At 37.1% G+C, this 576,716-nt stretch overlaps 11 protein-coding genes and 4 long non-coding RNA genes across 20 annotated transcripts; 8 read left to right on the top strand and 7 right to left on the bottom strand.

Moving 5' to 3' along the window:
- The first annotated feature begins 12,707 nt into the window (after positions 1 to 12,707).
- On the top strand, positions 12,708 to 49,530 carry LOC133517451 (elongation of very long chain fatty acids protein 4-like). 2 transcript variants are annotated; one of them, XM_061850783.1, is made up of 7 exons: positions 12,708 to 13,621; positions 33,055 to 33,149; positions 39,231 to 39,499; positions 44,298 to 44,469; positions 46,679 to 46,806; positions 47,720 to 47,869; positions 49,321 to 49,530. In XM_061850783.1, the coding sequence occupies exons 2-7, from the start codon at positions 33,068 to 33,070 to the stop codon at positions 49,402 to 49,404; spliced, it is 885 nt and encodes a 294-aa protein (XP_061706767.1). In that variant the 5' UTR covers positions 12,708 to 13,621; positions 33,055 to 33,067; the 3' UTR covers positions 49,405 to 49,530. The 2 variants fall into 2 exon arrangements, with proteins under 2 accessions (XP_061706767.1, XP_061706765.1); XM_061850781.1 differs by having other exon boundaries at positions 12,745 to 12,853.
- Positions 49,531 to 50,507: 977 nt separating this feature from the next.
- LOC133517459 (MORN repeat-containing protein 4 homolog) lies at positions 50,508 to 59,384 on the bottom strand. The gene is made up of 4 exons (XM_061850790.1): positions 59,358 to 59,384; positions 56,731 to 56,926; positions 53,272 to 53,381; positions 50,508 to 52,984 (listed from the first exon to the last, which is right to left on the bottom strand). Exons 1-4 carry the CDS (start codon positions 59,365 to 59,367, stop codon positions 52,830 to 52,832), a joined length of 471 nt encoding a protein of 156 aa, XP_061706774.1. The 5' UTR covers positions 59,368 to 59,384; the 3' UTR covers positions 50,508 to 52,829.
- Positions 59,385 to 82,037: 22,653 nt separating this feature from the next.
- On the top strand, positions 82,038 to 163,777 carry LOC133517447 (glycine receptor subunit alpha-1). Of its 2 annotated transcripts, XM_061850775.1 has the most exons (12): positions 82,038 to 82,282; positions 97,715 to 97,821; positions 116,559 to 116,635; positions 118,503 to 118,602; positions 123,931 to 124,085; positions 126,177 to 126,209; positions 137,698 to 137,853; positions 139,698 to 139,838; positions 141,222 to 141,451; positions 148,332 to 148,472; positions 148,758 to 148,940; positions 158,391 to 163,777. In XM_061850775.1, the coding sequence occupies exons 2-12, from the start codon at positions 97,724 to 97,726 to the stop codon at positions 158,538 to 158,540; spliced, it is 1,464 nt and encodes a 487-aa protein (XP_061706759.1). In that variant the 5' UTR covers positions 82,038 to 82,282; positions 97,715 to 97,723; the 3' UTR covers positions 158,541 to 163,777. The 2 variants fall into 2 exon arrangements, with proteins under 2 accessions (XP_061706759.1, XP_061706760.1); XM_061850776.1 differs by lacking the exon at positions 126,177 to 126,209 and having other exon boundaries at positions 82,040 to 82,282.
- An 11,967-nt stretch (positions 163,778 to 175,744) lies between these two features.
- Positions 175,745 to 250,497, top strand: LOC133517446 (proton-coupled amino acid transporter-like protein pathetic). The gene is made up of 10 exons (XM_061850774.1): positions 175,745 to 176,397; positions 233,021 to 233,087; positions 234,253 to 234,369; positions 236,164 to 236,314; positions 238,493 to 238,614; positions 239,261 to 239,345; positions 241,948 to 242,192; positions 244,348 to 244,560; positions 246,550 to 246,719; positions 246,950 to 250,497. The coding sequence occupies exons 2-10, from the start codon at positions 233,035 to 233,037 to the stop codon at positions 247,255 to 247,257; spliced, it is 1,464 nt and encodes a 487-aa protein (XP_061706758.1). The 5' UTR covers positions 175,745 to 176,397; positions 233,021 to 233,034; the 3' UTR covers positions 247,258 to 250,497.
- A 1,391-nt stretch (positions 250,498 to 251,888) lies between these two features.
- On the bottom strand, positions 251,889 to 272,077 carry LOC133517497 (uncharacterized). The gene is made up of 10 exons (XM_061850832.1): positions 270,996 to 272,077; positions 270,084 to 270,203; positions 269,610 to 269,778; positions 265,823 to 266,016; positions 263,803 to 264,183; positions 257,374 to 257,631; positions 255,334 to 255,672; positions 254,771 to 254,927; positions 254,191 to 254,372; positions 251,889 to 254,017 (listed from the first exon to the last, which is right to left on the bottom strand). Exons 1-10 carry the CDS (start codon positions 271,453 to 271,455, stop codon positions 253,623 to 253,625), a joined length of 2,655 nt encoding a protein of 884 aa, XP_061706816.1. The 5' UTR covers positions 271,456 to 272,077; the 3' UTR covers positions 251,889 to 253,622.
- A 9,201-nt stretch (positions 272,078 to 281,278) lies between these two features.
- On the top strand, positions 281,279 to 338,384 carry LOC133517463 (proton-coupled amino acid transporter-like protein pathetic). 2 transcript variants are annotated; one of them, XM_061850795.1, is made up of 10 exons: positions 281,279 to 281,435; positions 308,964 to 309,113; positions 320,111 to 320,194; positions 322,864 to 323,014; positions 325,832 to 325,953; positions 328,684 to 328,768; positions 329,299 to 329,540; positions 330,566 to 330,778; positions 335,634 to 335,803; positions 338,105 to 338,384. In XM_061850795.1, exons 2-10 carry the CDS (start codon positions 309,043 to 309,045, stop codon positions 338,341 to 338,343), a joined length of 1,377 nt encoding a protein of 458 aa, XP_061706779.1. In that variant the 5' UTR covers positions 281,279 to 281,435; positions 308,964 to 309,042; the 3' UTR covers positions 338,344 to 338,384. The 2 variants fall into 2 exon arrangements, with proteins under 2 accessions (XP_061706779.1, XP_061706780.1); XM_061850796.1 differs by lacking the exon at positions 281,279 to 281,435 and adding an exon at positions 297,478 to 297,618.
- LOC133517466 (uncharacterized) lies at positions 338,071 to 340,910 on the bottom strand. Its single transcript, XR_009799372.1, has 2 exons — positions 340,431 to 340,910; positions 338,071 to 338,328 (listed from the first exon to the last, which is right to left on the bottom strand). It is a non-coding gene; the product is annotated as an uncharacterized LOC133517466 (long non-coding RNA).
- A 1,567-nt stretch (positions 340,911 to 342,477) lies between these two features.
- LOC133517464 (proton-coupled amino acid transporter-like protein CG1139) lies at positions 342,478 to 395,995 on the top strand. Of its 2 annotated transcripts, none has more exons than XM_061850797.1 (9): positions 342,478 to 342,628; positions 354,274 to 354,378; positions 357,354 to 357,504; positions 357,959 to 358,080; positions 360,683 to 360,767; positions 361,577 to 361,821; positions 364,752 to 364,964; positions 392,964 to 393,133; positions 395,005 to 395,995. In XM_061850797.1, exons 1-9 carry the CDS (start codon positions 342,609 to 342,611, stop codon positions 395,244 to 395,246), a joined length of 1,353 nt encoding a protein of 450 aa, XP_061706781.1. In that variant the 5' UTR covers positions 342,478 to 342,608; the 3' UTR covers positions 395,247 to 395,995. The 2 variants fall into 2 exon arrangements, with proteins under 2 accessions (XP_061706781.1, XP_061706782.1); XM_061850798.1 differs by lacking the exon at positions 342,478 to 342,628 and adding an exon at positions 348,758 to 348,988.
- Positions 385,499 to 387,458, top strand: LOC133517467 (uncharacterized). The gene is made up of 3 exons (XR_009799373.1): positions 385,499 to 385,902; positions 386,173 to 386,347; positions 386,845 to 387,458. It is a non-coding gene; the product is annotated as an uncharacterized LOC133517467 (long non-coding RNA).
- Positions 395,996 to 406,804: 10,809 nt separating the features above from the next.
- LOC133517245 (uncharacterized) lies at positions 406,805 to 421,510 on the bottom strand. Its single transcript, XM_061850464.1, has 6 exons — positions 420,123 to 421,510; positions 419,175 to 419,406; positions 417,880 to 418,126; positions 416,572 to 416,805; positions 414,789 to 414,963; positions 406,805 to 411,779 (listed from the first exon to the last, which is right to left on the bottom strand). Exons 1-6 carry the CDS (start codon positions 420,639 to 420,641, stop codon positions 411,612 to 411,614), a joined length of 1,575 nt encoding a protein of 524 aa, XP_061706448.1. The 5' UTR covers positions 420,642 to 421,510; the 3' UTR covers positions 406,805 to 411,611.
- Positions 421,511 to 428,625: 7,115 nt separating this feature from the next.
- Positions 428,626 to 430,314, bottom strand: LOC133517246 (uncharacterized). Its single transcript, XR_009799345.1, has 2 exons — positions 430,062 to 430,314; positions 428,626 to 429,693 (listed from the first exon to the last, which is right to left on the bottom strand). It is a non-coding gene; the product is annotated as an uncharacterized LOC133517246 (long non-coding RNA).
- A 55,368-nt stretch (positions 430,315 to 485,682) lies between these two features.
- LOC133517247 (uncharacterized) lies at positions 485,683 to 488,452 on the top strand. Of its 2 annotated transcripts, none has more exons than XM_061850467.1 (5): positions 485,683 to 485,931; positions 486,171 to 486,280; positions 486,796 to 486,900; positions 487,129 to 487,258; positions 487,636 to 488,452. In XM_061850467.1, the coding sequence occupies exons 1-5, from the start codon at positions 485,814 to 485,816 to the stop codon at positions 487,662 to 487,664; spliced, it is 492 nt and encodes a 163-aa protein (XP_061706451.1). In that variant the 5' UTR covers positions 485,683 to 485,813; the 3' UTR covers positions 487,665 to 488,452. The 2 variants fall into 2 exon arrangements, with proteins under 2 accessions (XP_061706451.1, XP_061706449.1); XM_061850465.1 differs by having other exon boundaries at positions 487,129 to 487,314; positions 487,636 to 487,919.
- Positions 488,453 to 508,808: 20,356 nt separating this feature from the next.
- LOC133517248 (uncharacterized) lies at positions 508,809 to 509,659 on the bottom strand. Its single transcript, XR_009799346.1, has 2 exons — positions 509,425 to 509,659; positions 508,809 to 509,112 (listed from the first exon to the last, which is right to left on the bottom strand). It is a non-coding gene; the product is annotated as an uncharacterized LOC133517248 (long non-coding RNA).
- Positions 509,660 to 514,053: 4,394 nt separating this feature from the next.
- On the bottom strand, positions 514,054 to 544,719 carry LOC133517462 (protein suppressor of hairy wing-like). The gene is made up of 16 exons (XM_061850794.1): positions 544,340 to 544,719; positions 541,259 to 541,362; positions 540,416 to 540,542; positions 539,754 to 539,831; positions 538,379 to 538,498; positions 537,578 to 537,730; positions 536,657 to 536,779; positions 534,166 to 534,309; positions 533,186 to 533,512; positions 531,224 to 531,387; positions 528,308 to 528,405; positions 527,353 to 527,533; positions 526,544 to 526,637; positions 525,148 to 525,261; positions 522,949 to 523,111; positions 514,054 to 519,859 (listed from the first exon to the last, which is right to left on the bottom strand). Exons 1-16 carry the CDS (start codon positions 544,418 to 544,420, stop codon positions 519,138 to 519,140), a joined length of 2,793 nt encoding a protein of 930 aa, XP_061706778.1. The 5' UTR covers positions 544,421 to 544,719; the 3' UTR covers positions 514,054 to 519,137.
- Positions 544,720 to 545,376: 657 nt separating this feature from the next.
- Positions 545,377 to 558,463, top strand: LOC133517465 (lipoyl synthase, mitochondrial). The gene is made up of 8 exons (XM_061850799.1): positions 545,377 to 545,536; positions 545,632 to 545,824; positions 546,988 to 547,121; positions 547,872 to 548,028; positions 553,889 to 553,946; positions 554,069 to 554,221; positions 556,546 to 556,667; positions 557,435 to 558,463. Exons 1-8 carry the CDS (start codon positions 545,489 to 545,491, stop codon positions 557,668 to 557,670), a joined length of 1,101 nt encoding a protein of 366 aa, XP_061706783.1. The 5' UTR covers positions 545,377 to 545,488; the 3' UTR covers positions 557,671 to 558,463.
- The last annotated feature ends 18,253 nt before the right edge of the window (positions 558,464 to 576,716 follow it).

The raw sequence follows: 576,716 nt of genomic DNA on the forward strand, positions 1-576,716 counted from the left end.
TGTACAGATATGACGAAAAACAAAGTGACCTTGTCTCGTATTTTGCCTCCACAATCACAAAATACCTAACTATAATTTCAAAAGTACAATTAAAGCATAATTTATAATTCCACTTATAACTTATGCTTTAATAATTTAAGAGTAAAATTCGTCTTGTTAGACTTGACTGGCCGTAATCACAAAAGTAAATTTAAAGCATAATTCTCACCTAATTTTGAACTTTATGTCAAAGTGGGTTCCATTTTTCATAAGTTCTGGCATTTTTATGCCTTATGAAGAGTTAAATAAGATTAACAGTTTTGAATGATTCACGGTTAGTTTCTCTAGACTTATATCGACCGGGCTATGGACACTGATTACCTTTTGTATTGTTTTTAAGTTCCCGATATTCGCAGTCTACACAACTTATAAAGTGGCCATTTATGAAGTGGCTACTTATAAAGTGGCTATGTTAGTTAGTTAGTGCTTCTGGGCATTTTTCGCAAATCGACAACCATCATGCCTATTTTGCGTAAAATGAGGTAGCGCTACTCTAACCATCCCAGCTCCTCCACGAAGCCTAACAAAATTTTTAGGTTGCTAACTGCTTCTCTTAGTGTGGACGGAGTCCCTAGGTATTTGTTCCTGTATACTTCTACCTGCTTGCAGTCTAGGAGAATATATTTTGTTGTTTCTTCTTCTTCCATGTACGCTCTACACATGGGGCTGTCTGTTTTACCCATATTGTGTAGGTGTTTGCTAAGTGTGTTATGTCCGGTAATTAATCCTACTATTTTACGTAGTTTGTGTCTAAGTGTTTTCAGTAGTATTTTGGTGAGCTTGTGGTTCAGTTCCGGTAAAATATCCTTGGTCTGCCTGCACGTGTCCATTTCATTCCAGTATTTATTGTGCAGTTGTCTGTGATGTAGGTCTAGCTGGTTGTGTGTATTGGTAAGGGTATGATGGGCTCGTGGCTATGAGTGACGCACAGAATTTCTACTGGGTGTGTAACAAAACACAGGTTTGACAACAAAAGATTAAAAAAATGCGTTGTTCCTCTCTTAAAAATGGTGCCGAAGTCGCTTTCTCTTTCTCACTCGCTAGGCTGTGCCTTTAACGAATGCTCGGAGCAGTCTTGAGCCAAGAGCGCCCGAACTATTAAGTGAATTATTATAGCCTTCTTATTTAATTATAAAAAGTTTTACATATAGTTACGAGTACATGTATGTAGGTTTAAATTGAGTGAATACAACTGCCAAAACCCAACAAAAGTTCAATCAATCAATTTTTCGTGTTATGGCTCCATCAAGGTGTTGATGATTCTGCCAATATCGAGGTTGGATAAGACACCGCTAGTATATGAATCTTATCAAATTACGGTCATAGACAGTGTTCGGTGGAGTCAACAAAAGTTACTTGGTCTTAAGAGGCTGTCAACACCCAATGTCCTTGAAATTGATGTTACTTAAACAGTTTTTTAAGAAAGACTATTTGTTTTAGTCAAGTAAGAAAAATATACGTTCATATTAATTATATTTCAAAGACCGTGGTTGTACTCAATACATGATTGAACGAAATCGGCTCGATAGAAAATAATTGCAAAGATTGGTCTTAAAATCACAATTAAACGGTTTTATGTCTTTATTGTTTTGACTTATGGGTCTGCAATTAAAATCACAATTTCAAAACATTTATATCTAAACCGCTGTTGAGTAAAATATTACACTAATAATCCACTTTTTTTATTTAAATATTTTTCTTATTATTCCCTTGCCCAGGCCCAGTAACATGCGACAGTGCTATCTCATTTACTCCGATACAAATAGACAGTGCGCGCTTTAGGTATTGACAGCCTCTTAATAGTCTGAAGAAAGGTGTCTTGACACGTTATGTAATATTATCAAAGGTTAGATTTGACAAATCTGCGCGTCATTGTGGATGACACTATAATATATCTAAAATATCTAATAATGTGTATAAAATAATCGGAAAGTACAAAAAGTGCCACGATGGTAAATTTATGTGCGTTTTTAATCTCACAGACAATAATGAAATAGTGAAAGTAAATGCATTTAAAATGTGAGCGTTTCTTAAATTTGCACAACAAAAAGAATAAAAAGGCTGTTTTTTCACAAGTATACGATTCAAGGTATACGATTAAGACAAAAGTAAAAAACTCGCTCGAAATCACCTTTTCATACAAACGTCGTCCTCATTTTCCTCTCTGGATATTAACATTATTGAAAATATTTTGACACAATTTGTTGTATATCAACCACATCTATGCTCCTACGTTTGATTTTTTTCGTTATTATTATAAGAGTTAGAAGCGTTAAAAATTTTATATAAAATCTGTTCTTTGCTCCTAATTTTTATAATAATTCAAAAATCGAAAAAAGTCAAACGTACCCTTACGAATGATTTTTTCACTGATATCTTAATGTTATTTTACCGCACTAGTGCAATAATTAGCACATTACGTAACTATGTTGAAATTTTAAAGGGCCATAGTAATGTACTGTAATACGAACGATACATGTGCGAATAGGTGATGTGCAACTCTTGTCGATTTAAAATACACCCTTCGGTCATGATCTATCGCCATTTGTGTAATGAAAACCCTAACAACCCAACTCAACGGCTATTTCATAATTTCAAAAGTGAAAATGGACTTGTTGGACTTGACTGGTCGCAGTTATGATCACAAAACGTCGGGGATAGTGCAATACCGCGCAACTAACAAAGTCGTCAGAGTTCGAAATTCAAACAATGTACAAGGTAATTGGACCTTACTGCATTTGTTAGTTACGCGGTATTGCACTATCCCCGACGAAAAGTAGATTTGAAGCATAAGTCCCACTTAATTTGTGAACTTGATTTCAGAGTGGAAGGGTTCCAATTTTCATAAGTTCTGACAATCTTTTGAATGATTCACGGTTAGTTTCACTAGACTTAATTCTACCGTGAACCGTGATTACCTTTTGTATTGTTTTTGAGCTCTCGATGTTCACGGTCTACTCAATTTTGACACCCACCCGCTATCTCCAGTTTCCCGTACAACATGCATGTAACTGCGTAGAAATATCGGGAGCTCAAAATCAAAACAAAAGGTAATCTAGTTAAATTAGAATGTGCCTAAAATGCTATTATCATGCTTTAATTGTACTTTTGTGCATATGATATCTGCCAGGAAAGTCGAATTTTACGTATAGAAGTGTTAAAAGCAGCAGATGCCGGTTTTTTTTCGTATAAGCAAATATGCTTGTTTGCCACCGACGTAGTATAAAAAAATATATTTAAGAACGCGTTTGATTAATGCGGTTGTTGTTTGTCTTGAATATTACTTAGACTTACTTAGAAGTTACTCAACGTAATGAAATGAAAACTTGGGGTTGAGTAAGTTTATGTTTACTTATATTATGGAAAACCTCGCGACTTAAAAACTAACCTTTCTTAAGACGATAGGTAGGCCCAACGCCCTTATGCCCTTGAGTGTCGGGGCCCCGGGACGGAGCTAAGCGCTCTGTCCCCGCGCTACCCGTCATGACGATCGTAATCGTACGTAGATTTGTCTAGCTACACGGTAATAAAATGCAGCGCAAAGGCGCGTGGGTGACGCTAAGACATACTCGTATTTGTGTATTATCTTTTCCAGACGTTTATATATATATGATTATGTTTTTTTAGGAATCAAACTTTATTATAAACTTTAAATTTTTATAACTATATGTCCCCGCATGTTATTTTTTTTATTATATTTCAAATGAAACTTTCTCAAATAAAAGTGAAAATAATATCATTATGTTCATAATTATTGGGCTGCGAAGCTCCGTGTTGCCCGCGCTAAAGCGAGTCACAATCAAATCAGCTTTCTGCAGTTATTTAGTCTTTGGCCACAATAACCAATAACACAATACAAGCACAAGTATACAGAGTACAAGGAGAGCACGGAGCGACGAGCGACACAGCCTCCTCGTCTCAAAGCTAGCACACGACTGCCGGCCACGCCTTTTTCGAGCTACATACGCCGAAAAGTGGAATAATGTTAGATTTCTTTAAAAAAAAAACATTATGAAACGTTGCATTTGCCTGTTAAAACATTTATTTTAGTTTAAAAATAAATTTAATCGAATAAGCCGTTTAGTAGAAATATGTTTAGTCGTTAATCGGCCTGTCGTAATATTTATTTTATGGAGAAACAATAAGCCACAGAAAAAAAACGCCAAACGTTAGAAATGTTGTACACAAAACGTGAATTTATGTAAATTATTTTCCATATGTTTTTGTTGAAGCGTTAAGATGATATATACTCTAGAAAGTAAAAGTTTACGACCAAAAACGGCGACTAGCGATATTAGTGTTTTCGAACATTTGGACAAACATTAACTCTTAGAGAGGAAAGTACAAATAAACGAAACATGCCAAACACTGTCTAAGTTTTAGAGCATTCAAGCAAACGGAGTTGCCTTTAAGAGCTTACCCCTCTGTCGAATACTTCGGCCAATGGTCATACTCCCGTCATACTTATTGTATAGACTGACGTTTATCTGACATAGCTATTTGTACGTTACATCCAAATAGCCATACATTTGACGTGCCTCTCCCCTGCAAAAATCGGCAGATTGTTTTGTTCAAAATTACAAACAAGGCGTCTCCAGTTGGTTAAATGCTCTAAGTTCTAAGCGGAAGAATAGAACAGGTATCTATATATTATGTAATATTGACTTACGGTCAATCCGACTTGTTTTATTATAGCTTGTGACTAAATTAATGTGAAGATTGGGAATGTAGTTATCGACATTTCTAATCAAATAACCGGAGGCGACCGGTATGGCCTAGTGGAGAGTGACCCTGCCTATGGAGCCGATGGTCCCGGGTTCGACTCCCGGTAAGGGCAGTTATTTGTGTGATGAGCACAGATATTTTCTATGTATCTGTCTCTGTCGGGTTTAATTGGCCCACGGTGTATAGTTAAATATAAGTATGTATCTATATCAATACCCCGTGGGCCAATTATACCCGACAGATTTTAACCATGCATTCCTGAGATCAGAAGAAGCAATGTAAATGTACAAAAAATGTTATATGAGTTTTAGAAAAATTCGCGAATTAACTTTTTATTAGCTGAAAAAAAAAATGTTTGCATTTTCTGCACACGACACGTTATTTAATTTTAATTGTTGGTGAAAAAAAATACGATGCATAAGTAAAGTTTATTTATTTATTTACGAATAAAAATTGCAAGTTTACTTTAGAACTTACTGTCAGTGTGTAATTTCTGTCAGTACCTAGGTATGTATAAACCAAGTCACATAGTGACATCGTCGTAGCTCAAAAGGCGTTTTTCACTAAGTTATAACAGAAACCCATTTTCACAAAATTGCACATCTCTAAAACAAGATTTCAGGAAACTTTGTATGACATTTTAGTCTGTCTAAATGCGGTCAAGAATAATACATCTTTACAATCTGTCGAGTTTAATTGGCCCACAGTCAGCGATTGATAATAAACATAGATGTCGAACTAGCTCTGAAAAATGACCCCACACACATTGTGCCGAAGCGGGCGGGGCGTCAATTTTGTGCCGCGGAGCTATTTAGTTCGCAAATGGCGGCCCGTTGTGACAGTCATAGTAAGAAGTATTCAAATTATACCTTTAACGAAAGAATTATGCCTTATTGTGCGGATAAATGATGTGCTAGTCGTTCCAACCAACACTGGAAAAAATATGGGATTACTTTTCACGTATAGTTTAGCTAGAATCATATTAATTTGATTTCTCTTGATCACAACCGGCTTTATATGGGGATGATGTTATGCATTTTAAACAACCATTGATATTAAGAAACTATCATTTTTAATTTGTTCGGGTTGTTATTTTAATAATTTAATTTTGTGATAGTAAATACGAGTCGCCGTTGTAGGTGGAGGTTTTTTATGTGCACTTTCTTACTAAGTCTCGGTATCTGGCTGCTATTTATAACTTTTCGTTAAGTTCGCGGACGGCTGGACCGATTTGGCTAATTTTGGTATTGGAATATTTCTAGGTCCAGGGAAGGTTAGAACGGTGAAAAATTATGGAAAGAATACGAGGAAAATAGTAAAAACAATAATGCTATTTTTTTCAAACTTTTAATGAAATGTTGACATGACTTACTTCAAATTAGGTCCGGAAATAATACATATCAGGTGCGATGAGTGAAGATGATATGTAAAGGAATTTCATACAGCCTTACACACCTAGGCCTGTAAGGCAACCTTCTTTTGTTTTTAAACGTCAAATTATGGCATTCAACCAAAAAAACCTATAAGCAAAATTCTGCCATTAAGTTTTTTTTTCTTTTTTTGTCTTTTTCGTGTTTTTTTTTTTCTTTTTTGTGTTTTTTAAATATTGTTTCATGGATTTAAAGGGGAACAAAAATTTCATTATTTTTGCGCTACGACGTACGGTTTAGGAGATACAGCCCCATAAAGTTTTTTATTCAGTCATGCAGAAATCTTTATAGGGCTGAACGACACAATGTATTAATTGGTTCGAAGGCTTAATTGGCTTTAAACACGTGCAATAAACGAACAAATAAGAAGCCTTTAAAATAAAATAATAAATTATCATAAAAAAATATTGCATTTAAAACTAGTCTACATATTTTGCATGAAACCGTCTACCTAGAGCTGCGCTACAGCCAATCACAGCGCCTCATTTTATAATAGACCAATCGTAGTTCGGGTGGTTTAAATTGGCTAATCATGGTCAAATGAAGTCTCGTCGGAGAAAACAAGACCTGAACTTTGACGAGTTGCTATTGGTCCGTTATTATTATTGCGTGTTTTAATAGTGGGGCCACTTTCACGCTGATATTTTGTTTGACGTTAGTCTTCTATGTTTTTTTCGTTCGCTGCCCACAGTGTATACGTATGTATATCGTCGCCTAGGACCCATTGTAAAGGCTTTGCTTAGTTTGGGGTTAGGTAGATCTGTGTAAGATCGTGCCCAAATATTTATTTACTATTTTTTATTTAATATAAATCATTAAAAAGTTGCGGTTGAATTTTAGATAGATAGATAGAATACTCTTTATTGGCACACCTCAGTAAAAATATACAAGAAAAATAAACAATTGATTAAAATAAATAATTGATTTTAAGTACCTAATACGCGCATGCTGCCTTGATACAAACTGTCAAAGCATATATTCCGATGTAGTCACAAGTACAAGTCACCAATAATATCTTATTTTATTTTTATTTTATTTTATTTATTAGGAGAACAAACAGAGTAAAATTTATCATATCATATCATATCATCAGAGCTCAACGAGGGTGGGAGGGGGTTAGGGTCGGCAACGCGCATGTAACTCCTCTGGAGTTGCAGGCGTACATAGGCTACGGATACTGCTTACCATCAGGCAGGCCGTATGCTTGTTTGCCACCGACGTAGTATAAAAAAAAATATATCATTTATTCCATTGAATCATGTTCATTTGTACATTTTGGTCTTAACCCTTTCTGTACGGGGACTTGGAACGCCTAGCACCGCCTCAATACGGGCATGTCTTTCCGAGAGTCGGCGGTTAGACATATTTTCACTTACGTGTATTTTCTGAAATATAACAGCCTGTGCGGTTGAAATTTTGTACACACATTAAAAACATTATGCACTTTTGATAACTACTCACTTATTGCACTTATAATCACTATTACTTTATATTTCACGCGTAATATCTCTCACTAAAAAAAGTATAAATGTAAGTTACTACAAGCGATTTTAACTATTGTTAGTTTTGTAAATTATAGTTTATGATATTTTGAATAGAACAAGGCCTTGAAATGATAATAATTATTAAAAAAATGCAAAAATATCAACCGTTTTAACGCAACATAAAAACACGACTGCCATTTGTATAAAATAGTGATGTGCACCTATCGATACAGTTGTCGATATTTATCTGTACTGCTCAAGGGTAAAAATAAAAAAAGTGTAGCAGAGATCATTACTATTTTAATCTTAAGAACATATTATTATTATTTATTACCATACACTGTAATATAATCCAATGTTATAACTTTTTTTATAATTATTCTATAAATCACGAAATTTACAACTATAACACTTGCAACTAGCCTAACTATTAAAACTCGATGAAATATAAAACAACACTATTTGCCGCCATATTGAGTTACTTTTTCTGCACTCGTGGAGTACGGGTGTCAACCCCAGTTGACAGAAAAAATGCGGGATTTTTAAATAAATATTTGTTTTAACGCCATCTACCAGAATGTTTTGCCATTTTTTTCTTTGAATCTATACTAATGCTACTACTAAATATCATCGTTATTACCAACATATAAGGTCTAAGTTGGTTGAAAAAAAATTTCAAACTTCGTCCTTGTTTCGATCAACTATAGTTGACACCCGTACTACAGAGATGATGCCTAATTGGCAACTCTGGTTGTCACCCGTACAGAAAGGGTTAAATATAGTCAAGTAGGTACATGATACCCTGCTAGGGTGTACAATTTAGGACTTAAAATTATAAATTATAATTTACATTAATTTCTAGAAATAATTCAATGTCAAAGCAAGTATATAAGTATTAAAATATAAATAATTCATGCAGAAGCATATTTACAAAATCATTGGTAATCATCAGTCATACGAAAATAAAAATAAAATAACAATAATTAATCAATAATATCATAAAATTCATAAACAATCATTTTCACACTCCAGACTATTATCATCAAAAAATTCATCCATTGAATAATAACATTTTTCTATTAATATTTCCTTTAACCGTTTCTTAAATTTAATAACCTATCACTAATTTCTAGATTTAGGAAACCAAGCACTTTATTCATAATGCGCACACATCGACAGTAAGGGCCGTTTCTTACCATAGCTGTACATAAGGTTCTATTAAAAACTAACTTACACGTAAAACATGCATTTTCCTCCACGACAGTCCTCACCGAGATACACAGTCCAGTTCAGTTTACTTATTCTAATTATGATATGAATATCTATTTTCTATTGGCACAAACTATTGCATGTTGGTAAACAAAAACAAACAAATTATAGCATCTTAAGTGTAAAGGCTATATTTACAAATAACAATTATTGGATCTTGCACAACAAAGCTAGCGTGCGGGGCAAAGTTATTGTTTAACCTCCCGTGCTCATATTTCGTAGATAGTGGTTTGAAAATGGAATCTTGAGTGTTGTCAGCGTTTCAAGGCCCGAGGATTAAACAAATCCTGCTACCGAGTGAAACTCAAAATTTGTCAAGAAAATACTAACTGTAAAAAATATAACAGATAAAATCCATATAAACGCTTTTAATAAATATTAATCATTCATAAACTTCATTTAAATGAAAAACAATTCTCCCAGGCAATATGAAGATACAACTCAACATTTGCATCCTTACTTCACCGTTGTTGTGGATAAACAACTTGGAACTTTCTCATCAGTTTTTGAAGAATAAAACGAGCATTTTTTAATTTTTTAATTTATTTATTTGAATCAAAAGAAGATTAAAAAAGCATTAAACTACTAACCTGAGAAACTGTATAATAAATATTAATAATTATAGCCGCTTTTGCATACGTATGTATATAAACCTTGGTATATTAAAACTTAAATTTCCGAGTGGTTATCACATAATGTTATTAATCACAGGTCATTGTATTATGTAATTCAAGCTAACATTAACATTGTAAATTAAAATAACCGCTAGGTTTAAACTAGTTATTAGTTTAGTTAATTTAGTCGCTGTATTTACGTGCTAGTGCGGTGAAAAAACATTTGATGGCTCCTCTACACGATGGGCCACCATACTAACCACCAGTCACCAGCCAGCCAGCCAGCCGGCCAGAGTATAGAGAGGGTAGTCAAGTGGTATCGGATGGCTCATGGCGCGGCGGGATGGTAATGGGATGGCCACGGTGCCGGTTTTTCATCCACACATCAAAGGTGGTAGTGGACCAGCGATGGTGCGTATGCACACGTGGCCCATTCCAAAGCACGTGCTTTCAACCATCGCATGGGCATCTCGCTATTCCAGCGCTGGAACATTGTGTAGAGGAGCCATTAAACAATTTTATTTGCCGAGCCATAAGACTAATAAAAGTGTGTCAGATATATTTAGATAGATAGATAGATAAACCATTTATTCGCTTGCCACAATACACACAACTAAACAAAAAAATAATACAAACAATAGCAACACCAAAATAAAAATTAAATAAAGAACAAAAAGCATCAATAAAAGGTAATGTGTGCTGTGTGCGTTGCAGCAAAACAAAAGGGTTCTGGCTCAGTAATACGCTCCACTCTTTCGGGTGAAGCACTGATAATTCTGCTAGAACCCAGATCACGAACGGTTCACGATGTAACAAAAAAAAAAACATATATATACATAAATATTTAGTAGCATGCCTATAAAATAATAATAAGTGTCGTAGTATGGATTATGTAAAAGTGTGGTGCGTGTTGGTGTATAGTACCTTATTATATCAGATGTCGAGTATAAAATGGCCTACAATAATATAAAGAGTTTGTACACACACCAAGTACCCGTGCGGTATTCCTGCAATTTGTTTATTTAAAAGGTACATTTTAAAATGAGACTTAAACGCTATTTGCGCTCTTCGTTGTGAAAGATACTTATAATTATTGCCGATGACTACACGTAGGAAGGAAGTTTGTCAACTAGGTATTGTTTAAACACGAGCATGCTTGGACTTGGCAAATACATTTTGTGTCATGTCGTGAGAAATGGACTAAAAGCATTTGTTTCGGCTTAGGTTAGGTTAGGTTAGGTTAGTTTCGCGTCCAGAGGAAAAAGAACCCGAAACATTGAAATAACAGAACTCTTTTTTGTTACCTTACATACCATGCTAACTATGACACGACCTGTTTTTTGTTGAGTATAGTAAATTAAAAAAAAAAAAAAAAACAAAGAACTAAAACTTGATTAGCCTGACGCGTATTTTTTGCGCGCATTCCCCATTTTTTGATCAAAATGCTCCAAAAAACTAAGTAAGCAAATTAATTACCAACCTATATTTTATTAAGTCAAATGGTTAGTAAATTTATTAACGATTTAATAAACTATTATGGTCCTTTGTGCTTATTTTAATTTTGTTTTACGACTTTCAAAATGTGTCCACAGCTCGTCTATTATTCACCTGTTGTAACACTATTTGGCGGATGGCGTTATATTAGATTTTTTTTATTATTTTATTAATGTTATTTATTCTTACTACGAATGTTTTGTGATGTAGGTTTAGATAAGTCAGAAAAAAATTATACTTACTTCTTGTTGTTGGGACATCCCATATTTTTATAAATATCGGCTTAAATAATATTGTTATCGTGAAAACTTCGCCGCAGCGATGATATACTATTATAGAAAACATTATAAATAATCTGAATTAATTTAAACTTACTTACTGCTGTGACGCAGTGACCCGAAGTGGATCTTGCCCTCCTACGCCAAAGACCGCCATGCCGTTTCTGTCCAGTCGACGGCGCCGAGTTCGCACTCTTAAGTCAAGTCTTTTTGCACTTCGTCTCTCCAGCGGTACTTAGGGCGTCCAGATCCCGCCATCCCTATTCACCCCAGTTGACGGTATTTGCAAAGCAAATACAGTAGATAATTTAAGTAGGTATCTCAAATCTGTAAATCAAATGTCGATACAAACTTGTTATATCTCAAAATACAAGTATGTTTGTATATTAGTGTCATAAATAATACTGGTCATTTCTTGTTCTCAACCTGTTATGGATATTATCTGTCAGATCAGATGTCAACAGTGGCATTTAGATAATGTTAACCAAACCAAAATTTAGATAATGTTAGATAATGTAACCAAAAAATATACGTGGCTTTTCATTACAGAAGGGTCCGTCAAGTGCAATAAGGACGATTCCATCTGAAATTCCAAAATAAATTATTATAGAATAGTCTTTATTGCAGATAAAGCATAACGACTTAAGAACCCTTACGTCCTTATTTGATATTTAATTTGGTACATAATAATCTAAAAATATATTGTAGACCCCGATAGTGTGAAATATCTCCTTCTTCGTCAGTTCTTAAACATTTAAATTCTATTAGTTTTTTCATCTGACACAAATCGAAATCAAAGAAATGATGAACTTCCATAACAGGCTACGAATCCTCAAAAAAAGGCCCAAAGGGAAATGCTTGGAACACAATTTTGGACTTCGCCACTATATTTGAATCAGTAAGGTTAGATTAGATGCAAAATTACAGACTTCCAAGAGCGGATATCTAAAAAAACTATACAAGATATCAAAAAACTTGACGAAGTAAAACTTGCACGAAAAATCAGCTTTCATTTTGTATAAATGATCAGGTCGCTAGGACGCATAGTTTCCGAGATATAAGCGAAAAATCGAAAAATGGGACCTTTAAACCCTCCTCTCTCCCTCCCCTGGCTCAAGGGCCAGGGCCGGGGACTTTTGATATGTTCACCTCCTTAATTGTCCAAACAATAACAAACTTAAAAATTGTGTTCCAAGCATTTACCTCCATACCTCTTCGTTGCTTGACCTATATACATATAATACATGCGAGTGATTTTATAACGGCTTCCTATTTTTGGAAAAAGTTATAATAGTAGTCCTGCTGCGCTAGAGATCTCATATTTTTTTGTCCATAACATAATTGATGCCTCCGAATTTCGGAAAGTAAAAGATGCTGGCAGCTAGTTTTGATTTTTCGTGGTAAGGCGTGCGTTCGCGCAGTCTCTGGGAGGAACTCGCAGCGGCGCGGACGCTGCGCGAATCGTGTTCCAAATTTGAATTCGAATAGTGAAGTGAGTGTTTCGGTTATTAAGCTTTAAGGTAAGTTCGGGAATACGTAATAATTGGATTGTGTTTAATGCGTTTACAGATTTTTTTGTGCTTGTTATATTTTAAGAATAACTAATTTCATTGGTTTATCGATGGAATAATTAAAACCCAATCGATTGATAACTTTTATTTATTTATTTAACAAAAGAAAAAATAACAATTAGCGGACTTCTTTACTAATCGACCATATGACTAAATGATTTGTGATTTTACTTATATGTTTGCAAATACTAGAAGATCATGGGCAGCAGTTATTGCAACAAAACTAGACCGCACATATTAAAACACGATTTTATCGGGTCTGTTGCAAATTTATTTTCGACGTTTCGACGCAGAATATTTGGTTTGGTGGCAGGATTTTATAGACCTAAACAAACTTACATTTACATATATTACTCAAGTTACCCAACCCCAGCTATTTTTTTGTATAAGGTTTTACTTTTTAGAGTTTTTGTATGTACGAACATAAAACTAAGTTTTTAGAACACTAATAACGGTAACTTTTCAGGCACACAGTATTACTTTTGTCTTTTACATTTTTTTGCAACGCTTCAACTATAATCAGAACCAATTTTAACTCAATCGGTTGTCCGTGGTCAGGGAGAGACCGTGCCGCTAGTGTTGTATCACAGTATAAGGAAGTTGTCTTTTTACAACCAGTAGTTAACTTCGACATTTTATAATTTTCGTTCGTAATTCAAAATTTACTTTTAAATTTAAATTCCTTGATTAATTTAATTCCGGTACAAACATAGAAAGGTAAGTATAAAATAATATTCATCTATGATCATTATACAAAGTGTTACAAAAATACTTACGATATATTCCGACAAGGAGAGAGTAAAATAAAATATTTATTTTATTATCTGACCTAACCTGCTGAGCCTAAAAAAAAATTTCATAAAAAAACAGTAATAAAAATATCATAACTAATGTTTGCCCGCCGGCGATGGTACACCCCTGGCATGATTAAACCTGCTTAAATCAGGGGGCCTAGCGCGAAAACCGAAATTCGCAAATTGGATCTTTCTCTTTTACTCTCACTAAGACGTAATTAGAGTGACAGAGCAAAATGCCCGCAACTGACGAACTTTGATTTTCACGGTTATAGCCCAAGTCGCGTCGTCACTTGTTTTCACCCGAATTCCGCTCATTTTTAGGGTTCCGTAGCCAAATGGAAAAAAACGGAACCCTTAGAGATTCGTCATATCCGTCTGTCCGTCCGATTATGTCACAGCCACTTTTTTCCGAAACTATAAGAGCTATACTGTTCAAACTTAGTAAGTGGATGTATTCTATGAACCGCATTAAGATGTTAACACAAAAATAGAAAAAAAAAACAATAAATTTTGGGGGTTCCCCATACTTAGAACTGAAACTCAAAAAATCTTTTTTCATCAAACCCAGGATACGTGTGGGGTATCTAAGGATAGGTCTTCAAAAATGATATTGAGGTTTCTAATATTATTTTTTTCTAAAATGAATAGTTTGCGCGAGTGACACTTCCAAAGTGGTAAAATGTGTCCCCCCCCCCCGTAACTTCTAAAATAACAGAATGAAAAAACTAAAAAAAATATATGATATACATTGTCATGCAAACTTCCACCGAAAATTGGTTTGAACGAGATCTAGTAAGTAGTTTTTTTTAATACGTCATAAAATTTAAAAAAAAATTTTTTTATCAAACCCATACGTGTGGGGTATCTATGGATAGGTCTTCAAAAAATGATATTTAGGACCCTAATATCATTTTTTTCTAAACTGAATAGTTTGCGCGAGGGACACTTCCAAAGTGAAAAAATGTGTCCCCCCCCCCTGTAACTTCTAAAATAACAGAATGAAAAATCTAAAAAAAATATACGATATACATTACCATGCAAACTTCCACCGAAAATTGGTTTGAACGAGATCTAGTGAGTAGTTTTTTTTTAATACGTCATAAAATTATATTTTTTTTTTCTTCAAACCCATACGTGTGGGATATGTATGGATAGGTCTTCAAAAATGATATTTAGGTTCCTAATATATTTTTTTTTCTAAACTGAATAGTTTGCGCGAGAGACACTTCTAAAGTGAAAAAATGTGTGTCCCCCCCCCCTGTAACTTCTAAAATAACAGAATGAAAAATCTAGAAAAAATATATGATATACAGTACCATGCAAACTTCCACCGAAAATTGGTTTGAACGAGATCTAGTGAGTATTTGTTTTTAATACGTCATAAAATTAAAAAAAAAAAATTTTCATCAAACCCATACGTGTGGGGTATCTATGGATAGGTCTTCAAAAATGATATTTAGGATCCTAATATCATTTTTTTCTAAACTGAATAGTTTGCGCGAGAGACACTTCAAAGGTGAAAAAATGTGTGTCCCCCCCCCCCCTGTAAGTTCTAAAATAACAGAATGAAAAGTCTAAAAAAAAATATATGATATACATTACCATGCAAACTTCCACCGGAAATTGATTTGAATGAGATCTAGTAAGTAGTTTTTTTAATAAGTCATAAAATAAAAATATTTTTTTTTCATCAAACCATACGTGTGGGGTATCTACGGATAGGTCTTCAAAAATGATATTGAGGTTTCTAATATATTTTTTTTCTAAAATGAATAGTTTGCGCGAGAGACACTTCCAAAGTGGTAAAATGTGTGTCCAAAGTGGTAAAATGTTCAACAAGATCTAGTAAGTAGATTTTTTTTTAATACGTCTTAAATGGTACGGAACCCTTCATGCGCGAGTCCGACTCGCACTTGGCCGCTTTTTTTTTGTTCGAAGTTAGTCGATTTATAACGTGTAGTCCACACGTTATAAATCGATGTGCACTGGTTGTATGGTGAATTTTGTAGCTATAAAACACTCGTGCAATATTCTCTTATTTCTGCTATCTACGTTTCTCCGAATTATTTGATATAAATTAAGTACATATGCAACTCTTTTATCAAACTCTATAAAATCTATCAAAACTTCGATATTAGTTTAGGGAGCTAGATGACGCTCTTGTCAATGATCTTCCGGAGGTGGTAACCCATGTCACTGATAAGACATATAAAGTTCTTTAACTATAACTTTTGCTATAACTTTATATAGCAACGTCCGACATACTAAATTCAAGTATTTATATTGTATGTACGTCCATGTGCCGGTAGCGAAACGTCCAAGCCATATATTGATTGAAGTTAGGGCTTGTAGAGTTAGAAGCTTGGCTCTACAAGAGATCTGATAAGTTTTTGACAGTGCGAGCCTTATGGTCTCGTCTTGGCTACATTTAACATGAAAATGTTTTTGTTGGAATAATATTACCGCCAAACTGTAACCAGTTTGTTAGCGAAAGAAGCGCTCAATTACATACATAATCAAATCATGCATATTAGCAAAACAATGATCACTTAAAAAAACTGACATGTATTAATACCTAATTAATTACATTGTTTCAATGGCTACATTTCTAAAATGTTTTTTTTTGTCTCTTTTTAAGGACCGCCTTATAACCCAGGTAACCATAAAGATCGTGACATTCACGACGACGCGTGGCTTGACTAGTGATGGGCAGCTTGTAAGTTTCTAAAGTGAAACTTAAACGTAAATTTCATGTAAGTTTCTGTAAGTTTCAAATGGAAAATTTTGCTTATATTTCTTGGTTTTCGAGTTTTTGGGTTGACGCGGCGGGGTGACTTTCCTAGATAAAGAATTTGTTAAAGGTCTGCCTGCTTTCTTGGCTCAAAACTTGTTCACAATTTTTGTATTGGTATTAACGTCATGCCAAATAGAAGAAAAGGCTAAGCGGAGTCTATAATGCCCAATAAAGACATTACGAATATTATGGTGTATTAGGATAACGAATAAGAAAGATTAAAATGAAATTTCATGTACGAGACATTAAAATGAAATATGTTTAATATACACGGAGCAAAACTAATAGCAAGTATGCTTAAAAAAATGAAAAGAAAGGAAAAAAGGCGCAGCGTAACGTGGTTTTGAACTTCGGTTCGAATTTTCCGATCACAATCCGTCCTACTGACGTCAGAAGTAGTGAAATTTATACGGTAACAATTCTATCAGAACAAATCTGCGCGTCATATGGATGATGCCTATATTTCGTTAAACAGCGAGCGTAGGCACTAAATATTTATTTAATCTTTCTGTTCTTTTTTGTGTGTGAAGTGATGTTTCGAGTAAATTCTCGTTAGCTCAGTTAGCAGTGCGATAGACTAGTGATCCAGAGACACGGAGTTTTAGCCTCGCCCGAGACAGTGACTTTTTCCACTTTTAATTGAATATTCTTACAAAACCATACCTAACATAGAAGTTACTTTTTGTTTCTTTTTTGTGTTAATGAAATATTATTATACCAAAAGTCTAAATATTATAAATATACTTCTTTATGGTCTAGTTTAGAGAGAAGTCTGAGTATAGATAAAATAATGTGAAAAGATTTCATAAAAGCTTTATTAAAATAATACACCGAAATATTTATTCTTCAAACATAAAAATACCTAATCCCTAACTAATTGGATACTGTTATTGATTCCATGAATTCCAACAGTAAAGTACTTTTAGCAGACAACAAGCGCTGCTGGTGGCCTAGCGGTAAGAGCGTGCGACTTTCAATCCGGAGGTCGTGGGTTCAAACCCCGGCTTGTAGCAAAGAGTACGAAAACTAAAACTAAACTTAACTTATGTACTTATGTAAAACTAAACTTATGTACGAAATTTAAATATCATTTCATATTTACCAATCGCTTTTCGGTGAAAGAAAACATCGTGAGGAAACCGGACTGATCCCAATAAGTCCTAGTTTACCCTCTGGGTTAGAAGGTCAGATGACAGTTGCTTTCGTAAAAACTAGTGCCTACGCCAATTCTGGGGACTAGTTGTCTAGCGGACCCCAGGCTCCCATGAGCCGTGGCAAAATGCTGGGATAACGCAAGGAAGAATAACAATAAAAGTAACTTTAGCAGACACACAATAGCTTCAAATTTTGAACTCAATCAGTGTTTAAAAAATCGGACAAAAACCTACATACTCGTATACCAAAATACCATTCTCGTTGATAATTAAAAACGATATTAGAGTCAGACCAAGTTAAGTTGCCAGCAATTTTGATAGCCCAGACGGTGCACGTGTTATTTTAAATGTCAAGCTTCTATGAAATTATGACGTTTACTTAACACTTGCACCGCTATCAAAATCACTGCTAACTTATCATGGTCTGACTCTAGTAACTTTGTAATTCTTTATAAAATTGTATGTTGTTATACACGGTCCGATTCGAACTTTAAGATACAAATGTAGTTCCATTGTGAATATTCAGGTCACAGACACAGTAAGTACACTAAGTATTGTTAGGAACAATGAGTAAAGGGCAGAAGGAGGGTGTGGAACTTGCTAAACAGGTCATCATTTCGGTCGGCTCGTTGAAATAAAAAAAAAAATACAAAATTAAATTTAATACGTGGTGCTGAAATGCTAACGATAGTAATTATTTGGTCGACCGTACTTTTTTTTCTAAAATTTATTTATTTATTTAATCTTCATTGCACAAAAGAAAACCTTATAGTACAAAAGGCGGACTTAATGCCATGAGGCATTCTCTGCCAGTCAAGCTTTAGGCAAAGCAGAGAGATTGTGGGCGGTGCTACTTTAACAACAACAACCAAATATAATACAATAACATACCATACATACATAATACATACATACATAAATATAATATATACATAAATAACGACAAAACATATAGAGCTTACCCATACATTATTATTTTTTCATTAAAATTTGTGCTACATATTTCACAAGTTCTCTTGAGATCACAAAAAACGTAACGGTTTATTCAATACGAGTATAGGCATGCAATTGTAAGTCACTCTTTGCTTTCTCTATCTGTCAAATCATTGTACAGTGTGCATAAAAATAATTTATTTATGATGTTCTTGTTTTAATGTTTTATTTAGACTGTTTTTTGCATTTAGTAATGAAACATATAAGTATTTTTCTCCTCGTTCGATCAAACTGGAGAGACAGCAGATGCCCACCTACACATTCTTTACATTGGTGCTAACTCACAAAGAGAGAAGAAGAATTGGGGGGGGGGGGGTTAAGTTTTCCGATGAGAATAGGAACGTGAATAAACAACGGAGCTATCTGCATTCTATTAAACGCGAAAGAAATTAGAGTTATTTCCATTATAATAGAATACGGAAAAAAAAAATGACGATACAACTTACCCCAATGAATAATAAATAAGGAAACTGGTTAACGATAAACAAAACCCTATCAATTTTCAGAAAAGCAAATAATAATTCCTTAAAACAGACCAAGCCACATAAACTTATTACTGTTTTCATACCTCAATTACGTATTTTAAAAAAGTGGCTGTGACATAATCGGACAGACAGACGGACATGACGAATCTATAAGGGTTCCGTTTTTTGCCATTTCGCTACGGAACCCTAAAAATCGTATTTTTTAGCCCCGCCCTCATCTAGCCTCTGACTTTTCTATAACACATCGACATCTAAACAGCTAAAACGTATGAAACAGCTAGAGTCGGCGTGCTCGTCCACTGAAAAGAACGCTCCTAACTAGTAAAATCTTTCATATGTACTAGTTCGGTCTTTTAGTACAGTAGTACACCGAGACAAACTAAGCATAATAATGTAACGGAACCATTTTTGCGGACATTTTGTTAAGTAGTACAATTCAAAATTTGTTGTCTCGCTTACTCCCGTGAGTTGCAACGGAGTGACGGCTATGTGGTGTCTAGTTCATATTAACCGAGAGCCGTTTGGTCGTCTTCGCACGCGCTCGGCGTTAGTTCGGTCGGATCACTCGGATCGCTTTGCTGTCAGTGTCACTCCTCGCTCCCGTTTCGGTGTAGTAACTAAAATGTACTTAGAGCATTAAGGAATAGTTCGGTCTAGTACAGTGGAGGGAATTTCTTCTTTTTGACTTTAGTACATGTTGCCAAATTTTATTATGCGATTTCGGGGTCGATCTTAAATTAAAAGTTGCTCAGTATTACCTCTATATTTACCTCGCAAAATATACTAGCCACCTAGGTTAAGGAAATAATCTGTATGTACAGTCACGTCTGAAAACATCGTCACGATCGAAGTGCCCAAAATTTGTACACACGACCTTATGGCCCATTTATTAGGGTAGTGTAGACATATTTTTGGCACTTTGTCCGTCTCGATATTTTCAGACGTGACCGTACAACTTATGAAAATATTATAATATTTATAATGCTGACGCTACAGAAAGGCTACGCTCAATACGGAAACTCTTCTCAAAGAAACGGTACGTGTTATAGGACAGAAGCTTTCTCTTTCACACAAATGTATCTATGTATTTTTCGTCTCGCTGTCACTTTCACTTCTGTGAATGACCATCGAGAGGAAGTGCCGGTACAATAGATGACCGTTTTATATTAATGATATAGTGTTGATGGTATTTAAAGGCACCAGAGGCAAATAATATTATATCCAAAGAAAATAATGTAACAAATACATTTTTTTCTCAATATTTTTTATGCACGATTAATATACATACATATACATATATTGCACAACTAGCTGTGCCCGCGGCTCCGCCTGCGTGGTATTCGGTCTGTGTCAGTAGCCGGCTCATTCACCGCTAATTTCTCTGCTTCTCCCCTGGAGGTGGAACTTGAAGTAAAGTTGATAGATGGATACGGTAGAGGACTGTAGTCTAGATAAAATATTTTACAATTAGGTACCTCTTAATAAAACTACAGTCCAAAATCAATCGTTATTTTTTTCAAATTCGTTCTTATTCAAATTTCAAATCATCCAAATCGGTGCTCCAGACCAATCAGTCTAAGCATGAAAAGGTAAGAAATATACCCATAGAAATCCATACTTCCTAACACTATCGAATTTAGGTATAATACCTATTAGTTAGAAGTAGGATTAGAGGAACGGAGAATACTCGTAGATATCAAAAAATTGAGGCCGAGTATTTACATTTTGTTTACAGTTATGTTTATGTATGCACAACTAAATGTATACATATAATTATATCTACAGTTACATACTAATAAGTAGGTATGTAATAGTATATTTACATAACATTGACATTTTACAATATTTATTTGTACACCACATTGCGAGTCTCCCCGACGGGCGTCAGCACGAATAGCTCCGTGCAGCTGGTAACGCGCGAGCACGCCACGTAGAGCTGCCCGTGTGAGAAGCAGCCCGTGCGCAGGTCCATGCCAGCAGCGCGCAGCGTCTTCAATTCAATTCCCTTGACTTGTTGATGTTCATGGCGAAGCAGACGCTCACGGAGAACTGTAGGCGCTTGAAGTGGAACGGGAAATTGCTCAGGATAAGGGGGATGCGCGGGATGAACACGACTTCTGCGGCGCCGCTCCCCGTCAGGATCTGCACCTCAATGAGGTTTCGCTGCAGCTGCACTACTTTTAGCTGGGTTCCGTTGCATAACTTCGGAGGCGACAAATTCCGAAGAAGCATGATTGGAACTCCAACTTTCAGGGGTGTGTGCTGGGAGTCCTGAAGCACTCAATGAGCTAAGGAACTAAGGAACTCTACCGGGTATGTTGTGCCTTCATCCAAGACAGTGTTAATGGAATTATATACTGCATGTTCCTCCTCCTTCACCTTCGATTTCCGCCTGCTCATTTTTCTGCGTGAGCATGGACCGTTCCTCTATGGGCGTGAGTATGGATCTCTCACAAACCCAAGAATGGCTCAGGTCTCCGAACACGCTACGAATGAGGTTTTCAATGGATGGAACGATCCTGCATAACGTCTCTGGTAGTTGTGGCTACGGCTAAAATCACGATCGTCGCTATAGTTTCGTAACCTCAATGCGTTGCGAGACTTTCGTGAAAGGTTCGCTTTTTTTCGGGAAGGCATTTTCAGTTTTTAGTTCTTATGGCATTTTAACGCGTATAAAATGCAAGTCCCAAATAGTTTGACATTTACACCGCAAACATCAGAGATTTTTTTTTTCATAGTACGCACCTTCGTAGCCATTATGAAGTGCTTAAAAGAGGCGATACGTATGAATATGGATACGATAAAATTACGATTAGGTATAATTCATGACGGAGAAAATATTTTTTTAAATAATTATGCAGTTATACGCGTGTTGAAATGTGTGTTCATTTTGCCACTACTTAACTATGTAAGTAAACTCATTTTTAACCGACTTCAAGATTTCAAAAGGAGGAGAATCGAGGGAACTCTTCAAATATGAAAGTCATACATAGAATAATTTTTGTAGGTATTTTCTTTAACAAATCTAGCATTTACATTTAAAAAAGTGACATTTCATGAAGTGGACCTGCTGATGATGATCAGAATGGAACTCTTCTACGATACACAGTACACGTTTGGCGATTTGTCCTCTTCGCTGTGTTTGTTAAGTAAATTAGATAGTTCGAGTTCTGACGATGGGGTCCATGGGGAATCGAGGGAACTCTTCAAATGTGAAAGGCATACATATAGTGATTTTTGTATTTTCATCAACAAATCAAGTATTTACATTTGTAGAAGTGACATTTGATGAAGTGAAACTGTTCATGATGAACAGAATGGAACTCTTCAACGATGCCATAGTTCACGTTTGGCAATTTGTTCTCTGTGCATGTTTGTCAAGCAGTTAGGTTTCAAGACACATTTTTATATTTCTATCCTATTTAGTTTCTTTAATAATTATCTGGTGCTTTATTTCATGCATAGTGTGAAATAATTTATCTTAAATACAGTCGAATACCCTATTGCGGGTATCTTACCAGCAACTTACCAGTCAACCATAGGGCAAATCTGAAATGTGTCAAGGTGGATGCAGTGACAAAAAAAACATGTTACCTCCTTTTCTACATAATTAGGCATAGGACGCTGTCTTTTTAATTTAATTGTATGAAATCAAAAAATCAACAATAATCGTTCTTTCACCGGTGTACCTCATTGAAGTCGGTTTTTTTTTCTTAAAAATTATTAGTTTTCTTGAGTATTAAATGTTTACTCAGTTTCCCAAAACATGGCACTGTGCAATGTATGGCAATTAATTTACTGTCGTTTAATTTCGTTGTATTATTACATCAACACAATTGAAATTGAATTGATATCCGTACCACCCCCCCCCCTCTTCTAACTTTAGAGTTAATTTACCAAAATCCTTCCTCGGTGGCTTAATTTCAGCACCATATCTGTTAGTTTAGCAGGGTACTCGATACTCGTAGCACATATTTGTTGTAAAAGTTTGCACCTCCTTCCTAAGTAGCGCCATAAGATTAAGGTGCAAACTTAACTCAATCGAGTGTAGTGGCTACCCCCCCTTCTAGGGGTTGAATTTTTATAGCCTATAACTTGGCCGGGTATTTTCTCGACAGATTAGTAAAGTTTGCATCAAAATCCGTTCAGCCGTTTTCACGTGATGCGAGGTCAAATAAACAGACAAACAGAGAAACAGACAAACAGACAAAAATTCTAAAAACTGTTGGAACGTGTTCTGTTAACGATTCTTAGTATCCCCAGCCTACTTTTTTTCGAATATCTTCCATGTACAGACTTTCGACCCCCTTCAGCTTTATTATATGTATAGATAGATACAGTCAACAACCCTATTGGACTTACACCATATTGTGCTTGTGTGACTGTTTTTGTTTGCTTACTCGTTGCTGTATTTACTATTTTTTTGTGACAGAAAATGACTTTTTCATCACACTTGCTCGAAAAAGATCTTATTTCATGCAGGTGTGCTGAAGGATAAAGGCCTATTTTATTCCCGCAGGAGTTATGAATTATGAAAAAAAAGCTATATCTCCCTAGCTAGTAATTATACCTTTTTTTTAATTATGTCTCTTATTCATTCAAACCAAGTAGCAAAAAATGAGTTTTACTTTGAAAATACTGACGTTTATAATATGTAAAGTTCATTTCAATGTCACTAATAAAAATTCAACAAACTTAAATTTAAATTATCAAAACTATAGTGTAATCGAACAAACATCAATATTAATATGCGCCTCCACCCTGCATCGTACCTGGCTCAAAAGTACCCATAATGCCTGCAGCATTTCCTCGCTGCACTGCAATTGAGATCTGTTGAACCAGGTACGATCCAGAGCGAGGGTCGCAGCCCCTCTCCCGAAGACGCCGACCCAGTTCTGCAATCAGGCGGCGAGCCTCAGAGCCCCAGGGCCCCGCGGTCTCTATTGCCACCGGTACGAAATCGTATCTTGATTCCAGGGCGGAGTATTTAGTGTGCTTTAGCTTAGCGGCGGATTCCGCCGCTGAGCCAGCACACCGTGTGGTTTGCCTCAAGTGGGACGCGGCAAAGGTGCTTACACAAGTCGCGTCCCACAAGAGACAGCGTCCCCTTCGCCATGGAATCAAGGTCAGTCCGTCCGGTCTTTTTCCATCTGCACGACTCAAGCCAGGTGGCTCCAGTACGCAAGGCACGCTAGCCGACACCATTGCCCTTCGTATGATCTCGTTGATCGATTGGTGTCTAGGAAATCGCCCCGCGCACCTTTGGCAGCTCAGACCATGGTGTCCGTTGGCTTCTACCATTGCTCCGCATCTGCAACGATGAGACTCGCACACACTGGCCCCCAACCGGAGTGCCACTGCTATTCTTAACGAGTCGTTGTCTAGCAGTGTACCAAGCTGGGGTGAGGGCAGTGCATGCATCCAGGCCCCTGACTCTGGCTGTGCAAGAGCTTTAAGGCGTGCCAGATCGACACCCGATGCATCAGTAAGCAACGAGTTGTATATATCTCTACTCCAGATGTCGTCCCATTGTCTTTGGACAGCGGGGTCGTCAGGCCGTGCGTCACCCGGCATAGATGCCGACCACTTTGCCAAGGCTTCTGAGACAAATGGAACCGGGGAGTTGCCACCATTAAGAGCTAATATTCGAGTGACAAGGTCCACGGTTCCATGTGCAGACGCTAGAAAAGCAATGAGTCCTATATCTTCGACGCGACGAATACCAAGGCCGCCGTGTCGTATGGGAAGGCTCGCCTGGATCCACTGTGTGTCCGTTAGATCGACGTTTAAAATAAGTTGCAAGGTAGACTTTAATTCTTGATCTATTTCTTTTGCTGATTCAGGGAATTGCCATGAGGGAGACGTCCTTAAGATATATGTCATCCGGGGTGTGGCGAAACAATGACGTAGTAGTGTCATGGATACATGAGATGAAAGATTGGTCAAGTGGTTTCGAGCTGCCACAAGTGCATCCTTTTTAGTTCGAAGGGCGGCACTGACACCCTCGGGGAAAATGGGCGCACCTAATAGGGAGAGAGATGCTTTGTCAAGTCTTTTGATTCCCGGCAATAGTGTTTGCAGAGCCGAAAAGGAAGATTCGGACATAGACCCACAGAAGAGCTCGCATTTCGTAGGGTTTACTTCTAGCCCAAGTTCTTTGAAAGTGGGTATGAGGTTCTTTAGGTCCTCGATTATTGTTTCGGGCCTTCCACCGATAACTCCATCGTCAAGGTACCATACATTGAGCGGAGAATTTAATGTAGTAATAGATTTATGTATAGCCAAGCAAAAGAGCAGAGGACCTAAAGGATCGCCCTGCTGGGCACCGATTTGTGACAACACTATATTTTCTTTGAAGTAAAGATTGGTTGCGTCGGAATAGCATTGGTATAAATAGGGGTAGAGAGGTGGTGCAAGTTCAAGGACCTCCTTTAATATGCTATCTCTTTCGACACAGTTGAATGCATTTTTTAGATCAATTTTAACGAGTGCATTTTCAGTGTTTTCATGTTCTAAAACAAAGGACCGAGTGGCATGAATTGCTGCCTCACAGCCTCTAGCTGTTCCAAATCCTATCTGCTTTGGCTGCAGGTATTTTGACATATCATCCCTGACAGCGTAACAACACAACTTTGCAGTAAGACGTCGGATAACACTGCCCACCGCTATCGGCCTTATGCCGCCATCCTTCTTTAATAGTGCACATAAATTTGCACCATAAAGGTAGGGCCTTACTTGCAGGTTAAGCATACCCTTTAACAAGAAGTTGCACATGTCGGTTAAGGACTCTAATAATCTAATTCCATTATTACCCGCAGATTGTGATGTGAGTTCTTTGAGATGTTGTGGGCGTAAACCATCTAATCCAGCTGCCGAGCCATTATAGAAGGAGTGTAGCGCTTTAGATACGTCAGCTACAGTCACCGATAGAAAGGCGCTATTTTGGTCTGGTTCTGGAGGTAAATAAAGTTGTCTAGAGGGGGAGGGGTGCTTTTCACGTAACGTGGTTAGTGTGGCCTCATTTGAAGGAGCAAGTGCAGAGTCGGATAGAAGCATACGGACCGCGCCCCTCAAATCACCGTCGTGGACTTTAGTTTCAATAGCTCTGTATTTCGGGCTTAAATTATGGTTAATGTTTTCAGAGAAATATAAGATTGAACTGTCAATAGTGTCAATATTGTCTTTTACTTTGGTGGTTAAAGATTTGTTTCCCCTGCTCTCAGGCACTCTTAAGGCTGAGAATGAAAATGAGAGCAAGGAAAACCAATCTTCAACACAGTTTGTGCGCAAACAATTGCCTATTATGTCGCATAGCTTACCAGCGGCAAGGTTTCTGGCTCCCTTGGGTATGTGTTTAAGTACACGTACATTTGCTTTTAAGACAGGTAAATCTTCTAATTTTGAAGTTTGATCAGGGGCAGTTGCCGAGGTTGTGGCTCCTACAGGGTGTGTTATCGAGTTGGGGCATACGGGTGGCGTGCTCCCGGTGGCCAAGTCAGCGTGGGCACGGCTGATGTGAATGTTGAGGCCTTTTTGTCCCTTAAATTGGCGGCCTTGGGGGCAGTAAGGACAATCGGTCGGGATTGATGCAGGCGTCGGGTTAGGGGCGGCATTTAAAGGGTTTTGTACAGGTGGCATATAAAAGTTATTGTAAATATAGTAAATACCTTAACCTATAATTGTTATTAACGTTAATGTAAAACAAACACAGCAGTCACTGTACACAATAAACGTCATTCATGTATAGCGGCTGGGAAACAATTTGGTTACAGTCAACTTACACGATTAAGGACATGCAAAAAGCAAGGTCGTACGTTCATGCGATGTACTATACTTGAGGGGAAACACCATAATTGTAGATGAAGCACAGCACCGTACCTTCGCAAACGCTTTAATATCCTTAAGATATTTGCATTGAAGTCTGTCATCCACGGATATTTTGCTTTTCTTTCTATACTTCTGATGGAAGGACATTGCAACAGGTGGAAGCTATCACCATGTTAACAAAACCATACTGTACTTTACATTACGAAACACAAATTACTGAATCGTGATGATGAATGGTGTCATCGCATCGCCACCATATAACCACTAATAGCTGTATCACTTCAAATAACCACTGAAGATCGAAACGTTACTGTCCGTGGCGTTTATTTATAAAAATATACACAAAATAAACTGTTTTCATCTCATTTGAATTTAATAAATAAATATTTACGGAAAATTATCTGACAGCAGTTGACAGCTAAAGAAGAAGCCTGACAAATAAATAATTTTAATATTTAAAATTATTTAATTTGATTAATTTAACAGCCGTTTAAAATATTTTAAAATAATTTTCAATCGTGGCTGAATGCCGTAATATAGAAATTATGCTCGGATTTGTAATTGATTTGCATTCTTGAAATTTCCCGGTAAATTACAGCAAGTAGAATTTACATCTTTTCATTATTAATCTATGACTGACTTATCGATATTATTATTTGTCGATGTTTCATTTTCTCAAGCACTCGTTTTTGCCACAAAAACTTAACCTTAGTCCTATAACATTTATTGATTGATTTTATTTATTAAAGATACGTACAGACAACGCACACCATAAACTTTGAAATTAGGACATGCAGTAGGTTCAGCCAAGAGAGTTTTTGAATTATCGTAGCATTTTTTAGATCATAATATTGATAATACGGTTGCTAAAAGATATGAATATCAATTTTGATGCGATGAAAATATATCTTATACCTTTAAACGAGCAATTCTTGTATATCTGTATTTATATATTTAGGGGATCTCAGCAACGGCTCTAATGATTTCGATGAAATTTTCTATATGGGGGTTTTTGTGGGCGAAAATTCGATCTAGTAAGGTTTTATCTCTGGGAACACGCGCATTTTTGAGTTTTTATTTATATGTTTTCCGAGCAAAGCTCGGTCTTCCAGATATTAAAATAATTAATCTAGTGTCACAATAAGAGTGACGTTTTCAATTGTGAAAAAACCCTTTTGTTAATATAAAAAATCTTAAGGCATTTCTCTAGTAACTAAATTCGAAACTTGATTTCATGATTTTCGCTCGATAAAAATATCACCAACATATTAGGTCTAAAACGCACCATATTTTTTTTTAACAATTTTTGCACAAAATTTAATTTGTGGTTAAGGAGAGGTTAAAACTGGGTTGATTTTTTTAAACTCCTATGAAATAAATATGATCCATTGTTGGATTCAACTATCTGAACATATATATACGTAATACATTTATTTAGTGATTGGTATGACAGTCTTGTAGAACAAAACGTTATAAGTACATTTTCTCAGAAATCACAGGTAAGTTTACACGAGTTTTTTGCCATACTCAAGTTTTGTTGGATGCGTGAAAAATAAAAACACTTTTTTGTTCTTTGGCGTACCTATTTCATATTAGATTTGTAGAAAATAACTTAACATGTGTTGAAATTTTATTATAAAATTCTTTATACTTTAGTCTAAATTTAACAAAAGTAAGTAATGATGTTATTTGAGTTGACATATTATGAATTTAATAGAACAAACTACATCAATACTTGTACTCTATGCCCTTTGAATCAAAATGTAAAATCTATCATTAAGTTATATACCTAAACCTTAACCTATACATATAAATTCATTTGTGTAGCCAAAGCTATACCCTGCTGTATATAAGGTGCTAATAAATTAGTAACCGATATTTTAAGAGATTGCACTTCACATTCAAACAATTAACTTTAAATAGAAATGAAGAAAACTTTTTATATATTTTCTTTGTTTTCATTTACCGAACAAAAAAATAAAATATTACGTTGCAACGCTATTATTTTAAGGTAACAATAGCAATAGAAACGCAGGTAGACAAGCTGCGATTTGTCTGTGTTTGATGTAGCCCCGATTCAATCCATAGTGTATATGTAGTTAATCAAAGATTACATCGAAACCTGTTTGGAGAGATTTCGGCAACTTGCTTCACGTAGACAACTTATGTAGGTGGAGTATGGTACGTCCTACTTTCGGCACAGAAGTTTCACGTTAAGTTTATTTAACACCAATAGAATGTTAAAGACTAGATGATGGGTACTGGTAACCATTGTGAAGCAAGTTTTCACAATGTCTTTCCGACATACCTTTAGAATAAAATTGTTACATTGCAGTACAGTTGTGCAATAATAACGCTCTTTTGTTTGATTGAGGTAAAAGAAAAATTGATGTCGATAATTAATTTAATTTTTTTAATGCTAAAAATAAAATAACAATATACATAATGGATATATACAGAGGATTACCATAACTAGCTTATATCTAAAATAGACCCTTGAGGCATTGTACCAAGGATGCTGGCGGCATCTCCTTGTTGTATCGCAATACTGATACGTTGTGCGAGGAAGCCGCCAGCTCTTCGGTCACCAGTTACGACAACCAGACGTTTCGCGATTTCTCCAAAAAATTTGCGCGTGGTGGGACCCCATGAATTACCAATACCGATTAATTAATTACTTACTAAATATAAGGAGCTTTTAAAGTGAAAGGAATTGAATAATAGAAAAAAAGGTAATTAAATAACAATAACAGAAATATAAATATTTAATATAAAAAATCTAGAACTTCAAGATTAGCAAACAATCTTGAACCTAACTATATTACCTAATCAAGGACAGGGACCTAACCGAAAAAATTATTGTACCTAAATCTTATTTTGTTAACGTACCCTGCCTCAAATTTGCATGACCACTTTGTAAATTGATATTGTAATTTTTTGTTTCACATTGTGTTCACATTTTTATCTTTCGGACCGATTATTTCCTAAAATATTCATAAAAAAATTGTTGTTGGAGGTACCTACCCTAAAAGATTTTTATATGTATAAATATGATAATCCATGCCAAATTGTGGCTTTCTAGCACTAACAATCACGGAGCAAAGTCGCGGAATTTTTATGAATAAATCAAGCATTTACATTTAAAAAAAAAATATCGACGCGAGCAAGACAAATAATAAATATATTTGGATCAAAATGTAAGTTTGCCCTCTGTAATTTTTGAACGATTCGTAACACCCTCCAAAGTTTTATTAATAACGGTTACGTAAAGAATTACTTGTATATTTAAGCGGAAAATTTAATTAAATAGACGACCGAGTTTACCTGTATATCCTGGAACCTTTCTGGAATCTAATATTAGAAATTGTAGGTACTTGATAATAAACTAATGAAAAGGTAAAGAGATAAATGGTAATGAAGCATTTTAGATAACTAAATTGATTTTATTTATCGTTGCTAGGTGATCAGTATAGAATTAAGTATTAATTTATGAGTACTATAGCAAAAAAAAGAAAAAAAACGTTTATTTAAATTTATAAAAAAAATAGATATATAAATGATTTTTTTTAATAACACCACGGAAATTAACAAATAAAATAAGTAAAAAAATTCATCTAACCAAAATAATACGAAGGATATGAAAAATTTCACCTAACACGAGCTACGGAAATTAAAGACAACTTCAAAATTCTTAAAAAGTAAGTGCCACCGAAATCAGCTCATAGTCTATTTTGGTAATTTAAAAAAGAAACGTGCCACGGAAATCAATTTTGCAAAAGAAAAAGTAAGCTGGTAAAGTCTTGCTTGTTCCCTACTGGTACGAGTAAGTAACGGCCGGAATAAGACCACGACCAATAAAAATGTAACCGAAAATTAATATATAAAAATACACAAAGAAATCCGTTTAGCTTTTTCTAATAATTATTCATCTAACAGTTGAAGTTAATAAAAGAGGTTGGGAACTTGCCTTGAAAGAGTGTGCTGCGTAGAAAATAGGTCAGAGGATGGTGTATCGCATCAGCATAATACTGTAAAGAGATACGATATATCTGAGGTGGGGAATATAAACGCTCGAGGTAGATTTCTGATAAACTATAATAATATTTTGAAGATCAAATCAGTATAATACAAATATCGACTATCGTTGATGCTTGCCGCTTTCAGAATTATTCGCCTGCAGATCTTTATTCCTTTAGCAGGGCGATAGTTCTGAATTCAAATAATCGTTGCCAGTTATCTACCATGAGACCTCCCACGCTCGGGCTGACGGATATCGGAGCTGTAATTACCCCGGACGAACTAAGCCAGGTTATAAGGTATGCGCCTTAGTCCGCATCCATATACGCAATAGTAAAATGCTTATCAAAGGGAAAACATCCAAATAGCCCAACTCTATTCACTTTTGTTGTTATGAAAAATTCTTCAATTCATTTGTAAATTACTTCAAATGCACGCTGAAAAGTCAAGCGACTTTTTCTTGCGAGTGACAGCCACGAAAACAAGTTAATTAAAATTTTTAGCGGAATCAAATAGGAAATGTTACTCTGCTTTGCCTCTTTCTAGTGGTTTCATTTTCGTTTTAATTTCCTTTGTAAACGTTTTTGGTTCAAACATACTCGCTTAAATGTCGAAGCGCTGATGGCGTAGCGGTAAGAGCGTGCGACTTGCAATCCGAAGATCGCGTGTTCAAACCCGACTCGTAGTGCTCGTACCAATAAGTTATTCGGAACTTATGTATTAAATATCATGTCACTTTTCAGTGAAAACATCGTGAGGAAACCGGAATAATCAAAATAAGGCCTAGTTTACCCTCTGGGTTTCCTGACCTTCCAGGAAGTCGCTTTCGTAAAAACAACTCCCTCTGCTCCGGTCCGCTTAGTAGGCTAATAGTGTCTACGCCAATTCTTGGGATTAGTTGCCTAGCGGACCTCAGGCTCCCATGAGCCGTGGCAAAATTCCAAAACAACGCGAGGAAGATGATGATACTCACCTAATGTTATGTGAGCGCGATTGATGATTATAAATATAGCGATAGAATATTACTGTATCGAATGATGTATTAATTTACTAATAAATTTTGTTTTCCTAGTTCATTATAATATATAAGTATTCATATTTATATAGAATATTAGTGGTAATATGTATTTTTTTTATACTACGTCGGTGGCATACAAGCATACGGCCCGTCTGATGGTAAGCAGTCTCCGTAGCCTATGTACGCCTGCAACTCCATGTAAAAACTTAGTGCTTAATTTTATTGTTTGTTAACCTGTTGCTGGCGGTGCGAACCTATAATTGGCTCTGTGATATTTATATATATAATTTTTTGTTCAATTGATAGCTAATAATTAATAAATAAAGTAATTATGTTCAAGTATCGGTAACTATGCCAACGGGACCAATCATGTGACATTTACGACAAAAAAGTGGCTGTGACAGAATCGGACAGACAGACGGACATGACGAATCTATAAGGGTTCCGTTTTTTGCCATTTGGCTACGGAACCCTAAAAATGGAGTATTTTGGATATATCACTGATACCTGCTGTTCTCCCGCTTTGCACGGTAAAAATTAAATGTCCTGTTTGCCTTTTTTTGTTATTAAACGTGTTTAAAAATGTACTACAATTGTTTTTAACATAAAAATATTTATGTTTTTCCCAAGTAATGCATTGTGGCGCCATTTCTTTAAAAACAGAAAGTAATGAAACGTCAAACTTATCAGCTCTAGGATTCTTTTTTATAATATAATGTTGCCAGTTTTTAGGGTTTCGTAACCAAAGAGTAAAACGGGACCCTATTACTAAGACTCCGCTGTCCGTCCATCTCTCTGTCTGTCTGTCCGTCTGTCACCAGGCTGTATCTCATGAGCCGTGATTACTAGACAGTTGATGACATTTTCACAGATGATGTATTTCTGTTGCCACTATAACAGCAAAAGTACGAAACCCTCGGTGGGCGAGTCCGACTCACACATGTCCGGCTTTTTAGAATTGATGACAAATACTTATTTTACATTATTTGTGGTATACGTTTTGTCGTTTACGTTGATTGAAAAAGACGATTTCGTATTATTTTCAATGTTTTTTTTTTGTTACAGATCAAATTTCAAAATGACGACGCAAATATTAAATTCGACGCAAAGTGTTTTAAAAGACACTTACGATTATTACCTATGGACATTATCATTGTCGGGTAAGTTTCACACTAACTTAATTCATTATTAAAATACACACTTGTGCATAGCCGCCCCCGACTTCATAATTAGTGTGTAATGACTGCTGCAGTTTGGCGAAAAATCCTGCGTAAAGTCTCAGAAATTGAAGTTTTGTTCTCGATATTTTCCTGCTCCAAAACTTAACCAATCGTAATGAAATTTTGGGAGCGGAATGAAAAAGAAATTATCTGTGCCTGACTGTTTTGATTATTGTGTTTAGTGTTGCCGATTTTGTATGCTAGGCGTTTGTTTACGGCGCATTTATTTGACCATTCTAGCGCTGTTAGAAGTACTTAACGTAGTTCTTATAAAAATATGAATATCAAAAAAAGCATAACTTACAGACACAGATACTGGTAAAATTTAACTCATTTAAAAATATATATTCATCTAGGGAATTCAATCCAGAGAGAAAAATGTCGAAAAGTTTTGTATGAAAAGATTACCACTAATATTTCCTCTTAAATCACTTAAAATATTTTCTCACATAATTAACTTTCAAACTGCTTTCATTTATATGGTCGTTATAGGTAGCACTAGAAGATAAGAACCAACATTTTAGTTCAAAATGAAGTATCCCAATAAAGCTGCCTTATGTCGGAGGTCAAGTCTCATTTTGGGTCGCTAAGCCAGTTGAGTAAATAAGGTATTGAAATAATTTCATCAAAAAACGACCGTCTCTACCTTAGACCATCTCGCTCCATACATGGCTATATGTATAATAACTTTTATGGGAAGTATGCTAAAACTTGTCATCCACATCCACATCGAGTTATTATTACTATAGAAAAGCCATACCAAACAATGGAATTATCGCAATCACAACCTGTACCACGTGACCAAAACGTTGTAAGCGCCGTTAAATTCATGCAATTCGCTTACGCGTTTAGGTCGCAAGATTCACGCTTCGCTTCTATGGTTTGTTGTCAAAACAACAGCAACTGATGGCGCAAAAACTGGTTCTATGTGCCGGTTCCAACGTAGTGATAGCAGTTCAAGGTCATTAATGAGTTAAAATGGCTTAAAACATAATACTGACACAAAACACATATTAAGCTGACTGAAATATTTTTAAAAACATATTTATTATGGTACTAGTAGTAGTAGCATTCATTATCAAATCACCAAAACCTACGTAAACTTAAAAAAATTGCTTCTTACTTTTGGCGATATCTAACTAAAAACCACATAAATATCCGTGTATCCATTAACATCGCTTTCTAATCTTATAATTAGATTCTTTATCGGGCTCACCATCGGTCACCATATCTAGTCGTTGCTGTATCAAAATATATATTACGAGTATGTTCTATTATTTACTGCATAAGGTTTCTTTTCAATCGGTAAACTGAATAAAGATGAGACATTAAAAAATTATTGTATAACCGCATCAGTGGTAGAATTAGACCACGCTAAGTTGGCAGCGATTCCGACAGCTCAGTGTTATTTTAAACGTCAAACACTTGTACCGTCCGGGCGATCAAAATTGCTGCCAACTTAGGTTGGTCTAACTCTATGTGATATAATATTAACGCTTCGTATAACAGTTCGCGAATCAACTTTTAGGCCGACACTAATCTGTCCATAATATTTAACCCGTTAACGGGCAAACTTCGATTTTATATGGCATAAATGACCAACCTATAACAATTATAAACTTAATTTCAAAATGACAGGATTCAATTTTCTGTGATTTCTTATACTAATTTCACATTATGAGTTGTGACCTTTTTATGGCATTTTGCGCTAAATGTTATGCATTGTATTGTCAACATGTTTTTGTCATCCGTGTTTGTTTTGTCATAAATAAATGTATTTTCTTTCTTTCTTTTTTATACTCGCCTGACCGTTAAATGGTTGACTTCAATCGAAAATCTCGCTGATAAACAAATATTAAAGCCCGACCAGTAATATATGATCATTGTTAAGAGGGCGCTGTTATTCTCATGCATAGGGTAACAGTTCACTTTAGTATGAAAAATGTAGTTCCAATGAAATTCCGCAATATGGCGCGTGATCATATATTACTGGTCAGGCTTTACTTTTATATAATTTTATATTATACGTTAAAACATGCAATTTGCTCTCTGATAAACCTAGAATCTAGACAATTAGGTATCAAGATGGAAATGTGATTTCTTGGTAACTCCAGAGGTATTTTTGGTAACGCCAGACGACCCGATTCAAAGAATGATTAAGACACGTTTAAGATCTTGGAAAGATCTTTAAAATATCGATAACTAAACGACGTGCCAAAATTTACGTTTATTTCGATTCCGCTGTGATCCCAGTAAGATATATGCTACGCGCATGTAACTCCTCTGGAGTTGCAGGCGTATATAGGCTACGGAGACTGCTTACCATCAGGCGGGCCGTATGCTTGTTTGCCACCGATGTAGTATAAAAAAAAGGTAATAGTTCATGTGTGACCTCGAAAACCGCTGCAACTATGTACCTAAACTCGAAGATCATAATTATTTTGATACTCGTACATAATGTTTTGTGTTGAAAATATCCAGTTCTCGAGATTGTTGCGCAAACGGAAGCTGCATCTAATGATCACTTTCACTTGGCAACCGCAAAACCAAAGTGACGTATTATTTTACGGAATACAAGCGCGCTTATCACTCTTCTGATACGAGAAGCTTAATGTGATGTTTTATGTAACTAGCTTGATAGTATGCGGTCTTTAACATTTGCGTTTTATGTAAACGGTCTATTGACCGGATAAAAAAAAGCGGCCAAGTGCGAGTCGGACTCGCCCATGAAGGGTTCCGTACCATTTATGACGTATTAAAAAAAAACAATTTTCGGTGGAAGTTTGCATGGTAATGTATATATCATATATTTTTTTTAGATTTTTCATTCTGTTATTTTAGAAGTTACAGGGGGGGGGGGGGGGGGGGGATACACATTTTTCCACTTTGGAAGTGTCTCTCGCGCAAAGTATTCAGTTTAGAAAAAAATGATATTAGAAACCCCAATATCATTTTTGAAGACCTATCCATAGATACCCCACGCGTATGGGTTTGATGAAAAAAGATTTTTTGAGTTTCAGTTCCAAGTATGGGGAACCCCCAAAATGTATTGTTTTTTTTTTTTTCAATTTTTGTGTAAAAATCTTAATGCGGTTCATAGAATACAATCTACTTACCAAGTTTGAACAGTATAGCTCCTATAGTTTTGGAAAAAAGTGGCTGTGACATAAACGGACAGACAGACGGACATGACAAATCTATAAGGTTCCGTTTTTTGCCATTTGGCTACGGAACCCTAAAAATGGCACCTTGTAATAAAATGGCGTGCGGTTGCGATAATTGTAATTTTTGTTTTTTTTGTCATACTGGTGGTATATGATGCCCAGGTAAAGCCTGACCAGTAATATATGATCACGAGCCATATTGCGGTTTTTCATTGGAACTAAATTTTTCATACTATTGGCCCGATTCGAACTTTTAGATACGTCAAATATATTTGCTAAAGATAAGAATATATGGATTAGATATCGAAAATGAAATTTCTTCAAACAAAAACTTCACTTTTGACACTGACATATGAAATTTATATCGTATCTTTAGGGATTTTTGACGTACCTATCTTAAAGTTCGAATGATTTGTCATTGAAGCACACTATATATCTACTGTTAATATAACTACCCCTACCAACGTCAAAATTGTTACTAATTTAAAATCATTGATCTGCAATATTTTTTTTTTTAATAACTATTACAATGATATTGCATTTTTTTATGAAGGTAAGCAAGGAAAAATATTTTATTTTTGTTTTTGAAACCTGTTAAAAACTTATTTTTATTTGAAAAAACTGTTGTTTGAAGCCTGAATATATTTGTAAACCGTAACTAAGTATCTGCCCTGAAATGATTAATTAGAACATAAATCTGTTTAAGCCCCAATACTTACCGGAATAAAGTTTGATAGATCCAGTTTGGAAGTTACGACTCCAACAAGACGATAATAAATTAACTAACTAAGACCCTTGAAATTTCCGAATTCGCATACACATTCTCAAGAAATTATTAATTAGTAGTCAATTGAAAACTTAATTATGTACTTACGGTTTCCAATTGGCGATAGCGAATTATTTGAATTTCATAAATGAATTTGTTCACATAAATTAATTAGCATTATGTCAATTCATAGGTAAGCGTGCATAAGGTATCTTTATATATATATATATATAATCGCGGAAAAATATAGTTCTTAGATACATTTTTTTGCGATTTAAATTATTGCAAATGAAATAAGATAAGATAAAGTTTAATAAGCTCAAAAGTATTACACCTTATATATAATTTCTTACATTAAAATAGGTATAAACCTGTGCTATAAGTAGTCTACTTACCAGTTACCTTCCATTTGTCTCTATGTACTTTATACATGTATTATTTACAATCATACTGTAAAGAAACATATACACAATCTAAGTTAACATGAGGAAATATTAATAATAATCTAATAATATCATAAAAATATTTGAAATAATCTGTGACATTATAGGAAAAAAAAAACTCCAGCATGCGTGAGTGCGTGCGTGCGTGCGTGTGTGTATGTGTGGTACACTAAATTAAAATAATAATAAATCAGCGATTAATCGATTGATGCATTTTCTATCTCACTCATTAGACTCACAGTCCAATTCAAACATACACTGATATCAAAATGACATCTAACTGATTTCTAGTAATTGTCAAAAGTGACATATCTTCAACCAAAAACGTCACTTTGACACTGACAGATCAGTATTATATTGGAAACAGATCGAATAACTAAAATTCGAATTGGCCTGTGTGCCTTAATCACAGCTCAGTCATAAGCCGAGCTCGTTCGAATAAAAAAACCGGCCAAGTACGAGTCGGATTCGCCCACGAAGTGCTCCGTACCATAACGCAAAAAACGGCAAAAAAATCACGTTTGTTGTATGGTAACCCCACTCAAATACTTATTTTATTTTATTTTTAGGGAGAATCAACTTTTTAGCGTCACTCGTTGCCATGGTTACGATTAGTTGTCCAGGGGACAAAAGTTTATTGAAATACAGATTTTATGGTACTTAAATGTATCAAACTTGCGTTTTTGTGGTCGTTATAACCAATGTCCATAATGGGCCCCCTACTAAGCATGTTAATAGAATGGCATACAATGTCTCTTCAAACAAACTGTGCCACTGTTGTCCCTTGGACAACGGGACAGGATAACAAAACAAAAAAAGTTGATTCACCCTTTAGTATTTGTCGTTATAGCGGCAACAGAAATATATCATATGTGAAAATTTCGACTGCGTAACTATCACGGTGAATGAGATACAGCCTGGTGACAGACAGACGGACGGAAAGTGAAGTCTTATAAATAGGGTCCCGTTTTAGCTAAAACGGACCACTAAAAATTAAATACCTCTGTACAAAATAGGCACCAGCCAAACTTAATTTCGCAAGAAAGTTTGATCCATAAAACAATCTTAAAGATTGAAAACTATTTTAAGCGTTCCCGTTTTAAGTTCTTTGACAGAATTTGTGCCGGAATTCGCTTTATTAATGGTATTTTACGATCTAGAGCCACATTTGAACTTTCAAACTATGTGTTTACTTATACACAGCATCTTGAGTGCACTTATATTTATAAATTGGCTCTAGTGAGCCATGGCAAAGAAATTAAAAACAGAATTTTAATGTTCATAATTGTGCTGTTTCGGTTTTAAACTTTTTGTGCAAAAAGAGGTATAGTTTATTTGTCTAAAGTAGAGAAAATATGACTGCGCATATTGTTATACAAAAATAATTACTTTAAAACCTGGTCTCACGAAATCACCGATATGATATATATTTTTTTAATTTAACCCTAACCCTATTAATAACGTCTATTTTCTTTACTTTTATTTTGACAACACCTATAAAATTGTTGACATACCTAGTCTTTATTCGACTAAGACCAAGGGCTCGACTCAGGATTTAATAGACTCGAGTCCCTATCAACATAAACATTATGAAATAATGTACTATTAGCGCTGATTTATACTGATAATTATTTCTCATTTGTTTCAGACAACAGAACAAAAGGATGGCCGCTAGTCGACTCCCCCGCTCCAACAGTATTTTACACAATATTGTATCTATTCATCGTATGGTCAGGACCCAAACTCATGAAAAACCGGCAACCCTTCCAATTGACTTGGCTGTTAGTGCCTTATAATTTGGCAATGGCGGGTCTGAATGCTTACATAGCCGTAAGGTTACTCACGGCGTCTTTCAGATTGAGATATAGTTATATATGCGAGCCTTGCCGGCAAAAATACGACCCTGATGAATTACAAGTAAGTGTCCTGATTGAATCCCAAGCAGCACATTAGTGAATTTTGCAGCTTATCTTATAGCTTTATGTTCTAAATGAGTGGTTTAACAGTGTTTGATAAAACTTATACCTTTAAACACAACTCAAAATTGTATATGAGTTCATCCTGTCACTTGTAGTTGCTTAGGAACGCTTATTGTTTCTACTTTATTACTTATGGTTGGGTAAAGTCGATTTTGCTACTTAAAGTTGCATGCAGGTTTTAATTGTCACTGAATAAGAAGCAATAGTGCTATATAAGGCCCTAAAGTCACTTATAAGCAACTTCTACATATAAGTGGGAACATACCCTTATTTGGAACTTTTAATTCCAAATGACTAGTATAATAGAGTAGTATATCACCAATAGTGGCTAAAGAGATAATTTTACGGCCCTTTTGGAACCTAAAGTGATTGCCACTTTAAGGGCTAGAAATACTCTTATTGCCACTCCAACGCATAATTAAGTCTCAATAGGAGGTTCTTGAAAACCAAAAGCAGTTATTTTCACTTATTTCAAACCACTAACGATCTAACAGTTCCAAAATTAGGTCATATACATAATATCCTATCAAAAACATTTTCATGAAAATGTTGCCAAGACGAAACCATAAGGCTCGCACTGTCAAAATGTTATCAGATTTCTCGTAGAGACAAGCTTCTAACTCTACAAGCCCTAACTTCAGAAACTCTACAACAAGAGTCAAAATATGTGGCATGGCCGTTTCGCTACTGTCACATGGGCGTAAGGTGCAAAATTTATTCACTAAGTATACTTGTAGTAACGAAACGGCCAAGCCACATATTTTGACTAAGGTGTAGAGTTTGTGAAGTAAGCGCTTGTAGAGTTAGAAGCTTGGCTCTACAAGAAATCTGATAACTTTTTGACAGTGCCCTTATGGTTTCGTCTAGGCAACATTTTCCATGAAAATGTTTTTGATAGGATTTCACTTCTTTTTGTAAGTGTCTTCTTTGTGTATTGTCATAAGCATGACAATCTTCCATCCCCTAATATAAATGGTAAAGTAAGTAGAGTAAGTACACTTTATTGGACCACAGAAGAAAAAATCAGTAACAGATTTACAATGTAAATAAAGGTAGCAACAGGCGTTCTTATCGCTGTGAGCGATCTCTTCCAGACAACCTTAGGGTAGCAGGATATAAAGAACAAAAAGCTTTAGTGACAGGTAGTGCAGGAATACATTACAGGAATAAGAAGATTACACATTACAATGAAATACATACCAATGGGTACAACCAAATAGTTCAATATTTATCAGATACATATATAATGGTTGGGGGAAATTTACTATTAAAAATCCCCAAATACGTATCTGGGGGCATCTTTTATACAATCTTTTTTTTTTTACTGATCCCCCCTACAAACTTTCCTCTATTCCCCCTAATGCCCTTTTCCTTCCCTTTTCACCTTTACGGGTGATTTTGGGGTTAATAACTATTCTATATCCTTCCCTATAGGAAAAACTATCTACACACTAAATTTCATCTAAATCGGTTCAGCGGTTATTGATTCCCCATACAAAATTCCACCCCCCTTTTCACCCCCTTAAGGGCTATAAATTTCCAATTTTTTTATTTCTTTTGTTGTTTGTATACTAATACTATGCTACATACCAAATTTTTGCTTCCTAGGACTTCAGGAAGTACCCCAAGGGTTTTGGTGATCATCAGTGAGTGAGTGAAGTGAGTCAGTGACGAAAACGGGGTTTTTCCGATACGAACAAAATCTGAAGTATAAGAGCTATGCATCTGAATTTTTTTATGCTTATTAAGTCCACTATTTACATTATATCCCGAGAATTTTGTTTATCTGGTATAATCCAAACCCAAGTTATGAGGGTTCAAAAAAACGACGAAGCGCTTTTAGAAAAGGTAGGCCATGCGCTTCGCTTTACTCGTCTTGGCGGGGGCACTACCCTGCCTCCAGATTTATTTTTCCTATTGCGGCGCCTCCTCTGTCAATAGCATTCACTGCTTTGCCACTCGCAAGATACAAATAAGTGATTTTCAGACCTGATAGTTCTAAATAGAGAACAAATAAGTGAAAATAAACACTAAAATATTTTTTATTCCGCCATGTTTACAAATGGAGTCCTTGAAAATGAATTATTTTAAACAGAATTTTATCACACTGACGCATAATCACAGACCTTTGATAGTTGTGACGATGTTACTTTAACATTGTACGTAACCTACAATCATTAGGTCAGGTTTTTAACAGTTTTATTTCTTATCAGTATCAATTCCTCATTTGATTTAGCACTCTCCTTTTAAATATTCCTGGATCAAATCAAAGGCGCATCGAAATTTACAAAGAAACCATACTATAGTTTCACAGTAAAAAATCATTCCCAAGGATTTTGTGCTTATTTCAATTCCTGTATAACGTGAAGTTTTCATCACTTTACCAAACAGATATGTACATCCAAAATTAAAATGGCAGATCACATTCACTTTTAAAAAACACAACTTATTGTCTTAATTGTTGCCACGCCACTCAAAGGAAATTGGGCGTCTCATTTATCACTCCTTGACCGAACTGAAATTGTAATACATTCATTCGTTCAATATAAATCGTTCACTGCGCATAACTATCACCCATAGTTCTAATTGCCACTTAAGGTAATCGAGAGATCTCTTATGGATTCAATTTAGAACCAAAAATAGGCTGCAATTTTTCTCCTTTTTGGTCTATATTGGGTCTATATGGGTTCTTTCCACCTATATAGAACTTAGTCATGGCTATATATTTCACTTAAGTATCTAAATAGATATGATATACGAGCTATTTCCCACCCCGTGTGCTACTTGGGATATTATCCATATTATACTTGGATTACACAAGTATATTGCCTATATAACACTGGTCTATAACCGCGAAAATCGAAGTTCGTCAATTGCGGGAATTTTTATCTATCACTCCATTTAAGTCTTAGTAAGAGTAAATGAGAAAGATCCCCCAATTTGCGAATTTCGGTTTTTGTAAAACCGAAATTCGCAAATTAAAAATGCATAAAATTCAAAAAAATATTCTGCAAGTCGGCCTCGAGGGCTCTTTTAGAAGTCAATGCAACATTTATAGTAACATCATAACAGTGTTAAGATGACTCGGAAAATAGGTATTGTATTTTAATAAGGGCAGGTGTCTTCAACGTAAAATATAGTTCGAGTCATCCAAGATGACGCGCAGATTTGTCAAATCTAACCTTTAATAACATGGCAATACGAATCAAAGCACGCGTCTAGGTATAATAGGTTTAACTAAGGCGGTGTATCGTTGTTCCTACGTAATTTAAAATAAAGAAAACTTCACTAAGGCGATTGATAAGAAGTTGTTTTTCAAGCAGCGTCGGACTAATTGAAGGCTTGGCTCCATTGCTGGTACCTACTTGGACGGACTTAGTAACTCAAGAACATTTATTTAGTCTCTTAGTTATTTATTAATACTAGCAAAGTCCTGTAGGTTCCCGTAGAAGGCTTTTAGTGAGAATTTCTGTAGGATGTGATGGATTGTTCGTTATTGAGCGCCATTACCACAGCTAAGTACAGCGGGCGGAGAAATTCAACCCCATTTGGGCCTTTGATTAAATAAGAGTACATTTAGATGACTACGCTACGCTACGGAGCGTTAACGATTGGCACGTTGGCTAAGCACCCTAGATGACGCAGTTACCCCACCTAAAGGGGACATTCGGATGTAGACCACAGCAGCGTAACTGCTGCAGCGTTCCTGATATGTTGCCGAATGGTTGTTGCGATTAGAAACTTCAAATCGTCACTCAAATAGTCCAGAAGCTTGACAATGAAATTGGTCATTCCCGTTATCGCTTTTCGCAACCCTGTATAGCACAGGCAATTATATGTCAATCTGGAGAAAGTGCCAAAATATGTCTACACGACCTTATTGCCCATATATTAAGGTGTTTTATACCTTGATTGTGCCAATAACACGTCGCTACAAACCGAACGTATCCTTTAATGTTACTATTTGTAGGTATTAGACATTAGTAAGTATAACCTATTAGTTACCTACGACTGCGACTACAACAATAGATAGCTATTAAGGGCCTGTTTCACAAAGTTTGATTAAAGTATTGGATTGCTAATTAATAAACTACAGCCTAATTGAAGATTGTGAAACGCCAACGATGAACTTGTTGGTCAGATAAGTGGCAAGTAGCTTATTCAGGACTTTACTTGGACATTGTGAAATGTATTTGTCACTTAATTTGTGTAACTACAGCGAATAATACGTATATATATTGATTGGACGCAGTTTAACGAAAAGGATATATCCTCAAACAAATTTCTTTGTAATGAATCACTAATTTATTTGACACAAACTCAAAACCTAATATGCAGCAATTTTTGGGTCGGATCCTTTTTCCTTAAAGATAAAGATAGTTTATTACAATGCGCTTATGAACGTCAAATAAAGCTACACCGGCTATAATCCTACACCTTTGCCCGAGGAGATTTAATTCCCCCCTCAATTGGAGGAGGATATCCCGATAATTACATTAATTTGTTGTGATTAATAAGTACCATCGCCATAAGTTATATCGGAGCGCCTGATGGGTGCTCAAAAATATCTGAACACACATCCTAACGCCTTGACAATAGAGGCGTGTTCAGATATTTGTGAGCACCTCGGTTGGTTCTATATATCTGATGGCAACTGTGCTTACTAATCAATTCCTTTGAAATAAATGAGCTTAAACTTTCATTTAATATACTATGAAATTCTTTGATTGTTTCAGATAGCAGATGCAGTGTGGTGGTATTACTTCTCGAAGCTTCTAGAATTCTGTGACACATTCTTCTTCATTCTGCGGAAAAAAGACGAGCAGCTCACCTTCTTGCATGTTTACCATCACTCCACCATGTTCAGCTTCTGGTGGATCGGCATCAAGTGGGTGCCAAGTGGGTCAAGTAAGTAGAAAAGGACAACAAACATCAACATATAAATATCATGGGATAATTTTATAAAAAAAATCCTAGTCCCAGAGTAAATTCAATAAGGCTTGTGTTTTTAGAACTAGACCACGATATATATTGATAAATACTTAAATAGAAAATAGTTAACATTCATAAATCAATAGGAAACATTTATAACTCACTAGCTTCAAATATTTGAGATACACACAAATAAATGCCTTTACCAGGATTTGAACTCGGGACCTTCTGCTTCGTAGGTAGGCTAGGCTAGAAGGCCGTTAAGATTCACTTCGGCCGCTTCTCTATACCAACGTAGTCCCCATTTTCCACTCTGGATATTGACATTATGAAATATATTTTTATTTTATTTGATGTAAAATAAACCGTAGCTACAAGTATGTCGTTTGACTTTTTTCGATTATCTGATCATTATAACAATTAGGAGCAAACAACAATTTTTATACAAATCTTTAAATGCTATTACTTACCTACCTCAAATAAAAATGAAAAAAAAAAACAAACGAAGGGGCTCTTGGGCAAATTTGCTCGATACATCTGATTGCGTCAAAATGGTGTTTGACGATCCTTTTTTGAAATTCTTCTTATTAAGTTTACCATATCTATAATAATTCAATGTTTTTTTTTAGAACAATAATAACTACAACAATAAACTGCTCTGATATTTAGATTAAGAAAATATTTGTAAAATTTGACGATTTAAAAGTGCTTGTTGCTAGGCCTATTGGAATAAAGAATATATTGACTTGACTTGAATATTTTCAGTACTATTTATATCCATAGAGGAAAATGAGGATTGAAAATATTTTGAGACAATTTGATGATCACAGCTATGCCCCTTTGATTTTTTCTTTTGATTTTTTTCGAATTTGTAATTATTATAAGAGGAGCATTTAAAATTTTGTATGAAATCTGTTTTTCGCACCCAGTTTTCACAGTAATAAAACTGTAGTCATGGCATTCAACCATCAACAAATAATATTTTTCAGTTAGCTTGGTACGGTGATCTGTTGTGCATATTCGTTGCTAAGCATCGGCGGTGGCGCATTGCGCAGGCGCGCAGACTTACGCGCGTAAGGTTGTATACCGCTGGTAGAATGGCGAGTCGAGTAGGTCGACACAAAACAAATTAACTATTTTTTTTTTGTTTTAATTCCAAGTTTGAGAAAAGCACTATACAAAATCTGGGCGAGAAACGGGGTTGCAGGCCGCGTATCTCTATCCGGCCTCGCTACGCTCAGCCGCTTATATCTACTTGGCCTGCAACCCTACGTTTCCCGGCCTCTATAGTAATGTACTATAAATAGGTAGGTGTAAACAATCCTTTAATTATTGCTCGTATACTTTCGCGAGCCTTCGACAAAATTGATGAATAACAGAGACTAACAGATGATATCCAAAACAAATTTTCTGTTTGTAATCTATTTAGTTTGGACGAATCAGCGTGGGCTGCTAACAATGATTGTTGCGCAGGTCGTAAGCAATATAAAAACAATATAATTTTTTAATGCAGAATAGGCCGACTGCTTGATTTTAAATGCCATACGTACACCGTCGGATCTCGTTTTTTCGTCGATGGCTGCAAAAATCCTTTTATTGGAACCGAGAACTTTTAGCGTTTGAGACTTGAAGCTAAAGTTTTGGAGACAGGTTTTCTCAAAATTAGTATGCAGACAATGTTTCAGCTGTTAAAACAAAAATGTCTACGGCTATGACAGATGTGGGTAAGGTTTTTTGGTAGAAAACTATAAACTTTTCTTAATTTGATTATCTTAGTATTTTAGCAGGTTAATAATTTAGGTTTATAGTTGCATATAGTAGCAGGTTTATTACTTACTTACCAAAAAAAGCCTAGATTTTGAGTAGGTATACGCCTGTTGCTATCTCTATTGCAAGCGTATAATTATATTGCTATCAAGGTTGCACAGTGACATTAACAACGGCATCATGGGCGGGACAGCAATATGATAATGCGCGTGCAGTAGAGACAGCATCAGTCGTGTCAATGTTCGAAAATCTATATAGAAACCGCCTCTACTTTAACCCTTGATAAAATGTAAATGGACCGAACACTAAAAGGTCAAAGACAACAATATAAGAATTATAAAAAGTTTTCAGAACATCGCGCAGTCTAGAGTGACCGTGTGCCATATATTGAATAAATCAGGATCCATATTTATTCCAGCATTCCTGCCAGCCATGGTGAACAGCGCTATTCACGTCCTCATGTACACCTACTACGGGCTCTCGGTGTTCGGCCCCTCCGTCAGCAAGTTCTTGTGGTGGAAGAAATACCTCACAATTCTTCAACTGGTAAATAATTCTAAAAGAAATTACTATGGCCCCGAAAATGGCCCCGCGGCCATATATTTTCAGTTCCATTCTAGATAACTGACTATTATTAAGCTGTGTATAAATTAATATATAAATAGGTGTGTGGTGGAAAAAAAAATCCCTACTAAATATCACACGACTGGTTTGCTACGGTTTCTCTGTTTTCGAACCCGCTATCTTAAATTATTTTCTTGTGGAAGAATTAAGCCGTTTTGCCCGAAAAAGCGTTTTACATTTCCGGAAACGAGAATACTTAAGAATTCATTAAATATTAATAAGATTACCATTAACTTCGATTCATGAGATACACGCGGCGACTTACTGCATGTAATAAAAAATATTTGTTGAAATTTGAACTTTAATAGCTGCCAATAGAGTTTAATATCATATCCCCTATATATGGCTTCGTATGCGGTAAGGATTTAAGATATGAACGTCTTCTGAGCGTTTGATTGACCAATATAAAAATATTTTTTGTCCTATTCGATAGGAGAAGAATTATTTATTCCATTTCTATCACGTCGATAATTCACCCATTAAGTATATGGTGGATTTATTATTACTATTATATAATAAAAATATTTACGTATAAGAGTGCTAACAAATTAGCTTCCGATATTGTAAGAGATGGTACTTCACGTTAAACAATAGAATCTGTTCAATGAGACATATTTGATTACCTCATTATTACGGTGTTTTAAACAGAAAATTTGCTTTCAAATTTTCTCGAATAAACATTATAAAACCTACCTATAATGTTTCATGCTTAAATATACTCCAAGTGCCGAGTACTACCAACTGTAAAATTATTGGTAACTAATTTGTTAGCCCCTTATATAAATGTAAACACCTTATTTTATTTGTTATGTTACAATACCTTTTTACTTTACAGATCCAATTCACAGCTGCGCTAGTCTTAGGCATTAACGGCATCCGCATGGGCTGCGAGTTCCCCCTCTGGATGCACTACGTCCTTATCTTCTACATGATCTCCTTCATCGTCCTCTTTGGAAACTTCTACATGAAAGCCTATCTTGCAAAGGTTGGTATAATTTTCACATTACCATTGTTTACTTTTTCTCAACTTGCAATGAAATATTTTCATGTCTCCTCCGGTGCGATGAGTGAAGATGATATGTAAATTTCATACAGCCTTACCGTAATGTGCCTTATTTAATGCTAGATCTGTATTGTAACGGTTTTCAATGAACATACTTTTTGAGTACTATGGGGAAGTTTTTGGATAAAATAGTTCTCTTAATAATAATAGCATTAATCCATCTACGCTTATATAATTAATATAAAATTGCTATGACCTGCCACAGCAACTATGCTGGAACGCGGATCCGCGTACGAGGAAACTTTTAGGAAAATATAATCCCGGCACACGAGAGGTTAATAGGAAACAATGCATAATCAGCATAATACATAATATGTAAATTGCTACAGAGGTACCTAAGTACAACATCTCAGTGGATCTTGGCTCCTAGTTTCACTTTATCATATGAATCATGTCTTAATACAGAAAATATATGAACGCCCTAGTGTTTCACAGGCTTTTTTATTAATTCTAGTGTTTTTTTTTTGCCATCTCTATCACTAGATATTAAGGCAATTACTGGGGAACTATAGCTCTAATCCATTTGCCATATAAACGCTTAAAACGTGTTTACTGTATGAAGTTTTGATGTGCGAGTATCCACATTACTTGCTGTAGATTGCACGCTTTACGTGAGTCTTGCATGAGCTACGCTAATTAGAAGCGCAATTTAAAGCAAACATGTTTGCGTGGTTGCGGCGCATTCGCTGGACCTCGACGCAGCTTACCGAAAACCTCGATTCTTAATGATCGAATCTCCACAACGGAACTTTCGCTTCTCATTATACTTTTGCTCATATTTCAAGTTGGTTACTTTAGAAGAAATTATAGTTACATAAGTGACGCAAGAACAAGGCGCGTTTGCGCAATTGACTTTTCATTTTTATGTAATTTTTTTAAAACGTGTTTTGACATACGTTTTGTCTTTTTTAATTCTTTAATTTGGCAATTTTAAACGGATGGCCTTGGGAGTTGGGACATAACAGACATATTCTGATTTTGATGTTGGGTTATAAATTAGACCTGGATTACTTATGGATTACATTTGTCAGCGTCAAAAGTGGCATATCTTCAACCAGAAACGTTACTTTCGACAGCGACAGATCTAATTCATAACATGTTATTAAAATCAATATACCTATATGCCTGTTGGGTGACATTGTTGAATACAATCGATTTATGAGTTTTTTTATGATTCGTATTACCTTTTCATTTTCCTGAAAAAATATCACTTACTGCTTCAATTACTTCGGTCCACTCGTTCTGTCAAGTCACTTCTGTTAGATTTGACAAATATGCGCGTCATCATCGCGGATGACACGAACTATAAACTAAAAAAATTCAAAGTAAATAATGTAAATATAATTGTTATTAATTATTTTTATTCTTTACAGGGAAGCAAATGTATGGAGGTGAGATATGGCGAGTGTCTGGACGATGAAGAAACAATCGCAAAGAGGAAACTTAAACAATCTTAAAAAAAATATATTTAAAATAATTTATCTATGAGATAGGTACTTACAAATTATAGCTCTCTGGCGGTCGTAATATATGTTATTGTTATATGAAGGGTAATTTATTGCATATAAAAATACATTTGTTTATTACTTTTGTTTTATTTATTGTCGTCATCCTAGAGGTACCCTCCTAGGAGGCAGATCTTTAATTTAGATAATTGGTTAAGGTTTGGATCATATTCAATATAAACATATTCCCCAAGACTGCAAACAGGTAGAAGTATACAGGAACCAATACCTAGGGACTCCGTGCACACTAGGAGAGGCAGTTAGCAACCTGAAAACTTTGCTAGTTTTCGTGGAGGAGCTGGGGTGGTTAGAGTAGCGCTACCTTGTTTCACATAAAATAGGCACAATGGTTATCGATTTGCGGAAAATGCCCACAAGCACTAAATAACTAAGGTTTGGAACTTGATAATCTCTACGAACTTTGCGATAGCTCACTGATTACCTGATTTGTTAGTACGTGCGAAATGCTCTGAAGAGTTGTGTCAATAGGCACCTTGCTAGCACCTACTTATTGGCAGTGGCAGGGCCGGATTTAGGGGAGCGCAACCCCCCTACAGCCCCGGGGCCTCCACAAAAGAGGGGCCCACACAATAGAGACTTCGGAAAATTTACCATTTTACTTGGAAAATAATTTGGGCCTAGGGGGCCTCTACTCCTTTATTGCCCGAGGCCTCCAGACCTCTAAATCCGGCATTGGGCAGTGGTGGTGTTAAGGTCATATCATAACAAATCGAACATTGCCAAATCAGAGTTGACCTGTATCATGTTGATGTGTTAATTTATCATATCTTAATCTTTTTTCACTTTCCGTTATCACAATAATTTTAGTCTAGATAAGTTAGTGGTTCCCAAACTATTGTGTAGTGTGACTCACTTTGTACATGTTATTTTACTTTTGCAACTCCCCCGTCATTGAAAAATATGTCCGCTAGAATCCAAAATCAGTGTAGTGGGCGTGCCAGCTCTTGACGTCTCTGAGATGCAGTTTGGGAATTTCTGGTCTAAACTAGGCCGATTCTAAAATTCGGCCGATATCGAAAATAAAACAACTGAAAGAGGGTCTCATGTATTCTCAATAAGTTAGTAATAGAGTAAATATTAACCTACCACAGAAACTTGGGAGGATTTAACATCTGGAGTCGCCTTAAGGACTTTCCCCTCTGTCGAAAACCTCGGCCAATGATTGGGATTTATCTGATATGGCTATTTTTACGTTAAATACGTACAACTAGCCGTACATTTGACGTGCCCCTCTCCCGCAAAAATCGGCAGATTGTTTTGTACAGAAAATTATAGACAAGTCGTCTCCAGCTGTTAAATCCTCCAAGAACACAAACACCGTAGGGGAAGTCATCTATATTCCACTGCCAGTTAAATTGTACCATTCGTTCCACGTCTAGATTTCAATTTAATCAACCTAGTTTATTTACACTCGAGACACCAAACAGTGCTTCAATCTGATGAGAAATGGGCTTTGTCAGACTCGATCTAAAGTTTGATAGGCATTTGTAAAAATTTAACTTGCAATCTAGATAAGTGAAACATACAACATAACAACAAACATAAAAGACTTTGATAGTTGGGTTTTAAGAGTAGGTATAATATAATAATTCAGCCTTATATATGTCCCACTGCTGGGCACAGGCCTCCTCTCATGCGCGAGAGGGCTCGGGCTATAGTCTGGGGACTAGCCCAATGCGGATTGGGGACTTCACATACACCTTTGAATTTCATCGCAGATGTATGCAGGTTTCCTCACGATGTTTTCCTTCACCGAAAAGCTGGTGGTAAATATCAAATGACATTTCGTACATACGTTCCGAAAAACTCATTGGTACGAGCCAGGATTTGAAACCGCGACCTCCGGATTGAAAGTCGAACGAGTCGATATCCACTCAGCTACCACCGCTTCAAAAATGAGTACAGTTGATAATATTTTAATCATCATCATCATTACCTTTTGAGTCTGTTACAGACTATTCAAACAGGTAGCGCGGCAGAGGTATCGCTTTTCATGACTGTGTCAACCAATATGGGAGCGGCAAACAGGACCACAATTTTAATATTGGTTGTTTAAAATACAATTAAAACGACCAAGCATTTTTTTTTCGGTACGTTTTTAATGTCTTGCAAAAATTTTTTAGCATTTAAAATAATAATATTATTAATAAGAGTCAAATTCTAAAATCTTTTTTAAAAATTCAATGACAGTTACTGTTGTTCAACTTACACAAATAGGTCACACCTTCGCTTCCTGACAAAACGCCCACAGTAACAAAGTAACCGAACGCCGAAACGCCGCTATGAAGTCAACTCTGAAAGTTATACGTTGACCCTTATATTTACGAAGCTGTTTAACCGACAGCGTTAGTGTCATATATACAGGTTGGGCAAATAAGAGTGATATACTTTGTTTTTAAATTTTAACTATATTAAGTGCAGAATTTATTAAATATTTTTTCATAAATATATTATTCAGGGTTGGCAATTGTATACGGAAGATAATTACTGCCAAATATCTATCTCTAGCAGCAAGCATTTTTTTTTTCAAATGTTTGTGTTGTTTGAAACACGTTGATTGCTTAATTAATTATTAACTAACACAAACGGGACTTAATCGCGTATTAAGTTTTAAATTTACCTCCGACTTTTCGAGGACGGCGTTGTCTTGTGGTCTCGGAGAAGACTGGCTAAAGTTGACATCAACATCTTCTAGCTGCGTGAGTTTTTCGAACTACCCGCACTTGATCTTGTTTATTGACTTGAACATTCTGCGCACTAGGGATGTTACTTTGTCGACACACAACACTAATGATATTCGATTTTTCGACTGTCGATATTCGTTCTCGCTTACATAAACTAATGACTGGATTTCCCGTTTGTGTTAGTTAATAATGTTTGTGTAAAAATCGTGAAAGTTTAAATCAGTGCTCAATTAATTTCGAGAAAAAGTGATTGGCACTCAAATTCCCCAAATTTTGCACCTTCTGACTTATTTCTGTAGCGCTATCTAAAATTATGTGTCTATGCTAACAAGCGGGTAAAATTTTAACAGTTAAAACCGATCCGACACTAATCTTTTCATGCCGTTGACGCAAAAATAACGTAATTTAACATAGGGGAAGTTTTATTACAACACTACAAATTTAGATAATCTACTTATAGACGGGTATCAAAAAAATACTTCACACGAATAAAAGCTTCTTACGCTGTTAAAAATCAAAAATATGTATTATTTAATAAATTACCTGTCAACGGCATGAAATGTACGGGCCCTGGTTATAGTCAATGTCGTATCAAAACAAGATCTGATCTGAAACTAATTGTTAAATCAGTATCAGCTTCATGGATAAGGACAACCCCAAGGCAACAAAGGATTACATCGGTTGGCACTGTGCTCGGGCCATGTACGCGACCTTCTGCGCGCGCTGAACGACCTCGGGGCAGCGCTTGCGGCGCACCAGTCTACAATCTTGGAAGAATCCCTCGTTGCGAGGGAAGCCATTGCTGCCATCGCTGAACGTCACTAATCCTGCGAACAAAATTGATGCATAGTATTACGAAGTGGACGAAGCGATCATAAAAAAGGCCTTCATTTAACTAGTTGGTCACACACAACAATTAAGTTTTCCTTTCTCCTGTGGAGATATCTGCCCAAAGTTAAGGACTAAGAAGTTTGAAAGTATGTATGTGTTTGAACCCTTATAAAACAACCAAACACAAAAAACAGAATAAGTACACGACATCACGTCAAAAACAACAAAACAACGAGCGATAAAAGCGTATATCAAAATTATTTTGTCAATCTCGTTCACTAACCCAGACCCCAAACGCGTCCACCTCTGAACTCTCCCTCGTACTTCATGCCGTCGGCTCGCCAGAACACGCCATGTCCGTGGAACCAGCCTTGCATGAATTCGCCTTCGTACCTGGAAATATAACATTCATCATTAGCAGTGGGGAGACACTCTTCGTTTCGGCATTTCTTTTTTTTTAATACTACGTCGGTGGCAAACAAGCATACGGCCCGCCTGATGGTAAGCAGTTTCCGTAGCGTAGCCTATGTACGCCTGCAACTCTAGAGGAGTTACATGTTACATGCGCGTTGTCGACCCTGAGAGAGAGATTATCTATTCCAGAACTTATCGTCATCATATCTCATTCTTCTAATCGGGCCGATAGTAAAAAGCATATACTTAGGACGTTTAATTTTTGAAAATAAGGTTTAGAAAATAACTATCAGTGAGAAGCAATTTGTGATAATTCAAAGTTAATAATTTTGTTTTAAATAAGAAGTTATTTACTTTTAAAATATGGGACTTAAGTTCTATATAAAAAAAAAAGTTAATTCTACCAGCTAACATAAGGAAACAACCAAAAATTTGCATCTGGTTACTTTTTGAACGTTAGTTCTTGAACAATCAAGAAGGCCTTTACCTATACCATGATGGTGGCAAACAAGCATACGGCCCGCCCGATGTTAAGCAGTCACCATAGCCTATGGTATGGTGAAAAGTATTTTTAGTACTATATTCTACGGCAAATCACCCGATATTTTTTCATATATATTTTTTTAAATTTTTGGTTCGAAAGTTGTAGAGGAATAAACATTGTTTCGGCCTTTAGAAACGGTTTTTTTTTCAAACTTATTCAGTTTATCCAAAAAAGAAATTTTAAAAACATTGAAGCTATTCTTAAGCACCTATTTAGTTGGTGGTTTCTGACTTTATTTTGCGAGAATAAGTTACATGTATGGAGTATAAGTTACATTAAGGGGGTACAATTTGCAGTAGTGGGTTGCAAAATACACCTATATTTCAAAATTGTTTGCCCCTTTCAGCACTCTAAATACTTTATATCCGCCAATTAGGTTTTAACGAGTAAATAAGGGTATATTGAGTAAATACTGAGTATTGACTCGGTTTTTACCCTTGAGTTTTTAATCCCTACCCATCTCTACCGCCGTAAATTATTGCAATTTATATCGTTTCAGATTTCCGCACTTCCAGAAACGACAATCCGACCAAAAAAGCGTATGTCAAACTAAAAATAGAACTTAACATGAAAGTCTTAAAATAAACATAATTGTCAAGTATATGAATAATTTTAAACCGAAAAAAATTAAACAATGAAATATTACACACAGGCAAAAAATAAAATAAAAGCGTGTTCAAAATGTCAATGGCTTAACTGATATTGGGTACAAACTTCATTTTCAAAATGTTCATTAACATAATAATATATCTTATTTAAGTAAGCACCATTTATACAACTTTTTTATAATTAAAAAACAATTTTAGAAAAACCTTCAAATCGTTTTTAAAGACGAGAAGATTTTTTGTATGCAGTACCTATAACTTTTTCAAAATCATTTTAATTTTATTTTAACTTAATAACTCAATAGCGGCTTGCAAAATACACATACGCTCCAAATTTTATTGAAGTATATCTTCTAGTTTCCGACTAAAATGGCTGACAATGCTGACATCCGGACAGTCAAACGGATGAACAGGCGAAAATACGAGGTTTCCGTTTTTGCAATTTTACCTACGGAACGCTAAAAGGGGTTAATTACTTCAATGCAGTTTGCTCATCGTACAATATACAAAAAAAAAACGCAAATGCAAATGCTAAGTATAAAAATAAACATGACAATACAATAGTAAGGGTAATGGGAGTGTGTAATGAATTTCAATAGGAGTGGCAGTCTCACATTACATTGTCTTAAAAAGGACAAGTCAAAATTTACTCTTAACCCGCCTTCCTTGATTTTAAAGATAGCTTTCTTTCACAAAAATTCGTCAAGCCCGAGTCACGACTCCAGTAATATTAAGTGCTCCGTAACATCGTACGCATCGTTATGACGGATTAAAGTACATTACTATAGAGGTCGGTAAACGTAGGGTTGCAGGCCAAGTAGATATATTCGGCTGAGCGTAGTGAAGCTGGATAGAGATACGCGGCCGGCAACCCCGTTTCTCGCCGAGATATGTATAGTGCTTTTCTCAAACTTGCGATTAAAATAAAATAAAATGTAGTCAATTTGTTTTGTGGCGACCTACTCGGCTCGCCACTCTACCAGCGGTGTACAACCTGACACGCGCAAGTCCGCGCGCCTGCGCGATGCGCCATACCGCCGTTGCTTAGCAACGAATATGCACAACAAATCACCGTACCAAGCTAACTTAAGCTAGTTGATGGTTGGATGCCAAGACGTTGTGTCACAACGTTAAAAAACAAAAGAAGGTTTCTTTACAGTCCTAGGTGTATAAGGCAGTATGAAATTCCTTTACATATCATCTTCACTTATCGCACCTGATATGTAGTATTTCCGGACCTAATTTGACGTAACTCATGTCATCATTTCATAGCAAGTTTGAGAAAAGGCATTTGCCTGACTAGATAGAGGTAGCTGCCCGCAAATCAAGACTTGCAAAGACTAATGCAATAGGTATTGATTGGCCAAAACAGATTTATAAAACAATGAAATAGAAGTCTATATAATAGGCCTCTGGGCTATATTTTGCAGAAGCTAATATACGTATGGAGATTACAGTAAAATAAAAATAAATCATTGTTAAAATTATTTCGAGCAGGTTTCAGAAAAGTAAGCTGATTCACGGGACAAAACAATGCAAGGTTATTCTGTAAATAAAGTTATTACAAAAAATCTTTAAATTTAGCCATAACAATACACTGACATAATTATTGTAGACATGTATCATTTGCTTGTACTGCCATTCACTACGTAATATAATACAAGGTAGGTAGGCTTAGATTCATTTGTTATTCCGTGCTGGTCGGGGCTTTGTAGAATGCTTGCCAGATTCTTACCCTCATTCATCCCACCTCCAACCCAAATCGTCAGGAACGCTCCCATTACTTTATGTAATAACGGGCACACTTTTTCTAACGATGTCTCTTTCTTTCACTAACGATGTGAAAGAGACCCGGATACGTCCTTAAACTACGTCCAAAATAGGGGTACGTGACTCCTCTGCAGTTGCAGGCGTATATAGGCTACGGAGACTGCTTACCATCAAGCGGTCCGTATGCTTGTTTGCCACCGACGTAGTGTAAAAAAAAGAGGCAGCATGACCATTCATGCTTGATTCCATAATCAAAGTAGTTCAAATTCGTATTAAGCTCTCCATAGTAGGTAAAATTATAATATATTTGAATGTAAATATCATTTTAATGTCATGTCATCAAATTTAGTTCAATGGCATATAATACTCAAAACAATTTATTCTACTGCACGAAAATCTAGTAACTTACTTGGCACCATCAGGAAAGGCCATTACTCCCAGCCCAGAGCAGAGCCCACCGCTGAGCGCGCCGTCGTACCGCGTACCATCTGGTAGCACTAAGTGGCCCATGCCATGTTTTTGACCCTTGGAGTTCCACTCTCCCATGTACCGGGTCCCATCTTCATACTTGTAAGCGCCTGTCTTCACTACACCGGGATCTATGACTAAATTACAGATGGTATTAGTAGGTCAATTCTAGTAATAGTAGTCTATTATAATTCCAACCAACAATCAACCTTTTAAACCAATCAATTTTGACATGACCATGTGACAGTTCCATTTTTGAAACAACGAAATACAAGTGGATAAAAACATAATAAAATACTTGAATGAAAAACTTACAAACTAAACAACGCCAATCCGCTGAGCAAAATATTGGCCAGCTCTCTGGTCAGCCGAAGCCTCTAAAAGGTGTTTTGCTAACTCCTTATAGAGGCGATGCGCGCTATGCTCCCAATCCCAAGGTTTCATTCAACCGCAAACGCCGTAAAAGTTAAATATAGAATTCCAAATTTGATATTCCATGAACACATCAATTATTCCTCGAAACGATTTCTCAGCTAACGGCTGAGATTCGAAAACGATTCCATTTGCGGCAACAAGATGCTTGGTTGAAATTATGTCATATTACAACCAAGCCAATCAGTCTCTCAAGGTTTTTTTTTAATAAATATATTAACTTTTATTTTTGAAATCGTCCCACGAATGTTTTATATGTTAAGAGGCTGTCAATACCTAAAGCGCGCACACTGTCTATTTGTATCGGAGTAAATGAGATAGCACTGTCGCATGCTACTGGGCCTGGGCAAGGGAATAATAAGAAAAATATTTAAATAAAAAAAGTGGACTATTAGTGTAATATTTTACTCAACAGCGGTTTAGATATAAATGTTTTGAAATTGTGATTTTAATTGCAGACCCATAAGTCAAAACAATAAAGACATAAAACCGTTTAATTGTGATTTTAAGACCAATCTTTGCAATTATTTTCTATCGAGCCGATTTTGATTTTTTTGTCACTATTCTCAACTTAAATATCGATAATGTCACTCTCGTGGAAATCATGGAAATATTTAAACCAAGTTCCATGAGATTATCCTATTCATTATTTATTCCAAATAATGAATGTTAAATCTAATAATGCACCGGTGACTCATATTTAATAATCCGTTTTGGAAGCCTACGCAGAACGCAAAAACTACAACTAAATAGTCTATTGTATGGTATTGAAGTGAAAATTTATTTTATCCGTAATAACAAAAAGTGGCTGTGAGATAATCGGATAGACAGACGGACATGACGAATCTATAAGGGTTCAGTTTTTTGCCATTTGGCTACGAGAGTCAATAAAATATTATGTTGTATAATTTAACACACATTTTCTCAAGTAAATTACCCGAAAAAAAAAAACAACGTAAAACTAATCCTGCATAGACTTTGCAGTTATCACTTGCAGTGTGGAAATATCACGATAGCGTCAATAGACAATAAGTTTACCTAGGTAGGCGTGATTAAAATAAAATTACCCACGCCTTTTGGTAAAGAACGAAAATTAAATAAGCTTTTTCATCACACTTGCTCGGAAAAGATCTTATTTCATGCAGGTAATAAATACTGAAGGGCAAAGGCATGTATTGTTCCCACGGGAGTTATGAATTACGAAAAAAAAGCTATAACTCCGGAGGGAATAATACCATTTTTAGGGTTCCGTAGTCAACTAGGAACCCTTATAGTTTTGCCATGTCCGTCTGTCTGTCTGTCTGTCCGAGGCATTGCTCAGTGGTCGTTAGTGCTAGAAAGCTGGATATATACATCAATAAAGCTGACAAAGTCGTACAGTAAAATCAAAAAAATATTTTTTTTTAGGGTACCTACCTCCCCTTTACGTAAAGTGGAGGTGAATTTTATTTTGCTTGAGCATTACAGTGTGGGTTATCGTTGGAAAGGTCTTTCAAAACTAATAGGGGTCTTCAACAAACATTTTTTTATAAAATGAATATGTTCGGAGATCATCGCTCCTAAAGAAAAAAAAATGTGTCCCCCCCCTCTAACTTATGAACCATAGGTCCAAAAAATATGAAAAAAATCGTGGAAGTAGAGCTTAAGAAAGACATTATACGAAAACTATAGCGGACATGATCTGTTTAGCTGTTTTAGAATTCTTACAAAAAGTTTACTCTTCATAGTAAAAAAACGTACATCCACAGTTCATCACTTGGTTAGCAATCTACTATACTTTAAGCTCCATTTTAGCTTAGCATGGCCCGACATGCTCTTGGCCGGTTTTTATTTTAATTGTGTCATTAATGTAGGTATACCAACCAAATTACTTTTAAAATACTCATGTTTATAATTTATTTTGATGTGCCTAAATACATTTTGCACTGGTTAGGCGTATATATTATTTCAATATATCAGATATACGTCTGACTCGGCAGCGGCAGCGTTGTCTCGGGTTTCTGCCACGGCACATAGGAGCTTGGGGTCTGCTTGGAAACTAATCCCATAATGGTTTTGGTAAACAACGTCACCGACCTCACGACCAAAAAGGATAATTAATTAATTACGTTATGCACATTGATATAATTAACTCACCGTCGACCATTCTGTGGTTGGCGACAGCTGAATACTGAACTCCAGCAGGCTTCAGGCCTCCCACTAATAGGGTTTATGGGTAATCTTGTTATAGATCGTGCCATTCACGACAACGCTTGCCTTGAGTCGTATTGTCATCTTATTAAAGGTTAGATTCGACAAATCTGCGCGTCACCGTGGATGACACGAATATACGCTGCGATCACGAGGGCAATTCAAACCTACATTGTGACATCAAAATGATGTCAAACGCCCGTGCTAAACGCTCGCGTGACCGGCATAATTTACAAATCATTTTGATGTCACAATGTAACTTTCAATTGGGCACCAATTTTAACTTAGGATGGTAGACGCGGTAGGCCCTCTATATTTTGTATTTTAACAATGGTATTCCACCTGTCCAATTTCTTTGTCCAATGTGCATTGTGTCTCACTCTCTCATGCAAAATATGAGATGCAAACACACATTGGAGCAAGAAATTGGACAGGTGGAATACCATCCTTCCATTTTTATATCAAAAAAATACAGAGGGCCTACCGCGAATACAGAAGTATACACATTGCGGGTATCTTTCTCTGTCGCTCTAAAAGAGAAAAGTGCTCGCAATTTGCGAACGTCGGTGTTCGCGGTAGACCCTCTGATATGCCTGCCGTGCGGGCATTGGGTATTGCATAATATCGAATATCAAATACGGTTATTCAATAATAAGCCTGGTTAGAGTGACCTGCTTACAAAGCGGCTTATGCAGTAATGGGCGTCCGACTGTTACATAAATTACGTATTAATTGTTAGTATAGTGTCGAAACGTTCAGATGTTCGCAATTACAACTCCTGCAATTAAATTATATTTTTATTTCCCAAGTGCAACATTGCGGCAAAAGAAACTGCAGGCATCTAATACTTTTTCTATAGTTTTGATTCAACGTTGACGATATTGGTGATTGGCGCGCATCTTATGCACGACTTTTATTTCATGCATGCACCATTCTCTCCATTCAGCGTAAGTGATCATCAAGGTAGTATCAAAATAAGATTAAAAACCATAACTAGTTATTAAATTTGAATTGGACTACGGACCACTGCCCTATAGATCTTGTCATTCACGACGACGCCTACTTTAGGTCGTATTGTCATGTTAGTAAAGGTTGGATTTGACAAATCTACGCGTCATCGTGGATGACACAAACTATATCACGCATATCTGCCGTTGAAGCTGCGGGAATAGGGAGTGTGCATAAACTATAGGGGGCAGAACTGGAGACGTCAGATTTTTGGCGCGAGGTGCAAATGTGAAGTTTATGCTTCCAAGATGGCAGAAGCTACTATAACACAAGATAACTTTTAAGAAAAAAAAAACCGACTTCATTGAGGGAAACCGGTGAAAGAACGATTATTGTTGATTTGAGATTTCATACAATGAAATTAAAAAGAAAGCGTCCTACGCCTAATTATGTAGAAAAGGAGGTAACATGTTTTTTTTTTGCCACTGCACCCACTTTGACACATTTCAGATTTGCCCTATGGTTGATTAGTAAGATACCTACACGCAATAGGGTATTCGACTGTATTTAAGATAAATTATTTCAAACCATGCATGAAATAAAGCACCAGATAATTAAAAAAAAAAAAACTAAATAGGATAGAAATATAAAAATGTGCCTTGAAAACCTAACTGCTTGGCAAAGAGAACAAATTGCCAAACGTGAACTATGCATAATTGACGAGTTCCGTTCTGTTCATCATCAGCAGTTCCACTTCATCAAATGTTACTTCTACAAATGTAAATACTTGATTTGTCAATGAAAATACTAAGATCAATATATGCCTTTAACATTTGAGGAGTTCCCTCGAGTCCTCATGGACCCCATCGTCAGAACTCGAACTTGACAAAAATTTGTCTTGAAAATCTAATTTGCTTAACAAACACAGCGAAGAGGACAAATCGCCAAACGTGTACTATGCGTCGTTGAAAAGTACCATTCTGATCATCATCAGCAGTTCCACTTTTTAAAATGTAAATGCTTGGTTTGTTAAAGAAAATACAAAAATCTATATATGCATGCCTTTCATATTTGAAGAGTTCACTCGATTCCTCATGGACCCCATCGTCAGGACTCGAACCTGACAAAAATTTGTCTTGAAAATCTAATTTACTTAACAAACACAGCGAAGAGGAGAAATCGCCAAACGTGTACTATGCGTCGTTGAAGAGTTTCATTCTGATCATCATCAGCAGTTCCACTTCATCAAATGTCACTTTTCTAAATGTAAATGCTTGATTTGTCAAAGAAAATACAAAAATCACTATATGTATGCCTTTCATATTTGAAGAGTTCCCTCGATTCCTCATGGACCCCATCATCAGAACTGAGTTTTGACAAAAACGGGACCAATCTGTATATATTATATAAATTCAAACAAAAAATTAATTTTCAAAATCGGTTCAGAAATGACGGAGTTATGGAGTAACAAACATAAAAAAAAACATACAACCGAATTGATAACCTCCTCTTTTGAAATCTTGAAGTCGGTTAAAAACGTACGAGAACGGTAGATGCCAGCACTTGCTTTGGGATGAAGTGTCAATGTTTTTGTTTCTGATTGGCCACAAGATGGCGCACGGCGCACGGCGCACGGTTCCTATAACAGTTTAAAATAATAATAAAAAATAAAAATATACAATTTACTACTCGATAGAACAGGGTAGGTATCCGTCTGCCAAGTAAAACTAACTTATTTATTGAATTTTCACGACGATTTGCCTATGGAGTATAAATGATATGATACACAGCTTATGACGTGACGGTAAAAAATATCTAAGTACTACCTACACAGTTATAGTTAGTTTCTTATTCGATTTATTAAATTTAAATTATCGGAGCTTCTTATCTCCGTGCTGACCTCATATCGCGAGCGTTGCGAGTGTTTGCCTCCGAGTGAAACAAAAATTTTTACCACACCAACTCGAGAAAAATACTAACTATGCAATTCAGTTCAGTTCAAATATACTTTATTCATGTAGGCCTAGCAAACTTATGAATAGTAAGACAGTATTACATATAATTATCTTAAGCTAATTAACAGAGCTATTTATTGATGTATACCAAAATAATAAAACCAAATCAAATCCAAATGAACGTAAAAATAACGTTTTCATCTCTCCTAATCGGAAAGTTCACTTTTCATAGGCTGATAGCCGGGTGGAAAATTGCTATTCCTACTCTAGGGTGGAAAGTTTCTTTTTTTTTGTACTTCGAGCAACGGCTAATAGCCATGTATGTCATATTATTCAATTAAAAGCTCTCATATTAGCTTCCGCATTTTCATACCAAGTATTATCGAAATTCAATGTCAATTGCATTTCATTATTTAAAAAAAAATACTTCTTGTATTTAATATTTAAATGTATAAAATAAACATAAATATTTATTAATAAATCAATAGAAAGTCACGAGGAATATTTAAAATAATATCATCACATTACGAGTACATTCATTCATTCAGTTTCACTTTTTTTAAGGCGCGTATACATTAAGGCCATTTCAGACACATTCCAATTTAAGATCGGATTGTCTATGCCATAAACCATAGACTCTAGGGTTTTTTCCGATCAAAATGTAAATGGCGCCAATTCCTGCAGTCATAGCTCATAACCTTCATTTCTTGTTTGTGTTTGACTTTTCTCATAGTCGAAATGAAAAATAGAGTGTTTAACTCGGGTAAAAGTAACCATCTCACCCTTGGTTAACAATCTACTATTATCATTCAAAGTGATACTTTAAAAGTCAATTCTACCAGTTACCATTAGGAAACAACTCAAAATTTGATCTGATTACTTTGCCTCACTAAATAATAAAATGCAATTTTATCATTAGTTTTTGAACATTCAAGAGGGCCTTTACCAGTTGGTGTGGTGGTAGGTAACTCAAATGTTAATACGGTTCATATATTTCTCAGTATCTCGGTTAGCTTTTTGAATATCTGCGAAAGCAGGAAAATGATTCCAAATTATTTCCTTTTTCCTGTTTCTTAAAATATCTTTTCGGGGGCTTGTGGGGGCATTAGTAGATTGAATAAGTCAATAGACTTATTAAGACGAGTGGAAGACCGCTTCTACAAACTTAGTCCCCATTTTCCTCCTTGGGTATTCACATTATAGAAAATATTTTTATATAGTGCAATGTATGACCTTAGCTACTTTATTTATTATTTTTTGACGTGATAAAGTCTTATAAATTGATGAAAACCGGTATGCGCGAAAAAGTGTCACGTTGTGGACAGATCTCCATGGCATCGTTACGGCCACGTTATGGACAGATCTCCATGGTAACTCCTTTTTGATATTATACAATATAATGATAATTAAATAAATATTATAGAACATAAATAAATATTATAGAACATAATTACACAAATTGACTAAGTCCCACAGTAAGCTCTATAAGGCTTGTGTTGAGGGTACTTAGACAACGATATATATAATATATACATATTTATAAATACTTAAATACATATAAAACACCCATGACTCAGGAACAAATATCCATGCTCATCACACGAGTAAATGCCCTTACCAGGATTTGAACCCGGGACCATCGGCTTCATAGGCAGGGTCACTACCCACTAGGCCAGACCGGTCGTCATAATTCGTCGTCATAATATTAAATAATTCAGTGATAATAATTCAATTCAATTCATAAATAAAAGTATGCAATTTTTCATCAATGTTTTCTTATGATGCTATCACGCAAAATTATCTTCCGTAAACCGCTTTCACAGACAACCATTTTTTTTATTAAGGATTAGGAGTTTTGAAAAATTTGTATGCAATTTGCTTTTGGTCCTAGAGTCAGACCAAGCTATGATAGCTAGTTATGCAAGTGTTAACTGAACGTCATAATTTTGTCATGATTCTTTAGTAATTGTACCAAATATTGTAAGCAAATATGAATTTTACTTGGCAATATTCTTAAAATACCTAAGTTTAATATCAGGGTGATGGGTAATGTTTGATGACTTACCTGGCAATACTTGAGTTAGCAAGTGGCAGGGGTAAGCGGAAGCTAAAGTGAGTGTACAGACTCGTTCACTTGGATTGAGGAATTCAAAAAGACGACATCTTGATGGTAACGGGTTGAGCACAGTTAAACAGGCACTTCTATTTTAAACTTAGAGCAATTAGATATATTTATAATACATTCATAGAAATTTGACGTTTAAAATAACACTTCCACTGCCTGGGCTATTAAAATCGCTGCCAACTTATCTTGGTCTGACTCTAACTTTTACTTACCTATCGTATAGGTAAATAAAAAATCGAAAAATAAACGAAGAGCATCTCTACAGTTATAAATCATCGAATTAAAAAAAAAACATAGCGTCTATATCTAGAGAGGAAAATGGGGACTGCGTTTGCATGGAGAACCGGTCGTCCCTGTTCCTTTTTAAGCCGTCATACGTGATGATCCACGTGTAAGTCGTTAAAACGTTCAACCTAATTTTCACCCTGTAACGAAGGATATTTTTAAATCGACCTTTTAATCTGCTTCTTTTATTGCTAACATGTATAATTCTTATATTTTACCAATAAAAGAGTATGAGTATGAGTAAAATAAAAACTTTTAAGGAATTAACATTTAAGGAGTTAAAGAATATTTTTAGTAAGTTTTAATCTTCAATTTTACATTAGATAACGGTCAACCGGGGGCGGGGTGAACAACAAAAGGATATTCAGTTTTTTTTTTAACTAAAATAGCTTCTGACAATATATGGGCCATGGAGTCTCACTGCAATGTTCTGCCGCCAGAGTACAGCACCAACCATATCATAGATTAACTTATTAATTCTATGTCTTAAACAGTTTTTTGTCAAAATTTCACTATGACTATGATGTTATGCATCAATGCGCTTTGTTTACAGTCTACCGCGAAACGTGAAAATCGAAATTTCGTTATCTGACTCTTTATCGCTCGAATATGTAAGAGTGATAGAGAGCGATAACGAAATATCGTTCTTCGTGTTTCGCGGTAGGCCCTCAGTTTGTGCTAGTAGCGCCCTCTAACGCAGAGTTTTGTGTCCATATTGGGGCAATTTAGCCAGTGTCAAGGTATGAAAGCTATATTTTAGGACGATTATATAATGTAGTGTCACCACAGACTAAATAATTTCATTCCGTGCGCTATGTATGACCGAGACGGGTATAGGACCTCTATGATATGTGTATGATATGTTTGAGATAAGTACTTTTCCGTCTAAACTTGTACATATATCACAATTATTATGAGTACATTAGGTATTATGTCGCTTATCGCATTTGTAAGTAAAATACTTTAACTTTGATCTTACCATAGATTTAAATTTAATATATTCGTCATTTCTAAGTTCTATGAGAGCTTAGAAATGACGAATAAATTACGAGTAAATATAAATTTATGGTATGCTTAAATTCGTTGTAGCGTCGTCTGCCGGGAAGCGGTAGATTGTCATCGTAGTCATTCAAAAGGTGCACGTTTGGTACCGAGGCAACTATTCATCATTTGTCATAGACTATACAAAGTAGTAGTGTAAGTTGTTGGTCGTTGGGCGGATAGGTGGAGGCAGATCTCCGTGAGCTCGGCGTCCGCGAAAGCTGGCGTGAAACCGCTTTGGACCTGGACCGAGGAAAGTGGCGTGATCTTGTGTTGGAGGCCAAGACTTATGTTGGGTCATCGCGTCAGCCAAGTAAGTAGTAAGTATAATACAAAGTAATCAAATATAAAAGTTACCAAATAGAGAGCAAGTAATACAGATTTTACCAAGATTTACCAGAAGTGCGCGAGGTAGTTAGGTAGGGTCAAAATTCAAAAGTAAACTGATAAAAATAAAAACCGCCTCTAACGCTGCGCTGAAACGCCAAAAAGAGGACATTCGGACTATGTATTTAAGTATTTATAAATATTTATAAATACATAGAAAACGCCCATGACTCAGTAACAGATACATATGCTGCCCTTAGCAGGATTTGAATCCAGGACCATCGGCTTCATAGGCATTTATTATGTTGACACAGCCTTTGTATCTTTCAAAGGTCGGCAATACGCGTGTAAGTATCCGCAAGCGCCCTGCGGCCGCTTATCACCAGAAGGCCTACCGCGAAAACCGAAATTCGCAAATTGCAAGAATATTTCTCTTTTACTCTCACTAAGACGTAATTAGAGTGACAGAGATAATTGTCCGCAATTGACGAACTTCGATTTTCGCGGTTATAACCCAGGCGTACGTCACCTATCTACCTACCTACCACAAAAAAAACTGGGAGTATCTGCGCATACATGATCTCAGTAATGACGTAAACCACGACAATGTCGACTAGCGCCGGCCAATAAGGATGTCCAGCGCTCGTTAAACGACAATTACGTTTGGCTAATCGGGCCGACACGAGCCTCGTGCATGACGGGGATCCTCGGAGCACTTAACGTTTTCCTAACCTTACATGACACTACAATAGCTAGTTACGATACAAGTGCAGAAAATAGGAAATTCGCAACGAGTGGTGATATATTAAATCACGACCGATGGGAGTGTTTTAAATCGAAACGAGTTGCAAATTACATTGCAAATTAAATTGCGACACACGACATTGAAAATTGTGTAATAATATTTCAAACGGCTATAAAATTAATCAAATTACATATTTTTAAACATGAACAAAAATAGTAAATTATGAACATTAATATTTTACGTAAAAGTAAAACTCATTGATACCTAGTTAATACGTATAAATTAATAACAAAAAAAGCTTTAACTCCCTAGGAGCTATAGCTTTTTTTACACAATCCATAACCCCCACGGGAGCAATACACAGCCTTTTGTTCTTCAGTACACCTGCATGAATTATGATCTTTTCCGAGCAAGTGTGATGAAAATTATATTCTCATTTCTTTTTGTACGTAACAATTTGAACCACGTATTTTTAAGATTTGATGTAGGTACTTTTTTAAATCATCTATAAAGAAAATTATTTACTGTAAGTTATTTGTCAAGACCCTATTTCTCAGGAACGCGTGGAGGTAAAAGCTCGAAATTATATCAAATACTCAAGTCTACTGTCCCTTGGAGCTGTGAAAAATCAAACTTCTAAGCCAACGCAATCAAAAGATTTAGAAGAGACAGCCGTTTATGCCGCAAATTTTCAACACTCAACTCACTTAACTCAGAATCTTGAAATATGGTACAAAGCAACGTCGTATGGCACTGATAAAGGAAAAATTGCGAAAACCGTAAATTTTTAGTTACATCATATAATAAAAATATTTTTTGTACGGAACCCTCGGTGCGCGAGTCCGACTCGCAATTGGCCGGTTTTGAATCTATGTATGCTCCCAAACACATGTTCCATATCAATTTGTGCACCTTTAGTTTAGATAACACTTGAAGATGTTTTACATCGGGAACTAAAACAGCTTTTATTTCAAAACAGTACCCCTAGTGTAATTTTAGTCGATAGCGAAACGTGACGTACGCGTTTGCGTTAAGTCTCATTTTGTATGGGATTTTGAACAGCGCGCCAAGCGGGACGTTTTGGAAAGTCAAAAATCTCATACAAAATGACACTTAACGCAAACGCGTACGTCACGTTTCGCTGTCGAAAATATTTACACTAGGGGTACTGGTTTCTGTTTCACTACCTATTTCCATGGAGTTTAGGAACGTTTTGACTTCATTGTTTGTTTCAAAGTTTGACAGAGTTACAGTTTCATGGCTTGTTGCTGGAGTTTCATTTTGATCAAATAGTATCTTTCTCTGGCACCTCCTTTCAAGCCGCTGCTGACGTTCGATTGCATTTGGTGTGTCTGACTTCGAAATACTGAATGAAAATATTGATGGTACTGCAGGTTTCTTAAAAAAGAATCGCTTTTGGCTCTTAACCTGCAACAACAAATAGTTATTTTTTACTGTTCAACTAAACGTTACTTCAAGAAAGGAAAAATGATTTAAAACAACTTACTCGTGTGCTCTGCCCGTAGTAGTCATCTTCGCTTTAAAGTTTTTTAGGGTTCCGTAGCCAAATGGCAAAAAACGGAACCCTTATAGATTCGTCATGTCCGTCTGTCTGTCCGATTATGTCACAACCACTTTTTTCCCAAACTATAAGAGCTATACTGTTCAAACTTGGTAAGTAGATGTATTCTATGAACCGCATTAAGATGTTTACACAAAAATAGAAAAAAAACAATAAATTTTGGGGGTTCCCCATACTTAGAACTGAAACTCAAAAAATCTTTTTTCATCAAACCCAAACGTGTGGGGTATCTATGGATAGGTCTTTAAAAATGATATTGAGGTTTCTAATATAATTTTTTTCTTAACTGAATAGTTTGCGCGAGAGACACTTCCAAAGTGGAAAAATGTGTGTCGTCCCCCCCCCCCCCCCGTAACTTCTAAAATAACAGAATGAAAAATCTAAAAAAAATATATGATAAACATTGCCATGCAAACTTCCACCGAAAATTGGTTTGAGCGAGATCTAGTAAGTAGTTTTTTTTTAATACGTCATAAAATTAAAAAAAAAAAAATTTTTTTCATCCATCAGACCCATACGTGTGGGGTATCTATGGATAGGTCTTCAAAAATGATATTTAGGTTTCTAATATCATTTTTTTCTAAACTGAATAGTTTGCGCTAGAGACACTTCCAAAGTGAAAAAAAGTGTGTCCCCCCCCCCCTGTAACTTCTAAAATAACGGAATGAAAAATCTAAAAAAAATATATGATATACATTACCATGCAAACTTCCAACGAAAATTGGTTTGAACCAGATCTAGTAAGTAGTTTTTTTAATACGTCATAAATGGTACGGAACCCTTCATGGGCGAGTCCGACTCGCACTTGGCCGCTTTTTATTTCTAAACTGAATAGTTTGCGCTAGAGACACTTCCAAAGTGAAAAAAAGTGTGTCCCCCCCCCCTGTAACTTCTAAAATAACGGAATGAAAAATCTAAAAAAAATATATGATATACATTACCATGCAAACTTCCAACGAAAATTGGTTTGAACCAGATCTAGTAAGTAGTTTTTTTAATACGTCATAAATGATACGGAACCCTTCATGGGCGAGTCCGACTCGCACTTGGCCGCTTTTTATTCTTAAGGCATTATCCCAAGCTTCTCTACGCTTTCGATCTTTTGGAAAAGCATGTACACCTTTATTTTTGCAAATTAGAGCACTGCAGTGTGTCATTTCGTATTAGAAATATCCAAAAAATATGTTCGCATTAATTGTTTACAAAAAAACTATAGGATTTGACAGATTATAAGTAGAGGTTAAGCACAGTCGATTATACGACATCCCGAAAACCGAAATTCGCAAATTGCGGGGATCTTTCTTTTTTACTCTCACTAAGCCGTAATTAGAGTGACAGAGAAAAATGCACGCAATTGACGAATTACGATTTTTACGGTCATAGCCCTGGCGTGATAAAAAGGCAGTTTTTCTCCTAATTCCGTGCGTGCATCTGCGCCCAGCCTTGGTCAGGCAACATTAATCAGATTGGGTGAAAACATTCACCTTAAAAAAATTAAATAAAATTAAAAGTATTGACTTTATTTACTAGTAAGGTTAACAAAAAATACGTAAAAATAACAAGAACGTTATTTATGAATTTATGGTTTTTAATTAATGTCATTTGTTACAAAAATCATAAAAGAACGTAAAATACTTCATAACATTGGGGTTATTTTATTTATTATTCTTACAACACCACTTACAAGTGACACTGACGTATCTAAACCATACCTAAACCATATCTAAATGTACTAAGATCTCAATAAGATCTTTTAACGATATATCTATCGTCAAAGTGACATTGGTCGCCCGAATCGTGCTGCTTCTGTCAATTATACGAGATACAAACGATATCTAACTGAGAACTTATCTAAACCAGAACTTATCGTTCTCTTATCTTTTCCGTATTGCATTCTTCGAATAGGGCCGTTTCTTTTAAGACCAAACTCAACAAAACTTCGACAAAATATGCTTCTCGCGACCCTCTAGCCTCAAAGACAGTTTCTCTCCTTTTGACGTTGAAACGCGGGATATTTTCTCTCCCATAGTGCACTTGTGCTTCGAGTTTCAAGATTATCCTGCGTGGAACCGTCAAATGACAAGTCGCGCGCGTCTTATGCTACCGATTCGCGAGAAAACTCTATGTCGCGGCGTTTTCTCGCCTGTCGACTTTCGCGCCCATCATGTGCTAGCCGTGCTGAAGAGCTATCGAATATAAATCGAAGTTGTCATCAAATACTTCTTTGTATAAGTCATAAACCTGTAGGAAAAGTATGATAGGATTTGATGTTGCGTCTAAATAATAAGAAACATGTAACCTAACCAACGTCTTTATACGTGAGTTTTTCACATTTTGTCCTACAAAAAGATTTTCACATTAAAACCTAAAAAAACCCGGGGAGGGCTTCTTTTCTTTTGATATTCAAATTGGCAAAACAACTTTGTTTCTGAAAGTATTATTGAGCTGTAGGCGGAAGACGTACAAACTTTTTTCTTTGACTCAATATGTAACGCATTTTAATTTTAATAATGCGATATAAGGTTTTAGCACACCAAAAAGCTCGTCACCAGGTCGGCATCGCCTCAATCTGACACGCTTTGTGGTATTTGTAGGAAACTTGATAGTGTAACGCAACACATATCATCACAGCATCGCCTCGCTCGCCTAAGGTGTCGGCTTACGTGATCGAATAACTCGTGAACGCGAAGCGGCGCGGTGCGGCGGCGCGGCGCGGCGCGGGTGAATTCAATCCTTTGATACCTATGGAAGTGTCCTACGTGGGTGATCTCGTTGTGAACGCGAATGCCGTTAGGCCGCCGCGCCGCGCCGCGACGCATCGCGAGTTATTCGCTCAAGTAACCTACTGCGTAAGCTAAGCAGTGCGTTAACAGCTCGCAGTGATCGGGCTTCGGCGTTTTTCTTTCGTGCGGCGACAGCACAGGCCACGATAATGTACATAATCGTGGCCTATTGTTTTTTTTATAAGAAATCTTTGTTTTAATTATCTGATCAATAGTATTATGACTTTAAGGCAAATCATCGGATGAGAATACGTTTGTGCGTGCCATACGCCACTTACATTGGTTTGCAGGAGAGCATAAAGAGGTATTTTTTTTTCGGAAAGTATTATAGTAAGGATATATTCAACTTATGTATCATTTAGCCACATATGTTTTCTATTTATAATATTATATAAATATTTTGAATATAGTGGTAATCAAGAAATAAGAGCATTTTATTATTATCATATCCGTTTTTGATGAAAAAATGTTAAACGTACAAAGTTTTGGATATCTCACAATTTTTGTTATAATTTTCTGCTAACAGAGTATAAATTATCCTATAAAAATGCAAATACCTATGGCACCACATTTATGAAAAATAAAGTTTTATGAAAACCGATTAGTGTCAATTATGGGGGTTTTCAGTAAACAATGTACCCGTTTTGCTTTAATTATGCTTAATTTTCCATACAAAATTTATTAGTCAGTTTTGTAACGGTCCATACAACATGTATGGTTAACTGCGTTACAAAACTGGCAATATTTTAAAAGTGAAACACTTTTTAACACGCTTTTTTATTAGGTCGACCTGTATGTAACTATGTAATGGAATCTAAGGTAACTAATTTAACCATCTTTCAAGGATCGTAGCGTCATAAAAATTGGCAGCTGTATGTAGTTCTGATAACAATACAATAATATGATACTGTCGAACTGATCTGATGATGGAGCCGGAAGATATGAACTGGAACTTCATGATGGTACATCGTATCGTAGCTGTGTTTGGATTTGTTAGAAAAGTCTTGTAATGAACTTTGACCACGATTAGGTTTCAAGTTCTGATGATGAAGCCGGAAGATAGGCACTGGCATTCCATGATGGAATGTCGTATCATAGGGGGCGTCCATTAATCGCGTCATACGTTTTTGGCTTGTTTTAGACCCCCCCTCCCCCATGGTGATCTTTGGTCATATTTTCAGGACCCCCGCCCCCCCCCCCCCATCCAATATGACGTGTATTTTTTTCGATAACTAAAGAACAGTTTTCTAACAAATGAACCTAAGTACACGTGAAGGATTATTATTGACTATAATACAGTATATTAGCACAGATGAAAAAAAAAATACACGTGATACGTGTCCATACCCCCCCGTCCCCTGTGGTGATCATTGGTGATTTTTTGCTGACCCCCTCCCCCCCTATACAATATGACGCGATTAATGGACGCCCCCATAGTCGTGTTTGCACTTGTGAGAAAGGTCACGTAATGGACTTTGAACACGATCAGGTTGGAAGGTTAAAAAGCGTATTTTTCTAGTGTTTTTTTTTTAATTAAATCTATAGTGCTCGTAGTTCTGAGTAGAAATAACCCAAACATTTTTAGGTTTTAAGAAAAAAGTACAGGGTACACTTTTTTTCTGAAAATGCCCTTATAGCATATTTTTTATTACTGTAGGAATAATTAAAAAACAATTTTGCTCTAAAATGGATATGTCACAAACATTCTCAGCCGACGAAATGCTTAAGGGGCTTTAGTAACTGGTGGCGAGTGGTGCCGATCGATCAAGTCCCAAGGTCGCAGATATCAAATTAAAATTATACCTACCCCCTCAAAGCCGTGTATAGGAGCCGTTTTCGTAAACCCAAAGAATGTCTTGCCTCGCTATTAGACATGTGATTGCCGAACCGAGCGATGCTCAAATTCGGATTCGATATTTATCGAGTATTCCCATATGGATCCGAGATTATTAGTGGTCTTGTGTCGTACCAATGTGTTCCGTGAAATGAAAAAAATAAATATTTTGTCAATTAACTTTCAGAAAACATCAAACTAGACTAATTACAATAGGTAAAGACCAGCCATCTGATTTGGGAAATCTGTAGCCGTAGCACGAGATACTTAGGCCAATTTGAGCGTACACTGACTTAGAATGATATTTGAATCATGTTGTTTAGTCATTGTGCGTCTCAGCCGCACCAATACATCATGACAAGTACGAGCGAAATGCACGATAATTTAATAAAACGAATTGGATATTATTCTGATATTAGTGTATTTTTTCGTGAGTTATGGATATCTTCTATGTATTAAAGTATTTATCTATTCATCTATCTGTCCCACAACACAAGCATTATTGGGACTACCTCAATTTGTGCAATTATGTCGTATAATATTTATTTTCAAGCAAGCAAGCCTACAAGTCCAGCACGCTTTGGTGCAATTATTCGATGTTAAAACTGTAATCCACCATTTTGAAAATTTTACTTTTACTGTTTTGACAAAAAACTTTTGTTTTTTCCTCGCAAGTGTGTTGAAAAACGTCGTATGAAACGCGTGTGCATTGGTTATTACCCAAATCGGCTTTCTTATTGCGCGCTCGCTTACAGCTCGCGCGCACAATATCGCCTCGTGTGTAATGACCGACTTAGCACACTTGTATCATAATGTACTATTACAGTACCTACATATGGTGCTACTTTTGCGCACTAGTGCGTAAATTAGCACATTATGTAACTATGTCAAAAATTTAAAGGCTATGTACTGTTAAACATTGTACGATACATGTGCGAATAGGTAATTCGCAACTCTTGTCGATTTAAAACATACATTAATTTATCGCCACTCGTTACGAATTTCCTATTATTCGCAATTGTATCGTAAATAACTATTATTAATTATTTATAGCCGGCCAAACAAGTTTGTCAGTAGAAAAAGGCGCGAAATCCAAATTTTCTATGAGACGATAACCGTTGGCACCTCCTTTTTTTCCTCCGTTGCTTTGGCGAATTCTTCTCTTGAATTGAATTCTATGAATTGTATTCATTAGTATTATATATGGAATAATATTTACATCAATAAAATTGCTCTGATAATTAGCTTAAGATAATTATATGTAATACTGTCTTACTATTCATAAGTGCTTGTTGCTAGGCCTACATGATAAAGTATATTTGAACTTTGAACTTGAATTTTTATTACAAATAGCACAATTTTGATTTTATCTATTTGATGGAACTTGATGAAAACGTTTCACTTCTCATGCTCGTAAAGTTAACATTTAAGTCGCGTGTAAGCGACATAAAATTGCTTATTATGCCCTAGGGTATAAAGTAAAATCATCTATTATAATCCTTATTAACTCAGCAATAAAGTTCAAAATCTGCCATATAAACTGCCAGACTAGCCGGCGTGCCCCCCACAGGCGTGCTCCCAACCGGCGCGCTCCGCGCCCGCGACCGACCCAGTACGATTTCCTAATACGGTAAAATAACCTAAAATATTGTAAATTTATGTTATTTTTCCTCGCAATGGAAGTGGAAAGCATAGTGTATAAATCAGGTATAAATGTCAATTTTTATCTAAGGCAATTTATTATATACCTAGTCGAGGATCGCTTTATGGCCTTCATGACAATCTACTTTTGCTATTTTTACACTATTCAAGAATACTGGCGAAGTTTTATTGAAAGGGAAATCACCTGAATAGCTTTTTCCAAATATTTATTAGAACAAGAATAACTCGCGTCTGTATTTCCATTTTAATTTAGCAAGGCGTCAGTCAACTGTCAACATAAATGAGCAGATAGGTTGTCGGTCCCGTTTTTTCCTAAATCCTCCAATTTCCTGTCAGCCCTCAGGCTTCTGACCAGTCAACCGAACTCATATTTCAATAACCTTATTAAATCCTGCCAAATGAGAGTCGAAATTGTACATTCGCCTTATATACCGGTATGATAAAAATAAAAACAAGATAAATTATTAAATAATTAAGTTCAGCTGGAAGAGATCCCTTTAGGTTATAAGTTCGCCTTTATATACACTTATATACACGATAACAAACATCCTGCAAGACAATCTTGTGCGTCGGCGAGACTGCACTGCAGTGTTTAACGTCAGAAACAAACATCTGTACCCCTAGTGTATATAAATTCGATTTTGAAACGTGACGTACGCGTTTGCGTTTAGTCTCATTTTGTATTGGATTTAGAAAGAGCGCGCCAAGCGGGACGTTTTGGTAACTCAAAATCCTATACAAAATGAGACTTAACGCAAACGCGTTCGTCACGTTATGATGTCGATAAAATTTACACTAGGGGTACTGTATCCCTAGTGTAAAATTATTCGATAGCGAGACATTCATCTTGTATGGGATTTAGAAACAGCGCGCCAAGCGGGACGTTTTGGAAACTCAAAATCCCATACAAAATGATACTTAACGCAAACGCAAATGATACTTGACGTACGCACGTCATGTCTCGCTATCGAATAAATTTACACTAGGAGTACAGATGTTTGCGTATAGCGCTATTAGGCATCTACCACAGAACATCCCCCCTACTATCATTAGTAATAGTGAACACGTGTATACAGAAGCACTAACAAAATAAGACACCGCTCATTGAAGAGTTCCTGTTTTTAAAATGAATATGACCCGAAACTGGAAAGTGAAGGAAAAATTAACAGGTTAAAACAGACGTTATAATGTCGTCCTCTCCGGAAAATCAAAAAATAACAGACAAAAAGGAAACTTTTAGATCACTCCCTTTTTCACCAAGGCAACGCATCACACGTTTGAATTAACATAAGTATTGTTTGTTCAAGGACGATCAAAAAAGGGGATAAATGGAAAAAGTAATGCTATCGGTAAAAGTTAAAATTGCTTTCTGACACTAGCAAATGGAACTACTTTGGGTAAATTTCCCCGATACTTCCACACAGAAAAAAAAAAACAACTACATATTCGCGCACTCACGAACTTTACAAGCAAATAACCAATTTCTTACTCTGAACCTAGCGTAACTAACATGATAAGGAAAAAAACTCGAAGTAAAGTCGAGATAACGGATAAGGAAATTAGGTATCAAAATTAAATTTAATTGCTCACTTGTTGGTACTTCACTACGGCAGAGAAACAATATGTCTTATAGCAATAACCAACAAAAATATAAATCACTAGAACAATAACATTTGACGACTTGTCTGGCGTAGTTAGTGGTGACCCTGTCTATGAAGCCTCCCGGGTTCAAATCCTGGTAAGGCCATTTATTTATGTGAAGAGCACTAATATTTAAACGTTCCTGAGTCATGGGTGTTTTCTAAGTATTTATAAATATTTGTATATAATATTTATCGTTGTTTAAGTACCCACAACACAAGCCTTATTGAGCTTACTGTGGGACTTAGTCAATTGAATTGAGTAACGTATGTATTTAACACTCAATAAATCTATTGTTGTTACCTACGCTTCCCAATTAAGTATTTAATGTTTTCACACTCTGAAACTATTGTTTATGTAATTACAAAGTGTAAGAGTGCATACTTATGTAGTGCAGCATAACTATATGAGCACATTTATATAAAAATATGAACTTTATTATGACACCTTCACACTTAGGTAGTCACATCTAGGTTTAGAGGTATCTTGGTCCGCCTATGGTAACTATAATTAAGTAGTTATAGAGTTACGTGATAATTTCATTAAATATACGCCCGTAAACGAATTAATTACGTTAACTCTCTTGTGTGTGTTGGTACGAGACATTAAAAAAAATTATGCACCGTAAAATTAACATTCTGTATCATTTTATGTGTTGTTCGTGCCCGTACCTACCTAAGACTTATTACCATGGAACAAAATAAATATCAACTTTGACAAAGATACAGTATGACTCTATGGACTCTGTGTATCTGTGTGTGACTTAAAACTGAAACATTTTTAATAAAAATGTCATGCACATATTTAACATCTCGTTATCCTATTAGTAAATTATTAATATAAGTAAATTATTTATCCAATTAATATAGTAAATGAACTCCTAAAGTTTGACCCTACACTATTTTTGATTACTAAGGTCTGAGCATATAATGTCTCAAAATTAATTAATCCTCTTTTCTAAGTTCTTTTCTGAGTGCTAACCTAACATAACCTTACCCACTTTTCTGGTAGTAGTTCGGTTTTGTGAGGATAGCAGTTCTAAGCTAACCTAACCCACTTTTCTAGCAGCATTTCGTTTTATAAGTCCTAATCTAACCTACTTTTTTGATAGCAGTTCGGTTCTGTGAGGATAGGTGGATCTCAATTTGTTGTAATGTTGCTGAATAAATGTTTTAGTACGAATATTTTAGTTAGAACTTGGTCTGGTTTTGTGAAATAGAAAAAATTACGATTCACAAAATCTTGACTGCGTTGACTTACAGTTTCAGTTTTTCATAGCTTTTGAAGAAGACTAATAAGAAATTAATATAATTTCACAAACACTTCGAACGTACACTGACATCAGAATAATACGTAAATGATGTCATTTAGTTATCGTTCATTTCGGTCATACTTGACCGTACGTATTTTTTTTGGTATAGGAGACAAATGAGCAGACGGATAGCTTGATAGTAAGCGATTACCGCCGCCCATGGACACCCGCAACACCAGGGGTTGTAAGTGCGTTTCCAGCCTTTAAGATGGGAGTACGCTCTTCTTGAAGGTTGGTATTCATCAATTAGACGTTGACAGACATCAGTAGACGTTTGTGTTGGCGTGTTTATCTACACACATTAACATCCCTTTATGATTCGTTCAAAAACCGCAAATAAAGACCAGTATAACGATAAACTGTTTTATTACAGTTATTATAATTGAAACGACACTACACGTGGCAAACCAAGAACAAACGGGCATCTCGCTCGTTTTTTCCCAGAACGTGCAAGTTGTGGAATGAGCTACCTTTTGAGGTGTTTCCTTTGCGCTATGACATGGGGTTCTTCAAGAAGCAGGTTTTTAGGGTTCTCAAAGGTTGGCAACGCATAAGTGGCTCCTCCGATGTTGCTTATGTCCATGGGCGGCGATGACTGCTTCCCATCAGGCGGCTCGTCTGCTCGTTTGCAGCCTATTACATAAAAAAAAAAATTATTGCGTTAAAATAACGCCGATAGAGTTAAACCAAGCTAAGTTGGCAGCGATTATTAAAGCTCGGCCTGTGCAAGTGGTAGGTAAACGTCATAATTTCATAGAAGTTTGACGTTTATAATTAAGTACACTTGCACTGTCTTGGCTGTCAAAATTGCTGCCAACGTATCTTGGTCTGACTATCGATTCCATCCGTGAGAAACAAAGGAATTTGAATAATTTGTTCCGACCTGAAATGTCGTATTTCATTATTATACTGAATATTGCTTTTGTACACGTTAATACCAAACAGACGGAAAGACAAATAACCCTCTTACCCTCATCACCGATGATTTACCTGACACTTCACTCAGCAGATTATAACCAGTTTCAACTGATTAGTCGTACCGTAAAATGGGGTGATAAGGGATAAAACTGACATTCAAACCTCGATAAAACTTTATTATTACATGTGGCAAACTGTACCCCTAGTGTAAATTTATTCGTAAGCGAAACGTGACGTACGCGTTTGCGTTAAGTCTCATTTTGTATGGGATTTAGAAACAGCGCGCCAAGCGGGACGTTTTCGAAACTCAATGCCCAGCTCACCCCGTAGTAGGGGTGAGGTGGGATTTCCTACTATTTCGTATTTATCTTTAAAGGTAAGGTGAGTTTTGAAAATTGTTGGATCGACACTTTGATTTGTTATTAGAATATATAATTTACATAGCAGTAGCCTGTAAAAACCAACTCACTCCTTTGTCATCCCTCCTCACCCCATTCATAACCCAACTGCCCTCGTAATCCCTACTCACCCCACGGTACTCCATATTAGTCATATTAGAGTTGAACCAGCTTAATATGATCACGTTATAATATATCCTATTTCACACTAGTAGCAACTTTATTTGATATATTTCATCACGGAGTAACTACGCTTTCCTGGTTGAAATGCGCTTTTTACGTTATCGCTACTTAAGAGGAAAGTCGATGACATTATTGAAAATATTTTGACAGAATTTGTTGTAAATCAACCACAGCTATGCCCCTACGTTTAATTTTTTTAGTTTTTTTTTATAATTATAAAAGTTAGGAGCATTTAAAAATTTGTGTAAAATCTGTTTTTCGCTCCTAATTTTTACAATTATCATAAAAAAAGTCAAACGCAGCAGCATAACTATGGTTAATATACATCAAATTACGTAAAAATATTTTCCATAATGTCAATATCCAGAGAGGAAAATGAGGACTACGTTTGTATGGAGAAACGGCCGTCCTCTTTTCTCTTACCCCCTTATTCATAAACGTGTACTAAAGTTACGATGCCGCTGATCATCGTTTGTCCCTTTCCGACGTATTGGTATGATGGAAAGGAACAAACGATGATCAGAGGCATCGTAACTTTAGTACACGTTTATGAATAAGGGGGTTAATGTAGTTCTAAATCCTGCCAATATTCTAAGTCAAGGTCATCAGCTGTATAACTTCCGAGTCGACTGCCGACTGCCGCAGTAGGATGTCATATTACTAACCAGCCGTAGTTCGTCATGACACGGGTCGTCAACAGTTTTACATTTTTTTTTTACCACGTCGGTGGCTAAAAAGCATACGGCCCGCCTGATGGTTATGTGAAGGTTGGAAACCTTCAGTCTTTTTGAAGATAACTGACAACAAGTTATAGATTTGAATTCAGAACTATGGCCCTGCCGGATAAATAAAGATCTGCAAACGGGTATTGAGAAGGTGGCAACTGGCAACCATCAAGAGTAGTCGATATGTGTGATCTTGCTAAAACAAGAAAAAATATAATAACAGAAATCTGCGTCTGCGTTTATACTCCCCACCATAGTTAGACCGCATTCCCTCGTTACATGGTGGAGTACGTTACAGTAAATAGTCACCATGGACGCCTGCAACGCCAGAGATATTACATGCGCGTTGCTGACCCTTTAAAAACCTGTACACTCCTTTTTTGAAGAACCCCATACTGTAGCCCCTCGGGAAAAGCGACAGTCAATAATTCAATTTTTTTTTGTTCATTTAGTCTAATATTGACATTGGTTACCGAGATAGTTACTGATGAAAAAAAACCTATAAATAAATTACATCGCCTTATAATTAATGTCAAATACATCCCACTAAAAACATTTTTATGTTAAATTTTGCCAAGACGAAACCATAAAATGACGATGAAATTAAAAAAAAAACAGTCATGGTCATTTAGTTTGAAAAAGAACAAATTTATTTTGAACCAAATTTCCGTTGCTAGTTATTAATAAAATATAATTGAAACGTGGAACTCCTAAGGGAAGGAAAAGCTATTTACTATGTACATAACGAAAAGTGAATTTTCCTAAAAGGCGAAATTAAAACAATATTAGCTCATTGCTCGGAAGTTGAGATCCCCAATAAACCTTGACACCGCTATTCGTTTAATTACATTAGGGGTCTTTTGTGTATAAATTCTAATTTTATTTTATTAAATCCTAAAAATAAATTGAGTCTTTATTTTTATTCAGTATTTCATGGAGTTCCTACAGTGCTACAACCCGAATTTAAAATAAATAAAAAATAATAGGAAAGGTAACGACTGTTACTACATACAAACTTCGTCGCCATTTTCCTCTCTGGATATTAACATTTAAGAAAATAATTTAGCACAATTTGATGCATATTAATCACAGTTAGATTTTTCAGATTTCCTAAGTTTTATAAGAAATAGGAGCTCCTAAAATGAATGGAATTTGTATTTCGCTCCTAACTTCTATGATAACAAAAATTCGAAAAAAGTTAAACGAATAGCAATAGCCCATATACAATAACTTGTGTGAAAATATTTTCCATAATGTCAAATCTACTTTTGTACGGAGAAGCAGTCGTTCAGTATCGTCCTAAAACACAATTGACATCCACCATTTTCATTCTGAAGTATAGTATAACAAACAGGGGAAAGTATAGTATAACAGAAATCGTTTGAGTATCTATGTGCGCACGACATGTCTGTATAGGTACGCAATGTGTAAGTTCTCTAGCGCAGTGTTGAGATTATTTTGGGGCAATTTAGATAATGTGGTACAAGAAAAAATAGAAATTCACTTGAAATTTAGAAGCACCTGTACTTGGCACAATACACCGGCATTTTGAACTCTCCGTCATCGCAAAGCTAATCGAACAGAAATTCTGTGAATTCGTAGACATTTTGCTAACGCGAGGCGAAATATGTAAGTTTATTTGGGGCTAGGTGGAGCATGTCATGTGCTGTATTTAATAAAATAAAATAAATAAATGTCGGTTCTGTATGAAACACTATTACAGGTTACAGTCTCAATACATACGTTAATATCTTGAACCATTCCATACTACCAATTTTATTTTGAATATGCCATGCCATAGAAACGATTCAATAATATCAGTATTTATTTGTACTCAATTTTCATGGAAAGACATTTGAATTACAATAAATAAAAAATTGAAAAAATTCTGATCTTTTTGTTGTGAATTTTACGTTTTTCGTTTATAATCAAAAATACTACATATATTTGCAAAAGAAGATCAAATTATTATCATAGAGTGACGTTATTTTGATTTTTACAAGACTCCTGCTCTGTACTTATAAATATTGTTAAAATCATATCCATATTTTTTACCTTGTTTCCAAAAGGTTGACGACTCCTGTCAAGGCGGGCGGTGGGTGTTCTAACACGCAAGGTTTTCAACCGGGTTCAGTTAAAACCACTGAGCCGCCCCAAGCGCGCCTAACACTTAAATAAAAAAAAAAAAAAATTCTGTGTCGCGTGAGAATATTAGCTTTTTCAAAAGTGCGTGACTTCATAATGTGTTTTTAAATTTCGATGTCGGTCATAAACAATATTTATGTATTGTAAATAATGAGTGATAATGATTTCATTGACAGTCCAGTTTTAATTGTGTGACTGATATCAAGAGTTACTAGTTAAGTGTTGAAGAGGATTGTTCAGTTTTTATGATGATATTGTACTGGTGAGAATAGTTGTCATTAAGATTTTTTTTTTATATAAGACGTATACTTGAATACATCGAATCGTCTTTAATGGGTATATAACGTAAATTATGTAGTTGTTTGTATGTATGTTAATTTGGCGTGCCGTACAAGTTATATTTAGACTAGCAAAGAAACTAGCTAGGTACGTACTACTGATATTAGGTATAATAAGTTTCCCGGTTTTTTATATTACACTAAATATAAGATCGTGCCTGCATTATAATTTTGTGGATCAACGAGGACGCGTGCTTGGTTCGTATTGTCATGCCGTTAAAGGTTAGATTTGTCAAATTCGCACGTCATCGTGCATGACACGATCTATACGGAATGTTGAACGGTTTGGTTTCGTTGTCATAAAGGCGACTGCAGCAAGATTAAGGTGCCGTTTGGATGATGACTGCAGCTACTGTTGCGGCATTATTTCAGGGCAAGGCTCGGAAACCGGTTAAATTTCCAAACCGTTATCACGAACTTTGCGCAAAACCTTTTAATTTCGGTTTTGTTAGTATAACCGTTATTTTTAAACTGGTTTTAGGAGAACATTTCCATTAAGATCTTGTCAGTATAACCGGTTTTAGAACAATAAAAACTGGTTTCTTCCTATGTCGGCGTCTTTGTTTACGCGGCACACCATCCAGGCCAACCGGCCGTCGTGCCACTTTTCGAATAAACCCGTTTATTTAGGTTACAATAAAGTTCTTAAAACGTTCGCATTCATATAAAAGTTTGGAGAAAAAACTGAAATAAACCGGTATTTACTGGTATTAAAGAAACCGGTTCCGAGCTTTACGTCAGCGACGTTTATTCGAGCGCTGTCATTGTCAATATACTCGATAAAGAGTTTGACATTCGTAGCCGCTTTACTGCTGTAATTAAAAACGTTAAACCCGTCACTCTTTTTATCGAGGAAATTGACAGAGAGCGCTCGCGTCAATGTCAATGCCGCAGCTGTAATGCTGGACCAGTAATGCAGCTGGAATTGCCATCCAGATGTCACCTTAAACGGGGTCCACAGAAGCTTAAGAAGTGTTTGAAAATATTTGTACATTCAATTTTATACTTTTTAGAGACATAATCGTAAAACGAATAAATATTAAATGTACATTAAGTGAATGCAAAATTAGCTGTTGCTTTCTTGCTTTGCTACCGACAGTCACATGGGCGTAAAGTGAAAAATGTATTCACTGTACATTACTTTACTGTTACTTATACTATTAGTTCTTGTAGTAACGAAACGGCCACACCACATATTTTGACAAAGGTGTAAAGTTTGTGAAGTTAGGGCGTGTAGAAGTCAAGAGTTAGAACAAACAAACTTGGTTTTACATGGTCTCGTCTTGGCAACATTTTCGTTGAAAATGTTTTTAGTGGGATTAGAATGACTGTTAAACCTTCCAACAAGGCACAACACACGCTTTTAGTCTACGATTTGACTAATTATTCAAAGGACTAGCAGCCGTTGCGTCCTAGTATCGAACGTGGAAAATTACGTCACAAGATTTCCTAACCTGCGTCACGACATTAGGTGCCTTCAGCAGTGGCAGCATGGTTCCATTTTTATCACTTGTCACTATGCCTGTCACTTTCGCGCTTACAGACTTGTTAGAACGTGACAGGCATGGTGACAAATGATAAAGAGCCGACCATCTTAGCCCTTGCACATACCGTTATTTGGATAAATCAATATTTTAGTGTCATTCGTTGACGTGGTTACGGTTACTTGCCCAGTAAAAAAAAACAGTTATTTTTTTATGGCATTTAAATTTACCAAGCTTGCATTTCTGTGGTAGTAGACGGATTATGGAAGTAGCTGATATGTCCATAACCCATCTACTAAGCGTGTTAGTATCTACAACGTGATGTAAAATTTCTTCTAATCTAACAAACTGTGCGTGTGCCAGTATTTGTCCCTCGGACAACGTGACAGAATATCCACACAAAAAAGTTGATCTACCCATTTCTTTTCTTCTCTTCGACAACTGTAAAAAAACTCAATTCAAACCTCATCGCCCTAACGGGGCGCCCTAAATAAATGCCCTTACCGCGATTTGAGGGACCATCGGTTTCATAAGCAGGGTCACTACCCACTAGGCCAGACCGGTCATCAACAAAAAGATGATGTTATATGGTGGTCTGTTTTGAGATCGTTACCCTATAAAGGGTTCCCTTTTTCACCAATGTAGGGATCTCGAGCTTCCAGACGGCCACGGCAACGCTTGTGCATCCGGGAAACAATTGAGCTCAACTGGACAATTGACGTGCCACCTGGACGCGCGTAATTCATTCGCGACGTGAAATTACTGACGTATGCGCATTCTAGCTGGATAAATCGGTTAAGGCAAATTAAAAAAAAATATTGCTTCCGGACGAAACGAAACTTAATTTAAAGGGTGTGTGCTTAATTTAATGTAGTTTTTGTAAATATGTATTAAAATGTATATGTATTTAGTTGTATAACCTATAATAAACTAAATACCTTTACTATTTTTTGCGCTTTTTTTACGGATGTCCACAGTCTCTTATTCTCCCTCAATTGGTCAAAGGTTAACTGGAAGAGATCCCTTAAAGGGATAAGTTCGCCTTTGTACTAATGATGAGTGTTTTTTCCTATTTTGTTTTCATTTTTGTACAATAATGTGTTTTACTATGACTACTACTACTAAATCTGACACCATACACCCTCATGAATAACCTATGTGATAAACATGAAGTAACACACAGTTACTATTTAATTATTGAATCGTATGGCGATATAGTCACATGGGCAAAATTATATGTATACTTCTGTCTACGCCCTTATCTAAACGCATACATGGAACATACTTTTTCTGTGAACACACATACAAATATACTTTACGTAAAGTGTCAAACGATATTGCCACGCGATACTCGTCTCAAGGGATTCCCTCGACTCTAACCAAGACTTACATATGTATAAACTATTACGTAACGCTTTTGAATAAAGTCTATTTCACGTTGACAGTGTTTTTGTAACGTTAAGCAGTTTATCTATATTTTTTAACTTATGTGGTAATTGGAAACAAATTTGTTCCAATTATGCCAGTTTTAGAGAATCAATAATTCGGTGCATCTATTTCAATTCGCAAAATACATTATTAAGAGTTGAATTCTACCTACGCAACAATGAATATTGCAAATTATATATTAAAGGAAAAAATTGAAAAAAGTTACGCTTCCCGCAGGAATGAATATTGCAACATACTCGTAGCTATTAATATTTGAAGACGTGAGTGGATGAACGTGCTAAGATATATAAAATCAAAATCTAAAAAAAATGTGACATAACACGTTCATCCACTCACGTCTTCATTTGTGTCTGATATCTGAAATTAAATATTAATGACTATGCTTGTGGCTTGAATTTCTTCTTTACCCTTTTGTCTATACGTAAATACGTAACACAACATTATTAATCCCTATCCCGCATGCGGGACCTTCTATACCATACCTACAGATAAATATGTTTTGATAAAAAAAAATACTGACTGCGCAAAATACTTTTTATCAAATGTCACGTTCTGAGAGCAAAAGTACAAATTACTAATGAATGTGCCTATAATATAAAAAGAGTTCCCTCCTTTTCTGGCTTCTTGTCATCACGTCAGGATGCCTTCATCCTGACGTGATGACAAGAAGCCAACGAAGTAAATTCTTTCAAACAAATAAATACATTTCCAAATCGGTTCAGATGTCTTCAAGAAATCGGTACTCAAGTACATAAAAACAAATTTCGCATATTGAGGACCTTCTCCTTTTGAAGAACCTATCATTGATACTGGGGAACCTATTCAATGACAGGTTCCCCAATATCAATGGTTGTATTACTTACCTAATATACAGTGCATAAATGTATGAAGCAGTATGCACTTTTGTCTCCGGCGACTCGCTTGGCATGATTGTTCCTAAGGTCAAACAAAGCTGATTGAGCCCGGTAACCACGAGATCGTGCGTGACTACTCCCCAAAAAAGAGGGGGAGAAAGGGTCGGCTCCTCAGGCTCCAATCAGTGCTATATTTTTTCTTGCTCCCAGCAACTAGGGCAAGTATCACTTTCGTAAATTTTTGTACCTTCTTTTGTACCAAAAATTGTTACCTATACCTTTTCATACAAAAAAATGTATGTAATTTTTTGTGCATTTTTTGCCCGTTATAATCACAGTGTGGCGATTTGCCGTATATTGTTCAATTACTTCAATTTAGCTCATTTATACCTGAGTTTGAAATATATCACTTCAAAGTAGGCACTCAAACATGTTTTCTGAGAATATAAAGCTGAAATTTTTAACATCGATTAAATACAATAGGTCAATAATCATATTTTGTACGATTATATTTTTTTATATGAAAAGAAAAAAAATATTTATTTAATAAATATCCTTCGTCCTTAAATTATACGAAAACGATAAATGAATTAATGAAATACCGATATACTTCATTCACTACAATAATTGCCTCTGAAGTACATACGAGTATTATGTTGCTAGAAATTATGCGAGGTCAAATTTTATTCTATCGATAGTAATCGTATCGATCGAGTGAATTTATTCTACCAACGTCAAATATATACTTATTAACATTTTGTGCCTTATGACTTATTACAAATAAAATTAATAAATAAAAATAAAAGTTATTTATTCTCAGACAATTAATACAGTCCATATTTGTTAGTATGAACTTACGACCTATGTTACGTTACCGCCGTTACACACTTTAGATTGCTGATTACAGTGATTACTTTGGCCGATCTACCCAACTGCATGTTTGTGAACATACAATTCGATAAATCGTCCCAAAATACCAGAATCTAACTGCTCGGCTATCATTTTCAGGATCCCGTTGGTGCTCCCGCGTATACGGTGTACCACTGATGCATGCTTTTTACGCATAATAGCATAAAAATCATCTACATGTGCGTCGGTAAACATGCCTAAGGACTACAGTATCGCGGGAGCCTCAACAGGGCCCTGAAAACGTTGTTATACTGGACTCTCAGAGAGTCAAAGGATTTCTGCTTAAAATTAGCCCACAGGCCACTAGTATATATATAAACATTGGCAATACGCACGGAATAAAGTAATTTTGACTTCCATGCTACACTTAGCGACAAAGCACCCTACTGCTTTGTACAAAAGTATTCATAGTAAGCATTCTTAATACCGGTACTGAAATCCAATATTGGCCCACCAATACCAGAATTCCGGAATTAATATCGGTAATCGCCTTTGTTCAAATGATGTGTGGTTTTTTCCTGTTTTATATTTATTTTTGTACAATAAAGTGTTTTACTACTACTATTTATTTTTAAGGTAAAATTAGGTAAATAGTCATTGTTCGTCGTCGTCGTCGTCAAATGTTTTCTTACACATAAGTGACATAGGTATGCAATTATACAGTCTTACCTCAAAGGCTCCTTAGGTAAAATAAGGAGCCTCTAGGAGGCCCTCGGTTCCTAGAATTCAAGTCAAACGTTTTCGAGGGCGATCTCAGGGGTGCAGTCAGGATGTTTACTACTTTAATTTGCATATTCGTGAAAACCCACCAATATTTTTTCATACAGAGAAACGAGATCACTCAAAGGCAGACCCGTCAAAAAACTATGTCTCGTATGCATAAACCAGTTTCTAATAAGGCCATGTACGAAAGAAACGTATACAACATGTGCATAAAGATTTTTAACCATTTACCAGAGCATTTAAAGCTGTTGCAAGATAATGAGTTTAGTCGTAAATTAACAAACTGGCTGCTTGACAAATGTTTTTATAGCATTAAAAAATATTTAGAATTTAATGAGTAACGACAAATTCCGTAGTATGTATCAATAATATTGACATAATAATTGTTTTCAACTATGCAAATTTTTCTAATTACTTTCAAATTCATATATATATATATATATATATATATATATTATATGTATATATATTTTCTCTTGATTTTTAATGATTATTTTTATTATTCTATGGCGACTGACTGACTTTTTTTCCTAATTTTTCTAATGTGTAAATTAATTTTAATTTTAATATTAGTTGCATGTTTGTTGTTTTTGTTCATGTAGTTTTAAGTAGTTTTATAATAATTATAATTCAAAATTCAAACACAATGTAAATATTGTTTATGAATAAATAAATAATAATAATAATAAAATAATAATAATAATTCTCTAACTATTTATGCTAATGTCTTAATTTCAATTTTGTTATTTTTCAATGCTTAGATTTGACACAATATATTTGCACGCTTGCTTGCAAGCAAAATACACATTGTACCTGAATAGTCCTAACACCTTAAGTTACTGTATTTTTGCAAATAAATAAATGATTGATTGATTGATTGATTTAAATCATATTTAACTGTTTTTAGTAATTAGGCATTCTGGTTCTTAGTTAGCTTATTTCAGTATTTTGTATTTGTACAAAACTATGTTGCATATGTTTCTGATTTGATAAAATAAAGTTACCTTCTGTTTCAACGAAAATACGAAATTTTTGGCAAAATTTACCTACACTCATATAACTTTGTTTCCTTCTTTTGGCCTCAGATCAGAAATGCGTGAGTTGTCACAAAACATCAGATTTCACGCTCAACACTGAAATTGCTTTAACATTGGAAGGAAAATAGATAAAATAATAAAGTAATATACACGCATTCGTATTTTTTTTAGTTCAGAGACAAACTCGTCGGTCTCGTTCAATGCTAGTAAGACCCAGGCGTGTCTTATCTCCGCTAAACGGAGTCCATTCCATCAGACTCCTACTTTCCGAAATGTATCCCTTCCGATAACCGACCATCTTGAGCTTCTCGGAATCTCGCTGACTTCGAAACTCAACTTCGGCCCGCACATCGAGTCGAAAGCACAGTTAGCAGCAAAAAAGCTGGGCATCCTCAACAAGGTGAGGCAGTATTTTACACCTAGGCAGCTGCTCGACCTTTACCAAGCACAAGTCCGATCGTGTGTGGAATACTGTTCACATCTGTGGGATGGTTCAGTCAAATACCAGCTTGAGGCGCTCGAGTCAGTCGAGAGGAGGGCCAAGAGAATTATTAATGACGACGATCTGACGAATGCTCGACTTCAAAGTCTGGAGCATCGACGCAAGGTTGCCAGCCTAACGATCTTTTATAGGATACATTTCGGAGAGTATGCTGAGGAATTGCACAACCTTATTCCTCCGTCCCCATTTCACCATCGGACTACCAGACAATCGGCACTTCGGCATCGCTTCATGGTAGGTATTCCACAAATACGCACGAAGCGTTTCGCTTCAACATTCCTTATGCGAACTGCCAAGGAGTGGAATGCCCTGCCCGAGTCTGTGTTTCCGTATGAGTACAATCTGAATCTCTTCAAGGCTAGAGTAAATAGGTATCTCATAGGCAAGCGTGCTCCACCGTAGACCGCATCATCACTTACCATCAGGTGTGATCGTGGTCAAACGCCTGCCTATCCTCCATAAAAAAAAAAAAAAAAAAAAAACTAGAGTCGGGGTTCGTCTGTCACATCGTTAGATATCAAGTAAACATGCCATATTCGTCAAAATAGTTTGCAACTGACATTTCATTTCGAATAAAACGTTATTTCAACTGATATTAGAATAGCGGCCAAATCAAATTCCTTTGTTTCTCAGCGATGTTCTACATTTGAATGTAATTAAAATATCGGCTATCGGTAACGTAAAGTGAAAATGGAAGTATGAGATAATAGTAGTTTATGTGACCGCTACATAATAAAAGGCATTAAAATACATGAGTGTGGGTTACAGCCAACGTTGGGGCATCTCTTGGCGAAACTCGCGGATATGTGGTGGCGTCACCGAAATATTTTTATCGCTCATTTTACATGAAATTTTGCTATAGTTACTTTAAAAACAACAAAACATATTAATTTTATACTCCAAAGTAACATCTACGATTACAATCATCAGTCTCTATTACCGAAGTGAAGAATAATTTTACGTGGGTTAATATTTTAATAAACTAATTAAAAGATAAACTGTACGTCAAATGGCGGCATATGAAAACTTTTTTCACGCATGTCACGCATTCGTAGTTTTTATTTTAATTCAGAAACAAACTAGAGTCGGGTTACGTATCATTCGATACAAACTAACATGCGAGATATGTCAAAATTGTATGCAATTGACATTTAATTTCGAACAAAAAGGCATCTCGACTGATATTAGAATAGAGGTCAAATCGAATTGCTTTTTTTCAGAGATGTTCCAAATTTGAAGTCATAACCAAATCGATTTTGATGTAGTTATGAAGCAATTACAACATCATCACAGATAAGAAATTTGTTGTAAAAAAACAGTTTATCGTATTAGTTGCCCATTATTTACGAATTTTGAAGACATAGAGGGTTTATGTGTGTAGATAATAGTACATTACGATACAAGTGCGAAAAATAGGAAATTCGAAACGAGTGGCGATAAATTAAAGCACGACCGAAGGGATTGTTTTAAATCGACACGAGTTTTACAGTACATAATATGGCCCTTTAAATGTTCGACACAGTAACGTAATATGCTAATATTCGCACTAATGCGATAAAGTAGCACCATATGTACTGTAATAGTACATTACGATACAAGTGCGAAAAATAGGACATTCGAAACGAGTGGCGATAAATTAAAACACGACCGAAGGGAGTGTTTTAAATCGACACGAGTTGCGAATTACCTATTCGCACATGTATCGTACAACCTTTTACAGTACATATGGCCCTTTAAATGTTCAACACAGTAACGTAATATGCTAATTTTCGCACTAGTGCGGTAAAGTTGCACCATATGTACATATCATATGTCATAATCATTTCTTACGTTACTTCGACTATAACGAATAGCCGGCGATACGTTAGCCGGTAAATAACTAATCTACATTGATTATTTTCAATCGATGCGCTGCCCTACTGACCGTCCTCAACGGAGAAACGCAATTTAACATTTTCGAACAGTACGGGTACCAGTTTTAACAATGATATAGTTACTCACTTCTATGTAAATTACTTTTTATAAAGGGTGATTCATGAGACGTGAGCAGGACTACGAGTAAGACTACACAATCAGTAGGTAAATGTTAATGAATCGTTCACCATCATATTGAAGTATGGACATAAGTATTAAATATAATACATAAGAAACAAGTAAAAAGCTTTGCGTTTAGCGGTAATAGCTATGATTCAATTCTTCTCTTTCTCGGAACAAAAGTAATTGAATGGCTCCTTGTCAACTTTAGTGTAAATAGTTTAAGAGGCTTCTGCATGGAGTGCAGCCGTCGCGAGTACTCAAACCTGAAGAAGAACCGCTGATGGGTTGGAAACATGTCGCCAATAGCGACGAATAAATCAAGTGAGTGTCGTGCCGTCGTGGGATCGAAATATTTTAAAATATGTCTCACGAAAGTTTACTTTCGCGTATGGACTTTGCTCTTAAAATTGGTACTTGATTTGAAATAATTTTATATTAAGTGTAATGTTTTTGCTGATTTTTAATCCATCTAAAGCAATAGTTTCCCAAGTAAACCAGTGAGAACAAATATACTCGAGAGTGAAACGTAATACCGGCAAGATCAAAGCTAGAATAAAATTTCGTTTAATTTGGGTTTGAATTATATGTATATTATACATTTACAATATTATAACCTAAATATCTGACGCTTATTATGATATTGATGTTTATTATGAGGTAATTTTCTCTTGAGATTGGATTTCAGCTCGAGCAATTTTTAGGGTTCCGCGCTAAAAAGGTACAAAAGGAACCCTTATGGTGCGACTCTGTGTGTGTATGAACAACGCTAACCATAACATTGAAAGTATTATTTGTATTAAGTATGGAAAATACCCAATATAAAGATGGGGCAAAAATTCGAAGTCTAGTGACTAAGTCAAGTTGGATATCGTTTGAACGAGCTCAAATTGTACATTTCAAAACATTTTTTATTTTTTTATAGAGAAAAAAAATGATTTATGAACGAAAATGTGACAATAAATACCCTCCCCCCCCCTTATCTCCGAAGGTTACCGACGAAATTTTTTTTTATAAATTGTAGTGTGACAAGGAGGCTGATGTAATAAATATCTGTATTGAGTCCTTGTATGCCTTGTGCTAGTTTCAGTGCGTCGAATGAATATATCCGGGTTTTCTTGGACATACAGACACGCATCTTTTATATACATACATGCGAGCGGGAGCAAATATACTTTTTTTGAACAAGGGTTTACTGGTATCAAGATACCATGCGTTATCTAAAGCGCGGATACATCTTTTCTGTAGCTTAAACACTCTTTCTACCTCTACGAAGTTTCCCCATAGTAATAAATCGTAGCTTAAAACAGAGGATACGTAGCCATGGTACGCTGTAAGGGCTGCTTTAACTGATACTGATTGTCTCAGTTTCTTGAGTGCAAAGACAAATCTCTTTTCAATTTTTTTGCAGACATGGTCTACGTGCATTTTCCAGTTTAAATTTTTATCAATTTAAAACCTAAAAATATTACAGTGTCAACTAACTCTACGTATGAATTGTCATATTTAATTTGAATAGGCGGTGGATTTGCGTTATAGGAACCAAATTGGATAGCTTTTGTCTTAGCTATGTTAATATTTAAATTATTTTTATTTCGCCAATCGATTGCGCCTGATAATGTATTACTTATTTACAATATTTTCAAATTCGGATAGGTTTTTGTTATCACCTTTTATTATGAGGGTTGAGTCATCGGCAAAAAGAATGCTGATGATTTATACATAGGCAAATAATTTGTATTCCGGGAGGGTTACTTACATAGTCGTGAGTCGTGAACACCTTCAGCTGTTATTACGAGTCATGCGAACCCGTCGTTCCCTTAAGGAGCCCACTGATTAACAGCCGCAGTTGTTCGGAACTGTCATTTTTTTTCCTAACTGACAGGCGGATACCGACCGGCGGACTGTTAGTCAGTGGACCGCTTTATAATTGAAGTTACGCTCTCATTTTAAAACGACATTCTGAAATAACATTAACGTTACAGGTACTAGTTGTTGTACAGTTCCTTCTTTTCCTTCTGCATTGCAATAGTTCACCATTCCTGTTATGCCATACTCATTTTGGTATTATAATGTTAGTATTCGATTCGACTTCTTCTGATGCTGTTTTAATAATAAACAAATCATGTAAAATTGAACCCATCAAAAACATTTTCATGTAAAATGTTGCCAAGACGAAAGAAACCATAAGGCTCGCACTGTCAATAAGTTATCAGATCTCTTATAGAGCCAAGCTTCTAAGGGTCTCCCCAAACTAGTCGACGCCGTTTCGGCAAATCACGTACGGAAAAAGCTTTATGTCAACGCAATAAGAGCGAATAAGTCGTAAATCGGCTCGGCCCACGCGAAACGACGTCTTTCGACGGGAAAACGGCGTTTTGCCGTAAAGCTGTTCGCATTCGTACGACGCTGTTTGCAGCCTACCGCACACGTTCGCATTCATAAATCTCCTTATACCGCCGTACGGTGCCGGAAAGAGTTGAACGGCTCCGATCACGGCCGAGTACCTACGATAAGGACCGGTCAGAGCTGGCGGAAGCCGTTCAGCGTCTTCGACGGCCGAACATAGCTGGCGACGGCCGAACAGAGCCGATGACGGTAAAAATGCTGGTAAGCCTTTTTTTCCATGCCCGTCTACGTAAAATATCCATCATCACAGGTTATTATATAATATGTAACAATTAGCAAGGAAAATAATCTTACAGGTCTGTTCAATTTCAAACTCAGGTTGTTACTAACAACCAGTCTCCAAAAATGAGATTTACGATTGCCGATCACCCGCTGTCCTACATCTGTTCGTCGGACTCAACGGCTGTACGTGTGCTGTCTGACGTCTCGACGGCAGGACGGAGCACGGGAGAGCCGACCGTCGCTTTACAACTGTTGCGATAGCAAGTCGCAGGCGATCGGGCGTCTCTACGGCCGCAAGGAGGATGAGACTGCTAAACGCAGGTGTCCAACCGTGGAGACGGTCGATCGGCTAAATGCGAATAGTGTGGTGTAAAACACTCGGCGAAAGCCGACTCCGCGTCGACTGGTTTGGGGAGACCCTAAATCTATATTGCCACAAAGAATCAACCCACGGTCGCCTCCGCTTTTGCTGCTGTTCTAGCTCTTCCAACAAGTAGGCTACGATAAAAATGCTGGTAAGCCTTTTTTTCCATGCCCGTCATCTACGTAAATATCCATCATCACAGGTTATTATATAATATGTAACAATTACCAAGGAAAATAATCTTACAGGTCTGTTCAATTTCAAACTCAGGTTATTACTAACAACCAGTCTCCAAAAATGAGATTTACGATTGCCGATCACCCGCTGTCCTACATCTGTTCGTCGGACTCAACGGCTGTACGTGTGCTGTCTGACGTCTCGACGGCAGGACGGAGCACGGGAGAGCCGACCGTCGCTTTACGACTGTTGCGATAGCAAGTCGTAGGCGATCGGGCGTCTCTACGGCCGCAAGGAGGATGAGACTGCTAAACGCAGGTGTCCAACCGCGGAGACGGTCGATCGGCTAAATGCGAATAGTGTGGTGTAAAACACTCGGCGAAAGCCGACTCCGCGTCGACTGGTTTGGGGAGACCCTAACTCTACAAGCCCTAACTTCACAAACTGTACACCTTAGTCACAATATATGGCTTGGCCGTTTCGATACCCGCTACATGGGCGTAAGGTGAACATTTTATTCACTATTCATTTTTATACAATACTGCTTGTAGTAGCGTAACGGCCAAGTCACATATTTTGACTAAGGTGTATATGTGGCATAAACAGATTGTAAGCAGGGGGGTCACCTCTCTCTGCAGCTGACTGTACATGAACATTTTCTACTCGCTCCATTGGACCGAAGTTCATCATCGGACGGTTGGCAGATGGAGGCCAGGTGAAATAAAATGTAACATTTTGCCATCACGGCCCTCATTTGTTTAAATTCTTTCTCGAGAATAAGTAGCCTAATTTCACCGACTTACGTGTATCCTATAGTGGCGCAGTTGGCAAACAGCCGCTTAGAAACAAACGTGTATGCAGATACTCTTTGTCTTTTTTTTTTGCACTAGATTTTCATATTTTTGATTGACTAACCGAGTGTGGAGATCGAGCTAAGCGTATCAGTTTCAGCTTGTACAAAAAAGTTTTCTTATTTTTGGTTGTTCTCCCTGCCTCTAAGGCGCATTTCTGAACTGATTTGTATAATTTTGTAAGCAGATTAGATAAATTACGACTATTATTTTGCCGATTAAGTTATTGTTTGTTTTCGTATTTGTTGATCAATAACACAGTACATTTATCAATAATAATATACTTCGTTCCAACCGAGTGTTCCACGACACTCACGCATTTTTTTCTTTGCTTATCAATTCTTAGCAACGAAAATTAGTACCAGACATACATATATGTATTTATAATTTATATATGCATTTAACATGAGAGCATAACTTCGATTATATGGGAGCGACCACTATTGGCCGAACGTTAATTAGAATTAGACCATATTGAAAATGACTCGTAATAATTACAAATTGAACCGTAACTGTAACCGTCCGTTACCGTTTACGGTTCAATTTGTGATGGTTAATTTTCAATATAGTCAATTCTAATTAACATTCGGCCAACACTCGTAGCGGCTATCGGGCGGCGGGTTCGTATGACTCTCAATAACAGCTAAAGGTGCTTACGACAATGTAACCCTCTTCACGTGACTACAAATCATTGCTTAAAATAGTTATTTCTCGTTGGAATTACTACGAAAAGAATATTATTACCTAAAGCTTACTTAGATATATTCAGTAGTTATACGTTCACCATCGCGTGTGCTTCAGTAATCAAGAATTTTGATGGAAAATTATTCAGCGCAGTTTCGTTTTATCGAAGCCTTGAACTGTATTTTGGTAAACTTCTCTAAGACGTTCTGTTAGGTAACTAAAATAGGTAGCGAATACTTGGAAATTGATTTGTATGGTATTAAGTAAATAAATCGAGGAGTGGGCGGTCAAGCAGTCGGGCTTATTGGAATTCGAACTAAATATGTAAGCGTGATGAATACTTATTTAAAAAATCTAGCCTTCTCGAGTTTGACCACTCACCGCTAAATTCCACAAAATCCACCAATTAAACAGAACTTTGAATAAAAAAAAACACTAATGGTCGTCTATTACGCCCTTGCCGACTCACTTATAAGCTATGGTCTAGTTGTATGGTCTAGTTGTTGTTGCGAACATTCATAACATACATAAGAGACATAAGAAACTTACAAACAAGACTGATTAAATTCGTAGTTAGTAAAAAGGTAAAAAAAAAATGTGAGCATATTATGATAAACTATTTCCCTTATATAAAATTTTACCTGTAGATAAAGAAGTCACATACTTATGATTAGAGCATTATTACTATGAAAAGTACAAAGTGTTAAAAATGTTTCTATATAAGATTATAAACATAATAGGTAGGAATATAATAGATGAGACCATAAGCACATCGTCTCCACTGGCTTGGCCATCTCGAAAGGATGGGTGACGATCGGGCAGTCAAAAGGGCTTACTTGGGTCGACAAACTGGACGCCTTCCTATTGGTCATCCTAAGTATCGTTGGGTGGATAGAGTGGAGGCAGATCTCCGTAAGCTCGGCGTCAGCGAAAGCTGGCGCGAGTATGCTCTGGACTGATCAAAGTGGCGTGCTCTTGTGTTGGAGGTCAAGACTCATTTTGGGTTATCGCGCCAGCCAAGTAAGTAAGTAAGTAAGTAAGTAGTAAGTTTATTTTTGTATTCGTTAAGAATTTAAGACAATGCATGTTTGTTCCAATTATTTTTTGAATTTAAAATTATGTTTTAGACTAATTATGTCGGCCATTAAAGCCATGTAATAATGAAAATCTATATAAGTATACATCAAATCAATTGCTCCAAAATTTCATAAACCTGTGCCCCTTTTCCCCTGCAATTTTTCAACCGTCACTCAAGAAATACGAGATACAAGAAATAATTAAATTGTGAAAGAGAAGTTTTATAAAAAACTTTTAATGAATATTGATTTGAACTAGATCAGTTGAAGCGATTTTAGGGCTCCGCACCTGAATTGCGGAGGCGTGGACAGATGAACCCCTATTGAACAGGATTTCCACTTTGGCCTCTAGCCTTGGGTCTTGTGGGCCTAGTTGGAAATCGAGCCCTGCATGTTCGTGTGCTTATCAATTTATAGATCATGTCATTCACGAAGATGCATACCTTGACTCATAATGTCATGTTATTAAAGATTTGACAAATCTGCACGTCATCGTGTATGACATTGATGCGTGTGCAGATCTTACGTGCGCACATAGACCTGTCACATGCAATTGTAGTGAGTTCGCTACTTTTTTTCAGATACCCTGTATGAGGACACCATTGGAATGTCCTCCACTACGCAACCGACCGTCGAGCCTCAAAATGAGACCAGTTTCTTGGCCAACTACAATATTTTTTTTGATATGGTAAGAAATACTCGCACTTCCTTTTTTGTATCATTACAATTTTATTTTGAGTCAGCTTTAACTTAACCATACAACCATATTCAGATTTTTATAACAGGAGTCTGATCTGGACATAGAAAACAACAGACAAGTTACGAGATAGAAGGTTTTTAAAGTAACTGTCAACTATGGAGTGTGGAATTAAGAGGAGTGGCATCTCTTATGGTAGAACTTTTGCAAAAGTGTCCAGCTGTCGGCTATAAATAATAGCTCCAAATCTCTCCAGAGTAGCGCTTGTGTAGCTAAGAACCTAGGCGTCATTGACGGAGTGAATTGCGCTGTCTATGATTTGATTATTGTTCAAGTACTCTAGGTATTGTAGCGCCACCTATTTAAAGTTTTTTGATGACACTTTTTGGTACATGGAGATTTCGTTCCTTATTTCCACCTTCCGTACTGTCAACGCTTGTTGGTAGTTACTATAAAAAGCTCATATCTCGTAACGTCATGTTATGTTATGTCTAGTAATGTTTGCAGTACAAATAAATAAGGGGTTATAATAAGTTAACTTAAAAAAAATCTATTACTTAATTAAGAAGTTTTGCATGAATAAATTCTATATCTAGTTTAATTTATCGCCTGTATTACATTTACACACTGTTTGTGTAATATTGTATAGTACGAGGTTTTAGTAAGTACTCGTACCTATAATGTGTGAAATTCTGATTTAATATATTTTCCTCATAAAAATAACAGCCGTGATGCTAATGGCTTAACATTAATCCGATAACACCCTCACCGTAACAGCTTAAAACTACTTTACAAATTAGATGTACCGTGAGATAGTACGTACATTTCAAGGGTCACTTAAACTTGTCTATCCGAAACACCTATCTCATCAATCTCCTGAATTGACTTACCCAAGTCCTCACCTTGAACCCTCTTTGATAAATAGGGTATACTGGTCATTTATCTTGTGTTCAAACCATTGATTCGCGACAATTACGTTTTAAAGAAAAATAGACCTCTCTATTGAATTTTCCTTTTGATTGTAAAAATAAAATTAGACTTTATAAAAGGTGCACAAAATACAGAAATAATTACTTATGAATAAAATAATATCATACTATGTGGTGACCCCACATTGCGTTTTGGATTTTTATTACATGAGGATTTAGTATACAACTTAATACTTTCTTGGAAAAAATGTACTTACCTGTAAATAGTGTACATAGAACATTGCGAATTGAGAAGCGTTGGTGGCCTAGCGGTAAGAGCGTGCGACTTGCAATCCGGAGGTCGCGGGTTCAAACCCCGGCTCGTACCAATGAGTTTTCAGAACTTATGTACGAAATATCATTTGATATTTACCACTCGCTTTTCGGTGAAGGAAAACATCGTGAGGAAACCGGACTAATCCTAACAAGGCCTAGTTTACCCTCTGGGTTGGAAGGTCAGATGGCAGTCGCTTTCGTAAAAACTAGTGCCTACGCCAAATCTTGGGATTAGTTGTCAAGCGGACCCCAGGCTCCCATGAGCCGTGGCAAAATGCCGGGACAACGCGAGGAAGAAGAAGAAGAGTGTACATAGAACATTGTTTGCAGGGGTGAGTGGGGGGGGGGGGTGTTAGTCACTTTACTCTGCAGCTTATTGTACCTACAAGTCAAATATACATACATACTTTGTGGCTAATGACACGCTGGGAAAATATAGTAAGTACACACAGTCACGATGAGTAAGATTGCCAAAGCTCAACGCGGGTGCGGAGTCTTGGGGTCGGAATCTAAAATCTTGAATAACTTGAAAACCAATGAGTTTTAACCCCTGGTTGACTGGACTTAACTCACTCCAAATAAGCTGTAGAATAACCCCCTTGAAGGAATACGACGAATTACCAGTCAACCTGTATGTGTCGGGCTGTTTTCCTTTTTTTTGTTTCTCAAGGCGCTCAAACATTCGTAAAAACTGCCTTAATCACTAGGCCGCAAAGAGAAGCATGGTATTCAAAACTGACATCAATTAGCTTAAAAAGCAAAACAGTCTGATACAGATAATTTCAATACCATTTAAATCTCAAAATTTCTTTACATTTGGTTAAGTTTTGGGGGAGGAAACGGTCGAATAGGAAACATCTTTTTTAAGAATTTTACGCAGGATTTTTCGCCTAACCTGGCGTTGTCCTTTTCGCACTAGTTTTAGGAGTGGCTTCCATTAGCGAGACGGATATATTCAGCTAAAATATTAAAATCTCAGCTCCCATATCCTCTAAAAGTTAGCAGCAGCAATGCATACCTCCGGTAGCAAAACTACAACAATAACATTGGTGCATTCTGAATCTGTCTGTTACTTTAAGATTAGATTCTAATTGCAACTGCAATTGCGACCAGCTGGCGACGTTACTGTCAATTACGGTAATACATTTGAGTTACTGTCGCTGCCGCATTGGAGTCTTGTTTGAAATATTCAACTCAGACATTTATTTATCAAGGAGATCAATATTGATATCTTGTTTCCCTTCCTGCCACGCTACACAGCAATGCATTGGAAATCGGAATGTAACCTTTTCAGTGTGTTAAGAAAATTAGATCATTTTAAGCTACTAATAATTTGGTTCTGTTTTTATGTTCTGTGTTGTTTTACGTGTCAATGGGTACACTAAAAATCGGCGTCGCAACACTACTCACGTGCTGCGACACCTGCTGAGTGTTATCCTTTTCTGGAACGACCCGCAGCACTGTAACGTCTAATTTACCTAGATTTAAGTCTATTTTGATATTGTTGTGTATGTGTTTCTAATAAAAGCATCATTCATTCATTCAGTCATTCATAATATTAGTTTACACGTTTCAAATATTGAACTTCTTTCTGAATACACAAACAAGAGTGTCATTAGCTAAGTGTTTTACCCAACGAATGAGAATAACTATAAAAGTCTGACTAGAGGTCAAAAATGACCCCACGTGAATTTTGCTGTGAACGGCTCAACTGTAAGGCTCGGAAACCGGTTAAATTTCCAAAACGTTATCAGGTACTTGGCGCAAAACCGTTTACTTTCGGTTTCGTTTGTAAAACATTTCTTTTTAAACCGGTTTTTAGAGAACATTTCCAAATAGTTTTTGTCAGATTAACCGTTTAGAACAATCGTAACCGGTTTCTTCCTATTTCGGCGTCTTTGTTTGCGCGGCACACCACCAGGTCGACCGGTCGTCTCGTCGCTCGGCGAATAAACCGGTCTACAAAAAAGTTCTTAAAACGTTCGCTTTCCTATGAAAGTTCGGAGTGAAGGCAAAATAAACCGGTATTTACCGCTATTTATAAAACCAATTCCGAGCATTGCTCAACTGTACACAGACCAATCACAACTTTTCTCCAATAGCGGGAAATTGTGTGTTGGGTAAATATTCAAAGCTTAGCGCATTTAACCAACTGGAGATACCTTGTCTGTAAATTTCTATATAAAACAGTCTGCCGATTTTTTCAGGGAGGGTCACGTGAAATATATGTTAGAAAAATGTCAGTATATTCTATACAATAAGTATGACGTGAGTTAAATGCTCTAAGATTCAAAGCTACGGGCGGGATATATTTAGGGAGAAGGGATTGGAGAGAAGGGAATTGACAGTGATATGTGTCAGATACATAGAAAACCGCCTACAGCCATATGGGCTATATTCAAAGTCAACAATGTATAACAATGGGCCCACTTACTAAGTAGATATGTTACGGGTATTAAAGATTAATTAAACTCAAGTTTAACCTAGTATTACTCAAGCCTTTCCGGTTAAGTCTGAACATGTCCGTACACATGTACCTACCCAACACTGGCTGGGCAATGTTAGGTGTTGCATCATCACTTCTGACATTAGGTACCCTTCCAGTGTTGGGCAGACCTGCAGAAACGCCGAATACAAATTAAAGTTAGTTAAATTTTTGGACATTACCCAAAGGACAACACAACAAATGATTACTTACTTACTTACTTACTTACTCACTCACTCACACACTCACTCATTCACTTAAAGGGTTTGGGTAATATTACCCAGGTAAACTTAAGTTTACTTAAATGTTACTGTAATAGCTAGAACTTGAGTTTAATTAACCTCTTAACATTACCCGTAACAGATACACATTCAGGCCGTCATCACATGTGTGATAATAGTACATTACGATACAAGTGCGAAAAATAGGAAATTCGAAACGAGTGGCGATAAATTAAAACACGACCAAAGGGAATGTTTTAAATCGACACGAGTTGCAGATTACCTATTCGCACATGTATCGTACAACGTTTTACAGTACATATGGCCCTTTAAATGTTCGACACAGTAACGAAATATGCTTATTTTCGCACTAGTGCGATAAAGTAGCACCATATGTAGTGGTTTCCAATCACGTCTCAAATTTCACCCTTTTCTTGAATACTACTCAAGCAACCCTCTCACGAACACAACTTTGAGAAAACAAACTCTAAGTGTCATGTCAGTGGATCCAGTGCGACAGCTGACGATAGCGTGCTCTGAATATTTACAGAGGCCTGTAAATAAAGAAGACTAGCTATGAAGAAGAAAGGGGACGTCCTCTTTTCCATACAAACGTAGTCCCCATTTTCCTCTCTGGATATTGACATAATAGAAATTATATATTAACAATAGCAATGCCCCTATGCCTCGACTTTTTTTTAATTTTTTGATTATTGTAATAATTAGGAGCGAAAAACTGTTTTCATACAAATGTTTAAATACTAATTTTTAAATAATAACTCTTATAATTATTAAAAATTCGAAAAAATGAAACAAATGGGCATAGCTGTGTCGATATACAATAAATTGTGTCCAAATATTTTCAATGATGTTAATATCCAGAGAGTAAAATGAGGACTAGTTTGTATGGAAAGATTGCGCGTGGGTCCTCCACTTTCGTCTTAAACCCCATACAACGTCGCGAGATTGTCATTGTGATAGCGCTAATTAATTTTACATTTTAGTTGTTTGCGCACTAGCTGATGCTCACGAATTCGATCGCGTGTATTTTTATACTGGCTGTTGGAATTCTATGTAGGTACATGGATATTGTGCAGCAAAAATCATAGTTGGTTAAATAGTTAACAATATTTGTCTATCACAACATAACATAATATCTTAGTTCAAAACTTTATATGTCCCTCACTCACTGCTCTTGAGAAGCGAAGAGAAATATTTTTAACGCTGAAATTATCGCACCAGCCGTAGCCAAGATGCTAATCGTTTACACTTCGTCATTTTGCAAATCTTGTATTATTCAAAATTATACAAAGTGAGCGTGTATCTTGTGAATTTTATAGTTAAAATTGTATATATTATAAATTATACGTTACCTACCCGTCTGATTTTACGTTTAAAAATCATAAATAGCACTAGGTGACAGATTAGTATGCACATAAAGCTAAAATAGAATAATAATAAAAAGCGCCATCTGCAACAATGATGAGGCACGCGGGCACCGTGGTGTTGTAAGAAGGTTGTCTGTCTTGAATATCTATTAGTCTCTGATATTTAAGACAATTTACCTTTTTAAAATTCATAATGGTCCTTAAACTTTATGATAGACTCTGACATTTGATACCTTAAAACATAACAAGTTTATTTAAGAAGAAATCGAGCCTGGTTAATGATAACGCCTACGAATATTTTAAATGTGCTGTTACCCTCTGCTGTGAATGTACCGTTCGGATACACCATCATTACTGTGCTGTAAAATGTTATTTTATCGAGACATTAAAAGCGGCCAATCGGGACACAAAAGTGGAGTGGAAACAACCACTAAACTTGTTTCTACCTTTCGTTTCGGTTTCTGTTTTCGTTATCACGAACGATACTTTGAGCTTAAAAGACGAACTATGAAGTCCAATTTTATATAGACAGTAACAATTCAATTATTTTTTCACGCCACTGTTCGGTAATTTGGTAATAGATGATCTAAAACCAAGCTGGAAAGTAGGCAATAGCTGTAGCACCTGAACCACCACTACTGCAATGTTTCATTGTTATCATCAGCAGTCATTGGTGATGGTTCAGATGCTACAGCAATGAGTACCGTTTAAAACATAAAAATTAATAAAGGTCTTATTTGGCGTAATTTTTACTACAAAAATAAAATTAGGTTATTTATAGGACCAGTTACTTGTTAAAAAAAAAAAGTAACGTCAAATCCATTCAGTGTTGGTGTCCAGGCTTCTCAGTAAGAGTACAAAACTAAGAATCTTTAAAACCGTTATTCGGCCTATTCTCATGTACGGCTGTGAGGCCTGGACACTAACTCAAAAAGAGGAAAGTCAGCTCCTGATAGCGGAAAGAAAAGTGCTCAGGAAGATCCTGGGACCTGTCCGAAGTGACGACGGCTCCTGGAGGATCCGGAAAAATGCCGAGATCGAGGAGTTGGTGGCTAAGCCCAATATCATCGGCGTAACTAAATCCCACAGACTTCGCTGGCTCGGTCACCTACTCAGAATGGGGGAGGATCGCGTAGTCAAGGAAGCGTACTTGGGGCGACCAACCGGCCGTCGACCGATCGGGCGCCCCAGGTACCGCTGGTGTGATGTCGTGGAGGTGGACCTGCGCCGGCTGAATGCCAATTCATGGCAGGAAACCGCGCTGGATCGGGACAGGTGGCGTTCTCTCGTTTCGAAGGCCAAGATTCTTTTCGGATCGCTGAGCCAAAGCAGTTAGTTAAAACCATTCAGTAATTTTAGCAAAACGCTTCTAAAATTTGAGTCGGTTTGAAGCAAACAACAGAAAAATGCCTCTTAAAAGTGACAAAAAAAATCAAATAAACATGTATCTACGCTATATAAACGAGTTTTCTAGTGACAATTGTCATCACGCCACCACGCCAATATATATATATATATTAATTTATATTAAAGTACTTATAGTTATGTAAATGTTTTCTTATTTCCTCGCAGTAGTCGTGAAAATCACTATGTATTGCCTCGGCCGGAAACACTAAAGATGGACTCGTATTATTTGTGGGCCTCCACTAACTCAAACTCACTCGTCCATCCTTAAGCGGTTTTCCGGCCTCTCCTACAATGTACTATTTTTATGTGCTGTTATATAATTTCAAACACAATCTTGTATTGTTAATGGAATAAATTAAATTAAATACAACCGGCTGGGGTGGAGGAGGAGGAGGGTGGAAACCGTGGATAACCTTGTTGCACGGAACGAAGGGGGTATTATTGTCTCACCGTGTCATTGTTGCTAAAATATATTTGGTATTAATTTCGGAACTAGAAATTCATTTGAATTATTTCATATTAAAGGAATTCATCATAAAAGCAATAACAAAAATATTGTTGGCATGTCACAATTTATAAGTCTGTACTTAATAGCAATGTTTTGTGTTCAAATATATGTATATTATGTATATTATGATATGTATCTACACATAGCAGAATATAATACATTGTGTATTAAGGACCGTAAACAAGAATATATGTACAAGTGTTAATTTTAAGCCCGAAACTCAAGGCGCGGTACCATCAAGCTGACCTGATGATGGAGACAGGAGGTGGCAGTGGAACTCTGTGATGGTGAACTGTAGGTAATTGTGTTTGGGGTTGGTAGAATTTTCTCCATGAGCATTAGTTGCATGTGGAAAGAAAAGTACAGCCAGCGATAAAAGCTAGTATCAAAAATTAGAATATTTGACAAAAAACTTACTAGAAGTTCCACTGTCAAAGAAAAACTGTACGTTTAATCACTCGTGCCTTTTTTTGACCTAACGTATATAATACCCTTACATTCCATGACTCTTCTCTTTCCGCACAGACTCTAGCACGTTGTTTCGGTTCTGTATGCCATTGTTCTGAGCCGGAACGGTAGTCAAAATAACAGTGAAATAGTCATTCTTAAAACAATAATGTTATTTTATATGAGCGCCAGGTGATCAAATTTCGTCTTATAATCGACGTGAAATCATCCAAACCCAGCCAGTCATTTTACTTTCAGTTTAATTGAGCTTTACAAATTCATTGTAGCCGTACTTCAAGGGCATTTCAGTATAAGAATAAATTAACTTTGGCCGCCCATTAAATGACTAATAAAGGCCTGTTTTGGGGTTCTTAAACATAGAATTTACCCCTTCCAGGAGTTATTTCGGTATTATTACATAATTACTAAAATTTAATGACAGATTTATGAAATTAATTTCATTTTAATTCCAAAAATATTGCGGCACGTGTCTGCTTTATTGCCTGTTACCGGCTCAAGTCCCGCTAATATTTTTGTTGGTTTTGCTCGCAACAACATTTAATGATGTGATTTCTAAAATAAAACATTAATTATTATTTCGCCAGCTCTGGGATTAAATCCTCAGGCCCTTTGTCTCAGTTAGGGAATGCAATCTTGGGCCAAGATTGACCATTCAAGATCTTGGAGTCTCTTTTCGGAATCGAGATTGGTCAGTTCAAGATCTTGTCAAGATTCGGGTCAAGATCTTGGTCTCGAATCAAGATTATCGGGATTATTCCAGATTGAGCAGAATAATTAAAAAAGGCGTTATTTTTGAGTCAAATTCTGTAAATTGAGAGTAACCAGTATTTTTGGATTATTTTATATAATTGAGTATACTTTTCAAAGTAAACAACTTTCCATGAACACAATAATCAACGTTTATTTCAAAAATTAACAAGAAACAATCAAGATTTTAGTGACTATAATAATAAATGCAATACATTATTGCATTTATTTTATTTTAATCATTAAAATGTTGATTGTTTCTTGCCAACAATGCAATGAGATCATAATTTATTATTTAGTCGCAAAGTTGTCAAATTGCGACTAAATAATAAACAAATTCGGCGCACCGCGCGATTGTAGAACGTGATTGGTCGATTCATTCCTCGTCCCGCGACCCCACGCCTCACACACACACACCCCGCTCCGTTGCTAGTCGCCAGTCAGACGGTCGGCCGAGCGCGGCGCGGCGCGTGAGACGGCTCAGGCGAGCCGCGAGACAGTTCGCGCGTTGCCGCGCAGGTATGAACACGTATGACGTTTCACGCGCGATCTGTCTGGAAATCTTGTTACAATCTTGGTCTATTTTGCCAAGATCGCGAAAGGGATTTCAAAATTCAAGATTGATGGCCTTCAAGATTGAATCTTGGAAAATCACTCAAGATCTTGGTGGAATCTTGATCTTGCAAGATCAAGATTGCATTCCCTAGTCTCAGTAGTCAAAACACCGACCGTTGAGCTAAGAAAGCAGTTAACCGACATAATGTCTATTGAATAAATCGGAAAGAACTATAAAGAGTAGGTAACTTGGCCGTGACGTCACATGTCTCTCTCTAACTTTTTCATATAAACTCCATAGCAGTTGATCGTTTTAACGGTTAGAAGAAAGAAGCTTGTTGTATCTTGTAAGTCAAACTGCCTATTAATGATTCTGGCTAGAAAAATAGGCTTAAGAGTGTCAAAGGTGATGTCAAGTATTTTGGATGTTATCGAGTTAAGGGTTAGACTTACAACTAAGCTTAACTTAAATAACTTAACCAGTGCTTTATCAGGCCACTGTCCCACCTATCGGCGACGACGGTCAGGAGACTATGGCGGCTGTCGCGCACTCTACAGAGGGTTGAATAATGTTTATTATATATGAATAGGTAAAACTACTAAGTAAGCAATAACAATATACATAATGGATATATACAGATGATTACTATAACTAGCTTATGTCTAAAATAGGCCCTTGAGGCCATTGTACCAAGGATGCTGGCGGCATTTCTTCGTTGTATCGCAATACTGATACGTTGTGCGAGGAAGCCTGCCAGCTTTTAGGTCACCAGTTACGTCAACCAGACGTTTCGCGATTTCTCCAAGACTTAGAGTTTCAACGTCAAATGGTACAAAATAAGTTCTTTGTCAAGAATGTCACTTTGGATGCAAGGATCGAAACAAATGTAACAAACTCAAAAACAATGAGGTTGGGTTGTTTTGTCACAGATTTCTAACGGCCACGTCTCCATCATCAGATCAGCTCGATGGTATCATAATATTGCATTATCAATTTATCACCCTACTGATATAACGTTGGCTAAGAGTGTAAGCCCACCAAATCCATTTTTGAAATCAGAGAAATTTATACCTATTTTTATTTTTATAATAATTATGGAAAGTGATTACAAACACACAAACAACGATACAGGTGAAACTAAACAAAAGCTTCTAATTAACATCAAGAACTCCGCAGAACCTTCGTCTGATGACGCAAACACCCAGGGCCACACTGCAGTGGGCACCGTGCAGCGATGGTATCTAATCGCCTTGATTCATGGGCCGGCCTCGGCCACGACCTTCCTGTCTGAGCACTTAAATTGCTTGCCCTTTACGGCTGTGGTTGTTTGAACTAACATTCACACTTTAGTTATACTTTTATACTAGCAAATATATCTATACTTCATTCCAAATAACATTAGACTCTAGATTATAGAATCGGAGATTGTAAACCTTTTCCTTGAAGTTTTACAGCAAAAAACTTACAATTATATATCGTGAACGAATACAAAAGCAAATTATAGACAGTGACCTAACATAGAGCATTGTTGAACTCTGCTTCTAATTGTGTTTTATAGGGAAACTTCATCTGGTATATATTGTACACCGCAGTAAGAATATTGTATTTAAATGATTACCCCATGTGGAAAAATTGGGTGGCAAAAATTTGTTTCGATATTTCTTTAGTACTAGGTTTGAAGTATTGATTATCAAGCTCATTTACACAATGGGCCATCATAATACTGGCCCACGAAGATGGGCCAGCGTGTGGAGAGAACTGTTATTTACTGTCAAAAAAAATGTAAACAGAGATATGATTGATATGAACTTATTATTTCTCTATTAATTTTAAAGTGCAAAGCAGAGCAGAGTTAAATCGGAGCAAGCATTAAACACGAGTCAAATTCAAATAGTAACTAATTAGAATCCCAATAGTTCCAATGTAATAAAACCTGGAGGTTTAAAATTTTAACAGTGTCCAAGGCAATGCCGGGAGGTTTAGATATTTTCTAAGGTAAGAAGAAAATACCACCCTTCGTAGCGCTCATGCAGCGATGGAAACAAGCGATGATTATTTTAATTTTGTTTACGACAAACATGTCCGATGACACTGCCAAGATTTGTGCAATTTGATTCCACTAAGTTAGACGAGATAGAGTGCATGCAATTCATTAGTACAAAAAGACCCGAACCGCGACATCATTACTCATGTGTTTATTTAAAAGAATATCTGGAGCGAATTGTTTACGGAGCTAAAGAGCGAGACGAAATTATCAGAAATTCTCCTTATGTGCACTTTACCTGTCCTTACTTTACCTCCGGATTATCTTGAATTCAAGTCCAGTTGGATGTTAAGTGCAGATTTTGAGTTTCCGAAACGTCCCACTTGGCGCGCTGTTTCTAAATCCCATACAAAATGAGACTTAACGCAAACGCGTACGTCACGTTTCGCTATCGAATAAATTTACACTAGGGGTACAGTTCAATAACAAGATCAGATTTTTATAGTTAAGTTCCGTTTTAAAACATTCTAAAAGCAAGTTTATTTCACGGAGCGGGAAATTAGCAAAAAGAAACAACCATCTCATGCAATTTTTTTCATAATGAATACATTCAAATCCGTACTTTACTACGTTTAAAATGTACCTACCTATATTAACTATGGTCTCATTAGCTTATGACGTCAATAACTGGCGTGTTAGCCGGATATTTAAATGTATGTTATTTTTGTGCGATATCGTGTATTTAACCTATTTAAGGTGACAATTAGAAAACTAGAAGTTTTTCGTGTTTGCCGGAGTTTTAGGTTACGAACGGTATTCAAACTCAATACTAAGGTTGTAATATCTGTCGACTACCTACTTAAATAAAAACCCGACAAGTGCGAATTAAACTCGCGCACCGAGGGTTTCATATAACAGCACACACGCTTGCATACATAGGCAGCCTGTACTTATAATTCCCATTGTCTTCATACCATTTTTACCAGTCGGTTTTCGGTGAAGGAAACCATCGTAAGGAAACCGGAATAATCCCTATAAGACCTACCTATAACCTCTGGGTAGAAAGCTCAGGTGGCAGTCGCTTTCATAAAAAACTAGTGCGTACGGCAATTCTCAGGATTAGTTGCCAAGCGGACCCCAGGCTCCCATGAACCGTGGCAAAATGCTGGGATAACGCGAGGAAGAAGTAAATTGTCTTCATAATACATTGACGTAGTAAGGTCACTGTATAATAAGTTTATCAAGTAAAATATACACTGTTTTCAGAATTTTTCCTTTCCTTGTTTCATATGTTTCTGATTAACAGAAACTCTGAAAGGTTTTATTTATTGTATATGAACAGTTTAGTATGTATAGTTTTCTGATTTTTTCCTTTGCTTGTAGTTTACTGCTAGTCATGTTTCTAGGTTAATAGAAACTCTAAAAGGTTTTATTTTATTTCATATGAAACATGAGATATAAATGAAGTACCTATATTTTAAATGTAAATATTTATTTACCTTTTTTATTGTGGAACGTACCACATTACAATTTATAAATTTAATATACAGTTTTTTTTATATACTACGTTACACGCGCGTTGCCGTCCCTAACATCCCCCTCCCCCCCTCGTTGAGCTCTGGCAACCTTAATCATCGGCAGGAACACAACACTATGAGTAGGGTCTAGTATTATTTGGCTGCGGCTTTCTATAAGGTGGAGGTACTTCCCCAGTTGGGCTCTGCTCTAAATCTGCCCTACCTCACAAAGCGAGATGACATTCACAATGCCCATGCCTCTCTTTTGTACGTAGTTTAAAGACATACCCGGGTCCGATTAGATGTCAATCACAATGGAAAAATCGACGATGATCAAGTCTGGTCAACGTGGGACTCGAATCCAGATCTTTGGATTGCCGTTCCAACGCGTTACAAATACCACCCACGCGAGGACGAGCCGCCGCCTGTTGAAGTACAACGACTGGTCAGCCACTGCGAGAGAGCAGGTCTCGCGATTATCATCGGGGCCGACTCCAACGCACACCACCAGCTGTGGGGAATGGAGACCAGTAATAACAGAGGTAAGACACTTGTTGAATATCTTGTGACTACAAATCTAAACATTCTAAATGTGGGCGCTGAACCAACATTTGTAAACAAACGATGCAAAACGATTATTGACCTGACTCTGGCTTCGGAGGAGGTCAGCGAACTAGTTATGGGATGGCACGTCTCTCAGGAGGCCTCCTGTTCAGACCATAGATGGATTCGCTTCAATCTACTAGCATCTAGTGACACACCAATCGCCCGTAGGAATCCCAGGAAAACTGATCGAGCCGCTTTTAGGAAGATCCTAGGCGAAAGCCTCGATCTGCTTCCTCCGAGGGATGACCTTCGGGAACCAACTCAAATAGAACAGCAGGTAAACATCTTAACTGATGCCCTCGTAGACAGCTACCACAAGGCGTGCCCCTTAAACCCACCGGCTAGGACTGCCATAACGGGTCACCAGTGGTGGGGCCCAGAACTGGAGAGACTCCGGCGGAAAACCAGGAGACTCTTCAACAGGGCCATGAACACAATGGCCGAAGTGGACTGGGACAACTACTATGAAGCCAAGGCCAGGTACAAAAAAAGACTGCGGTACTGGAGATCCTTATCGTGGAGGAACTTCTGCAGCAGCATCGAAACATTAGACCAGGCCAACCGGGTAAGGAAAACTCTAGCGCACAAGCCCACATCACAACTGGGCTCACTGCGGAAGCCCGATGGCACATACACATCTTCCCCTGCAGAGACTCAACGCCTTCTCCTGGTAACCCACTTTCCGGGATGCGTAAGCCTCGCTGATGTAAATCAGCAGGACGAGGAATACAGCACAACAGACAACAACTGGCAAATGGCGCATAGAATCGTCACCGCTGAGAAACTCAGGTGGGCCATAGACAGCTTCCATCCCTTCAAGGCGGCTGGTCCGGATGGGATCTTCCCTGCTCTCCTACAGTGGAGTCTAGGACTCATCCAGGAAACTCTAACCGATATCATGGTAGCCTGCCTAGCCTGGGGGTACGTGCCCAGGAGATGGAGGGATGTCAACGTGATTTTCATACCAAAACCAGGTAAGAATGACTACACGGCTGCTAAATCCTTCAGGCCCATCAGTCTCACATCATTCCTGCTGAAAACTCTGGAAAAACTGTGCGACAGGGATCTGAGGGATCGAACGCTAAAGAACATACCGATGCACAACAACCAGCACGCGTACAGCTCAGGTAAATCCACAGAGTCAGCCCTACACATGGTTGTAAGCCGCATTGAGAGAGCCATCCACGACAAAGAACTGTGCCTCGGCACTTTCATTGACATCGAGGGCGCTTTTGACAAGACCCACTTTACCAGTATAGGGAATGCCTTGGAAAGCCATGGCGCGGAACCCGGACTAACAAAGTGGATCATGAACATGTTAAACAAGAGGATTATAAGGTATGCAGGTCAACCGCAGGCCGTAGCAGCGGTGAGAGGATGTCCTCAAGAGGGAGTCCTGTCGCCTCTGCTGTGGAACCTGGTAGCTAACAACCTTATAACCAAACTGAACGAGGAACACTCCTACACAATAGGCTACGCTGACGATCTGGCAATATTGATATCAGGTAAATTTGCCAGTACAGTATGCGACCTCACCCAGTCAGCTCTCCGGATCGTAGAACGCTGGTGCAGAGAATTTGACCTATCAGTTAACCCCACCAAAACAGAAATGGTAATGTTCACCAATAAAAGGGCGCTTGGCAACTTTACCAGACCAACACTTTTCCAAACCGAGCTGCAGCTGACCGATGAAGTTAAGTACTTAGGACTAACTCTCGACAGTAAACTCAATTGGAACAATCACATCAACAAACGTATAGACAAGGCGGGAGTTGTCTTTTGGCAGTGCAGAAGGATGATTGGTAAGAGGTGGGGACTGAACCCGAAAATCACCCTTTGGCTCTATAAGACGATAATCCGCCCCCTACTCTGTTACGGTGCCCTGGTTTGGTGGCCAAGAACAAACATAGGCAACGTACGAGACAAGCTACAAAGACTCCAAAGGCTCGCATGCGCGGCCACCACTGGCTGCAAGAGGTCCACTCCAACTGCAGCCATGGAGGTCATGTTAAACCTTCCACCGCTGCACCTACACATACAGCAAGAGGCCAGTCTCTCAGCGGTAAGGTTGCGAACCCTTAATATATGGTCTAACAGCATAGGAGCTCTCCACACAACATGCCTGGAAAAGGTATATGACGAATTTCCAGTGCTTAGGTCGGGCACGGATCGGATTCACAAACAAGCTATCTTTGACAAAAGGTACAAAATACAGTTATATGAGGACGACAACCACGAAGGACTCAATCTCCGGGAGCTGAGAATCTTCACTGATGGGTCCAAAACAGACAGCGGGTCGGGCTCCGGAACCTTCTCAGAAGACCTGAACATGTCAATCACCACACCGCTAGGAGCCCATAACTCGGTATTCCAAGCTGAGTGCATGGGCATCTTAAACGCGGCGGCTGCCATCATTGCAAGGAAGGTAGTAGGATCCTCCATCCGCATACTCTCCGACAGTAGAGCAGTCTTAATGGCTCTAAATAGCCATATAATTACATCCAAACTTATACACGAATGCCACGAACGACTAATGGAGGTATGTCATAATAATAATAAGATCACTTTACAATGGATCAAGGGACACAGTGGATCCCGGGGTAACGATGCTGCGGACGAGCTTGCCAGGCAAGGATCGGGTGCGGGGGCGATTGGTCCGGAACCGATTCTTCCGATACCGTTTAGCAAGGTACGCTCAATGCTGCTGGCACGTACAGGGAAACTACACACAGAACACTGGCTGAATCAGACTGGATGCAGACAGGCAAAAGAAGCCATGCCTGGCATCAACGGAAAGCTCACAAGGGCGCTCCTTCAACTAGGGAAGGTCCGACTGAGTATGGTAACCAGTGTCATAACAGGTCATGGACTATTTAACAAACATCTTTTCATAACAGGTGTCACAGACAGTCCCTTATGCCGAGGATGCATGGAGACAGAAGAAACAGCCTCTCACGTGGTGCTGGAATGCAGCGGAGTGGCCCCATACAGGGCAAAACATCTCGGATCCCCGAGAGACCTCCCTGAGGTCCTACTCAACATCAAAGGTTTGATAGGATTCCTCGAGGAGTTGGGCTGGCAAGAGTAGCCAACCCTCCACCCCCCCTTGTCACGCAAAATAGGCGCCAGTCGTCGAGTTGCGGAAAATCGCCCGAACTACAATACAATACCACCCACGCGCGTTGACCAGAGTTGATCATCGTGGATTTTGACATCTGGGCTGTAACCGCGAAAATCGAAGTTCGTCAATTGCGGGCATTTTTCTCTGTCACTCTAATTACGTCTTAGTTAGAGTAAAAGAGAAAGATCCCCGCAATTTGCGAAATATGGTTTTCGCGGTAGGCCCCCTGTATTGAGATGATATTTCAATACCAACAATACGATGTGTTTATAATTTACATTATTGATTGTAATTGACACAAATTGTTGAGTAGTTTATCCATCGGGTGGGTTGAAGCATTAATATGAGAAATAAAATAAGTGCTTTTAGAAAAAAGGTTGAGCCAGGACCAGTAGTAATAAATGTGATGTTATTGTTTGTGTGTATACTATACACCACTTACAACTTTAACTAAAACTAAACTAGCTTTCACGGTATACTGACAGAGTCCAATGATGTATGATATGAAATACTTAGCAAAAAACTGGCTTTGACTGAAAGAATTTCAATTTTATTAAAAGGAGTCTATTGAGATTTCTATTCATGACGATAGCATAAAATTAACAAAACATGCAGGTAGAGGATCAATCACTCCTTTTAATAAAATTGAAATTCTTTCAGTCAAAGCCAGGTTTTTTCTAACACTGAACTCTGGATACATATCCAGAGTCATCTTAACAAACCAAACGAAACTTCTTCTCCAACCTTTCAAGAAAAGTTCACTTGAATTTAATGGTATATCCTCTCACAATTAACGGAAATATAGTTTGTGTCATCCACGATGACGCGCAGATTTGTCGAATCTAACCTTTAATAACATGATATTACGATTCAAGGCACGCGTCCTCGTGAATGACACGATCCATAACATGAAAATTGCAAATTAAGAATAGTGGTGTTTACAAGCTTTAAATAAAATGACCCTTGTTCTTCTGCTTTGACTCTGGTAAGTAGGTATAATGAATCTTAAAATAGTGACATGGCGTGCATGCCAAATAATCGATTGCGTCGCCGTCGCCTTGGCCTGAAAGCAGAAAATTTCCCACGTTGTTTTCATACGAGTTTAAACATAACTTGACAACTTGGCAATTAATTTTATGTCATAATATTAAAATGGAAGTAGCTCTGTGAGCTGTGTACAACTCAGTAACTACAATGCCTCCGCGATTTTGAATATTTCTCAAAGTAGAATCGACAAAGTATGGATCTAATTATCGAAACAAATGCCATTGTTTCTTTTGTGCAAGCGATGGGCTCCCGTTTTGAGCGCGTGGCAAAGCAACAATGTCATTTTCACGTCAGCAGCTCGAACAAGGGCTATTTGCTGCTTAAAAACAGTGTGCAAAATCGCATTTTGCACTGAGTGAGACAAAATAACATTCAAGTGCCCTTTATATTCGAATGCCATTTCAACGTGCGGGGCCTAATACAAGTTCGAAGTATTTGGATTCTATTTTCTTTGTCCCTTTAACACCCTACGAGTCTTTATTCGTAATAAATTTGGAACGATGCGGTCTGACTTATTTCGGGGGTCTATTATAAACCGTCAATATACCGTTGAATTACGTATGCACTTTTTTTGTCTCTTTCTTGTGCTAATGACGTAAAAGGGACAAAGATAATGGAATCCAAATACTTCGAACTTGTATTAGGCCCCGCACGTTGAAATGACATTCGAATATAAGGGTCACTTGAATGTTATTTTGTCTCACTCAGTGAGCAAAATGCGATTTTGCTCACTGGTTTAAGCAGCAAATTACCCTTGTTCGAGCTGCTGACGTGAAAATAACTATTAAACATGCTGCTGTATCGTGGTGGTTTTAAGGTTTTAAATCTATGTAATAATATGAGCGCTTGCCCACATTGGTCGATCGTCCTACATTACCAAAACATGTTACATTACATGTACCTATATTGACTTGAACACAAAAACCACTTCGATACACACACCATGGACACGCGCTCAAAATAGGAGCCCACCGCTCGCACAAAATAAACAATGGCTTTTGTGTAACACATTAGGCGTAAAAATCATGATTTGAGGAAATTCATACTTTTCATTTTTCTTTTAAAATACACCTAATGCTGGTAAGACATAGTGATACTATTTAAGTGCTAAATTGTAACACGTAAAGAGATAGCTGGACTTTACTAAAAGCCACGAAGGATTGCCGCCATTGCCGGGTGTTGATTAAAACATGGTTAAACGCCTTTCAACTTTCAAGATTAGTTTTTCATTTGCTGCATACTTCCACAATAGTTCATTGCATAACAAGCTATCAATATTACCATTTAAACAACACTAATGAGCAAAACACAAAATAATATTCTCGAGACGTCTTCGCCATCTTGAATCTTAACGACAACCTTTTTCATACTATACCTGAAGTATCGCGCGACCGCTCGCATGTCAATTTAACGTATACCATTGTTTCAGGCTGTGCAATGACGTTGTGTCAAAAAGAAACCACACACTCAAGCCACGGGTCGTACTTCCGGAGAACTATGTCAAAGGTACAAATGTGCAAGTGGCGGAATGTTTCCAAAAAGGCAAAAATATACTCGGAATAATCTTGAAAATTTCACAGAAATATAAGACATATCCATTTTACGTTTCGAAAATTACAATCCGCATACGAAAATGTGTGAGATTTCTGAAACTTTCCTATGTGGAATCTTTCGCAATTTTGGAAACTTTCCAGTGGCACATCAGTAGTACAGTAGAGCTAAGATGGTCGGCTCTTTATCATTTGTCAACATGCCTATCACGTTCTAACATGTATGAAAGCTCGAAAGTGACGGGCATAGTGACAAGTGATAAAAAAGGAACCATGATGCTACCGCTGATGTGCAAGATGCGGAAAGTTTCAATCAACGTGGAAAAGTTCTTGATAATTTCACAGAAATATAAGAAATTTACATTTTATATTTCGGAAACTTTAAGTCCCCATACAAATATGTGAGAAGTTTCTGAAACTTTCCCACCTAGAAAATTTCGCAATTTTGCAAGTTCAAGAAAGTTTTACAAGCCTCGAATGTTCTCAGATTCAATGAGTCCGATTCTGGTTTCATAACTTGTATTTTGATGTCATTAGGTTGAATATATAGTGACACGTTTGCATGAAAAATTCATCAACCCGAACCGGAATTAATGACATGACGCTGTTTGCATTTCACATACTAATCAGCGCGAGGAGAATCGTGTCATCTCACTCGCACTTATTAATTACTTATCGCGTTGAATAAAGGTCCCTCTGAAGTTTCTTTTACGTCTGTTTTGGTGGGTCTTATTTACAAAATAATTGAAGAAATATATTTTTATCGTAGTTTTATTAACCAAATGTACTTTTTTTTTAAAGAAAGTAATGTAAATTCCTACACACGTTTACGTGACAGTATAAAAATAATACTATTTTTATAAAAAAATACGTGTCATAATGACCATCATCCCACGCGAGAGGTATAATGATACGACTCCAGCGATGGCAGCATGGTTCCATTTTTATCACCTATCACTATGCTCATCACTTTTGCACTTACATACTTGTTAGAACATGACAGGCATGGTGACAAATGATAAAGAGCTTACCGTCTTAGCGCTTCAGGTCGTATCAAAACAAAATAAATCAGAATCAGCCACGAATATTCGTACTACAATTTGGAAGCACTAGGCGAAGTACACTTCCCTTGATTATATTATACGATTAAGTATAACGACTTAGATTATTGTAATAAAAATGTTAGTATTATAATAGATAAAATGTAAACAATGCCCAAAATTACAAGGAAAAGGAATAGAAAGTACATTAATAAGTTCATAACTTCACCGTAATAAACATTTATAAATTACTACACATACACAACCTACTCTGCATTGCATCTTGCTTGGAGAGAAAATAAATACTGATACAATATGACCGCCATTCTATCCGACTAACCATAACCATACCAACCAACCGTATGTGACATTTAAGACCAGGGGACCTAGACAAGTTAACAATCGTTGATAGAAAACTTAAATAACGCATAATGCAGCATTACACACCCAAGCCTGTAAAGCAACCTTCTTTTGTTTTTTAAACGTCAAATTGTGACACGTCTTTCAAACACCAAATAGTAGTAAATTCGTAATTTGTTTTTAGCTATGTAAACTACTGTAAACCTACGAATAAAACAAATTAACTATTTTCTTTCATTGCAAGTTTGAGAAAGGCCCTCAGTATACAAATCTTGGCGAGAAACGGGGTTGCCGGCTGCGTATCCCTATACATCTATATCTACTTGGCCTGCAATCCTTCGTTTCCCGTCTCTATAGTAATAGTTATGTACTATTATACTAAACAACGCAACACTATTTTTAAAGGCATACTTTTTTTAACAGAAGTGCGACCTCCTGCTAGAAAAGGCCAACCTGTGATAGTAGAATTCAGCATATACGTAGTGGACGTCAACTCTATCAACGTTGAAGACATGGATTTTAGGTAAGCCCAACGAACTACAGTCTTTTTAGGGTTCCGTAGCCAAATGGCAAAAAACGGAACCCTTATTCAGCATATACGTAGTGGACGTCAACTCTATCAACGTTGAAGACATGGATTTTAGGTAAGCCCAACGAACTACAGTCTTTTTAGGGTTCCGTAGCCAAATGGCAAAAAACGGAACCCTTATAGATTCGTCATGTCCGTCTGTCTGTCCGATTCTGTCACAGCCACTTTTTTCCGAAACTATAAAAGCTATACTGTTCAAACTTGGTAAGTAGATGTATTCTATGAACCGCATTATGATGTTTACACAAAAATAGAAAAAAAACAATAAATTTTGGGGGTTCCCCATACTTAGAACTGAAACTCAAAAAATCTTTTTTCATCAAACCCATACGTGTGGGGTATCTATGGATAGGTCTTTAAAAATGATATTGAGGTTTCTAATATCATTTTTTTCTAAACTGAATAGTTTGCGCGAGAGACTTCCAAAGTGGTAAAAAGTGTGTCCCCCCCCCCCCCGTAACTTCTAAAATAACAGAATGAAAAATCTAAAAAAAAATATATGATATACATTGCCATGCAAACTTCCACCGAAAATTGGTTTGAACCAGATCTAGTAAGTAGTTTTTTTTAATACGTCATAAATGTTACGGAACCCTTCATGGGCGAGTCCGACTCGCACTTGGCCGCTTTTTATTTAAACTCTAAGGCTGACATATGTCAAAAAGCAATTGTATGGTTGTGACAATGCAAATTAGAAACATTTTTTTACTCTCGATTGAACCTGCAAAGGCCATATAATCGATTCTATTGATGACGCTTTATATTTTTAAGTAACCTTTACAATTGGACGCGACTGAAAGGATTTGACACGAGCGGGATCGATTCGGTCGATAAGTACAGTCAAATTAAAGCCTGACCAGTAATATACGATTACGCGCCATATTGCGGAATTTCATTGGAACTAAATTTCTCATACTAAACTGAACTGTCACGCTATACATGAGAATAACAGCGTCCTCTTGACAATGATTATATATGGCCGGGCTTTACAATTGAGTTCGGTTGTACATTCACAAAAGTACTTCCCGTATTTTTAGGGTTCCGTAGCCAAATGGCAAAAAATGGAACTCTTATAGATTCGTCATGTCCGTCTGTCTGTCAAGAATAGAGATAGCAAGAAGTACATTCATGAAAATGAACAAGCTATTCACCAACAAAGATATAAACCTGAAACTCAGATGGAGAATGGTTAAATGTTACGTGTTATCTGTATTTATGTATGGTGTCGAAGGCTGGGCCATAAACCGAACCATCGAGGCAAAAATAAACGCTTTTGAAATGTGGCTCTACCGAAGAATGCTAAAAATATCATGGAGAGATCGAATAACTAATGTAGAAGTTTTGCAAAGAATGAAGAAAAAATTGGAACTTTTGGAAACAGTAAAGAAAAGAAAGATCTCATACTTTGGACATATATATCGTAACAATAAATATGTAATTCTAAGGAAAATAATAGAAGGCAAAATAGAGGGTAAAAGAAGTAGAGGAAGACGGAAGCTAGCCTGGATGGATAACATTAAAAGCTGGACTCATATTAAGGACGCTGCTAACCTGAGCAGAATAGCAAAAGATAGAAATAAGTTCCGAGAGATGGTCGCCGACGTCAGATGATGACATGGCACAACAAGAAGAAGTCTGTCTGTCCGATTATGTCACAGCCACTTTTTTTCTTTCCATATGACATATACACAGACACAACTTCAATATTTACAGTATTTAAACATACATACATTATTACATTTATTAAATTAAATTTCACAAGTATTCATAAAATAATTTTCTGAAATTCGTTTTTAATATCGATATTTTACATGAAGCCAGAAGGGAGTAGGTGTAGTTATATGATCATAATGTCATAATGAGTGTGTCTGGTGTGTAACGTGTGTATCATAATATTCATAATGTGATTTGAAGTTTTAAAATATATTGTTTTAATATGTATGTTAGTTTTTAGGTATTTATTTATGGGCTATGTTAAGGTAGTTATTATTTTTCTTAATAACACGGGAACGTTTAAACCACTTACCCACCCGGCGTAACTGTGTTAATCTGGAACTAAAAATCTAAATTTGTTCATAGATAACGGGGTTTTTCGGTAACAAGCATACAAAATAAACTTTATTTGAAGTCGGTTTAAACCGTTTAAAAACGTACCGTAAAACGAGGGTTCCCGAGACTTGTGGAAAATATTACTGAGTTTCATTGGAACTAAATTCTTCATACTAAACTGAACTGTCACCCTATACATGGGAATAACATCGCCCTCCTGACAATGATCATCTATTTCTGGTCGAGCTTTACTTACCTTCTATACTCTCTTTGAGTCTACTTAGCCTTGAGTTAAGCAACACGTTACACGTTGACAGCAAATCTTGTCCGAGACAGTGAGTTTTTCGATTTTTCCCGTATTTCAAAACATCGTGGCATTATTAGCGTGTCTTGTTAAACACAATATTAATTTACAACATTGTTTCGTTTCTAAAAACTTCAAATCACATTATGATACACACGTTACACACCAGACACACTCATTATGACATTATGATCATATAACTACACCTACTCCCTTCTGGCTTCAAGTAAAATATCGATTTCAAAAATTATTTTATGAATATTTATTAAATTAAATTTCACAAGTATTCATAAGTTGGGTAATTTTTACTAAGGTTTTTATGATAGAGCTTTTAGTACGTAGAGGCACGTAGAGGTATAGTAGTTTTAAACGTGCTTATAAGAATCCAGAAAATTATGTTTAAAGTGCGTTATTATAACTCTAAAAGAAGGACGTATAATGCTTAAAATACGCTATTAAAAACGTGACCCAAACATACAAAAGAAGAATTTATTTAAAAGAAGTATTATAGACGTATAATACCTTATAGACCGCGAGCCAGGAACAGATTTCCATGACCAATGATTGGAATGATTTCCCGGGCGAAAACTCGTATAGTGGTTAACGGATATGTATGATGAGCCCTCGTGGACGTCAGGTGCCTCTCCGTTGGTGGGTTGAGCTATGGCAGCCACCGAAACACGTAAAAATTGTTATCTTCACCTACACTATCATAGCATCTACACTCATCCGACCCTATCTGATCCGGTCTGGCCTAATGGCTAGTGACAATGACCCTACATATGAAGCCGATGGTCCTGGGTTCGAATCCCAGTCAGGGCATTGTGTAATGAGCACAGATATTTGTTTCTGAGTTATGGATGTTTTCTATGTATTTCAGTATTTGTATATTATATATATCGTTGTCTGAGTACCCCCAACACAAGCCTTACCGTGGGACTTAGTCAATTTGTGTATGAATGTCCCTGTATTTATGTACCTATATTATCTGACAAAAGTATCAGCCGGGAGGCGATGAATGACGAAATATACTCCTGGCCCGCGGTCTATTAGATTATTTCAAAAGAATTTCATCTTAAATTGTGCTTGAAAAATTGTACCAAGCACAACATCCATCTTTCTACACGTAATTAATTCAAAGTCTGGGAGTGGTTGAAACTTATTGAAAGTAGTAAAAGTGTTTTACCAAAATGTTACTAAATCTGTTCAACCATATTATAATGCTTGAGAGCTTAACAAAAGAAGACTTAGCATAATGAATAATGATAATAGAAGGTTTAAGGCAAAAAGGTCGGAGACGAATTTTTCTTTTCTTGCCAAAGGTCTAGCAGATTAGCAAGGGTTTAATCGTTTTTATAATTATTAAAAGTACTTTTATATTAAGGCGAGGAGTACGAGTAAATATTTTCTTAATCCTTACGTTTTCTTGGGTTATTTAAAAATGATTGTTGTCTTTGGAATGCTCAGGTTATTAACTAAAAATATTAAAATTTAAAAAATAACAATCATGATTGTGGAATTGAAACCATGATTTAAATTTCTTTGAGATTTTTTTTTTAGAGATTTAGATTGATCGAACTAAATCGAATCGCCACCAATGCCACCCCACACTAGCGTTTCGTGAGCGTGGGCGTCTAGTCAACTCTATGGCTGCTGCTCTTGTCGCGCGTGACGCGGTGTCTTGCGGTATATTTCTACATAGGTACCTATTTTAAGTAAGTAAGTAAGTACGTAAACCCTTTTTGTACGAAAAAAAGGAAAAATTGATTACATCAGATAGAACATTGTACAAATAAATCTTTTGAATCTTTGAAAAAAAAAAAACATTATTGTGTAGTACAAAGGCGAACTTATGCCTATTTTTGGTTGCCGTCGCGATCATGTCCAGTCGTAAATGCTTGAGGCTCAGGCGCTTACCCCACAGGTAAGCGTCGAACATAGCCAGATCGTTTCAAAGCGAATAATAAAGAAATGCACGATCGATCGATATCGATTTGAAGCGGGAACTTGAATATGGACAAAGATATAATTTTGCAAAGTGCATCGAAGACCTAGTAGCTATAATCATTTCGTTATTAATTACGTGTGCTAACAGCTAAGTAGATAAGTTTTCTTGATACAAGAAAAGTTTCCCTTAATCGAATAACCGAGTAAGATTAATTGTCCGATTAAAACAGCATGTGAGTGATTAGCAGTATTTACTCCGATCGTATCAATGATCTAAGTATGGAATGGCAATACGTTGATATTGATCGTAATAACCTAATGGTTTATACGTACCCATTTTGTAAGGGTAGATAGTAAAATTCAATAAAAACGTGTTCAACTACCATTGTCGACGATAAAAGGATACCTTAATTAATCGAGACATTGTTGAAAACGAAATTGAAAATGAAGTCAACTGTTACAGATGTAGTGAATAATCCTTTACGCACGAACGTGTTATGCTATTTCAGTCAGTCTCGGTACAAAAAGTACTGAGGTTGACTGAAGTAACATGATAAATAAAAAGCAGACCTCAAGGTAGCGAAATTTAATTATACCTGCAAACCTGCATTTTCATAAAATCACACGTTCCTTGAGATAAGGAAACAATATTTTTTAAGATACTAACAAAATTATTTTTAAGATAATCAATTCATGACGTCACGAATGCTGTAGGTAGACAACTCAAACATTAAAAAAGAAAAGTCCAAAGCCACTTTTTGTGACGAAATTTTTACTATCAGTACTAAATGATGAAAAATATTAAGGACCTATCACACAAAATGATAACAGCAATATTCACTTATTATTATATATTATTTATAGTTTTTAAATTCGTCGTAGCTGATTCCTCAATCTCAAAACTTATTTGTGCAATTATGTAAAGTGCTCAAATTACCTATACAAATTGCTTAACATTTCAGAGTGGACATGTTCATAAGACAGACATGGATCGAGAGCCGACTGCAACTACCAGAAGATATCTTCGAAGAAGGCGACGATCACGTGACCTTGCCGCCGGAGTTCTTTGACAACCTTTGGCACCCCGATCCGTACTTCCTCAATTCTAAAGTCACAGGTAAGAAAATATACCAAAAAAAGGACACATTTTCTTTCAAATACAATTTTATAATTTTTAGAGTGGAACGTATAAAGTCCTCTATGATTGTACATGTAACTCAGACAAGCACACCTTGTCAGTAGAAAAAGGCGCGAAATTTTAAATTTTCTTTGGGACATCAACCCTACATGCCTACTTTTTTTTAATTTCCACCTTTTTCTACTGACGGAAATGGCTTGCTAAACTTATACATAGGCCTATTAGGCCTTCATAGACGTCATTGATAATTTCATACGATTTACGTTACATCGCGGTATTTGATTGATCAATTGTTCGTTGCACCTCGTTAGCTGGCACAATTATCCAATATCGCACTATATTTGTATCAAATTCAGTGGAGAAATTATAACAACTTATTTTTTGTATCTAAATACTTCGTGCCTACTACATTTATAGTTTTCGTACGTATAGTTTACATCCAAATACTCGTTCAATGAAAACTTAGATAATTAAAGATGATTAATCGAGAAGAGTTTCCAGAATAAACGGTTTTTTTCGAGTATTTATTTTATAAATATTTCGGGCGCAGAAAGCGCTTTGTTTACAAACTTTAATTTTTTACGAGTATGGAATATTCGATCGCAATCTTCTTGATTACTTTTAAAATATTTAATAAGTAAAACAGCAAAGTATTTTAATGAACCTGGTACCAAACGAAACAATGTTGTAAATTAATTTTGTGTTTAACAAGACTCGCTAATAATGCCACGATGTTTTGAAATACGGGAAAAATCGAAAAACTCACTGTCTCGGACAAGATTTGCTGTCAACGTGTAACGTGTTGCTTAACTCAAGGCTAAGTAGACTCAAAGAGAGTATAGAAGGTAAGTAAAGCTCGACCAGAAATAGATGATCATTGTCAGGAGGGCGCTGTTATTCCCATGTATAGGGTGACAGTTCAGTTTAGTATGAAGAATTTAGTTCCAATGAAATTCCGCAATATGGCGCGTGATCATATATTACTGGTAGGCTTTAGAAGATGATGTGAGCAATTCACCATCAGTACTTGAACTGCGCTTTCGGGAAAATATTAAGTCTTAGACTTTTTGGGTCTGGTTTATCGCTTAAAGGATGACTCACGTCAGACCGGTCCGGGACCGGGCCGGGGCGTCCGACACTTTGTTTTCTATGACGGGTGTTCGACTGATCGATGGCCTATAGAAACCGAGGTGTCTGAGGCCCCGGCCTGGCCCCGGGCCGGTCTAACGTGAGTCATTCTTAAGAGTAAACTTTTTAATTTTAGACACTCGAGAGAGCTTTATAACAATTTACAACAAGGCTCGGAAACCGGTTAAATTTCCAAACCGTTATTATGGACTTGGCGCAAAACATTTTAATTTCGGTTTCGATCGTTAAATCGTTATTTTTTTACGGTATTTAAGAGAATAGTACCTTAAAGTTCTTGACAGATTAACCGGTTTAGAACAATAAAAACCGGTTTCGTCCTATGTGGGTGTCTTTGTTTACGCAGCACACCACCAGGCCGGACGGCTGTCTCGTCGCGCGTCGAATAACCGGTTTATTTAGGTTACAATAAAGTTTTTAAAATATTTGCGTTCTTATCGTGTCGTTGACGACCGGTCTGGCCTAGTGGGTAGTGACCCTGCCTATGAAGCCGATGGTCCCGGGTTCAAATCCTGGTAAGGGCATTTATTCGTGTGATGAGCATGGATATTTGTTCCAGTCATGGGTATTTTCTATGTATTTAAGTATTTATAAATATGTATATATTATAAGTACCCTCAACACAAGCCTTATTGAGCTTACTGTGGGACTTGGTCAATTTGTGTAATAATGTCTTATAATATTTATTTATTTTATGAAAATTCGAAGTAAAAGCAAAATAAACCGGTGTAAATACCTACTACTTCTAAAACCGATTCCGAGCCTTGATTTACAACTAGTAGCGAAAGCGAAAGCCTTTTTTTCCTATTTTTTTGCAACTACGCCGATCGGATGTTCGCCTAGTTAACTAAGTCCTAACAAAATACTGGTGGAAATCCAACCTAACGGATGAAATTTAATAAAATAGGGTTTGTTCAATTTTAGGAGGAGCTATATACTACCGTCATCAGTCGGCTGGTAATGTTGCCCTTAAAGTAGTAGAGATTGGAAACACTGTATTCTTTTAAATCCTGCAAACCGCTTGTTCTTTTGTGCTGGATCTGACGCCTTGCAATGAGCGCACTCTAATACATAATATACCGGGTGGGGCAGATGTTATGGCTCCTCTACATGATGGGCCATCATACTGGCCCACTAAGATGGGCCAGCATGTAGAGAGGGTAGTGGTGTAGGATGGCTCATGGCGCGGCGGGATGGCGATGGGATGGCCACGGTGTTCCGTACGCATCTACACGTGGCCTATTCTGTGCAATGTACGCACTATAGTTCGTGCTCTCAACAGTCTCAACCGTCCAGCGCTGGGCCATCGTGTAGAGGAACCATCACCATCACATGGCCATCTCGCTGGTCAGGTGCTGGGCCATCGTGTAGAGGAGCCATTACAGGTAACACAAGCAAAATATTAAAACATAATGTTTCCCCAAACGATAAAACTTCTGTTCAATAACTTTTAAAAATTATGAAGTCTTTAGACTGCCTATTTTTCATACAAATTAAATACTATCTGCAATATACGATATCATCATTTTAATTGACATTGCTTGTCACGATTTAAGTAAACATGACAAAATTCGCAATACATCGGGTCTTAGAATAAACTTTAAAGTGTACTGAAAATCAATTATTTTTAAGTCGTTTGAGAGTTGCAAATCTCGGTCAGTTTGAGGGAAACATACCTATTACAAATATAACAAAATTTCTTATCATCAAGGCTCGGAAAAACGCCCGTCATTATGAAAACATAACCCTGTTCCGTACAACAGAGACTTACACAACGATTAAATATGCCCCAATGACGTGGATAGACGAACATTTTTGAATCATAAATGGGTCCTAAGTTATGGTTATGTTTTTAAAATGACGGGCGTTTTTCCGAGCCTTGCTTATCATAGTTACGTCGTCTAGGGGAGACCAAGATCGTGTCGAACGATCGTTATCGGTGAATTACACATTATTAATTGAATTACAACATCGGGTTAACTTCGATGGCGTACTGATAAGGTACCAATTGATAGCTTAAATTGTATGTTACAAAGAAATGAATGACCAGAAAACAAGCATAAATAATATAGGTTGTCAAGGTAGTTAACAAACATAATTCCTTTATTCGAAAAGGTTCTTAGTGGGTTACAGACCCAGCAGCAGTAGGACACAACGGGCTTGTAGTAAATAATTATCTTATCCTTATCCGCCAAGACGAGCCAAGCGAAGTTGCGCACTACCTTGTCTCGAAGCGCTTTGTCGTTTTTATGAACGCTCATAACTAGGGATTGGATTATATGACATAAACAAAATTCAAGGGATATGATGTCGATTACTCATTAAACATATAAAGTTTCAATTGCATAGCTCTTATAATTTGGATTTTATTGATACCTAAAGAAACGATTTCGTCACTGACTCGCTCACTGATGATCATCGAAATTATTTAGGTACTTCCTGAAGTCTTAGAAAGCTGAAATTTGGTATATAAGCTAGTATTAAATACAAACAACAAAATCTAATGACTGGCTTTCATGTGGATGTGATCCTAAAACCATCGTCCGGACTGAAATTGCTGTGTTTTTTGATACAATGCCGACAACAGCGCCACGTCCTCAAAATATGACTTCTTTTTTTGTTAGAAATAAAGGTTTGCTGAGTTTTATAGTTTTATGAATAAAGGAGGAAGTATTATTTAATTCTGAAATGAATTGCCATTCAGGTTATTATATAAATGTAAACCCCTAGTGTAATTAGAACAGAACCCTTGCTGGTTTATAACAAATCGTGTAGGTATAAAAAACTGGAAAGAGATCGATAGATTCGTTTCAGAGATAATCGGTAACGTTAATTTGTATTTGTAGACAAAAAAATCTTCTGAAACTCAACGTTCTATTCCATTGAGTGTAAATTCATTCCTATAAACAAGCGTTATCAATCAGATCAAATTTGTATCGGAGACGCGGTCCGTATTATTTGGATCCAGATTGCAAACCTTATGGTACAGTAGTTTATGATATATGTTTTAGATGTAAGCTTAAATATTTTAAAAATCTTCTAAAATATTGAAAAAATTGAATGCGCAAAAGAAAATAAATTTGATAAAAAAATGACTTTCATGAACATGGCCGTCAGATTTAACATATTATATAAGATCAGGCTGTCTGTACGGATTTTCACGATTTTCCACCTGTATGACCACTATGCTTTCACTATCTTTTTTTTGTCCTGACTGAGATTCCACTTGCTGAGGTTAATTGGGTAGGGTAATTTTCTTCGCCATGACATGACATGGTCCTTCGGGCCGATTTGGACCATGGTGATCACTTCGACTCCTAGTTACCTCGGCGCTCTTGCGCCCCAAGATGGCTGACGTAGCCGATTGAGGTGAACCCCCGTGCACATTGAGGGCACGTGAGGATACCCGCCACGAAGTCTCGTTTCTTCGAAAATTTTATTAAAGTTAAAATTTTATAAAGTAAAAATATTAATTAACGTCAAAATTCATCAACTTCTATGCTGGTCTTGTGTATCTATCGTAATGTACAACTTGATAATTAAAATTAAATTAGAAGATGGTAGAAGCATAGGAATAGTAAGCCACAGAGATAACTGACCCCTCTGCAAATAAGTACCTATGCAGAGATGGCCAGTTTTATCTCTGCAACTTACTGTACCACCTCTTACTGTGCCTCTATGGTTGCATGACTAGACGTTTCAAGATATATACAATACATAACATAACCTATTAACTTTGAAAGTCCTTGGGCACCTTTGAACATCTTTGTGACAACAACAGAAAATTATCTTAACTAAATCTAAATCTACATCTAAATGAGATTATCCTAAAAACAAGAACCGAAAAAATGTTTTTTTTTTTTTTATAGAAATAAATATTAGTGTTTCAGTGTTTACTCAAACTCTGAAAGCGGTGTAAAGACTGCAAGACTATTTCGATTTTGTTATTATTTTAAGAATATTAAATTTTGTATTCTTTTTCAATCTTACCTATTAAATCGACAGCAGGAGGATAATGAATAATGGATTTACCTACGAGTATATATTGTTGATAATTGTTCATTTAGACGTGTTTCAATTCACGATATAATTTTCATTCAGAATATTTTGTAACTTGTTTGCATTTGTTAGCATTTACATTTTCTGTACTCATTTCATTCTGTATTATTCTAGGTTTGACAATGTAGCCTTAATATCATTTCCAGTATTTGTTAATAAAATTGTATGATCAATACAGTGTACCAACATTAGGTTATATTAATATGACAGTTCGCTTAAGGCCGCCCAAAGGATCACTTTTGGCGCGTAAAACGGATATATGTTATCTGTGGCATCTTCTTTTTTTTGTCTGTCATTCATTATTATTCGGCTAAGAGAGAAGCTTTGTAAAAGTAACTGATTAAAAACCTATGAAGAAGAAATACCTTTGTTCATATTTAAACTTAAAGCATCACTGGAATCCCCTGGAAGAGGCTCACAAGGTGGGCTTTCAATTCAGAAGTCGGGATGAATAGGAGCAGCTTACCTTCTAAAACCGACGCCCGCCTAGCTGTGAAGGACAAGATTTCTATGAATCGGAAGCTAAGGTCAGAGAATTCCATTTATTTACATCTGTATTCACCGTGTTTTGGCAATTAGCGGAGTGATTGCTTACTAACTAAGCTCAGAGACGGAAAAGGGATATCTGAATAACGAAAGCTAACCTATTTGAACAAACTTTTCTGCACTATCTAACCTAGCTTTTGCTATAAGAAAATACGACGTTGGTGTGTTTTGTGTTGTGAACGTACTCTCAAAAGCATGTTTCATGGTGTTTGGCGTTTGTGCGTGTCCGTTTTTTTTTTGGGATCTGAATGCTACAATTACTAAAACTATAATAGCTAAAATACTGCCAATTGAATAAAACTGTTTGTTCTTCTTGAGTGTATCTTGACAGTGAATGGAAAATGTTTTTAAATAATTCTGAAAATATTCAGCTACAAGGAAGAAGAGAAATTGTTATTTTGTTAGTTCATCATAAATAGCTGTAGTAATTTGTGTTAATTATTTCCAGAGACTCAGTTATAATTGTTTACTTTGAACTTCACTCTGAATTACTGGTATTAACTTTCATTTTATTTGATTATTTGATTTCTATTGTCGATCTGCAATAGTGAAAGTTTAAAATGGAAAGCTCTCGTAGTCGTAGTAGGAAGCGTGGCAGAAGAAGTAAAAGGAGGTCAAGTACTAGTACTGATAAACACTATAGGTGTATGAGCACGTCGCATGATAGGGCACACAAACGTAAACGTAAAAGAAGAGAGTGTTATAATGATCATCCGTCTCACTCACATAGTTGTTGCCAAAGGTCGAACACAAGCTCGAAGTCAGACCGTAATAAGACCCAAACACCACCGTTACCATTTTCTTTTGGGTCTAATAACTTTCCAGTCTCGCACAGTGTGGTGCCAGAATTTGACCCTAATGATAATAGCCAAACTATACTTACCTGGTTAACCAAAGTAAATGAATGTGCCCAGATATACCATTGGGATGACCGACAAATTTGTCATTATGCCATACCTAAATTAAGCGGCTTAGCCAAAAAATGGTACCAAGGACTGCCATCAGTACTGTTTACATGGGCTGAATGGACAGAGAAGTTAAAAACAGCTTTTCTAATTAATGAGAATTATGGTGAACTGTTGACAAATATGTTGAAACTTCGTTGTAGGATTGGACAGCCCTTAGAAAACTATTATTATGACAAAATGGCTTTAGTAAATAAGTGTGAGATATCCGGCCGAAAGGCTGTTGGATGCATTATCCATGGTATTGATGACAAATTTGTAAGGATGAGTGCTGGTGCATGTATGTTTGAAAAACCAGAACAATTACTAAATTATTTGCGTACTGTTTCTTTAGCTGATACAAACAATCTTATGCGCAGTAAGAACATGCCATTAAACAAAGCTGTATACAGCCATAATAAAACCAACGATTCACACACACAGCCTCTACGGTGTTTTAACTGCAATGAAGTAGGGCATATTAGTATTAGGTGTACTAAACCACTAAAAAAATGCACTTACTGTTACAAGCTAGGCCACGAAACAAAAGACTGCCGTAAAAAGGCTGATTCTGGTAGTAGCAATGATAAGGAACGGCAGAGCTTAAACGGAGAAAAAACAATTCTATGTATTGATAATTTTGATAACTCTACAGATGGAAATGACAAATATTTTAAGTCTATTCATGTTAATGGTGTACAATGCCAGGCATATGTTGATTTTGGTAGCCGGTGTACCCTGATGAGAGAAACTAATGCTCGAAATTTGCTTATGGACTGGGACCTTAGCGACTTACCTTTATTAAAGGGATTTGGCAATTCGTTGGTTAAGCCTTTGGGCAGAAAAGTAGTGACTTTAGAAATAGACAACGTCAGAGGAGAGGTTAAAATTTTAATTGTACCCGATCAGTACTTGCTAGCACCTATATTAGTCGGACAAACCTTTACTGAACAGCCTCATGTCATGGCCTTTAAAACAAATGACGAGTTGATATTCTTACAAAAACCTGAGGTTGTGGGAGAGAATGAAAAATTACAATTATTAATTCAGGATAATATTGCTATCTTGCCACATTCCACCTCTCCAATGGATGTCAAAGTAGAAAGTGATTATTCAGGTGGACTGTTTATACAATATAGCCATAGACAGAAAGTGGGTAATACTGATTACATGGTTCTTCCGGGAATTTATAAATTTGAAAATGGTAAAGGATATGTAATGATAAGTAACTTATCAAATAATACCTTAAATTTTAAAGTGGATGAGTTACTTACTCGAGGTTATCAGTATAAAGAAGTCCCCAATGAATATGTAGGCACATGTACCACAAGTCAAACTGGAAATTACCTACCGTTGCCAATGGATCAGGTGAAATTAGGTATAGAGTTGAACGAAACTGATAAACGTGCATTCTATAATTTACTAGAAAGGTATAGGGATTGTTTTGCGTTGAATCTCAAGGAACTAGGAAGAACCGACTTATCAAAAATGCACATAACTTTAAATGACAATGTACCGGTGGTACATAACCCTTATAGAATGTCACAACTTGAACGCGAACAGTTGTCGAAGATAATCGAAGATCTGTTATCAAACGATATTATACGAGAAAGTACGTCTTCCTATTCAAGCCCGGTAATACTGGTGAAAAAGAAAAATGGCGAGAAACGCTTGTGTATAGACTACAGAGCCTTAAATAGGAAGACTCTAAAGGACAAATATCCGTTGCCTCGAATCGAGGACCAGTTAGACAGTTTAGGAGGCAACGCTTATTTTTGTAGTCTCGACTTAGCATCAGGATATTATCAAGTGCCTATGGATGAGGAAAGTAGGCATCTCACAGCGTTCGTTACCCCTGACGGATTGTATGAGTTTAATCGCATGCCGTTTGGGTTAGCGAACGCTCCGAGTGTTTTTCAGAGAACCATTAATGCTATGCTGAGAGGTTTTGGACGGAATTTGGCTTTGGCCTATATGGATGACTTATTAGTTGCTTCCAAAACGATAAGCGAAGGTCTAGATAAGTTGGAAAAAGTATTTCAATTAATACGATCCGCTAAACTCACGTTAAATTTGAATAAGTGCCACTTTTTCCAGACCCGTATCGACTATCTGGGGTATGAAATTAGCTCAGAGGGGGTACGACCGGGTTTAGGCAAAATCAAAGCTGTACACGACTTTCCAGTACCAACAAATGTACATGAGGTTCGCCAATTCATTGGGCTCACAAGCTACTTCAGGCGTTTTATCAAAAACTTTTCAGTCATAGCTAGACCATTGACGGCCCTCACAAAAAAAGATAAGGTATGGGATTTCGGTGAATCGCAAATTAACGCCTTTAAGGAGCTTAAACAAAAGTTGACGAGTCGCCCAGTATTAGCGTTGTATGATCCAAGTGCTGAATTAGAAATTCACACAGATGCTAGTAAGTTGGGTGTTGCAGCCATACTTATGCAACGGCACCCTACAGCGGGGCTGCAACCTATATCGTATTACAGCCGCCAGACCACTCCCGATGAGAGTAAATTACACTCCTATGAATTAGAAACACTGGCTGTGGTCTGTGCTCTGGAACGATTTAGGGTTTATGTACTCGGTAAGACCTTTAAAGTAGTTACAGACTGTATTGCCATTCGTAGCACGATGACCAAACGTGATTTGATACCGAGAGTGGCGCGATGGTATATTCTTATGCAAGAGTACGATCTGATTATAGAGCATAGAGAGGGCACTAAGATGCTCCATGTAGACGCTTTATCCCGGAACCCAATACAGTCCGAACCACATGAAATTACGGAAGTAGTAGATATTTTATCAATTAACGATGATACATGGCTTCAAACAGTACAACAACAGGACTCTGAATTACAACGTATAGTGAACATACTGAGCGATCCAAATACCAAAGATATTGTAGAGGTTCATAAAAATTTTACTCTGAAAAACGGACGCTTATATCGAATAATAAACAAGAACGAAGAAATAAATCTCAAATGGGTAGTCCCAAAAACAGTTAGATGGCAAATAGTTCGTATGAACCACGATGATTTAGGACACGTTGGATTCGATAAAACTTATGAAAAAGTCAGTCGCGTGTATTGGTTCCCAAAAATGAGGCGCTTTATCAAAAAATATTGTAAGGCGTGTCTTAACTGTGCTCATAACAAAGTACCAGCTGGGCCCAAGGAAGGGTATCTTCACCCGATACCCAAAGTGAATAAACCGTTCGATACTTTACATACAGACCACTGTGGCCCATTCCCCATGAGTAAATCCAAAAATTGTTACATTCTTTGTATAATTGACGCATTTACAAAGTTTATTTACATTAAACCTGTGAAAAACGTTAAGACTAGTACTACCATAAAGGTGTTCAATGAATATTTTTCTCTGTATGCCGTACCGCGACGAATTATCTCAGATCGAGGAACTAGTTTTACCAGTAAAGAATTCGCTGAGTTTTTAAAACAAAGAGGTGTCATGGAACATGTGTTAAATGCTGTCGCCAGTCCTCGCGCGAATGGACAGATAGAAAGATATAATCGTACAATTGTAGACGCGCTCACAGCCGTTAATCATGATAAACCAGATAATTTATGGGATTTAGCTGTACCTCAAGTTCAATGGGCAATAAATAACACTGTTAACAAGACGACAGGTCGCACGCCTGCTGAGGTGCTATTTAGTTTGAGACCTACTGGGTGTTCGGATGGTGTTATGAATACGGTAGTGGCAGAGTTTGAGCAACCTCAAGACATCGACAAGATAAGAGAAGAAGTTGCCCAAAATATAGAAAAAAGTCAAAAACAGCAGAAAGAACGTTTTGATAAGTCCCGGAAAAAACCTGAAATGTACAAAGTAGGCGATTTAGTACGCGTGGAGAGAGAAGCCCGTGGTGAACCAGGGCAAAGTAAAAAGTTAGTTCAAAAATGCGCTGGCCCGTACAGAATTAGTAAAGTATTAGGTAACGACCGTTACGAAGTGGAAGATACTCCGATCACGCGTAAACAAGGTGCTAAGGCGTACAAGGGAACTTATGCGGTAGATAAGTTGCACCCTTGGTTAGTTTTCAGTAATGACGTAATTTCTAGTGATTCAGAGTGAAGGCAAAGATTACATTCAGAGCAATTAATATATGTTAATGTTGTAGAAAATAGAGAAAAATACGTTAAATGTGAAAACTTATTAGTTTCAGAGTAAGGTCTAAAAGTTTAGTAAACATATACTTGTGATAATAACTTAGGACACAAGAGACTGACATAAATGTACATTATACTGTTAAAATACTATCTGATTACTTTTGTGACATGTGAATACAGTAGAGAAAAACTTTATAAGTGAATGTGTGATAAACAATTTAACGTTAAAATTTATGTTTACAAAATACATAATTAATTATTGAGCGAATAAGAGAATTTTGTGATACTATTAAATGTTTTTTTAGTACATGTGTACTTATCCATGATAATGTTTAAGATGAGCCAGAGAATTTAGTGTAAAAATGAGAAGTCTATTTTATAATTACTTGCAATACAGAAGCCTAAGTGAATTTATATTGAAGAGTGTATTTATGAATGTCCTTGATTATTTGATACAAAAGAGCGAGTTATTACAAAAGTCATATAATGATGTGCCAGTAAATTTAGTGAAATATATTTGAAATTTAGAAGTCCAAGTGACAAGTGAATAAATATTTAAAAGTGAATTTATGAATGTCCTTGATTATTTGATATAAAATAGCGAATCATTACAGAAGTCATGTAATGATGGAAATTGAGAACGAGCTATGTATATGTTACATACACCTAACACAGTGAGTCATTGTAGACATATCGCTGCAATGATGTAAAGTAACAGTGAGTCAATGACATGTAAACACGTGCATTGATGTAGTCTATAAGAGTGAGTCATTGCAGGTATCAGAGGAATGCCTGTAGTGATGTAGTTAAGTAATTTTTCTTGTTTTCTATTGTTCATTGTTTTGTTGTGCATTATGCGTAATGTAGATTATTTCTGTTTAACTCTCAAAACGCAGAGTCGCGTTTTATGCCAGGATTAGCCGAGTGTTAGCATTTACATTTTCTGTACTCATTTCATTCTGTATTATTCTAGGTTTGACAATGTAGCCTTAATATCATTTCCAGTATTTGTTAATAAAATTGTATGATCAATACAGTGTACCAACATTAGGTTATATTAATATGACAGTTCGCTTAAGGCCGCCCAAAGGATCACTTTTGGCGCGTAAAACGGATATATGTTATCTGTGGCATCTTCTTTTTTTTGTCTGTCATTCATTATTATTCGGCTAAGAGAGAAGCTTTGTAAAAGTAACTGATTAAAAACCTATGAAGAAGAAATACCTTTGTTCATATTTAAACTTAAAGCATCACTGGAATCCCCTGGAAGAGGCTCACAAGGTGGGCTTTCACATTCATAATCATTGACATATATAAGGACGAGCCTTACCGGCACTAAGAATGGTGCTACTTCAGTGGTGTCACTCACGAATTCGAGTGAATCGTGCAGTCTAATGCAACAAGTTGCAACCAATCGCGCGCGTGATACGAACTCATTAACCAATCACGTTGTGGCCCGTCTTTAAATATATGTCAATGTTCGTAATATATTCATAATATGAGGGAGAAAGTTTGTTAATTTTTCGTGGAAACTCAGTCAGAAAATTCGTTTCCACAATTTCTTTCCCAGTAATTAACTTTTTCGAATGGGTGCACTTTCAATCGCTACGTAAATTATAGGTTTAATATATTTTCAAATGACACTTTATGCTAGAAGTAGCGTGCAATTAACTAAGTCACATTTTATGAATATTTTTATGTCTATACAAGGTGTTTATTTAGTTAGCTGCAATAATTTACAGGCTAAATATATAGGTTATATTGAGCAACTTTTACTATGGGTCCAGCCCCGAAATCGCAAAAAAAAACTCTCATAAAAATGTTAAGGTCAGACAGCTAAAATGTATGAAACAGACAATTTTTTTTTTCTCGATTTCAGTGTTGGACCCATATTAAAAGTTGCGCATTATGACTTATATATTCACCCGTAAATTATTGCAGGTGACTAATTAAACATCCTGTATAAAACGTTTACATTTTGTTTTGTTTGACGTAAAATATTGACAAACGTTTTCATATTTTGCACAATCAAATAATACCTATCTTTTTCAAGTAAATCAATAGCAAATGACTTTATGTTAAAGCTCGTAAAAAAATATTGTATTAATTACCTTTTGTCACAGTATTTATTTAAGTTTAAGCTTTAAACCGTTAAGTCCCGGATAGACGTGCGAGTAAGTTCGCGAACTTACGGCTCGACGACCTTTTTCGCTCGTGTGTCAGCCTAAGTACGTGTACTTTACAAGCAAAAAAAGTCGTCAAGCCATAAGTTCGCAAACTTACTCGCCCGTCTATCACCCACTTTATACATTTTATGATTCTTAACGTACTCGTATTTTGATACTAGGCGCTCTGCCCTACCACGCATAACAGCGGTAACTGTCATTGAAATTACCAGGGGGCTAATTATTGAATTTCGAGCGCTCGATTTCCTGTTTTTCTTCAACACTATCTCCACTACTAGGCATTTAAATTCTACTAGGGAATAGTATAATTGCACATATCACTAGATTCCCAATGTATATCGCCCGTGTATCAAAAATAGAATTTCTCCGTTTTCCATATAGATTTTCGAATGATCAAATCGAGCGCTCGCGATTTGAATTTGGAATTTATTGCACTAAAATACGTTATAAATTTGAATGAGTTATCCAATGGCCGTTACAGGTGTTACCAACTGCAGGGCATTAATATTTATACATTAATTTATGTCATCAGGGAAAAAACGATAAAAATTCTTTAACTGTACATTTTCAGAAATAGCAGAGTTGACACACAAGTTCTCGTCCGTCACTCTTTATCGAAATCAGACGGTGCGCTACGCGGCACGGATGCATGCCATCATCGCCTGCCAAATGGAATTTCAACTTTACCCCATGGATATACAGTCCTGTCCGATTTACATTGAAAGCTGTGAGTAGAATATAATTAGCCAAATATAACTGAACTAGGATACTTATTAACCTTTTACCTAAGGGGTATTTTTGAGCACCGTATGGCCGCAGCTCCTCAACACGGTTACGAGTATATTTTTGTGGAGGGCGCCGGGATGACTCTTTTTTTTTATACTACGTCGGTGGCAAACAAGCATACGGCCTGCCTGATGTTAAGCAGTCTCCGTAGCCTATGTACACCTGCAACTCCAGAAGAGTTACATGCGCGTTGCCGACCCTAACCCCACCCCCCTCGTTGAGCTCTGGCAACCTTACTCACCGGCAGGAACACAACACTATGAGTAGGGTCAAGTGTTATTTGGCTGCGGTTTTCTGTAAGGTGGAGGTCCTTCCCCAGTTGGGCTCTGCTCTAGATCTGGAATGACATCTGCTGTGCTGTGCCCTACCACACAAGGCGAGAAGACATTCACATTGCCCATACCTCTCTTTTGGACGTAGTTTAAGGACATACCCGGGTCCAATTTTAGTGCATGTGTTGTATTTTGAAAATGATTGCACCTAGGGTCATAAAAATTCACAAATACGATATGCAATAACATTATCAAGATTTAAAAAAAATGTATATAGTCTTACATACACGTATATTCGACACACCTTGACACGACGAGAAATTCGAAATCTAGACACGCGGTAGCGTGTCCAGCCAAGTTCAAAGAAAAAGGAACTGGCGACGCAACCGTGTGTATTATTACATCATCCATTTCGAGCTACTTTGACCCCTTCACAACTTGAAATCTATTTGACCTACACACATGAAATTCGCCACATTTATTTAAGCTTGCTAAAATACAAAATTTCAAAAAATGTAGCTCAAACATTTATTGATAAATTAACTTATTAAACCCGGAATTTTTTTGACTGAATGACTTATGATCAAAAACCTAACCCTCTTCAAGCTGCCCTAAAAATTCAATATTTGGCATCAAACTCAATATTAGGTGTTTATAGAGTAAAAAATCTGAAAACTAAAAAATATTGATAATTAGATGAAAAACAGTCACATATTGATAATTATTAGATTAATTTAGACTTGTAGATCAAAATCCTAAGCCACTTTAAGATGACCCAGAAACTTGATATTTGGCAACAAGGTAGGCTATTAGGTTTTCATAGGGACAAAAATCTGAAAACTGCAAATTATTGAAAATTCGGTTGTTGAAATCATAATTTGATTATTATTAGATTAATTAAGACTTACAGATTAAAAACCTAACCCACTTCCAGATTACTATACTATATACTCGTAGATACTTGGCATCAAGGTATTGGTGGAAAAAAAATCTAAATAATTATTAATAATGTATCCGTGTAAATAGCTTTACAAATGCCACATATTACGTGATCTTTTTCTAGAAGTTAAGAATGTGTATAGTAAGTTATCCTTAAAAGATAGACATTTAACATCGCGGACTTTTTTGTAAACCTGTGAATGAGAAACAACCCCACCATACATTTTGTTGTTATAGCTCAAACGGATTAGGCAGCGTTTTCGATTAAAGCTCCTAGCCAGCGTGATTTTTTCCGACAACATCGTTATAGTTCAACCAATTTACACAAAACCTTAACAAGTTATATACCTAAACTTTCCTCAAGAATCACTCTATTGATAGATGAAAGTCGTATGAAAATCTGTTCTGTAGTTTCTAGTTTTGGAGTAGTTTTATAAGATGTAGTAAATTAACGTTTTCCCCTAGGCTTGCGGACACTAGGTTGCGTGACAGTCGTGCACATAGCGATATCCTGTTTTCTAAATAAATATTTATGCTAATCAATATTTTGAATTTAATTGAAAATCCTTTACAGTTTCGTACAGTAACCAGAAGGTGAGATTCCGTTGGAGCGAGGCCGGAGTCACCATAAACCCGGAGTTGAAGCTGCTACAGTACCACATCGGGGAGCCTTTAAGGCTTGAGGAGACCAATGGATACATGATTGATAAGGACGGTAAGATGGGGCGAGGCCGGAGTCATTATCAGTCAACCAGTTTTCTGGTAACTGAGACATATTATAGTAGAAACCTTGCTGAGCAATTTCATTGACTGGTCAGGACAGAAGTACGCAACGAGGGCAGCTCATAGGCTCATAGGTACCTATGTATTACCAAATTGAGGAGTAACTCAGGTTTAAAGATGACTCACACTACAACGTCCGGGCCGGCGCCGGGCGTCCGACACGTTATCGCCGATCACCTGTCATAGAAAAACAAGTGTCGGGTCGGAAGTCCTAAATTAGATAAAAATGATATTGCCCTTGTTGCTAAGAACAGGAAGAAATGTAGCATAGATAAGACCTGTGGCCGATTACCCCCCCCCCCCCCCCCTCCTTTTTGGTGGTGGGCACGGTACGGTATCGGGCCAAATCAGATTTATTTGAGCTTAGGAACAATCATGCCAAATGACATCGCATGAGGCAAAAGTGCATACTCACTACACTTAGCAAATTCAAGTTCGAAAAAATTATAGATTTTGTAAGGCTTTTCTCAGAAACTATAAGATCTACACTGTACTGTACAGCTGTATCTGTAGAATCTTTGTGTTGTAGCAGACTACTTTAAATACTTCTGGAGAAGGTAATCTCAAAAATTAGTCTTTTAGGGTTACAATCGCCCAAATAAAAAATAAAAAACGGAAATTTTCGCGGTTTTTTCGAATTATGCGGTCGCGTTTGGCGCTCAAGATCACAAACTTGGATTATTTATTGGGCCAACATCATAAACAAGTCAGCGAAAAATCATAACTACCGGATTTGACGCAAAGGAACCCCTTACTTTCAGGCGACATAGTTACTGGACTATTGGGCGTTTCCAGACCCGCTTTCGATTTATTGACTAAAGAATCTCAAGACGCACCTCTTTATGGAGTATCACTGGATTGAGTCGCGCCAGTCACGGTGCTATGTGTAGAACTTTGATAAAATTGTATATCACCATCATCATTTTTGCCTCCAGTCGCCCACTGCATAGATAGGCCTCTCTTCGTGTACGCTACTTATCCCGGATCTAGGCTAGTCGCATCCAGAAATGTCCCGCGATTTTTCGAATGTCATCCATCCAACGAGCCAGGCGCTTCTTTCATCCGAAAGTGTCCACCAATCGATCAACACTTTGGTCCACCTGCCATCACTCTGCCTGTAAATTGTATATAGCATTGCTTAAGTTTTAGGGCCAAAGTTAGGTCATACGCCGTCAATATAAGTGACCCGCAGGACTTTTTAGTAAATGTGTCCTTACCGCTTTGTCATTTTTCTATGCTGCTCTCATGCTCCCTTACAAAGGCCCTTAGTCTAACCTTTAAAAGCTTTCCCTATAACAAATTATTTTCTTTTCAGGTAACTACTCAAGACTAGTAGTATACTTCAGATTCGAGCGACAGATCGGTCACCATCTGATCCAGACGTTTGCTCCATCGTCCCTAGTAGTCATGTTGTCGTGGTTCAGTTTCTGGCTGGACTTGGACGCCATTCCAGGCCGAGTGACCTTGCTGGTTACGTGCATGTTGACTCTGGTTACCATGTTTACTGGCCTCCGAGCTGATATACCGCCTGTGGCTTATGTGAAGGTAATAATAAAGTATTTGAACATTGATAAACGGTCACTTTGACAAACGGGACTCGTGTAACTTGTGAAGTGTTTTAACTAGGGCTATAATTTTGATGTCAACTTTTAGCTGATATCCCTATCATTTAACCTCGTTTTCAAAAAAAGGTAAAATGTAAAAAAAGTGAAGTTTTGAAGATAATTTTTATTTTTGTTATTAATTCTCAAGTAATTTATGGTTCAAATTTATGCCCTAATTCATAAGCTATCGAATGATTTTTTTTTGAAGTGCGATAGGTAAATGGACAAATAAGATGATAATGGGGTGCATTTCTAAAATGGTTGAGAAAAAACATTACATAGGTATGGGGGGGTGATTTGTTGAAATTCATCGTTTTATACGTGGTTAACGGCTTCACTTTACGTGGACAAACACATTGAATAGGTAGAGGCTGGTTGACGGCCGAGAGTAGCGAGAGGTTGATAGGGATACGCGGCCGGCAACCCCGTTTCTCGCCAAGATTTGTATAGTGCTTTTCTCAAACTTGCAATGACATAATAGTAAAAACAGGATCATGATGATGATGATTATATATACAGGTTATTCAGTGTGGATCAAAAACTTGATTATTTTTGCGCTACGTCGCACAGTTTAGGAGATACAGCCGTATAAAGATTTCTGCACGAATGAAAAAAATATTAAAAAAAAATGTTTGAATACGTATATTGGATTAATTTTTAACAAGCAGAAACGTCTGCGAACGATGCTATTAAGCTTAAATTAATTTAAAAAGTGGAAAAAAAAACTGTCTTTGGTGAGACTTGAACTCACTGCCTCTGGATTGATACTCCAGAGTATCTCCAGAGTATCAATCCAGAGGCTTTGAGTTCAAGTCTCACCCAAGACAGTAATTTTTACATATATTGGTGCTATTAAATAATGTCTAGCATATCATGGAGCATTCATTGATTAATCTGCTTCAACAGAGCAAAAAAACTGTTTCTATGGTTTCTTAGGGCTTTTTTCGATTTTGTAAATATGTATCTCAGAAACTATGATACTTAAAGCCACGAGAATTTTCCAAAAACTATAAAACGTAGGGATGTCCGCAGCAAAGGCAAAATCCCACACTGTGCTACAGCTAACTTGCCTGTGCAGTTGTTGTGCAGTTTTTCCGTAATATAAATGGAAATAGTTTATTTGTGGCAAACATATACAAAAAGCAGTCTCGCTCGCACAGCGTAACCGATCGGGTGTGTCCGGTGATTTTTAAAATGGCGTTAAATACGTTAAAATGTAATAACTGTAATGTCGTTATTTGTGAAGTTCTGTGTTATATTCAATACAAATTTGATGTCATTGACGTAGTAAGCCTGAAGAAAATGTGTGATTCCACTTTCTCAGAGAAAGAAATAGAAAATGCTAAGAAGTTATTATTCGAATCATCAACGGCAATTTCACAGCAATTAAAAGTTAGACGCAAAGGAAACCAAGAAGGTGGGAAAAAGATGAGAAACTTGGACGATATCATCAGTTTTTTCAAAGAAGTAGATCCCGATTCCATTCCGATATTTGTGGCCCGCGACTTACAAAAATTACCACCAACGTCCGTGGACCATATAGATTGTGTGACGTTATTGAAAGACATTATAAAAATAAAAAACGACCTGAATTGTCTAAGTGAAAAATATGCAACTGTTTCTCAACTAAAAGAGCTTCAAGCAGATTTAGATAGCTTAAAATCTACTTCCATTGTTAACCACCGCAATGTGAACATGAAAAAAAGAGGAGCATATTTATTCGATAGTGGGCCGTATGGTTTACCACATAGCATAAACTCGGAAATTGCGGGTAGTTCCGTATCTGTTGAGCGCGAGGCAGAGATTCTTGACGGCGCGACTGAAGTATCAGCGAATGAGTCATCGCAGCCGTCTCCGTCCCTCCCGTCTATTAATGAAGCAGCTCGAGCGAACTCTGTCTCTGTTTCGCAAGAACAAGAAAATTCTGCACAAAAAACCGTTAACGGCCAGAGTCTGTGCTTATCTCAGTTGAATTCACCTGATGACGCTAACATAACCGACACGGTTATTGTTGACAAATCAATAAGTGAGAATACAACAAATACGTGTAATACGCTTAGTTTTGCGGACGTCGCTCGGAAGGAGGGTCATTTCAAAGACAATAAACAAACTGACGAATGGATTAAAATTCAAAGGAACAGGTTACGAAATCGTTTTATCGGCAATACCGGCAATGCAATAACGGAACCGGGAGCGAAATTTAAAGCCGCTGACGTTAAAGTGCCGTTATTTATCACTTTTGTAAACAAAGAGTCTACTGACCAAGATATTTCGGACTACATCTTGGAAAAAACTAGTGAGGTGGTTTCAGTGCAAAAAATTACAATGAAAAAGGATCGGCACTATAATTCCTTTAAAATGTACGTGTGTAAACATAACCTACATATGTACTTAAACGATAGTTTATGGCCAAATGGTGTTAGTTGCAGGCGTTTTATACGTTTCAAGAAAACTGACAATGAAGAGGCAAAAGATTGCTCGTAGTCATGAAAAGTGTGTACAACAGGTTTACTCGGTGAATGAAGCAGGATAATAACACCATATTTATTAGTTATAATTGTAAAAATATTAAAAGGAGTTTTCACTGTGTTCGAGAACTATGCAAAATAGCAGACATAGTGGCGCTTCAAGAAACTTGGCTGTACAGTCATGATATAAATATCTTAGGACAAATAGACAACCAATTCTGTTTTACGGGCAAGTCTTCAATCGATCTCTCCAATGGCGTACTCCGGGGGCGACCGCACGGAGGCGTAGCCATTCTTTGGAGAAGCAGTGCGTTCCGTAACGTATCAGTGTTAAAGTGTACCAGTGAGCGTTTAGTAGCAATAAAAGCCTCAACAGCTGATTCACGTGAAATTATAGTTATGTGCGTATATATGCCAACTGACGAATCGTGCAACCTTCCACTTTTCACGCAGTGCTTAGGAGAAATGAACGCTATTATTGAGGACAATAACGTCGAAAATGTGTATATGCTGGGGGACTTTAACGCCCATCCGACGGCGTGTTTTGGTGAAGAACTATTCGATTTCTGTCGCGAGAGGAGTTGGATATGTGCGGATGTGGTGCGATTAGGTATAGCGTCTGACACACATACATATGTAAGTGAAGTGCATGGTTGTCATAGATGGCTGGACCACTGTGTGGTAAGTACTTCAGCAATGCCTACTATATTAAATATTGAAGTAGTTGACGATGTATACTGGTCGGACCACTATCCGTTAAAAATTGCGTGTAATTTGAATATTATTAAAAACAAACTAACTTTACAAAACGAATCTCGAAATAACATTATCTGGGGTCTCAGGACTGCTGAGGAATCGGATAAATACCATGAATTATGTAATAATAACCTTAAAAAAATACATTTTCCTTATGAGTTGAATCGATGTGCTGATAGAATGTGCCATAACATAACACATAAACAAGTTATTGATAAGTTTTATAGCGACATTATAAGTGCTCTAACGCGTGCGTCCGTGGACAGTCGAACACGGCCTCAAAACTCAGCTATGAAGGGAAAATGTATTTTAGGGTGGAATAAGCACGTAGCCGACGCACATAGGCAGGCCAGACTCGATTATAAAATGTATCTACTTTATGGAAAACCTAAATGTGGGGCAGTGTTTGAAAAGATGTGTTTGAGTCGCAAGGTTTTCAAATCTAGACTAAAATTTTGTCAAAATAATCAGGAGCAAATTCGTTTTGATATACTTGCCTCACAACACTCCAGAAAACAATTTAGTAAGTTTTGGAAAAGTACGAAAAGTTTGAATGGGAGGGTGGGATTGCCTGCGAGTGTCGATGGGCTAAGCGACCAAAAATGTGTAGCCAATGTTTTTAAAGACTATTTTAAAGTACTCTCGCCGCGCTCATCGTCACAGAGTGTGGTCGGCGATGTGTTCACCACTAATTATATACCAATTCAAATTACTAGTGAACAGGTTGTGGATGCTATTAAGAATATGAAAAGAGGTAAATCACCTGGCCACGACGGGCTTAGTATTGAGCACCTGCAATATGCAGGTGGTCATATTGCCGGGCTGTTGTCAATGTTATACACCTTATGCATAAGGCACGCGTATTTGCCATCCGATCTCACGAAAACAATAGTTATACCGCTTGTTAAAAATAGTACAGGTGATCTTTCAGATAAAACAAATTACAGGCCGATTTCATTGGCAACGGTGCTGGCAAAAGTTCTTGATAGAATCTTAGACGTGTACTTGAGTCGGCAAATTAAATTAAATGATGCCCAGTTCGGGTTTAGAGAAGGTTTATCGACAGAAAATGCCATTTTAGCGTTGAAACATACTGTTAACTATTATGTCAGTAGGGAAACGCCCATCTTTGCCTGTTTCTTAGATTTATCTAAGGCATTTGATTTGGTGTCTTATGATATACTTTGGGCTAAGTTGAAAGAGATAGGTATTCCGCATGAACTAATAGGTATATTGTCACATTGGTATCAAACTCAAATTAATGTAATTAAGTGGGCCAATGCCTTTTCTGATCCGTATATACTTACTTGTGGTGTAAGACAAGGGGGGTTAACCTCGCCTAGACTTTTTAATTTATATGTAGACCAGCTGATCGGCAGGCTCAGCAGCATGCATGTCGGATGTAGAATAGATAACACAAGTGTTAATAATATCAGTTACGCTGATGACATGGCGTTGTTGAGCCCGTCGGTGGCTGGTTTACGTAAATTATTGGAAGTATGCCAAGAATATGCGGTACAACATGGTTTAAAGTATAATGAAAAGAAAAGCGAGTTTATGGTAATAAAAGGTAGAAATAAGGGTCCGGCGAATGTGCCTCCTATTATGTTAAATGGAACTGCTTTAAACCGTGTTACCCATTTCAAATACCTAGGTCACGTAGTGACAGAGGATTTAAAAGATGACATGGACATGAAGAGGGAGAGGAGGGCATTATCCGTCCGTGGCGGTATGTTGGCGCACAGGTTCGCTAAGTGTAGCATGGAGGTCAAAATTACTTTATTCCGTGCGTATTGCCAATGTTTTTATACCAGTGGCCTGTGGGCTAATTTTAAGCAGAAATCCTTTGACTCTCTAAGGGTCCAGTATAACAACGTTTTCAGGGCCCTGTTGAGGCTTCCGCGATACTGTAGTGCTTCTGGCATGTTTGCGGACGCACATGTAGATGATTTTTATGCTATTATGCGAAAAAAGAATGCATCAGTGGTACACCGTATACGCGGGAGCACCAACGGGATCCTGAAAATGATAGCCGAGCGGTTAGATTCCGGTATTTTGGGACGATTTATCGAATTGCATGTTCACAAACGTGCAGTTCGATAAATCGGCCAAGATAACCAGCAATCTAAAGTTACCTAATTTAATTTCTGTAATTTATTGTGCGGAAGGTAACATAACATAGGTTGTAAGTTGATACTAACAAATATGGACTATATTAATTGTCTGAGAATAAATAATTTTTATTTTTTATTTTTATTTATTTATATACAGATAAAAAGAGGAACACACATATAATACACGTCGCGTCAGTTGTTTTACTCTGCTAAATAACAAATAACAAGTCAAAGTCAAGGATTCTCGAATGTCGGCCTTTTAAATAATTGTGATAGTCAAAAACTACAGCCATTAAAAAACCCGCGTTAGAAAATCACCGGGACTGTTTATTTTTTCGATGCGTAAGTAAATCTCAGAATTATATATAAATAGTAAAGTCACGTCTAAAAACATCGACACTATCAAAGTGCCAAAAATATGTATACACGACCATTATATTAGAGTAATGTACCTATACATATTTTTGGCACTTCGTCCGTATCGATATTTTCAAACGTGACCGTATATTCGTAGATATTGCCCATAAGCACGTAAATACCTTGAAACCCTCGAAATAATTAAAATTGAAGACTCATCATTGAATGGCGACCTCAATTGGATTCTTCAATATATACAAGGTATTGATTTAAAGCTTTCGCGACTACGTTCGGTCACGAATTTCCTAAGTCCTTCATAAATGAAATTTAAGAATTCATCGATGTTTTTGAGCACTAGGTCTTAGTCAAATTTCCATCAAACTATAAACATTTTGAAATTCAATAGCAAATAAGTACTCTTAACGCCATACAATCAAATATGGAATAAAATCATCATCACTATCATTGTAACCGTTCCATATTATAGTAATTTAATTTTTCTCAAAAATGGACGGCAAAGACTTTGCCGGTTAAATATAAAGATAGTTTATTTTTCAAGTAGACATATTACAAATTACAATGCGCTTATGAACGTCAAATAAAAAAAATGGAATGAAGAAAAAAACATAAAATAACATACCTACAGAAGGTACTTTTTTATAGAAATTTGATGCACTAGATTGCTAATGCAGGACGTTATCATTGCCAAACATCCCTATTCATGATATAATCCCTTATTTTATATTATGCTCGCGAAATGACTTTGAAAATAGGTAATAAAATAGGTCGTGATGTGCGTAGTTTATGGTTTGTCAACAATTTAAAAGTTAAAAAGATTGCAGATAATTGCCTACTTTTGTCAATTCTGCCTACTCTAACTACCTTGTTAATAAATATTTTTTTTTATTTGTATTTGTATTTCGGGACTGCAATGTTAGCGAATATGTCAATGTCAAAACTGGTGGTAGCGGTACTAAACACGTAAGCGCCATGAATTTTTACGGCGCTTAAGCCGTTTTAGTCGCGTGGTATAGGTTGCGATTGTGACAATTTTATTGTTTGGTATTCTTTGGCTTCTCTACATATAGTAATAATAATTTAACGGTAAAAATAAACTTATTTTCAGGCCTTGGACTTATGGATGGCTGGCTGCATGATGTTCGTGTTTGCAGCGCTAGGAGAGTTCGTCGTGGTTAAGGTCCTGGACAAACAGTATCAGATGAATAAAAATAAAGCGCAAGAATCTTTGCCAAGAATCATACCCGTGGTAAGTTTGCGAGTGCAATGTACAGCAATGACTGCAGCAGACTGTGCAAAGAAATTGACAGTGATATCCGTTGCGTCAACGCAGCAACAACAAAAAAATTCCACTTAAGTGGTGGCCCTCGAGTTAAGGCCTGTGCACACCAGAAGATTGTTATATATAGATCGATCCTTACGAGAGATGACACACGGCTTGCGTGCACACCGGGCCGCACAGCGCACGCAGTCGGTGTGCTCTGGCCTACAGGCTTTGGTTTACCAAAGTCCCCAATTCGTTAATCTTTTTCAGCGTCTCAACGGCGATAAGGGTTCATGTGGCACGGTGGCAGCCTGGGAGGGCAGCGGCGTCAGGTGCCGCAAGGTGGACGTCATGTCGCCTACGTCTCCGCCGGCGGCGACGCCCGCGGTGCACCCTGCGCCCGCTGCGACCCCCCACCTCATAGGGGTTGAGCGCCGTCAGAGCATTCTTCAAGTATGAATATAATAACCTTTTTTTTTTTGTATTTAACGTCTTATACAGAGGATTAATAATATAGTCCTCCTCGCCGTATCCGACGACGGCGACTCCTTCAACTGTTTTTATTCGGAAACATGGAAAGCTCTAATATGGCTTGCAAAGCCAAATTTGGTTTTGAAAATGCGATCGCATGGTGCGCAATGAAGCTGACCAGCTGGGTTGTAGGTATAGGTATACGAGAGCCTCGGTCGCGTCTTACGGAGATAGCGCTTGGCATCCAGGTCTTCCAAGCGCCGCTGCTCGTATTGCTCTACCTTTTTATGCACAGTTTCGCGCCATTCCGTTCTACGCATCGCCAGTTTCTCCCAGGAATCACTCGGTATACCGCAAGTGGTTAGGTGACGCTTGAGGACGTCTTTATGGCGCAAGTACTGACCCCCGTTTCCTCTTTCCGCTGGAGAGTTCTGAATAGAATACTGCTTTGGGTAATCTGTTATTACCCATACGCACAACGTGGCCACCCCACCTCAGCTGGTGCTTGATAATAAGCGCTTCGATACCAGGCATCTTGACGCGACGGAGGACTTCCGTGTTCGGTATCTTGTCTTGCCACTTTATGCGCAGAATTGAGCGAAGACAGCGTAGATGGAATGAGTCTAGCCTTTTAATATCTGCTTTGTAGCAGCACCAGGTTTCTGCGGCATACAGAAGAGTGGGTATGACTATGGCCTTATATACCATAATTTTGGTTGTTAATTTAAGGTCATGTGATCGCCAAACACGGTTGTTTAGTTTTCCAAATGCTGCGGCTGCATTACCTATCCTGGAAGGTATTTCGGACGATAGGCTATTGTCGCTCCGGAGCTGACTTCCCAGGTACCTAAAGTGTGACACTTCTTCCAGATCTTACAGAGGATTACTATAGCTAGCTTAAATCATGCTGGCGGCATTTCCTCGTTGTGTCGCAATACTGATACGTTGTGCGAGGAAGCCGCCAGCTCTTCGGTCACCAATTACGTCAACCATATTGAGCTATTGAGGAACCGTTTATCGCGATTTCAGACTCACACTTGAATAGTTTTTTATACATTGTATATTCTCACTTAGTCACACCGAGATGGAGGTGTGTATGTATACCAGGGGGCCTACCGCGAAAACCGAAATTCGCAAATTGCGGGGATCTTTCTCTTTTACTTTCCCTAAGATGTAATTAGAGTGACAGAGAAAAATGCCCGCAATTGACGAACTTCGATTTTCGCGGTAGGCCTCCAGGTCTGAAAATTAAAGGTACCCAACTGTCTGGTTCCGATTTGATTTATATTTATATAATTATGTTATAGAGTAGTCTAAAATAACAGACACGTATTTTTTTTTAGCTGCCCAAACTCAACCTAATGGGAGAAATTGTCCTCGAAAGTACTAAAAAAGTACTAAATCTTCTAACTCCTATAGAAAGTGATGCTCAAGCAACTTGCTAGTTAATGGCTGGTTTGAGTATATGTCTGAGAGCAGGAAAAAATAATGAGCACGTGTTTTGTTATATCGGCCAAAACTAATTTTTTCCTAAAAAAAAATCGACATTCGAAATTATATAATATCTTATCGCTAAAGATACACATAAAGACGGGTGTTTTTTGTTCGGTAAATGATATGAAAAGTTTTTCTTAAAGTAAGTTGTTTTGGTATATGAAAAATAAATTAACAGAAGGTTATATTTAAAATATAAAACTTAAAAACCAAATCAATAAATAAACCGGAAAATGAATTGGTTTCCCAAATGTATTTGACAAAGGCTGTGGCGGATGTACAATGCCTGCGGCGAAGGCAGAAACACAGACAGAAGGCAGAAGGTATACAGTGTGTCTCTAGCCATTGTACAAAGCCGCAATTTCATAAAAACCGGTGCAGCGGTTATGAAGAAATTAACAAATTACGATTTTTTTACTTTGGAGCAGCCTGTATGTATTAGTAGCTCCTGACGTAATATATCCTCATAGACTAGCATGAAACCTTCTTCCACCTTTTTGATTATATTTTTTATTTATGACACTAATAAGATTCTGACTTTTGACAAATGTCATCATTGGCGGAACTTTTCCAACAAATTGTCAAAATCACTGCCAATGATTAATACAGTTTATTTTATTGTTGATTATTGATATAACTTATCGTTAGATTTTTTTTATCTTTTGTTCTAATTAAAAATAAAGTCATGTTAGAGCATTTTTGAGAAGTAACCCTACGTGAGATTTCAGGGTTTGTCCAAAGGCTCAAGACACACTGTATATATAAAGTTGTAATGAGATCCCGAATAGTACTATTTGTTTTCCTGCAGCAAGGGCGGATCCACCGTTGTGGGCACGATGGGCATGCCCACAACCCTAATAGGGTGCCCTATTAATTCCCCGAGTAAAATTATGCCGATTTTTGTTTCGCAGATGCTTATGGCAGAGGAATCTTTGTAAAAAATTTATTACACAGAGTAGTTAGTTGGTGGGCATAACATTGAAACGCGGATTTACTTTTCGTAAATTGATAGTTTGATAACTGTCACGCTTACCCAAGTCGAAAACAGGTCATCTGGTGTTAATTAGAAATTCTCGCCACCACGAGTCCTAATTATTTGTAAAAATAACGATTATTTACTTTTAGCTTATGGAGTCTTAGAAATCTTCAACATTCACAAATATTAGTACAATATTTAAAAATAATCCCAGCTTTTAATTTACAGCTGTAAGAGTTTAAGTGTAGCGTTTATCTATGTATAAAAAGTGCTCCATAGACATAAATCGTTTGCGATTTTCGATATATTTCCGACCCGAATGTTGTAAGTACCTACCGCAATTGCTAAATTACTAATTTAACTGTTAGTTACAGTTTAATTAAATTGTCACTTTATTCGAAAATAACTTTACTCTAGTCAGCAAGTTCAAATTGTTGAAAAATTTAGATACTGCTTCTAAAAATACATGTGGTACCTCATTAGATTCGGAATAAGTAATGTCTAGAAAAATGTATTCGAAGCGTATATTAGCATTAGCACATAAACAATTTCAAAAGTAAAAAAAAAAAAAATATTCATGAAAAAATATGGTATTTAGTTTTTAGTCGAATCTTATAAACTATAATACATTCAAGAAATGAAAATAAAATATTCCTATAGAAGTGGAAATTTCCAATAAAAAAAATCCCAAGTACTATAACTGTATTCATTGTAGTTTTCATTTACCGTTGAAAATAGCCCTAAGTTAGAGAATAATTAATTTAAAAAAAAATCTCGTTCTTACGTCATTATCGTAAATGTAAACAAAAAAATGTTCAAATAATTGGCGTAAAAATATTTCGGTTATCGGTGCTCTTCTTATACACATACTAAGCAATATCACGCTATAAAAAAAAAAAAAAACAATACTTTGGTTATAATATTGTTTTATATTTAACAATTTTACCCTGATTTTTAACTTTTTGACAATTTTCACTATTATTCTGAAATTTTACACAAAGTATTAATTTTATTAAATTTTTTGTGACGTGATCTTGTTAAGTGTATAAATAAGATGGGCTCCACGAAGCGAAATATTTTTACGCCAAAAAAGTGTTAATTAATTGAAATTGAAAAATCAACCTTTAAAATAATATTTAATGTTACTTACTTACTCGCTTTTTCACGCCGCGCGCGCATCCCGAAAATGAGGCGCAGAGGGCTATTTTTAACGTTAAATTAAAACTATAACGAATAGAGGTTATAGTACCTAGAGTTGCATTTTTTATTGGAATTTTTTTTCTTCTTTATAGTATTTTTCAAACGGGAAGGGTACGCTGATAGATATCATCTCCATACAATTTATATCCTAAAAGCTCCAAATCTCGCAAAATTGTATTGAGATGACATCTATCAGCGTACCCTTCCTGTTTGAAAAATACTATAGGAATCTTTTGTTTTCATTTGTTAAATGTTAATAGTTCATGAGATATTGACAAAAAACAAAATACCATATTTTTTATAACTACGGATTTTTTTTTGTGCTGATTAGAATTCGAATACCTTTTTTCTAGAAATTCTTTCAATTTCAATGAGGTATTTTTCAAGTATTTTTATTTCTATTTTTGACCATTTTGAACTTGTCGACTAGACTACACAACGAAACATTTAAAAATGTATAAAATATAAAAAAAAGTTATCTACTAATGGTTCCTTAAACGAAAAGATTACTGCCAAATGAAATTCATACAATAATTGTTCTGCCAGTGTTCTGCTATATAAATCCCTCTATGAAACGTTGACCTGCGAAACGTTGTCTGAGAATCGAGTATCTGCGAAAAATTGATAAAGTAGCCCCCTAATAGCCTTGTGACGTCACACTTTCAGTCTATTGAGATCGGTAGTATGATCGTTTAAGACTTGCAAGAGTCATGATTGTTCATGAACGAGTTCGGACTCCGACTCGCACTTGGCCGATTTTCGGGTGGCTGTGCTGTGACCACAACCTTTTTTGAGGGCTGGATCCGCGCCTGTCCTGCAGGCTGTTCTTTTGAACAGTATGCCCTTCTCTTTAGTTCCAATTATATATCTGAATGTCCTCTTAAATTTTATGACATTTTGTTTCGTTGGATTTTAATTTCTGCTAACTAAATTGACAGCCTATGCAATATGCCTGTGGGCAGTGGGAGGAATTTGCAGCGTTAGAGCTTTCTCAACTCCGTTTGGCTCAGCATTGCTATGAACAATTATTATGGTTGGCAATACATAACGTTCCTTTACATGCACTACCACAGATAAGATAATGACTTGAATTTTGGCGACCATAAATAGCCGAAAAGGATAGTGCCATACTAATGTGCCGTTCTAATGAAAGGGATAACCCCTGAATCGCTGTCAAACTTTGGTTTTGTAGGAAAGGATGTTTCCTGTCTGTGCGGTAGTACTATTATTTATTGCAGTGTTGGGAGCTGCTGGCTGCTCATATTGTCCATGATCATATTTTAAATGTGATTATAGTGACATATTTTTAAAAATTCTTTTACTGTCGTGTATGAAAAGTACAATTTTCAAAAAGTTGACTTACAGTTTTAACATCGAATAATTGCACCAAAGCGTGCTGGGCTTGTAGGCACTTATTCGCCAGTTCATTGAAGTAAGCTACCAACACGTTTTCCAAGAAAGACTGGGCGTTATTGCTGATTTTCCATTGAATAAAAGTTTCATATGCCGCCAGTTATTTTTCACCCGATTTTGATGGTAAAAGGCTATCGTTCTCGGCTCTTACCTCTATTAGTATTACTGGCAGCGTCAATTTTATATGTTTTTCATTTTCAATGCTTGAAAATGACATTTTCTTCAATATATAAACTAAAAACATGCAAAACTATTCCAATTATATAACAAATACGGAAAATGGCTGGCGCGTTTTTTTTACGCACGATTGCAATGCGCGCGCAAGTCAAAGGCGCGAACGAAATCGACAAACAGCCATTTAAAAAAATGAAAAAAGCTAATATTTTCGTATTTCTATTCGACGGATGGAGATCAAATCGATAAAATGTCATGTTTATTAATTAATGTAATTTACGAGATAATTTAATCTATAAATTATGTTTGGTGTGATGAAACCTCTTTGAACTAACATCTGAAACCTAATAGTTGTTTAAAAAAAAATATTACTCGACCATATTAAGAAGGCTCCGTTTCCATGCATATTATTATCAATCAGTTATCTTCTTAACTCAGTCGGATAATATAATGAAAAAGCACGAGTGTTATAATATACTGAAAAAGCACGCGTGTTTAATATCTAGGATTATGAGCCAAAAATCGGTGGAATAAAAACGTCGTTTTGAGCAAGTGTGTTGAAAACATTTATTCATTCCGCCACAACTTTCCACCACCAGTCTTGGCATAATTACTCGGTTTCCGACGGATGTTAATGTAACTGAAACCTTATTTGATATCATTTACAAAATTTTGAATATAGCTTTGTGCTCAAATTACTATTGAATGCAATACAATGAACATTTAGTAGCGGAATTCTCTTTGACATAATTATTCCTTTATAACTTGGAGTTAATAACTTGGGGTTACCAAGTTATTAACTCCTGTTATTGGAAATACGGATGCTTATTGCAAATTTACTTAACCCTTGGCGTTAGCGTCGATGTTGACTTCTATGGAGTTGGATTCTGTGGTAGATTTCAGAGCCCCTAGTATAAATTTATTCTATAGCGAAACGTAACGTACGCGTTTGCGTAAAAACTCATTTTGTATGGCATTTAGAAACAGCGCGTCAAGCGGAACGTTTTGGAAACTCAAAATCCCATATAAAATGAGACTTAAGAGGCCGTTATCGATTTCAATCGCAGAAATGCCAAATTGATAGATTTAGTCGATGAAATTGTACACCTTTTGTTAACTATTAGAAATAACAAGTACTAGTTTCTATTAGCAAGTCTTATTATCTTTCATTTTAATAAAACATTTTTTTGAAAACAGACTTACTTAATTAGTAATGTTTTTTTTTCTGATGGACGTTTAGGTAAACGCGCGTAAAGCACTGATTTTGTCGATCTTATTTGTAAAATTCGTAAAATTTGGACTGCTAAATATGGTAGTTTTGTATTACACATATCCTGTACTTCAACTTTAATAAACTATATTTTTGTTATTATAAATTAGAAGTAGTGTAAATGAAAGCAAGACGAAATCAATTTTCCCCAGAAATTACTTCAAAACAAGTGACAATTTCTCTGAAAATTGACTTAATTTATATGTACCTTCGATACTTAAACAATCTACAACATTTGCTGAAATTGTTCTTATGCATCGTTTTGTATAATTTACCATCATAATTTTTTGATCAATTTTTAAAAACTGTCCCTTTTCGTCACATATTACCGGGGACGCACGCTTGCGACCTCACTGTCGTGCATCTAAAGACCACGTTTGCAAAAATTCACTTAACCCCCTCGTTGCATAATGTAATATAATTTTACTTTTTTATTTCACTTATTAGGGTTCCGTAGCCAAATGGCAAAAAACGGAACCCTTATAGATTCGTCATGTCCGTCTGTCTGTCCGATTCTGTCACAGCCACTTTTTTCCGAAACTATAAAAGCTATACTGTTCAAACTTGGTAATTAGATGTATTCTATAAACTGCATTATGATGTTTACACAAAAATAGAAAAAAAAAACAATAAATTTTGGGGGTTCCCCATACTTAGAACTGAAACTCATAAAATCTTTTTTCATCAAACCCATACGTGTGGGGTATCTATGGATAGGTCTTTAAAAATGATATTGAGGTTTCTAATATCATTTTTTTCTAAACTGAATAGTTTGCGCGAGAGACACTTCCAAAGTGGTAAAAAGTGTGTCCCCCCCCCCCCCCCGTAACTTCTAAAATAACAGAATGAAAAATCTAAAAAAAATATATGATATACATTGCCATGCAAACTTCCACCGAAAATTGGTTCGAACGAGATCTAGTAAGTAGTTTTTTTTTTAATACGTCATAAAAATTAAAAAAAAAATTTTTTTTCATCAAACCCATACGTGTGGGGTATCTAAGGATAGGTCTTCAAAAATGATATTTAGGTTTCTAATATCATTTTTTTCTTAACTGAATAGTTTGCGCGAGAGACACTTCCAAAGTGAAAAAAAGTGTGTCCCCCCCCCTGTAACTTCTAAAATAACGGAATGAAAAATCTAAAAAAAATATATGATATACATTACCATGCAAACTTCCAACGAAAATTGGTTTGAACCAGATCTAGTAAGTAGTTTTTTTAATACGTCATAAATGGTACGGAACCCTTCATGGGCGAGTCCGACTCGCACTTGGCCGCTTTTTAGCATTATCGTTTTATGGCAAATAATATTAGTAAAGAAAAAAGCCAATATATAATAGGTGAGGTGTGCGAATTTCGCTGAAAAGCACAAATGAAATAAAGTAAACTCAACTAATATGAAATGCGCAGGAAAGCTAGTAGATTACGTTAGAAGTCTGACCTCAATAAATACGTAATGCTAGCAGCAAAGTTTGTTAGTTTAGGTTCGAATTGCAATCTCAACAAGAATTGCTGCCAGGAAACTAAACATAAGGTTATTTTAGAAATGCAAAGTTAATAAAATTGCACTAGGTATTTGTTATTAAAAAATGGATTGGGTGAGATTTCGACTGCTGGTTGTATGAGTAACTAAATGAAATCTGCAAAATATTTTCGACTCACTAATTTGAAGTACCTACCTACAAATGGTTTATGCTTGACACTTCGGAAAATTGACAAATATTTGGACCAATAAAAATCGGCATAGACATATGCCAAAACTATAAAAAGTAACTCTGTCTGTATGTTACCTTTTTAGAATAGAATAGAATATTTTTTATTCGTAGACACAAACAAGACACTTAGAGCATTTAATCAACCGGAGCGACCTTTTTTATGATAGAAGAGGCAAACGAGCAGACGGATCACCTGATGGTAAGCGATTACCGCCACCCATGGACACCTGCAACACGAGACTTTAAGAGTTTACCCCTCTGTTACAAACCTCGGCCAATTATCATATGGCTAAATAGGTACATGTAAGAAAACGGTATCTGAACGGCATAGTTATATCTTTCTTTTTATAATTTTTTCGTAAAAAGGAATTACCTAATATCTATAGCGTTAGTGTAACATGAGAATGCTATTTCAATAGCCGTGCTTAACCAAATAATTGAAAAAAAAATTAAAGAAAGAAAATACATTTATTTAACGCCACAATTTAACTAGTACATAAAAGTACAAAAAAAGAAGGCATGCAAACATTTAAAAAAACATTTGGACATTTGGTTTTTCGAATTTGTCATATCAATATCATTACGAACATCGATCATCTGAGATAGTACAGTCAAGTGTAAAAATATGGGTGTACACATCTTACTCAAAAATATGTCCCATAGCATCTTATTCCAGTGTAATAAGAGCGTAGTACCATATTTATGAGACGATTCTCTCGATACATATTTTTGCAGCTGACTGTACTTGCGTTTAGGTAGCAAATGCATAAACTCATCCTAAACACTAATTAAAACGTTTCAAACCCTAAAATTTTTCGATTATCTTGGAAATGGAGTTAACAACCGATGTCTTTGAGAAAGTAATGCACCCTTAAAATTAAAGTAGTTTAAAAAAACACCGAGTATATCGTTTAATACTAAAACTATATGTATATAGTTTTAGTATTAAATCTAGCTATTTTAGCTTAGCTAAAGGATTTGACTAGCAAAATTTTAAACAGTAGTAGGTAAATTTTCAGAGAGATTGTCAAAAAACGTAAAAACCCGTGAAATATTGAAATCTTTCTTCGCAAGTTTCGTGCCGCGTGCCTAATCTTTTATTCCTTTCTAATTTCCTCACTTTATGTCCCTTTTATTATAATAAGTGTTTTTTTTAATAATCTTACTAATCAGTTTTTTGTTTGCAGGTAGCTTGGCTGGACGCGGACACGGGCCAGGAGCGTGTGTTATGGAGAGAGATCGACAAGCTCTCGCGGGTTGTGTTTCCCGCGCTGTTCCTCCTCTTCGTAACTATGTACTGGCCGGTCCTTCTGCTGAAGACCAAGACGTCTTCATAACATGAGCGTCACGTTAAGTCATGAAAGGCACTGCTAGACTTATAGATAACACATAATGGAGGACTTTTGCTCCTTCACTGTTAGCATTTTCGTAGTCGACATCGAGTAGAGGAATTATCAGTACCGTAACTTGACACTAGATGTCTTGGGTGGCGCGACTGACAAAAATTGTATTTGACAACCATTTAGAACTAATATTACATGTAGGAGTTGAAAATTCAGTTCCGATTAATCCGGTTATAATATTAGCTGAGAATAGTTGAGCATTGGACTTTTCGTTCGGCGCAAAATCAATTGTCAAGTAACAGTACTGACCATTCCGCTACTCGATGCTAGATGTCGACTTTGAAAATAACAAGCGTTTTGGTATCAAAACCGATGTATGAAGTGAGCACTCTATGCTGACTTCTCATTTCTCTAAGCCGTTAGTACCTACACTGAAAGATGTTGCTCATCGTAAGTGTTGATACTGTTGATAACCTCTCTAGTAACAACTTCTTTGAACTACAAATCACGCAACGACAGCTTTTTCGACCATCTGACGGCAATATTGCGTAAAAGAGATAAGGACAAAGATAATAGTCGCTAGCTGCCGCCGTAACTCATTCGGATTTCACTAACGGGCTGTGAATTAGATCGAGTAGTTATGGATCTGATCTGTCAGTGACAAGAGTGAGGTTTTTGGTTGAAGAAATATCATGTAATTCAGATTTAATTCATAAATCATAACCTGTTATTAAAACCAGAATAAGCCGGATAACATACCGTTTTATCCTTCTAACTCTGTAACCTCCAGTTCCTTTAATTAGAATTTAAATAGGTCATTATATATATTTGATCTAAGTACCGGTTTTTAATGAATACCGGATAAAGAATACCCAAGACATAATAATAGAAGCATGGGAATTCCAATTGTGGATTTAAAAAAAAGAGTAAGTCGGCAAAAAACTCGCATTGGAAGTGTTTTTTTTTTCAGAAACATGTAGATGTAGGAGTAAATAAACCAAGTCGCTTTTAGACAAGTGCGCGTGATATACAGCCTAAGTGTAAGGCCTGAGTGGCCGCTCGAAGCAGAGCGTTCGGCGGGGCGTGCAGCGTGGCTTCGGGCCACAAGTGATTTGAGCAGCGTGCACTAAGGAATACATTTGCATTTGTTTAACGTGTACGCCGCACGCCCCGCCCCACGCTCAACTCGAGCGTCCACTCAGGCCTGACACATAGGTGATAGGCTACATAGGTAAAGGAGATTGCCGTAATTTGCAGGGTCTACCGCGAACCACGTTCCACTTGTTGCTTCGCTGTCACTCTTACGTAAAAAATTACAAGTGCGATAGAGAGGCAACACGTCGAACGTGGATCGCGGTAGGTCTTCAGAGTGGATGCTTACATCATTAAGCTATTGTCAATTAGCGTTACAGTACTTGTGGACATACGGCGGAATAAGACGTATTCAAGGATATATATTATATTAATCATGTATACAAAAATATATGTAGGGTTATTTGAAAACTAAGAGCATTTTTGGAGTTATGGGATTATTGTTTGTAGAAATTGAAACAAGTATAGGCTTTATCTATTTATATATTTTTTTAATCTCGGTTTAGTCCATGGTTGACTGGTAGAGGATGCCTTCGTGCATTAAATCCGCCATTTGTATTGTGAAATAATGTTTCAATAAAACAAATAAATAATAATAAGTTACCATAATTCTGAACAATCTTATTGTTTCCAAATAGGGACACTCTAGTGCCAGGACTTAATTTTCTTCTCATCAAACTACATGTTAAATGAAATTAAAATAAATAATTGGTTGTATTATTTTAATATTTAATTCTTCTTTGATATTAGACGCTTGTTCTAAATAAATATCAACTAATAGAATGTATGCGTGATAAAGTAGAAGTACTAGTGCTCGACGCTGCACTAGTACTCGACATGGGCACTTTATGTCAAAGTGACAAGGATTAAGTTCGAATACAGAAAAATCTTCGATGTTCAAATTTAACCTATATTTCCATGAAATAAAGTGCCCATGTCGGTGACTAGTGCAGCGTCGAGCACTACATAGTACTTCTACTTTATTCCTTTGTAATAAATATATTAGATACCCCATAAGCCAATATACAGTACATCTCTGATATGAAGAGTGATATCAAAATTAGTCATATTTTCTCGTTTAGAGGACATATTTTAGAGAAATCAAAGGAATAGGTTATATTTTGTTCTCTGGGTCAAAATTATTTTCGTTGTCTTGTTTTTTGCCTCCAAAATATATGACGGTGTGGAGTTTTTGTATGGGATGAAATTTAGTTTTTAATTTTTCTCATATAAAATTTGATCTACACCTAGAAATACATGCAATAGCACTTGACTTTTTTTACTAATTTAATAGAAGACAAAAATACAAGCGTGACAGAGTGGTCAAAAACAAGAAATTTATATATTTAGAACCCTCTACTTATATTAAATTTATGGAGAGTAACTTTAGATTTCGTTACAATAGAAGGTTTTTCTGCGTTGTTATCTATAAACTTGGTGATAGGAAGGTACATAATGTGTACACTGTGCAATTTATTGTCGTCACAATTAGATTCGACTTCTTAATTAAACTGATCCAGCGGTGGCAGCATGGTTCTATTTTTATCAATTGTCACTTTACCCATCACTTTCGCGCTTACATATTTGTTAGAACGTGACAAATGATAAAAAGCCGACTATCTTAGCCCTACAGGACTTACTTTATCAATACGGGCCTCCATGCGTGACACGGCAATCTCCTTTTAAATCTTAATATTAAAATAATAAGCTGTACAAATAATAATGAAGCACAAATTTTTAAAATGTAAATATTTTTGAGCTACTTGCGATCTGAGCACAGAAATAATAATATGTATGAGGAACATATGTTTAACTGGAAGCTATATAGTATAAATAATAATAATTTTATTCATTGTGAACACCAACTATGTAGGTATGACATGTTAGTGAAATTCCTTGGATGAAACGTCTGTCCAATTTACTTAATAATAATATATTATGATAAAAACTATTTATTACCTATAAGAGTAGTTTATGTGTATACAGTCCACGTTAAATATATGTTTACATTTTCGCTTTATTATAAAGCAGTATTAAAGTGCAAAATTGTAAACGTAATCTTTGACGTCGACTGTACACGATCTTAGTCTAGGGGCCAGTTTCATAAAAATAAAAATAGTACATTGTGCAATAATGGAAGAACTTTTGTCTAAAATGTTTACCGACAGTCAATAGAAACCCTATGCCTGGTCGGCAGAGGGTTCTTTTCATTTATTCATGTTGTCACATTAGGTATACAAAAATATATACGTTACATGAGACCCTTATGCCTCAAGCCTTATGTTCTTATGCCTCAAGTTTATAATTTTATTTGATATGCCTAAATTTCGACGGTAGTCCGCCATTTTGTTTATTGTTTGACATCAAATCATTAAAAGCAGATGCTCATTCGGCACATCTACAACACTTTACAACATATTTGAAACAGCTATATTTGTTTCATAATAACCAAAAAAAAAGTAATTTTAAAGTAAGGCTCATTGATTGCCTGGTTGTAAATAAATACCTACTTATTTCACCTATAACTTTCTTGGTTCGTATGCCTAAGTGACATAAACCTAACTCACTAAGGAATAAAATGGGCTATAACTCCATTCACAGGTATGATGAAAAGTTTATTGATAGAATTAAAAAATATATATTCTTATAAACAACATACACAAGTGATGAATAAGTAAAATATATACGAAAAAATACAGGTATCATGGATCGGGCCCTTACGTTTTTTTTTCAAAATGAAAATGTAGGCCATGACATGGCCTTAATACGTACACTATATTATTCTGTGTCAACTGGATATAAATACATATAAATACAAACTTATATATTATAACATATCGTTTTCTTAATATATAAATATTAAGAAAAAGATAACGTTAAATATTGAAGTAAACAAACCATTGTTTTACGAGTTGTACGTAAGCACAGCTTCAGCTTTAATAATTGTGATAGTTATTTAAGGACAAATTATTTATTGTACATTATTTTGTACCATTAAAATATTTATTAATTATTTAAAATCACTGAAAGCAGAGCTCTCATAATAAAAAAAAGTTCGACACACATTAAATATATTAAAACGTGTCAATCACACTTTTAAGTCGAAACCGTGGGACTTGGTCAATCCGTACCCCTAGTGTAAATAAATTCGATTTCGAAACGTGACGTACGCGTTTGCGTTTAGTCTCATTTTGTATGTGATTTAGAAAGAGCGGGACGTTTTGGAAACTCAAAATCCTATACAAAATGACACTTAACGCAAACGCGTTCGTTACGTTATGATGTCGATAAAACTTACACTAGGGGTACTGTTTAATAATGTCCTATATTCATTTATTTATATTTTTTGAGTGAAACATGTGACGCAACTTTCGATTTAAAAAAACTTAATTGATTCGTTTATGGTATATTCATATGTCTGAGTCTCTAAAAGATGTTTTATTAAAATTAGAATTCGTGCGCAAATTGTATGTAAGTAAGTCATTTTATTACATACTTATTAAAGTTAGACTTGCCACTCTCGACTCTGAGTCGTTAAAACTTACAAGTTCATCTCCTTAGGGGTAGAACTTCCAAACATACTTGAAGAACATCGGCCCGATTCTAACTATAAGGTAAGTCAAAACTTTGCTTGAGATACTATTTGGCTCGTGGATATGTCAGTGTCATAAGTGACGTTTTTGTTTGAAGGAACCATACCAAACCAAAGTTCGAGTCGGGCAGTCTATATGTGCTTTACAAGGTACTAGGTACCTTCAATGGTTTACGCGGTTATCGCTGAGTGTGACAGCGCTTTCACATCCGAGTGACGTGCGAATCGCATCCAATGTGAAGACCGCCTTCGGCTGTGCGTTGTTTGTTCGTATAACGCGAATGTTTTGTATTATATTATATATTTAGATGAACAATCTGCTCCTGTCAAAGGCTATTACGCTGTGTTTTAAAAATGATATAAGTACATATATATGAATTTGGTTTAACTTAGTATTTTATGTATTACAGTAAACAGGTTTGAAAATGTTAATAATGCTTCTAGATACGCGTTTGAATGTTTCTGTTACAAAGTTTATTGTAATGACCTGTTTCTCAGAAACTATGTGATTGATTGTTAAATATGATAATAAATAATTTTTGAAGAACATTCTTTATTTTGTCTTCTGATATTAGATATTAAAGTATCATTTCACATCGCTTGGTAGATTGGAATTGTGCTAGTTTCGAGTAATGAAAGTAACCTTTAAACGAGCTAAAATAGAACATTATGCATCCTGCGTGAAACATTGACATTAAGCTACCTATCAAAGGCGTACAAATTCTGTCAAAATAACCTAATTTAAGGCATACTGCACATCACTGTACTCGCTAAGTCTGTGGGTCAATTACATGCAGGGGGCTTACAACGCTCTGCGTACCTATACAGTATCAACGCATAGGGTGCTACTCCGCTCCGGCTTCCACGATACTGCAGCGCGTCGACTATGTTTGTGGAGACGCGGACAGATAGCTTCCACGCTATCTGCCGCAAGAAAACGTGGGTGGAACGGTACGTGGGAGCTGTAATATTTAGTTTCTTAAATATGATAGCTAATATGGTTGATTGTCCTTTTTTGTGGAAACTAAGGTCAGAAATCTATGTTAATCTATTAAGTACTAACATAGGCTAGGATCAACTAACACTGATTGGACCATTTGTTGTCTTTAATAAATAATAATAATAAATACCTAAGGCAAAGGTTTAATAATAATAAATAAAGCATTAGGTTTTATTGTGTACCTAATTAGTAGGTATTTGGAATCCAACCCTCAAATTCTCCTACTCTGTAGGAATTATTATTTCAGTATCGGCTAAATAAGAGTAAGGTCTGAGTGGACGCTCGAAGTGGAGCGTTCGCCGAGGCGTGCAGCGTGGCGTCGGACTCACAAGTGATTTGAGCTGCGTGCACTAATAAGGCCGTTCCTATACCTAAGTTAGCATTTGTTTAACATGCACGCAGCACGCCTCGCCCCGCAGCACTCCCAACTCCAGTGTCCACTCAGGCCTTACACTAAGAGTGAATTGTCATTCGACTGAATTCGTAGCCAAATTCAGCGTGTGTATTTTACAAGCTTTTATTTAACCTGCCCTGTTAGTTATTTTGTTATTATGGGCCAAATTTTAGAAGCTAAATTGACCCACTTCCTGATTTCCAATTGAGCTAAAATTTTAAAGCAACGTAAACTAGTTAGTTGTGTTTGGGATTGTTAGAATTGTCATGATGAGTTTTAAAACTTTTTAATATTAGATTGCCTATTGCGAATATCCCACAAAGGAGTTTTCGGTGAAATTCTCTAACGCCTGAAAATAGCTTTCCGCAAAGTCTCGGTACTGACTGAGTTCAAAATATACTAGTAGCTGTAGACCTCGCGATCAAAACTTATAAGTGAATAAATGTATGGTTTCCTGTGTTTAGAAGAATTTATAAAAACTATAAATTGACAAAAATACATAATTATCGAATAGAGTAGTCCAACTTTGTGAACTTTATATGTAGAAAATAAGTGGAATAGTTTTTATCTTCACAAGGCTCCCTTTATTATATTATGGAATAGTGATCTATGTGCCAAATTTGAACTAATTTTTCGCTTAATTTTTTAACTACGGTACCTGAAGATACATAAACTAATTCCAGCGGTAGCAGTATGGTTTCATTTTTATCACCTGCCACTATGCCTGTCACTTTCACACTTACATACTTGTTAGAACGTGACAGACATGGTGACAAATGATAAAGAGCCGACCATCTTAGCCCTACAGCGGCGGCATCATGGTTCCATTTTTATCACTTGTCACTATGCCCGTCACTTTCGCACTTACATACTTGTTAGAACGGGATAGGTATGGTGACAAATGATAAAGAGTGGACCATCTTAGCCTTGCAGGACTAGATAGATATATCTTATCCCACTGTGAGTACAAAATTTCAGAGCGATCTAGCTAGTCAATTAAAATAAGAGCGTACGTAACTACTTTTGGCATGGAGAACCGCTGGGACTCGTAAAGCGAGCGAGGTGCGCGGGCGAATGAGAATAAAATGATAATTTTGATATCACAATTTTACTTTTGAATTGGGATTGAGGAAATATAGAATTCCACGGGTCTGTTTCGACTTGTGTCAGTTATATCTACAACATCTGCCATGGCCACTAGTCTCTCGTAAACATAAAAATAAAAGAGGTGTACTTAAGGAGGCCAACTCATATGACCTGTACTTTGAGTCGTATATTAGGCTCAGCTCAACAGGGAGCAAGGAATTATAAGGCTTCATATAATCTTACACGCTTGAGTAATAAGAGTAAACTGGGAAATTTAGTGTTAAGTATCCAATTTTACAAGGGTCGACTAACTTTGTGCACTGCGAGCTGCGAGTGATTCGGGTCATGGCTGTCACAACAATGAATCACACTTCACGCCTCGCGAGCAAGAGGTGACATAACCCGTATATGAGTCAGTCCCTGAGGCCAAGTCGAACATAAACTTTGACAAGATGATATCTAACTGATTTCATTAAGTTGTCATTCTCACATGAATTTTGTTTGTACGTGTCCGTACATGTATTGCCGTGAGCGAGCCGCACGGTTGAATGATGAGAAATATCAAATAGGTATACATAGAAAAAAATTAGAGTCTGAAGGGTGTAATATTATATTGTGCAACGAGGGGGGTAAGTGAAATTTTGCTAACTCAAGTCTTTAATGCACCACAGCCGCATAGATATCAATATCTTTTTTTTATATAGATATCATTTCAAATATAATTTTGATATCAAACTGTAAGTTTGAATTGGCCTCTATGTGTAAAACAATAATCTGGCCGATAATAGACCAATTACAGTTTTAGTTATTCAATCTGTTTCCGATACGATAGTGATCTGTCACTGTCAAAAGTGAAGTTTTTGGTTAAAGAAATGTCACTTTTGACACTAACAGATCAGCGTCATATCGAGTAACAACTAAAACTTAAGTTTACCAACAAAGTAATAACTTAAATCTATTTTGCAATTTGATTATGATATGAATTATGTGAAACCATTTATTATGCGTGGTCCGTCACCCATATAACCGGTTTTTTGCTTCGCCGCAGTCGTGAATGCTGCTGCTGCAAAAATGGTGGCATGGCATGCCCAAACTTGGTAGAAATACTCAACATCAGCAAGGTATCTTCTATATCTTAATCTTACACGCTCGAGTAACTCCAACAAATCACCTCTTGGGCTCCCCTACCCATTCGCATGATTTTAATTTTAACAAATGCCCTGAATCCCTCGGATTTTTTGTAGATACGACGGCACAGTGTCATGTTATATTCAAAAATCGATAATTTTGCTTATACTAAAGCATTTGACACGATTTTTCTATTTTATAAAGCTAATGAAACAAAGAATTTATTAACTTATCTTAATTATGTGCTATTGTAGTACAAAAAAATATATTATAAAGTTGACCCAATGAAATAATTACGGAGTAACATATGCTACTTAATTTGTTACTCGATTTTTATTGCGAGGCATATTACGCTCGGCATTGTGCGGACAAGTCTGAGCGAAAAAAAAAAAATTGCCCAATGTTCTACGGTGATAACAATATTATATATATTATAAGTGGCGTACTAGAAGAGAGGCTTATTCTCAGCAGTGGGCGATAAAGGGCTGATATGATGATGATGATGATAAACAATATTAAGGTTTTCTTTTCCGACAATTGGGTTTTTTAACAACAGTTTGTCTTTCTACAAATGCCTGCTCTAAAGATTTCCATTTCTCTCTTTCTCTTGCGAATCTCATCCATTCTGTGCCGGCCACTTTTCTAAGGTCATCTTCCTAGCGTTTCCATTGACCACCCTGTTTTCTTTTACAACCTATTCGGTACCATTCTGTAATCATTCTAGTCCATTGATTAGTTCCACTTCCATTTTAGTGTTTTACATACTTTGTTCGCATCTTTCAATTTAGCTATATATTTAATTTTGTTTAATTTTATTGTATCTATTCTTTTTACTTCCATTTCTCTCTATTCCATTTTGACATACTTTAATTTATTGGTTAATTTTTAGTTAGTGCCCACATTTGGCATCCGTATTTTAAACACGGCAGGATGCATGTGTTAAAGACTTTCCTTTTTTAATTTATTGGCATGTCCAGGTTTGTAATTACTTCACTAAGTAACCAAAATCTTGTTGGGATTTTTTCTATCACCTCTTTATATCTTTAGAGAGTATAACTGGTCGCTACATATTAGCTGACAAAAGTATTCATACTCGTCCACGTAGTTTCTCCTTATATATTTGATATTTTTTGTGTTAATTGAAAGGCTTGCTATTATATTTTGGTATGATAGTTGTTGTAGTATTTGTTCTAAATTTTCTAGACCTCTGATAATACAATCAAATCGTCTGCAAAACGCAAATGATTCAGATTTTCGCCGTTTATGTTGAGTCCGTTTTTATTCCATTCCAGATTGCTGAATATCATCTCTAAGGCCGCCGAGAACAACTTAGGAGAAATTGGATCGCCTTGTCGGACTCCTCTTTCTATAGTCTCAGCGAAATGAACGCGCGAATGACAGCCAACTGATATGATTCCAATATCGGTTCCATATCAGCAAAGATTTATAAATCATTGCACGTTCGAATTGGTCTGTAAGTAAAAGTGTAGAAACATGCCAGAAATGCAATTACTTAATCAAGTAATGACCCGAAAAGGCATGCAAATAAATAAATAAATAATAAAGTAATAAGTAATTCGCTTTTTAGCGATAAGACCGCCTGTTGTTTACCTCTTCTTATTGTGCTGTATTATTTGTATTGTTTCTGTATTGAGGTGTGCAATAAAGAATATTTGTATTGTATTGTAAATATTATACACAGATAGACTTAGCGCGAAACTAACAAAAATTGTAGTATGGGTTCGAGGCGACGATAAACTCATACTTATATAGACGAATACATAAGTATATACGTAGAAAATATCCATGACTCAGAAATCAGGAACAAATATCTGTGTTCATCACACAAATAAATTCTCTTACCTACCGGGATTCGAACTCAGGACCGTCAGCTTCATAGGCAGGCTCACTACCGTCTAAGCCAGACCGATCGTCAAATATAATAGGGAGTATTACTGCAATGTTCTGCAATCAGAGTGCAGCACTAGCACTCAACGTAAACCATTTTTTTTTCCAGGGGGGAAAATGCATTCCGCATACCACCCGGGTGCGGGGGGTGACCCGAGTAGTTATGTGGGACTCCCGTCTAGGCTAAAGAGGCCCACGGTAAACCCACTAAAAACCCCCCATATGCCACCTCGCCGCCTTATTGGTGGGGTTACGGGAACACTTGCGTACTCATCCGCGACCCCACCGGCGGCAGCCGCCCGCGAGCGGCTCCTTCGCGGATGCCCGAAGGCCCTTCACGCGAGGCGCGCCAGATGGTCCGACGCGCCTTCCTCCTCGGCCTCCGTCCTGCAGTGTAGCGGACCCCCCCGAGCCCGCCACAAGGAGGCCACGGGCGCCAGAAATCTCCCCAGCGCCCGGCGGCAGATGAGGTCCATGGTTCTGCCGCAAACCACAACTCAGCTGCAGAGGACAGGGAGAACGGCACACCGTAACATCGACACTCCTCTTCCTCTGCAGCCCCACCAACGCCGCTACAGCGGAACGGCCCCGCCAAGGTCGCAAGGGATAGGGAGAGTGGCGCATCGTGATACCATCACGCCTCTTCCCCTGCGATCCCACCTCGGCCGTCGAGGATAGGGAGAACGGCTAACCGCAATACCGACACTCCTCTTCCTCGACGGTCCACCGCTTATCAAGCCCACTTGGAGCGTCCTCCTCGGGCCAGCCAGCACCTCAGGCCGGCCCTGGTTGCCTCTTCGCTTCACCGTGGGAGACCAAGCCACGGCTACTAAGGTGGGCAAACCTCGGCGGGACTCAACGTAAACCATAGACTAACTTATACATACTGTGCCTTATCTGTGAAAACTTGTCAAAAACTGTTTTTGACAAGTTTTCACAGATAATTAAATATAACAATTGATGCATCAAGGCGGTTTGTTTACAAAGGGCCTACCGGGAAACGCGAAAATCTTAATTTAGTTATCTGTCTCGTTATCACTTGAATTTGCAAGAGTGATAGAGAGGTTAGATAACGACATTTTGATTTTCTTGTTTCGCGGTAGACCCTCAGATTGTGATGGATTGTGGATCCCTATTCTAGTTATCCGACGAATTATCTACTTTTTTATTACTCGTATCACTGCAATCTAATTATCAGATTTGTTGACTACAAAAGGCATCTGTTTTGACTATAATTATTTTAAGAAAGGACAAATTTGGCAATCAAACTGTGTGCATATAAATGTAATCCCAGAACCCTCATACTGCCGGTGTGTACATTTCTCACGTTTAAGCGTGCGTACGCTAAGATAAACTAAAACGTGATATTAATGTTGATACTATATTTATCATAGTATCTATTTTAAGATATTCAAGATACTATTATCAATCATATATTAAATCACAGATAAATCAAATTTTACCGGTGTTAACAATTAGATTATAGTATTTCTAACAAAAAATAGCATTATGGGATCGTGTTAAACAGAAACTAACTTAGACTTTTTTTATGTTTCTTTTTGGATACGTGCAATTTTTATCATAAATCCATTATGCACTCGCTGCATTTAACCTACGAAAGATAATCTTATAAATTCAAAGAAGTATATAATTATTTTGTAAAAATTAAGAATGATTCTATAAAAAGTGGTAAAGTGTTAGATTATTTTCCGTCCTACTGAGGGTTAAGTGGGTTAGGCACTATTCTGCACAAAACTGCGTAATTGGCAATTAAAGGGCGAAACGCTCGATAACTCATTGTACTCTGTCCTACCCTCGTGTACACGGTAGCGTGCGAGCAAGTCAGCATATATACGTTAATAGCACCTCTATGTCTAAGTCAGATGCCGCGTAATGAGGTTTCCCTCATGATTAAACAACGATTAGTTTCCGTGTTTTTTATAAATATTTTTTGGGTATTGTTCCAAAACATTGTCCTAAATTAGTATGGAAAATAAAAGTAGACTAATGAATACTTCATATGAGTACAATATAATTATCTTGTCCTTATCTTACGTAACGAAAATGGAAGATCTTTATAATTTATAACCTATAGAATAAGTAAAAGGTAATATCACCGTCATATCTTATCGGGTTAGTTAAGTTGTTTATCTACACACATATCATAAACCATCTATGATGCCTTCAAAATCCGTAAATAATGGCCAACATTACGATAAACTGTTTTGTTATAACAAATTTCTTATCTGTGTTGATGTTGTAATTGCTTCATATCTACGTCAAAATCGATTTGGTTATGACATTCAAATTTGGAACATCTCTGAAAAAAAAGCAATTCGATTTGACCTCTATTCTAATATCAGTCGAGATACCTTTTTGTTCGAAATGAGATGTAAATTGTAAATTGCATACAACTTTGACAATATCTCGCATGTTGGTTTGTATCGAGTGATACGGAAATAGGACCCCGACTCTAGGTTGTCTCTGAATTTAAAAAAAAAAGTGACATGCCTGAAATAAGTTTTCATTTACCGCCATTTGACGTACAGTTTATCTTTTAATTCGTTTTAAGTATAAAATGAATTTGTTTTGTTGTTTTTAAAGTAACTATAGTATAAGTTTCTCCCCTTACGCCCTCGATCGCTGTTTCATATCAGTTTTTCTGTGAAGGACTATTCCAGACACACTTTTTTCAGACGAGTTCCGAGTTACTATAATAAACATTTATACGATGTAGATTGCTTTCGAAGTTCATTGGCTAGTCTAAAAAATATAGTTAAACATAAGTTGTTTTAGTACCCAGGTACTTATATATTTATGTTGTATGCAGTTCATTTTCCATCTGATACATTTGATTTATACATTAGATAATACTTGTACCTATAAGTACTTATTTCAGTTAACATAACTTATACGTATGAACCTCCAGGTCTTTTTGTTGCCTTGTTCTTTTGTTGCAGTACATTTATTTGTATTGCGTTTTTAATGTGTTTATATGACTGTTTGGTTTCTGAATGAACTAAAAAAAAAGTTTCGTGTTAAAAGCTATAAAAATATTTCGGTGACGCCACCACATATCCGTGAGTTCCACCAAGAGATCAACTATGCCCCAACGTTGGCTGTAATTTGGGTTAGTGAATATATCATAAAAAGTTATATGCGTAGATAAAATTAGGAATTTAAACACTCGTGTGATCCTTTTGAGGAACTCACTTCGTTCGTTTCTTAAACCCTCACTCGTGTATTTTAATACCTTTTATTATATAGCAGTCACATAAACTACTAAGTTGGTTAGCGTTGACAGATATTATGTATAATGTTTAACTACATCCATAAGTATCATATGCTTTTTCTGTCGTATCATACATTTCGGTGAATCAGAGTTAATGTATATATATGTTTTCTATAGAATAGCTGATTTTTATTTCACGATTTCCGGGTTGGCCCCATAGGTAACATTTTTTCAGTATGACCTACATATTCACCCCTTAGAGTTTGTTCAGTGATAACAAAAGTAACCTGTATATTCAGAAACGATAATCTAACGGCCTATCCTATATTAACAAACCTATATCTGTAGGTGCATCGTAATTTTAACTTTACGTTATCGATAACCGATACCTTAATGACAATCAAATTTAGAACATATCTGATAATCAAAGAGATTTGCTTTGGCCTCTTTTGGCCTTCAGTCACGCTGTAGCGCCTCTACTTGCGCAGTATACGCTCGGACTTGACAGGATAGACAGAGTCTCCTCTGTGAAAGATATTGGGTTGGTCTTTGTCTCACGTCTTACATTCCACGATCATATACGAACGCTAGCCGATAGCTGTTTCAAATGACTAGGCTTCGTGATCTACAACGTCTAGCGCTTCCGAGATGTTGAGGCCATTAAGCTTGTCTTTAACGCATTGGCGAGAACCAAATTGGAGGCCTCACCAATTGTGTGCATCCCATATGAGTTGACTTACGCCTCACTTCTAGAGAAGATTCAGAAGGATTTTCTTAGATTTCTGTATTAAGCTTCATGATCCGTAACGTCTTGCACTTCCGAGATGTTGAAGCCATAAAACTTGTCTTTGACGCATTGGTGAGAAGCAAGTTGGAGTCCTTGTCAATTATGTGGATACTTCTAGAGAAGATTCAAAAGGATTTCCTTAGATTTCTATATAAGAAAATGTAGGGGTTTTACCAATTTTTATATCCGAATAAGTTTTTGCTTGGAGCACTCGTTTACAACTCTAGAAGTAAGGCGTAACTGCAAATTACTAGTTACCGTTTATCGCATGCTGCTTGGTGAATCAGACTGCCCAGATGTCGTGAGTCGCGTGCTCAGACTGCACGTGCCGGATGTTCCCAGGATTAATCTAAGACCACGGGTGCGCCAACTCTTGGCGGTGCCAGCGCGGCGCGCACTTTGTCGCGCAGAAATTCGCCGCTCCCTCGAGCATTGACACTACTCAATGCGCTCCTGACGTCAGTACCTGATTGTGATTTGCTTGCATGGAGATGGACGACCGTGTACCATCAGTGTCTGAAGTATTTTGAGACGATGGATGATAGGAATTCCACAGTGATTATGTTTTTATTTAAATGAAATATTTTGTTAGCTTAAGTTTTACGGCGTATTGGTTTATTTATGCTGTAAATGCAGTGTAACCATTATTGCATAAAAAAAAATAAGAAAAAAATCTGTCGGGATGTGACGTTTTATTCGAAATGAAGTGTCAGTTGCAAACAATTCTGACAAATGTCGCATGTTACCTGATATCGAACGATATGGCAGTCGGCCCCAACTCTAACTAGACTCTGAATTAAAAAAAAAAAACGGATGCATGAGATGCGCGAAAACGTTTGCATTACCGCCATTTTACGTTTAGTTTTTCACCTGCGATAAGGAAATTCGTTCCAAAAAAGTTATTACTTACTCGGAATTGAATATACCGATGACAGATGGCGATAATTTTCCGCATAAAACGACGCATCGACTTGATTACTAATCAGTCATGGACAGATTTAGAAAAAAAAAATAGTTTCATAGGTCTTTCTTGAAAAAATTAAATACGTACGATTATTAACAAGCTGTATTTTTTTTCTTAAGTTTGACTCGAGCTTTAACACTAATTAAAGACGCGCCTTCTCCGACGTTACGTGCCTTCGACCCTACGCGTTGCTGGGCTTTCGGCTATCTAAGGCCCTCAGCAGACGGCACGTAAGAGACGCGTAAGCGTATCATAATACGCACGTAGAACGAGAGCGCTACGAGCTCGTACAAATTCAAATAAGTCCACACACGAAGCGTCGTCGTAGCGTAGCGTATGAGATTTCTGTCGTCAGTACGACAGGCGTAGCGTAATACAAGCGTAAAAAACAAAACTTCTGGCATCGTCGATACATCCGCCGAAGACATATGACACCAGTGACGCCATGATTTCAACTAATAGGATTTCACTTATAACACGATTACGCTTACGCGACGCTTGGTGCCCAGAACTATACGCGTCTCGTACTTGTAACTCGTAACGTTTTTACAATACGCTGCCACGACTCTTACGCGTCTCTTACGCTCACGCACCGTGTGTTGAGGGCCTTAATTAAGATACTTGTGGAAGTTGCAGGAAGCACATGCCGAACGCTTCGGGCCTTCAGCCCTACGCGGAGCTCGGCCTTCAGTCTTTGCATTTGGACACTTTGGACCATTATATTGGTCTCGGCAAGAACCTCGGCCCATTTTGACCGAGAGCCGAGACCGGGGTTTCTTTTGTCGTGTTAGCCACTTTATGAAATTTGGACACATGCATAAGTCGCAGGGGTCCAAATCCTGCAATGTGGCAAATGAAGTATTAATTCGAAGCAAAACTTAAACTTTTGCCATCGCTACGTTAGCTGTGTAAATCGGCGAGTCATCGTTTTCAAGGACTCAATATGTGCAAAGATTTTTTTGACAAATACTCTGGCAATATAATGACACATATTCCGGCGAACTTTTTACAATCACTGCTATATTCCTAGGTAGTTATCGATGGTCTTTTTATACAATATATTTTTTAGGCGTTTCTGGGATAGACACCTCATTTGGTCTCGAATTCCAGGACATGCCTTTGACGCTTTTATTGTCGTCTTCGTATGAAATCATCTACCCAAGTGCAGAAGGTACTATTAAAAGAAGGTTAAAATTCCCTCATTACACGAGGCAACATAGCCTTAATTTAGTTTCCCGTTTTTCCTTTTAAAACTTAAAAAACTGTATGACAAATTGATTTAAAATTCATTTGTGTCCCTTTGGGTCACAGATTTACATATTGCGATACAACGAGGAAAGGCGCCAGCATGCTTGGTACAAAGCCTCAAGGGCCTATTTTAGATTTAAGCTAGTTATAGACGTTATAGTAATTCTCTGTATACATCCATTATGTATATTAATTGTTATTGAAAATATGTAATAATGTGTCATATATTAATTAACATTACATTTATTATTAAAACCTTACCTCAAATTTAAAGTGTCGCACCACGTGCGCGCTAGGGTCTTGTATGCCGGCAATATACCGGCAGCAGCGGTACCTAGCATGAGCATTGAGCACAGTGTCAACAACACTCACTGCCCTAAATCATAGAATAAATAATAGTAGGTACTATACCGTACAGAAATGACACTTCCTACAAAACCGAAGTTTGACAGCGATTCAGGGACGACCTTTCGGCCATTTAGGGTTGTCAAAATTCAAGTCATTATCTTATCCTGTGATCATGCACGTATAGGGATGTCAAGTTGTGCGAACTCTCATAATTGCTCGGAGCAATGCTGAGCCGAACGGAGCCGGGAAAAGCCGAAATGAGGAGTGTCGCCCCACTGCCTAAGTCATGATTTAGAGCAGAGTGAGTGTTACATGATATGCCACGGCATGATTTAGGGCAACATTGCCGTGCTCACTGTCCTACTTCAAACGGCCAAGTCTAAACGGGGTATTAGATTCAAGAAAATAAAATTAAAAAATGCGATGTCTGTTTGTTACATTTGGTTTCGCTAAGCATGTAAAATTGTCATTAGACAAGCCGCCAGTGTACAGTGACAAAATTATAAAGCGTGACCAACTTAAAAATTTGCAACGTCCATTGAAAATATTAGACAAAAGCGACTTTTTAAAAACGCTGGCTAGGTTGAGTACTTCCTCGTAAATACTGAGTTTATTCCCATTTAAGTAAAAGGTTCTTCGACGGCCGTGAATGCCACGATATGTTTCGCTTACCAAGTGCCACCCACATATCAAGGTCGTTACCTACATACATTATTTTCCCTTTTCCTGGTAAATAAGACCACTCCCCACCACTCGGGAAAGTCAGTGAACCACGCATCAATCGAAGCCTGCATATGGCCAGATAGTGTTCAATCATCATTTAAGTACAACCAACTTCGATGAGCCTTCCCTCTCTCTTTTGAGTGGGTGATTTCGGTTGTTTTAGGGGGAAGGTTGATAGATGACGGAGGTCAGGCAGTTTGGGCAAGGACTTGCGTTGCGTCCGCGCAGGTTTCGCAAACATCTTGCAGTGTTGTGACGGCTGCTATTGAGTGAACACGTTGTGAGTGCAGTGCGCAATTTTGAACGTTCGAAAGTGATGTGGATACACGAAAGGGCTTAAACAACAAAGGTAATGTGCTTATTGCATAATTTGTGCCAGTTGCGTTTTGTTATTTTTGTTTAGTTGGGAAACCGTTGTGTTGGGTATTGCTAAAAACAATGTTTTCAACTTTATGGGACCTTTAATTTCTACTGTACTTTTGCACCTTTTTTAAGTAATTGTAAAGGCCGTTTTGCGTTAATTAAAGCCGCTTTGTATAACAATGTAACAGTATCATAAGATTTATTTTATTAACCGTTTTTACTCCTCTTAAACAATAATCAGGTATAATATGCTGGGGGTACTTGCAAAGTACCACTTAGTAGTGTAAATATTTATAACTTCAGTTAAAATATCTAAAAATATTTAAAATATAATATTACTTGTATTGCCGAAATCAAACTTAAATGAACATGAAAAAAAAAACAGTTTCATTTTTAAAGGTATAATACTTTTAAAGGTCCAAAAAGACAAAAATATTATTGTAGGTAATTCTTATAAAATTATTTCTTTTAATTATTGATGATCACAAAGAAATTAGGGTAAATTAGGATAATAGGATATTGGTTAATCGTTTCTGAGTATGAAATGAAAACATTGCTTATACACGGTGTCCCGTTCTGTACTTATGTATGGTCCTAACGAAGGCTCAACGATTTAACCCCTAGATGTACCTACGTTCAGCGAAATTAAATTATATCTAAAATACCTATCATTAATTTTCGCTCTCATCAAATTAAAAAATAATCAAGTAACAGAGGGCCTACCGCGAACCACGTTCGACGTGTTCTCTGTGTGTCTGTCGCACTTGTAAATTCGTACATACCTACGTATAAGTGTGACTGGGAGGCAAAGGCAACACGTCGAACGTGTTTCACGGTAGGCCCTTAGGTCATATGCTGAACTAACTTGATTATCAAAAAGTATGACTTACAGCCGAATATACCCTTAAAAAAATTGTACCATTTTTTTGAACAAAATCGACTACCTGTACCTATTACCACTGTGTATAGGTATACTTTGTTAAACAAGCAAAACATACTGCGTCCTAGACATTAAAAAAACTGTGATTATAATAATTTATCGTTTGTATATTTTTTACCTTGTTTATACCACTGTAGAAATAAAACACGAAAATATGCTATAACAGTATAAAACCACTACAGCCCAAAACCACTTTACAGACACCGCAAACCACTACAAATACAGCCCTTATTGAAACAAAAAGAAAATGGCCGCCCGTATTCTAGCGAGGACAGATTGACTCAAATCAATAACTTCGAAATCACAAATAATCGGACTGACAGACGGACATGACGAATCTATAAGGGTTCCGTTTTCTGCCATTTGGCTACGGAACCCTAAATACCGGGCAAGTGCGTGTCAATCCACGTACAATGGAGAATCCCTATAGGTATTCATACGATATGAAAAATCCGTAAGTACAAGAAAGTCGGAGTAACATAAGACTTGGTCTAAGAGAGAAGTATAGCACGTACGGTCACGTCTGAAAATATCGATATGGATAAAGTGCCAAAAATATGTACTTATACACTACCTTAATATATGGGCCATAAAGTCGTGTATACATATTTTTGGCACTTCGATCGTGTCAATGTTTTCAGACGTGACTGTACTCGTCCATACGAAAAGAGAAAAAAAAATCCACTTCTAAATATTTTCCATTCTCCATGTTTTTCTTAGTAATCTATGTTATTGACACAATGAATAACTAGGTGTATAGGTTTTCCTTTTTCTTTAAAGTTACAAAACATTTCTTTTTCAAAAATTTAAATCTATAAAAACCTAGGATATATAATGCTGAAGCGATCGACATCAAAATCAAAGTGATTTGTTAAGATTTAGTTGGTGGATACCGTTTTCTCCCGAAATGGAATTTCATAGTACCAATTTAAAAGTACCAGTATTTCGTTAGGATGGCAAAGCTATTCTTACCCCTTAAAAGAGTTAGGTTATTTAAACGGTACGTCTTAGCTTGATATTTCAGAAGTGATAAGTGTCATAACATTCATAAGTAAAAAAAATGTTACGCCGACTACCTTAAATTGCACAAGCGCTGCACGCTGGTGGCCTAGCAGTAAGAGCGTCCGACTAGCATCCAGAGGTCGCGGGTTCAAACCCCGGCTCGTACCAACTCGTTTTTCGGAACTCATGTATGAATTATCATTTGATATTTACCAGTCGCTTTCCGGTAAAGGAAAACATCGTAAGGAAACCGGACTAATCCCAATAAGGCCTAGTTTATCCCGTGGGTTGGAAGGTCAGATGACAGTCGCTTTCGAAGAAACTAGTGCCTACGCCAATTCTGGGGATTAGTTGCCAAGCGGACCCTAGGCTCCCATGAGCCGTGGCAAAAATCCCGGGACGCAAAAAAACGCGAGGAAGATGATGATGATACGTTGGTTTTTTACCTTTAATAGGTACAAAACCAAGTTATTAAACCTGTGAGTGTTTAATAGGTACAAAAGGTGCTCTGAATACATTTCAATCATTAATTTATTAGGATTACTTGATGATTAAGTTCGTTCTTAATTGGCTTACCTATTATGCAAATGCATGCTGATTATTATGCCGGCTTGTTTTCGTTGTTAATAATGTCACAACCGGTTTTATCGCCTATAAATAGTTCATGTGATCAATAATTGCTAATACGAAGGAAATTTTATAACCCAATTATTTGAGAATAAACTTTTATGAAGTAGCTTTTAGAGGAAAGTGGAGGACCCGCGCGAAATTTCCTCTTCATACAAACGTCGTCCCCATTTTCCTCTCTGGATATAAAAAAATAAAAATAAAAATAAAAATCTTTTATTTCGTGTAACAAGAGACACATATCTTCTTAAACTAACTAAAACTAACTAAAAAACTAAATTTATTAAACGGGCTTTACCATTCGACAACATTATTGAAAATATTTTGACACAGTTCGTCGTAAATCAACCACTGCTATGGAGGGGTCCCCTACGATTGTTTTTTTTTTAATTTTAATTATTTTAGGTGTTACAAGCATTTTAATTTTTTGTATGAAAGCTGTTTTTGGCTCCTACTTTTTAGAATAATACAAACACCTACAAAAGTCAAAAGTAGGGGCATAGCTATGGTTGATATTCATGAAATTATGTAAAAATATGTACCAAAATGTCAATATACAGAGAGGAAAATGGGGACTACGTTTGAATCGAAAATCGGCCGTAGCTCGGTGGTGAGTAGGTACCTACTACGTGCAGACAGCATCGTATAAATTGTGATGACCAAAGTAACCAAATTCAAATCGTGGCCTGGTAAAACCCGTCAAATTTTAAAGGTAAGGTTTTCTTGACCGCATTTAGAGATTAAAATATCATACAAAAATTTTGAAATCGGTCATGCTCTAGAGATCATTATATATAAAATTTGTACGTATTCCTTGAATAAGAACGTGTTCCAATATATTTGGCCACTTTTGGCCGTCATACGTATAGTCTAGCGTCTAGCAAACACAACTTGTCACTGAATAAAAACCACGATAATTATACTCATCCCTTTCTTTTGGGTGCTAATACTAGCGTTAGACAACGACAGTATATCTTTTTCTGTCTATGTTTGAAATGAGTCAGTGCTGGGTCAAACCTTGATGACCGTTCGTAGTGGTACGTAATTCTCAATGTAACGTCACGAATCATGTAGAGCCTCCCTATTGGCTACTCGTTTTGGGATTACCCCTTCTCCCACTCAAGTTCGACGAACTGACGGTGAGGTCAAAGATGTCATTTGCCAAGATGACGTGCCAACCACAGAGATTTTCCTCTCAATGATACTGGCAAATCAGAGGTATATGGGAACGCTCTGGATTGGTTTGGGGACTCCAAAATCCTGTTGTAACTAAAGATATTCGGATGATTTACTGCTGCTCTGCCGTCCTATCCCTAAAACCTATCTAACCCACAAATTATAGTTTTGAGATATGGGCAAAAAACGTACAAACCAATATCTCTAGAAAATGTGTACATTTATTCGGGATTTCTTTTATGCAAAAATTAAAACTAAATTTATGCTTACTGTTCTTAAAAACCATTTTCTCAAATATTATTTTATTAATTAGAAAATCACAATTTTGTGTTTTAGTATTGCAAATAATTACTAAAATATGTACGATATTACTGCTAAAACACCGTTAAGTATACTTTAGCCGTTCTTTAGAATTGAATAATATATAAAAAATATCTAAATAACGGCCAAAGTCAATTTACGTGTTTATAGTATCGTAATTGTGAATTGTGTAATAAACAAAACATAGCTTAATAACCGCAAAGGTACTGAACAATTTTATAGTATTGTATCTGTTAAAATATTACCTAGAAAACATTTATAATACACACGTTATTGGATTGTGACCGTTTTTTAGCTATGTAATGACCCTACATATTGAAGTAATTTGTATGCGTTCCTATTCTAAAACCCCGTTAAATGACGAATGCTCACTAGGTTTATGTCGTGGAAATATTTGCATTTTTTTTTAATAAAATCACGTTGATCAGCATTATACTACTAAGTTTATAGAGTTACTTATTGTTAAATGAAGAAATCACACCTGTATCGTATATGTATTTATTTGCATTCAAAAATAAAATTAAAAACGTAAAAAATACTGACAAATCAGTCTTAAGCTTTGTACAATTTTACGCGAAGGAGTAAAAACGAAAATTGTGTCCGACTCAAATATTTGTTAGATGTAGACGTAGATTACTAACCATTGTAAGGTAGGTATCAGGTGATCCATGTAAGGCCCAGTACCTAATAAAGACCACTTTTGAAAATGTGCCCCCCGCGCTTTGATTGCCAGTTCAAAAACCTAGTAAGGCTAAACCACACTAAAATCTATTAGTTCTCAGATTCCTACTAGTTTTTTATATGGGATTTGTGACTTCCTGAGTTTTACGATGGTAAAAGGTAACTCAACATGCTACTTACTAGGTTTAGAGGCATCGAAATCTGTAGTAATTATGCCGAATTTGGAGCAGTTGTCCCTGTAATCGGTGAGGACTTACTAGTTGGATACACATAAGATAAAAAACGAATTTACAGAAATGTGTTACCTACTTTAGCATCTGCCTTTAACATCCTTCGCATAAATATATAGCTAAGTGTCATGCATTACGGAATCACTGCAGTACAATATGCGGAGATGATTAAAGGCTTCAAATTCATAATTTCGTTGAATTTGGGGACCATCTAAAGTTTGGTAGTTTCTTAAGGTACTTGGAGTTGAAACCATCAAAAAGGTGAATTAATGACTTCTTTGGTCTCGACTCCCTTAATCTGGACTTCTTTTCTTCTGAAAAATTTTCTCGGTAAGTAGGATATCCTAAACTTTCCTTCTAATGCATCAACCTAACTTTTTTTCAAATACCTCAACTTCTGACTATCCTTCTTCCTCCCTTGATCAATTCACTGATAATGCCCTTAGAAAGGACGTAATTATGTTCATCTCGTCTAATGCCGCTGGAGTCGACAATCTGAGCCAAAACTCTAATTGACCTTATTGATCATATCATCATATGTATTTCTTCTTATATTTTCCCGTCGCTTTAATAAGATACCGCTATTACTTATTCCTTTGCTAAAAAGTCCAATTCCTCCTTCTTCTTAGACTACCGCTCTATTTATTTCCATTTCTTCCTTTCCTCTCTAAAGTTCTTGAGTGTCTTTTGTACATCAACAGGTTACTGTTTTGAATAGACATACGCTCACAAATCCATATAAATCAAACCCGATTACCCCACATGGCACAGCACTTCACCGCTCTTGTAAAAATTACTGCATATATACGTGCAAATATGGTACGAGTATATCAGGGTGTTATCGTTCTTGGATTTCGGTAATGCTTTCAACACGAGTGACTTCGACATCTTACTAGGCATATTGCCTTCTCTTAATGTATCTCCTGTGATAGATATCTAGTTCCATAGCTATTAAGTAGGGCGTCAACATCATATAAAGGTGGATTCCTCTTGATCTTCATTTTTCTTGCACAGAACGGCGCAGCGTGTTGTCTCCTGTTTTATTTCATAACTGTATAAACTCTAACAAATTATATTTTCTTCTTCTATCACTTTAAACATACCGTCAAGGCTCTTTTACTCATCTAACATAGACTATCTGCGCCATGAACACGAACACTAATTTAGAAAGCATTTTGATTTGGACTTACACGTTACGGTCTCAAGGTAAATCCACTGAAATTCAAGTTGTAGTGATAGGTACATAAATCAAAGCGTTCTGCCAGGGTTGATTTTAATACTCTACTGGCCATTGTTTTTAACTGTACCTATTTAGATTCCCTTCTTTCTAGGTCTGCTAAATCTAAGCCTGTATTCTGAAAATCGTATAACGCATAAAAGAAATAACAATTATAAATTATTACTTATTTATGTAGTCTAAAAGATGTGTAGGAAAATACAAATTCTAAGATAGTTAAAATCTAATCTGAGTGTGTCTAAATCTTTAATATAAAGAGATATTTAACACTTACATTCGCATACCGGACATTTTTGACATAAACATGCATCCATTACTCACCAACGAAAACAGACAACTTACTGCGCGCGCGCCGCATTACTGTCTGTCCGAAAAACTGTCTGTCCTACGTAATAAAATTTAAGGGAATATGTTTTATACTTAGCGGGGTTTTAGCGTAGCATTGTTAGTTGGCCATGTTTAACTGTTGTATTATTATTCTTTTTCTCAAACATAATTACCCGTTAAGACAACTAAATAGGTTTTAGTGGTGTATTTGTAATATGGATTGCAATAAAAGTCTTTTAAACACACAGTTAAAGAACGTTAGCCATGTTTAAGCGTAGTAACTGTTTTTTTGTATAGTATTTATTATAAAAAAGTGTACGTGATAAAACATAATAATAGGGTTAAATGGCTTTAATGGAAATTTATAAAGTTTTTCCAAGTAAATGTGTTTTAGCTTTGTATGTTGTAAAAGATTAATTAAAATAAACAACTGGCTAAGCGCTTTTATATTACTTATAGAAGAATAATGTGGGTTTGCGATTTTATAGTATCGAGAAGTATCATATTATAATGCAGTTAGCGTGTTAGGTCGAGTCTGTATCTCCGTAACTACAAATGATAAAAATATGATTCCAAGACCAGTCGATAGAGAATTTTTTCCTGTCTTAGAATATTCATCCAAACTAAAACTGGTAATATGCAGCTTTGATAGGTTTTAGTGATAGGACGGCAGTGCTGCATTAGTGTCTTTTTTTTAAATAGTATGGTACATTTTAAATTTATATTAGTTTCGCCAAAGTTACGTTTAACGGCGATATGAGGCACTCGTTTTCAACGTTGGTACCTCAATCTAAATTATATGATTAACTTATCTTCTTCTTCCTCGCGTTGTCCCGGTATTTTGCCACGGCTCATGGAAACCTGGAGTCCGCTTGGCAACTAATTCCGAGAATTGGCGTAGGCACTAGTTTTTGCAAAAGCCACTGCCATCTGACCTTCCAACCCAGAGGGTACACTAGGCCTTATTGGGATTAGTTCGGTTTCCTCACGATGTTTTTCTTCACCGGAAAGCGATATATCGTACATAAGTTCCGAAAAACTCATTCGTACTGGTTCTGTCCCTCACGCGCAGGCGCACGCGGTATAACATATATATGAGCTGCATGCACAGATGAGGCCATTTCGTGGTACTTTATTATTTCCATGTTTTCGTATATTATGTAATTTGTCTCGTTTGTGTTTATTAATAAAAATTATTTTATTGTATACTACTAGTCGCTGCAGAGAATATCTAATTTCATATAAATGTCTCTTATGATGACCTTTTTGATGTTTCCCGCAGCAATGCAATGCCGTCGGCAGCAAAGTCGCGCAGCAGTAATGCTGTTGTCTGAATCCGAACGGTACCTTTTGTCAAATCAATACTTAGATACGATATTTGTTACTAAGTATGTCACGTACATACGGCAACACATATACACATATACGACGTCGTATCGTGGGTATATGTGTTGGCTCCGCCATACGACGCCGTAACGTTGCACGACGCCGCAACGTGAGACGACGTCGTTTCGTGGGTATGTGTGTTGGCCCCGCCATACAACGCCGTAACGTTGCACGACGTCGCAACGTGAGACGACGTCGTATCGAGGGTATGTGTGTTGGCCCCGCCATACAACGCCGTAACGTTGCACGACGCCGCAACGTGAGACGACGTCGTATCGTGGGTATGTGTGTTGGCCCCACCATACAACGCCGTAACGTTGCACGACCCCGCAACGTGAAACGCGTGGGTATGTGTGTTGGCCCACAGGTAGGTCTTTATATGTAGGTAGTGTCTTTGTAAGTAGGTTATTTCTTAGTAATAGCCAGGTTGGCTCTAAACGTCTTTAGATTTACATAAAACACGGTCAAGTACAACCTGTGGTACTTACAATACTTACAAAGTAACAACTTAGGTAATCGGTGTAATACTAGAAGGCTGACACGATTATTGAAATTAGAAGTAAGTACATCTATTGCCATCTCTATGACTAAAACCTAATGGGAGTGACAGGGTTGCATAATATACACACGAATATTCCTTCTCTTTCTACAGCTGGGATTCACAAAGATCTAAAGTCTGACCAGCGGTGGCAGCACGTTTCCATTTTTATCACTTGTCACTTTCGCGCTTACATACTTGTTAGAACGTGACAGGCATGGTGACAAATGATAAAGAGCCGACCATCTTAGCCCTACTGGAATATATGATCATGCGCCATGTTAACTAATTTCTTACACTGGCAATAATTTTAATGATAGGTTGTCACTATTGTCAATGTCATTGTGGCGGTTTACTTAAATAATACTTAAGTGTTGAATAGGGTTGTCGGTGAGATTCAAGATGGCGAAGACGTCTCGAGAATATTTTTTCGTGTTTTGCTCATTTATGTTGTTCAAAGTGTAGTATTGATAGCTTATTATGCAGTGAACTATCGTGGAAGTGTGCAGTTAATGAAAAACTAATCTTGAAACGCGTTTAACCATGTTTTAATCAACATCCGGCAATCCATCGTGGCTTTTAGTAAAGTCCAGCTATCTCTTTACTAAAAGCAACTACCGAACAACGTCATGCTCTACGAGCACACTTAAAACTTACAACGAAACTTGACATTGGCAAAATCATCATAGATTTGATGGAAGCCATATTTTAAAAAAAGAAGAAGTGTTGAATATTTAATAATAAATGTCAAAAAATGCCCAAAACTATACATTGTCAAGAGCGAAACATCATAAATAATGTTTATTATTTCATCAGTCATAGCCGTAGTTGTAGTCAGTAGTTTGTCATCAGTTTTGATGGAAAAGAACCGTTCGGGAAATTAAACTATTTTGTTACGAAACATTTCCATATGAACATCAGTGCTGACAGGTAAACAAATCAAGATGTCATTATAGTCTGGTTTTTACGACTTGGCTATTGTAGTGTTGTTATTCAAGCGAGAAAATACAGTAACCAAAAAACCGGCAAAGTGCGAGTCGGACTCGCGCACGAAGGGTTCCGTACCATTATTTATAAAAACGGCAAAAAAATATGTTTGTTGTATGGGAGCCCCCCTTAAATATTTATTTTATTCTGTTTTTAGTATCTGTTGTTATAGCGGCAACAGAAATACATGATCTGTGAACATTTCAACTGTCTAGCTATCACGGTTCATGAGATACAGCCTGGTGACAGACGGACGGACGGACAGACGGACAGCGAAGTCTCAGTAATAGGGTCCTGTTTGACCGTTTGAGTAGGGAACCCTACAAACCGGTAAGTGCGAGTCGGACTCGCCCACCGAGGGCTCCATACTTTTTAGTATATGTTGTTATAGCGGCAACAGAAATCCAACTATCACGGTTCATGAGATACAGCCTGGTGTCAGACCATCAGTAGTTTCACATAATTAATGATATAATATTCCCGTGACTTATCTTTCCTACAAGATAAGTTTCTCTATGCTTATACTATGAGATTTTTTTCTATACTACGTTGGTGGCAAACAAGCATATAGCCCGCCTGATGGTAAGCGGTCACTGTCGCCTATGGACGCCTGCAACTCCAGAGGTGCTACATGTGTGTTGCCGCCCCTAACACTCCGCAACCTCGTTGAGCTCTGGCAACCTTACTCACCGGCAGGAACACTAGGAGTAGGGTCTAGTGTTATTTGGCTGCGGCTACTATGACTCATTCCAACTTGAAAAAAAGGTTTATAGCGATTTATCGTTTTAACCGGTAAAACCAAGGAAATGAGAAAACAACCGCGGAAACAATTAGGATCCAATTATGTTTAAACAAAACCACGGAAACAATTAAACACACTTGTCATAAGACTCGTAAGCAAGGGTACATGATTTATTTTCATTAAAATTAGTGTGAAACTCTCGTATAAAACTATCTTTAGATTTATTTGATAGTGTGCTCTGGTTCTGTTTCATTGGAAAAATCGTATTCTGAATATTCTACTGAAATAAAGTTTTATAAAATTTTTGGTACGCTAAGAACCCCAAAAACAATTAGTTTGCGTTGTTTTATAACAAAGTTCCGATGGCCACCTCCTGCTTCCATCATCAGATCATCATCAGATCATAATACTGCATTGTCATCTCATTTACGTATGTATGCAAAATTAATGTGTGGGTTTAATTTAGCTTTCAAGATTTAACCCACACTAACTAACACCTATACATACATACTAAACAGCAGGCGTATTATGGATGGCTATATCCACGTAAAAAAATAACCATGACTTTTTAACACCGCGGGATTGAAAGTGACGAACAACGTTGTATCACGCTGTCACGTAATAGACAAAAACGATCACCATCCATACAGGGCAAGTTAAAAAAACGCTTGAAAACAGCTAAGCGAGCCAGCCGCTGCAGCACGATCGCATATTTATCACTTGTCACTATGCCTGTCACGTTCTTGATGTTCAAACAAGTATGTAAGTGCGAAAGTGACGGGCATAATGACAAGTAATAAAAATGCGACCGTGCTAAAGCCGCATGTCTCATGTTACTTTAATAACCGCGAAAATCGAAGTTCGTCAATTGCGGGCAATCTCTGTCACTCTAATTACGTGTTAGAGAGAGTAAAAGAGAAAGATCCCCGCAATTTGCAAATTTCGGTTTGCACGGTACTTCGCACGAAATCCTAGACTAAAATCGTAGCAATGAGATTTAATCTTATTGATGAGGGTCGTGTTTCTGTGGCAGAATAATCTGTTTAAGGGCGCTCCTTTATTTATTTCGGTTTTAGGCGCAAGTTTGTCTAGACTTGAGCGGATATTTTGATGAGACATCATTTGTTATTTTTCTAGATCATTTCACAATTAAATGAACTCAGTTGATATTAAGAGCCCTTAATCCTTGGAGCGTTCTCCGATTTCACGAAATAACGCTCGATAGATGGCGTTGGCGCTCGGTACGCGAGCGCCGGCAACGCGACGCGCGTTTCAATGCAGACTAGAATAATCTTGATAGTTTTCAATATAATTTCAAGCAACATTAATTTTAGTGTCATATGATATCATATGGGCACTCTTTATTTTATTGTTTAAGCACAGTAGTTTTTTTATGTACACTACTACTAAGTGTACAGACTACAGAGTGTACTATAACCCTTGCTCTATATTCTGTCTCTTTCACACCAATGGAAAATGAAGAAGTTAGTCAGTGCCGGATTAACCATTAAGCAAAATAAGCACTTGCTTAGGGCACCACGTCTAGGGGGGCACCAAAATCATAGGAAAAAAAAAACGCGCAGGCTGCATCAGCATCGCAGTCGTAGTGTAGTACTTATGTACACGAAACTTCTTGATACGTGTGCAAGTACCCATCTAATAACGAAGGGTCGTAAGAGAGTGAGGACACGTAAGCACATCTCCAACCTTACGAGGAGGCCATCAAAGCTCATGGCCAAAAAATCTTACCGTCGGGCTTGTGGCCAACCGATTTTCTCGACGTAGATTACCGATTTTGTAGCGTATTTTGGTCTCTTGCACACCAGATGTGTCGGCTAGGCCGAGTTGCTGCAGAGCCGCGATCCTGCGACCTAATTGTCAAAGTGTAATAAAGGGCCCTGCGAAGGCCGAAAAACAAAAGCATCTTATCAAGTTGCGCTTTCGAGTTAAGGCAAAGGCCGAGCAGTAGGAGGACCGTGATTACATAGGTTCGATTTCAAGCCACTCTTTTGCAGTTCGGCTTTAGGTCTTATGCGACGCCAGGCCTTCTACTTTATGCAAACTGCCCCACTTTCGCTTGGCCATGGATCCAAATCCATGCTGTCCTCTTTCGCAGCTGGGCTGCCTTGCTCACACCTCGCCATTAGTTGTATTATATGATAACGCGCCGCGATCGAACGCTCCGGACGTCCAGCTATTCATACCTCGCCATTGATCAAATTCAAGCCTTGCTTTCTTCCAGCTCGACCTTTGGCCTCATCCGTAAGCGCTGATCGAACGCTCCACGCATTCAGCCTTAGACTTTGCCTTTAAAAACACTGATTTAAACCTTCACGATTTAGGCCAATCAAATTAGATCCAAAAATAGCGTTATGAGGAATTAATTCCCAGCAAGCTGGAAATTGTTTTAATACATTTATTTGGTCCTAAATGCGTGTAATGCCAGTTTGCTCTATCCCAGGAGGTGTGCAAACATTTTGTGATCCTTAGGAGATAATTTTTTCCTTTGGATTGCCAAACCACTCGATGTAGAAGGAACCCACTATCAATTACAATAGCACTTGGTGGATCAGACACTGGTAAGAAAGCGTTTTCGGATTATTAACATGATTTTACCAAAAATAAAAATGTCGACCTTTTTTTACAATTTAGGTACTACGAATACATATTAAGGTACCTTAAATCAATCAATCAATCAATATATTTTATTCCAAGAACATAGTTAAATTACATTTCGGATCCTCAGATATCAATTTTAATAATACTCGTAATTAGAACAAATTTTCCGTCCGCCGTACCGTTTTCGATTTACAACCAAAAAAACTGAAAAAGAGGAAACATTTATGCACACCTCCTGGAATGGAGCAAACTCGGATTACACGTATTTTTAGGTCGAAAAAATCTAATTGTATTGGCCTAATTGTGACACATTATTATTTAAGAAAACGGGACTTATTCGCGTTTGATTAAGTTCTAAAATTACCTCCAATGTCAAAATAATGATGGCGACTTTACACAGTCTTCTCCGAGACCATGGGGACAACGCCGTCCTTGAAACGTCGGGTCAGAGGCCGTTTTCGTAAACAATAATTTGCTATTTAAGACATTTGTGGCCATTGGTACTTGTTCTGACAAAAACCAATGGCCAATGGCTAAGCCCCTACTGAAGCTCGGCCTTTGCCCTCACATGAATGAGCTTCGCAGGAAAGCTCTAGAGGTTGCAAAATCCTGTGCGGAATACTGCCCATGTCTTACGTCTTCGCTTACACTTGGACCATGGTTGGCTCGGCCTCCGGACTTATGCGAAGCACGGTCTTCGAATTTGCTTACACTTGACCTTACCTACTCTTGGAACATTACTACTGCAGTTCTGTCAATTTCCGTGATAAAATGATGTGACGGATTGAAAATTATATTCTCAGAAGTAATGCGGCAATAAACGTCACTCAATTTACCAAGAAAATTCAATGTAATCTTGATGAGGGGGCACCATGGTCTAGAAATGCTTAGGGCACCAAAATGTCTTAATCCGGCACTGAAGTTAGTAAATGACTGCAGGTATAAATAAAGTATATTAGTGCGATAGAGAGACAGATAGTGTTTCGTTGTCGTATCGTAAACGATTGGCATGTTGGCCACACACTTGCTTAGTGCCTAGCCAAAATACCAATCGTTTGCGTATATTAGTGCGATAGAGAGAGAGTAGTGTTTCGTTGTCGTATCGTAAACGATTGGCATGTTGGCTACGCACCCATGATAGTGACTAGCCAAGGTCTCATGATGGAGTCAAGAGTAGGTCACTAGAACTCCTAATCTACTCATTATAATTTCATCGTATTTGAGCTCAATAGATTTGCCCTGACGAGTACCATCGATCTAAATGAAGTCCAGGGTCTCATGATGGAGTCAGGAGTTGGTCACCAGAACTCCTAATCTACTCATTATAATTCCATCGTGTTTGGGCTCAAAAGATTTGCCCTGACGAGTACCATCGATCTAGATGAAGTCCAGGGTCTCATGATGGAGTCAGGAGTTGGTCACCATAATTCCTAATCTACTCATCATAACTCCATCGTGTTTGGGCTCAATAGATTTGCCCTCACGAGCACCATCAATCTAGATGATGTTCAGGGTCTCATGATGGAGTCAGGAGTTGGTCACTAGAACTCCTAATCTACTCATTATAATTCCATCGTGTTTGAGCTCAAAAGATTTGCCCTGACGAGTACCATCGATCTAGATGAAGTCCAGGGTCTCATGATGGAGTCAGGAGTTGGTCACCAGAACTCCTAATCTACTCATTATAATTCCATCGTGTTTGGGCTCAAAAGATTTGCCCTGACGAGTATCATCGATCTAGATGAAGTCCAGGGTCTCATGATGGAGTCAGGAGTTGGTCACCATAATTCCTAATCTACTCATCATAACTCCATCGTGTTTGGGCTCAATAGATTTGCCCTCACGAGCACCATCAATCTAGATGATGTTCAGGGTCTCATGATGGAGTCAGGAGTTGGTCACTAGAACTCCTAATCTACTCATTATAATTCCATCGTGTTTGGGCTCAAAAGATTTGCCCTGACGAGTACCATCGATCTAGATGAAGTCCAGGGTCTCATGATGGAGTCAGGAGTTGGTCACCAGAACTCGTAATCTATTTATCATAACTCCATCGTGTTTGGGTTCAATAGAGTTGCCCTGACGAGCACTATCAATCTAGATGAGGTCCAGGGTCTCATGATGGAGTCAGGAGCTGGTCACCAGAACTCCTAAACTACTCATCATAACCTCATCGTGTTTGGGCTCAATAGATTTGCCCTGACGAGCATCATCAATCTAGATAAAGTCCAGGGTCTCATGATGGAGTCAGGAGTTGGTCACTAGAACTCCTGATCTACTCATTATAATTCCATCGTGTTTGGTCTCAAAAGATTTGCCCTGACGAGTACCATCGATCTAGATGAAGTCCAGGGTCTCATGATGGAGTCAGGAGTTTGTCACCAGAACTCGTAATCTATTTATCATAACTCCATCGTGTTTGTGCTCAATAGATTTACTCCGACAAGCACCATCAAATTGCCATTATGATGAATAGATTAGGAGTTCTGGTGACCAACTACTGAGTCCATCATGAGACCCTCGACTTAATCTAGATCGATGGTACTCGTCAGGGCAAATCTTTTGAGCCCAAACACGATGGAGTTATGATGAATAGACTAGGAGTTCTGGTGATCAACTCCTGAGTCCATCATGAGACCCTGGACCTGATCTAGATTGATGGTGCTCGTCAGGGCAACTCTATTGAGCCCAAACACGATGGAGTTATGATGAGTAGATTAGGAGTTCTGGTGACCAACTCCTGACTCCATCATGAGACCCTGGACCTCATCTAGATCGATGGTGCTCGTCAGGGCAAATCTTTTGAGCCCAAACACGTTGGAATTATAATGAGTAGATTAGGAGTTCTAGTGACCAACTCTTGACTCCATCATGAGACCCTGGACTTTATCTAGATTGATGATGCTCGTCAGGACAAATCTATTGAGCCCAAACACGATGAGGTTATGATGAGTAGTTTAGGAGTTCTGGTGACCAACTCCTGACTCCATCATGAGACCCTGGACCTCATCTAGATCGATGGTGTTCATCAGGGCAAATCTATTGAGCCCAAACACGATGGAGTTATGATGAGTAGATTAGGAGTTCTGGTGACCAACTCCTGACTCCATCATGAGACCCTGGACCTCATCTAGATCGATGGTGCTCATCAGGGCAAATCCTTTGAGCCCAAACACGTTGGAATTATAATGAGTAGATTAGGAGTTCTAGTGACCAACTCCTGACTCCATCATGAGACCCTGGACTTTATCTAGATTGATGATGCTCGTCAGGGCAAATCTATTGAGCCCGAACACGATGAGGTTATGTGAGTAGATTAGGAGTTCTGGTGACCAACTCCTGACTCCATCATGAGACCCTGGGCCTCATCTAGATCGATGGTGTTCATCAGGGCAAATCTATTGAGCCCAAACACGATGGAGTTATGATGAGTAGATTAGGAGTTCTGGTGACCAGCTCCTGACTCCATCATGAGACCCTGGACCTCATCTAGATTGATTGTGCTCGTCAGGGCAACTCTATTGAACCCAAACACGATGGAGTTATGATGAGTAGATTAGGAGTTCTGGTGACCAGCTCCTGACTCCATCATGAGACCCTGGACCTCATCTAGATTGAAGGTGCTCGTCAGGGCAACTCTATTGAGCCCAAACACGATGGAGTTATGATGAGTAGAGTAGGAGTTCTGGTGACCTACTCCTGACTCCATCATGAGATCCTGGACCTCATCTAGATCGATGGTGCTCATCAGGGCAAATCTTTTGAGCCCAAACACGTTGGAATTATAATGAGTAGATTAGGAGTTCTAGTGACCAACTCCTGACTCCATCATGAGACCCTGGACTTTGTCTAGATTGATGATGCTCGTCAGGGCAAATCTATTGAGCCCGAACACGATGAGGTTATGATGAGTAGTTTAGGAGTTCTGGTGACCAACTCCTGACTCCATCATGAGACCCTGGGCCTCATCTAGATCGATGGTGTTCATCAGAGCAAATCTATTGAGCCCAAACACGATGGAGTTATGATGAGTAGATTAGGAGTTCTGGTGACCAGCTCCTGACTCCATCATGAGACCCTGGACCTCATCTAGATTGATGGTGCTCGTCAAGGCAACTCTATTGAACCCAAACACGATGGAGTTATGATGAGTAGATTAGGAGTTCTGGTGACCAGCTCCTGACTCCATCATGAGACCCTGGACCTCATTTAGATTGAAGGTGCTCGTCAGGGCAACTCTGTTGAGCCCAAACACGATGGAATTATAATGAGTAGATTAGGAGTTCTAGTGACCAACTCCTGACTCCATCATGAGACCCTGGACCTCATCTAGATCGATGGTGTTCGTCAGGGCAAATCTTTTGAGCCCAAACACGATGGGATTATAATTAGTAGATTATTAGTTCTGGTGACCAACTCCTGACTCCATCATGAGAACTTGGTCTTCATCCGGGTCAAAAATAATAATGCAAACCCTAACGTAATTTCAAGTGAAAATGCGTTTTTCAGAAAATCGCAGCCAAATAACACTAGACCTTACTCATAGTGTTGTGTTCCTGCCGGTGAGTAAGGTTGCCAGAGCTCAACGAGGGGTGGGAGGGGGTTAGGGTCGGCAACGCGCATGTAACTCCTCTGGAGTTGCAGGCGTACATATGCGGGCCGTATGCTTGTTTGCCACCGACTTAGTATTAAAAAAAAGTAACACTGAAAATCCATCAATAAGCGAGTCTGTTTGGCATACTGTAAAAAATGAACTTTTATTAAGATTTTCTAATCGCAGTATATAGCACTTCTCGGAACTCCGTAGCTGATTACGATCGCAACGAATGCCTGACAATCGAGCACAGGTCCGTCCTCTAAGCGCGCTCCGCGCGGACTGAGAGCGGGGCGTCGCTGCTGCGTGATTTATACGTGTTTAAAAAAAATATAAATTTACGGCAATGTAGGTCCCATAGTTACGATTTTTTTTTATAGGTTAACATAAAGTTACAGTTTGCTACAATATTATTTTTAAAGCAAAATATGCGTACAATTTGCGGAAATAAAATATAATAAAACCCTGTTTTCGCCAAAAAAATGAAGAAAACTCGGAAGGTATTTTATCAGTTTTTTCAAATGAATTTTCGATTGTTAATCATTCCAGCCCCTCGTACGAGATATGTTGAATCGAATTGTAGTCATTCATGTACCAAATGATTCTTGTTTATAGCAAAATTGAGAACCGAAACGCCACATCTCACTGCAAAATTTGGAAAAGACTCCCAAAAAACCTCATTAAAAAAGAGGTTTAAAAGAGAAAATGAAAATTTGAACTGTTGGAGCCCCTAGTTTAGGAAACGATTATTTAAGTACGTTATCAGTTTTTGAATAAATACTAATAGTTACGTCGTAATCTTGAATGAAAAAGGAAGCATTTTACAAAATACGCTCGTCTGTAGGAATAAGGACTCTTAAGTAGGTAGGTATTACGGGACGACCTGGACGGATTTCTCAGCAACTAGACGAATGCTGCAGTTAATCGGGAAGTTTGAAAGGCTAGAGGGAAATCCTTTGCCCAGCAGTGGGATACTATATAGCCACTCAATTGCTTTTGGTAACTGTAGTTACCAGCTGTCACCCTTATTTTATTATAATAATAGAGGTCACTTAAAAATATGAAGCAAGTGAGTGGATATGCTCGTTAAAAAAAAAGATGGTCGGTGGTATTAGGTAAATAGTAGCTAAGTTTGTCTGCGTGCGGGAGACAACACTACACTTCGGACACTCTGAGGCATTGAGATATCACCTCCACGTGCCACTCAACCTCCTTACCTTCCCGCTTCCTCAGACTCTCAACACAGTTTCAGTTTGACACGTATTGCAAAACTTTCCTCAATTACCTACCCTAAAACGTGTCAATACTTAAGGACGGTCGCCACATCCATTATCCAGCTTTTAAGTAACACATCTAGTAGAAATCGGTCGACCGATTCTGTTTTGATAATTTGATATGGTTTTCATTTGTTTTGCGACCTTGAATTAGCGTATATTCTTTTGTAGCTGACCCCGAACGGCTAATATTTTATCTATTATTAAATAAAACCGCATGTGCTACTACCTGCATGAAAAATGGTTCGGTCACTTTAACCGGTTTTTGAATTACACCTCCTATGGAAATTGCAATAAGATTCAAAATTAACATATGGATAAATATTTTGCGACCAGTCTGAAATGTGTCATCGAGATGCTTAAGCTTAACAAAGACGCGTTATCTGAGAGAGCACCTGCACTGGTTTGTTTGAGCATTGGACTAACCCGCTCTTAACTTACTTGCCGATACGAGCCTTTATTTGCAGGTTGTGGCACGTGCAGTTTTACTTAACAATAGACAAAGGATTAGCCGTTCGGGGCCAGCTTCAAATCGAACGACTGCAACATCATACGTTGCAACAACCTCTTCTTCTTCACAATATGCAATTAAGTTAGGAGCCATCTCATTAGGCATCTCTTGAACTGCCTTGAGTCATGACTCAAGGTCGCACCCAAATACGATCAAAACCAATCAAAATGTTAAAGAAAAATCGGTCTCCAGGCCATTTTCGATAATACTTTCGATATATGTGACCTAAAAATACCTCACAGAGCAAATACGATTATATACTTAAACTAGTACATGTTTTAGGTAGGTTTCTTGATAAACAGAAGTTCCCACTTTTTTCATCCCAAACACTTGTTAGAAATTCGTTTTAGAATCCTTCCAAGGAGGACCTTTAACGTACGCCCAGCCCAAAAGATAGAATTTTCTCCACATCAATATTTATTGTATTTTGTTTATCGGATTTAATAAAATTATTGAGTTTATTGCCACTCATAGCAATACTGATATATTTGTTTTGTACGTGTATCCGTATTGGACTTGAATATATTTGGACACATCGACCTACGAACTTTCTGCAAAAACGCGTGCTAGATAACTAGTTACCTGTCATATCAAATACTTGCCGCTTATGCACGAATCTTAGTGGATTAGGTAGGTACATATCGAATTTAAGCTGTCGTATCGTGAGACATACTAAGATTAAACTAATTTCACGGTTTAAACTTACGTATTTTTAGTGACTCGCGCGACAGGAGTAACAAACAGAGTGACTTTAAACAGTAAAATTAGTGTAATGGGTACATTAGTTTAAATCACATAATTATTTACCTGTTAGGCTACAATACATGTAAGAGCTAAAGACCTAAATATGACTTGTACTGTCAAGTAAACACCACATCGGACGATTCAAAATATTAGATACCTCATGAGAGATCTTGCTTACGTAGTACAAATTAAAATTGATTTATTGAATTATCTAGAATTCGGTAATTACGTTACCTTTGGATACATGAACTTTTGGGGAACACAGTTTTAACACAGGCTTCGTCTAAAACTTAAAATGATAGGTAGGTAAAAAAAACTAAGAAATAATTAAGCAATTAATTACAAAACAATATGAACTAGATAATTATCCACTAAAGGTATATGTATAGCAATAAAACTAATTGTACTTATATACATATGAAGTAATTAAATTTTATACTTCGCTCTCGCGCAATAAAGTACCTATAAGTATAATTTGAATTAGTTTTCTAATTCAAACACAGCTGTTATGCCATTCGTGGCAGATTAACTATAAGGTTTCAAGGTTACTTGGCGAAACCGGTTACCTGTGTTGCTTATAAGACATAATCCATCTCCGAGCGGACGCTTCTGGATCAACCAAATCAAACTATGCCTTTTGAAATTGTTGTCACGTTACGTCAGGTAATATGACCCTGCGTGATTATGATACCGTATGAGTCATTATCATAAGGAGGAAAACGCTAGTTTACCTTGTAAATGTAGTCGACACACAACCAGTTTTGACCAGTCTATCAATATAATTCACATGACTACACTCGTATAATACAAAATCTTAAACATTATGCCATACAGGATACGGGAAAAAGAAAAAAAATCGGCCAAGTGCCCGACGGCCATGCTCAGTGTAGGGTTCCGTAGCCTGACATTCTGTCGGAATAGGCTAAACGGGGGCTATTAGTAACTATCATGTCCATTACACGCATAAGGGAGTACCTTCGCAGCGCTTTGTGCGTCTTCTTACACTAAGAGAAGACTTTTCGCAATAACTTAAAAATGGCTGGGCCAATCATATTCTTATAACTATAGCTTTTTTGTAAGTATTGAAACAAAAGCCTTATACTTTTGTTTCACGATTTTTTTTTATATTTTTTGGACCCAGGGCACGAAAATTTGAGGGGGGGGGGGGGGAACATATCTTAATCTTTCAGAGCGATTATTTCCGTAAATATTGACTTTATCAAAAAAATGGTTGTCAAAGAACCGTATTCGATTCGAAAGACCTATTAACGATACCCGAATAACGATAAAATTAAAAAAAGGGAGATACCCAAATTTGTTATTATTGTATTTATTTTACCGGTCTGCCACCATGCATGATTTATATATCTATGCCAAATTGTAGCTTTCTAGCACTAACGATCACGGAGCAAAGCAGCGAACAGACAGACAGACGGACATGACGAATTTATAAGGGTTTATAAGTAGTAAACTACGGAACTCTAAAAACGGGTACAAAACAAACCCTGGTCAATGTTTATTTAGTACCTTTAGAGACATTTATTTCAGTATAGGTACACTAAATTTTAATCTCTAATGCGAAATAAAAAGAAAGCAAAGGTCTGACTTATACTGGTCATTCTGTAGCGAATCATAGTATTTAGATTTATGAATAAACAGAAGCAGGGAAATGATGTATTCACTCACATTGAGATATTAAATTACGTTCTCTTGATGACTTTATTTTCTTATATATGACGCAATTCATTGAATATAGATCGTGTCATTCACGCAGACGCGTGCCTTGACTTGTATTGTCTTGTTATTAAAGGTTAGATTTGACAAATCTGCACTAGATAAAATTAGAAACGAACATGTAAGAGGTAGTTTCAAGGTAGCCCCAATACCTGAAAAAATAACAGAAAGTCGGCTAAGATGGTACGGACACGTTATGCGAAGAGACGATGACAATGTGGTTCGTAAGGCGCTGGAATTGCCTGAAATAAAACGCGGTAGAGGGCGCCCACCCGGCACCTGGTGGACAAACATGACCCGAACAATAAAGCATGCCAAGCTAGATATAAAGACAATCCAGGACAGAAGTGCCTGGCGTAAATTAATTAGGAGACCCGACCCCACCTAAAGTGGGAAAAGGAAAAGAAGAAGAAGAGAGATTTGACAAATCTGCGCGTCATCGTGGATGACACGAACTATATTTGTATACCTTTTTGCAACGAGGTAAAGTTTGCCTATGGTCATAAATATGTGCGACTGGAAAAAGTGTAATTATGAAAAATAGACAATATATCAAATTATTCATCTACATTATGCATAACGATAGCTGCTGTCACGAGTCGATAAACTATCGCTTCATACGTGGAAAATCCGTCTTAACACATTCACTGCGAAGAACACGTAAGGGTCTCCCCAAACCAGTCGACGCGGAGTCGGCTTTCGCCGAGTGTTTTACACCACACTATTCGCATTTAGCCGATCGACCGTCTCCGCGGTCGGACACCTGCGTTTAGCAGTCTCATCCTCCTTGCGGCCGTAGAGACGCCCGATCGCCTGCGACTTGCTATCGCAACAGTTGTAAAGCGACGGTCGGCTCTCCCGTGCTCCGTCCTGCCGTCGAGACGTCAGACAGCACACGTACAGCCGTCGAGTCCGACGAACAGATGTAGGACAGCGGGTGATCGGCAATCGTAAATCTCATTTTTGGAGACTGGTTGTTAGTAACAAACAACCTGAGTTTGAAATTGAACAGACCTGTAAGATTATTTTCCTTGGTAATTGTTACATATTATATAATAACCTGTGATGATGGATATTTTACGTAGACGGGCATGGAAAAAAAGGCTTACCAGCATTTTTACCGTCATCGGCTCTGTTCGGCCGTCGTCAGCTATGTTCGGCCGTCGAAGACGCTGAACGGCTTCCGCCAGCTCTGACCGGTCCATATCGTAGGTACTCGGCCGTGATCGGAGCCGTTCAACTCTTTCCGGCACCGTACGGCAGTATAAGGAGATTTACGAATGCGAACGTGTGCGGTAGGCTGCAAACAGCGTCGTACGAATGCGAACAGCTTTACGGCAAAACGCCGTTTTCCCGTCGAAAGACGTCGTTTCGCGTGGGCCGAGCCGATTTACGACTTATTCGCTCTTATTGCGTTGACATAAAGCTTTTTCCGTACGCGATTTGCCGAAACGGCGTCGACTAGTTTGGGGAGACCCTAAGTATGTGTGTTAATTTTGAACGGGGGACGGGGCGCCCGGCACCGAAAGTGTTAAGGTGACATTCGGATAGCAACTGCCAATGCAACTGTATATTTCCTTGATAAAATGTCTGACGTTAGTTGCCGCATTACGGTCGCGATTAGAACGTTAAATCCATCACTCATTTTGCAGAGCTCGGAAAGGGTGATCTATTTGCCTTATAATATGAAGTAAAACATGTCAAATTATAAGGTAAATAGCTCACCCCCTGTCCAACCTCTGCTCATTTGATCAATGAAATTGTCATTGACAGCATCAGCGTCAAACGGCCAGATTAGCCGATTAGAACTTAAAGATACGTCAAATATTACGTCTAGATACGATATGGACCGATCCATCAGTGTCAAAAGTGACCATTTTGTTTGAAGACTTCGAAATGTTAAAATAACCATGTTCTAAAACGTATTTTTTATTGAGCTAAAATGGCTAAGGTTCCATGTCTAACTTTAATTATTTTTTTGGAAAACCCGATGCTGTTTTCATTGAAGCTACTTATCGATATGATATTGCAAGAACTTGAACTCGATTTTGAAACTTTAAGGCCAATTCTGATTTAATCATATTTTCTTACGTACGAGTACGAGTGCGTCAATATCCTATCAAAACAATATCAATTGTTTTGATAGGATATTGACGCACTCGAAATGCAATGAAAGTCGTTTCATTACCATTAAACATCTCTCTCGTACTCATTGGTGCGCGTGATATGCGTTAAGTCTAACGACAATCGTCAAGGTAGTATAAAACAAGATCAAGACCATAACATATTGTTAGTTCAGAAGCGGGCTTTTTTATTGTCCTTAGTAAATATTCGCTATGTGCACAACTGTCACGTAACCTAGCGTCCGCAAGTCTAGGGGAAAACGTCAATTCACTACAACTTATAAAACTACTACAAAACTTAAAACTACTGAACGGATTTTCATGCGACTTTCATCTATCAATAGAGTGATTCTTGAGGAAGGCTTAGGTATATAACTTGTTAAGGTTTTGTGTAAATTGGTTGAAATATAACGATGTTGCCGGAAATAGCTTTAATCGAAAACGCTGCCTAATCAGTTTGAGCTATAACAACACAATGTATGGTGGGGTTGTTTCTCATTCATAGATCTACAAAAAAGTTCGCGATGTTAAATGTCTATCTTTTAAGGATAACTTACTATACCCATTCTTAACTTCTAGAAATAGATCACATAGTATGTGGCATTTGCAAAGCTGTTTATACGGATACAGTATCAATAATTATCAAATTAAGTCCGTTAGTTATATTAAGCATTTCATACAGATTACAATGGTCCCTTACACCATACAATTTAAATGAATATGTCACGAGTAATCGTAAATTAAAGTTTCATTTCGAGCCATATAACTTGTACGAAATGTTAAAGACGCTATCCGCAGTTAGTTCAAATTTTTACCACCTTATGCGCTGGGATCGCTTTACTTACCCCCACCATGCACTTCGCACGGTACCAATAAGACCGTACAGTATTCGATATCGCGTCCCATTAAGTCTACTTAAGAAATTTGCATTTACCTAAACATAATTTTGCCGCCACCGCCGCCGCCGATCGCTTGCAGAATAGGGACGAGTCGATAACTAGAAATAACCAGTCGATACAATAGTGCTTTTTGAAATGCCAGAAGATTGGGAGCTAACAAAAGAAACTTGCGACGGAAGATATTACCATCGCGCGGGTTTTTACATTTTGTCTCAATTACTCTGAAAATATACTTTGTTTTAAAATTTTGCTCGTCAGTTTACTTGGCTATATCACTAGCTATTTTATGCTTATGCTATGGTATAGTAAGTATGGCACAGTAACATTAAACAACTTAAAATAAATGAAAAAATTAGACATGTTTTTGTGATATTTTTATACCAAGCCAATCAATAGTTTCTATGTAATTTTTTTCATGGCATTTACCCTTGATTAAAAAGATTAAATATAAAAACTACGATTTCCCGTGATTCATTTATGCAAACAAAGCATTCTAGTTCGTTTGAGACTCTAAGTCGCCACTCGCCACGACCGCAAAGAATTGAGAAAGAAGAAAAGAAAAATATTATGAATCACGGCGAACTGTATATTAGAGAGCTAGCAGTATAATCATTATCTTAAATTGATGAGTATCTTGCTTGTACTTTTCCGTTGAAGTAAGCGAGAAACACAGGGAAATCAAGATCCTTTTTGTGAAATTGGAATGCACCTGTTCAACTTTACACTTGTTGTTATGGCACGTTGTGTTCTTGACATTTCGACCAAGGCTAATAATGAAATATAATTATACAGTGGTTTAACTGCATGCTGGAGGCATGGAATAAGGGCGAGCGAGTGAATGACTGACTGAATTCTACACTCCGCGAGTACCACTCACCGTGAGCCGCTAACGCTGATAGGGCTCAAGGACGTATTAAACAAGATGAAATCCTTATCAAATCATTTAAACAGAACCGGCATCCATAGCTATTTATATTATACCTACATCCTTTATTCATTATAACCATTATATTTATAACTTTTTATTTCAAATTTAAAACAGACATAATTTAATTCTTAATTAGTTTACATACGATAAAGTAGATTCAATTTCAGAGTAGAATAGAAACCACGACATAAAACTTGAAATTTTATTTTCTATAAACGGAGTATAAACATATGTACTCCTTAAGATTATATACTGTTTATTTTCACTGTAGTTTAATTTTGTGCTTGCTGATGTAATGAAGTGGTTTGACTGTATTTAAATTTATTCTTAAAACTGGTTATAAAACTTTACTTACTTAAATAACAATTAGGTACTTTTGGCCAAAAAAATTTATGATATAATCGCCCAATGGTAAGCGATTGCCGTCGCCCATGAACACTCGCACCAGAGGGCCTGCAAGTCAGGTATAAAAATCTTTATTTCTCATAAGAAGATATAACAAAACTTCACTTGAATGAGAAATTAACATAAAACAGATTTTTTTTTAATAAACTAAAGGGTTGTGGGTGCATATACACATATTGTACATATAGTTTAAGTTTCTAAAAGATTAGCAACGTGAATGCGACACATCTGGAGTTGCAAGCGCCCACAAAATACGGCAGCCGATTACTACCAGGGGGGTCGCATGCTGTGTATTAAGTATATAAAGGAAAAATAACATTCCATATTAAAAAAGTGTTGCAAATATGACACTTAAGCTTTTTTTTTCTTGCCTGCCTTTAAGATGGGAGCTCTTTTTTTTCTTTTCTTTTATGTACCGTTCGGATTGTGGCTTGCAGTCGTGGTCGACAAGAGCGAAAGTGATGGTTTTTATGGTTTGCTATGAAATACGTTCAAATCGCGGGAGCATTGAGGTCGGACCGCATACCTATTTCTTTCCTGTTCTTTCAATCCGAGCCAATGGGTTTTCCGGAACTTAGAGGAACGGATAAAACGTGCACACGTCATCCTCGACGAAATTCTAAGGTTTATGTGTCAAAAACAAGTCAAAAATAATATTATTTCAACTAGGCCTAGCAACAAGAACTTTTAAAATAGTCATATTTTACAAATATAATTTTAAGTCTGAAAAAAAAAATATAAATACAGTCGAATCAGAGCAATTAAGTTTTAAAATGATTGTTCTTAAAAAATATGATATCGACGGTGAAAAGGTAGAACCTTTTAAGCGACATTTCGCGAATCTTACAGGAGAGTGACCTAAATTTAATTTTTTACCTCAAAATCATAGCTTTTTTCTAGCTTATTTAGAGAGATTCGTTGTATGGACGTATTATTTGAAATTATAATAGCTTACATAAAACAATAATGTTATTCTGTAAAGCAAACAAATATCTGAAATAAATGTCGCTTATCTGAAAAAGACTCAAATATGCTCCCGAAAGAACCTGAAGAGATACCTCAAAATTGTTATGTCTGAACTGAACTAGTCTTTGCAGGATATTGATTTAAGCAACAGGCACTAAAACTTAAAAAGGTATGTTTAATTATATAATTATTATGTTATTGTCATTCTAAAGAGGTATTATATGTCCATAAAGAAGTATGTAATATGCCGTTTAAATGTATATCCACAAACACGTGAAAATAAAACACTGAGTAAAATCTATAAATAAAACCGATTTAAAATAACGGTTTTTATAAACAAAATTGAAATTAAAATATTTTGCTCTAAGTAAATAATAACGGTTTGAAATAATGTTAAAGTTTGGCATGATTTAATTGTACAATAAATTAATAAATTTTACCAAAAAAAAAACCGGTTTCCGAGCGTATCTGACATTTGGCTTTCGAAGCAGAAGCTACTATGTATGGAGTGTGGAATTAAGAGGAGTGGCATCTCTTATGGTAGAACTGTTACAAAAGTGTCCAGCTGTCAGCTATAAATAATAGTTCCAAATCTCTCCAGAGTAGCGCTAGAGTAGCTAAGAACCTAGGCGTTATTGACGGAGTGAATTACGCTATCTATGATTTGATTTTTTTGTTCAAGTACTCTAGGTATTGTAGCGCCACCTATTTAAAGTTTTTTGATGACACTTTTTGGTACATGGAGATTTCGTTCCTTATCTCTACCTTCCGTACTACTATAAAACGATGCAATCAACTTTACTGGTTAATTGCAGTGCGTGATTTTTATATAAGTGCGCTTCTTAAAAGAAGCAGACGATAACGAGGAAAGGCGTCAACGCTTTCATAGACCAACTCTTTATCAACCAATGACAAGCAAGATCTCACCTGATGCCTGAGGTTCATTGGAAGTTACACAGAAAGTTTAAGACCCGGCACTGAAAAAAATAGATAGCCGAACTGGTTTTGTAACTTTACTAAATAACTAAACTACGGTTATAAGAAAATAAACTTTGCATAAATTTACAAACTTATTTTGTAGTGTATACCCAGTACCTGAACACTGATAGCCAAACACGGTTTTGTAACATATAACACATAGTTCGCAAGTCCCAATTTTTGTGTAAACTGTAACCAAAATTTTGTTACAGTTATGCAAACATTTCTTTCAGTGGGGGGGCTTGCACTTGGTTATATATTATTGCTGTATATTGGTTACGAGAATACATGCCACCGAGCTGAAAAAGCTGGTTTGTCGCATTTCTGCCGCGATTAGAACGTTAAATCTGTCAGTAATTTTATCTATGACATTGTTAATGAAATCCCCAGCGTCGAACCTGCTGCAGTTGCCATCCGAATGTGACATTTAATCAATCTATTTGTATTCATTGAACAAAGATGAGCCACGAAGGTCAAAAGCAATGGTCCAATGCTATCGCCTATTCACAATATAAAGGTTACCGGAAGGAAACTGATCAATAATATCGTTGCAGGTTATTATAATTTAATATATACCACGTATTCTTCATGACTGTATCTTGAGAGGGGGTAAACGCAAAATAGACTAGATGACAAATTTGTATTAATGGTATCAATCGGTCAGGTTTGTTTGTAGGATAAAATGTCTTTATGGGAGCCATTGCAATAAAGCAATACAAAAGTTAGAATCAGAAGTGATAGTTAAAGTCCGACAGTCTTACTACACCTACTCTCATAACACTCCTAACGCAGCGGATTACGTGAGCGAATAACTCGTGAATGCGACGCGGCGCGGCGCGGCGCAGCGCGGCGGCCCAAAAGCATTCACGTTCACAACTAGATCGCCCACGTAGGACACTTCCATAGGTATCAAAGGATTGAATTCACCCACGCCGCGCCGCTTCGCGTTTGTGAGGTTATTTGCTCACGTAAGCCGCTGCGTAACAAAACTATAAGTGGACGTGACGGCACGGTCACTAAGAGCCCATTTTAAGTCTTATGGAAAACAAAACAATTGCGATTTTGTCGGTGAAATATTGCGTTTATATATATAGTTGCGATACAATCTTTTTTGTATAAAATATAAGGAATCGAACGGTACCTTTATTTTATTCCTTTTTGAAAATTAAAAAGTTTCTGAAACTTTTTTGTATTTTTTTATCATTTCCATATATTATTTTAGTATCCACATTTGTGTGATAAATTGCTCATTTGCTATTTATTTTACTAGTTTTTGTTATAAAATTCAACATGTGTCAGTAGACCATATATACAAGGACCTGTGGCATGTATGGGACTGAGAGGTATAATGAAACACACGTGCTTACTCGCGAGCATTTGTATTGTAACTAAATCAACGTACATCGTCAACTTATATCTATATCTTATACTACCACACACACCTCAGACAGACTTCAACCAAAATCTTAAAAGGTTAAATTTAGCTTGATAGAAAATTCACGAAAAGAAGTCTAATTTTTTTTCATTTCTCTATGTAACCTCCAATAAACCTCAGGTATCGAGATCTTGCTTGTCATTGGTTACTATGGGACCAAACCAGAAATCGCAAAAAAAAAAATTGACTGCTTTATACATTTTGGCTGTCTGACCTTAACATTTTCTATGGAAGAGTAAATTCTTTTTCCCGATTTCGGGGTTAGTCTCATAGTAAAAGTTGCTCAGTATGACCTCTTTACTCAGCCCGTAAATTAATGCAGGTGACTTAAACAACCTGTATTTGCAAGGACAGACAGCATGATGGTATTGATGATTGTGTGAGTTCTGGGTATCCGGGAACCACGGAATCTTATTTTAACTCTGACTTCATTCCTGTCCATTTCCTGGTCGATAAGAAACCACGGTCAGTATCTGCTAGTTTGACCAGCAATGAGCGGTGAATAGTCAGTTTTGTGACAATTTTCACCGTGGTGAAACAAGGGCCTTTGAGATATTTCAAAACATTTACCAGTAAACTCGCTATGGTGTCAATTGGACACTACAAAGGCAGCTTTGGAGCCCTTGATCCTTATTCGTTCCGCTCACTAAACACGCCTAGGTTATTGCGAAACGACATAGTTTGTGCTTAGAGAAGGGCATGATTACTGAAATGTATTGTGTATGTTTTGCAATTATAAGTACGAGTATATGTTGTTACATATTTCGTAGAAATTGTATTTTATTATTACTAAAATTTGCGTTACTAGTTATGTAGATAGTAATAAGAAGTCTTATACTTAATTTAAGCCGCAAGGATAGCGGCAAATACATTCAATGAAAATGTCAAAAGTTTTCATTTATTCATATTCATGAATACAAATTGTATGGGAAAAAAATTCCTCCATTTGTGGCTTTTCTACCCGGATTTTTTTTTGCTTCCATACAGGTTTTTAACCATCGATAGGAATGGGATCGATTGGCATAAAAAAAGTTTGTTAAAAATGACCTTTTTCTCGCATCCTGTATGTTTTTCCAAAATCTGTAAACGCCAATCTTCATTCATTTGAAATCGAGGGATGGTCTTCTAAGACCGTTTTCGCGTAGGAGCACGGGATCTGGTAGCTGCCCTCACTAACCTAAAAAGAAAATCCACCTTACTGTTATTTATAACCTGCTACCATCAGGTTGTCTGGAAGAGATGACTTACAGCGATAAGACCGCCTGTTACTATCTTTCTTTACATTGTAAATCTGTTTTTTGAATTTGTTTTCTTTGTGGTGTAATAATAGTATTTTATACACTCGTGATATAATAGAGTTTTGCAGTCGAGTACCGTGTTCAGGCAACGAAGCTTGCTGAGTTGCCTAATTGAGGTACGAGATTGAAAAGCTTGATTATATCACTATTGTATATAATACTTTTTCTTCGAGTTATCAAAAGTATTTTGTTTTTACTATAAGACCTAAATAAGTGATGAAAATTGGTGAGTATCTAGTTAAGTAGACAAAAAGACATAAACGCGCGATTTTTAAAGTTGACTACAGCGTATCGAAAGAAATGTTATAGTTGAGTTAATCATACATGAAAAGTAGGTACGCAATCATAGTTTGGTATACGAAATCTTAATTCGACGATTACAGTCGACGAGTAAAAAAAACCGGCCAAGTGCAAGTCGGACTCGCACAGGAAGGGTTCCGTACCATTATCTATAAAAACGGTCACCCATCCAAGTACTGACCCCGCCCGACGTTGCTTAACTTCGGTGATTGGATGAGAACCTCGAGATTGGAAAGAAACATTTATTTTATTCTGTTTTTAGTATTTGTTGTTATAGCGGCAACAGAAATACATAATCTGTAGAAATTTCAACTGGCTAAGTATCACGGTTCATGAGATACAGCCTGGTGACAGACGGACGGACAGCGGAGTCTCAGTAATACATACTTATATTCCGTAGAGATCAAATTCTATGACTACAGTCCGTTATTCATCATAGATGAATGACGTACGAGTATGACTCATTATAATGAAAACGATGAAATTAACTAATAAGTTTAACGTACTTAGTAAATCACACTTAATCGTTACCTACTATTTACTTGTGACACTTATTTCGTAATTGCCTTACGTTTACCTGGCGACGCGGTAAACAGTAAATAACACAGTAGGTAACATAATAATTTTATTATTACGACCGGTCTGGCCTAGTGGGTAGTCACCCTGCCTATGAAGCCGATGGTCCTGGGTTCGAATCCTGGTAAGGGCATGTATTTATATGATTAACACAGATATTTGTTCCGATAATGGATATTTTCTATGTATTGAAGAATTTGTATTATATATAAATAAATAAATAAATAATAAATAAATGTTATAGGACATTATTACACAAATTGACGAAGTCCCACAGTAAGCTCAATAAGGCTTGTGTTGAGGGTACTTAGAAAACGATATATATATAATATATAAATATTTATAAATACTTAAATACATAGAAAACACCCATGACCCAGGAACAAATATCCATGCTCATCACACAAATAAATGCCCTTACCAGGATTTGAACCCAGGACCATCGGCTTCATAGTCTTCTTGGCTTACCGTGGGACTTAATCAATTTGTGTCAGAATTAGTATGTCTCTATAATATTTATTTATTTATTAATTATTGACGCTAGTTATTGTTATTACCTGAGTATATAGTACATAGTATTTATCTTAATTAATAAATATGTTTAATAACGTCAAATATAAAGTACCTACATACAGATTAAGAAAATAATCAAAATTAATATAATTTAACCAAGATCACTACTACCGCTTGTAGTAACTAAATCGTTAAAACATTACGCATGTTTAATAGCCCAACAAATGCAAAATTCTCACTAATTTGAAATGACAGAGTGTGCATGTGCTACAATAAATGACAGAGTGTATATGTCAGCTTGGTCCTTCTTGGTACTACTTGTGGCACGTTGATATAATTCATAAAAATCAAGTGGATTGACACACTAATAACTAGATATGATTTTAAAAATGTGTGTTAATTACGAATATTATGATCAGTCACGTTTTCCGGCCACAAATTGTGATCACTTGTAGTTTAAGGGCTCCTCTATACGATGGCCCAACGTAGGCCAGTCTAAGGGACGCAGCTATGCGGTGGAATGAGATAGCAATATCACTTGCTCCCTCTAACGCATAAATGGGCGTCCTTAGGGCTGACCTAGCAAAAGGTACCACATTGTCACTTACCATAAAGACTAAATTGGCTTGTATCTTTATACGTACCTATAACCTGTCAGAGCATCCTTATGGCAAGCGGTAATGTGGTACCTTTTGCTTGACACATTTTTGCCCCACCACGCCATAACACCACTCGGAATATCATTCAATTGTGTAGGCTCGCGCAATGAATTCGAAAATCTAAATCTAATTTTTTTTTTCAAAAGAGGGAAAGTATAAACCTAGAATGTTGAAAACGAAAAGTGGGAAACGTTTTCTCTTATCGTGATATCATAAAATCCATGGTATTATATGATATTCCAGTAATAGACCGCGAGCCAGGAACAGATTTCCATGACCAATCGGCTCCCGGGCGAAAACTCGTATAGTGGTTAACGACTATGTACATATGATCAATCCTCGTAGACGTCAGCTGCCGCTCCATTGGTGGGTTAAGGAATGGCAGCCACCAAAACACTTTAAAAAAATTGACATCGCCTCCTATTTGATACTTTGCCAGATGACAGTTCAGATGCTATTGTTAGTTAAAAAAATTGTCAGCCGATTGTATTGCGGTATTAAGAACGTCAGCTAGTCGCATAAACATGTAAAACATAAGCGCTTTACCGTTTTATGATAGGAATAACAAAATCATGAAACTTTGCATGTAGCATTCCATAAAGTGATAAGGCACGTATTTTTACATGTTCATGTGACTAGCTGACGGTCTTTCCACCGCGATACAACCTACTGACGGTTTTTTTTTGTTTAAAGCAACATCCAAACTATCATCTGACACAATATCAATCGGGAAGCGTTGACTGTTTTTTTTTTACATGTTGATGTCATCAACTGACGGTCTTTCCAACACGATATAACCGGCTGATTATTTTTTAAATTCATGATAGCATCTAAACTATCATCTGACAAAGTATCAACAGGCGATGACCGCGATAACTGACGATATATGTTCCTGGTTCGCGGTCTATAACCTAAAGCGCGCGTTGGTGGAAAACAAGCATGTGGTTCGTCTAATGGTAAGCGGTCACCGTAGCTTATGGACGCCTGCCACTCCAACTGTAACATGCTAGTTGCCGAACCTTTAAAAACCTGAACAATCATTTTTTAAGAACCCCATACCATAAATTCTTCAAAAATTTGGAAAACCTTGATAGTTTTGAATCTTGAACATTCTACACCTATCAAAAATATCTTGTTTTACCTACCTACATGTTGCACACTGACTATACTGTGCCACTTATTTATTTGTACAAGTGAATGCGAGAATATTTAATTACTTAACTTTATCTTTTTATATCCAAATATTGATTACGTTGCTACTAAAATTATCGCTAAGTATATCAATCTAATTTTGTCAACGCTAGGACGAAATTAGATTAAAAGGTAATGACAACATTACGACATTAATCTATAAAATAAATAGTATACGTATAGATAATAGTAACTTTAAGTTGGTAGGTATTGTAGACTTAACACGACTGCCTGACTCAAACTGAAATATTCGCTAACGTCTGCATAACTTATGGGCCGATTCGAAGAATGATTTAGACTCGTTTAAGATCTTGGAAAGGTCCCTTTTGATATGGACTGTCACTATGAGTATGTATACTATGTCAGTATTGACACTGTCAGTGACTCGTTGTACGGGTACTGGTCTGCGGCATAAAACTTATTTTGTTCCATTTATAAGGCTATATACAGACTGTTTATTCAGTCAGCTGGAATAATTTACGGGGTTAATATATAGCTCATACTGAGCAACTTTTACTATGAAGCCAACCCCGAAATCACGAAAAAAAATTGGCTGTTTCATACATTTTGGCTGTCTGACCTTGACATTATATATGGGAGGGTAATTTATTTTTTCAGGAAGCGGGGCAGATAGGCACAAGGGGCAGTTTTGAACACCCGCTTTGCTTAATATGACGTATATATTCAGCCCCTACATTATTGCAGGTGACTAAATAAATACCCTATATACATATATGGATAAATAACCAAACCGGATTCTTTCTTTAAATATTTAATGTCGGTTAACAAATAAAAGCGTGACATCACCATTAAAAAGGCCTTGGTCGGTTGCGCAAAAAATTAAAGGTCGCAATAAAACCTGATTCATATAGAGTTTATGTTGAATTTTATAACTAGAATAATTATTATACGTACCTAATATCTTTACATACAGGTACCTGCTTATTTTATCAACAATATCTAGGGAACCGAGCCTTGCTCGGAAAACGTATAAAAACTAAAAAAATGCGCGTTTTCCCAGAGATGAGACCTAGCTAGATCGATTTTTCGCCCTCAAAACCCCCATATAGCAAATTTCATCCCCGAAATATATAAATATATATACATACATCTGTGTGAGATGTTTTAAGCAGCATCCTGGTAACGACACTTGCGTTCGTGGCTGTATAGCCCTATGCGAGAGAGGATCCCACATCCACACACGCGGCAGGTGTATGCTTGCCCAGGTGGGCGAGGGTTGGAGGCCTGCTCGTGGCGCCTCGTGCGTTTCTCTCTTAAAGAGGTAAACCAGGCAGCGTCGTGTTTGGCTTGACCATCGTGAACAGCATACATATACTCTGGCAAACCAAGAAAGTCGGCTAGTCAGAGTATACGTAGTATAAAGGCGTGGCATCCACGATGACGCGCAGATTTGTCAAATCTAACCTTTAATGACATGACAATACGAGTCATGGCACGCGTCTTCCTGAATGACACGATCTATAATTACATTACTGTGTTAAGTGTTCACATAAAATTGTAAAACGTCAGTACAGATATTTTTGTGCTAACAGAGTACAGATATAAGTTTTGAAAAAACTTTTGCGTAGGTATTTGTGAACTTTCACTTGGTTAAATAATTTTGAAAAATATTTGTACACATATTTATCAGTTTGCAGTTGCTTACATATTATTGTGATACTTGCTCAGATTAATATGACAGGTGATATTTGTACATATTTTTGATTGGTTAATCTGTTCAGATGCATATGTACCTTTCTATACTCATTTATTTTTGAAGCCTTGGTTTTGCTCATATATTTATGAACTCGACTGTACTAGCTTCTACCCGCGACTTGGATAAAATCTGTCTTACGTCGTTCCCAGGGTCTCAAACTATCTCCATCTAATTTGTTTTACCGGTTAAAGCATGAAGAGGTAAGAGACAGACAGAGTTGCTTTAGCATTTTACGCATTTATCATATTAGTGTAAGATAGAACACAACGTTTTCGGCCATAATTAATATATTTCTATCTCATCTTACTTTAACCTAATCCTATTTCTATTTCTTTCATTAAATCATTCTTCTCTTTCTTTCTAATTTAAATTCAAGCATACTGTCTCGTTCACTCAGTAGTCTCAATACGTTTTATTTTACGCAGTAACAAATGCACCTTACATTAGTAGGTATTTTCTCTCAAATGCAATACGACCACACACATCTTTCTCGCGTTTTCCCGACATTTTTCCACGGCTCATGGGAGCCTGCGGTCCGCTTGGCAACTAATCCCAAGAATTTGCGTAGGCACTAGTTCTTACGAAACCGACTGCCACCTTCCAACCCAAAGGATAAACTTGGCCTTATTGGGATTATTCCGGTTTCCTCACGATGTTTTCCTTTACCGAAAAGCGACTGGTAGCTAAATATCAAATGATATTTCCTTCATAAGTTTAGATAATTTCATTGACACGAGTCAGGGTTTGAACCCGCGACCTCGGAATATTAAATAAATATTAGGGGACATCTTTATTTATTTATTTATTTATACAAGGAATTCCAACAGCTTTAAAAAATACATTAAACTTTTTTGATAGTAGTACAGAGCCAATTACAGGAACTCACAAATAGAAACTGTATATATAATTACAAAGTACACACTAGATACAAAAGCACATGTGACACAAGATATTAAAATATGAAATATATCAAGGTTACAATGAATAAAAAGAGAGACCAAGAAATAGATATGAGCAATAAGTAAGAACACTTATAACTTATGAAATTACACTAAGATAAACAAATCTTACAAAGATCAACCTAGCACAGCTTGTACTATGGGTACTAGGCGACGATATATACATAAACATAGGTACTTATATACATAGAAAACACCCATGATTTAGGAACAAATATCAGTGTTCATCACACAAATAAATGCCCTTACCGGGATTCGAACCCGGGACCATCGGCTTCTTAGGCAGGGTCACTACCCACTAGGCCATACCGGTCGTCGAATATTGAAATGCAATACGATCAAATGTCATAAAAACCATTTTGCAAGTAAGCCAATAAAGGTATACATGCTTAGCATGCTACATAATGAAATCACAAGAATTATTCCACGGTCACATTCCATTGTCACTAAGGCGGTCTTTACATTGCGACCGCACGCCGCTGCGGTGTGCGAGCTAAACATCGCTATACAAGGTGATTCGGGTGACGTGAGCAAGATCCTAAATCGGTAAATGATAAGGTACTGGTACGAAAGTACCATTATAAGTGAGGTTAACGTTCATTTATTCATTTAGTGTTGAAAAATCCGGACAAGTGCGAGTCCGACTCGCCCACCGAGGGTTCCATACTTTTTAGTATTTGTTGTTATAGCGGCAACAGAAATATATAATCTGTGAAAATTTAAACTGTGATACAGCCTGGTGACAGACGGACGGACGGACGGACGGACCGGACGGACGGTAAGTAATAGGGTCCCGTTTTACCCTTTGGGTACAGAACTCTAAAAATAAAGATAAGAGTTTTTTGAGAGCCCAGCTTGTGCAAGTGTTAAATAAACGTAATAATTTCATAAAAGTTTGGCGTTCAAAATAACACTTGCACTGTCTCTGCTGTCAAAATCGCTGCCAACTTATCTTGGTCTGACTCTTTAAATGATTTATGACATGCATGTTTAGGTAGGTACACTGGGTTGTCGTTGAGATTCAAGATGGCGAGCACGTCTCTAGAATATTTTTTTGTGTTTTGCTCATGCATGTAGTTTAAAGTGTAATATTGATAGCTTTTTATGCAGTGAACTATCGTAGAAGTGTGCAGCTAATGAAAAACTAATCTTGAAACGCGTTTAACCATATTTTAATCAACACCCGGCAATCCATCGTGGCTTTTAGTAAAGTCCAGCTATCTCTTTACTAAAAGCAACTACCGAACAACGTCATGCTCTACGAGCACACTTAAAACTTACAACATAACTTGATATTGGCAAAATCATCATAGATTTGATGGAAGCCATATTTTAAAAGAAGAAGAAGGTAGGTACACTACAATTAGAACACTTCCATTAAATACCGATATTTTTTGCTTTATCCGTGACGAGTGTCAAATCGAATGACATGGAGTCTAATTTCTTTTGAAAAATCGTATTTCACTCATATGTGAGAAGTTATTTTCTTCATAATCAAGTGCTGTCATCACGGTTAAGGAGATTTTATCTTTATTAATAAGGCATTGTAGGAATACGATTTTAGAGAAACAAATTATTTTACAAAGTGTAAAAAAAAAAACAAGAAAAGGTTTCGTTTTTAGGGTTGCGTACCCAAAGGGTAAAACGGGACCCTATTAATAAGAATCGGCTGTCCGTCCGTCTGTCCGTCTGTCACCAGGCTGTATCTCATGAACCGTGATAGTTAGACAGTTGAAAAGTTCACAGATGGTGTATTTCTGTTGTCGCTATAACAACAAATACTAAAAAAACAGAATAAAATAAATATTTAAGGGGGCTTCCATACAATGCCCATAAGTTCTTTGCCGTTTTTATAGATAATGGGACAGAACCCTTAATGCGAGAGTCCGACTCGCACTTGGCCAGTTTTTAATTAGTGCGTAGGATTAGTCCTGAGGGCCTACCGCGAACCACGTTCGACGGGTTGCCTCCCTGTCACACTTACGTACGAATTTACAAGTGCGACAGAGAGGCAACATGTCGAACGTGGTTTGCGGTAGGCCTTCTGCTCACGTCTCACGATTCACCCTGTATACGTGCATATCTCTGTCTTGCTCACACTGAAGCGGTTCCACATCAGTGAGATAACCGCGTCAACGGTGCGGTGGCCCGTAGAGGACATACACAACTTATGACCCTTCTCTGTTAGGTATAGTCAATGTTATTGTCCATAGATCACAGCCACTAGATAAGACATTGTATCATTCATTGTATTGTATTCATTATAATACCATAACTCTATCCTACAAGCCAAGGTCCTTAGTACTTATTTAAATTATTTTCATTCGAACAATGTTGCATTTAATTATTTTCTAAACACTGAATACATTGAGTTTTGTCTTATGGTGAGCAGCTAGAAACTATTGTCTTTTTAGGGTTCCGTAGTCAACTAGGAACCCTTATAGTTTCGTCATGTCCGTCTGTCTGTCTGTCTGTCTGTCTGTCTGTCTGTCTGTCCGAGGCTTTGCTCTGTGGTCGTTAGTGCTAGAAAGCTGAAATTTGGCATGGATATATAAATCAATAAAGCCGACAAAGTCGTACAATAAAATCTAAAAATTTATTTTTTTAGGGTACCTCCCCTACACGTAAAGTGGGGGTGAAATTTTTTTTCGCTTCAACCCTAGAGTGTGGGGTATCGTTGGAAAGGTCTTTCAAAACTTATAGGGGTTTTCAAAAAACATTTTTTGATAAAGTGAATATATTCGGAGATAATCGCTCCGAAAGAAAAAAAAATGTGTCCCCCCCCCCTCTAACTTTTGAACCATAGGTCTAAAAAATATGAAAAAAAATCGTAGAAGTAGAGCTTAAGAAAGACAATAAATGAAAACTATAGCGGACATGATCAGTTTAGCTGTTTTTGAGTTATCGCAAAAAGTTTTCCCTTTATAGTAAAAAGACTTACTTTAATTAGGTACTGATTATGCAAATTTGCCTATTTGTTTAACTCGGGTGAAAGGTACCGTTTCATCCCTTGGTTAACAATTTACTATACTTTAAGCTCCAGTTTAGCTTATTGTGACGGAAGAGTAACTGCGGAACCCTACACTGAGCGTGGCCCGACATGCTCTTGGCCGGTTTTTTATTATTATTGGTGTGCACATAAATTGAACTTATTTCCGAAAATTGATTTCAGGGATATGTATAGATTTTTACTTAATAAAGTGGTGGTTGATGTGTTGCACTGAATTAAAAATTAACTAAACTTTGGTACTGTTATGACGCGATCTTGACACGACTCTGTGATACAGAACGTCAAATCGAAAAATTATGTCCGTTATCCGTATCGCGCGTCTAGCTCGCGCTAATACATGTACGGACAAGTACGAGCTGGCGCAAGATATAACTCTAGACAAGAGAATAACTCTTAAATTCATGATGATGAGTAACGAGGTCTATAGGAGGCAGTCTATGTCGATGTCGTAATAAGTTATATTATCGCATAAGTCCGGGTACACACGTGCTCGGTATAATTTACCATTGTCAACATTTCCGGAATGTTAGGCTAGAAACACACATTGCATGCATTGTTTATTTACTAACTTTTGATAATCTTGCTAATTTACCACCTGTATTTCCATCTAATCTATCGTTAATTCATTAAGTAGGTATATCACTGACAATTTACACAAAAACAATGAATTATATAATAATATGTGACCGCGGCATGTGACAGTAAGGGTCTCCCCAAACTAGTCGACGCCGTTTCGGCAAATCGCGTACGGAAAAAGCTTTATGTCAACGCAATAAGAGCGAATAAGTCGTAACTCGGCTCGGCCCACGCGAAACGACGTCTTTCGACGGGAAAACGGCGTTTTGCCGTAAAGCTGTTCGCATTCATAAATCTCCTTATACCGCCGTACGGTGCCGGAAAGAGTTGAACGGCTCCGATCACGACCGAGTACCTACGATAAGGACTGGTCAGAGCTGGCGGAAGCCGTTCAGCGTCTTCGACGGCCGAACATAGCTGACGACGGCCGAGCAGAGCCGATGACGGCCGAAATAGCTACTGATGCGTTTGTATTTGTTCATTTGAATTATTACTTACATTAATTTTGTGTTCTGTTTTTGAAGTGTTCGTCTTAGCAAATCCAATAAGAAGTCAAATTTTGTTGCGGTCATTCCATAATAATCGTAAAATATTTTTGGATCGAGTCTCAAACGAGGATATCGTAAATTAAATTCACCTTCACTTAATCTATATTGCCACAAAGAATGAACCCACGGTCGCCTCCGCTTTTGCTGCTGTTCTAGCTCTTCCAACAAGTAGGCTACGATAAAAATGCTGGTAAGCCTTTTTTTCCATGCCTGTCTACATAAAATATCCATCATCACAGGTTATTATATAATATGTAACAATTACCAAGGAAAATAATCTTACAGGTCTGTTCAATATCAAACTCAGGTTGTTACTAACAACCAGTCTCCAAAAATGAGATTTACGATTGCCGATCACCCGCTGTCCTACATCTGTTCGTCGGACTCAACAGCTGTACGTGTGCTGTCTGACGTCTCGACGGCAGGACGGAGCACGGGAGAGCCGACCGTCGCTTTACAACTGTTGCGATAGCAAGTCGCAGGCGATCGGGCGTCTCTACGGCCGCAAGGAGGATGAGACTGCTAAACGCAGGTGTCCAACCGCGGAGACGGTCGATCGGCTAAATGCGAATAGTGTGGTGTAAAACACTCGGCGAAAGCCGACTCCGCGTCGACTGGTTTGGGGAGACCCTAAGGCGGATGTCACACTGCTCCGCACTTCGCTGCGACGCACGTCCGGTGCTGCGGTTTTTAGTTTAGTACTGTAGAATCTATATTTGTTTTGTATACAAAAACCGCATGGTATAACACAGTGGCTCCGCGTCATGCTGAAAATTGCGATGATAAGGGCTTATATTTGCCTGCTTTCATGTCCCTGTTGTTAGAGATGGACATATGTCAGACATTATATTCCGCATGTATTTGCCAACCCTAAATAATATATTTTTAAAAGAATAATTAATAAGCTTAGAATAAATTTAGAATGGAAAAAAAACGATGGCAGAGCGCTGGAGTATCGAACCAGAGGCCGTGAGTTCATGTCTCACCCAAGACAGTATTGTTTCCACTTTTAAATTTATTCTAAGCTTAATAGCATCGATCGCAGACGTTTCTGCTTGTTAAAAATTAATACTTAATATTCTTCGAACTTAATATGTATAGTTAAAATTTCATAATAAAATGTATACTTCTTATTTGCCTACCCTGTATGATTAGCATAGCATCAAGTGTAATTGGTGTAAACCGTTCTTGTATATAAATAAATAAAAATGAACTGTGATACATACTATTATTAGATATTAAGGATATCTCGACGGATCTTTTAGTTTTATTCTGTCAAGTGTTTAACAAGTGACAGATAGTTTTGCCGCGGTTTTGGTAAAATGTGACATTGACAGTTAGATTACGACTTAGAGGAAAAACTCAAGCGATTGAAGGAAGGATTTGTATTGTTTTAATTGTAAAAACTCAAAGATAAATAAACTATTGTAAACTAATTCAGTATTTTAGTGAGACATCTAATACTATGGATAACTACATTCCTATAGAAAATTACCGTGGCACTACTTAAACTTTACCAACCGCTTGAGATAAATGCTAGCACTTATTTCAGACGGCAAAGCATAAACCTTCAGGCTATAATAAGTTTATATCTCCTTTGAACTCTCTAAGAACAGGCAAGAGTGATAAAGATAGCTTTATGATAGTTGATATTGAGACTAGTGTGTAGTTGACGATGGAAAAAAACAGTAATTACCTGCAATGTGCAGCTGTGCCTACGGTTGCCATACGTCAGGATTTCCCAGACAAGTCAGGATTTTTTGTCCTTTATCAGGATTGCGGGGGGGCTTGGCGAGTGTCAGGGTTTTTTTTTTCAATCCACCAACCACTGGGAGATAGCTAAAATTATGAAGTTGGGCACAGCAAAGGGAAGGTTATGATTTAGGTTCAGCATATGCTGGCGAGCTAAGATGGTATTTTCTCACGAAAGTTTTTGGAAAAGAGATTTAATGGGCGCTTTTATACTTTAACGTAATGTTAACGGTAAATCGTCGATGATGTCGTCCATAACAGTATAAAAGCGACTGCGTACTATGTCCTACATTTAGATCCTTTTTACCGTGTCGTAGTTTTTGGAGACACAACCGTCCGGACTTTTGTCATGATACTGCATTGTTTCATATAGCAACCCTATCAGTACCATTATATGCCTTCATACTCATTATCTCAAGGGTTCCCAGCAAGCTCGATTCTCCATACAAACTTAGTTACGCTCTTATTTTAAAACGACTAGCTAGATTGCTCTGAAACTTTGTACTTACAATAGGATATCTAGTCCTGTCCTGCCGCTGCGCACAACGTCATCAGACGAGCGTGGGGGTGAGGAACCCCGCCAAGCCGCCACCAGCCACCGGCGCAGCCGACGCTCTTTCTATTTGGCCACAGGTCGCCGGACCGAACACACGCGGCCGCGATCCATTTTCTATACAATTTTTATACTATGTAATACATATTTATTAAAGGCTAAGACCTAAACTAAAGGCTTCTTTTCTTCATTTATTAACCTTATGTGCGCTCGCACATTAGTCTATGTAGCTTTAGATACCATAGTTAAAAGAATACAGCGAATTTATGTTTTTCATGCAGAACTTGTTTTTGCTCTCTTTCGTTTGTTTTATAAACAGGAGCTAAACTAATTACAGTACTAGATATACTTCATATCATTTTATGTGCAACGTTTCATTACAATCCAACATGTAGTTTTAAAATGAGAACGAAACTGTTTGTATAGGAACGTGAAATACGGCCTAACTTACCCGGAACCCTTAACATAAACAGCATAACAATAAATTATATATGACACCATACGCTCCCGTCTTTCACAGATTGGTACAAAATCAGTTGCAATAATTTTAATCACAAAAGTAATTTCAATGATTTTTTTTGTGAATGCCACATTAGCTTTCCATTACAGAAACCTTATGCTTCCAGCGTAATAAGGTCCTTTTTATCGGAAATTCCAATAGAAATTCTGATAAAAAGGTCCGTATTGCGCATTAAGTATAAATACGAATACCCTTCTCTGATGGCAAGCCACAAAATGATGGTTGGTACTTTTCTACCAAAAAGGCAAGTTATTTCTTATACATCAAACTGAGTTAAAGAACCGGATCGTTAAGTGAACCAAAAACTTGAAGCAACCAATTACGTGGGATAATAAATTACATTCATTATAATCTCTGCCAAGTTGTCAACACCAGAGACCAGTAAATTTTAAAAACTGCTTATCTTCCTTTCGAATTTTGTATAAAATAAGGGCAAATCTTTTACGGGGTAAACACAGCGGAAAATATGTCGCATAAAATAAATATAATAATTTTGTGTGACGATGCGAAGCCGAGTGCCATCAAGTAAGAGGAATCTACGAATTGATATTCCTGCCAAGGCATATAATTATTGTGCTTTTCTCTAATTATGCAAGGAAATAAGGTAAACGAGTCAACCACATTTCCGGAAAAGATCTTAAAAAGCCCTTAAATTTAGCTATTGAATATTTTTTAAGGAGAGAAGCGAACAAGATAATTATAGAATAAAATATGATAGACTAGATATCCTATGATAATCAATAATTATCATCAATTGAACCTTGTAAGTGAAAAAAAACTTCCCTCCTTATTCTTTCTAAAAGTATAAGGCATACTCATACTCTTTTATACTAAATCATACTGACCGAGAATTAGAGAAGGTCTCCGTTTTAGCTTGGACAAAAGTGCTTTCGTATTACCGGATGTTCTACTACGCAGGTCACATTTCTCAACTGATTTTCGTAAAATTTTGTGAGCAGATTCGATAGTTAGATAGAATTACATTTCGTTTCGTGTTTTAGTCAGTGTTTCAAATATTGGCATAAAGGACTTACGTGCCAGTAGGCTCTATGGCACTTAAGACCATTGTGAGTTTGCTGTGATAATGACTCTACGAAGTATTTTATAATTTTAACGTTTTTTAAGCTTATGAAGCTTATCGTCTCCAGCTCACAGAGCCATTTGTAAGAATAACTTTTAAAAACCCTGTTTTTACACACCTGTAAAACTTTAAAAAAGGAACGGAATCTTTATATTAAGCAGTATTCGCACAATCTTAATCAATGGTCTTGAAAAAAATACCGTCATCACGTCCCTCCATCGTTACTCGCTCATTCTATACTATAGCTTGAAATGATAGCTGAGGGTACCGGACCGTATGGTTGCGACTTAAGTAGTTGTAGGTTTACATCAATTTCTCTTAGTCGAGGAAGACTTTTAAAAGGTAAAAAATAATACAGTAATGGGATTTCATACATTTTTCCCATTCGCTAAACTTTTAACATATACAATAATAAATCTTAAATTTGTAATTGAAATTTTTGCATAATCAAAATGTTTCCGTACTATTTTTGCTATATTAAGGCGAACATATCCAAGCATGTCTGTTGCCTCAATAAAGCGTAATGTATTTCATTTCGTTGTCTTTATTATTTACTCGTCTGCAATTCCTTTGCTGCCTGTATATTTTAAATGACGTAAGTCTACAGAAAAGGCACGTCTCTTACGTTGTATATATACATTACATTAACCGAAATCAGCAAAAACTTTGGGAGCGGTTCCTTTACAGAGTATAATATAATTTTAACGTGTATTTCATTGCACGAGATACGGTCATAAACGAGTTTTTTAAATGTTTTAACTTTTTAATCTTTGCTGGTAACACCACAACGTGGTTCGTTTACTTTATTACCTACATATAACATGAGTTTCACATGATTATCCACATGGTTTCTTGAGCTTTCGGGTATAATAGTCATTCGGGTGTCTACCCTCTTGTCTTCCTAGAAAAATCACAATAACCTAGTAGTGCTAGCGGTTATTTACCTTGAACGTGACTACTAGCGCCATCTACTGCATGACGTTGGCAACTATTAGCCGGTTCGCGACACAGCAGAGGCAGCTATACTAAGCGGCTGAGGAGTTTAACATGACCTTATTCTCTTTCTAGTTTCTCATGTTCTCACACTCTTAACGATAATGTTCAGTTCATTTTGAACGCTTATCAATTTCTGTTGCAGACTGTGTTACCCGATTTCATGAGGATTTTAACAATGGTTTTTGTTTTTGTTTAAAAGAATGCAGATAGATAATTATGATATTTGTGATACAGATTCCATTTCGTGAAAATTCTTCGAGAAATCATGGGAGACAATTGAACGCCTCCCATGTGTCGTGTGTTCACCTATTGTTTTTTCATACGAACACATTTTCTCTCGCATTTTTTTACAAGTTTTATATACTTAGTTTGTTTTCGATAATTAGTTAAGTATACCTTAAATTAATTTCATTGTTACTATATTATGTTGCATTTTGTTTCTGATGTCGGTTCTTCGTTTGACGAGGAATTGGGAATAATATTATTGTGTTTCGTGATATATACTTATGTGGCTTTATTTCACAGAAGCAGAAGCAAAAATACCGCATTAATTTAATCTGCGGACATTAAATAATATTTACATGATATATCAAATAAATAATATAAAATAATTATATAAAGTATCCACGGAAAAGCATTTGAAGCATATTTGAAGCAATAATAACTTACTGGGAATTAATCAATTTAATATTAAAGAATTATTTTAAGTACGTAAAAGCATTTTGTATCGACGGTAACAAAGGACATATCTGAAGCAATAATAACGTTTTTTCAAACAAAAACGTCGCTTTTGATACTAACATATCCAAACCATGTCGTATCTTTAGGAAATTGTTTACGTATCTTAAAGTTCGAATCGGGCCGACTGTCAATTTCCTTTTAAAACTGCGTTTCTGTCGTAGCCGCTATTGCTCTCGGGATTACGATATAAACCCGTCACCTATTGGAGACATGTATGTTATTTTAAACGTCTTACACGTGTTTTGGAGCTATTATAATGACAAAAATATTTGACTGATGCGTATCAAATCAGCATTGAAATGTTAATACATTGTATCGACAAGTGTCATCAATTAAAACCGGAAACTATTGACGTCAATACAAAAGGCAATACAGAATAACAAAATAGCCATATCGGGCCATGCTCCGTGTACGGTTCCATTGTTACCCGTCCGTCACATCACAACAGGATCTTCATCGGGTGCTTTTAGTAACTATCATGTACTAGTACATAACAAGCAAGAGGGAGTATCTTTGCAGCGCTGTATAGTCGTTAGCTTTGTAGCTGGCCCCTAGCGGCTAATCCTTTGTCTATTGTTAACTAAAACCGCGCGTGCCACTACCTGCATAAAAAAAGGTCCGGTCACTTTAACCGGTTATTGAATGACAACTCCTATGGTAATTGAAATAAGACTCAAAATGAACAAATGGAAAAATAATTTGCCATTTCTTGTGTGGTCCCTCTAAGGTTACTGAGTGCCGGCGAGTCGAACGCTACCGAACCAGTCTAAAATGTGTCCTCGATATGAGGAACAAAGGCGCGTTATCGGAGGGCGCACCTATACTGGTTATTTGAGCGTGATACGACCATTTTTACGAAGAAGTAGTAAAAATAGTAAGTATGAAGGGAAGACTTTGCGATAGCTCAAAAGCGGATTTACTAATCATGTTCGCTATAGTTTTTATTTAATGTCTATGAATATAGTAAGTTCTATCACAATTCTATCACGGTTTTTTTGACCCATTCCGTCTTTATTGTTTTTTCTTTCGGAGCGATTATTTTCGAAAATATTCACTTTAATCAAAAATTTTTTGTTAAAATCCCCTAGTTTGGAAAGATTTATCCGACCACACCCCGCACCATAGGGTTAAATTAAAAAATCATCCTCACTTTACGTGTAGGTACCTATGGGGTAAAATAGATTTTTCAAAGCGTCAACTTTGCTCCCGATGCGCTAAACGAAGTTGCCGCTTTCCGCCTCCGTCGAGCAGAAAAATAGTATGCGCACCACGGGAGGAAACGTAGGACATTCCATCCCGCGTGTTTGCCACCCTCGCCTTCGGCTCGGGTAACAATTTTACACGCGGCACGCAATTTCCTACTTTTCCTCCTTTGGGACACAAATAATTATTTTTATACTACTTTGTCGGATTAAATGATTTACATATCCATTCCATACCAAATTACAGCTTTCTAGCACTAATAGTCACGGAATAAAGCCTCGAATAGATATTCAGACAGTTGAAAATGTGGCTGGTTCATGGAAGGCACGTTCAGGAGCTTCACGTTACAGAGATGAAGATGTTGCGGTGGATGTGCGGGATTACGCGCGCTGACCGCATCCGCAACGAGTACATCCATGGCAGTCTCGCTGTCCGTGACGTTGCTGAGAAGCTCCAAGAATGTCGCCTCCGGTGGTTCGGCCACGTTTGTCGTAGACCAGCTGACTACGTAGGAAACATATTGTGAGCCCGTCTTTTTTGGTCTGGCGTGGGGTCGGGGGCCGTCAAGGGCTAGGTGAATCATAATATCATTTCACCTAACCCTTGACGGCCCCCGACCCCATGCCAGACCAAAAAAGACGGGCTCACACGAGAGGATGCCCAGGATCGTGCAAAGTGGAGGAAAGCAAGCAGGAAAGTAGACCCTGGCAAAGGCCGGGATATCGCTAGGTAAAAGAAGAAGACAAACGACATCTAAATGACAACTTATCTAAACCAGAACTTATCGTATCTCATTCTTCGAATCAGACCGTCACTATCGTAAAGTAACAAAATGTGGGGCCGGCCGAGGCATCCGAAACTTCGTTTTCTATAAAAACGATGCCCAATAAGGTTTAGTTTCCTATCTGGGTTGCAAGATCGTAAACATCAAGTCTTTTATCCTACACCAGGCTCAAAACTTTGCACTTTTTTCTTGTATGGGGGATTTTAGCAGCATTAGGAAGCTAAGCGCTTTAGGCTGTGTTACAGTACTAATAAATACTTACATTGTGTAACGAGGTAGATATGGTCCAAAGTTATAATTACAGTTAGAAAGTTGAGATCGAAGATGCAGGGTTTTTATGACCCAAGTTCACAAATCGGCAGTTTCGGTCATCAAACTTACTAGGAAAAAAACCGGCCAAGAGCATGTCGGGCCATGCTCAGAGTAGGGTTCCGTAGTTACTCTTCCGTCACAATAAGCTAAACTGGAGCTTAAAGTATGGAAGATTGTTAACCAAGGGATGAACTGTGGGTGTACGTCTTTTTACTATGAAGGGGAAACTTTTTGCGATAACTCAAAAACAGCTAAACTGATCATATCCGCTATAGTTTTTAATGTCTTTCTTAAGCTCTACTTCCAAGATTTTTTTCATATTTTTTGGACCTATGGTTCAAAAGTTAGAGGGGGGGGACACATTTTTTTTTTCTTTCGGAGCAATTATCTCCGAATATATTCACTTTATCAAGAAATGTTTGTTGAAGACTCGTATTAGTTTTGAAAGACCTTTCCAACGATATCCCACACTGTAGGGTTGAAGCAAAAAAAAATGTTCATCCCCACTTTACGTGTAGGGGAGGTACCCTAAAAAAAAATTTTTTTTTTTATTTTCTTGTACGACTTTGTCGGCTTTATTGATTTATATAGCCATGCCAAATTTCATCTTTCTAGCACTAACGACCACGGAGCAAAGCCTCGGACAGACGGACAGACGGACAGACAGACAGACAGACAGACAGACAGACGGACGTAAAAAGACGTAAATGAAGCCAATAGAAACGCAGTCAACGATTTCACTTGGCATTTGACTTTGGGTAGAACAACGACTAACATTATTGTATTGACAAAAAATTTGAGTGTACTGGTACATCTATTATCCGGAAACACAAAAGCGTCGTATGTAAAACAGTGAATAAGACCACGTGACCACATTAATTTTACCTAATGATAATTTTCTAACAAATCAAAACACAACTGTGATACGATGTTCCATCATGAATTTCCAGTTCATATCTTCCGGCTCCATCATCAGATCAGTTCGACACTACCATATTATTGTATTGTCAGGCCAGTAACGCATTTAAGGGGCCAACTGATTAACAGTCCGCCAGACGGTATCAGCCTGTCAGTTATTTGGAACTGTCAACTATTTAGTCTGACAGGCCGATACCGTCCGGCGGACTGTTAATTAGTGGGGTCCTTTATAAATAACGATAACTATCACCTCGTAATTGTCGTGAATTAGATCACTATTCATTTTGCTTATTCTCTAGGACACAACTTGTTAAATTATTTACTGAAGCATTCAGTTTCCTATAAAATTAAGTGCAAAACGTTGTAAGAACTTTGTTATATTAGCAAACTTTTGTATCCGACTGTCTTCTTCATTATAAGTTTTCATCCGATATAATTTTACCATCTCGCTAACACGAGGCCGGCTTAGCGAAGGTGACAATCGTTATCGCCACGACAACGAAACGCTTTATGTTTCCCTATCACTCTTCCAAATTAGTGTGACAGTGATAGTTGCGTCTCGATCGCTACGGAGCGTAAGCGAGGTTATTAAAGCAAAATATTAACAATTACGTTCAAAATAATACTACGAGTACCGTAAAACCACCCAACTAAAGTCCAAAGCTCCCAACTATGGTCCACAAATAAACTCAGTTTTTCTCGTTCAGGTGTGTATTTTACTATATTTTTGTAGTTCTAAGGCAAAGTATGTTTATAAATGGAGGGTAAAACTAGGAGTAAACCACAAGGAACATTGGTATAGATACCTACTTAATTTAAATAATAAATAAATAACGAACTTGTGGACCATAGTTGCAGTATTGGACTATAGTTGGGTGGTTTCACGGTAGTTACTTACATTCATAACTAATTCATATGACATTATATTAAAGATAAAAATAATATTTAATAATATTAATTTTATTAAAGATAAAATGCAAATTGTTATAATAAAATTTAAAACATGATTGATATATTTGATTTTAAATTGTCAAAAGGGTCTTGCGTTGGCTTGGGTTCAATTCAAGTAAACGATGTTTAGACTTTAGACTAGCAAGAATTTGCATGGAATTTTCATTCCATTGCGGTATCGGATCATCTTTTTAATATAGTTTATCTTAGTAGTCGGCAATGTAACGTAAATTGCATGCAAGTTCTTGCTAGTCTACAGCCGGGTTTTCACTTAGTGTTCTCAGCTACCATCTTGTTTAGAGCAAATGTTTGCTCTTCCTATTTATTATTCGAGCAAATGTTTCCATTCATCAAACGAATGAACGATATTGTTCGCTCAGAACTGTTCAGAGCACCAAGCCATGAGCATTACGCCATGCCGTAAGCCTACTTATTTCCCTATGGCTTTATTGACATTCTGCCAATTCTTGAGTGATCTGTCGATGCCCCCCGTCAGGGGGGTATGAGGGGCCGCTACCGCCTCACGGCTGCGGTGGCTGTCGCGGGTCGCTTCCCCACCGACTGGTGGGGTGGTCGAATGGCCGTCATTTTGGGGACGGTGTGCGTAGCTGGATTCTGCCAATTCTATTCCATTATGGCCGAGTGAAGCCTGTCCGTTCTGTATGAAATACTAAAATTACTTATTCTGTTCTTATGCTCATGTACATCTAAGCTCATATAATAACTATACCTAATTATTAACTATCCGGTTCTTAAACAGCCGGTGTGGCAGCCACTTAACATAATAACATCGTTTACCATATATTATTCCAGTATTGTAATCTAAAACCTAAATGACAATACTTTGCATTTTTGCAATAATATTGCGACATATTACTACACACAAGATCGAACAAGTCGACCTTGTCATGCTCGTTCGCGTCGCGTTGCTGTAGGCCCGTAGATATCACAAAGTTAAGAGAATCTTACAGGCGTAAGTATTATAATTTTAACAAATTCGCTGCGTTACGGGAAGCATTTGGCTGTATTTGACTTTCCGTCGGTGTGGCAGCTATCTGCGCTTGTCTTACCCCCGGTGCGTCGGTAGGCCGCTAGGCCACCAGCGCTTCGAAGGCCACCAGCGCTTCCAGTCTCCAAGTCTCTAAGACTTGAATTAATATAAAATAATCAATGATTAAACTAATGAATAAATAATTAAAAGACAAAAAATTTAATAAGACAAACAAGAACCGAATGAAGTGTCTCAAGTTAATGCCACTCAAAAGTAAAGTTTGTAGTTATAACATAACATGAAGCCCGTGTAAGCTTAAACAGACCGATCTCCACAAACAGCACCCGTTCACGAGTATGACGCGTGTCTCAGCCATCGCCACCCTCGACCTTCATTAGGGCATGTGAACTGAGAGATTAATCCACATAATATATCCTGTCACAAAAAAAAATACAATCTTTCTTTAGTAGTGCACAATAAAGAATTTTATTATTATTATTATTTTAAAGTTAACTAGGTATGCCATTTAGTTTTCTTAAACGTACTTATCCCCATATACCCCGAAAATAACGAAATTAAAAAAAAACGGTGTGTACCGTTTCTGTATTGAGGTGTGCAATAAAGAGTATTGTATTGTATAATGTACCTGGCTCGTTAACTTTTATTGTTTTGTCTGCAGTACTGACTTTTTTCTGTGTGTGTTTGACCTATATGTGGATCATGCGTGGTGGCTTCACCGCCTCTTTTAAATTTGAATTTAATAAAATTTGCTCGTTATGATTAGTGAACGAAAAGAAACATGGAAGACTAACTTCAAACAAAATATTACCTTAAAAGCGCCCCAACAATTAAAATACGCAATACTCATAACAAACCAAAAACAACGGAGGGAACCGTACACTCAGCATGGTCCGACATGCTCTTGGCCGATTTTTTTTTTTTTTTTTAGCTTCTATATAACCTCGACAGGTCATTCCACAGCCGAAGCGTTCGTGAGAAGAAATTCCTCTTAAGCGCCTACTATAAAATCCAAAATTATGAACGGAATTTAAGATACAATTTATTAGCAAACATCAAGCTCGGTTCTCCATACAAACGTAGTTACGCTCTCATTTTAAAACGACTAGCTAGATTGCTCTGAAACTTTGTACTTACAATAGGATAAGGTATATCTCGCTGTAATTATACAACAAAATGGCAAGCTTATAAAACAAAAAAAAACAGCAAATTTAAAATTTTCATACAAAATTTTTGGTCTATTTCGATTGTTTTATAAGGTGGAGTAATATAAACTAATTTCAGCCCTAGATATACCTCATGTCATTGTATGTGCAAAGTTTCATTACAATCCAACACGTAGTTTTAAAATGAGAACGAAATTCCGCTTGTATGAGGAGGAGAAATTTGGCCGAGACATTTAAGATAATTTTACGGTTTCACTCTTTACTCGGATGTACTCCTTCTAAAAGTAGGTTTATTACATTTATTAGGTACTTATTTAAAATAAGAGGTTACTTCGATAACGATGCGCTTTTATTGTAACTGTATAATGCTATAAGGCAATTGTACTCATTCTCAGTGTTTGGTTCATGAACTCATCGCCAATTCGAACTTACATTTGGTTAGCAAAATTATGTCAGTTTGTTTTCATTGCCGCTTGCATTTCGCTCGTACCTACTTGTTCGCTACGTATTGGCACGAGCCATTAACATATATCTAAGGATGGGACTTACTGGCAATAAGAATGGGGCCAGCACGGCGGTGTCACGCACACGAATTCGAGCCAATCGTGCAGTCTAACGCCACAACTCGATTGATTGATTACAGCTAGTTGCATTAGACTGTACGATTGTCTCGAATTCGTGAGTGACACCGCTAAACTAGCACTATTCTTAGTGCCCGTAAGGCCTGACCTTGGATATATGTCAATGGCGTGAGCGAGATATAACAAAATGACATCATATTGATATCGGAATGTAAATTCGAATTAGTCTCCGTTTTATTTTGCCAAGGTAGGTAGGTAGGTACTTCGTCTAGGTAGGTACGACACGTCTTTTCAACACTTATATTTTTTGTCTTAAACCTGTACTTATTACTGACTAACTTTTGCAAAGTTAGAATATCAAAATTTGATTACCTTTGTGTCGATCTGCGTTGTACAGCTGCGTTCGTAACCCACAAATGGTCTCGTCGGAAGATCAGCAATTCAGCACTGACTTTTATGCTGAGGTCCCATTTCGTGGTAAACAATTAATTTATTTTATGCTTAAATTTCTTTGTTGTTATATATATTTGTATGTTATCGTTTATCACAAATAAATGCAATAATTTCTGATAAAATTCATGAAACAGCCAGTTTAAAATAGGGTAGTTGACTGCTTAGTCAAATCAGTTTCTTTTTTCGAACCGTCAAAACGATTAGCCAATATGGAATCTGTATGAAATACAGAACAAAGACGTCATGCTCAAGTTACCTACTCTTTATAGTTCTTTTGGATTTATTAAATATAAATTGTGTGTAGAAAAAACTGCGGTTTAGATTTTTCTAATATTTTTTGGTGATCTATTTCGTGCATGGTGAGAAATAATGTATTTTTCATCACACTTGCTCGAAAAAGATCTTATTTCATGCAGGTGTACTGCAGGACAAAGGGTTATTTCGTTCCCCGGGAGTTATGGATTGTGAAAAAAAAAAGCTATAACTCCCTAGGGAGTTATAGCATTTTTTTATTATGTCATGTATTCATACAAACGAAGTAGCATAAATGAGTTTTACTCTTAAAATACTGACGTTTATAATTTAATATTTTTGTTTATGTTTAAAATTATTTACTTAATTTGATTAATTTAACAGCCGTTATAATATTTTTACATAATTTTCAATCATGGCTCTATAATAATTAAAAATCGAATTCTATAATTTTCAATTATGCCGGATAGGTCTGTGCCTTCGATGCCTAACCTGTCAAGAAATTACAAAATGGCGGACGAATGTTTGATATGTCACCGTATTTAAGAATTATTTCGCTTAAAAATTAGTTTTTTCTTCGCAAGTGTGATGAAAAACATTGTGTGTAACTCCGGGGGTAAGAATATTGCAAACTCAGGTCTTTAATTACCACCCTCGTATCCAAAACTTCACTTACCCCCCTCGTTGCACAATGTACTATTAATATCTTGAAACCATTGTACAATGAAAATGACAACAACAACTTGAAATGTACTTCCATATCATAAGTTCCCTACAATATGTTCAGAAGTGAAATGCTGATGGCCTAATTAAAAAAACCTTCATCTGTGGTTGAATCGTAATTATTTCTTTACGTTATCGATAGCCGATATTTGAATTATGTACATTTAAATTTAGAACATCTCTGAGAAACAAAGGAATTTGATTTCACCTACTGTAATATCAATCGAGATGACGTTTTATTCGAAATAAAAAACTCTTAATTTAATTAGTTTGTAAAGATAAAATTAGTTTGTTTTGTTGAAGCTAATTATATGGATGTAGATAAAGCAGTGAATTTAACTGTACATAATTAGGCAGTAAAATACTTGTGTGATCCTTTCATTATGTAGTACGAGTCGTCACATAAACTACTATAACTGCCTTCCTACTGAAATGACATTCAAATTTCAAAAAATGTTTTGAATACTTACATCTAATATTACTCTTTACTTATGTATGACACTTACACCAACGAATAAGCGAGAGCGAGATGCACTGTAATATCATACCTTATATCACGTAATATTCTCAAAATCTGAATGCCGTTTTGCCGTTCCTCGTAATTTATATAATTTGTGGACGTCCGTTGAGACCGGTCGCCATAATGAAAAGATTGTTTGGTGCGATTATTTCAATAGCGTGCCGAAAAATGAGGCTCTTTTTATCGACGGAACGACATGCCACACCCAAACGTGGATATAGAGAGTTACTCATGAATCGGTATTTATTTAATCAAAAATATATAACACACAACAAGAAGGAATAATGATACAATTAATATCTTGAAACCTTAGGACTAAAACTAAAATACAACTAAATCGGTTTAATCTAAATATTTCAACATGATATCACTTAGTACAGATGGCGGGGACCGTATGATACCCCGTTAAGCCCCATGGCATACGTTCATAAACGTGATGCACAGTTTCGAAAAAATAGTAAAAAAATAGAATTGGCCGAAAGCACGAAAAAAGTATCACTTCCGATGACAAAAAAAAGTTATAGCCAATTTAATTTTTTTTCAATTTTTTTAAGCTTAGCATCATTTTTAATAAAGTGTGCCATGGGGCTTATCAGGATATCAGAAGTAGCAGATCATACGGTCCCAACCCATACTAACCGGAGCACAAATAATCATAATCATAATCATTATATTCGTAAAGCTAATTTACATGCCAATTTAGATACAAATTTAAAAATGTACTAAAGATAAATAATCCTTAAATAGTAAGCATAATCGAATTAAATGTCAGTTATAAATCTATGAAAACAAAAAGATAAAAAGAAAACAAAATAAAAATTCAATTAGTTAAGCACAATGAGCTAAAATGAGTCTTGGCCTACAACACACGAGCACGCCATTTTTACTGGTCCTGCGCGGATTCACGCCAGTTTTCACTGACGCCGAGGTCGCCGAGCTCACAGAGATCTCCCTCCAGGCTATCCACCCACCGATACTTAGAATGACGTACAGGACGCCGTCCAGTCAGTCGACCCAAATATGCCCTCTTCCATTAAACTTGTAACAAATCTGTATTAGAAGCGATTGATTTATTAGTTTTAGTATTACATTCAATTAAATTATTTATTTCAAATCTAGGGAGATCCATATAGTATTAGTAGAGTACAAGAAATCTTAAAATTAATTTAGGTTAGTGACATACAATTTACAAATAAGTTGATACACACATGACATTAAGGTAAACAACACAAATATGTAGTATTATAAATAATATAATTTAGATATATTAGTTCTAATCTAAAGGTTGAAATTATTCCCTCCATTGTATAATAATAATATTTTTTAACTGTCCTTTGTTTCAGATTGACGTGTCAAAATGGGGAAAGGAGAAAAAAAATCCACCATTATTTTGGATAATTTTAATTCAACGTAAGTCTGACTAGTTTCTACATCTATATATGTACATTCAATCAAAGCCACGTCGAACCCAAAAAAAATGCAAATATACACCCGAAGCCATATTTATCCAGGCAAGACGAAAGTTTATTATCTTTAATAATAAATAGGTTAGGTAATAGGTTTAATACCTACTTAAAATACTATTACTTACTAAATACTACTACTACTTACTATTAATTAGTTTATTATTATTATATTATTACTAAATTACATATAAGGTAAACGTCTTGTTTGACAGCCTAACCCTTTACGGCATATGCAACCATGCATATATGACAGTTATAATTTTCAACTTTATTGACAGCTAATAAAGTTCTAACCTAAACAAATAGTTTTTATGATATGCGTTAAGGGGATAAAGGTGATGTTTTCACAGCTGCATTACATTACCTGCTGTTGTAAAAAATTGTGACGTTCGCAGCTGCATCACTGCCGCTATTATGACGTTCGTTCTGTCACTCATTTTGTCATTTTTATTAAGGAAATTGACGTATACAGACAGCACCGTATGGAGGGTAGAGGTAAGAAGAACAATCTATGTGTATAAAAAGTGTCCATCCTGAAAATTAAATAAGTACGTTTTTACGTTGCTGGATTCATCAATCTAGGCGTCCAAAGTTAAAACGACCGTTTTTTGTTTTGAGTTCATAGATCGACGAATCCAGCAACATAAAAACTAGTTTGATGTATTCAAAAGGTACTTAAATACAAAATACAGTACTTACGTATCGGCCCCCATTTTTAAATGTCTATTGTTAAATTTAAACAATCACAATTATTTTCCAGTGGCGCTAGTCAGCACGTTGATGGCTCTTAATTCTTTAGTTCACAGATCAGATCGTTTGTTACTTCTAGTTCATGAAATGACAACTAACGAAAGTGTCCAGCGGCTGTGGCACGGTCCAATTTTTATCACCTGTCACGTTCTAACAACTATGTAAGTGCGAAAGTGACAGGCATAGTGACTCGTGATAAGAATGCAACCATGCTGACACTGCAGTTCTCTTCTTTTAAACTTGGCTTGACACGCAGCCGCGGTACCAAATGGAACAACGAACCATTTGGAGCTACTTTTGACCCCGGATCGAAATATTTATGTAAACGTCGGTTTAATACTGCGTATTGAATTTTGCAGGGCGGATTTAGCCAGTAATCCAGGATTCCAGTCCACATTAAGCTTGGGATCAAAAGAAGTCATCAATGAAAAGGAATACAACCCTTTTGAGCACAGAAATGTGGCTCATCCCAATTCGTAAGTATCTGTAGAAGGAAACGATCACATCATATAAACTATCTGAGGGATCATTTAGATAGCTTGCATACAGATATTTTGCTAATGGAAGGTGAGGTCAGGTTCCGTTTAGTAACGAACAGAAGTCTTGGAAGCTACATATCTTCTCTTTAGTGATCTAGTTTCAATGAATATCGAAACACAGACATCCCTACTATCCCTTCTAATATTATACACCGTGGGCTGGTAACACCCGAGAAATTTTAACCCGAGAAATTCTTGACGTCATAGGGAGTAAAAAAAGTTATAAATTATATATATTAATAAATTGCGAGGTTCCTTTAAAACTTTAATGTCTGTCAGTAGATTTGTCTAAACCAAGTCGCAGCCGTCGTTTTTCACTAAGTTATTACAGAAACAAATTTTCACAAGATTTGTCATTATCTCTAAAACAAGACTGATTTCGAGAAACTATTATATAATCCCTAAATGCGATCAAGAATACACCTTAAAAATCTGTAGGATTTTACCAGCCCACGGTGTATATGCCAAAGTGACTCTGTCTGTCTATCTGTATTGTCTCGTACCTCTTCACGCTTAAACTGCTGAACCGATTTAGATAAAATTTGTAATGGAGATAGTAGAAGCCCGGGAAAGGACATAGGCTAGTTTTTATCAATCATCATCATCATTACACGCAGATGAAGTCGCGGACAGAAGTTAGTAATATTACATATTATATAAAAACGGGTCAGTCACGTTTTTTAAGTCGAAAATTGCTTGACTGGTTCAGCTTTATAAGGAGGTTGCCTAACCGACGCAAACTGCAGTCTGTGAGTGCACATCTGAGTGATCAAGCGCACTTTTGTGGTTTATTTTAAAAATATAAATAGATTTTGATTACAATTAGGTCACAAGTACCTACGCAGGAAACGAGAGTGTCATTTTTAATTGTTTTTGGGTTACCCCAAGCACTTTACTAGAACCTTTCTGCTTATTACATTAGTACATTAACATTACGATACAAATGCAAAAGAATAGGAAATTCGCAACGAATGTTTTAAATCGACACGAGTTGCGAATTGCCTATTGTACTTTTTTTTTTATACCACGTCGGTGGCAAACAAGCACACGGCTCGCTTGATGGTAAGCAGTCACCGTAGCCTATGGACGCCTGCAACTCCAGAGGTGTTACATGTGCGTTGCCGACTCTTTAAAAACCTGTACACTCCTTTTTTGAAGAACCCCATACTGTACACCCTCGGGAAAACCTCGGCAGGGAGCTCATTCCATAGCTGGAGCGTCCGTGGGAGGAAATTCCTCTTAAACCGCACAGTGCGCGACCATTTAGCCTCTAGAGTATGAGGATGAACACCCTGCCGACGGCGAGCGGTCCGGTGATAGAAAGAAAGTGGCCGTTGGCATCATGTCAAACAATTCTTCAGAGCACATCCCATTGTACAAGTGGTAGAACACACACAAGGAGGCAAAGTCTCTCCTTAGACTTAATGGTTCAATGCCGCTTGTGAGTTTAGGATTGTCGACGATTCGTACAGCGCACCTTTGGACTGAGTCGAAGGGTCCAAGCTGGCATCCAGGTGCTCCTGCCCAAAGGTGACAGCAGTACTCCATATGGGGTCTGACTTGCGATTTATATAGTAGCATTCTTGACATACATATGGCCTTTTAGATTTTCGGCATACGACATAGTTACCTAATGTGCTAATAATCGCACCATATATACCTACTGTAAAATATATTATCATCGATATTATATATTCTTTTATAAAATTTTCTTGGTTTTTTCTACAACAGGACAATTGGATCCTTGGTGCATTTGCTGAAATCCTCCCTTGGTTCCGGCATCCTGGCGATGCCGAACGCTTTCAAAAACGCGGGTCTTGCAGCTGGCGCCCTTGGCACTATAATCGTTGGGTTCATCTGTACACACTGTGTTTATATATTGGTAAGTTTTATCGTATAAAATCGTTGTATCGCGTAAATGAAAACACCAGTAGGTTATATCGAAGTGGTAAGATCGTCAGCTGGTCACATGAACATGTAAAAAATAAGCTCTTTACCTTTTTATGATAGCAAATAATAACAAATCATGGAACTTTGCATGTAGCATTTCATCAACTGAAACGCCTAAAACGCAATAAATGTATTACGCAATTTACACATTACGCATACTTTGCGGACATAAAGTGGTAAGGCGCGTATTTTTTACATGTTCATTTTACAGCTGACGGTCTTTCCACCGCGATACAACTGGCTGACTGTTTTTTGTATTTAAAACAGCATCTAAACTATCTCATCTGAAAAAGTATCAGCCGGAAGGCGATGAAAGATGAAATATGCTCTTGGCCCACGGTCTACAAAGCTCTGCGTACCATGTCGTGCTAGTGACTAAATAAAAGTACGTAAGTTAAATCGTAGAATTTAATATAATATTAAGGTTTTATTCAAACAAAAATATTACAAAAAACTAAAGTCTGATGGGAAATCCTTTCTTTTTGTTTTATTTTTCGGGTACGATTGTTTTACATCAGCTACCAACTTTATCAAAAACAAGTCCCTAGTGTGCCTTTGGGCTCAGTGTATCAGTTTTCAACAAGTCTGGACCGTAAATGGTTTTAAATTTAGTTAACCTTTAAGTTTTTCGAAATGACTATTTGTAGGTGGTTTCTTTTTAAAGTACCTACTTTTATATAAGATTTTTATATTTTTATAATAAATAAATAATATAGGACATTATTACACAAATTAACTATTTAAGTCCCACAGTAAGCTCAATAAGGCTTGTGTTGAGGGTACTTAGACAACGATATAATATATAAATATTTATATATACTTAAATACATACAAAACACCCATGACTCAGGAACAAATATCCATGCTCATCACACGAATAAATGCCCTTACCAGGATTTGAACCCGGGACCATCGGCTTCATAGGTAGGGCACTACCCACTAGGCCAGACCGGTCGTCTCTTTTATATTACATTCGATGTTAATACGAGGAAGAACGTATCCCAAAAATGTCATACATTTTTTGATTGTCCGTTTTGTTACGGTCGTATAAAGTTGTATCCCATCAAAAACATGACGTTGAAATGAGTTTTTTTTTTTTTTGACTTTATTATAGGAATTTAGAGGGCTTCCTCTATCTTATCCTAGGAATGACGCCGGGATGTGGGAAGGTGAAATGAGAGCCAAGTTTAATATAAGATAATGCATCGTTTTTGGCTTCGACGGCAAAATAATTGAGATCTATAGGGGTGCCAAGTTCTAATTCACTTGGGATGTATTTAATTAAAAGTCAGGATTTGACTTGGCCAGTTTTAACTTTTAATGTACAGGCTATTATATTTGTCTATGTTACTTTTCTAAAATTTAGTTGATGCTATAAAAACTAAAATCCTGAACTTTACTTACATCCCAAGTTAACCAGAACTTGGCACTTGCCATTTCAAATTTTTGCTATTACAAATTCGAGAGGCGCTTAGTGTATAAATAAAAATAGTTTTTTGGAAACACTGTTTATCTATCTTAGGTTCGCAACCACACAAGGATGCTGGAGGTTTGTGATGTTAATTAAGTCAGCCAGTCAAGTCAGTGAGAAAAATCCCGATTTTTAGATGTTTGTATCGTAATACCAAACCGATTGAGCTATATTCAATATTCATGAAATATGGAGTAAATGAATCAAATTTCATATGTTTGTATTTAATAGATTTTGAGTTACGTAGGGGTCAAAAGTAGCTCCAAATGGTTCGTTGTTCCATTTGGTACCGCGGCTGCGTGTCAAGACAAGTTTAAAAGAAGAGAACTGCAGTGGCAGCATGGTTCCATTTTTATCGCTTTTTACTATGCCCGTCACTTTTGCATTTTAACGCTCTTGTTAGAACGTGACAGACATCGTGACAAATGGTAAAGAGCCGACCATCTTAGCCCTACCTGGTGACGCAGCGGCTACGGCTGTGTTTTAGGATAAGAACGATCAATCAGTCACTAATTTAATACAACGCTTCAGTAGCCAAACGAATATCGCCTTTTTAATAACAAAACAAGTGAGATTTTAAACTCAGAATCGGCTGATTTATACAATATGGTTATTATACTTTTATTTTTAATATTTCAGGTACGGACATCTCAAGAAGTGTGCGTGGACGCAAAGAAGCCCTCCATGGGGTTCGCTGAGACGTGCGGTGCAGCGTTCCAGTACGGGCCGAAGAAGCTGCGGCCGTGGGCCGGTTTCGTCACGTAAGTTACGAGTATTTCCATTTATTGTTAATAGCCACGGACACGGCTGTCAACCAAGCTTTCAACTACTACGACTGTGGTGGATTTCAAATGAAATTTGGTTATCACCCACACGACCTAGTATGCTGTACCGTGTAGTAACATGGTTCAAAACCACCAGTTAGAAGCTTGGTATTACGCCCTTCATTCGACTGCACTATTGCCCGACTATGCATAGCATAAAGGTTAGATTCGGATGGAGACTGCAGCAACGCTACTGTTGGAACAATACTGCCGTAGCTTTGACGAGGGTGATCTCACTGCCAATTTCCAAAATCTTTGCTGCATTGCTGTTGCAATTAAAACTTTCAGTCCATCCCTCATTTTATATTTTATATTAAGTTCTAAAACATCCGACGGTGGACGGCGTTATCCCCGTGGTCTCCTAAATCGTCGTAATGGTCGTGGTTTCGTGGTCCAAATTCAGAACTTAATACGCGATTAAGTCCCGTTCTTTAATTTCATAATGTGCAAAAATCGTGAACGTTTAAATCAGCTGTAATGCAGTCCTTTTGATTGTTAACTCCCTAAAATTTTACTGGGAACGTTTTATACGGATTCCATTCAAGATTTTTTTGTTTCAATAAAATCTTATTCAATGTTCCAGGACGGTTGTGGACTATGCCCTAACAGTGACTTACCTTGCGGCGCTCTGTGTCTACATTGTGTTTATTGCTGAAAATTTCAAAGAGGTAAGTGTATCCGTAATTATTTACATAGAACCAAAGAGAATTTGAAATAAAGGTGGATTGTCAAAAAAAACTTTGTAGCCACATTAAATTTACTGCCATCTTTCGAAACATGATTAAAACTTTTAGAACGCTATTTGACTTTGATCCTTATTATTTCACTGATATGTGTTGAATTTGTTAAAAATCAAAAAGTGACGCGATTTAATTGATCAAAGGCGACATCTTTTCGAGTGATGGCGCCATAGCCTTTAGGTTGTACCCGGTAAAATGGCGAAACGATATGGGGCGTTTCCTTTTCCAGTACGTACGCTTTTAATCATGTGTCGAAAGGTGGCAGTAAACTTACGTGGCTACAAAGTTTTCCTTGACAATACACTTTTATTTCTAATTCTCTTTGATATAACAAATAAACCTTTTCAGCACACCAGCTCATAAAATCTCTCTTTATTGATCAAACATTAATAAAATGTTGCATATTATCCACAAGAGTGGCAAAGTTATTTCATGCTTTTGTTTCCTCGATGTAGAATTGAAGTGATGATTTGAATTGGAATCGTTAAATTGGATTTGATTCGTAATAGTTTACAAATAAATAAAGTCCCAGTGAACGCATTGGTGTGGTGAAAAATGTAGTGCTTCACTGAGTAGCAGAGTTTGTTTAACTCTCGTGCCTTGAAACTCTAGCACGTGGTGCAATTCTAAAATCGTTCTCTTGCTCGAATATCAATATTTGCACGAGGGGTTAAACAACAACTTTGCTCTCTTGAAAACAGATAACTATTTTTTATTTCCAGGTTAATAAGTTGCTGCACTTATCTGCAAAGCAATATAGATCGTGTCATTCACGAAGACGCGTGCTTTCACTCGTAATGTCATGTAATTAAAGGTTAAATTTGACAAATCTGCGCGTCATCGTGGAAGACACGAACTATAGTAACTTAAATATGACATTCGATGGCAAATGCAGCTGCATTACTGTTACGTCATTACAATTTATTAAAAGTAAAGATATGTTATTCGCGTTCCAAAATTGAAGCGCTTATCTTGTGACAAATTGTACATGTTGCCTTTAGTCGCACCGGTAAGCAAGAAATGTGCACGTCCTAACGAGTTTACCGATAGAGAAAGAGACAAGCTCATGTTTAACAACGAGTATGAAAAAGATTAATGGAATGCGAAAAATCAATCATAAATGGCATATTATTTCTTAGGTATACAAATATAAATGGAAATGTCGTCATTGTAGCTGCGGTACTGACGCGGGCGCTGTCATTGTCATTTTCTTATTAAATGAAATGAGTGACATTCGTTATTGCATTACTGCCGCGATTGGAACGTTCAATGTCACTCTTTTTATTAAGTAAATACAACAACGCCGCAGCAATAACACCGCAACAGTAATGTAGCTGCAGTTACTATCCGAATGTGACCTTAACCTGCCGCACTCGTCATCCAAATTTCACCGTACGCGAAATAAAACAAAAATCGGCACTTTTGCCGTATTCGTCTATAAATTATCAAAAACGTCTATATATTTTCAAAAAAGAGAAACCTATAAACCTACAATATATTATGCTGAAGCGATCGACATCAAAATAGATTTAGTTCGTGAAAACGTTTTCTCTCGAAATGGAATTTCATACAAAAAGTACCGTTATCTCCCTAGGATCGCAACACCATTCTTCCCTTATATCATCTAGTTAGTTTGTAGTTCGAATACTCAAACTTCTACAGTGTTTATCGAGATAAACAATAGGATGGAATATTCCGATTTCCGAGAGTAAATTCGGTTTAAAGATTCTTTATTCTCATAAGAATTTGTACAATTCACTTAAAATGAGAACTTATATATATTCATTTTATTTACATATTCCATGACACAAAAGGAGCGACAGACACTGATTACAATTACAATAAGCATTTGTTATTATTTTTAGGGGGTAGGTAAGTAGACAACAGTGCGCGTAATACTCGTACGTAGATCGCTGACGAGAAAACATAGAATGGCCGCGACTAGATGCGCCTATATTATATATTATTTCAAACATTTTTAATTTTAACATAAGGTAGTGTAAAATATAATTTATTATTTAATTTACATTTTAATTCGGTTCATTGTTATTACTTTCATGACTAGATTTATGTATTACACGTGTTGACATATTTATATTTGTAACAATCATTCACTAGTATATTTAACTTATTAACAATAATGCTTAGAACTTAGCTTCGACGGATTCTAACAACGATGTCCTATCTTCGTGTCAAAGTAACGTAAGTATAGATCGTGTCATTCACGACGAAGCGTGGCTTGAGTCGTATTGTCATCTTATTAAAGGTTAGATTTGACAAATCTGCGCGTCATTGTGGATGACACGAAATATAAGGCGTCTCCTTTTCTTGTAGGTACGCTTTTCCTTATATACTTACTTTCAGATAGCTATAGGGCCACATCTCACCCGTAAGGCGGTGTTCGCATTAAATACAGAACTTCATCCGCTCCGGCGTGCAAGCAATACTACGTATGTGCATAGCGCTGTTTCACTCACACACAGGCACGGTGTACGGATAACAGTGTGATAACCACGCAACGTTGTTTCAGGTTCTAGACGAGTACATGCCAAACTACAAGCTGTCTGTAGAGACATACTGCGCTCTGACCCTCGTCCCCTTAGTCCTCATCTGCCAAATCAGGAACCTGAAATGGCTGGTACCTTTCTCGGCCATAGCTAACGTACTGCTGGTCATCTGCTTTGCCATCACTATGTACTACATCTTCAGCGGTCTACCTAACCCTAAGGATCGGGGCATGGTTGCAAGTGTTACCCAGTGGCCGTTGTTTATCAGGTGAGCTATTGTGGCCCGAAATGAAAATTAGGTTCTTATTGTAAAACTATATAATAGTACGAGTAAAAATATGTACAATAAAATAAACTAAGTAATATCCATCAGCATGCGAGTCGGCCTGTCAGTTAGAATAAAAAGTTAACAGTTCCGAACCACTGACAGGCCGATACCGTCCGGCTTTAATCAGTGGGCCCCTTAAACCAATAAAATATCGTCACTGGTCTTAACGTTCTTGAATTCCAATCTTCGTCGAGCCGAACGATGAATTCTCGCAGCGGGTGTTACTGCGAGCTACGCGGACTCGGTGCGGGTGTTGTAGCAAAGGGTACCAAGGACTTAGAAAAAAAAGTCGGTGTGATGTCAAATGTTCTAAAATTTAAAAATACCGCAATATTGCACTCCAAAATTTAAAGTTTTCGAATAACTTTTCATGATTTGCACCAAAATCCGAATCGGAGCACCCCACTGGCCACGTGGTCTTGGTCTGCCCTACCTCTAGAGTGTATAACTATGAAAGGCCGGAGGCGCGGAGGGACCGTGTTTTGACACGCAAGGGTGGAAGGGCTGTCCTTCCCGCAGCGCCGGAGCTAAGGCGGAGTCAGATGTGGAGGTCGAAGGTTCGCGGAGTAGGCTAGAGGTCAGCGATCGACCTAACCCCTATGAAATTTGTACTTTTCGTCGAAAATCTTTTTTCCTTGGGTCCCCTTGCGTTGTTCAATCACAGAGTTCCTATGGTCACCTCCTGTCTCCACATCAGATCAGCTCTTTGGTACCATAATACTCGTATTGCATAGTCATCCGACTTACATATATGTATGACCGGTTTGGCCTAGTGGGTAGTGACCCTGCCTACGAAGCTGATGGTCCCGGGTTCAAATCCTGGTAAGGGCATTTATTCGTGTGATGAGCATGGATATTTGTTCCTGAGTCATGGGTGTTTTCTATGTATTTAAGTATTTATATATTATATATATCGTTGTCTAAGTACCCTCAACACAAGCCTTATTGAGCTTACTGTGGGACTTAGTCGATTTGTGTAATAATGTCCTATAATATTTATCTATTTATTTATTTATATATGCAAACTTCCATCTCAAGCGGAAATCAGAAAGTGGGTCAAATTTACCTTCCAGGATTTCACCAACACTAACAAACTTATAGTATATACTAACAGGGCAAGTAAAAGTTTGTAATAGATAAATGGGAGCAAGTTTACGCTAGTTCAGTTCAAATCAAATTCAAATTAAATCAATCGAACTAATTTCGCAGAATTAATTAATGCTTGAGAAATTGTTTGATATAAAAGCATAATGCAGATGCTTTGAAAAGTCAGCCTGTAAATGACATCGACTACGCTTTTCATTTAAAAAGTAATCAGTTTTGAAGTTCTTTGGTAATTACCAGTTATTATAATAAATTCACCTGAAGTTGCGTAACCTTTCAGTAACTTTAAAATTTCATGACTGATGAGTTAAAACGACGTAACGTAATTCTGAATACTTTGGCATAATGATCAAGTTCTACGTGAATGACAGAGACTAGTGAACATTCAAGATAGATAACCAAGTACTACACCGCGTTCCTCGCGTGACTAATAACTATTTTTATATTTTAGCTTTATACGTATAAAAATTTGTCACCCACTGATTTTGTGCCTTCTCAACGTAAATTCCGACTATCTTGGCAGCTGTCATATGCAAAAAAATTACAATTACAGCATAACAAATGCATTTTAGGCTTACAGCATGTAACAAAAATAGTAGGGAACCGTTTGCGGGCATATTCGGTATCGTTTTCTGACTAGGAAAAAGTACAAGAATTTTTTTTGATGCGAAATATTTTTGGCCTTTGTATAGCAGGTTGACCGACAAGAAAATGATCTTAAACGGATCGGAGACGCCTATTCGCTTTCGTGGAGGTCGATCCGAACGTATATTCAGTAGGGCTAAGATGGTCGGCTTTTTATGATTTGTCACCATGCCTGTCACGTTCTAACAAGTATGTAAGCGTGAAAGTGACGGGCATAGTGACAAGTGATAAAAATGGAACCATAAATTATAACAAAGTTACATCATTTGACAAAAAAATGTATGTCTGAATTTTAATGGCCATTACAAATATAGTCTATGGTTTTTATCCTGAAATTATTTTCCAGTACGGTGATCTTCGCGATGGAAGGCATCGGAGTGGTCATGCCCGTAGAAAACGAGATGGCGAAGCCGCAACAATTCCTCGGCTGCCCGGGCGTGCTCAATGTTGCCATGACTATCGTCATTTCCCTGTACGGCATCGTCGGGTTCTTTGGTTACATGAAATATGGCGACGAAGTGAGGGGAAGCATTACGTTGAACTTGCCGCAGGATGAAGTGTAAGTGCTTGATGTACGAATACGTCATAGGACGAAAGTCAAAAGTACCGAATCATGACAAGCCGATTTTGAAAAAAAAAAAACATTACTACCTACTTACTTCTTGGGTTTGAACTCTGGCACACGCATGCGACTGCCATTATAAGTAGGTAATATTATAATCGCACTCGTTCGAGCCAGTTAGCGTTGCTCAAATGTTCATACTGTTTTTTGTTAACCCGCTCTCCCGCCCCTGCAACCGCGCCATCTAACGGACGCTCTTCCCGCTCGCCCTTGACATTGACCTTGATCTCCAGAGCTGTAAATATGAATGTGCATGTGTGCCTGGCATGCGTAAATACGAGAAAAGCGGCGTGGTTTGAAATGTTTATATTTAGGTATAAAGAGTCAGAGACTTGTTTCTAAGTAGAAACAAGTCTCTGACTGAGGCGATACATTTGCTATAATATATGATTCTATATGACATTCCACAGAGCACACGAATAAATCGGAAAGATAGCAATAAAATATTATAAAGATGGGCGATGCCTGTACATATATTATGTTTGTCATTAGCATACAACTTAAAAGAAAAAGGAACTGGTGACGCAGCAACCGTGTGTAATATTCACAACTTGAAACCTATTTAACCTAGACACATAAAAGTTCACACATTTATTAATGTCTCTTAATTTGTCTTAATTACAAAATTTCATAAACGTAGCTGAAACAGTTATTGATAAATTAACGCTTAAAACCGGCATTTTTGTGACTGACTGACTTATATATCAAAAACCTAACCCACTACCAAATGATCTAGAAACTTGATATTTGACACCAAGGTAGGCTATTATGAGTACATAGGGGAAAAAATCTCAAAACAGAAAATTATTGAAAATTGGATTTAAAAAAAACATATATGGATGTAGATCAAAAAACTAACCCACTTGCAAATGACCTAGAAACTTGATATTTGGTATCAGTGTAGACTATTAAATTTTGATTACTATTAGTGTAGACTACTAAGGAAAAAATCTGAACCCTGAAAATTTTTGACAATACACCGCGCGTTAGCAAGGGTCTCCATTTTACCTTGGGCAATACTACTTTCATGATCAATACTACAGTAATTTCAGTACAAAAAGTAATGATATCCTAAATAAAACAAATGTGGAATAGAATAGAATAGAATAGAATTATATTTATTCAGACAACACATCAATTATTACAAAGAAGATAATACATTAACAACAACAAGAATTAAAAAAAGAAATAGTGGAAGTTGAATAGTACAGAACAGATAAGGATGTGAGGCTGAAATGGTCTCCACTCAGCATTGCAGTTGGCACGACTAAGCGTTGTCAACGGCGCTGGTTTTCTGTGGAGCCAGTGAGGTGAGCGGAACGGTATACTGCGCGACTTGTGTGACAGATAATAATAAATAATCAGTTATCAAAAGACAATATCAAATAAAAATACTTATAAATAACAGCTATTAAGGTACACATATTATACATTATACATGCGAGTTCATTATATTGCAGGAATGAGAGCCAAGTTCAATGTTAAGAACATGAGTAGATACTTGTTGACTCGCCGACAAAAGAAATGAGATCTATAGGGTGCCAAGTTCAGTGCTGTGTAGAAAATCCCGAAATTTTAAAGGATTTGTCTTGTCTAGTTTTTACATACAGGCTATTTGTCTATGTTACTTTTATAAAATTTGGTTTGTTGATATGTTAATTATAGCCTAAATTAACTAGCCTTTTGTTATGTGGTCGTATCAAAAATACACGCTATATAGATACAGCACAACCGGATAAAAAAATATACTTAAGCTAAATACTTTGAGCGTTTCGTATTGTCATAAATATTGTTGTTCATTTAAACTTTACAATAATTGAGCATTTTTAGATTAACGTATGTATGTTGCGGAAAAAATTTTAAATATTTTAATTGTAAATTATTTATTGTCAGAAAAAAATATATTAAACTGCTTTACCTTTTCAGCTTGGCACAGAGCGCGAAGATCCTCATGGCTTTGGCTATCCTTTTCACATACAGCCTCCAGTTATATGTACCCATGGAGATGATCTGGAGAGTGATCCACAACAAAATATCCGTCAGATATCACAATATCACGCAAATCTGCATCCGGACTGCTGCTGTAGTTGGCTCAGGTATAATATCGAATATTACTAACTACAAAAAATCTTGGCTAAGCTTATCTAAGATTTGATTCGATTTTTTTTCTAGTTATAATGTTATTGTTAAGCTAAGAAGAGGGTTCATTTCTGTAGCTATAGGATAAATCGATTGCTGAGTATATTTACACCATAGGCTGCCATGTATACAGCGATCAACAGTACGCTTTAAATATTGTCTTAAACAATCTATTATTTATTTACAGTTGCCCTAGCAGCAGCCTTCCCAAATCTGGAGCTGTTCATCAGCCTCTGCGGCGCCATCTTCCTGTCGACCCTCGGTCTCCTTACGCCAGCCATAGTGGACACCGTGCACAACTGGGACCGAGGACTTGGCAGGTTCAACTGGATGTTATGGAAAAATATCTTCATTGGTATGATATCCCTAGTGGCTTTGTTCGCTGGTTCTTATAAGAGCATCAGCGATATGGTCGCTAAGTATGGACAGAGTGAGCACATGGAGATGAATATGAATTTAAATATGACCGGAGTTAATGGAACTTGGGTGTCATAAAAACTATGTAAGGTAAGGTTTAGGAATTCGATTTCTGTACCTTTCCTTACCACAGTGATAATAGTATGAGTTCCTTATGAGCATTCATATTTATTGTCAATTTGATAAGGTACGAAGTGATCAGACATAGAACTTTTTGTGGCATAAGTTCATGTTCATGTATTATTGAATTTGTTGACAGTATTTGTTATATGTGGATGTAAATGTAAAGATAATAAGGGCGTGTGTAGATCATTAGAACCTTCGCCCGCTTAGCTAACAATATCCAAGTATATTAGGATATACTTGGAAATTGTTAGCTACAACGTACACTGAGACGATTATATCACAACACACTGGATATTTATTAGAAGAGATGACCCGGTGTCAACTATGTTTAAGCCTTTTTATGTCATAAGTGAATCAATGTATATATATTTCCTTTGATTTATGTAGATATACTTTCTATTGACACACATATTAATATACTACATTGACTTGATATCTAGCGTAATAGTTTAATTTATTTGTTTTGAATTTTACACATTGCAATGCGGCGAAATATTTATGTCTTTTATTTTGATAAATGTTTATTATTGTGAGTACACAAACAAAGAAAACTATAATTATCAAATAGCTCAGTTCAAAACTAGCTACCCAATATTAATACTGAAATGTACATAAATGAAATGGGTAAGTAATTTACGATAATTACAAGATAACAATATAATTAATAATTATACATACATTTATTTTAAAAAGTAAACTTTCTATCACGCCAGAAAGGTAAGCACTTTTTATGTTTCTAAAAATATGTTCAAATACTCCTACTAAATACTTTCCAAACAGGTATTTTGGTGTACAATTATTATTTAAATAAATATTTAAGTCTTATTATACTTTAAGGTTAGTGAAATAACTTAAGCGTATCTGAGTTTTAGAGTTGTAAATACGTCCATAATTCAGAGTTATTGTAGATTTTGTAATATACGCTTTTCTTTTTTTTGATGTATTATATTTTTATATATTTTGTTATATTCTAATAATACTGAAATTAAATTATTCGATCTAAGCCTAAATGAAAAAAATATTTTGAGTCTATTATTAATGACAATATCATTCCAGCACCTATGCAGGTGTTTGTAACAATATTTTAATATTATTAATAACATTATGATTGTGACAAGCATGTAACTTTTCTCAAACACAAAGTCGCAGTGACTCTAAATGACAACTAGGTTGTGATTGTTAATAGTTTTAAGAATAATAACCACTGTTGGAATATAATAATATGATTATTTGTTGTGCCTATATTATGCAGTGTGCTCGGGAGGAATCCGAAGGACTAAATTCACTTCTACGAAAATTAAATCACGAAAATGCAAGAAAAAACTGTTAAATTCCTTTGGGTTCCACCCGTGTTCTTTAAACTCCTTTATGTTGGTACAAATAGCCCTAATCAACTTTTAGTGTAATACGTTTTAAATATACACCAAGATTAATTTTATAGACATAATTATTAGATTAAGCGTATCTATTTAAATAAAACGTCAACGAGCATAATATATTAAGATTTATATGAACCAATTTCAGTCACAATGCGTTCCGCTCGTTTTAATCTACCGAATGGACACACTGTGATTGGAATTATATTATCCAAATATGCCTCCAGACAAAAATATTTTAAGGCATTTTAGAGCAGACAAGAAGTTATTATTTATAAATATAATGTTATTAAGGCAACTATCATTTCCATCGAAAATATTAAGATTTGTCACCAAGTGATAATCCCCAATAAATAATAATATTTAAATCGGTCATTGTATTTATGAAAACTTGTCTCCAAATATAAATAACTATCTTAATGTTAATTTGTATTCAAAATAGTATACATTATAGATATTAGTTGACCAAATTAGTAGATATATTATGACCAAATAAATAGCTGTGATTCTTAATGATGTCGTCTGCCTGACAAAACATAATAAAACAATGGACCATAAAACCTATGTACGTGGTCGTGGTTATTTGGATAATTCAATTTTAGGGACCTAGCTATTTATTAGGTTAATGAACGTATATTGATTTGATGACAGATAAGATCATACGTATTAATTAAGCCAATTTATACATTATACAGCAAACTAAATATCAGAACCGCCGGAACGGTTATTTACATCAAATCAAATCTTGGAAACACGGGGTTTCAAACTGACAGTTTCACACAGTAAGCGCTTATACTACCTAAATGATATGTTACAAAGCAACTGTGGTGATAAAAAATACATAAACAAGAATAATTAAAATTTATTTATGCCATGAGCTTCGATGTTTTTAACTTCATTATCAAGAAATTGAAGAGCATAGAAGAAAATTTTGACAAGAACTTACGAACAAGTGTTAATTAAGCCTGAAGCTGAAGGCCCTTGCCTTAATTAACACGAGCTCCTAATTCTTGTACCGCCCGTGGCACACACAATGTTATTAATCACACTTGTGAGGAAAAAATTAAATTTTAAGCGAAATCATTTTCAAAATACAGTGACATTTCAAACATATTAAATTATTTACGTCACTATTTTAAAAGTAAAACTCACTGATATCTACTTGGTTCGTATGAACAAAGAAAATTTGAAATAGCAGTGGATTGTCAAAGAAAATTTTAGTACGCTATTTGACTTAGATCCTTATTCTTTCACTGATATGTGTTAAATTTGTTAAATATCAACCATCGCTGGAAACGATGCCGCCAGTCCTTTGGTTTTTGATCTATTAGATGGTGCCACTGAAAGAATAAGGATCTAAGTAAAATGGCATTTTAAAAGTTTTACGAGTAATCATGTGTCGAAAGATGGCAGTAAATTTACTATGGCTAGAAAATTTTCTTTTACAATCCACCTCTATTTCAAATTCTTTTTGTATGAATTAGTAACATATTTAAAAAGTATGTCCATGGGCTTAATGAAATAAAAAAATCTATTACGCCCGCGGGCATAATACAGTTAATTCCATCTCAGTATGCTGGCATACAATAACATCGTTTACGAGCAAGTGTTATGAAAAAATATAAATGTCGAACTGTGACCTCCGCCATTGGAGACCTTGGTGACTTTTTTAGTATATGGCGATAAACTGTGCGATATCAATAAAAAATATATTATTGTTCTAGTTTACAGTTAGATGTAAGGTTTAAAATGTGATATCAATAATTTAAATATTAATAAAACTTGAAAGGCGATCTAATAAATACAATCTAACAAACATGGCGGTTTTATTCCTCCCATACCTGTTTGTCCAGAAGGGTTGTAATTTGTAATAACAACAAAGCTATCATTTTTAATATATATAATGTCGTGGTCTCGTGGTCAATATGTATATCATGTGGGCAGATCTTAGATTTGATCATTTAATGATATGTGAATGATCGCTTAGCTACATCTTGAAGAAGATAAACCTGAACCTAACCAGAACATGAAGTGATCTATTCAAAAATGGCATTTCATGAAATTATCTAATTTATTCTAAATATATGATATGGCCGCAACATATACCCAACCTGACCCTAAAACGGGTAACCCGCCTAAAGAAGGTAGCGCTGTTTTTATTGCCAAAGTAAGTGCGAATGTCAAATGCATATATTGCATATCCTTTTTTTTTTTAAATCTCCTGAGTTTTTGTAAGTTAAAATCGGGCACCAGAGTTAATGATATAATTTAACTATTTAACTAGATGCAAACTTAAAAAAATGATATGTTTATTACGACTGCACCCACCGTCCAGTGGCGCCCTCATTAGTGGTATAGTCTTTTCTAATAAACCAATTAATTTCTGTATAATCCATTATATGAATTTTGTAGTCCTACTGATTCCCCAACTTTTGGTCTTTGTCACATAGTTTTATTTTGTTTATTTTTTGCTTCATCACCTAAAAGGCAAATGGTGGCCACTATTTTTCCGATTAGGTGATAAAGTCAAAAATAAGTAATATAAAACTATACTACATAAACCAAAAGTTGAATTCGATTATTAGAAAACACAATCTCCCTAATGAGGGCGCCACTGGACGGTCGATACCCCTTAAAACTACGAAAGAAATGTGTCATCGAATAAATCGAAAACCCGTCTCCGGCCGGTGAGAAGTCAATTTTGATAGTTATGAATTAACCCTTATATATATGACACTAAGGCTATCAGTTAAACGGTAGGTCTTAGGCCACTTAGCGCCACTTGCACCATTCTACTAACCCGGGGTTAACCGGTTAATACTGGAGTTACCATGGTTACCAGTACAATTTAACCCCGGGTTAGTGGGATGGTGCAAGTGGCGCTTAGCTTCGTAAAAATATAAGGGTCAATTCATAGCTGTCCAAATCGACTTCTTACCGGCCTTTTAACATAATGTTGATACTTATTGCTTTTAGCAACACAACAGTAGAAAGTGAAATAACGAACGCTAATTATTATTTCTACAAATGCGTAATCAAAACACACGTCAATGCAGGCTTTATATCCTACTACAACATTGTATATAACCTACGTGGTATGTTGATATGATAGCTCAAGACAATAAACTATTTCAGACATGATTAAACTATCTGAAATAGTCCAGTCAGCCTTTATATCAACATGGGTATGACCTTCAGCTAATTAAGAACAGATATGTATTCGGCTCGGCCACATAATAATTAGTAAGTATTATTATTACGGGAAACTTGATTAACCAGACAATATTAACAATGACCCGTCATTATAAATAATGGCCAAGAGCGTCGGACAAAGTGAAAAATGTATTACTTTGGTCGGTCCATATTAATAATAACGGACGGTCCGTGGTCCATTGAATAAATCAAGGTTTTAGATAGCTCGAATTTATCACATGAACCGGGCAGTATAAATACCTTCCTACTTCTAGCCGGGCAATGTGATAAATCAAATTTAACAAGCAGATACGTCTGCGACCGATACTATTTTTATTATTTTATCTTTTGCAGAGGTTGCGGGTTCAAGTCCAGCCAGAAGCGAAATTTTTTCCTTTTTTCCTTTAATATAAAAATGTGATCTATTCCTAAATTTTGAACTACTGTGATGCTGGCCTAGCCAAGGTCACAATCGCTATTGCTTCGATAACAAATCGCTTTGTGTCTCTCTCACTCTTCCATATTAATGCGACAGTGACACTTGCGTCTCGATCACTATGGAGCGTAAGCCATATGCACGTTGGCTACGCGGCCTGAATATTCTGCTTTTTTACATTACCCAACGTAGGATGGTCATTATTCATACTGAGTCAAAGTGATTAATTATGCAGTTTTAACTACATTGTTTTTAATAAATTTTGCTGATTTGCTTAACAAACACAGCGAAAAGGACAAATCGCCAAGCGTGTACTATGTGTCGTTGAAGAGTACCATTCTGATAAAAAAAAAAACAACATTTTCTTGTACCACGTTTAGCCAAAATATTCTCAATTAAATTATCTAAGGAGCTTGATGCATATAATTGTACAATTAAAAAGCAAGTAGTTAGTGGTTGTTGTTTTCTGACATTTGATTTTAACGTCGCAACTGCTATTCTGGAATTAGTTTGTAAAATGACGTAATTTTTTTTTGAATGAAACGCGTACCCTTTCTTCATTCTAAAACAATGAAATGAACTATTATTTGAAATGAAATTTGAAACTTCTTTAGCAGCGCTGTGCACTTTTTGTGATGGGGAAAACATGTTAAACTTGCGACAGGTCACGTAGCCAACAGATTTTTTATAATTAATTTATCAATTCGATTCAATTCGGTCGCTTTAAACTTTATAGTCTTTCTAAACAGCTCATACAATAGATGGTGTAAATATGAAATATTGTTAAAATTCAAGTGAAAACGTACCAAACAAAACCGGTCAAGTGCGAGTTCGTTTTTCTTGCGCACCGAGGGTTCCGTACAAACTTTGAATTATCTCTTTCTTTCTTATCTTTGAAAGACTTTTGATCAGCACTATGAGAAATTATTATACCAAGTATACATGTGTACAGCGCCATCTATCTGAAAATTGTCTAACTAATTTACGCGATATAATTTGCACGTATGTTGGTTTTGCTGGGATAATACTCTATCGTGTGAACCGATTTCAAAAATTGTTCTTTTATTTGAAAAAAGGTGTCTTTAATGTAATCTCATAGAGACTTCAAGTGTAGGGGAGATAGGGGAGCATTGGGCAGTCGGGAGGTTCGGGCACCACCTTGTAAGCATTCCCTTTCAAAACCAGTGTTAAAAGTTACACAATATGTATAAACTGAATGAGAAGGAAAAAATACGATTAAGTAGGTATTACTTACATATAATATTTTATTTCAATTTAATTAAACGTTTTGAGATCAGTGAAACCACAGGGGCTTATTTTCTCATAAAATCTTGTATCCATTTGATATACGCAAATACATTGGTGTACATGGTAGGCACCGGTGACCCGCACCCAGCGTCCGAGCGCTTTCCGCTCACCAGCCCAACGATATAGAAGGTTCCATCACGTTCCATCATGATCGGACCACCAGAATCTCCCACGCAAGTGTCTTGGCCGCTCTTCCCGGCAGCACAAAGTTGACGTTCAGTGATATCTGGGTAGTGCTTCCTGCATTTGTTTGGGGGCACTTGAGCAACCTGGGTGTGAAGTTTTATTGAGGACGGTTGGCCGTACTCCGTCTGACCCCAGCCGGCAACGGTCAGCGGTGTTCCATCATACTTGGCGGAATTAATGTTGAAACGAGGCACGCAAATGGGGCGAATGTAGTCTGTAACCATAGTTATCAGGTTAAAACATATATACAGTTCAAACTCCCACAAAACTCGAAAAAGTGAAAAACTCTTCAACGAAGTAGTTGGTTAGAGTCAAACCAAGATAAGTTGGCAGCGATTTTGATAATCCAATCGGCACCTTTCGTAACCATAAAATAAAAAAGTTTACCAGTGTAAGGCGCTGCTGAACTAAGTCTCATCAAAGCTATATCGTTGTGGAGTGCGTCACGGTTGTATCTGTTGTGCTTAGATATCATGTCCGGGTACATGACCAAATTCTTTACACATTGTCTTCCTACGCAATCGTTGGGATAAGTCCTTGTGTTGTACTCGGCCAAGTAGACGCTTACACTGAAAACAATAGATATTATTTTTCACGGGACACTAAGTACACATATAATATCTCATTATTACATTATGTATATCAGTTCAACCCTCGCTATTTGTACCCATGGATGTAATTATTTAGAGTCCGTCTCAGCTTACTCACCAACTCGCGACTTTAACGCAAATTTTATTTTGTTTTGCACGTAACTGCGTCTAAATATCGGGAGCTCGAAAACAATACAAAAGGTAATCACGGTCCAAATCCCGGTCGATTTCAGTCTAGTGAATCTAACCATTATTCAATTAAATTTGTTATTTGACGTTAACTTTCACAGAATATTGTCATTGCAAAGTATGTGCAGAACTAACTTGGTTCCAATTTAATATTTATTTTTAAACTTTTTTTTAAAATCAAAACTCACTCATTGTAATTCCTGATATTGAAATCAACGCAATGGGCCGCTGTGATCACGTGACGGGTGCTGAGGAGGGACCCTCCACAGCCGATCATTTTCTCTTGTAGCTTTACAGTAAGATGGACGAGCCAAGGGTACTGAGCTATGCCTGCAGGTTTCCCGGCTAAAACAAAAAAATGCGATTCATTGTAGGACAAAACATATATTCAGACTTAATATTTAAAAAAATAAAATAAAAATTAAAATGATGTACTATACCAAGTTTTATTTTATAGTGATTTATTACGGCAACGTAGGCCAACCAACAGGAAGTTGATTTGACGTAAAATCGAATGGAACAAACAAGAAACGGACCAGCTTACCTTGATTTTAATAATGATATAATATATAATAATAAATAGTAAAAAAAACATAAACTTCAGTAGGTAACTAATTATTCTCAAACGTCTGCCAATGTTAAGTTTGTATACAATATGGTAAGTTTGTCGAATTAAAAACAATGATATCAGCTCATTGTAAATTATTTTCCAAATTATTTCGTTTTAAGAGCATAGTTGAGTAAAAATTACCAATGATATATTTATCTGGTGCAACATCGGAACCATTTTTATCGGTTGATCGCTTGAAACGATTTTCTGCATTAAACATAGAACGTCCGAAATCGAAATCACCGATTCCAATGCTGCTGACTCCCCAGTCATTGTAATCAGAGTTCCAATCCCTATTGCCAAAGTCGAAGTCATTGTCGTTGCCATAGTTGAAATCATTGCCGTCGTTAAAGTCAGATTCATCATCGTCGTCTCCTGGTCCGTAGCCATTGCTATCATCTCCTCCTGTCCCATAGCCATCATCAACGCCGTACCCATTACTATTGTCATCTTCCTGATCACCACCATTGTTATTGTCATCTACAAAAAAGCACCGTTAATAAAATATGTTTGACTTGAAATATATTGTACCATATTACGTAACTATTGTATGTGAATATTGTATGAATCAAAGAGTTAAATATATCCAACGTACTGATGTTTATATGTGTGTATTCTCTAGCATATAAGGCTAACCTACTCCAAATGAAGTGAGTTCACCTATGACTTTCGTTGTTATCACTTGTCTCCAACTCCCGTCCCTACATGATGGCGATCCTGCCAGTAGCTGCGCGGTGAGTGCGTGTGAAAACTCTTGGTAACTATTTTGTCCTAATGGGTATAGCCCTAATGTTCAAGAGCCATAGTGATTATTTTCCATAATAATAATAATAGCCCGCAGGGCAGCTTGTGGCGAGCTGTTGGGGAGTAACGACCCCACGGACCCGAGTGCTCCAGAGAGTCGGTCAGGGTCTCCGTCTCCGGCGTGTCTTCGTCGGTCGGAGTGGAACCCCAAGGGGACCCGTAGGACTCTCAGCTCTGGCTTGCCTTAATTGGCTGTCCAGAGTCTCCCACGTTAGAGCTATACGCTCCAGGGGTGGAAGTGTTAAAGGGCATAACGCCGCGAGTAACTTCGGAGAAAGCGCAGCACACCTTCTCGACACCCCTGAGCCGCTCACGTCGGTGTTGCACCTGGCCGTCTTCATGATGGCGCATCAGGTGCCCATCTAGCGAGTGGCGAGTCACCGCCTGCCTTGATAACACTGTATATCACAATGTTATGGCAGGTGTCCGGAACTCTTATCAATAGCCCAGACTTATTTTTCACGCAAATTCAAACCATAGACCAGGACTCTTTCCATTTTTCTGCAATAGCCTCCAATGCCTGCTGAAACCGGTTTATGGGTATCTATTTATGTACACATGAATGGGTTCCAGCAGGCGTTCTACATGACATAAAAGCTCTCCAAACGGTCTCTACGTGTTGGATCTATATCCCCACGCACGCCTTATAAATGACCGGGCTTAAAAACCCGAGAGTTTGTAACGGAAATACAAATAATAATAATAATAATTTGGTACCCTTTTTTTTACAATAGTCCTACACTAACCGGGGCTTGTCCTTGGGTGCACTGCTATAGTGTGAACAGAGATAATCGTCGGTTGGTGTCACGTTACATTTAGAGTAAATTGTCTTATTACAAGGGGCCTCTACGTGTTGGCTTCGGCCCCACGCACGCCTTCCAAATGTCCGGGACCCCATGGTCCCGAGAATTTGTAAAAGACAGACATAATAATAATAATAAATATTATAAGACATTATTACACAAATAATAATAATAATGTACTGATTGTCCTAAAACATATTAGATTAGACAGCATTTTTGCTACCAACAACCACCTAGTCTAATTTTGTGTGCCAAGTTGTTGCCAGCCCTAATGTAACTGTATTGTATTGTAAGTACTTATATTGTAGTGTTTTTTTCGTTAGAAGTTAGGGCCCCACGAAATCGAAATGTTGCAATAAAAGCAGGTTAGGTTACTTATTTTTTTGTTCTTATTTAGGTTCACAAAAATACTTTATTTTTTAACGAAAAATGATAGTGTAATTCGTATACATTTGCCTACATATATAAATATGGTTAATAAAATAATTTTAGGCAAATATACCATTAGAGGCAAAATTCGCTAATTTGGCGGTTTATTTCGGTTCTGGAATGGGGAATGTATAAAGTATCTTACCTGGACTACGTCCAACTTCAGCGTGTTTGCCGCAGCAGCCAGACTTCGGCTCCGGAAGAATACACTGGATAGCTGAGCATGTCCCATCGCTGAAGCCACCCTGCCCAAATCCGGGTCTACCACCTCCCAGCTGGTTCCATTTAGCAAAAGCTGGAACCAACACTGACAGAACAACCATTACTAAGGAAAAAATAAACTGTGCCATGATGGAAGAACAGCTTCTCAACGCCAATCCCATTAAGACCAGTATTTTGAGTGCTCCTTAGAGAGGTTGTCAGTTAACAGTGCCCTGAGTTTAAATCGTAAGGTATATATAGGCTGGGTTTAAGGAAGAAACGTCCATCTTGTTTGTCATGAAATAGTTACAACTAGTAACTTGTACTTAATAAATAAATATATATTATTATTAACATTGGATCCGGCAAGAAATAAATCTTTATTATTCATTTGCTAATACAGGAAAACCACTACTAAAAATACATCTTACGGGTGGCTTTTCCAAACTTCCCTGCGGAGAATGAGTAATAAAAACCAAGCATAATTTTCCTCACTATTCTTTCGTTTCTCAATTCCTCATTAACGCAATTGGGTACGTTTTTGTTACCAGGCGGCTAAATTAAGGCTATTATTTTGTTTAATGAGCTCAGATTTACATTGAATGAAAAAAAAAATGTCATAAGTATGCGATACGATATCGATCTGTCGGTGTCAAAAGGGACGTGTTTGATTGAAGAAATGTCACTTTTGTGACTAGGAAAGGTTTACAATTAGGTCTCTGGTCTCTAATACTTTAGCAGATACAATTATTAACCGGTTAACCCCCGGTTAGTGGGATGGTGCAAGTGGGCCTAAGTGAAATTAAATGATACCCCTTTTGCGTAATTCTCATACATCGACTTTGTCACTAACTACAAATAAAGTTTACATTAAAAAATGGTATGTACCTTTCTTATGGTATTTTGATAAAATTACATGTTAAATTACAGTACAAGATTGTATCCTTTTGATCTTTTAAATACTCCACATAACATTAGGACCGCATCGAAAAGAAAGTATAATAAATAAATAAAACATTTATTTCAGACAGAGCCCATGCAATTTTGTTACTTAATCTTAAAACTAATTAATTAACAATTAAAATATAAAAACTAAAATAAAATAAATATATAAACATAATAAGCACAACATTATATGGTCAGCAGGGTTTGACAACATGCATAGACGTCCACCGGGCTAACATAGGGTTGTCCCAGTGGTTAGCAAATACGCTCAAGATGCGATTGGGACTGCCGCGCAGACGGGACATGAGCGAGGCACACCTTTTCCTCATGACGGCCGCAAAGCCGTCTATCCTGGCTTCGGCAAACATGCCAGACGCGCTACAGTGTCGCGGCAGCCCCATCAGCACCCGGAACGCGTAATTGTGTTGGACGCGAAGATCGCTGTACGCTCTTTGCGTAAGTATAATTGACCCACAGGCTGCATGAGTAAAAAGATACACAGAAGGCTTTAAAAAAAGTGAAGTGAAGTATAGACGAGTTAAAAGTGATACAATTTGTATACCAATACCTACATGAACACTGCTCGTAATGTTAGTACTTGAAATGTCGCGCGTGTGACTAATAAGTAATAACGTTCTAAGTTATGTTTGGAAATAAAATAAAACATAAACTAAAATTTAGTACTTTTTATAGAATTTTTGAACCCTCATAACTTGGGTTTGGATTAACAAGATAAACAAAATTCTCGGGGCATGAAGACAATAGTGGACTTAATAGCATTAATATTTTCAATTGCATAGCTCTTATATTTAAGATTTTATACAATTATAATATAATAAACCCCGATTTCGTCACTAACTCATTTTCTCACTGATGATCATCAAAACCCTTAGGGTACTTCCTGAAGTCCTAGGAAGCTGAAATTTGATATGTAAGATAGTATTAGTACACAAATAATTTTTTTCTCCTAAGGGGGTGGAATTTTGTATAAGAAATCAGTAACCGCTAGACCGATTCAATTGAAATTTGGGATGTACATAGTTTTTATTATGGGGAAGGATATATAATAGTTTTTAACCCAAAAATCACTCTGTAAGGGTGGAAAGGGGGTGAAAAAGGGCTATAGGGAGAAAAGAGGGTTAAAGTTTGTATGGGGTATCAGTAGATTGGGGTATAGTAAATCTATTATTATTTCTCCTAAAATATGTATCTGGGGGCATCTTTTATGCAATCCCATCTTTCCATCTCCTAATTTAAAGGGTTGGGGGTGATTACCCGCAACGTTTTACGTACATCACGTAAGCAACTTACAAAAAGAAGTGAAATCCCACCAAAACACTTTCATGTAAAATGTTGCCAAGACGAAACAATAAGGCTCGCACTGTCAAAAAATTATCTTGACAGTTTTATTACTACATAACTCAATAGTTAATTCATTATGTTTTATTATACAATTAAAATTAACTGGTGTGGGACGCCACCTGTGTAGACCCTAGCCCCGTCTCATTTCCACGGCACTTCTGCTAAGGCTGGCGCGGCGGCAGAGGCGGCCGAAAAATTAATAAGGGTTCCGTTTTTTGCCATTTGGCTACGGAACCCTAAAAATGACTAAATAAATATAGGGGTCTCGGCACCGAATATAATTTCGTACCATTGCGCGTCGAGACCCTTGGTCCGTGGGGTCCGAGCGCCTTTAACCTTTTTAAGAAACTTTCTAAAACGATTAGAGAGGTCACCGGTGACCGTAGAGCTGGCAGCTTCCTCGCTCAAAGAAAAGAATTAGTCTTGCGATACAGCGAGGAAATGCTCTAGCATCTACGGCACCATGCCGCAGGGGGATAGTTTTATTTTATTTTAAGACTAGTATTATTTATTTTTAGATCTAGGTTTTAAGTTTTGTAGTTTAGTTTTTATTTTAATCAAACATTTTTAAATATTTGATTGCAATTAGGTATTGAAAGAACTTTTATTTAATAAATAAATCAAATCATTAAAATTAAATATAAATGAGTCCAGAATTCATAAGTTCATAGATGTTTACCGTCTAAAATAACACCTGCATTGTCTGGGCTATCAAAATCGCCTAATTATCTTGGTTTGGCTCTAGTGAATACATTTTTCACCTTACGTCCATGTGAACATCGGTGTGGGGTCGGGACAATTTAGTCCGATTCAACCCCACCTAGACACAAGTTTGCGCGTTTACCGCTAAGAAAACCCCATTTACTGTGGTCCCACAGTTCCAAGGCACAGCTCTTACCATGTCAGGAAGTATTGGGATCCTTGTTGTCGACATTTCCAGTGACGTCCAATTTCGTAGACACCTGGAAGGGAAGGCTAAGCTTGCATCCAAAAAACTCGATGCGCTCAATAAAGCGAGGCGATACTTTACTCCGGGGCAAAGACTGCTACTATATATAGTAAATCGCAAGTCAGACCTCACATGGAATACTGCTGTCACCTTTGGGCAGGAGCACCTGGATGCCAGCTTGGACCCAACTCAGTCCAAAGGCGCGCTGTACGAATCGTCGACGATCCCAAACTCACAAGCGGCAATGAACCTTTAAGTCTAAGGAGAGACTTTGCCTCCTTGTGTGTGTTCTACCGCTTGTACAATGGGCTGTGCTCTGAAGAATTGTTTGACATGATGCCAACGGTCACTTTCTATCACCGCACCGCTCGCCGTCGGCAGGGTGTTCATCCTCATATCCTAGAGCCTAAATGATCGCGCACTGTGCGAGGAATTTCCTCCCGCGGACGCTCCGGCTGTGGAATGAGCTCCCTGCCGAGGTTTTCCCGAGGGTATACAGTATGGGGTTCTTCAAAAAAGGAGTGTACAGGTTTTTAAAGGTTCGGCAACGCGCATGTAACACCTCTGGAGTTGCAGACGTCCATAAGCTACGGTGACTGCTTACCATCAGGCGGGCCGTATGCTTGTTTGCCACCGCGTGGTATAAAAAAAAAATGTGACGGTAGCGAAACGGCCATGCCACATATTCTGACTAAGGTGCAGAGTCTATGAAATTAGGCATTGTAGAGTTAGAAGCTTGGCTATTCAAGGGATCTGATAACTTTTTGACAGTGCGAACCTAGCAACATTTTACATGAAAATGTTTTTGGTGGGATATAAATGTTTGCATCATTCTTTATTAGTGAGATGCATTCTTAAAGTGCGGGATACTGAGCCACGTGGTTTACGAGTTTATCTTCCTCAGACACGGAGAAATTAATTCATTTTTACCACGTTTTTTAGTTGTCGCTCTGACGTCAGCGGCACCTGATCTGCGGTCGGGCTTGGGCAGAACAACTTCGTATCGCTGACTTCGAATGGTATTTCATAGAAATACATAGAAACCAGTCGTGACACGGTGACGTGTAGTCTGTAGTAGCCTCACGTCGCCGGGTTCCAACGACAACTTTATGCTTTATGCTTTTTTTACAACTTTATGCTTTTGCGGCTAACGCTATAACCAGTGATCGGAACTATGGGAGTAAAACTTTAACAAAACTTATCAAGCGGACGTAAAAAGAGTGCTTATAGCCTTAAAAATATTCGAATATCTATGAATGTAAATATTTTTTAGGCTGTAAGTACTATACTATTCCTATCCCTATGGACATGAATATTTTTAGGGCTGTATGCACTATTTTATGTCCGCTTAACAAGTTTTGTTAAAGTTTTACTCCCATAGTTCCGATCACTGGCTATAACATGTACGACACCACTCGTAGTCACTCTTTCAAAGTATTCAATAAAATAATTTGACTTGTTTCACAGTTGTACTTCTTTATTCCTTAGTTTAGAATGTTTAGATGTTATTCATGCCCTAATGCAAAAGGTACTTGACATTTATAAAAAATAAAAGAGTAAGTGTTTTGTTTGGCATGATGTATTTACAATTGTTACAATAACATTTTTTATAAATGTTATTAAGTGGATACAAAATTGGGGTCTATAAAATAATAGGAACATTGAAAAAAAAAATTATAGCACTTAATTATTTAGACAGTAATTTCGTTTATCTTGTGCAGTCAATAAACAAACAGACATAATTAATTACAAGACTTTTTAAACATTATCTAGGTATTTATAGTAGAACTATAATGAGTTGAACTTTGTGTTCAAGCTTAGGGAGTGTAAATAGTTCGCCTCATATTAATTCGACTATAATAATCGTGTTACTCTACTTAGTGTTTTTAATCATTTAGTATAATATTAAGAGGCCGTTATCAATTTTAGTCGCAAAAATGTCAATTTGATAGATTTAGTCGATGAAATTGTACACCTTTTGTTATTTATTAGAAATAACAAGTACTGGTTTCTATTAGCACGTCTTGTTATCTTTCATTTTGATAATTCGGTTTTGTTGAAAACAGACTCACTTAATTAGTAATGATTTTTTTCTGATGGACGTTTTGGTATACCGCGCGTAAAACACTGATTTTGTCGATCTTATTTGTAAATATCGTAAAGTTTGGACTGCTAAAAATGGTAATTTTGTATTACACATATCCTCTTCTTGAACTTTAATAAACTACATTTTTGTTATTATAAATTTGAAGTAGTGTAAATGAAAGTTAGACAAAATCAATTTTCTCCAGAAATTACTTCAAAACAAGTGACAATATCTCTGAAAATCAACTTAATTTCAACGTAATTTTAATTCTTAAACAATCTACAACATTTGCTAAAATTGTTCTTATACATCATTTTGTATAATTTTTAAAAACTGTCCCTTGTCGTCACATATTACCGAGGACGCACGCTTGCGACCTCATTAAAGGCAAGATGAGAAGACGTGCTAATAGAAACCAATATTTGCTATTTAAATATTATGTAACAAAAGGTGTACAATTTCAACGACTAAAACAATCTATTTCACATGTTTGCTCATAAATCGTTAACGGGCTCTTAAGTTCACGTATAAGACTCTATGTCATATCTTTACAATACATAAAATGTGTACAGAATTCTACCTGAACTCACACATTTTGCAGGGAATTATTGTAAATAAATAGAGTCAGACCAAGCTAATTCGACAGCGATTTGATAGCACAGACTGTGCAAATGTTAAACGTCATAATTTCATAGAAGTTTGACATTTTTAGAATTACACTTGCACAGTTCGTGCTATCAAAATCGCTGCCAAGTTAGCTTGGTCTGACTCTATCCTACTGTAAGTTTCTGGTTCAATAACGAATTTCTAAGGGAACCGTAAGTCAGAAAATAATAAAATACTGTGGGCTTAATAAATTAATAAATAATAAATAGGGTACTGGTGAGGTAAATTTATGAGACAACGTCTAATTTATTATTCAGTTCAGATTCCGTGGATTTTTTCTTAAAAATGATTTTCAATTAATTCTCCGTCAATTTTGAACAGTAAAATTCCACGAATTTCTCATTGGAACGTTGAATACTTGTTTTATTTAACGTGTTTAATAATCCACTCTTTGTGATAGAAAACGTTATTGAACAATGAGGACACCGAGGCTCCGCATTCATGATCGCCCCGTTTCCCGCTAACAATACCTGACAGGAAATATTTGTGTTTTGACAATACCATCAAAGGGCCCCCGGAGTCGCCATGACAAATGTCCTCCCCATGGTCTCCGATACTGCAAAACATGCTGTCGTCTTTGTATGAGTACTGTTCTTTACATTTGTAATTTGACACGTAATTAACATTCGCTGCTTGTTTCACGTTGGTCTCTTTTTTGCCGTTCAAACCCCATCCAGCGATGATGATGTTTTCACCTTTTAGATCTTCAACGTCTTTGGTCGGCAAGCATATCGGTCTGATGAAATCTGTCAAAGTAATACGTTATTAAAATCTAATTTCTATTTATTCCATGGATATCATTCACCCTTTTATGTCATGCATCTTCATTGAAGAAAATGGTCATGAAAGACGATAAATGCGCATTGGGGCGTGAAAATATATAGTGAGAAATCTGGACATATGAGTGGAATAGGCACCCAGTCAAATTTTGAAATTCCACCATGTAAAGATTGAGATTTTGTGTACTGACCATGTATCAAACTTTTGATACACACGCCATCCAAAAACAAGGTCAAATTTCACAATTAAAACCTCGTGACATAGCTGTAGCTACGATGTTATTATGCCTGTATGCAGGTATGATACCTATAGCATAGAGCTTTAAATGAACTTTACAGTACATATGGGGCTACTTTATAGCACTAGTGCGAGAAGTAGCATATTACGTTACTGTGTCGAACATTTAAAGGGCCATATGTACTGTAAAACGTTGTACGATACATGTGCGAATAGGTAATTCGCAACTCGTGTCGATTTAAAACACTCCCTTCGGTCGTGTTTTAATTTATCGCCACTCGTTTCGAATTTCCTATTTTTCGCACTTGTATCGTAATGTACTATTACAGTACATATGGGGCTACTTTATAGCACTAGTGCGAGAAGTAGCATATTACGTTACTGTGTCGAACATTTAAAGGGCCATATGTACTGTAAAACGTTGTACGATACATGTGCAAATAGGTAATTCGCAACTCGTGTCGATTTAAAACACTCCCTTCGGTCGTGTTTTAATTTATCGCCACTCGTTTCGAATTTCCTATTTTTCGCACTTGTATCGTAATGTACTATTATTGTGGATTTATAATGGTACCTATCTACGACTGAATACCCAGTTTTCTTTGACGACCGGTCTGGCCTAGTGGGTAGTGACCCTGCCTATGAAGCCGATGGTCCCGGGTTCAAATCCTGGTAAGGGCATTTATTCGTGTGATGAGCATGGATATTTGTTCCTGAGTCATGGATGTTTTCTATGTATTTAAGTATTTATAAATATGTATATATTATAATTGATGTATTTGAATGAATAACTTACAATACAATTTATTTAAAAACACGACATAATACATATAAAACGTAAAATCGAAATCTAAAAATAAATAAAACTAATCTTAAAATAAATAATTAAAAACTATCCCCCTGCGGCATGGTGCCGTAGATGCTGGCAGCATTTCCTCGTTGTATCGCAATACTTATTCTCTGTGCGAGGAAGCTGCCAGCTCTACGATCACCGGTAGCGTCTGCTATTTTTTTGGATAATTCCTTGAATAGTGTAGATGCATTCGGACCCCACGGGCCAAGGGTCTCGACGCCAAAAGGAGGAGTATTGCGATACAACGAGGAAATGCTGCCAGCATCTACGGCACCATGCCGCAGGGGGATAGTTTTTAATTATTTATTTTAAGATTAGTTTTATTTATTTTTAGATTTAGATTTTAAGTTTTATATGTATTATGTCGTGTTTTTATATATTATATATATCGTTGTCTAAGTACCCGCAACACAAGCCTTATTGAGCTTACCGTGGGACTTAGTCAATTTGTGTAATAATGTCCTATAATATTTATTTATTTATTTATTCTTTAAAATATTACTGTGTTTACTCACCTGTATATGGTATATCGGAGCTGAGTCTCAGGAGTGCCACATCGTTTTGCAAGTAGGTGTCGTTATAATCTTTGTGTATTATCACGTGCTCGACTTTCTTTACTATGTTATAAATGCATTCTTTTTTTCCATTACTCATGATGCAATCTTCTGGGTAGGTATCAGTATCATACTCAGCTAAGAAAACTTCAAGTCTGAAATTAAGAAGTACATTTAATTTAAAATAAATAATTTTTAATTAAAAAAAAACCGCCTTCAATAAATATCCAATAAAGGAATTAGTAAGTATATACACAGTAAGATAAAACACTAAAAAGTTAGAAATAATAAAGTATTTTCTGTATTATAAATCCAAAGTTCGTTAAAGAACCCCTTTACAAAATATATTATTTACTTACAAATCAATAATAATAAACAATATTTGGAGCCGGTGCCAGCAACGATATAATGGGATTAAGATTTTGTAAACATATCTACATTATTTACTAATTTCTAAGTTATTGAATTGAAAACGACATTTAAGTTGTATCACTAGTTATTTTTATATCGTTGCTGGCTTTACTTCCTGCTGTTTTAATCGCTTTAGGTAATATCGTGACCTGTACTCGTTGTTCAAATCATATTAAAAAACGAAAAATTCCTGCTCAGGCAAACTGGAACAAAATGACTGAATTATATTGTTTAACTTAGTTTTAGACACTTGGAGACCTTATATATCTTTAAATTTTTACTTTTATTTTGTATTTAATTTGATTGTGTATACCTATATTTTTAATGATTCTGACACTTAGAGACCTTTACATCTCTAAGTAAATTTAAGTTAATTTAAGCTAGTAATTTTGTGTAGCTATTGCGTCTTTTATCTGACATACAAGCACAAATTGTTGTGTCTCACAGCTACATGTTATTACTATTTAAATATTAATATACCCCGTTAGCTTGAACATGTCATGCTCGTTTAAAAGTCTTTACTTCCGGTGGCGTCGTTGATCGAGTCGCCACTTTCCCGAATGAAGGTTGAGGGAGGCGATGGCTGAGATACGCGTCATACTCGTGAATGAGTGCTGTTTGTGGAGACTGGTCTGTTTAAGCTAACTTTATTGAGTATATAATTACAGTGAGACACCTCATCCGGTTCACGTATGTTTCTTTTATCCTAATGAATGTTTTAATTATACGGAATTTTGACTCTTACTGTATTCGTGTGATGAGCATGGATATTTGTTCCTGAGTCATGGGTTTTTTCTATGTATTTAAGTATTTATAAATATTTATATATTACATATATCGTTGTCTAAGTACCCTCAACACAAGCCTTATTGAGCTGAGCAAAAAAAAAAATCGATAAAAGTCATTTAGTTCTCACATTTAGAGATATTTACTCCTCTAAATATTTTTAGTTTTTTTGTATCTGTTTCTTTTTTATTATTATTTTAGTTATTTTTTTGTAATTGTATTTTATACTTAATTGTTGGGTTCACTGTTGTCTTGTAGAAACTTTTTTGACATATTATATTCGTTTCACATAATGATACTTGGCAGAATTAACGTTTGGCAGAATATGCTTTGGCTTAAATCAATTCGCAGATTTTTATAATATCGAATCTTATATTGCCATAATGTTTATGAGCATAATTGTCTTCTAAACGAATAGTACTATCGCAGATACTTTTTTTGCATAATAATTAAGCGGCATGACAACTTTATGCCGCCTAAATTGGTTTATTGAAGGCGCTAGGTGCTAATTTGAAATTAAAATAAAAAGATTACAATTGTTATTCTTTATTTATCATAAATCCATTAGTATTACTGTTTTATTTATAATTCGTCTAATTTCTTTTTGATAGCGAGTCTGGTGTCTTGGGAACGCAAGTTACCTAACACTCCTCCTCGCTTCGCTCGTCGTCGTACCTAACGGTGACTCTGGGACTGTATTTATTTTTTGATAGCGAGTCGGGTGTGTTGAGGGCGCAAGATACCTAACACTCCTCCTCGCTTCGCTCGTCGTCGTACCTAACGGTGACTCTGGGACTGTATTTCCTTTTTGACAGCGAGTCGGTTGTGTTGGGGACGCAAGATACCTAACAATCCTATTATGCCTACTTAGCTGAAAATAATTATGCAATTGTAATAGTATGCTATAGGATTATTATGGTACCTAAAATGATGCTAAACCAAAGTCGGCCAAAGTAATGTTCTACGAAACAATGTGCTGCAAAATGTGTCGTATGCGTGGTATTAATAATGCCAACTACTATACCTTTATGCAAAATTACCATTCGACCGAAAGTGTTTCTGCTAATTGTTGATGTGCTTGTTTTTGTTTGTATGTAAATTCCATGTTGATGTGTAAAAGTACCCTTGTGGCCTATTTGCTGAATAAATGTTGAAGTTGAAGAATTTTGAATGTTGCCTATTATTTTATGCTGGGCTGTAACAGTACATAAACTACAGGGTATAACCCTCGATAAAGCTGTTATAGATTTAGGAAAAAAGAATTTTGCTAAGGGACAAGTATATGTAGCTCTCAGCAGAGTAAAAACTGGAAGGAATAGCTCTATCTGATTTAGAACCCACTAAACTGTTAACCCCACGATGAACGGGCATTAGCAGAAATGCAACGGTTGAGAAATCACATTACTAAAGGTAGACAGGTACCTATTCATTAGGCCAAGAAAGCGGTTTGCTAGTATTAACAAGGTTTCCCGTGTAATCATCATCATTAAAGTAAACGTATTGTTGCAACAACGGAAGCCATCTACCCCCTATCTCTTTACCGTTAAGGAATTGTATCTTCCATCATCAGCTCTGCAACGAGATGATGACTACCAGGCGCAAATACATAAATAGCTTTACGAAGTATATGAAAAACGTTAAAATTGCCTATAAAATTTTAAGAATACCAACAATTTCTCAAGGATACCATCATCAGATCCTGACCTGATGACTATGGGACCACCTGGGAAGTATACCCTATCAAACAAAAAAAGAATTTTGCAAATCGGTCCAGGCGTCTTTGAGTAATCGGTGAACATACATAAAAAAAAACCGACGAATTGAGAACCTCCTCCTTTTTTTGAAGTCGGTTAATAAGATTAGTTTATAGCATAGAGAAATAAGTAAGCAAAGAGTGCTCACTCCATACATCAGTTTTCTTACCAAAACGTTTATTATTTTCGTAGTCGACATCCAGCGTCAAGTAGTGGATTTATCAGTACTGCTACTTGACGAACAAAAAGTCTAATGCTCAACAATTTTCACCTAATATTATAGTCGGATTAACTGGAAATCTATTTTCAACTCTTTCTGCTTGTTAGTCGCGATACTCGAGACATCTATTGTCAAGTACCCACCACTGCAGTACTGAATAAAAGGGCGAGTCGGACTCGCCCACCGAGGGTTCCGTGCTTTTTAGTATTTGTTGGCAACAGAAATACATCATCTGTGAAAATTTCAACTGTCTAGCTATCACGGTTCATGAGATACAGCCTGGTGACAGACGGACGGACGGACGGAGAGCGGAGTCTTAGTAATAGGGTCCCGTTTTACCCTTTGGGTACGGAAACCTAAAAAGGAACATAAAATGAAAACTAAGTTTTACTTGGAGAATTTATTGAAGGATTTACCTAATCCGCTGCAAATTTTAAGGTAACGCACTCGTTCATAGGTTATATAACGTTACCAAAAACACCAAGATTGCATTGTTCTATTTCATACTTCCTACGGCCCCTTCCGGATATAAAATATGTTACATAACAAATATTGTAAGCGAATATTTGGTACTTACTGCGAAATATCTTTGAATGTGTTATACAGGCAGTGGCCAGCAGTGAGCACATATCGGGAGCTGATGATGGTCCCGCCGCAGTACTCCGGGCTGTGCAGGCCTTTCAGACGCGGATTGATTGCCAACCTCACCGTCCATGGCAGCTGATGCAAGTCCGTCGCCTGACCGCCTGAAATACAACGTCAATTGGTAGGTACGTTACAGTCGAAGCAAGTTAACTCCGTGTAGACTTTATAGTGAGAGAATGCCACGATAAACGTCAAGTTCCTATCCTTATCGGGCTAGCAAATTTCATACTTATATTAGAGTCTCTTCAGAAAGAGTCGTAGAATGTATTGGGCCCCATATATTCCACGACTCTTCTGTTTCCGCACAGACTCTAATAATGATACCCTAAAGAGTATGCGCTCTCTTTGCTGGCAGTAATATTGACGAGCACTGCAAAATTATAATTATTTCAGGGTTTTATCCTACCTCTTATCATTTTATGAGGTGGTTCGTCGCTGTCAGTTGACCGTCGGTGGCGGTCGTTCCAAGATTCGGGCCAGAATGGACTATTCAGATAACCTGGATGCTGTTGATGAGTTGGAAAGCCTGTAATAATAGAAATATATATCAATATAAATAAAATAGGTCCGTTTTTAGACATACAACGCAGAGCCTAAACTTGAATCACAAATGAACACACAAATATTGCCCTTGGATTTGAATCCGGGATCTCCTGATTCGTAAGCAGGGTCACTACTGACTAGAATATGAAGCCGTTAATATTTTGAAGACCGTTAAGATTTTTTGAAATTCAACCCCTAAGGGTGATTAGTTATTTGTTTTACAAGAGGGCAAAGTTGTTGTTTAACTCCTCGTGCTAATATGGATACCCGAGCTAACGAAAGATTCCAAAATTGAACCACGAGCGTAGCGATGGTTCGAAAATGGCATCTTGAGCGTTGCGAGAGTTTCAAGGCACGAGGGTTAACCAAACTTTGCCACCGAGTAAAACACAAACATTTTCACCACTCCAACGCGAGGAAATTACTAGCTGCAAAACATTACAAATCAAATCCAAATGAACGCTATTAAATTCGAATAAATATTATTTAAAATCATCACTTACCTACAAGTCAATCCCACCAGCTGAAATGAGGGTACAACTCAAAATTTGCACCTAATTACTTTGCCACTCTTGAGGATAAAATGCAACATTCTCATCAGTTTTTCAAGTATCAAGAGAACCTTTACCAGCTGGTGTGATGAAAAGATCTTTTTAAACGAAGTGGAGAAAAACATATTTAAAGTTCTTTATAAATTAGGTACTACTACTATTAGTAGCGTATTAGTTACCTATATGAAAAATTTATTGTATTGAAATACATTGTAATAACTTACGTGGCACCTCCACACCACAACACCCTGACTCAGGTGTTGGCAATCCCTTTACGTTTTGACACATCCTGTTCCTTCTATTGCTATTCGGTTTTCGCTTGGCGGGAAAACCGTTTCTGCCTTGACCATTAGACGATGACCAGGTAGGACGAATTGGACCAGAGGGACCAAGAGGGCCTATATGACCAACTGGTCCCATAAGATCCGGATTCACTGGATTTGAAAACCAATCAGGTATTATTTTAGCAAAATGGCTGTGTTGATATCCTGACAGTAACTCCATTTGTCCGACATCAAAGTTACTTAATGCATCGCCAAAGTCATCAGAACTAGGATAGTCTGAATATGTACTTTCATAGCGCTCAATATGGTTTGAGTCTTGCAGGTACTTTTGTGCGTGAAAAACACTCCCTTGGACAATCAATATTTTGAACAGCAATGCTGCTTTGATGAGCCCGGCCATGATTACGAAAATCACTTATTGGGCACCGGAGTGGTACTAACAGGGTTATGAATAATTGTCGCCTTAAATAGGATTTGTTGAATGCGTATTGTTTTATTATTGTTACGTTGTTTGACTTTTTTCCTTATAAATCTATAATTCCCGGTTGCGTTTTATGTTATAAGGTGGATTGCGTTTACATTTACGTAGTTTATATTCGTTTATTAAGGGCCGTTTCTCACTCTGATATGAGACTAAGCGTCAGCGAGATGGAACTGCGTCCGCAGGAGTGTAGATATCATGGGTTTTAATTTAATTTTTTGTTTGGTTTTTAAATTTAATTATAATTTCTCGTACGGTCAGACGAGTATCAGAAATTAAGGAAAATTGAACTGTCATTTTGAAATGAAGTTTAAAATCATTGTTATAGGGTAGTAATTTTTGTCATATAAAATGGAAGTTTGCCCGTTAAAGGGTTAAAAAAAGTAATCAATACGTCCCCTCAAATATGACACCTACTTATTGCCGATTTTTAGAAACAATTTGCATAGTTTTAACTTTTGTGTATAATTTGTTACAAATTTTTAAAGCGAATTTTAGACCTTGTTCGTGATTTAATGGCTAATCCATCACGGCATCAGTTTCTAGTTTCTGAGCATAACTAACACGGCCTGTACCGTACAAGGAGCGTTCCACGAAATTGTCAACCACTATAGACTTAAATCGACCGGGATATAAACCGTGATTACCTTTTATATTGTTTTTATTGAGCTCCCGATATTTCGACTCAGTAACATGAATCTTGTTCAAAATATCGTATTGTATCGTATTGTAGTATTGTCCTGTGTCGAAATATCGGGAGCTGAATAAAAACAATATAAAAGGTAATCACGGTTTATATCCCGGTCGATTTAAGTCTAGTGAAACTAACCGTGAATCATTCAAAACTGTAATTGTCTACTGCCCCATACAAGCACAAATTTTCTGAAGATTTGCAGATGTGATATCCACATATGTGAAAAATGCTCAGCAAAATAATTATCGACTAGAAACGTTAAATAAATGTAGGTAATTTACTAAATAAACTGCGTTTGTATGGAACAGCTCATTAAATAATTAATTTTTAACGTGTTTATAGTCGTAATTAATTGTCTGAGCCTATTTTTGATTATGTCACAGAAAAAGAAAATCCTATATACTGTTAATCTTGAGAATTTCGTGGAATCGAATGTATTCGATGGCATTGTGTAGATTTTGGTTTTCGGCGTTAATCATTTCGGCTACTTTAATGTTAAGTGTTGTGTGTTTTGTTTTTATATGTTCTTTATTTCAATATAATTATGAAAGTATGAAAGTCATTGCCATTAATTCAAAAACATGTTTAAGGGAATGAAGAAGTAAGTACTTTTCATTCATTTTGAATAATCAAACCTTCCATTCATCCTCGCAAAATATTTCCTACCACTTATAATGGTTATAATATATGGATAATACATATACTCACTTACTCACTATCAGACAGTTGCCTGGATGAGATCATTGTTTGGCGATAAGTTTTCTTAAATCTGGACCTCTTGATGTTCCATATTATATATACTCGTAGTCCAGTGGCTATGGGATAAAAAGCCAGACGTCTGCCTAATAAACGGTATTTATTTTCGGTCATTAAACGCTATTTTCGGCAGACGGTGACTCGCTCCCTATAAGTATTATATAGGAAGAGATCATGTGAACAGGAAACTAAAAAAAAATATACCTAATCTAAGTTTGAGGGATAATCGTCGATACGGTCGTAAAAAGAACGATAATTGTTTGGGAGCTTTAAAACAAATTCCAGGAGAGTTATGAATTCATGAAAGCACCGACGCGTTGGAACGCAGCGTGAATATGACCCTTAAGGCTATTTGGAATATGTTTAACCAGAAAAAGAAGAAAAATACTATGGACTTTCCCTGAATTATCGTATTTAGTATAAGAATGGTGTATAAGAACGTTTTGGCATTGACCGATCGGATATCGGATGCGACCACAAAGTTTATTTTATATTTATTTATCCATTTAATAAATGAATTATTGTTTTAAAGAAAACAGTAATGCCAAAATGAAATTATACTTTTTTAAATTTCTACTACGCTCAAGATGCAAAATGCGATTTTGCTCACTGTTTTTAAGTAGCAAATTACCCTTTTCCGCTGCTGACGTGAAAAATATTTTTACATAATTCAATGTATATTAAACCACTACGTATGTTTTATTTTTCGATATTTTGATTATTGTAAAAATTAGGAGCGAAAAACAGATTTCATACAAAGTTTTAAATGCAACTCTTATAATAATTAAAACTTCAAAAAATCTAACGTAAAGACATAGCTGTGGTTGATTACCTGCCTGTGACTGTGGGGAGCCTATCCAAACAATCCCTCACATCGTAGAGAAATGTCCTAAGAGTCGGTTTGCCGGAGGCATGCAAGACCTGATTGCCCTCACAGCAGATGCAAGGGATTGGCTACTCAATTTAGATTTAAAACTATAATTATATGTATTTTTCTTTTTTGTGTAAATAACATCGTAAATCTTCATTCAGGAAAAGCCATACGATATAATAATAATAATTACAACAAATTGTGCCAAAATATTTTCACGTTTGAAAAGACGATTTCGCACGGGGCCTCTACTTTTGTCTTAAGTAAGAATTATTTTGATATCCCACAGATATAGATCCGGTTTCAATGCAGGTAAAAACTTTGCTAAAACCCTTCTACGAGCTACTAAGCATAAACGTAAACATGGCATACAATTTTAATAGATATTTCAATAAACATAGTTACATAGCTGGCAATTGCCAACACAAACTTATTACAAACAAAATTACTAAAGGGCCGACCGTAAATATCGATAATCGAAATTTCGTTAACTGCATCTCTTTCCTTCTTGCATATTCGAGCCATAGAGAGGCAAATAGATGAATGAACAAACAAAAAGGTAGACCCCGTTAGGCAGTGTTTCGACATGGCTCTGTCGACATAGTGTAAAAGTTATTGTCACGCAGAACCTTATGTAATGGAAAACGTAAAGTAAATTGGCTTTGAATTTCTCAAACTTGCAATGAAATGTTGACATGGCTTACTTCAAATTAAGTCCGGAAATACTCCGGTGCGATGAGTGAAGATATGTAAAGGAATTTCATACGGCCTTACACATCTATGCCTGTAAAGCAACCTTCTTTTGTTTTTTTTTTGTTATTTCATTGCATGTTCGAGAAAAGCATACAAAGCTATACAAATCTCGGCGAGCAATGGGCTTACCGGTTGCGTATCCCTATTCGTGTCTATATCTATTTGGCCTGCATTACATTTTTTCAGGTTGTATTTTTACTTTTGAAATATGTTCACACTGCTGCCGTGAAAATTTTTGTGTACTACACGAGATCAAAGTTATGTACATCTCGTGTGCTTTTGAGTCCCTTACTGCGCTCAAGATTCTAAATAAGAATCTATTATAGAATCTTTCGCTTGCACGGGACTGAAAATAAGCACTCGAAGAAATATCAAACTTTGCTCTCTTGTTGTACAAATAACTATTTCATAATGTTAATATCCAGAGAGGAAAATGAGGACTACGTTTTTATAGAGAAGCGGGCGTCCCCTTTCGTCTTAATAAACGTAATTAACTTTCAAGGTACGGGCTTATTAACTTTACTTATAGTTATGTATCGCATCCTTTGATATGCAATTTTATTCAGATAATAAAACGTGGTGTAAACTTAGAAATAAAATCCAGTTTAACTCATTTTAATCTAGTAAATGATCAATAGTGTAGTTTAATACTCTTCAGATAAACTTCCCAGCTGGTAATTTAGAAGCATTAAAAAAACTGGAATACCGCGTCTTGGCCGCATTTTCCTCTCTGATATTTGACATTATGGAAAAATATAAAAAAATGGGACAAGTGCGAATCGGACTTGCCCACCGAGGGTTCCATACTAAATTAACTTATATATTTTTATTTTTTATTCATATTTTTTCCTGTACTTGTAGTGTAAGACGATATTACTTGGCAAATTTCATAGTTCTAGCTCAACGGAAAGTACCCTATAAATTTTGATTCCCTTGAGAGTCTCGAAATATACGTTTTTTGCGGCATAAAGGTTTTTGCCGTATCTTCTTTTTACGTTAACTTAGAAGTTTACTTTTTTCACAGCTTCAAGGTTCACTGTAGACCTGAGTATATAGTTTTAATTTTAACTCAATACCTCCACGCGTTCCCAAGATAAAAAAAGTTCTTGACAAACAGAGAGACGGATGGACGGACAACCAAGTGATCCTATTATATAGGTTTGTTTGTTTAAAAAATGATGTACATTATTATTATTATGATTATTGGTGTTTTTAGCTTGACTTATTTACATTTTTTTTAAATTATGATAAGAGCTTGATGATAGAAAATGCGTTATGAACACCCAAATAAATACCCATATCAGAAATCGAACGCACTCGCCCACCTTAATTTTCAATATAACTATAGTTATTTTGACGACCGGTTTGGCCTAATGGGTAGTGACCCTGCCTACGAAGCTGATGGTCCCGGGTTCAAATCCTGGTAAGGACAATTATTCGTGTGATGAGCATGAGCATGGGTGTTTTCTATGTATTTAAGTATAAATTTATTATATCGTTGTCTAAATACCCTCAACACAAGCCTTATTGAGCTACCTGTGGGACTTAGTCAATTTGTGTAATAATGTCCTATAACATAAAAAATATATATTAATTTAATTTATTTACAGTTAATGCCAAAAGCGTAAATCCATCCAGTCACTTTCTGTTTTCTTCGAAAAGGTTGAATATATTTTTCTTAAGTAAATATGAATTTAACCTTTTCAACGCCAAAGACCACTAAAACGGTCATCGTCTGTCGCGCCCGCGACGCCAATGACCATTAAAAAGGCTATGGCGGACGTTGTCAAAGCGACTTTCCTACTGTCAGTTAAGCTTCATATTCGCTCTTCACCAGTTAACTTTTTGGCGTCCATGGCATTTCTTGACACGTGTGGAAAAGCGTTGAAAAGGTTAAAAGCGGCCAAGTGTGTCGGGCTATGCTCAGTGTAGGGTTCCCTAGTTACCATTCAGTCAGAATAAGCTAAACGGGGGCTATTAGTAAGTATCCTGTACTCAACTACTCATACATTATATGCATAAGGTAACTTCGCAGCGTTTTGTAGGTCCTTTTACTAAGAAGAGAAGACTTTATGCAATAATTATTCAAAAACGGCTGGACCGATCATGTTCCCTATAGTTTTCATTAAAAGTACCTGTTAAGCTTGTGTTTAAAAAAAAAAAAACATATTTTGTGGGTTATCATGGTTTAAAGTATGGTTTAGTATTTTATGCAACCGTTGTTTAAGAAAGGTCAAAAAGGGCGAGTGGCGTGAGTAACAATTTGAGGCGAAGACGAAAATTGTTAATAAAGACGCCACGAGTATTTTTGACTCGGTTAAACAACGTTGCATACAATACTTTTTCTACGACCAAGCACTTACTTTGAAATAAAATTGCAAATTTAACAAATATTTTTCATTTCATCTATCGCTATTTTGAAGGCAGAAAATTTTTAGTGACATCTTGGGCTAATCACTAATATTTCTTCAGGCGTAGACACTAAGTTTTCGTCTTCATAATCACGTCTCAAATTATATACTATTACATTTACAAATATTATTAAATTGATCTCCAAAAATACTCATTGCGCGGCGGTCGTTCGGTAACCATTTTTTAAGGCACGTTTTTTTTTTCGTAATTCAAGTTTGGGATAAAGTGCAAATAAGGCTCCAAGAATCTTGGGTCAATGTCTTGATATTGAATGACGACGGTTATTTTAGGCAAGTATTTTATTAAATTTTAATACCAAGATCACGCCGGCTTTAAAAACTCCAAATTTTCAAGTTTCAAGTCTTCGAACCAAATCTGTCTGTCTGGGAACTGATAATAAGTTCGAACGCCTAGAACTTTTCCTGTCAAAAACGAGTTCATGAAAAAATTTACATCGACAAACTTGTTATCAGAAACTGAAACGAAAAGAACTTTTAAGAATACGAATATAAATAGCACATTCTGAATATTATCAATAAAACTATTACGAATAGTGGTTATGTAATCAGGTTGTTCGCATACACCGATATAATTTTTTCATCAATAAAGTATAGAAATGTACATTTTTCTGTTTTTAACCGCCCTCAAAAAAGTTAAAAATGTTTTTCTTTGAATGAAATATACAGGACGTCCCAAGACTATGGGGCATCAAGGGAAAGTACCGTAAATATCGTAGATAGGATATTTTGCTGAAAGAAAACTTTATGTTATTTTTAAAAGTTAGTAATTCTGAATTTAAAGATTTTCAAAGAATCACTTGCTTCGTCTGGGAATCGAACCGACTTAAATGTGAAAAAAAATCACCCTTATTTTTTTGTCATTGTACAAGAACTAATCTTCATTATAGATATTTAACTAAGTCCTTTGTTGTTGGCTGAACTTACAGGAGGTTGTAATGAATTTCGTACAAAATTATGACACGAAGAATTTCTGGAGCTAAAATTGGAACAAAATTTGCAAATTGCCAGCAGCCCTGAAGTAGATATGTACAAATGATGAAATGACATTTTCATAAATTACATGCCTCTTTGTGATGTGATCTCTGAGGCGAATAACATTTGTATTGTTTTGATATTGTTATTTACTTCACGGTAGTTAAGGTGGGATTTTATTTTTAAATTTTAATCCATTCAATGTTCCGTTAGATTTTCCGTGTAAGACTTTAAGAAACAAAATTTTATTAATAAAGGCCATGCCAGGATAAGCTAAGTGAATCTGCCCCCAGCGAGTTTGGGCTTATAATTTTTTTGGATGATGTGGCTTTATATTAGTAGCAAGTATGCATAATATCAGCCCCCCAAATGTAATAGATTTTGGTAACCTTGGGCCTTACGGGCAATAAGAATGGGGCCAGTACAGCGGTGTCACACGCATTCGAGCCAATCGTGCAGTTTAACGCCACAACGCGATTGGTTGTTGAGTTCGCATCTCGCGCGCGATTTGTCGCAACTAGTTGATTAAGACTGCACGATTCGCCTCGAGGGGTTAAGTCCGCCATTTGTACTCTTTTTTTGTAAATTTGTGTAATAAAGATTTAATAAATAAATAAATAATCACTAATAAACTGAATATGATAGTAAACTTGTCCTGATATGGCGCTGTTTGTTTTATATATTTTTAGTACTTTTCATAAAATTAAGGTACACATCAATAACAACAAAAAATTTCGATATTTAATTTTGTCAATTCCTTAAGAACCACAGGAGAATAAATAAAATATATTTTTCACATCAGCAGCTCGAACAAGGGTAATTTGCTGCTTAAAAACAGTGAGCAAAATCGCATTTTGCTCAACGAGTGAGACAAAATAACATTCAAGTGACCTTTAGATTCGAATGTCATTTCAACGTGCGGGGCCTAATACAAGTTCGAAATATTTGGATTCTATTGTCTTTATCCCTTTCACGTCATTAGCAAAAAGAAAGAGATTAAAAAAGTGCATACTTAATTCAACGGTATGTTGACGGTTTATAATAGACCCCAGAAATAAGTCAGACCGCATCGTTCCAAAACACCCTAAGTACGAGTCTTCATTCGTAATAATTAATTAATGAAAAAAAAAGTTTAAAATTTAATAAAAACACCATATTTTACGTATTTTATTATACAATCAAAATAATGAACTTATACAAATTTACGCAATTGTTACGCAGTAAATAATTCTACTTAACTACTTTTGACGATCTCTACTATAGTTGACAAATAGTAGTATCCGCAATTCGGACCGTATCTTACAAAGTTTTTTTTTTTTACAAAAAAAAAGTTGTCGATTGAACTGTCAATTGATGTTCGTGAATTCATTATTTTCGTATTATTTTATTGAAATTTCTTTCGTTTTGTTTTATTGCGGTAATTAAAGTTAATTGTTAGAATACCTTCAGAAAACATGAGTGAAATAGTGATCCGTCCGTCTGGAATACATTTTTTCAGATTGTATTTTTTGATGGCTAACTGACGTGAAAATTTTTGTGTACTACACGAGATCAAAGTTATTTACATCTCGTGCGCTTTTGAGTCCCTTACTACGCTCTAGATTCTAAATTATAGAATCTTTCGCTTGCACGGGACTCAAAACAAGCACTCGAAGAAATATCAAACTTTGCTCTCTCGTTGTACAAATAACTATTTCGTGCTTCTAGCTAGTTTTGTGATCATTGATAATATCTGAATGAGGATGAAATAAATTTATACATACAGAGTATTTAATAAAAACGTTACCGTTACCGTGATTTACGATAGAGTACTTAATTAATTGACATATGCCACGTTCCCAAGTCGTTCTTATCTCATTTAGCATTGACCCAATATTCAATTGTCATTGATTTAGCTCGCCTTTGTACCGTAGTCAACAGGGTGATTTCGACCCTGGACTTTGCATATTTATGCATATAAGATAAATTGATAAAATAGCAATACATTATTATGAGTCGGCAAGGGAGTCGATAACTGTCACAGTGAAATTATGAAAAATAATTATCAAAACTAAACTATCTTATTATACTAAATGTTGGACGCCAGGTGATTTTCCGTCTGATGATCGACGAGGTATACAACCAAACCGCCATCAATGCAAAGGCTAGCTCCGTTGTTTATTTTCTTACAATAATTATAGCTGTACACCAAAAGGGCATGACGTTAAGCCCTTTGGTGTAGTTAAGACGGTCACTCTCAAAACAAAAATATAATTATCACGTCCGCTGGTAGCATGACCAGATTATTTCGATACACAATTATTTCGATACCTAATTACATTCACAATCCTAAATCGCAAACCCAGCGGGGGATGTCTACATGACTTGCCGTTGCAAGTTCAAAATCCAGTGTTCACTTTTCTCGTCCTGACCGCAACCCTGATGTTTTAAATTGCATATACCAAGACAACACAAACGAAAAAACATACAAAAAGTTCCCCCGTCCTGAGGATCCAACCTCAGTCCTCAAACTTACGAGTCAAGCCCGCGCGCCACTGGACCACCGTGAGTGGCCGTAAATAGGAGTCCAGTTACAGCCCCTTTATACTACAGCGCCTTATTACAAAGATAGAAGGTCTATTATCAATTGAATCAATCGATGTCAATAAACTGAAGTAGGCTTAGTAACAACATAACTAATGTTACGAGGGAAGTATACCACAAACTCGTCCACACAAAAAGAGAAAATGTTTTCCCACTTCCACTGTTTTATTTTCCATTCTTCGTGATTTTTTAGTATGTTATTGACACAATAAAAAACTAGGTTTATAGGTTTTCCTTTTTTATTCAAAGTTTGCGCAAAAGCGCACCCTATTAAAAGTGCTATGATAACATTTTGCTTTTAGAAACCGTTTTCTCTCGAAATGGAATTTCATTAAAAAAGTTAATAAGTAGAGCGTTATTTCGTTAGGATCGCAAAGCTATGAGTATTCTTCCCTCTTAACAATGGACACATGGATCCATTAGGATCTTAGGTAAAAAAAAAACATATTTTCAATTTTTGAGTGTCGCATCTACTATAGTATTATTTCATCTGTGCTAAAGCAGCCAGTGAAGGTTGACCGCAAAGCGAAGGCCAACGAAAGGGAACTGTAGGTAGTGACCAGTTATACCAGACCTATCAAACGTCATTAGAGGACTCTACGGCTTTGGAATAGAGGCGATTTTCCTTGAGTGGCATTTCGAAATACTGGTCACTTCATCTCAAGAGTTCAAACAAAATGCAGTGTTGTGTTGTGCTTAATGTGTGAATTAAGCAGGCGACCGATGCACGCGTTTGTTTGAAAAAACTATTGCGATTTTTTGCACTAGGTACTTACTCCCAGTGAATTCCAGTGAATTGTGATTTTTAGTGCGTGGAAAATATAGTGAGGTGGAGAATGTAAGTAATTTATTATTACATAGTTTAAGATTGCGATCAGGGTAAGAGTGAAATATTTTTTTATTTGTACAATTTATTTTTATAAGTTTGTTTTATCAACACAGCCATTTTTAGAAAAAAAATGGTGCATATATTTCTAAAATTTCTCATGATTATTTACATTAAATTTTGTGTTACTTACTTTTTATTTAAGACTACAATACTTCAACACAACTTTAATATTAGTGCTAACGCACTTATAGCATTTTTTTTAATTACGCCAATTTTAAAAGTTTTTTTTTTTTCATATTTACTTAACTTTTATTTATGCATCAGCACAAAAATACATAACCGCATATGTACTTATTTTTAATGTACATACTTTTTTATGAAACGCTAACAAACGATTGTATCTATCTAAGTCTAAATATAGGTACAGTGCAATATTAATTATGTAGAATTACATTCATATCTTCTTGCCCGTAACTCCAACCTCTGAACATCTTGAAGTGAAATTATATATGATATGTCTCAGCCTTGGCAGTATCGTATAATTACAAAATTAAACGAACTTACCTCTAAGTGAAGCTCTATTGGAATTATACGATATACGGGAGCGCGCCTCGTGTCTTGGACTAGTCCAACCCTAAACTTTCAAAGGATCAAAACTTAGTAACGAGAGTAGTAAAGGGGGAAGTGGGTCCGCATCATCCCGCGACTAGCCGCGAGCTGAGGCTAGGATGGTCTGCCATTTAACTGACGACCAGACTCGAAGAATGATTAAGACATGTTTAAGATCTTGGTAAGATCTTTAAAAGATCGATAACTAAACATGTCAAAATTTACGTTTATTTCGATTCCACTGTTATCCCAATGAGATCTCTCTATGATATTTCTATCGTCAAATTGACATTGGTTGCCCGAATAGAGCTGTTTCTGTCAATTATACGATATACCTACCTATCAAAATGAGAACTTATCTAAACCAGTAGGGCTAAGATGGTCGGCTGTTTATCATTTGTCACACTGTCTGTCCATTGGTTGACTGTTAGAGAATGCCTTAAGGCATTAAGCCTGCCATTTGTACCTTCATGTATTGTCCAATAAAGATTAAATAAATAAATGTCTGTCACGTTCTAACAAGTATTTAAGCGCGAAAGTGACAGGCATAGTGACAAGTGATAAAAATGGAACCATGCTGCCACCGCAGCAGGGCTAAGACGGTTGGCTATTTATCATTTGTCACCATGCCTGTCCCGTTCTAACAAATATGTAAGTGCGAAATTGATGCATGACATGACAGGTGATAAAAATGCGACCATGATTCCGCTGCAGAACTTATCGTTATCGTATCTCATTCTTCGATTCGGACCGTGAGGCGATAGGTAACAAGGTATTGCGAAGTTTATGATATGTTTAACCTAAATCAGCATCATGGCACGCAGATAACTACTTACTACCTCTAATATAGGTAGATAGGTAAATAACACAGTATGTAATGCTTGTCCCGAAAAGAAGCTTTTTTCTACTAGAGAAATACCTTATTGACCGCCTGAGTTATGTGGGTGAGTCATAAAAATAAGACGATCCGTAGGGATACCCGTCGTCATGTCATTGATGATAATGGTGAGCCGCGCGAAATTTGGCCTTTGTTCCACCCAGACAACCAAGATTGATAACTGGTTAACTAGACGCACTATTTCTTCCGCGGAGATCACCAGTTATGTGAGTGGAAGTCTAATTCCATTTTCTTAACCGAATTTAGCTACTAGTTGTCTAGGGGGAAAGTATCTTCCGCGAAGAGAACTAGTTGTCTGAGTGGAATTGTTCTTCCACGTTCCTAACCGAGTGTGATACGGTAGTTGTCCAGGGGGAACGTGTTTTCCGCGTAAAAAACTGGTTAACAACATGGACTAAGATGTCCTTGGACATAACCGAGAACAAACCAAAACCTATACTTAGCTAAAGATACATGTGGCATAGTAGGAACATATCGATATGCTATACTTCAACTAACTCAACCTCGTATCTGCAGCAATGATTTGATAGAAATGTTTTCTCACACTCGGATTATGGGTATTTTTGCCATCAAATAATTAAATGCAGATACGAGGTAGCGCTAGCTTGCGGATTGGGGACTGCAAATACACCTTTGAATTTCTTCGCAGATGTATGCAGGTTTCCTCACGATGTTTTCGTTCACCGAAAAGCTACGCCTAAGCCTGCTAAGCCTGTTCAATATAAAGAAAAATATATTATAGGGACATTCTTACACAAATTGATAAGTTCCACGGTAAAGACAAGGTTTGTGTTGTGGGTACTCAGATAACGATATATATAATATACATAGAAAACATCCATAACTCAGGAACTAATATCTGTGCTCATCGCACAAATAAATGCCCTTACCGGGATTCGAACCCAGGACCATCGGCTTCATAGGCAAGGTCGTCAAATATTAAACATTGAATGCCCTTATGCCCCAATCTTGCACACAACCGGTCATTGTGGAGGTCCTTTACGGAAGCCTTTATCCAGCTGAAGACGTTTTTCTCCTGATAATATAACGATGATGACTACTTATAATATGAACGCCAATCTAACCACTTGGTTTTTACATGAATCATTTATGATTAATTACTTCTACCAGTTATACCTACTTTTTCCTTGGCGTTTCACTGGCACTTTTTTATACTAAGAAATTTATGAATGGGTATTTTTCTTACTCACAAAACTGCGGGTTTTTCTTTAATTATTACTTACCTATTAAACGTTATTTGTGATCGTATAATAACAGTAGATAATACGTCCGTTCATTACGTTCACACATATAATAATTTGTAATATACAATGTATTTGTCATTTGTACAATATACTTACTTAATCTATTATCTACCTTGTTTATATCAATTGTAATACAGAAGTAAAGTCTAAAACCCTTCTTTAGTTTGACATCTAAAATAGATAGTTCAAAGAAAGGCGCAGTACAGCACCATCTGTTTTGGATGGAACTTGGAAACTAAGATGAAAGTTTTTTTCTTAGACTTTACCTCTCTATTACAGTCAAATCTCTTTGATATAGATGAATAAAACTGTAATTATATTTTTAAAATACAAACACCAATTTAGAATTTTAGAGTACCTACAGTCAAAATAATTTAATTGCTCAATAAGTGTGGAAGTTGGTAGGGATATCATTTGTTGTCAAGGTCGGTACGAAGCGCTGGTGGCCTAGCGGTAAGAGCGTGCGACTTGCAATCTGGAGGTCGCGTGTTCAAACCCCGGCTCGTACCAATGAGTTTTTCGGAACTTATCTACGAAATATCATTTGATATTTACCAGTCGCTTTTCGGTGAAGGAAAACATCGTGAGGAAACCGGACTAATCCCAACAAGGCCTAGTTCACCCTCTGGGTTGGAAGGTATGGCAGTCGCTTTGGTAAAAATAGTGCCTACGCCAAATCTTGGGATTAGTTGTCAAGCGGACTCCAGGCTCCCATGAGCGGTAGCAAAATGCCGGGACGAAGGAAGTCTGTACGAAGCGGTACAGAAACAAATTCTTTGATCAATACCATTCATACCTACTGTATAGTTACAGCGTTAATACTTAAGAGGATACGGGAGCTGAGGTTTAAATATTTTAGGTTAATATATCCGTCTCGCTAACGGAAGCGGCTCCTAAAACTAGTGCCATAAGGACAACGCCGGATTAGGCGAAAAATCCTGCGTAAAAATCTCAAAAAACGATATTTCGTACTCGACTGTTTCCTCCTCCTAACTTATGAAAATGTAACGGAATTTTGAGATCTAAATGATACTAAAATTATCTGTGTCGGACTGTTTTGCTTTTTAGGCTAAATTATTTCAGTTTCGAATACCATCCTTCTCTTTGCGGCCTAGTAAATTAGGCTGTTTTGGCGAATATTGGAACTGCACTAGCGCCATTAAGAAACAAAAATATCAAAAAAGCAAAGCAGTCCGACACAGATAATAATAACAATAATCTGTGTAGAAAAAATAATTGCTCTGACTACAAAAACCACAGAGGAAACAGTCGAGTACGTTTTTATGGAGAAATGACCACTCCTGTTGCCTCTTAAGCCGTGAATTTTCAGCGAGTTGTCAAATGTAGGGTGTGCTTTTGCGACCAAAATCTTGAAGATAAATGGAAGCCATTTCGTACATACATTGCGACACCTAATGAAGTCAGTCTCCCGTGCATTTCGTTCGCGCTAATACATTTACGGAAAAGATGAGATCAACATCTTTTAAATATGATTTTAATGTAACAATGTAAGTATGAATTGGTCTCACGCATGTAAATAAAAAAATATGGAGAACTTAAGAGAAAAATGAGGGTTTCTGTTATAACATGAAGCGTAAAACATTTCTATGATGGTCATAATTAATAAAAAATAAGTTCAAAAACCGGACTACTGAAGATCGCGCTCTAATAAGTATGAAACAAGAAAAACTTCTCATCTATCATAATATTCATAAAAGAAAACAATTATTTATTTATTATTTTTTACATAAATAAGTAAAACTTAACATTATTTAATAAATTTTAAATATGTTCACAGAAATAAATATGTAGTTGACAGCTATGGTTGTGTGTTACACCAAAGAGAATTTGAACTGGAGGCGGATTGTCAAAGAAAATTTTGTAGCCACAGTAAATTTACTGTAATTTTTCGACACATGATTAAAACTTTTGGAACGCCATTTGACTTTGATCCTTATTCTTTTTGACGTGTTAAATTTGTTAAATATCAAAAACATGGCGCCATCTAATAGATAAAAGGCCAAAGGTATAGCAGCATCGTTTCTAGCGATGGCGCCATAACCTTTAGGTAGTGGCCGATAAGATGGCTGGCACCACTTTTTGATATTTAACAAATTGATCACATATCAGTGAAAGAATAAGGATCTAAGTCAAATGGCGAACCTAAAAGTTTTAATTATGTGACGAAAGATGGCAGTAAATTTAAGTCGCTACAAAGTTTTCTTTGACAATACACCTCTATTTCAAATTCACTTTTCTGACAATAACGTGTAATATATACATATACATGCCCCGGACTGACAGACGGGGGCAATTATGGGTTCAAAAAGAATGCAAAGGCAAATAAAAGTTGAAAATCAATCAGATAAGTCTGCATCATTATTTAACTTGTTATTATTTATTTAATTTGCAGACATATCTGCTTGATTTTCAACTTTCATTTGCCTTTAAACTAACTGTATTGTCAAACCAATTTAGGGTTACATATATTTATATTTTTTCCTTTTTTATGATGGAACGTACAACATTACAATATATAAATTGAACCGGCACTCCAAAGATGTGGGTTTGAGTCCCACGTTGGCCAGAGTTGATCATATGACCATCGTCGATTTTTTCCTTGTGATTGGCATATTCTGTATATACAATTTAGGGTTCCTCTGTCCGGGGTGGTTATATGATACTCGTATACGTACCTAAGTGTACAATAATCCAGATATATGTTTATTCGAGTTTAACATAAAGTTTATCTCCGAATCCTTGTTTACATCTCATAGCTTAATATAAACAATATTCTTGCCGGTATTCGTACCGTAGGTAATTGATAAAGATAGGTAATAAAAACTTTCTCCCAAAATAACTGTCGATGTTGTACCATTAACTTTCATAATGTATGTTATAGTCAAAAATCGTGGGCGAACCTCGATTTGAAATCATTCTCGAAAAAAATTGCAACAATATAACTAAAGCGCCAATTACATCCACCCTTCCATCTGCGTACCCAAAGATTGAGCAGATCGTTGATGTGCAGCCGAAAGAGGGTTGCGGAGAGGACTGAGCCCTGAGGTACCCCGGCATTAATACTGCCGTCCTATCTCTAAAACCGCTCAAAGCTGCATAATACCAGTTTTCATTTGGACAAATATTCTAAAAGAGAAAAGAATTCTCTATCGACTGGTCTTGGAATCATATTTTTATCTGTTGTAGTTACGGAGATACAGACTCGACCTAACACGCTAACTGCATTATAATTTGATACTTCTCAATACTATAAAATCGCAAACCTACATTATTCTTTTATAAGTAATATAAAAGCGCTTAGCCAGTTTTTTATTTTAATTAATCTTTTACGTTATACATAGCTAAAACACATTTACTTGGAAAAACGATTAATATGTTTTATCAAGTACAATTTTTTTTATTAAATACTACACAAAAAAACAGTTACTATGCTTAAACATGGTTAACGTTCTTTAACCGTTTGTGTAAAAGACTTTTATTGCGATTCATGTAACAAATACATCACTAAAACCTATTTAGTGTGCTTAACGGGTAATTATGTTTGAGAAAAAGAATAATAATACAACAGTTAAACACAGCCAACCAACAATGCCACGCTAAAACCCCGCTAAGTGTAAAACATATTCCCTTGAATTTTATTACGCAAGGCAGACAGTTTAACAATGCGCCGTGCGCTGTAAGTTGTCTTTTTTACTCGGTGACTGATGGATGCATGCTTATATAAAAAAAAAAACCGAAAACCGAAAGTAAGTGCTACGATTTACATACAAAAATGGTGAACGATTAACCAATGATAATTCACGTCGGTAGTGGATTTCTACGTAGCGAGAACATGGCCACTACGAAGACATGATCTAATTTAAAAAGCAACTATATACTTAATAGAGAGTTGCTGGAATTGCTTAAACATATTGAGTTGGTCTTCCAAAGGTCTAAGTAGCAAGTGTCAGCATAAACTAATATAGTAAGTAAGAGGGATTGAGCTAATGCAATCTTAGTGGCGTAATGTTTCGAACTATGCGGAGTGATGCTTTTATATCAAAAAAAATCCTTCTAAACTCGCTCATCTGAGGTATCCATGATAGAGAAACAGCGAGATTTAAGAGACCTGGGGAGAGTAGGAAATCTAAATAGGTACCGTTAAAAATAATGGCAGGTAGGGTACTAAAATCAGTCTTGGCAGAACACTTTGACCTAGGTACCTATCACTATAACTTAAATTTCAGTGGATTTACCTTGAGACCGTAACGTGAAAGTCCAAATCAAAATGCTTTCTAAATTAGTGTTCATGTGCATGGTGCAGATTGTCTATGGTAAATGAGTAAAAGAGCCTTGACAGTATGTTTAAAGTGGTAGAAGAAGGAAATATAACGTGTTAGAGTATATAAAGTAAGGAAATGAAACAGGAGACAACACGCTGCCCCGTCCTGTGCAGGCACAATGAAGATTAAGAGCAATCCACCTCTGTTGACGCCCTACTTAATAACTATGAAACTAGTTCACTGTCACAGGAGATACATTAAGAGAACGGAATATGCCTACTAAGATGTCGAAGTCACCCGTGTTGAAAGCATTACCGAAATCCAAGAATGATAACACCGTGATATACCATATCTGCAGTATTTTTACAAGAGCGATAATTGTACTGTGCCGAGTAGGATAACCGGGTTAATATAGGTTCGTGAGCGCATGTCTGTTCAAAACGGTAATCTGTTTATGTACAAAAGACACACAAGAACTTAAGAGAGGAAACAAATAATCGGAAATAAATAGAGCGGTAGTTTGAGAAGGAGAAGGAATTGGACTTTCTAACGGCATCTTACCAAAGCGACTGGAAAATATAAGAAGAATAGAGCTATCGAGGATACATATGATGATATGATCAATAAGGTCAATTAGAGGGAGGATCATGTTTTGGCTCGCATCGTCTTTTCCAACGGCCTTAGACGAGACGAACATTAAAAAAAGTTAAGTAGATGCATTAGAAGGGAAGTTTTAGATTTTTCTACTTAACGAGAAAAAAAAATCAGAAGAAAAGAAGTGCAGATTAATGCAGTCAAAATCAAAAAAGGTATTAATTGAGCTTTGTAATATTTACTAACTCCAAGTAACTTAAGAAACTACCACACTTTAGCGGGTCCCCAAATTCAACGGAATTATGAAAGTGAAGCCTCTGATCATCTCCGCATATTGTACTACAGCCATTCCATATTGCATGAGATTAATGCTTTATTTTTATGCGAAGGGTGTTAAAGGCTGATTTTGGCTGCCCTATATAAAAACCTACTAGGTAAGGTGGGTAACTAATTATTGGAAATTCGTTTTTTATCTTATTTGTATCCATCTCGTAAGTACTCACCCGATTACAGAGACACCTGCTCCAAAATCGGCACAATTATTATGATTTCTATGCCTCTAAACCCAGTTAGTAGTATGTTAACTTACCTTTTACCGTAGTAAAACTCACGAAGTCACAAATTCCGTATAAAAAACTAGTAGGGATCTGAGAAATGATAGGTTTTAGTGTAGTCATTTAGCCTTACTAGGTTTTTGAACTGGCAATTAAAGCGCGGGGGGGCTCATTTTCAAAAGTGGGCTTCATTAGACACTGGGCCTTACATGGATCAGGCACCTTACAATGGTTAGTAATCTACTTCTTCACGTACATTTTTTTATATAAAATTTAACACATTTTTGAGACTGACACACTTTGCGTTTTTAAAATTTTAAAAAGTTGACGACTGATTTGTCAGTATTTTTTAAGTTTTTGGTTTTATTTTGCATGCGAATAAATACATATACGATACAGATGTGATTTAACATATTGAATTTCTCTTAAAACTTAGTAGTATAACGCAGGTTAACATGATTTTGTTAATACAATAAACCTTTTTTTGTGAATATTTCCACGACTTAAACCTAGTGAGCATTACTAGTTCGTCATTTAACGGGCTTTTAGTATAGGAATGCATACAAATTACTTCAATATGTATAGTCATTACATAGCTAAAAAACGGTTACAGTCCAATAACGTGTTTATTACAAATGTTTTCTAGGTAATATTTTAACAGATAAAATACTATAAAATTGTTCAGTACCTTTGCGGTTATTAAGCTATGTTTTGTTTATTACACAATTCACAATTACGATACTATAAACACGTAAATTGACTTGGCCGTTATTTTAGTTATTTTTTATATGTTATTCAATTCTAAACAACGGTTAAAGTATACTTAACGGTGTTTTAGGAGTAATATCGCACATATTTTAGTAATTATTTGCAACACTAAAACACAAAATTGTGATTTTCTAATTAATAATATAATATTTGAGGAAATGGTTTTCAAATAAAGTAAGGATAAATTTAGTTTTAATTTTTGCACAAAAGAAATCCGGAAGAAATGTACACATTTTCTAGAGATATGGGTTTGAACGTTTTTTGCTCATATCTCAAAACTATAATTTGTGGGTTAGATAGGTTTTAGTGATAGGACGGCAGAATAGCCAAAAGATCAGACGAGCATCCGTCTAGGACAACTCGAATAGATCGGTCCCTCAAGAAATCAGTGATCCAGGAGCGCAGGCCAGACGAGATCCCATACACGGAGAGCTTGCTTATTAGGCTGTCGTGCCAGACTCTGTCAAAGGCCTTGGAAATGTCGAGGGACACCGCGATAGCCTCACCCTGTCTCTCGATGGCCTCGCCCCATAGGTGGGTGGCATAAATCAAAAGGTCCCCAGTAGACCGGTTTCGGCGAAAGCCGTATTGCCGATCACTGAGGAGATCGTTACCTTCGAGATATGCCAGGAGCTTGGTGTTCAGTACACGCTCCATAATCTTGCAGAGTATGGAGGTGATCGCGATAGGCCGATAATTAGACGGGTCAGCTGAAACAATTAGAATTATAATTCTAATTGGCGGCTAGTCCAACGCTCAAAAAACCAGTGTAGGTGCGCTCTCCGATAACGCGCCTTTGTTACGCATCTCAAGCATACATTTTAGACTGGTTCGGTAGCGTTCGACTCGGTGGCACTCAGCAACCGTCGTAGAGGGACCACACAATAATTTTTGAATCTTATTTCAATTGCCATAGGAGTTGTAATTCAATAACCGGTTAAAGTGACCGGACCATTTATTAAACGGATCCCCACTATTTTAGTTAAATTCTGTATAAGTAAAACAACTTCCATCATCATCTTCCTCGCGCTGTCCCGGTATTTTTTTTTTTGCCACATGGACCTAGACTTGCCGTAAGCACTTAAAAAAAAGAAAAACTTCCTGTTCTTATATTTTGACTAGAATCTGCAAATGGTATTGCCATTGCAAATTTATGTCATGGAGAGGTCGCTTGGTTCAACTCTAAACGCAACACTTTAAAACGACGACATATTATACTGTACCTGTACCGCGGATATCATGTTTATGAATTTTAATTCTTTGTGATTTAATAATAAAAAAAAGTAATCGGTGAGTTATCATTATCAAGCATAATGTAATTTTGATAAGAATTTTAGACCATGTTCATATTTTTTTCGATCGAGCGCAAGTCAAAAACTCAGGATTCAAATCGCTCAAATCCTCAAGATTGCTTATTTTATTTTTGGCTACCGTACTGTGATTAAAAAAGCGATACAACTTTTAAAAAACTCCGTTCTCTGAGCCTACCGCACTTTAATTTAAAAAATGTAACGTTCAACGCAACTCGGGTATTGTAACCAGCAGCGTTTATTCCGCAAGTGGGCCTCCGGCTTTGTTTTCCGCGGCACGTGACCTTTTATGTAGCACAAGGCTCGCACGCTTGATGGGTAATGATCAATAAAAACTACGTACTTTTTTTAAGGCGGTTTTTACATTGGCCGCAGATGCGCACGACGCACTACGAAAGCGAGACATCGCTATACAGGATATTTTTATTGAATTCCGTGAACATCGGCGCTACGCTAAGTACATGATACTAAATGGTATAGCGTCAGGCCAAGCTAAGTTGGTTGATTTTGATAGCCCAGCCTGTGCAAGGGTTAAGTAAACGTGATAATGAAACATGCTTGACGTTCAAAATAACACTTGCACTGTGCGGGCTTAAAAAATAGCTGCCAACTTATCTTGGTCTGACTCTATTTAACTTTTATACATACATTTCGATTTTTTTTCGTTCCAAAGAATGAAATGCTCCGTCTAGCGCTATACTAAAATAGGCAATAATTTACTGAACCATACAAATAAAAACTATGACATAATTATTCGCTTAATCTAACGCAAATGTACACGGTCTTATCAGAATAAAAAAATGTTTTTATTTTCAAAATTTAGAAGAGTTAATTACAATATGAACGGTATCTGTAACGGGTCTTCCAGAAATTAACTTACTTAAGTAATTTAAGTTCCGGAATGTCCAAAAAACGTGTGTCACGGACACCGGAGCGTCCTTCTTTGCTACTTTTCGTGCAAAAGTTTGTTTCGTAGAAGACCTTCGGATTCATGTTCACGTTCGGAAACCCAATCGTAGTCAATAATCAATATTGTGTCCAAAAGAGTGACCTTACTCTTTCAAAAACGCGAAGTTTTGTTTTGAAATTCCTCAGTCGTCAAATTACTATGACTTCTACGTAACAAAAGAAAATGACAACAATCGCAAACTAACAAATAATAGGCATACGACTATATTATGAACAGAATTCTCACTGTTTAAAAGGGGGCCAAACAAAAGTATAGTTTATATTTTGAATTTTTACATACTTTAATCAAGAGCAAATGACAAAAAATTCACACGACAACTGAGTGTTTCTTAAAAAGATACCACTTTCATTAATTTAGTATTATTTTATAAATTTTATGTTACTTATACTCAGAGTCATGAGCAAGAGCTCGCTTCGATCCTATTGCGATAAAAAATGTCCCAGTTTTTTCGTATTGTGATACTATTTCCCCATAAACCTACTTTGGATGGCGGTAACAAAAAGGAAAATTTGAAAAATGTATGGAAATTTTGGAATACATTTTTTCTCCTATAAGGATAAAAAGGCTCGCTTATCCTGACTGGAATTAACACAAAAGTGGGTATAAGATCACAAAAAAATGGCAAAAAAGACTGCAACTAATACTTTAAAATCTTTAAGTGTACTTCCCGTATACCACGTGATCGCCTATACAAAAAGAGAAAACGTTTTTCCACTTCTAAATATTTTCCATTAATGTGCAATAACCTATAAACCTAGATTATATTATTATGCTGAAGCGAACGACATCAAAATAAAAGTGATTTGTTAAGATTTAGTTAATGGAAAACGTTTTCTCCCGAAATGGAATTTCATAGAAAAGATACCGTTATCTCGCTAGGATCGCAAAGCTATTCCCCGTGAATGCTTTTTTTTATAATTTTCACTAAATTTCAATTGTACCTCTTTTCAGTGTTACCCTATATATCAAAGAAGTAATTTTTTTGTATAAATTTATACAAAAATATACGTATGATTAATACTATTAGAACGCCATTTGATTTTGATCCTTATTATTTCATTCATATGTGTTAAATTTGTAAATGAAAGAATAAGGGTCGAAGTCAAATGGAGTTTTAAAAGTTTAAATCATGTGTCGAAAGATGGCAGTAAATTTACTGTAGCTACAAAGTTTACTTTGACAATCCACCTCTATTTCAAATTCTCTTTGCTATTGGGTTGAAGAGAAATTGACGGGCGCGTAACGTCAAAATGAAATTGACGTCAATTTGTAAGTTGAAATCCGCCTCAAGCAAACAATCTGCAGTAATTCAAAGCCAATTCGATTGGAAGTTACTGGTTTTCATAGCAACGCCGTTTCATAGCGCCGCCATAAGGAAAATTCTTTTTCACCACACCAACTGGTAAAGAGCCTCTTGATTGTTCAAAAACTAATGAGAAAGTTGCATTTTATCCACATGTGGGGCAAAGTAATCAGATGCAAATTTTGAGTTGTTTCTTTATGTTAGCTGGTAGAATTGACTTTTAAATTATGATTTTGGATGATAAATTTTATATTACGTCCATTTGGATTTGACTTGATTGGATTTTTTTGGTATTTCATAGTTAATAGTTTCCTCGCGTTGGTGTGGTGAAAAATTTTGTGTTTCACTCGGAGGAAAAGTTTGTTTAACCCTCGTGCCTTGAAACCCTCGCAACACTCAAGATTCCACCTCTCGAACCACTCGCTACGCTCGTGGTTCAATTTTGGAATCTTTCACTTGCTCGGATATCAATATTAGCACGAGCGTTTAAACAACAACTTTGCCCCCTTGTAAATTGGATTTATGTACATCGAGCTCATAAGGATCCATTCTACTTATACAGGCTTTAATACTTCCGATATACGTATGAAACTAGGTATGTAGTTATCTTTAAAATATGCCAAAACTACTTAAATCTCAACCACTTAATATTGGTTTCAGATTGAGCTAAAATTTGGGCAAGGAAGACGTAAAAACGAAATTCGTCAATTGCGGGCATTTTTCTCTGTCACTCTAATTACGTCTTTGAGAGTAGAAGAGAAAGATCCCCGCAATTTGCGAATTTCGGTTTTCGCGGTAGGCCCCCAGGGCTACGTTTGTATGGAGAAGCGGTCGTCCAATCATCTGATTCGCACGTCGCTCCGTAGTTTGTGCGAGACCACGTTATGTGTGTATTATAGTGACATCTCACTCGTGCGAATCGGATGCAGTTTGCCATGCGCCTTACAAGTATGAGCGTTAAAAAACAACACGCTGTACAGTAATTACGTTCGCGTGACGGTAAAACAGTGTCATTGACGTGCGGTGAGTAGTGCATATGATAAGAGTCGCTGATAATGCATTAAATAGGTACTTGAGCTTCGCGATGTGGTTGGTTGATGGTTGCAGTTGAAATTCGGATAGCAACTGCAGCTGCATTACTGTGGCGATATTATATTACTTGCTCCGGCGTTGTCGCTGGATCTGTATCTGTCAGTATTGACAAAATGGGTGACGTGACGTTCCCCGCCGCATTAGGTAATGCCGCGACTATAATTCTAGTTGACATTCGGATGTCAACTGTTTTTACATTACTATTGCGACATTACTGCTGCGGCTTTGTCGCTGGCTCTGTATCTGTCAATTTCGTTGACAAAATGATTGATGTTCCCCGCTGTATAATAAGGTACTGCCGCGACTATAATTCAAAGTGACTTTCGGATGTCAACTGCTTTTGCATTACTGTTCCGACATTTCTTCTGCGGCTTTGTCGCTGGCTTTGTATCTGTCAGTATTGACAAAATGGGTGACATTCCCCGCTGCATTAGGTACTGCCGTAACTATAACATTCAATGTGACATTCGGATGGCGACTGCAGCTGTATTAGGTACTGTTGCGACATTACTACTGCGGTGTCAGCATGGTTCCATTTTTATCACTTGTCACTATGCCCATCACTTTCGCGCTTACATACTTGTTAGAACGTGACAGGCATGGTGACAAATGATAAAGAGCCGACCATCTTAGCCCTACTGAGCTTTGTCACTGGCTCTGTATCTGCCAATGTCTTTAACAAAATGGGTGACGCTCGCCGCCGCATTCAGTGCTGCCGCGACTATAATTCAAGGTGACATTCGGATGTCAACTGCATTTGCATTACTGTTGCGACATTACTACGGCAGCGTGGATGTGGCCGCTGTATTTGTAAATTTTCTTGATAAAATGAGTGACGTCTTCTACCGCATTACTGCCGCGATAACGACGTTCAATCCGTCACTCATTTTATCAAGGAAATTGACAGCTTTAGCTGTCAAGTGTCCCGCGTCAAGGCCGCAGCAGTAATGTTGGCACAGTAATGCAGCTGTTGATATCCGAAGGTCACCTTAAGTTATAATCTGTGCACGTGCAACATAAGTGCAGTTTTCTAGGACCTACCTTACAATTACCTCCACTAAGTAGAAAAACATGGGTTCGTAGGCTTATTATTTTATGTGCCTTACAGAGCTGTCGGAATACGTAACGCTCGTTTAGACGGCGCGCGAACTTTCATGTAAGTTTAGTTACATCGCGAACTATTGAGGTTACATCCAATTCAGCCGGCTGATTAAATACTGTAATGTAATGAAACTCGCATGCGAGTTCTCGTACCATCTGAATGCGCCCTAATTCTTGAAGTATTTTAAGAATTGGAGCCGCAGCTCACCTCACAGCTCAGGAGGATATATTGTGTTGATCTGCTCTACCAACTGATCAACACAATATATACCCGTCTTATATTTAATTCATTTAATATTCCCATCATTGCTTAAGAAATTGTCAGAATAAATTTAAAAGTGGAAAAATTACTGCCTTGGGTGAGACTTGAACTCACGGGCTCTGAATCGATACACCAGCGCTCTGCCAACAGAGTCACCAAGACCTCCATAGCCGGCGAATCTTTCCACCATATGGATTTAGGAGACCCTAGCGACATCTACCGTAAGAGCGTTACACTTCTTAAACGGCTACCGGAGTTCCAAGTCATATTTATTGGAAATTCACTAGTTACGGTGTTAATAGCATCGTTCGCAGACGTTTCTGGTTGTTAAAAATATTTTAAAACGTTGTTTTATTTCTAGTCCCGCACTCGCTTGTAGGTACATATTATCAGAAGACGGTCGGTCAACTATTTCTTGTCGTCATTCTGAACCGTTGTCCAGGAGACAACAGTGGCACAGTTTCTTAGAAGAAATGTTGTATCACGTTCTACTAACATGACCTATTAGATATGGATAGGCTTACAACTACCACAAAAATGCATGTTTGTGAATTTAAATGACATAAAATTGCGGTTTTAATATACTCACTGCCAATGTTTCGGTAGGTCTACGCTCGCTTTCTGGGATCGGCAGAAATGTAGAGCGGGTTCCCAGCATTCAGTGTGATAATTGTGACTCAGGGGAAGGTAACTTTGACAACGAGTGACAAAAAAAAAAGAAGATTCACCCAATGTACAGTAAGATGCATGAGCGAGTGATGTAAAATTGCGATAAAATTGCCATCTATTCCAAAGTTCAAGTACCATTTTCTATGCAGTAAAAATAACCTACAGATCTTTTACTATTTCTCAGTGTCTGTACATTGTGTAAAACATATGTAACACTTCTATTATGACTGTGTTCTAAATAAAAAAAAATGAAAAAAAAAGTTAGGCAACTAAGTAGGTACTGTAAGAATAACTCTTCGTACTAAAATGTATATCAATCCTAACGGAAATTCGGCAAAAAATTCTAAATTCAAAAATGGCTGTAAACAACATACTGTACTCGTAGTGTAACATACTCTCGCGTGGATGTCAAACAGTTGTAGTAGACGCGAGACGGCGGTGTGTAGTGTGATAAGATCCACTGATAATGAGGCTCTGAAATACGTGTTGTTCCGCGGTGTCGTATTTTCATTAGGTAAGTTATTTATAAGACGCCTTAATAATGTAGGCAGGTATTATGTACAATTACTCTTTATAGATAATTGTATTACACACCCGGTATTATTAAGATTTACGTTACTTACTTTTTTATTATTTTGTTTTTTAAGAATTGTAGTTGTTAAAAAGTATGATGTTTTTACATTGCGTGCACTGTGATACCAGATTTTCGGCGAAGATTTCAAGAACCAGATATTATGTAAGAATTGAGAATATTTCATATTTCTGACCCTATAATTTTATTGGTTCACTACATTTTAATTGAAACGAGGAATACGCAGATAGTTCTTTTTTTTCACTAGGACTTGTATTTATTTTTTTATGTGTACGTATTCTAAAATGGCGTAACTCAAATTCTACGCTAAAAGCTAGACTTGTCTTGATCAAAAAGTCATTGAGGAGACGTTGTCATTGTCAATGTTTTAAACTGGTTCGTTGTTGTTTTAAAACAATTTTGGTACAATATCAGATTTCTACGACGATTTTGGATATAATAACGAATACTGATACATGAATAGGACACCAGGCTTTCATACGGATACGATGGACCGACGGGTAAACACTAATGAATTAATGTAATTAAATATTTGTTCGATGTCTTCGACGAATCTTTTTTGCAGTAGGTAACGGACGAAACAATATTTGATATACTTTAGAGAAGAAGTACCTCATCGATCCACAGTTTTGACAATTTTAAAAATGATTAGTAGATAGTAACTTAACTATGTAAATAAATTTCTTTTCGTTTTGAATTTCTCTCGATACGTCGTATTTAATTGAAAATGTCAAATCCGATATTATGACAGCTATTTTTTTCTTGTGATGAATACCAATGGCATTTCACATGGCTTCTGTATTTTTTTTTAATAATCGATATTTAATTTATATTAATATATGTGTCGTTTCCAAGCAAAAAGTCCCACTTTGTCGCCTGCCATAAGGACACTTTGACAGGTTATTCATATAAAGATACAAGCAAATCTCGTCCTTATGGTAAGCGACAAAGTGGGACTTTGACTAAATTTCGACACATATTGCAGTGTTCAAGAAGCAAATTCTTCGAAATCATATGTAAGATTTCAGCTGTTATAAAAATGAAATGTTGTCAATTACCGGCCGCTGCAATAAAACCTAAGATTTACTGAGTCAACTACTGGGTGTTTTCTGAAATTTCGGTGTACGTAAAATACCGAAATCCAAAATTCGTGCTTTTACCAAAATGTGACGGTGGGTCTTAGGTTTCACCGGTAAAACCTTAGTTTTACCGCACTTTGGGCTTTTACAGTAACATTTATACGTCTCGGCAGAAATGCCAATCCACTAATTGCCGTTCCCCGGCCTCTGCAATAATATACCTACCTACTATTATTACATGTTTTCCTTCCTTTAAACGTTATTCCCACGATAATTAGTTAGTGAATCCAATGTTTAATAATGAATCACAAATTTACATTAATCATACAGTCAGTCGATTAAGTATCAAATTGGTTTTATTGTTAAATTACAATCGTACTTTAATTAACGACGTACTTTCAAAAACCAATTTTAAATAGGTAACCATAAAATTGCAATTAATGCGCGTTCACAAAATAGAAGGGTTTTCGCTCGCTGTTTTTAAATGTAAATTAGTTTAAGTGTTTTTGGTTAATAAAATAGAAAAAGGACAATTCGTTTACTTGTCGACAAGTTTTTCGTCCGATTTTGATAAGATTTGGTACGTTTTAACAACTTCTCTTCTGCGCGGAATAAATGCGAAATATTAAATAATGTATAATGTAATGTAGTTACTTCCATTTGCATTGGTTACTTAGTGAGGAAAAAAAAGAAACAAATGTACCACACCACACCACATTCCCTATTTATTTATTTATTTATTTATTATTCTATAAAGACAACAAATGGTCCAATTAGTGTTAGTTGATCGTAGCCTTAATTACATACAAAGATTTTTATTTGAATTGCTACTATACTGGTTTTAAGCCTTCAAGCCTAGCCTCAAAGCAAATATTGAATAACTTTACTGTTTTATATAACATTTTCTCTCCATTTAACCAACATTCCACAAAAAGCTTTATAATGAAAGCGAATACCTATTTAAATAAACGGTGGCAAATTTACTCTTTAATCCGAAAAATTAAGCGTACATTTCATAAAACTAACAGTGAATTCCGAGAACCACAAAAAGATAACGAGCTCAAAAAGGATAACGTAAAGAGTCAGCTTTAATGCTGCCCTGCGTGCTTTAAAGTTTACTTTGCTAAAATATACGCAGTTGGAAATGATTAGTGTTTTATACACTTATGGTTTAATGAACTCCGTATATTGGATTGTACCTAGTTGGTTACTAAGTTCTGTTACTCGCTCGTCCTCCAGCCCGGACCTTCACCCCCTAGATTATGCCATATGGTAGGTTATTGAGGAGAAAGCCTGTTCTAAACCCCATACAAATATTGACTCCCTCAAGCGGGCCATAGTTAAGACAGTGACGGAATTAGTTAGACATGACAATCGTGCGTGCCGCTATTGATGACTGGCCTCGTCGTTTGAGGGCCTGTGTCAAGACCAGAGGAGGCCATTTTGAATGATATTGTCATATGTAATTCCTGATTTTGTGTACTTCATTTTAATATATAGTTTATTCAACTTTCGTTCGTATATTTTATGTAGATAAAGACTATTGCAGTAACATAATTTAGTAACCAATTAGGTAATTATGATTTATGTCACCTTGTCACCTTGTAACAGTAATCAACTGGCGACGCATACAAGAGTCATAATTATGATATCATTGCATGTGTTATCATTATCTAACTAATCTGTACACAAAAGGTGTTTTTAAATCACATAGCTATTCATCAGACAGGTGTGTCGACATTATTTATTTTTAACCGACTTCAAATAGGGAGGAGTTTATCAAGTCGACAGTTTTTGCCTAAGTTAGGTTCCTCAGAACTCCGTTATTTCTGAACCGATTCGGAAATAGTAGGTACTTTTTGTTGCAAGTGTGCAAAGTGTGTTATTATGTACGAGTAAAGTACGTATAGCATTTCAGTAATTGAATTATGTGAGTTTCGTCTCAGAAAATAAGTCTGTTGAGTCAGACCAAGATAAGTTGGCAGTGATTTTGGCAGCCCAGTCAGTGCAAGTGTTATTTTAAACCGCAATCTTTTATGAAATTATGACGTTTTCTTAAATATAAATATAAGTAGGGACGCTAATATTATTCTCTTAAGTGTAACCGTAGCATTACTGTAACAAATACTGCATATATTATTCAAAACACATTTAAATATTTTGAACTACAAACGGGTCGTATAATTTATGCGTTTCAACATAACAAACTCATATACATATATATCTATAGCAAGAGTGAATAGGCTACTACACTAGTATACTACTGAACCGGTGAGCTCCATCTTAGGCCCTGTCTTCACTTTCCATCACGTGTGACTAGGGCCAATATCGCCGATCAGTTTTAATAATAAATAAATAAAATATATTATATATATACGGTGTATACACCGTGGGAACGAGTAACCCGGCAGATTTTAAAGGAGTATTCTCGACCACATTTAGAGACTACATTGTCGAAGTTTTCTGAATTCGGTCTTGTTTTAGAGATAATGACAGCACTTGTGATTTTTTTTTGTGTAATAGCTCACGGCCCGATTCGAAGAATGATTGAGATACGTTTAAAATCTTGGAAAGACATTCAAAAGATCGATAACTAGACGACATGTCAAAATTGACGTTTATTTCGATCCGCTGTGATCCCAATAACATCTATAAATTTACGATATGTCTAACGTCAAAGTGGCAATGGCAACCGCCCGAATCGAGATGCTTCTTTCAATTATACGACATACAAACAATATCTAACTGAGAACTTATCTAAACCAGAACTTATCGTTATCGTATCTCATTCTTCGAATCGGACCGTCAGTGAAAACAAAAACAAGCACATCAACAATTTTCAATTGTCAGAACTAAATGACTTTTAGCAAATTATCCTTAGAGATGTATAGAGTCTCTAAGAGTCAAAATTGCTTGCACTTTAGTCCTCACTGTATGCCTCCACTTCAGCCGATCTTGTGCCAAAGTCTCCCAGTGCGATGGTTCAATGTCAAGATTTTGAGATTCATTCGTGTGAATAACGAACTAGCGGATCATAAAATTACTGGAGTAGAGGGTCTAATTTACAGTGTGGTCACGGTAATGAAACGGACGAATAGTAATGTTTCTGAATAAATGCTTCTTTCAAGACCGTTAGGTATCTTCTCATTTGTAAATATGTAAATACGGTTTTGTTGGTATAGTTCGTGTCATCCACGATGAAAACGAAAATGAAAATATTTTATTGGTTTTTGTAAGTGTTTTTTCAATGTTGTGTGTGCGTGCGTGTGTGTGTGTATGTGTGCGCTCGAAAGCAAAAGCTAAAATGCAATATAATATTAAATAGTTTACGATGACGCGCAGATTTGTCAAATCTAACCTTTAATAACGTTATAATACGAGTCAAGGCACGCCTCTTCGTGAATGACACGATCTATAAAATACTGACCCTAACAAGTGACACAACGGATCATTCACCTGTCTCATCTTATCTCATTCAATGTGCGTGTCTAAAAAGTCAGAATCCAAATAATTTATGCGACACAAAAAGAACCATCTGTTTTGCTAATCACCACGTTACTTGCCTACCTATTTAAATCCATTCAAAATATACAAGGTGTTTATTTAGTCTCCTGCAGTAATTTACGGGTGAATGTATAGGTCGTACTGGGCAACTTTTATTATGGGACCAACCACGAAATCGCGGAAAAAAATTGGCTGGTTCATACATTTTGATTGTCTGACCTTGACATTTTCTATGGGAGAGTAAATTTTTTTCGCGATTTCGGGTTTGGTCTCATAGTAAAAGTTGCTCAGTATGATCTATACATTTAGCCCGTAAATTATTGCAGGTGAGTAAATAAACAACCTGTACAAATAAGTTTTTTTTTGTTTTTTTTCAATGTTTGTACCGCATGTATATGTAACAAAAATAAATAAAAAATCGTTAGTATAAGAATATATAATACTTTAAACTTCCTAGTGTTATGTTAGGCAGTTTAAAAACTGCCTCGTAACATTTAACCTAAGTAATAAGTTCTTTTAACCTTTGAATTTGGTGAAAATTCGGCTACTTCTAGAATACAGTAACACGTAACATAGACGGTGCTGCGACTAATTGTAGTCGAGGAATAACTATAATAAAGAAATAGACGCAATAACCCCATACTTGCTTTAACTACGCATGACCTTATCCTAAATCGCAATATTTTGCGTCAATGGGACTAAATTATTACTACACATTTACACGATTAATAAACACGATTCATGGCTCTAATAATTTAGCAAGGCGAATGATAATAGTCGGTTGTGACTCTGCCTTAAGCAGGAGGTCCGGGTTCGGGGATAAAGGCATGTATTTGTGTTTTCATCAGTAGTCACTAGCGCGTAGGCATTTGTTTGACGACCGGTCTAGCCCACTGCCTATGTCTATGGTCCTGGCCCAGGAGTCAGGACTCCTGGGTTCGAATCTCGATAAGGGCAATTATTCGTGTGATGAGCACGGATATTTGTTCCTAAGTCATGGGTGTTTTATATATATTTAAGTATTTATATATTAGGTATATTTATCGTTGCCTAAGTACCCACAACCCACAACACAAGCCTTCTTGAGCTTATTAATATATTTATTTATATAACGAGTGTTTGTTCCTAAGTTATAGATGTTATCTATATATCTGAGTACGAGTAGGTATATACATATGCGTAGGTATAACGTCGCCTAGTAGTTGTCTACCATAGTTTAAATTATATGCTTAATATGTATGTATTGTTTCAATTGTTATTTTAGAGAGTAAAAAATATCTGTAGTGTATTGTGTAAATCTGTAAATATATATATCCAACGTTTCGACGCAAGTTACACTGGTCTTGTTCGCGAATGGCTGAACACAATCACTTTTTCAATAATAATATTTATGAACAATTTCTGAAATTCTGATTTGTAACTCCATCAATGTCTATAATGATTAGAGTCTAATCTAAATCAGTGACTATTCACCCCTGAATAACAAAAGGCGTTTTGGTGGAAATTAACCATCCTGGCTTGTATCACGTTATTTTGTTCCTTAAGTACACACAAGATTCCCATGTAATAAAATCGTGAAACCCGGAATTTTTGCCGTGGTAAAAATTTGTTTACCATGTGTCCCACATACAAGAGAGACTTGATTCGCCCTGTCGTAATCAAATCTCCTGACAGTTGTCAAGTCTCCATGTAGTCCATGAATAAATTGAATTAAAATCAATTCCCGACTTGAATTCTATTACGTCTAATAAGAAGATGACTCTGGTATTTAATTCTAAAATTTTTAGCTTTCGAGATGCAGAAAGTTCATAAGGTTGGATTTTGATTTTTCTGCATTTCTGTGCACAAGGGATTATTTTCACATCCATCTTTTTCCATAGTTTTGCCTCTCAAAAGTTTCAACTTCAAGTTCATGAACTTGAGACTTATGCATCAAAATTCTAGCCCTCATGGTGCAAGAAATGTTGGCAAACAGAGTGTCAACTTGGTTTTTGCTCTGTTTACATCCCATTTTATGGAACTCGGAATTATAACCGGTAGCTGCTCATTTTGATATAATTATTAAATAGAAAAAAGAACACTATTATATTACTTAAAAAAAATTAAATGAGGAAATTTTAAATTAGATCAATTCTCCTCTGTTTTCCCTGGGACGCAAATATCTTGAATGCTAGCTTTATAGACTGGTTTAACCCTTTAACTGGCATAACATATGGCATTTAGTTGTACCGTTCCGAAAATGTTCTCTGTTTTGTATGGGGAATGTTCTCGGACGAGTATAAGCATAGTCTCGAGAACGGCACAACTCTAGTCATAAGGGGTCCGAAATTATGCCAAATTGAACCCTATCACTTTGGAATAAAGTTCAAAATCATTGTAATAAATATGTTCCTTCTACCTTTACGCTTAAGTAGTATTATGAAGCCTAGTCTGTCGCTGTGTCAATGGCAATGCCATAATGATGTACTAATGTTTCTGTAGATACATACTTATAGTATCTATAGTACGTTTAATACCTTTGTAGCTTATGTACATAGTTAAAGCGCCTTTTACAGCCACCTTGAAATACTTGCATAGTTTAAAATAACTATATGTAGGTCCAAGATCAGGCGTCGGCAAACATTTACGAAAAGATCCAGATATAGTACGAGTATACAGTTGTGTGCATTATAATAGCAGTCAATAAGAAAATGAAAAATATGGGAAAACTATAACTTTAGATCAGTTATATTAGATTTTTTTTTTTAATTCTTCTGCATAACTTGCCATTATTTCAAAATTAATTGGAAGTAAAAAATAATAATCATGTTAACCGGCTTTTATTCGAACCCGCGAAAATTCTTATAAAAATGTAAAACAATACGGAAATAGTACATTACGATACAAGTGCGAAAAATAGGAAATTCGAAACGAGTGGCGATAAATTAAAACACGACCGAAGGGAGTGTTTTAAATCGACACGAGTTGCGAATTACCTATTCGCACATGTATCGTACAACGTTTTACAGTACATATGGCCCTTTAAATGTTCGACACAGTAACATAATATGCTACTTCTCGCACTAGTGCTATAAAGTAGCCCCATATGTACTGTAAAATACAATTATGTACTATAATTGTAATTTTGTATTTTGCCTATTATTACAATAGCACACAACGATGGTTATCGGCAGTAGAGTTGAGATGCTGATTTGTTTAGGATTTTCTTTGATGTTGGGAAATTTGTATTAGATTTTACTGCTATTTGCTGTCTGCTGTTGACTGTACATTTTACGAATGAAAATTAAAGACGGGGATAAACAAAATTGTCTTAATCCATTGAAGTAATAAAATGTAATTCTGTAAGCAAACGTTTAAGAACGCAATAAAACTGAACACTATAATTTCAATTGCAATAATGAGTACAAAACAACTTTAAAACTTATATTGGCTGATACCCGTAGCTATAGAAAATGTATGACTTTGCGTATCAACCAATTTAATCAGTTTGGCTGATTTCGTTATATTTTTTTATTTGCCTTTACTTAATTAACTGTGTGAGACGTAGGCTTTGGCTGAAATGAGTACGAAATGAATATGACATGACTTTGCATTTATAGGTAGGCTTGCGGTATTTACGTATTTTCTGATATTGTTCTCTCTTTTATCTTATTATAAAGTATTATCTACAGAGATAGAAGAAGCGTTTTAGTAAAAAAAAACTGAAACACTAGTGATATTCCTTATGTCGCAAAACTCTGGTAACGAGGCACTTATGTGGATTGGACGAAAACGACTTGAAGATTGTAAATAACCGTTTTATATGATGTAGTTTTCATAAAGGGCTATAACACTGACCTGAGACTTTAAAAAGAGAGAAGGAATGAGAATTGATCATAGAATATACTGCAAACTATAATTTTGCTTAGTCAACTAAAGATATATTTATTTGCAAAAATGTAGTGATGAACAGTCAGCAGCATACCTATACCTGAGCAAGGTGTCCAAGGAAACACACTTCAATCGTCACAAAAATATGGTCATCTAAGTTTTCATTTCATCACGTAGGCTTTCAGTACCCCTAGTATACATTTATTCGATAGCGAAACTTTACATTAAGCAACCACAAAAGGATAAAAATACTCGCTAAATATCAAAACATCCTAAAATATTGTCAAAAACATGAAAAAAAATCGCACCTGCAGTCAAACTGTGCAAACAGTTATACAGGAAACTGTATTAGATTGTAAGTTTATTTTATGTGATGTAAATCAATAAACAATCATCTGTAAAGATGTCAAATTTCGTCAATTCTATTGATAATAACATTTATCCAAGCAATAATTATATAATTTTTATTTAAATTCAGGCATGTCAGAGTTACTCAATTCTACGGGTAAATGAATAAAGATTTTAATCTACATACATACGAGTAAAACGTTATTTGCAAAGAAAGCCATCTTTGAGTGGAAAGGATAAGATGATGGATAAGATTAAGAATGTAAATTGTTGGGCCAACATAAAAAATAATGAGATAATAGGTATGACGCAAACATTCTAATTACAGTCTCAATTGTTCATACGTGAAGAAGTAACAATTACCTACAATAACTTATTCTGTTAGTTAGTTTAGAAAATAAATAGGTTTACTCATCCTCCCACGTGCTTGTTAATAAGTTTAACAATGGTTAATTATATATTTAATGACACTTTCTAATACAAGGCGTATTTCCAACGCTTGGCCATGGCTATTCTCGACAGCACAGTATATGTATAGAAGTAACTAAGTATATATACATTGGTATCTCGTATACTGCACAAGTATCATTATGCGACCACTTCGAAAATAAGAATATGATGCAGTATATTTATTTATATAATTATATTATAGCCATAATTTTCGAAAATATTGATTGATCCTTCTTCTTGAAAGATTAATGTCTTAGTTTTAGTTTAATTTTGATAAATCATCACTATTTTACCACTTCGGCAGCGCGATCGATATAATTATGCCAACTTGGAATGTTCTAGTACTTAACTAACAAACACCGAGCTAAGAGCTAAGGCGCTTAGAGTCAAACGGAGGTACGAGACGGACATAATGCGGACAGACAAAGCGAAGAGTTTCTATTTAACTACAGAATTTAAAAACTGGATTTAATCTCTAGTATTTATATATTGGGGCAAACGAGATAGGTACAAATCACTAACTGACGTTCTTACCACCGCGATACAGCCGGCTGACGATTTTTAATTAACAGTAGCATCTATCTGACAAAGTCTCAAACGGGAGGCGATGACAATAAAAAAATTACGTGTTTCGGTGGCTGTCATTCCTCAACCCACCAACGGAGCGGCAAATGACGTCCACGAGAGTTCATCATACATAGCCGTTAACCACCATACGAGTTTTTGCCAGGGAGGCGATTGTTCATGGAAATCTGTTCCTGGGCCGCGGTCTATTAGGACCCACTAGGATGGACTTAAGAAGTGGAGCCACCAAGATACCTGATGTAAATTTTTAAGGGGAGGCTCTCAACTTTATCCTGATGTAAACTACTAGGCCAAGTTTGCTATCGTTTTCTAATAATTCGGAGATGCTGAATTCATTTATGGTAACATATTGTGTCAAAAATCTGGGTGGCTCCACTTCTTAAATACTCTGCCAAAGGAAATCTTTTGTTCAGACGACGCCATATTTGACCTTTTTATGCTTTATGCACCTGCGACTATTTATGGCCTTTTAAGGTTTGGGATTTAGAAAATTTTATCTTATACACAGAGTGAGCATAAATGCCAATCAAGAACCAGCTAACGAACTCTAAGGGAGGTGTACTTTACCAGAACATACCATATGATAATAGGATATTATATAAAACAAGGGTTTAATCTTTGCTTCAGATTTCAGTATCATACAATTCATACTTGAATGTGCCTGGAAATTATCATATCCCTCTCGTGTTTTGCCGTGATCGAATGATAAATGGGGGAGCTAATAATACATAACTAAATAAGTCTCCCAAAAAATATAGAAATGCTTAGCTTGATTATGGACGTTCTTATTGTACAATCACCTGCGCTCACGGTATTCCAGTTAAGAAAAAAATCCCTTTTTACCTGCCTACTGCGTACCTACAAGCCGTTCAAACGAGTATTTTACATACAATGATCAACTATGCGAACTTTCATGGCGATCACGTAAGCTTTAGTAACACGGTAGTATGAAGTCCCAATAAGTACACTATATCTCTAATAATAATGTAAACAAAAAAAAAACGATGAGTCTGTCCGATGAACCGATTTCCATGATATAATGATAGTTTGAGTCCCGGGAAAGAATATCTAAGAAATGTTTGGCAATGATAACGTCCTGCATTAGCAATCTAGTGCATCAAATTTCTATAAGAAAGCCTACTGTATAATTATTTTGTTTTTTTTTAATTTCATATAAAGATACATTTTATTTTTTTATTTAATGCATGTTAGTTGAAATATGAGTTCCGCCAAGTTTTTTGCCGGTCCCATATTGGGATAACCTCCAACAATTTAGGCGGGATTTAAACGACGTTCATAAACGCATTGTAATATGCCTCCTTGAAAAATAAACTATCTGTATCTAAGTAAAGTTATTATCAATAAAATCATCATTCTCCGTTTCGTCGCAGGTAGAATGTGAGTTTAAAATCAGAATTTGTTTTGTTTCAGATAAAACACCGGGAACCGTGGCGATGTAACCCAAAAAAACGTCAAAATAAATCACTTTGACATTTTCTCCTAACACAAGATGGCGAAGACTGAGAAGCATTCAACGCCGACGGTGGAATCGCGCCGCGTTGCGGACAACTACAGCTCCAAGTTAGTATTGTGAAGGTTAGGTACACTCGGATGGCGACTGCAGCATGACATGTGCTCCGCTGCAGCGTTGCTGCTGCAGCGGGAAACGGGCGTCTGCTTACAGACACTGGTCTTATGCCTTTAATCGAGCAATCCTTGTATATAATATGTAAATATATATCGACGATCATAGCTAAAATGATACAAACCATAAAAATATAAATGATAGGAATGTAGAGCGGTTGACTGCGACACTTTCCCATTCAAATCTGACTGACGGTTCCTTTCAGAATGCGAGCCCTTTTCGGGCTATCATCAGAATCAACCCAGAACCAATCCATTAAAGCTTCGGGTCACTCAAATAAAAGTCACTGTATCGCAGTCAAACACTCAAGCATAGACTATTTTAATACTTGACATTCCATTAAATGCAGCTGTCATAAAAGACGGTCTGTGACATATAAATATATATGTTTATATATTTCGGGGATCTTCGAAACGGCTCTCTCTAACGATTTTGATGAAATTTGCTATATGGGGATTTTCGGGGGCGAAAACTCGATCGAGCTAAGTCTTATCTCTGGGAAAACGCGCATTTGTGAGTTTTTATATGTTTACTGAGCAAAGCTCGGACTCCCAGATATTTTGACTTTAATTGGAAGGCGAATACGCTATTTCTTCAACCAAAAACGTCACTTTTGACTCAGAAATCCAGATCAAATTCATAACCTGTTATTAAAATCAGAATATTATTATAACACCTTCAAGCTATCTGTTATCTAGTTGCTTTAATATCAGTTCTAGTTAGATAAAGAAAAAACTCACGTGTTTTATTAGTTCAAAAGCAAAAAAGTGTTATAAATATACGTGACAATCAAATGTGTTGAGCAATTACGTAAGTATGTATTTTTAATTTAAACACAAATAAATGCTCTTACCGGCATTCAAACCTGGGACCTCCAAGCTGTAGATTAGGTAGACCAACAAGGTTAGGAGGCCGTCAAAAATTACTTTTTTATAATATAATATTAAAACAATGTAATTTTATTATGGCATTAATCAATAAGGAAATTCACCCTCGCTAACGTAATGCCGCGATTCATAACGAGGCAAATAAAATAAAGCTAGTAAACAATTCATTTAATATTGCTACTTAACGAATCAGCACAAATTTTCATTGACAATAAAGACCTAACCACGTCATTAAAATAATTGTTTACAACACAAATCTAATACGCGTTGACAAATAGTTCAATAAACATTATTGTATAATAGGGAAAAAACTTTTTGTGCTACCATCGTAGTTCACACCGCTTCGAATGGGATTAAATGCAGAGATGTACAAACCAGATCCGAAATGTATGAAATTAGCCGAATCTGGATCCAGATTCCCGGATCTTTCCTGAAAGTGCCTGGTTGCTGAAGTGGTAGGGTATGTACACCAGAAGACCGGCTACACGCTGAGGGTGTTCCAGCTTCGATCGCGCCATTACGTGCATTTCAACTCTTTTGTAGTGCGCGTGCCGCGACCGCTGCAGGGGACCATGGAATGCGCCGACTTCTGGCCGAAGGGTCTCGTGTTTCGGAGGTTCAGGGGCAAACTGCCGAATCCGACACAAGAACAGCCGATTCAACGGAGCCACGCCGTTTTGTCGCCTAAATAGTGTTTAATTGTAATTTTATAAAATGTGTAGGTATGTATGTTAGTCTGTAAGGTATTTGTTATACCTTGTTGCCTGAATCAAATTTTAAATAAATAAATTTCAGATCCCTCGAGCAAACCTTAGTATGAAGACTGAACTTGTTCCAGAGCCCCTAGTGTAAATTTATTCGATAGCGAAACGTGACGTACGGTTCAGTTCAAGTTTCGTATCACTTTTATATAAATTAGGGACGAAGAACTCATTTTTGAATCATTCGTTTTACCTTTTCATACAAAAAATTTGCAACAAAACTAAGTAAAAAAATGCCTATTTCTTCTTTATTATCAAAAGTATTTAAAAAAAGGCATTAAGTAATACTTTTTGTATAAATAATATATGTAGCGCGGGGCGTACGAGTACTCAGTGCATATTCACTTACTTCCCTAACTAACTTCAAGTGGGTAGTTTGCCTATGTGTGCTTGTCAATTTATTCTCCACTGACTTCCCTAAGGACCTTACACAGACATTGAAGCCAATTCGAACGTACATTTTGATATCAAAATTCACGCGTGCATTTCGTTTTCGCTCATACTGTCTTGTTCGGATATGTATTGTCGCAACTCGCAAGCGTATGATAATTGATAACAAAATGATCAAAACTCTAATGCATAGTAGTATTTTCGTAAAAAAAAAAACATTAAAATGTTGATTATTTTCATATTCTGCGTTTGGTCTTGAACTTTTTGACGGTAGTGTATATAAGTATTGCGATACAACGAGGGAATGCCGCCAGCATCCTTGGTACAATGCCTCAAGGGCCTATTTTAGGTTTAAGCTAGTTACAGTAATCCTTTGTATATCTCCATTATGTATATTGTTATTGCAAATAAAAGTTGCGCTAAAAGTATTATGTATGATGGAAATACGCGCAGCCGATGGATAAGCTAGCTCAATTGATAGGTAACCCGGAATCGCAAGTTCGAATCTCGTCTCAACCTATTTTTACAAGTTTTTATTTTATTTTTTAACTTGCAATGTACCTTATGTAGTATGTGTTTGTACGGGTCAAATCTGGCAAGTTAAAGACCCACGTCCCGATTTCCGATGAAACTGAAAATTTGGATATATATATAAGTCGGGTGACAATGCAATATTATGGTACCATCGAGCTGATCTGATGATCGAGACAAGAGGTGGCCATAGGAACTGTGATAAAACAACGCAATCTAATGGTGTTTAGGGTTTTTAGAATTATCTCGATGAGTATTAGTTGTCAGTGGAAAGAAAAGTACAGTCAGCGATAAAAGCTTGTATCAAAAATGAAATTTTTGCCAAAAACTTAATTTCCATATTCCCTTATTTTTTAAACCAAATAAGGTAAGCAATTGAACGGATTTCCTAATGGCTTTTACGGCTATTATCCGTGGTGGGGCAGTTCATTACAATCATTTCATACTCGATTGAACATATCCGTTGCCAGTTTGATTAATCGATTTTAATTATAATTAAATTTAAATTTACAGCTTCATTTACGGCCCTGCCTCCGGTTTTAATTAAAAAGGGTACATCGCTAATTGAATGTATATTAATTTCAGAGGGCCTACCGCGAAAATCAAAAATTGAAATGTCGTTATCTACTTTTACCTTACGTTAGCATCTTATCGTATTCTATTCCTTTTCTTTTCTAAGCCTAACGATTTACATCAAAGAATTGACGCAAGCCATAGTTTTTTATGAAAGCGACAAAGAGGAAACTGGGCCATAACTAAAGCGGCCAAGTGCGAGTCGGACTCGCCCATGAAGGGTTCCGTACCATTTATGACGTATTAAAAAAAAACTACTTACTAGCTCTCGTTCAAACCAATTTTCAGTGGAAGTTTGCATGGTAATGTATATCATTTATTTATTTATTTATTTAATCTTTATTGCACAAAAGAAAACCTTATAGTACAAAAGGCGGACTTAATGCCATGAGGCATTCTCAGTCAACCTTTAGGCAATCATATATTTTTTTTAGATTTTTCATTCTGTTATTTTAGAAGTTACAGGGGGGGGGGGGACACACATTTTTTCACTTTGGAAGTGTCTCTCGCGCAAACTAGGTATATCATATATTTTTTTCAGAGTTTTTCATTCTGTTATTTTAGAAGTTACAGGGGGGGGGGACATATTTTTTTACTTTGGAAGTGTCTCTCGCGCAAACTATTCAGTTTAGAAAAAAATGATATTAGAAACCTAAATATCATTTTTGAAGACCTATCCATAGATACCCCACACGTATGGGTTTGATGAAAAAAAAAATTTATTTTTATTTTATGGCGTATTAAAAAAAACTACTTACTAGATCTCGTTCAAACCAATTTTCAGTGGAAGTTTGCATGACAGTGTATCTCATATATTTTTTTTAGATTTTTCATTCTGTTATTTTAGAAGTTACGTGGGGGGGGGGGACACATTTTACCACTTTGGAAGTGTCTCTCGCCAGTGCCGGATTAAGACATTTTGGTGCCCTAAGCATTTCTAGACCATGGTGCCCCCTCATCAAGATTACATTGAATTTTCTTGGTAAATTGAGTGACGTTTATTGCCGCATTACTTCTGAGAATATAATTTTCAATCCGTCACATCATTTTATCACGGAAATTGACAGAACTGCAGTAGTAATGTTCCAAGAGTAGGTAAGGTCAAGTGTAAGCAAATTCGAAGACCGTGCTTCGCATAAGTCCGGAGGCCGAGCCAACCATGGTCCAAGTGTAAGCGAAGACGTAAGACATGGGCAGTATTCCGCACAGGATTTTGCAACCTCTAGAGCTTTCCTGCGAAGCTCATTCATGTGAGGGCAAAGGCCGAGCTTCAGTAGGGGCTTAGCCATTGGCCATTGGTTTTTGTCAGAACAAGTACCAATGGCCACAAATGTCTTAAATAGCAAATTATTGTTTACGAAAACGGCCTCTGACCCGACGTTTCAAGGACGGCGTTGTCCCCATGGTCTCGGAGAAGACTGTGTAAAGTCGCCATCATTATTTTGACATTGGAGGTAATTTTAGAACTTAATCAAACGCGAATAAGTCCCGTTTTCTTAAATAATAATGTGTCACAATTAGGCCAATACAATTAGATTTTTTCGACCTAAAAATACGTGTAATCCGAGTTTGCTCCATTCCAGGAGGTGTGCATAAATGTTTCCTCTTTTTCAGTTTTTTTGGTTGTAAATCGAAAACGGTACGGCGGACGGAAAATTTGTTCTAATTACGAGTATTATTAAAATTGATATCTGAGGATCCGAAATGTAATTTAACTATGTTCTTGGAATAAAATATATTGATTGATTGATTGATTTAAGGTACCTTAATATGTATTCGTAGTACCTAAATTGTAAAAAAAGGTCGACATTTTTATTTTTGGTAAAATCATGTTAATAATCCGAAAACGCTTTCTTACCAGTGTCTGATCCACCAAGTGCTATTGTAATTGATAGTGGGTTCCTTCTACATCGAGTGGTTTGGCAATCCAAAGGAAAAAATTATCTCCTAAGGATCACAAAATGTTTGCACACCTCCTGGGATAGAGCAAACTGGCATTACACGCATTTAGGACCAAATAAATGTATTAAAACAATTTCCAGCTTGCTGGGAATTAATTCCTCATAACGCTATTTTTGGATCTAATTTGATTGGCCTAAATCGTGAAGGTTTAAATCAGTGTTTTTAAAGGCAAAGTCTAAGGCTGAATGCGTGGAGCGTTCGATCAGCGCTTACGGATGAGGCCAAAGGTCGAGCTGGAAGAAAGCAAGGCTTGAATTTGATCAATGGCGAGGTATGAATAGCTGGACGTCCGGAGCGTTCGATCGCGGCGCGTTATCATATAATACAACTAATGGCGAGGTGTGAGCAAGGCAGCCCAGCTGCGAAAGAGGACAGCATGGATTTGGATCCATGGCCAAGCGAAAGTGGGGCAGTTTGCATAAAGTAGAAGGCCTGGCGTCGCATAAGACCTAAAGCCGAACTGCAAAAGAGTGGCTTGAAATCGAACCTATGTAATCACGGTCCTCCTACTGCTCGGCCTTTGCCTTAACTCGAAAGCGCAACTTGATAAGATGCTTTTGTTTTTCGGCCTTCGCAGGGCCCTTTATTACACTTTGACAATTAGGTCGCAGGATCGCGGCTCTGCAGCAACTCGGCCTAGCCGACACATCTGGTGTGCAAGAGACCAAAATACGCTACAAAATCGGTAATCTACGTCGAGAAAATCGGTTGGCCACAAGCCCGACGGTAAGATTTTTTGGCCATGAGCTTTGATGGCCTCCTCGTAAGGTTGGAGATGTGCTTACGTGTCCTCACTCTCTTACGACCCTTCGTTATTAGATGGGTACTTGCACACGTATCAAGAAGTTTCGTGTACATAAGTACTACACTACGACTGCGATGCTGATGCAGCCTGCGCGTTTTTTTTTTCCTATGATTTTGGTGCCCCCCTAGACGTGGTGCCCTAAGCAAGTGCTTATTTTGCTTAATGGTTAATCCGGCACTGTCTCTCGCACAAACTATTCAGTTTAGAAAAAACTGATATTAGAACCCTCAATATCATTTTTAAAGACCTATCCATAGATACCCCACACGTATGGGTTTGATGAAAAAAGATTTTTTGAGTTTCAGTTCTAAGTATGGGAAACCCCCAAATTTTTTTTTTTTTCTATTTTTGTGTAAACATCTTAATGCGGTTCATAGAATACATCTACTTACCAAGTTTGAACAGTATAGCTCTTATAGTTTCGGAAAAAAGTGGCTGTGACATAATCGGACAGACAGACAGACATGACGAATCTATAAGGGTTCCGTTTTTTGCCATTTGGCTACGGAACCCTAAAAAGGCACGAGCTAGAGTTCAACCCCACGATCTCGGTAAGCTACGCATTTACCTAGCCAAGACAAATCCTAAACTTTGAACTATAACTTGGCACCAATATAGATCTCAATTATTATGCCGGTGAAGTCAACAACGACGCAGATTCTTAATTGAACTTGGCTCTCATTTCACTGATTTATGTTTTTGACGGGATATCATTACTTGTTGTACAGAAATTATTAGTATTCTTCATAGTTGGTTTCGAAACTAAAATTCATGTTTGCTATTACAAATTCGATAAGCGTGTGTGAATAAAAGCTGTTTTTTGGAAAATATTACAAATCGTAAAACAACACTGATATCTTACTCAGGTTTGTAACCACACAATTGCCCAGCTAGATGCCAAATTATAACTTTTAAAATTTAAATTTTACATTTTATATAACTTGTCATCTGGAGTCAGAAAGTCAGTGAGAAAAATCCCGATTTTTAGATGTTAACCGGACAGCTATATATATATGAAATTTGGGGTTCTAGTTAGCCTTAAGGGGTTAATAAATGAACCAAATTTCATATGTTTATAATTTTGTAGGGGTCAAACAAAAGTGGTTCAAAATTGTTCGTGTAACACAAGGCCGCTGCGTCGCCAGTTCTTTTTTATTTGAACTTGGCTTTATACGCTGCCGCGTGTCTAGGTAATCGTCGCGTCGATTAAGCTTCATGAGCAGATCATTAATATAAGGATTTAAATCAGATCACAATTCGCCAACTCTGTATTAAGCCTTTAAAATACGTTTTATGTTATCTTCATAGTTCAACTACGTTTTGTTTTATTTTTTCAGTCTGATGCTTACTTACTATTTGTATGTTTCGAAAAATAACTAGTTTTTCACAATATTTTTTACTAAACATTTATTCATTTCATTATTCCATACAAACTAATTTTGGCTCTAGATGAATATATATTATTTTATGAGTTCAATAAAACCTGTGGTGTCCTCGTGTGGGACGCAACTTGTGTTGACACGCTGGCACCTTCCTACCTCCACGGTACTACACACAAAGCCGGCGCGGCGGCGGAAGCGGCAGAGTCCCTCAAAAAGCGCAAATACGGGAGTCTCGACGCCAACTACAACTTTGTTGCATTTGGAGTCGAGACTCTTGGTCCGTGGGGCCCCGCAGCACAGGGCCTATACCGGCAATTGGCGAAACGGCTGGTGGATGGGACCGGGGATAAGAGAGCTGGCAGCTTCCTCGCCCAACGCTTGAGCATAGCGATCCAGCGAGGAAACGCTGCCAGCATCCTCGGTACCTTGCCACGGGGGCCCATTTTAGATTTAGATTTTTAGTTTTATATAGTAGTTTTAGTTTAGTTAATTGTATTACTTATTTTTTTTTTTTATTAACTTGTCTATAAAATTGTATATGTTATTACAATATTATATATATAAAACTTGTGTCTGTACATTTTGCTTTTTTTAATATTTTATTTTTTATAAGAACTAAGTTATTTTAAAGAGCGCTAAAAACTATTAAATAAATGCGTAGAAATTGACGCCTAGCAGAACAGAATTCGCAAAAATATACGAACAAATCAAAACGGTCAGATACAGATTTTTTTTTTTCATTCCGTTCCCAAAATCTAGTTATGATAGGTTAAGGTTTGGAGGAGGAAAATGTTGAGAACGAAACCGCGATTTTTTAAATTATTACGCAGGATTTTTCGCCTAGACTGCAGTTGTCCTTATCTCACTAAGGTTAGGAGCCGTCAACGCGACGATATTTACCTAAAATTCTAAAATTTGAAAAGGCAAAGGAAAAGGCTCAGCTGGCATTTGGGGAAATGTTCTTTATGAATTTATTTCCTAAATAATTATTTTTAATTTATTACTTAACTGATGCCATACAATTGTAATTTAAAAACTTTAGTAATTTTAAATGAATTATTAACTGTCACATATTTTTTTCTATTTATATAAAGTAAAATAAACTGACGATCACAATATAAATTCCTAAGAATTTACCACGCGTAGTTTTAAGTGAAATTGTATATTGTGCGATAAAGAAATCATATCATATATCATATCATATCATATACAGGTAACTTTAGATTGGTAATGCAAAACACTTGATTGTGGCTCCGTTTTTGTTTTTATTTTTTTATTAGCTCAATTTAGTGTTCCACTGCTGGACTAAGACCTTCCCTCGCTTCTTCCGCTCAACCCTGTCATTTATACATTAGGCCCCTTGTTAAAATTAGATGTATTTAATTATTGCAAATTTTCTAATAAAATAAATAATTAAAGTCCCGAACCTGTATACCTAACCGTCATACCTCAACCTCAATATTATCAATGTAAGTTAATAATTATCGATATCACTATGAGTGACACTCGTGTAACTGGCAGGCGATTGATAACCAAAGAGGAAAGTGTTCACTTGAAAATCTTTAAACTTCTTTGTTAATCATTACGAGTATGCTAGGATAACCATGTGAAGCCTAAAAAAAAGGGGATAAATTAAAACTTTATTAAAATCACTTTTGATTATTTTAATAGCCTGCTTAATTTAGGGAAGATGTGTTTAATTAAAGCAGTGATTTTGTATTACCGATTTAAAGTCAACCTGTATTGTTTTGTTTTAAAATTGTTAATTATAATATTGTACGCCCGAAATGGGCGAACTGTTTTTTTTTGTATATTTTGACATGCGATCCCATTGTACAGAGTTTTGACAATAAATCAATTTTATCTTATCTTATATTATACATTTTATTAATATTAACCTAGATGAGATTAAAGAAAAATAGCTTTAGATAGGTACGTGTCATAGTCGATGCCCTTTGTAGTAAAACGCGGTCTTATTAGCATCATTATTGATAGCTTATAAAATTAGATGATGCAATGAAAACTACGCATTTCATCACAATTTACTCATTGTATATATTGGGGTTAAATCGGTACCAATTAACTAAAGTGCCCGTCAATACGGCGTTACGTCCAGTGTGGTTTGTTGTCGCTTTGTCGAACAGCGACATTTGGAAACCACCATCTCGGCCATTACTACTCATTTTCATCATTACCGCTCTTCAATATTTGAGGTTTACAATAATTAAACACGAACCTATTGAAGATGGATCAGGTTACGCCGAAGATTCACTCTAATGGTTTGAAATTAATGCCACAATTATACGGGTAGTACTATTATTTCTTCTTTGATATTCGTTTCTTTAATTTAATTGAGAACAGACCTTCCCAATTATCCCGGAGACCAAATGACTTATGCAATAAAATGTTCATTTTTAATGCAAAAAGTAGAAAAAATACCGTGGCGACATGCGACAAAGACAAGTCGGCATATTACGTAATACCGTGGTAATTAATAACAGGACATTTCCTCTATCACGTCGATAACCGGTGACCATCATATCCGTGCAGTATGGTGATGGTTCGCGTTTTTATATTGTATCGCTCTGAATAAGACAACCGGATAGTAAAGCTTCACAGCGACAAGTTGACGCTACAAAGCAATAGAGAATATGTCACAAGTATGTCAATGTAAGGGTAAACAGTGTCTTATCATGTCTAAATTTAGAGGTGTGACAGTTTGTCACCTAACCAATGATAAACGTTTCCGTACTATTCAACATGTCTTTCTTATCAGCCTAATAGAAATATACGCTGAGACGTTTTTATTGATAGATTTTTATAACGGACTACTCTGGATAAGATAAAAATAAATATATGATTTATGATATTTCGTAGTAAAAGGAACCAAAAATATTATGAGCATTTTTTCATATGTATTTATATGTTTAGTACTCCAATTGGGCACAAATATTTGCTTAACTTTGAGGTTTTTTTATTACTGGTTATTTTTTTTATGTAACAAAAGTTTTAAATGTAATATTTCAACTTTTGGGCTCTAAATTGCTCTAAATTCCACCTAAAAATTTAAAGCTGATTTGACAGCCTCAGTAAAAAATATTACATCCACAAAAAACTGTTTCGCCGACATAATATTTTTAAGAAATCAACAGTAGCGTAACTTTTGTCGTAAAATAAGTATTAAACTAGATTCAGACCAAGATAAGTTAACAGCCCAGACAGCGCAAGTGTTATTTTAAACGTCAAACTTTTATGAAATTATGACGTTTGCTTTAACACTTGTACAGGCTGGGCTATCAAAATCGCTGCCAACTTAGCTTGGTCTGACTCTATATTTTGGTTTTATTTTGCAGCCGTCACTATCACAAACGAATTAATATTTTAAATTTAGTCTACAACGATTTAGAAAAAAATATGAAAAAATGGACGTTTGTTGGATTTTCTTCATTATTTCCCAGTTTTCAAAATGAGGTTGCTCAGTTCTCAGTAATTGAAATTTATTTAGTAATATTAAATTAATTTAGTGTTTTGTGTGAAGTTGACATTTTTACCTTACTTTCCATTTTTTGTGTCTGTGTGTGACAATAAGGTATCTTTGTCTTATTTTTTATTTTAATCTATTATTCATATTTTATGTTACAGAATAGAATTGGCATACAATGGCTCACGAGAAGACTTGGATCCCTACGTACCCGCAGACCACAGACCTTTGGCCTCAAACACATCGTAAGTTCCAATATGTTTAATAATTACTTATAGTTGGTTAAGAAAATCAACCTCATTTTGACCCCCAAGAGGTATGCTCTTTTCTAAAAAATCATTGTTAGTGAGGCTTTACAACGTTTCAACTTCAAATATATCTTTCAAATTTCTTCGTTGTGCGTTCAATGTGCGTCAAATTTTAATGGTTGTGCGTTGTCTGTCAGCATCTTTGTAGCGCGACTGGTTTATAATATTTAGATAAATAATTTATAACTACAGCTTACATTATTAACTAAATGTCCTTACAGAAGGTCCTTATAAGGAATTCTTTGTTTTATATGTAAACAACACTAGACTAACTTCCATGTAGCTCTTTGTACGGACAATAAGGAATAAATAAATATAATTAAGTACAGTACATATGGTGCTACTTTAGTGTGGGTATGAGCACTTTTCATGCCAATATACCTAAATTTTAAAGGGTCATTTGTACTTAAAACGTTAAACGATACACGTGCAAATAGATAATTCGCAACACGTGTCGATTTAGAACACTCCCTTCGATCGTGTTTTAATTTATCACCACTCTTTGCGAATTTCCTACTTTTTCGCACTAGTATCGTAAATAACTATTTTCTGGTAAATTCGATATATCTTTTCGATTTATGGAATGGATGCAACATTTTTTAAGACACGGTTTTGTACATACGGAAACTACTACTGACGTACGGAAAGAGGGTAATTTTTTGACGAAATAGATACCATGTTACGAGATAATTGGGCACTTCACAATACATGTTCGATTTACCAACAAAGGAGGGAATTCCCTACCATCTTTGAGAAAAACTACATGATTTAGGTGATTATATGACGACCGGTTTGGCCTAGTGGGTAGTGACCCTGCCTACGAAGCTGATGGTCCCGGGTTCAAATCCTGGTAAGGGCATTTATTCGTGTGATGAGCATGGATATTTGTTCCTGAGTCATGGGTGTTTTCTATGTATTTAAGTATTTATAAATATTTATATATTATATATATCGTTGTCTAAGTACCCTCAATACAAGCCTTATTGAGCTTACTGTGGGACTTAGTCAATTTGTGTAGTAATGTCCTATAATATTTATTTATTTATTTATTTATATACCTCATCACATCATTTAAGTTAGACAAACTTTGCCTCCGAGTGAAACACAATATTTTTCACCACACCAACGCGAGGAAACTACTAACTATGAAATATAAAAAAAAAAAACAAATCCACATGAACGTAATAAAAAAAATATCGTTCAAATCATCATTTAAAAGTCAATTCTCCCAGCTAACATAAGGAAACAACTTTAAATTTGCATCTGATTACTTTGCCACATGTAAATAAAATGCAATTTTCTCATTCTTTTTTGAACAATCAATAGGTATGGCCTTTACAGTTGGTGTGGTGAAATGGTTATTTGTACAACAAGAAAGCAAAGTTTGATATTTCTTCGAGTGCTTATTTTGAGTCCCGTGCAAGGGAAATATTCTATAATAGATTTAGAATAGAATCTTATTTAGAATCTTGAGCGTAGTAAGGGATTAAAAGCGCAGGAGATGTAAATAACTTTGATCTCGTGTAGTACACAACATTTTTCACGACTGTAGTGAGAACATATTTGGAAAGTAAAAATACAACCTGAAAAAATGTAATCCGTCTTCATCACTATTTCACTCATGTTTTCTTAAGGTATTCTAACAATTAAGTTTAATAACCGCAATAAAACAAAACGAAAGAAATTTCAATAAAATAATGCGGAAATAATGAAATAACGAACATCAATTGACAGTTCAATCGACAGCTTTTTTGTAAAAAAAACTTTGTAATACGGTCCGAATTCCGGATACAACTATTTGTCAACTATAGTAGAGATCGTTAAAAGTAGAATTATTTATTTTGCGTAACGATTGTGTAATTTTTTAAGTTCATTGTTTTGATTGTATATAATAATATACGTAAAATATGGTGTTTTATTACATTTTAAACTTTCATTTCATTAATTCATTATTACAAATGAAGACTCGTAGGGTGTTTTGGAACGCTCTGCGGTCTGACTTATTTTGGGGGTCTATTATAAACCGTCAGTATGCCGTTGAATTACGTATGCACTTTTTGTCTCTTTCTTTTTGCTAATGACGTGAAATGGACAAAGACAATAGAATCCAAATATTTCGAACTTGTATTAGGCCCCGCACGTTTAAATGACATTCGAATATAAACGTCACTTGAATGTTATTTTGTCTCACTCAATAAGCAAAATAAGATTTTGCTTACTGTTTTTAACCAGCAAATTACCCTTGTTCCAACTGCTGACGTGAAAAATATATTTTAGACAGCATATGAGAGAATACTATTACTGACACGAAAAATATCGGCGTCTAGAGCCCTAGCCAGATTCGGTATGGCAAAGTAGAATACAGTATAGAATAAGCACTTTGGCCTCTTCTAAAACAAATAGTTTGTCCTTACCTAGACTTAGGCGAAATCATTCACAATATCAATGGGGCCATGTGAACAAAAATATTAAATGCCGCAACAGCTGCTACAGTCATCTGAATGTTACCTTTAAGGTTAGAGCGACCTTAAAGGGCAGAGAGAGACACAGGCTTTTAAATGTCACTTGTGTTTGTAACTTTTAAATAAGTAACCCTTTTCTTTCAGGACTGTGGGTGCGCTGGCGCACCTTCTAAAGGCTTCTCTGGGCTCCGGCGTGCTTGCGATGCCTTTGGCGTTCAAGAACGCCGGGCTGCTAGTCGGATCCATTGGCATGGCACTCATCGGCTTCATATGCGCACATGCCATACACATACTTGTAAGTCACAGCAAGTAATTCTTAGAAAATTTACAGATTTTCTAAGAATTACTTGCTTCGTTTGGGAATCGAACCGACTTAAATGTGAAAAAAAAATCACCCTATTTGTATGATGCCAATCGAAAGAATGGTTAAAAAATAATAATTCTTTCTTTGATTTTTTTTTTCACATTTAAGTCGGTTTGATTCCCAGACGAACAATTAATTGATAGAAAATCATTAAATGCAGAAGAACTGACTTTTAGAAATAATATTAAGTCTTCTTTCAGCAAAATATCCTATCTACGATATTTAAGGTACTTTCCCTTGATGCCCCATAGTCTTGGGACGCCCTGTAAGTATAGCTCTGTCACTCAGCGTACGAGTAATTCAAATAGGTACGACACGTCAATTATGAACAGCCCGCGTAACTGACATGCCAATTGTTGCAATCGCCGTGTTACTAACAGACTCATTGACTATATTGTTTAAATATCTAAAAACATCTAAAATACCGTTAGGAATAATCACGTCAGTAAAATGGTTAGGTTACAACTGCGATCCCCACAAGAAACTACTACCAGAAAAGTAAGTTAGCTTAGAACTGCGATCACCAATAAAATGAAACTGCTAACAAAAATTAGGTTAGGTTTTTAAACACGGCAACCACATAATAGTGACCAGACAAAGATAGACAACCTTAAAGATTCATGTTCTATAAGTTATAAGTATTGTCATGTCATTAAAGGTTAGATTTGACAAATCTGCGCGTCATCGTGTATAACGCGAATTACAAAAAAGGTTTGCAACCTTTACTGCCTTTTGATTGGTGACTGGCAACAGTTACATATTTGAATTTAGAATCAGATCACGCTGTCAGATGGAACGGGTACACAACGTAGTGATTATATGCTCTTTAGGGTACACGAGCGGGCATTCCAGAAGAGGCAGTCATTAGGACTAGACGAATATTGTAACGTAACTAAAATGTTATAAAAAATATAAGTTTAAACTACCACGAGTGTTTGTCATCCTCCCTGATGCCACCCTCACTTACTTCTTAATACGAAATTTCTCGGTAGCACCCTAACAAATTTATGGATATTTCGTTTCATTGTCAAGCGTATCTATCAGGATTAATCAAGATATATTTACAAGGTATATTGCCCCCTCGCGCATGAGAGGAGGCCTGTGCCCAGCAGTTGGACGTATATACAAGCTGAATTATTATTTATATTTACGATTGTTACCTGTCATTACTTGTTCTCTCCGATAGAACATCAGCTGATTGCGATTGTCTGCGGTTACACGTGATTTGCATTGCATAACACGACCTCTTTTCTTAATTGTCAAATTAAGCTCACAAGTGAAACTTTTGCCACTCACAAAACGAGGAAACAAACAATGGTACATACGTAACTAGACAATAAACGATACGAGCGATTGTCAGTTTTAAGAACGAATAGTAAGGTTTTGTTTTCTATTTGTGCATTGTTAATAAAGATGCAGCTTTCTAAATTCGTCACCTCGAACCGCAGACAAATCACAGACTGCATTGCATTTAAAGTTAATTGAAAATTGCAGTTGGGAAAAAATAATAAAGCGATAGAACATAGTATTAACCGTTAATAGTTATTACCACCGCTGCAGGGGCCCATCCAGTGCGCCAACTTCTAACCGAATGGTGTCGTGTTTCGGATGTTCCGGGGCAAACTGCCGAAGCCGAGACAAGACCAGACGATTTAACGGAACTCTGCCGATTTGTCGCCTAGCAGTGTTTAGTTTTATTTTATAAAAATGCATAAAATATGTTAGTCTGTACTGTATTTGTATAAGGGCCTTGTTGTCTGAATTATATTTAAAATAGATAAGTAAATATACTCTTCGAGGACTCAGATTTTTGGAAAAGTCTATTATAGTACATTACTATACAAGTGCGAAAGATAGGAAATTCGAAACGAGTGGCGATAAATTAAAACACAAGGGTTTGTCGGAAGTGTTTTAAATCGACACGAGTTGCGAATTACCTATTCGCACATGTATCGTACAACGTTTTACAGTACATATGGCCCTTTAAATGTTCGATACAGTAACGTAATATGCTAATTTTCGCACTGGTGCGGTAAAGTAGCACCATAATAATATGTACTGTAAAGTAATTTATTTAAAATATGGACGTTCGTTTAAAATTGAATCATAGGCAAGTAATAAAACAATTCACCGCGTTGTTACGTTGATGGCTTTGCGTCATAAATATAGCTTGTATTACCTATTAAGAAATTGAATTACCAATTACTTTACTACTTTGTTTTCCCGTTAGATAAATCACGTACAAATGCTCCATGAGTTTACTCAATTGGGTTCTCGTTTGTCTTACTACATATATTATATAAGAAAAGATCCATCTGAAGGAGATCTCTCAAAGGGATAAGTTTGCCTTTGTATTTAGCTTTTCCTAATTTTATTTGTGTTTTTGTACAATAAATGAATGAATGAATGAATGAATGAAAACAAGGCGACAATATACATACGTATACAGATAAATACATACTTATATACATAGAAAACACCCATGACTGAGGAACAAACATTCATTAAGTTCATCACAAAAATAATCTCTCTGCTTTACCATAAGGTTGACTGGTAGAGAATGCCTTTTGGCATTAAGTCCGCCTTTTGTACGATAAGTTTTCTTTTGTGCAATAAAGTTTAAACAATTCGAACCCGGGACTATCGGCTTCATAGGCATGGTCACTTCCCCACTAGAACAGACCAGTCGTCAATATTTCTTATAGAAACAGTTTTTGAAATATCTTATAACTTATTTTTATTGCACAGGTGAGGACATCACAGCAACTGTGCGTGGAACTCAAGAGGCCGGCTCTCGGGTACGCAGACACGTGTGACCTGGTGTTCCAGCTGGGCCCCAAACCCATACGGAGATTCTCCACGTTTGCCAGGTAACCGGTTGCTACAACTCATCTAACTAGAATAACTATGGAAGCCTGACCAGTTAGAGCTCTCAAATATTACGCCAGGGGAATTGTGCCGGAGGGACTCATGTACACCACGCAGTTTAACGGTGGGATCCGACGGTTCACTCGAATGAATGCTCACTTGTCAATGTTTTATTTGTCTTTCACTGCATGTGCACACGGCTGCTGGAAAGATTATTCACTTTTTCTTTTCTTTCGCTATGGCGTCGAATGATGTTGTGCGTCTTGGAATAGGTAAGTTTAATTTGTGATCATATAATAAAGATATTAACAAGCAGGAAGCAAAGGAAGCGCCGACAATGGTAGGTGCCGACAATCGCAAGAAAATAATATTTGGAGCCTCGAATATATTGCTAAGGGAACTAGCCGATAAATATCCTGAATCGTATTGCAATCATTTCCAGATGCATAAAAGTAAATTTGAGGATACCAAACGGCGCCAAATATTGTGATGCAAAGGTTTCTTAGTAGTCTTCATAGAATTTTATTGTAGCCAATGAAAACTTGTATTGTCCAGTCAAGATTTTTTTTAATAACTGGAAAAGGGATAACTGTCAGAGTAAGGCTTGGACCGTTTTCATAAGGCAGTTTCGCATGAAGAGCTTAATCTATATACAGAGTGGATTTGGATCTAGTTTTGATATGATGTGTCATTAGGCATTCCGCTCGCACTTACTGGTGCACGTGAGATGCACTACGAGCCGTGTCAAGATTGAATCATAACAACAACTAAACTATAACAACAAGATCAAAACCAAAGCAAATTCTTAAATTAGAATCTTGATAAGATTCGACATTTCGTCGCTGGTGCCGTAAAGAAATTTTTCTCAAACTTGCTATGAAATGATGACATGACTTACGTCAAATTAGGTCCGGAAATACTACATATCAGGTGGCATGAGTGAACATGATATGTAAAGGAATTTCATACAGCCTTACACACCTAGGACTGTAAAGCAACCTTTTTTTTGTTTTTTAACGTCAAATTGTGACACAACGTCTTGGTATCCATCCATCAACTAGCTTCAGTTAGCTTGGTACGGTGATTTGTTATGCATATTCGTTGCTAAGCAACGGCGGTGGCGCATCGCGCTGACGCGCGGACTTACGCGTTGTACACCGCTGGTAGAGTGGCGAGCCGAGTAGGTCGCCACAAAACAAATTGACTACAATTTTTTGTTTTAATTTTATATCTACTTGGCCTGCAACACTACGTTTCCCGGCCTCTATAGTAATGTACTATAACACGTCATGCTTATGTGATATATGTCGCTGTGGTCTCCAGAATGCTTGTAACAATACTATTATAGAGTTCTCACTTTGACGTCACGAATATTCAAAATGGTTCCTCCTTACGCACGACATGTTTTCTTTCATACGTACACAATTACTGATCAGAGCAGTTGCGAGCCGATGGAGTAACATACTACATAGTATTGTAAATAAAGTGAACGTAACTATAGAAATATTAGATGGCCGTGGCGGCACTCTCTATGGTACAATTGGCTAAGGCTTTGGTCCGCTTAAAACCCGCGAAGAACAGCGTGTCGTGACGTCACTGACATCTGACACGCTGCGCAACGCGGGTAGCTGGTCTGCTTGACCTTAGTTTTCTAGATATTTAGCTTTATGACAGACAGACGGGCAGACAGAGTCGCACTAGTTCGGCTTCGGTGACGACGTCTAATTTTCTTGGATGCGGCTGTCGGTAGCCACAAAAAAAACTGGACGTAGTCGCGTCACACCGTCTGGTTTCCGACAAAAACAAGGTAAGGAACCCTAAAAAAATATAAGTACATCTCTAAAAAGTCATGGCGACAGTATTAAAAGACAACTGGCGTGGAAGTCGACGTATTACGTGACTAATATGAACGATTATATTGTGAAGGACGGATAATTTTACCTTTTTGTTTGATGAACACAGCCTACCGTTTTCTTTCTCGCTCGCGCTGCCTCTGTTAAAAAGAGGAATTTTCGATATACTAGGTTATTGGATAAAAGCTACCAACCAATCCAAAAATGTAGTTGTCCCATTGTATTTTAAATTTTATCAAAATAGTTCTTATACTCTAACGGGTGCTGCCTCTGCGTGCGTCCCATGACAGGGCAACGGCAGCATCCGCTCGGTGTACCCCTTACATTTCATTAAAGTGTCAAAAGGGACTCTACGTGATGGCTTCGGCTCCGCGCACGCCTCCCAAATGTCAGGAACACCATTGTTCTGTGATGGTTAAAGCTATATTAATAAATAGTAATTGGAGAACTCATGTACAATCTTGCAATAATATGTTGCACAACGGATACCTGCCATAACAATGTTGTACGAGTAGGTACACGTTATCGAGGCAGGCTGTGACTCGCCGCTGACTAGATACGCCCCTGAAACTGCCGTTGTAAACACGACCAGGAGCAACACCGGTGTGAGCGGCTCAGGGGTGTCGAAAGGTGTGCACCGCTTTCTCCCTCACCTCAGAATAACGAGTTTTCTCTCACTTTAACCCGCGGAATTGTTTAAAAACTTGGTAAAACCATAAACGTGATATGTCCTTGAAGGAGGATCTTCTTTTATCTATTTTTTCTATTTTTTATACGTAAGTAACTTCGTAAATAACTTCAAATAGGTAGAATAATCACCAGTGGCAGCGTAATAATTTGTTTAAGGATATGCAATAATTCGGTGTTTTTGTTTTACAGAGAGCTAGCAGACTGGGCACTGGCCGTAACTCACATAGGCGCTTGTTGTGTCTATGTTGTGGTCGTGGCAGAATCCTTTAAACAGGTTAGTAATTGGGATAAATCTATCAAATTTGATATCATTGTTAACGATGAGACCCAATATGACATGGTGGAAAGAAAACTAGCTCGATAGTTGCATTATTTCATCTAATCTACGATCAGAGAATTTTTCATTTTGCATGAGCAAATTTGAACCATTTAAAACAGGTAAAAACTTTCAAAACAGAAATTATGTATTTTATCATTTCTATTAAGCGCGTTGAAGCTTACAACCTGTTTATTTCATAGTTGGGTAACCATTTTACAAGGAATAAAATTATAAATACACGAAATCATTCCCACACCTAAAACCCCGTGGTAAGTATGACATGTCACAATACACCAGTATTTTGAATTTTGATCATCGCGTTGTTAACCGAACTGAGCATTCTGTCAAAATGAAGATCTGCCCCCGCGGGTGACGTAATTCCATGGATGATTCTTGATGAGTTTATGAAATACTATTTACTTACATTAGCATTTGGGACGTAAAACAATTATGGCCGCGTTATAATACTACTGATACATTTCCAGGTATCAGATGAATACGGGGGCCCCTCCTGGTCCGTCACCGTCTACTGCGCGCTAACTTTAGTGGTTCTGGTACCACTCACCCAAATCAACAAGTTGAAGTACCTCGTCCCGTTCTCCGCTCTCGCCAACTTCGTGTGGGCCGCAGCTATCGGCATCTCTGTCTACTACTGCTTAAGGGACCCTCCCGATCTGTCGGAAAGGAAATTGGCTGCCCCAATAACGGGGATACCTAATTTTATAAGGTGAGTTTTCGCTGGTTTTAATCGTCTTTACACTTTTTACCGTTCTCGATATCATGCAACAGAGAAAGTTCCTACTCGTATACCGGGCTCTAACACCATGAGACTGAATGGGGAGGTTGTGGCGGTTTAGGCCCAAATGAAACAACTGGGCCTCATTCTACATGGCCGTTGGCAATTGAAGGCGTAGGTATTTTTCTATTCTCGCCCCTAGTCTGATATCTACAGCGGCACCGTGCAGCCGGCTTCCTAACAACGTTGGTGACGCGAAGTTCTCCAGTGAGGAGGCATGGTACTTCTATAACGAACTTCTTACTTATCTCCTTGCACCATTTTGCCATGTCTCTGTTTAGCCCGATGGTTAATTGAAAAGGCATTTAGTCCGCCATTTGTATATTACATTCTTGTATTTGAAATTATTTGTGTATTAAAAATTAATGTGAACGCGAGAATGACTCTGACGCGTATCCACTCCGCTAACGAAGGGCTGCCAGGCACTATTCGCACTTGCTGTCTCCACCGTAGTGAGCTGCGCAGGGCTCCGGCGGAGTCCCTACGGTTAAAGGCTTAAAGTACTGGGGGTACCTGACCAACCGGCACCCACAATGTCTGCGCCCCGTAGGTCGCCCACCGGGGCGCACGAAATCGACTGCTGATAGAACCCCGCGGCGTTCCAGTACAAGGAGCAGTCGCCATTCGTTAGTGGTTCTAGCCGGTAGCCCTACCATTGGTTAGTCCGTCATCCGTCCTGGTTCCCCCGGATCAGGAGGCACGCGTAAACGCATTTTTTCAATGTTGAAAAAAGTGTGTGCACACTTCACCCTTTCAACCGCTTGGGGAATTCTAAATGTCAATTCAATTTCTCTATTTTATGCCTCGTCTTGTCATTTATCCCAGCGGGACAGGAACTCCTTTTGCATGAAAATTACTGATTAGTGCAAATTGTACTTACACTTTAAGGTCTCCGTATCATCACTATGCTCCATTGACAAGTGACTCTTGCCAAACTATAATATTTTTTTTTTCAGCACGAGCTTGTTTGCAATGGAAGGCATTGGCGTGGTGATGCCGGTGGAGAACGAGATGGTGAAACCGACGCAGTTCCTGGGGTGTCCTGGGGTGCTGAACATTGCCATGGTGACGGTGTCTATATTGTACGGCTGCGTGGGGTTCGCGGGCTATGTGCAGTACGGGGATGACGTGCGTGGAAGTCTCACACTGAACCTGCCTCAAGATGAAATGTAAGTCCGCTCGCTGACACAAAATATCCGAGACGAAAAAACAAAATATGGCCCATAACAACTACTTGATCAAGTAGATACGACATCGTTGAAGTTTTATTTAAGACCCATTACAGTTGTAAATAAGAACATAACTAGAAGGTTATGTCCACAAAACCTTTAGTGTGTACCGCGACGTTACTGGTATAACTTGAATTCCATACTTATTCGCAATATCCTACCAAAAGAGAATATTGAAATAGAAATATCTTTATTTCGAACTTGACCTCCATAAGGATATTGCACTACGTTAAAAATCGTCCATAATAGCCAAGCGCTGCTCGTCCGGTTCTTAGGGCCTGTTTCACAATGTCCAAGTAAAGTCCTGAATAAACTAATTGCCACTTATCTGACGAATAAAGTCATCGTTGGCGTTTCACAATCTTAACTGGTAGATAAAGTGCTGAGTTTTATCTAGCGGTAAATTTATTTGTTAATTAGCTATCCAATATTTTACTTGGACATTATGAAACAGGCCCTTGGTGAATAGTTATCTTCTTTTTTTTTAAATGTAAATACTGTAAATACCTAATTCAATTTTAAATTTAAACAAATTTCATAACAAGTGGACAGTCTACAAGCGCTGTTGTTGAATTGATAAGTAATAAGAAACTTATGAAAAAGAAGTAGAAAAAGATTAGTATTCTAATCAGGCAGGTCGGTATCAGTACCCCCAGTGTAAAGGGTCTAGCAAGCTAAGCTAAGAAGATTGGCCCCCGCAAGGGATTTGGTTGTAATTTGAGGTGCAGTAGTGGCAGGTCCTAAGAACACTGTATGCGTAATATCAGCCTTCGATCTTCTTTTGTTTCAGACTTATCCACGAAAATGTCAAAAAATCAAGGTAATTTTTAAACTGTTATTGCAGCTAAACCAAGCAAGCGAGAGCAACCAAATAAATTCAGAATTAAGGAGCATAAAATGGGGTTCATAATGCATATTTTTACAGACATTCATTTCCTTGAACTTGGATGAAAAAAATAATGTAATTTTTTTCTGCTCCATTTTTTTGCCACTTTTCGCGGAGACACAAGTATCAAAAAAATTACGTGATAAGCCACATTTAAAAACATTTCGAAAAATCATGGTGCGTCATATTAAAAAAAAAAAAACAATTACGAACATAAGTTTACTACATCATATTATATCAATAGAGTAGTACCTAGTACCTACTACCTAGTGGCAAATGAGTCTGTAGTATGACATCCTCTTTCGTTCATTATGAAATAATTAATTGTCATTGATCAATGACGTACATATGTCATACATTTACAACTACACATTTTCTAGCTATTTCTTAATTGTATTGTTCTGTTTGCTGTACCGAGTTATTTGTTAATATGGAATGGTAATAAAAAATGTTTTTGTCAATGACTTTACATCCAATACTTTTATGTACCCACTTCGTTTCTTATTTGCATAAATTTTTAAAAAAATTAAATAATAGCTAGAAAATGTGTCAATTAATTATTTCATAATGAACGAAAAAGGAAGTTATACCACAGACACATTTTTGCCACTAGGTAGTAGGTACTACTCTATTGATATAATATGATATAGTAAACATATCTTCGTAATTGTTTTTTTTTTACATGACGCACCATGATTTTTCAAAATGTTTTTAAATAGACACGTAGTTAACAATTGTGGCTTATCAAGTAATTTTTTTGATAGTTGTGTCTCCGGGAGAAGTGGCAAAAAAATGGAGCAGAAAAAAATAACATTATTTTTTTCATCCAAGTTCAAGGAAATGAATGTCTGTAAAAATATTCATTATGAACCCCATTTTATGCTCCTTAATTCTGAATTTATTTGGTTGCTCTCGCTTGCTCGGTTTAGCTGCAATAACAGTTTAAAAATTACCTTGATTTTTTGACATTTTCGTGGATAAGTCTGAAACAAAAGAAGATCGAAGGCTGATATTACGCATACAGTGTTCTTAGGACCTGCCACTACTGCACCTCAAATTACAACCAAATCCCTTGCGGGGGCCAATCTTCTTAGCTTAGCTTGCTAGACCCTTTTATCGACATCATAACGTGACGAACGCGTTTGCGTTAAGTCTCATTTTGTATAGGATTTTGAGTTTCCAAAACGTCCCGCTTGGCGCGCTCTTTCTAAATCCAATACAAAATGAGACTAAACGCAAACGCGTACGTCACGTTTCAAAATCGAATTTATTTACACTAGGGGTACAGATCTAGAATACTTATACTCATACTCATAGTTTATAGATAATGTAAATTCCAGGTCAGTCTTACATGACTAATATAAATTAAAGGTAAATAAATACCTATACAAGAAGAAGAAGAAGAATGTAGATATTATATGCCTAATTCAAACCACCATGGAAGTATTCTTTTTACTCACTAGATGAGATAATTTCCGACAGTTGTAAAATTTCCCATCTCAGATCCATTACCCAGAATGAGAAAAGTTTTCTGGTTATAACACAAATATGAGGGCAAGTGTTTTTGTTATTCTTATCGGAGTTTGCTTTCTGCGTCCAAAACCCAGTTTTAATTCTTAGAGTGTTAATCAAGGAAAAAAACTTGCGTCGGGGGAGGGTAGAATATCGCACGGAATAAAAAGAATATATTATAAAAGTTTGATCTCAATTACTCAGAAAAATGACCTTTATAAACAGTTCAAATTAGGCTGTATCCTATTGACGACATTATTTTACATATAAATTGTTGTAATCAATGGGCTAAATATGAATATGTGGTTAACAAGTGTCAATTATTTGGCTGATTACATAAGATAAGATTTCTTTACAAAACGTGAAATATTGTGTTTTTACCGCGATAAGTGACAGAAAATAGTCAAGTATTGTACCAGAAATGTTACTACCGATAATCCCGAAAGTACCAGGAATTTAAAAAGGCTCTAAATACCATAAAGGATTTGCCACACTGGATGCGTTCTGCGGGCTGCGGTCAGGTCAAATTGAACACAGCCCGCATTATGTATGAACAACATTGTCGGGCATGGAAACCGGTCAGCGAACCGGGCGATGCGGGCAGGGCAAACAGTATGACCTATATATGCAAGTCATAAAATATAGCAGATCATTAAAAAAACAATCGTGTGTGTAGGCAGAATATGAGCGGTTGTTATAACAGTTTCGCCTCTGGCTAGCTACGCTTTTTCTTTAGTTCAGTGAGAGACGTCAAACGCCGTAAACGGCGGACAAAATTTGTTCTAAGTCAGCTTATCTTGTTATATATATCAATGTTATGATGAGCCCATGGCATTTTTAAATTTAGTGAAGAAGAAGTGAAGAAGTGAAGAAGTGGAATAAGCCCTACTCATTATAACAAACGGTTCAATAAACTTGATTTTTTCAAATTGCTGTGTTGTGTCAATCCACGGTGTTTTCAGTTAGAAGTACATGTAAGTTATATGGGAACGTCAAACTGACAGTGACCGTCGCCCGCCGCCCGCTTGCTCGCCTGCCCCCCGCCCGCTGCCCGCCTACCTACCCGTACGCGTCCTTCCGTTCCTTCCGCGTGCTCGCACGGTCAGATCGCATATCTATACAAAATATATTATAGAGTCTGACAAAGTTGTTCATACATAATGCGGGCTGCGTTCAATTTGACCTGACCGCAGCCCGCAGAACGCATCCAGTGTGGCAAATCCTTTATATTATATAATTATGGTATTAATAAAAACGTCATAGATAATTATTTGATAGTTTACCCTATAGTGAACATGTTTACTAGTACTAGTGGACATCAAATCTTTTACGCAAAAGTCCTTTCTCCTTAAGCTGCCCAAATCTAATATAACTTACTCTAACCATCCGTTGGCCTAGCACTCCTTCAAAGTAATCTGCAGTTACGTGACATATAAAATCCTACTTATTGAAGATAAATGAGAATAGGTTAAGCCTCGCAGTAATATATATCTGAAAACTTTTAGTTCGACCACTGAGGATTATATGGGACGAAGGTCGATAATCCAGTAACTTTGTCGCCTGAAAGTACGGGGTTCGTTTGCGTCAAATCCGGTGGTTCTGATTTTCTGCCGACTTGTTTATGGTCTTGGCCCAATGAATAATCTAAGTTTGTGACCTCGAGCGCCGAACGCAACTACGTCAAATTTCGAAAAAGACCGCGAGCATTTCTGATTTATTTTAGATTTGATTTAGTATCTTCTCAGAGCGTTTTTAAAGTAGACTAAATTTGTTACAATACCAGTCTCGAATTGTATCTGTAGACCTAATAGCTTCAGAGATATAGCCTTTCAAATTTCATAACTTTTTCAAACTTGAAGTGCAGTGAGTATACACTTTTGTACCAGGCGATGCCGCTTGGTACGATTATTCCTAAGGTCACACAAAGCTGATTTGACCCGGACCCGGCAGACACAAAGAAGAGCTGATCCTTTCCCCTCTCCATTTTTGAGGGGTAGGAACGGTACGATCTCGTGGCTACCGGGCCAAATCAGCTATGTTTGATCCTAGAAACAATCGTGCCAAGCGGCATCGCTGACAAAAGTGCATACTCACTGCACTTAGTTAGGCTACGAATTCAAGTGCGAAAAAATATTGAAAGGCTTTATCTCGGAAACTATTATAGATCTACAGAGACAAGTCTAGTCTCGTATTGTTTAGGGCGTAGCTTCGAATTGTATGGAAGCGGCTTTTTAGCGGCGGGTTTATGAGACTCGTAAGGTTTCTGTTTTGAGTTGAGTATGTTATAAGGTTTCTCGTCCGCACTTAATGGTGCGCATGAGACGGCTAGTGACATCAAAAACTAATACTTGTACCTTAAAGGTATCAGATTATACTTATTTATTCAATTCGTTTCAGCCTAGCTCAATCGGCTAAGATCCTGGTGGCTTGCGTGATGCTGCTGACGTTTGCCTTGATCTTCTACGTGCCCTTCGACGTGGTGTGGCGACGCGTGGAGCCCAAGGTGCCGGCGCGGGCGCACCGGTGGGCGATCGCTGGGATCCGCCTCGTTGGAACCATATTAATAGGTAGGGTAACATTAATTTAAGAAATAAGTCTCATTTTAAAACAACATGTTGAAATAACAGGGTCAAACCAATAAAAAAATTAAATATTAATAAATAAATATTAAGGGACATTTCAACGAGGGGGGGGTTAGGGTCGACAACGCGCATGTAACTCCTCTGGCGTTGCAGGCGTACATAGGCTACGGAGACTGCTTACCATCAGGCGGGCCGTATGCTTGTTTGCCACCGAAGTAATATAAAAAAAATTGGGGGACATTTTACACGGATCGACATATTAGCCCCAAACTAAGCATAGCTTGTACTATGGGTACCAGGCGACGATATAAACATACTTATATAGATAAATATATACATAAGGTAGAAGTACTAGTGCTCGACGCTGCACTAGTCACCGACATGGGCACTTTATTTCATGGAAATATAGGTTAAATTTGAACAACGAAGATTTTTCTGTATTCGAACTTAATCCTTGTCACTTTGACATAAAGTGCCCATGTCGAGTACTAGTGCAGCGTCGAGCACTCGTACTTTTACCTTACATATGTAGAAAACAACCATGACTCAGAAACAAGTATCTGTGTTTATCACGCAAATAAATGCACTTACCGGGATTCGAACCCAGGACCATCGGCTTCGTAGGCACGATCACTACCTACCGTGACTACCGACTAGGCCAGACCGGTCGACAAAAAAGGTCACTTCTGTGGATAACACAATCAAAGTTAACGACTTTGGTACATACATATCCCGCTTCCTTTTTATTTAAGTCTCACGTACTGAAAAAAAGTATTTCGCCTGGAAAGGTGCCCCGAAAAATTTACTTTGGGTTCCCTTAACTGCGATATCTACAGGAAAGACGCGGACGAGTTTGCTAAAAAATATGTATGACCCCACATTAAACTCAGAATGAAGATTAAAGTAAAATACATCTGTCGAATACAACATGTATGATATTAGTTTTCGTTGTTAGAAATTGTGATACAAAGAAAATAGGGCAAGTTGAAGTTTTACAAGTAAAACTTTTGCTTCCCGCTTCTACCCTAAATAAGTAGAGTACATTAATCAGTTTTGTTTCTTTTTTTAAATAAACGAATGTTATTTTAGTAAAATGAGATAACTTAAAGTTTTAAGGCACTTTCCCTCCAGAATCCATTATTTTTTTCCACACTGCGTATAAGTATCGCCATTCAGGAAGGAAATACCACCAGCTTTCTGGGCACTTTCCCGTTGACAGCAATCGGTGCCAATTTTTATTTGTAGGTTTTTGTAATTAATTAGTTAGTTTTATTATGTTTATTTTTTTAATTAATGATCAAATAAATATGTTTTTATATCATATATTTTAAACTACCAAGTTTATTTATTCATTTTTTTATACTACGTCGGTGGAAAACAAGCATACGGTCCACCTGATGGTAAGCAGTCTCCGTAGCCAATGTACGCCTGCAACTCCAGGGGCGCTACATGCGCGTTGCCGATCCTAACAGTCCGCACCCTCGTTGAGCTCTGGCAACCTTATTACAAAACACTACGAGTTGGGTCTAGTGTTATTTGGCTGCGGTTTTCTGGAAAGTGGAGGAGCCCAATCGGGGGGCTCTGCTCTAGATCTGGAATGACACCCGCTGTGCTGTGCCCTACCACACAAAGCGAGATGACATTTACAATGTCCATACCTCTCTTGTGGACGTAGTTTAATTTAAGGACGATCCATATTGTCTCATGGCCTAATTTCATCATGGTTCTTATTTCTTAAACCAAAACGAGTCTGTCGGGGCAAAACCGACTCAGGTAGGTGAGGTTAGAAGTCTAAGGCGGATGCGAAGTAAGCATCATTTTCGACAAAATGATTCAGTCGTCTTGCACGAAGCGAGGGGGGGGGGGAGGATATTACGACCATTTGTATTATGATTAACGATAATTATGACTTGAAAAATTATGACTCTGTTATTAAATTGACATTACTGATTTTTAGGGCTCCGTACCCAAAGGGTAACACGGGGCTCTATTACTAAGACTCCGCTGTCCGTCCGTCTGTCACCAGGTATCCTATGAATCATGATAGTTAGACAGTAGAAATTTTCAAAGATGATGTATTTCTGTTGCCGCTATAACAAATACTAAAAAGTACGGAACCCTTGGGTCAACAAATTGGAACTTATATTTTATGGGACCCAATATAGGCCTCTATTGGTCGGTTCTCTAATATCGTAGGTATTCAAACTCATTCTGCAAATGCGGCTAAGAATAGAATAAAAAATATCGAGAAATCATCCGTCAATTTTCACGTTTATTTGTCAACAGTTGGACTAGCCAGCGCAGTTCCGCGCCTAGAGCTGTTCATGGAGCTGGTGGGTGCCATATGCCTGTCCTTCTTGGGGCTGATGCTCCCGGCCATCTCAGAGACCGTCTGGCGCTGGGGCAAGGACCTGGGTTGCTGCTACTGGGTCGTGACGAAGAACACCATCATTGTGCTGCTGGCAGCCGTAGCTATGGTGTCCGGCGTGGCCGCCTCCATCGCCAGCATTCTAGAGAAATTGTGATATTTGAATTAGTTAAGTTTAAATATAATATGACTCTCGAATGTTGTGTTTTTTTTACTTTGTCACAGTACTTGCGATCTTTTGACGATGATCCGCACGCCGCTCCGGTATGCGAGCGGAACATCGCTTTATACGTGCATAGCGATGGCGCTGTCTCGCTCACACACCGGAGTGTCTTCTTCCAGGGGGAGGAAAGCGCTCGGGCTTTCTCGGCTCCGTTGGCTTCAGCATTGCTCCGAGCAATTATTAGGGTTGGCACAACTTGAAGTTCCTTTGTGTGCACAACCAGGTTTCAGGTATGAAAGATAATTACATGAATTCTGATAACCTTTAATAGCCGAAACGGATAGTTCCATATATTAGAAAGGGACAACATGATTCGGCCCTGAATCGCTGTCGCGGTTTTTATATTAAACATTAAACTCGCTATCTAAATAACTTCGCACTTAAACTTGGTCTTAAGACTTTCAAACTTTAAACTGAAATATCTTAAAACTATACATTAAATTCCGGGGCACCCCGGAAGTAAAGAGACAATTTTCAGTCTTACTGACTAAAAGTTTTATTAATAACTAAATAAAAGTTTTGGTCTATAGTTTCGTTATCTGTCGTTTAAAGCGAAAGAATTACGCGTCAAGAATATGCAGCATTTGACAAAGGGTTCCGTAGCTAAAATGGCAAAAACGGAAACCTTAGTTTCGTCATGTCCGTCCGTCCGTCTGTCCGTATGTCACAGTCACTTTACTCGGAAACTATAGGACATATTTATGTCTTATAATAAAAATGATAGTGTAACGCACTTTCTTACTCGAAATATTAATTAATTTAAACCAATTTTTGATTATACTCATTTATTTACTTCCGTCAGCGGTGGCAGCAGATTAAATTAAAACTCGTAAATTAAAAATATGTAGTCTTAAAAGCACACGTGAAATTAAATGACACAAAATTAGGGTAACTAAGAAAAAGTGAAATAAACAGCTCCTAATAGATACATAAAGGACCAAGAGGAATGTGCCAAAAGAGGGCGCAGAAGAAAAAAGTAAACAATGATTTGTTGACGATGAAACCTATGTTCTGGCGGGCATTGTTGGCCCAACGTTAATTAGAATTGACCAATAACCATTAAAAATTGAACCGTAAACCGTAATGGACGGTTACAGTTTACCGTTCAATTTGTAATGGTTTAATGGTCAATTCTAATTAACGTTCGACCTAAAATTCCTACGGTTCAATTTGTAATGGTTTAATGGTCAATTCTAATTAACGTTCCAACTAAAATTCCTACGGTTCAATTTGTAATGGTTTAATGGTCAATTCTAATTAACGTTCGACCTAAAATTCCGGCGCGTCCCAACAATGAAAGCAATAATGGAGACCGAGGTAAGTTAACAGAAATAAATATAAGTTGACAAAGCATCTATAGACTATAGACGCAAACTATAGACGCTAGAAGTATGACTCCCAAGAAAAAATGGTTCATTTTTCATTCTAACCAACTTCATCATACATGGTTTAGGTTTCAGATGAGCAGTTATGGTTTTACAGCGGTTAGAACGAAAATAATGCTAAAAGTAAGTTTCTTGACATTTTTTCAATGCCATTTCGTTATTTGTTTTGGCATTTCTTCGATATATGTTTGGGGCATTCCGGCCATGATTTTTATCATATATTTAGACTTATCAACGTTTTTAAGTAAAGTCCATGTTTTGTATACCTACTAAAAATATAAAGAAGTGTAAACATCTAAATATACAAGGGTGAGATATTATGTTGCTCGTCATTTTTTTTGTTTGTTTTTGTCAGTGGATGTTGATACCCATTACCCACACAGTTAAAATATTTTTTTAGCACTTTGTTTACTAATTGAAAGTTTATTAAAAAAACGCGTGTATTTAGTAATGCTTCAGTTACTAAAACTAGTTTACGCGACATAAATATTTTATTTTTAAAATTATAACCAGCAATGGAAAAATATAATTCTAAATTCAGCTAAATGTCGCTATAAAGATGAATTTTCAAAAATCACGGAAATACAAATACTCAACGTAGATCTGATTATTTTCAACACAAATAAATGCTCTTACCAGAATTATACATAGGTACCAAATATATACCACACAACACAACTATAAAATATACTTTATGAAATCGACTTTAAATTTGAATGAAAAATGTATTGCCACCGACGAAACACGTATAAAGTAAAACAAATATAAACCACTCGTGAAGTAGTTGCATCCAGCGTCTAGACTGCAAATTGACAGTCATTAATTATACCTGTTTACGAGTACGTAGGGTGACAATAATTACGAAGAATTTCTGCAGCACTAAAATGTATTATGGCGAAATTTCATATTAAACATTTTTTATTTATTTCATAAATGATACCACTCTCAGTAATAACTACTAATAAGTACTTACCTATTTGTATTCAATAAATACAATTTTCCACAAAAAATATTTGTACGCCTCATAATGAAGAAAACAAACTAAACAATTGTGAATTATGAAAATATCTTTTGCAATTTAGATTATCACTTTCATTATTTCCATTTTCTTATACAAATACCCATTAATCATCTACCCATCAATTTTGCACATAATTATGTTATTTATTTATTTAATTAAGTTTATTGATTATTCATCATTAAAACTTTATCTGTTTAGTTTTTTCTTGTAGGTGTGTAGAAGTACAGCATTCCATTTTGCAAATCAAATAAAAATTATTTAGGAATGCAGCAGCATATTTTTTTAATACTACGTCGGTGGCAAACAAGCATACGGCCCGCCTGATGGTAAGCGGTTTCCGTAGCCTATGGAAACCTGCAACTCCAGGTGTCATATGCGCGTTGCCGACCCTAACACCCCGCACCCTCGTTGAGCTCTGGCAACCTTACTCACTGGCAGGAACACAACACTATGATAAAGGTCTAGTGTTATTTGGCTGCGGTTTTCTGTAAGGTGGAGGTACTTTCCGAGTTGGGCTCTGCTCTAGATCTGGGATGACATCCGCTGTGCAGTGCTGTGCCCTACTACATAAAGCGAGATGACATTCACAGTGCCAATACCTCCCTTATGGACGTAGTTTAAGGACATACCCGGGTCCAAATTAGGTTCACACAATGTTTTATGGTTGCCTCATTTGTACTTAAGTATTAGTATTAGATATATTTGTAGTTAGTTAAAGGTCTTCAGCTCACACAGCCATTATTAATAATATTATTTGTTTAAATATATACAAATAAAAAAGCACATTGATTGTGATGGAGTATCAAATAAAAATACGATACCGACGGATGCTGACGGCCGATGGTTCGGGTTCACAGTTTTATTATGTTACAAGTCTGTCAGAAATGTTTTTTACCATTTTTGCAAAAAAATGTACAATCTAAAGCTAAAATCTACAAGCCAAATACTGCAGCAAAAACGGTAAACATTTGTCCAACCATTCCATCCTTTTTCACTTAATAAGAAACCGCTATTTAATTATTCATATGGGTCATTCTACAGCAATATCATTCCACTGGCTGTACCTGTTACTAAACATTTTTTTTTATTTAATTTAATATATTTATTTATACCAATTCCCATGAGATTCCGCTAAGCAGTTTTGGTTGTAGACGGAACTTGGCATGGGTTACAGTTAATGGGCAGCTCATGGGAATTTGCGAATAGGTATGGCCAGGGAATTAGATTTTTGTAGAATTACCAAATACAGTGAAATCTCGATATTCTGGCCCTTCGATGGATCGGTATTCCCATATAAATATACTATGTATTAGTTTAGCCCGGACAAAAACCATGTTGATGTTTCGAACTCTAACCTCCAGGCCTATAGAACACTTAAGATAGGTCAACAGGTATTATGTAACAACCTTGGATCTCACTTTCACTTAAATTTAATTTAAATAAATTTATTTTTTACAACTAAACAAAAGAAATTTGACTAACTCTATTATAGCTGAGTTTAAAAAAATACTCGACTATTACCATTGCATGGCTGCATGCGATAAAAAATTAACATTACTTACTTTTCTGAGAGTAATTATATCGGTCATTACACCCTGTAAGACAGTGTATACAGTGATGAAAAGAGAAGTTTTCCTTGTAGCATGGTTGCCCTAGCAGTCATCAGTAATCCGCGTGGAGAGCGCTCAGTAGATAGCGGCCATTCTTCGCCGCCAATCGCTTGTAACAAACGAAATGTAAAGACCCCGCCATAACGGGATTAACCTGCATTTGTGTAATTTGTGCGTGCAAACATGGATTTAAATGAATTGGGGTAAGGTTGCTTTTTACTTGGTAAATGTTATCAAAAATTTATTAACCCTCGTCATTTTTGCAATAAAAGTGTCGTGTTCAATATTTTTGAGGATATTGAACTTTGGTGTAATTTAGAGGTAAACCGAGTAAAAAGGTGATAAATCAAATTTTATTCACGCAATAAACGGTAGGTATAACCCTTTCAATTCAGGATATGACAATGATACTTCGTAGTATATGTAATTTCTAGTGCATTATAGCTTCTTGCTAGTAGGTATGTATAAACCTAATCGTCATAGTATTTATGACCCCGTAAGTGTAAAAAACTATGACAAATGATTCATTCAGTACCTAACTATGGAACATCTATCCAATAACTGTCATAACATAACTTGTTACCTAATTAGATAGCTAACAGTATGTTTGTTAGGCCGCGTCTTACGTGAGCGATCTTGTCGTGAACGCAAAGCGGCAGTAGCAGCACGATGCGGCCGGATTTTGACACGAACGCGGAGCAGCGCGGCGAGGCGCGGAAAAAACAAACAGTTGATACACTATGGAAGTGTCCTAGGTCACAGATTTTATAATAGTTCTAGGTGAGCAATCCTGACGCGAGGGCGAAGCGGCGCGGTGCGGCGCGTCGCGTTAGCCTTGTACCTTACCTACTGCACGTACGCGCCTACTCGCGGATTCAACGCGTGTTAGGAGAAAAATCCGAAAAGGTTTTATAATTTGGTGTTAGAATGATATCCTAGCCCTTATTCCTATATATTAAAGTTGATTTTTATATTGTGTGCTACAGCAATTGCTGTGACGTTTGGGAAGTAAAATAAAATTGGAGTTAAAATAAAATAAAAATACAAACAGACAAAAAATAAAGGCATTACAAAATAGCCGTGATATTGTCGAGTGGGATTACATACATCAGAGGTCCTACCGCGAACCACGTTCGACGTTTTGCCTTTCTTTCGCACCCGTAAATTCGTACGCAAGTGTACAGGGAGGCAACACGTCGAACGTGGTTCGCGGTAGGCCTTCTGAGCTCTACTAGCCAGAATAAGCATGGCATGAAACAAATGCTCGGACGTTCGCACAATCGGAATCGGCGAAATACTACATTGCATTATTATTGTTGTGAGAAGTACGCGGCATCGCATGGTTTGTCTTAGAAGCGGGAAATAAATGTCATTTACAGTACATATGGTGCTACTTTACCGCACTAGTGCGCAAATTAGCATATTAAGTTACTGTGTCAAACATTTAAAGGGCCATATGTACTGTAAAACGTTGTACGATACATGTGCGAATAGCTAATTCGCAACTCGTGTCGATTTAAAACACTCCCTTCGGTCGTGTTTTAATTTATCGCCACTCGTTTCGAATTTCCTATTTTTCGCACTTGTATCGTAATGTACTATTATTTTTCTAATTGATTAATTGATTGATTACCTATTGCAAAAGCAATGGCTACTGCGACAGGGTTAGACCTTTTACAAGCATGCGGATCCAATCAGCTCTACACAAATATAAAATAAAAAAAGCGGCCAAGTGCGAGTCGGACTCGCGCATGAAGGGTTCCGTACCATTTATGACGTATTAAAAAAAATCTACTTACTAGATCTCGTTCAACATTTTACCACTTAGGACACACATTTTACTACTTTGGAAGTGTCTCTCGCGCAAACTATTTAGTTTAGAAAAAAACGATATTAGAAACCTCAATATCATTTTTGAAGACCTATCCGTAGATATCCCACACGTATGGGTTTGATGAAAAAAAAAAATATTTTTTATTTTATGACTTATTAAAAAAACTACTTACTAGATCTCGTTCAAACCAATTTTCGGTGGAAGTTTGCATGGTAATGTATATGATATATTTTTTTTAGATTTTTCATTCTGTTATTTTAGAAGTTACGGGGGGGGGGACACACATTTTTTCACTTTGGAAGTGTCTCTCGCGCAAACTATTCAGTTTAGAAAAAAATTATATTAGAAACCTAAATATCATTTTTGAAGACCTATCCTTAGATACCCCACACGTATGGGTTTGATGAAAAAAAAAATATTTTTTATTTTATGACTTATTAAAAAAACTACTTACTAGATCTCGTTCAAACCAATTTTCGGTGGAAGTTTGCATGGTAATGTATATGATATATTTTTTTTAGATTTTTCATTCTGTTATTTTAGAAGTTACGGGGGGGGGGGGGGGGGGGACACACATTTTTTCACTTTGGAAGTGTCTCTCGCGCAAACTATTCAGTTTAGAAAAAAATTATATTAGAAACCTAAATATCATTTTTGAAGACCTATCCTTAGATACCCCACACGTATGGGTTTGATGAAAAAAAATTTTTTTTTTAATTTTTATGACGTATTAAAAAAAAACTACTTACTAGATCTCGTTCGAACCAATTTTCGGTGGAACTTTGCATGGCAATGTATATCATATATTTTTTTTAGATTTTTCATTCTGTTATTTTAGAAGTTACGGGGGGGGGGGACACACTTTTTACCACTTTGGAAGTGTCTCTCGCGCAGACTATTCAGTTTAGAAAAAAATGATATTAGAAACCTCAATATAATTTTTAAAGACCTATCCATAGATACCCCACACGTATGGGTTTGATGAAAAAAGATTTTTTGAGTTTCAGTTCTAAGTATGGGGAACCCCCAAAATTTATTGTTTTTTTTCTATTTTTGTGTAAACATCATAATGCGGTTCATAGGATACATCTACTTACCAAGTTTGAACAGTATAGCTTTTATAGTTTCGGAAAAAAGTGGCTGTGACAGAATCGGACAGACAGACGGACATGACGAATCTATAAGGGTTCCGTTTTTTGCCATTTGGCTACGGAACCCTAAAAATATCATCAAAATAACAGAAATAAAATAAAATTTAAATAAAACGGAGACTTTCGCTTTTGCTATGGTAATTTTTTTAAAGATTACATACAGTAAATACCTATATACTTTTGCCTATAGATTACAGAAAAATCTATTAAAAACTCAAATGTGAGTCGACTAATTAAAGGGCTACTAGGCCAAATTCGCTGTTAATACGTCGCTATAGCGTGCTTGAACGTTATTATTACTTATTATAAACAAAAAAATTCTGTACACAATCTTTTAGCTTGGTAATTGTTCTTTAATTATGTCTACTGATATTTCAAAAAACATGCCGTATCACAAGTAAATATTTTTTTCGTGAACCCTTTTCTCGAGTTATAATCCGTATAAACTCCCTTATTATGCAACGTTTAGACATGAAACTTTAACCACTAGTGAATAATGATGTACACTTCAATTACGTCTGCCAATTTTTCATTTACATACATAGTTAAGCTTAGAATAAAATTAAAAGTGGAATTATTACTGCCTTGTGTGAGGCTTGAACTCACGGTCTCTAGATCGGTACTCCAGCGCTCTGCAATCTGAGCCACCAAGACCTCATCCATAGCCAGCAAATTTCCCCATCATATGGGTGTAGGGCACAACATCAACCGTAAAACATGACCCTTCTTAGACGGCTACCGGAGTTCCAAGTTATATTGGAAATTCAGCAGTAACGATATGCTACCCATACTAAATTAAATGAATAGCATCGTTCGCACTGTTCGCAGACGTTTCTGTTTGTTAAAAATTAATTTAACATACATAGCTTTTGAAAAATCGATACTGTTCTACTTCGTACGTTGCCCCATTCTGCAGGTGTCTGCACAGGCGACGAGGAGCAATCGCCACTTGGCCGTCGGACGGGGAACCTGTGTCACTTTCAAGTTGTAAAGGTGAAAAACGAGGAAAACGCGAGGTCTCTCAGATAGGAGACGACCTTAAATCAAATGGGTTAACTATACATGCGCCACATCTCTAGCCGAGTCGCATTCTCGTTTAAAAATCAAATGGATTGATCCCGCCGGCCGCGCCGCGCCGCTTGACGTTCGCGTCTAAATTACGCCGCATCGTGCCATAGGATACATCTATACCTAGGTATCAACGGATTGTTACTTCTGGGTCCCACCGCTTCGCTTCGTTATAGTAACAGTATAAATATTACACAATTTCATTTATTTTTAACTGACAAAATTAAAAAAAAAATAAGGATAGTTTATTTTTCAAGTAGGCTTATGACAATGCGCTTATGAGCGTCAAATAGCGTGTGAACGTGAAGAGGTTCTTCATTATTGCAAGAAAAGGAATTTTTGAATCAAAAATCATAATGTATTAATATTGATTAGTGTAACTATAAGTAGATGGTAACGTCACTGCTTTACCACTGTAAATACCTTATTTTTTTATACAAATCGGGAGGCAACCATTGACCACTGAGTTACTGTGATTACAGTAGTTATTTATTGAACAAAGCTATCAGGATTGATAGCCTAATTAAGCTTCTTTCCGTAGCCATTAAGGCCGTAGGCCTATTGTGTTTATTTTTTCATCAAAAATATATTTTTGGTTAAATTTGACAACCCAAAATAGAGCTCTCTGGTACAAACGTACAAGGAGACCTACCCCAGATGATCTGGGACGACGGTTGGCCAAAGAAGATATTTTTGGTCAAATGCTTGTAATATCTTCGTTTCGTATATTTTACTTAAAGATGATGCTTTTAACCGAGGTTTAACCTAAAGGTATTTAGCTAAGTACAGAGTGGTGTTAAGATGTGTATCCATCCATTAGTGATTTCTCATGTATGAAATTACTCACGCAGCCCTCGGGGTCGCTATTTATTCGCGGAATACGAACTATATTCTGTTGGATATAGATCGTGTCATTCACGATGACGCGCAGATTAGTCAAATCTAACCTTTAATAACATGACATTACGAGTCAATGCATCCATCTTCGTAAATGACACGATTAATACTCAACTTCTAAAAATGTTTAATACACGCTTTTCCTTGCATTTGCTTTAGAAATGGTTTGATATCATTAGACCGTTTCTGAAAAAACTGCTGTGGCATCAAAAAGTTCAGAATAGAAAATCCGAGAGACTCATCAAACATTACCGAAATCCAATTGTACAAATGAACATCACCGTAATAATTTTATCTTTTCATTGCGTTGAATCTCACAATCAGCCTGTAATGAGCTGACAACGCGGCACAAATTACTTAAGGTGACATTCGGATTAACTGCATTTCGGACAGCTACATTACTGTTGCGACATTATTGTCACGGCGTTGCTGCTACTGGCTGTAGGTATCTGTCAATATCCTTGGTAAAAACAAAAGATACATTGATTAAGACGTGTAAAATCTAAGACAATTTCGTGCTCCGAATTGGATAGGTAAACGAGATGGCGCTGTACAGCTTCATACATTTTGCGGTGACTGTGATTGTCAAAAGTTGACGTTTCACAATTCAATGACCAAAAAACATATGGCGAAGTACAGCGCCATCTGTTTTGGATGTCAAACAAAGAAACTTTTGCTTAGACTTTACCTCTTTATTACAATCAATTCAACTAATGCCGGATTACACGTCACAATCGCGACTAAACAGAAACAGTAGTAGTAGCAGATACTAAACAAAAAAGAAACAGAATAAGTAGGTACCTAACTCATTAATTAAGTCATTCATTTATTAAGGATATTGATAAATACAGCGGTGGAGCCGCCGCAACAGTATAACGTAGCAACAGTAATGCAGCTGCAGTTGACATCCGAATGTCTCCTTTACTAGATTGAGCATTCACGTGCTCACAGAATAATAATAATACTACCATACAGAAATGACACTTCGTACAAATCCGAAGTTTGACATACGGCACTATCCCTTTCGGCCAATTAGGGTTGTCAAAATTCAAGTCATTATCTTATCTGTGGTCATGCACGTATAGGGATGTCAAGTTGTGCCAACCCTAATAATTGCTCAGAGCAATGCTGAGCCGGGAAAAGCCAAAAGGAGGAGTGCCGCCCCACTCACATCACACTGAGGCTGTTCGGCACGCCGCTCTGGGACCCATTTCCGTATGAGTCTAAATATTATTAGTGTGTTTCCCTGGTAACCCATATGATTTGACTGTTTGTGGACTAATGATATTAGTCTAATACCGTTCGAGAAATGGGCCCCGGGTGTGCGTGACGTAAGTAGATAGACATACCTACGTCTTTCTACTTACGTCATCTGGGCCAAAATGTTAATGGAATGGTGGCCGCTTTCAGACGAAAGGAGTCCTGGCGTCTGTTAGCTCGTTGGGTGAACGACATTCGGAAGATTGTGGGTCACTTCTGGATGAGATTGGCTGAGGACTGGGATAAATGGCGTACTCGAAGAGAGGTCTATGCTCAGCAGTGGGCGATAAAAAGCTGATATGATGATGATGTCCCACCCGAACACCGCAGCGGCGTGCGTATCGGCATCCAATGTGAGAACCACCTTAAAAGCGTTTTGATATTGCTCGAACCGATATCGGATACGATAGGTAAAACTGTACATGTTTATTGTTCAAACGAAAACTGTGTGAGAAGATAGAAACGGAACCGAGTACTCTCTCCAGTAGGGCTAAGATGGTCGACTCTTTATCATTTGTCACCATACCTGTAACAAGTATATAAGTGCGAAAGTGACGGGAATAGTGACAAACGATAAAAATTAAACCATGCTGCTACTGCAGGTGGGTGTTATGGCTAGGAACCGAAGTCCACTGTGAGTTGGTTAGAAATTGTGTATATAGTAATTGACAAACGGAGTTCCGTAAGCGCGATGATGTACTGCAACTTACTAACGGTATCTGTTACAATTTTGTGACACGACGTTGTCAGTAAAAGGAGACGCTACAACTGTAAACCAAAAAGAACTTAAAACCATAGAGCACTTTCTAGCAGGTTTCTCCAAGGATCATCCGACTGACCGGACTGATTTATCTCATGTAAATTACAAATATTAGGAAATAGTACATTACTATAGAGGCCGGGAAACGTTGGGTGTCAGGCCCAGTAGATATATACGGCTGAGCTTAGCGAAGCTGGATAGAGATACGCGGCCGGCAACCCCGTTTCTCGCCGAGATAAGTATAGTGCTTTTCTCAAACTTGCAATTAAAACAAAAAATTGTAGTCAATTTGTTTTGTGGCGACCTACTCGGCTCGCCACTCTACCAGCGGTGTACAACCTTACGCGCGTAAGTCGGCGCGCCAGCGCCATGCGCCGCGCCACCGCCGTTGCTTAGCAACAAATATGCACAACAAATCACCGTTCCAAGCTAACTGAAGCTAGTTGATGGTTGGATACCAAGACGTTGTGTCACAATTTGACGTTAAAAAATAAAATAAGGTTGCTTTACAGTCCTAGGTGTGTAGGCAGTATGAAATTCCTTTATATATCACTCATGCCACCTGTTATGTAGTATTTAGTTAGTGGACCTAATTTGACGTAAGTCATGTCATCATTTCATAGCAAATTTGACTCTTGCGTTAAGTGGCAGACGTATTAACTTGCAATAAACACTAATCAATGTGTAAACAGCCCAAAATACAGGTGTTTATTTAGTCACCTGCAATAATTTACGGGCTGAATATATAGTAAACTATTATTATTATTATTTATTCATTAACAATATTACAATTGTGTCTGAATATTGACTATATCTAATACTTAATCTAACATGCGTCAATTCTATAAACTATAATAAAAGATGAATTACAAAATGTCATACAAAATATCAAAACATCAATACGAAATAATTATTATTGAATTATTTAAAAATGACAACTATCAGTAATAGTATTTTATGCAACAGTTGTATAAGAAGGGTCAAAAAAGGCAAGTGGCGTGAGTTACAATGTGAGCCGGAGCCGAAGGCGTAGGCGAACATTGTAAAGGAATACGCCACGAGCATTCTTTGACCTACTTATACAACGTTGCATACAATATTTTTCCTACACCCGTATAATGGAACAGGCACCAGTAATGGAATCCGTTTTTAATCGCTGGCAACATTTACCATAAACAAGAACCAAAGAGCTGCTTAAGTTTAATTTTTCACTGATATTTGTTATTTTGAAAATGAATGGCATGGCGCCATTCATTTGACTGGAGCAAAAAACCAGTTTTTATTGGTTAATAATATTGAAACCAATTGCAGTAGCTTTTATTAAATACAAAGAAAACATAAAGGACTAATTGGACATTAAACTTTTAAAGCGGTTGAAATTTTACTGGTGTCGGTGAAATATCAAAAACACTCCGAATTTTCTTTTAAATGTTCCATGATTGATGATTAAGAAGTTGAAATCTTGTAACATTAAATCCCAAATATCTAAAAAGATATCAATATAGAGCAGAGATTGTAGTAAAACTACATGGGTACAGTCAAGGTATTCAATTTTAAACCTTACATTTTTAACCGACTTCAAGATTTCAAAAGAGGAGGTTATCAATTCGGTTGTATGTTTTTTTTTATTATTTTGTTTTTTTTTTAATGTTTGTTACTCCATCACTCCGTCATCTCTGAACCGATTTTGAAAATTATTTTTTTGTTTGAATGTATATATTTACAGATTGGTCTCGTTTTTGTCAAAACTCAGTTCTGATGATGGGATCCATGAGGAATCGAGGGAACTCTTCAAATATGAAAGGCATACATATAGTGATTTTTGTATTTTCTTTGACAAATCAAGCATTTACATTTAAAAAAGTGACATTTGATGAAGTGGAACTGCTGATGATGATCAGAATGGTACTCTTCAACGACGCATAGAACACGTTTGGCGATTTGTCCTCTTCGCTGTGTTTGTTAAGCAAATTAGATTTTCAAGACAAATTTTTGTCAAGTTCGAGTTCTGACGATGGGGTCCATGAGGACTCGAGGGAACTCCTCAAATGTTAAAGGCATATATTATTATTTTTATTATTATTTATTTATTATTAACATAAAATCATACATCTCAAACAGGTACGGAGTCCCACAAAACAGTTTACACGGTTTGACTGTGGGATCGTGCAGTCTCTATTCTCTTATATTTATATTTATAATTATATACAGTGATTAGTATTTTCATTAACAAATCAAGTATTTACATTTGTAGAAGTGACATTTGATGAAGTGGAATTGCTGATGATGAACAGAACGGAACTCTTCAATGATGCATAGTTCACGTTTGGCAATTTGTTCTCTTTGCCAAGCAGTTAGGTTTTCAAGGCACATTTTTATATTTCTATCCTATTTAGTTTTTTTAATAATTATCTGGTGCTTTATTTCATGCATGGTTTGAAATAATTTATCTTAAATACAGTCGAATACCCTATTGCGGGTAGGTATTTTAGCAGTTAACCATAGGGCAAATCTGAAATGTGTCAAGGTGGGTGCAGTGGCATAAAAAAAACATGTTACCTCCTTTTCTACATAATTAGGCGTAGGACGCTGTCTTTTTAATTTCATTGTATGAAATCTCAAATCAACAATAATCGTTCTTTCACCGGTCTCCCTCAATGAAGTCGGTTTTTTTTTTCTTAAAAATTATATAATTAAAACTTACGAACCGTATATTTAAAACTTCATTGCACGAAAACAGAAGAATTCACAAAATGTTGATTTAATTTTAAAAAGCATTATCACATATTGTTTTCGAACGAGCAATATCGCTCGCATCAATGCATCAGCACAAACGTTGCAACAGTAATAATTAAAATAATAAATGAATATTAAAAGGACATTATTACACAAATTGACCAAGTCCCACAGAAAGCTCAATTAACGCTTGTGTTGTAGGTACTTAGACAACGATATATATAATACATACAGTCTCGACTCAGAAACAAATATCTATGCTCATCACATAAATAAATGCCCTTACCAGGATTTGAACCCGGAACCATTGGCTTCATAGGCAGGGTCAGTGCCCACTAGGCCAGACCGGTCGGCAATGCTGCTGCAGTTATCCTGCGATGTCACCTTAACTGTTGCATTTAAACTGCATAATTAAAGTTGATATCTGTCGGCGGCGTCGCTTTCTATAAAAGGTACCATACAATGGCCTTGTCCGGACTTACAATTTAATCAAGTCAAACAAACCTTCTCTGTTATCTAAATAGCACCTTTACATTCAAAATAATTTATTATGTTATCGTTGTTTTTATCAACATGTAGGTGAGAATGAGAATATGTTTATCTTAAGCCCTAAATATAGCTGGCTCACACATAACAATCAGATACACGTCTCTTCTATTGATATACTAAAATTAAGAAATATAAGCCTTATTTTCTGATTTAATCCCGGGTACTCTTTCTCTACGGTCCTGTATGATAAAATCATTTATCTGCATACAAGCTGTTAACTATCGGGCACAAAAAGAAAATGTTTCAAATTCTGTGCGTGACCAATTTATGAAAAAAAATTGAAGGTCATTCGGATGGCATCTGGGAGGTGATTTTTAACCGACTTCAATTTCATAGAAGGAGGAGGTTTTGTATTCGGTTACGACTATTTTTTTATGTACGTTCACCTATTACGCCGACACCTATGGTCATATTTGAGTCATTCTTTTTTTTTTAAGGAGTTACTTCCAAGTTGGTCCCATTTTAATTTGGTTCTGATCTAATGATGGGATCCATAAGGAATTGAGGGAACTCCTCATTTTTTTAGGCACGTGTATGGTGATTTGTTTTCTTAAGCAAATCGAGCATTTTCTCTCAAGAAACATTAATTTGATGAAGTACACGTGATGATGATCAGTTTTTGATGATAATGATGATGTTTTTTTTTAATGTAGTATGTTCACCGATTACTACAACACCCGTAGTCCGATTTGAGTAATTCTTTTTTTGTATGAAAGGAGTTAACTCCAAGGTGGTCCAATAATATTTTTAGTTCTGATCTGATGATGTAATCCACGAGGAATTGAGAGAACTAGTGATTCGACTGTATTTTGAAGCAACTCAAGCATTTTCCTGCTGCAAAATACCAATTTGAGGTAGTACAACACACGAGTTTGACTCTTCATATTAGCTGACGTATTCGTAACTTACTTTCTATACATCTCGCTCGCACTAATAGGATGCCAGTACGAGCGAGATGCATAGTAAGTTACGCTAGCTAATATGTCAATGTCAAACTCGTGGTAAGCCTACTTACTGATTATGAAGACAACGGGTGATATGTGGATCTTCCCTCTTATTATTGGATATATTATTATTTCGTATGCAGGTAATGTTGGATACAAGAGGTGAGGGGTAGGTGTGAGAGGTTTGTGAGATGTGACGGTGGTGGTGAAGGTAGACGGGGGTCTGAGGTTGGGGCTTGAGTCAGGGTTTGAGAGGTTACGGGGTTGAGGAGGCGGTGAGTTGATGGGTCGGGGACTGAGGGCTTGGGAGTTGAGGAATCGGGGGTAGGAGATGAGTAGTCGGGGGTTGGAAGTTGAGGAATTGGGGGTAAGGATTAGGATTTAAATGGTCTGGGGTTGAGGGGTCGAGGAATGGCGGTTGAAGGTTTGGTGGTTTAGGGTCAAGGGTTTCAGTGATCAGGGGTTGATGTGCTGTGAGGTTGAAGGATTGGGTCAGTGACAGGGCGGAGGATAGATTTAGAGTAGTAGCAGGAATGATTTCCCAGACGGACTCGCAAAATCCTGATTATTTATTAAAGTTAGAGTTTAGTGTAAAACATAATTGTCATTTTCATTTTTTTTTCATTAAATATCGTTTTTCTTGTTATAGTGAATACCAGACTCGGTCGACAATCACATTGGCACGAGAGGACCAGTTGGGAAGAGACAGCAAATATGACCCGTTTGCGCACAGAAATGTAACTCACCCTACTTCGTAAGTACTAAATACTAACACATACACGTATTCAGTAGGTATCAAATAGATAGCGACGGCTAAAGTAGCCAAATATATCGGAACACATATCCTTATTTCAACAAGGTCTAACAAAATCCGGCTTATCCGCAAAAGCAAAAGGTATCGATATCCGATATCGTTTTCTGAATAGGAAAAGTAGAAGAACTAAATTTGGATGAGAAAAAAATCCATCGATCGTTCGAGTCGGCTAACCCTCCATACGAAGGAGTTAATTTTTCTGTGTAAAAAAATTCGTCTACTTTTTCCTGATCCGAACACGATACTGAATATGCCCGGCCTTGTACGTATCCCCACTAGTTACCACCAAGTTGTTACCACCACCACCGAACCGAGTTGGTAGTAATTACAGGGATTTTTTTCCCAGTAGTTACCAGTGGTAAAAGGTGGGAAACAAATTCCCAGTAGTTACCACTGTTAACAACTTAGAGGTAACTAGTGGGAATAACCCTTTTTGTTACACCCTGTATGGTAACAAAGATGTGTATTGTAACTAGCTTACGGACAAAACAGGTCAAATGGAGTCACCTAGTTATATTGTACTTATGTATTTATTATTTAGTAAGAAACGAATCAGTCTGACATCACGTAAGAAAAATAATTGAAACAAAATAAGAATAAAATCTGAAACGTGACAATACTTTCTCGTGAAACATAAAAAAAAGAAACGAAACAATATTTCCTCAACAACATTTTATTTCCAAACACAAGATTAAAAATAAATAGGAAACAAAAAAACTTTGAAAGGAAAATACGGCATACAAATATCTTGTTACCATTATGTTCTGTCCAAATCCAAAAATTCTAGTTGCGATGTAGGTGGATATAAATGGAAAAAGTTTGTACAAGTATACAAATGTCCTCAACTACGGGATCAAGTGCAACTAGTGTTTCTGCTCGAGAATCCTCGAGGCGAGAAATTTGTCCTTCGTCGAGACGGGGAAAAAATCTCAATGCCTCGAGATTTTAGCAGCTTTATTGTTAGGTTAAGTAAGTATTAATATTACATACTAAAACTTCTTTAAATTTGTCACGTCAAGTTCAATTAATTGACTTTTGCCTAAACCATAAGGCTTACCCTGTCAAAAAGTTATAGAGACAAGCTTCTATCTAACATTACAAGCCCTAACTTCACAAACTCTACACCTTAGACAAAATTATGTGGCTTGGCCGTTTCGCTGAGTATTTCGTAGTGAATGTGTGATGAAATCGTTTTTTTTTAGATATCAATAATATTGAAAATATAAGAGCTATGGAATTGAAACTTTCTATGTTTAATAACTCCACTAATAACATCATATCCCCAGAATTTTGTTTATTTGCTATAGTCCAACGACGAAGCGCTTCGAGAAAAGGTAGGTAGTGCCCTTGTGTTTCACTTGGCTAGTCTATGCGGAGCACTACCGTGCCCCCAGATATTGTGGTTTGATAACATTTTGTTAAATATGTAAAGAAATACACTATAGCATATCGCATAGCCGGCACGTACGCCTGCACCAATAGTTTTTTGCTGGTTATTGAATTATTGATTATTAAGTGCAATTTATAGTAACAAAAAATTTAATGTTTGTTTGATTATTCATATTATGAAAGAATTTAAAATAACATGGGTTTTATTGAAACTTTCAATTTTTTTCAAAATACTCGAGAAACTCGAGAAATCCTGCTCAAGAATTCCCGTGCCTCGAGAAATAAAAAAGCTCGCGAAACCAGAAACCCTAAGCGCAACGAATATGCGGGACTATGACGTGGCAAAGAATAATAAAATTTTAGTAACTAATCTTAAAGATGAAACACTATTATACACTAGTATACTTCTAACATTACCCATAACATGTATAATATTGACGTAGATTATATGAAATGCTTCTCTATGACCATCCGTACATTAAGTATGAAAGCGATTAAATTAGTACTACTAACTGCAAGAGGAAAAAAGGAGAAAAGAGGAGAGAAGGAGGGCGTACTCTGGAGGTCCAAATGACAGCAGGAGAGATGAAGTGCAAAAAGACCTTAGCGAACTCGGCGTCGTCGACTGGACGGAAACGGTTTTGGACAGAGAAGCATGGCGTTCATTGGTGTCGGAGGCCAAGATCGACTTTGGGTCGCTGCGCCACAGTAGTAAGTAAGTAAGTAAGTAACTGCAAACAGTCGTACAATACTTATATGCTTCATTTTAAAATAAAAAAAAAATCAAAATCAAAATCAATCATAATTATACAAATTATCTCTTTATGTTATGTGATTTCTAAAGAGCCCATCCTAAGAACAGAGTGACCTATGTAAATAACTTACGTATGTCCTGAAGGCGTTATGGAAGACAAATTTTGGTTACGTGCCGAGTTTCAAAATTATGTTCATTTTACTCACGTGGGAAGAAACATTTCTTTGATAAGGCAAGGTAAACCACTTTTAGAATACACGTGTATTCCCCAACGCAGCTACGCCTACGTAATCTTATATAGATCGTGTCATTCACGAAAACATGTGCTTTTACTCCTATTGGCATATTATCGTGAATGACACGAACTATAGACGCAAAGCACGCACATATAAAGTACCTAGCCTGAAGTAGAATTTTGATTGATGAATTTGTCTATCTATTAACTTTAGATATGAGTTCAGCTTAGTAGCTGCAAAAGTGGAGAGGCATCGTAATAATATTTAAAAAGGGGTACTGTACAGATGCAGCGAATAATCCTTTGCCATCGTATTTTCTCGGAAACGTTTGTGTTTGTCAACCTACTTCAGTGAAGCTCAGTACTTGTTGTACTAAGACTGACTGAAATAGCATAACATGTTCGTAGTTTCGTTCGTAGCGAGACCTGACCTCATTTACTATCAGGTAGAAAATCGCAAAAAACAGGGAACTGTGGCGGAACGCTATCAAGGAAGGCCAGATGACAATTCTAAGTTACCAATCATCTATTTTACAGGACTGTTGGATCTTTCTTCCATCTTCTAAAGTCCTCGCTGGGCTCAGGGCTGCTGGCGATGCCGGCCGCATTTAAACACATTGGCATAATTCCCGGCGTCTTCGGCACAGCCCTAGTCGCACTTATCGCTACACACTGCGTCCACATATTAGTGAGTATAGTATAGTCGTATTCATCATATCATCTTATCCTGTGTATGTCCGGATGTTCTCCTATACAAGTCGCATTCTTAACCGCATCTCGTGATATTTTGTCATCAAATTCTATAATTAAAACAGATTTTTTGTGTACCTAGTTTTAGTATTCATTTTAATTAAACACCAATAGGATCTATTGTGCCTAAGACCGTTGTGAGTTCACGGTAATAACCAGTCAACGAACTAATTATTTATCACTTTAACATTTTCTAAGCTTAACGCGAGGTCTACAGGAAGGATATATGGATTAACCCCTGTTAGAGAAATGTCTCCTTGTTACGCGCGGATTGCGTCAAGGTACAATTTATAGAAAAGAAAAATGTTTTATGTTTCGGTAGTTAACTTGACGTCAGTCAGTTGTTTTTCTGACTAAGTAGTTATTTTTATTCTAACATATATAATTTAAAGGTATCTACGTCACGAGCACTGTGTGAAGAAAGCAGAGTAGCTTCGTTGAGCTACGCCGAGACGTGTGAAAAAGCTTTTAAACATGGTCCAAAGATGATTAGGAGATTTTCTACACATATAAGGTGAGACAACATTTGTAAATAATCTGATTCCGCGACTCATATTTCTTTCTTAATTAGTCAATTCCATACACAAACGTAACCCTTAAATGGATTTTATCCGTTATAAAGGACATCTTATCGCTTAATACGCATGGCTTTTATTTACTTTACCATTTGTTCAATGTGCTTTAGTTGTGAACTGCACAGATTTTTTTTTAGAAACAAATTTGGGTCGTGAACAGCGGCTACTACTGTAATGACCACCAAAAAAAAAAACTTAGACACCCTCAATAAAAAATCGCTCTTACCAAAAAACATTACTAAACACCAAAAAAATAAGGGCGAAAATTACAAAAGCATCAGCTGTTCAATGACCACCAAATATAATTAATGATCACCAAATCGTGAAGACAAAATTATTATTGATATTTTCATCTAAGTAAATAAACCACTATGATTAAAAATTTATACGTATTACCAAATAAAGTAAAATGGGTTAGGTTAGGTTAGAACTGCGACCATTACAGAAAAGAAATGCTACTAGAAAAGTGGGTTAGTTTAGGTTAGAACTGCGACCCTTACAGAAACATAATGCTACTAGAAAAGTGCGTTAGGTTAGATTAGAACTGTGACCGTTACAGAAACGAAATTAAAATTTTGGTGGTCATTTACTATTGTTAGGGTTCCGTAGCCAACTGGCAAAAAACGGAACCCTTATGGATTCGTTATGTCCGTTTGTCTGTCCGTTTATGTCACAGCCACTTTTTTCCGAAACTATAAGAACTATACTGTTGAAACTTGGTAAGTAGATGTATTCTGTAAACCGCATTAAGATTTTCACACAAAAATAGAAAAAAAAACAAATTTTGGGGTTCTCCATACTTAGAACTGACACTCAATTTTTTTTTTCATCAAACCCATACGTGTGGAGTATCTATGGATAGATCTTGAAAAATGATATTGAGGTTTCTAATATAATTTTTTTCTAAACTGAACAGTTTGCGCGAGAGACACTTCCAAAGTGGTAAAATGTGTGTGTGTGTGTGTGTGTCCCCTGTAACTTCTAAAATAACAGAATGTTGAAACTATTAATACGTCATAAATGGTACGGAACCCTTCATGGGCGAGTCCGACTCGCACTTGGCCGCTCGTATAGAAAAATATATTCGAAGCGTTTATCAACACACAAAAAATTCAAAAAATGTAGCAAAAAAGGCGGAAAAAAGAAAACATTTCCTTTCTTTTTTCAAAAAGTATTAATATTTAAGTAAATATTCACTTGCAGAACTGTATGTCCATTATTTATACTTTTTATTCAACGCTGAACATAGCCCTCCGCGTCTCATTTTCGGGATACGTGTTCGGCGTGAAAAAGCAAGTACGTGATATTAAATATTATTTTGGAACAAATATGGTGTATTTTAAACATATCATAAAATGTTATACTCTTAGAAATTTATTTTTTCATCTAAGTTATTTTTTCATCAAGTTAGGCAATTATTAAGTAGCACATTTTTCTCCAACTTTTGTGTTTATTGTAAATCTATTTTTTTTTTATGTTTGGCGTTAATATATTTCGCTTCGTGAAGCCCTTCTTATATACGTACTTAACAAGACCACGTCATAAAATATAATAATACTTTGTTTAAAATAGATTTAAGCGTAATGGTAAAAACTAACAATAGATTAAAAATCAAGGTAGGTACAATGGTAAAATATAGAAATATATTATAACCAAACTTTAATAAAATTAATTATTTCAAAAAATTTATAACGTGATCTTGTTTAGCATATATACATATAAGAAGTCTAACACGAAGCAAAAATAATTTAAATATTTATTTTTATATATTTTTTTGTTTACAATTAAGAAAGAAGTTCGAGAAAATTTTGTTAAATAACAATTTCCTCACTTTTTGAAAGATAATCTTTAAGTAGTTTTTCTAACGGTAATAGATTCTCTTAAGTGTTCAAAATGCGCCATAACTTATTAAAAATTGTACATAGACAATTAATACCTTTAAAAAAATATTCAATGTGACGTACTTGCTTTTGAAGCGGCGAGCCCATACCCAAAATCACGGGCGGATACCTATTTTCAGCGTTGAATAAAAAGTACAAATAATGAAAATACAGTTATGTAAGTGTAGACTTTTCTATTGGAAATATCCTCCTTTTTTAATAATATTAATTTAGATTTCTTAAATATTGATACTTTTTGAGATATTGGGGAAACATAAAATGTCTACTTTTCCCCCTCTTTTTGATAATAACTTTCAGTTTGTAGAGTAGACTAACGAGTAGGAAAACATCGTAAGGAAACCTACATAAAGCGTGACCAAATTATGATCACGCGCCATATTGCGTTATTTTATTGGAACTAAATTTTTCATACTAAACTGAACTGTCACCCTATACATGAGAATAACAGCGCCCTCTGACAATGATCATATATTTCTGGTCGGGCTTTACATCTGCGAAGAAATTCAAAGATGGATGTAAAGTCCCAAGCCCGCATTGGGCCGATAGGCCAAGCCAAGCCCTTACGCGCATGAGAGGAGCCCAGCAGTGTGCCTGAATCATTTAACTGTTATTATTTACATATAATTATTTGGTTTTACAGACACTTTGCTGACTTCGCTATGGCAGGGGTTTGCTTGGGTGGAACGAGTGTGTACGTAATTTTCATCGCCTCCTCACTCAAGGATGTAAGTAATTTTATCACACATTATCAAAGCCTGATTTCTGGAAAAGGAGGTTTTATTATAAGGAGGCAACAGCTATCAATCGCACAATAGTTATATATGTAAATAACAAAGAGCCAATTATAGGTTCCCACCGATAGCAACAGATTAACAAACAATTGATGGTTAGCACTAAGTTTATTACAACGTGTCACGTTATTTTATACTGAACTATGACAACAAAACTTATTAGTAAATTAATACATCGATCGATACTTAAATAATTTGTTGGTTTGTTGTTGTTGTTTATAAGGGAAATGACAGTGGTAGCTCCGTCGTTAACGCCGAAACCGTATTGTTGAAACAGTAAATGCTGCAGTTACCATGCCAATCTCACCGTTATGAAAATAACGGATAGTTTAGGTCTGTTGACTTTTGCCGCTATTTAGCTTATAATGAATAAGCTATCATTTAATTATAAGCTTATAATTTAGCTTATAATGAATGTGGCTAGTACGTTCAGCATCAAATAGATACGACACTTTTGTTAGTACAGAAATAAGGATGTGTACACACATATTTGGCCACTTTAGCCGTCTAAGGGCCTGTTTCACAATGTCCAAGCAAAGTATTGGATAGCTAATTGATAAATAAATTAACTGCCAGATAAAACTTCCTGCACAACTTGGCACTTTATCTACCAGTTAAGCTTATTTGAAGATTGTGAAACGCCAACGATGACTTTATTTGTCAGATAAGTGGCAAGTAGCTTATAAAGGACTTTACTTGGACATTATGATCCAGGCTCTAAGACTATTTTCTTCTTTTTGCAGATATGCGACCACTTCTACCCATCTCACCTGTACTCTGTCAAAACCTACTGCGGTTTCCTCCTACTCCCGCTCATCCTGACCTCCCAGATTCGTCATCTCAAGTTCCTGGTCCCTTTCTCCCTCTTAGCCAATATCTGTCTCCTTCTGACCTTCCTTATCACTTGCTACTACACGTTCCAGGGCATACCGAGCGTAGGGCCGGAAAAATTGACAGCTGGGGTCACCCGATGGCCCCTGTTTTTAAGGTGAGATTGTGTTATTTGTTGTCGTAATTGCGGCTGCTTTTGATTTGACAATTTGTTATTGATGGCGCTTTGGCATCTCACGCGCGCCAATATGAGCTGTAGGAGGCAGCACAGGAGCCGTCAGATTTTTGGCGCGAGGCAGCACTTACTATGCACAAGAAAACACGTGACGTGTAAATGTACATGTTTATGGTTCCGATTCAGGTCACAAGATGGCAGACCCTCCAACGCGCACGGTCTCTATAGTCCCAGCGAGATTCCATTTCGCGCACACGGCACCAATATTCGCGGGCAATTTGAGTCGTGTCATCAGGCATCTCGCTCACACTTATCGATGCGCATGAGATGCCTAATGACACATCATGATCAAATCAAAATGATAACATTAACAAACTGCTGAACCAGAGTCGGTTTCCGGTAAAAGGAACGTAAATACTATAATAGCTTTAGACAACTATATTTAAAGGGTTTCTGCCGTATTGCAAATAGTATTAAAAAACCGGCCAATTACTATTCGGATTCGCGCCTCGGGGGTTTGTTTTGTTTTATTTTCCTTAAGTCCAACTCACGCTTTGAATTTGCGTTTGTATGTTTCTCCGAAAAATATGTACGGTTTAATATACCAGCAACTAGAATCATCTTTAAATAAGAGACCTCTATCCTTATCCAGATCCTTAAGCAAATCCTGAGTACAATTAAGTTATAACCTCAAATAGCATCAACTTGTGTAAAAGCTGAAGTAGAAAAATGAACACGGCGCCGAGCCTACGCCCCTCGAGCGACATAGTCCATGTGGCCCGGCGCTCTAAGCCTTTTAAAGACCTGTATCAGATACTTGAAGACATCACAGGATACCAAAGACTTGCAAGGATCCTCGCTCAACGTATCAGGCAAAGGCAGCCAGTAACTTCGTCAGTTTAGATTTACTTGTTTTCGTTTTATTTTTAGATTTAATTACGATGTTTTCCCGTTCACAGAACCATGTGTGCGGAGCCAAAGCTAACACGTAGAGACCCATTTTGACACTTTAATTAATTAGATTCTGGGACTCTCGACAAAAAGGCAAGTAATTAAGTTACTTTCGTGACAAGATAATAGACTAGAGACTACTTAGTCGAGTTTGTTTGGTCTTAGATATAAATAAAATTAGGCACAGCCCTAATTTAAAACATCTTGTTGTCATCAACGTCTTGTTTGCATCTGTACCCCTAGTGTAAATTTAATGGACATCATAACGTGACGAACGCGTTTGCGTTAAGTCTCATTTTGTATAGGATTTTGAGTTTCCAAAACGTCCCGCTTGGCGCGCTCTTTCTAAATCCAATACAAAATGAGACTAAACGCAAACGCGTACGTCACGTTTCGAAATCGAATTTATTTACACTAGGGGTACTGGCTGTTTCAAATTACGCACTTTAGGACTTCTCTTTAAAGTTCACTTTATTAAATTAAACTTGGATACGTCTAGATGCCATTGTTTTGAAAACGAGATGTCATATACTTACATCTAGCGAGCAATTCAGCATCTAGTTCAAAGTAATGTATAAATATGTGGCAATTTTAATCCACAACAGTCGTAAACGTGATTGAGTTCCAAGTGCGAATGCGGACAATACCTAAAAATAACACGAAGACATCTTGAGACATCTCGCCCGCACTTATTGGTGCGCTTGATATGATTTTTCAAAAAGTCTGTTGCCTAAACCCACCGCAATAAAGACAAAATCAAAAATGAACGTCCGCTCAAAACCACCCTTTCAAACGAACTAAGTTCACATTTTGCTCTCCGGATATTAACGTTATAGAAAATATTTGCCCACAGAAGTTCTTCCAAACAAGAGAACTATACATACAAATAAGTAGTTATTAAATTCTATAACACAGCGTTTAAATGAAAAAGGCTTTATTTACATAAGGGTTAAGGATCTCTTTAAATCATGAACCCGTGAAATATTAGAATGTTAAGGATAGCGGCAGGACTATTTTAAATTTAATGTTTTAGGAATTAATAAAATATCGCCATTAAAACGGATGGGATCTTCCACAAAAAAGGAACCAGTATGTATTTTTCCTTAGTATTTCTCACCGCTGAAATTCAATCTGCGAAGCTCTAGTCGATATTCACGGAATTCACTGTTGAAATGTTATATTGATATTTCGAAATTGATAGTAGGTTCAGGTATATTTGGTATAAGGCATTCTGACCGTACGCAAAAGCCGCGTACCTTAGTGTTACCAAATGGTCCCAAAATACACCTCGCATCCCTCGTTGTCCAGCCCGCCTGATAGGCGTATTGTTACCCATTTAAAAGGTTATTTGAGGTAAAATGCTGCATCAGTCTTACACTCAACAAACGGTCGAAAACTTCAGATACTCGTACTACAGGAATGAGCGATATGGGTCTGTATGTCTATGGGTCTGTTTGCGTGTTGCATTTTTGCATGCACTGACAATCATTTAACGAAAACAAATGTAGATGGGAATGCAGACGCGTTTTTAGCGCACGGTTATGTAGCAAATTGGTAAAAAGCAATTAAGTTAAACCCACCCAAATAGGACCTCAAGGAACTACCATAGGGACAATCATTCGATGTGAGAGGTAGTTTCTTCCTTATCAAAGAATGAATGCCAGGCGTCTTAACTTAAACCCTTCAAAGTGAAGACCAAAATATTACATAATGTATGGCCGTTTGTTAATGTACTATTCTTTAAACAGAATACAATCTCCAAACTAGCTCAGAGGTCTCAGATCTAGTTCTAGTTACCCGAACTCGATCTAGTTATCCGGCGCTTAGACTCTTGTCAAAAATAATTCAACTTCTGTTCAATAGATGGCGCTGAATATTTAAGACACACGATTTTGTACAAACATCGTTAGTGTTCTTGTTTCATTCGTCTATACCTAAACTTAATGCCTCCATTGTTTCAGCACAGCCATCTTCGCGATGGAGGGCATCAACGTGGTCATGCCCATAGAGAACGAGATGGCGAACCCGAAGCGCTTCCTCGGGTGCCCTGGGGTACTGAACGTGACCATGGTCTTCGTAGCTACGCTGTATGGTGTGGTGGGCCTGTTCGGCTTCTTGAAGTACGGCGATGAGGCTCAAGGAAGCATCACTCTGAATCTTCCGCAGGATGAAATGTGAGTTTGGTGGTTGTCTCTTGGCACTGAAAGTTTTAGCACGCTTAAAGTAGGAACCGATGTATTGCATGTTGGGGCACAGATTTTTAAATAATAGTTACTACTCCTGTGGATTTTACACTGTATTGCGATTAGGTCAGGAATGGGACAAGTGGCATACTCGAAGGCCTATGCTCAGCAGTGGGTGATAAAAGGCTGATATGATGATGCATAGAGGTATAAGCAATATTTTTATCACACAAGTTAATAGAAAAGTAGCTATGAATGTGGCCAAAGGAAACACGTGAACCTGGTTACCTGTTCCTCTTGGTTTATTTTTCCCCGATGCCCCGAGGAAAATAGCAAAATAAATACGGAAAATCACGAAAAAAATATTGCTAAAAAGGGCTGAGTACTAACATGTACAGTCAGCTGCAAAGATAGTTGACCTCTCCTGCAAACAAACTTCTATACAGAGGGGATCAGTTATCTCTGTAGCTGACTGTACTTTATCATGAAAATATTTCGCAAAAGTCATAATGGATATCGATTTGCAGGTTTTCGGGGATACGGATTTAGAAAATTATGATCATTTTAGAATTCGTGATGGCGAACATTTACTTTTACTTAAAAGTCGTTATGGCTATCGCACGGCTATCGTTTTCTTGTTTTTGAGAGTCCGGATTTCGAAAAATATGGCAATTTTTGAATCCAAGGTGGCCGACATGTATTTTGGTCTTGATAGGACTGATTGGCATAAAAAGAGCATGTGATTTTTTTTATTACGTTTCTTATACTAAATGTATAAGACACATTTTCATTCTATTTATGGCTTTTCTAGTGCCCTAACACAGGTTGACCTTGAAGAAGCTTTGCACTAGAAAATTAATGGAATCATGTCAATCAATCAATCATCAATGGAGTAATTGTTGCTAACCTAACTGTGTATATTATTCCATAATCTGTAAATATCAACGATAATAAAAAGTTAGGAATGGTCTTCTAAGACGTAGCAGCACGGGATCTGGTAGCTATCCTGTTCCAATAAAAATTCCACTCTTTATCTGTACCCGCTTAACTAGATAACCTATATAATAAATTCATCAACCGTAGAATACACAAATACAAATCCTTTATTCACAAAAATATGTTTACAAATTGAAACTTAAAGATTGAACAAATAAATTAAAAGCTTGCTCTTTGCGTTGTAAGTTGTACGAGTAACCTTGTAAGTCTCGAAATGTTGCAATGTCGAGTTCGTAACCTTTTATCATAAAAAGCATGATAGCCCAAAACTAGAAATTAGTCTGGACTCGAAACTTAGGATGACGCTGTTTTGTTAACGTCGGTCTAGTTCAGAAGTTCCAAAACAGTGCCCCGGGGTATCTCAACGAAGTCTCAGGGGTATCACTCAGGGGCCATTCGATAAGCCTTAGTTGCTGACGCTTGATGGTACCTATCACTATTTTCACGTTTTTTCGACCCATAGTCCAAAAGTTAGAGGGGTGGACCATTATTTTTTTTCTTTAGGAGCGGTTATTTCCAAAAATACCCATTTTTTCAAAGAATGTTTGGTTGAATTTTATCTCTGCAAATGTAGCCTAGTTTCCGTGTGTTTTTTTTTCATAACATTTGCCCTTGATTAAAACATGTAATAATTAAAAATAATAACTATTTATACCTATGGGTTAGTCCCCTCTTAAACGCTTTTAAAAGTGTATTCATCCTTCTTCTCGAAGACATTCTCACACTTTTCTTTAGAATTACACAATAATCATCACTTAAAATGTTGCTGTAGCTATACTTAAAGAATCTCACAAAGTAACGAAATCAACAAAATAACCACTGAAATATATAATTTCTAATAAGATTTTGATAAATAATCGCAGTAATGAACGGATCATCTGACATTACGTATCGTATTGTTGGAACGTCACATTTGTTTACATGATAAGACACTTATGTCGGATTACTTTGTTTGACATAATTATTGATAGTCATAATGTAATGATTGTCAGATTATGATTAGTCATAATACTTATAAATCTGAAACCGTTTACTTCTCAGGATTTTCTAAGGTTTTAAGATAATATAGGATTTTTTTTGCGGTGAGGGAGAGAATGCTCATGCATACCGCCGGCCCGTACCGGACGGTTATGTCCGGAATGGTGCCCAGCCGCCTACGAACTAAAAACTCCCCCACTTCGTGTAGAGTGTAAAATGTTTTTATTTGGTGTGTGTTGAGTGTAACTGAGTGTTTGTATGCATTTGAATTTAAGGATAACTGCGACCAGCTATCCTAAAATAAACTTTAGGGAGGCAAGTTATGCCGCCCGGTCGCCCGCCTCAAGATGTTATCATTGAGTTTGGGCGACCGCCCGCGCCCGGCCACGGCCCCCCAGCAAGAGATTGACAATTAAAATTATGAGATTTAATAATTTTCGTATAAGTATGGAGCGCATGCCCGCAGTATTTATCGGTTTTAAACGATCAATACTGCTATAGCAGCCCGCGGCGCTATATCAGCCGACGATAGCTCAATGGAGAAGGCACCGGGCTGTCGCCACCACTCCTACTGCCAAGACCGTGACCACGGCCCTCTACGTCGCCGCGTGAAGAGGAGCGAATACGATGCGCGAGGAGATAGCTAAATAAACTACTGTTTCGCACAAACTGACTTTTATTACACGCGATACAAAGGTATAAAAATACTCCTACAATCCCTACTACGCGATTGAACCGCTTCTGGTTCTCTTCCGGTTGGCTTCTTCTTGGTTTTCTTGAGGCTTCTTGTTGCTGGATCACTCGACGACTGACTACGATTTCTCTCCGTTCCTTCCTCGCTTATATACGAATTTCGTAGAAAAGGAACACCCTTACGATAAGGAGATAAGACGCGTTTCGATTCGTTCTGAATCAAGCCCTCTGATTGGTCGGTTACTTGATTCGGCTTTGTTCGGGTTAAATCGTGTTATCTCGTTATCGTTTACATAACTATAATTCTCACAAATATCTAATTATTGACTTAAATATTGCATAACACGCTAACTCGGTTTCTAGGTCAGTGAAACAAAACAATAACACCTGTCCGACTTGCTTACTTCACGAATACAAAGCCTATTGTTCGTCCGCACTCGGAACAATAGCCCGTTTCTCGACGGTTTACGGCATGCTATTATCTAATAGCTAGGATTACGATAATATGACCTATATTAGGGTGTTAAGCAATTCACGTTCTACGATTATACGTAACATTCATTAGTCTAATTAAAGTAATTACTGCGATAATAACCTAAATATGTGCGTCTCATAGTACAACTGAGCGTAATCGAATTCTGTACGGGAAATTGACTGACCAATCACGATCGAGATTTTCTGTCTCGCTGTTTTTTACCTTTCCTTGTCTTTATTTGCATGTGATTGGCTATAATTATGAACCAATGAATAAGTTTTCTTTATTTTCTTATTCCTTCGTTCATCTCGCTCTTCGAATAAGGATTTGGGATTTAGGGTTTGCGTAACCTAAATATCGAATAATACCTGATATAACTAACGATTACATAATTCTTATGTCTAATAACAATCTAATTATATATTTGCCCTACCTAACGGATAAAATCTTTATTTCGAATACAGCCTTAATCGTATTTCAACTTAACTAATCTTAGCGTCATCTAAGTTTCTGGTCGCGTCGCTAACATTTTGTCCCCGCAGTCGAAGACTCCTGGTGCATGGGTTGCGACGCGATGACCGCCAGTCTGCAGCTCGGCCTGCGTAGCGTCCCGTGCCTCGTCCTGACGTCTGCGGAGCGGACCCGTCCATCGGGGCCTGGATAGACGACCTCGACGACTCCTTTGGGCCATACGCTGCGAGGTCCATTGGGTTCAGCGATGATGACCACGTCTCCCGGCTGGATCTGTCGTCCTCCCTCGTCGGACGATTTACGTGGTGCTAACAGTGGGAAGTACTCTTTCGTCCAGCGCCGCCAGAAGTGGTCTGCGAGCGCCTGTGCAGCCTTCCACTGCTTCTTGTCGTTCTCTTCGTAGACTCCGATCATAGGTAGGTTTGCGTTGTGCAGTAGTAGAAAGTGTGCCGGTGTAAGACTTTCCTCGGATTGCGGGTCGACGTTAACGTGTGTGAGAGGTCTTCTATTAACGATATTCTCGATCTCTGCTAATAGTGTTTCGAAGACTTCTGTTCGCGGTGCTCTTGTATGGAATGTGTACGCCATTGCCGTCTTCACGGTACGCACCATGCGTTCCCAAGCTCCGCCTGCAGAGGGATTACCAGGCGGGATGAACTTCCATTCCATCCGATGATGTAGACCGTAAGCACGTAGCTGTGGTAGCCACTGCTTATATGCTTCTCGTAGCTCCGTTGATGCCGCCTTGAAGCATGTCGCGTTGTCGCTGTACATCGTGTGTGGCCATCCTCGTCGCGCAGCGAATCGTCGTAGGGCGAGTAGCGCGCTGTCCGTCGACAAACTATGCACGCTCTCCAGATGGATGGCTCTGGTGACTAGGCATGTGTATAAACAGACCCAGCGTTTTTCCCTTCGCCGGCCTATTGTCACGTACATGGGGCCTAGATAGTCTTGCGCAGTGTAGGTAAACGGTCGTTGATAAGCCTGTAGTCGCTCGGGGGGTAGGTCTCCGAAGGGCTGCGCTCGCGGTGAAGCTCGACGTAGCTTGCAAAGTGCGCAGTCTCTCGCTACAGCTTTCACTATCGGTCGTAGATGCAAAATCCAATAATCTTGACGTAACTGATTTATCACGGCTTCGTTGTGTATGTGCGCTGATCGTCTGTGGGCTCTCTGAATCAGCAATCGAGTGAATGAGTCTCTGCCGTCCAGTATTATCGGATGTAGTGACGTGTAGAGTACTGGAGCGTTGCCCAATCTCGTTTTCATACGTAGCACGCCGTCGTCGCATAACTCTGGTGCTAGCGTATATAGCTTCGATTTCCTGTCGATTTCGCGTCCGATGTGCAGAGTACGTATTTCGTCTGGAAAGCTTCTCCGTTGACTATTCTGTATCCACATATGCTCTGCTCGCTTAATGTGTTGCACTTGTAGCTGTAGTCCCCTATTCTTGGATTTCAGCTTATCGATGAAAAGTAGCACGTAGGCTGTAGAATTAATCAATCGATCGTAGTTACTGAAGCGACGTATATCGGGTAATACGCTTGATGGCTCCATTTTCGATGTCGTAGTCGATAAAACGATTCCTGACTTGACTTTCAGCTTCCTTTCAGGGAGATCTTCGGTGCGGCTTACTATAATATCTCGGCTCGGCCACTCCACCTCGTCTAGGTAGAGAAACTGCGGTCCTCTGTACCAATCATCCTGTATGTCGATCCTCCTTGTAGGCTTGCCTCGTGTAGCACGGTCTGCCGGATTAAGATCGGTCGGTACATATCTCCATGCTTGACGATTCGATTTCTCGGTGATCTCGGCTAATCGATGTGATACGAATGGCTTATAATTTCGTGCGTCGTCTTTGATCCATCCTAGTAGGACTCTTGAATCCGTCCAATAAATCACTTCATCGATGTCGTATCGTTGCTCGTTGCAGATTGTTTCTGCTAACCGTACTCCGATGACTGCCGCTGTTAGCTCCAATTTCGGTACGGATAGCACCTTCAGTGGACAAACTCTGCTTTTGCCCGCTGCTAAACTTACTCGAACCTCTTGCTCTGAGTTTTCTATGCGCCAATATGCTGCAGCGCAATATGCTTCCGTTGACGCGTCGGTGAAAATATGCAGAGTATATTTCGTAGCAGCTCTCGGTGTCTCGTACTGTCGCGGTATGCGTAGCGTAGCTACATGTTTCAGTGCATTCAGCCACTGAAAAAAGTCTTCAGCTTCTTGGTATGGTAGCGGTGCGTCCCAATCCGTTCCTTTTGACCAAACTCGCTGAAATATTATCTTCGCGCTTATCACGAATTGAGCGATAAGTCCCATCGGGTCGTAAATTGACATTATCGCGCTGAGTAACTCTCGTTTCGTCGGTGATCGCTCGTGATTCTTTACTGCGTCCGGTACGCGCAGCATCTTCGTATTGTATCCTAGAGTATCGGTGCTAGGATCCCAAGTCATTCCTAGAACGGTCTGTTGCTTCTCGCCTAGATGCGTCGGTTCTTGTGCGTGAAGCGCTGGCTCGATGCTCGCTAACAGTCGCTCGCTGTTGCTCGCGTAGCCTCGTAGGTGAAAGTTTCCCTCGGCGTGAGAGTCTCGTACCTGCGATGACACTCTCAGTAGCTCGTCTTCAGTCTTGTAGGACGCCACATAATCATCCATGTAATGATTATTGTGTATATCGTAGACCGCCTCTGGATACTTGTCCTCGTTGTCGGTTGCGTTACGATTGCGCACTGAATGCGCGAGAAACGGTGACGATACGTTTCCGAAACAAACTCTGTTTAGTTTGTAGACTTGCGGCTCCATGTCTCTTCTCGTACCTCGCCACAAGAATAGCTGGCTCTGCTGGTCTTCGGCTCGAATCTGGATTTGCAGAAACATCTCCTGTATATCTGCTACTACCGCGAAGCTCCATTCGCGAAACCTCAGTAGTATACCCAGCAGGCTTTTTAGCAGGTCTGGTCCCGCTAAAATATAGTCGTTCAGACTATTTCCTTGACTTTTCGCGGCACAATCGAATACGGCTCTTCCTTTGCCTTTATTCAAATTAAAAACACTAAAGTGCGGCAAAAACCAAGTCTTATCGGTTTGCGGTGGTTCCATAATACGCTCGGCATATCCTTTTTTCAGCAACTTCTGAATCTGGGCTTCGTAGTCCTCTGCGAAGTCCTTGTCGCGACGCATTCTCGTTTCCAAGCTATGTAATCTTGAACGCGCCATAGCGTAGCTCGGTGGTAGCTTCACGTCGTCTGACGCCCATAGCTGGCCAACCTCGTAGCGATTTCCAACTTTTCTCACGGTTTTATTAAATATATCGATGGCTCGTTGATCGCTCGGACTCACGTTCTCCTTTTGCGTTACGCCTAACGCCTCGATCGACCAATGTTTCTTCACTTGCTCGTTGAGATCTTCATTCCCCATACGGCAGTGTAACACGGTTTGCTCGTTCGTACGAATGATGCGTGGCATTCTACCGAAAAACGCCCAACCTAGTGGTGTTTTCATAGCGCACGGCTCGTTCTCGCCGCCCTGCCTGATTTCCGTCGGTGTAATCAAGTGACTATAATCACCTCCGATTAACATCTGTGGTACGCCTGTTCCGACGTAGCATTCGTCGCCTAAGTCCGCCAGATGTTTATATTTGAGTAGTTGCTCCTTATTGAGCGACTGTGACCTGATTCCTAGGCCATCTACGGTCTTGACGGTAATCTCGTGTTCGGTACCTCCTTTCGCCGGTCTCACGGTGGCCTTAACAGTCTGTGTTATCGACGCGTGCTTGAGATTCCTTATTCCTCGAATACATAACGGCTCGTCTTGACCCACTGCACCTATCTCATCAGCAACGTCTTGATCGATCATCGACAATGTCGATCCGTCGTCGATAAAAGCGAAAATATGCGCTGTTCCTTGCGGGCCTGTTACCGTTACAGGCAACACTTTCAACAACACGTTGTAGTTCGGGGTCGATGACACGTAGACTCGTGGTTCGTTGTCCTCTCGTGGCGTAACTTGCGTAGATTGCGGCTCTTGTGCCGCCGTCGGCTCGATCGATGCTGTAGTAACTCGCGCTACGGCCGCTCGTTGCGTAGCATGAGTCATCGCCATCGCGGTATTATCACGGAGCTCCTGCGTCGTCTCCGCGTGGAGCAGACGATGATGCACGTGCGGACAGCCTGCCACACCGCACCCTTTCGCCTTGCACTGTATTTTGAGGTGCTTCGCGTCCATGCACCTATAGCATATTCGGTTGAGCTTTGCCCACTCCCATCTTGCGCCTATGCTTTGTGCGGCTAGCTTGCGACATTCCGGCGTTGAATGATTGCCGCCGCAATACAGGCACGTCGACTTCGATGTACTGGCTTGACGCGTCGCATACGTCACCTTCTGTGCTGTGGCGTATCGACCTCCGGGTGTGGTAGCGGGAATCGGATAACGCGGCGCGGATGTATTCGTACGAGAGCCGGTCGCGCGCGCGTTCGGTGCTGCTGACGGTACCTGCGCACGCCTCGGGGCTGCGCGGGCATGACAAAACGCCATTTCTTGTTCACTTTCCTCCATCAGAAAGTCAGCAAGTTGCAGGATCTCGGGTTCGTCGGTATCACGATGATTGCGTGCGTAGTCGCACCACCTGCTTCGAATATGGGGCGATAACCGGTCCGTTACTTCGCGAATCAGCAACGGGTTGTCGGCGTAGTGTCTCCGATCTATATCCATAATAGTGGACACTATGTTCATAATTTTGATTGCGAAGCTGTTGAGATCGTTCGCTGTAGGTCCCAACGCTGGCAGCTTGCGCAAATCTTCGATTGCTCTGTCTAGCAATACTTCACTCCGACCAAACTGCTTTTTCAGTATTCGTATAATCATATCTGGACGAGTTGCGGTCGATAGGACGTGTGACACACATGTCTTCGCGTCCCCGCGTAGCGCCATACGCAGTCGAGCGACGTTCTCGTAGTCGGTAAACTTATATCTTCTCGACGTCTCGGTGTACGTGTTGTAGAAACTTCGCCACTCACTCACATCTCCGTAGAAGTGAGGTAGTTCGAAGATATCCTTCGGTGCCGGTCGAGCCGCCATTTGCATCTTCTCGAATAACTGCAACATAGACTCCGCTACGGTTCCTTCCTGAGTGAGCTGTGTACGCTCCGTGTGCGGCGTACGTGGCTCGATCGGTGGCGATAACGATCGCCGACGGTCCTCGCGGCTCGGTGAGCGACGTCGAATATGCCTCTCTTCCCGCGTGGAGCGCCTTGGAGTCTCGTAATCCGGTGGGGGCTCGTTGGCTAACCTCTTCTTGGACTTGACGGGCTCGGTTAGCGTCTTGTCCTGCGATTCGTCGATCCATGTCAGGATGCGCTGGTGTTGCGGTCCGATTTCGCTCCTATCGGATGCCGCGTCGGATTCACTGGCTTCTGCACGAATTTGCAGCTTCTGGGCTTCCAGCCTCTTCTTCACTAACTCGGCTTCTAACTGCAGCTCCTTCTTCTGAATCTCCGCTAGCCGCTCGCTCGCCTCCAGCTCGGCTTGCGAGAGTCTGGCCTCGATGACGGTACTCGCTTGTGAGCACACGGACTGCGCACGGGTGTGCCTACCCGGAGTGCTCGCCTCCTTTGGAGTATCCTTCGGTCGTTGCGATGTGGTAACGTCTTTAACCACTGTCTTCGAATGACGTAACGGGATCGGTGTAGGTCTCGCAAGACGTCGCAGGCGTTTGTTCAGGTCCCTTCGCCATAGCAACATCGTATCTTGCGAGGGAGACCTCGGTGGCCTCTGGTAGACGTCGTCGATCGATAATGTAGCCGCTGCGCCTAACGGTTCCGCGCTAGCAGCTCGATGGGTGACCGCTGCCGCGTCGGCCGACTCGCCAGGGGGGAGGGGAGGGCGCTCCGCGTCGGCGTCCTCAGTCCTCTCAGCGTGTTCGCGGGCAACCTCACGATGTTGGGCCGCCGCCGCGCCTTCTTCTAGGAAACGCTGCCTGTCTTCGTCGCTCTGTACCGACGTAGCCTTCTTGGTCCGAATTATCGGCATCTTGACGATGTGAAACGATGGGGTTCTTCACGCAGAGTAGAAGCTGATCTCGACGGTCTTGATGGGCTGACAGTTGATCCGGTGCTCGAAGGACCAGGAAAATATAGCAGCCCGCGGCGCTATATCAGCCGACGATAGCTCAATGGAGAAGGCACCGGGCTGTCGCCACCACTCCTACTGCCAAGACCGTGACCACGGCCCTCTACGTCGCCGCGTGAAGAGGAGCGAATACGATGCGCGAGGAGATAGCTAAATAAACTACTGTTTCGCACAAACTGACTTTTATTACACGCGATACAAAGGTATAAAAATACTCCTACAATCCCTACTACGCGATTGAACCGCTTCTGGTTCTCTTCCGGTTGGCTTCTTCTTGGTTTTCTTGAGGCTTCTTGTTGCTGGATCACTCGACGACTGACTACGATTTCTCTCCGTTCCTTCCTCGCTTATATACGAATTTCGTAGAAAAGGAACACCCTTACGATAAGGAGATAAGACGCGTTTCGATTCGTTCTGAATCAAGCCCTCTGATTGGTCGGTTACTTGATTCGGCTTTGTTCGGGTTAAATCGTGTTATCTCGTTATCGTTTACATAACTATAATTCTCACAAATATCTAATTATTGACTTAAATATTGCATAACACGCTAACTCGGTTTCTAGGTCAGTGAAACAAAACAATAACACCTGTCCGACTTGCTTACTTCACGAATACAAAGCCTATTGTTCGTCCGCACTCGGAACAATAGCCCGTTTCTCGACGGTTTACGGCATGCTATTATCTAATAGCTAGGATTACGATAATATGACCTATATTAGGGTGTTAAGCAATTCACGTTCTACGATTATACGTAACATTCATTAGTCTAATTAAAGTAATTACTGCGATAATAACCTAAATATGTGCGTCTCATAGTACAACTGAGCGTAATCGAATTCTGTACGGGAAATTGACTGACCAATCACGATCGAGATTTTCTGTCTCGCTGTTTTTTACCTTTCCTTGTCTTTATTTGCATGTGATTGGCTATAATTATGAACCAATGAATAAGTTTTCTTTATTTTCTTATTCCTTCGTTCATCTCGCTCTTCGAATAAGGATTTGGGATTTAGGGTTTGCGTAACCTAAATATCGAATAATACCTGATATAACTAACGATTACATAATTCTTATGTCTAATAACAATCTAATTATATATTTGCCCTACCTAACGGATAAAATCTTTATTTCGAATACAGCCTTAATCGTATTTCAACTTAACTAATCTTAGCGTCATCTAAGTTTCTGGTCGCGTCGCTAACAACTGCAGTTTATGAAAAGTGCAGTTGAGCAAAAACAATGTCATTAATTGATGAATTTAGCTATTAATACAGAAATTTACATTAATCACTATATGCACATATGAAAGAACATCTCTCATCTAATTTAAGTTTTTAATAAGTTACATTTAGTTATTCATGTTTTTATTTTCTATTGTAAGACAAAATTATAAAGTTATTAGAATTTCATAGGAGTCAATGATTTGAATTATTTACTAAGTTTCTATAGATATTTACGCGATATAAGTTACGCGTTTCTGAGAAAAAGCAAATTATGACTAATAAAAATGCGGACAAACAATACATTATGACTTAAAACTTTATGGGAAACAATAGAAACCCATACTTATGCGTACGACCACAGAGTCGACAGCGAGATGTAGGATCGCTAGGACAAACCTGTAACTTTATAACAAGCCGCAATCCGATTTCGGACGCATTATATTCTCTATCAGTTTCAAGTTTTTAGCCGTTCGGCCTGGAGTAAATCTATTTTTAAGGTTATTGCTCATTGGGTCTGAGAAATCCATTGGTACCCACCATGTTAAAACACGTTAAGCATTAGCCTTGAAACCTTTTTCAGCCAAAATAGTGATCACTAATACGGAATGTTACGCATAATTCTGCGTAGAGGGCGCCACTACCACATTATGACGGCTTACCACGAAACACGAACATCTAAATTGCGTTATCCGCCTCTCTATCACTCTTGCATATTCGAGCAATAAAGAGGTCAGATAACGAAATTTCGATTTCGTGTTTCGCGGTAGCCCTATGTAAACAAATCGCTTTGATGCATCAATGTCATATTAAAAACTTGTGAATGGTTTTATCCCTTTCTTACAAATGCATAAGTCAATGACAGATAAAGACAAACGATTCATAGCTACTTCAGGCCAGTAACGCCTTTATGAATAACGCCATAAGCACTTACGGAACTATCCCTTTTAATACTCTAACCCCAACATATATATGAATAATATCATAGTCACCCTTACCCATCTGTTTAGCTAAGTATTATACAAAGTGGAAAATTAGCATAACGTGGGTTTTAGTATTAAAAGAGGGGGGGGGGGCACTGGAGCAGTGGAGCGTGTTAAACAAGCGCGATCCAAATAACCATTTTATTTAAATGATAATATGCAAATACTTGTACGGCCGGGGTCTAGTTACAATAGAAACCGTGCGTGTTGAAGGATATGCCATCTTATGATCGTAATCGAAAGCGAAAACAATCCACCCCAAAGAGCATATAATCACTACGTTTTAAGAGACGGGACTTCCATACTAGCGAGTGGAATCCCTTTGTTTCGCAAATCATTACCAAAATGTACGACAAAGAACTGTCAAAGAACCATAGTACCAACATAAGCAATTTAAATAGTGTAGTACGCTACACGCTTGCGTTTCTTATCGATATCGATAAAATGGGGAGGGTTGAAATATAGACTCTTGTCTACAAATTTTGTACTCGAAATCAAGTTAGGATCGAGTCCACATTTAAGTTGTATGTTATATAGTGGATAGTTCTATGAGTGGACTAATACGTGGTCGGTCTTAATGTGGACTCGATTTTTTTTAGAACACCTTGTTGTTATTCACCACTAGGAAGGATCAAAGTAGCACTTTTTTCCCTACTAGGAGGGATCACTTTTTTCCTCTTTTTGCATACTTCTTATGTTAAATTATTTAATTACCATTGATTAAATTTATTTATTTATTTGTACCATAATAATTTCCTCACAGGTGATGTGAAAAGCAGTATGTAAATTTATCACGTGGTAGCAAAAATATTTCCACCTTAGGGTGGTATTCCACCTATCCAATTTCTTGGTCCAATGTCATTGCGTCTTACTCTGTCATTAATCAAAATGTGAGACGCAATACACATTGGACAAAGAAATTGCATAGGTGGAATACCACCCATAGGCGTTAACACTTGAATCCCTCACTACGCTACGATTCTATTTTAGAATACCTCGTTACACTCAGATTGTAATTATAAAATCCTTCACTATTTTTTTTCTTAATTTTTTTTTATTAAAAGCACTATTTTTAAAATGATCTGCAGATACATGTTTCAATAAATGTAACTTTTCTATGGGAAGATGTATCAGGTCTTCGTTCCCAACAAATTTAACCCACTGCCTGCATCTGAAAACATACAGCCTTGGTTATGTACAGTTTATATTCCAAGTGTTTGCTAATGAGATGATCAACTGATTATTTAGCGCTAATATGCATCTATAAATCAAATCATATTTGTTAAATAATGACCATTAATGCATAGATGATAGATAATTTTCCACTGAAAATCTTCGACGAATTAATTTTGTGTCACATTGCATGCAAGTTCTCAGGAAATTTCACATATTTTATTTAATTACTTACACTGATATACAAATAAACATACAATTATCGATAGTTTTAGTACATCCCTAGTTCACAACTAAAAATAATATAAAATATCAAATTTTCGATGTGTTTAAAGCCTGCTGCACCAAAATAAGGTCAAAAGTATCTAAAGCAATACGTACCGGTCTTTATCCAAGGGAAATTTCGTCATAAAATCCCTTTTTTCGTGATTTTCTCGAGTGGCTCGCTTGCCACATATTTCACACTTAGTAAACCGTTTTCTCGGTGGCATTGTAACAAACTCGTTCTTTACTCTGATCACGGTTCACTATTTTCGATATTTTCACTAAATAATAAAGAAATTGCACGAAATACCCGAACAAAACATTGAAGCCTTCATAACAAACAAAACAATTAGGCTGACAGTTGACTTGATGTAAACTTGACAGTAGCACTGACGTTTTATTTCTCTTCGTTGGCAAAGATTTGCGAAACAAGTTCCATACAAAACTTATTTTGTTCCTAGTTGCGTCAGCCTGGCTTCATATTTCAAGTTACAATCATGTTTTCATTTAAATATGTAGGTATATTACACACACAATGACAAATACATGCTTACAACGCAATGAACAGGTTTAATTTTTTCACTTAAGAGGGAAATATACGAAACGTTTTTCCACTTCTAAATATTTCCCATTATCCATGATTTTTAGTGTGTTATTGACACAATGAAATACTTAGTTTATAAGTAACTATTCCCTGTTTTTCAAATTTTGCAAATCAAAAAAAAATTAAATAATCAACAAAGCGAAACTTATAAATCTAAAATATAATTTAATTATGCTGAAGCGATCGACATCAAAATCAAAGTGGTTTGTTAAGATTAAATTTAGTTAGTGGAAAGCGTTTTCTATCGAAATGGAATTTCGTAAAAAATTACCGCTATTTCGTTAGATTCTACAAGCTATTCTACCCTCTTAATGCAGCAATGTTATGTTTGCAATCTATAACAAAATTATCATTCTTATACATTGTAACAAATATTTGCTTGCGCGTTACAGAATAATATTTCCTGTGAATGTGCCATATGCCATAAATATGCTGATCCATATGATTCCTGTAATATATTCAGAAACGATAAGCTAACGGTTTATAAACACGGCGTATAAGGATAATTTTAACTCCGAATGCGTCTCACGCTTGAGCAGTGGATACAGTTTTTTTTATATTTTGCAAAAACCAAGTTGTACGAGTGACATGTTTAGCGATCAATCCTTTTACGAGTCTCCTGGGAAATTAAATTTCATCGTCCGTTGCCTGTGGTAATAACAAAACAATGTTCGTAGCAGACACAGATAAGATTAATGGGGAATATTACCTAAATTATTGAACATCCCGTAAAACTGAACGAGGTTGTTACCTTTTAGGCCAATTCCAACTTACATTCCGAAATTAAAATGATACACGTGCATTTTGTACAAGTACGAGTACATGTATGGGCGCGAGCGAGATGACATCAGACGGAATCATACCAAAAACCACACAAAACATAAGTTCGAATTGGCCTCTCGTCCCTTAATGTCCTGTATTTTAAATTCTCTGGCAGATGAGTTGATAAAGCTTTTGGATTGACAATAGAAGGATTTTACCTGCCATTAAAATCCATATTGTGGTCCAGAAGTCCTCTCCGGTGTTGTGAGAGAGCGTTTATTGGATTTTTGATGAATATTTGCCTCAAATAGCCCATCTGATGACTCCTTCCTGTGGTGACGTCACTTTCCCTGCAACAAATTTCACAGCGGGCGCCAACTAACCGGTTCTTTTACCCCCATTCAACAGGGCTCGGTTTGATTTCGAGCGATTATTCGTCATTGCGTCTCACCAGGTAGGCCTTAATAGGCCCGGAGAGGACTTCTGGACCACAATATGGATTTTAATGGCAGGTAAAATCCTTCTATTGTGGTCCCTTCGTCCTCTCCGGTGTTGTGAGACCTGTCTGTTATCACCTGGTGAATGGCCATAAAAATCATGTAAACAAACATCTAGGTATATGATTACATTTATTATATTAAGCTTAGGTACATAATTACATAAGCACCTTTTAACCATAACAATCAAAATACTTATATATATATATATATATTTATATATTAGCCTAAGAATATAATCTATCTATTAAATCGGCTGAAAAAGGCAAGCTATGGATGTATCGCTTACTGAATCATTATTACCAGTAAATTGCCGTCTGTAATAATTATGAAAAGTATTCTCACTTCTCCAATTCCCTCTTAAAAGAATTTCATCAATAGGAAAATTATTTATCCAGTTGGATGACGACACTGCTGATCTAGTGCTCCCTGCGGAGTGGTTGACTCCAGCTTCATGCAAAATAGATTTGATCCAATTACTAATTATCGTACGAGTAGCGGCTTTAACTTCACCTCGACATGTTACAAATAAAGCAGAAATAGTACCTCTCCTCTCAGAAGATAGGGACAGTAAATTTCTAACCCAAAAGACAGGACTTATTCTAAAATCAGGATGGTCCAAGAGTTTCCAACTAGACTGACGATAGGTTGCAGAATCAGTCTTAGACCCAAAAATTGGATTAAAAATGATTTCAGATCCTTCATTAATCATATTATTAGAGTTAATATCTAACAGTGTAAGGTCGTGAACCCTACGTCCAGATGCGAGTAACAATATTGTGGCACATCTACGAGAGACCTCAAATAAATTTTCTAAATCTGATATGTTGCTTTTGACCCAATATACTACTATGCCAGGGTTCCAAATAGGAGCTTTAGGATTACGAGGTTTAAGCAAAGCCACTGCTTTCAATACGTGTTTTACTATAGTATCTTCACTCAGTTTTTTATTCAGGTAGGGTTCGCAAAAGGTAGAGATGACTGATTTATGCAAGGCAATGGTGCTATATGCTAAACCTTCCTTAGTACTCAAGCCAGATAAAAATTTTGCTAAATCAACAGCCTTTGGCGTGTTAACCGAAACACTATTTTCTGAACACCACCTAATCCATCTATTCCAAGCCGGACGGTATGAAGATAAGGTAGAGTTGCGCCAGCTTGATTTTATTAAGGAACGATCCTGTTCCGACCAGGTAGTTAGAAGGGACTCCCACCCCCAACTAGCCATGCTTCCAGCTCCAGTTCCGCCAGGTTCGGTGGGGGACGTCGTGTGGTCCTGTCGACTAGATGGTAATATAGGTTCGCAATTTTGATCGGGTAACAAAGAGCTCGCGCGCGCAAGTCGTTCATCCAGAAGGTCTTTTCCCACCTGGGAGTTATTATGATGTATCTCCCTTGGCACTGGTTCAGATGTGCTAGGACTCGAGGCATCAATGAAGGTGGCGGGAACACCCACGCTAGATCGTAATGCCACCGACGGCTGAATGCATTGCAAAACATTGCTCGACGGTCCAACGGGTCTTGACTTACATACCTCGGGACTACATGAGCGTTTCGCGACGCGAACAGATCTATGTACGGCGTGCCGAACGCTTGGAATATTTTGTGACAAGCCTTCGACGACAGATGCCACTCCGGGAGAGGGCGACCGCGCGACAAGCGATCTGCGACTGTGTTTAGTATACCTGGTAGATGTTGGGTCACCAGATTCAATCGAAGGTCGTTTGCAAGAAGAAGGATCCTCCGGGCTTCCTCTAATAACTCCATGGATCTGGTGCCTCCTTCGTGCTTCAAGTACGCAAGAGCTGTGCGATTGTCCGACTGATTAATAGCGTGGAATTCTGTAATACGTACCTGTTTGCTCGAATTGCTTCGTATATTGCGTGCAGTTCCTTCAGGTTCGAGTGCCAGCACCTCTGCTCGCTGCTCCATGTGCCTGAGAGGATCATGTCGTTTAACTGTGCTCCCCAGCCATAGCCGGCTGCGTCCGTGGTAAGAAAGTTCTTTATGAGAGGTTGATGAATAAGTGAATGCCTCTTCACGTTCTTTATCCACCATACCAAGTCTTGCACTATTGGCCTTGGCAATTGTCGGAAGCGACAGGGACTTGACCGCTGAAGCTCGCGACTTAAAACTTGGAGCCTGCGGCAGTGTAACCGACCCAACGGAATTACAAAGCTCGCGAAATTCAATCTCCCTAGGAGGGACTTCACCCACCTGGGAGAGCGGATACCTCGATTCAAAAGCCTTAGAATCTCTGACAGTATTCTGGAAATTTTCTGCTCTGGTAAGAATTTTCTGTTGCGCGCCGTGTTCCAACAAATTCCTAAAAACTCGAGGTTTTTGCAAGGTACAAGGACTGACTTGTCGAAGTTCAATGTCCACCCTAGGTATTGTAGGAAATCTATGACGACGGTTATTTGAGACTGAAGTAGGAACTGGCTCTGGTTCGCGATAAGGAAGTCGTCTAAGTAAACAATTATGCGTATTCCCTTTTCTCGTAACTTCTCTGCGACAAAATTGGTCAACGTGGCAAACAATTTTGGGGCACAAGACGCTCCGAACGGCAAGCACGTCATTTGGAAGATCTGACCTTGAAATACCAATCTTAGAAATCGACGGTGAGAATTGGCGATGTTCACGTGGAAGTAAGCTTGACTCAGGTCTATTTTTGCTAGATAATCCCCCAGCTGCAGAAAATTTGGGATGTCGAAATGAGATATAAGGGAGAAGCGGCTTACTTTTAAATATTCGTTTAAACTTCTGAGATTGAATACAGGCCGATTGCCCCCGCTCCCCTTTTTCACCAGAAATATTTTTGACAAATAACTTGGCAAATGCGGTACAGGTTCTATTACCCGGTCTGCTAACATTTTTGTTATTTCCACTTTCATGTCTGACGACGGCTGGATTTCGAACTTCTTTACAATATTGGAACTCGGCCAAACCAACGGAGGTTTTCGGTAAAATGGAAGACGTACGCCTGAAATAATTTTTAGAATCGTTTGATTTGCTCCTATCATTTCCCAATGATGACGATAAAACGTCAGACACCCTGCCCTGAATGCCCCTGAGTCAGAACTCTCGCAATCGCTTGTTTCGATCGTGGTAACCCGATCGACGTGGCTGTCGACGTCTAGGTTCTTGTCTATCGGCTTTAGAGACACGGGGCTGGGTGAAGTCGTACGTTGGGAAATTGGGGAACGTTGACTTTGATCGAAAGTTAAATCGGAATGGAGGTACCGAAGGTTGGAAATAACCTCTGTTGGTGGCCGAAAATCTAGGGAATTTCTGATTTTTACGCGGTTTGTTTTGAGCGGGGAACACTTTATTCAAACCACCCTCATTTTTAAGAAACTCCTTCAGCGTTTCTGCCTGAAACAGATTCTCGTAAGATGGGGGTATCTTTCGAAAACCAGCCGCTGTCACAGTATCCGTTACATTCTTTAAAATCTCACTTCTACGATTTAAAACAACATCAGCCCGCTTTCCGCAAAGTATTTGCAAAATATCATTAGAGCTTTTGTTGTATTTATCATCCTCGACAAACAAATCTGTTATTTTATCTTTTAAGGACACAGCAGTAATATTTTCGCACTGTCCTGCCCACTTCAAGATATTTTGCAAACACGTTTGCGTATGATCGCGATGAAGAAGAAAGGCATGAGTTAAGGAAGCCAATGTCTTTTCAAAAGATGCTAAATATTTTGATTTATCATAATGACGTAATTCGTCATTTGTTTCCAATTCCTTGAAACCTGGTACCGCTAGGTAACTCTTTTGAATATCAAAGAAAGATATATCAGCCCATTCCCGAGAATCGAATCGTTGTAAATTCTTCAATAACTCAAACTTTGCTTCTTCAGTCTTTCCAACACCTTTGTCTTTTAAGGTAGTATTAAAGTCTTTAAAAGTCACATTTTCTAACGGCACTTCGTCCTCTGAAGGAGATTCCGATCGATTCTGGGATTGGGTTTCCGGATGCATAGAACGTTGAATAAAATCAGTAATAGCATTCACCTGGTACGAGAGTTGGTCAAACCTCGTTTCAAAATCCTTATGGCGGTCATCGCTGCCTTCACTGCTGCTAGAAAAACGACGGCGCCGCTTCGGTCTAGTTGGCCGCCTTTGCCTGGATCGAGATGGACGTTCCTCCCGACCTCGTGTCCTCTTTGTTGAAGGACTCTGCTCCGCCGAGGATGTAGACGATTTACGCCGTCTTTTACGATTGTTGTCATCTCGAGATTCAGATGGGCTTCCCATCTTACAATACTACTTATAGTCAAGTAATCACTATTTAAATTTCAAACGAATATTAACAACACTCAATCTACTTTGAGACACAACCTGCCTCACCAAAAATCCAAAACGCAATGACGAATAATCGCTCGAAATCAAACCGAGCCCTGTTGAATGGGGGTAAAAGAACCGGTTAGTTGGCGCCCGCTGTGAAATTTGTTGCAGGGAAAGTGACGTCACCACAGGAAGGAGTCATCAGATGGGCTATTTGAGGCAAATATTCATCAAAAATCCAATAAACGCTCTCTCACAACACCGGAGAGGACGAAGGGACCACAATAGGTACATTAAGTATGTCTCTTATAGCCTTCAAAAAAATTAAGGTAAAAAACTTAAAGTTAACGGTTTTCTTTATTCAGATAGTGTAACAAAAACTATAAAATATAAAATATTATTTTAATCGGTGTCTCACATACTACCTGTGTTCCATTCTGGGGAGTAATCATCAAATAATACAATACTCACTAGGAGTAGAACGCTAACTCCATACAAAAAAATGTCCCCTTCAAAACTTCGTTTATACTAGTGGCGCTCTCTTTGTATCTCAGAACTAAAATTGACAACCGGTAGCGTGGCGGGTTTTGGTAGGTAATCAGTCAATCAGTTCAGGAAGCTAGTGGTTCTAGGTTCGAATCCCGGCGAGGGAATTTCTTTTTGTATTGTATCTTTTTTGTTTTTGATGGGGTGAGGGTGAGGTTTTTAAATTAGCATTTCTCAAATAGAAAATATTATGTTAGATATTTATCAAAATCACAGGCAGTGTAATGATTTCTATATTTTGAAGTAATTTCAATGTAGAAGGTAACAAAACAGTTATTATAAATTTATACATATTTATACCAATTTATACATAGTTAATTACTGGCAACGTATATCTCCAGCATCAGACCACACATGCGCAATTATAAAGGGTTCATGTCTTTCTAAGGAATTCGCGACGCCTTGGTAATCATGCAAGACGGATAGCAATGTAACCTCCTCAAGGGCCTGACACTCTTTGATAGAGAAAGATAGTCTTATTGCGATTCCTATAAGAGGAAAGAGAAAATAGTGCAATGCTTTGTCTTTATCACCGACCGGGTTTTTTTTCATGGTCGGGTTATGGCAGCTTAGGAAGGAGGCTGATGGCGATATACAGAAATTTATAAGAGTGAAAGAGACAAAATCCCGCAAGATGCCATACATTAAACTGTCAATCATATTGTCAAGAGTGCTAGTAAACAATGTGGTTTTCTTATTGTAGAAGTTTTATAAAGTGAATGATTGTGTTTATTAAGTATTTAATGGAGATGTAAGAAGTTTTTACGTACAATTAACATGGTGGGGTGTTCAGTGGTTGCCTACAAAAGCAATAGCTTGCGAAAATAAGCGGGTGTAACATTTCATGCGTAAGTACAAGTTTTTCGTATTTTGATCATGTATTTCTTTCTCAAATCTCACAGGAACCAAGTTACTGAGTTACATCATTAGTTGGATTATGAAAAACTTGATAAAATAGGAGATATCAGTAAATTATTGCTAAAAATAAAACAGAAAGTTTGGTTATGTAAACCAGTCAAATTCAGTAGTATTTTATTTAGGGTTGCAAACAAATATAAAAAAAAGTCCCCTGCAATTACCCCATATTTCGGGAGTTTCAAGCTATTTGATATTTCCAGCTTTCCGACGGAGGATGAAATTGTTAAAGAATGGATTGCGGGAACTGGAAAATCAAATTGGATGCCTCACAAATACTCGCGTATTTGTTCCAAACATTTTGAACAACATTGTGTCCGCAAACTGGGCAAACGAACTTTCATCGAAAAGTTTTCTTTTCTAACCTTGTTCATACACGTAAGTTGGCTGTTATTAAATAAGTAATAGTAACTAGTGGGAATAACCCGTTACACTATACACTATATTAGAGTTGGTACATCTTAACATAGGTCTCACAGTGTTTTGAAGTATTTATTTGGGTTCTTGAACTCTAACAAATTATTGGGGGTGATTCAGTAATCACCCCCAATAATTTATTAGAGTTAATTCCCAGTGGAATTAAAAAACCTACCTATTACCAGTGGGAATTTTATTTCCCAGTAGTTACCAGTGGTAAAAGGTGGGAATAAAGTTAGTGTAACTACCTGTGGTAAAAGGTGGACAAAAGTTCCTAGTAGTTACCACTAGTAACAACTTGGTGGTAACTAGTAGGAATAACCCGTTGTACTATTAAGACCACAGACTTAAATTTTTAAATTATTTCTTTGGAGGCTTGGTACATGGGATTACGGATTATATGAGTACAAAACTCTAAAATAATGTAATTATTAAAATTGATTAATACTACCCCGCAGGAGAGGAGAGAGAAAATTCTTTTCTTCATCATGTCATGGAAATCGTCCATTCGTGCACGTCGTCGTCGTGGCAGTCTCAACAGCATTCTGAAGCTATTATTGAACTTCATATAATTGATCCACAGGTTACAAGTGTATGTGTAAATAAAGTTTTCTTGACCCCCACAGTATGTACAACGCGCAACACGTAAGATTTTTTATTTAAACATAAATATTCGGTTTTAAGTAACAGTTTTAATGTAAATGACCATGTTAGCTTAAAATCATATACTGCGTATCTACTGAGGTGTCGCTCAAGCACACCGTCAAGAACCTTCGCTGCAATAGGGTTGTTTCCATTTTGAAATGCTTGTATTATATAATATATATATATTTACCTAATTATGGCCTAATATTCAATTTATTTGTGTTGTTCTCAAGTAAAAGGTACCGCATTGTCGCTTATCATAAGAACGCTCTTACAGGTTGTACGTATAGAGAGCAAGCAAATTGTATCCTTATGGTAAGCGACTATGTGGTACCTTTTACTTGAGAACGACACATTTAATTATTATTTCTAGTAAGTACAGTTATAATAATATAAGTTTTGAATAAAGAAATTACCTCTTTTGATAGTTTATCCTTTTTATTCCAACAATCACCTAATCTTATATCAACTCAAAACTTCATATAGGTAAGTAAGGCTTATTTACAAGTTACTACAAATACAAATAAACCGACTACTAGTTGCGATTATGTTCGCGATTTCTCTTGCGATACTTCGCAAGTTAGGGAGTCAAAATGGCGACTCACTCATTACGTAATTTAAGTACTTGTTGCATCGTTTTCCTATTACATTTTAGGGAAATTTTTTGCGACCATGGTAACCCCATATTATGATGTCATGATGACGTCATATATGTCTTTCTCTTACCCCTGGTCGCTCGACTTCTTGTCTAGTTATATTGTATGTCTATGAACCTCCTCGAATCAGACTCTAAACGCCATTTTTTGCCATTATGTCAGTGGATTAAGTATTAATCGGAAGCTTTTACCAATTTTATTAAAACAGCAACGTGGGGCGTTAGTACTTACCTAATATTTTTATAAACTTGGCGTACCTAACTTGCATGACTTTAACCTTGCATGTTATTTTTAAATATTACTCAAAATCTTACAGGTACTAATTCTCCACGCTTTCATATTAATGTGATAAAAGCATCTTGAAATGATTCTTTAATTGCATATAATATATTATACCTACTTTATGGTAGTTCGTTCGATATGTTATACATTTATTTTGTAGGTAAAAAGTTGGTTATTTCTTAGTATAAAACCTTAACGTATGACGTTTTTGCTTTACAGCGGTACATGATGTTATACCAACTAAGTAGGTTTAAGTTTTACATTGAATCCTGGGCTATAACCGCAAAAATCGAAGTTCGTCAATTGCGGGCATTTTTCTGTCACTCTTATTACCTCTTAGTGAGAGTAAAAGAGAAAGATCCCCGCAATTTGCTCATTTCGGTTTTCGCGGTAGGCCCCCAGGTAGGTACAGTCCTCCATAAGTACAACGTACAAAGCTTCACGGAGCACTTTTATGCGTTTTTCTCAGAGACCGTTTGACGTAAATACCTAAAATTGCTATCCCGCCCATGATGCCGGTTGTCAATCTCACTGTGCCAGCAGGTGAGATGTCAATAGGCGAGTCAATGTACGAAAATCTATACGGAAAGCGTCTCTTCTTTATGTGTAAATTTGATAAGAATCTGGATTGAAAAGTTTGTTCTGGCTGTTAGCGCAACCAATTGAGGGACCACATTGAAAAGTGCAAAACAATTTGACACACTCTATATAAACATATGTAGAAGTAATTACCTATAAAATGTTGACCCTCATTGATAGGTATGGATAGAGATAGATTATATCATAATATGCGTAAAATATTACGGGAAATTTACAGGAAATTGGGACGCTTCAGAAGCAGAATAATTTCATTATAATGATAATTTCACACCCTTTTCAACCACTAATCTCGTGTCAATCAGTTCCAGTACCGATTTAAAAATGATTAATTACTGCCTTAAGCAGAGAATGAGGGTGAATATATTGCCAAGGTCATTGAGGATACATTTACCCCTGAATGGATCCAATTTGACAAGGTTCAATGAATTCGTAATATAATATTTAACTTCCTTTGTAAAACATTTTATAAGCTTTATTTTTTTCGCTTTTGGATACGGCAACTTAATTATAAAAAGGCAATATACGTATGACTAGCATCCGTTGTTTTTTAATTATTAAATTTTTCGGTAGGTACCCGATGATTTATTGTAACTCAAGATAGGTTAGAGGCGTTCCAAAATTAAAGCGCTTACCTTTTAACAAATTGTATGTATACGTTTGCCTTAAGTCGCATCTGGGCAAGCCAGAGTTGTGCACGTGCTAACGAGCTCTCGCTCACCAAAAGAGAAAGAGATAAGCTCATGTTTAACAAAGAATGTGACAAAGATGAATCGAATGCGAAAATGAATCAAAAATAACAGATTTCTTCGTCGTAGGTATAGAAATATATACATATGGAAGTATTTTTGTGCTCCTTATGTATGAGTATAACCTCTCTATAGTTATATAATATCATTGTACCTATGTACCGAAGACATGAGCATTGTAAAGGTTTTATTAAATGTAGCAGCTGTTACCCTTTGTTTCTTAAATACGTGAAAGAATTGACGTCGGAATTCCACACCGAATTTGAAATTGAATTTATACCCTGACTGAGGAACAAAATTAGATTGAATTCTTATCAACCGCGAAAAACGAACCTCGAAATGTTGTTAACTACCTCTCTTTCGCTCCTGCACATTTGACAAATATAAAGATAAGGAAATATTGATTTTCCTTTTTCGAGGTAAGGCCTTTGTTCAAGGTTTAAGCTACAATCTCGCCACAATAAATATTAAAATTAAGCTTGTAACATACCTAAATTTTCTTGTAATTGTACACACCCCGGCTCACGTCAACGAAACGAAATTTCAATGAAAGGCGTGGGCTAGCAACATACTAGGGGCCCCATTTTACGAACCAGGGGTCGAACGGTATTAGTCTGTGGAGAACTAGCCTAATGAGAGAATTAAAACCAGCTAGTTTCCACACTAATTATATATATATATTGTCAATAACGGAACACAAGAGTCGCAAGCACAAAGAAAAGAAATAAGAATACAAAGCACAGCACAGTATAGTTGAAGAGAAACTTAGAGTAAGCACAGGAGATAGAAAAAGCACATAAGGATAGCGTACATAAAAAGAACTAAAACTATAAGCGCTATTCGGCGCGCAGTGCAAACCGAATATAATCCCAAATGTAAGAGAGTCGGTGCGTAAGCATTAACCGTTACTCGTTAACCGTAACCGTTAATATAATATTATTAGTGTGTTGTCATGGTGACTCATTTGAATTAACAGTTCATGGACTAATAATATTAGACTAATACCGTTCGAGAAATGGGCCCCACAGTAGGCCTATATTATTAGTGTAGTCATTGGTCATGGAAACCCATAAAATTTGACAGTTTGTGGACTGATAATTTTAGTCTAATACCGTTCGAGAAACGGGCCCCAGCCACGTTCGGGTTCGATGACATGATGACGTGCAGATTTGTCAACTCTAACAACATGACAATGTCTGTCTAATAACATGACAATACGATTTACCAGCTGCGATTTTTTCTTGTCCGTATGTCTCAGCAAATTAACTCGAGCACGTGAAACAGGTACCTAGGTACTATCGTACGTTTATTATTGTAGAGGACGGGTAAAGGCAGCACGTGGATGAGCAACTCAGTTCGTCAATCGTTCAAAAGAAGCTTGTAAAAATTTGACGAATCCACGAATTGCTATTTCCTCTTAGACATATACATATAGTAGGGTGGAGCGAAAAAACGTTTTTGTTTATCATTATTCAATCAATAATGTATATTTTGAAAGGTTTTTATGAGAAATTTCAACATTCTAAATCCTCATCTTCAGGTGGCGCATAGAGAATGAAAATTTGGAATACTAGAACTAATAGCTCTATTATGGGCTGTAGACTTCACGAGAATAGCTTGAAACTGAATAAATGCATACATTGAGCCATAGCTCCGCTGGTTAGAAGAATTTATAAAAACTAAATTGACAAAAAACATAATTATCGAATCGAAAGGATGGTGCAACTTCGTATGTAGAAAAAACGTGGAATAGATTTTACCCTTTATTATGTTATGGAAAGTAATCTATGTGCCAAATTTGAAATTATTTGCAAATGATTTTGTGATTTGCAATATTCTCAAACATAAAAAATGCAAAGCAACCTAAAAGTAAAAGAAAATCATCCGCCATATTTTTAGCAATTAAAGCAAAGTATTTCTAAATTACGATGAAAACTATATTTTTGGGGTTCCGTATCTCAAAAGGATAAAAGGGAACTCTTGAAACGCGAGTCCGACTCGCACTCGACCGGTTTTTAGGGTTCCGTAGCCAAATGGCATAAAACGGAACCCTTATAGTGTCGCCATGTCCGTCTGTCTGTCTGTCTGTCTGTCTGTCTGTCTGTCTGTCCGAGGCTTTGCTCCGTGGTCGTTAGTGCTAGAAAGCTGAAATTTGGCATGGATATATAAATCAATAAAGCCGACAAAGTCGTAAAATAAAAACTAAAAATTTAATTTTTTTTAGGGTACCTCCCCTACACGTAAAGTGGGGGTGAATTATTTTTTTCGCTTCAACCCTAGAGTGTGGGGTATCGTTGGAAAGGTCTTTCAAAACTAATAGGGGTTTTCAAGAAACATTTTTTGATAAAGTGAATATATTCGGAGATAATCGCTCCGAAAGAATAAAAAAATGTGTCCCCCCCCCCTCTAACTTTTGAACCATAGGTCCAAAAAATATGGAAAAAATCGTGGAAGTAGAGCTTAAGAAAGACATTAAATGAAAACTATAGCGGACATGATCAGTTTAGCTGTTTTTGAGTTATCGCAAAAAGTTTTCCCTTCATAGTAAAAAGACTTATTTAATTAGGTACTGATTATGCAAATTTGCCTATTTGTTTAACTCGGGTGAAAGGTACCGTTTCATCCCTTGGTTAACAATTTACTATACTTTAAGCTCCAGTTTAGTTTAATGTGACGGAAGAGTAACTACGGAACCCTACACTGAGCGTGGCCCGACATGCTCTTGGCCGGTTATTTATTGTTGTTATTGTTACACACATAAAAGTGCAAAATAAACCCTTGCCGCACAACATTATAAAAATGGCAAGTTTATTGCCATTGACCTCTTTTGTTATATTAATAAAGTGTCCAACAAATTGTGATGGAATTACATTTTTTTCGAACTTTTGCGGTAACAATAAAACCTATAATATGGACGTGAACGAGACACGACTCCAGAAATTTTCCGTGTTTGTTTATCAGTGCGTGGCGTTTATAAGAATAGGTATATTAGACGTCGTGGGTGTAAGTGATCCATTCCATGAGCCATGTTCAGAGGTCCTACTGCGAACCACGTACGTGTTGCCTCTCTGTCACACTTACGTTCAAAATTTACAAATGCGATAGAGAGGCAGCGCGTCGAACGTGGTTCGCGGTAGGCCCTTAATATTTATCTATCCGATAAGGGCTATACCTAACAAGCATAAGGGTTTATCTCCGCAGCATTCGTGCGACTATTTTACTATGAAGATCAGACTTTTGCGAAAGCTCAAAAATGGCCCGATATGTTTAAATAGTTTTCATTGAAAGCTTTACTTTTATGATTTATCCCATATTTAGGCCCATGGTTCAGTTAGAGGGGATTTTTTTTCGAAAGACCTATCCAACGATGCGGTTGAACAATAAACAATCTTCTTTCTATTTTTTCTACTTTTTAATGTACCAGTAAGTTAACGTGATTTATATTTAGTGTATATACTTAGAATGCCAATGCCAAATTGCAGCTTTCTTGTAATACTATTAGTAGTACTCGTTGATCGTTAGCGATCACTGCACTGAGTTAAACCGTGGACGGACAGACGGCGAAACAGACGGACAGACAGACAAACAGTGCGGAACTATAAGAAGACCCTAAAATATTAAATGTCTAATTTACTTTTTTTTTTGCAGCCTGGCGATGGTAGCGAAAATTCTGGTGGCTGTAGCGGTATTCTTCACATATTGCCTGCAGATGTACGCGCCGTTGGACATCCTCTGGATTCGAGTGCAGAGCTTCATATCTGTGAACTACCATAATCTGGGGCAAATCGTTCTCAGAACACTGTGTGTCGTCCTTACAGGTAAATACTGTATATAAATATACGTACCTACAGCGTGTATTTATATACAGTATGTATGTATGTAAACCCGTTAACGTTTAGGTCACACTGAGCAACTTTTACTTCCGGACCAGCTCCGAAATCGCGAAAAAAAATGTACTCTCCCATAGGAAATTTCAACATCAGACCAGCAAAATGTATGAAACAGCCTAATGTTTTTTCGCTTTTTCAGAGTTGGTCCCATAGCAAAAGTTGCTCAGTATGACCTAAACATTATCGGGTTTAATCAATTACTTTACTTTCAGATGCATACTGTATGTATAAGACTGGGTGACGTAGTACTCTAGGAGACTGATATTTAGATTTTAAAATATGTTACGGTTTTGTTATTGGTATGATACGATCGCTCGCGCTTAATGGTGCGCTTTAAATGCACTGCAGGTTCTGTCAAAGTCGTTTAACAATAAAATCGGAAATCCGTCAAAATTAGAATCCACCTCCATGTTAACATCGAGATCGCAGGATACCGTAGAATGAAGATGGCGCACGCCCGTCTATATTCACGGTTATTTAATTTTCTGTACGTGGCCTCTGTAGCGAGCATCCATCGGCGAGTTCGGCGGAGCGTGCAGCGTGGTAGGTCTTAACTTCGTGAATATAAGGTTCAATTTATAACTGTCAAAATTTACTTCTTACACCGACTAAAACGTAATCAAATCTATCGTGTGTAACGTGGTGGTGTAACCGCGCGCACGCCGACAGACAACTCTGTAGTAAAACATGCACGGCACGTGTCTAGCACGATTAATATCTATAGATATAAAACAACCTTAAGAGGGAAGAATAGCTTTTCAAATCTAGCGAACTAACGGTAATTTTTCTATGAAATTCCATTTCGGGAGAAAACGTTTTCCACTAACTAAATCTAAACAAATCACTTTGATTTTGATGTCGATCGCTTCAGCATAATATATTCTAAGTTTATTAGGTTTTGCTTTTCTGATTTTTTTTTTAGTTTTGCAAATTTTGAAAGTGTAAAAAGTAGAAAAACGTTTTCTCTTTTTGTATAGACGATCTTGTGCTATACTTTCCTCTTATTTATTGATGATGTCTTCAAAGTCTTGTTACATGGCAGTTTCCTATTAAATTAAATTGTTCCAGAACACTCACGAAATCACATTTACGAAAATAGACTGAAAAAGAAGACCGACTTGATCTGGCAATGATTCAACAGAAAAAGCTCATTTTAGGGTTCCGCACCCAAAGGGTAAAACGGGACTCTATTAGTAAGACTCCGATGTCCGTCCGTCTGTCACCAGGCTGTAGGTGTCTCATGAACCGTGATAGATGAAGATTGAAATTTTCACAGTTGATGTTTTTCTGTTGTCGCTATAACAACAAACACTCAAAAGTACGGAACCCTTGGTGGGCGAGTCAGACTCGCACTTGTCCGGTTTTGAGGAATTGGGTTGTTTGACGTTACAGGTTGTTTGTCTCATACATACTTCAAAGTAACAATTATTTTTAGAAATAGGATTGATAACTGAAAATAATGTTCCCTTTTGTCGCTAAAGACGGCACTTTTTAGAAGATAAAGACAGTACGGTGGAACGAAACGATTTAATATATTTTATAATATAATATATTTTTGTTCGATTAAAATAACAATTTAATAACAATAATTTATATTATCCGCAATCTCGGGTGCGCTCGGCTGTCCGCTGAGTGCGATCTGGGCTATAATCGCGAAAATTGAAGTTTGTCTATTGCGGGCATCTCTGTCACTCTAATTACGTTTTAGTGAGAGTAAAAGAAAAAGATCCCCGGAATTTGCGAATTTCGGTTTTCGCGGTAGGCCCCCAACTCACGGCACATTAAATTGTCTGTTCCAGTGACCTTGGCCATCGCAGTGCCTGACTTGGAGCTGCTGATAGGTCTGGTAGGCGCCATCTTCTTCTCAACCCTGGGCCTCCTCATCCCGGTGGTTGTGCAGACCGCCCACTGCTGGGACAGGAACTTGGGTCCGTATTTGCTAGTGGTGTGGAAGAATATGCTGCTGTTGCTGTTCTACTTACTGGTTCTAGTTTCTGGTTGCTACGTGTCTATTGGTGAACTGGTTGCAAAGTTTTCCTAGTACTTATTCGTATTTGGAGCTTGGTATCAATTTAAACAAGGTCCATTTAATATTTTGCCTACGAGGTATATTTGAGTGCCGTAGCTTCTCAATACTGGTATCTGTTTTGGAGGATGCCGGGGACTCTATTTTAGTGCGCTGTGTTTTAAACACTCTTGCACCTAGGTTCATGAAATTTGACACTTACGTAGACAATTTTATGATGTTTTGATAATAAAAATAAATGTTGAAGGCATTTTTATACAATTTACAATATATTTTTTGCAACATACCTGGACACGCCGAGACATATTATAAATTACACTAGCCTATACATATTACAATATATTATTATGTATATACGTAACCACTAAATAGATGTAATTAGTTAGGTGTAATTAGTCAGTAGTTAGTATAATTAGTATTATATTTATTATTAGCTAAAACAGGCCCTAAATGATTCAGAAATATAAAGTTAAGACTAATTAAACTTAACAAATTACAGTTATTAATTGACAGTTAACAGAGTGGACCGTAAAGCGGGTAACGAAAAGTGTACGCAAGAGTGTGTTTGTGCATTTTTAGCCTTATGTGTAATTTGATAAATCTGCGTGCCAAAAGTTTGTAAGTCTTATCGATACGTGTATAATAAGTAAAAAAGTTGCGATGAGGCTTGAATTGGTTATTTTTTTAACCTGGACCGTGAAAGGGTTAAAAACCAATATAATTGCAATATTATACTTTAACAATAAATAATTTTTTTTCAAGGAGTTTGGTCATTATTACACAATAATTTAAGTTATTGGGGACAAACAGGTCAACTTAAAAGTTAAAATTAATCCTTTTTCGAGAAACTTCAATTTTAAAGGAAATAATCTGGATTAATTGGTTAGGCAGACAGGCTCTAGTGTTTCGCTTGGACATTATTTGTAAACTACTCTCCTTTTCCCATTTCGAGTAAAAGTAAAAGAAAATCTAATTTCGAAATATTTTAACGCATAACGGTTATTTGGTCTAAAATTGCTCCACGCCGGGCTATGGCCGCAGGTGTTGCTCCCGCAAGGAATGATCCACGTAACGACAGTAATTACGTCCCACAGAAGTTTTCTAGTATCTAATTTCGCTATAAAAAACGAAAATGATAGCATTACCTGAGGCTTATGGGGCGGCATGAGAGTGAGGGAGAAATCCGATGAAAATATTTCAACGGGCAGAAGTTTTTTTGCGCAGTAGAATCATTATAAGACAAACAAACTCCTGTTTGTTGTTGAGGGCACTATTCCAAGACGAAACGCTTAAATTAAAAGCCGGTGGTCGTAAGTTCAAATCATGATTCTTACAATTCATTTTCATGGAATCGATGTACAAAACATCATTTGATATTTTATTTAGCAGTGGTTTCTTAGTAAAATAAAAAAGAATATTATGAGAAACCGAAATAATCCCGATAAGATCTAAATTCCCATCTGGGGTCGCAGGAATACAAAGAAAAAAGAGGGATTTTATATTATATAGGTACGCAAAACTTCTTATCGCTATAGCGGATCGGGAGACTTAGCCAAGATGACATTTGCCAGATGATCTTGCCATTCTTGCCTACGAAGCAGAAGGTCCGCGGTTAGAGTCCTGGTAAGGGCATTTATTTATTTGTTTATCACACATATTTGTCCCTATGTTATGTATGTTTTCTATGTATTTAAGAGCCCTTAATCCTTGGAGCGTTCTCCGATTTCACGAAATAACGCTCGATAGATGGCGTTGGCGCTCGGTACGCGAGCGCCGGCAACGCGACGCGCGTTTCAATGCAGACTAGAATAATCTTGATAGTTTTCAATATAATTTCAAGCAACATTAATTTTAGTGTCATATGATATCATATGGGCACTCTTTATTTTATTGTATATGCACAGTAGTTTTTTTTTTTATGTACAGTCAAGGTATTAAATATCGATACGGACAAAGTGCCAAAAATATGTATACACTACTTTAATGTATGGACAATAAAGGCGTGTATACATATTTTTGGCAATTTGTCCGTGTCGATATTTAATACCTTGACTGTACACTACTACTAAGTGTACAGACTACAGAGTGTACTATAACCCTTGCTCTTTATTCTGTCTCTTTCACACCAATGGAAAATGAAGAAGTTACTAAATGACTGCAGGTATAAATAAAGTATATTAGTGCGATAGAGAGACAGATAGTGTTTCGTTGTCGTATCGTAAACGATTGGCATGTTGGCCACACACTTGCTTAGTGCCTAGCCAAAATACCAATCGTTTGCGTATATTAGTGCGATAGAGAGAGAGTAGTGTTTCGTTGTCGTATCGTAAACGATTGGCATGTTGGCTACGCACCCATGATACCTAGCCAAGAAGCCAATCGATTGCGCATATTAGTGCGATAGAGAGACAGATAGTGTTTCCTTGTCGTATCGTAAACGTTTGGCATGTTGGCTACGCACCCATGCTGCCCAGCCAAGATGCCAATCGTTTGTGCATATTAGTACGAGAGAGAGACAGATAGTGTTTCGTTGTCGTATCGATTGGCATGGTGGCTACGCACCCATGCTGCGTAGTCAAGATGCCAATCGTTTGCGCACATTAGTGCTATAGAGTTTCAGTGTTATTTGAAATCACGTTAGGGTTTGTATTATTATTTTTGACCCGAATGAAGTCCATCCAGGTTCTTATGATGGAGTCAGGAGTTGGTCACCAGAAATCCTAATCTACTCATTATAATTCCATCGTGCTTGGGCTCAAAAGATTTGCCCTGACGAACACCATCGATCTAGATGAGGTCCAGGGTCTCATGACGGAATCAGGAGTTGGTCACCAGAACTCCCCAGAACTCCTAATCCACTCATCATAACTCCATCGAGTTTGGGCTCAATAGATTTACCCTGATGAGCACCATCAATCTAGATGAAGTCCAGGGTCTCATGATGGAGTCAGGAGTAGGTCACTAGAACTCCTAATCTACTCATTATAATTCCATCGTATTCGAGCTCAATAGATTTGCCCTGACGAGTACCATCGATCTAAATGAAGTCCAGGGTCTCATGATGGAGTCAGGAGTTGGTCACCAGAACTCCTAATCTACTCATTATAATTCCATCGTGTTTGGGCTCAAAAGATTTGCCCTGACGAGTACCATCGATCTAGATGAAGTCCAGGGTCTCATGATGGAGTCAGGAGTTGGTCACCATAATTCCTAATCTACTCCTCATAACTCCATCGTGTTTGGGCTCAATAGATTTGCCCTCACGAGCACCATCAATCTAGATGATGTTCAGGGTCTCATGATGGAGTCAGGAGTTGGTCACTAGAACTCCTAATCTACTCATTATAATTCCATCGTGTTTGGGCTCAAAAGATTTGCCCTGACGAGTACCATCGATCTAGATGAAGTCCAGGGTCTCATGATGGAGTCAGGAGTTGGTCACCAGAACTCCTAATCTACTCATTATAATTCCATCGTGTTTGGGGTCAAAAGATTTGCCCTGACGAGTACCATCGATCTAGATGAAGTCCAGGGTCTCATGATGGAGTCAGGAGTTGGTCACCATAATTCCTAATCTACTCATCATAACTCCATCGTGTTTGGGCTCAATAGATTTGCCCTCACGAGCACCATCAATCTAGATGATGTTCAGGGTCTCATGATGGAGTCAGGAGTTGGTCACTAGAACTCCTAATCTACTCATTATAATTCCATCGTGTTTGGGCTCAAAAGATTTGCCCTGACGAGTGCCATCGATCTAGATGAAGTCCAGGGTCTCATGATGGAGTCAGGAGTTGGTCACTAGAACTCCTAATCTACTCATTATAATTCCAACGTGTTTGGGCTCAAAAGATTTGCCCTCACGACCCTGGACTTTATCTAGATTGATGATGCTCGTCAGGGCAAATCTATTGAGCCCGAACACGATGAGGTTATGATGAGTAGATTAGGAGTTCTGGTGACCAACTCCTGACTCCATCATGAGACCCTGGGCCTCATCTAGATCGATGGTGTTCATCAGGGCAAATCTATTGAGCCCAAACACGATGGAGTTATGATGAGTAGATTAGGAGTTCTGGTAACCAGCTCCTGACTCCATCATGAGACCCTGGACCTCATCTAGATTGATGGTGCTCTTCAGGGCAACTCTATTGAACCCAAACACGATGGAGTTATGATGAGTAGATTAGGAGTTCTGGTGACCAGCTCCTGACTCCATCATGAGACCCTGGACCTCATCTAGATTGAAGGTGCTCGTCAGAGCAACTCTATTGAGCCCAAACACGATGGAGTTATGATGAGTAGAGTAGGAGTTCTGGTGACCAACTCCTGACTCCATCATGAGACCCTGGACTTTATCTAGATTGATGATGCTCGTCAGGGCAAATCTATTGAGCCCGAACACGATGAGGTTATGATGAGTAGTTTAGGAGTTCTGGTGACCAACTCCTGACTCCATCATGAGACCCTGGGCCTCATCTAGATCGATGGTGTTCATCAGGGCAAATCTATTGAGCCCAAACACGATGGAGTATGATGAGTAGATTAGGAGTTCTGGTGACCAGCTCCTGACTCCATCATGAGACCCTGTACCTCATCTAGATTGATGGTGCTCGTCAGGGCAACTCTATTGAACCCAAACACGATGGAGTTATGATGAGTAGATTAGGAGTTCTGGTGACCAGCTCCTGACTCCATCATGAGACCCTGGACCTCATCTAGATTGAAGGTGCTCATCAGGGCAACTCTGTTGAGCCCAAACACGATGGAATTATAATGAGTAGATTAGGAGTTCTAGTGACCAACTCCTGACTCCATCATGAGACCCTGGACCTCATCTAGATCGATGGTGTTCGTCAGGGCAAATCTTTTGAGCCCAAACACGATGGGATTATAATTAGTAGATTAGGAGTTCTGGTGACCAACTCCTGACTCCATCATGAGAACTTGGACTTCATCCGGGTCAAAAATAATAATGCAAACCCTAACGTAATTTCAAGTGAAAATGCGTTTTTCAGAAAATCGCAGCCAAATAACACTAGACCTTACTCATAGTGTTGTGTTCCTGCCGGTGAGTAAGGTTGCCAGAGCTCAACGAGGGGCGGGAGGGGGTTAGGGTCGGCAACGCGCATGTAACTCCTCTGGAGTTGCAGGCGTACATATGCGGGCCGTATGCTTGTTTGCCACCGACTTAGTATTAAAAAAAAAGTAACACTGAAAATCCATCAATAAACGAGTCTGTTAGGCATACTGTAAAAAATGAACTTTTATTAAGATTTTCTAATCGCAGTATATAGCACTTCTCGGAACTTCGTAGCTGATTACGATCGCAACGAATGCCTGACAATCGAGCACAGGTCCGTCCTCTAAGCGCGCTCCGCGCGGACTGAGAGCGGGGCGTCGCTGCTGCGTGATTTATACGTGTTTTAAAAAAATATAAATTTACGGCAATGTAGGTCCCATAGTTACGATTTTTTTTTTTTATAGGTTAACATAAAGTTACAGTTTGCTATAATATTATTTTTAAAGCAAAATATGCGTACAATTTGCGGAAATAAAATATAATAAAACCCTGTTTTCGCCAAAAAAATGAAGAAAACTCGGAAGGTATTTTATCAGTTTTTTCAAATGAATCTTCAATTGTTAATCATTCCAGCCTCTCGTACGAGATATGTTGAATCAAATTGTAGTCATTCATGTACCAAATAATTCTTGTTTATAGCAAAATTGAGAACCGAAACGCCACATCTCACTGCAAAATTTGGAAAAGACTCCCAAAAAACCTCATTAAAAAAGAGGTTTAAAAGAGAAAATGAAAATTTGAACTGTTGGAGCCCCTAGTTTAGGAAACGATTATTTAAGTACGTTATCAGTTTTTGAATAAATACTAATAGTTACGTCGTAATCTTGAATGAAAAAGGAAGCATTTTACAAAATACGCTCGTCTGTAGGAATAAGGACTCTTAAGAGCCCGATAACAAATTTAGGTGTCTTTCATACATCACATAGGTTACATAGGTACATAATAAAGAAATGAGTACTCGGGCCTCTTTAGGGTAACACCTCTTTTTTGGTACGATTTGCATGTATTATAGAGTATGTTCGGAAAGAGAAGAGTCGTGGAATGTATCGGGCCCCATACATTTCACGACTCTTCTGTTTTCGAATAGACTCTAATTAAGTGGTTGAGTGTTTTTTTTTACTTTTGTAACGGTCGTATTTTCAAGTCCGCTAATGGTGCTAACCTTACGTTTTGTTATAGCTGGCCACTATAGAATCTCAAGTGGTCACATTTTTTTTTATTTGCGGCCTGGGTGCGTAGCCATTGTTAACGCTCCGTAGCATAGCGTAGTCATCTGTATCACTCTTCCATATTAGTGCGTCAGTAACAGTTGCATTTCGTTTCGCTACGGAGCGTAGGTAAACGATTGACATGTTGGCTACGCACCGTTTCGCCCACATTATTACGTTTATTATATACGTGGTGGGTTCCACACACAATGCACACTTCAATTACTTTATTTAACCCTTTGAACGCTTTATTTCATAAACACAAACATCACTCAAACGCCAAGATCCGGGGTGCAAGCGAGCACAAAGAGCATATAATCACTACAGCTACCACCAGTTTGACACTGATATATTCGCTAGCGTATGCGTAGTTTACTTTCATTACATCTCGCTCGTATGTACTCCCATATTCGAGCGAGCGAAATGTATAGAAATAGAAAGTAAGTTGCTTACTATGGAAGGTGGAGGTAAGGAATACAATCTCCACGTACCAGAAAGTGTCCGTCAAAAAACCTTAAATAGGTGGCGCTACAATACCTAGAATATTTGAATAAAAGAAGGTTATATAGTACTGTAAACAGCGCACTTCACTCCGTCCATAACGCCTAGGTTCTTGGCTACTCTGGTGAGATTTAGAACTATTTATAGCTGACACTGGACACTTGCAACAGTTCTGCCTATGGAGATTGTATTCCTTACCTCCACCTTCCATATAAGTTACGTTAGCGAATATCAGTTTGACACTACTAAGACGCCCAACACTAGCTACCACCCAGCACTAGTCTTTTGAGCGTCGGCGTCTAGTCAGCGCTATGGAAAATGACGTCGCTGCGCAGTTGCGCCAACGTTGCGTCGAGCAGCAGCCAAAGCCGTAGAGTTGACTAAACGCCGACGCTCGGGAGACGCTAGTATGGGGTCTCTCTACGGCAGTCGTGGTAAAGCTTCTGATTGTATCACGCCGAATCAATATAAATCCAGCTTTATACTTTTCTTTCAAATCGAATATTTAATTTGAATACAAACTAATGATTAAAATGAAAGAATATTGTATCACAAATCAATTATATTTGAAATACAACGTCAACAATTATAACTATACTCGTTTATAATACTTTTAGGTACATGTATGTTCACACGTTGATAATGACTATAATGAGAAAAGGGCAATGTTACCACTATGTACAGTTAACTGCGAAAATATAGTAAATATCTTCGACATGAATGCATCAGGCAAATTACCACAATACAGTTATACTTAAATCGGAAATATAAAATATATATTACGTTTGCTAAAATCGCAATCTTCGTCACTCCTCCGGAGTAGTTACGGGGTTTGCAACTTTAAGTTATTATTGACCAAAGTAGCAAATGCCTAATGTCCTGTAATGGAGTTACAAGGTTTGAGTATTTAGCTGACGAATTAGTTTTCTTTCTTTTGATTTCGATCAAACTTGGTGGATTCATTAAGTTCTCTGTTATGTAAAATATAGGCATAATTTCAGCGTATGTCCTAAGAAATATCTCCCTAAAACGTGCCTAAAGAAAAAGTGAGCTTTCGTATTTATTCCGTCTACCATCTCAAACAATGTCAGAGCTCTTCAAACCAACCAAATTTAATGAAAATCTGACGAAAGAATTTTTTTAAAGTCCGAATAAACTTTAAATAATCTCACACAAACATAAACACGAAAAATATTGAGCAGAAGTAATTATTTATACCAAGTATATTTCAAGAATAACAAACACTAAATAGCAAACTAATTATTAATGTTTCTTTGGTTAACTTCGGAGATAAAGGGGGGATTGTAGAGTCAATCTAAGCTAAGTTGGCAACGATTTTGATAGGTAGCCTAGCCTATGCAAGTGTTAAGTAAACGTCATAATATTTTACGAAAGATAACGTGATAATTGTTTAACTTATGTATGAAAATTTATCCTGTCTCTTTTTTTCTTTCAACCGGTATACTTTTTGCAACATTTGACCACGCGTGCCGTGCGTACTTAATATTTTTCTTCGAACAATTAATGCACTGACGTCTCAATTTGACTGACGGCAGATTGGTGGATGAGGCCATAGAGATAACTGTCAATGTTTGTGTTTCGCTTAAAGACTAGGAAATTGGTGGATGATGGAATCTTAGTTGTGTTTTAGTGAAACTACGTCCTTAGTATTCTAGGTCCATGGTCTGGCTCTAGTTTTTTTAGTTTCCTTCATCAAAATATTTTTACTGTACAAAGTTTTAACTCAAGTTCCCCACTTGACCTAGTTTATTTAGACTGAAATACTTCCCCCCCCCCCCCCCCTTCCTTCATTGCGTCTGGGTTAATCTTGATTATAACTATTCCAAATAGTGATAACATAGCCCGAATAGGAAGCCGTAAAACAATGAAAATACGACAGAATAATGAGTGTAAGCTTAAGTATAAGTTTAAGCCGACTCAATAAGGAAAATATTAATTGATTTTATAAGATGTGTTGTCTAAGAAAAAATTGTCTCCGAACTTGTAAGCAGATGGCGCCGACGTCAAAAAAACACGGTTCTCAATTCGGCGGAATCTTTTTTAATGTAACTAAATTGTTAAAGGTTATTTTTAATTTTACAGATCGATAAGTAACTATCAAAAAAAATTTTGGTAATGGCTTTTGCAGTCAGCATGAAATCAATCGCATGCAAGATTATTGACATACTGTTAAGTTAATATTGTCTTTGGTTACCGTGATAGTTATTTATGAAATAAAATAAAAGTATTTAAAACTCTTGGCATCGTTCGTGATCACACAGGTCTGTGAGACCATAGTGTCGAATGGTATGGACTATGGAAGATAGAGGCAAGGAATAGAATCTCCATAGGCAGAACTGTTGCATAAGTGTCCAGCTATAAATAATAGTTCCAAATCTCTCCAGAGTAGCGCTAGAGTAGCTAAGAACCTAGGCGTTACTGACGGAGTGAAGTGCGCTGTCTATGATTAGATTTTTTTGTCAAGTAATCTAGGTATTGTAACGCCACCCATTTATGTTTTTTTTTGTCGGACACTTTTTGGTATATGGAGATTCGATTCCTTAACTCTACCTTCCATAGTATGGATGGAAATTTCAGTTAAGTTATTCAAAACGTTTTAATGAAACCTCTCTCCTGTGAACCTTGATTATTTAGCGGAACATTCGTGATGTAACAAGATAATGTTATATCATCATTTCCCTATCTACATAATTATAACAGATTACAGTACCTACGTAATAAGATGCTTTAGGGTAATTTCTAAAATGGGGTAATTTAGTGAATGTCTGCTTTAAATGTAAATTTCGCGGAGAGGGCTCATAACAACTTACATCAAATGACAAATAGAATAGGTTACAAAATGTAATGACAAATCAGTGGGCAAAATTGCATTTTCTATGCTAGTAATGTATGCAAGTTTGAATTGTTTCCTCATGTTAGCTGTTAGAATGAGCCTTAAAGATTTGGAATGATATAATTTTAATAGCACTAATTTAGATTTCATTTGTATTAGTTTACAGCTAGTATTTTCCGAATGAGAAAATAATTGGGTTTCACTCTGCGGCAAAGTTTGTTAACCTTTCGTTCCTTGAAACCATTTTGGAATATTTCACTTACACCAAAAATATTGCTTCCATGATAAACAAAAAACTATATTATTTTAGTAATATTTTATACACTAATTACATAGGCCATGCACGAACATGCACTTGCACACGGCGCAAGTCACTTACACACGGCGCAAGCACTAGCACACGGTGCAAGTCACTTGCATACGGCGCAAGGCACTTGCACACGGCGCAAGGCACTTGCACACGGCGCAAAGCACTTGCACACGGCGCAAGGCACTTGCATACGGCGCAATCACTTGCACACGTCTCAAGTATCTTGCGCATGTTGAAGCAGTTATAGGTCTGCGTCGTGTAAACAACAACGACCAGGAGTTTACCATATTGGATGCGGATTTGCACGCGGTGTGCGAGCTGAACATCGCTAGAATCAGACCAAGGGAAGTAGGTCTGGCGATTTTGATAGCCTAGACGTTGCAAATGTTAAGTAAACGTCATAATATCATAGAAGTCTGACGTTTAAAATAACACTTGTACCGTCTGGGCTATCAAAATCGCTGCCAAATTAGCTTGGTCTGACTCTAAATACGTGCAATAACGCTGTCTCGCTCATACAGCGTGTTCATCCGCATCAGCGTAATAACCGCATAAACGCAGATCCGACTGAAATTAGGGGCATTGGCTAAGACAAGTTTCTCGCTATTTATTTATTGGGCAAACTAATTGGATATAATATCCAATGATAATATAATAATAATTATTATTAGTGACTATTTTACACTGACTGCACAAGCTTGACTATTTTATTTGGCAATGGTCCCTTAATAACTACATTATTACCTTCATGAATCTAGTATTAAGTATGGATTGGGCATGAGTGATGACGGAAACTGATAGAACGAGATAGTCTTATGTATCTTACAGTAGGAGTAACAAAGAAAGCGTTATTATTGTTTGTCCTTGTCACAGTCTCACTTTTTTTTTATTCGCCACCGTAATTTTAATATGGTTTATGGTGGATAACAAATAACTCGACCAAATTACGTAGGTTGTTTTTGGTATGTTGTCAAGAATGTTAAAAACTAAAAAGTGTTTTTAATTTTGTTGCATTACGTTTAGATGTCTAAAAACTTTATCTAATTTTTATTGCGCTATTTGACATTTATTACGTACAAAAAATAAACTATATTAGTTAGGTACACGATACAAACTAAATGTTTATTTATTATTTAAAAATAAACACAATATTTAACAAAACAAATTTAATTACTGAAAAAAAAATTAAAACGTTAAACCAGCACCCGCCATTTTCAGTCAAAATTTAACTGTATCAATATAATTCATCTTAATTTGCAACTGTGTAAGTGATTTTGCATAAAATTAGTTACCTATTGTGATTAATTATTGCAATGTAAGTATTTATCTATACTGTGCTGAATTGCCAATTATAAAGTCACGGGCAAATTCGAAACAGTAGGTGTTTTTGCATTACTTATGTAAGCGATATTTATATTCCGCAAATCTCTTAAATGACGTCACTTGACCCCGTATTTTACATCTCGAGACTCGTACATAAGGACATACTTTGCACACTTGCAATATAATTTGATTAAGAGGCTTGCGCGGAACTGAAACCAATCCGTAGAGACCGCAGTAACTTTAAACTTAACTTTAAATTTATTTATTTACTTAAGACTTATTTTTTTTACTCTATTTGAGTCTATTAGGGTACCTATTTAATTAAACTCCAGACGTTTGGCTAGTTATTCAATCGCAAAATTATTACATAATATTATTTAAGTTGTATTTTTTACTGATTTTGCTCAGTTAAATACTTTTTCAACGACTTTGGAAATGTTATGTTATGATTTTGATAATAATTATGTAGGTCTGTAAGTATTAATCTTGAAAAGAATGTATGAAAATATGTATTTGGGAGTATAATATGTAGGTATTAGCAGAGAATTTGAAATAGAGGTGGATTGTCAAAGAAAACTTTGTAGCCACAGTAAATTTACTGCCATCTTTCGACACATGCCACGCCATTTGACTTTGATCCTTATCTTTCACTGGTGTGTTCAATTTTTAAATATCAAAAAGTGGCGCCATCTAATAGATCAAAGGCCAAAGGTATCGTTCCGAGCGATGGCGCTACAACCTTTAGCCGCTGTCCGGTAAGATGGCGCCACTTTTTTGATATTTATCAAATTTAACACAAATTATAAGTGAAATAGTGAGGATCAAAGTCAAATGGCGTTCTAAAAGTTTTAATCATATGTCTAAAAATGGCAGTAAATTTACTGTGGCTACCAATTTTTTCTTTGACAATCCACCTCTATTTCAAATTCTCTTTGGTATTAGGTACGACTATTTGGCAATGTTATCTAGAACTTCAATCACATTGACTTGATTTTTTGGCCTGACAGTGTTATTTCAACCTATATCCGTACTCTCGAGGTCAATATAAGTAGTGAAACGGCGAAAAAATGGCAGTTTCATAATATAATCTGGCTTTAATGTTTTCTATTCTTAAGAGTTCAAAAAACATGTATGTAGCAAAACGGTATCCACCCATGGGTGATATCACAAAAAAAACTATGAAAACTTCCTCATGGCAACTTTTAAAGTCTAGGTTTTAACAAATATTATTAGACCTATTAAAGTTTGTGGTAAGCATTATCAAAGAGATTTTCAAATAGAGGTGTATTGGCAAAGAAAACTTTGTAGCGACATCAATTTACTGACATTTTTCGACACATAATTAAAACTTTTAAAAAGCCATTTGGCTTTGATCCTTATTTTTTCACTAATATGTGTTAAATATCAAAAAGTGGCGCCATCTAATAGATCAAAGCCCAAAGCTATAGCAGCATCGTTTCGAGCTATGGCGCCATAACCTTTAGGTAGTGCTCGGTAAGATCAGTATCAGTGAAAGAATAATGATCAAAGTCAAATGACGTTCTAAAAGTTTAATTATGTGCCGAAAGATGGCAGTAAATTTACGTCGCTACAAAGTTTTCTTTGACAATACACCTCTATTTCAAATTCTCTTAGGTATTATACAGAATGCCCCAATAATACGTTGACGGTTTTTCTGTGCACAATGTTTATTTCAGCCAAAGGAGACTATTTTGAAAGTAATATGTTGTGTTTAAACTTTTAATGGCATTATGTAAAAACTTAAGTAAGAAAATTCAACAAAAAAAAATAGGTATGGCAATGTATTTCTGGGCTATCTGTACTTAAATAGTAGCTTTTAGTATTTGGTATGTGTAGAAAATATAATATTTCAGTGAATAGCAAACACACTCTCATCATCAATCTTAATAAATGCTTTATAATTAAATGTCACTGATAATATTAAGAGACACATCAATGTTGGACCAATCCGCATGCCCAGTTAGTTTTTTTTTTATTAAGACTTTATTTCGGATAGCACAGATACATAATACATCTATCCTTTTTAGCACTCTTTCTATTGAGAGGCACAGACAAAAGTAACCTATCCTCCTTTCTTCTTCTTCTTTTTTCCTTGTCCTTCTTAGATTCAAAATACCAAAAAGTGTCCAGGGAAAAAAATATATGTCATATCAAGGGCTTATACACACTTAAAATTAATATAATATGAAAGATCAACTTCTGACTAGATTTGGTTGATATTTTTAACAACAATATACCTAAAATATTTTGATATTACGAAAATGATATCCGCCACTTACAGTACGCATATGCAAATTTCCTAAGATAACGCTTAATATAACAAGCATAGGTACTAATATTTTCATTGACATATATCTAAAGAAGAGTCTTTCGGGCACTAAGAATGATGCTAGTTCAGTGGTGTCACTCACGAATTCGTGATGCAAACTCATCAACCAATCGCGTTGTGGCGTTAGACTGCACGACTGTACTGGCCCCATTCTTATTGCCCGTAAGTCTTTAGATATATGTTAATGAATATTTTACATTAAAATGCAACCAAAACAACCTTGTTGTCGGGAATGTGTCAGACATCAGCCATTGTCTGTATGTGCACGAGCTCTAAAGAATCTCCGCCGTAGTAGCGTGTGTGACTTTCGAACCACGGCGGAACAGAACAAAGCACGTTTCCTCGACTGAAAAATCCTCAGAGCTCGGACGCGGACTGTGCTAGCATAACATGCTCAGTGCTGCCACCTAGATCAAATTAATACATCTCAAATGTGGCTTACTACAGAGTTTTTATTATAACAAGCCATATCTCCAGGATTTAAAGAGCTAACATGAGAGGAAATCGAAAACATAGTTTTAGTCTAAGCATTAAAATAAACCTAAGACTAGCATACATCAGACTTTACAATTTAAGTATTATAATTAGCTGCCGTATTATTGTTATTTTTTATAAAGGTAGGTAATATAAAAATGTTTCTCTTATTAAATGCTGAGTAATATAGTAATTTTATGCTTAAAGTTTATTACAGCTAAGCACTAGGTACAAACTAGTATAGACCGGCTGCTCTCAAGGCTTCCCAATTTGTAAAATATTCTTGATAAACTATTTATTACATTATTACCAAACAAAAAACCCAAATAGTCAATACTAAAAATGTTAATAAATTTGCTCCAATTCGTACCTTTTGACTGTGAGAAGAGCTTTAGATTTTTTACTCCATTATATATGTAATGGTACAAAACAAAAGGCCCACTTTGTTGGTTATGAATAGGGATCAAAACTTTGGTACCGATGACATCGCTTCTGTATTTTTTTCTATAACCCCTATCGATAGTCAGTAGCAATACAGACCTAGTTTAAAAAGAAAAAACATTAAACGTGGCAAACAATCGGCACTATCAGTCCTTTTATATTGCTTTTTTGATATTAAAATTAAAATTCGTTTATTTCGAGTAACATAATGACTCATACATATTAATTTGGAACACTAGACTTAAACACTATACTATAAACACACATCCATATACAGTGTAAACTGACATGATATATACAGTGTAAACTCCATATAACCAAAGAGAATTTGAATTAGAGGTGTATTGTCAAAGAAAACTTTGTAGCGACGTTAATTTACTGCCATCTTTCGACACATAATTAAAACTTTTATAATGCCATTTGGCTTTGATCCTTATTTTTTCACTGATATGTGTTGAATTTGTTAAATATCAAAAAGTGGCGCCATCTTACCAAGCACTATCTAAAGGTTATGGCGCCATCGTTCAAAACGATATATAAAACTATACCTTTGGACTTCTATTAGATGGCACCACGTTTTGATATTTAATAAATTTAACACATATCAGTGAAAGAATAAGGATCAAAGTCAAATGGTATTCTAAAAGTTTTAATTATGTGTCAAAAGATGGCAGTATATTAACGTCGCTACAAAGGTGGCTTTAACAACACACCTCTATTTCAAATCCTCTTTGATATAACGTCACTCGATAACGATTCTCTCCCTACAACGTCGACATTTGTTGGCTATAACTGCTTTACTTTATTATTAATTTCTAGCATTAAAAAACGTCCGCTCCCTTGAGTGTCGCTATATAGAGTTAACACTGTATATTACTTTAGACTAGACCGATTCGGATCGAATGAAATCAAGAAATAAAATCGGAACCTATCCTATTGGTGGATATTGAATTCCGTTTAAGTATTAGACGAATGTCATTGGTCCAAACTTTCTCCCTGTGGTCATCAATTTAGTTTAATAGCATCTTTATATGCATATGTAGTATTATTGTCAACCAACAAAGTAGACGATTTGATTTCGCGCCCTCAATTAAGAGTAGGGATGACAATTTTGCTTGTATATAGATGGTTGAAAGCTAAACCGTAAGTGGGATATTTTTGTACTACGTTCTTTTGTGCCACAGATCACTTCAACTACAAGACGGAGCATATAATAACCCACAATCACCACACATATATAGGCGCCTCCTTGATAAATTAGGATGGGAAATGTGAGCGCAACCGCTTATTTCAGTTGCGTCCACGTCACGTGTACTTACTCGTATTTAGTGATGTGCTGTCAGAAAGCTTCCAAAGGTGCGATATTCCCACATGGGATAATTTCGGGAACTACTCATAATATTATTTCTTTATTCCTTATGAAATATTCTTGCAGAGAAATTTCGAAATTTTTGATACCTTTCCGCAAGATACATACATCATGTAAAACATATCTACTAGAATTGCGCTGTAAGTAAATTGAAATGGTAACACAATAGTGTTAAGCATTTTAGATAACATGTTAGAAACAGACTACTCCGAACTGCATTAATGCAATTTGACTCGTTAAATGCTAAGATTGGAGTAGAACAACAGACTATTCTACATTATTTCGTCTAGAACAGTCCAGGTAGGGTAAAGCTTAGTTTATATTTTATAATGTACACAAATATTGGTCGTAATTGTGAGCGCAACTGAATTTGGTTTCACTGGTTTCACATAGCTGTATCAGAGTTTGGTTCATAAACATCACCGAGCAATATGAAGTAAGCCAAAGCCAAAACCCACTCAAGGCCATCATCCGATGCTCTGCAAGGAGTGCTTGTACTGCAGCAGCTTGTTCAGGTTGGCGAGCACCAGGTCCGGCGGCTCGGAGATGACGAAGTACACCAGGCCCAGGATGGACAGCACGGCGCGCCAGATCGAGAAGTGCGTCCACGTGTGGTAGAACGATGGGATGGTCGGCTAAGGAAATAATCGTATATCAGACAGGTACTTCAAATTAAAGATCGTCAATTACCAACATGTATGTTTTTTTGGAAGATATGAATCGATTATACTTCCTGTGAAATTCTAATGATTTAATTGCAATTGAAATCTTTATTGCCATATTGTCAGTAACAAGGATCTTAAAATTATGTCAGGCTAGAATCATCACAATCAACTGCGATGCGGCGTACAATGTTGCGTAAATACTTATACAAATATCATGCCATTACATGTGCATGATGCGAATAAAATTATTGGTACTATGTCAATAAGTAAATTAATAAATAATATGTCATACTAATTATTGCTCGACGGCATAAAGTGGTGGCCTAGCGGTAAGAGCGTGCGACTTGCAATCCGGAGGTCGCGGGTTCAAACCCCGGCTCGTACCAATGAGTTTTTTGGAACTTATGTACGAAATATCATTTGATATTTGCCAGTCGCTTTTCGGTGAAGGAAAACATCGTGAGGAAACCGAACTAATCCCAACAAGGCCTAGTTTATCCTCTGGGTTGGAAGGTCAGATGGCAGTCGCTTTCGTAAAAACTAGTGCCTACGCCACATCTTGGGATTAGTTGTCAAGCGGACCCCAGGCTCCCATGAGCCGTGGCAAAATGCCGGGACAACGCGAGGAACAAGAAGGCATAAAGTGGTCACTTATCTAGCTTTGTCTAAGCACCATTTATAAATTTACGTCCGATGTCAGGTTGTTCAAGTATTTTAATTTCATTAGGCAAGTGGTGCCCCGCCCCATTAAATGATGCCATAGTGGAGGACATCATATGCATGGCCCTGAAATGACGATAACGCTGCTACACCTGATAAACCTGCTACCTATTGTACCTACCCCAGAAACTTCCAAAACGCCATACATGCCCGCCGCCGTACACGCCATGTACAATATCATCAGCACGATGGGCTGGAAGAAGTAACTTACAGTGGTAACATTGGTATAGTTGGCGACCATCGGCGCGTACTGGTACACCATGAGGTCGTCATACATGCGCGCCGCCGTCCACACCAACAGACACGCCATGTACAGTCACGAGCTTTAATTTGGGACCCATTTCCATTAAATGTTGTTAGAATATCCATAATGCAATAAGGTCGAAACTTCAGTTCGATAGTGTTGAAATGTCAAGTTAAGACATTTAAATGTCTTATTGAATCGACCCTTGAAATGATAACCTCTTTGTAAAAAGCTATCACTACGGTTTTCTAATTACGAACATGTGTCAGTGTCAGTCAAGAAAATTATTTTAATGTTTAAAGTGACATTTTCACTAAATATAATTTTGCAAATAATAAGCATGCTCGCGGCTAATCGTGATCAAGTAAGACTTCAAATTATTGATTTGCACGAACAAGGAGTAGGCATTCACGAGATATCACGACAAACAAATGTGACTAGAAACACAGTTCGCCGTTGGGTTCGACGTCACGGGAACGAGGGAAATCTTATTGACTTACGGCGAAACAACCATCGCCCGCACGTTATAACGCAAGAGCAGAGCCGCCTGATGCAAAGGCAATACATGATGAACGCCTTTACACCGACGAGCCATTTTGCGGAAACGTTTGAAGTCCACCCTTCAACAGTTAGAAGGCATTTACACGCTATGGGACTGCATCATAGACGGCCTGCAAAAAAAATTGCCTTGACGGATAACCATAAAGCTGCTCGACTTATTTTCGCACGTCAATATCTAAATTTTGATTGGACGACTACGGCTTTCATCGATGAAAAGACTTTTCTATCTTCCCAAACGGGCAGACTACATTTGTGGCGGACTGACAAGACGCGATACATGGAAGACCACGTAATAGCTAACAACGCGTCTGGTCGCATTACAGCGAACATGTGTGGCTGGATTAGTTCAGGAGGCATTGGAGAACTTGTAAATTTACCACCCAGAGCCACTGCTCAGGATTATGTTGATTTATTGGACGAGAGTGTGCTTCCGACATTGCGATTATATTATCCACAAGAAGAAGTCGCTAGAATAAATTTTGTTCAAGATAACGCAACCATTCATACTGCAAGAATCGTTGGAAATTGGTTCAACAATAACAGAGCGAATTTAAATGTTATTCCGTGGCCTGCAAAGTGTGCCGATTTAAACCCAATCGAAAATTTATGGGGCTTAATGGTCCAAAAATGGTCAAATCGAAACGAAAGAGCTAGAGAAGCACTTATAGATCACTGCCACACAGTCTGGGAAAGTTTTAGGGGCACTGACATATGTCACAAATTGATTGGATCCATGCGTGACCGGCTCCAGGCCGTTATTGACAACCAAGGTGGATATACGCGGTTTTGAATATTTAGCGTAAAAATTTGAGAGGAGTAGTTAGGTGTAATTTATTTTCGTTTTGGCCTTCGGCGATAGTGTTTTCAGTGGGCCTACCGCGAAAACCGAAATTCGCAAATTGCGGGGATATTTCTCTTTTATTCTCACTAAGAAGTAATTATAGTGACAGAGAAAAATGCCCGCAATTGACGAACTTCGATTTTCGCGGTTATAGCCCTGCACCGCTAATAATGCTGTCTATATATATAGTTGTGATAAGATTGAGTTTTGTGTCATGATAAAAATTAATAATAAAAAAGTTTAATATGTTATAATAAAGGTAATAATTTTTACTGTTATTTTTTTTCGTATCACGAACAATAAAATAAATACTGCCGGATAGAAGACAAGGCCAAAAACCCCATTGCCTAAGTGACAATTACTCGGAAAAAATCGGAAATGATCGTTTGCGCTCGTTCCGTCCGGTTGACGTAATTGAGCGGTTGCCCCTAGAAACGTAAACTTAAGTTGTCCAACTTGTCGATGGTAAACATTATATCTATGACACTGCGTTAAAATATTAGCTCTAAATAGCGTCAGTTTGCTACACGATATTCAACTTTAGGTGGGTCCTAAATTAAAGCTCGCGACTGTACAGTATCACCAACACGATGAGCTGGAAGAAGTAACTTACAGTGGTAACATTGGTATAGTTGGCGACCATCGGCGCGTACTGGTACACCATGAGGTCGTCATACATGCGCGCCGCCGTGCACACCAACAGACACGCCATGTACAGTATCACCAACACGATGGGCTGAAAGTAGGGCTGCAGCCCCCGGCTCAGGTCCAAACTTGTAACGTCTAGCCTGAAACAGGTGATTTCGACTTTTATGGTCCGATAAACGAAAAATGAAAAATAAAAATTTTTGGTACTGAAATAAAACGCGTACCAGTAGGTACTGTGCGACTAGCATAAAAGGCGATACGTCTGACAGATTAAATTACTTACTTTTAAATCTTTAACGGGCATAGGTGTCAGAAATTACGCAAAATTTAATTCAGTACTTTTAGATGAAGTTCAAAAGCATTGTGTTCTAAAGTTAAATCATATAGGTACAGTGAAAAAATAAATTTGTGACTCATTTCGTACCATGTCACTGTGACAATAGTATAAGTTTAGTAGTACTAGTAGTAGAAGTGGCAATAGGTCTCTAGCGACTGTAATGTTGTTTGTCACTGTGATAATAGTATAAGTAGTACTAGTAGTAGTAGTGGTAATAGGTCTCTAGCGACTGTAATGTTGTTTGTCACTGTGATAATAGTATAAGTAGTACTAGTAGTAGTAGTGGTAATAGGTTTCTAACGACTGTAATATGTTGTTTGTCACTGTGATAAGGTAAGACATGAGTCACAAATCAAATCTTTTGGCTCTACCTATTCAAAAGAAATCGTCTGGATGAAGTTTATATGAATGACCAATAGGACATAGTCGGAAGAGTCAAAGTAGTCAAACAGCCCCCTCTGATTCTTCAATAATTTTAAGTGTAAAATAAATTAAGGTTCTATACCAGTTATTCCATAAAAATCTTTATCCTTCAAAAACTGGTCAATAATAATCGGATTTTGCAAAGAAAGTTAACTGAAAAGTTGGGCGTCAAACTGTATATACTTACGTAACGTATGTATATACTTAAATTACGGAAAGAATTAAACATATTATTGTATGCCTTTAACGTACACAACGGGCATAAACTTAAATAAAGTTCAAATTGTGGGAAATATATTCTGCCTTAACTTATTCGTAGCGTGATCCGATGCAATCAACAATGGACGCTCCCTATGCAGCGGCCTTGAACTTCGAGTGCATTTGCACAAGTTTCGACTCTAATCGCTAAGAAATAGAGGTTAAGTTTGAAGGCTTTCATAATTCAGACTTGAGATGGGATAATTCTCTGCGATGAGGTAGTTTTTTTTCCAGACAGCACTTGTTTTTTTTTGTATTTAAATAGTTTAGGTCATCAACTATCCTGACGACCTCCTGGCCTAGTGGGTTCACTACCCCTGCCTATGAAGCTGATGGTCCTGGGTTCAAATCCTGCCAAGGGCATTTATTTGTATGATGAGCATGGATATTTGTTCCTGAGTCTTGAGTATTTTCTATGTATTTAATTATTTATATATTACATATATCGTTGCCTGAGTACCCACCCCACAACACAAGCCTTCTTGAGCTTACTGTGGGGCTTAGTCAATTTGTGTTATAATTTCCTATAATATTTATTTATTTAACTATATAATTTAATATTTACGGGGTGTGAAAGAAATTCCTAAAGGAATCACTTTACCCTTGGATTAGCATTATGGTTTAACATTATAATTCAGACGGTAACAGTTCAATGTTATGCAGAAACAAGATAAAATGTAGCTTGAGGGGATGCCGGAGTAATATAATTAGATATAGCAAAAAAACTCACCTATCCAACACTGACAGCATACATAACACACAAAGAAAGTAGTATGTAGCGACGTATGGCATAGTGACGACCGCGTGAAAAGACAGATGCCCGGCATCCAAACTGTCGGAATAGCTGATCAGCAGCAGGTGCATGAGCGACACGCCGCCGAGCACGCCGTGGCAGGCGTACGCGCAGCTGCGCCAGGCCTTCTGCGCCGTCAGCGCCACGTCCAGTGGCGTCAGATCGCCCAGTCTGAAAATATGTACGTCTTTTAAGCATTCCTAGGAGTGGTGCACTGCAGTGCAAAGGGTTTTTATTATATTTATGCATGCTGGTAGAATAAGCAGAAGCATTTATTTGACGACCGGTCTGGCCTAGTGGGTAGTGACCCTGCCTACGAAGCCGATGGTCCCGGGTTCAAATCCTGGTAAGGGCATTTATTCGTGTGATGAGCATGGATATTTGTTCCTGAGTCATGGGTGTTTTCTATGTATTTAAGTATTTATAAATATTTATATATTATATATATCGTTGTCTAAGTACCCTCAACACAAGCCTTATTGAGCTTACTGTGGGACTTAGTCAATTTGTGTAATAATGTCCTATAATATTTATTTATTTATTTGTATAGCAAAAATACAATTCAATTCTCAATTGCTCAAAGGTTGACTGGAAGAGATCCCTTATATTATAGGGCTAAGTTCGCCTTTGTACATTGCCAACATTTTTTTATTGTATCTTACCTGTCCCATATGTACAATAAAGTGTTTACATACATACTTACATACATACAATCATTCATGAAATATTGCTGATCGTCCATTGCTGGATCCTATGATTTTGCTTAGGGTGATAAAGTCCACTGAGTTCAGTTGTTTGTTAGTGGGCATTTGCGGATAATATAGTCCATGTACAGTCAGCTTCCATAGATAGTGACGGCCAAAATGAACAAATATCGGTGGACCTATGCCTTTTGTAATAAGGTCCAACAATGGACAGTTAACAGTGTGGGCGATGGTACATATGGTGCTACTTTCACGCACCCGTGCGGGAATGAGCACTTTCCGTGCCATATGTACTGTAAAACGTTGTACGATACACGTGCGAATAGGTAATTTCCTACTTTGTGCACTTGGATCGTAAATAACTATTATAACAAAGGTGTGATACAATATATTTGGTCAATTTGATGGTCACTATTTGCTGCCGATTGTGGGGTACCTATGAAAAAGCATACCTACAAGAACTGAAGCATTTCTGTACGACATTTAGAACAAGTAAAAAGTTAATTAATTCAATTAATCGTTTTTCTTCTTATTTACATACCTCAAATATTTATCTTCATTTCTAGACTGCTGTGATTCCAAGATTCTATCCCTGGACACAGCTCTGAACGTCCCTCCACCCTGCATGTAGATCTTCTCCGACCTCCGTGAACCAAAGGGATTGAGCCTCTCATCATTGGGTGATGTGAGAGGTGACGGTGAGGAGAAGGGGTTGTCTATGTACTGGTCATGGTATGGCATACTAGATTCAAGCGATTCCAACATTGTTGATAAGTCTGTTGGGCGAACTGGAACAAGCATTGTGAAAGTTAGTACAGATTGGCTGCTAAATCTTATACAAATAGTGGTATTGAAATTTGCTATGATAGAGTTTCTCTCACCAAGATTTTTTTAAAGCATGAATTGTAATCGAAACTTTTATATTTGGCAACTTTTTGCATTCAATTTAAGATATTAGCAGTTTTATTATTATATCAATTTGCAGAGCAGTATTAACAAACATGGTTTTTTTTAAGCGATGTGCAAATATATTATTATGAACAATGACCAGAGTTGCTACTTTTTTAGGGTTCCGTACCCAAAGGGTAAAACGAGACCTTATTACTAAGACTCCGCTGTTCGTCCCTCCGTCTTTCGTCTGTCGTCAGGCTGTATCTCATGAGCCAATGATGATGATGAGAATGTATTTCTGATGCCGCTATAACAACAAATACTAAAAAACAGAATAAAATAAATACTTCAGAGGGCTCCCATACAACAGACATGACTTATTGCCGTTTTTATAATGGTACAGAACCCAATCGTGCGCGAATCCGACTCTCACTTGGCCAGTTTTTTTTTCATTGATTCACTTAAATATTTCCAATAAAGATTGCTTTATAAAACTAAGTATTTAATCACTCAAGTGTTCTTAAAGTTTTTTGTAGTGTGACTTTTATTTCAAATTGTCATCAGAATCTAGAGTCGGTGAAGTAAGCCCCGTCACAACACAGTTTGAAAACTGAATACCCGCTGCCTTATGGCATTAATTTATTTATTTAAAATATGAACAATAGATTTTAATGGATCCTATGGATCCTAGTTATCTGAATAAAGAAAATTTATTTATTTATTAAGTTTCCCTGTTGTACAACTTTTACTGGGCAGACAGAATAATGTCAGAGACAAAAACCACATTACAGGCTAGCATACACTGGGCCCAAGATAGAGTGGCTTGCAGAGCACTGGTGAAGAATATCCACAGTTGTCACGTCCCTCAGCCATGAGGATACAACAAGGAAGACAATACAACATAAATAATAAATAAATAAATGCTTGAGTTTGTATGATCTTTACCTGGTTTGCCTCCGCCTTTACTTTTACTGCCAGCTTTAAACACCTTAGGGCTGACATCACTTCCATTGGCATTGGTGTCTTGTCTCTCATCCCTCACTTTCCGCCGAGTCTTCCTAGGTTTGTGCTCCTTTGAAGACCCATTATTGTTTTCTACGTCATTTGCTTCTATTTCTAGTTCACCACTTAGAGTTACCACCTCATCCTTGTTGTATTCCTTAAGATAGTCATCAACCTATAAAAAAGATATTATATTACCGTAATAGTAACCAACAGATAAAGTGTCACAGGGTTTATAGGTTTGCTGACTTAGACATTAGTAACATTAATTTTTCAGTCAGGAGATTAATCTGTAATCAGAATAAATTAAACTAAAAAAAACATTCAATTAAATCCATTCATTTATTTCATTGGCTATACAACATGGAGGATAGCTTTATTGTTTGTGTGCAATGACGACACCTGTTGCTGTTTATGGTTGTACCCTCCTGACATGAAGCCTTTGCAGATATGAATTTGTTATTATTTTATTAATGCTTGATTTGATTAAAATAAGAATGTAAATTATGTGTCGAAAGATGGGTGTAAATTTATGTTGCTACATTAAATCCAGAAAATAACTAACTTCCACTTTTATTTTTAACCTTATTGATGCCAATGACGGATATATCCGCACCATAGGTCCAACCCCGAAGACGGATTAATTCGTCATAGACCACAGAAGAACATAAACCTATGTGCATATGCATGAAGTTCTATTACAGTTATGACACAACATTCGGTGACATGGCGTTCAAGTGAGAGCTTTTATGTTTAACATGTCATCAAAAAGGTTAATCATAAAAAATTAAACAGAAGAAGGAAATTTGAGTTTATCTCGTTTAAAACAGTAACTAATTTGACTATTTCATCCAATCCATATTCACTAAGGTAAATAACAATCTGAGCTACCTTTTCCAGTGCACTAAGACTAGATCCAGGTATTTCAAAATCCTGCAAATCTCTATCTCTATGCTTTGATGAATGCCTCTTCTTCTTTCTATATGACGGGCTCCTCTTTTCTTTATGACCACTTGATGGCCGGGATAAATTCTTCATGAACTTCTCATCCAAGCCAGTAGGATCATGAGAATAAAACACGAACGAGGGATTCTTATCAGACTTCTTAATTTCCTTTTCAACAAATCCTAGGATGCCTTGCTTGATTTGATCATGAATAGGCAGCTCTATATCTAAAGATTCTTGCTCAGACTTGATCCAGCTGTCACGCTTAGACTTGTCTGTAGTCTGTTCATCGGCAGCAGGAGTTTCGATCACTTCTGGGGTCTCTGAGTGCCCGTTTGACAATTTTCGCGATCCGGACCGACTTCTCGATCGTGACTTAGTTTTGTGTTTCGGAGAAGGAGACCGAGCCACGGAATGAACTTCCACTATCTCCTCCCGCACGTCCACACTTTTACCAGGCTTCATTTGCACGAATTGAATATAAAACCTACGCAAAAGTGAAGCACCAGAAGAAGCTATATATGTATAGAGTCCACACAACTTAAAACTAACACTTCCACTGCTCCTTAGTTACATCTTGCGTTCTACGAATTAAATTTAAAATATTATCAACTCTTTATTTATAATTCAATAAGATTATCACTAAAAGAAAACAAAAAGGAAACAAAGCGAATCTAGATTCTAAATGTCAAATGCCAATCTTTGGTGACGTCATTGTGACGTCATACTCATTCATAGCTAGCACGCTAGCACGTTCCGTCGGACGCAACTTACTGCTAAGGGATTTATAAGCGTAGCGTTTTTCAATACACCCGCGAAATCAATAAATGGCTCCACAGACCTTTACGATTTATCCAGGTAACATATCGCAACCAATTTATCGAAAGCGAATTACTGACGTGAGCAAAGAATATAATACTCACTAGGGACCTGTCCAGACGGCCAAAAAATCCCCCAAACGCGAATACTAGCGTCACAAATTGGTATTCTTGCTTAGGTAATTCCGCACTTCCATTTTATCGGTAATATCGGTCATAATAGGCGGTCGAAATCGGCGAGCCAAATTTGCGTTTGCCCGCACCATCTGATTTGATCTGACAATTTAATGAGATACAAATTAAGTAGTAAAATATGGTTCCCATCTAGACTGGCCTTAAGACCACTGCTCAATGTATAGAGCATAGAGCCCATAGAGCCCCTAAAGATCTACCTCGCCTAGAACTGTGACCTCGCGATTTGCAAATATTTAAACGACTATAGTAAAATTTAGCTTGTTCCTAGTCCATCATGATATTCAGTGATCATGATAAAAAGCCACCTAGCCTGAGAGACAAGTGAGACAGAGGGTACTGGCCTCTCTCTTGCTTGGTGTAATAAGGCCTTAATTATATCAGTCAATTTTCCCTGAACAAAACAAATAAATAATAGTACTATTTCGTAGAGAAGGTTCACTGTATAACAAAACCCCTGTTTAGGCATTATGTGTTTAGGTATTATACCGAACGAGCCTAAACGTTGCCGAGTGAACTGGGCGGCTACCGGGAAAATCGAAATTCGTCAATTGCGGGCATTTTTCTCTGTCACTCTAATTACGTCTTAGTGAGAGTAAAAGAGAAAGATCCCCGCAATAGGGTTGTTTCCATTACCAATCTTAGGGCAGAATTGTATCCTAATAAATTCTTTTGGATTATAAGAACATGTTAAACTACTTTTAGGGGGCCTGTAATGACCATATTTTTGTAAATATTGAATTTAAAATATCTTTTGGCACACGTCACGTGACCAAACTCGAAACGTTATTGAAGATTCTGATGACGTCACAACTCTCGGATTGACACAGTTGACAGTTAGGCGATAAACAACAAATGACAAATGTCAGTTGACAGTTCGTATCTTCTACGTGTGTATGTAGTTATGTGTCAAACCGTAAACTGTGACGTCACACAATTTTCAAAGAGCGTTTTGGGCGCGAAAGCATCTGTCAAAATATATTTTGTTAATTTAACATATTTAAAGCCGTTTTTAGTATAAAAGTTGAATTTTAGAGCAACTTTTAGGTAATATAGAACGTAATACAAGCGTTTCAAAAAATTGGAAACAACCCTATTTGCGAATTTCGGTTTTCGCGGTAGGCCCCCTGAGCTCTTTTGAAACGCGTAGCCACCAGGCTACCGCTAGGGTTGGCATGGCATCGTCCGAATCGAGTCGTATCGATTTAAAATACTCCCTTCGGTCGTGTTTTAATTTATCGCCACTCGTTGCGAATTTCCTATTTTTCGCGCTTGTATCTGAAATCTCATATTTCTCAATTGTTTTCATTTACTAAAATTTAGGACACTCAAGGATACTCTACTAATTCGATATACCTAAACTTTGAGGTTTGCACGATATGGCTGATTCGTCACGAGTCGCAAGTCACATTATGAGATGCTGGCGTTTCATGATCTGCGTAGGAATATCATACCTTGAAGTTAGCACGTTATGGCTAGTGATCTCTAAGCAGATGATGAAATGGCGGCGTTTCATTATCTGTCTAGGAATATCACACCTTGAGGTTTGCACGATATGGGAGGTAGTCGCTACGTCGCTAGTCAGATCATGAAATGGCGGCGTTTCATAATATGCCTAGAAATATCCCGAGCTGCCCGATTTTACGATCTGCCGCCGACATATATAAAAATGTATCAAAAATTATCCGTTCCGTAGCGGTGCGCGACAACCACTGCTAGACATCGTGGGGCGCATGTACTTGTAGCGGCGCGACTAAATCGCGGAGTAAACCACGCCTGACATACACGGATAGAATAAGTACCTTAAACTTTTTGTATAGGTAATAGGTAATCAGGAGAGACGTACTAAAGATACGTGACGTGAACTAATTGCTGTGTGTATGGCCCTAAAAGCAGAATATCCCATGGCCATGGGTCATTAACCGCCAGTTATAAGCATTTTCTTTACTTAATTAAGCGTTAGTTCGTTTTATAGCTGAATGAGACGGATGCACACCCGGATATGGATACGGATACATTCTGATTTCGGCAGTGTTGCTTATGTTGCGTTACTGCAGCAACAGAAAACGAGCGATGTCATTGTCAATCTCATAGAAGAAATTGATGAAATGAGTGACGGATTAACCGTTCTAATCGCGACAGCAATGCGACGCAATAGGGAGTATTACAGGAGGCCTACCGCGAAAATCGAAGTTCGTCAATTGCGGGCATTTTTCTCTGTCACGCTAATTACGTCTTAGTAAGAGTAAAAGAGAACGATCCCCGCAATTTGCGAATTTCGATTTTCCCGGTAGGCCCCCTGCACTAGCACATATTGTAAACCATAGAGTAACTTTAATTATACATTGGTCGTAACTCGTAGCCATCGGCGCCATCGTCTCCTAGCGAATGGAACCTTTCATACGTTAGCACACTAGTATTCTCTAATCCTCCGCTTCACGCGGTTTTTCGTAAACGACGAATATTGTTAACGATGTGCTGATTTAGTGAAACGGAAAAATACTCTTGCCTGGGCCCGATTTCGGACCTGATAAAGTGTGGATGTATGTAATTAGCAGTTTAAATAAGATTTTAAGCTTAAGAACTTCGGAATTATGTATATATTTTCTATAGAGCCAATTTCATCAGCAAATGACTTGATGAGATGAAAATATAATACCTTATTCAGTAATTCTTACATAGTGCCGAGAGATGAGAAAAAGGCAATATATAGGTACCTAGTTAGTAACAGAACGCGCGGATTTTATGTGTTAGACCAAAGAGTAAAGTAGGTATATTCTTACTTACCCCCTTATTCATAAAACTTTATTACGCGTCTAATTTAGTTAAATGATGTTTTATCCCTTTCTTACAAATACATACGTAAAAATGACAGATAAAGACAAACGATTCATAGCTAATTAAGGCCAGTAACGCGTTTATGAATAACGCCATTAGACTGTAGAGTCAAAGGCAAAAAATCCGACTTAGAAAATCCCCGTTTCCACTGAAGTATACATTAGTTATGTTCTCAAACCATATTATGTGCGGAAATATAATAAAAATATAATTGCAATAAATTTTTAGTGATAACCTGAAACCGCTGCAGTAATATAGTTGCTTAGGATCTACCTAAATAAAAAGCATACCTAAGGCATGCTTTTATTTAGCGAAATAGAGCTGAAAATAATAATATGTAAAATTACAGAAAAAAAACAAAAGCTCAAATTGCCACAATTTTATAACTTTTAACATTTTCTTCTATAAAACAATAAACAATTTAAAAATTGTCCGGAATGGATAGGTACGTTTGAGTGCGCAGGAGATTCCTCGCAGATTATTTGTATTTTTACTTGCTGCATCCAGACGGGATAATCAAATTGATCAGAAATTAAATTCGCATCAATCTCATCAATTAAACCGTCCACAGATACAAAAATTTATTCGATTTATGTTGACAAACAGTCGAGCGTTTCCCTCTTGTTTGATTTACAACCGAAATATGGGCATTTCCGAGCATGTTTACTCTAATTCCTAGTTGCGTAATCTGGGTTGTGAAATATAATTATTACAGGTGGCGATATTCATTGTTTATTGTTTTAATAGCTTTTTTTTTTGGTATCAGTGTTGGCCGAAACGTTAATGCAATTAACTATTACAGGCCACTAGCCATTATAAATTGAACCATCCGTTACGGTTTACGGTTGAATTTATAATGGTTATGGTTAATTGCAATTAACGTTCGGTCAAAACTGTTTAGTGTTACTTTTTAATTCTATTTTTAAAACTATATACTTTATGCTATTTATATTCAATACCGGGATCCCGGTATTGATGAAGACAGTTTCAATATTGATACCGGTATTGTGAGAAGTCTGGTATTTGGAAGCCCTAAACGCGATGCACTGCGTGAATGCCTATCCAGTTTTTATAAAACATCGCTTTCACGGCTTTGCATCGCTTGGGAAGTTATCAATCACACAGATACGTTTTCCATTTCTGGCGCTAGTTCGATAACCGCCTGTTATTCATGACGTACTTCATATTAGTGACGTCACCAACGTGGACGCATGTCGCAGGTTGTGACGTCACATGACTGACATCTTGCAGGATACAAGATATTATAAAGTTTGTTGAAAGGCTTGTTCAAACATGTTACACGTAAGAACACATGTTAACATTTGTTAACTGTATATATTATTATATTTTTAGTTAGGTACACTTTCGGTCAAATAATATGTATTGCTTGCATGAAACTAACTCTATGTTAAAGAGAATTTAATATCGTATGAAACTTTCAATGTTTCACATGGTAACTGGAAAACTTTACAATAAAAAAAAACCAGATTGGTACTAAATTTAAATCGCGCTTGTTTTATTTTTGCTTGTTTGCTCACTTTTGTTTTCAATCTATCAAAGCATAATGATAAAGTCAGGCCAAGCAACACCTTGTTGGAGCCATAACACAAAAAAATTGATTAAGTTGGCAGCGATTCTGATAGCCCAGTCTGTGCAAGTGTTAAGTTAACGCAATAACACGAGCACTGGCTGGGCTATCAAAATCCCTTACTTATCATAGTTCGACTGTAAAAGGCAGGCATTATTCTCTTTCATGGTCATTGAATTACTATCATATGGCTAACACGAGATGAATGTACACATATCGTCAGATCGTCACTATGTTAGAAGAAGGCAAGTCACAGTAGTATAGCGAGAATAACAGGCGAGTCACTTTCTACGGTGCAGAGTCGTCCAACGTTTCCGAGAAACTAGGCGGAACTTAGAAGACCAGGAACTCTCGCCATTTATTATTTTGAAGTTAATACATGGGTCAAAATTATTTTGTCTTATTTTGGACCTCTGTATTTTCTCAAATAAATAAAAAAGACGAGTACCATTACATGTCTTTTTAGATGTGGATTACATTTACGATGAGAAAAATTAAAAACTAAATCATCTCAATTATACAAAAAGCTCCACTCGGTCACATTCTTGGGGTACAAAAAATCAGACAACGAAATAGTTATTTACGATACTAGTGCGAAAAATAGGAAATTACCTATTCGCACATGTATCGTACAACATTTCACAGTCCATATGACCGTTTAAATTTTCGACATAGTTACATAATGTGCCAATTTACGCACTAGTGCGACAAAGTTAGTGGGTCATATACGTGAGAGTCAGAATGGCGGGTGTACCTAAATAAAATCAAATGAAAAGCATATTGAAATATTATGTTAATGTGATATTTGTAGAATCTGGTTACGCCTATTTTAAGGGACCACAGTACTGGCAGTAGACGGAACCCTGTCAAATTTGTATTTGTGTAGCAACGGTTCTATGAATTGTTTGTTTACTTTTATGTATGTCAGTCGGTCAATAACAGTTCTCATGTAAACACTGAATAAATTTCTAGTATACACTTTCTTGGTTTAACTGTGCTATAGATCTCTGCTAAATAATGATAGGTTTATCCCCACAGTGGTTATGTAGCCTACGCACGATTCAAGAATAGTGTTAACGGTAAAAGAAAGAAATTTTCAGCGGAAATGAGTAGTACTGTAAAAATTGATCAACTCAACGAGAGTAATTATGAAACATGGAAGATCCAAGTTGAAGCAGTGTTAATAAAAAACGACGCCTGGGGATACGTTAATGGGAGTATCAAGAAACCAGCTGAGGTAGCCGAAGCAGCAAAATGGGAAATTGGCGATTCTAAAGCTAAGTCTGACCTAATTTTATCCATAACCCCGAGCGAATTACGACATTTGAGAGGTTGTAAGACATCGTGTAACGTATGGTTAAAGTTACAGAACATTCATGCTTCCAAGGGACCTGCGAAAAAGGCTACGCTATTAAAAGAGTTGTTACTGCGTAAATTGGATGAAGGTGGTGACTTAAGAGAACATGTCATGCGATTTTTCGATGTAGTAAGCCAATTAGCGGACATGGATATTGAAATGCATGATGATTTGATGTCTATAATGCTTCTGTATAGTTTGCCGTCCAGTTTTGACAATTTTAGATGTGCCATAGAATCTCGAGATGCATTGCCAAAACCAGACGCATTGAAAATTAAGATATTAGAAGAGGAACATTCCATAAATGTTAAAGAAAGTGTAGATAAGGCACTTCTTGTAAAAGGAAAGAGATCTTCTAAGCCTAAGAAACAAATAGAGCATCGTCAACACGCGTATGATGCCCCTGAGCAGGCTAATTCGAAATTTAAGTATAAATGTTTCAAATGTCACCAGCATGGACATAAAGCCTCTGAGTGTACACAGAAGATGAAAGTACAACGTAATGATAGTGCAAAGTATGTGTCGAACTTTGAATTACCAGATGTTGATTCCAATTTTGTAACATTCAATTGTGTTTCAGATGTTAATGCTGTTTGCAACGAGAATGGAAATTGGATCGTCGACAGTGGGTGTACGTCACATTTGTGCAACGATACAGATAAATTTGGTACTACATTACTACCGTTGCCCGGTAAGCTAAATTTAGCGACAAATTCGAGCACAAACGTACAAGGTAAGGGGACAGTAAGATTTTCTTCATGTAATAATGGTTCTAAAACTGAAGTGCAACTGCCAAATACTCTATTTGTTCCTGATTTGCGATGTAACCTAATTTCAGTAGCTAAAATTACTGATCAAGGGTATAGTGTTACGTTCAAGAAAAACATAGCTAGTGTTCAAGATAGCTATGGTAACACTAAACTTGTCGCGAATCGTAAAGGTAATCTATATTACGTCGAGGAACATTGTGATGGAGTGTCAGCGATTTCTGAGCGAAAGGTTGACGTATGGTCGTGGCATGAGTATTTAGGTCACTTAAATGCGAAAGATCTTGTCCGAGTCTTAAACAAATCTGGCATGAACTTAAAGATGACAGATGTAGCCGAGTTGTACGATTGTGATATTTGTGCGAAAGGAAAAATGAGTAGGTTACCTTTTTCTAGATCGAGTGGGCCATGCGATGAAAAGTTGAGAATTATACATTCTGACCTCGTAGGACCCATGCGGCATACGTCAATAAATGGAGCGAAATATTTCGTAACCTTTATCGACGATCATACGAGATGGTGTGAAGTATATTTTCTTAGTAAGAAAAGTGAAGTCTTCACTACATTCAAGGTAGGGTGAAGGCACCAATCATGGACATGTTAAGCGCACTAAATTAGAATTTCGTTTAAAAATGGGATGTTTTTTGACGATACAAAAATGGTGATTTTTTTTTCGGCACTCAAATACATGAGGAATATTGAAACAAAACCGAAAATCCTGTATGTTTAATATATAATTAATAAAAAATATATAAATTGAAATTTACGAAATCACCATTGATGGACATCAAAAATTCAGTAATGGACACCCAGTCATGGACATGGACCCAATTATGAACATCCATTATTGGACACTTTTGTATTGAACACATAAATGAAACAAATGATGTCACAAATCAACTTTTATTATTAGGTAACGCTATTTGAACTTTCAACATGATCAGTCTTAGATTTCCAAGTTATACTATCAGACTTTCAATCAACCATCTGGTTTTCAGTAATTTTTAAACATTTATTGAGGCTTTGCCTCTTTGCCAGCAGCTGCAGCTTAGAATTGGTAACACACTAATCAATTCTGATAGATGTAATGTTAAATGTGATCTGTGGCCATCTAAAAAAACAGGATCGGTTTTGGTATCTTTTGCTCTTCTAGCCATGGATTGAAAATATTTGTGACATACTCGTAGAATGTGCTCCCACACATCCACCCTGATTCAGATTTTCCTATACCCCAATGTTCAGGAACAGTGGCTGTTACGTGCGCTGGCAGTCTTTCATACTTGAAGACTATCATTGGTGGTGCTAGTTGACCGGTGGCACTGGCAGTGAGTAAAACAGTTAGGTTGTCTTTTTCATCGCCGCAGAATTGGTACAGATGTTTTTCTGCTTGTTTACAAAGAACTCGGCCTGCTTTTGGTGACAAAAAAAATGCGCTTTCGTCGGTATTAAATATCCGGCTAGGGTCATCTAAAACATCTTTTAAACCTACACCTTCTATGTATGTCGTTATTTCATTAAACCATTTGCGTATGCCTTCTTCGGTAACGTCATCCCTCGACTTCGAAAGATTTTGTGCTGTTTTTTCTGTTATATCTGGATGACGTTTTAAAAATGAGGAAAACCACTTTTTTCCAGGTTTGTTATTTGTAAAAGGATTGGCCTTCCCTTGATCTAATATAATTTTTTGTACGCTCTCTGTTAATAATTGTCTATTTATGGGAAAGTGCTTTTCACTCATTGCGACCAACCATTTTACCAGAATGTCCTCTTCTTCTGCCGTAAGGATAGTTTGAGGCCCCATAGCACAAACTGCAGGACTTTTGCCTGTCACCTTGTTGTGCAAGGTTATTCGAGGAACCCCAAACCGGAGGGCAGCTGTGCTTATAGTTTCTCCCATCCTTACAGCATCCAATGCTCTCCCCATTTGTTCGGGGGTATAATTTTTCTTCGGTGCCATCTAAGAAGAAACAAAGAACCCAATTATGAACAACTAAAAATACCCAGTTATGGACATCGTCCATTATTGGAAAATAAAGAGCAGTCACAAAATCAACTCAACCCAAATGTTTAGTGCAACGAATTAAATAATTTAATACAATAAACTAAAAAAGTAAAAAAAAACTTAAGCATGGACACTTGTCCATTACTGAATTTCCTAAAATATCGAATCCAGTAATGAACAAACCCCACAAAAAAGTTATTGCTGTGATTGGACATATTCAATTTAGCTCAAATTACTTTCTATATAGTATTATTCAGTAAAAATAACATCAAATCTCATTACAACACAACACAAGATAACACCATGCAAAAATATGTACTCACCTCCTTAACGATTTCAATAATAAAAACGGATTTTTATTACCACCGCGCGTAACGAATTTTGACTTCGCAGCCATCTAAGAACAAAATGGCCGATTTTGGTGACGTGTGTCAAAATGACAGCTCAAACGTCTATTGGTTATGCTTTAGTGTTGCCAGTTGAAAAATGTCGGGACAGTTGCTTAATAAATTCGATCAACGAAAAAAATGTCCATAATTGGTGCCGTGTCCATTACTGGTGCCGTCACTCTATATAAAAATCACGTAGAGAATCTATTCAGACGTAAAATAACTTATCTTCATACAGATAACGGAGGCGAATACTGTAATCGGGATTTCGACGAGTTCCTGAAGAAAGAAGGAATAACAAGAAGATTGACAATTCCTGGAGTACCCCAGCAGAACTCGGTCGCGGAAAGAAAAAACAGGACCTTGTTAGAAATGGCGAGATGTATGCTGATTTCGTCAGGACTTTCTCCGGGTTTCTGGGCAGATGCTGTAGCAACAGCTTGCCACGTAAGAAATCGTTGTCCGACCAGAAGTCTTGAAGGTGAGATACCTTTTGAGAAATGGTTTGAACGACCTGTCAAGTTAGACTACTTACACAAGTTTGGATCTAAGGTACACGTCTTGGACAAGTCAACCGGGAAAGATAAGTTCGCACCAAGAAGCCTGGAAGGAATCTTTGTAGGCTATCTTAGAGATCGCAAGGGTTACAGAGTATGGATGCCAAAACAACGACAAGTTATCATGTCAAGAGATGTGAAATTTCACGAAACAAAAAGTGAAGGTAAAGAAAACGTGAACCTGAAGATTGACCCCTTTGAAATCGACTTGGGAGAATCGATAAATGTTCAAAATCAACCTGTATCGGTAGATGTAGAGTTCCATCCGACTCAAACTAGTGAAAATCCGGTAATACATATCTCCAATCACGAGGATGAGTGCATCGAGTCATCGAGTAGTCGTGATACAGAACCTGAAGGAGGAGATGATGTTCCCGTTGAAACCCGCCAAATGACAGACGATCCATATATTGTCATGGAACCATCTCAACACGATCATCATCAAGACGATGTTCATGTTGATGAGGGGAGGATAGTAAAGAGAGGTCCAGGGCGACCACGACTGGAGCGAGGTCATGTTGGGCGTCCACGCAAGATATACAACATGGTTGATGTAGAGCCACAGGTTTCCACGGAAGAAGGCGTTGAGTCGACTGGAGAGTATGAAGACTGTGTGGATTTCGTTGGAGTCGCCGAAATAACTCTAAAGGAGGCCTTATCCGGTAACGAACGAAAAGGATGGAAAGACGCAATAATTTCAGAAGTTCAAAGTTTAATCAAAAACGATACTTTCGATGTTGTCAAGAAACCTATGGGTCGAAATGTTGTTGGTTGCCGATATATATTAACAAAGAAGTTGAATATCGATAGAACTGAGAAGAAGAAAGCCAGACTAGTGGCAAAAGGTTTTAGCCAACGTTACGGCATCGATTATCAGAAAACTTTTGCGCCAGTCGCTAGGCTTGACTCGATAAGACTATTAGTTGCACTTGCAGTGGAGCTGGATCTTAAAATTCATCAGTTGGACATTAATACGGCATATTTAAATGGATTATTAGAAGAGGAGATATATATGAAGGTGCCAGATCTCCTAGATGAATGTTTGCAAGATCTAACACGATTGGAGCAGCCAGGTTCACTTATACATGAAAGAGCTAGCAAGATGTTATGTGACCTGAGGTCTGGAGGCAGTGTGTGCAGGCTCAAAAGATCGCTGTACGGGCTTAAACAAGCTGGTCGACAATGGAACATCAGACTGGACGAGCAGCTGAAGTCCATGGGATTACAAGCATCTTTAAATGAGCCTTGTCTTTATTTTAAAAATATAGATTCGCAAACTAAACTCTTTGTATTAGTTTACGTGGATGACATTCTCGTCGCTTCGCAAAGAGGTGAATGCATCGAAGATTTCAAAAAGGAACTGGCCACTAAGTTTGAATTGAAAGATTATGGCATTGTGAAATATATGTTAGGCATAGAGTTTGACAGATGTGACAAAAGCATGAAATTGTCACAAGAAAAATATATTGATGATTTATTAATCAAATTTAATATGGATAAAAGTAAACCAATATCTACGCCTATGGAAGTTAAGCAAAAGATTGAAAAATCTGTAAATAAGTGCAGTGACAGTGAACAGTATCCATATCGTGAGATTATAGGTTCACTGATGTATCTCTCTACGGGAACAAGACCTGATATTACTAATACCGTGGCTGTATTGAGTCAATTCTTGGATTGCCCTAATGAGGAATGTTGGAATGCTGCAAAGCGTGTGCTGCGATACCTAAAGCATACAAAACAATATGGACTTGTTTACAAAAAGACAGGTAAATCTTTGCATGGTTACTCGGATGCTGATTGGGGAGGATGTTTGATAGATAGGCGTTCTTATTCCGGTTATGTTTTCATGTTAGGAGGTGGATGTGTGTCGTGGAAGTCGCAGAAGCAAAAATGTGTCAGCACCTCAAGCTGTCAATCAGAGTATGTAAGTCTAGCCTCATCAATGAAGGAAGCTATCTACTTGAACAGCTTACTTACTGAAGTTGGGTTACGTAAGTTTGCACCATTATCTTTACATGTAGATAATCAGGGGGCGATTTGCCTTGCGAACGATCCAATGTTTCATTCTGGGAGTAAACACATTGACATAAGGTACCACTTTGTACGAAGTGTATTAAAGGACAATAAGAGTATTGAGTTAAAGTACTTACCGACCGACTCAATGCTCGCCGACATATTAACGAAGGCTCTGCCTAGAGAAAAGCACTATATGTGCATGCGCGGTTTGGGCATTGCTTGTTAATTGTTTTTATTTTTTTATAGTTGTTCTTTGATATCACTTTGATTTGTTTTTATATGTTTTATTTGTGTTACCGTTTATTTTGAATATGCACATTAAGGGGGCGTATTGAAATATTATGTTAATGTGATATTTGTAGAATCTGGTTACGCCTATTTTAAGGGACCACAGTACTGGCAGTAGACGGAACCCTGTCAAATTTGTATTTGTGTAGCAACGGTTCTATGAATTGTTTGTTTACTTTTATGTATGTCAGTCGGTCAATAACAGTTCTCATGTAAACACTGAATAAATTTCTAGTATACACTTTCTTGGTTTAACTGTGCTATAGATCTCTGCTAAATAATGATAGGTTTATCCCCACAAAGCATACCATATTTTTGTACCTAATTTGTACTATTTAGTACCTCGTTTAAAAAAATATGTACCTCACGGTACGTAAAGTTATGATCAATAAACAGATCACCCGCCATCCTGACAGTCAGAATGGCGGGTGTACTTTATTACGCTATGTTCCCGTGGTTATTGATAAATTCTATAAATGCCAAATTTTTGTACCTTTTTTGTACCTTCATATTCAATTATAATATGAGTCATTTTATTTGTGCTTTCCAAGTTTTACTCATTTTATATTTTGCTTGCTATTACAATTTTGCAGGCGTTATAACTTTTCAAGTTATCGATTTATTTTTTAAGAAAAAACGCTAAGGTACAATTATTTTTATTACGCCAGGATTTAGTACCTTTAATGTTTAATCTGTTAAGTTCAAATAACTCAGAAAATCATGTCTTAAAAATGATTTTTCTTAGGAAGATTTCTTTGAATTAGCGCCTAGCCTTTTTTAACGCTAAGGTACAATTATTTTTATTACGCCAGGATTTAGTACCTTTAATGTTTAATCTGTTAAGTTCTAATAGCTCAGAAAATCATGTCTTAAAAATGATTTTTCTTAGGAAGATTTCTTTGAATTGGCGCCTAGCCTTTTTTAAGACATGATTTATTGAGTTATTTGAACTTAACAGATTAAACATTAAAGGTACTAAATCCTAGCGTAATAAAAATAATTGTACCTTAGCGTTTTTTCTTAAAAATGAAATCGATAATTTGAAAAATTATAACGCCTGCAAAATTGTAATAGCAAGCAAAATATAAAATGAGTAAAACTTAGAAACCAAAAATAAAATGACTCGTATTATAATTGAATATGAAGGTACAAAAAAGGTACAAAAATTTGGCTTTTATAGAATTTATCAATAACCACGGGAAAATAGCGTAATAAAGTACACCCGCCATTCTGACTGTCAGGATGGCGGGTGACCTGTTTTTTGGTGATAACTTTAAGTACCGTGAGGTACAATTTTTTTTAAAGGAGGTACTAAATAGTACAAAAATATGGTATGGTTTTCATTTAATTTTATTTAGGTACACCCGCCATTCTGACTCTCACTCATATACCTAGACGTAAAACGTTGTACGATACATATGCGAATAGGTAATTCGCAACTCGTGTCGATTTAAAACACTCCCTTCGGTCGTGTTATAATTTATCGCCACTCGTTACGAATTTCCTATTTTTCGCACTTGTATCGTAAATAAATATTGACCCACATACCTACTTAAGATTGTAGCGTTAACCCCTTACTTCATGTCGTAAATAAAAATATTTTTATATTTTTTTTAAATAGTCTATTTTGTGGGAAATAAAAGTATATATATATCTGTTTAAAAATAAACTTTAATAGCTATCAATAGAAGTGAAATTTATAACTGTCATATAGGACTGCGCATGCGGTAAGGGGTTAAATAGATAATAATATAAGTTTAATTTACGTATAAACTACCTAGCTTATTACACACTCTGTGGTTTGGCAGAAATATATTATAAATAGTTATAAGGCATGAAACGTGAATAAACGTTTATTTATTTATTATTATTTTATTTATTAATTATGACAAAATAAATAACGTTAATACAGGGTAAGTAGTTGTGGGTCAGAAACGTTCGGAAAAACCGGTGTCTTTTCTGTGGACATTACAAAAATTGATGAATTGTATACATTCTTATAAGAATTTTATCATGCCGCCATCATTAAAGTCCATTAAACTCTGTTTATTTTATAATATCCAGAGGAAAGTCGCATAACCAAAGTACTAAAAATGTATTTGGCCCTTTTATTCCAGGTGATAAAATAATTGCTTACCACGCGATTGAAAGAGGCAAACAAAACAATGTCTTTATCTCGCTTTCACGTTCATACATAAATACGACCATCACGGGGATACCAGTGGTCCGCGGACCACCGGTTAAGAACCACTGACTTAAAGCCATCAGCACTTTTTTCTTCCCCCGCCGCGGCACCCGGACAGAAAATTGGAATTTCCCGTATCCGTGTTAAGCATAATTTGAATAAAACTATTGCGTACCGTGTTTCGTCTCGGTTTCACAGGTTTATTGCTCGTATTCGTAATTCGTATCATAAATAACTGCAGAACATGAATTCGAGAAGAACAGGTTTAAGGGTACAGTCAACATCAAAAGTAGCGGATCATACTACGCGTCAAAAGTTTCTACACTTTCTGCTCGTACCATTCTCTAATTGTTTAAGGGGCTCCCTGGCGCCAATGACCTTCGATCTGAATCCTTTAGATTTCTAATGTGTTTTATAGCTTACCATATTAACAGCAACAGCTTTAGGCTGCAACATAGTATTCCATATTTACTTCAAAGTTCATTGTCTTCGAGATTTTTGGCATCAAAGTTGAACAATTTTAGGCCAAAAAATTAGTTTTCTGACCATAACTTTTGTGTTAATTAGTTTAAAATTAAAATCTCTGATTAGTTTCTAGAGAAGTCAAAGACGAACCCAAATTTATATGTTTCGTATATGTAAGAACTTTCACAGCAATCGAGTAACGAAAAAAGTGTTCTTTGAGACAATGTTTAAGAAAATCATAAAAAATAAGTATTAATTACTTTCAAAATCCGTCAGACCAGAATAGAGATAAAAGGTTGAAGAACCGATAGCCGTTTGTCTTCTAATTCTATCTGTATGACTAGTGGAGTAAAAACTCAAAACCTGTCAAAAATGGATGAAAACCGCGGGAAGCCCTTTAACAAAAAGAGATATATCTCTATAAGATGTAACAAAAATAGTGGGGATCTGTTTAAGGGCATATTCGGTATCGTGTCGTGTTAATGAGGAAAAAGTAACCCAATTCGCCACCATTTTATAAATTTAATTGTAAGCAGATGCCGGCTGTAAAACTGATAAAACTATTACGCTACTGTGACTAAATTTGCCTCCAGTAAGCCGCCAAAATTCATACGACACCACTCATACTTAAGTACATTATTCAAACAATGATAATGACGTTAATCGATATCGATTATAACATCGTGAAATATGTTATCTAAGTTATTTCGGTTTTCCACCTAGGTTAGGCATTGAAAATTAGTCGGTTATCAAACTTTTTTGTTTCGTGACATTTAAATATCCGCTCAAAGTTCTATCTAAAAAGGGGCCTTTAATTTACATACATACCAAATTTCAGGACTGTAGAGATTTCGAGGTTTGTTATATTCCGATTGTGCTATTTTCTCTAGCCGAATTTAACAGCGTAGGGTTAAAGCGGCATCGTGACTGGCAGGCGGGATAATTGATACATTGTGTCCTGTTAATTAAGATATTCTGGTGAAATGAATTTTTTTGTAATGTATATCCGGCCCGATTCGAAGAATGATTAAGACACGTTTATGATCTCGGAAAGATCTTTAAAAGATCGATAACTAAACGACATGTCAAAATTGATGTTTATTTGTATTCCGCTGTGATCCGAATAAGATCTATCTACGATATTTCTAACGTCAAAGTGACATTGGTTGCCCGAATCGAGCTGCTTCTGTCAATTATACGACATACACACAAACGATATCTCAATGAGAACTTATCTAAACCAGAACTTATCGTTATCGTATCTCATTCTTCGAATCGGACCGATCGTTAACCGTAGCGCTATTATTTATTATTATTATTTAGCTTTGTTCTCGCACATCTGTTATAAATTTTTTTTTTTTGTGTGTCTATGTCTTTTAATGACTATATTTAAATAATAACAAACTTAGTATAAAATGTAACCTAAAATTAAAACTACCTACAAAACTAAAATTAAAACCTAAAAAAAAAGGGTAACATGAGTGACCTAGCCCAATATGTTTATATTAAGCTAGATCACCCAGGTCAGAACCCTGTGGAAGGGTTCCCATAAGGCTGGCTGCATTCCCCCTTTGGATCGCTATGCCGATCCGTTGGGCGAGGAAGGAGCCAGCCCTACGGTCCCCCGTGACATCAATATTTTTTTTTGAAAGTTGCCGAATTAATTTATGAGCGCTTGGGCACCACGGTCCTAGAGTTTCGACTGCAAAAGCCACAAATATATGCCGGTCAGTGAGAGCTATATATTTGCGGCATTTTGCAGCCTCGGCAGCTATGGCCGCCCCGCCCGCTCTCAATGATGTTGAGCCGAGGTGAGACGGTGGCCGTCCAACACTCCAGGGCACAAGAGTCATTCCGTCGGGCCTCTTACCATCGTCACGTGCGAGGCCAGGTGGCTCGAGAATGGCTGGGACGTTGGCACTGACAAAGGCACGACGGTGGATGTCATCGAGGCAGGCGTGGCGTGATAGGCGGCCGGCACTCTTAGAACACGACAGCCCGTGGTGTCCAAGGCTGTCCACAGAAGTTCCGCAGGGGCAACGATGGGGTGTGACTATATTGGATCCGAAGCGAAGACCGACAGCCAGCCTGAGGGTATTGTTGTCTAGCAATGTTCCAAAGTTTGATGAGGGGAGAGCGTGCAACCAGGAGCCAGATTCTCTTTCCGCCACAGCCAGGATGCGTGCTTTTTCCTGGCTGGTGGAGCAAGAATTTAAGAGGTGTGTATGTACTTGTGAACAGATGGGTTGATCCCAGATTCTCTGGATGGATTTGTTAATGGGTAGATCTCTTCCTGGGCAAGCCATTTTCCATGCGTCTTCAGCCTCAGACATGTACGCTACCTCGAAACCACGGAGTGATGGCGTAAGGATTTTGCCTACGAGGGGGAGCGTACTATGTACTGAGGACAGAAACGCGGGTAAAGCGACACCTGATATTTGACGGGTACCGAGACCTCCGAATCTGATCGGTAGGGTAGCATGAAGAAATTGGCGATCATTTATTTTGACATTCAAATTTTTTTCCAGTTGAATGTGGAGGATTGAATCTATTGATGCGGTAATGTTTGGAAACTTCCATAAAGGACTGCAGCGCAGAGAATATGTAAATTTGGGAACAAAAAGGCAGGAACGAAGAATACAGAGCGCCATGTGGGAATTAATTTTCAGTAGACGGTCCGAGAATTCTGTAAAACTAAGTATGTACTTTTGAGTTGATGAAATCTGAGATTGATTCCTCGAAAACAGGTGCACCCAGGAGGCAGAGCGAGTTTTTTTGCTGGATTTTGATGCCCGGGCAGATATTTTCGAAATTTTGTTGGATTTGCAGTTTATCTGAGGTGTCTGCATTGATATACAGTTCGCATTTATTTGTGTTAAGTTCTAGTCCTATAGATTTGAATTGGTTGATGATTAATGAAAGATCATTAAGGACGGAACTCGCGTTGCCTCCCAAGCTGCCATCGTCGAGGTACCAAACGTTGAATTTAGAGTTTAGAGCCGAAATAATAGGATGAATAGCTAGGCTGAAAATGGCCGGCCCTAGAGGGTCGCGCTGTTGACAGCCAACGCAGGATAGGATATTGTTTTTTTTGTAGCACAGTTTTGTGGGAGTGCTATAGCACTGCCACATGTATGGATAGATAGAAGGGCTATTTTTTTGGATTTCTGTCAATAGGACGCCTCTTTCTACCGAATTAAATGCATTTTTTACGTCGACTTTGAGCAGTACCTCGCATTCGGGCCTATGTAGGAAGGTTCGGCAAGCGTGAACGGCTGCTTCGCAACCACCTTTGCTTCCGAATCCGAGTTGGATAGGTTGGAATTTTTTTTCTAGGTCCGAAATGATAATCTTACAGCAAATTTTGGAGGTTAGTCTGCGGAAGGTTGACCCTACGGCGATGGGTCTGATTCCTCCATCTTTTTTCTTCAAGGCGCAGAGATTAGCTCCGTAAAGCGTTGGTATGATAGAAGGATTAACTTTGCCTGCAAGCATCAAGTTAACTAAACGCGTAATACTTGCAAGTAAGTTATTACTCGGACCACAAGGCATACCTGAGGTTAGGGTTTTTAAGTGTTGCGGTGTTAATCCATCTAAACCGCCTGCAGAGCCGTTTTTAAATAAAGCAATGCCTGCTTGGACTGCGTCTTCCGAGCATTGTAGGCATGGTAAGGCTGGGCTAGGAGGATCGGGAAGACCAGGTACTGCGGGTGCCGGGGGATGTTTACTTTGTAGGGCAGTCAGAGTTTCTGGGGTGTCTGGAGCAGATGTGTCGCTGGAAAAAAGAAGTTGGGCAGCGCCTTTGAGGTCTCCATCGTTTATTTTTGATTCAACTAACTTAGTAATCTGGCTGGGTTTGAAATGGTGAGTGTTATGGTTATTGTCTATTTTGTGAGGGCGGGTGCAATTTAATTTAATTTTGGAGGTCAGAGATTTACTGTCTTCTTTGTTAACGTTCAAAATGTTGTATGTGAACGTTAAGAGGTATTCCCAGCTTGATAATGAATTTTCATTTACGCAGTTGTCAATGGCCTTTGCTAGATGGTTTGCAACAGTAGATCTTGCACCTCGCGGGATACGTTTAATTATGGGCACAGAGTTTTTTAAAGAGCTTAGTTTATCCGAAATGTTGGTGCAATTGATCGGTGCTGGTGCTGATGCGGGGTGAGATATAGTGGAACTTTGGCTGAGAGTGGGTTTGTGGCTTGCCTAGGTGGATGTGGAGACCTCGGCGACCTTTTAAGAGTTTTGGGCCCGGGCAATGAGGGCATTGAATATAATCATCGAGCGACACAGTGGCTGGTTGTGAATAGGAATTATGCTGGCTGTCGACATGCGGGGGTGAAGCCATCGGCAGTAATAAGTATTAAAATAGGACTTACAAGATAACTAAGATAACCACTAAGACACAAATCACAAATAAATAAACAAAAATAACTATCAAAATGACATTGATGTCACAGGGCTCCGTCGTCGCAAGATTTTTCTTCCTTTTCTATGGTGTTAACAGCCAGACCCTCGAGCTTTGCTGTCGATGCTTAAGGAGTTTTGGGTTGGAGTCAAGCTGCTAGTGATGGGATTCTTCCGTACGTAACCGGAAACCAGGTTTTCGGATATTATCTAAAGATTTTCGAATACTTTCAAAAACGAACGACTTATGCACTTGATTGCTGTTATTGTTCGGTAGGTATTATGAAGAAAAATCTCTAAAATAGGGCAATTTGTCCTAGGCATGTTGCTGGCGTAGTTCACTCCTGAGAACGGATTTTTCGATTCATTTTCGAGCATAAAATAGATATATTCTCTTCTGTTGTGTTTTGCGTCGATCGATATTAAATCTAACAAGCTAAAAATTTAATTAATATTTAGGAGAGAAAAATTTAGACATCCGCTTGACGTGACAGTTGGTTATTATTATTCAAAATAATAAAATATTGTGTGTTATAAAATTGACTTTTCTTTTATTATATTTCCATGATGTGTGATCCCTTGACGGTAACAGCCTCCTCCATATTCTTCAATTTTTCTTTGTAGCGCCCGTAACGCTATAGCCTGTTGAAAATATTACGCTAGTCTTTTTATTTTATTTATTGGTATTGAGGATTACAACAGCCGTAAATATAACTAAATATATAAATGCTTACATAAAAGAAGGCCAATGACAGTCATCCATTAAATTGCAATATGTAACAAAGTAAAATAACAACAAAATTAAAAACAACGAAAATGTGCAACATAGTACACACAAATACTCGAAACCTTAAAAATACATACCGGTCGTAAAATATGGACTTAATTAATAATAAAATAGCCATAAAATTTGCATTAGTTGCAAGTCAGACACCAACAAGTATTTCACAAAATATATCCAAATAAATACCTAAACATAGTAGGTATTTGAACTGAAGTTTTATTAATGGTAGAATTAGTAAGAAATAAAGTTTAGAAAGAACCTCCTTAAAAAATCCTATAACAAATTGCATTGCATTTCCCTAGTAACCATCAACATATAGCTTGAAGAAGTTATGATATACCTACTTAGATATTATTATAAGATATAAGTACTTTACAAAACGGACGGTCTTACTCAATATTGCCTAAAGAAAATCGTCTAAAGTCACTCACGCTAAATTTCAACTGAATGGCGGAAACCCGCCTTGCGATATAACGTTAATTGATGACATATTTGTATTGTACATTAAACAAAAATGATATCTGTATTTTCCACCTAGGTAGGTAGTGAACATTTATCCGATATCACATTCTTAATTCGTGACGATCATTTCTTACCTAATTATTGTATTATTATATTATTCACCTACAATCCAGCACAAACCAGTTCTAAGTTTTATCGCCGATAGATTTAACTAACAATTAGCTACAACATCAACGAGGAAATGCCGCCAACATCCTTGGTACAAATACAAATGCCTCAAGGGCCTATTTTAGATTTAAGCTAGTTATAGTAATCCTCTGTATATATCCATTATGTATATTGTTACTGTAAATAAGTACATTTTATGCTACATTACTTAGTAGGAAGTTAACCCTGAACTGTAACTTATGACTTGCAAAAAACGGCTTTTAGTAAAACTTAGTTTATCATGATAAAAAGACACTTAAAAATTTTACGTCTTCGCTTTAATAGTTTAATTACTTTAATAGTGTTCCTACTTATAAAACAGCACTTGACAGTTATGTTACTCGATAAATTAGGCCCTGGCGAAATAAAGCCTTAGGTAATTTCTAGCTGACTTCAATTTAATACGAGCGAATATTTAAACGGAGGTTAGCATAGGTTTAATCCTATGAAAACTCGGCGTCTGTGGACGGGATTGCGGTTTTATCAAAGAAAAAATCATCGGCTACAAACATGATATCATATCACGATGGTCTCCTTTTACGTCTCTCGATGCACTGTCCGTGGATGTGTTGAAAAATATATATATCTTAACTACGAGTATAAGTATAATCTTATAATAATATCCCAAAGATCAGAAGAACTTTACTAAAATTATAGCGGAATAAACTGTCAGAATCTTATGTTCCAAAATGGACGAATGTGCCTCTGCCTCTTGTCTTGCTGACGGGTGTGTTCCAAATTGATTGTGAAAACTCTTATTACTCGTTATCTAAATAACCGGGAAATGATTTCCCAAAGATGAAAATGCTATGTCGACTAAGTAGATACCACCAGAACGTACATAGGTACCTACTACCTAAGCATACGAGTATCTATATTTCTATAGGTATTTTAAAACTTACGGGGATTCCTAGTCTGTTGATGTCAGTGAAGATTAATTCTGATAATTTTAATCTTATAAGCCATTGTTTGATATTAGACATTCAATTCTACAAAGGCATCACCTAAAAAGTTTCCACTTAGAATTTACTTTTGTATTTCTGACACAAACCGCTACTTCATTAAGAACCCAATTAGCACAGATAGCTGTAAGTATAGCAGTCGTATAATAAAGTATGAATACGCTTGAAGCTGAATACAAAAGCTGCATAAGAGCTGTAACAGCGACTTTTCAGCTGTTATAACTCTTGAATAAGCACAATATACATATTCTATCCCCCAACCTTCTACACTTAAATTTGTTAAATTGTTAATGCCTTTAAGGACTACGTCACCATAATACGAGGGCTGTTTCAAAAGTTGTTAGTTGCTCCGGCTCCACGCATGCGATTACAATATTATTTATACCATTGTGAGGGACCTCTCAGTACTTATTGAAGTGGTGTATATACATTTTTAGAAAACGCTTATATTTTCTTATTATGCTGATAATTTGATAAAAGATATAATAAACATTGATTTTCTTAATATTCATAAAACTATAAAAGTTATTGCAGTTTAAAATCGCTTCCTTTATTTTAATGGCAATTTATTTTTATTTCTTAGTGAAATGTATTTGAAAACAATACTTTGCGTAGTTGTGTAATCTTGTCCGGCTTACCTACATAAAAAAGTGGCTGTGACAGAATCGGACAGACAGACGGACATGACGAATCTATAAGGGTTCCGTTTTTTGCCATTTGGCTACGGAACCCTAAAAACTGTGTAACATTCAATGTCAATATGACGTAAACATTGTCAATTAACTTACTGTGCCCCCAATAAAAGATTTGTTGACAATATTAACAAATACTTTCTAATTCCCGTGCCACTTAATCAGCTGTTTTAGTTAAATATTCTGTGGTAATTAGGGCACGGAAATTAGAAATTGTAATAAAATAAATTCGCCAAAATTTTAATATGCGTGTGTTAAATTGTTAATGCCTTTAAGGACTACGTCACCATAATACGAGGGCTGTTTCAAAAGTTGTTAGTTGCTCCGGCTCCACGCATGCGATTACAATATTATTTATACCATTGTGAGGGACCTCTCAGTACTTATTGAAGTGGTGTATATACATTTTTAGAAAACGCTTATATTTTCTTATTATGCTGATAATTTGATAAAAGATATAATAAACATTGATTTTCTTATGTGGTAACAATATTCATAAAACTATAAAAGTTATTGCAGTTTAAAATCGCTTCCTTTATTTTAATGGCAATTTATTTTTATTTCTTAGTGAAATGTATTTGAAAACAATACTTTGCGTAGTTGTGTAATCTTGTCCGGCTTACCTACATAAAAAAGTGGCTGTGACAGAATCGGACAGACAGACGGACATGACGAATCTATAAGGGTTCCGTTTTTTGCCATTTGGCTACGGAACCCTAAAAACTGTGTAACATTCAATGTCAATATGACGTAAACATTGTCAATTAACTTACTGTGCCCCCAATAAAAGATTTGTTGACAATATTAACAAATACTTTCTAATTCCCGTGCCACTTAATCAGCTGTTTTAGGTAAATATTCTATGGTAATTAGGGTACGGAAATTAGAAATTGTAATAAAATAAATTCGCCAAAATTTTAATATGCGTGTGACCAAAACGTTATCGCTTATATAACGATACCAAAGGGCTCTAAAATCGAACAATTGCTATTGGCAAGCTATGTGGGAAATAAAATTTATAAGGGGCATCGAAATAACAAAAAAATTGTCGCCCACCCAGATGGCGAAATACTTAAGCGGTTTGCTCGAACACGCCACGGCTTACCCTACAACTGCTTTCTTTGAGAGACAGCCAAATACTGTCTGTACAGGTGAGGCGGGACTCGAGGCGGATAGTACCTTTAAGTTTTGCCGACGAAATTGTACTCGCGCGCCCGGACAAAATTTAAACATCGATCACGAGTAATTTTACCACAATGAAATTAATAGTGTATGTGTTCATTGATAGTAAATATCATCTAGTTTAAGTATCTGACACTAAATCAGTGATATTAATGTACAATTTTTAGTAAGATTTTTCATTATACTCAAAAACAAAGTTAAACTAAGCACTAGGTTTGCCGGCGACTTTCTTAAAGGGGTATTAAATCTATCCTTTTCCAGGAAACTTGAGACGGACAGAGAAAGGTATATGTTTCCCTGTACATCTTAGCAAAATAACAAAAAGTGTCCGGTGAAAGGATACCTATTTATGTTTCGGTTAGCAAAATTAGCTGACGCATAATGCCATCATCTCGTCCAAACGGAACCTTTTTTGTGGCCCATCATGGCTATTACTATTACAATCAGTGCGTTTTTTGTCACATGACTAACGTTTGCTACATTTTAAAGGGGATCATTAGTTCCAATCCAAAATGGCAGACTGATGTCATTCGTGACCAAACCCTGTCGTTAACGTTACAATTCATTATAAACAGGGGTTGGCAAAAGTATCTTCAGTAGAATACTCTAATTTCACTGTTGCCAGTAACTACCCCCACCATTTTCACGCATTTTCTTGTAATCTCATATATTTTTGTTCAGGACATTATTCTCAATGAATTGATACCATTGAATTGATTTCAATCGCTAGTATCGCAACAAATACAGTTGCGTAAAGACAGTTTTAAAGTAAAAAAAATCTAAAATAACCATTTCTCGCCATCCATCCCTAATTTCACGTAATATTTTTTTATAAGAAAATTCCAAATTCTACATGTTTAATTACTAATAAACGGCCAAGATAAAAGTTCTGATTGAATGCGAAGTTATTAGATTCTAAAGGCGAAATTAGGATATGTACTGTATATTTGCCCTTATTTTCAATGAACTGGAACGTTGATAACGGGTTTTGTTCATAATAGATCATGACTGTCATTCACGACGACGCCTGCCTTGACTCGTATTGTTATGTTATTAAAGGTTAGATTTGACAAATCTGCGCGTCATCGTGGATAACACGAACTATATCTAGAAAAGAAATGCAAAATCTCAGGCAGGCGTATAATGGCGTTATAAACGTGATTTAAAAATGTTTATTTTTAACACCAAGGAATTCATAGAGACAGAAACTCTCATTGTCACTCTCATATGGGCAAAGACTCCGAAAGTCTCCCGGCATTTTTTTAACTCTCGACACAAAAAAGAGAGGTGTTATATGTTTGATGCCAATGTCTGTCTGTCTGTCTGTCTGTGGCATCGTAGTACTCAAACGAGTCAAACGGATGGACCGAACTCTTAGTTATGTCTGATAAAAATCGATCCAGCAATTTGAAGAGTATCGGTTCTTTTTAAAATGAAGTAAGGTATTTTTGGAGTAAAATAGTGCTTGTGATACAAGTGTGCTAGGTTGGTTATCCACGAGGCAATATTGTACGCGCGAGCTGCATGCGAGCGCGCAATAAGGAAGCTGATGTTTGTAATAAACTAATAACCAATGCACACGCGTTTCATACGATGTTTTTCAACACACTTGCGAGGAAAAAACATAATTATGTCAAACAAAGGGATCCGGCCTGAAACTTTACTTGCACGTAATTTATGTAAGCACGAACATTACCTTATACTTATTACCATCGATGCTTATTGTTTAAAATAGTTATTAAAGATTAAGCGAAGCGCCCTCAAAAATATGGGCCCCCTGGCGTGGCGTCCGTAGCGCGCTGTGAATGCACTTGTCCCATGCTTAAAAAACCGGTCAAGTGCGAGTTCGTTTTACTCGCGCACCGATGGTTCCGTACAAACTTTGAATTATTGGGTGAACGTTATTTTGTTTCACATTTTTCTTAATATTTTTTTTTCTCTATGAAAAAAAGAAAATAATGTTTTGGAATGTAGAATTTGAGCTCTTTCAAATGATACCCCACTTGACTTAGTCACTAGACTTTGAAATTTTGCCCCCTCTTCATATCGGCCATTTACCATACTTAATTTAAAAAAATGCAATGTGTCTTAGCGTTGTTGATAACTATTCCAAATTTCAAATCGATAGCTTAAGTGGTGCTTGAGATATTTAGCGATGTGACAGACAGACAGACGAACGGACGGACAGAGTCGCACCATAAGGATACCTTTTGTACCTTTTTGGTACGGAACCCTAAAAACTGATATATTAATCAAATTTAAACTGTTAAAACTTTGCCTCATATAACATAAAAAAGTGTAATGCAATTATCAAGACAACTCTTAATTAATCAGCCGTTCGACACGTGCTGGTTATATTATGTCAGAAATCATTTCCCAGAAATTATGGACCACTAAAAACCCGAAATGGCATCCTCGATATCGTGACTTAACCATGAGCAATACTTACTTAAAATAGAACTCACATAACAACCGACATTGATCAAGTTATATAATGAGGTTAAAAAAAACACAGATTAAGAGCTCCACAGACCTTGCCACAAATCACATGTGATTTTAGACACCCGACTAAGTTGGTGCACCGAATTCATATGATCGATCAAATACTACAATGTATTGCAAATCGAATGTTGGTGAGTCTAATTGAGCCATTATAATGGTTCCAACTGGAATCCTAGAAAAGTATACATGTCTCTAGGGACATGTCCGGATTCCGCTGTATAACATAGATTAGGTAGACCTAATCTATGTTATACAGTGGAATCCGTTTATTTATGACTCTGCTCCGTAGAAAAAATCTTAACAGATGTTTTGTGTTTTAAAACTGTGTCAGTATAATGGCTTTTACAAATGTTAATTTTTAACCAAGGTTACTTAGTCGTAACAAGGCGACATTTTAAAATTATCGATCTGGACACTTTATATCATTTATGCGAGCAATTTTTTCCAAAATTATCGGAGGCAGCCGAGGAACTAAGTTTGATGACGATAACTTGTTGATGACTGCTGTCAAGGAGTTTTCAAGCCCTAGGAAAAAAAAAATTGACGGAATAAAAAACAATAATAACGGCACAAAGAATGTATAGAAAAAAATGTTTTTTTTTAAGTAAAAAAATCTTGTGTTTTTGATGCTATTTCCAGGAACTTTTTGATTCACCCTCGTATATTGTAAAAAATATCGACCCAGATAGATAGATAGAGATCTGTCCTTACAGCCTGTGTAGTACTCTGTTACACTAAACGTCGAATGTTACGAGTACATAGAACTTTTGTTAGAAGCGGAGTTTCACACTATAGAATCACTAAATTCTAAATAAGCTATATGTCTATTATGTCTGTACGTTCCTCCATTCTCGCGCAATTCATAATATCTATTGCATTGAATTCAACAACAAACAGCGTAGCAGGTCGAAGTAGGTCAGACATAGTAGCCGATGTTAACATGTCTTTGACAAATTCCGATCATTGAAAGTGAATGATGCAATGAGAATGACTCAAAAGTCATCGTACCGACATCAGCTACCGGTGGGCAGGTATGTTTGATGAAATATATATCGTGTCATTCACGAAGACGCGTGCCTTGATTCGTAATGTAATGTTATTACACGAACTAGATTTTCGCAAACTTTATTAACATAATGTGATGTAGCTGTTTTAATTATTTATTCTAAACAACATAATATTGTACAGAAACAGTAGATTAAAATAAAGCTGACTACAAACAAAAATGTTAATACTGGATTATTATATATGAATACAGAAAAAAAATGAAAATACCCCACAAACTATTAGCCCCGTCAAAAATAACTTTTAAGCCCCGAACTGAACGGAATGGCAAAGGATAATTGAACTTGAACAAACGGCTAAGAAGAATAAGTTGTTAAAAATTATTTACAATTTATTCAATGAAAGGGAGCAGAATGTGAACACTCGTGATTCGATTAGGTACTAGAACTTTTTGCTTGGTACGGACTAAAAATCAGCACTTAATAGACAAAAAAAAAACATAGCTCTATTATTGCAGGAACGTATTCGTATTCGTATTCGTATTCGCGGGCTGGGTTTCCGCAACTCGACGTCGCAATTCGCGCCTATTTTGCGTGTTGCAGGAACGTATAGGTACATATGCAAATAAGATTAATTAATTTGTTGATGTTTCCCTCGTTTGTCTACAAACTGACCTCGGTCAATTATTACCTACTTTTAAATCTTAATCAGAGTCCAAGTTATACTGACGGATTTCCTCATTACACCTCAATTATAACGGATTCTGCTGATATCACTGTATTGCGTAAAAATAGACATGGCCGCGCGGCATGGGAAACCCTGAGGTCAAAGACGACGAAATGATCTTTGAGATTTGTTTCATAGATTATACAGTAATCGTCGAATACCTTAAAAACTTATCTAATGAGGCCAATACAGATTTTATGGGGGCATAAAGTTGTTTGATCAAAATTATGAATGGTAAGTTTCCCCCTGATAAAAAGGGAAAGATAGGTTTCATCATTTTATTTTCAGCCTAAGATGATTTCTATACTTTGAAATTAAAATAAGATTATAATTTCCTCCACTAATATTAAAATTTAAGAACCGTTCTTTTGTAAATCATTAATTTATTTCAATTTGGAATTCTTATTTAAAATACCTATGGCTTATTCTCTATACAAACTTAGTCCCCGCTTTCCTTTCTGGAAATATTTTTACATAATTTGATGTATATTAACCATAGCTATGCCCTTACCTTTGACGTTTTTCGACTCTTTTATTATTATAAAAATTAAGAGCGAAAACCAAATATCATACAATATTTTAAATGCCTCTAACTCCTATAAAAATAAAAAAAAAACGAAAAAAATCAAACGTAAGGGCATAGCTGTGGTTGTTATACACCAAATTGTAACAAATTATTTTCAGTAATGTTAATATCCAGGAGGAAAATGCGAAAAGGCGATTTTGCCCGGGTCCTCCAGTTTCGTCTTAATGTAGCTATCGGTAGAACCAGTTCTGTTATTCTAGAATATTAAGTGCCGAGATCGCGATTCAATCCGTCTGAACTCAAGACGGGGACTACCCCACATCTAAATGGACTGGATGGGCTACCAAATACCTTTTAGAAATTCAAATTTTATGTTTATGCTATTTTAATGCATACATAATTGCAATGAAACTCGTTAAAGGGAAAAGTCCCGATAAACTTTGCCCCACCACGACCAGACGACCAGTTTGGCCTAGTGGATAGTGACCCTGCCTACGAAGCCGATGGTTCCGGGTTCAAATCCTGGTAAGGGCATTTATTCGTGTGATGAGCATGGATATTTGTTCCTGAGTCATGGGTGTTTTCTATGTATTTAAGTATATATAAATATTTATATATTATATATATCGTTGCCTTAATACCCTCAACACAAGCCTTATTGAACTTACTGTGGGACTTAGTCAATTTGTGTAATAATGTTCTATAATATTTATTTATTTATTTATAGGTCCCAGTAGTTCGGTATTTCTGGTAAATGCTGGAAATTGTGCATCCTTTTCTTTAAATAATAAACTTCAAATTATCTGGCAGAGAAGGAAATAAGTGAACTATTGTAATAAAGAGAGAGAGAGAGAGAGAGAGATTATTTATTTGTGAAAACACAGGTACAATGATCGATCTTACATAGGTTTCGTAGTCTCACCATGATCTGCCAAAAGTGGCGTACAAATACTAAGTATACTAAACCACATAACTAGCCTCAACTGCATTTAGCTGGTGTTAAGAGATCATAAATATCAGAATTACCTATTATGTTGTTATGCGAACTGTAGTGAATTGGCTAAGCTTACTGTTGAATTTTCAATATGTGTAATAGTACTTTACATTACAATAGAGGCCGGGAAACGAAGGGTTGCAGGCCAAATAGATATAGGCAGCCGAGAGTAGGGAGGTCGGTAGGGATTCGCAGCAGGCAACCACGTTTTCCTAGCTGAGATTTGTATAGTGCTTTTCTCAAACTTGCAATGAATTAAAAAAAAATGTAGTCGAATTGTTTTATTCGTAGGTTTACATCTGCTAAAAAGAAATTACGAAACTACTACTATTTTAATGCCAAGGCGTGTCATAATTAGAAGTTTAAAAACAAAAGATGGGTGCCTTACAGGCCTAGTTGTGTAAGGCTGTATGAAATCCCTTTACATCATCTTCACTCATCGCACCGGATACGTAGTACTTCCGTCCTAATTTGAAGTAAATTCAACATTTCATTGCAAGTTTGAGAAAAGTTATATTATTCGAGAAATAAAACAAATATTATGGCATATTATAAATTTTATTGTAAATAACTGTGATGATATATTAAATTAAATTACGTCATACAAGATTATGGCATTTGATTACTACAGGTAGAACGAGATAAGTCTGCAGCGATTTGGATAGCCAAGACAGTGCAAGTGTTATTTTAAACGTCAAACTTCTATGAAATTATGACGTATAAATAACACTTGCATAATCTAAGCTATTAAAATCGCTGCAAAATTATCTTGGTCTAATTCTATCACAAATTAAATTATACTAGGTATTTGCCAAACGAAGTTAGAATGAATAGAAGCTATTTTCTGATTTTTTACTTTTGTGCAAAGATCATTACAATTTCTAAAAGTGCGTCGATAGAATAAAATCACGAAGATAGGTATAAAACGTATCGAGCAAAAGTCAAGAAATCAGGTTTAAAATCGATTTACTAGAGAAATTCCTCAAAATTGGTAATTAAAATTTTGTGATCTAAAAAAGCTCTATGATTTTTCAAAAACACTGCTGTCTAAACCTACTGCATCTTATTGTCCGAGAGATCTAAGTTCACACATTTGACAGTTGTCTATTGAAGTTTGTAGTGATGAGGCTAAGAGGTATCGTACGTTAAATCTAGCGATTATAAACGAATTAGTCGAATCGATTTTACAGACGATTTTTGCATGCTTGTATTGTTTCGTTTGTGTTAATAATTAACGTTTTTTTCACATCGTAATTTATTTTATTGGCATTTTGTTTTTGTTTTAAATGTAGCGTTATATATTTTTTAGTGTTACATGGGATGGAACGGCAGAGGAAAACCTAGGAAACAGTGGATGGATTGTGTGAGAGATGACATGAAACGAACGCGAGGGAATGATGAGATGACGGGTGACAGAAAGATATGGAAGGAAAAGACATGCTGCGCCGACCCCAAATGAATGGGATAAGGGCAAGCGAATGATGTAGCGTTATATATTAATCGAAACGACAGACTCGACCACAACACTGTTTAAAAAAAAGACGTATTAGGTAACTGTTTGCGTGATAAATTATTATCGTAAAATATTCAATAACAAAGATCTAAAAAAGTTAAACGTATGTTAGATTATATTTCATAAAAGCGAAATATTGTTTTTAAGTACTTGACAAACTAATAGTACGAGTATTATGGTTTTTTTTTAAATAATTTTTCATGGGTCATACACATACATAGCGTTTACATTCAACGAGCGTTTCCAACTTTCCATGTGTCAAATATGTGAACACTGTGAACTTAGATCTCTCGAACAGTAAGTTAAACGTGATGTGTAATGTGTAGGTACTGGGTCAGTGACGAGCACGGGGACGTCCACCTTATGGCTCGGTAAGAAATTGGTTGCTACGCTGCTATCAGTACCTACCTGTGTCATTATAATTGTATAATTTAAATGAGTGTTTAATTTTAATGAAGGTGTATCAAGAGAAGATTCGAGTTCAGTCTGACAAGTTCAAACTATTTGGTGGACGGTGACTTTTAGATTACTATTTTAGACAAAACATTGACCATCGAGAATAAATTTTCCTTAATGACTCGTGAAGTAAATATTTTATTTTTTATCATAAAGTAAATACAATCATTTGTTACTAAAGCATAAGTATTTAACATATTCAGTCGAAAGGTGTCCATATTTTTTTGTGGTAATGACCTACTGACTCAGAAAATAAATAAAAATAAAAGAGCAGGTATAAAATATTCTAGTAAGTATTATATAATCAAAAGTATAATATAGAAAAATGTAACTAAAATTATAGTTAGGCCTATGATACTTGCGGCATTAAATTTATACGCTGGATTACTATTGACAAAAAAAGTTAAATTGTAGTCCAATCCAAATTAATGCTTTAAATTTTGGTCATTCATAATCATCATTCAAAAGTCCAATCTACCAGCAAATGTGAGAAATAACTCAAAATACGAGGGTCATGCCAAAAGAAATTAGATACTCAAAAGTTACCGACTTTATTCTTTATTACAGCTATCTATTTTTTCGAAGTAGTCACCGTGAACACGTATACACTTTTCCATCCGTCTAAACCACTTAGAAAATACCGATGACCACTCTTCTTTAGATACCTCAGAAATTTCATAATTATACGCAGCCAGGGCATCTTCTTTGTTCTCAAATCGCCTTCCTTTTAATTTTTCTTTAATTTTGGGAAATAAGTAAAAATCGCAAGGGGCTAGGTCGGGGGAATATGGCGGGTGGGGCAAGATAGTCACGTTTTTTGAGCTGAAATAGTCAAGTGTTCTAGCAGAAGTGTGAGGGGCAGCGTTGTCATGGTGCCAGAGCAGGTGCTGAGTTCCCGATTTCGGCCGCTTGTCACACCAAGCTGACAGTACTCTGGGGGCACAAACTGTCACATACCATTCAGAGTTGACTGTCCTTTGATCTTCTAGCACTATCGTAGCAATATGTCCCGTCTTGCAGAAAAATGAGGCAATCATTTGTTTTTGTGTACTTCGGGTTCGGCGACATTTTGTTGGCGTCGGCTCATCTTCAAAACACCATACTGTGGACTGCCGCTTTGTTTCGGGGTCGTAGTTATATAGCCATGTTTCGTCACCTGTAAGTATATCATATACATTTTTTTTCTCGCCAGCGTCGAATTTATCTATCATAAATTTGCACCAATCTACGCGGCGGTCTTTTTGCAAATCGGTGAGTTTGTGCGGCACCCATCTTGAACAACGCTTATGAAGGGCCAGATGATAATGAATTATAGTTTGCAATGCTGCTGATCCAATACCCAGCTCACGCTCGAGCTCTGCATATGTAATTCGTCGGTTCGCACGAACATTTTTTTCCACAGCCTGTACGTTTTCTTGAGTGACTGCGGTTGGCGGCCGTCCGGTCTTCGCCTCATCTTCAAAGGTCTCTCGTCCCCTTTTAAATTCAGCAAACCAATTAAAAACAGTTGCACGTGAACAAGCAGACTCGCCAAAAGTTGAAACTAAAAGTTCAAAACACTCTTGAGGTTTTAAACCTTTTTTAAAATCATAATAAATCATAACACGAAAATCACGTCGAGTGAGCTCCATTGTTGCGAAAATTTCCCTCCAAAATTACCCAGAAAAAAAATAATTAAAAAAGGAATCCTAACATTTTCCGAGTGTTCCATATTTGAATTTATTAGCAAATAACCTACCTTTACAATGGTGTATAACTGGCCAGTATCGATCAAATGACCATAGAGTATCTAACTTCTTTTGGCATGACCCTCGTATGCTTCATATTACTTTGCACTCTAGAGGATAAGCAGTAACCTTGCTCACTAATTTCATATATAAAATGTACAATCGCAATCAGATATATCAGAACGGCCAAAGTGCTCACATATATCTGAACACGCCTCTATTGTTAAGGCGCTAGAGTGCGTGTTCAGATATTTCTGAGCACCTCGGCCGCTCCGATATATCTGATGCCGACTACATGTTACAATACGGATTCCTTTCTTTCGCATAATTATCGAAAGTCATAATGTAATGATAGTCATATTATCATTAGTCATAACTCTGAATCCGTTAACTTTTCAGGAATTTCCTTAGGTTATCCTATAGATAGGTTAGGTTATGTTAGGTTTGTTTTATGGCAATACGCGTTTCTGAGATAAACCAAATTATGGCTAACGAAAATGCGGACAAACAATACATTATGACTTAAAACTTTATGGGAAACAATAGAGACCGGTTACAATATGTAAGTATATTTTCTCAATCATCCGACCTAAATGCCATGAATAATCATGGAGGCTAATTCGAACTTAGGTACATTTTGATCTCGCGCCGACCTACGAACAAGTAGGAGAATGTACGCGCGACTGAGGACAAAATAACATAATTTTGATACCATAATAAGTACGAATAGGCTTTATGATTGCGTACGGTGATCATTATCCGCTTCCGAGTAATTTCCAACTGCAAGTTGTGTCTAGTTCAGTTTATCCTCCTTTCATTGCACGTCACTAAATACCGGTTCTCACTCTCAGACCTTCTCTTAAGGTGACGTGGACAAAGGTCGAAATGTCTTGGATTCGATTTTATCGAGTAAACTTTATCTAATCGTGTAACTAATTATAATTACCTGTTTAGTTTAGGAATACATACAATAACACCCCAAAAAGAAGGGGGAAAGGGTTGGCTCCCCAAATCTGTGCTATATTTCTGCCTGCTCTTAAGAACTAGGGCAAGTTATATATCATTTTCGTATAATTTAGGGACGAGGAATTCATTTTTGAATTATGTACATACCTTTTCATTTTTTTATACTATGTTGGTGGCAAACAAGTATACGGCCTTCCTGATGGTAAACAGTCTCCTTTGCGATTTCTGCAAAAAAAATGTTTTTTTTTTTTACAAAAAAAAAAATACATTTTTTGTGTCAATTTTGGCCTTTACAATCACAGTGTAGCCTTTCTATTTGATGCTGACTGTAGACGATGTATAAAACTAGCTCAATTCGAAAATTAGATAACCTTAACTTAATTCCAAATGACGTCACTCGATCCGGATCGAGACCGTTCGGAATGAAGGAAACGAGTAACATGCCAAAAGCTAGTAGGTCATTGGCACCGTCGTAGCTGAGTTACGCAATGATTGTAACGTGTACATTGAGAAGCGATGACACATGACGATTGCTCAATGATCTGACATCGAAGATTTTGTAGCAAAACATCTGTGGAACTGGTAGTTCACCAAAACAGCGACCTCGCGCGCAACATACAACACATGCCATGCAAAATGCATGTATGTGTTGAAGTTTACTCGAAGGTCCCACTTTGTCGCATATCATAAAGACGAGGTTTGCCTGCATGTTATACGAATAACCTGTCAAAGCTTCTTTATGGCAAGCGACAAAGTGGAACTTTTTGCTTGGAAACAACACAGTTCGTGTCATCTACGACCTTTGATAACATGAATTTACGAGTCTAGGCACGCGTCTTCGTGAATGACACGATCTATACATATATTTAAATCGCTTAAAATGTTGACTAAGAGCCAGTTACACCAATCACAATTAGCGGACTGATCAACGGCACTCAGCACAAAACCATGAAAATTCCCATACTTACAGTAAAACTTAGCGAACCATTGACATATATCAAAGGACGAGCCTTACGGGCACTAAGAATAGTCCTAGTTAAGTGGTGTCACTCTTGAATTCGAGCCAATCGTGCAGCCCAAGGCAACTAGTTGCGGCCAATTGCGCGCGCGGTGCGAACTCATCAACCAATCGCGTTGTGGAGTTCGACTGCGCGATTAGCTTGAATTCCTGTGCGAGACACCGCTATACTGGCCCTATTCTTATTGCCCTTATATCCTTAGATATATGTCAATGTAGCGAATGCTTTAACGCTGACAGACGGTCTCGTGCAATGAAACTGACAGTAAGACCACTAGCGCTAGCCATAGGTATATGGAGGCCGATACAAACTTACATTGTGACATGAAAATGATACGCACGCGAGGCAGAAGCACGTACAGTCAGCATCAAAAGTAGCGGATCAAACAAGGTTTCAAAAGTATCTACCATTCTGCAACAGCTCAACAAAATGTGGTGGTTCTCTATGTAGAACAATTAAGACGTTAAAAGATATACTTTTGATAGTAAATTTTAGAGATTTTTCAATATTTGGAAAAGTTATCCGGAATATCAGATACTTTTAGCGCGTTGTTTCATCCGCTACTATAAATACCGCTACTACGACTGACATAATTTTTATGTCACAATTTAAGTAAGAATTGGCCTCTAGGTCAAACTTAGTATTAGTAAGTAGGTCTTACTGGCGGAATTTCAGGGTAGGTATACAATATAAGTAACACTTGCAAGCTTAGGAAATCTTGCAACCAAGGAAGGCGAATAGGCCTCTATGCCAGTTATTTAGAAGAAATCCTTGAAGCTTGTAAAACCTGACAAAGCGCACGTAGCTTTCAACTACAGTTTTAAATGAACATGCGTGACCGAATTTCAGGGTGGATACGAGTACACAACATAAGTAATTTGCAAGCTTAGAACATCTTGCATGTCTTGCAACCTAGCAAGACGAATAGGCCTCTATGCCAGTTATTTAGAAAATTTTCCTTGAAGCTTTTCAAACACCTGCCAAAGCTCACGTAGCACCCACAGCTTTCTATGAACATACGTGACCAGCCATGAGTTCTCCTGGACGGTGAATGTGGGCCATGACGATTAAGCCTTTTGCGGAATGTTGAATGTGGACCTTACTGGTAAGATGTGATAATTACATTATTGCAACTAGTGGGTTAATAAAAATCGTGAAACAAAAACTGAATAAATACTTTCAATGATAACTACAGCGAACATGATCAATCCAGTAGTTTTTGAGTTATTGCAAAAAATCTTCTCGTTTTAGTAAAGCGCTCTTACAAAGCGCTGCAAAGGTACTCCCTTGTGCTTGTAATGTACGTGATACTTACTAATAGCCCCCGTTTGGTCTATTTTGACAGATTGGTATGTACGAAACCCTACACTGAGCATGGCCCGACATGCATTTGGCCGATTTTATTAAAAACGTTATTTATTAAAAAGACTTGTCAATATTGTTTACCTTTTTTCTAATACCAAAAAAAAACGAACTATAATGCAGGTACCTATATGTCTGGATCTTGACCAAACTGAGAATCAAAATTTCAAATTGTAGTGAGTAGGTATCATTAGGAAGATCTAAAATTGTACATTCCAAAACATCGAGACACGCGGCAGCGTGTCCAGCCAAAAATATTTATGGAGGAAAATGTGCAAAATGTGGAAAATGGGCAAAGGCCTCCCCCCTCTTCTTCCACTCATCCCGGTTTTGAGCTACGACCGGCCGGTATTTTTTTTTATTGACAATAAACATTTGTAATTTAACCAACTTTACGTGTGTTTATTACACTTGAAATTTCTATAAGATTACATTAAAGACACCTTTTTTCAAATAAAAGATCAATTTTTGAAATCAGTTCACATGATAGAGAATTATCCTCGAAAAACAAACATACGTGCATTACGTCGCGCAAATTAGTTAGACAATTTGCCGATAGATGGCGCTGTACACAATTATACTTAGTATAGATACTTCTGTTCAAAAGTCTTTCGCCTTTATTTCAAAGTTTGTACGGAACCCTCTGTGTGCGAGTAAAACGAACTCGCACTTGTCCGGTTGAGTTTCTGAGAAGGACCAGAAATTTTGTTTTCCTGTTTCGTCAGTAGGTAGGTTCAGGTATTAAATTTCACCTTGAGGTCAATGCGAGCTTACAATTCCGACATCAAAATGTTACCTATCATTAGCCCATGCGTCCCGCTCGCGCCAATACGTGTACCAACAAGTACGAGCGAAATGCACGCGCACATGATATTGTTTTTTTTTTCTTATACTACGTCGGTGGCAAACAAGCATATGGCCCGCCTGATAGTAAGCAGTCTCCGTAGCCTGTTTACGCCTGCAACTACAAATGAGTTACATGCGCGTTGCCGACCCTAACAACCCTCTCTCCCCTCGTTGAGCTCTGGCAACCTTACTCACCGGCAGGAAGGAACACAACACTATGAGTAGGGTCTAGTGTTATTTGGCTGCGGTTTTCTGTAAGGTGGAGGTACTTCCCCAGTTGGGCTCTGCTCTAGATCTGGAATGACATCCGTTGTGCTGTGCCCTATCACACAAAGCGAGATGACGTTCACAATACCCATACCTCTCTTGTGGACGTAGTTTAAGGACGTACTCGGGTATGAAATGACATCATTTTAATATTGAAATGTAAATTCGAATTGACATCCCCTGAGAATAGCTTTGCGATCCTAGCGAAATAACGGTACCCTTCTTATGACATTCCATTTCGGGAGAAAACGTTTAATTAAATCTTAACAAATCACTTTGATTTTGATGTCGATCACTTCAGCATAATATATTCTAGGTTTAATAGTCTTCGCTTTTTTTGTATTGCAAATATTGAAAAAAAAAGGAAAACCTATAAACCTAGTTTTTCATCGTGTCAATAACATAGTAAAAAATCATGGCGAATGGAAAATGTTTCGAAGCGGAAAAACGTTTTCTCTTTTTGAATGGACGATCACGTGGTATACTTCCCTTCTAAAAATGACATATTCGTCAACGTCTGCGTAACTTACTTTACGTACATTTATCTCGCTCTGATATGCCAGTATGAACGAGATGCATAGATAGTAAGTTACACTTACGCTAGCAAATATATTATGCCAGTGTCAAACTCACTGAACTTCAACAGTAATGTTAAGCAAAGTCCAGCGAATTCACATGTCATTGATTCCATGTCCCCCTGGTTTGTCCTTCACTGAAAATGTGAGGCAACCAAACCCATCTGTTTACTAGTTTTGACCTAATTGTATACATTTTAAGCGTATATTTAATTAAGCTATCTAATCTACATACTCAACTCATATCATTTAACTTAAATATTGGTATGTCAAATACACACGTTACTTGTTGATAATTTGGCATTACAATGAGGCCTCTTGTCCGTTATTTCAACGGATAACGGACAGTGCTATTATAAATATTTAAAAAATGATGTAAATTAAGATCTATATACAATTTCCATTCAATCTGAAATAAGTTTTAGCTAGGTATATAGAGCGTACAGAGAGGAATGGAGCGCCGTCCATCACTTGGGAAAGGGCAAGCGAATGAAGATAATTTACGGAATCTTTCGACGATTCAAGAGTTTTTCGAGTACATTACAATATCAAACAAGATCCTAATTGTCGGAACCTCTAGTGTTAATTTATTCGATAGCATCACGTGACGTCTCATTTTGTATGGGATTTAGAAACAGGGTGCCAAGCGGGACGTTTTGGAAACCCAAAATGCCATACAAAATGAGACTTAACGCAAACGCGTACGTCACGTTTCGCTATCGAATAAATTTACACTAGGGGTTCAGTTCTCTTTTATTTGCAAAGCCATGTATGTTCAGTTGTACTTGTACACCTACGTCATTACTCAGATCACAGCGCTGGCAGATTTACCGACGTCCGGTGATTTGTCATCTTAGTTTTTTTACTGCATTTGTTCAGCCAGTGGATTGCTCATGATGCTATCTCAAGAAAAACCATTTACGTCACTGACAGGACCAATAGACAATTTTGTAATCTACCTGGCCGAATCAGGTCTCACTATTTCTTATCGGTTTTGATCTTGTATTGTAGCCCTAGTGTAAATTTTAATCGATAGCGAGACGTGACGTACTCGTTTGCGTTAAGTCTCATTTTGTATGGGATTTTGAATTTCCAAAACGTCCCGCTTGGCGCACTGTTTCTAAATCCCATACAAAATGAGACTTAACGCAAACGCGTACGTCACGTTACGCTATCGAAAAAATGTACACTAGGTGTTCTGTACCCCTAGTATAAATTGATTCGATGGCGTAACGTGACGTACGCGTTTGCGTTAAGTCTCATTTTGTATGGGATTTTGAGTTTCAAAAACGTAATTACGTTACGCCATCGAATAAATTTACACTAGGGGCTCTGATGATGCCCACGCTGATTTGGGGCGCGCGAAATGCACTCGGGAGCCATGTATACTAGCCGCATAACTAACAGACGACTGAGATCATAATGTTATCTCCTTTACCTCTGTTAAGACCAACCAAGAGTGAAAGAGAAAGCATTATGACCTGACTCGCCGCTTAGTTTTGCGGCAAGTTTAGACATTTTGCTCGCACATACGGATGATTCACCGTGAGTCGTGTCAAGGTCGTGTCATAACAAGATTAAAAATTAAACAAATTGTTTAAACAGAATCGGTTTTCTACAGTCTAACGTGACTTGTTTGGTTTATATAACAGACTTAATGTGCCCTTGACGTCGTTGACCAGAACTCTAAATACTATCTGCTTTTATTGTGCAGTCAGCTGCAGAGAAAAGGTACCCCGCTGCATAGAAATTTTGCAGGGGGGTACTTTTTCTCTGCAGCTGACCGTACAATCGCCTGCGCTCGCAGTGTTCCACTCTTAGTGTAGGGCCTGAGTGGACGCTCGAAGCGGAGCGTTTGGCGGGGCGTACAGCGTGGCGTCGGGCTCACAAGTGATTTGAGCAGCGTGCACTAAGGCCGCTCCTATACGTTTCCATTTGTTTAACATGCACGCCGCACGCCCCGCTGCACGCCCAACTAGAGCGTCCTTACCTTACACTTAGGGCGATACTCGCTTGAACACCTTGCAGGTAGGCAGTAGACAGGTATTAAGGGAATTTTGTCTTAACTGGAACACCGCGACCGCAGGCGATTGTACCACAAGTAAAAACCGGCCAAGAGTATGTCGAGCCATGCTCAGTGTAAGGTTCCGTATTTACCCGCCCGACATAATAAACTGTCTTGAACAAAGTCTGTTAATAAGTATCATGTAGGTTGTAGGTACATAATAAGCAAAAGGGAGTATCTTTGCAGTGCTTTTTTCTATGAAAGGAAGACTTTCTGCGATAACATGTAACACCTCTGGAGTTGCAGGCGTCCATAGGCTACGGTGACTGCTTCCCATCAGGTGGGCCGTATGCTGGTTTGCCACCGTCGTGGTATAAAAAAAAACAACGGGTTGCACTCCGGGAGTGCAGTCAGAAGTGACAACTTGAATATTAACGTTGTGCATTTTTGATATTTTGGAGAAATTGAGTAGCAGTTTTATAAAATGGGATAGTTCTCTATTATACCTACGTAAATAAATTTAAGTGTGGATGATATTTTTAAATGCGAATTTTAGTATTAATATAAAAATATGCAGAGTAATTCATGAGACGTGAGCAGCCGTCCGTCTTACGAATTTTCAATCTGAGGGTCACGTGACCTGTCGCGAGTTTAAAATTTTTCCCCATCACAAAAAGTGCACAGCGCCGCTAAAGAAGTTTTCACTTCAAAAAACTTAACTGATTATAATCGTCTTTCAATCGCGCCTGATTTATTTTATCACGAGTTTAACACCAATTTGACACCAGCTCTTATGAACAAACGCATCACTATATAATCTGAATATTGGTTGATTAATTAATAACGAATTTTTCCTTATTTTATCAGATATGGGTTCCAGGAATCGCTTTCACAGTCTGATGCAACAATGCGACTCTCTTATCGCCTGCCAATGTAGTCCAGGAGCCGTAACACAGTTTTCAGTCTACGCATTTTAAAGAAAAAAGGTATATAAAATTATTGACCTCATCGGAGTAAATAATGTGTGTTTCTATAGAAGATCCAGATAAAAGAGTACTATTTACATTATATATTGTGTAGTATATACCTACCTATAGGTATATATACAACCATACTTATTTTACATATGCGTAAGTAATTGTGTCTGTTTCATTATTGTATTATTATTGACATGCATAATAATCATTGCTAATTTAGTCTACATATGTATGTATACGTCCATTTTAATGCAGGCATTAGATTAATTTATTTAATCATCAACGGTAAATCAATACTTAACCTACATTTTCTCGTGTTATACAAGTCAAGTTGCATAAGCACATTTTTTTTCATTCATTTATCCACTGACAAATAAAGCATCTAATCTATGGAAGGTAGAGGCAAGGAACAGAATATCCATAGGCAGAACTGTTGCAAAAGTGTCCAGCTGTCAGCTATAAATAATAGTTTCAAATCTCTCCAGAGTAGCGCTAGAGTAGCTAAGAACCTAGGCGTTATTGACGGATTGAAGTGCGCTGTCTATGATTAGATTTTTTTTTCAAGTATTCTAGCGCCACCTATTTATATTACATTTTGTGCCTTGCCTCTACCTTGCATAATCTAATCTATTAATCTTTGAGTATTATGGATCCATCGATATTGTCGTTGATTCCGTCAACGTGAAGGTTTAGGAAGGCACTTGCTTTATGAAGACAATTATTGGACGATGATAAAGTATCCTAAATTACACCTTACCTCTTAGCCTATGCGGCACACTTCTCCATCTCAATGCTCGTAGGAATGTAAGTGACATTACCACGCTCCGAGCACGTGCTATCACAGTAGTATTCAAATATAATCATTATCATCAACATAATAGAGTTCGATTTATTATACGTTACTTCTTACCGCAACTAACTGTGCTAAAACAATGAAATCTGGACTCTATTATAACATATCTGGGTTGAGTTTACATTGTAATATTTGGGAGTTTGGTCATTTTTTAATTGAGCTTGCGTCAAGGAAGTCGGTTTTAAATTTTCATTCATGCTTGAAAGTGCAAATAAGGTCGTACTACAGTGATACCGTACTATGTGCGTAGTTTACGGAGTTACAAGGTTAATGATCCAATGTACTTATCAGTACGGGTATCATACTCCGTCATCAGAGTTCCGATTGTTCCGAAGAATGTGTTGTCCGTGCGAGTTCCGAATAATGCGTTGTAATCAATATTCAAAAATCTTATCTGAATTTGACGTTCGGATACATCGGTGAGCGTGAGATGCACTAAATCCACAACTGCCATGCCATAATGCGCAAAAGAATCATGTCCAATCAAGCAGAACCCAGGGTAGTTCCAACAGCATACTAAGTATGTTAGCGGATAGGCCAGACAGTCTTTCGCAAAGGCATTGGATGTCCGCATTAATAGACCCCCATTCTGGGAATGTTTATTACTTAAATTAGAAAGTGGTATAAACTCTTCCTCGCGTTATCCCGGCATCATGGGAGTCTGGGGTCCGCTTGACAACTAATCGCCTAAGACGGATCGCCTGATGGTAAGCGATTACCGGCGCCAATGGAGTCAATGGACACCAGAGGTTGTAAGTGCGTTGCCGGCCTTTAATATGGGAGTACGCTCATTTCAATTTCGTAATTTGGTAATTTAGTTCTAATCTGTCAAATCGTTTTATTTATTAAAAATATATAATATTGATAGACCGTTTATTGAGTGTTCGCAATAAATCATCCCTTCTCAGTAAAATCACGTAAATGCTAAGATGATATTCCCCTTTGCTTGTATCTGATGAGCAATTACGGAGGTTACGGAACCATACACTGAGCGTGGCCCGACATGTTCTTAGTTTGTTTCATCCACCGCGTCGTCGTCACCCGCGGGTGACATTGCCATTTGAACTCAATATTGAAAAAGCAAGAAGGAGAAACACCGCAGATTGTTAACCAAGAAATGAAATGGTCACAGTTAACACTCTAATTTTCATTTCGAATTCGAGGAAAGTAAAATTCTTGTGTATTTAAAAAAAATTACTACGTGTAAACTTTAATAGTATGTATTTCTTGAGGGTACTTTCAATTAACAATTTAGGTAAAAGTATCGTGATTAATGGAATGGGGGGTTAAATATTAGAATGGTAATTGTAAAAGAAATCCTTTTTAACCGACTTCAATTTCATAGAAGATTTCTGTATTAGGTTGGGGCTATTTTTTATGGTATGCTTCAAAGTTTGGCTTGGCACCGACTTCAAACATATCCGTTGGTAACACATATACTTAAAAAAATGATAATATTTTGTTTTATCCTTTTTGAAGGCGGTTTACTTTTTTTTGTAAAATAACAACAACTACACACTTTCAGAGCATGAGAACTGAAAAAGTTTTTTAAACGTTTTGCTAGTTTATGATTTATAATGAGTACTGCAGTGTTCGTAAATGCATTGATATAGTTCTACCAAGAATCAGGTTTTGTCATTGCGTCGTTGTAAAGATGGATTAAGATTGATCTTTCTTGAGATAGAGATTAGTTTCCTTGAAGTTTACCAAGTGAATAAGGCTATCACGAAAAACGGCTGAAGGAAGGATTGTGTTAAATAAGAAAATTAAGGAAAAACGAATTTCCGACTTAATGTTTTCCTAGAAACGTATATTTTATAAAAATAGGTACTTAGTAAAAAAACTTATGGCTGTCTTTATGGTAAGCGGCTACCGCTACCGTAGACTGGACACTTCAAACGTCCATTGAACATTCCCAATACTGGCTTATCTAAATTATGTGGTAAGCACTTTTCCAAAAGTTTTATTTGTTTCTTTTTAAGGATTTGACACAACCAATTTAAATTGAAATGTAACTATAAAGATTTAAATACATTTAGAAAAACTTAAAGTTTTCCAAACAGCAACTTTAGCTCTGGCTTGCCTCCGAATATATTTGACGCGCCGCCACTACAACTACTTACCTATATTCTGCATTCGGATCTGCTCTACACGCTACACTTTAAATTAGAGATGCCACGAATTTTCGGCAACTATTTGGTATTCGGCTTATTCGGCCACTTTGCCGAATATTGATTACCTGTTGCACCTACCTAAAATGAAAATATACACAATAAAAATAACCCAAAACCACTAAGGTAGGGTGGACATAGCTTATTTTGCTCGGGGCTAGACAAACTGTATCAGGACTCCATACAAGTGTTTGTCTTGTCCTAGTCTTACCCCACCTTACCTTATATTTAATATTTAATAATACAAATACCCGTGTATTGAGGATTTGTTGATTACAAATAAATTTATTTTTATCATGGGTCTGATTTGATTGACTCTAACCAGGGATCGGAACCGGTTTTTTGCAAAAACATCGAAATACGAGTAACCATATATTTCGGTTTATTTTATACTCTAAATGTAGGACTCAGTTGTGTTTTCAGATAACGACTTCGTATTATTAGATTGCCTAATTAGAAATGAAGTAATTAACAAAGAACGAAAAAATACCGTTTTCGTTCCCATACAAAAAATACCGGTTTCCGATCCCTGACTCTAACCACATTCACTAATTCTGAGCAATAAAAATGAATCTAAGTACGTCACGTACGTACGTTGTTGTGCTTTATTGGCGAACAGTTGACTCAAAATGTTCACATATTATGCCGAATATTCGGCGCTCCCTAATATTCGGTATTCGGCCAAAACCACTATTCGTGGCATCTCTATTTTAAGTTATTGTCTTAAAGAATATGTTAATACGTTTCCTCAATAACCTTCTACTCGTTGTGTTGGATTTCGTGCATGAAGCGTATTAATTTGTTTTGGCAACAGTGAACAGCCCTATTATCAAACAAATTGTGTGAGCGTTATTGCAACATAATACCTATTACGATAGCAAATCATACTAGTTTAATAAGGCCTTGTCTTATCGGTTATCTATGTACGACACGAGCCACGTACGTAGTTATACATCATGCTGGAAAGTTTGTAGAATTACGCCAAGATTTCATAATAAATAACATTAGGCGATCAGGACTTACATAATACAATACGTCTCGATATGTATACATAATTAAATTAAATCAACTATCAACTCAATACACATTTTACTAATTAATATATGTAGCTACCTGATCTGGCCTTAACGTTCTCGAATTTCAATCTTCGTCGAGTCGAACGATGAATTCCGGCAGCAGCGGGGAGTACAGTCAGCATCAAAAGTAGCTGATGAAACAACGCGCCAAAAGTATCTGATATTCCGTATAACTTTTCCAAAAGTAAATAATTTTCAAAAATTCGCGTTCAAAAATATATCTTTTACAGTCTTAGTTGTTCTATATTAAAGACATGACTTTTTGTTTAGCTGTTACAGAAAGGTATAGTTATGAAGCGTTATTTGATCCGCTACTTTTGATGCTGACTGTACTACGGGCTACGCGGGCTTACGAGGCGTAAGCAGATTAAAACTTCAGAGTAGTGAATATCAAGAAAATAAATAAATAGCTTCATTCGTGCGTCTTTAATTTTAAACCAGAAATTATAAGGCAGTCCATTAAGAAGTAATTTTCAACAACAATATAGCATTTAAGCTTTAAATAACATTAAATTAATCTGAATTGTGGTATTCGACTATAAATAGTCGAGAAAAATTTACATGAGAAAACAAGACACAAGCGACACTGGCATAGCTTTTTCATCACCGGCCAGGGCGTGCGGTGGCTGCACCATGCAGGTTCGCCATGTTACAGCTACATTGTCTAACTATCGTCTTAAGTAATGTAGTGTAGAGATGTCCCAGTATTTGATAAATATATCCACAATATCCTACGATCAGGGTTTTGATTTGATATTTATATGAATTTCTCACAAGATATTTCGCTATAGTTTTTGCAAATTAAATTCTGAAGGTGCTAAGATTCTAACCCAATTCCCAATACTGTGCGCCGTAAACAGTGAAGAGGAGCGCCATGAGGCAATCCTCCTCATCATGTTACCTATCTATGTCAAATAGCATATAAGCTAGGTTAGGACTGAAAAACATTGAGAACCCCTGATTTTTTTTTTTTTTATTCAGACTCAATGGTCTCCATTTGCTAGTTTGTGTATCTTATAAGCTAGGTTATTTGTATTGGTACAAAAAATTAAATAAAAATAATAATATACATACAGTGTGTCCCTAGCCATTGGACAAAGCCGAAATGTACATATGCATTAGGGCAAAAATACTTGATTTTCATTGCACCATGTGTTTGCTGCTGTCTTAGAAAAGATGTCCCACGGTTCATAACATAAGAGGTATATCTCTTTTTAATTTTTTAGTATCTATGTTAGTACGTAAATAATGTTTTGAAACTTAATAATTATATGTGATTTCCTCATAGGTTATGTAAAGTAGTATCTGTCACATGGTAGCAAAATTACGCCCACGCCGTAAATATATCATTTTGCTCCCTTTTACACATATATAGTGATATGACCCCAATAGGTAGATGGTTAAAGTTGCGGTTAATCGTCTTTGTACCTTTCAAAAAAATGGACTATCATCACATGTCAAACCAACCAAACCAACCTTAAAAGAGGGTTTTTTTTTTATAGGAAGGAGCTATAAAAACCGTTTAAAGATGGTTTAAGTAAATCCGGTACATCATGATTCTGAAATTCAGCTCGTGCTAATACGTGACTCAAGTCATGACACGATGGAATGTCATGCGTGTCACATGACAGAAATGTGATTAAGTGCTGTTATACATACGACATACGATTGTATCAGTGAGTTTGGCAGCAATGTCAGATTGTAGAAGGCGGGCCTTGGCAACAGAAAATGGTTTAAAGTACCTACGGCCCATGGTAGGCAAATATTTAGTTTGAACGTCAAACTTTAATTAAAAACACTCACCGCGTTCAATGCAAAAGGAATTTAAATGCATGCATTTAGTCTATGTAATGTATTAAATAAGGCCATAACTCTATTAGGTATAGGTACGAAGTCTAAGACTATAGATATTAATTTTTTTTTTAAACCTGAGACAATTTTTGGTAATTTTAAGTACGTAATATTATATGGTGTAGTTTTTAGTTTCGCCGTGCCAAAGCTGCAATTTGGCATGGGCATATAAATCAATCACGCCGACAAAATGGTCAAATAAAAAGTAGTTTTTTTTTTTGGATTGCTCCCCTTGGCATAACGTGGGGTTTTACGCTTCAACCCTTTGGTATAGAGCGTTATTGCATAGATTTTTCAAGAAGTCTTTCCCTTTTTGCTAAGTGAATATTTTAGGAAATGATCGCTCTGAAAAAAAAATCCCATTGTGACTAATTTTTGAACCATGGGCCCAAAATATATGACAAATATCGCGAAAATAAAGCTTAATAAACAAATGGTAGGAGAGCACAAGAGGGATATCTTTGAGTTAGTACTTTGCAACTTTGTGACTCTGCCACTCACTGACGTATCGCTGAAATCGTCAGATTATAGAAATTTACACTTTTGTAGGGTCCACTTAACATCCTCTATGAATACCTATCTGACGCGCTCGAGTAATTTTTTTTTCCTAATTTTCAACCCTTTCGTATAACCACTCCGACCATGTAAACCGGCAGTTTAACATACCCATGTTATCAGAAACATATGTTGCGCGGCTGACACTACCAATATCGGGCACGCTCGAGTAACTCATGAGTGTGATGCTTTATTTTACACTTTTAAACATTTGTAGACGTTTTCCTGGTCGCTGGGAAAGAAAATATTATACATACTTTTTTGACCGAAGAGCGAGGAAGCCGCCATCGCACAACATATCAGTATTGCGATACAATGAGGAAATGCCGCCAGCATCATTGGTACAATGCCTCAAGGGCCTATTATAGATATAAGCTAGTTATATTGTTATTGTAAATATATATCTTTTTTTTCTTCTTAGCATCTAAACTTACGAATCCAATCTCTCTACGACACTCGAGTAACTATACATTTAGCATCGCCGGCTCTCCTGCTATAAGGAAGAGGCCTGGGTTTCGGATATCTTTTGTACTGGTCTTTTAAATAAATAAACTGATTGAGCTTAATACTTAAATTAAAACTATGCGTTTACGTTCATGGCGTTTTACGTTCAAAAGTTTACTACAATCATTATTTGTTCCTTATTTCAAATAAATAAATCTTGAAAACTTATCTGTCTCTAGATATCGTCAATGGACCGGCCTCCTCGATAATTTCCCGGTACGTCTATGGTCGCTCCGTATCCTGGAGCGCCTGATTTCTAAAGTTCGATAAGGTTGACGGCGCCTTGAGGGTTTTCCCCTTCGGTTCCTGCTCTGTAGTAGCTCAGTGGGAATTCCTTTCCTACCTTCAGTTAGTGGAAAACAGCATTATTGCATGTCGCGTCAGATAGCGAGGTCTGATCAAAGATTTCAGCTGCACAGAACCGACAATGTGTTATTGCTTATATACATAGTAATAGTAGTAAAACTCTTTAGTGTACAAAAATGAAAACAAAACAGGTAATAAAACACTCTTCTTTAGTACAAAGGCGAACTTTTAAACGACCTCTTGATTGTTCAAAAACGAATGAATAAGTTGCATATTTCATATAATGTGGGGCATAGTAATCAAACGCATTTTGAGTTGTTTCCTTATGTTAGCTGGTAGAATTGACTTTTAAATGATGATTTTGAATAGTAATATTTTATTACGTTTAATTCGCTCCTTTTTCAGGGAGTTAGGGCGACGCCTGCGAGAGAGGGGCTGCGATCCTCGCTCTGGGTCGTATCTGGTTCAACAGGTCTCCATTGCGGTTCAGCGAGGAAACGCAGCGGGAATAATGGGGACCTTTGAGCCAGGTACGATCCAGGGGGGATTATTTTAGATTTAGTTTTATAGTTTATAGATTAAATATTATTTTATATATAATTAATTTTAACGTATTTATTTAACAATGTAGTCTAGATTTTAACAGTAATGAATTGTAATTGATTGTATCTAATTTGAAATTTCGGATGTTTTTATTATTTTATTTTAATTTATTAGACAATAATTTTGTTCTAATCTTAGAATAGTTAATTTAAATTAAGTAAGGATTTTTTTGTACTTATTTTTTGTGGCAATAAAGCATTTTTTGTAATTCATGAATGGGAAAGATAATGTTAACATTTTGTATACTTTACAATAAAACTTTGATTCATTATTCGTTTAATTTAATTTGATTAGATTTTTTATTTTTATTTCATGGTTAGTATTTTCCTCACGTTGGTGAGGTGTAAAATGTTATGTTTCACTCGGAGGCCAAGTTTGTTTAAGTATCGTGCCTTAAAACCCTCGCAACACTCAAAATTCCACTTCTCGAACCATTCACTACGCTCGTGGTTCAATCTTAGAATCTTTCGTTTGCTCGGATATCAATAGTAGCACGAGAGGTTAAACAACAATAACTTTGCCCCCTTGTAAAACAAATAACGATTGTCAATCTACATACAATTCCTTATGAAAATATATCCACTTATGTCCTTTTCAAGATTAACAGTGGAATGTATGTGAAAGTCTCATTAAATTTTTATAGACTAGCCTTTTCCCGCGACTTCGTCCGCATCTAAGAATTTATTTAACTACTCTTTTAACCATTTAGTTCTCCACTAGTTAGGTACTAAGTTGTAACCTAAAAAAGTATCCTATTTTACAAGCTTTTATTTACTTTCACCTGACCGTTGTCTGTTTGTAATCAAATCTTGCAAGTTAAATTTGACCCACTTCCCGGTTTCCGATGAAACTGAAAATTTGCATACACATGTAAGTCGGGTGACAATGCAATGTTATTGTACCATCGAGATGATCTGATAATGGAGACAGGAGGTGGCCATAGGAACTCTGTGATAAAACAACGTAACCTAATTGTGTTTGGGGTTTTTAGAATTGTCTCGATGAGTATTAGTTACTTGTGGAAAGAAAAGCACAGTCAGCGATAAAAGCTTGTACCAAAAATTATTTTTTTGCCAAAAACTTATTTCAGGTTATAAACTATCAGCGTATCAAAAAACATATTGAATAAAAATCAACCGCGTTTTATTGCTTGTACGATTCACTATCGCTCTGAATTTGTGGTAGTAATTTAATGAGTTTTTATCACTTGACGATGACCTGACATTTCATTGAAATCCGTTTGACCGTTTTGCGTGAACAAATTTAATATCCAGATATATAAACTTTCAAGTATTTAGTAGGATACTAAGTATTCGAACAGAAAAATGTCCTGTTTACCACATTATTTTCTTACTCTATACAGCCAAGTTTGAGTCAGGTTCTAAGTAGTAAGCTTAGCGACGCCGATCCGCCGATAGACCGATCAAGCCGATACAAGTCGGCTTTGACTCACTCACCTTATCAACAAGTGTGAGTTGGATATCACTATGAAAGTTGCGGTGACCGGGGCAAAGTTTCGTGTATACCGGATTGGGTGTTACTAGGTTATTTATGTACATTTATTACTAAATGTAAGTAGCTTTGTTGTTGTTGTTGTTTTAACTCTTTTTTGTTATACACTAATCTTTTCCCGCCCCTAAAACTTTTTATGTTTGGCCTGCTGGTTGACTGGTAGAGAATGCCAGATGGCGTTTAGTACGCCTTTTGTACTTTATTTCCTGTGAAATAGAGAATACAATGATAAATAGATAAATTAAGCAATGTACTTAAAATGTGGAAAATAGTAGGAGAATATTAGGACACTTTTTCCCCTAGTAAAATGTATAGTGCTCGTGTAGTAGGAATAACCTAAAATTTTTGGAAATCCTCATAACCTAAACTTACAACAAGACACATACGCCCTATTTTATTGATGTAAGTATGTCTTGTAATTTGGACGTGTATGGATATGAAATTAAAAATCGAAAATAGTAGGAAAAAATTGGAACACTTCGTTCCCCTACTCAATACTACTTGTGTCTCTGAGTTGAAATAACCTAAAATTTCTGGGAATTCTAAAAACACTGAGCTTACCACAATACACTCACGCTTAATTTTATTGTTGTATGTTTTGTAATTTACACGTTGCAATGTAAAAGCAAACGTTTTATGGTTCAAGTCTGCCAGCAGGGCAGTCTCTTCGACTCTCCCTAGACTGTACGAAATTGCCATTAGTTAATTTCCTATTAGGCCAAGCAACAAGAAGGTATAGAGTTTTTGACTCCGTAACTTTCTTTGGACTATTAGTTAGAAGGTGAACATATCAAAAGTCCCCGGCCGTAGCCCTTTAGCCGAGGGAGAGAGGGGGGTTTGAGGGACCTTCTTGGTTTTTAACTAATATTCTTGGAAACTTTGCGTCTTAGCGACATGACTATTACATAAATCCAAAGCTGATTAAAATTGCTACAAGTTTAATTTCGTATTTTTGTTCAATATCTTGAGTAGTGTTCGAGATATCTGTGTGTGTATTCTCTTGAAAAATAAACTTTCTATTCACTTATGACGTAATTCATAAACGTTTATCAAATTTAACAAACCGTTAATAATCGCTGGTCCCTCCATCATTTTGACATTTCTGTTTGTTATAAAGACACAAAATTTAATAGAGCTTTGTAAGTATTGTGAAGTGGGGTTAGTCATGCGTTTGATGACTTATGGCTCGCACTGAGGTTTATCGATCTGAAACCTCAGCTGACTTTAGAGGGTCAATGCTTTACCTCATCGATATTTGCATGCGATTTGCGTTATAATGCGGCATTTGATCTATCGATTCAATTCGGTGCACATACTTAGCCGGCCATTATCAAAAATCACATATAATTATCGATGAGGTGAGGGTGGCAATGCAATATTATGGTAATCGAGCTTATCTGATGATGGAGACAGGAGGTGGCCATACGAACTCTGTGATAAAACAACGCAACTAAAGAATTGTCTCGATGAGTACAAGTACCCTGTTGTAAGAAAATTACAGTCAGCGATAAAACCTTGTATAAAAAATGTAATTTTTGACAAAGAACTTATTTGTTTTAGCCATTTCGGGAGTTTTAAAATAAGTTTACTTATTTTCATGAAAGGAAATAAAACGCCAGCTATAAATAGCCGATTTTTCTAATCTTAAAAAATAACAAAACTCGTAATTTGCTGAAGACCCACATAACATAGTCATTAGTGTGAAAGGGTATCAATTTCAGCTTCTCAAATTTTCCACGACCTAAACATATCAGCCCGCCGGGTTTCACAAAAATCTGTTTATTTACAGTTTGACTAACAGTGCTAAATCTTGCCTTACAGTTTTCTTAACTCCCTCTTTCGAGGGCATATTCGTGATAGTCTGATAGACTTTAACAAAATAGTAAGTAAAATAACCGATTTGACAAAGTAGGTGTGTCATTCTGCCATTATTAAATGTTCTTCATCAGCAGTTCTACTTCGTCACGTCGCTTTCAAAGAGGAAGTTCACGAGTTTTTATAAACAGTACCCAAGTCACTGTAGATGAGTGTCATGTCTGAAGAGTTCTCTCAATTTCTCCAGGATTTTGACATTAGATTTTGTGATGACAATCAGAGAATAGATGAAGTATACTCCTTCAAATAACATTGAGAGAATTTCCTAAATATGCCCAGCCGTCTTTGTAAATAAAGTCAGAGAAATGCGCACCTACATTCGTAAATCCCGGGGAATTAAAGCCCACCTCCTTCGGGTAATTCCACGAGACTATATCGTCAATTACCAATTCTTACGTGTGTTCTTACATTAATTAAGCAAATTTATGTGTCTGTATGTCTGGTGTAGCCCTACAGGTTTCTGGATAGGTACTTAAATTTTCTTAATTAATGTAAGAACACACGAAAAAATTGGTAACTGATGTTACAGTCCCGTGGAGCTCCCTAGTCGAGCTTTTGGAGTCAGAGCTTTAAATAGCGATTTACATTCCTGCAGAATTTTGACAGTGAATCAATTGAACGTTACATGTAGTGTTAATTCCACCACATGTATCGGCGTAGGAGTAATAGTTTATGTTATTGAACGAAAATGTGAAAACGGTAAGCTCCCAACCATTCGATTACTCATCCAAGGAAAATATTGTTTAAATTCTTGGAGCAAAACCGAGTTGAAAAATTGGCGAATGTATTTACGTTTAGGTGTTTATGGGAATGATTCATTGTAAGTAATTAAGTCGTTCACATTTTAATGAACTTTGTGTACGTGTCTTTGACCGAAGGATACAACGGGTAATGTTTGAACCTTTTTATATAACACTACCGAGCTAAACAAATTATAACGCATGCTCCAAAAATGCAACATACAGGTTGATTTTGACAATACTCTGTGGGGTGAATATATAGGTCATATTTAACAACTTTGAAGCCAACCGTGAAATCACAAAAAAAAATCTACTATCTTGTACTTTTCGGTGAATCACATGTCAAAGCTTTCTATCGAACAACTGATTGTTTTTCGCGATTTCGGGTTTGGTCTCATAGTAATAGTTGTTCAGTATGACCTACATATCCTACCTTTAGAGTACCTTTGTTCAGACATAACAAAAACACCCTGTATAAATACGTATTTACGTCGCCTTTACCTTTGCGTTACCTTTTTTCAGATTTTTGTTCATATCTTGAATATCTGTACAAATAGCATTATAATTACTTCGGACAAAAGTTTTAATATAAACATTACCAAATTTGTAGGGAATTTTATGGTAAAACTCTTGTCCGAAGTGATTATAATGCTATTCATAAAAATATTGGAGATATGAGCAAAAATTTGAAAAAAAGGTACCTTACCCCCCCCCCCCCCCACACACACACACACACATTCAGCACACCCCCCACCCTCGAGGACAGTTAGTATGTTTATCTAGAGACCACAAGGTATAAGTATACCAATTTTCAAAACTACACGAAATATTTCCCCTGATTGTCCATATTCGGGTTAATTTCCTTAAGCTAAAACTGCAGGACGTTAGCCGCGTAAGCTTCGACATCGACAACGGTTCGATTCCAGCGTCGGCCACCGATGGACTTGGTCACTTTTTCTTTAGTACTTAGGTATATGTCATCTACTTCAGTTTAAAATTGTAATAGTATATTGTGTATTTTTTTTTTCAGAACAAGTGTTGTTTTATGCCCGAAGCCGAAGGAAGTTCTTGTACCGTCTGTGGCACACACAATGTTTTTCATCACACTTGTGAGGAAAAAACTACATTTTAAGCGAAATAATTTCAAACATTCGGCAGCCATATTATCATTTTTGACAGGTTAGGCATCGAAGGCACAGTCCTACCCGGCATTCAGCCACGATTGAAAATTGTGTCAAAAATAAACGGCTATTAAATTAATCAAATTAAATATGAATATATATATATATAAATACACAAAAACTAAATTATAAACGTCAGTATTTTAAAAGTAAAACGCATTTACATAATACCTACTTGAAATAAACATGCCCAATATGTCCATGGGTGTAATCAAATTTAAAAAAAAAACTCATTCAATCTCTGACACTGTTTACGAGTAACTGTGATAAAAAGACTAAAATTGAACGGAAATGTAGAGTAGGTAATGATCAATTAAGTAACTTACTATTAACATCGGTTACTAAGTGGACGCATGGTGTCATTCACGACGACGCGTGCCTTGACTCGTGTTGTCATGTCAATAAAGGTTAGATTTGACTAATCTGCGCGTCATCGTGGACGACACGAACTAAGTATACTATTAAGATTTTAAAATAAATTAGTCTATTGATATTGATGTGATACGATCGCTCTTACTGCTGCGCGAGGAGTATTGCGCCCACCAATAAGTGCGAGCGAGATGCACTGCGAATTGTGTCAAGGTCGTACTATAATAAAATAAAAATATCAACACTTTACCAAATTGTAAAATGCGAATACGTCTCGTCGCGAGAACGCGTGCCCGGCAACCGTTATCTTGCACACAATCTTCATTCACAGAACAAATCTTCAATGACCTTAAAGTTATCGGGCAAATTAATGGAATTTTTAAAAGTATTTTTACAAAGCAATTAGTGTTTCGTTTTATGAATCCGTTTTGTTTAACGAATTGTATTCGACCAATTATCTCCAGTGCGGGTAAAGTTGGTAAAGAAATTGTGGGGTGATTATCTACATAGAAGGTTCTTAGTTTTGCACCTAATACTAATTAATAATATTGTTGTTTAAGCGTACCAATGCAAGGTCGCGAGTTGAAATTGAAACCCGGGTCGTACAGTCGCCATCAGATATATCGGAGTGGTGCCGAGGTGCTCAATAATATCTGAACACGCACTCTAACTCCTTGACAATAGAAGCATGTTCAGATATTTATAAGCACCTTGGCCTCTCCGATATATTTGATGGTGACTGCAACAATGAGTTTTTCGGAATTTATGTATGTAGCTACAATAAATAATATATCATTTGATATTTATTAGTCGTTTCCGATAAAGAAAATCATTGTGAGATTCTTGAGGGAACCAGACTAATCCAATTAACGCCTAGTTTACTCTGGAAGGTCAGATGACAGTCGCTTTCGTAAAAACTAGTGCCTTAGCCAATTCTTAGGATTAGTTGCCAAGCGGGCCACAGACTCCCAAAAGCCGGGACAACCCCAGGGAAGATGATGATTTAAGTGTCAACACAAATAGACTATCAATTTTTGGGTTCCGTACCAAAAAGGTACAAAAGGAACCCTTATGGTACGACTCTGTCCGTCCATCCGTCTGTCACATCTCGTGAATATTTTGTTTGTATTACAAAACCAAGTGAAAAAAATGTCAAAAATAAAAATCAGCCCAAACAACAGGGAATAGGAGAATGAGGTTCATCTTCTAAGATTTTCCCTCTCGTCACTCTAACACTGGTCAGTTTGAAATTTGAAATCGAATAAAAGTATCTCAACATTTCTTAATTTTTAGTGTTCCGTACAAAACTTTGTTCACGGAACACTTAGTTTAAAGAAGATCCTGTACAACATGATAACTGATAAAGCACCGATTATTCAATTATTTTATCTTATAATTTATTAAATACAAGTTTAGAGCGATTGGAACGTATCGCAATGTTGCGTCACATTACTTATTCAAGTAATTTTTAAATCAAACTTAATGTTTGCTTAGTGACAGAACGCTCTTTGGACTTCCACTACCAGTGTGTGTAATACAGATAGTCTTTATTTGATAGTATGTACCGTAACGCAGTGAGTCACAAGTTGTCGTGTGTCGTGTACAAAGTTGACGAACATACTTGTCTAATTTTAGAACGCGTGATAAGATGTTCAACACACGTCCAAACCTGTTGTGAACATACGGTTAATTTTAGACGATAACGTGTCTCCTCTCCTCATACTCGTATGACTGTTACTCGTACCACCTCGTACTTGCATCATTTGTTTTTCATCAAATCATAATTCATCTGGAGCGATACCTTCAGAGTTCACAATTTCTTAAGTTTTGATATTGTTATTTTGCGGGCTTGAATTCGAACTAACATTTTGATATCGAAATGATGTCATTTTGTTATTTGGGGCGAATGAAAATTACATCAAAATGTAAGTTCGAATTGGCCTCCATGATGACACGACTCGCAGTGCATTGTTAAAAATTCTTCAAACAACATTGAACTATTGATCGTTTACTATTATGACGATATTAAATATCAGTATTATTATCATAACTTATGTAATTATTTTTTTATTAAAAGCTTGCTTATTTTATATTTATTTACTATTGGGAGAGTAGCCATCACAGTTACTATTTCATTGTATATAGGGGACCGCGGCCGGCATAACGTCCCACTTTGTCGCTTACCATAAGGACGCTTTGACAGGTTATCCGTATAGAGATACAAGCAAATCTCGTCCTAATGGTAAGCTTCTTCTTCAACTTCAACTTCAACATTTTTTCACACTTTTACACGTCAACATGGAATTTACATACAAGCAAAAACAAGCACATCAACAATTATAAAATACAATTAATTGAAAATATTAATGCAAACTAAAGTATTACTGTTTAAAGTAAAAGTAAGTAAAGTATTATTATTACTTAGAGATATATAAAGTTTCTAAATGACAAACTGATACAAAAAAAAACTAAAATTATTTAGTGGTGTAAATATCTCTAAATGTCAGAACTATCCTAAGAAATGTATAGAGTCGCTAAGAGTCAAAATTCTGTATAATTAAAACATTAATTAAGATAAAAGAAACATACGAGAACCAAAGCGATACGAGTAGAGTGGGACGTTGTGCCGGCCGCGGTCGCAGGTGTTTTGTTATAATGTCAGACTTAATTTTCCCGCACAACAAATAGGTGACCGTGAAAGAAAACATGTCAAATAAAGCGACAATTATAAGTATGGTATAACGAGATTGGAAAGAGAGACAAGTTTTTTTTTATAGTGGAGGAGGCAAACGAGCAGACGGATCACCTGATGGATCACCTGAAGATTCAAAATTCTTTTCGTTGTCTTGTTTCTGACCACTCCGTCACGTTTTTATTTGTGTCTTCTATCAAATAAATAAAAAAGTTGAGCGCTGCAAGCTGTAGATTATAATTTACATTAGAAAAATAAAAAATAAATCATCTCACAAAAAAGCTCCACTCCACACAAACAGCAAGACATCGAATATAATTTTGACCCACACGTTCGAATATTTAGTTCCAAATTAGCTATAAACTTTTCTAGCACACCGGAGGCCAATTCTGTTTTAATTTTGATATGTTTTTCATCTTATTACGATACGCCGTGTTTTTTGCCGGTCCCATATTGGGATAACCTCCTATAAGGAGGGACTTAAATCTTCTCAGGTCAAAGGTGCAGGATTAGAGCCGACGTGGCTTTATTTGACGTTCATAAGCGCATTGTAATTTTATAATATGCCTACTTGGCAAATAAACTGTCTTTATCTTTATCGTCCTTGAGTCCACGTGCGCTGATGCACCGCTAACGCTGATTGATCCTCATCAAATCAGGAGCTGTCTCATAAGGCATCTCCCTCGCAGCACGTGACGTGCCTGATGATACGACTTAAGGTTAAGGTCATTAATTGTATGTAAAAATACGCAAGTATAACGGGTTGGCACTGATTGACTAGCACGTTATCTAAGTAATATTTTTATTTTAGTAAAAAGTAATTTGTTTAATCCATAACCATCATCCAAATCCACAGCGCAGGCTTCGCCAAAATCATAGATACAAAACAGAATCCGCAACAAACTTCGTCCAATTTACATAAGTGATAATCCGCCACAGGCTTGGTCATAAATGTAGGTTAAAATCCGCAACAAGCTTTGTTCAAAAACTACCTACGCCTCCCCGTTAATCCCCGAGACGACACGTACCCGGCGCAAAAGTTCCAAAAATACTGGCCGCATTACTGCGCTGTACCGCCAATGATATTTGCTGGACCAGGTATGAGCCAGAACGGGGACCCAAACCTCGCTCTCTTAACCGCCGCCCCAGATTTTTAATAAAGGTTTTCGCCTCAGAACACCAGGGTCCACCAGTTTCCACCGCAACCGGGACAAAGTCGTAAACTGGTTCCAAGTTCGAGTATTTGGAATGCTTGAGCTTTGCTGCACCCTCCGCCTTGTTTTAATTAAACTCAAGGACATCATCATCAAAATAAGATCAAAACGTTATGAAACTGTTAGAACAGAATCGGCCTTTTAGAGTCGATGGCTGGCGGCACCGTTGTATGACGTCATAATGACTCGCACAAACTTCTACACTAGGTACACTGTGTGTCAAGGACTCCGCTTTCGCCTAAGACATAAGCTGCAGCGGATAGCTGACTTTCAGAAAATTAATTTATTTTTAGGGCTGGCTGACAAGTTTCGCAGGTTTGGACGCAGCTACGAGTATATACAGAGATGTGTTAAAGTTGTATCAATTTGAGATATTATCCCCGTGAGGCTTTGTGCATAAATAGTGCTAATTCAAAACTTTATTTTATTTGATTAAATGATTGTAGGTAAATTGAAAAACAAAACAATTGCTTTCGGAACAAGGAAATTAAAATAATTAATCTTTGAAACTAAAATAGTGATATTAAATTTGTAATATTAATGACATAATAATGACATATGTAAATACTCATTATAAATAGGTGTAATTAGGTGACTACTCCCAATAGTCACAATATTGCAATAACATTTGATTGAAAAATATATTTAAAAAATGTGTAGTATCTAATCTAAGTAGGTAAAAAAACCCATCTTAACGGAACAGCTTAAAAATACTCAGATTGTTGATTTGGCGTAAGAAATAATGTTTATGCACGTCAAACCATTTCTAATGGCCAATTAAATTAATTAGACTATTTTTTTCGGGATCTGGACTATTTTAGGCCTCAGAGGTAGCACAGCCTTTCAAATAGATTAGATTGTCTATAAGTAGGTGCCAATAATAAATAGAAACCAGAAGAGCTTTCAGTAAGTAGGCACTAAATAAAAAAACATTCAAAAATATATTAGTGTCATTAGAAATACGCGAAAATCCACCTGTAATTAAGAACAAAACAATAGAAGGGTTAATTCACTAATTATGCCAATAACCGTGCCACTTAACTAATTAACCGGGTGTCCGTATCTTAATTTTGCTTTGACTGATGATCTAATGACCGTATTTATCAAAAGCTTTATTTACATTTTAATTAAGGTAAACGACTACCTGTAAATGACATGTATTGTCAGTTATAGTGGAATTAAGATATCTATTTAGTACCTATAATTAGGATTAGTACAACCTTAGGTCGCTTACCTTAGGTCTATTATTGGGACAGTGGAGATCATAGGGACATTTACGTTACCGATAAGTTTATAGCACCAATTATGTACATAGTGTTTTACTATTGTTATTATTTAGTAAGAGTTTTATGAATATTTATCGATGGGCAGTCAATTTGTTGACTAGTTTACTTATTTCAATAATAATACTAAGTCATTGAAATATTTTAAGATAACTAAATGTTACATTCCAATCACCACAGAATGCCAGCGTAAATTCATTGTCAATGTCCTGGATAATATTATATAGGGTCAGCTATATAATATTATCAACAACTACAACAGCTACAACTGCAAACTGCTGACAACGCAACGCGACCACCCAACGGACCCCATTCCTCAGGCAGCGAGGATCGAAACTCAGCCTATTTGGCCGTAAAAGACGCTCGCTCGATTAACATCATAGATACTTACATTTTTGCTCTGAGATTTTTATTTTAAATTTCATTTAAAACTGAAAATTTGTACTTTAAAATCGTATTTTTAATTAAATTGGATTTAATTTTGGTTTTATATTTAATTTTCACAAAATAACCGAATAAATGTATTAAAAGTTATTCTCTAAGAACTAAAAATAGACATTGTATGCAGCAATCCATGTGGCAAAAATAATGCACAGTATTGCTGTCGCAATTACAACGTAACCTCGCGCTATGTTTGCTACAGTCTTACTTTTAAAATTACCTAGTTTACTCTGTGATTATTTATTTTTGCACCTCAATCCTCATTGACGTTACAGTTTTATTGCGTTTACATATCGCGAGTTCATGTCTAGTTTACCATGAACCATGGCGTAATTTTCTAACCACGACTACAAATGCGTCAAAATGACGTAGGTAAGTCAATTTTTTTTTAAATAATAAAATGGTAAATTGTGCAATAAGGGAAGTATGGCCAAAATTGCTAACGAGAGTCAGTAGAAACCCTCAGCCCGGTGAGAAGAGGGTTTCTATGACTAGAGCTTACAATTTTAATTCCGGCCTTATTACAACGTTTTTCGTCACACTGGTGAAGAAAACAAAAAGATTTAAGGGAAATAAATGTTAGTTATAAAAAAAATACCGATATCGCCCGCCATTTTGTTTATTGTTTGACGTAGATGATGTTAATGTAACTTGCATTTGAATAAACATTTGCCTTTTTTAAAACCTACTTGTAGTATGACTTAGAATAAAAGGTACTTAAAAAATCCATAACTCCTTAGGTTAAATAAAAATAACTGCTATTACCGCGTGAAATACCACGATTATGAACAATAATCATCATCCTCCTAGCGTTATGCGGACCGATTTTGCCAACATCAATAATTGGCACAGACACTAGTTTTTACGAAAGTGACTGTGATATGACTTTCCAACCCAGAGGCGAAACTAGGTCTCATTGGGATTTAGGATTAGTCCATCCGGGCCGGAAAAAGCGGCTGGTAAACATAAAATTACGAGTATGTTATAACTTATAATGGAATGCAAGAGGATATTAGAAAGAGAGATGCCTGAGAGTACTATACCGTTATGAATTCCTGTGTCTTAGCTGCTCATGTGTTATTGCTTTATAATGTTAATGCTTTATGTTGTTAATGTGTTCCAATTTGTGCCGCTTTGGCTTTAGCTGTAAGGTGCAATTTGTTATTTGAAATAAATAAAATAAATAAATAAATATACTTCTGAAAAAAAAATTGCCCGCGAGCGTCGGTTTCTATGTTACACGACCACTAGGCTACCTAACGCTTTACTTAATTGAAGAACGATGAAATAATATAAAAAATTAAATAAAAAAGGAAATACATTCACTTAAAACATCACAATTTGTAAGTATGACATTAATTATTAGTATAAGTAGTACCTATCAGTTTTTCCGCTTACGCACGCTTCTAACTTGCGCCCCGCCCGCTCACGCCTACCGTTTAACAATTGAAATTCGAATGTCGACCGAATGGTGACGTCACGCCCAAGGAAAACTGTGACCACATTTTCCACGAACTTTTCGATTAGTTTCAGTTTCAGGTGAACTTGTTTGTATGCTAACGAGCTTGTTCCAGTTAAGCTTAATGTAAGTATAAGCTTTATGAAAAAACTATCAATTAAGCTCAACTAGTAATGTATAGGATGTTTATTTAGTCACCTGCAAAAGTTTTCTGGCTGAATATATAGGTCATACTGAGCAACTATTACTATGGTATCAAACCCGAAATCCCAAAAAAAATTACCCGCCCATAGAAAATATCAAGGTCAGATAGCCAAAATATATCATCTTCCTCGCGTTGTCCCGGCATTTTGCCACGGCTCATCGTAGCCTGGGGTCCGCTTGGCAACTAATCCCTAGACTTGGCGTAGGCACTAAGTTTTTACAAAAGCGACTGCCATCTGACCTTCCAACCCAGAGGGCCTTATTGGGATTAGTCCGGTTTCCTCACGATGTTTTCTTTCACCGAAAAGCAACTAGTACATAAATATCACATGATATTTCGTACGTAAGTTCCGAAAAGCTCATTGGTACGAGCCGGGGTTTGATCCCGCGACCTCTGAATTGCAAGTCGCACGCTCTTACCGCTAGGCCACCAGCGCTCGCCAAGACAGCGAAAAATGTATGAAAAAGCTTTTTTTTTTCGCGATTTCGGTTCTATAGTAAAAGTTGCTCAGTATGACCTATATATATTCAGCCCGTAAATTATTGCAGGTGACCAAATAAACAACCTGTATCTCTATCTCATGAACAGTAGGTAATAGACGAACTGTTGAAATATCTATTATTACTGTAAAAACAAATATAATAATAATAATAAGTAAAAAACGTCCTTTCATGTAATAGAGAGGGATAATTGGGCATGCTCTGTAAGGTAGAAGTACTAATAGTGCTCGACGCTGCACTAGTCACCGACATGGGCACTTTATTTCATGGAAATATAGGCTAAATTTAAACAACGAAGATTTTTCTGTATTCGAACTTAATCCTTGTCACTTTGACATAAAGTACCCATGTCGAGTACTAGTGCAGCGTCGAGCACTAGCACTTCTACCTTATATTAGAGGCCTAAATCAAAGGAACGGTAATATAAAGACATAGTGTGTGTATTATTTATTTACTACATACAAATACAATACATTGCATAATATATACATTTTACAATAGCTTGATTTACAAACAGGGATACTAGGAATAAGTATAACAAAAACCAATTTTGTAAAAAACAGTAGAATATAATAACACTCTTTTGGGGGTTATAATACTTTTAAAGGAATAAGAAAAACAGTATAAATTATTTTTGCCTATGCTCCACTAACAAGCAACGTACGCACTTTTTTGCGTTGCGCTTTGTATTGATGCTAACTGTATCAGTATGTTCAACAAAACTTTAAGTAAATTCTAGAATTGCGTGAGCTAATTATGGTAATATTATGGGATGGTCCCGTATAGAATTTATACGTTTTATTTTATTAGCTATTTTTAACGGTTGTATTTACTATACGTATATCCTATAGATTCGGGATGTTTTAAGCCATACACCAATAACTTATAAGTGATGACTTATATCCTCATATCCTCATATAATATATATGCTTAGGGATAAGAAATCTATAATAGTAAAAGATTAATTTTAAGTTTTATTAAATTTGTGTATGAATCCAATTTTTTTTTTAGGTGACTGAAAACTTAGACGTTTGAAAATAATTATAAAAAAATACAATATCAATACGGTACTAACTTATATTATTTATTACGTCCCACAAAACGGCCCACTGCCTTATGGGAAATAATTGAAAAGAAAGTTTAGCTACGGATGCATAGTGCATGTGCAATACACAATTTCGGTGTCGCACTTTTAGCAACGAAGCGAGACCCATTCTGACTTGCACCTGCGCCAGTATCTGTCAATAGTTTTGGGGACTTAATATCTAAGAATATACTGAAAGTAATAAAAGCAATAAATTAAATGTTAGCAGGGCCTAAGTTGCAAGCGTACCCCGAATCGCGGATCGGAAACCGGTATTTTTTGTATGGGAACGAAAACGGTATTTTTTCGTTCTTTGTTAATTACTTCATTTCTAATTAGGCAATCTAATAATACGAAGTCGTTATCTGAAAACACAACTGAGTCCTACACTTTGAGTATAAAATAAACCGAAATATATGGTTATTTCGATGTTTTTGCAAAAAACCGGTTCCGATCCCTGAGCGTACCCTTTTGGATGGCCGAAAACCGCAAAAATATAAGCGATGATGTGTGATACCTACGAAATTATACCTTTAAGACCTTTGTACCCGTATATTTAACGGATAAATAATTTGGAATTTGGAACTCGAACGTGCTTTAAATGTTTATCTTAATCTAGGTATTCATTTTAAGATAGTCTGCAGCAAGCTGGAGGGAAAACATTCTATGCAAATATTGTATGTATCTCTAACATTGTCTTAACATAACTATATGATGACACTAAGACCGCAAAAAAGAGGGCGTTGCGCTAGGTTAGGTCACTGTCGCGAAAGATAATATAAGACAAACATACTCTTTGATGTATTTTTATCACATTCACTGTTAGTATCTGACTCGGCGCCAAGAATTGATAACCTATCGCTTACAACTATAGTTTAGTATGCCGAATTCCTCATGTGAAAGATTAACTACGTCAATCGATATAGTAATCTGATAGTGGAGTTTTATGACAATTAATTCCTTTATAATTGAGTTAGACATCGATCTGGGAAATCCTTGTGATCCATCATGTTTCATCATCATTATTGGCATTATTATATACACACATTTACAAACATATGTGTGCTTACGCACGGTTCTGATACTTGATAGATAACATATAACTAAACTGGCACTTTAATTGCATACATATGTGACATCCCGCAAGTTTACAACAACCTTTAATACGTATCGCGGGCATTAGCACGAGTTAGACTTAAATAAGCTATGACTTCAAAAGCCACACGGACCTGGGAACGTTCAAATAGGAAGTTCCGCAAATCCGCAAAGGATCCCGAAACTGTTCGCCGAAAGTCGTGACGTAGTCACAGCTGTGCAAACTGCACGCCGCGCCATCACCGTGACGCAACCGACGAGCCTCCGCCGCTGACTCAGCCACAGGCTTATAACACAAACTCGCCGCCTTCCACACCATACCTCCACAGACCGTCGAACGAGCAACACGTGCTTACTACAAGTGTCAGTGATAACTTACGACGTGCAAGTGACTAGCCAGTAATCAGTGATATTAAGATTTGTGAAACTTGAAAAAAAATGGAGAAGTTATTCATGGTTTTGGTGCTTTTTGTGATTGTGAGGGCGGTGGAAAACAGACATCACCCAAAGTTTGGCAGGAGTTACGAGGAGCATGAAGTCCCACCTCTAAAGAAAGGTGAGTCTCATGCTGGATCAACACTTTAATAGAAATCGATAACACCTTTAAGTAGGTCTGCTGTAGCAGCCTTAAGTATATTTTTGACGACAGATTCGAATTAATTATGAATTTGTAGATATGTAGATCAAGGTCTGCTGTTGCAGCCTTAAATATATTTTGACGACAGATTCGAATTAATTTTGAATTTGTAGATTTGTGACTAGTCTTATTAACAATTATTGTTTTATTGTTGGCAGTATCCTGTAGCAGTGGCTCAAGCGAGAGAAGTGCGTTAATTGAAGATGCGCGATGCGGAGCACCCCGAGAGGTTTTCGTTGTGCTTAAACCCAAAGCAGCTCACGAAGAGGTGAATATATATCTGAACTTATCATTAAATTACATTATATAATTTGATAAGTTGTAATTAATTCGTAATTAAATCACATCCGCGTCACTAATACTCGTATTCGCGTGAGCAATTAAATGACCCACCTTTTTATTGTCACTAGGTGAACGCATGATACAATAGGTATCTCGTATAATTTCTTTCTCGATTTCACAACATTACATTCGTTATCTAAATTATGACGATATCTGTCGGTCATACATTTAAATGATGACCGATTATTTGTATCTTGATTAGATTACATTTGATAATTGTTAGCAAGTTTCAAAATTCAAACACTGCTTTTAATAGATTTAATTAAATAGGTAATTAGATAAGTTCATATCTTAAATTTAATCTCTTTTTATACGCAGCTAATTCGTTATACACTCATAAATTAAAGTAAATCCTTAATCTGCCGTTTAGACCAAATATTTGAGGTTTCATGCATACTCATACGGTTGCAAAGCCTTGCTAACGTTCATGTTTTTCCCCAGATCCACCCGGGCGCCGTGTGGGTCAAACGCTGCGTCGGCCTCTGCGACCACGTGGGCTCGGACTCCAAATGCGTTCCTCGCGAGACTACCATCCGCCATATACCAGTAAGTGTTTACCTAAATCTTATCTCTACTTAACTGCCTTGACACACTTGTTCTATTTTAAACGTCGGCGGAGTAATTCTGATTGTCTCCTACGATAATAATGACATAACAAACCTCATGATTGTTCTAATGCGTCTGTGAATCAGCGAATCGGCGCGCGATTATGGATCATCTATTGTGATAGCGCTTTCCGTAACCATTGGAATCTGATTGGAATTTTGTTTGCAGATAAAGATTAGCAATATGAAGACTGGGAAGGAGTCGTGTTCCATGTACGAGCTGGAGGAGCACTTGTCATGCCAGTGCTGCACGGGCAGCCCCGAAAGCTGCGCGGCGAGTGGCCGGGTGTTCAACCCCCGTAAGTGCGCCTGCCAATGTCCAAATCTTGAGGAGCGCCGCAACTGCCTCGCAAAGGTTCGTAGATAATGGATGTCTGTGAGCACTAACTAGATGTGATGCACGATGCACCGATCGACTTTTAACAAACGCTTCTACTTCTTTCGCATTATTGTACCGCTGATTATTTGTTTTATCTTCTTATCTTTCTGATTCTAATTCAAAAGAGACTATTACCTCTTAAAATAATAGACGCAAGTCATTTGACCATATTCACGCGCCTTTTTCGGTGTTTCGTTGCGTACGTGCTGATATCCATTGTCTGCGACTTATCGCTTTACGTAAAATTGTTTCAACTTAAGTTTTCAGACGTTTCAATGTTAGTTTTCTTTGTTATAGAACCCGAATATGCGGTGGAATCGTTCTAAATGTGCTTGCGAAGAGCGAAGACGGATGAGATAAGATATAGAGCTGCGAACATTCTGGAATCCGGGAAGAAAGTCGAAGCGACTAGCAGTTTGACTACAGTAGTGGCTGGGTAAAATGGATAACTAAAGACTTGTAAAAGTGACCTTAGTTGTATTACCGACTGATATAAGTGTCTTATAACATAAGTAGTCTAATTCTCAACAGTATTATAGAGTAGGTAAGCTATTTATTTCATTAGGCTTAATATATGGGGCCAAATGGTGCTGTGAGCTCAATATGTTCCAAGACCTTTGGTCTGTATTTAATATTTGCACCGTACGAATGTTTGATTGTCCGTTGTTATGTCTGAGGTTTGAAAAGTATTGTCTCCGTTCTGTTCAGTATTTGTTTATTATAGTTAATGGCGTAAATATGATTTACGCAATTCCTATGTTGTGATATTTATAGCGATTCCAATGTTAATAGGTTTAAGATAATTTAATGACTTTTACTTTAAAGTATTCGGTCTAGTCATAGGACATGTACTTAATTTATTGTTTTGTATGATATCAGGGATTGTCTCGATTTTTTAAATCAGCTCTCTTTATTGTGTAATTTTTGTATTTTTAATTTTAGTTCGTGTTGGAGGCCTAGTCCTTGGTGCCAAAGGCATGTAATCTCATAGATTTAATTTATATGTATTTAATTTATTTGTGAAATATTTTAAGCTTCAGAAGCTTTAAGTGATCGAATCACATTAAGTTAAGTAAGTAGGTAGTAAATTTTTGTACTTAAAATAAGAACGTAAATAAAATTTCTATTTATTTTTCTAAACATTTTTATTATTTTCACTGTAGCCAACCTTATCTGTATTCTTGAACTAATGCTTAAATGGTATTCCGTCTGGAACGACTAAATAGGATACAAAGGACATGACATGTTGAAGTTTTTTTACAAAACTGGTTTACAATTCTGCTCAAAAACCGATAACTACCGCAAGTGACACTTGATAACACTGGAAAGTCCAAAATTACAACTATTGTCGATAGTTTCATTTCATTACACAATTAAGTTCCAAAAAAAATGTTATTTTTTGTTTTGTCTCAGTTATTCCTCTCATTTATGAAAAAATCTTGCCTCGGAACTAATTCATTGAAATAAGATATTAAGTCAATTTTGAACCATTGAATTGAAAGATTTTGGACTGTTGGCTAAAAAACTTCGTACGTACACTGATATCTGAATGATATTTGAATCGTATTGTTTAGTTATAATGCGTCTCGCCCACGCAAATACATGTATGGATAAGTATGGGCGAAATTGCACGATAACTAAACAATATTATATAAAAACTAGTGGCTCTATGAGCTGTAGACCTCGCGAGCATCGCTTAAAACTGAATAAATGTATATCTCCGCCGCCGTTTAGAAGAATTTAGAAAAACTAAATTGACAAAAAAAAACATCATTATCGAATCTGCTCACAAATTTTCACGGAAATCGGTTTAGATATGGGCATACGAAACAATGTTCGCCTAATGATTTTTTTTCAATAATCACTCGCGGTTGTTACGCATGGTCAGGCATTTTTATATACGGTACTTTAAACCGTAGCCGTTATCGAGTATCTATAGTTATTTAAAGTATAATTTCTACTCTTACTTAAGTAGTTCTATTCTACACCACACAATTATGAGATTTACTAGTAAAAACATTTTTTTTTTTCTGAAACCGGTAACTTTCACCTGCCCGCGTAGCCAACATGCCGATCTTTAACGCTCCGTAGCGTAGCGTAGTCATCTCTCTTTATCACTCTTTCAAATTCAAACAGTGACAGTTGCGTTTCGTTCGCTACGGAGCGTTGACGATTGGCATGTTGACTACGCGGGCTGATACGATAAGTACGATGACTATACATAATATATCTACCGCTAAATGAGTTTATTTATACGAAATATCGGTATGGGCAACATAATATTTATTTATTGATAACTTATGTCTACAAATTTTAGTAATTCCAAAATGCGATAAATTGCACTCGAAATACTGAGCTAAAGCGTATTAAAATATAAAGAAATTAACTTCCCTTCAATGAAGGAACATCACAAATATTTTATTTGTTCTATGAAGTACTTCTATAATAAATACTACTAATGCAGTTAGATGTCCAGCGGCCAGAATACTGAAGGGTAAAATTAGATCGTATAATGTCAGAAAGCGCACTTCAAATGCGCCGGAGACGTCACTTGCGTATCTGACATCGTTCGGAAACCGTCCTTTAATAGCATGGACAAAACCGCACTCGACTATCTGAGACATTCTTCTCTCAAACTGCTGAAGGAGAGGGAATCCACGTTTAAGAAATATAGCATAATGTGTTTTATACGTGTTTCCATGCATGACATGAACACGCGTCTTCTCTTTCGGGTGTTGCGATGCCCACCAAAGATATTTATAGTATATTGTAACTGTATATTTACTCGATGATTTTACAATCTCATCTAACGCAAGATCAGCAGTCTTACAGCTATCTATATCTAGATATTGTTCATGAATGATTGGTGTCTCCGCATTCTTTAGGAACGCCATTATATCACGTGAAAAACATGGGGTCAAATTGTACTTCTGCAAAGACATGTATTCGTTTATCTGTGGCTCGTATGTGCGGAAGATTGAGTAACTTGTCAACCGCGTATTATAATAACAATTTACTAAGAAAACAAACCACAACCAATTAATAATGATTAGATTTTCCGATGGGTTTTCCGTCCGTTTTAACGCTACATTTTGAGTTGCGTTTCCAAAGAGCTTCAGCAGTTTAGAAGAGCTATTGCGTTTCGATTTTAATAAGTTATCGATACTAGAAAGCAAGGCTGAGCAAAAAAAAATTGCGGCCAGTAGAAGCAACCAAACTCTGTACTCAAAAATCATGTAAATGATCTTCCATCTTTGCACCAGCTCTGCGTTAGGGGTAACTGGTATGAAAATATCTTCGAATGCTAAATGAATAGATATGAAATCGAATAACAATGCTCGTTTGTTGTTTAAGCTGAATCCTCCAAATAACAAATCGATTTCGTTTTCATGCAATTTTTTCATTATACCGGTAACGGTAAAATTATTTGTTATGTCACCGAACTCAGTTGTTTCTGGCACAAATGAAAAATTTAAGGATATGTGCTCAGCCTCTAGTAACAGTTGCACAAGGTATCTTTCTATCCCGACCGCAAATGTATCTACTGGGTTTAGATCAGAAAAAACCAGAGGTGGGTAATGGTGAGCCAAAATATTAAATGTGCAGTTTTCTAAACTAGGCTTATCGTATCCGCGTAACTTCTCTACGACATCCCTCGCTGCATGTCCATTGCATTGACCCACTTTAATAGTATGATTGTAATCTCTGCCGCATCGACCTGCTGCATAGGGAAGATAGGAGTATATTGAAGCATCTTCATCTGCATCTTTAATTGTAACTAGAACACGTATGACATGGTGAGACCACAATATTTTAAATATAGTTGGCAAATCATCCTTCCTTATATTTGGTAGAACTAGTATGATCAAAGCATTAGTATTCCGGTAGTAATCATGGTTTAAATTGGCGATCATATTTTTAAAATTATTTTTGTTATCACAATGCACTATATAGATGTCAGGTGAAATATGTACAGATGCATCATAATCCTTTCCAAATATTTTGACATTGTAACTTTCATGAAGATTTTTGATGAAATCATTTTCAAGCTTGTTATTTCTGATGAGAGCTACATCAGCTCCATGCAATGTTTTAGATAAAACTATTTCCAAAGCACACATTTCAAGAATATTAAGCATCGAGTTTTTGATAAAATGTTGTTTTTTAACACTTGACACTGCACAAAGTAAGGTAACTAAAAAGGTAAGTAGTTGTAATTTAGTATGCATGACCGATTTACACGACGATCACTTTTCTTATAAAATAATTTCAAAGCAGAAAATACTAATAGAAAACTACGTAATCAATCCTATGTGAAGCGAGACTTAATATATGTACAGCCGTAAGCGTTCTAACTGGCCTAGCTGCCTTATTTTAATAACCAAACGGAACGGTAATTATCATGACAAATGAAAAATTGATAATTAGTATAATTATCTACCAACATCAGTTGACAAATGATAATATGACAGTATACTTAATGATTCTCCTTTAAAGGTAACATTCCAATTGCTGCAGACTGCATTGCTGTAAGAAAGTTCAACTATCCAGAACAAATCAAATCAAATATCTTTATTTTGCATAAAATATGGTATACAAGATGCACTTAGTAGTAGATATTGACAATTGAAATTTCCTGCGGGAATGCAGTTGGCAACAATGCTGCGCTGCAATGAGTAAGAAACGTCAAACTTTCACGTTTGACGTTTCTGCGGCAGAAGTAGATGCGCTGCGTTTTCTTGCAGCAAAAGTAGATAATAAGAAAAAGAATCAAGAAAGAAAGAAGAAGTAGAGAAGAAGTCTGCTGCAACACTGCGCTGCAATGCTTCTGTGTTTAGAATGATACCTGACTGTAAACCCCTTCTACTTTATTGGCTGTATATAATGATTTATTATAACTCAAGATAGCTTATAGGCATTCCTAAATTGAAGTGCTTGCCTTGTAACACATTGTAAAGGTTGCCTTTAGTCGCATCTAGGCAAGCGAGCGATGTGCACGTGCTAACGTGCTCCCGCTTACCGAAAGAGAAAGAGACAAGCTCATGTTTAACAAAGAGTGAAAAGATGTTTGCCACCAAACAAGCATACGGCCCGCCTGATGGTAAGCTGTCTCCGTAGCCTATGTACGCCTGTGAGTCCAGAGGAGTTACATGCGCGTTGCCGACCCTAAACCCCCCCCCCCCTCGTTTGAGCCCTGGCAACCTTACTCACCGGCAGGAACACAACACTATGAGTAGGGTCTAGTGTTATTTGGCTGCTGTTTAGAGGTACTTCCCCAGTTGGGCTGATGAATGGAATGCGAAAATTATTAAAAATAACAGATCTCTTCGTAGGTGTAGATATAAGAGATATAAAAGTATTTTTTGTGCTTCTTACGCATGAGTACATATATAACCTATATAGTAGTTATATATTATGATTGGCTGTATAGTTAAAATTATTATAAATGTTTCAAAATTTACAGTCAGTTATCGTACCACCAATAAAAAAACCGGTAAAGCGCGAATTTATGATTTGATTAGCACACCGAGGGTTCCATAGTGAACTTTTAACTATTTCTCATGCATAAATATGAAAGATTTCTGACTTGACTCCCAAGCATACTTGTCTCAATCCTGATCCAATAAATCAGAAAAAATCTTTTGTTGCTCGAAAAAGATCTTATTTCGTATACTTAATGACAAAGACATGTATTGTTCCTGCGGGAGTTATGGATTGTGAAAATAACCTATAACACTCTCGGGAGTTATAGTCTTTTTTTATGGTGACACTTATTCGTACGAAACAAGTAGGTATAAAGGAATTTTACTTTTAAAATAGGTACTGACGTATATAATTTTTAATTTTGTTGTCTATGATAAAAAATATCGAATTTAATTAATTTTATAGCCGTTTTTAAATATTTTTACAACATTTTCAATCGTGGCAGAATGCCGGATAGGTTATATATATATATAGATAGGCGGAAGGCACCGGCCTTCGATGCCTAACCTGTCAAAGAATGACAATATGGCGGACGAATGTTTGAAATATCAGATTATGGAGTGTGGAATTAAGAGGAGTGACATATTTTATGGTAGAACTGTTGCAAAAGTGTTCAGCTGTTAGCTATAAATAATAGTTCCAAATCTCTCCAGAGTAGCTAAGAACCTGGGCGCTTTTGACGGAGTGAAGTGCGCTGTCTATGATTTGATTTTTTTGTTCAAGTAAAACGTAGTGATTATATGCTCTTTGGTATTCTAGGTATTGTAGCGCCACCTATTTAAGGTTTTTTTGATAACACTTTTTGGTACATGGAGATTTATTTTCTTCCCTCCACCTTCCGTATATCAGATATCACCGTATCTAAGAATTATTTCGCTTAAAATTTAGTTTTTTCTTCGCATGTGTCATGAAAAACATTGCGTGTAATTCCGGGGGTAAGAATATTGCAAGCGCGAATTCAGGCTGGATTGCATCTAAAGACCTCGTTATAAAAAAAGCATTTGAGTGTACAGTGCCATTTGACCAAAAATTTGCGCGATCTAAAAGTACGTATCGTCAGGTGACAACAGTACTAAATGTATGTATTCTACAATACAATACTAATCCTCTTTATTGCACAACCTCAGTGCAGGGCCTAAGTGGACGTTCGAGTCCAGCGTGCAGCGGGGCGGGGCGTGCGGCGTGCTTGTTAAATAAATGCGAACCTAGCGAGCGGTCTCAGTGCACGCTGCTCAAATCACTTGTGAGCCCGATGCCACGCTGCACGCACCGCCGAACGCTCCGCTTCGAGCGTCCACTCAGGCCTTACAGTTAGGAATGTACATGGAAACACATATAATACATGAGGCATTGCGACAACAACAAGGGGCATTATCGCTACAAAGCGGTTGATGACAACCAAAGGCACTAATTGTAAAAATAAAACTAGCCAAGAGCATGTCAGACCATGCTCAGTGTAGGGATCTGTAGTACCTGTGTCACAATAGGCTAAACAAGAGCTGTTACTATAGAACGTAGATTGTTAACCAAGGGATGAAATTAGTACCTTTCGCCGGAGTCTCTACTTTTCATATCGGATGCAAGGAAACGGAAATAAGTAAATAAGGCAAATTTACATAGGTAACTTGCACTGTGTGTGCGATTCTTAAATTGTATTAAAACCTTATTATATATATATTGTCATTATCTAGTGTTACTTATTCTGTGGCTGTGCGTTGTCTGTCAGTAACAGTACCTATAATGTGACAGTTTTGCATATATACCCAAACTTTTCCTTTAACACCAACACAATCAACATGATTATATTTATTATCATCTTATTTGCTGTCTGTGGCGTATATTTTCCTTAATTGTCAATGGAATGGAATGTTATTTGTGTGGTAAATGGTTGTCTGATAGAGAAGGGAATACCCGTTTATAACTTGCAAGATGTAACTGTGATGTGGGCTTTCCTCAATAAAGAGGTTTAGATTTGTACTTTTTAGGATTCCGTACCCAAAGGGTCAAACGGGACCCTATTACTGAGACTCCACTGTCCGTCCGTCCGTCCGTCTGTCACCAGGCTGTATCTCATAAACTGTGATAGTTAGCCAGTTAAAATTTCTACAGATTATGTATTTCTGTTGCCGCTATAACAACAAATACTAAAAACAGAATAAAATATATATTTCTTTTCAATCTCGAGGTTCTCATCCAATCACCGAAGTTAAGCAACGTCGGGCGGGGTCAGTACTTGGATGGGTGACCGTTTTTTATAGATAATGGTAAGGAAACCCGGACAGTAAATGACTGGTAGGGTTCTCAAACTCGGGACACGGTTTTTTGCTCAGATTTTCAGCAATCAATAACTTAAATAATTAGGTTTTTTCACCACTCTTAAAAACCTAGTAAACCTACCTAGTCTGCCAGCGTAGCCAACATGCCAGTCGTAGCGTAGTCATCTCTCTCAAACAACATACTGCGGTCCATATGCAACGCTCCGTGGTTCACAACCAACTCTGAAATATATAAATACCTGCAAATCAATACTGTGAAGGAAGAAATCCTTCATGCAACTAAAGCATATCAACATATTAAGCCACCACCCAAATGACCTGGCAGCAAAACTCACAGACAAGGGATATGAAAAAAGGTTAAAAAGAAAAGACATCTTCCCTCATATATAGATAGGAAAAAAAAGAGTAGAAGCTAAATGAGTAGAAGCTCTCACTGGGGGACTCGCTCGTCACGTTATTAAGCATTCAACCAATCTGCTTATAGTCTGACTGATCGCAGATATAACTAGAGAAAAATAAAAAAATAATCGCGTGGCAGTGCGACAGTGACAGTTGCGTTTCATTCGCTACGGTGCGTTAACAATATGTAGGCATGTTGGCTGCGCGGGCAGACTCGATAAATCATAACGGTTTTACTACCCGATAGACCATGACCCAATAATAGTGTAGTTACAATTTATAATTCGTAGCAAGTCTAGCTACGCCGTTGCTACGGGTCGTAGCACTTATAAAAATACTCTAGGAACGGTAACTGAACAATAAAAATCTACTTATACTCGTAAGTATTGTCACGGAATTTAAATATTGAGTTAACAGGGTTCAAGCTAATTTGGCTGTAAATACTAACGGTAGGACATGTCCAATGTAAAGTAAAACCTAAAGACCTGTACCTATATTTAATTTAAGCTCTTGTGACAAAGAGAGAAATGTGTTGCGAGGAATGTGTTACAAGGGATGTGTTGCAAGGTACAGACGCGAGCTAAAAACATTAGAAAGCTCCGCTCCCGCCTCACCACGCCCCGCTCTTTTATTTTAAAATACCCCGCTACACATCCTCGTACATCTCTGGTGCAAATATTCAGATCGTTCCACATCCCCGCTACGTATCCTCGCACCGCTCAGCTACCTCGCACAGCTTTGGTGAAAACACAGCCTACGAGAAGAATAGTCTAGTCAACAAGTCCAAAATGGTAAAAAATAGAGATACTGCTCCTAAAAATACGTAAGATACCTCATTGGATTCGAAATGATGTCTAAAAAAATATATTTGAAGCATTATTAACACATAAAAGATTGAAAAAGTTATAAACAATTAAAATTAATATTAAATTAAGTATCTCTTTTCAGTGAATATCTCATAAAGTACTAGTAGTTCGCCCCGAACTGAAAACACGCGGTTCGCCAAAAAGATACATCGATTGAATGCACCTACTTAGTTGGCAAAGTATCAAAAACCGGGTGCGATTTATTGCAAGGTCTGTGGAGCCCTTACTGATAGATTTAAGTAACCATAGAGATTAAGGCGCTCTTATAGACGGATTTTAGGTTTTTGAGGGGGTGAAGCAGACGAAGTGGTAGAGCAGGCAGGCGGGCGCCCCGCGCGCCGCGCCCGCAGCACGCCTAGGTCCTTATTCTGACGAGTTCAAGGACAGAAGTTATACATACTAGAAAATAATCGATGATATCCTTGTACAAGCCTGTAAATATCGATTTAAAAATAGCGCATTTTACTATACACCGCGTCTTAAAATTAACTATCTTTCTTGACAAATGTTAAATACTTACATTGTTTATTTTATTTCGTTTTTATCTTATTAATTATTTTAAATTCGTAAATTAAAAAACAATACTATAAATGTATAAACCGAGCACTTTTATTAGATACCAAACTCGACCATACTTTCTTGCAAATACGATGATCCGAATAGCAAGACTCCTCACAAATAGCTTTTTGGCCTTCTAGGCTCTTCTAGCTCCATAACTCCTTGATCGAGCCTGCTCACAATTTTATGACAAAAATATAATGCCCTCAACTACGCGTTTACCCAATTTCATTTAAATTATAGGTAGAATAAATTGACTCTGTTTATGTTGTGTCTGTATCTAAACTGCATGAGGTGTGCAGTAGAGATTATTGTTTTTTATTATGAACTATATTGCCTTGAGATAAAGTCTACTTATTCTAATCCTTGTACAAGTAACGGACAATGGAGGGAATCCCCCATGAAAATTGTGCTTTTTGTGCCACTATGTCTAACGTAGTTTTTAGGTGAAGTAAAAAAACTGTTGTATTACGAGTAACAGTTTGAGTGTATTATTACGAGTGTATATAATAAAAGACTAGGTTCCTATTCGAACAATTAGGACATCAGAATCAACAAATACATAGATTAGCCAAGGTGCAGTGAACATGCACTTTTACAACTTGATACTAAATAGAGGCTCTGTTCTGATATTTGGCTGCTCCGATATATCTGACGGAAAAGTCTGTCTGTCTGCACAAGTGCACAGCACTGCAGCGACAAGTGTGAAAGCTCCATCACAAACGTCATATTTCTATATAAATTTGAGATCGATGATGGCATTTCACACTCACGCTTGCCAAGTCGGTGGTCTAGTTAGATTGAACCGACTCTACTAGGTACCTCGGTCGGCAGAATGTTGACAGGTGATGAAATGCCAACGAATGGGATTAGTAGGGTTGGCAAGGTCGTAGGCATATTGGTTTGGATGCATGGGCACGTTAATCAGCACCTTCTTCCTCAGATACCTGTCACACAACTTCTCTAATGATGTCAGCATGAAGGCGGTCAGGCTGATGGGCCTAAAGGAAGGATCCGAGTAGTCGCTTTTACCTGGTTTCTATATGAAGATGACTTTGACCTCTCTCCATCGCTTCGTCACGTACCTGTGAAGCCAGACAGGCGAAAAACGATGGGCTTAGTGTAAGGTACTTAATCTAAATAGTCAAGTAGTAATTTTCCGTCAGGAAAAAACTTTTACAGTACGCGTGCGGGAAATTGCACGTCCCGTGCATGCGTCGAAACTTTAAAGTGCCATATGTACTGTAAATAGTTGTACGATACACGTGCAAATAGTTAATTCGCAACTCGTGTCGATTTAAAACACTCCCTTCGGTCGTGTTTTGTTTTATTACGAATTTCCTATTTACTGCACTTGTATAGTAAACAACTATTTTTAAACCAGACGGAGAAACCCAAACTAAGCTAATTTTGTTGTGTCATCTGCATTTTCCGCATAGCATGGATCAAGCTTGATGTACGAGTATGTACCTAAAGTAACTTAATGCAGATGTAATATAATATACATGTAAATTTTTTCTACCTACTTATTCAAAAATAGAATACAATCGAAATCATGCTCTAATTTTAAATTGATATGCTGCTCATTAAAGTAAAGCCTGACCAGTAATATATGATCACGCGCCATATCGCGGAATTTGAATGGAATTAAATTTTTCATACTGAACTGAACTGTCACCCTATATATACATGAGAATAGCAGCGCCCTCTTGACAGTGATCATATATTTCTGGTCGGGCTTATATATCTAAATATGTTTAGATTTTTTATTTAATAATACATTTTACAGTTTACAATAACAATATACACCGTGTTTTTATTGAATTGCGTTAACTCCGGGGTTTCGGTAAGTACGTTTAAGGAAACTAAATGGCATAGTTAGTTTTCAAAAAAAAAAAAAATTTTGTTTTTTTTTACTATTTTTATTTTTATAAAAGTAACTAAATGTTGCATATAGCGTTGTTGTAACACGGGCATTACATTTAACTCAACCAAACAATTGAAAACTGTGACATATCAATGTCATTTCGAACGTCGATCGTCCGAGATAGTACTTACGTTTAGTAGCAAATGTATGAACTCGCACTAAACACTAATCAATAAGTAAACAGGCCCTAAGGCAAGTGTACACGCTCGTAAGGGTCTTATAAGATAAAAATTAATGATTGATTATCTCCGAAATGGAGTTAGTTAGAATATCGGTATCTTTGAGAAAGTTACTTTATTTAAGCTCAGGAATGCACCCTCGAAATTAACGCAAATCAAAAAAAACACGGTGTATATAATGGATATATACAGAAATATTACTAGGTATAACCAGTTTAAATCTAAAATAGGCCCTTGAGGCATTGTACCAAGAATGCTGGCGGCATTTCTTCGTTGTATCGCAATACTGATACGTTGTGCGAGGAAGCCGCCAGTTCTTCGGTCACCAGTTACGTCAACCAGACGCTTCGCGATTCCTGCAAAAAACTTGTGCGCGCTGGGACCCCATGGATCTAGATTTTGGAGTTCCATGCCATGTTTTGAATTAGTTTTCTGTGTTAGAATGTGATATAAAGTAAGTATATATAGCGTTATTTTCTTACCTACACTATGAAGATTTGCAAAATTGTACCTTAATTTATCATATTTATACTTACAGCCTTTATTTTCTACTTGTAAAAAATAGCATGACGCCGAAAGTACCTAAAAGGCAAAATAAACTATGACCAGTTCAAGTGAAGTGTAACTTTAAAATTCATACGCATCTTTACTACTTTTAGTATTTCTCTATAAATTTATTTATTTCATTGTTCATCAAGTTGTACACTTATTAAAAGTATTAAAACAATTAGGTACTAAAACACAACAATACACAACAGTACCTACATCTACAACTATTAGAAGTTGGAAACTTACCCTTCTCTTTTAATTTGAACATTTTCATGTCATTTCTGCTGAGAACCATAAGCTGATGCTTTGATCCTAATAGGAGAAAAAAGTCCTAAGATTTTTATTTCCATCCACTGTTACAATTTTTCATGGACTTTTGTATGATGGTAACGAAATGGAAGGATTGAAAATGTATGGAAATTTTAGTATTTTTTTCTTATATTAATAGTGTACATCTTTAAATAAAATGGGTTCCATGCATAACAGACATAAAGGTGGTCTTCACATTAGACGCGGGTCCGCTCCGGTGTATATGTGTGCGGCCGATCGTAGGATCAGGCAGATCGTATAATGTTCCCGTGTAATGTTTTGACGGTAGATAGGTAGGATAGGTTGTAACGTAATAACGTTACATGTTTAATAAATAGACCTTAAGAGCTACTACTTACCTAATCAAAAATATATTTACAACTCTAAACTATATTACACACTAATATATACAACAATACTGTCTTAAAACTATGTATTTAAGATTATAAAATCATCTTCACGCTGATTAATTTGAATATGTCGCGCCATAGTTATTACATTCACTCACAATAATGTTACATTCGCGAGTGCATGAATGAAGTACTGTTCGGTGCGCTTTGTCATCGCGCGCCGCCGCTCGCTCATTCATTTTCTACCTTTGAAGTTGAGTGGAACGCACGTCGCTTAAATATCGATCTCTGCTACGGTTTGAAATAACGAATCCGTAATCGAATTTTAACTTCGCCCCTACGTGTTCCTCGACTATTATAAAATCACTGTGGTGTTTAATTATGTTTTTAAGTGTACCCCGAATTGGGGTCCAAAGTCCAGAGTGACTTTTTATTGGCTTCCTGCTTGCCGCCCGCTTGCCGTTTTGCTACTGGCGTGCTTCTGGCCCTTTCCCCGACTCAGCGCCACGATGTTGCAGCTGCGCTGAACTCAGCGCTGACCAGAAAAATCGGCGCCTACCACCTCGGCACCGTCAGGGGAGTACTCTGGCTACGAACGACTTGCGGAATCCGATCTTGCATGGTATTAGCGCGAACCACGCTATTATACTCATTTTTACCAACTGAGCTGGTTGTGGAAATAAATATTTTGAGCGTTCTTCTGCCTCCTCATTTATAATTCCTCATACCTAAAGAGACGTTTTAGGTGGTAGAACTTGTCGAACGCGACAAGGTTCGTTAGGTCACTTCAGATGCTCGAAGGGCAAACTATCCAGAAATAGGAGCCCCACGTAGCCGGGCTCTGTCGACTCAGGGAATGAGACAAAGATTTTTACGTTTCACGATATGCCTAAGAAAATTTCGATCTGCCTGATCTAACGATCGCCCGCCGACTTATATACCATCGCTTATACAATGAGGCACCGTACAGGTCCACATCAATGTGATAAAGCGAAATCTGTCATGACACGAAGGCCAAGAAAGGCCTCGTTAAACGTATTAACAGCAACGTCATTGTGTCGTCACTACTGCTCGTGACTCGATGACTCAAATGTACATTTATGACACGGTTTATTAGCGTGTAAACGTACGCATTCCGGCGTATGTCGTGTTTGCTTTGGGATTTGGCCAGTGACAGGTGGGGGCGTCTTAGGCGCTTAGCACACAGGAACCGACGCCGATACGCGCGTACAGTTAGACCAAGATAAGCCTGCAACGATTTTGATAGCATACGCAGTGCAAGTGTTATTTATTCGTCATGATTTCATAAAACGTAATACGTTTAAAATAAAACTAACACTGCATATGCTAACAAAATCGTTGTAGTCTTGTCTTGGTCTAACTCTAGCGTTGTATCGTACAAACATCGGAGCGACGTGCGAATCGGGTCCAGTATACTAAGCGCTTTAGTGCTTTTTTACAATGGCGCATAATAGCACAGATTTATGAATACGCGAATGATGACAAAAAATTTAAAACAACCACCATATATATCAATTTTCACGGAAAAGTGCGTGGCTGCCATTTTGTAATCCAAAATGAATAACAGTTTTTGCTCTCATACGAAATGGCTATTACCAATGTTTAATGCTCTCGAGGATCCAGGGATCCCAAGGCCAAATATGTGAAGGACTACGCATCTAGCAGTTAAATATGGAACTGCGGAAAACAACTGCGGAAATTATGACATCGACATCCAAGAGACACACGGTAGACTTGACGCCCGATGCTGTGCAGTGGTTGCAAAACTTGGATGTTGCCGCATAAATAATACTGTATATAATTTTGCTTATGTGACTCTATCGCCATACGATTAAATATACAGGGTGGCCAAATAAGAAGTATATATTTTGTTTTTAAATTTTATTTGTATTAAGTTCAAAAATTATTAAGTATTGTTTTAAAAATATATTCTTCAGGGTTGGCAAATTCATGCGAAACATAATGTCTGACATATGTCCACCTCTAACAGCAGGCAAATGTAAGCCCTTATCATCCCAATGTTCAGAATCTATTCGCACATTTTTGGCATTATCTTAGTACATTTGTGTCGAATAGTCGGTTTTAACTGTTTAAATTTCATCAGCTCGTTAGCATAGACACGTAATTTTAGATAGCCCCACAGAAATAAGTCACGAGCTGCAAAATTTGGGGAATTTGGGTGCCAATCACAAACTCATTTTTTCAAAATTAATCGAGCAAACAACGTGTTTTAAACAACAGAAACATTTGAGATAAAATTGCTTGCTGCTAGTGGTAGACATTTGGCAGAAATTATCTTCCGTATACAATTGCCAACCCTGAATAATATATTTATAAAAAAATATTTAATAAAATTTCCACTCAATGTAATTAAAATTTAAAAACAAAGTGTATCATTCTTATTTGTCCACCCTGTATAATACTATTCCATAACGTGGCAAAAAGTGTTTAGGGAATACCAAACTCCAAGTAGAGCAGACGCTATATCTTACGAAAGCGAATGCATTTTCAGTTTCAAATCCTGAGGGGAAACTAAGCTAGTCGGGACTTTCGTTTGGGGAAAGACAACCGCGTGATATCTACGAAGATGTTAAAGTGAATAAGGTTATAATTTCGTAATTTTTTATGGGCGCAATACTTGCATAAAGATTTACCTTGATTGCATAGGTAAAACCCCATGCATAGTGCATAAACCCATATAACAACTATGTCACCGCCGCGTCACTCTAAAATGACTCGCATGTCAACCATAGGTATCATAAATATAGACTCTAGGGTTCAGTACCGCGAAAGGTGACAGTCAGACTAAGCTCACCTGTCCGACGGACAGTACACTGTATTAGTGTCCCTCTGTCAGTAGGCTAGTCTCAAGAACCGTAACATTATATGTGCCTACATATAGCACTGCCTAGTTGACATATTCTCTGTGTTTATTTATTGCCGCAATAACAAATAAACAATAAATAAAATTAATAACAAAAACAAAAATAAAAGATATTTTTTTTATCTTATGATTCTGGTACGAGTATTACATTCCTATTTATTCATTTATTCCCACGTCTTTGCTATAAACCGTCTAAGTATGTCTGCTGCCGTAGACATATAAACACCAAAAATTCTCCTTGAGACTCACGTGAACCAAGGAAAACGTGAGTGACTATATTTAACACCAAAACTTCTATTCTATTCTTACGATTATGATCTCAGACAGATTTGTAAGTCTTACTTATCATATCTAACATGATCATCTTTTTGTTGGGTTATTTATAGCTACAAACGTTTAACAGTTTTTTGTTTAACGTTAATCATAACGTTAAACAAAAAACGGTTAAACGTTTGTATCAGCATGGGTACATAAATTGATGCCACGATCGACGCATGAGACGACCGGTCTGGCCTAGTGCCTACCCTGCCTATGAAACCGATGGTCCCTTGTTCGAATCCCGGTAAGGGCATTTATCTATATGATGAACACAGATATTTGTTCTTGAGTCATGGGTGTTTTCTATGTATAAAATTATGTATTTATCTATACACGTATGCACATCGATAGTCGCCCAGTACCCATAGTACAAGCTTTACTTAATTTAAGGCTAGATCGATCTGTGTAAGATTGTCCCCAAATATTTATTTATTTATATGGGTATTTAGAACTCGTATAATTCCCGAAGCCTTTGGAACTGTACCATAGCCAATCTCAAACAAAACGGCCAGAGATGATCACCGACAGAACGACTGGTGAGTTACGTGTTATGTGCTGGGCGCCTTGAAGTGGGTGACTTACAGACTTAACAGACTTTAGCCATTGGAACCAGAGGCCCTACCGCGAAGAACTAAAGTTAAAAATTTCTTCATCTACCTCTCTACCGCTCGAATACGCAAGAGCGATAGAAAGGCAGATAACGAAATTTCGATTTCAGTTTTTTGCGGTAGAGACCCTCGGAGTCGATAAACGAATATCTATACGAATGCTGTAATTTGGACAAACTTTAAAAACTTAGCGCGAGAAACCCAGACACTAGCTAGACTGATCAAACAGCCTTAGAAGGACAAAAAAACAGAGAGATAACGACGAGGATCAATTATTAATTACATAAAATTATATTTTAAACCGAATCCGTCTGCCCTCAAGACGATAGTGGACGAACGCGTCTCCACACAAACGTTTCCTTCCTGGATATTGACTTTATTGAAAATATGTTTATAGTTAAAAATTTAGTTTCATATTCACCACGGCTATCGCACGCTAGCGGGGTATATTTAGCACGAGGGGGTCCGTTTGACATTTTTCGCATTTTAACGTAAAATGTCTTTAAAAAGGGGCTCGGATCAAAAACACATCTATGTAGATCAAAAACGTAAAAGTATTATGGCGCGGTAGCTTATATCTAAAAAATAAAAAAAATTATTTGACAAAAATAAGTTTAAACATGCATGGGCGCCGGTAGCGGGGTGCAAGGGGGTGCACTGGGGTGCATGTGCATCCCCTTGCACCCCGCTGCCGGTGCCTTGGCAGGAAAGAAAATATACTAAAAATACATGTGTTTTACGCATTAGGGTTGGGCCAATATAAGTTTGCAATGATTTTGATAGCATAACTCGGAACATGAATATAATAATAATGTTATACTGACTTCCACACTAGGCATAGCCTGTCTAGTAGCGGCAGAGGTAGAGATATATATAATGCTACTTATGCTACTATGTATATAATTATATCGTAGCTATAATATAACCATCATACCCAATATGTAAAATTTTGCTATCAGTGTATTGAGGAGAGTAGCCATTACTCGGAACTGTATGTGCCGCTGACATAGATGGCGCTGATTCTGCGTTAGAAACGACAACGCATTCGGAGCTAAAAATTACCGCAATTTTCAGTGTTTATTTAGTAATCATTCATCAGTCCAGTAACCGATTTTGGTGATATTGGTGTCATTTGATAGACCATTTTCCATTTTAATGCAACATCATAAAAATAAAATACGTAGGATTATAATAAACTGGAAAAATGAAAAAAAAAGTGGCATTTTTTACACAATTTTACGACTGCTCTTGTTTGAGGCCACCGTGTGCGTAAACCAACGCAAAATATCTCAGATACTAAGATAAGGCAACCGCGGTTCTTTTCAATCCACTTTGAACCATTCTCCATTGTAATCTAATTATGAGGAATTTGTGAGGACGTTTAGGGATGGATGACTATGATGTTCTAATTCATCTTGCTCCACCATCACCAACCATGAGAGGAGATTTACCCGGGTAGTGGGGTGTATAATAAATTATAACATTTTGATCACAATTGTTTGGAGCTATTAAATCTGTCTGGTTGCCGGACACTGCTGAGATGAACAGTACCTTTATAACTTTGTTTAACGGTTGCTCTAAGCAGCAAATGCAGAAAGTGTCTACTGACCGGATCTAATAACACGTTACTTTGCATACCTTGCTAAAATAAAATATTTCTTCTTCTTCTTCCTCGCGTTGTCCTGGCATTTTGCCGGGGCTCATGGAAGCCTGGGGTCCGCTTGACAACTAATCCCAAGACTTGGCGTAGGCACTAGTTTTTACGAAAGCGACTGCCATCTGACCATCCAACCCAGAGGGTAAACTAAGCCTTATTGGGATTACTCCGGTTTCCTCACGATGTTTTTCATCACCGAAAAGCGACTGGTAAATATCGAATGATATTTCGTACATAAGTTCCGAAAAACTAATTGGTACGAGCTGGGTATTGAACCCGCGTACTCCGGATTGCAAGTCACAAGCTCTTACCGCTAGGCGACCAGCGCTTTTTAAAATAAAATGCATAGAAGCAAATTACCACAACCTTCAAAAACATGTAACCATGTCCAAAAAAGGTAAAGCGGGGCACGTGCATTCCATCTATATCCAGCCGGCGTACGTGAGATTATTTTCAGCCTGCAGCTCCCAAATTAACCCACCAGCATTATATCTTCTAGGAAAGTAAACAGAGAGCTGTATTTAGGATCAGTTCAATGGTTACGCATGACTCGCCGCGTGGGCCCGTGGCAGATTCACGCCCGCGACGTTTGTTTTCTTTTGGCGGAATTCGGACATGTTTGTTTGGGGGAGTTCGATTTAGTGTAAATTCACTACGTTCGCTGACAGACATGTTATTCCAAAATAGTTTAAGTGTTCATTCACGTTTATTATAGTTTTCGAGGTGATTCCGTAATTACACTTTGAGGATTATTACTGTCGAATAAAATCGTTGTTTGGTTTTCGTTTTACTCCACTCCATTTTACCTGGATTGCATAGGTACAACCCCTTGCATAGTGCATAAACCCATACAGCAACTATGTCACCGCCGCGTCACAAATATACATACACATCATAAATATAGATTGCAGGGTTCCGTACCCGAAATGTGACTGTCGGGCCTAAGCTCATCTGTCCGACGGACAGTGTGAGTGACTGTCTGTCAGTAGGCTAGATTCAAGAACCGATACATTATATGTAGGCAGTTGATATTTTCTCTGTGTTTTCTATTGTCGCTATAACAAATAAACAATAAATAAAATTAACAACAAAAACAAAAAACTTTTTTAAATTTAGTAAAAATACGCTGCTTGCGGTCGCGGTTGACCGCAGCGAGGATGCGACACTACATGTAGGTCTTTTTTTTAAATACTATGTCGGTGGAAAACAAGTATTCGGCCCGCCTGATGGTAAGCAGTTTCCGTAGCCTATGGACGCCTGCGACTCCAGCCAGATTTGTTAAATGCGCGTTGCAGACTCTAACACTCCGTACCCTCGTTGAGATCTGGCGACCTTACACACCAGCAGGAGCACAATACTATGAGTAGGGTCGAGTGTTATTTGGCTGTGGTTTTCTGTAAGGTGGAGGTACCCAGTTGAGCTCTGCTCTGGATCTGGAATGACATGAGCTGTGCTGTGCCCTATCACACAAAGCGAGATAACATTCACAGTGCCCATACCTTACTTCGGACGTAGTTTAAGGACATACTATAAGGTTTTTCATTAAACTAGGTACGTTCCTATATACGTATAACATAAAGCTAATCATAAACATATTAATACGAGTAGTTCGCCGCGAACTGAGAACTCGCGGTTCGACAAAAAGATCGATTAACTGAATGCACCGACTTAGTCGGCAAAGGATCGAAAATCGCGTGCGATTTATCGCAAGGTATGTGGAGCCCTTAGTAACAGATTTAAGTCACCATAGATATTAAAATAAACTATATCTGTGGCAAGCCTTAATCTGTCTTGTCAAATGACAAATACATTGTTTTTTTTAATGTAATAAATATATATTATAAATGTGTAAACCGAACACTTTCATTTGATACCAAACTTGACCATACTTTTTTGAACATAAGATGACCAGGATGGCAAGACCCCTCACAAATAGCTTTTTGGCCTTCTAGCTCCATAATTATTTGATCGCGTCTGCTCATAATTTAATGATTAAAATATAATGTCCTCTACTACTCGATTACCCAATTTCATTTAAATTTGAACAATTTTTTTACTTACTAAATTAACTGTTTTTTTTTTGCATAATTTTTTTTATCAGTAAGAACAAGCATTCGAGCGATATCAGATGAAAATTGAAAATTCAAAAAAATTAAACACCTAATGTGTTGTCTCCCGTAAAAGGATTTTAAACTATATATTTTAATAATTTACTCGCAGTTGTCAATGTCGTGAAAAGCACTTTGTACCTACCTAATAACTCGACCGTGACTCGTGCAATAGATGGACTCGTCGTATCTGAAACCAACTCGTCCATTTATTGGTCATTTTCTGGCCACTTTAACAATGTAGGTATGTACTTTACATATTTTAAGCCGGCTAAGAGTATCTTTAGAGTCCTGAACTACTTAGTTTTAACTTCTGGTGGGATTTTAAGGTGTGAATTTTTGAATATTTGGCTAGCCGTTTAGCCACATAGGTATTATCAATATTTTGACTCCGCCGGAACTCAACAAAAATAACGTGTTTTACCAGCAAAACACGAAGCTATGTGTAACCAAAACACATATAATTTATTGCGAATTAATGAGGTAAAGCGTTTGTGGAGTAAGGCATGTCTTAGTGAGTCATTATTGTTCCTCTGAACTCATTCCCTATTTGTTCCGTGTCTAGCTAAATCACTGACCTGTCGAATACGGAGTGTAGAACGTAGTTATCGTGTTTTAAATTTAGCTTTATAATATTTATGTTTCTTTTGTTTATAAAGTCATGCCATTCTACGTTCTATGCTCTTTAGAGACACCCCACACTAGCGTCGCTAGTGTCGGTAAAATAACTAATAGCGTGATTATACCTAGGTAGGTATAATTATTTGAATTACAAACAGTACCCCTAGTGTAACTTTCATTCGATAGCGTAACGTAACTTTCGCGTTTAGGTTAAGTCTCATTTTGTATGGGATTTTGAACAGCGCGCCAAGCGGGACGTTTTGGAAAGTCAAAAATCTCATACAAAATGACACTTAACGCAAACGCGTACGTCACGTTTCGCTGTCGAAAATATTTACACTAGGGGTACTGATCTCCGTTAACTTTTAATTTAGGACTCTGATAAAACTAATGTTTGCAAATGAGTTCATCGGATAAAATAATTGTGCATTTTGAAGTTAATTATACTGCATTAACTTAACAGCGAAATCATAAACAAACTAACGAGTAAATAAACAAAGCAAGTTTTAGAATTCTTGGCCAGCATTCAAACGGAAGTCACCAAATGCTTAGAGAAGTTGTGTGATGACTTCTCGTTCCGATAATTTAATGTGACCTGAAACGAGTTATGCTTTCATGTACGGAAGTGAATCAGTTGGAAGGCAGGAATTTCAGTAAAATCTGAAACAAGTAGATGATTTCATAATGATGATTTTATGGATTTATGGATTGACATTTATTATTATCATATCTTTAATCTACCGTTTTTTTGTAAGATAGAAACTGTCGGTATATATACAGTGTGTAAATCTAATACGGGCGATAAGGTAAACCAGACATAGAACTCATTAGTGTAATCATAAATTAAGATGTTTTATTAAGTTACACTTAACTGTGACCCCATAATTAATTTTTGAAAATTTTATCAGCAGCAATGTACTGTAAACATGATTGCGTTACCAGAATATCGATACTACGCATTTACAAACTTACCTAATATCTGCAGGACTAATCACATGTTAGTATTACACTGCATTTAATATTTTTTATGGTTATTTTGGTAGACAGACTGCTACTAGGCATGTTAAAGATATTAAATATTATTTATTTATCATTTTTATCAACAAAGAACTGACTTCATCTACTTAATGTCATTTTAATCAGTCACGATAAGTAATACTTGACGTGATGTGTCCTAATACTGAGCATAGACATACTTTGATAGCACCTTTTCTGAAAATGCATTTCATATTAGTAGGTTTTTTTTTTAATACGAGAAAGATAATTATTATGATATCATTTAGTATTTCATTTGTCTGATTTTGTTATACCAGATGATGGGAAATAAATCCGCCTGATAATTGTATTATTACCTAAATTTCAAGAATTAACTACACGGTCTAAACAGCATAAAGTTTGGTACATTGTTTCAAAACGTGACAAACTCTTAAGTAAAGTTAAATGGTTTTTACTTTATTACAACTTTGATTTAACAATGTCAGTTATTCAATACAGAAGTAATCGTAAGTTATAAAAATGCCTCGTTTAACAACTTTTACTGCTCCCGAATTAATGGACTTTATTTTCATTTACGGTGGTGTTTTGAACAAAACAAGGACTTGGCTTAAAGGACTCGCATCCAGGCCATAAATATATAAAATAAAAAAAAACATTTACGGTGAAGCATTACAAAATGGTAATCGAGCGTTGTGCGAGCGTGTACAGAGAGCGATTCCCTGATCGAATTGTACCAAGAAACGCTCGAGTAGTTGTAAACGCAATACAGCAAGTTCGCGAAGGTTTGCCCGTGACTGGAAGGGTGGAGGTAGTAGCTTTTCGCGATAAAGTACCAGTTCCATTACAAGACCGAATCCTCCGCCATTTTGCACTTGACCCTGAGAGTAGTAGAGGAAGGAGGTAGAAGAAGAACTGAGAAACAAGATAACTGAAGTTTTTCAGAAACTCAGAGATACCATCAATCTTCGCCACGTGATGGAGTCAGTCAAACGACGTTGCGAAACCTGTTATGAAATACAAGGAAGACACGTGGAGAAACTAAACTGTGCTTTCAATAGGTAGGTATTAAAATAAAATGCTTTTTTAAGTCTCGTTTATCAGATAAATAGCATCATACTTGGTTATTATTTACCCACTCATGACAGTTAATGACAATAATGACATTACATACGCGATATGAGCTTTTTAATGTAACTGTCAACGAGCGTTTAACGCGAGTGTGTTTGCATTACATTGCGGGCCGAATTATATTGTATGGATAAAATTTAAATCGCAATTCTAAGTAAAAATTATCTAATTACATTTTTTATGTCCTATACTAACCACCGTTAAGAGATTCGCCCGTAATAGATTTACACACTGTATATTGCCTACGACCGTAGGTACAATATTTTTTATTACATTTGCCCAAAAAGTGGTACTTTAAGTCTCCGCTCGACTATATCCATTGGCGTAGTCTGAAACGCACTTAGCCTGTATTTACAGCTACGGAAAAGTGTTTTTTGTTTATACTTAAATCTATTGCGTTTAACTGCGCCTTTTCTTTTATACGTGGGCGTCCAAACGGGCCAATCAAATTGCCAATTTGATCAGAAAGTACATTGACAATATGATTGTCAGTCTCGTCTAACGTCCACACGTCGGTAGGTACACCATTACATACTTATTCACCTATTACATAAATGTAAGTATTTACCTACGGTTCATAAAATAAATCTCGGAACTCGTAAATAATTTATAAGTAACTAATTTTATATAAAAATACTCACAGTTGCAATTATAGATTATTGGGTCATTACCTATGAAATTGGCGTTTTTGTTCATAAGTATTAGTAATGTCATAGTTTATTTATTTTAATAGTAACTTCGAAGTATTTTTTAATTTCATTAGTGCGCTACATAACAACGATTTTATATACAATTATTTGCTACTTTTATTGTTTTATGTATTCAGAATACCGCCCTGAAACAGCTCTTTTCATGCGCTGCCGGCTCAAGTATTTAAATGACTTATATTTTTCTGACGGGACAAAATTAAAAAAATATGAGATAGAAAATATGCCTTAAAAATGTCTGATTACTGGCAAAAATTTGTTTGGTTTGAAAATGCCATCATAAAATAATTCGCAAAATTAATTGTATGAAAAATCGAATTTCGTTAAAGTTCTCCATACAAAACGCCAATTTCATAGGTAATGACCTAATATCTTATTTGATACACTTAACGTTTGAGTAAAAATAGCGGGAGGTGTGGTTTTCATTTTTCAGTTTACGACAGCCAACTTATTCCATTCAGCCAAGTAATTAAAAAGTTTTTATTGAAATATAGTGTTAGGGTCTCCCCAAACTAGTCGACGCCGTTTCGGCAAATCGCGTACGGAAAAAGCTGTATGTCAACGCAATAAGAGCGAATAAGTCGTAAATCGGCTCGGCCCACGCGAAACGACGTCTTTCGACGAGAAAACGGCGTTTTGCCGTAAAGCTGTTCGCATTCGTACGACGCTGTTTGCAGCCTACCGCACACGTTCGCATTCATAAATCTCCTTATATCGCCGTACGGTGCCGGAAAGAGTTGAACGGCTCCGATCACGGCCGAGTACCTACGATAAGGACCGGTCAGAGCTGGCGGAAGCCGATCAGCGTCTTCGACGGCCGAAGATAGCTGACGACGGCCGAACAGAGCCGATGACGGCCATAATAATCGTAAAACATTTTTGGATCGAGTCTCAAACGAGGATATCGTAAATTAAATTCACCTTCACTTAATCTATATTGCCACAAATAATCAACCCACGGTCGCCTCCGCTTTTTCTGGTGTAGGTGCTTTTCTCTTCCAACAAGTAGGCTACGATAAAAATGCTGGTAAGCCTTTTTTTCCATGCCCGTCTACGTAAAATATCCATCATCACAGGTTATTATATAATATGTAACAATTACCAAGGAAAATAATCTTACAGGTCTGTTCAATTTCAAACTCAGGTTGTTACTAACAACCAGTCTCCAAAAATGAGATTTACGATTGCCGATCACCCGCTGTCCTACATCTGTTCGTCGGACTCAACGGCTGTACGTGTGCTGTCTGACGTCTCGACGGCAGGACGGAGCACGGGAGAGCCGACCGTCGCTTTACAACTGTTGCGATAGCAAGTAGCAGGCGATCGGGCGTCTCTACGGCCGCAAGGAGGATGAGACTGCTAAACGCAGGTGTCCAACCGCGGAGACGGTCGATCGGCTAAATGCGAATAGTGTGGTGTAAAACACTCGGCGAAAGCCGACTCCGCGTCGACTGGTTTGGGGAGACCCTTATTCCCCTTTTTTTATTGGATGACTCCACATTACACGATATTTTGGCTCATTTGTGGAAAGATAAACTGTCAAAATTTTCTATGGCGACTACATTTTGTGGTTCTACAACAAAACAGTATGGAAAAGAGATAGAGAATATTCAAAATGTTCAATGGAACAACCATTTATAAACCCTGGCGCAGACTTGGCTGAACACTCGCCGTGAAAATCTGCGAGTGTGGAGTTATACGTCAACTCGCAGCATCACGATAAGTTCGCGCTGCACAATACGCACATAGTCGAGCGGGGCCTTAAAGTACCACTTTTTGGGCAATAGTACATTGTGCAACTAGGGGGGTAAGTGAAATTTTGGATACGAGGGTGATTATTCCCACAGCCGCAGGCTGGAGGGAATTAAAGACCCGAGTTTGCAATATTCTTACCCCCGGAGTCACACAATGTTTTTCATCACACTTGCGAAGAAAAAACTAAAATTTAAACGAAATAATTCTTAAATACGGTGACATATCAAACATTCGTCCGCCATTTTGTAATTTCTTGACAGGTTAGCATCAAGGGCACACCATTCAGCCACGATTAATAATTATGTAAAAATATTTTAAACGGCTGTTAAATTAATCTAATTTTTTATTTTAAACATAAACAAAAATATTAAATTATAAACGTCAGTATTTTAATAGTAATAAACGTTGTCTGGAAGAGATCGCTTTTTAGCGATAAGACCGCCTGTTGTTTACCTCTTCTTTATGTGTTGTATTATTTGTACTGTTTCTGTATTGAGGTGTGCAATAAAGTATATTTGTATTGTATTGTATTGTAGTAAAATTAATTTATGCTAAATGGTTTGTATGAAAAAGTGTATTTAAAAAAATCTATAACTCCCTAGAGAGTTATAACTTTTTTTCACAATCCATAACTCCCGCGGGAACAAAACAGGCCTTTGTCCTTCAGTACACCTGCATGAAATAAGAACTTTTCCGAGCAAGTGTGATGAAAATGTATTAAAAATTCACCAACAACTAAGTTAGCGGTTTCCGTAAGCTAGGGGTCAGGGGGCGAAAACCGAAATTCGCACATTGCGGGGATCTTTCTCTTTTACGCTCACTAAGACGTAATTAGAGTGACAGAGAAAAATGCCCGCTATTGACGAACTTCGATTTTCGCGGTTAGGTATCAGCAATTAAACTAAGAACATAGTGATAGGCCTTGCCTTACCAAAGTTCAACGAGGGTGCGGAGAGGGTCGGCAACGCGCATGTAACTCTGGTAGGTAATTAGGTCCCTTATTAAAACAAGTACATAATAGAAATCCTGTTTATTCTTTTTGTACCTAATATTACATATAAATTACAAAAATGTACAATAGTATAATACAGTTTTCAAGTTTTAGTGGGTAAGGTACATAAATTATTCACGCCTGGGAATTTACCTATATAATAACCTTTTACATAGAAAGAAAGAAAGAAAAGACCCAGTCTAATGCTATCACATGGTTTTCAACAGTAATTTTATACGTCGTGAAAATGCTTCGAAACAAAGGAAAAAAGAACAAAAATGGTCCCGGGTGGGTTACGAACTCGCGACTCCGGGATACTAGGGCTATAACCTCGAAAATCGAAGTTCACAAATTGCGGGAATTTTTCTCTGTCACTCTAATTACGCTTTCATTGGAGTAAAAGAGAAAGATCCCCGCAATTTGCGAATTTCTGTTTTCGCGGTAGGCCCGCAGCTCGCTGTTGATAAGCTCAACACCACGCTCTAGCTGTCACCGAGTAATCATCGGTAGCCCGGTTAGTAGAGCGGCGGGTTGGTATCTCGGAGTCGCGAGTTCGAACTTCGCCCGAGATGGAATTCTTCCATTTTTCTTTTATTTATTTATATCGTTTACAGACGTTTCTGTGTTTAATATAAAATTAATCGTGAAAAATCAATCCAAAACGGTAAAGCCCCTAGCATTTTGATTTTTGAGGACTAGTGCGAAAGACATTGTTCGATCCGTCGTCCTACTAATTAGTTACTCGAATTTTTAGTACAATTTGATATTATACCAGTAACCTTTTAGTAAAGATAACTTCGCGAGGATCCAGTTTTCTATCAATGTGAACAGAGTACAGAGATAAACCATTTTTAAACTACGCGTCCGTCCCCAGAAAACCTTCGTCTGCGTCCAAAGTAATTGTTAGACCAAGCTAATAGAATGTGCAAACTTTAAACGTCATAATTTCATAGAATTTCTTGGACTAATTCTAAACGTAACACACATATAAGTGAAAGTGCAAGTATTTATTCTTCAATTCAGGTATAAAGGTAGTTTATTATTCAAGTAGGCATATTACAATGCCCTTATGATGTATGTTACGATACATTTATGTCAAAAACTACCACCGGTTCTAACCCTACAGCCCCGAGAAGATACCGGCACACGAAATTCGGTGGGACGCATTTTTTCATGAAAATAATAATTTTACATCAAATCTTATAAATATGTACGTATTTCTTCCAGAAAACGTGTCAAATATAATATTAAAAAGTTATAGTTATAGAATAATACATATTTATTAAGACAACTTGCATTTTTATTGTCGTGAAATTGTAAAAGAAAGTTTTTTTTTTGCAAATTATTTGATTTAAATATAACCCTTTCACATAAACGCTGCGAGAGATGCTGTTACGTCGTCGTCCAAATCCAATGTTTAACTTGTATTTTTTTTCATGTACTTATAGGTATTGATTGTCTGTATTGTATTTTATTTTGTAGTTTTACATACTTGCTTTTACTGAAATGCTGTATTACTTATTTGACTAATTTACAAAAGGGAAAAGGCAAAAGTAATGACCTTTATTTGTATACGTTGGGTGTACAAATTGCTTTAGATGTGAACGTAAGTGCTACGGAGGGGTGCGTAGTTTAAAAATAGTATATCTCCTTAAACTTTTTGAGCCGGGGAAAGATCACATAAAAGGTCTCGTTTTCTAGGATTATCATATTAGATATATTACAGTAGGTGCCTATTAACTAGAGCTGACATTTAAATATTATTATTTATAAACTAATTTATACAGCTATCAGTCATTTTTACACAATTATATAAGAAAATTAACAATAGGTAGATGATAACAAAATTTATGTAAAAATATTTACAATGCTTGAAAAAAACTCCCCATTTTATTTTCTCGCAAACCTGCCTCATTGTTTTATTAAGAAACAAATTACTAACTATGCGATTCATTTCAGCGTTATCTCTTACCTCAAAACGTCAAACGAAAGGGACGGCATGAAAAAACAGTCGCGAGTCATATAGTAAGTTTTTTAACGGCTTAATGGCGGATTACCTATTTTAAATATAAAAGCAAACATAATTTAATTAAACATAATATTTACACTCTTCAATTGATCAATACCAATTTGGTCATTTTATTATGCTATGTGTATGTGTACAGTCCCACAGTATATTGTGTGATGCTATGTTATAGACGGAGAGCTAGCCCTGAAATATGGTTAACGTTTTTGAGACTAGTAATCGGAAAAGGAAACAAGTCTTACTGAAGTGATTTATTATTTTGGTAACTGATTTGACTAATGAAGTATGAATACCTTAGACCTGTGCATGTCTAATTGAGTTTATAATAAACAAATTCATACGCCTAGCGGCAAAACGTAGCGTTCGCAATCGCAATATGCTTTATTTTTAAGACTTGATGTTATAACGAATAACGACATAATCAATCAAGCTAAGATCGCAAAATCAGACACTTCATTCCTGTTAACATTTTCTGTGAAGGTGTAGTACAGCAAAAAACTTCGATTTCGATACAACGTAAGGCTGCCAGAGTTTAACGAACGTGCGGAGTGTTAGGGTCGGCAACGCGCATGTAAGATGGAGTTGCAGGTGTCCATAGATTACGGAGACTGCTTACCAGCAGGCGGGCCGTATGCTTGTTTGCCACCAACGTACAAAAAAAACGAATACAACATATTGACATTGATCGTTGTTGACATCTTCCTCCTTAAGTGTTTTATGCCGAAAATTTATTGTAAGCTACAATTACAAAGAATATTGAAAGTTGCTAAAAGTTTAACTAAAATGTTTGTGGATAAATAGGGTGGAAATATATCTTGGATATTTTATTTACACCTACTGAACTAGGTCTGGAGCGTATAATTGAGAAATACTTATTGAATGTCATCGTAGAAATTGCACTATAAAAAACCACTTCTCCTTCTGTCTAATCCTATCTGGAATGGAGTAAGTATAACAAGTTTTTTATACTATCATTATTACTAGACCCGAGCGTCTGGCAGGTGTTCATCAGTGGAGGTCAAAGAATGCAGGACACTTGAATGATGCAAGTATTAGAGCTCCGGGTTCTGTTTAGTATTAAAGGGAAGTATGTACATACGTATTGAATTAGGAAATAACATTGTCAAGTCTTTCTGTTGGGGTATAACAAGTGCCAACTTACGACTATCGTTATTAATTGCTGTCGCCTCCGGTTTTTTTCGCAATAATGCTCTATGTTGTATTCCAATGATAAAATATTGGATTTGCCTTCGTAGAGACGAATGAGGCAATATCGCACTTTTCACGTACGGTCTGTCACTCTGACATCTGGAAGTCACAGGTAGATTCCAAGGAAAAGCTGCCAGATGTCTGGATCTAGCAATAAGGATAATACAGCAAACTTCCTTGGCAGGTTTAATTGCTCTCAGAATCCCTAACCATTTTCCGGGGCTAACTCTTAGCCTACTACTTTCATAACAAAAATAAATTATTGCTAGATTCCGTCCAACCTAACTTTGTATGAAAATGCCATTACAAACGTTTTTTATAGTGATTAGACGTTTACGATGGCACTACTACACTTTGTCGCTGCATGTGCAGGAACACAAAATCCCTATTATTGATTAAGATTTTATTTGTAATACTTAAACATCAACCAACGATCCCTTGATTTCAAATTTACACTTATATAATGCCCATTTGTAGGGGGATCAAATTCATATGCACATTAAAAACCTTTCCGCAAAAGACAAATTTTACCTATAAAACTTCCCATTCAGCCATCACCACAAAATTAGGAATAGTATTAATATTATCATACAGAACAGAAAAGCTTGCAGGACTTGAATTTTCTATGGAGATTGGCAATATTCTTTTTACACACACACATGTCTATACTCTGTATCTTTAGGTATTTAAATAAAAGTAAACAAACAATTTGTACATTTTCGTGTAGTTATAACATTTACTGTTTAACCAACCAAATACAAAACCGCCTGGATCTGTCACTGAACAACCTGACTTTAACCTACATTATTTGATCATGTAATGTTTTCATCTACCCTCAACTGGCTTAAGGAGCCATTTGAGGGTAGATTTTGTTTACTTTTATTTAAATACCTAATGATACAGTGTATAATAATGGCTTATAATAGGATCATCATGTGTTTAATTATAAAATAATTATAATTTTCGGAAAGGTTCTTTATTTATTTCGCATCTAGAATAGACGCATCCCTTTTGTTTGAAAGTAGTCACTATATGTAAATGTCACCATTATCAACACTTATATTTATGTAGTATGCTTTTAAACTGTACATTTAAATACAATAGGTACATATCGGGTCGTATTTCTATAGTATAATTTTATTTAGTAAATATAAAGCTTAAATAAAAAAAAGTAAATTTCACTAAGTTTGGTCCTTCCATGCAGATACAAGTGGTTCATTACTATATCAATTGCACTTTTCGCGTATTCCTTCAATATATTATTGCATAATTAAAGGAATATTATCATTATTATTTTGTGTTTATTACAATACACTAAAAAGATTGCAGTAAAGACTACGCTTTAACTATTTTTAAATAAGTAAATAACACCAAAGAGAATTTGAAATATAGGTGGATTGTCAAAGTAAACTATGTAGCCACAGTAAATTTACTGCCATCTTTCGACACATGATTAAAACTTTTAGGACGCCATTCCATTTTGATGCTTATTCTTTTACTGATATGTGTTAAATTTGTAAAATATCAAAAAGTGGCGCCATCTAATAGAGCATAGGCCAAAGGTACAGCGGAATCGTTTCGAGCGAATTTTAATCATGTGTCGAAAGATAGCAGTAAATTTACTGTAGCTACAAAGTTTTCTTTGACAATGCACCGATATTTCAAATTCTCTTTGGTAAAACCCATTTAAAGAAGATGTAGATTATTGCATACTGAGACTTCATAATTCACGTTTTTTTCTGCCGATTTTAGTTATGGACTACTTGAAAAGTATAATAGTTGGTCGGAAAAATAGCTTATAATTCCATGCTCGATCTCGGAGGCTCATATGCAATCAGATAAGTACTAAATTTGTTCGAAGGACACACATTTCTCATACCGCAGGTATATTGTACAGAGCCGCTAACCTCTCAAGTATTCCATTCTCTATCGCTTCGCCGTTCAGACTTTCGCTTCTTACTTCCCTCGTCTCCCTCTCTAAATGTCTATTAATATCAGCTAGAGTGACCTGCGTATTTGACACTATCGAGCCTCCATATTCCTTCTTTTCTACTTGCGTGAAAACGGCCATTTTGCCATCCGTATTCTCACTCCTGTCATACACCTTCTCCGGTTCTATAGCCTCATTCGGTCTGAACATAGGTTTGAGCACGGCAAAATTCCTCTCATCGGGTAACCTTTCTTCTAACTCATACTGTCTCAGTTGCTCCTCTTTGCTCACGTATATCTCTTTAAACTTGTAATTTCTACTGTCGAATACTTCCACGTTGTTAGTGAATTCGTTATTGATTTTGAACTGTTCTTTTTCGGGATCGACCGTGACGTTGGGGGCGCCGATTTTCTTTTTACATTTGGGTGATTTTTTATCCAGGATGCTTTTGAGGATGGGTAGTTTGGTGGTGTTTCCAGCACTGGCGGGTGTTTTCTTCTTGTGTTCTTTGTCTTTCTTGTCTTTTTTGGGTGATTTGTCGGGTTCGTGCTTGACGCGTGGTTGTTTGTCGCGGGTGAGCTTATCGTGTGTGAGGGCGTGGCGCCGCAGGTCGCCGGCCACGCGGAAGCACTTACCGCACGTGGAGCATTTAAACGGTTTGTCGCCTGAAACAAGAGTAGTCTGTAGCGACTAGTTCGTAATTCATAAAAAACGGGTTGCACTCCGGGAGTGCCGGCAGAAGTGAAAACTTGAATATTAACGTTGTGCATTTTTGATATTTTGGAATGGTTAGGGAATAATTTTGCACGAATTGCTTTGATGATCAGAATAAAAGTACTATCATTTATGAGATAAAATACAATATTCATTTATTGCGCTATCGTACACAAACATGACAATTTATATTACATTAAAAATGTAACACTTCAGAACTATTATAATTATTTAACATTAAAAAGTTTATCTCTCAGAACAATTAACTTCCATTTATAATTTCAACGACTCTTACACCATCATCATTACTAGAACCATTATGGAGTTTTTCGATCAGGTCAGGTCTTACGAATTTTCAATTTGTCGAATCTGTCGGTCACGTGACCTATCGCGAGTTTAACATTTTTTCCCCATCACAAAAAGTGCACAGCGCCGCTAAAGAAGTTTTCACTTTAAAAAAAAAGTCTATTTTACTTTTACAACAACCATTATAAAGTTAGTAATTGTAACCTCCTTTTAAGCTTTAATATGCCAGGAGGTACCGCTCTTCCGTATCTGAAGAATTTTAACAAAATTGTTCTACATTTATGAGTAGGTATTAGGTAAATATTGAATTTAGATTTGCTTACAGTTAGAATAAAAATACGATAATATGGATTTGATCGATAGATTAAATTTCAAGTTTGGTGTGATGTTGGTATAGAGAGTGATCGAACACATGAACCCGGAGCCGAAGAGCCGGACACTTCTGTCGCCATGTTTGCAGTTTTAGTTGGCGCCGGTCAACGTAGAGAGGAGAGTCATGTGACTACTCCATAATGAAAGGTATCAAAATACTAGTGTGGGTTTATGAAACGAACGAAGTGAGTTTCGTAATAGAATCGCACAATTATTTTAATGCCTATACTCTGTATCTTTAGGTATTTAAATAAAAGTAAACAAACAACTTGTAATTTTTCGGGTAGTTATAACATTTATTGGTTAACCAACCAAATACAAAACCGTCTGGATCTGTAACTGTACGACCCGACTTTACATTATTTGATCATGTATTATTTTCAACTTGCTTAAGTAGCCATTTAAGGGTTGATTTTGTTTACTTTTATTTCATTACCTAAAGATACAGAGTCTATTTATGTACATTTATATACACTTTTAGCTACACATATATCGTAAGTTCTATGTTCATGTCATCCACGATGACGCGCAAATTTGTCAAATCTGGTTAGATTCATAACATGACAATACGCGTCAATCGCGCGTCTCCGAGAATGACACGATCTATACCAATCGTGGATTTGAGTTATATGAATGGAATTGTAGTAATAAAGTTTTGTTTATATTAATTTTAAGGTCATTATTTTCTATCCATGTGTTAACGTCGGTCAGTCAGGTCAGTGCATTATACTAGAATCAGAATCAGAAATATTTATTGTGCAAACTGTGTAGGTACAAGAATATGACTTAGGTACATTTTTTGATGAGTATCAACAGTTTTACCCTTCTCGGGTATACAATTATTTTTAACTTAAACTTGGTTTTAGTATTTTATCTTAAACTATATTTTAATATACATTTAGGTTTACATAGTTATAAAATTCTTTTAAATTATAGAAAACTTTGTCTATTAAAAAGTTTTTTAAGCATCTTTTAAAAGTATTTCCTTCGAGGCTTTTTAGGGTTCCGTAGCCAAATGGCATAAAACGGAACCCTTATAGTTTCGCCATGTCCGTCTGTCTGTCTGTCTGTCTGTCTGTCTGTCTGTCTGTCTGTCTGTCTGTCTGTCTGTCTGTCCGAGGTTTTGCTCCGTGGTCGTTAGTGCTAGAAAGCTGAAATTTGGCATGGATATATAAATCAATAAAGCCGACAAAGTCGTGCAATAAAATCTAAAAATTTAATTTTTTTTAGGGTACCTCCCCTACACATAAAGTGGGGGTGAATTTTTTTTTTCGCTTCAATCCTAGAGTGTGGGGTATCGTTGGAAAGGTCTTTCAAAACTAATAGGGGTTTTCAAGAAACATTTTTTGATAAAGTGAATGTATTCGGAGATAATCGCTCCGAAAGAAAAAAAAAATGTGTCCCCCCCCCTCTAACTTTTGAACCATAGGTCTAAAAAATATGAAAAAAATTGTGAAAGTAGAGCTTAAGAAAGACATTAAATGAAAACTATAGCGGACATGATCAGTTTAGCTGTTTTTGAGTTATCGCAAAAAGTTTTCCCTTCATAGTAAAAAGACTTACTTTAATTAGGTACTGATTATGCAAATTTGCCTATTTGTTTAACTCGGGTGAAAGGGTCCATTTACTACACTTTAAGCTCCAGTTTAGCTTATTGTGACGGAAGAGTAACTACGGAACCCTACCCTGAGCGTGGCCCGACATGCTCTTGGCCGGTTTTTATTTCGTTTGGCAGATGGTTGAAGACATTAATAGCAGATATGAACGTACTTTGTTTATATATTGAGGTGCTAGTTCTCGGAAGTACCATATTGTACTTATATTGTGATCTGATATTTTCTTTGCATGAACTAGCAAATCATACTGACAGTTCGAATAAAGATGATTTGATTAGTAGTCAAATACTCTATCTATACGATGTGTACAGGAGCCGCATGTTACGACCGGCATGTTGCATGTTGCGGCGTTGCAGTGCTGTCGCATGTCGTGGATACCAGGTAGCGTAAGTGAGACTACAGCAAGGACAACGTATAAAAGCGCTTTCTCTGCTACTCCAGTTAGAATTACCGTATTACCGTGTTATCTCTATAGAATTAGTTATTTACAAGTGCAGAAAATAGGAAACTCGCAACGAATGGCGATAAATTAAAACACGGCCGAAGGGAGTGTTTTAAATCGACACGAGTTGCGAATTACCTATTCCCACGTGTACCGTCCAACGTTTTACAGTAAATATGGCTCTTTCGACGTATGCACGGAAAATGCTCATTCCCGCACGCGTGCGGGAAAGTAGTACCATGCGTACTGTAAACGTGTATTAATTAGGGTTAAATACAGCTAAATAAATAAAAAGATAACTGACCTGTGTGAGTCCGCATGTGCGAGAGCCGGTAGGAGGAGGCGCGGAAGCTTTTGTTACAATACTCGCATTTGTAGTTGCGCTCGCCCGTGTGGATTCGCCGGTGGACGCTCAGCGAATATTTGCGAGCGAATTCTTTGCTGCAGAATTCGCACTTGAAATGTTTCTGTAAAACGATGACATTTAAAGGTAAAGACGTAACTTGTATATTTATACAAATTAACTTTTGGTGCTGGTTTGTTATACGTATTTATTGGCGTCCCTATTAATTTCTTTTCGCAGTGGGAAGCCGGTAACATTGATTGGATGGAAAAAGTAAGTATAATAAAATAAAATCAATAAATATACAGAATAGCAAAGCAACTAATTCTCTTAATCATTTATAAGGCAGAGGGAATATATTTCCCACCTGATTTTGAACTTTATTTCAAAGTAATAGCTTAGGGTTCAATTTTGCATAAATTGCCTGAAACCATTATGCCTTATTAACAGTTAATTAATATGGATGTCTGCAAAGTAACGCTTGATTCAATAAAAAAAAGAACGGACTTCCAAAATACACTAACATGCTATCATTTTGTGGTCTTCTTAGGTATGAAGAAAACAGTTCCACTTCACTTAATAGTGCTTTCTGCCATGGAAAACCAGCGTCAAGGTATCCGAAAAAAGTTTGTGACGCTTTTTAAATTACATGTTTATAATTTTATAAGGTGTTATTAAGTCCTAAATAATATTGTAAAGGTCCTGATCCTGAATAAATGTTTTTTTTCTTATGCGCGAGTTATAATTAAAAATCCACAAATCACTATAGATGAGCCTATAATATTTGAAATCCCCCCTGTTCTTTAGGAACCCAACATCAGATCCTGGCTGGGACCAACTAGAAAACCTACTCTTTCAAACAAAAAAAATGATCGAAATTGGTCTAATGGGCTCCGGAAATCGGCGAACATACATAAAAAATCTATTTGTTAGAAGTCGGTTATAAATATAAATTGATTACATTGGATATTTTTAGAAAATGACTACAAAAACTGTAATTCGTACGGGTGCCACCATGATTGGGTGGCATAGAGATATGCTTGTGTGTCATAAATTCATAGCAATATTTACCAAACAAAAAGTGTGTGTGTCAGCTCCGACGCACGACTAGAGTTTACTTAGTTTACATACCCCTGCGGTGGCAGCATGGCTCCATTTTTATCACTTGTCACTATGGCCGTCACTTTCGCGCTTACATACTTGTTAGAACGTGACAGGCATGGTGACAAATGATAAAGAGCCGACCATCTTAGCCCTACAGGCTTATTTATGAAAAGCGATTCTTAGGCCTCTTGCGCACTAGCGGTTAACCGCGGGGGCGGCTAGCCGCTTTCCAGTTTAATATGCAACCGCTTCTGATCGTACGCACTCGACCGCCACAAAATTTCAACCGCGGCGGTTGAATGGAGAGCTGCTTGGCCAACTTGTCTATACGCACTGGTGATTCAGTGTGCGGCGAGCCGCCGATGAGTATTTTTTATAGTAAAGCAAAATATATTGAATAGATTTCCATATGAATTAGTAAGCTCATTAGAAGGTCGAACATGAATAAGGATGAACATGTGGGCAAGTTAGATCTATAGAAACACATGCTTAAAATGCGAAAATTATGCAATATTATATAAAGATGTAGTGTACTGTATAAATTAATTCTACACACTTAGCATAGACTCCTTAACTCAAAAAATCTTTTTAATTTAAGATTAATAGTTAAGTTAGAAAAATGCCTGTTTTTTGTTATGAAATAAACAGATAAAATTTTTTTTTTAACAGTTATACGACGTGACACTTAATTATAACAAAGCAGAGAAAAATATCATCGTGCTTCTCCAGTTCTTGAAAACAACTTGTGAACTGGCCACATTTGTTGCGTGTTTCTAGTAAAGGATGAATCCAGTATCTTTTTTTTTCTTTCCTTGTTTTAGGTAGTACAAATATATAACACAAGCTACCTCGACGGCGTCCATTTTGTCAATGGACCAATGACGCCGAGCGGTCCAGCCGCTTAACGCGGTTTTATCGCGGTTGGCCGCCATAGCGGCCAGCCGCTATAACAAACGCGTCAGACGGCTACCCGCACAAACGAACCGCCTAAGCGGCCAACCGCTAGTGCGTAAGAGGCCTTAAGGAGTAAACTCCAATAAACTCCAAAAATTTTACCTGATTGGAGTGTAGCGACACCTTGTGGTATTTAAGGTCGCTCCACTGTCGGAACTCGCGGTCGCACTCCTCGCATTTGTAGGGCCGGTCGCCGTTATGCACTCGCTTGTGGATCTAAACGACATACGCATAAGGTCTGTTATTGAATGCCACTGGGAAACGTTAGAAATAAGAATGGGAGATATGGCCTTTCAGCTGGTTTTTACTATTTATTGAGATTGCTCTGAAAAATATGCTTCTTTTTAAAATTTTGCTCGTTACATCACTCGGTTCTATATGTCACTATCTCTATTATACTATAATAATAATATAGCTATGGTATGCAGGGTGACATTATACAACTAAAAATAAATGAAAATTAGAAGTTTTCGAGCCAATTTTAACCTTTTAAGGCTTGATTAGTCTGTTCTTGCAAATAACGCCAAATATATAATAATTTTCTAACTCGATGAGTAGGGTGATACTGATAGGTATCATATCTGTATAATTTTGACAGCTTTGGCGTTTTTAGGTTATAAATTATATGGAGATGATACCTGTCATCCTACTCTTCGAATATGAAAAATACTAGTCTAGTTTAGACATGTGTCTTTCACGAGTAAGTGAGTTCACGAACTATATCTTTTGATTGAACCAAAGAGAATTTGAAATAGAGGCGGATTGTCGAAGAAAATCTTCAGTGAGTTGAAGAGTGAATGAGTTCAATCAAAGAGAATTTGAAATAATCCACCTGGATTTCCAAAGAAAACTTTGTAGCCACAGTAAATTTACTTCCATCTTTAGACACATGATTAAAACTTTTAGAACGCCATTTGACTTTGATCCTTAATTTTTCATAGATATGTGTTAAATTTGTTAAATATCAAATGGCGCTCTAAAAGTTTTAATCATGTGTCTAAAGATAGCAGTAAATTTACTGTGGCTACAAAGTTTTCTTTGGAAATCCAGGTGGATTATTTCTAATTCTCTTTGATTCAACTCATTCACTCTTCAACTCACTGAAGATTTAACTCGCTCAATAACTCATCAATCTCAGTGTTACTTGCTCGCTCTTTCCCACTGATTCGAATGAGCCGGCCGAGCCAAAAGAGTGAGACGATGTTGCGGAGCGGTTCGGAAGAATTCGGGATCGTTTACGTGATTCGCCATCTTGGTCGCACTTATGACTGTGTGTGTTATCTTACACGTGAACAATATAGTCTACAAATCCACTGAGCGAAATTAGTGATATATATCTCCGCGAACGAGTTATGAATCAATCTTTTCAACTCAGTGAAGCGTTTTGCGTATCTCTAGTCTAGATTGCGTGAATTTTATCATGGCGTTTGCCCTTTATCAAAACGTAAAATTTCAAAATAAAAACTTTAGTGAGAGGGGTCTCAAGTGTTGCAATTACCTTCAGCGCGCCCGACGTGTAGAAACCTTTATTGCATTCGCGGCATACATGTTGCTTTCCCTTATGCGATAACACGTGGTACAGCAGACTATTTCTGTAATAACAATATTAGATATAGAATAGGCTAGGTGACAATTTCTTGGTTTGAATTTGAACTATATATGTATGAGGATAAAATTGTTTTTTAAACGGGCTCGTTTCTTTTCACTCAGAATGCATGCTGCCCTTTCGGTAGTCATGCCTAGCGTACGGACAAGTGGTGGCAATCTGAGCAGAGAAGAAAAAGGAGTCGCTAATATTATTTAAAAAAATGATTAAATGCAATTCAGATTTTATATGACATAACTTATAAAATCAAACACTAGGCATGTCGGAAATGTTATGTTACATATTCTATTCTATTTCTTTTACAATTATCACACTTATCGATATACTTCCTAACCATATACAACCTTCATTACTGGTCAAAAACTTCATAAATTAAAGATACGACAATAACATTTGATGTTGTCAATCTAAACTGTTTATTATATTTGTAGTGTCTTATTTTCTTAAATAACTTCTACCTATTAATCTTAAAATTATTTGAAAAAATATATTTGAGATTCTCATATTTTTCTCATAAATCAATTTTAGAAATCATTCATTGTTCATCTTTTGGTCATAGATTTACATACATGTACCAAATTTTTACTTATTTGGCCCAGAAGCTTCGGAGCTAACAGGCTATGGCAAACCGATAGAGAGACATACGAGAGATCCTGAGAGTTTCGTTTTTTGAGGTACAGAATCCTAGAAACGAAACAAACCTGTGCTGGAACACGCGCCCGCATTGCGGACACTCGAAGCTCTTCCCCTTCTTGCCTTTCTCGGGCTTTTCGTCAGATTTCTCGGGCTCCGGTATCTCGGTGTCGGCTATTATGTTCTCAGCGAAATTGGAGTTTTCAGCTGCCGGCACTTCTACGTCGAATATTCTTTGGAAGACTTCCTCTGTGGATGTTGAGAAACATCTGATTATGATTAGTGCCTTTTGCCTTCGAAGCTGGAAGTCGTGGATTCGAATCCCGTTGTGTGTATATTTATTTATTGGAACGAAGTTCCTTATCGGACGGTTGGCGGATGGGAGCTAGGCAAAAAAAGTGTAAGATTTTTCCGTCACGACGGCCGTTTGTTCAAATGATTTCTTAAGAATAAGTACTTAGCCTAATTTCGCGGACTTAAGTATATACTATAGTGGCGCAATTGGCAAACAGCCGCAGAAATAGGTGGTAACAGAGACGATCCGGGTTTAATCCCCGGACGTGTATGCAGATATAGGTAAAAAACTTACGTAAGTCACCCGTTGTATGTAGTTGTGACGTGTTCGAATAGACATTTGTTTTGTTTGTGTGTGTCTTTTAAACTAGATTGTCTATTCGAACACGACACAACTACATACAACAGGTGACTTACTTAAGTTTTTTACCTATATTGCTTTTATATTATTTTTTGCACTTGAATTTCATATTTTTGATTGAAAAAGTGAGGTGAAGCTCGAGCTAAGCGTATCAGTCTCAGGTTGTACAAAAATGGTTTCTTATGTTTAGTTGTTCTCCCAGCCTGTAAGTCGCATATCTGAACTGATTTGTGAAATAATGTGACACGCAAACACACGTTGGACCAAGAAATTGCACAGGTGAAATACTATCCCAAGTGACAAATGGGGATTTATCAAAAGCTTGTTAGAGTTGACAGACGTTTATAAAGAACGCTACTGCGACGTACCTTTGAGCTGCGAGTCGTTGTGGTGGTCCGGCCGCGCCGGGCACACCGGGCAGTACGCGTCCGGCCCGCACGCGGTCGGCTGGTTGCCGCGCATGTACCTGGCGGTGAACAATCGTAGTAGTAGAAGTAGTAATAATAGTACATTACGATACAAGTGCGAAAAATAGGAAATTCGAAAAAGTGGCGATCGACCGAAGGGAGTGTTTTAAATCGACACGAGTTGCGAATTACCTATTCGCACATGTATCGTACGTTTTACAGTACATATAGCCCTTTAAATGTTCGACACAGTAACGTAATATGCTAATTTTCGCACTAGTGCGGTAAAGTAGCACCATATGAACTGTAAAACACTTTATTGTACAGAAAGAAACATAAAACAGAAAAGAACACACATCATTTGTACAAAGGCGAACTTATCCCTTTCAGGGATCTCTTCCAGTTAACCTTTGAGCCAACCACCACTTTTAACCAGTTAATCGTTTACTCGTATTGTGATAAAAACTTATGTTTTTTTATACTACGTCGGTAGTAAACAGGCATAAGGCCCGCCCAACTAACATGACAGCGTCAAAATAGCCTACATATCACTGTTATAATGCTCTCATTCGAGAATTAAGAGTGTTAAGAATACCTGTAGTAGGTTGGTAGAGGACTCTATACCACCCTTATAACCACGAATCAGGCCCCACTTTTTACAGGTAAAGGTGTCAGGAAGCCTATACAACAGTGTTACTTAAGGGTTAGAAGTACTTAGAAGGGAGTTAATTCACCCTCAGCTACTACTTTAGCCGGTTCTACGTTCTCATAGAATCATTAGCTAACACAATAGGTGTGAGACAACCCTCAGTTAAGAATTTTAAACTTGTTAAACCTATAAGAGAGAGTGGGTTAACGATTTAACGCGTACTAGATATCTAAAACATTCTCAATTAAATATGTGACCGCTTTTTGAGAACTCTTTTTGTACTGTTTTTATGTATTAGCTTCAAAGAAATCCAAAACGATCAAACTTATAAAATAAATGATACAAAGAAAATAAAACTTATCACAGCAACATTTAATGGCGATCTGCTCGCAAGTTTTTATTAGGAAGAAGAAGTTTTATCGTGTGAAAAGTGAAAAAGTGCTGCGCCTGCGATTTTACGGTAAGTGTATACCATGTTTTCCATCTTAATTTTAACGCGCTCCGGATTAATTAAAGATTTAAAGTAAAACTTATGCTTAATAAAATAGACGCCTTAAAGTTTTATCAGCAACTTGTTCTTTTTGTCGGCCATTGGCAAGTAAAGTTACGTGGCATCGATAGAATGATAAAATAAAAATTATTAATGGAGTATTTTGTACATAAATATTGATCAAACAAGTACATTTTTAGGTTACTTTACTAAAACAATGGCGAACTTGCTATTACAGCTTTAGCTCTCCCTTAACGCATCATTTACACTTTTTGAGATACAGCATCTTTAGTCGAGAGTATTGTGCAGTCTTTAGTATACATAAGAGCTACGTTAAAGCTTGAAACTTCATAAGAGAGTTATGCAACGCTTTTAGTATCTGGTGTTACGACACACTTGACTAACTCTTTTATGCAACCCATGCCTGCAGCTTAAAGTTATCACAACACCTAAAGATATATAAGATACTTCACAGTAACCATTAAGTAACAATAAACATCAGTAAGTGTCAGCGGGCGCTGTTGTAAAGATTTAAGTGTTACAAACAGGTTAAAGCTATAAAGCTTGACTCCAGTAGCTGTAATTAACACTATTATTACTCTCAATTCTGCATAACATCATCCATTGTAGCTCTAGAACCACTGTTGGAGTGGAATTTATTTCTTAACTCCTCTATAACGTTCCAAGCTATAACTGAGATTATTATAACGCCGTTCAAAAGATTAAAGTTTTAAAGAAGCCTGTAACTGACGGTGTAATGTTTGTTGGGCGCCTGATGGTAAGCAGTCTCCGTAGCCTATGGACGCCTGCAACTCCAGAGGTGTTACATATGCGTTGGCGACCCTAACACTCTGCACCCTTGTTGAGCTCTGGCAACCTTACTCACCGACAGGAACACAAAACTATGAGTAATAGGGTCTTACCCTTACCCTTACCCTTAATAAATTACCATCAAACCATCTAACAATAGTCTAAAAGCTCCAAGTATGGTCCAAAATTAACTCAAATATCATGGTTCAAGTATGACTAATTATTTGAATGTAGTTCTAAGACAAAACTTTCGCAAAATATGTGTATAAATTAAAGAAAAAACTCGGAAAAAAACACTTTAATACTTCATTACGCATTGAATTTGTGAAACATAGACCGCGAACCAGGAACGATTTCCATGACCAATCGCCTCCCGGGCGAAAACTCGTATAATGGTTAACGGTTATGTATGATGAACCCTAGTGGACGTCAGCTGCCGCTCCGTTAGTGGGTTGAGGTTAGGCAGCCACCGAAACACGTAAAAAATTTGACGTCGCCTCCCGTTTGATACTTTGTCAGATAGTTCAGATGCTATTGTTAATAATTTAAAAAATCGTCAGCCGGTTATATCGCGGTGGTAAGAACATCAGCTGGTCGCATGAACATGTAAAAAATAAGCACTTTACCTTTTTATTATAGCAATTACAAGTCATGAAACTTTGCATGTAGCATTTCATCTGGCAAAACGCTTCAAACGCCATAAACGGATTACGCTATTTACATATTACGCAAACTTTGCGGACATAAAGTGGCGCGTATTTTTTACATGTTCATTTTACAGCTGACGGTCTTTCCTTAAACTTCGTTGGGGGGAGGGGGGGGGGTTATTTATTCTATGACAAAGGTCATAAAGTAAGTCCTCTTCTTCTGAAGGTCTCTCGACAACCACGTTTAAGGTTTGCAACTGTACCTGACGACAAGTCCTCACCAGTGCCTGACGTGTTCCTGGTGCACGGTCCCGTTCTCCACGGTGAGGTGCGGCAGCAGCGCCTGCTCGTAGGGCTCGCCCTCCGCCGGCTCCACGCCCTCCACGGCCACGTGGATGCCCTCCATCAGGTCCTCGGGCTCGCTGAACTCGCCCATGTCCTCTAGCTGTTACGTAAATAAAATAAAAAAGATAAAGATACTTTATTATTCAAGTCTATTACAATGCGCTTATGAACGTCAAATAAAGCTACACCGGCTCTAAACCGAGAAGATTTAAATCCCACCTCCATTTGAGGAGGGTATCGCAATATCGAACGGCAAGTATCTCGGCGGGATACAACTTTTCAAAACATTGCGTCTTATAATTAACATGCATTAAATAAGAAAAAATACAATTTAGATTACTATAGAAATCATGCAATAGGGTTGTTTCCATCTACAAATCTTAGGGCAGAATTGTATCCTAATAAATTCTTTTGGATTATAAGAACATGTTAAACTACCTTTAGTGGACCTGTAATAACCATATTTTTGTAAATATTGAATTTAAAATATCTTTTGGCACACGTCACGTGACCAAACTCGAAACGTCATTGAACATTCTGATGACGTCACAACTCTCGGATTGACACTGTTGACAGTTAGGCGATAAACAACAAAACGACAAATGTCAGTTGACAGTTCGTATCTTCTACGTGCGTATGTAGTTATGTGTCAAACCGTAAACTGTGACGTCACACAATTTTCAAAGAGCGTTTGGGCGCGAAAGCATCTGTCAAAATATATTTTGTTAATTTAACATATTTAAAGCCGTTTTTAGTATAAAAGTTGAATTTTAGGGCAACTTTTAGTGAATATAGAACGTAATACGAGCGTTTCAAAAAATTGGAAACAACCCTATTACATACAGTAGCTACTTTAAGTTTAGAAATTCGATTTAAAAATAGATATGTACATCACATCATACAAATACGTAGTTCTTTCAGAAAACATGTTGAACTCTTACAAAAGGAAAAGAAAATAAAACGAATAAAGAATAAAATGAAATTAATAAATTTGAATTGTGGAAGATGTGTAAAGTATAAGACATCTGGGATCCCTTCCGCAGGGGCCGACCCCTGCGGAAGGGATCCCCTAGGTCCGAACCTAGGGCCTATTTCTCGAACGGTATTAGTCTAATATTATTAGTCCACGAACTGTCAAATCGTATGGGTTACCATGGCAACACACTAATAATATTAGACTAATATCGTTTGAGAAATGGGGCCCTGTCAAGTTGTATAAGTTACCATGGCAAAATACTTATTTTATTAGACTACCCTCTTTAATGACTAGAGTTCTCTTTATGGAAGGTAGAGGTAAGGAATTCAATCTCCATAGGCAAAACTGTTGCAAAAGTACCCAGCTGTCAGCTATAAATAATAGTTCCAAATCTCTCCAGAGTAGCGCTAGAGTAGATAAGAACGTAGGCGTTATTAACGGAGTGAAGTGCGCTGTCTATAATTTGATTTTTTTTTTCAATTATTCTAAGTATTGTAGCGTCACCTATTTAAGGTATTTTGACGGACACTTTTTGGTACATGGTGATTCCATTCTTACCTCTACCTTCCATAGTTCTCTTAGTTCCAAATAATCATTCGGGCACACTTTGTGAATTAGCCATTACCTGGGTCAAAATTATTGTTGTTGTCTTGTTTTGGACCCCTCTGTCACGTTTGTATTTTTGTATTTTATCAAATTAATAAAAAAAGGCGAGTGCTATTCCATTTCTTTTTAGCTGTAGATTACATTTAACATGACAGAAAAATAATAACTTAATTTCATCTCATACAAAAAGCTACACTCCGGCACATTTTTTGGAGACAAAAAACAAAACGAAAAGAATTTTGACCCACATGCAAAATTATTAATCACATTGTCAGGGATGAAAGAAACTTGATGCACAGCAATTTACAAAACTTACCTTCCCATGCACTTCCTTGATATGCGTCTCACACTGCTTCTGTTTTCTGAACGTCTTATTACATTTCATACAATTATACATCTCCAACTTGTCCAGTGTATCATATAAGTCCCCTTTCTCCACTTCATTACTCGGCACCTCTTTATCCATACTTGCCATGGAATATTGCACCTTGCTAGAGTATTGAAGCGTCTTGTCGCTGGATGTGTAAAGGATGTGTTTGTCCATCGTTTGGTACATAGTTTTCGGGACTGTGTTTTCTAAAGATAGTTCTACTATTGAGTCTGGTAGGTTCGCTGCATTGTCCTCTATGCAGGTGTTGGTCATCTAAAACGGAAATATACCACGGGCGGTGAGTTAGTGTAGGTTTGATAAAACCAGGAATTTAATACATTAATGTATATAATACAACCTTGTGAGTATAAGTTATGGACCAGGCATGTGGGCCGATTTTGAAATATTCTTACTTTAATAAATTTGTGACTAAATACATCACAGTCCCTAAACAATATGGCGATAATCAGGCGCTATTGAAAATACAAATCCACGTACGAGCGGTGGGGGGGGGAAATGACCGAACGGGATAGTCTTATGTATCTTTCGGTAGGAGTAGCAGAGAAAGCGTTATTATGGTTTGTCCTTGTTAGTCTTTTTTTAGTCCCCGCCATGAATTTAGTATGGTTTTATGATGGTGGGTAACAATGAACCCGACCAAAGTATGTAGGTCTTAAAACGTGTTTTGAATTTCGACGCATTGCATATGTTTTGTCCCTCACGGACGCACGCGTATTGCATATCTATAGAAAATATACTAAATATATGTTTTAAAGGGATTTGAATATCATTATTCGATTTAATTTAATCAATTTTAATTTTGAATGACCATTCAGAAAAATCTATAACGATTCAAAGCTGGTTAACAACTACTATCCCTTAAATATTCCCAGTTAATGTACGTTGGATTTTCTTTTTTTCCATACCTTATCAATTCCTAAGTCAGACACAGGGTTCTCGATGATGATGGTGGCATGAGGCTCGTAGTGCTGCTTGAGATGCTGGTAGAACTTCAGCTGTTCCTCGCCGTAGTATTCCCCGCATATGCAGCATATTAGCACTGGCCGGACCTGTAGTCACAATATAAATAAATATTATAGGACATTATTACAATTGACTAAAGTCCCACAGTAAGGCTTGTGTTGTGGGTACTTAGACAACGATATATATAATATATAAATACTTAAATACATAGAAAACACTCATGACTCAGGAACAAATATCCTTACCAGGATTTGAAATGAAATGAAAAATATTTTCAGGCAACTATGGGCCCATAGATAAATACCTTAAAAGTAGCATACAATATAAAATATATCTTAAAAACTAAAACACACACTATGGCTGCGATGAATTTCGCAACCACGCTGTGTCAAGGAGCCGGCCGCGGAACCGCCGAAACTTGACACCCTTCGGCCAAAACTCCTTTGTGAAGTTCGCTCGACGTTCAGTCAGAACCATAGAGAACTAAGAAGTAATAGAGTGCTCACTCCATACATCAGTTTTGGTACCAAAATGCTTATTATTTTCGCAGTCGATATCGAGTAGCGGAACTCTCAGTACTTGTTCTTGACAATAGATATCGCGGCAAACAAAAAGTCTAATGCTCAACGATTTTCAGTTAATATTATAACCAGAGTGAGCGTAGAAGTTGAAAATAGAGTTCCAGTTACTTTGGTTATAATCAGTGATCGGTTATTTTTATCTCCCTCGCGGGATATCAAGTAGAAAAGTTAATATAGATACGACAGTTTCCCGCGATACCGAACAAACCGTTCAAAAATAAAACAATTTAAATTATCTCTAAGGAATTTTTTACTCTTACATGGCAACCAGTTGAGACAAAAACTTTTATTCTTTTCCTAATAATGTTGAGATTAGGAAAAGAATAAAAGTTTTTGTCTCAAATGTTATAAAGCAAAATATATTAAAACCTCCACAAAGTATTAGCTTATATATCTGTCATGATGGAAAAGTACTTCAAAATCTTGACATTGACATTTCATTATTCTCTGGATTTCAGTTCTAATTATTTTTGGTGAGCAATAAAACCATTTGACATTGTGGACATTGTTTTTCTCAAACTACCTCTCAGTTGAAAGAAGTGTAATTGACTTTTTGATACCGTAAAACCACCCAACTATAGTCCAAAGCTCCCAACTATGGTCCACAAATAAACTCAATTTTTCTCGTTCAGGTGTGTATTTTACTATATTTTTGTAGTTCTAAGGCAAAGTATGTTTATAAATGGAAGGTAAAACTAGGAGTAAACCACAAGGAACATTGGTATAGATACTTAATTTCCTTTTGAACTTGTGGACCATAGTTGCAGTATTGGACTAGAGTTGGGTAGTTTTACGGTAACGAATTCATTTATTCAAACAATTAACCCGTAGTAACTATATATTAGCTGATAGACACGCGTACTTACTCGCCGAACTTTTATCCAAACGGTACAAAATGTGCCGCTTTGGAGGCAGCAAATGAGCTGCCAGTGTAAACACTTGTGCTCATTTGTTCGATTTAGACAAAAGAACGGTGAGTAAGTACTCGTCTATCAGGTACTTAGATGTTTTAAAGTGTAATAAAATAAACACATTGTATTTTTTTGCCTTTTCTAACAACATAAAGCCCGGATTCCCGGGGCATATACATACTAACATAATGATTGAGGTCGTTCACCCCATGTCGAATCCAAAAAACCGATCACTGGTTATAATATTAGCGGATAATCGTGACACTATGACAATAAAGATGGCTTAGGTATAGGTATCTCTTTTCGTAACTGGCGTTTTACTTCTAAGGTTGTGAGGAATTGAGGATCTTCGAATTGTTTGACGCTGTTTTTATGGTTTCGTAGTCACCTAGAAACCCTTATAGTTTCGCGATTCCCGTCTGTCCGTCCGTCCGCGGCTTTGCTCCGTGATCGTTAGTAGAAAGCTGCAAAAGCATGCATGGCAACAGAACTTTTTTTTTAACAACAGAACTTACAAAACTTGGTGTATTTTATCAGCATAATAAGTGTAACAAAAGGGTGACACGATCTATATACAATCAAAAGGGTATCCTTATTTCTAACCCCGTTAGAAAAAAATGTTTTTTGAACCACCCTATTCTACCATCAATAACTGCTGTCTGTATTATGTATGCAACAAACGTAAGCTATATCTGAGCGAACGTAATAATAGTTATGCTGCTGTTCTAAGCTTTAGTGTAAGTATGATTTTACCCATGGCAATGTTATAAACACTAAGTTGTTAAAAAGTTTATAATGAGCGCCTACATCTCACTAAACTGTATTAATTTATTGTTATTACTGTCTAGGATGGAAATGTACACTAGATTAAGTAATTACATTGTACTAAATTATGTTAAATAAAGAACTCATATAAATAAAAAAAACTGCTGTCAGGTTACCTCGTGCGTGATATTGTGTGCGTCGTCCGCGAGATGCGTCTGGTGCTGCACTTGAGTTACATAGTTGTCGGGGAGTATCTCTTCTTGTTGCACTTCGTCGTTGCAGCTGATAACTACTATGTCCTGTGAAAGTAAAGTTAGGTTAACACCTAGCATAGAGAAATAAGTAAGTAGTGCCAACACCATAAATCAGTTTTCTTACCAAAACGCGGGTTATTTCGCAGTCGACATCTAGCGTTAAGTAGCGTACCAGTAATGCTTTTTGACAATAGATGTTGCGACGAACGAAAAGTATAATGCTCATTATTGAGCAATTAGTAAATTGTTGAGCAATACACTTTGTCAGTCGCGACACTCGTGACATCTAGTGTCAAGTAGCGGTACTGATAAATCCGCTGGTTAACGCTAGATTTCGAGTCCGAAATAACCCGCGTTTTGGTAAGAAAACGGATGTATGGAGAGAGCAATCTATGCTTACTTATTTCTCTATAGTGTTAGAACATGTTCGGGAATTGATAGTTGGGTTTACAGACATAAGGTACAGTACCGGCCATAAATATATCACCTTCAGGTTTTTACGTCAAAGCTTTTTAGAGTTCCTAGTTGACTACGGATTAGTGCGGAACCCTAAAAAGGTTTGCCGTAAAAATCTGAAGGTGATATATTTTTGGCCAGTAATGTATTTCCACATGGCATTTTCTGACAAGTACAAAACTAGTTTAAATTGTTCCATAACTGATGTGTGAGAGCACTTTTATACCAACTGATGCACAAGGTATTTACTAGTTCTGAGATGTCTTTTACCAGCCGTCTAGGCGAGATCTTGTGTAATTTTTTTTGTAGACTTGGCCCTCGGAGTCCAGCATGCTGTAGGTCTGTTGGATATTGGTTAGGAACTAGAATAGCATACTGCATATTGACCTGCTGCGGGGTGGTGTTCCCAGTATTCCGTTTTAGTTTCCGGGATATCCGCTTCTTGTGCGGCAGGCTCTTCTTGCTGGGCTGCCGGTTCTGGCCCGGAGACGCGTCCGGCAGCTCCAGGACTTGGCCTTCGGAGTGTAGCACGCTGTTGGTCTATGAACATTTGTGAGGGACTATAAATAGCAGAAGTGTTATCATAGCAAAGAATTATCTAAGAGGACTATCGTGCCATCGAGTTTAGAGATGGCGCTATATAAGTTTACAAAAAAATATGTAATTAGTTTAACTTTTGTATTCTATTAAATATTCAATAAAAAATATTATAGGGACATTCTTTTACATAAATTGACTACGTCCCACGGCCCACGGTAAGCTCAAGAAGGCTTCTGTTGTGGGTACTCAGACAACGATATATATATAATTTAAGTTGTAAACATTTTTTTTGAATATTTTTACTCCGATCCACCCAGAGCGAGCATACGCGCGAGGCGATTTCCTCGCGCACAAAACGGCCAGTAGACGTGCCTAGTGACGCCATCTTGCCGAGCAAATAGTTACACGAGCACGCGGCCGCGCGAGGCCGAGCGTTTGCCGCGCGAAGAAATTTCCTCGCGAGGCTGTTCGCTCTGTGTGGACCCGCATTAGCGTGCATATTTAGTATAATGTTACTTAATCAAATGCTTAAGCTTTTGCATGAATAAACGAAAATGATAAAAACACAACCGAATTGAGAACCTCCTCCTTTTGAAATCTTGAAGTCGGTTAAAAAGGAGAAAACTAATAAGGTCCGGTTCAAAATACCTTCATGTTATTCTTGGATTTGTTGAACCAGTCAGCGTCGGAGCACCGCTTCATCTCCTGCAGCGGCGGTAACGGCGGCAACGATGGCATTTGCACAACTATTGAGTCACCCTGCTGCTCCTGAGCGCGACAAGGACATCAATATGGGTACATCAATGATGTAAATAAAAAAAAACATTTATTCAGAATAATTATACCCCATTAGACTTAAATCGACCGGGATATAAACCGTGATTACCTCTTATATTGTTTTGCGTCGAAATATCGGGACCTCAAAAATATAAAAGGTAATCACGGTTTATACCCGGTCGATTTAAGTCTAGTGAAACTAACCGTGTTCAAAACTGTTAAATATAACCCATTCTATAAAACAACTATTCTGCCAAACTGCAGGACAGTTTGTTGGCAGAGGGACTCCCTTAAAACATAGATGGGTAGACTTAGCTAAATGGCTAGTTACTTGTTAAGTACATCTTATTGCTTATAATGGTAACTTCAATTTGATTCTGCTTGTGAGAAACATTTTCTTTTAAACATAAACATTCTAAGTGATTTACACTCCCTTTTATCATACGGTATTTCATTATACAATTTGAGGACCAAATACTTCCTACTTCTTTTTCCATAATATTACCACACGACGGAACCGTTAACATACAGATCGTAAAGATTAATATGATATAAATTCGCGGTACAACGGTTTAGAATCACTGATACTACACTGAAAATACATTGATGTAGATTTCAGAGAAACTGCACTTGTAGAGGTAATAGGAATGTTCCCTGTATTTAAAATAAATTATTTCACACCATGCACGAAATAAAGCACTAGAAAAATATGGGAAAAACCTAGACCGTAGTGTCCGCAGTTATTTTCAGACACAATTTATATTTAATAATTAATAAATCCGAAAGAACTATAAAATAAGTATGTAACTTGACCTTGACGTCATTGTTCTGTATTTCATAGATTCCATAGTGGGTAATCGTTTTGATAGTTCGAAAAAGGAAACTGATTAGACTAAAAAGTCAACTACCCTATTATTTTATAGTTATACAAAGAGTTATTAATAGTTAAAAGGAATAAAGTCTAACAAAAATCTTGCTTCGAATGTTACACCTACGTAAATGTCGCTGTACATTCCCGTAATTTTATTATCACACGATATGTGGCTGTCAAACTTAGAGGCACGATTTTTTTTTAATTTACACATGTTATAGTTTGTGTCATCTACGATGACGCGCAGATTTGTCAAATCTAACCTTTAATATTATGACAACACGAGTCAAGGCACACGTCTTCGTGAATGACACGATCTGTATACAATCAATGAATGTTTGCTTTAACAAATGCGTAGAATAATATGCGACTCACCAAAGTTTGCGCATTGAAAAGCCGCAATTGGCCATCTAGCATAACTGAGGACTCCACATCACCCCTCACTGAAGTTATCTGAAAATAAAAGTCATTGGAATCCATTAAAACGTCTTATCAACTGAAAAAAAAAATGTTCAGGCTGTTTCATTACACAAGATGGTATGGGCTATAGACGTTACAGTCCAATTTTAGAAAAGATATGAAAAAAGGTAATTATACACTCAGGGCCCAGGGTTTGTCTCGATACAAACGCAATTCGCTAAAAATATATACTTACGAGTAGTACATATGGTGCTACTTTCCCGCACGCGTTCCATGCATGTCGAAACTTTAAAGAGCCATATGTACTGTAAAACGTTGTACGATACAAGTGCAGAAAATAAGAAATTCGCAACAAGTAATGATAAATTAAAGCACGACCGAATAGTGTTTTAAGTCGACACGAGTAATTTAATTTTTGTTCTGCAAATTTTGAAAAAAAAGGAAAACCTATAAACCTAGTTATTCATTATGTCTATAACATACTCAAAAATCGTGGAGAATGGAAATTACTTAGAAGTGGAAAAAGTTTTCTCTTTATGTATTGACGATCACGATCCATCTCTCATCATCAATCATGATCTTTTCTCTTAAAGATAAGTTAGAGAAACAAAATTTACCTTATGTGATGGGTGGTAATGCGGGGCTCCGGATTTGGCCAGCTGCGCCACGATGGCTGCTAGCCGGCCATCCGGGTCAAGCATTTCTTCCCCCCACCCTTCCACGTGCTCCCCCACTGATACTTGCCTGCGGAAAGTTTAAATGCAACTTTATTATCCATTTTAGGTCTTAGATTAGGATGTTTATATTCATATTATATTAAAATAAAATATCATACTTACAAAACAATACGAAATACATATAAACACATTATTAAAAAAACGTTATTTGGCTAGTGCTTCTGCACTCCAAAATAGAGTAATGCAGCATTTTTGGGACTTAAAAGAAGTTAGTAGTAGTAGCGAAGTAACAACACTTTGTGGTAAAAGTGATTGCAGTTAATCTTAACGCTGCCACACCATTAACATGTATGTCACTCTTAATAATAATTAATAATAATAAAGACGTTTATTCAAAAAGTTTAAACATAGGTACATAATAATATTAATAATAGTACACAATAATGCTTACAAACTAATTGAAAGGGAAAGTGGCTCAGCTAATGTCTGCGCCAAAAGGCCTCGGGGCACAGCGGCCCTAAGGACTTCCAGCAATGGACGCTGTTATTCTGCCATCGCTGTATTTGTACATCTAGCTAAGGACAGCAGAAACATTAACACTATTACTTTTAGGACAGGATAGCAAAACCGAACCGCAGTGAATACAAAAAAAAGCTAACTTAACTAAAACTCTTGTATATTTTTCAAGTTCTGTGGTGGGAAATAATTTTCCCATCTCATTTTCAAGTGCCACTTTTCCCTCTTATTGTTAAACCAATTTAGATCATACAATTTTTACCATACCGGCACATTTGCTGACTGAAGTTCTGTGGCATGACTGTCACAACTCTGTTGCCTTCATCCTCTTGTATGTTCAGCGCCAGAGAATTTGCATCTACATGAACAGACTGGAAAGAAACATGATAATAATTTGTCAATATTTACATGTTGCATTCAATAAATTGCTTAGCACTAGTTTAAAGGTCAAGAGGATACATAGTGGAACGACTTGTAGTGCAAGGAAAAGTCAGAGGCACAACGTGCGGTACGTATTGGTGACCTACCACCAATGCCAAGTGTAAATCACTGCACCAAAATTGGTGTTGCAAACAAGTAAACACTGCATCACAACTAGTTGCAGAAACAATGACAATAATGCTGACAGTCGTAAGTATATATATATCTACTATGTGCAATCGGTAACGTCAATGCCGGATTTAGAGGTCTGGAGGCCTCGGGCAATAAATGAGTGGAGGCCCCCTGGCCCCAAATTGTTTCCCAAATAAAATGGTAAATTTTCCAATGTCTCTATTGTGGGGGCCCTTTTTTTGTGGAGGCCCCGGGGCTGTAGCCCCGGTTGCCCTCCCCTAAATCCGGCCCTGGGTAACGTTTTAGGCACGTTTGGTATTGGGACCGTGCGAAGTGCGTGGTGGGGGTAAGTAAAGCGATCCCAGCGCATAAGGTGGTAAAAATTTGAACTAACTGCGGATAGCGTCTTTAACATTTCGTACAATTATATGGCTCGAAATGAAACTTTGATTTACGATTACTCCTGAAATATTCATTTAAATTGTATGGTGTAAGGGACCATTGTAAGCTGTATGAAATGCATAATATAACTAACGTATTTATTTTGATAATTGTTAATAATGTATCCATGTAAATAGCTTTGCAAATGCCGCATATTACGTGATCTTTTTTAGAAGTTAAGAATGGATATAGTAAGTTATCCTTAAAAGATAGACATTTCACATCGCGGACTTTTTTGTAGACCTATGAATGAGAAACAACCCCACCTTACATTGTGTTGTTATAGCTCAAACGGATTAGGAAGAGTTTTCGATTAAAGCTCCTAGCCAGCGTGATTTTTTCCGACAAAATCGTTATATTTCAAACAATTTACGCGTCTAACCTGGCATGCGCACACTGAACTGATTATGTCACGAACACGGAAACTAATCTACATCTTTAAGAATCTCAGGCATGTGGCTTCCCAGACTCTGTTGAAGCAAGTCTATGTGTCTTTGGCACAATCAGTTCTTGTCTACTGCATACCGGTTTGGGGTGGGGCTACCAAAATGAAATTCCTTGAACTAGAGAGGGCTCAAAGGTCACTACTAAAGGTGATGCATGCTAAACCCTTTAGATTTCCGACCAAAGACCTCTACGACATCTGTGATTTGCTGTCAGTTAGGGAACTCTACATATTACATGCAGTTTTGAAAAGGCACAAAACATTACCCTATAAAACTAACACTATGCCAAGAGACGAAGAAAACCAAATGCAATAAAAGTAATTAATTAAGATACTGAATAAAACATTTTTATTTTTTATTATTATTATTTTATTACACAAAACCTTACCAAGTTATACTTAAGCCTTCCTCAAGAATCACTCTATTGATAGATGAAAGTCGTATGAAAATCCGTTCAGTAGTTTTTAGTTTTGGAGTAGTTTTATAAGATGTATTGAATTGAGGTTTTCCCCTAGAATTGCGGACACTAGGTTGCGTGACAGTCGTGCATGCTCCCAATATCTAGACAGGGGTTTTGTTGCAGTGAACCTTCTGTGTAGTACTATTATTTATTCTGTGAGTTGGACAGACCTAGTCAAAAATGCACTTAATGAACCACTCCACAAATGTACAAGGAAGGTTACAGTAAGTACGAGAAGAATGGTGACAGATTGTGAACCTTGCCACCTGCCCTGATATTATGACCGCAACCACTCTACAAGAGTGTGATGACAAAGAAGAAGAATTACACTGAGGGATGCAATACATTTTACATTTTTACTTCATGAATACTTCAGTCTAGCAAAGTTTCAGCCACTGAGAAATTGGCAAAACAGTCAGAGTTGCTCTTAGACTAAAAAAAGAAAAAGTTTTTTTTGTGTTCTACCAATTACTACAAGCACTGAAATGATAATATTTTATGCAAAATGGCATAGATACAACACCGTTTTCTGTATCCCTACCAATGGTTATAAACGTGAAAGTAACTGTCTGTCTGTTACCATTTCATGCTTAATCTGCTGAACTACTTTAGACAATGTTTGCTATTGAATCCCAGGAGAGAACTTACGATAGTTTTTATTACAGAAATCATAATTAAGTGCAGGTTGCCACAGATGTAGTCACAAGTAGAAACTTTATTATGCTCTCATAATCCTAGTTGTGTTCCTTCTAAAGTATTGGATATGTGAGGCTATTTTTTAATACTTTACAATCTTAAGATAAAGCTAAGAAGTGAATATTTGACATGATAACTTAGATTTAAGTTCAACAATAATTATATTCCACAGATTTATGTAGGATACAAAATTGCCTGCCACATACCGAAAATTTTAAATTAATACATTGAAATGCAGTAGGTACTAGAAATAAGTTGCATTAATATTTTCTGGTGAAATCTGTGCTTCTTAAAATTACATTTTAAAAGTTCATAAGAAAGATAACATAAGTAACATTATCTTAATAAAATGCATTCAAGCATTAATTTTAGGCACTGGACAAAAGATTCCTAAAATTTAAGAATTGTAGTGGGAAACCAAAGCCTTATTTTTACTTATCAGTTGCTTGTAATGCTATATAAAACGATCAAAATATGATCATAGAAAAGCTTAGTTATATCAAAAAATACATGTAGCTCACAAACACTGAGCAGAATACAAATTACTAACAAAATACCTAACTATAAACAGTAATATTATTTCACTAGTATAAAATATACACATGACATTTCCAACCATCTGGTGAGTTGGGTTAAAGATGAATATTGAAATGAAAAGCTGAATTCAAAACACAAGTTAAAATAAGAGTGAAATTATGTACGGATCTAAAACTACGGGTTTTTGTCGCGTCAACAGCATCAAAACAAACTCACTTCAGTGGGCTGGTGGGTGATGTAGTGCGTCACCGCCTCGTCCATCTTGTCTTCCAAGAGATGAGGATTAACGTTCCTCATCGTGAAAATCTTAGAAAACTATATAATTCAAAACTGATCATTCCATTTCTACGACTTGCTCGCTTCTTTTCACTCGCTTGTTGGTTAAGTTGACAGCTGCTATAATTCAAGGTCACTAATGATTGTCAAAAGTCAAGCACAGGACACTGCAATACACTGTTAATTAATTTTGTTACGATAATATTTACAAGAAACTAAGCATTTTGATAAACACTGCAGACTAAGAAACTTTACATTTTTATGAAGATGCTATTCTCCATAAGCACTTTTTTGTTTCTTTGTAATATTAACATAAATAAATATTTGTACTGATGTTGCTACTAGTAAAAAATAAATCTGACATATCGTATTGATGTTTCTTTTTTATAAATGACAAAAAGGCAAAAAGGCCATAATCGTGTGCGATTAGCGTTAAGTGCCAGTTACATCAACACTTTATCAGGCCTGATATCAGACCCGATTTGGGGCCCGAGCAAGAGTAACTTAAGTCATTTCAAATATTGTCAACGATGTGCTAATATTTCGTGAAACGGAAACGGAAAACAATTATGAGGTCCGATATCAGGAAGTGTGAATGTAATTGGAGCTTACCTTGTACAGTACATACCATACAACAAAGATATCGTCGTCATAATTTTACGTCGAATTTATTTAATTATATCGTCATAGTTTTGTCATTTTAATCAATTAATCCTATATTTATGATTACATTTCTATGATAATGTAATTGCGGCCTAGCACAAAAAGATATCAGATTTAACTTTACCATTGATCTATGAGATTCTAAACTTAACAAAAATAGAATGCTTATATATGTATATTTAATTAATGTTGAACAACTAAGAAGATATAAAATAAAATCGGTAGTGATCGGTAGCAACAACGTTTACAACGAAACGCATTGACAATGGTGACATTGAGTTGAACGTCAAACGTCAAATCTCCGAAGAAGGACAAGCAACGTCAAATAGTCCAATCCAATCCATGTCAATGTCAAATCAAAATTAAGTAAAACCATCAGCTGAGTGTTATTACGTAGACGCGCAAATAAATTCAATATAAAAAAATATGTTTCGTAATTCGATAAAATCATGTTTGATCAGTCGAAACCAAGAAGTATAACCGATTTTTAATATCCTAATTTCTTTTGAAGTGTCGCTGATTATGTGACGAAACATCACCTTGTTTTTACAATGACTTTGTTTACACAGTTTCAGAGATGCAAGCACACAGCGAAACTGGAGGCGATAAGAGAGAAGCTCCGTGAGGGACCCGGGTTATCGGATTTCATAGCGGACGACAGACCCAAGGACTGGGAAGAGTATGAAGGGAAACTGAAACGGGAGAAGGGAGAACAGGAGCGTCTAAGGCTCCCACCGTGGTTGAAGACCTCTATACCAACAGGTATTTAGGAATTACACTTTTCAATTAAATAGATTTCAAGTAAAATATGCTTCTGATAGTTATAATGTGCTTCACATGTCAAAGTTATGTAGGATATTATTAATTAGATTTTGTTGTTTTACTTACACCTGTTCTTATATTGATTGGATGTTCTAAATTTGCATATTGCTATTTTTTCTATCCTATCCTACATATATAGTGTAACCATTTCTGCACTTAGCTAGATTAATTAATGGCGGTGGCAGAATAACATCATCCAGTGCTTGAAGTATTTGTGCTGCTGTGCCCAGAGGCCTTTTGACACAAACATTAAACGGACCACTTTCTTCAATTAGTTTGTAAGCATTTTAATGTACCTATGTGCAAAATTTTCAAATAAACATATTTTGTTATTACTTATTTACTATTATTATATTATGATGACATTGATGTCATAGGTGGACCATTTTATTTAATGTACACTTTTTTCAGAATTGAGAACTCTTTATCTTATTTCTGCTCTGAATCTTGAACTTGACAGGAAATTAAAAGCTTTTTTTAAATCCATTTTATTACCAATTTTCATATACATAGTATGAAATGAAAGAATGATGCATGTATTTGGAACATGTTTTTCTCCTATTAGTATTGAAAGAGCTTGTGATTCTGAGTCAAAATAACAGGAATTCCCATATCTAAAAAAAGTGTTGTGTACAACTTTGAGATAAAGTGGCTTATGTATAATCTGGTACTTTGATGGTCCGGTACACCCAGTTATGTGGTACTAAAACAGGGATGCAACTGACTATATGTCCAAGTTTAGTATTTATGCGTAAAATAACATTGCCTTCTCTTTATATATAGCTAAATATCATATAACGGTCGTAATTTTTTTAAATATATTATTTTAGTATTCATCAAAATATATGCAGATTAACGTAACGTCTAATCTGAATTTTCCACTTAACCAGCTCTCTTGTGTCAGCTATAGTACCAAATTAGGAAGATTGTACTGTAATTACAGCTAATTACATCCTATTTGTGTGTTTAAATAAATTAACCTAAATGGTTATTACTGTTATTATTAGTGATTATAAAGTAATACTTAATCTTATCATATATCTTATGATGTTAGTATGTATTCCAAGCAAACAATTAATTGTTTCTGTTCACTATTATTTCAGGGTCAAAGTTCAATGAGGTAAAGGAACAACTGCGTAGCCTGAAGCTTAGTACAGTGTGCGAGGAGGCCCGCTGTCCAAACATTGGGGAATGTTGGAGCGGGGGCAAGCAGGGCATGTCTACTGCTACAATAATGGTAATTATTTTAAGTAGAATAATATTTGATAGTATATAGATGAAATAATTATATTAATGATTTCATATTTAAAAAATATTTGGGGACAAAGATCGACCTAGCCCCAAACTAAGCAAAGCTTGTACTATGGGTACTAGGCGACAATATACACATGTATATAGATAAATACATACTTATATACATAGATAACACCCATGACTCAGGAACAAAGATCCGTGTTCAATACAAATAAATGCCTTTATCACAGGATTCGAACCCAGGTAACTAACAATCTCCTAGCCTAGTTTGTACGTATAGTGATTCTGTTTTCGAAAAACTGGCCTAGTGCGATTCGGACTCGCCCACCGAGGGTTTCGTATGAATGTATCATTATTATTTTTTTTTATTAATTTATAGTTTTCACATTTTCCCTGAATTGCAGTGTAAGACGATATTACTTTTTGGCTTGGCTGTATCTTTTTTTACGTTAACTTATTACAAGTTTGATTTTTTCAAGGGGCTCTAGACCTGATTATATGGTTTTAATTTTAACTCGATACCTCCACGCGTTCCCGAGATAAAGGGTCTTGACAGACAGACGGACGGACGGACAAAAAGGTGATGCTATAAGGGTTCCGTTATTTCCTTTTGAGTTACGGAACCCTAATACCCTATATACGCTCCTGGGTTGGAATCTTGGCGAGGGCTACTCATAAAACAAGTCTGACTTTCCTGTGCGAATACGTTGAGTTCTGTAACTGTTTAACTCAGCTCATGGGGGACACCTGTACGCGGGGCTGCATGTTCTGCTCCGTGAAGACGTCGCGCGCGCCGCCGCCGCTGGACGCGCGGGAGCCGCGCCGCACGGCCGCCGCCGTCGCGCAGTGGGGCCTCGGCTACATCGTGCTGACCTCCGTCGATAGAGACGGTAACATCAACGGATCTATTGTTGCATTTGTTGCCCATGAAGTTTTAAGTCATAAATTATTTGACCGCATTTTCGTTAGTCACAATTAGCTTTTTCTCAGAAATGTGTAACTTTTCAGGATTGCCATAAAACAAACCTAACCTATATATAGGATAACCTTACGAAAATTCTGAGGAGTTAACGGTTTCAGAATTATGACTAATGATAATCTGACAATTATTATGATTTTCAATAATTATGTCAAACAAAGGGATCCGAACATCAACATACCATAATCTATCTGGCAAACCGAATTGCCAGTAGAAAAAGGCGACAAACCCAAATTTTTTAAGGGGATTGGAATCTCAGCGCCTACATATTTAAATATTTTCGCGTTTTTTCAATGCATAAAAATATTTGCCAGACTTTATCCTCATGCTCACCTATAGTGTTTCGATAGAGATGGTAAAACAAACATACGATCTTCAGTGTGTACTACATATTTTTACCTTTCTAAATTAATACATATTTTAATAATAGCGGAAGTTCGGGAGACTTGCCCGCATGGGAGACTTGAACTCAGCTTGAACCATTTTATAAGACAGTGTGCTAGAATTAAAATATTCATTTTATCAGCAGGCACTCTTTCGGCTATGGCACAAGCATGTCAAATAAGAAATATTTTTATGTTGACACTTTTTTGGCACTTTTTTTATAAATGGTTAAACTCACCGACCTGGGTAAACAAGGACTTCCCCTTTTTTAACGTTAGGGAAATGCGTCTACGCATGCCACCTGGTCTGGAGGAACCAGGGGAATGACGGGCTGTTCGGAATATAAGGAGCACACGGGAAGCAGACGAGGGACTAACCGAGATTACGAATGAGCAACACCAAGTTATGATATGAGTCTGTATTAATCGTAGTAAATTAACACACAACTATATCTAGTTTTATATGATCGAAAACATTACATTAAAAGAGGTTTGTAAAAGTTATAAAGGCTGAGTAAAACATAAAATAATTAAAATAAATGGGACGACACAATCTTACAACCGCATTGGGCTGAGGGCAGCGACAAAAAGGAAACCACAGATACAAAATCTTTTTACCCCTAATGTACGGCATAGATTACACAATCTTTAACACGCCTCCTTATGCTGTACATTGGATAATCTTACAACATGATAGAATATTGAACAAGTATACTGAACAACATGAAATCTAACTAGTACTGTGACTCTAAAACATAACAAGTAACAACAGCTATGGATGCGAGTTTTCAGTTATGCATTTTAGTTTCAAACCTTTTACAAATTTTAGATGCTTTTGCACACACAATGGTTTTGTAAGCACATCGGCTATCATTTCATCAGTACACAAGTATTTAACACTAATATTCCCTTCATGTATCAAATCTTTAACAAAATGGTACCGCAAGTCTATATGTTTAGTTTTTCTATGGGAATACTCCTTGACTAACAACAATTTCTGTGCACTTTGATTGTCATTGAATACATCGACATTAAATTGTTTATCAATAATTTCCGACAAGAAATTCTTAATAAAACATATGTCCTTGCAAACATCAGAAATACAAAGAAACTCACTTTCTGTACTAGAAAGAGCGACACATCGCTGTTTTCTGGCTTCCCAGTTGATGACACAATTACCAAGTTTAACTACAAAACCAGTATACGACTTGCGGTCAGTTATGTCATTAGCCCAATCAGCGTCCGCAAAAGCGTTTATTTCAAAGTTCTTATCTTTTTCGAAATAAAGGCCATAATTGATAGTACCGGCTAAGTACCTTAATACCCGCTTTGCAGTCCGCCAATGGCTTTCATCAAAACATGTACTGAATTGACTTAACTGGCTACACGCGTATGAAATGTCTGGGCGAGTACAAACGGACAAAAACATAAGCGAGCCTAGTAGTTGCCTATACTGATAAACATTGTCATCTAAATGCTTGTTGGACTTTTCTAATTTATAATTTACAGGTAATGGAGTTGACACTGGTTTACACTCAGACATGTTGTAGCGCTCAAGCAGCCTCTTAATATAATCATGCTGATCTAGAACAGTTACATTATTGTACTTAGTAACATTCATGCCTAAACAATTTTTTAAAGTACCAAGATGGCGTATTTCAAAGTGCTGTTTTAGCAATGATGTAACTGTCTCGATACAATTATTGTGAAAAACATAAAAATCATCTACAAATAAGGCTATAATTATGTACTCAGTCTCATTTTTCTTAACATACACACATGGTTCGCATTTACTTTGCAAGAATCCGTTTTTAGCAAGCAATGTGTGTATTTTAATGTTCCACATCCGGCTTGCTTGTTTCAAGCCATATATACATTTTTTAAGCAAACATACTTTATTATTATTAGATTGGAAACCAGTTGGCTGCTCCATGTAGATTTTTTCAGTTAACTCACCATTTAGAAAAGCTGTGGTGACGTCAATATGGTCCATGCACAGATCCAACTGATTTGCAATTGCAAATAAAATTCTTAGGGTGGAATGCCTAACCACAGGCGAATAAGTATCCGAGTAATCTATTCCTTCTTTTTGACTATACCCACATGCAACAAGTCTTGCTTTATACCTATTTAAATTACCTGTGGAGTCGTATTTTTTCTTAAAAACCCATTTGTTTTTCACAATATTAACATTCTTTGGACGATCTACCAACTCCCACACATTATTTTTGACCATCGAGCCCAACTCAACCTCCATGGCACCATACCACTCGTCTTTTTCAGGTGAATTCATGGCGTCGCGGAAAGTAAGTGGCTCTTGCGATGAACTTGCTGTAGCCATCAGAGAATCAATATGGAAATCATTATACCTTTCAGGAAATATACCTCGCGTACTCCGCACTGGCCTAAAGTTGGTTGGAACAGCAGACTCTTCTACTTCCGCCAACATTGGCTCGTAATCTGAAGATGCAGAGGGTTGCAGTGGTGAGGTGACAGGGCTAGACAGCACCACAGCCTCGCCGCTATCCTCAGTGGCGTCTTCAGTTGTGCGATACAGCTCAGACAGGGGTGATTGCACTGGTGTGCTTGCCGCCTTCTCTGAAACAGTTATAGAGTCCCGATTAGGTGAATTATAATTTACATGATCCTCATGGCTGTTTAGAGGGTTAAGATTATTATCACAATCATTATTACCTACACTAATATCACAGTTATTGTTTAAAATATTATTGCAGCAAGTATTATTCCCTCTATTATCATTTTTTAAATTATCATTTATTAAATTATCAAAAATAATAAAATTTGCTCTTTTCGCCTCAGCATTTGCATGTAATAGATTGTTTCCTATAAATTTGTCCTCAAGGAACACAACACTTCTAGAATAAATAACCCTTCTAGGGTTAACTGGATCTATTAAGCGATATCCCTTACACGTTTCGCCATATCCTACAAAAATATGCTGTTTTGCCTTAGCATCCAGCTTGCGTCTCTTTTGATTAGGCACATGAGAGTATGCTACACAGCCAAAAACACGTAAATGACTAAGATCTAACTTATCAGATCCGGTCCATTCGCATTCAGGAATTCCACCCGATAATGCACTGGTAGGCGACCTATTTTTTAAATAAATGGCCGTCATAACAGCCTCGCCCCAGTAGCGATCAGGTAACTGAGAATCCTGTAACATAGCTCGAGCTTTTTCAAAAATCGTACGATTTGCTCTCTCACTGACACCATTTTGAGAAGGAGAATAAGGACAAGTAGTTTGGTGAATTATTCCTGCCTTTTTAAGGTAATCGGACAAAGTTTTATTGCAATATTCAGTACCCTGGTCAGTACGTAATACTTTAATACGCAATCCAGTTTGATTTTCTACTAAGGTTTTAAAATTAACAAAATGAGAACTCACCTCAGACTTGTTCTTCAGTAGATAGCCAAAGGTGCGTCTTGACTTGTCGTCGGTGAATGTCAGCAAATACCGAGCTCCGCCCCAGCTGGGTACATGAACCGGTCCGGCGATGTCACTATGCACCAGGTCCAGAAGGTTAGCAGCACGCCCCGCACTTGACCGCGGAAACGATGTTTCACACATCTTCCCGGTAAGGCAGGCGATGCACTGTGCAGGAATGCCGTCTTCAGCCAATAACTTCACTATTAAGTTGCTGTCCATTGGCTACTGTGATCACACATTTCTTGCTTTTAGTTTCATGAAGAAGAGACAAGTCACCAGCCATGTGACTGGACGCTCCACTGTCGAGCACATATTCATTAGAATGTGTTGCCGAGTATGCAGAAGCAAACATGGTGTGTTCCTGTCCAGTTTTCCTTGCTTCTTCTCGTTTCTTCTTAAAACAGCGGCTTGCGGAGTGGCCCTTTTTCTGACAGTAAGTACATAAGTTATTGTTGCTTTTCTTCTTCCTGTTAGCCATGAAGGCTAGGTTGTCTGTAGTGTTACTTTGGCTTCGTCTGTGATCTTCTTGAAGTAGTCTAGTCCGGACCACCTCACTTGATAAGGTGCCGCTGAGGTTAGGCGCTTCAAGGCTGGACACTAGTATGTTGAATTCTTCTGGCAAGCCCGACAGCAGGATTTCAGCTGTCTCTGCATCGTCGATAACCTTCCCGATATCGGCTAGCTGCGTGACGAGCTTAAGGACACCTTCGATGTAATCCGACATGCCCGCAAAGTGACCGTATTCTACTCTATGTAATTTGCGTAATAAAAGTACTCGCCTGTACAGTCCTTTGTCTTCGAAAGTATCGGATAATGACTTCCACGCATCCCTAGCGGTCGTCGCATTCCGCACGATTTGGTAAAGGTGTGGCTCACATGACAGGCAAATTTTTGCTAAAGCCCGTCCATCTTTGGTAGTGTCCGTGTCTGTGCCATCGACGCAGCCCCATAAACCATCAAGAGTAAGCACCATCTTCACAGCGAATTTCCAATTGATCCAATTGTCCAAGCCTTTCAGTTTCTCTAAGGTGGACATTGAGGTTATGTTGCATGTGCTCGTCCCTGGTTGCGCCATTGTCGTAACTCGGGTAATCTGGGAATATCTCAACGCCTTTTAGCTTTTCTGCAGCTTTTGTGCCTAGGCCCTGAACCTGTTCGGAATATAAGGAGCACACGGGAAGCAGACGAGGGACTAACCGAGATTACGAATGAGCAACACCAAGTTATGATATGAGTCTGTATTAATCGTAGTAAATTAACACACAACTATATCTAGTTTTATATGATCGAAAACATTACATTAAAAGAGGTTTGTAAAAGTTATAAAGGCTGAGTAAAACATAAAATAATTAAAATAAATGGGACGACACAATCTTACAACCGCATTGGGCTGAGGGCAGCGACAAAAAGGAAACCACAGATACAAAATCTTTTTACCCCTAATGTACGGCATAGATTACACAATCTTTAACACGGGCTAACCAGTGGAGTATTACCGTCTAAAACCACCAACGAATGCCGACTCCGCCATAGATGGGGTTGCAGGGTCGCTATCTGCAGTCGACCGCGTGCTAATTTTTTTTATATACTACGTCTGTGGCAAACAAGCATACGGCTCTCCTGATGGTAAGCAGTTACCGTAGCCTATGGACGCCTGCAACTCCAGAGGTGTTACATACGCGTTGCCAACCCTAACACCCCGCACCCCCGTTAAGCTCTGGCTCATGGACTTCCCCTACAATTTCCTCAATAAATTACATCAAATTTAATAGGAGGCCAGTTCAAACAACACTTTAACATTGAAATGATGTCATTCAGTTCATCCGCGTCGTGTCGATTTAAAACACTCCCTTCGGTCGTGTTTTAATTTATCGCCACTAGTTTCGAATTTCCTATTTTTCGCACTTGTATCGTAATGTACTATTATTGTTTCACAGATTTGCCGGATGGAGGATCAGCCCACTTCGCAGAAACAGTTAAGGAAATAAAAAGACAGTAAGTACAATGTTACAGCTCGCGCCTACAATATCGCCTCGTGTGTAATGACCAACGTAGCACACTTGTATCACAATGTACTAGTAAAAATACCCCTCTAGTTTAGTTTGTTATTTTCACAGGAACAACGAGATACTAGTAGAATGCCTAGTGCCAGATTTTCGAGGGAACCGCGACTGCATCGACACTATAGCGAACTGCGGGCTGGACGTGTTCGCGCACAACATCGAGACAGTGGAGCGACTCACGCCTTTCGTTCGGGACCGGAGGGCGGGGTAAGCTCTTACTTTTTTAAATGACCAAAAAGATTCTCTATGGGCTACATGCAATCGTTATTTACGATACAAGTGTGGAAAGGCGGATCTTTTTACGGATTAGCAAAGTAATATTTTTTGTTTTAATTATTCATTATTAGGAAAGGGGTCATCGATTAATTACGTCACACAAATTTCTAGGTTTTCTAACCCCTCGTTACACTTTGTCACATTTGGGAAACCCCTCCCCCTGGTGTGATGTCACATTTAGTAATTTTGTTTTCAACGAAATCGGTGATTCAAGTGGTATCATTATTTTAGTCAAAAAATATTCTTGATAAAACAAATATTACAAATAAAAGAAACGAGACCGATAAGGAAAATAAAATTTACGAAAAAAACGATCATTCCAAGAACTCTTTATTTAACTGTACAGTGATTCGTGATATCACAAAGTTTGTGTCTCCCCCTCCCCCAAGTCACAACATGTCACATTTTCTTGACCCCTCCCTCCTAAACGTGTGATGTAACACCATATGTACTGTAATACATATATATATTATTTTACTTCTCGGGAAATCCTAATTTGTAGTCAAGTTCCGAAAATGACGTATAATTTCATCATATTATTTAATAATAATATTTCAGTCTATACACGTCCCACTGCTGGGTACAGGCCTCTCATGCGCGAGAGGCTTGGGCTATAGCCCCCACGCTGGCCCAATGCGGCCAAAACTTCACATTACACCTTTGAATATCAGGTTTCCTCACGATGTTTTCCTTCACCGAGATGCCAGTGGAAAATATCAAATGATATTTCGTACAAAAGTTGCGGAAAACTCATTAGTACGTCAAGATTTAAACCCTCGAACTCCGCATTGAAAGTCGGACGTCAGATGTTCTCGGCCACCACCACTACGTAGTGGTGGTGGTACCTAATATACGTATATTAGGTACTTAATTTCTCGATATTATCCGACAATCTTAAGTATAGGGACTGTGCACGTTGGTGCTGCCATCTTGTGACCAAAATCGGAAACTTAAACTTGCCATGGACACTTCACGCCAAAGCAAGTGCTTCCCCCTACAGTGCATGCACGCTCCCTTTCGCGTTGTAGGTTCTGCAATCTTGTGAAGTTAATCGGAAACTTAAATGAAAACAAAAAATATTACTTTCCTTATCCGCGAAAAGATAACGTGCTAGTCAATCAGTGCTAACCCGTTATACTTACTTGCGTATTTTTACATGCAATGAACGTTCGCACCCTCCCACCACAAAAACAAATACGCAAATAAATATACGAGTAACCCACTCCAGAATTTTGTATTTTCGGTGGTGGGTTGTTATATTTTTTGTTTTAATTAATATGGATTTCCGCAATGTAACGCCCGATTCTATTAACTATCGGAAACTTAAACTTTATTCAAGGGGTCCTGCTACTGTGTTCCGACTTTTTTTCGGCGTTTAGAGCAGGCGTTTATTTTTCTGTGCATATTATTGACCATTACTTACAGAAAAGGAAACTCTTGTATCTTCACATCTTCAGAGAATTTGCGTTTATACGGAACAAAGGTAGACAAATTCATGAAATGCTCCTTGTTCATCTATAGCCTACCACAACTAGTCTATTGTTCATATCACAATAGACGAATGTCAAAAATAATTGACTACCCTAAGCTAAGCCTTAAAACAAAGGTCCTATAAGGTTACCAAATCGGATCAGTCTGATGAAATTGCAGGCTAGCTTTAGACTTTAGTGCTACAATATGGTGAGCCTTTCTAGGTACTGCAGGGATGCCTACGTGGATCTTCAATAAAGACATGTTATTCAAACACACGTACAAGGATTTCATCGATTATAAAATTTTAATTACAGCACTACTGTGTGTTTGTCGTTTAAGGTATTCCAAAAGATTACCCTAAAGTAGAGAACGATATATGGATATATATGAACGATCGTACGAAAAAGTATAAGACAGCCGTCTTGGATTATAAATATAGTCATGGTTTTCGACATCCGTACCCCAGAGAACCTAGAAAACTATATCCATGACGAGTCTTACGAAAAGTACATGTCTTGAGAATTTAGTCAAGTAAATTAATTATAAAAACAAAAAACCTGACTGTTACACATATTTTTGAATTGGTCTTTTCACCATCTTTCATTTGATACCCATATTATCTTCCGTATGCAATTGGCAACCCTGAATAATATATTTATGAAAAAATATTTAGGTAATACATTTTGCACTTAGTAATATAATAATTAAAATTCAAAAGCAAAGTGGTTCACTCTTATTTGCCCACCCTATATTAGACCGTTAAAAATATGCATTTTATACAGGTACCGCCAAACACTGAAAGTGCTAGAAACGGCGAAGGAGTTGAACCCCGATCTTGTCACTAAGACATCCATCATGCTGGGTCTGGGCGAGACAGATGAGCAAGTCGAGCAGACCATGAAAGGTAATGTATCGCTACACCGTATAAAACAAAGTCCCCCGCCTGTTTGCGCGTCTGTTTGTATATATGTTCGCGATAAACTCAAAACTACTGGACGAATTTTCATGCGGTTTCCAGCTATCAATAGTGATTCTTGAGGAAGGTTTAGGTGTATAATTTATTAAGGTTTTGTGTAACCCGTGCGAAGTCGGGGAGGGTCGCTAGTATATGTATAGTTGCGTTATCCATAAACGCACTCCAAGCCTCAATTAGCTATTGATCGTTTGCCTTAATCTGTAATTTTGCCTCAAGGGATAAATGCCTTGTACACCAGATGCGTGTGCGCAGACGTGCACGTGTGTGTTGTAATATATAGATCTGTATGAGAGATGACACACAGCTTGCGTGACGTCTGCGTATGTGACGTCACACGCAGCCGGGTGTAAATAATAGAGAACATACACGCAGTTAAAGACCGCGAGTGCAAGTGGGACGGCCGAATTTATGATTTACGACTGCAAGGACGTTGGAAACGTTAGGTTGAATTGCCTAGCGTGGTACCGACATGTGACTCGAAAAGTATTAGTAATGCGTAATGAGGGATGTATGAAGAAAAGAAAGGCAAGGAAAAGGTAGATGGACAGTGTGAGAGATGATATGAAAAGAAAACAGGTGAATAATGAGATGACGAAGGACAGAGAGGTATGAAAGAAAAAGACATGCTGCACGAAGTCATCGCTTTAAACTTTTTCGTCTTTTCCAGCGGTAATTTCTGTAAACTTATTTTTCAGACCTGCGCTCCGTAGGCGTAGACTGCCTCACGCTCGGCCAATACATGCAGCCAACCAAGCGTCACCTCAAAGTGTTCGAATACGTGACCCCCGCCAAGTTCCAGCACTGGGAACGCAGAGGCAACGAACTCGGGTTCCTGTATACAGCTAGTGGGCCACTGGTGCGATCCTCTTACAGAGCTGGGGAGTTCTTTATCAGTAGCCTCTTGAAAGACAGGAAGGCAAAGAGCTTGTGACCTAAAGACGATAGCTAACCAATTTTAGATATTATAGTTTCATAATTTTATAGAATTAATAAATGAAGACGGCTCCATATGTATAATGTAGTGCATCCGTTTTTAATGTGTATTTTTTTCAATTATCAGAGGTATTAGTAATAATTATCAAATAATAGATGACATTACAACATCTTTATACCGCTAAGAAAACCCCATTTACTGTGGTCCCGGTTCCAAGGCACAGCCCTTACCATGTCAGGGAGTATTTGGATCCTCGGTGTCGACATCTCCAGTGACGTGAATTCCGTGGCCACCTGGAAGGGAAGGCTGCGCTGGCATCCAAGAATCTTATTGTGCGAAGGCGAGGCGATACTTTACTCCGGGGCAAAGACTGTTATTATATAATTCGCAAGTCAGACCCCATGTGAATTACTGCTGTCACCTTTGGGCAGGAGACTTTACAATTTTTAATCTAGGGCAAAAGTATGAAAAAAATCACATGGAAACAAGAAGATATTTGCAAGGGCAGATTCCAACCAAAACTTTAAAAAAATAAAGTCGGCTCGATAGAAAGTATCACGAAAAGCAGTTGCAATCGGAACCTGATTTTAAGTGACATACCATGACTTGTAATTGAGTAAACATCATTATACAAAATTGTACCTTGTTACGTTTACATAAGTGCATTGTTGCGTTATTGCTGTGAGATTAGATCTATGTTCTGTCAAAGAATAGTTGTTATTTTTTTGTAGAATTTAAATTACACTTTGTGTATAAAGTTGTTATAAAATAAATGTTTTTGTTTGAATCACTTTGGACTTTAATAATTCTTAAGTAGTGCTGGAGAAAGATGCTTCGTATCCCCTGGACAGCATTTCGGGGTAAGGTCTTCATATTGCGAGAACTCAAAATCTCGTCGTTGCTGTTATCCGTATGTCCACGCAGTCCTTGCAAGGAACCTTGGTGGCAAGGCGTGGAAGGTGGCAACCTTGAAAAAGCGGAAAAGTAGATGGGAAAAGGCCTGGAGGTGGACGCAGTCCAATACATTGGGGTGACCAGATCCGCACCCATCGCTCTTGACTCCACAGTTCACATGGCTCTCCTGAGGTTACCCCATTTGATGGTAGGTACATAAATTAGATCCTTTAACACTGAACGCTTTATGTCATAAACACAAACATCACTTAAGCGCCAAGATCCCGGGTGCAAACGAGCTAATGTAAACCTTACTCGAAAGTGTGAAGGTTACTTTGACAGCGTCCGCCATAACACCTATAGTTGTCCTTGGGGTTGTGAGCACACTAGTACCGACGACTAGGTGTTCTTGACATTCAAAAGGTAAAGGTCAGATAGGATATAGGATAAGAGGGACACTTGAAGGGAATAGTACTGTTTTTCTTGCCCCGGGCAAAATAAACTAGGCACGAGTATGTTTCTCTGTAACCTTACCCCACCTGACCTTATACATGCAGTTTATTTTTGCCATCTTACAAGCAGCTGGCTAAATGTAGCCATGACTAAAACTTTACTTAACGTGACTAGGAATGATGCCCATCATGGTAATAAAAAAAAATAAAAAAAACCAAAAAATAAAAAATTGTTGTTGTTGAGTTTGAAATCAATAGGTACAGTCAGCGTCAAATACTTTATAGCAACCAAAGTAGCCAAATAGTTCGGTACACCATATATTTAGTATGGTGTACCGAACTATTTGGCCACTTTGACTGCAACAAAGTATTTGACGCTGACTGTACATACTTACCTAGATAATATGGTCGAACCTCTTTTGTTATGAAAATAAATGCAACTCTGTTCCAATAGGGGATATTCCTCAAAACTTCTGGCACATACTGAGGGCCTGCCGCAAAACACGAAAATCGAATTTTCGCTATATGTCTCTATATCACTCTTGCATATTCGAGTGATAAAGAGGCAGATAACGAAATTTCGATGTAAGCGTTTCGCGGCAGGCCTCTGCCTGTAAACAAACCGCCTTGATGCATCAATGTCATAGTGAAACCTCAAAAACTGTTTAAGGCATAGTACCTATGTATAAGTTAATATGGTTTAGAATATGCGATAGTGCTGCTCTCTGGCAGCAGAACATTGCAGTAATACCTACTCCCTATTAAAATAGTTATATTTGCAACAATAGAGGAAAGTTGGTTTTTCTTGCGAGGGACTCAACAACACGAGATGTAAAATAACTTTGCTCTCGTGTGACACATACAACATTTCACCTCAGTAGTGAGAACATATTAAAGGGTAAAAAAATCCACCATCAAGTAAAGTTAACCACATTTATTTACATTCATGAATGAGAAATATAGAAATATTCCTGTATTCATGGCCTTCACTAAATTAAAAAGCTACTTTGTCTCACTCCCTGGAGTGACGAAGTTAGGCTTGTTCAAGCTGCTGAGGTGAAAATGGTTATAAAACTCCTTATTAAAAATTTGTTAAATATCAAAAAGTGCCGCCATACCTTTGGCCTTTGATCTATTAGATGGCGCTACTATTAGATAATTCTCAAATTAAGCACATATCAGTGAAAGGATAAGGATCAAAGTCAAATGGCGGTCTAAAAGTTTTAATCATGTGTCGAAAGATGGCAGTAAATTTACTGTGGCTACGAAGTTTTCTTTGACTTTAAATTCTCTTTGATAATAATTACATTGAACTAAGAGCATGTTTACACATTGATCAGTTTTCAGTTATTTTTTCTATAAATGAATCTTCACTAATAGAAAAAAAATGTTTTTTTTTATTATTAACGTTTAAATTGCAACCTTATTTACTATCTAAGCCCTGTAGTCCTGCACATGAGTAAACGGCCAGTTCATCCCTGGACGTCGCCCAAGCAAAAATGAACTTTAATTGTATAGTAATAAAAGTGCGGGCCAGATCGTATGTGGGTGGTCGGCCGGTACGCACGAATGCGCACTCGCGGACGAAAAAGCAACTGCTGCGCGTGGAATACTAAAAAAGTAACTAATTTAACTGGATGATGTGTGATACTATGGATGAGGCACTTGTGCGTAGTCATTTTTTTATATTAACTGCGAAATGGGACATGCAGTATGCACCTACAGATTAACACGTTCGCTGCGGGTCAAAAACTGGCGTTTTTTTTAATGGTGCGTTAACTAGCCGATTGGCCTGGTACTCAAAGTTTACGCCGCGCCGCGGCGATATGGGGCTCATTGACCTAGTAAGATATCGACAGATATAAATGACTATAACTATGCGAAAATGTAAAAATTTGGATAGCAGAAACGTCTGTGAACGATGCTACTAAGCTTAGAATAAATTAAAAAGTGGAAAAATTACTGCCTTGGGTGAGATTTGAACTCACGGCCTCTAGTTATCTCTTTTGTACATATAGAAATACTCATTATACACCCCCGCACCAGAGGAAGTTCACCGTTTTTCGCCTCCGCACACAGAGCGGGAGTACATGCATCGGGTATAAGCCTTAGGGTAAAGGCACCTATTACCGTGGTAGTTAAGGAACTTTTCAAAAGAGATCCAAAAATTAAGGGTATCAATGCTGTCTAACAGCCAGGAATATCTTTTTTTCATCAGAGCATTTAATGAACTTTCCGTTTCACACGTTTTTGGATTCATTTTGGGTTATTGTATGTATTAAAATATTTTTTGAAGCCAAAATGACCAAATCTTCTATTACCGTGGCAAGGGACAGGCTGTGATTCTATTATCGCGAATTGAGCTTTCATTACCGAGGGTACAATTGGCATGATTTTTCTGCACTCGTTAATAGAAATCAAACTCAAAATTCGAAACCTAATACCGAGGGTAAAACAATAATAACGACGTGGGTTCTGTATATTATTTTTGTGTCATTAACTTTAATAATGACACAAAAATAAAAAATAAAACTATAGGAGTATGTTTAAAAATAAGAGATATATTCGAAGAGATTATAATTACACTTTGGCACAATCAAATACTATTAAATAGTTAACTTACCAAGTACCCACGAGTACCTGTATAACAAGTTATAAGTTGAATGTTTTACATGTAAAACAACAAAAATTACTATTAGTAAAGTTTTACTAAGGACGTATATGACAAATAGGCCTGCCTGTTATTAAATAAAGTAATTTTTAAATGCTATAAAGATTGATAAGAATTTGTCTTACTGACATAATTAGCTGCACAAAAAAAACAAGTAAGTAACATTTACTCATAAGGCACAGCGTAAATTATAGTCGAAGTTTTATAAGCTGGACGTTTACCACCTGAGTGAAAGTTTACCACAGTGAAATGGTAAACGTCCACCTTATAAAATTTCGACTATATATAAAAACATGAAAATTTTTAATTCTAATATTTTTGATAAGGTAATTAAGTTAAATAAAGTCTCTCACATATTATGTGTTATAATTTACCCGTTTATAATTAACAAATCACAGTACTTTTCTTATTGCTGATTCTTATAGCTAAAAAAATCATGTCTGAGATTTTGGACTACTGTATAAATAAAATTATTTAAAAAAATATCTAATCGGAAATGTCCGGCAGTTGGGTACCCTTCCTTGTCAGAGTAATAACTGAATCAGAAAACAGAAGAATTTAAATCTGATAATGATAACTGAAGTCTAAATTTTATCAACGAAATCTGTACTTGCGGTACCCTAAATGAGATATTTCAATACAATACCAAATAGTCACTCGGTAATAGATAACTCTTTAAGAGCCTATTACCGACCCATTCGATATTTCTCTGGGTCGGTAATAGATTTCTATACATTCTATTACCGAGGGTAATCTGATCATACCATCGGTAATAGGCTTAATTTGGAGTTTAATTAAACCTAATTCCGACCCATAAAAATAATAAAACACAGATGGTTTTTTAAATCAAATCAAACACGTATATTACAAGCTTCTTGTAAAGACAAAATCACATAACTGGCAAGTAAATTTTAGGTTTTAACTCAAAATAAAAAAAAGTTGACAGATTAAGGGTTCCCATAGAAACAAGGAAATCGGTGCTGAAGTTTTTGTTAAAAATTAAGGGTTAGTTAAATACTTTCCATACCACGGAAATAGCTCTTTAATAGCGTGAATAGATCAAGATTGGAATAAATAAAAGAAATTATAAAATTGATAATTTGTAACAAAACTAAAGAGTAAATAACAAAACTACCACTTTTTCTATTACCATGGCATACCACGGAATTACTTACCACAGAAGTAATTGGCGCCTATCACCGCTGTTTTTTATTTTCAATTTTAAACGTATATCCGGGTCAAAAACTAAGTTAAAAGTAATTCAAAATCGTGTAGAAAACAATACACAACCTCTTAAAAGGCATTGCACTAATTTATTTGCCATAATTATTACGTAAAACACTAAGTAAGATTGGAGTGCACTTACCTGTGGTGTCACGCGTCTGTATGGAACAACCGGTTCTTGCGCCGCCGTCGCACAAACTGACGAATCGCGAGTTTTTTGTTACACTCACACAAATGCACACTAATGGGCACGATAGACCAATGAATGAGCTTGTTTTGTTTATGCTTTATTTCTTAGGGGATAGATCTGTTTGCTTGCAAAATGCGTATTTGTAAACACCGCGGTGTTAGACGTCGATTTTGATACCCGCGTTAATAGCCGCCGTTACCCTATATCGCAGCGAACGTGTTAAAGCTCGGATGTTGAAATCAAAGAACTTCTTAAGACTCCTCGTTTTAATGACTTATGGCGTTATATTCATAAACGAGTTACTGGCCTGAATTAGCTATGAATCGTTTGTCTTTATCTGTCATCTTGACTTATAAGAAAGGGATAAAACATAATTTAACTTAATCAGGCTCGTAAAGTTATATGAATAAGGGGGTTAGTGATTCCACTCTGCACAATCCCCAATCGTTCAATCTGCCGGCATTAACAATTTAAAACCCAAAATCTCACACAATTCACAGGTTGTCTGGAAGAGATCGCTTTTTAGCGATAAGACCGCCTGTTGTTACCTGGTTCTATTATCCTTTAAAATTCATTTGTAGTTTTACATGTATGTAAAATGTATAATTGTTGGTGCAATAAAGAATATTTACTTACTTACTTACTTACAATTATAACCGCGTCTTATTATCAGTTGCTTTTGGTTGTTTTTAGGGTTCCGTAGCCAAATGGCATAAAACGGAACCCTTATAGTTTCGCCATGTCCGTCTGTCTGTCTGTCTGTCTGTCTGTCTGTCCGAGGCTTTGCTCCGTGGTCGTTAGTGCTAGAAAGCTGAAATTTGGCATGGATATATAAATCAATAAAGCCGACAAAGTCGTACAATAAAATCTAAAAATTTTTTTTTTTAGGGTACCTCCCCTACACGTAAAGTGGGGGTGAATTTTATTTTTCGCTTCAACCCTAGAGTGTGGGGTATCGTTGGAAAGGTCTTTCAAAACTAATAGAGGTTTTCAAGAAACATTTTTTGATAAAGTGAATATATTCGGAGATAATCGCTCCGAAAGAAAAAAAAATGTGTCCCCCCCCTCTAACTTTTGAACCATAGGTCCAAAAAATATGAAAAAAATCGTGGAAGTAGAGCTTAAGAAAGACATTAAATGAAAACTATAGCGGACATGATCAGTTTAGCTGTTTTTGAGTTATCGCAAAAAGTTTTCCCTTCATAGTAAAAAGACTTACTTTAATTAGGTACTGATTATGCAAATTTGCCTATTTGTTTTACTCGGGTGAAAGGTACCGTTTCATCCCTTGGTTAACAATTTACTAAACTTTAAGCTCCAGTTTAGCTTATTGTGACGGAAGAGTAACTACGGAACCCTACACTGAGCGTGGCCCGACATGCTCTTGGCCGGTTATTTTTAATGCCTCTTTCAGTCCCGACATCTGTCACTTTTCCCGCGCATCGCGCCTAGGTATTTTTTATAACGGTCTCACACTAATAAGGTACGTTCACATTTACATACAATTTGATAAAGTTAAAATATAAAACTACAATTAATTACGGACGTGACGTCGGAACCTAACAGTATAGCATTTTTTACATATTTTAGCTTGGGTATGGCCGTCCGGCCATCCGCACCGGACCAATACGTATTAAGTTCAGGGAGCGTTTAAGACTAAAGCTGACGAGCCTTCGTGGCCAACTGTCCAAGCGGACATGAACTTCATACGAATACTTAGTCAGTGCGGATCGCTCCGTCGGTCAGCGCAACACTAAAACCAGCCTAAAACGCATAAATTTTATTGAGATAATAGCTGTTACCGTACGAAAGCTATCTGAAAAATACTATAACTGATGCCATATCCATAGTGTTATTATCCTCGGCATAAATGCACGTGTGGGCATCAAACGGCGTGTTTGTGCGGCGGCGGCTTTTGTGCGGTCGTGCGCGCAGCCCCGGCCGCTTCTTATACAGGGTGGGCCTTCTCACACGAACAAATATCGGAACAAATAGTTCTTGTCTTGTTCATGTCTTAAGACAGATGCTGAGGCCACGCCTTTCTATTTTCACAGCAACACTTGCCAATCAACGCTCGCGTATCACTCTATATTAGTGCGACAGTGACAGTTGCGTTCGTTCGTTACAAAGCGTTAATGATTGGCACGTTGGCTACGCGGGCAGCATCAAAACCCAACTGATGCTCATGTAGAAATACACGAACCAACCTAAAAATCCACGTCAGCGAAGTGGCGCAAAAACTTGCAAAATTATACTCAGATGCATGTGTCACCGGACACACTAACACTAGATGACTAGACCCTACTCATAGTGTTGTGTTCCGTTTTCCTGCCGGTGAGTAAGGTTGCCAGAGCTCAACGATGGTGCGGAGTGTTAGAGCCGGCAACGCGCATGTAACATTTCTGGAGCGCAGAGGCGTCCATAGACTACGTAAACCACCAGGCGAGCCGTATGATTGTTTGCCACCGAATCCATCGATGTGCGATGTAGTATAAAAAGACCCATGATGTTTGAAAAATACTACTTATATGTATAGTAAACCGATAAATAGGATCTTCAAACCCCCCTCTCCCCCTCGGCCCATGGACTACGGCCAGGGACTTTTGATATGCTCATCTCCTAACTAATCCAAACAAAGTTACGATGTCAAAAATTGTGTTCCAAGCATTTCCCTTTTTTGAGCCTTCGTTGCCTGACCTATATGCCTACTTTTTTTTCTATAAGCGGCTAAAGAACTCTAAAATCCAAGCAACACTTTTCATAAACATAAAAATTATAAAGCAGGTATGATGGCTTACTATTAGTGGTTTCACTTATGACGCGAAGGCAAGCCAGCGTGGTGGCGATCATTTGCTGCTGCAGACGAGATACCAGGAGTCCAGTAACAAGAATTCGATCGAAAATCTACGAGGCGAGCATTCCACTGACGAACAATTTTTTTTTGTTTCAATGTTGTCAAGTTCGAGTTCTGACGACGGGGTCCATGAGGAATCGAGGGAACTCCTCAAATGTTAAAGGCATATATGTATTGATTTGTGTATTTTCTTTAACAAAACAAGCATTTACATTTAAAAAAGTGACATTTGATGAAGTGGAACTGCTGATGATGATCAGAATGGAACTCTTCAACGACGCATAGTACACGTTTGGCGATTTGTTCTCTTCGCTGTGTTTGTTAAGTTAATTAGATTTTCAAGACAAATTTTTGTCAAGTTCGAGTTCTGACGATGGGATCCATAAGGAATCGAGGGAACTCCTCAAATGTTAAAGGCATATATATATTGATCTTAGTATTTTCATCAACAAATCAAGTATTTACATTTGTAGAAGTGACATTTGATGAAGTGGAACTATGATGAACAGAACGGAACTCTTCAACAATGTATAGTTCACGTTTGGCTATTTGTTCTCTTTGCATGTTTGTCAAGGAGTTAGGTTTTCAAGGCACATTTTTATATCTCTATATTCTCTATCCTATTTAGTTTATTTTAATAATTATCTAGTATTTTACTTCATGCATGGTGTGAAATAATTTATCTTAAATACAGTCGAATACCCTATTGCGGGTATCTTACCAGTCAACCATAGGGCAAATCTGAAATGTGTCAAGGTGGGTGCAGTGACAAAAAAAAACATGTTACCTCCTTTTCTACATAATTAGGCGTAGGACGCTGTGTTTTTAATTTCATTGTATGAAATCCAAAATCAACAATAATCGTTCTTTTACCGGTCTCCCTCATTGAAGTCGGTTTTTTTTTTCTTAAAATTTTTGTTTAATATGCACGCCGCATGCCCTGCTCCGCTGCACGCCCTGCTCCGCTGCACGCCCAACTCGAGCGTCCACTCAGGCCTTACACTTAGAATAGGCTAAGAACTTGTTAAATAACCTCTCGACTGTGAATTGTGTGAAGAGAAGTTACCTACATAGATAGTCATTCCATATTTGAAATTAGTAATATGACACAAGGTTTGCAGATTCATTTTAAGCCACTTACTGTCTTATTTGCCACTTATTACTCATGGAGATTCGATAAAATAATGAATAATTTATTAAATGCATTTTTGTGACTAGTACAATATGCTTAGTCAGATCATAAATTCTGTCACAAAGATTTTTATTTATATGGGTCAGTAACTCGCATGTGGAATTGCAGGCGTCCATAAGCTACGGTGGCGGCTTACCATTTTGCGGGCCGTATGAATTTTTGCGACCGACGATACATAAAAACACTTTTTTACCTGAATACTCAGGTACCTTCGTAGACCAGAATAGATGTAGGTTTCCAGTTTGTTAAGAATAAAGCTCGAATATGTCACAAAAACCCGATCTATTGAATTCGCCAATGAAATACGCATTGTGGGGGCTTTTGGGACACGCATACATCGAACTCGGCTTGGAACCGCGCATACATGATGAGACAGAGCGATGGGAACTTCCATATTGTGGCCATGGACGAATAAAACATGAAGACTGACAGTGTCAGTGCGTTCCTCTAATATTCAGCGCCATCTATTGAACACATGTTGAGCTATTTTGACAAGAGGTCCAAGCGTTGAACGAAATGGATTTTGAATGTTGAGCTTTCGTTCAATGGATGGCGCTGACCTGAACCCGACAGCAGAGATATCTATAAATGCCGAACAAAATATATGGAACTGAGACTTGCTACGTTGGAGACGCTATCTGGCTATAAGGCGAATATTAGAGGAATACGATTTATTTATGGAGCCCAATACATTTCACGACTTTTCTCTTTCCGAACAGACTACACGTTTATTTATTTCTTAATTTAAAAGTTTATTGCACAACGTAAAAAATTAAGGCATTCTCAACCAACAGACACAGTAGCGTACTACTTAAATGCCTACATAGAAGATAATACTTATTTGAATTTGCGTAGTAGGTATTTTCGTTAACCTAGAATCTGTACAAAAAACTTTAAAATCTTGATCTAACCTGGCCAGAACTAGTTTCCCGGACGTCCTATAATTTACTAGAGCGAAACAGTTCTATTTTGTTTTATAATGCGCTTTTATTTTGCGAAATTCCGCGAGTGGCTCCTGGGAGCGAGAGCTAATTTCAATTTCATTTAGTTCTGGCGCGATTCCATGCATCGGCCATAGAAGAGTTGGGGCGGGCAGAGGGGACAAATTATTTAGAGTCAGGCCAAGCTAAGCTGGCAGCAATTTTGATAGCCCAGCCTGTGCAAGTATTAAGTCGTCATAATTTCATAGATGTTTGACTTTTAAAGTGGGCGACCGCTTTTAAATACAAACGTAGTCCCCGTATTGTCCTCTGGATATAAACAATTTAAAAAATATTTTTACACAATTTGACGTATACTCGTATAGTATAGGTAGCTAGCCATAATTATGACCCTTCGTTTGACTTTTGCTCAATTTTTGTTTCCGTAGCCAAAACGGAAACCTTATAAGTATTTACATTGCGTCCTACTGTCCCTATGTGACAGCAATTTCATAGGTGTATTTTGTAAGCCGCTATTTAGACATGAGTACCGCATAGATACGTCATTTTGCTTGAATGGCTGTGTGTATCGTATTACGGTACGACTCGGTTATGCATGGACATGGAAGTTAGGAGCTTCCAAAAATATATCCGTTTTTTTTTCACTCATCACTAAGGAGTTCACAGGTACCTATTCGAAAATATCTAAAGAGGAAAATGGGGATTAAGTTTGTATGAAGGAGCGGTGGTCTACTTTTTTCTTAAGGACAACTTTCATTTGGCTGGCTTTTAGTCAACGCATTTTTCATAGGTTTTAAAGAATAAAATTTAGCCGGAGAGATATCCTCGGGGAAAAGGATACAGTTTATAGAGCCACCTTCAGTTACTAGTTAGTTATTTGCTATATGTATATACATATATGGAGATACTCACATGGGCGCCTGGAAGTTGTTTAATTATTGACATCAGTTGTAAAACAAATCGTTTAAGTAGATTTCACTAAACTTAAATCGACCGGGAGATGAACCGTGATTCAAAACTGTTAAGTAGATTTTTGGAAACGGCCTTGAAATTTCGAAGCTCCACACGTTCACGCGGGATTTCTCTAAACCTACATATGTAGGTAGTTGGTTGGCAAGCCCTACTATTTTTTTTACTTTTTTTATAAATAAACATTAAAGAGACATTTTTACACAAATTTTTAATCAAGAAGGCTGGTGTTGTGGGTACAAATACATAGAAAACATACATGATTCAGGGACAAATATCTGTGCTCATCACACAAATACATGCCCTTACCGGGAATCGAAACCAGGACTATCGGCTTCATAGGCAGGGTCACTACCCACCAGGCCAGAGAGGTCATCAAAATACTGTCTCTGAATATCTGAATCCAATTCCCCGTTACTCTTTGCCAGTAAGTGCAGAGGGCCCACGAGCTCTCGGGAGCGTTTGGGCTCGCGGCAGGCAGATTACACCCTGTCTGGGCCCCGATACGCAATTCCATTCGCTGCAAGATCCAGCATTTTATCGACTACTTACCTCCGATAAAATTGCCGCCATCCAATAGGCTAGGGGATTTATGAATGCCATTCTAAGTTTTCTTTTTTGGCATTTGGAGTTCTTTAAGTGAGTTTATGTGCTTCTTTATCAGCTAGGTTGATCCTACGTTATGTTGTCAAGAAAGTGTATCAGTTTCAATTTGTAAACGGGCTCTTATAAACGAAGGCTCGCATAAGTTAGTGGAAGATCGATTCTTCCTCCCGTTATGGTGCAGTGAACTATAAAATATCCCTTACAATAAAATATAGTAAACACTTTATCAGTTACCGATGGGTTTATGCAACTGACCTTATGTGGTACACTGTCGACTGAAATACTATTTCCGAATTTAATAAAATTAGTTAACATTTTTTCTAGTTTGACCGGTGCTAAATAAAAAAATAAATATTATAGGACATTATTACACAAATTGACTAAGTCCCACAGTAAGCTCAATAAGGCTTGTGTTGAGGGTACTTAGACAACGATATATATATAATATAAATATTTATAAATACTTAAATACATAGAAAAAGCTAAGGCTAAGGCTTGGATGAAGTAGTTGCGGCCAAACACATGAACCGAGTGCTAATCGATCATCGTTCTTAGCACGGCATCGGTATTGCATAGCACGAGTGAGGGACCTAGCCGACTTGGTAACGTTTGACTCAATTATCTATCGTGAAAACTTTATGCAACCGTGCAAAAACATGACACTGAGGATCTACTGCGAACATCGAAACTCAAAATTTCGTTATCTGCCTCAACGCTCTTGCATATTCGAGTGATAGAGAGGCAGATAATGACATTTTATTTTTCGATATTCGCGGTAGCAAAGAGAATTTGAAATAGAGGTGGATTGTCAACGAAAACTTGGTAGCCACAGTAACTTTACCGCCATCTTTCGACACATGATTATAACTTTTAGAACGCCATTTGACTATGATCCTTATTCTTTCACTGATATGTGTTAACTTTTTGGCGGTAGGCACTCTGACACTTGTTCGTTACCTACTGTGTACACGATTAGTACGATTAAATCAAGTTGGCCTCATAAAAAATGTAACTAAAATTACGCATCCATCTGCGCTCCTTTTTTTTGCAAGCGAAGCAATGACTATCGGGGTTTCGGGGTACCCCTCTCCAAGTTCTGTCTTCCGTATAATTCAAATTTAGCAAGACAGCTGAAGGTCCAATAAATAAGGCCGTTAATTTAAATACGTTGGGACTGTCGCGTGGCAGCGACGCGCTGCGGCTGATTGCGTCAATATGGTTGTAAAGGAAATTCTACACCCACTGGTACCGGTACCTATTTATGTTACCATAAGAACCCGTTATTAGTGGAATTGCGTTTTCCCTCGTCAAAACTAGTTTTCACTTAAGTATTTAAGTGAAAACTAGTAAACTTTGAATAATTACTTTCACCGAGACCTCTCGGAAAACTAGTTTTAACTAGTGAAAACGCGTTTCACTAAGGCGATACGGAAAACTAGTTTTAACTAGGGAAAACGCGTTTTCACTAAAAACGGGTTTTTATGGTTACATTTACACGATATGAAACAAATCCTAAAACAATCGTAGTATTAGGTTCCAAATAATTAGGGGCTTTAACTTAAGGATAAAGTAAAAGGTTAGTAAACCTTTTAAACGCTAAATACACTTAAAAGCGTCGTAACAAGTCGTGCCCACACTGCAATGAACAGTATGAGTGCTATGGGTGCTATGGCGTACGTCAAAGTAACCTGCACACTTTGAAGTAAGGTTTAGGTACATTAGCATCGTTTGCGCCCGTTACCTTGGCCTGTGAGTGAAGTTTTTGTTTATGACGTAAAGCGTGCAAAGGGAAAATAAAATTTTAATTTTGCAGCATTTCAATTCACGAAATGCATTTTGGTGGCCTTGTTTCACAAGAGTTTGTTCCATTTTTTCTAATTAAGTGGCCTCTTTTAGTATTTTCTCCAGGAGCAAGAAATAATGAAACACAGCTAAGTCAATGTCATGAATATATTATCTTTCTCCTCGCTTCGTATGCCCACAATGCTGGAGGTCACGAATATGAAGGCGACACGCATGCTCTGATACTCCTGCATAAGTGAATTTGTAATTCCTAAAGTAAAAAAACTTTACCTTTGCTTGGCTTGACAATACTACTACTATTACTCTCATATTCTTGTACTTCTTTATAATAGGTATTCTGTTCAACCCCTCTATATCTTAAAGAGCGTTTCAACTATCTTTCTTCTGTCCGGTGTGCGGAGAAACATCTTCTCTTCTTGCTCCACCATCTTCTTCATCAAAATTTTATAGCAACTCTTTTTACTTTCCGTGCTGTTCGGTTATGGAATGCTTTGCCATTAGACATTATACGTGCTAAATCCCTTCCCATTTTCAAAAATCTTTTGTAAACTCATTACCTTTCGCTGCCTTAACTTGCCTTTATTTATGATTGTATAACATATGTATTGCTTTGTTTGTATGTATGTAGGTATGTTGATTTGTTTGCGTCTTCTTTTTGTTGAATTATATGTATATCGGCACTACCCGTTCAATGTTGTAAGTTAATAGGTTCCTACTACCGAAAGGTTGTCTGTAAGAGATTGCTTCTTAGCGATAAGAACGCCTCTGTTACCTAGCTTTTAAATGTATTTTCATTTCCTGTCTATTTTTAACTGTATGGTGCACAATAAAGAATATTTACTTACTTACTACCTTTCCCGCGCCACGTACAGAATGAACTCATTGTGCAAGCTCCCCAAGCATCTCGTTTGAAGTTGATTAGAGTCACACAATACGACAGCAAGTTAGCGAGTTGGGAACTTGGATACGCCGGCTTTCGGAATTAGCCACAAAGGCCTCAAAAACACCATTTATTTGCATTAGTATTTCTTTTTTAACTTATTGTGAAGGTTACAGAATAACTTTTGGAAATGGCTTTGTCGTTTGGTTTTAACAAGCTTTCATTTAACTTACAATGTAACTACCTAATGTGTGTTTGTACAGGTCGAATCTTGAAAGATAAATTTGACCCACTTCCCGGTTTCCGACGAAGCTGAACATTTGTATACGTATGTAAGGTGGGTGACAATGCAATAGTATCGTACCATCGAGGTGATGATCTGATCTGATGCTGGAGACAGGAGGTAGCCATAGGAACGATAAAACAACGCAACCTAATTGTGTTTGGGGCTTTTAGAATTACCTCGATATGTATGAGTTGCCTGTGGAAAGAAAACTACAGTCAGCGATAAAAGCTTGTACCTACCAAAAATGGAATTTTTTCAAAAACTTATTTATTCGTAAGATTAAAATAGGTAGTTACAAGTTTTTAAAGGGTCGGCAACGCGCATGTAACACCCCTGGACTTGCAGATGTCCATGGGCTACGGTGGTTGCTTACCTTCAGGTAAACCATATGCTTGTTTGCCATAGAAGTGGTACAAAAATGGTACCGGAGGGACATTCTGGCGTCAATCTTAGGATAAGATACAGGAAACTCTCACAAGTCCGATAATATACATAAAAAAACAATGTATAAGATTTTGGTTTTACAATTGTGTTTATTGATAATTTGTATTTCTGTTTGCTGCGCCCAAAGCTATTTTCTGTGTATGTATAGTCAGATTTTCCAGATGCATAATTTGACCAACTACTGCAGGTATTTAAACTCATCTGTATGTCTGTCTTCCCAAAGTACTCGACGTATGTACCCAAACCCAAACTCACCATTCGCATTATCGACAATGGCTGTGCAATCACAAATGCATTAGTCCACTCTGCCCTCGAGTGGGCAGTGGGCAGTGGGCAGTGGGCAGAAGGCCATATGCAAACGGGACCCGAATCGCGTCTCGAGTGGTTCATGCTCCGACAGTTAGTGTAGAAGTGTGGGACGAAGGATGGCAAATACTAAACGGAAATTATGGAGGTTCAAAATATTCCCAAGGTTCAGAAGATAAAAAATATTTAACTGTATAACCTAGTTAAAGTGGAGTTCAATCGAGCCGATTTGCTATGTGCACGACTGTCACGCAACCTAGCGTCCGCAAGTCTAGGGGAAAACGTCAATTCACTACATCTTATAAAACTCACGCTGGCTAAGAGCTTTAATCGAAAACGCTGCCTAATCCGTTTGAGCTATAACAGCACAATGTATGGTGGGGTTGTTTTGTTTCTCATTCATAGGTCTACAAAAAAGTCCGCGATGTTAAATGTCTATCTTTTAAGGATAACAGCTTACTATACCCATTCTTAACTTCTACACATACATTATTAACAATTATCAAATTAAATTACGTTAGTTATATTAAGCATTTCATACAGATTACAATGGTTACTTACACCATACAATTTAAATGAATATTTCAGGAGAAATCGTAAACTAAAGTTTCATTTCGAGCCATATAACTTGTACGAAATGTTAAAGACGCTATCCGCAGTTAGTTCTAATTTTTACCACCTTATGCGCTAGGATCGCTTTACTTACCCCCACCATGCACTTCGCCCGGTCCCAATCGCGCGCTTACAACATTGTACTTACGGATCGCGTTCGGCTACTTATTTAATTAGACCAATATTTCTCATTCAATTTGTAAAATAAGGATAAGATTGTATTTTACGTTTAAGAGGTATACGTGATCGTCCATACAAAAACAGAAAACGTTTTTCCACTTCTAAATAATTTTCACTCTCCATAATTTTTTAGTATGTTAGTGACACAATGAAAAACTTTCCTTTTTGAAAGTTTTTCCATTTTTTCAAAATTTATTCAACAAAAAAAAAAGCAAAACCTATAAACCTAGAATATAATGCTGAAGCTATCGACATCAAAATCAAAGTGATTCGGATTTTTTTTTCTTCTGTCTACGTTACAAGTGCATCCATCTCGAAGCCGTTAGTGATTTAACTAAGGATGCATTCATTATGACTCTTCGACGCTTTATAGCGCGCCGAGGTAGACCCACTGAAATTTTTAGTGATAATGGGACTAATTTTGTAGCTGCCGCAAAGGAATTAGGGTCATTTATCAAACAAAACCAAGAACCTCTATTTGATTTTGCAAGCCAAAACCTTATAATGTTTAAATTCATTCCGGCTTACACTCCTCATTTTGGTGGACTATGGGAAGCCGGCGTTAAATCGGCTAAACATCATATAAAGCGCGTTATCGGTAATAGCCACCTCACCTTTGAGGAAATTTCTACTTTATTTACACAAGTGGAATCTATTTTAAATAGTCGTCCATTATGTCCGTTGTCGTCGTGTCCCAATGACCTTCTTTCCCTATCCCCTGGACACTTTCTTATCGGAAGGCCGCTAACTGCTCCACCAGCGCAATACTTGGGCGACTCTAAAGAAAACTATCTTCAACGCTATGAACGCCTGGAAAAAATACAGCAGCATTTCTGGCAGCGATGGCAGCGCGACTACATATCAGAAATGCAGCAAAGAACTAAATGGAAGAGCAACGCTGCCAAGCTGAGCGTCGGGGATATGGTGCTCCTGTCAGAAGATACTTACTGTTACCTGTTTACTAATGTTTGGATTATACTTAGCAGGTAATGAACATTGCAGCGTGTTCCACGTTCCACGAGGTATCCGTCTTATTAGAATCGGCGATGTATCAGCATTAAGCGAAGCTCGTTAAAGATCAGATCATTTGGAGCTGGTGTTGCAGCCGCGTTTACACCTAGAGCCCTATCACGACCTAACGACACGATGGCATACATTTGAACTGACGACCTAACGACACGATCGATGCCCAATCATGACCTAACGACACGGTGTCATACATTTGAACTGACGACCTAACGACACGATGCACAATCACGACCTAACGACACGATGTCATACATTTGAACTGACGACCTAACGACACGATGCACAATCACGACCTAACGACACGATGTCATACATTTGAACTGACGACCTAACGACACGATGCACAATCACGACCTAACGACACGATGTCATACATTTGAACTGACCACCTAACGACACGATGCCCAATCACGACCTAACGACACGATGTCATACATTTGAACTGAATTTGATTTGAACATTCACGATTTTTACGCATTCATAAATTATAAAAATGGGTCTTAATCGCGTATTAAGTTTTAAATCTACCTCCGACTCTGTGATCTCGGAGAAGATTGGCTGAAGATTAAAACTTATTACGCGATTAAGTCTCGTTTTATAATGTAATAATACGTCACATATAATCAAAAAAATATTTTTTGATACAATATCGCTTTTATCGCTGACTGTACCTTTCAACTGGCAACTAATACATGACACAATATGCAAACAATAGGTTGCGTTGATTTATTACAAAGTTCTTACGGCCACCTCCTGTATCCATCGTCAGACCGTCCTTCTGTATCAGCTCGATGGTACCATATAATTGTCCCCCGACATCGAACGTGTTTACGGCATTAAGGCCGCCGTTTGTGCCTTCATGTATTGCGCAATAAAGAATAAAATAATTAAATATTACGTCGTCACCCAAGTTACAGCGCGGCTTACGTGGGCGATGACTCGCGAATGCGACGCGACGCGGCGCGGCGCGGCGCGGCGGCGCAACGGCATTCGGAGATCGCCCACGTAGGACACTTCCATAGGTATCAAAGGATTGAATTCACCCGCGCCGCGCCGCTTCGCGTTTGCGAGTTATTCGCTCAGGTAAGATACTGCCTTACATACAGGAAATAGTGGGGAACCATTTAAGGCATATTAGGTATCGTGTTTTGATTAGGAAAAAGTAGAACGCCTACGCCGTAATAGTAGTTTATGTGACTGCTACATAATAAAAGGCATTAAAATACACGAGTGTGGGTTTAAGAAACGAACGAAGTGAGTTTCTTAATAGAGGATTACACGAGTGTATTAATGCCTAATTATGTACAGTTACATACACTATTTTATCTACACACATATTAAAACTTTCTATGATATATTCACTAACCCAAATTACAGCCAACGGAGCATCGTTGCCCTCTTGGCGGACCTCGCGGATATGTGGTGGCGTCACCGAAATATTTTTATCGATCATTTTACACGAAACTTTTGCCATAGTTACTTTAAAAACCACAAAACATGTTAATTTTAT

Source organism: Cydia pomonella, chromosome 4 (genome assembly GCF_033807575.1).
Source record: "Cydia pomonella isolate Wapato2018A chromosome 4, ilCydPomo1, whole genome shotgun sequence".
NCBI classification, from domain to species: domain Eukaryota; kingdom Metazoa; phylum Arthropoda; class Insecta; order Lepidoptera; family Tortricidae; genus Cydia; species Cydia pomonella.

Coding starts and splice junctions, on each gene's coding strand:
- LOC133517462 (XM_061850794.1), bottom strand. CDS start 544,420: ATGAGGAACGTTAATCCTCATCTCTTGGAAGACAAGATGGACGAGGCG. Junction 538,499..539,753: donor TTTTCAATGCGCAAACTTTG/GTGAGTCGCATA, acceptor TGTCGCGCTCAG/GAGCAGCAGGGTGACTCAAT. Junction 525,262..526,543: donor ACACGTCGGGCGCGCTGAAG/GTAATTGCAACA, acceptor TATGTCGTTTAG/ATCCACAAGCGAGTGCATAA.
- LOC133517451 (XM_061850783.1), top strand. CDS start 33,068: ATGACGACGCAAATATTAAATTCGACGCAAAGTGTTTTAAAAGACACT. Junction 33,150..39,230: donor ATGGACATTATCATTGTCGG/GTAAGTTTCACA, acceptor CATTTGTTTCAG/ACAACAGAACAAAAGGATGG. Junction 47,870..49,320: donor TGAAAGCCTATCTTGCAAAG/GTTGGTATAATT, acceptor TATTCTTTACAG/GGAAGCAAATGTATGGAGGT.
- LOC133517245 (XM_061850464.1), bottom strand. CDS start 420,641: ATGAAGCCTGGTAAAAGTGTGGACGTGCGGGAGGAGATAGTGGAAGTT. Junction 418,127..419,174: donor TAAAGGCGGAGGCAAACCAG/GTAAAGATCATA, acceptor TGCTTGTTCCAG/TTCGCCCAACAGACTTATCA. Junction 416,806..417,879: donor AATGAAGATAAATATTTGAG/GTATGTAAATAA, acceptor ACATATTTTCAG/ACTGGGCGATCTGACGCCAC.
- LOC133517464 (XM_061850797.1), top strand. CDS start 342,609: ATGGATTTAAATGAATTGGG. Junction 342,629..354,273: donor ATGGATTTAAATGAATTGGG/GTAAGGTTGCTT, acceptor TTCTTGTTATAG/TGAATACCAGACTCGGTCGA. Junction 393,134..395,004: donor ACTGTGTGTCGTCCTTACAG/GTAAATACTGTA, acceptor TGTCTGTTCCAG/TGACCTTGGCCATCGCAGTG.
- LOC133517446 (XM_061850774.1), top strand. CDS start 233,035: ATGGGGAAAGGAGAAAAAAAATCCACCATTATTTTGGATAATTTTAAT. Junction 236,315..238,492: donor CACACTGTGTTTATATATTG/GTAAGTTTTATC, acceptor TTAATATTTCAG/GTACGGACATCTCAAGAAGT. Junction 242,193..244,347: donor CAGTGGCCGTTGTTTATCAG/GTGAGCTATTGT, acceptor ATTATTTTCCAG/TACGGTGATCTTCGCGATGG.
- LOC133517459 (XM_061850790.1), bottom strand. Junction 53,382..56,730: donor GCCTTTCCTGATGGTGCCAA/GTAAGTTACTAG, acceptor TTATATTTCCAG/GTACGAAGGCGAATTCATGC. Junction 52,985..53,271: donor TGGACGCGTTTGGGGTCTGG/GTTAGTGAACGA, acceptor TTTTGTTCGCAG/GATTAGTGACGTTCAGCGAT.
- LOC133517463 (XM_061850795.1), top strand. CDS start 309,043: ATGGCGAAGACTGAGAAGCATTCAACGCCGACGGTGGAATCGCGCCGC. Junction 309,114..320,110: donor GCGGACAACTACAGCTCCAA/GTTAGTATTGTG, acceptor TTTATGTTACAG/AATAGAATTGGCATACAATG. Junction 320,195..322,863: donor CCTTTGGCCTCAAACACATC/GTAAGTTCCAAT, acceptor CTTTTCTTTCAG/GACTGTGGGTGCGCTGGCGC.
- LOC133517497 (XM_061850832.1), bottom strand. CDS start 271,455: ATGGCCGGGCTCATCAAAGCAGCATTGCTGTTCAAAATATTGATTGTC. Junction 254,928..255,333: donor ACCAGATAAATATATCATTG/GTAATTTTTACT, acceptor TTTTTGTTTTAG/CCGGGAAACCTGCAGGCATA. Junction 254,018..254,190: donor TTCAGCAGCGCCTTACACTG/GTAAACTTTTTT, acceptor CTATGGTTACAG/ACTACATTCGCCCCATTTGC.
- LOC133517447 (XM_061850775.1), top strand. CDS start 97,724: ATGAGGACACCATTGGAATGTCCTCCACTACGCAACCGACCGTCGAGC. Junction 116,636..118,502: donor TCCGGAGAACTATGTCAAAG/GTACAAATGTGC, acceptor TTTTTTTAACAG/AAGTGCGACCTCCTGCTAGA. Junction 148,473..148,757: donor TGCCAAGAATCATACCCGTG/GTAAGTTTGCGA, acceptor AATCTTTTTCAG/CGTCTCAACGGCGATAAGGG.
- LOC133517465 (XM_061850799.1), top strand. CDS start 545,489: ATGTTTCGTAATTCGATAAAATCATGTTTGATCAGTCGAAACCAAGAA. Junction 545,825..546,987: donor GAAGACCTCTATACCAACAG/GTATTTAGGAAT, acceptor CTATTATTTCAG/GGTCAAAGTTCAATGAGGTA. Junction 548,029..553,888: donor GACCTCCGTCGATAGAGACG/GTAACATCAACG, acceptor ATTGTTTCACAG/ATTTGCCGGATGGAGGATCA.
- LOC133517247 (XM_061850465.1), top strand. CDS start 485,814: ATGGAGAAGTTATTCATGGTTTTGGTGCTTTTTGTGATTGTGAGGGCG. Junction 486,901..487,128: donor CTACCATCCGCCATATACCA/GTAAGTGTTTAC, acceptor TTTTGTTTGCAG/ATAAAGATTAGCAATATGAA. Junction 487,315..487,635: donor GCCGCAACTGCCTCGCAAAG/GTTCGTAGATAA, acceptor TCTTTGTTATAG/AACCCGAATATGCGGTGGAA.